This window comes from Falco punctatus (genome assembly GCF_963210335.1).
Source record: "Falco punctatus genome assembly, chromosome: 4".
Taxonomy (NCBI): Eukaryota; Metazoa; Chordata; class Aves; order Falconiformes; family Falconidae; genus Falco; species Falco punctatus.
This window is the reverse complement of record NC_137583.1, coordinates 39,060,846-39,507,194: the sequence shown is the minus strand read 5'-3', so window position 1 is coordinate 39,507,194 and position 446,349 is coordinate 39,060,846. Positions and strand designations below refer to the sequence as shown.

General features: G+C 52.4%; 26 protein-coding genes and 1 long non-coding RNA gene across 65 annotated transcripts; 13 read left to right on the top strand and 14 right to left on the bottom strand.

Moving 5' to 3' along the window:
• Positions 1–2,257: 2,257 nt before the first annotated feature.
• On the top strand, positions 2,258–9,396 carry LOC308062711 (hemoglobin subunit pi). Its single transcript, XM_080384572.1, has 3 exons — positions 2,258–4,964; positions 5,867–6,071; positions 6,653–9,396. The coding sequence occupies exons 1-3, from the start codon at positions 4,870–4,872 to the stop codon at positions 6,779–6,781; spliced, it is 429 nt and encodes a 142-aa protein (XP_080240698.1). The 5' UTR covers positions 2,258–4,869; the 3' UTR covers positions 6,782–9,396.
• LOC308062712 (hemoglobin subunit alpha-2) lies at positions 9,270–10,017 on the top strand. The gene is made up of 3 exons (XM_080384573.1): positions 9,270–9,428; positions 9,536–9,740; positions 9,842–10,017. Exons 1-3 carry the CDS (start codon positions 9,337–9,339, stop codon positions 9,968–9,970), a joined length of 426 nt encoding a protein of 141 aa, XP_080240699.1. The 5' UTR covers positions 9,270–9,336; the 3' UTR covers positions 9,971–10,017.
• Positions 10,018–12,376: 2,359 nt separating this feature from the next.
• On the top strand, positions 12,377–13,232 carry LOC308062710 (hemoglobin subunit alpha-A). The gene is made up of 3 exons (XM_080384571.1): positions 12,377–12,536; positions 12,695–12,899; positions 13,006–13,232. Exons 1-3 carry the CDS (start codon positions 12,442–12,444, stop codon positions 13,132–13,134), a joined length of 429 nt encoding a protein of 142 aa, XP_080240697.1. The 5' UTR covers positions 12,377–12,441; the 3' UTR covers positions 13,135–13,232.
• Positions 13,233–22,839: 9,607 nt separating this feature from the next.
• On the top strand, positions 22,840–38,136 carry PGAP6 (post-GPI attachment to proteins 6). Its single transcript, XM_080384525.1, has 13 exons — positions 22,840–23,051; positions 27,060–27,237; positions 28,813–29,020; positions 29,107–29,240; positions 29,619–29,884; positions 31,111–31,439; positions 32,178–32,271; positions 32,796–32,919; positions 33,631–33,767; positions 35,821–35,999; positions 36,475–36,621; positions 37,016–37,132; positions 37,670–38,136. Exons 1-13 carry the CDS (start codon positions 22,925–22,927, stop codon positions 37,964–37,966), a joined length of 2,337 nt encoding a protein of 778 aa, XP_080240651.1. The 5' UTR covers positions 22,840–22,924; the 3' UTR covers positions 37,967–38,136.
• Positions 38,137–38,276: 140 nt separating this feature from the next.
• Positions 38,277–43,469, top strand: MRPL28 (mitochondrial ribosomal protein L28). The gene is made up of 5 exons (XM_080384568.1): positions 38,277–40,509; positions 40,746–40,898; positions 41,228–41,362; positions 42,009–42,095; positions 43,044–43,469. The coding sequence occupies exons 1-5, from the start codon at positions 40,222–40,224 to the stop codon at positions 43,119–43,121; spliced, it is 741 nt and encodes a 246-aa protein (XP_080240694.1). The 5' UTR covers positions 38,277–40,221; the 3' UTR covers positions 43,122–43,469.
• Positions 43,470–67,424: 23,955 nt separating this feature from the next.
• On the top strand, positions 67,425–142,607 carry AXIN1 (axin 1). 2 transcript variants are annotated; one of them, XM_080384523.1, is made up of 10 exons: positions 67,425–67,564; positions 69,537–70,508; positions 109,245–109,385; positions 116,276–116,372; positions 124,145–124,282; positions 129,611–130,164; positions 132,582–132,758; positions 133,971–134,216; positions 141,188–141,355; positions 142,137–142,607. In XM_080384523.1, exons 2-10 carry the CDS (start codon positions 69,631–69,633, stop codon positions 142,261–142,263), a joined length of 2,526 nt encoding a protein of 841 aa, XP_080240649.1. In that variant the 5' UTR covers positions 67,425–67,564; positions 69,537–69,630; the 3' UTR covers positions 142,264–142,607. The 2 variants fall into 2 exon arrangements, with proteins under 2 accessions (XP_080240649.1, XP_080240650.1); XM_080384524.1 differs by lacking the exon at positions 132,582–132,758.
• A 1,550-nt stretch (positions 142,608–144,157) lies between these two features.
• On the bottom strand, positions 144,158–148,392 carry PDIA2 (protein disulfide isomerase family A member 2; the record flags this gene model as incomplete). 4 transcript variants are annotated; one of them, XM_080384527.1, is made up of 11 exons in its annotated part: positions 144,158–144,927; positions 145,051–145,137; positions 145,229–145,410; positions 145,581–145,701; positions 146,012–146,206; positions 146,286–146,411; positions 146,491–146,607; positions 146,684–146,821; positions 146,895–147,028; positions 147,262–147,468; positions 147,864–148,392. In XM_080384527.1, the coding sequence occupies 11 exons, from the start codon at positions 148,390–148,392 to the stop codon at positions 144,847–144,849; spliced, it is 1,917 nt and encodes a 638-aa protein (XP_080240653.1). In that variant the 3' UTR covers positions 144,158–144,846. The 4 variants fall into 4 exon arrangements, with proteins under 4 accessions (XP_080240653.1, XP_080240652.1, XP_080240654.1 ...); XM_080384526.1 differs by having other exon boundaries at positions 144,836–145,137; XM_080384528.1 differs by lacking the exons at positions 144,158–144,927; positions 145,051–145,137 and having other exon boundaries at positions 145,274–145,410; positions 145,963–146,206.
• ARHGDIG (Rho GDP dissociation inhibitor gamma) lies at positions 148,324–152,471 on the bottom strand. The gene is made up of 6 exons (XM_080384569.1): positions 152,101–152,471; positions 150,801–150,986; positions 149,752–149,835; positions 149,600–149,676; positions 148,959–149,022; positions 148,324–148,868 (listed from the first exon to the last, which is right to left on the bottom strand). Exons 1-6 carry the CDS (start codon positions 152,171–152,173, stop codon positions 148,669–148,671), a joined length of 684 nt encoding a protein of 227 aa, XP_080240695.1. The 5' UTR covers positions 152,174–152,471; the 3' UTR covers positions 148,324–148,668.
• A 41-nt stretch (positions 152,472–152,512) lies between these two features.
• RGS11 (regulator of G protein signaling 11) lies at positions 152,513–158,667 on the top strand. 2 transcript variants are annotated; one of them, XM_080384557.1, is made up of 17 exons: positions 152,513–153,144; positions 153,726–153,822; positions 154,182–154,232; positions 154,319–154,425; positions 154,534–154,585; positions 154,668–154,726; positions 154,903–154,979; positions 155,084–155,165; positions 155,307–155,375; positions 156,021–156,044; positions 156,130–156,191; positions 156,422–156,535; positions 156,653–156,768; positions 157,086–157,173; positions 157,297–157,435; positions 157,504–157,586; positions 157,659–158,667. In XM_080384557.1, exons 1-17 carry the CDS (start codon positions 153,085–153,087, stop codon positions 157,783–157,785), a joined length of 1,407 nt encoding a protein of 468 aa, XP_080240683.1. In that variant the 5' UTR covers positions 152,513–153,084; the 3' UTR covers positions 157,786–158,667. The 2 variants fall into 2 exon arrangements, with proteins under 2 accessions (XP_080240683.1, XP_080240682.1); XM_080384556.1 differs by having other exon boundaries at positions 156,015–156,044.
• A 730-nt stretch (positions 158,668–159,397) lies between these two features.
• FAM234A (family with sequence similarity 234 member A) lies at positions 159,398–179,410 on the bottom strand. Of its 4 annotated transcripts, XM_080384552.1 has the most exons (14): positions 178,679–179,294; positions 177,826–177,996; positions 177,525–177,618; positions 172,893–173,201; positions 171,693–171,809; positions 171,303–171,491; positions 168,088–168,218; positions 165,614–165,743; positions 165,032–165,170; positions 164,604–164,744; positions 164,122–164,200; positions 163,546–163,698; positions 162,585–162,687; positions 159,398–162,427 (listed from the first exon to the last, which is right to left on the bottom strand). In XM_080384552.1, exons 4-14 carry the CDS (start codon positions 173,155–173,157, stop codon positions 162,216–162,218), a joined length of 1,659 nt encoding a protein of 552 aa, XP_080240678.1. In that variant the 5' UTR covers positions 173,158–173,201; positions 177,525–177,618; positions 177,826–177,996; positions 178,679–179,294; the 3' UTR covers positions 159,398–162,215. The 4 variants fall into 4 exon arrangements, with proteins under 4 accessions (XP_080240678.1, XP_080240676.1, XP_080240679.1 ...); XM_080384550.1 differs by having other exon boundaries at positions 177,826–179,294; XM_080384553.1 differs by lacking the exons at positions 177,525–177,618; positions 177,826–177,996; positions 178,679–179,294 and adding an exon at positions 179,328–179,410.
• A 1,464-nt stretch (positions 179,411–180,874) lies between these two features.
• On the bottom strand, positions 180,875–199,817 carry LUC7L (LUC7 like). Of its 5 annotated transcripts, XM_080384531.1 has the most exons (12): positions 199,619–199,817; positions 198,845–198,915; positions 197,631–197,725; positions 192,493–192,591; positions 191,668–191,778; positions 190,856–190,999; positions 190,251–190,427; positions 189,313–189,401; positions 184,872–184,901; positions 183,755–183,919; positions 182,631–182,692; positions 181,007–181,239 (listed from the first exon to the last, which is right to left on the bottom strand). In XM_080384531.1, exons 4-11 carry the CDS (start codon positions 192,586–192,588, stop codon positions 182,665–182,667), a joined length of 840 nt encoding a protein of 279 aa, XP_080240657.1. In that variant the 5' UTR covers positions 192,589–192,591; positions 197,631–197,725; positions 198,845–198,915; positions 199,619–199,817; the 3' UTR covers positions 181,007–181,239; positions 182,631–182,664. The 5 variants fall into 5 exon arrangements, with proteins under 5 accessions (XP_080240656.1, XP_080240660.1, XP_080240658.1 ...); XM_080384530.1 differs by lacking the exon at positions 182,631–182,692 and having other exon boundaries at positions 180,875–181,239; positions 199,619–199,816; XM_080384534.1 differs by lacking the exon at positions 182,631–182,692 and having other exon boundaries at positions 180,875–181,239; positions 198,472–198,915; positions 199,619–199,697.
• A 194-nt stretch (positions 199,818–200,011) lies between these two features.
• PERCC1 (proline and glutamate rich with coiled coil 1) lies at positions 200,012–204,128 on the top strand (the record flags this gene model as incomplete). Its single annotated transcript, XM_080384558.1, has 2 exons — positions 200,012–202,021; positions 203,390–204,128. Exons 1-2 carry the CDS (start codon positions 201,996–201,998, stop codon positions 204,126–204,128), a joined length of 765 nt encoding a protein of 254 aa, XP_080240684.1. The 5' UTR covers positions 200,012–201,995.
• An 853-nt stretch (positions 204,129–204,981) lies between these two features.
• Positions 204,982–226,599, bottom strand: CLCN7 (chloride voltage-gated channel 7). 2 transcript variants are annotated; one of them, XM_080384505.1, is made up of 25 exons: positions 226,452–226,599; positions 218,518–218,589; positions 217,220–217,291; positions 216,924–216,989; positions 216,166–216,298; positions 215,717–215,826; positions 214,904–214,984; positions 214,410–214,472; positions 213,789–213,872; positions 213,529–213,622; positions 213,028–213,092; positions 212,445–212,561; positions 212,055–212,109; positions 211,489–211,549; positions 210,618–210,756; positions 210,248–210,341; positions 208,728–208,897; positions 208,332–208,383; positions 207,885–208,012; positions 207,623–207,708; positions 207,200–207,332; positions 207,033–207,092; positions 206,494–206,670; positions 206,316–206,396; positions 204,982–206,195 (listed from the first exon to the last, which is right to left on the bottom strand). In XM_080384505.1, the coding sequence occupies exons 1-25, from the start codon at positions 226,581–226,583 to the stop codon at positions 206,109–206,111; spliced, it is 2,412 nt and encodes an 803-aa protein (XP_080240631.1). In that variant the 5' UTR covers positions 226,584–226,599; the 3' UTR covers positions 204,982–206,108. The 2 variants fall into 2 exon arrangements, with proteins under 2 accessions (XP_080240631.1, XP_080240632.1); XM_080384506.1 differs by lacking the exons at positions 217,220–217,291; positions 218,518–218,589; positions 226,452–226,599 and having other exon boundaries at positions 216,788–216,929.
• Positions 226,600–227,589: 990 nt separating this feature from the next.
• On the bottom strand, positions 227,590–229,675 carry PTX4 (pentraxin 4; the record flags this gene model as incomplete). Its single annotated transcript, XM_080384507.1, has 2 exons — positions 228,986–229,675; positions 227,590–228,849 (listed from the first exon to the last, which is right to left on the bottom strand). The coding sequence occupies exons 1-2, from the start codon at positions 229,112–229,114 to the stop codon at positions 227,590–227,592; spliced, it is 1,389 nt and encodes a 462-aa protein (XP_080240633.1). The 5' UTR covers positions 229,115–229,675.
• A 658-nt stretch (positions 229,676–230,333) lies between these two features.
• Positions 230,334–238,083, top strand: ECI1 (enoyl-CoA delta isomerase 1). The gene is made up of 7 exons (XM_080384671.1): positions 230,334–230,453; positions 230,821–230,946; positions 232,738–232,865; positions 233,524–233,670; positions 234,994–235,115; positions 235,815–235,993; positions 237,566–238,083. Exons 1-7 carry the CDS (start codon positions 230,411–230,413, stop codon positions 237,730–237,732), a joined length of 912 nt encoding a protein of 303 aa, XP_080240797.1. The 5' UTR covers positions 230,334–230,410; the 3' UTR covers positions 237,733–238,083.
• Positions 238,084–238,171: 88 nt separating this feature from the next.
• LOC308062757 (deoxyribonuclease-1-like 2) lies at positions 238,172–241,833 on the bottom strand. Its single transcript, XM_080384675.1, has 7 exons — positions 241,668–241,833; positions 241,232–241,320; positions 240,141–240,224; positions 239,926–240,026; positions 239,739–239,851; positions 239,334–239,488; positions 238,172–239,209 (listed from the first exon to the last, which is right to left on the bottom strand). The coding sequence occupies exons 1-7, from the start codon at positions 241,812–241,814 to the stop codon at positions 239,068–239,070; spliced, it is 831 nt and encodes a 276-aa protein (XP_080240801.1). The 5' UTR covers positions 241,815–241,833; the 3' UTR covers positions 238,172–239,067.
• A 1,792-nt stretch (positions 241,834–243,625) lies between these two features.
• LOC308062751 (deoxyribonuclease-1-like) lies at positions 243,626–249,306 on the bottom strand. Of its 5 annotated transcripts, XM_080384667.1 has the most exons (8): positions 246,736–249,306; positions 246,038–246,126; positions 245,787–245,870; positions 245,531–245,646; positions 244,635–244,747; positions 244,169–244,326; positions 243,997–244,093; positions 243,626–243,760 (listed from the first exon to the last, which is right to left on the bottom strand). In XM_080384667.1, the coding sequence occupies exons 1-8, from the start codon at positions 246,877–246,879 to the stop codon at positions 243,707–243,709; spliced, it is 855 nt and encodes a 284-aa protein (XP_080240793.1). In that variant the 5' UTR covers positions 246,880–249,306; the 3' UTR covers positions 243,626–243,706. The 5 variants fall into 5 exon arrangements, with proteins under 5 accessions (XP_080240793.1, XP_080240790.1, XP_080240791.1 ...); XM_080384665.1 differs by lacking the exons at positions 243,626–243,760; positions 246,736–249,306 and having other exon boundaries at positions 243,894–244,093; positions 244,635–245,646; positions 246,038–246,336; XM_080384664.1 differs by lacking the exon at positions 246,736–249,306 and having other exon boundaries at positions 244,635–246,336.
• Positions 249,307–249,441: 135 nt separating this feature from the next.
• INTS15 (integrator complex subunit 15) lies at positions 249,442–258,007 on the top strand. The gene is made up of 6 exons (XM_080384668.1): positions 249,442–249,768; positions 250,766–250,987; positions 252,295–252,460; positions 254,341–254,868; positions 256,576–256,615; positions 257,210–258,007. Exons 1-6 carry the CDS (start codon positions 249,577–249,579, stop codon positions 257,415–257,417), a joined length of 1,356 nt encoding a protein of 451 aa, XP_080240794.1. The 5' UTR covers positions 249,442–249,576; the 3' UTR covers positions 257,418–258,007.
• Positions 258,008–258,997: 990 nt separating this feature from the next.
• Positions 258,998–282,586, top strand: NAA60 (N-alpha-acetyltransferase 60, NatF catalytic subunit). 3 transcript variants are annotated; one of them, XM_080384674.1, is made up of 7 exons: positions 258,998–259,152; positions 272,364–272,479; positions 273,966–274,095; positions 275,469–275,565; positions 277,902–278,152; positions 278,967–279,139; positions 279,633–282,586. In XM_080384674.1, the coding sequence occupies exons 2-6, from the start codon at positions 272,370–272,372 to the stop codon at positions 279,108–279,110; spliced, it is 732 nt and encodes a 243-aa protein (XP_080240800.1). In that variant the 5' UTR covers positions 258,998–259,152; positions 272,364–272,369; the 3' UTR covers positions 279,111–279,139; positions 279,633–282,586. The 3 variants fall into 3 exon arrangements, with proteins under 3 accessions (XP_080240800.1, XP_080240799.1, XP_080240798.1); XM_080384673.1 differs by lacking the exons at positions 278,967–279,139; positions 279,633–282,586 and having other exon boundaries at positions 259,080–259,100; positions 277,902–278,929; XM_080384672.1 differs by lacking the exons at positions 258,998–259,152; positions 278,967–279,139; positions 279,633–282,586 and adding an exon at positions 259,218–263,680 and having other exon boundaries at positions 277,902–278,929.
• A 677-nt stretch (positions 282,587–283,263) lies between these two features.
• On the bottom strand, positions 283,264–286,300 carry NUDT16L1 (nudix hydrolase 16 like 1). Of its 2 annotated transcripts, XM_080384670.1 has the most exons (4): positions 286,008–286,300; positions 285,516–285,591; positions 285,331–285,437; positions 283,264–284,299 (listed from the first exon to the last, which is right to left on the bottom strand). In XM_080384670.1, exons 1-4 carry the CDS (start codon positions 286,230–286,232, stop codon positions 283,835–283,837), a joined length of 873 nt encoding a protein of 290 aa, XP_080240796.1. In that variant the 5' UTR covers positions 286,233–286,300; the 3' UTR covers positions 283,264–283,834. The 2 variants fall into 2 exon arrangements, with proteins under 2 accessions (XP_080240796.1, XP_080240795.1); XM_080384669.1 differs by having other exon boundaries at positions 285,331–285,591; positions 286,008–286,296.
• A 375-nt stretch (positions 286,301–286,675) lies between these two features.
• On the bottom strand, positions 286,676–341,933 carry MGRN1 (mahogunin ring finger 1). 3 transcript variants are annotated; one of them, XM_080384662.1, is made up of 18 exons: positions 341,737–341,933; positions 333,779–333,897; positions 330,725–330,813; positions 324,533–324,679; positions 312,848–312,965; positions 308,777–308,843; positions 305,756–305,808; positions 303,344–303,391; positions 298,934–299,002; positions 296,641–296,800; positions 294,701–294,810; positions 293,695–293,760; positions 291,022–291,245; positions 289,958–290,081; positions 289,383–289,428; positions 288,647–288,754; positions 287,967–288,011; positions 286,676–287,353 (listed from the first exon to the last, which is right to left on the bottom strand). In XM_080384662.1, exons 1-17 carry the CDS (start codon positions 341,822–341,824, stop codon positions 287,971–287,973), a joined length of 1,677 nt encoding a protein of 558 aa, XP_080240788.1. In that variant the 5' UTR covers positions 341,825–341,933; the 3' UTR covers positions 286,676–287,353; positions 287,967–287,970. The 3 variants fall into 3 exon arrangements, with proteins under 3 accessions (XP_080240788.1, XP_080240786.1, XP_080240787.1); XM_080384660.1 differs by lacking the exon at positions 287,967–288,011; XM_080384661.1 differs by lacking the exons at positions 287,967–288,011; positions 293,695–293,760.
• On the bottom strand, positions 316,359–324,520 carry LOC308062758. Its single transcript, XR_013927671.1, has 2 exons — positions 323,947–324,520; positions 316,359–323,025 (listed from the first exon to the last, which is right to left on the bottom strand). It is a non-coding gene; the product is annotated as an uncharacterized lncRNA (long non-coding RNA).
• Positions 341,934–347,390: 5,457 nt separating the features above from the next.
• LOC308062295 (UBA-like domain-containing protein 1) lies at positions 347,391–356,155 on the top strand. Its single transcript, XM_080383571.1, has 3 exons — positions 347,391–347,945; positions 353,877–353,936; positions 355,029–356,155. Exons 1-3 carry the CDS (start codon positions 347,406–347,408, stop codon positions 355,347–355,349), a joined length of 921 nt encoding a protein of 306 aa, XP_080239697.1. The 5' UTR covers positions 347,391–347,405; the 3' UTR covers positions 355,350–356,155.
• Positions 356,156–356,292: 137 nt separating this feature from the next.
• Positions 356,293–386,799, top strand: CDIP1 (cell death inducing p53 target 1). 6 transcript variants are annotated; one of them, XM_080383579.1, is made up of 7 exons: positions 367,477–375,003; positions 375,522–375,964; positions 382,796–382,878; positions 383,446–383,544; positions 383,986–384,132; positions 384,450–384,714; positions 385,300–386,799. In XM_080383579.1, the coding sequence occupies exons 4-7, from the start codon at positions 383,460–383,462 to the stop codon at positions 385,409–385,411; spliced, it is 609 nt and encodes a 202-aa protein (XP_080239705.1). In that variant the 5' UTR covers positions 367,477–375,003; positions 375,522–375,964; positions 382,796–382,878; positions 383,446–383,459; the 3' UTR covers positions 385,412–386,799. The 6 variants fall into 6 exon arrangements, with proteins under 6 accessions (XP_080239702.1, XP_080239706.1, XP_080239701.1 ...); XM_080383576.1 differs by lacking the exons at positions 367,477–375,003; positions 375,522–375,964 and adding an exon at positions 356,293–362,775; XM_080383580.1 differs by lacking the exons at positions 367,477–375,003; positions 375,522–375,964 and adding an exon at positions 362,788–363,152 and having other exon boundaries at positions 384,453–384,714.
• Positions 386,800–387,428: 629 nt separating this feature from the next.
• HMOX2 (heme oxygenase 2) lies at positions 387,429–397,303 on the bottom strand. Of its 2 annotated transcripts, none has more exons than XM_080383568.1 (6): positions 397,158–397,303; positions 392,256–392,366; positions 390,712–390,829; positions 389,428–389,919; positions 388,311–388,431; positions 387,429–388,229 (listed from the first exon to the last, which is right to left on the bottom strand). In XM_080383568.1, exons 2-6 carry the CDS (start codon positions 392,336–392,338, stop codon positions 388,105–388,107), a joined length of 939 nt encoding a protein of 312 aa, XP_080239694.1. In that variant the 5' UTR covers positions 392,339–392,366; positions 397,158–397,303; the 3' UTR covers positions 387,429–388,104. The 2 variants fall into 2 exon arrangements, with proteins under 2 accessions (XP_080239694.1, XP_080239693.1); XM_080383567.1 differs by lacking the exon at positions 397,158–397,303 and adding an exon at positions 395,821–395,843.
• Positions 397,304–397,446: 143 nt separating this feature from the next.
• On the bottom strand, positions 397,447–399,391 carry LOC308062298 (uncharacterized protein). The gene has a single exon (XM_080383574.1). It carries the CDS (start codon positions 399,153–399,155, stop codon positions 398,160–398,162), a length of 996 nt encoding a protein of 331 aa, XP_080239700.1. The 5' UTR covers positions 399,156–399,391; the 3' UTR covers positions 397,447–398,159.
• Positions 399,392–400,824: 1,433 nt separating this feature from the next.
• On the bottom strand, positions 400,825–438,967 carry SLX4 (SLX4 structure-specific endonuclease subunit). 11 transcript variants are annotated; one of them, XM_080383498.1, is made up of 20 exons: positions 438,660–438,962; positions 437,966–438,044; positions 431,925–432,048; positions 431,368–431,470; positions 428,878–429,625; positions 427,776–428,039; positions 426,798–426,972; positions 424,907–425,119; positions 423,730–423,941; positions 422,312–422,625; positions 420,553–420,835; positions 419,001–419,089; positions 415,701–415,847; positions 413,790–413,959; positions 410,512–412,973; positions 409,247–409,349; positions 408,527–409,009; positions 403,338–407,903; positions 401,745–401,856; positions 400,825–401,058 (listed from the first exon to the last, which is right to left on the bottom strand). In XM_080383498.1, the coding sequence occupies exons 5-18, from the start codon at positions 429,245–429,247 to the stop codon at positions 407,567–407,569; spliced, it is 5,622 nt and encodes a 1,873-aa protein (XP_080239624.1). In that variant the 5' UTR covers positions 429,248–429,625; positions 431,368–431,470; positions 431,925–432,048; positions 437,966–438,044; positions 438,660–438,962; the 3' UTR covers positions 400,825–401,058; positions 401,745–401,856; positions 403,338–407,566. The 11 variants fall into 11 exon arrangements, with proteins under 11 accessions (XP_080239624.1, XP_080239623.1, XP_080239625.1 ...); XM_080383497.1 differs by having other exon boundaries at positions 438,709–438,962; XM_080383499.1 differs by lacking the exon at positions 431,925–432,048 and having other exon boundaries at positions 419,001–419,083; positions 438,709–438,964.
• Positions 438,968–446,349: the final 7,382 nt, after the last annotated feature.

The following is a 446,349-nucleotide window of genomic DNA, read 5'->3' as shown; positions in this document are numbered from 1 at the left end:
TCGCACCCTCGCAGCTCTGTCCCCCAGTTCAGCTCAGTGCCCCCACTTCAGATCAGCACCTGACATACCCCCATCCCCCAGTACAGCCCAGTGCCCCCAGTACAGCCCAGCACCTCACATCCACCCATCCCCAGCACTCCCCTCAGTCAGCCCGGTGCCCCCATTTCAGCCTAGCCCTTCCCATGGGCACCACTCCCCACTCAACACACTGCCAGTCTGTCCCAGTGCTTCGCACGCCCACAGCCAGCACCTTCCAGCTCAGCCCAGTGCCCCCAGCACCCCCAGTCCAGCCCTGCAGGCACGGCACTGTCCCTGGAGCCCTGGTGCTGGGGCCACTGCACTGTTGTGACTGTCCCAGGTGCCTGTCCTGGGTGCCCGGGCACTTGCCACCTTTCAGCCAGCGCAGCCATTACAGGGCTCTGCTACCAGCCACGCAGGCGGCAGCGGGGCCATCGGTGCCCGGCCGGGGCCGCGGGAGGCTGGCTGCACAGCTCGGGCCTCCGGGCTCCCTGTGCCATGGAAAATCTCCTGGGATCTTGTGTCTCATGGCACAGCATGATCCCAGGGCGTTTTACAGCACTGATACAACTTGCCTTGGGGTTCCTGTAAATTTACTCCTTTTAGATTAGGAAGGGTGACGTTAACTTCCCTGGCAGCTGCCTGGGTGCCTTCGCCTAATTTTGTGTTTAACCGAGATCAGAAATTATCAGCAATTATATGAGAGGAGGTCCTGGGGTTTGCATGCAAATTTTTCTGGATTTGATTGAGTTATTTAGGTATTTGAGCACCCTGAGATATCCCGGCTTGGGGTTTTGCCCTGCAGCCCCCTCAGAAGGGTCAGGCAGAGCCAGGTGGGCGGCGGGGAGATGAGCACCCACAGCGGGGGCATAATCTGCAGAGCCACTCTCCGCAAGGCCAGCGATAACCATTGAAGCGAGAGAAGGTGTTGCAGGGGCGAGAGAGTTGTCTAAGGGCGATTAAAGAGCAGCCGCATTATCACGGCAGAGCATTCCTCATGTGCCAGCGCTGGGCAGCTCTGTTAAAATTTCCCAGTGCATCTGTTTCAAAGCATAATTTTACATTCTTAATTAATAAATTACAGATCTATTTGTCATTTCCAGCTCTTGGAGGCTGTTAGTTAAAGCAGAGTGTTGCGTGTTCTTTGAGCACTGGTAGGAAATTAAAGAATAAAGTCAGGATTTAGACTCCACTTTTAAGATTTCCAGAACTTCATACGCCCCGTATTTTTCAGTTAGAGCAGACATAACTGCCACCTTATCCAGGCAGTCCCCGCAGAGAATACAGGCCCGTGAGGAATGTTATCCCTGACCATCTCCCTGTGGTGCCATTCCATCGGCCACAGAATTTAGTCAGGGCTGCAGAAAGTTCTAGTCCCACTTTAGATGGAGCAAGCAGGCCTGTTGCTCGCTTCTGCTATTCAAAATGGGAAACTTTGGCAGCCTGGTTTTGGAACAGGATTAAAAACAGACCTGCGTTAAATCACCTTCAATGACATTTCACAGCTTCATGACAAAGATTTGTCATCCCCCCAAGGGTGAACATTCTACTGCAGGTCCATGAATCGTAACTGTGAGAAGCAGCAGCAAGAGAGGAAGGCAGGGGTGGGCTTTCCCCGGGGTCCTGTGCCAGTGGAGCACCAGCACTCACCTGGCCCAGCTACTTGTGTTGCTGAGGCCAGCATCTCCCCGTCTCTCTACACCAGTGCAGCTGGAGCACTGGGATGGAGGAACTTGGCTGAGAGGTGCACGCAAGGACGGGGATGGTCAGCCTCCATGTCATGCTGTGGGACACAGCTGAGGATCACACCTGTCCCACCAGGCATGTACCTGAGGAATTCCCGCAGCCATTCCCAGTGCAGCCCTGATCCTAGGCAGGCGATGATCTCCTCCTGGCAATCCACTGACGTCTTTTGGCTGCTCTGACTTTTGTGATAGTGCAAGAATAACTCCCAGAAAAAATTCAAATTCCATAAAGATACCGGTGATGACAAACACTCCTGTGTGAGCATCGCTCTGATTGTCGTGCTTACACAGACCTTAATCCTACAGTCCTGGAGGATCAATGTCCAGGTTAAACAGTGGGCAGGAAAACAGGAGTCCGGATGGTCTCTGCCTTATCCCTGGGTATATCTGGATCACAGGCGCTTCCCTTATGCGTTGATTCAGTAATGTCTGATTAAAAGCAGTCTCACTGAGGAGAGCTTGGAGCACAGCCACGCAGCAGGCAATCTAAGAGGCAGTGCTTTGGGGAGGAGACAAAAACATTAAATACATGTCTATTTAACAACAGCATCTGTATCTGCAAAGTAATTTTTCTATGGGAAAACTGCAACTTTTTAAAATGCTCTTAGCAAGGGATGGTGAATACAGCCTCCCTTGGTACCTACATCCGTTTAAGCTGTCTAAACTGAATATCACCTTGTCCTATGCTCTGGCGGAGGGGCTGCTGCCCATGCCATCAGAGGTGCTTGTCATGGGAGGCGGCACCGCACTGCATCTGTGTGGCCAGAGCAAGTTAGCTCTGTGTTTTCAGCGGCCATGTATGGCATTTAGCAAAGGGAGGATATATAAAGAGCACTCCGGTAATATTCCTTATAATAAAGCGATTGTCCTTACTGGCTCTCAGGTGAGACCCCTGTTGCATCCCCTGTTAAAGTGAGGTATGAAGAGAAGCAAATTATCCAGCCAGCGGGCAGGAGGGCTGAGGACAGAGCTGTGGGACTGAACACAGCCTTAAATTAAATCTCAAATTAGGTGCTGGCCTCCACAAAGGGGGTGATAATACAAGATCACCAAACTCAGCCAGGCTTGCAGACCAAGAAGCATCAAGTGCTTCGTGCCTGCCTGTTGGGAAAGCCCAAGGTTTCTCCTGCTTCGTGTGATGGATGAGACGCAGAGAGGTTTGAATTCAGAGCCCAGTACAAAGCACAAGGGGTGTGTTAGAGCCCCTCTGCGAGTACCACTTGCCCCAGGACACTGGGGACACCAGAGGATACAGCAGCTTCTGCCTGACCCCATCCCTCCCGGTTCCCCAGCACCGCTGCTTCGTTCCCACCTGGCCCGAAGATGTGACGGCAGAGCCACAGCCCCGGGGCAGTGGGGTCTCTGTAGTGAATGTGTCAGCTGCTCCAGGCTGTAGAGTCTACCCCGGGAGGAGAGACCCGTCCCCATGTGAAGGCACAGAAGAAACCCCCACCCGTAAGCAGGGCACGCATGTGAGCCCAGCTCCCACCCCGAAGCCCCCGTGGGCCCGCAGCCAGGCTCCCCTGCCCAGCAGCATGGCACAGCCGCCCCGTCGTTCCCAAGAGAGGCTCCGAGTTCGGTGCGTGCTCCTGTGTGAGATCTGTGCTTTGGTGAAGATAACCGTAGGCTGGACATACTCCAACACACACATGACCCAACTATCATGAGAACCCTAGAAGGGCTTTCCTCTTAGCAGGACCACCATGCCCAGGGAGCACCCCTCTAGCAGTCGGTAGCACTGCTGTGAAACGCAGACACGTCTTGGCAAGGAAACTGGCTTATACGTATCAACCTTCTCCGCACAAGCGTGCAAGGCTATTTGGGCAGAGAACACTATCTGACCTCTCTGTACCAGCCAGCTTTCCATGCACGGCTGCCAGCACGCAGTGGTGATGTGTGCGGCTGCTGCAGTTTATCAGGGTGGCAGAAAGATTTACCTCCCTTCATGTGCTGGCAGGATACTCATCCCTGGATGTTCAGCAGCGACCATCTCCAGTAGGGTATTTCTTTGACACTTTGCCCAGTCATCTGTGATTTACAGACCTGTGCTGGTCTTCCTTTCATTTGTTTGGTCCTTCACCCATTACGTGTGCCCATGCCCTGAAGTTACAAGCCACCTATTGTGGGTGGGTTGTATATATGGGACCAGCATATAAATGTATATATGGGACCAGTCAGCACTGGCTGCAATGCTGGGGGCTGTTTTACAGTGCAAGGGGTAACTAACAGTAAGATCACACAGCTAGAAATCAAAAGCATGTGGTATGAGACATTTAGTGATGAAAAAAAAAAGTCTGACTGGGCTTTCTCACACACACCTACTTATTTTCTAGGGCCATGCTCAATTTTATAGGCTCTCTCCCCCTGTACCCACAGGAATCATTACTGCCGGTGCTGTTATAAGCAGTATCAATTGCAGAGTGGGTCCCTAATTCTTTGCAAGGGGCTGGCAAAGTGAAGTCATGGCAGTGCTGAAGCCAACAGCAGAATCTCCACTCATTCCCACAAAACCAGGGTTTCACTCCCCCTCTGAACTGTACTGCACATCTCCCAGCCTGTCCCTGCCACTACCTAGGCACTATTTCATACGAAATATTGTGCCATGTGGCACCCACATGTACTGGCAGTGTATGATATGGCACAGAAAGGCCCAGAGTCGTGTGTTCGTATCTGTGAAGCAAGGGAGAAAATGCATATTTTTCTCCAAGCTCCTTAGTATGCTTGAAGTCCAAGTGCCTCTCAGCTTAAAGATGTGTCCTAACGTTTCATGGATGGAATTTTCCAGCATTATCTCTCTGTTCATGTATCAATATGTGTCCAGACAATTTCTTCGGGCCGTGGGGCCATTATGTTTAGAAGCAAAAAGCTGATAACGCCACCAAGCCAGGAGGCCAGAGCACTGACCCTTGCCGAAACAGGCATTGCTTCACCGGGAGATAAGGGTCTCCCACCTCCATGGGTGGGCCCGTGGAGTGACCAATGAGTGTGGACAGGTGCCAGCGTCCACTCTCCCCTTCCTCTTTATAACCAGGGCTGCCAGGGCGATGAGCCCAAACCTGCTTCGAGCCTTCACTGCAAAGAGACTGAGCCCGCACCCTCCTGCACAATGACACTGACCCAGGCTGAGAAGGCTGCCGTGGTCACCATCTGGGCAAAGGTGGCTACCCAAGCCGATGCCATTGGGGCAGAATCGCTGGAGAGGTAAGTCCCCCCCACATGCCTCTGAAGAGGGTGCCTCCTCCGGCTTTGCTATTGGGATGCATCTCGTGTAAAACCTGCATGAGTGAGAGCACGCTGGGACTGGTGGGAGTTGATGGATGACCTCTGTGTTGTTTGGGATGTTCTTTTCTGGAATCATATCTGTGGTACTAAATGCTTCAAAATCTCACAGCAAAACATAATTTTCTAGGCAATTCTATAATTTTATTTCTCATTGCAGCAATCCAGAAGAAATCATAGCCTGGACACCCTAGCAAGGAATTCAGTCATTCATACTCATGTCCTGAAACAGTGTTATGACTGTTAGGAAACAATCTTGGAGTGGTTTATTGTAAAAGTGATGTGCTCTTTCTTGCAATTTCTAAGCAGTAAGAGAACAGCCATCCACTGAATTCACTGGTACTTATGTTTCATCATTCCAGTTGATAAGTAACAAAAGACAACTGGACCCCCTGCACTTTGCAGTATTGTGTTAGTCCTTCCAGAATGCTGAGTACCACTTGCATTGATTCTGGTTCATTCAGCTCATATTAGTTTGAAGGCCCTGCAAACTGGCTTACAGTGGAATATAGGAAAGGTAGTGACTTTTATGTATTTAAAAAACAAAAACAAAACCAAAAAATACATTGTTTGAAATTATTTTTATAATTTCATTCTTCTCTAGCGTGTACAGATTAGCCCAGTCTAATCAGCTCATACTGCAGGAGAGGTTTAAGAGCGGAAAGACCTCCCTGGTGCAAGCTTCAGGCTCCCAAAGCTCTGTTAGAACCACTGAAGGGGTGCACTTCTGCAGCTGGCAGGTTTACATTGCACTTGCTCTGTGCTTTTAGCATCTTGTGCATGCCATTTACACCGCTGAATCTCATTCTCTTGCTCTCCTCCAGGCTTTTCTCCAGCTACCCCCAGACAAAAACCTACTTCCCTCACTTTGATCTCAGCCAAGGCTCAGCTCAGCTTCGTGGCCACGGCTCCAAGGTCATGAATGCCATCGGGGAAGCTGTGAAGCACATTGAGGACATTAGAGGCGCCTTGGCCAAGCTCAGTGAGCTGCATGCTTACATCCTCAGGGTGGACCCAGTGAACTTCAAGGTGAGTGAGCACAGAGAGTTTCAGGGATGAAAACTGCCATCATAGGGTTAGAGACCACAGATTTTTAGCTAATGGCAGCGTGACCTCTGACAGCATCGCACAGCCTTGTCAACTCATGTCGTTGCTTGTTCCCCACCTGATTTTTAACCTGAGAGTGGATCTTTTAATGAAATATCTGGTCTAGCTCAAGCAAAGAACTACTCAGGGGGCTCCTATGGTGTGTATTAGACGGACTTGAGTCTCTGCTGCCTTTGTTGTAATTTATGAATCCCCCTCACATGTCAGGTTATATCACATGTCTTGAACAAAGTCTTAGTAAATTCTAAACATTTCCACTTTGTTGCATTTCCCTTTGGTGAGGAAAGAAGGGACATCTGGAAGAGGGAGTGGGATCAAGCAGTGCCTTGTGCCCTGTACCAAAGGCAACTCTGCTTCTTCACACACAGCATCAGGCAGCAGCGCTACTTGGCTGGGACGCGTAGTTGTCATCCCAGAGCACGCTGGCACCCAGGTCCATTGTAGACATCTAGACTGAACTCTGTTACTGATTATGACGGATTTCATTCTGTCTTCCCTTACAGCTGCTTTCCCACTGTATCCTGTGCTCCGTGGCTGCCCGCTATCCCAGTGACTTCACTCCAGAAGTTCATGCTGCATGGGACAAGTTCCTGTCCAGTGTTTCCTCTGTTCTGACTGAGAAGTACAGATAAACGGCCTCCACCGAGGCTGAGGGGTGCACATCGATGGTGCGCCCCAGCTGCCAGGCTCTGGGGTATTCACCCCTTCCTGTGCAGTCCTCTCAAATGCCCTATGCAGGGGCTTGGTCATCTGCAAAACTCAATAAATTTGAATGGGAGCTGTGGTGTCTGTGCTTTCATCTCTGTGTGTTCCACCTACACCTTGCTGTTCAGGCAAGGGTGTTCCAAGATGTCTACACAATACAGAGAGGAAAACACTAAGCTTTGTAAATTCATGTACTAATGAATTTGCATCCTAATTCATGGGCTAAGCTGTGTAAATTCAGTGGGAATAACATAATGTTTGGTGGGAATAACAAAACATTGAGCAGAAGCCCAGAACATGCTAGAGCCCTGCGACAGCTGCTGCTCACCAAGGTATATCCACCAAAGGCTGTTTCCAGGCTGACCAGGAAACAGTCTTTTACCCGGCTAGGATATTGAATGGACCCAGGTTTTTTGTCTGACCTATCCAAAACCCATCACAGCCTGTTGTGAGCAAAACCTGCATTGCCACATGTTGTGATGTGCTCAGAGCCATGCTTAGTGTTGTCCACATGCTCCTCTCCATGGGGTATGGACAAGGTATCTGATGTTCTTCATGAGCACCTTGGGCTATTACACCTGCTTGGTAAAGGGACTATCTCCTCAGCTTGACATCTCTTATTTCTGTATGGGGAACTTTACATGCATTTGAAATCTGGGAATATTAGCGGCCACTGGACATCAGTGTTGATGGCATCTGGGGGTCCACAGATTCCCAGGGTTTCTCTGGAAAGCAGCAACAGGAAAGAGTACAGAACTGCTGGTCACCCTGTGGGGAGCACAGGGATCCTCCGTATGTACCTGTGGTGGGTTAACCCTGGTGGGCAGCTAAGCACTACACAGTTGCTCAGTCACTTGCCCCCCTCAGTGGGATGAGGGAAAGAGAAGAGGAAGAATAAAAGCAAGAAATATTTGGGGTCAAGATCAATCAAACAAAAAGAAATAATTGTTTAATAATTGAGGTATAAGTGGAGGAAGAGGGAAGAAAACAAAACAAAAGAGGTCATGTAAAAACAATCACTCGATGCCTCCCATAAGCAGACTGATGCCCAGACAGTTCCTGAGCAAAAAAAAATACGGGTAATCCCCCTAAAACTCCCTAAAACCCCTTTTTTCCCCTTTGATTGCTGATCATGGTCTTACATGTTATGAAATACCTCTTTGGTTAGTTGGGGTCATCTGCCTGGACATGCCCCCTTTGAGTGCATCGTGCACCCCAAAATCTATTCCCTGGGGGTGGCAGAGTGAGAAGCAGGGACAGTCTTGATGCTGTGCAAAAACAGAGCATGAATTCTGGGACTGTTTGGTCAAAAATCTAAAACACAGCAGCGCCGTGTGGAGATCTTTGAAGAAAACTATTTATCAGGTTCCGTTCACTGCCCATGCCTGTCTCAGAGGACTTGTGACATGAAGAGGTGAGTGCAAAGTCTTAAGTGTACTCTGAATAACAACCTGGACTAGCACTGCAAACTGTGGCCCTCGTCTCATTTACAAAATTTAGGGACTGTGTTTGGGCAAGGGGGAGAGAGGTGGTGTGGCAGCTCCAAAGCCACCAGATTGCTCTAAACATGTCACCCAGCATACCACAGCAGTTTTAAAACATTCTACATTTGTGGGTCTCAGGTAGCCTGAACATTAAATTCCACCACTGACCTGGCAGGTCAGCATCTGGTGTGTCCCTAACCCCAAATTTGTACCAATGACTTGAGCTGAGCGATGGATGTGACAGTCACCAGCTGCCTCGTGCCCTGCAGGATGTCCCAGCATTTACGGGGACCGGCAGAGGCACATGCTGGCACAGGAAGAAGGGAAGAAGCCCAGGGCTGGCAAGCACCATGGGACAGACATCAGGAAGAACCTGTGCCCAACAAGGAGGCTCTTCCCCACCCAGGTTTCTCCAGGCTGCTGGAGAGATGGTGTTTCCCATGGCAGATCCCCAGCGCGATCTGGGAGGGCTTGTCCGTGGCTCCTGCTCAGAGACCCAGGGGCTCGTCGGACAGAGTGAGTCTGGATGTGCAGGAGGACGTGAGGGGCTGGGGACACGTGTGGGACCCATCCTGACACCCATGAGGCCAGGGAGGACCCTCGGGATGGCAGACCTCAACAGAAGGCTGGAGGACATGCCAGCCAGCGAGGACAAGGCTGTGGCACCCATGGGACATGTCCGTGGCTGCCATTGACAGTGGGGCAGCCTGGCTGGGCGCTGCTCCCAGGCCCAAGCCTGGTGTGGGGCTGGGGCAGTGGGGGAGGGGCAGGGCACCGGGCCCCCTCAGGGCCTCCTCAGGGCTGGGGCCACCCAAGACAGTGGGGCCCCCCAGGGCAGCACAGCGGCCGTTCCCTAGGCCCAGCGCTGCATGGCTGCGGCCCCTCCACCCCTCAGCACTGATAAGATAAAGCCAGGGTGGAGGTGCTGGCTGCTATAAAAGGGTGTCCCCAAGGGCAGCGCTGCCACCGAGACCTGCCCACCACCCCCAGCCGCCACCATGCTGACCGCTGAGGACAAGAAGCTGATCCAGCAGGTCTGGGAGAAGGTGGCTGGACACCAGGAGGACTTCGGAGCCGAGGCCCTGGAGAGGTGCGGGCTGGGCCGGGGGAGCCCAGGGGCAAGGGGGGTGAGCGGGTGGGAGCCCCATGGAGGGCCAGGGTCGGGGAGCAGCAGCACTGACCCTCCTACTCCGGCAGGATGTTCATCACCTACCCCCAGACCAAGACCTACTTCCCCCACTTCGACCTGCACCATGGCTCTGACCAGATCCGCGGCCATGGCAAGAAGGTGGTGAACGCCTTGGGCGACGCCATCAAGAGCCTGGACAACCTCAGCCAAGCCCTGTCTGAGCTCAGCAACCTGCACGCCTACAACCTGCGTGTTGACCCCGTCAACTTCAAGGCAGGCAGGGGACAGGGGATGGGGGGCAGGGGATGAGGGATGGGGACTGGGACAGGGGGCTGGGGTGTAGCAGTGGTGCTGAGCCCCATTTTGCCTTGCAGCTGCTGTCGCAGTGCTTGCAGGTGGTGCTGGCCGTGCACCTGGGCAAGGACTACACTCCCGAGGTGCACTCCGCCTTCGACAAGTTCCTGTCGGCTGTGGCTGCCACACTGGCCGAGAAGTACAGATGAACTACCATCTGCGCCGGGCTGCCATCAATAAAGACACTTCTGCCGCAGCACCGTGTCCGTCTGTGCTGGGGCTGGGAGCTGGTGTGGGCTGGGGTGCCATGGTGGTCTCGCCAGAGGGAGGGAGGGAGCTGCCAGTGAGGCTGGCCGCGGCACAGGGCAGCACTGGCTGTGGGCTCCCTGGATGCCCCCAGGGCTCTGTCTGCTTCCACTGCATCCCAGCTTATGCTGCGACCAGTGCCCGTAGCAGGACTGCAGGGAACGGGGCTCAGCACGTCACCTTGCAGTGCCTGCATCCCTCGCAGGAGCTGGGGGGGAAGGTTGCGCCAAGCCAAATGGGGTTCTTGCATCCCCTTGAAGGATTCTTTGGTAGGGGTGGGATGAAGGCTTCCTGGCTCCGTATATCATGATGGCTGTTTAGGGCTTTATTGGGGATGCTGTGAGAGCTAAGTGCCTGGATGAGCTCCAAAAGTAATCAAGACAAGTTCATGGAGTGAAAAAAATCCAGCACAGACCATTGAGCACAAATGCTGTTCTTGCTTGGACTCAAGCCCCTGAGCCACAGCTCCCCAGCTGACTGCCAGGGCAGTGCCCCCACCCCTGCCCTGGGGGTCCGCTCATCCCTTGGCACCTGGGCAGGGTTGGAGCAGGGCAGGCAGGGCTGCAGGCCAGCACAGGGACACAGGCTTCAGGGGCCTGGAGCCTGAATTTTAAAAAATCATTGTCTTTAGATCACAGGTGATGAATTATAGGGTAATAAACCGGTTTGCTCTGCACTGTGACACCAGCAGGAGGAGATGAGCATTTGTGAGGGATGGGAGAGGGTGCACCAGGAGCACAGTGCCTGGGTGGCCAAGCACAGGTAGCAGCCGGACGCTGGGCACGCGGAGACCCTGCCTGCACAGAAACACAGCGTGGGGGTCCCTGGGCCACGCTGGCCCCTGCTCCTGCAAATGAACCCACAGCACACACCCACACACCTGTGAACCCACAGCACTTTTCCTCCATTCTCAGACACATCCCAATGTCTTCATGTGCATTTACACCCCTTCGTTCTTGCACCACTGGTTTGAAGGGGTCGTCTGCCTTTGCAGTTTGCACCCCTGAGGCACGCGCGGGCAGCAGACACACCGCCCCAATGCTGTTTCCCTGGGCTCGCTTCCCAGAAGATCAGCTCCCCTCTCCTCCCCTGCTTCCCTGCTCTGAAATAGTGCCAGCTTGAAGTAATCTCCCCCAAACACAAATGATAAGAACCATCAGACATGGAGGAAACACGGGTGTGAACTGTCTCCTGGCTGCCTGCACCAGCTGCCGAACCTACTGGAAGCACTGCAGGCCCCCTCACCCCCCACCCCTCCTCTTGCCTTCCTCACCATCCTCTATTGTCTTGCCCTTCTTGCCTTCCTCACCTTCACCATTTGGGGCACAGGGGTCTTGCCCTGTGCGCCTCCCCTCCCCTGCTGTGAGCTCCTGCTGCTGCAGGCCAGTGCTTGCGGTGGTGCCTGGCACTGATCCCGGTGGCTCTGTGGAGTGTCCCCACTTCCCAGGAGTCAGGATCCCCCAGTCCCCCAGCAGCACTGGGGCCATGGCTGCACGGGTGCAGGAGGGCTGGGGCAGGGGAGCTCCGGGGTCTGTATGCAAAGGGATGTGACTGTGGTTCAGGGAGCAGGGGCTGAGGGCACACACATTGGGGTACCCTGGTTTGGGGTGTACTGAGGGAATGAGAGCAGTAAGTGCAGTGGGGCAGCGTGGATGGGTGACGGTGTGTATAGGGGCCATGTTGGGTGGCAGGGTGTGCATAGGGGCAGCGTGTGCGTGCAGGGACAGTGCACAGGGGCTGTGGCAGATGGCAGCGTGCACATAGGGGCAGTGTGTGCATGTGCAAGGCTGGTGTATGTGTAGGGGCTGTGCTAGGTGACAGTGCGTGTACCGGGGCAGTTCACGTGCATGCGTGGAGGCTGCATTGGATGGGTCAGTCCGTATGTGCAGGTGCCCACCGTGCCGCTTGTGGGTGTCAGGGGTGCTGGGCAGGCTCAGCCTGTGGGGCACAGACTCCCACCACGCTACTGAAGTTACAGCCCCCACACTGCTGTTCCCACCACCCTGCCAGAACACACCCAGGCTGTGCCAGCGCTGCCTGTGCCAGTGCAGACCCTAACCTCAGCCCATGCCTGCTCAGACCCTAAACCTAAGCCTAAGCCTAAGCCTGTGCCAGAGGGGACAGCCCACCCGGCCTGTGCTGATGCGACCCTAACCCTAAGCCTGACCCGACAGCCAGCTGGCACGGGGCAGACCCCCGGCAGGCCGGTGCCGGTGCCCTGGGGCGGAGCGGGGTGCGGTGCTGGCCGGGGTCCAGCGCCGCTGGGGCTGGAGTGGGGCGGGCTGCGGGCGGGCGGTGCCCCAGCACCGCATATAAGGGCAGCGGCAGCCAGCGGGGACACCCGTGTTGGGGGCTACAAGGCGGAGGTGACACCATGGTGCTGTCTGCTGGTGACAAGACCAACGTGAAGGGCATCTTCGCCAAAATCGGCGGCAGTGCCGAAGAGTATGGTGCCGAGGCCCTGGAGAGGTACGCATCCACTCCCCGCCATCATTCCTTCTCCTGTCTGTCACCGACTCCCTCCTGCCTGCCCCTATCCTCTCCTCATCCCCAACTGTCCCTGTCCTGTGTGACCCTGTCCCTGTCCCACCCACCCCCACCCGCCCCTCACCTCCTCTGTCCCCCAGGATGTTCACCACCTACCCCCAGACCAAGACCTACTTCCCCCACTTCGACCTGCAACGTGGCTCCGGTCAGGTCAAGGCGCACGGCAAGAAGGTAGCGGCTGCACTGGTCGAGGCTGCCAACCACATCGATGACATCGCTGGTGCCCTGTCCAAGCTGAGTGACCTCCACGCCCAAAAGCTCCGCGTGGACCCTGTCAACTTCAAAGTGAGCGTCTGGGAAGGAATGGGTGATTGACCCGGCTCCCCTCCTGCACCCCCCTGGCCACCCCCTGGCCTCACCCCCTCGCTCACCATCTCCTTTTGCCTTTCAGCTGCTGGGCCAATGCTTCCTGGTGGTGGTGGCCATCCACCAGCCTGCTCTCCTGACCCCAGAGGTCCACGCTTCCCTGGACAAGTTCCTGTGTGCCGTGGGCACCGTGCTGACTGCCAAGTACCGTTAATTCGGCACCGTGGCTAGAGCTGGACCCAACCCACTGCCAGCCCTCCAACAGCAAGCAGCCAAATGATCTGAAATAAAATCTGTTGCATTCGTGCTCCAGCCCTGGCGTCCTGCTCTGGTTGCTGCCGGCGGGGAGGGACGGGAGGGATCTGCGCTGGGGCTCTGAACCGGGGGTGTCCCCCGCCGGGTGGGTGCGCGGAGGGAACGGGCTCCTGTTTTGCTGTCTCTGAGTGAAGGCAGCGTCTGAGTGGTGGTGCCCGGCAGGCAAACACTGCTCTGCCAGCTGTGAGGCTCCAGGAGCGAGCAGAACATTTCCAGGCACCAGCAGAGGAGAAAGACTCACAGAGAGCAGCCAGAGTCTGGCTCTTGGGAGCTCCCTGCAGCCCCAGCCTGCCCTGACCTTCCCACCAGAGCACCATGCTGGGGTCCCCTTCACCCCTCCAGCCCCCTGCTCCCCTTGCCCCCGTTCCGGCCAAACTGTTGGAGATCATCTCCTCCTGGAAGTGCTTGCAGGAGACAGTGGGGTACAGGGGGTCCCAGCACCTGTGACCCTCTGTGCAGTGGCACAGCGAGGACATCCTGAGGATCTCCAAGTGCAAGAACATTTTTCTGTGTGTCCCCAGCACTCAGGGCTGTGTAGCATCTTAGGACTTCTGTTTCCACCTAATGCTGCATTGCTGGGGTGTTGGTTTTTGGAGGGATCCTGGGGGGCTGGAAGACAGGGGAAGACCGCAGGCATGGGGGGCTGGAACTGGAGCAGATGGGGCTCAGCCCCAGATTCTGTTTTTTAGGTGCTGAACAGCAGCAGGGTGGAGAGTGTCGGGGCAGGAAAATGAACACAGGCAGGAAAGTGGCACTGGGTGCCACAGTGCTGGTGTCTGCACAGCCCCCCACCCTTATCGTGGCCAGCAGCAGGGCAGCTGGGGGGGGGGAGGAGAGGAGTGGGGGCTGCAGGCGTCTGATAAAGAAAGCTTGGGCTCCCCTCCAGCTGTGGGTGTGGTGGGAGATGGGGCAGCAGATAGTCCCCGGGGGGGCTACAACCTGCCAGGTGCTGAGTAAGGCTGCCCTGTCCCTGCCAGGGCTGGGAGGTGCTCAGGGCTGGAGTGAAGGTTCCAGAAAGCCCCAGGGTGGCTGGCACAGCCATGGCACAGAGCCAAGCCAAGGGTGCCACCAGCCCCTTCGCTCTCTGGCACTTGTAAGGATGGACACTTGCCCTAGCCCCATGGCCTCCAGCCACCATCAGCAAATGTACCAGGGGCTGGAGAGGCCCCAGATGACTCCAGGGAGAGAGGGAGGCCTGCCGGCCCGCAGGGTTTCTCCTGCAGAGCACCACAGGCATCGTGGCCCCCTGAGCCCACCACACCTGGGCATGGCGAGGAGGGGAAGAGAAAGCTGGTCAGGGCATCGCTGCCCAGCCTGCGCCAGCCCAGCACAGAGCAGGGTGTTGGTGCAGGTCGCACCCTTGCAGCCAACATCACCCAGACACAGCTGTGGGCACAGCTCTGCTCTGCAGTGAGCCTCTGCTCCCAGGGGAGCCCGGGGGGGCAGGGGTATGGGGGTGGGGTGGGGGGCTGGGGGTCAGGGCACACAGGCATGCAAGGTGGTGTGGGATGGTGTGTAAAGCGCTGGGAAGAACCAGCATCAAATCCAGCACAGACCTGGGCTCCTCCAGCCCCGGCCACAAAGGACCTTCACGGTCCCGTGTGGGGTGTAGGCACGTGGTGGGGGCAAGATGTAACAGCAGTGCAAGGGATGGGATGTGTATGGAGGGGGAGGGCTGGCAGCTGTCCCCGCTGCTTTTGCTTCCAACCGCTCCCATGCCATGCTGTGTCCTCGAGCAGGACATGGTGTGTGACGACGGCCAGTGTCCGGGCTCTGCAGCGCTTTCCCAGGGCTCTGCCTGGCCAAAGAACCACCGGGATGAGTTTTGTCCCAGCCATTTGTCCCTTCTGCCACAAGATGGGGACCTCAGGCCGTGGTGCTTTATCGGGGCCAGGCAGAGGGCCAAGCCATGATCCTGCCTGGGGCTGAGCTTAAGCCTCTGGGCAGGGAGAAGCAGGCTGCCAGGACGGGCTGCCAGCCAGTCCCAGGTCCCAGCACAGTGGGGACACTGGTGCCAGCTCAGAGGGGTGCGAGACCCCTCCCCAGCCACCCATTTCCAGTGCGGGGTGCCCCAGCAGCCAGGCACCCCATGCCTCCTGGCTCATAGCCCAGTGGCACGTGAGCCCCAGACCCCTTCACTGGGCATCCTTTGGTGGCCGTGGCTTGGTGTGCCTTGGGCACAGCCTGCCCCACGGGCCAGACACACTGGCAGCAGATCTCTCCAGCCTGGCTCTTCCTGAGCTGGCATCCCTGCCTGGCTCCCTGAGACCTGCAGGCAGCACCTCAGCGGTGGTCTTGAGTAGGGCAGGTCCAATATTTACCTCACTGCTGGCCCGGGATGGTTTTCCAGCTTGTATTGCCGCAGCTCGGGTACTGATGAGAGAGGTGGTAGAGGCAATCTCTGCATTGCCACAGCAGTGGCAGCCCAAATTGGCACCAGGTGATGCGGAGGAGGTGGCCTTTGGGGACAAAGCCCCCTGATCCAGGCCATGGCAGCACACAGAGGGCAGAGTCACAGTAGGCAGCTTCAGAAGAGGAAGGAAGATGAACATCTTCAGGTAAGACAAACGCCTGTTGTGATGTCTCCACTATCTGGAGACCTTTCTTGCCTCTCATCAACATTTATTCTTTTCTGTAAAGCATCTGTAGTTCAAAGACACCCACAGAACAAGGTGATATTTTGTTACATGATAGTCACCAAGGCAAGTGGCATGTCAGAGCTCATTTTTATTGAAAGAGGAGCTAAAACGTCATCAGGAAACGAGCTTGGTAGTTACCACTGACCTGATCACAACATTTTTACCAGTCTTTTGCTGGGCTGTGAACAGCATTGTCCAGGTAGCTTGGATACTACTCTTACTGGCATCTGATACATAGTCATGGACCTAGGGAGTGTGTCCTGTAAAGGGACACAGAAACACAGACTTCTGGAGGAGGTCACGGGAGTTTACCAGGGATTTCCCAATCAAAATTTAGCAGAGAAGCAGTGGGAAGATACAAAATTCATTTATTTTTGGAAGCTGATCTTAGGACACCCGTTGAGAGATCCTCATGCTGGAAAGAGGAGAGAAAGCATTGTGCATTTTACAAACTGTTCCTCTGTCTATACATCCCATCCTGGCATTCAATATGCCAATAGTGTAACTCATGATTGGTGCAACTTATAGGTTTTGTGCTGAAAAACTGCTGCATAAGCACTTTGTTTGCCAGGTATTTGGACAGTTACTTTTTCCTAAGCATCAGATTTTCCATACTGACCTGATATCTCTGATTTGTCTAGATCATTTTGAATTTTAACGCAGTGCTTTGGGGTGCTTGCAGCCCCCCCAGCTCAGGAACATCTGGGAATTTAATAAGTGCATTCTCCATTGCAACACATAAGTTATTGATGAAAGAACAGTGAATAATAATGTTGAACCAAGGACTAGAATCTGTCACAGAAGGAAAACAGACTCATCTGAAATGATTCATTCTTGGCAATGGCCACAGTTATTACTCATCTCTTTCTTCGATTAAATGTCCCACTGTTTTTTTGTGATTTGAAGTTGACTGGTTTATAGTTCCTTAGTTTCTTTCTTTTACCCTGCTCATGACAAGAGACCCTAGTGTCTTGTTTCTGCAACCCCATCATCCTCCACTGCTTCCCAAAGACACTGCCTGTTTGGAGATGGCTTCAATCAGTTGCTGAGGTAAAGGGAATTTTTTTTTCAGGCAAGCAGTCTGAAAATACTGGAATGATTGAAATATAATTTTAGCCACACTCATTAGGATCTTCCCACCTTCTCCACTGGCTGTTTTGTCAATGGGAAAAGGAAAAGTGGTTGTAGAAGACAGAAAGCAGAGTCAGCCTTCACTAAAATGCCAATTTTGATGAAGGACTTCAAATATTTTCTCTCCTTCATTTCCTAAACGCAGACTGCTCCCAGCAGAGCAGCCACATCAAGCACAGCTGTACAAGCCCCTCTGGTCAGGACAGGGCTGATAAAAACAAGTATTCACAGAACTGAGAATCTTGTCTGCTCTCTTTTCCCAAGAACTTTCCCAAGAAGTTCAATATTGCAAGCACCACCTTAGAAAAGCTTTTTGCTGATCCCCCTCAAAGCTGACCTGTGAGGAGCCTAGGTCTCATTCTGTGAGTTCCTGCAACTGAAAAGGCATTCAGCATCACAAACCCCCTGTCCCTGGAAATGTTCACAACAGAATCCAGGTCTTGGATTTTATATCTGGGAGAAGCAGCAAATCTGTGGTAACATGACATTGGCCACCAATGCTTTCTCAGTGCTGTACTGCAGCCATTCATCAACTAAACAGCAGAAACTTTCCACACCTACTTTGCCCTGGTTTTCCACCTTCTTTTTGTGGCTGACCATGTCTTTTTTTTTATAATTAGATCCAGCCAGATTTTCGCTTCAACTGTACTGCCAGCAACCCTTTTTCAATGAGATTACAAGATTTTTCCGCAAGCCTGCTTGACATTGCCTGCTGGGGATTCATCAGATTTTCACTACAGAGATGGAAATTGAATAGAAATGCAGAAGTTTTCTTCCTGAAGGTTCCCCTGTCTTCCTGCCACACACCAACCCCCTGAGAAGACTGAATTTGCTTAGGGATGATGAAACTGAGAACTTACAAAATGCTCTGCTGGTAACATCACGGGTTCCTCCCTCCCAGCATTGCATTCAGCAATGGGAGATGCAATCCGGGGAGAGCACAGGACCTTAACTGGTTTTGGTTGTGCTCCTCCAGCATCCACACCAGCAGTAAAAGCAGTTTCAGGAGGTACATTCCTGCCTGTTGCCTTCAGCAGCTGGCTGTTGACCTGCTGCTCATGAATTTGCTATACCTTTCATAAACCTGCTGATCCTATTTGTTTCCACAACCTCCTGTGGCAGCAAGTTCTAGAAGTTCATTCTCCCCCCAGCCCTGTATAAAGTCCTTTTTATCCATTTTAAACAACCTACCAGACACATCGATGGCCTCTAATTTGTCATGCAGAATCTGACGAGCAGCGGGGCCGCATTCACTTTATGATTTTGTAGAGTTTGCCCTCTCTGCTCCTCCTTCTCTGGGGAGAAATCCCAGCCTTCCTGGGAACTCCTCGTACTGCAGCTGCCCCATCTCCTTCATCATCTCAACTGCTCTGCTCAGGACTCTACATTCACTACATCCTTAGCTCAGAGGCCAGCAGTGCACAGATGTGGGTGCACCAAGCTGTTACACAGCAGGCAAAAGATGCCCTCTTTTTTGTTTTGAGAGCCCAAGTCCTTCCTGATGGCATCACCACATTTTGCTAGGGTTTTTTTGCTGCACATCAAGGCTACAATTTTGGTGAACCATCAATGTGGACTGCAGCATCTTTTTCCTGAGTTATAATAGCCAGTTCAAGTTCAACCTCCTCTGATTTAGATCATATTTTCCCTGTCTGTGTCACCTTATTTGCCTACACTGAAACGATCAACCTCCTGTTTTTCCATTTGTGAATAACGCTGAAAGCTGCGTATAGCAAAGCTCCATGGGCTACATCAAACAGCCTTTCGCCAGCCTCCTGCAGTGATGGAGCATCATCTGACATTTCTATCAAAAGCTGAAATGTGCAGCTCTAAGAGCAGATTTTTGGTCCATATTCCTGGGACACCATTCTTCATTACACTCTTCCTTTCCAGATCCCCTGTCAGTGACTTTTGGTAGGCAGGGAGCTGCTGGGTAGGCACAACTCCACGAGGATCTAGCTGGAGATGGTTAAAACAGAGTTTTACAGACAGCACTGCTTTTTTTGCTCCTTGTACCAGGACCAGACAGAGACAGGGGAGCAGACTGTGCCAGCTCTGTGCTCCCCAGAGACCTTTGCACATGGCCAAGAGGATCCCAACTACGGATTTATGGAAAGCAATGCAGCAAAATGTGCATTGCAGCTGCTCAGCCAGAAAGCTTTTATACCTCCTTCAACGGTTGAGCAGCTGAGTGCCTTTATTAATAGTAGAAGTATATTTATCAAAATTCATGGGTCAGCATTGTTAAAGCTCCATAGATTCAATCAGGACAGGTCACCATTATTTATTTTTCCAGATCGTAGCTTGAAAAAGGATATTTTCAGTATATAGCCCAGATTTCTCCCCAGGCCTGTCTGAGACACTGTAGGCAATGCACTCTACAGAACTGGGTCTTCCAGGTCTGTCTGGCCTCCTGAGGAGGGGCTGTGCTTCAGGACTCATGGACCAAAGAGCCAGAAGGTGATGCGGTGACCCCAACCATGACCCAGGCACCTGCGCTGCACCCAGAGCCAAGTGTGTCTAGCACAGACATGCTCACCAGGGGTTTCTAAACCTTGTAGTTTATGTTGCCACCACAAGAGGAGGCAGTTATCACTGCAGCTGGATCTTCTGCCTGGCTGCAGGTCCTGGTGACCCGTGGGTGGTTGCCTGCATCCACCTGCAGCACTGCCTCTGGAAGCTGAGGAAGCTTGCTCCAGCTCCAGCTCCAGCTCCAGCTCCGGCTCCAGCTCTAACTTGAGCTCCAGCTCCAGCTCCAGCCCCAGCTCCAGCTCCAGCTCCAACTTTAGCTCCAGCTCCAGCCCCAGCTTCAGCTCCAGCTCTAGCTTCAGCTCCAGCTCTGTAGCAAAAGGCAGACTGCCTCTGGTACAAACTCACCCCTTGCAAGATGGCAAAGCTGCTTAGCCAAAAGGGAAAGGAGCAACCCACGGAGTCACTAAGCTGATGCCATGAGTGTCCTCACATGTTTGGGGCAGCTGTCAGTCTGGAGGTGCCATGTCCTGCAGCATCCATCACCCCAAACAGTCACAGTGAACGCTGGGATGCTTTCCTTGGGGAACAGGAGCAAGTCCAAGGGACCTGAGCTGTGAGAAAACAGGTGGTGTAACACATGGTGGATCTGATTCTGCATTACATCAAGTGAGTTTGTTTTATGTTCAGATCTCTCAGATCTTTGATTCTGAATCTCATTTTTTGTCCTTAAAGAGGAAAATAACTACAAGTAGAGACTCTCCTGGTTTCAGCTGGAACAGAGTTAATTTTCTCCTTGGTAGCTGGTGCAGTGCTGTGTTTTGGCTCTGATGTGAGAACAATGTTGATGGACACTGATGGTTTTAGTTGTTGCTGGGTGATGTTTATACTAAGTCAAGAACTTTTCAGTTCCTTGGGCCCTGCCAGTAAGAGGGCTAGAGGGGTAGCGGAAATTGGGAGGTGACACGGCCAGGACAGGTGACCCAAGCTAGCCAAAGAGGAATTCCATACCATATGACTTCATGCTGAGTATATAAACTGGGGGAAGATGAAAGAAGGGGGGGACATTTGGCATTATGGTGTTTGTCTTCCCCAAGTAAGCGTGATGTGTGATGGAGCCCTGCTTCCCTGGGGATGGCCAAACACCTGCCTGCCCATGGGAAGTGGGGAATGAATTCCTTGCTTTGCTTTGCTTGTGGATGCAGCTTTTGCTTTACCTATTAAATTGTTCTTATCTCAACCCTGGAGTTTTACATTCCTTTCTGATCCTTCTCCCTATCCCTCTGGGTGAGGGGGACTGAGCAAGTGGCTGCGTGGGGTTTGGTTGCTGGCCAGCGTTAAACCACGACAGCAGGAAAATCATTGCTGAGGATTGATTGAGGATGAGCTGATACCTTTAAAGTAGACTTGAAAGCTAAATTAACGTGGAATGAGAATAGAAGGGTTTGTTTGTTCTTCTTTCAAAAGAACGATTTTTGAGCAACAGCAAAATCATCTGGGAGAACTCAAAGCTAATGTGGAAGAGGCTTGCCATTCTGTAGGGAAAACATTGTAAAATTACTTTATACCCCAAAGAAGCAGGAAAAACAAGGGGGAAAGAGTGCAATACCTAACTGGAGTGTGATTTCCTCATATCAGAAGGATATTAGGAATAATAAGTAGATTATGAAAAATGGAGAGGACTAACCATTAAAGAAGGCTTTGATTGATGCTCACGATATGCGTAAGTGAAGTGAGAACAGATAAATCCATCAAGTTGTGGGTCCAGATCCCAAAGCTCAGTCATAAGCTTTGTTGTAAGTCATGAGCCGTGTTACAGCAGCATCATGTGGCACTGAGGCCAGGTGATTTACACTGGAGAAAATATCGATTAGTGGAAGAATTGTAGGACAGAACTCAAGAAAACAGGCAGACAGTAACAGGAGTGTTGGAAGGCAGTTATTGGCCTGGAGGGAAATTACTGATGGACTCTGACCTTGGATCTGGTCTTGGAATTTTTAATAGCCAAAATATTAAAAGAAAAGATGTGGGTACTGTCACAAAAGATGAGGATCAGGATATTACAGGATACTTGCATGGCTTCAAGGATCAACATAACAGAAAGGGGATGACATCCTTGTGCCCTGCAAAAAAGATGGGGAGGAAGCTGATGCTGTCGTCAGGCAGGACACATCCCAGAGGGAGAGCTCTGAACATCCAAGGGCAGTAACACACAGGGACAAATGGAAACGAACAGACAGGGAACAAATCTAAGCTGGGGATTGGTGTAGTAGTCCCTTCGCATCCCACACTTTATGCGCTCAAGCTTTTGGGCTGACTTCAGGGAGCTCTTCTCATAAATCAGATGAGGACATCACTAGCTATTGATTACATAAGCTGCTCCGACTGGGCTTTCGGTGAAGTCAGAGGCCCTAGAAAATGACTGGCTCTTCCCTAGGGAATCTCCTTCCCATACCTAATAACTTATCACAAGTATATCAGGTCTGTGAGAGCAAGCAGCAAAGCTTTCGAGCTCCTGAAGTAGAAAGTCCACCTTCAGGGAGTTTGTGGTTGACTGCGAACAGGTCTGAAATCCTTGGCCAAGCTGCCCCATAAGCAAGTTTTGGGATTTTTTGCTTGAGCAAGGACTCCGAGGCTGTGTCCATCCTGCGTTACTCTCCCGGAGAGCATAAACACACCAGAAGGTATCCCAAAGAAAAGGCGTCTAAGAGGGAAGATCCTCAATTCTTTAGAAGTCAACCAGAAAATACATGTCCTGTGAGTCCTATGAAGGTGGCAGATGGGTGAGAGCGATGGGACTTTCTCGGAAGGACGTAACCCACCCTTGGGATGGCGCCTGCCTGCGGTTCCCGCTGGGAGCTGGGCACGGTGGGTGGTTTGGGAAGGCCCAGGCATGGTAATGTTTGAGATTTCAGCTTCAACTGGTCTTCAATTCCCGGTTTACTTTCCCATCACGGCACTGAGAAGCAAACCCACCCTGCTGCTGACGCCGCTGGCACCCCTAGCCCCCTTACCCGGGCACCCTCCCACAGCTCCAGGGTGCTCCTGGGGGGCTGACCCCCACCCCCCCGCCCCAAGGTCACTCTCCTGGGGCTCTCAGCGACCTCCTGCAGTACCGGGGTGCCGAGGGGACCTCAGGACCACCTCAGGTCTCTGGGTCTGAGGGCTGCCTGGGGTTACCCAAGGTCTAGGGGCAGGACGCCAGAGCTTCCCCGGGACCACGGGGCTCCCCAGGACAGGGGGCGCCCCCCGGGGTCCGAGCACCCCGCAGACCCCTGCCTGCCCCCGAGCACCGCGACTCCGCGGCTCCCCCCGGCGCGGCGGTTCCGGGGGGCGGCGGTTCCGGGGGGCGGGCCGGGGCGGGGCGGCCGGCGGAAGGGGGCGGTGGCGGCGGGGATGGCGCTGCGGGCCGGGCGGCGGGCGGCGATGCCGGGGTAGCGCCGGGCGGCCATGGTGCGGGGGGCCGGCCCGCCGCTGCGGCTACTGCTGCTGCTGCGGCTACTGCTGCTGCTGCTGCTCCTGCTGCTGCTGCAGCTCCTGGCGCTCCCCGCCGGCCGCGGCAACCGCACCGGCCCCGGTGAGTCCCGGCCGGCGGCGGGGGAACGGGGACGGGGCGGGGTTAGGGGTCCCGGGGCGCAGAGGCGCCAGTGGGAGACCCACGGGGTTACGTCGAAGTGAGCGGGCACCTGCCCGCCCGCTAGCCCCGGTAGCCGGTCCCGCGGGTCCCGGGGCTGGCTGTGAGGTGGCCCCGTGATTTCCCGAGGGACCGGGGGCTCTGCGAGCCGCCCACCGTGGGGCACGCGTGGGGCGGGCAGCGTCGGGCTCCGGCCGTACTGGGGCTGCGCCGGTCCCGCCCGGCGGTCGGGTCACGGTGCTGCCGGGGCACGAAGGGTGAGAGCGGAGGCTCTGGTGGGGCGGTGGGCTCCCCGGGGGCCGTGCCTCCCCCTCCGGAGGGCCGGCCGACGGTGGGGGCTTTGGGGAGGGATGGTTGGTTGCCTTCTGCACCCCATCGTGGAGGTGGGCTTGTGCCGGTAGTGGCTATCAGCCAGTGATGGTGGGTGGCACTTACCCGCAGTCGGCAGAGCAGGGAGGCTGCTCCGGGAGCCGCCGGGTGAAGCGGCCTTTTGCCCCCAGCCCACCCTCGGCTGGCTTCCTGCTAGCTGGGCAGCCAGCCCCGCAGGGGCCCCCTGTGCCGGAGGGGTGCGGGGTGCTGTGTCTCGGCGCTGTGCCATCGGTGGGGGAATGCCTCAGGAGGGTTAGGTCTGGGCGCTGGCCAAGGTCAGCTCCTCCCCAGAGGAGCAAGGGGTCTTCTTTCTTCAGCAGCTACAGGTGGGGTTTTGACCGGGGTGAAAGGAACAGGGTTTCTGTTACACGATAAACAGCCGGACATCCTGCCACATAGTCATGTCCTTTCCTGAGTCGGACTGATCGCCATCTCGGTAGCTTTAGACAGCATCTGCTGTGAAAGGAGGGCCTCATGCTTCTGGTGGGAAGCCCTGAAACCAGCAGTCCAGGTATCATTTTCTAAAACTGCCGTGAGATCATCTGTGGACAAACAAACGCAAGCTGTCACAGGCGGCTCTTTATTCTGAAATTCAAATAACACATCTCCTCTCTGCACAGAATCGTTGAGGTTGGAAAAGACCTGTAAGATCGTTGAGTCCAACATAACGCTGCCAAGTCCACCAAACCCCTTCCTGGAGTAACTTAGGGCAGAGTGCATCCCTAGAGAGACATTTGCACACTCTGTGATTCTACCACATCTTGTTTCTTGTCTGAAAAACACTTGGGGTTTTGCATCATATGTTTGAAATCTGCTTATGTGAAATCTGTATAGGAGAGGATGGAAACAACACCCATTTGACAACTCCCTTGCTCAGTTTAAAGGCTTGTTTTACATCATGGGACAGTCGAGTGGGACTTTCCAGGTGTTGCCATGCTGGCGCAGAGCATACTGAATAGATGGGGACAGACACATACAGGGCACAGCAAATACTAGAGTACGCGCCCTCGATGCAAAAATGGGCTGCCGGAGCGCACGCCCTGCCTGCAGTGACCTGTCTTTCTGGCTTTTCTCTGCTGATACTCAGTTTATGTGCCTGTGGTATTTCCTTGTTAGCCCAGGCGGAGAGTGCCCTGGGAGTTGGTTTACCCACCCTCTGGTGCAGCTCTCGGGTGCCCAGCACAGCAAAGCCAGCGAGCGGGTGCTTGGCCAGTTGTCGCCGGGAGAAGCTGTGTGTGAGCGGACTTTGTCCACGTTGGCATTTTGTTGGTACAGCCACAGCTGCTGCAAACCTGGTCTCAGGTAATGCGTGGGCAGGACGGGTCTGCCAGCCTGCCCTTGACCTGTTACTGCGCTTGAGCTCTTTCTGTATAATTGACCAGTCCTTAATAAATAGCGCTGCTGATGGCTGGAGGTTTTAATTTTGCAGCCTGCCTGCCCTCTTCTCCCCCAAAACCACACAAATCACACTTTAGCTTTGTGAGAACGTGCTGGATGGGTGGTGACCGTGGCTGTTGGCCTTGCAGAGCCTGACAGCCGGTAGGGCTGGAGCAGCTTGCATTGAGGTGAGAGGGCTTATCCCCATGCAGGCTGTCAGGTGGGACCTGTTGCACTGAGCAGGACCAGGGCTCTCCCAGCTCTAATCACACATTGTGTCCCTGTCTGCCCTCATCCTATGCCCAAACATCTCCATGGATTTCCAGAAACAAACGTGCCGTGTGCATGCAGAGTGCAGCTGGAGCTATAGACACCACCGGTTAAAGACTGCTCCTTTCTGTAGCTCCCATGCGCGAGATGTAACTGGGCTTGTAGGGCATCACAGCCAACTCTTGTCTGTAATAGCCCACGCACTGCACTGGCGGGGCAGCCAGGGAGCATTTGCTTGAAAAGCCCCTTTTGTGGTCTCTGCTCCTTGCTGGCCTAGAGAGCAGTGGAACCCCGGCGTGGGGACCGCAGCGGAACAGCTCTGGCCACGGGCTGTGGACTTCTGGCTGTCCTGCTCAAGGCTCACCCTTCCCTGTGACCTTGCTTGGCCCTGTGCATTAAAAAGTGCTGCTCCCTTGGCTGGACCCCATGGGTGCACAGCCGGGGCAGTCCCTGCGGTGAGGTGGCGTGGCCACACTCTTCCTCCACAAGCAAATCCTCCATTTGGCTTGTGTGGCTGGTATTTCTTGCTTTCCTGTTTCCTCCTTTCCCTGTTGGGTTTGCAGTGTGCCTGGAGGCTTTGATTTGGTAATTTGCCAAGGAACTAAACCCATGATTACCGCTCCTGTCTCTTTGCAGCGCCGTGGGTACAGGCCAGCGTGCATCCTGCTTTGGGGCATGAATCGTAGTTCCTGCTTGGATTAGATGCCTCTTGACATGAAGTACATCCCAAGGCTCTGGTCCTGCCTGAGAACTGTTTTTCTCTTTTTTTGGCATCTTTCTTAAACTGAGTTGGGACCTCTGTGTGTCCAGCATGACCCTGTGCAGCGTCAGAGGACGGCAAATTAAACCATGCTTGCTGCTTTATTCTCTGATAGAAATGAGGAGTCTGCGTCTGAAAGGTGCCATGGTTTTGCCCCACTCCAGGGAATTCCAGAGTAGAAAAGGAGCATCTGAGAAGACTCAGCAGAGATATGGAGACATCTTCTTCTGCCCCCTTACTGAGTGTTATGAACCTTGTATTTGGGTGGGCAATATGGCCTTGGTTCTGCTGTCTCTGTGCAGTTTTGTGCTCTTCTCAACCCTGGTGTGATGTTTCTTTTCTGTCCCCGAGTTGCAGTCTGGCTGGTTTCTTGCTGACAATAACACCAATGTAAAATTTTGCAGGTGAAATTATCAGCAGGCTGGGGGTGGTCTGTAGGCATAGATGGGCAGAGGGGTGGATGGAGGACCTAGTCCCGATAGCACTTTGACTGAATGGCTGTTGCATTCTTGCATGACCTTTCAGCCTACCCTAGAGCTGTTCTCACTATCCCAGCAGCTTTCTTCCAGGCAGGAAAATCTTTAGACTTTGGAAGGTACATCTGAAAGCAGGGTTAGGTTTGCAGCACATGAATTTTCATCATGTTGGGCATCACAGGAAGGCAGCATGTTGCACAGTATGTGTGTCCTGAACTGGGTAAGATGGGTAACATCAGTCTGTGCACTCAGCAGGGACAGACAAGGGCACAGCTCTTCCCTGTTGGCACCATAAACTGTTGCTGGAACCTGGAGCACCCCTGTGTTACCTGCACCCATCTGCTCTGCACTGTTTGCCCCAGCATTTGCTGATGCCTACTCCATCACGTCTTCTTGTGCCATCAACTTCTCCTCCTCCTCTCCTCAGCATCTCCTGTGATCTGTCATCTTCAGAGCACATCTCACAGAGTGTAGTTAAGGCATCTTTTAGTGCTCTCTGGCTCCAGGTGATAGTTTTGTAGGAGGGCTGTGGGCAGTTCTAGCTAGAGGAGCAATGTGGATCACCTAGGGGGACTGGGATGAGCAACCAGGGACACAAAGGGCTCCTCTCCAGCAACCTTAAAACTCCTGTGTGCTTCTGTGGGCAGGTGTGGTGCCCTGCAGCCTGCCCCAGCAACTGCTGTGCTCTCTCCCTTTCAGACTCCCTGTATGTCTCTGAGTACTTCTCTCAGAGCGCACAGAAGCTGTCCTTCTACAGCTGGTATGGCAACGCCAAGCTTTTCCACTTCCATGTGCCAGAAGACACTGTGCTGCTTCGCTGGCTTCTGCAGGCCTCCCGGGGGAAAGGACCTGAGTGCACCAGCATGGAGATCACAGTGTATGTATGTCCCTGTGCCAGTGCTTGTCCCATGTGGGCTGCCAGTCCTTCTCTTGTCCTTGTTGCTCATGGCTGTGATTGGTTAGTTGTAGGAGGCTGGGCATCTGTTCCCCAGTTGCAGCAGCCACAGTTTCTTCATGTATTAACACTAAATCTGTGTTTAAACCTGTAGAGCATTTTGTGTTGGTGTTAACAGTGGATCTGGGGCTGTCTGTCAGATGTGGTGTCTAAGGGATGCCTTAGAAACATGGAGAGAGCTTCACGGTGAGGCTGGTGTTACTGCTCATGAGCAAAGTTGTTCCTGGACCTTTCTGTGCCTGGCAGGATCCTGCACATGGTACCAAAGGATGTGGCAGGACTACAAGGGGCTTGAGAAGTCCCAAACCAATTGGAGGTGGATGAATTCCCCAGTACAGAGGAACTAAAGAGACGGGGGACACTTGTAGGGGATGCGGCTGTGTGTGAAGCAGAGACAGGGGAGGAACACTGAGTCCTGCAGACACAAGAGCATGAGGAGATTGCAAACTCAATGCCAGTGAAAGAAATGCTGCTTAAGCGGTACTTGAGTTGTTGGAGGATTTGAGGTCAAAAACTTGCAAGACTTTGAGTTGTATCTTGGGAGAGTACCAAGTTTCCTGGGCAAGTGCCTATGGAGACACATGGGTGTCTGGCACCCACTCCACAGAGGTCTTGGGAGCGACTGAAGCTGCTTGGCTTGCGTTTCCCTGGTCTGTCCTGGGCACAGACTGGTGCTCCTAGTTGCTCCAGAGCAGCCTGGCACACATGATCTTCCTACTTCCTGCTTCCCAGAAGGGTTTCCAGTAGCTTGGGGATGTGAGGAACAAGGCAACAGCAAAATGATACCCAAAGAAATGCAGACCAGCCCAGCTAAGCTCAAATGGGTTAATAAAAACCTGTCCCGCCTGCTTGCTGGACCTGTTACGTGTTGTTGCACAGCAGTCCAAAAGCGAGCAAATTAAATGCCAAATTGGCTGCCCAAATAAATATCTCGCGTGTTACTTAGCTGCCTGCTTTTCTGCTGCCTCAAACATTGGGCTGTGTATCTGGAAAGCAGAAGTGCTGGTGTACTGAAGTCAGTCACATGCACCTTACTGGGTAAACACCTTTTTAGTCTGTCAGCCTGCCCTTCTTAAAAGAGGAAATAGGGAAGATGCAGATCTTAGCTAGAAAATTAAAGCTTTTTGTTGGTGATTTAGCCTATATGGGGTATTTGTTCATGGTTATAAAAAAAAGGAGTAGTCCTGCGGCTGGGGCTTAACCTTACTGAGCATGGAAATTTGCTTTCAGGCTTGATGGAACCATGTAAATCCTTATCTTAATAAGCAGGCAAGTTAAACCAATCTCTAAATAAATCCCGGATAAGCTAATAGCAGCCAGTCCTCACCAGATGAAATTGATGGCTCCTGTGGTCCACTTGAAAATGTGGGGGTTTTCCAGGCTGCTCCCCCTCCGATCCCAGGCCAGCCTGGGTGTCCGCTGATGAGTTTGTATCCCAGTTTATCTTGCCAGTGTCTTTGCATCCCTGATTTATTTGCATTCTGTTTTCTCTCGCAGGCACTTTCGCTATGGAGCACCTCCTGTAATTAATCCACTGGGCACTCGTTTTCCTGCAAATGCAACCGTCCGTCCTTCCTATAACATAAGTATCACTCTGAGCAGTGCTGTGCAAAATGCCACCTTTGTGAACATCACCACCCCTGCTGCTGGAGACTGGTTCATTGCTGCCCATCTCCCTGAGGCTGCTGGCAGGATTGAAGTGAAGGTGAGGGTCCTGCTGAGGGTCTCAGCCACTGTACTCTGCCCAGTGTGTCTCGCCACAGCTGACCCGTCTGCTCTCCCCTCCTGCAGGGTTTCTCCACTCCATGCCCCTATATGTTCCAGGCAGATATGTTTGTGCTCAGACTCACTGATATGCCTGTCCTGGAGCCTGGCATTGCCATGTCACAAACGGTCGTCTCACCTGCTAAGCCACTGCATGTCAAGTGAGTGAGAGCAGCGGATGGAAAGGCTCAGGGCCGTGGTGGGGTGGGATTTCCCACCGATGCTGCTTAGGGGAAGCCACTGTTGTTCCCTGGGGCTGGAGCTGGGGGGTCCCCAAGCCTGTTGGCCAGGCTTCCTGCAGCAGTGGTAGGGGTTCCATGGGGAGCACATGAGCACCCTTCTCCAACTCCTCCCGGGCGGTCTTAGAGGTTCAGTTGCGGGAATTTTAGTTCTTTGAGATGTTTTCTTTGGGAAGGATTTTCACAACACCAACCAGGACAATCTAGTTCTTGCCACAAAGTCCTGGGGGCTGTGGTGGGGCATGGCTGGCTTGTGTTGACAGTACAAGCTCTGCAAACTGCTGGTCCCTTCTCCTGCAGGGTCTTTGTTCCCAAGCATGCCGCAGGGATGCGGTTTGAGCTGCGAAGCTGCATGGCAAGCAAGCAGAAAGCGTGCGCCTTGCGGGTAGTGCTGGGCTCCATCACTCTGCCTCAGTCCTTCCAAAGGATCATCACCTGCACGGGGAACGTCAACTGCAGCCTGACCCTGGATTCGCCCCCCTGGGAGAAGTGGCTGCAGATCATGGTGGAGAGTCTCGGTGCTCCCAATGCCAGTGTGTTGGTGGAGATGCTGGCTTCTTTCACAGGTGGGCTTCAGCTTTCTCTAGCCCTGTGGGCAGGACAAGAGAGAACTCCATGTCTACTGTGTCCCTCTTGGCCCTTTGGGTGGCTGGCTGTAGCTGTCTGCGTTCCCCAGCATGCTGATTGCCTGGGTAAAATCCTCGGGGCTGAGACCCAGTTATTGCTTTGGGGTCAAAAGCGAAGGCTCTGATGTTCACCCAAGAGGGATACTTCCTGGAGCTGCCTGGTTTGGAAATGCCTGACAGTTTCAGGGTCTTTGAAGCAATGATATTTCCCTAAGGCTGTTTGGGAAGCAGTGGCTGGCTTAAAATCTGGTGGGGAAAATGGTTTTGGGGAGAACAGTTTTGGGTAGATGCGCCAGACAGTAATGATATGTTGACTGTCGATTGGCAATAAGCAGGCTACAGACAGGAAACCATTCCACAGAGGTTTACCTGGGGTAAGGTCTTGGGTTGTAGTGAAGGGATGTCACCATTTCAGGTGACACCTTGTGACTCAGGAGGTCACAAGGTCCTTGTGGCTGTGATAGGCACCTTTGCATCCTCTTACTATGTGACCATAATCCCTGTCTGACTCTTGGAAGCTCACCAACTAGGTACATTTTCAAAGATTTGTGTTTTTTCTGCTGGGGTTCTGCCATCCCCTCCTCATCCCCTGCGCTGGAGGGCCTGGCAGGGTTAGAGAGGAGCCTTAAGGCTCTCTGGGAGTGATGGACAGGTTCCAGCAGTGGGACCCAAATGTCACATGCAGCTCCATCTGCCACGATGTGACAGCTTGTGCCTGTAGCTACACTGGGTTAGCTTCTTTCTCCTGCTCACCCTTGTCTGCTCACGTCTGGGGAACTGGTAGAGACTTCTGTGCAGCCTGTTGTTATGGAACAGCCAAGTGCTGTGCTCTGCCACTGGCTAGTGATGCTCCCTGGGTACATTGGTGTGTTTTGATGCTCTGTGTTATCTCTTCTTCTGTTCCCACTCCCCCACAGCTCCAGGGTGCTTCCACCCACTGTACTGGTGTCTGGCTTCCATCAGTGTCCCAACTTGTGGATGCTGTTGCTGGAGTTCCCCTTGCACAGATGGTGCCTTTCGGGGGCTGTAGCCATACTGCAGTGCATGAACCAGCTGAAATACGCACAGTTTGTGCTATCACTTGAAGGTCTGGAGCTGCTGGGGCCCTGCCTGGATGAGGTGCTAGTCCTGGCTGTTCTTATTCATCTCCTTTTTTTACTTTATAGCTTGCAGACCAGGAAGTACCAGTTCATTCCTTAACTTCAGCAGCCTAAACCAGAGCCAAACTGGTCCCAGACCGGGTAGTGCAGGAGCGGCAGGGAGCTCCACTCTGTCTACCAGAGAGGCTTCACGCAATGCGTCCGACAAGAGGAGCTTCTGCCTGCAGAACCAGCCCATCGTCCGTGAGGACCTGGATGTGGTGTCCGTGCGCTACAGACTCTTGAATGGTCCCAGTGTGCCCGTGAACTCCCTGTCCCCGACCCTCCTCCTCCTCAACCTGAACACTGGCGTGGATAGCGGCGGTTCCCTTGTCGTCAGTCTCCTGCTTAACAAGGTGCGGAGGCTGATTGATGGGATTGTCTCCCCTTCGAGGGGCTTTGTGCCTGCTCCTGGGCTGGTTTATCAGCAAACTCCAGGGGTCGTTGGTGCCAGTGGGACTTTTTTTGTTGTCACAAAACACTGAGCCTGTTTTAGCTGCTTCCAACATGTCCTATCTGCCAGCTCTGATTCAAATGCCACAGGTTGCTGGCACGTGGGGGAAGTGATGCAGAGGAGACAAAATGGAAAGCAGCTGCAGTGCCATCTTCTGCACGGGAGCCTGGTGCCTTGCCACCAGGAGAGGAGACTGAGCAGGCAAACCCAGGGATGTCCCTGCCCAGGTCGCTGCTTCCCAGGCTCCTTCAGTGACACCCTAAAATCAGCCCCCTGAAATTCTCTGAAACTTCCTGAGGGCTGGAGCAGGGCTCAGCCCTGATGTCCTGCTGCCTCGGACTTCTGCCACACTGTGCTCATGCTGAAGCGATGTGCAAGTGCCCCAGCTTTGGAGCAGTTCCTCCCGTGCAGTCCCCCAGGAGGCTTTCTTGCCTTTCAGCCAGCATGTGACACAGTGGCAGCACAGGGTGAGCTGAACACAGCTTTGCCCAGAAAGAGCTGCTGAACTGATGGGTGACCTTGATCTGCAGGATTTATTGTCACCTGCTGCTTCCATATACTGTGGGCAGCATGGGAGATGAATTGTGCAGGGGGGTGGCACTGGGGTGCTCTGACATGGGACACTGCTGTGTTTGCACAGACATCCGTGAGCCTGGCCAATGGCACCGTGGTAGCGTGTGTGAGTGCTGCTTCGCCGGTGCTGTCCCTCAATGCCACCCAGAACTGCAGCACAGGTATGAGAGCTCAGCTATGCTGTCTTGGGGCTTTGCTTTTAGACCTTGTGAGCCATTTGTTGACTCAGGACTTTGTGGCATGAGCCGATTTCGGCACGGACCCTCCTGAGGTCTTCATGTTGGCACATGCCCAGGGTGCTGGTGCTAGTCTGGCACCAGGAGTTAGCCTCCACCAAAGGAGGGTCTGATTACCAGCTAGGGTCCTTCCGGCCTCATTGGCAGAAGGTTTGGGGATGGTCAAGGTATTGCCAGTGTGCAGAGAAGCCAAGATCTGCATTGGAGGACTAGCCAAGCGAACAGGCTATTCCAGGTGCCCTGTGCTGTCTATGTAGGTACTGAGAGCTGAGATGAAACAAAAAAAGAAGGGTCTCTGGAGCAAGAGTCCTCTCCATCCCCCTGTTGCCTCCTAAGGGTGGGAGCAAGGAGCCACAGGAGCATCCAATTCCTGTGCAGTCAGAGCCTGGGATTGCTGTGGGCCCTTCTCCCCCAGTCTTGGCACATCACAGCACCCCCTTTTCTTTAAGCTTTTTTCCAGGGCTACCCTCTGAGCGTGAGCACGTCCTCTGCGGAAGCGATGCTGATTGTCCTGTACCCGCAGACAGATGACTGGTTCCTCTCCCTGCAGCTCATCTGCCCAAAGGGCCAGGGGTGAGTCTGGCGTCATCCTGCCCTGGGGCCAGTTCAGGGCACTCTGCCTCTGCATCCCCCTGCCCTTTGCTAGTGTGAGCAAAACTGAACCCCTGTCCTCACCGCTGCGCTGTGGGCTCCTCTCACCTGGTAGCAGTTGAACTGTGGCTGCAGAGGGGGAAGGAGGTGGGTGGCACTGCTGACTTGCTCCCTTGTGAATGCCCAAGCAGCTTGTCTGGTGCTGAGCTGGCTCATCTCATGCAGATTGCAGATGGCAGAGCTTGCCTGGATGAACTTCCCCTTCCCCAGGTAGATTTTGAGGTGACAAACTGGTAAATGAAAATGCTGCTCTTCCTCCTTCAAGGAAGTCTCTGAGATGCAGGCAGCTGTGCCCATACTCCTGCAGTTTGCCTTACTGCTGGTTCCTTGTGTAAGGCCCTGAGCGTGCACTGTGAAACAGTGCTGGCGATGCTGGTCCTGAGTACCAGTCATGGGCACTGGGGTCTGCTGTGGGGGTCTGGGGAGAGCTGATACCTCCCTGCACATCGGTTTGGCAGCTCAAGTGGAGAGAGAGCCAACTCTGCTCCTAGCTGTTGGGAGTGATGGAGCAGATCGCAAAGTAGCGGGGAGCTTGGTGCAGGAGTGTGGCCTGACCCCCTGGAGCAGAGTGCTGCCTGGGTGCAAGGCTGCCCCGAAGGAGCGGGGTGCCAGTGTGACCTGCTCTCCTTGCAGTGAATGCAATGCCGCAGAAGCCAAAGTAACGGTCTTCACGTATCTCACCCCTTGCTTCAATGACTGTGGGCCGTACGGGCAGTGCAGCCTCCTGAGAAGACACGGCTACCTCTATGCTGGCTGCAGCTGCAAGGCTGGTGAGTGCCTTTTCCTAGGAAGCTTTGCCAACCTCCCCAAGGGGAGGACACATTTTCCAGTGGTGGTGTTTGAGTAGAGGAGCTGGGGTCCGCTGTGGCTGCCAGGAGCAGCCTGGTATTGCAGTGCCTGCCCAAAGAGCCTGTGGCAGGCTCTTTGGAAGCATCCTGACTTCCCTGAGGGGTGCTGGGTTCTGGGAAGCACAGAGCACCCCAGAGGAAATGGGCAGTCGGGCTGAGGACAGCTTGGAGTTTCATTTCCATCTTGGAGTCCCCCAGGGTTTGGAGAGGTGCTTTTGAGCATCCCCAGAGAGACCAGGGAGCCAGTAGGGCTGCCTGAAAATGCTTGTGTTGGAGCCTGTGCCCTTCAGGGAGGTTTGTCACAAGGGTCCTGGTGCGGGGTGTGATGACGCTGGGCTGCAGTCCCTGCCTGTGCTTTGCCATGGTGCTCTGCCTCCTGCCAAGAGCCAGCGGGCAGGCCAGCCCTTAGACTCCGAGGTGCCCCTGGAGAAGGAACATCTGTGTCAGCTGCTAATTATCTTAATGGTATGAGAAGACTGGGCGGCAGTCAGTGGTAGTAGGAAGTAGATCGTAGGGAAGATGATAGCTCTGCTGTGCCTGGGTGGGCAGGTGTATCTGCTCTCAGCAGAAGGGCAAGGCAGAATGTGGTTCAGCATTGCTTTGGGCCTGAGCCAGGATGTCTTTGCTGTCTGCTGCAGTGCCGGTGAGGACTGAGATGGAGAACAGCATCCTAATTTCCCCGAAGGGTTCCAGGTTCTGGGAAGCACAGAGCAGCCCAAGGGAACTGGGGAATAAGGCTGAGGACAGCATTCTGCTGAATCACTTGGAGCAAAATGCCCCATCTGCATATTCGTGACCCAGAAATAAAGTGGAGAGCAGCCTGCCTGGGCTCTGCCTGGCAGGGAGCCCGCAGAAGGGGCAGAGCTGCTGTCTTGGTTTCTGGTGGCACTGTAATGGGATGGATGCTACTTTTAACTCTGCTTCTTGACCACGGTGTGCCTGTATATACCCAGGCTGCCCTGTGACTGAACTCCTTTCCCCAGAAGGAGCGGGCATCCTGATCTTGAATTAAAATAATTAAAAAAAAAAAAAAAAGAAAAAAAGGCAGGTTTTTATTCATAAGAGACTGTCTCAGCTCAGTCCTTGGTATCCAGTGAGCAGACAGAATTGTGCCCAGTGTCATGCACTGTCCTCTAGGAGATTGTCACTTTGCTGTCCTGTGCAGAGCTACGTGTCACTGTGGGCTGAGGCAGTAGGTTTGCTCACCTTGGAAAAGAGGAGTTGGAAGGGGATAGAATCTGCTGCCCATGGGGGTTACAAGGACCCTGGAGCCAGGCTCTTCTGGGGGAGCACAGGGAAAGGGCGAGAGGCCACAGACATAGGCTGCAGCAAGGAAACTTCAGCTAAATCAAAGATGACAATTTCCCCCATCAGTTGTTCACATCTGCACAGTACCCAGGTCTCCATCCCTGGAGATCTTCAAAATGCAGTTGGGCAAGGCCCAGAGCAACCTGGCCTGGCTTTGCAGTCTGCCCCACTGTGGTAGGTGGGACAGGAGCGCAATGTTTTCCTCAGTGCTGTGAATCATTCTGCGCCCTGATTCCTGGGATCTGAAGGGAGCTTGCACCCAGATTATACCATCATGTGAAGCATCCGACCTTCGAATGCTTGATGTACCACCAGCAAGTAGCATGTGAGTTGAGTTACTGTGGGGAAGAAAAGTACCAGTCTGGATAGACCCATGTGGAATGTAGGATGGCCTCTGCTACTGGGAGCAACCTGGGGGATGTCCTTGGAGCAGATATGGGGCTCTGCTGGGGTTCCCTGGGACTTTGCACAGCAGAGCATGCCATGAGTAATGAGACCATCCTGAGAACAGTGGCTGATGGAGCAAGGGAGAGGAGAGTCAGGGATAGCCTGGGGGTGTGATTGCTTCTTCTGAAGCATCCCAGGCTCCTGCTGGGTGCTGCTGCTGGGTGCTGCGGGAGGACAATGTAGGGCATTTGAGATCCACACAAGCCTCTCTGCTCTGCAGGTTGGGGGGGGTGGAGCTGCACAGATGATACCAAGGCCCAGTCTGTTGGTGTGCAGAACCTGGCCACCCTCCTGCTCACCCTGAGCAACCTCATGTTCCTGCCGGCAATAGCAGTTGCTGTTTATCGCTACTACCTGGTGGAGGCCTCCGTCTACACCTACACCATGTTCTTCTCCACGGTAAGTATTGCCTTCTGTTGGGTCCCCTGCTAGCTCCCCTGAGCACCAGGAATGCTGCATCAGACTGAGGTCCTTGGTGTGGCAGTCCATCCTGGAGCTCCACAGCTTCTGAATTACTGGAGAAGCACCTCCATGGACATGCCCTGCCCCTTCAGAACTTGGCAGCAGTGTTATTTTTACTAGGTCCTTCCACCTACGCCGTGGGTGCTCATATTTGGGGGTAGGACCCCAGGGAGCAGAGGTGGGGCAGGAGTATTGCACACTTGAAGGGTGCTGTCCTAGGAGCTCTTGGCTGCTGCTGGGAGGATGCAGGTTGATGGCTGCTCTCATCTGCTTTTTGTAATGCCACAGTGGTTTGGTCTCCTGGAGGCACTGCCGGGGGAGTCCTGGCTGCCACGGGCTGAGCTTTCTCCTGCCCAGAAAGCTGTGGTGCTGCTGGATTCATGCCAGCCTTTGCTTTTGTCCTTGGTTCTAGTTCTACCACGCATGTGACCAGCCAGGCGTTGCGGTGATGTGCATCATGGACTATGACACACTACAATACTGTGACTTTTTGGGCTCTGTGGTGTCCATCTGGGTAACGATCCTGTGCATGTCCCGGGTAAAGAAGATCCTGAAATACGTGAGTGTCAGGTACCCCTGCGCAGCAAAGGCAGACCTGAGCCAGCCAAGCCACGGGTTGCCATGCCGAGCCCTCTCACGGCTGTTTCAATGACACAGCCCAGCCTGGTGACAAAGCCTGTTTGTCACCCTGATTTTTAAACCAGCGGGTTGTTTTGTCACAGGAATTTGTATCATGAACCTGTGTGCTTGTAGGACTGGGCCCGAAGGGACTGATATTTGTGGGAAAGGTTTGTGGGTCCGCTGGTTTCTTCTTTGGAAGATGCTACTCCCGAGTCCTGTGTGCACACAGGGGTGGGTGGCCAGGAGGTGAAGCCCCCGCTGCCTCTGGCATGGCTGGCTGTGCTCTGGCAGCAGGTGAGCTACTGACAGTAGTGGTGGTGTCTCATTCCCAGGTCCTTTTCATCTTGGGGACCCTGTTAATTGCCATGTCCCTGCAGCTGGACCGCAGAGGGGTGTGGAACATGATGGGTCCCTGCCTCTTTGCCCTCATCATCATGATTGCAGCATGGGTAAGTAAGGGCAGCCTGGCAGGTCCTTCTGCCCTTTGATCCCCTCCAGAGAACAATGGTGGCACAGCAGACCCCAGGCTCCAGTTCATTTACAGGCATGGCCTGATCTCCCTGAAACACCCAGGTGGAGGCAGGGGGCAGGGCAAGAGATTCAACCTTCCATCCCTCTAGTAGCTGAGAAATCCCCAGGGTATGGGTCTGAGCACAGTCCAGCTGCTGCAGTTCCAGTTCAGTGCACACCCGTGTCTGCAGTGGTGTCCCAAAATGGTTGGCTGTTGCCTGTGCCTTGAGCAGAAGCTGTAGCATCTGTGCTGGGCTTTGGTGCCACGGCTGGCTAGGGGGTTTTGTACACAGGAGGTGGGCCCAAGAAGGGGGGAGGCTGAATTTCTTGGGGACAGCAGGCTCGCCCTCTTGCCATGAGGTTGGCAGGTGCTCGTGGGTCAGGCAGCGTTGCCTGTTTCCCCCTGCCTAAGCTTCTGCTTGGCTGCCCAAGTTTCTGGTTGGCTCCTTAACCCTTCTGTGCTCCGACACCTCCAGGTTTACCATGGAGTGAAGCGCAGGCACTGCTATCCCTCCTCGTGGAAGCGCTGGGTTTTCTACCTCCTCCCAGGGATCACCTTGGCTTTCATTGCCATCTCAGTATATGCATTCATGGAAACCAATGAGAACTATTACTACACCCACAGCATCTGGCACGTGCTGGTGGCTTGCAGCGTTGCTTTCCTGCTTCCTCCTCGGGACAAGCATAAGAAGCCCTGGGCCTGGTCACAGAAGCTCACTTGTCGCTATCAAATCTGCCAGAACGACCGTGAGGAGCTCTATGCTGTGACCTGAACTGCTCGGCTCCTGGTCGCAGAGGTGGAGGGCTGGGGAGGTTGCTCTTTGCCTGGGTTGCCCCTCTCTTGCAGGTCGGCAATCCTCTTACATGCTCATTTGCTGGCTGGGAGGGTGCAGTGTGGACCTGGTGTAAAGATGAAGATGGTGGGCTTGTCTTGTGAAGGCAGGTTTGAGGCCACCTCTGCTTTCCTGCTGGGACAGGGCAGGCTTTTCATGGTTCTAGATCAAGGAATAGCTTGTCCCCCACCTCCCTATGGCGCTGCGGGAATAGCCAACCCTTCTTCCCCTCCTGCTGTGTCCATGAGGCTTGGGCTTAGCCCACGCTGATCTGGAGCCAGGGCTGTGGCTGCTGGGCTCTCCTCTGTACCCCCTGTCCCAGCAGAGGACTGTGGGACGGGGATTTCCCCAGCCATCCTGCAATCAGCATTTGAACCCGAGAGAACGGGTTTCTTCTGATCTGGGGGGCAAATGCTGCTGCATGCCCTTGGTGCTGATGGGGAGGGAGGGAGCTGATCTCAGCGTGCCCTGGGCCCTCAGACTCCGTCTCCACAGGGGTCTGGAGCCTCCCTCCCTGTGCAACAGGTGGTGCTGCTCTTACCTAGCCCTGATTCAGCGGCAGGGCCTGGGGAAAGAACAAGGCTGGGACTTGGGTCCTGGATTCAGGATCAGACTTAACAGGAATGTGAAAAAAATACCGTATAGGGACATGCAAGAAGCATCAGCAGCATCTTGTCCAGAACTGTGAAACCCCCAGCAGTGCAGGGTTTAGTCTAAATTTAGCCCTCTTAGCTCATCTGGAAGGAGGCAGGCTGCTGCACTGTCGCCTTCCTCTCTCAATGTTCAGGTATTTACCGTCTTCCTCCCTTTTGTGGGTTTGACACGCTCATAGCTCTGCCTGTGGCAGCATAGGTGGTCCAGGGTGGTGTCTGAGCTGCGCACCCCCTGTTCCTCTGTCCTGCTGTGCCTCAGAGGCTGGATGCGCTGTGGAATCATGGCTGATCTGGGGCCACCAGCAGTGTCCCACCCCAGCCAGGAGCATTGCCACGGGCTCCCTAGATGGCTACAGTTACCTTTGCAGCGTCTGTCTCACCTTTGCCTTACTATAGGGCATGCAGGTGTCAGAAAGCAAGGGCAGAAACGTGGCAACCAGGAAAGTTGTCTTTGCCCATCCTTATTCTACAAATAAGGGCTCAAATACATTGTTCCTTGCTGGTTTATTCCAGCTGTGGCTGGTCTGGTGCATGCTGCTGGGAGCCCCTCAGGTGGCTTTGGGGAGGAAAGACCTATTAATGAAGGATTTGCCTCCCTGGGGTTATTTCTTTGCTTTGGAGAGCACCCAGCCTTCCGCTTGGCTCTGCACTTTACCCCCCTGCTTCCTCTCCTCTGGAAACTCCCGACTTCTTAAGCAGACACAGGATGAGTGAAGGGCACTCACCTGCACCCAGTGGTGTCACCACCACCCCCACCCCCGGCACCCACGTCCCCTGCGTTGCCTTTTGCTGCTGCCATACACGACAGCATGGCAGGAGCGGGGGACGTGGGGCCCTCAGGGCTTCCTCCAACTTTTAACACTTTTAGGCTCTTCCCCGCCCCCCCCCCCCCCCCCCCCCGGTCCCATCTTGGTTTGCACAGCGGCGTTGCAGCCCCAGCACTGAGGCAGGTGACCCGCCGCTCCTTCACAGCCTGTGCCAGGCCGCTGGGCTGGCCTGGGTGCCGGTTACCGGAGAAAGCAATAATTCCTCATTGGGCCTTTTCGTTCAGGGGCTTCTGCGCTGCCAGGCAGGAGGAGCTTTGGGGCGAGAAATCCCGGTAACGTGATTGTTTTGTGTTTGATCGTTGAAATTCAGCTTTTGCCCTGCTCCGCGACGGTTGGCCCCGGCGCAGGTTGCGTGCGGTGCCTGGGGGAGGAGGGCGCTTCATTATTTTGGGTCAAATCAGAGCAAATTCCTCTGTCTGGGGAAAAAAAATAGCTGGGTTGGGTTTTTTTTGGCTGTTAATATCTGTGATTATTTTATACCGTAAATTTTAAAGCTTACAGTTTTATAATTTAATAAAGGTAATGGTCTTTGAGGGCAAACCCGTGGTGCTGCGCTGGAGGCCAAGGCCCCCTGCGGCCGCCGCCATCGCTCCGGCTGCCCGACCGCGCCAGCCAATGAGAGGCGGCTCCGGGGCAGCTTCCGGCCGCGGTGGCCGCTGGGAGCGGAAGCGGGCCGTGGTGGCCGCGGGCGGTGGTGGCCGCGGACGGGCGGGCGATGCCGCTGCACCGGTACGCGCCGCGGCTGTGGCCGGCCCTGCGGCTGCGGGAGGGCATCTGTGCGCGGCTGCCGGCGCACTACCTGGCCCAGCTGCAGGACGACACGCCGCCCACGCCCGTACACTGGCGGCCGCTGGGCGTGCGGTACCGGCGGAACCCGCGCACCGGGGAGCGGGAGAGGGTGCAGGACGTGCCGGTGCCCGTGTACCTGCCGCGCGCTGCACACGAGGGGCTCTGGGGCGGCGAGGGTTGGATCCGCGGCTTCCGATATGCTCGTAATGACAAGGTGAGCGCTTCGGCCTTGCCGTACCCCAGGTCAGTGTTACCGGGCAGGCGGTGCGCAGCCCGGGGGCGAGGGTCAGGCGACCGGGGCCTGCTGCCGCGCTCTCCGCCTTCCCCCTGCGGCCTGAGGTCACGTCTGGGGCGGCCCAGGCGGCCCCTGGTGCAGCCTCAGCCGTGGTGGCGGACAGCAGCACCCCCGGACGGCAGCGCCCCGGGCCCTGACGGCCGGTCTCTGCCCAGCTCTCCACCAGGCTGCCCAAAATATGGAAGCCACAGCTCTTCGAGCGGCAGTTCTACAGCGAGATCCTGGACACCACCCTGACTATCACCGTCACCATGCGGACACTAGACCTTATTGATGAGGCCTATGGCTTCGACTTCTACATCCTCAAGGTAAGGGCTGGCGGGACTCACTGTGCAGCAGCCTCAGCCAGGCCATGCTGCCCTCACTCAGAGGCCTGCAGGCATCTGCCGTTGTTAATATATTAGTGCAGGTCTAAAGCTTCTGGCCTTAAATACCCCTTGATTGGAGCCTTTAGTTTTAAACATCAGAATCTTGATGAAATTGGCTCCAAAGCATTTTTCCCGTTTCATAACGTGTGTCCCGAAAGCCTCCACAGCACGCGGATAAGCTGCCAGCATTGTCTGTGTGCCGATAGATTGGTGTGATCTCTAGCAGCTGGGTTCTTGGTGGAGTTTAACGTTGGACTTTATCTCTCCAGACTCCAAAAGCTGATATGGGCTCGAAGCTTGGGATGGATTTGAAGCGAACAATGCTGCTGAGACTTGCACGGCGGGATCCAAAACTGCATCCTGATGATCCAGCCAGAAGAGAGGCGATCTATAATAAGTACCAGGTGGGTGCCTGACTTGCCATTCGTGCCTGGTGTCTGCAGTGATATTTGTTGATAATGCCCTAATCATCCTGTCACAGCGAAAACCAGTGTTAATGTCCTGTGTTTAGGGTTAAGGGTATGGGCAGAGAAGATAAACATTGTTTGTCAGGTTTTTCTTGTCTCTCTGTGGGCTGCTAATTTCTGTACTGATCGCTTAGAAAGACAGAAGCCTCTATTTGTGTTGTGATCAAGGTCAGCGAGGGTCTGCAGTAAGCACTGGTAGCTGGCACTGCCAACGGCAGTGAGAATTCATACTGGTGCTGCAGCGAGGAGCCCAGACTGCCTGCATGCAGTTTAGTGTTGTGCAGCTGGCAATGGTGGCCAGCATAGAAACGCCACCAGCGTCTGCAGTCTATGGAGCTGTGCTGAGAAACAGCCCCAGGAAGGAGAGGCACAGCAGCAGGCACGACTGGTCAGAGAAAGCAGGACCCTCGCTAAGGGGAAAGAAGGGAAGTGGGCTTTGGTTGCCAGAAATGAGGGAACAATTTTGCAAGTTTTGTTTGTAGTAATGTTCCTAGTGGGTTACGTGTTTATGTGGGTTGGGCGTAGAGAGGATCTGTATCTTAGCCACTTGGAAGGACTGTACCACCTGTTCCTTTTGTCACAGGAATTTGCAATCCCAGAAGAGGAAGCTGAATGGGTTGGCTTGAGTTTAGAAGAAGCAATAGAAAAACAGAGACTCCTAGAAAAAAAGGTGAGTTCCTGGGGTAGTGGTTAGCAGTGAGATGTCTTAGCTGCGTTAGGCTGTGTGTCCTGCTGATCTGAGCAGCCTGGGCATTCCTGAGCAATGGAAGTGGTGCTCAGAAACTCCTGAGTAGCCACGTGAACCTGGTTGAATTTGGGTGCCCAAAACCTGGGGCTGGGTTAAAGCTCGTTATAAACCAGATGCCCTGATCAGGGGAGAGATGTTTGGGAGAATGGCTCAGAACTTGTGCCCTGTTGCCTGAACATCTTTACCTTTGGTTGCTGTCTGCTGTACTTGTGCTTTGAGACATGTGGATATGAGCTCAGGGCCCACCTGGTTCATGACCCTCTGTCGCTGCAGCTCGCTTGTTAGAGCCAATATGCAGAGGAGGGTGCACCAGAGAGCTGCTGGGGCAAAAGGACTTCCTGGGGTGGGTGGGGTATTATGGTGACATTTTCCCCAGACCTGTTAGCTCCTGTTGTGGCTGCAGCAGGAGTGGAAAGGTTAGGAGCACTGACTGCACGAGGTGGTGCTGGGCCCTGAACCCCCTGGGGCTCCAGCACCTTCAAGGAGTTGGTTCATGTAATGTGCTTCAGTACAGAACTGTCAGAGGGCAATGTGAGGTGGGAGGGAAGGAAGCATTTTTAGAAGGAAAGTGGTCCCTGGGAGCTACTGATGATTCTCATCTGCAGGCAGAACTGGGAAGGTTGATGAATGGCCCACACAGGTGCCTGTCATCTCTGAGACAAGGTCACAGAGCTGAGCAGAAGCTGTGTGTGGAGGAGTGGCATCGCAGGTTGCCTTGCTCAGCCACTGAAAAAAACCCAGTCACATATTTCTCTGGTTTCCACTGCTAGCACTCTCACACCACTGACTCCCTGGTCTCTCCATTAGACTTACCCCTTGCTGCTGCTCAGGTTCACTCCTTTTAAGTGGTTTATCCTCTCTTTGTTTTAGGACCCTGTCCCACTCTTTAAGGTATATGCTGAAGAGCTTGTCAACCAACTGAAAGAGCAGGCACTGCAGAAGCAGTAGGTGGAAGAGGCCTTTGGCACAAAACCCCTGCCACAGATCAAGCTGTAGGGGTCAGTGAGTCTTCTGTCTGAACCGTGTTGCATGGAAAGGGCCACATGAAGAGCGTACCCAGGGCATGTTGCAGTTACTGAAGTCTAACAACGGCCTGAATTCCGTGAGAAATCCTTCCTGTGGACTGTGGAAAGAACTTCTGTCCTGTGGCCTCTGAAAGTGTTCTTGTAAGACTGACTTAGCATGGTTCTTCTGCCTTTCCAAGTAGTTGGCTGCTCTTGAGAGCTTGATCACAATATAAAATGAAATACACGTTTTGGGAACGTCAGTAAACTTTTCTCTGGTACTTATTACTCAGTAGTGTATTATAGCAGGTACTGTGAGACTCTGTGATCGTGTAACTTAGATCAATCCCCAGCTTTCTGCAGCAGAGACAATTGTGCCCCCAAAGCGTGACCCCAAAGTCCCTGCCTCAAGTGGTGCCTGCCAGCAGGTGGGGCTGAGCTCCCTGGCTGCAGTCGCTGGCGGTACTGCTCATTCCAACCCCTTAGGTTCCAGCGCTGCTTCTGTTTGAAGTTGGTGACTTTTAGATCTTCTGTAAAAATCTTACATGTAAAAATGTAGTTGAACGCGGCATTCAAGCCTTTGCTCCTGTTGGGCAACAAGGGACTGAAAAACACTTACCGTAATTACATGCTGGTGAACAGCGCTGTGTATCGCTGGTGATGTCTGTAAGCTTCATGGTCCTGCAGTGGGCTTCTGGCTGGAGAAAAAACAGCCTCTCCTCCCTTCGGCTCTGAGGTGAGGGACAGGCACAGAGCTTGCACAATGGTCTTCATGTGAGCCATATCTCTGGGTTGTCACTTGCCCCTGGAAGTGACTTTGCCTTGACCACATCTTGGGATGAGGCATGGTTCCCCCTCTCCAGCACTGAAGGGCAGGGCAAGTGTACTGTCTCGGTTTCTGAGCCACAGGACCCATCATGAGAGAGAAACTGGGCGTGTAGAGCAGCATGTGGCTGGTCCCCTCTGGACTGGAACAGGGTAGGATCATGGGAGTAGTTTCCTAACATCTGCCTTAAAGATCTGGGGGAGAGGTGCTGGAGAGGCGGTCACTGGGTAGGCAGAGAGCCTCTGCGGGGCTGTGCTGCATGCCTGGGGATGAGGGAGGTGGCTGAGGTGAATGCAATCTAAATGGTGGCATTTCATGAAGATGAGACTTCTCTGCTGCTTTTTGGGCTGAGGAGTGGGTTGGAGCCCTTGCAAGGGGTATTTGAGCCCCCAGGTGAGTGTGGCACAGCCTCTGACTGGTGTGGCTGGTTGGTCAGGGACTGCCAGACCGGGGCTGTGTTCTCGCTGCGCAGGCACAGGAGGCTCAGTGCTGCCGGGGACAGGTTGGGTGTTTCCAGCCTGCCTGTATGTCTCTGCTCTGGCGAGTCCAGGTTCTCAAGAGCAAACTGGCACAGAAGGTCACATTTGCCTAATTAATGATTTTGTAGCTAGGCCAGCACAATGACATTTGCTTATCTTCTCCCTCTTCTGCAACTGAGCTGAGTGGGAAGCTGCTGCCCAGCTCCTCGGGGACCCTGACACTCTGCCCTCGTTAGAGATAATTAGCTGGGACAAGCTCGGTGTTTGACAGCTCTGCTCATCATTAGGGCTAGCACAGCTCATGAATTTTAATGCAGCTCCGAGCAAAGCTTAAGACTGTGGCTCTGTCCTGACCCCCCTCCGTAGCTTCACTGGAACGTGCCAGCACGGGTCTGGCCTCTCGGGCCGTGCAGTTATGGCAGAGCGTGGCTGGCGCCTGCCCAGACCCCCTGTGGGGGGTCCCCGAGTGCCTCCAAGCTCCTCAGCGACGAGGGGGCTGTTTGGGATGGCTGAGTGGGCGATTGCCGGCTGCTTCTCTCTACTGGGGGTTAGTAGGTTTTAGTCACGTGAAAATGTCTTCCAGTTGTGTGGCGCCGTACCTCTGCAGGAGAGCTTTGGATGCATGGCCTCCGCGGCTGCACTGCTGGGATTGCCTGTCCTTGACGTGGACTCTGTTGTTCTGCGTTGCTCGTTGTGCACACCCAGTCTGCAGGGTCTGCTGCCTCGGCGTGGTTTGGTGCGTGAGGAGGGGGAGCGGGAGCTTTCAGCCAGACCTGGGGAGAGCTCCTGTCCTGCTGGGGATGGGGGGTGTTAATTGGGGCACTGCAGGAGTGCAGGAGGAGCTTCACGGGGAAGCTATTGGGGATGTGGTTAATCCTGACTTCTGAGTTGGAGCCCTCCATTCTCTCATCCTGCCTTCACTGAGAAACCTTCCCCTTGTTCCTTTCCCTACACCTATGCTGGATGTGGCCGGGAGCTTCCCCACAAGGACATGCTCTCACGGAGATACTCTGCTGACTTGAGGAAAACTGGAAGCTCTGCTTGCGGACCAGGGGTGCTGCAGCTTCAGAGAAAGCAGTTGCAGGCATGCAGGGCTGGCTTGCCTGGCTTCTAGGCAGAGCAGCAAGTGTCTCGAGGTGGGGAGGGAGCCCTTGTGTAGCATTCAGGGTAGTTTGGGATACAATACCCCCAGTCAGGTTACCTTGAGGAGGTGGAGGGATAGCTCAGGGCCTGATGTTCAACCTGTCCTGGTTTTATACCTGTTCATTTGCAGCTCTGACCACAAACAGGGAGCTTGATTCTGCTTGGGGGGTGGGGGGGGTGGGGGTTTACCCATCTAGGTGAGCTCACCTGGTAGATGTTGGGTTCCTTTGCTGCCTTAGTAAGGGGAATCAGAGGGGCAGGCAGTTCACCATGACAATGTGTTCCCAGGAAGCCACAGATGCCACAAACCTGTGGGTGCAAATTGGATGCTGTCAGGTTGAGGCTGCAAATCCACCCTGGGACAGGGGAAGAACCTGGGCACCCAGCACAGCTTAGACCCGAGCACCACCCTGGGCTTGAGCAAAGGTCACCAGCATCCCATTCCGGGTGTGGGGCCAGGCGCCATGCGTGTCTAATGCCAGCCACCACGAGGATCCTGTGCGCTGCTGCAGTGTGCACGGCAAACACCACCACACGGGCTGGGAGCAGAGAGCCAGCAGCTTGCAAGGACATGACAGGCACTGACAAACTGCCAGAGAGCCCTGCCCAGGGTCACCTTGAATTTGGCAGCTTAAGATAAGGCTGGGGTAGCAGCGGAGACTGCTCAGAAGTGGGAACAGTGAAAATGATCTCGGCAAGACAGCCATGAAGGGAAAAATCCCAAGGCAAACTGGCAGGCCAAGGTTTATGCTGATCTGTTGATGCTGGGCAAGGCTGCTGCTAGCTGGCATCTTGACTGCAGAATCACTTGGTTGTTTTATTTCCTGTCGCAGGGACTGTGGCCGGTGCTGGGAGGACTTCTGATGGGAGGGAAATGGGGCTGGCCATCCAGACCCCACCGTAGCACTGTGCCAGGGGCTTTGACTCCAGACTTGGGTTTCCTTGGCCGTCGTGGATAAGCACGGCTGGGCAGCACGCCTGTAAGCGCCAAGGGCAGGGCTCTTCGCAGGCTGCAAAGCTGGGAGCTCCCAAGAGCCACCCTGCAGAGTCACAGCTGGGGAGGCCACCTCAAAGGCCATAAACATGTCTCACGGTGACAGCCCTTCCCAGTGTCCCTAAAGCCAGGCTGTCCAGGGGGAGGTGCGAGGTGGTCCATCACCCACCTGGAGCAGTGCAGCTTGGCAAGGGGTGACCCCCGTTCCCCAGGCAGTTTTGTTCGTTTGTGGTTCAAAGGGAGCAGGGGGGAAGGGCTGTGACAGGCAAAAGGAGGAGTGGACACATGGCCACGGGGCTGGCAGGTTCAGGCTGGAGGTGAGGAAGGCTTTAACCCAGAAGATGTTGCAGCCCAGGGCTGCTCAATGAGAGGGGGGGATCTCCAGCCTTGGCAGTGTTCCAGGTGTTGGTGGACAAAACACGAGCACAAACGATGGGGCTGGGAGATGCATGCTCATGGGCATTGACCACCAGCACTGTCAAGTTAGACAGTCAATCCAGGACTGAGAGATTCCTGTTTGGTTCATTTCTCAGGTAGAAACAATCCATTGTTTTCTTTAACAGTCCCAGCAAGCCTGACACAAATATGAAAGTGCCCCTTTAAATGTGAAATTGGGCCCGTGGGCTGGCGAAGGTGGCTTGGTATTCCATCATCCCCCGACCCAACACTGCAGGATAATGGAGAGAAAATGTGAATTGGGAAAAGCACCCGAACTGGGAAGGCCTTGGCTGAGATGGCTGGACAGCAGCAGAACACGTGCACTGACTTTGTGGTTCTGAATTCCGAAGGCAGTGTGCTAGCTGGGGTCTTGAAGCAACATGTGAATTTTGTCTGTCTTGCTCATGATTCCCAGGAAGTTGTGATCACTGATCCAAAAACCAGCTTGAGGTTAAGGCCATGTCTCTCAACAAACTTATTTTCTTACCCGTTTACATTCATGAATTAAACAGCATTTTACTTGTAAATTCCTGACAAACCACTATGTATGCAAACAGAAGTAGTATTTCGGGAGCATTAACAAAAGCATGTCCCTTTCGTTCATGCTGGTCTCAAAGGCAAGTCTGTGTTTGTGTTTTCCCTCATGGCTTTGAGGCTCTCCATTTGGAGTAGCATTGCAATATTTTTTTTTTAGCAGTGCTGTGAATCATCACCAACCCAGTATCAGCACAGGTCACAACTCAGCCTAAAAGTCATCCCCCCTCCTATGGTGTTTATCAAGCGGAGGTGAGATTTAGAAACTCACTTGGGCAATTCCAGCAAATGCCTTTCAAATATCACTGCTACGTTTGCAGGACACAATTTCTACCAAAAAACTGGATCAGGATGCTGAAGGCTGTTGTGGCTGGGGGGGTATGTGCTGTGCTCACCCCCACAGCTTTGCCTGCTGCTGGGGATTTGCTTTGTGGTGTTTACAGAGGTGATGGGGGAACAGCAGCAAACATCCTCATGGCTTTGCTGGTGAGTAGCACTTGTGACAAGTTTTTCTGGATTTTGGGGATCAAGATGGAGCCAGGCTCATCTCAGAGGGACTCAGGGAAGGGTAGAAGGCTATGGGTAGTGATGTGAGAAACACTGGTTGGACATAAGGAAAAAATTCTTCCCCAGGAGGTTGTTGCAGCCCTGGGATAGGGTCTGGAGAGGTGGTGGCATGTCCATCCTTGGAGGTTTTTCAAAAGGACAGGGTGAGGTCCCGAGTGACCTGCTCTAGCTTTGCAGGCAGCCCTGCTCAGAGCAGGAGGTTAGACTGGAGACCTCCAGAGGTCCTCCCAACCTCACTTTTTCTGTGATGTGTTTTCTAGTAGCTATTCCACCTTGTGAAGCTCCCTGGAAAACAGCCATCAACTTGAGGAGGGAGGATATGCAATGAACTGAAGAAGACCAGCTACCAAGTGGTGGCTGGAGGGGAAGGGTCCTGTCGGGGCAGGAGGAGAGGGAGGCTGATAGCTCTGCTCCCTCCCTCCTCCAGGGTATGAGCAGTCACCATCCTGCCTGGAGCTCCTTCTGCAGCCATATGCCGTGAGCTCTTTTCCCATCCACTCAAGGACGTATCTCATGCACCAAGCCATCACCCCCAGGAGAAGCAGCTGCAGGCAGAGATGGTGGGATGGAGCCCTTGGTCACATGCTGGATCACCAGGAACCCAGCAAGTGGAGCAGCAGACAGCAGCCTGGCTCTGCATGAGCATCCCTGGGGCTGCTGGCCACAGGACTGGCTGGCCATGGCCTGCAGAAGGCTCTTGTTGGCTCCCTGTGAGGGACTGCTGGGCTTCCCAGTCCTGCTGGTTCCTGGCGCGCTGCTGGTCCTGGCCAGCTGCCCCAGCCCTGGAGGGGACAGGGCGGGAGGTGGTATGGCCCGTTTTGTCACAGCAAAGCGGGCAGCCTGGCAGTGCCCTGCTCCGCAGCACCAGGCTCTGCTGCAGGCCGCTCAGAGGGCAGCCAGGTGGGAGCTTATTTCTGTGGTAAGGAGTCCTAAGAAAAAGAAGCTCATGACATCTACATATGCAAATGCATTAATTGCCAAAAGCATCTACTCCCTGACTTGTTCCTGCTGCAATCTCTCCTACAGCCGTGGGCTGAGCCGGACTGGGGATGCTGGACCAGGGGTGCATGGGCAGATATGTGAGATTGCCTCCCTCCACAGCCCCTGCTGCATGTCGCGGGCTCAGCCTGGGCTCCTTGGCTGTGGAAGGGCAGGTGGGGGTGTGTGTGAGGGGTAGCCGTGCCAGCTGCGGACTGGCCATGGGCACCTTTGCCTGGCTGGACAATGCGATTCGTGTGCATCTTCATTGCTTGCATTTACCAGGCATCCATCGCCATGGTAACGCTGGAAATGGTGCTGTCTCAGGCCAGATAGAGCACTCTGACAAATGCAGAAAATGGCATTTCTGAGATGGGAGCAAGGCTTTGCTCGCAGGGCCTCTGGGTACCCAGGGATATGGCTGCTCAGAGAAGGTGCGAGCAGGACCCAGTGCCCCCAGGGATGTGTGTCCCAATGTGGGGTGAAGGGTGGTGGAGGGAACACGTGGGATGTGAGATGCTAGGGAACAAGGGGACAGCCACAAAGTGGGCTTCTGTGGCAGCAAGCCTGGCATGGGCAGGGCCGGGAGCGGCAGATCTTGTCCCTGGGACGACCTCAGGGTCTGAGGGATGGGGCAGGCATTTCATGGAACTGCAGTCTCACCCCGTATGTCAGAGCCGTCCAGCGCCACACTGGTGTTTCCCAGCTATCACTGGATTATTCATCCACACAAGGAGCAGCCTGTTCCTTATTTTGTGAGGACGGCTCACTGTTGTACAGCCAGGCTGGATTTTTCCCTGTTGTACCTTTATGAAGGCTGAACCCTGCCTGCTGTTCAGTGTTCCAAGCAGTCCTGTAAGATGCTTTTGCAGCTCTTCCTAGCCAGCCCTCATCTTCCCGCCCTGATCAACCAGGTGTCATCAGCAAACCAAATCACCTCCCTTTTCCCAGCCACTGGAGGAGCGCGGGGCACGTGGAGCTGCCCTGCCCTTCACACCGCTGCAGAATGCCTGCTTTGTGCTTAACCAGGTACTTATTCACATGGGGGCTGTCCACGCATCCCAAGGTTTCTTCATTTCTTTGACAGCCCTTGATACAGACTTTTCCAAATGTGTTGTGAGACCCAGGTGGACCTTCCCAGCGGGGTCCACTTGCCCAGCAGGGTGTGGGGTGACTCTGCCCCAGTAGCCCATCACTATTTGTGTGTCCGCTCATTTTATTCCTTAGGATGCTGTCCCTCAACTTCTGAGGCTCGTTCAGGACCTGAGTTTGGTTAAATCCTTCCTCCTGAAAGCCATGCGTGGACTTGGGAGGTTTCAAGTGGTGGAAAGTCTTTACTCCTAACTTTAAGCCATTTTGCTGCAACTCTGGGAATCGAGCCTTGTCACGCTTTGGCTCCCAGAGCAAGGCTTCGCCATACCTGGTATTTTCTCCTCTTTCCCACATTGTAACCTCTTGGATCTATTTGACATTGAGCTTCAAGTCTTGCTGCAAGGCTTTTTCTCTAGAAATCTTTTTGCAACAGTTCTCTGCTGCTGATTTTAAAGCGTGGGACTGGAGCTGGGCAGCAGCAACAAAAACTGGGGGAAAACTCCCTGGATGCAGGCGCCAGGCTTGCAGGCTTCCACCGGCCAGGGGGTGACAGGAGGTACAGAGCCAGGGCCTACCAAAGTGCAGAGGTGGGAAATCACCTGTACGCAGACCCGCTTGTCCTGCTCAGCTCCCCGTTCCTCCGTGAATGCTGCGCTCCTCTCACTATCAGTTTTGCCTCATTTTCTGCATGATATGCTGTAGAAAAGGGAGAATTAAGGCCTCTGCAGGGCTCTGGGGGAGGTACTTTTGGTGGGGGAGCTTGTGGAGCAGCTCTCTGCAGTGGGGTGCAAGAGGGTGGGTCCCTTGTGGAGGAGAGGGCAGAGGGTGACGAGACCCTGGCATGGGAGCTGGGGAGGTGGGTGTGTGTGGCTAAAGCCATGATGGTGTGCAGCTAACGCCTTGCCGGCTAGGGAGCCTGTGAGCCGGGGAGTTACCATGGGAACCGCCAGAGGATGCTCGGGAAGGCAGCGCAGCTCTGCCGGCCTGGCTCCATGACCTTGGCGCCTGCAGCCGCGTCCCCAGCCACCAGCGCTGGTACCAGCCGGGCAGCGGGTCCTGGGGAGGCACCAGCAGCTCTTCAGCAAAGCGGAGAGCTCCCCTCTCAGCTGAGCCCCAGAGCACTTCACAGAAACTGTCTTTAAAATAGAAAGCACGAGCGGGAGAGCAACCCCAGAGAGGAGCAGAGCGTGCTGGGACCCACAGCTGGGCAGCAGTGCCCAGGCTGTGCTGGGGGTCCCAAACGTGCCCCCCATGCCTTGCAAAGCCCGGAGCAGGCCAGCTCCTGGCCCCAACACGCAGCCAGCCGGTGAATCGCTTTAAAGGCAGGGAGGGCTGTGACACCGTGCCCAGGGCAGCCGCCCGGTGCGGACCCCCTCACTGCTTCACTGCCCTGCGGCTGGCTGGGGGCTGAGGTGCATGGCGGAGCCGTGGTGGCTGTGTCCCGCGCCCAGCTGGCCGGGTGGCGAAGCCAAGCCTTCCTGGCCATCCCAAGGCAGCTGGTGACCTGAGCGCGGGTGGCCCTCAGCGCCTCTCCTTGCTGGCCCCGGGGCAGGCTGTTTCCCTGGCTGGCCCAACACCAGCTGCAGCAGCTGCTCCAGGCACCAGCCAGCTCCTTTCCCCAGGCTGCTCCACCTCCCTGGAAGCCGTCGGTGACAACGTTGTCACCAGCCCTTTGCACACCCAAGAGGGCTGCACTGTGTGCATCACCCCCATACGTTGCTTCTGGCACCTTCCCAGCTGGCTGCCCCGAGAACACAGACCCCCCCGTTTACCAGCCCCCCAGGTTCCCAGGCAGGCTGCACTCACCAGGGTGCCCACAGAGCCTGCTTTTGGGGGCATCTCTGCTAACCCACTGGTACAGCTCTCAGGGTTGGTGGCCTGCCCTTTCTGGGCTCTCCCTGTAATATGTGAAAGGAAAATTGTTATCTCATCTGCCAGGCTCCCAAGTGCCCTTCCTGGGAGTGGGTGGGTAGGGCTGTCTGAGGATCAGCTGGTTCATCCCCCAGTTCCTCCAGAAGCCCTGGAGATGCCGCTTAGCCCTGTGGCTCCTTGCAGTTCCCTCCTCAGCTGGCATCATGTTATTATCTGTGGTCACCTCTGCTTCCCCTGTGCTCCCCAGTGAGCAGGGTGGGAATGCCCTGGTTCTCCCACCAAAGGAGGGGGCTCGGGCAGCGTCTCCCAGTGCTCCTCCTGCTGGATGGCTCTGAGGAGGGAATGGGAAGATGACCTTGGCTTCCCTTCCCTCAAGCCCACCCTGCTCCTCTCTCACGCTGTTGCCTGTGAGCTCTCCATTTTCCTGGGATCTTTCCAGCTCTTAGATTCTCCCTAAGACCCATTTTCCCCCATTTCCCTGGAAAGTCCGGTGCCAGTGATGACTGGTGGGGACAGAAGCATCCTGTGGGTCCCATGTGGGTGTTCCAAGCCAGTGAGGCTGGGCTGGGGCCCCGGTCCCTGGTCACTGGCTGCAGCATCCATCCCTGGACTGTGAGGACAGGAGCATGAATCCTGACCCACGCTCATGGTCTGGCCACAAGACCTGTGTGCATCGCTCTGTCCATCATCGTTAAACACCCTGCAGGAGTAACAAGAGGCTCCACATCTTGCCGACCTGGCAAGGGGCAGCTCGGCGGAGTGGGCGCCCCAGCAGCCCAGCCTCTAGGGATGAGCATGGCCAAGGCCAGAGGTACGAGCTGCCCCATCCCAGCCAGCACCACCGGCAGGTCCTGCGGAGCCGGGGAAAGGGCTGGCTGAGCCGAGCAGTGCTGGGCCTGGGCAGAAGCCCCCAGTGCTGTGAACGTAAGTCACGAATGGCAGCAGCAGGGAAGGAGTATAGAGGCAGTGGGGAAGACTGTGCAGTCCCATCCTGGCTCTCCGGCTGAACCGGTGTGACATCCCTGTGGAAGGCAGAGGCAGTGGCTGGCAGTCTGGTGACAAAAAGCCCACCATGGCTAGACCCTTGCACCTGTTGGGTGTCGTGCATCCCCACCCAGTGCTGCTCTTTGGAGCAGGAGGATGGTGAGGGCTGGACAACGGTGCGGGAAAGCCCCGGCATCAAGGCATTGTGCAGCGGGAGTGGTGGGGGAAGGATGGCCGGGGAGAGGCACCGCTTCCTGCAAAAACGTTCAAAGAGTTTTCCTTAAGTGTTGTTGCTCTTTAGGGCTTCCTCCTCCAAAAAAAAAAAAAACCAAAAAGAAAAAAGAGGGAAAAAAGGAGACAAGGAAGAGCGATCTCTCGGTGTGGGATGAAAGCGGCCTGTCTTGACTATTTACCCAGCAATTATAAGTAAATCGGTGGTGCCTAACGGGGCCGGTTGCCATAGTGACGATGGGATGGAAGGACCAGCATTTGGTCCTGGCCGCAGCCAATCAGGCTGGAAAGCCCAAGCTGCAATATAAAGTAAAGATTCCCATCTTCCAGCCACGCACTTGCCAAGAAAGGGAAATAGGTTCAAGAGTCTGGGGAAAAAAAGTGCTCCGGCCGGCAGCAAGCAGGGCGGCTGCTCCCGTCATGGCGGACTGCGAACGCCCGGGCAGGTGAGAAATCCCAACTCTCCCCATCTCCCCGCTTATTGTTCTCCTGCGCCGCGGCCCCCTCCGCCGCCCCACCCCACCCACCCCGCCGCCCCGACCCCCTCGCCCTGGCACCCACAATGAAACCCCCCTTCGGGCGAGAGACAAAGAGAGGCGGGTGGAGAAAGGCTCCACCATTCTCCCCAAATTGCCATCGTAGGCCTTTCAAATCAAATTTCGCAAAGCAGCTTCATCAAAGGCCCCCGGCTGAGAGGCACGAGCCCCATATTCCTGCCCCCCCAGCAGGTCTGGGGTGGTGCGGCGATCCCACACAAAGTCGGTACCGCTCTAGAAGTGTCTTTGCCAAAAAAAAAAAAAAAAAAAAAAAAAAGAAGGGGAAAAAAAAGGGGGGGGGGAGATGGAGATAAAATAAAATGCGAGAAAGAGCGGCGCCTAAATTGCTCGTCGTCTCCCCATCTCATTACTCGCGACTTCTGAGGACGGGTATTTCCAAAGGCTGCTATGAAAGACTTGTGAAAGGAGCCCCCCCCGTATGAGATCAAAGCCCCAGGGCCGGGATGCCGGGGTGTGCCGGAGGAGGGGGCGAGCGCTGTCGGCGCCGCAGGATGGTGGGGGGGAGCCTTCCTCCCCTGCTGCCGCTGCCCTCCATGTTTCCCGGTGTCGCTGCTGCCGCTGCCTGACCCATCTTGCAATGGAGACCAGGGACGGCGGCCGGATCCCAACGGCTGAGACTGAGATGAGCAAACTCCATGGGCTTGCAGTTCGGCAACTCTCCCAAAATTTGTGATTAATAACGGAGCTTATTCCAGCTGGGACCTCTCAGAACACCTCGAACTGCAGATGAGTGGGTGGCTTCCCCACCGCTTGAGCCCACTCCTTGGGTCTCTTCCCTCCCATGCCACGGCATCGTCAGCCTGGTGAGCCACCAGCAGAAGGGCCGAGGACAAAGGCAGGAGGACAGAAGTTGTGCCACTTTCCCTTCCCGCTGCCTCCCTTCAAATACGGGCTGCTTTCTTCTGCTCAGTGACAAATTCAGCTCCGGGCAGCGTTCCCACCACCAGCACCAGCGGCAGACGGGCGCCCCATCAGCGGCGTGGAAAGCAAACTCACAGATGGTAAAATAAGAGAGTCGTGTAGGGTTCAAAGAGACCTTCTATGTCAATTGTTATATTATTAGGTAAACTCCAAGAAGAAAATCTTTTAATCCACTGTGGCTAATCCAGTCCACTTTTGTTGGCCAGGACATATTCAGCATCAACAAAAGGCTCTGGCCGACGGACACCGGCATACATAATGTATTTATAACTGCGGGAGCCGGCTCGGTGGCAGAAAGAGCCACCGCTCGGGCCAGCAGCGGGGGCTGGGGTGGAGGATTTGCCCGACTTTTATCAGTTTTATTTTCATTTCAAAGAACCCGGCTGATATTTGCACTGCGCTGCTTACCAGAGGAAGCACAAAGAGGCCAGGGATGTTCCCAGCTCCGGCTGGCCCCCAAACCCCACCGGGACCCTTCCAGGACCCCACTAGAACCCCCGCTTCTCACCTCCCCCCGGGCCTGGGGTGGTGGTGGCACAGAGGGCTGCAAGGGCAGGTTTGTCCCATGCCTGGTTTTGGGGTGATGGTGCCCATGAGATGTTGGCAGCTGGGGTGGCTCCCCCCAGAACAGCCATCCTGGGCTGGCAGGTTCCCCTGGGAAGGTGCCGTTGCCCTGGAATGGGGCAGGGGGTCACCTTCCCGCAAGGACGTGGGAGACAACTGATGCAGGACAGCCACAATGAAGGGCCGGTGCTGCCGGGGAGGCGAGGAGGAGAGCAGCGCGTGGGCAGACCTGGTCCTCCAGATGCAGAGAAGCAGAGAGCGGAGCCAAGGAACCTGAAAAGCAAATAAATCCCAACGGTGGCAAAGGGCAGGTGGGACGTGAGCCAGGACCATGCAGCCACAGCCCGGCCAGTGCAGGGTGTTCAGGCAAGAGGGGGTGGGTGCTGGTGGGACTGAGCTGAGATGGGTCGAGGTGGCAGCTGCGGATGCTGGAGGTGAGCGGGGGACAACGGCCACCCAGCTCCTTCAGGCATCGGGTGCAGCCTGTCCTGAGCAATGGGCTGCCCTGGGGCAGGCACTGGAGCCCCCCAGGTCAGAGTAGGGTGGGGGTCCACGCCTGGTCCACAGCAGGGCAGAGGGGACAGGTGGCCAGGCTGGGTCCATGGCAGAGCCAGTGGTTGAAGACAGCTGAGAAACACCTGGCTGGATGGATGCTGGTGGCCACAGGATGAGGATGGGACCGAGCCAGCAGAGACCTCTGTGGAGCAAGGAACCAGGGTCTTCGGTGAGGGTGAGCTCCCTCAGGAGCTCATGACCCTGCCAGGATGCCATTGAGTCAAAAATGTCCTTATTCCCACCTTGGGTAGCTCAGTGCCATCTAAGGCCAGTGGCTCAGATGTGGCCAGGGGGACCTTCAGTAAGACCATGGAGAGGAGACGCAGCAATGGAGGGACCCAAAGGACTCGTTTCAAAGAGCCTATAGGACTTGCCCAGGGTTTGGTCCTCAGCAGAGGACAAGGACAGCAGAGAAGAGGAGCCCTCTCCTGAGGGATGGGGGTCACTGTCCCCCCAGACACTCCCTGAGGTGGGCACAGGGTGTTGAGCCATCGGGGTAGTGCTAATGGGGTGCTGACGGTAGTAAGTGACCCAGGGATGAAAAGGTCTCCAAGGGATTTGGTTGTCACTGCAAGCCCCGGGTCAAGCTTTCCTGCTTTCACTGCAGTCACAGGTGCTCGGAGTCCTCCAGAACTACAGCCCTCCTCAAATGTGGTTAAGCTGGCCAACACTCAGAAGTTTCTGCATGGGACGGCTACACGTACAGAGCAATTAAGCACAACGCTGTCAGTCACGGGCCCTGGCTGGTCCATCCTGAGACCCACCAAGGGAGCCAAGGGACAGGAGTCAGGGATGTAGATGCCATCCATGAAAGCAACCGCTCTTCCAAAGGCTGAAGTGTGCCGGGGGCTCGCTGAGCCTCCCTGCCCAACCCAGCCTGTTGTCTGAGCCTCGCCAAGGCATCCCCAAAACTCCTGGCTGCTCTGCGTGGTCCATCTGGAGGTCCACCCAGGGCAGGAGCTGCCAGGCCAGACCGACACCTAAGGAGCGCAAACCACCTAGAAGACAGAGGATGAGAATTTAGGCTAAATCATCCGTTTTCATGAAGCAGAAGTTTCATGGCGGGGGCTGAAGATGTGCCAGGCTCTGGGCAGCTGTTGAATGCAAGACTAAGCTAAATAGGCTGAGCTGAAGACTTTCAGCGTTGGAGATCTGAAAATACCTCTCCCCTGGGAGAAGGTAGCCATGGACCTCCTGGGCAGGCACCTGTGCTCCATGTCCCACTGCAGGAGAAGGCTCAGGTGGGCTGGGATGGCTTGTGGCATGGACTGGGGTGTTGTGGGATGGCTGCCCACAAGATGGTCATCTCCAGACCATGGGCACTCACCCCACCTCGTGGCCTTGGAAGGGTCAGAGAAGTGTGGGAAGACAAATCAGTGCCAACCTCCTCTGTGAGACATGTTCTCCACGACATGCCCTTGGCACGCTGGGGAAGTTGCTGCCACAGGAAGATGCTGAGTCCAAGGTCTGGCAAGATTTGGCGTTGTACGTCTGCTGCCAGCTGTTTTCTCGTGCTTTGGCCAACTGTAACTATAAAAGATCAGGATGAAACACAATACGAGGTCGGATTTGCTCGTGTTTGCCAGCTGTGGGTTCTCCCAAGGCTGGTCACCGTGCCAGCCAACATGTGTCTGCTGAAGGACTTCTGAGAGAGGAGATGCATTAATAAGAGAAGGCCCAGCAGGACAGTCAAAGCAGGGGATCTATCCTCTGGGAGAAGACCAGGAGACCCCAGCACCCTGCAGTCGGAAGGGCCAAGGTCTCAGCTGCTGTCTGCTCCCACCATGGGGGAGAAGAGCTGCATAAGCTGAAGGACACGGCTGGCACGAGCACAAGTGGCATGAAATGGCTGCAGACGGGCAGGCTGGACGCGAGAAGGTGGCTCTAACCCTGCAGAGCGGGGAGGCTGGCAGCAAACTCCGTGTCCTGATGGGCACAGGGACCAAGGGGCTGGCAAGCAGCACTGCTTTGTGGAAGACAGCCCAAGACTTGGTGTGTGGAGGAGATGGGACACAGCAAAGCTTGAGACACCTGCCCAGCCTGATGCTTACATCTCTGATGAGCAGTTCCTGCTGCCTCCTCCCCCAGGAAGGAGAGGACCGTGGGATGCTCACAATGGCTAACCCATGTCTCCCGCTGCTCCCAGCCATCCCGTCCTGGGGGTGACTTGGCTCACCTGCCTGTCCTGGTGTGGGACAGGGAGGGGATTTTAGGAGAGAGGCGGCCTGGGGTTTCACACCCAGGGAAGAGAGCTACCAAGGGGTGAGCATGAGTGGAAAGGGGCCACTGACAGTCCCAGAAGTGCTGGCAGAAGGGAATGGGGAACCTCAGGGCCAACATCCACTGCCAGGGATGGCTGTGGAAGAAGTCTCAGACCCCTCCAAAGACAGAAACACACACATGCACACACACCCGCTCTGAGTTTCCTCTAACAGTGAATGATTTTGTGAGCTGTTTCTCCAGTTCTGTGTCAGGACAAGACCAACACTCTCCACATCTGTTCACTTGATGCCAGAAAGCCTTGAGATGAGTCAATGCCAAGATCATTTGGGCTGGCCTTGTGCTGGCATGGCTAAAGCAGCAGAAGAGTTTGGAGACTCTTCCATAAATGCATGAATAAATGGCACTCGCTGAGCACCCCCAGCTCATCAGCCGTGGCTCAGTGCAGCATCAGTTCGCCAACGAGGAGCAGCAGAGCCTGCACCAGCCTGCCCACCCATGCAGCCTCCTCCCGTCACCACAGTCCCACCAACCCAGCACACTTGGGTGCCCCCAGCTGGCCTGCAGATCTCCAGCCACAGCAGAGATGGTGCAGCAGGAGAACCTCCTCCTCCCCACATCTCTGCAGTTTTGCTCTTCTCTGCAGAGGGAAGCAGGTGAACCCCAGGGTCTCTGCTGGGCTGGGTCCAGCATCTTGGCCCAGCTGGTCAGGACCTCAGCAGGCATCCTGCAGCGCAGAGCCTCCATGGTGCTCTTCCTAGGATCTCACTCCCACCATGAAAGTGGAACCCTGCAGAGCAACTTCCTTTCCCAGAGGTGGTGCAGCCCTCACGCAAGTCACCAGGGGTGGAGGGGCTCCAGGACTTGCCTGTGCTGAGCCCTGGCTGCCCTGGTCGGGTGCTGGTGGCACAGCAGCACGGGGGTCCCGCTCAGCTGTGAAGGCTGGCCATCACTGGGGAGGTGGGTGCAGGATGGTCACTCTGAGGAAGGGCCACCTCGCAGGGGAGGTGGCAAAGGAGAACAACCCCAAACTGGGACTGGGGGGTTTGGGGGTGCTGCTGGGAAGCAGGAGGTTGGGGAAGGGGTGCTGGAGGCTGGAGTCCTTGCAGGGGCAGGGAGAGAGCCCGGAGGGTCTGAGGCTGTTACGAGAGAGCTGAAAGAGTGGGGGGCTCCCAGAAGTGCCCTGCCAGGACGAGGGGTTCCCCAGCCAGGGCTGGCTTGTCCCCCTGGCCTGGCCTGGAGCAGACCTGGTCCCTCAGTGCAGCATGTCAGGAGCCCAGCGAGGGTTCAAGCTGGCAGGCTGTGACCCCTGGTGCATGTGGCCATCCTGCCCGCCGGTGGCAGCCACCAGGAGCCCGTCACCGGCCATCAGCTGCAAACAGCTTCCCAGCCTAGCTGCTGGCCTGCCTGAGCACCTGGAGCCAATGCGTCTCCAACATCTTTCAGAGGAGCATCTGCGGCATCTAATGCCCCATCTGAGAAGCACAAGGCAGTGAGGAAAACCACTCTGCAGGAGAAATAAGGGGTAAAAATGCCATGGGGCTTCCTTCAGCAGCTCCCAGCATGACCATAAGGACCCTTTGCCCTAACCGAGGTCTGGCTGCATTTTGGACCTGAGCAAACCGGCCCCAGCCTTAGCTGCTGTTGTCACTTCATGGGCTAGGAGCTCTCCTAGAGAAGGACAATGGCAAGTTGAGACCTGAACTGTACCTGCCAGGTACGTGCATAGGTAAAATGATTTCCAGAGCTTGTCCTGGGTGCACAAGTGTTTCTGAGATGTTCTCACAAGCCTCATCGTTCCCAGCAAAGTTGACCATAAACCCATGGGCCACTAGGTGGACTCGCAATAAACGAAAATTACATGATAGGGAGATCATTGACCATCTTTCACATCTCTGGGAAGAAGCTCATCAAAGCAGAGGCACCATCAGCAAGCCTTGTCCAGGTGAGAACTGAAAAAACAGCAGTTTGCATCCAACTGGCCACCACCTCGTCACCAGATGTTGGCCAAAACATGGTCAACAGACCTTACTTACCACAACACTTTCTGCCGGCCTCTGGGAGAGCTGACCCTCCAGGACGGGTGAGCCAGGAGTGTGGGAGTGTGGGGACAAGCACTTGCTCTCCAAGCTGGACTGCAGATAGAGATCATATTGAAACAGTTAGGCTGGGAGCCTGCAAGGCTGTAGGACAGACATCAAGGCATCACTGAGTGCTGAGCTTGCTTCCATCGGCCAGCCTAGTGACCACATCTAAGCCAGATCTTCCCAGTGTTGCAAAACAGATCTGCAAGAGTGGAGCAACTGATATTTCCAGCAGTGCTCTTGACATCAGCCCTCCCTTACCTCCCAGCAGCCCAGCTGCTTGGGATCACTGATGGCTGGATAAAGGAGATCCTCCTCTCCCACCAGGATCAAACGGGTTGAATTAGCACGGGCTGCTCTGGGACAGAGCCGGCAGGGACCAGCTGCCTCAGTGCAGCAGTTGACAATGTGAGCCACCAGCCAGACCCCACGTTCCTCCCCAGGGACGATGCCCACCACGTGCCCACCTCGTCCCATCCTGCTGTGGGGATGCTGGAGCAGCAGGCACAGAGGGCGAGCAAGTGATGCCCTGGGGCAGGTGCGTGAGACCTGGGTCTGCAGTGGGGCTTGGGCACCAGGGACAGGGATGTCCCCACAATGCTGCTGGTTTCTCTCACCCCAGCTCTGCAAGGAGGGACCATTTCTGTAGTGATAACTGCTCTGGAGCCCCCACACTCACAGATGAGACAGTCCCAGCATGGCTTGGGGCAGAGCAGAGCCCTCTCCAGACGTCTCCATCTCATGGAGGGCCAAGATATGAAGTGTGTCCTTCAGGACCACGGGAGCAGGATCCCCTCCTGTAAGCAGGGACCAGAGAGTGTCCCTGCTTGGCCCAGCTCCCCTGCAAGCATCTCCTGGGCAGGGTGGTCCCAGAAGGGACGAGCTGACATCTCTTCTTTCTGCAGAGTGGTGCTGCTGGGATGCGCGTGGATGGCGTCCCACCCCTGGCCCCCCAAGAGGAGCGGCGAGCCTGGTGGTCCGGAGCATGGAGAGGCAGGCGTGCGGGGTGCAGGCCCGGGGCGGACCCCAAAGGTGGGTGCGGGAAGGCGCATGGGGTGGGATGTCACCAAGGGGTGCTTGCCTACGCCAGCCGGTGTTGAAGAGCACCAGCCATTGGCGATGCTGGCCAAGCGTGTGCACGATGGCTTTTGACAGAGAGGGTTGATCAAAACCAGAGAGTCCTGGGGTCTCAGATCTGGCAGGGGTCTGGCAGGGTCTCAGAGCTGGCAGGGATCTGGCAGGGTCTCAGATCTGGCAGGGGTCTGGCGGAGTCTCAGATCTGGCAGGGGTCTGGCAGGTTTTCTTTGCTCTGCCAGACATGGGCAAGCAGCACGGGGGTGAGGTGGGGAGGGTCAGTGGTGCCAGCTCCTTGCCCGGGCAGGGCTGGGGTGCATGCTGCATCCCTGCCACTTGGCAGGAACAGGCTCAGCAGCTGCCCACCACCCACTCCCACCCTAAGCAAGGTCTCAGAGGCAGCTAGGTCCCTACCCAGGTGATTTCAAGGTTTGAGGATTTGAATTTCAACCTTAAATCTCACTTGTAGCCTCAGTCCTGTAACTTTTGCTACAGCTTTTATGCAAGCCCTAGAGCATCATTGGATGGTTCATCAATCACAGATGATTTTCTAGGAGATTGTACCCACTCCACAGTATTATCACTGCACGAGAGCAATAGCTGACTGGTTATCGATGGCAGCCATCAATCTCCTGTCAGTAGACAGGACAGCAGGTAACACGTACCATGCGCTGCTGCACATGGACTGGGTTTCCAGGTCTGAGCAAAAACTGAGAGGGAAATTTCTAGGCAGAAAGCTGGGACGGGAGCCCAGGGGTTATTCGGGGCAGCTGGTACAGGACGGGTGAGAACAGAAGCCCATGTGAACAAACTGTGCTCTGACGCAGCCAGGGCCAGAAGAGCAGCAGCCAGGGCTGTTACCGGTAGGTGGAAGGTGCAGAGGAGAGCAGCCACGAGCTGCTGCGCCTCTCCCTGGCCAGACAGACAGGAAGAGAGGGGGGATAGGGAAAGCTTTGACCAAAACCCCAGTTCTGAGCCCAAAACACGCCTTGGCATCACTAGAGGTGGCTGATAGCCAGGAGGGGAGCTGGGGATGGTCTGAGGGCTGGTGGCAGGAGAGCCACATGGCACTGGGTGATCAGCTCATCTGGAGCAGCCTCCCAAGGCACAGCATGAGCTCACCTGTAATCTTTCTTTTTGGAAACACCAGGTCTGGGGCTCCATAATCTGGCAGAAGGCAAAGCAGTGCTGGGGGAAGGAGGCTGATGCCAGGCAGGCACAAGGGGAAACACCAAGTGGGATGCTGGTGGAGCTGAAGGCAGAACAAGACCCTGGGGAGGACAGGCCAGGGCTCCTGGATGCTACAGCGGCTCAGGGTAACATGTGGGGCCTTCCCCCTGCTGTACAGGCACTTGCAGTGCCATGGGTAAATGCTGGCAGCTGAAAAAAACATTTCAGTCTGTTGCCTGAGCTGGTCCAGGCCCTCCTGCCTTTACATTCCTGGAAGGAGGCCACCCCAGCTGGAATTTTTCTTATTTTTTATCTGAACAGTGAAACTTTTGCCCTATCCACCCACCCCAGCCCTGTACCAGGGAGCGGGGAGGCCTGGGGACCCCCTGGCTTACCCTGGGGATTTGCAAGCAAGCACCCACAGGGAAACAGGAGTGATATGGGAAACCAGGATGATTTTGCTGGAGGGGAAGGACCCAAGCGCCCAGAGCAGCTGAGCCCCTCAGCCTTGCCACCTGCCTGGAACAGCAGGGCTGTAGGCAAGAACAGCACCTGAGCAACAAGGCATAAGCTTGGTGTCCAAACGATGTTTCATCCTTTTTGCCCAGCGCTGGAAGTAAATCCAAGGCAAGGTGACAAATCTGGGTGCGTTTGCCTCTTTTGAGGTGGGGAACCCAAAGAAGGAGGTACGCTCAGGCTGTCCGGAGGACCTGCACCACGGGAACTCGGAAAGCCGCTTCCGCTGCTCTGTGGATGCTTTAGGGGCTGGCATCGCCAGGGTGGGGAGGTGTCTTTAGGCCAGGGCCTCCTACAAGAAGGGATGCTGAGGGTTGCAGCCAGCATCACCCACTTCAGCTCTCACCCCCAACCCCTGGCACAGCTGCCTGTGGGCACCCTCACTACCTTCCACCTCCCAGCCCAGACGTATCCCTGGCTGCTTCTCTGCTTTATCCTCCTGTCGCTCGGCTTGCCCATCACCTCCGTGGCAGTGCCGCTGGGATCTTCAGGGTGCCCTCGGTTCCTGCTGCCACAATGCCAATACTTTTATCTCAACAGCTAATACATTTTCATCCTCCTGCTTTGCAAGCGTCATCTTGCCAGTGGTCCAAAAGAGAGCTATTAATCTTCTCTTCTGCCCTGGGACATTTTTTTTCTTGGCAGCCCCTTCTGCCATCGCTGCTTGTGTAGCCAAACCCCGTCTCCTGCCTCAGAAATGAGGATGCTCCAGGCATGAGCGGGGAGGTGCTACACACCCCTCTAAGGACGAGCTGCCCTTTGCCTCACCAGCGATCAGTGTAGGACCTCATATTTCAGAGCATTTCTATTTGTCCTCCCGTTTTAAGAAGGTTTTTTAATAAAACCAAAATTCGGCACCACTTATGACCTTGCAGGGTCCTTTGAAATCACAGCCAAAGGTTGAACAGCACCATCTAGTGCGCTTCATCCCCAAACTGCCCGCGCTGGAGGGACGCCGGCTCTCACCCACGCACATCTCTGCCATTGGAAGGGTACGCTGGGTGCCAACAGCTCACCAGCCATCAAACACCAGCACCAGGTCAGGCCCGCCTTGCTTTGGGGAAGCTGGTGAGTCATACAAAAAGGAGAATTAATTTGAGATTAATATTGTCAGTGCTGAAGGTGAACGGAGCACGCTCAGCCTCTGCAGAAGTGATGCTGGAAGGCTCACAGCTCCCAGGCCAGCCTGGCAGGGGGTTGATGGTACTGCCAGACAACGTCCCTTTGCAGCTCTGAGAGATGGGAGGAAAGGGCTTGCAGGGAGGCTCTGCAAATCGCACCACGCAAGGATCGTGCGCACAGCATTGGGCTGCTTGGACACAGCCCCAGATCCTTTAGACTAAAGGCTAAGAGCAGTTTCTGTATCACTAGCATTTGCTGGCTCTTGCAGGCAGAAATGAATGAGCACAGTGGGAACTGGGAAATGTACAGCACCCCCAGCTTGTATGGGGACCAGCCTTGGCTGCAGGCTGACACCTGGTGTGCATCAAAACACTGCTGGTGTCTCGGCTGCGGCAGTTTCGGGGAGGTGTAAGGCAGGGCCACACCATCAGCTGATGAAGAAGGGAGAAATGACCTGGTTTGGCTCATTGGCCTCCACCCTTTCTTGAAAGACCTTGCAGGCTGATCACTCCTCCGTGTAGCCAGGGATGCTTGGTTTGGTTTTTCACCCATTTGATGTCCCCAGGTAAATCTGCAAGTAGCTGATGTTGGCTCCTGGCAAAGCACAGGGACTGGGCTCCTCAGCGTGGGTGAACCAAGGTGCAAAAGGCAGGGAGGGGGCTCCAGGAGGAGATGGCTCCCCCAGCCCCACTCAGCCCTGCTAGAGGCAAGGATTGGCATCAGGCTGTGGGGAATTCGCCTCTTCCAGCCTACAAAGGGGCAGCTGCCTGGCTGCCTTTGCTGGAGCAGGGCAGTGCTGGCTCCACTTTCTCGGGCCACGAGGACGGAGTCACACACACAGCGATCCCGTGCTGCTGGAAGGGACCTGCGGGCTGGGCTGGAGCCCACCGTGCCTCCCTGCTGTGGTGGGAGCCACGGGAGGGATGGTTGCTGGCTCCTCGCCTCGGGCTGCATCCCCTGCACTGTGGTAACATGGCCAGGGGCTGGCTGGTGCAGGGGAAGCCCCCGGCACTGCTCTCGCTGCAGCCCAGGTCCAGCACAGCTCTGAGGAGCAGTGAGCAAAGAAGGGTACAGGGAAGGACGGCAGCATGGGGGGGGCATGCCAAGCCCCAGCACTTCGGCCACCTGCATCCCCATGCACCCACACTCATCGCCCTCACCCCCCACTCCCCTTGCCATGGAGAAATCTGGCTCCAGTTTCTCATGCAAACCCAGTTCAGTCTATAAAATCTTGCTGGGCCTTTCTCTGGGAGATGAAAAGTTCTCTAATACCTGATCGTCTCTCACCCATGAAGTCACTTAAGCGCTATAATCGAGGCATCTCTGGGGCTCCTTTGAACTAGCTGAGGAGGCTGCGGTTCTCAGGCATCCCCCTGCAAAGCAGGGGTCTGTTCTAACTCTTCTCCACCTTCTCTCTAATTTCTAAGCATCCTTTCTGAAAAGCAGATCCCTGCTGCTGTAGCACCCAGCCCCAGCCCGGCCAGGACATCCCCTGTGGGGAGCCTGCTGCTCCCGCGCTGCCCCTCCTGCTTCCTAAACTCCCCACCCCCACCCCCGAGCCCACCCCTGCCGGAGTGCGGGTTTCCAACAGACAAGCCCGGTGCTCAGCGGAGAGATCCTTTCACAGCTGCTCACATTCAACCACGTTTTATTTGCCTGGGACTCAGCTTATGAAGTTTTCTACAGCTGTCTTGACCTCGTCCGTGTCTCCTGCCCCTCTCATTTCCCTGGCCTCGGCAGTTTTCTCAGCAGGGCTTTTTAATCTATTTCTAGACCATTGATGGAAATGCTGAATAGCGTTGGGCTTCCCATCCAAGCCCCGGACACCCACTGAGAGTGCTACCATTCTGCAGGGATTCCCCATTGATGGCTGTCGGTTTGCCAGCTCCCAGTCCCTTTAAGGTGTCTCGCTTGATGTTGTATTGTGCTAATTTTTAATCAGAATACTATATGGATTAAGTCACATGCCTGAACGGAGTCCAGGTCTATTATTTCTATGCCATAACCTTTATCAGCCAAACTTGTAATCTCTTCAAAGGATGACATCAGAGTTTGACAAGAGCTATTTTCCAGAAACTAGGCTGATTGCATTAATTATATTCCCATCCTTTAATTCTTTACCAGCTGAATCCCACATCAGCTTTTCTATTATTATGCCCAAGATCAGTATTGCACTGCTACATGTAAACCAGCTCCAAGGATCGTTCACATGAAAGTGTGAGGAGCAGCACCATCCTGCCGGGCTCTGCACCAGGGCTGGAAGGGGAGCGAAGCTGCCCGGGATGGAGCACTGTGCATCTCAGAAAGCTGGGAAAAGAACGTGTTGGACATTTCCAAGAGTGTTCTTTAAACGCATGGAAACAGGCACGTGCGGTAGAGTAATTGCATCGAAACACAGAAACCACCCTTGTCAGGGATCACAGTCGTTTCTGATTTTGAGAGGACTGTCTTGCAGCTTGTTTGCATGTTCAGTTTTTGGGATGGCACCGCGGGGTCCGCCTGGCTCAGCCCCGGGGGTCCCGAGCATCGTGCATCGCTTTCCAGGGAGGAGGCAGCTTCGCCTTCACGCTGCTGCCCTGCACCGATCGCGGCGGCCCGGGTCCGGCGGGCAGCGCTGCCGCCTCCCCCGGTACCGCGGCCCCCGCCGCAGGACCCCACGTGGCCACCCCCCTCCGGCCAGGCCGTGCCGCCTCCCGGCGGATGCCCCGGTCCCTCCGGGCCGCCGAGCTGCCCGGCTCAGCGGCGGGACACACGCTGCGGCTGCCGAGCCAGCTGCGGCCGCCTGCGGGGCAGGAGCCGCCGGCAGGGCCGGCCGGGGCGCGGTCCCCCCCGGGCAGCGGGCGCGCCGCTCCGTGCCGGGCACGGCAGCTCCGTGCCATTTCCCAGCGCGGCCTTGGGGGTGCGGGACCCCCGCCCGGGCCCTCCCTCCGGTGCCCAGCGGGCTCCCCTCGGCCGGCGCCAGACGGAGCCCCGAGCCGCGCGCTCGGCCCTTGAGCGCGGTGGCAAGCCCGGCAGACGGCCCCGCAGCGCCGGGCCCGGCCCCTCGGCCGTGTGCCCGCGGCTGGCCCGGGGCGCTGGGCCCCTCTCGGGCCGAGGCCTCCACGCTGCCCCGGCCCGCCCGGGCCCCGCCGTGTGCCCCTGCACCGCCTCCCCCGAGCCGGGCCGCGCCGGGCCCGCTCCGCCCCCGCGGCCGCTGCCGGGCCCGCAGTACCGGCCGGGGGCGCGGGGGGCGCGGCTGAGCCGCTCTCCCCGGCGCTGGGAGGCAGCGGCGCAGGCGGAGCGGAGCGGTGCGGGGCTGGCTGCTGCTCTCTCCCTGTCGCCGCCACAAGCCAGCGGCCGCGGCCATGGGCGTCCCGGGCCGCCCGCTTTGTGCCGCCGCCGCCCCGCCGCCGCCCGCCGCCCCGGGCCGCCGGTGCTGAGCCGCATGGGCCGGGCCCCGCGCCGCCGCCGCTGCTGCTCCGTGCGGGTGAGTGAGTGAGCGGGGAGGCGGCCCCGAGCCCAGGCCCTGCGCCGAGGCCGCGCCGGAGGCCGCCGCCGGGCGGGAGGCGCGGGGCCGCGCCGGGCGCCGCCGAGCCGGCGCTAGGCCGCCCTGAGCGCGGGGGGGCGGGCGGCGGGCGGCCGCGGACCGGGCCGCGGCGCGGAGGGGCGAGCGGGGCCGGGGGAGGCGGCGGGGGCGGCGGCGAGGGGCCCGCCCGGGTCGCCTCCCCCGAAGTTGCCCGGGGGCGGTGGGGGGCCCCGCGCGGCGTCCTGTCAGCGCCGGGGCTGCCCGCGGAGCCGGCCCCGGCCCGCCGCCTCCCCGCGGCAACTTGGGGCGGTGGGAGCCCGGGGTCTCCCGCGGCGGGGAGAGGCGGCCGGGCGCCTCGCTGCTCCTCGCCGCCTGCGGCCGGCGCTCGCCCGCTCTCGGCGGGCACCCCGCGGGGCTGCCCCCGGCCGGGGCGAGCAGCGAGCGCCGCCTCGCCGCAACAATGACCGGCATGGCTGCCCCGGGGGCCCGAGGGGGCTGCCCGGGTGGTCACCAGCACCCAGGCAGGGGTAGCCGGGCACCTTTCCCAGGGGGGTGGGTGCCCAGCCAGCGCTCGCATCCATAGCTGGGGCACCAACGACCTCAAAATGCAGCATAGTGCGAAAATGTCCCGGTTCTGCCGTGGCGGGCTCAGGCAGGTGTGAGGGCGGCGCTGGCCCCGCAGCACAGCACGGTTCGAGCACATGGGGCTTGGCCGTGCTCAGAGAAATGGCAAAGCACCTCAAAGACGTGTTCGGTGGGGTGGGGTGAGCTTTGAGAAGGCAGGCTGAGCTAAAACATGTCTTTCCTGGTGTGTTTTCACATGCAATTGAGTTAATCCAGTGCAAGGAGTAATTTGTCAGGCGGCTGGTGCTCTGCAGTACTCGGGGCTTTGAGACTGATGCTCTTCTAGAAAGCGAGACTTCTGCTACTGTCTTTACGTGATGCAGTTATCTTGTCGAGCAGCAGAAGTAGGCAACACAAGGATTGCCCTTTTCTGCCTTCCCCACACCTCCCAGCCTCCATATTGCCACATTGCTCTTCATTAAAAAACCTTGTACTTGATCAGATTTCCTTCTCGAGGTGATTTTCTCATCTTCTTTTGATGACCTGAAATTTTCCCAGGCCTGTAGCATGCAATGTTGTTAGCATAAATGAACCTTTTCTCAATGGCCTGTCTACAAAAAACAGTGCCAGAACTGAGCTCCTGTGCTAACATGCCCATCTGAAGCAAGAATGCAGTCTAGATGCCCAAAATATTGGGGTCAACGATGCATCTGTATTCCCCTAGAGCTAGATGAGGCGACGCAGCCTATTTCTAAAATGCAGAGATTTGCGAGGAATGTGGCGCTGGTATGTCACTTCAGTGTACGAAAGCCACCTGTGTTTGATTAAGGTGCAGTCTCGCTTTCAGGACTAACTGGATATTCTTTGAAAATATTTTTCACAAGCCTTAAATTCCTATTTGGGGATGAGAATTTCCTAGACCCATAGCCCGATAAAAACATGCTGCCTTAGTATGATCTGGTATGTGTGCTGTCCAGGTAGGCTGTGCAGAGGAATTAGTGGCAGTGCAGAGGTGGCATGTGTCCTGTGGCACCGTGTGGTACCTGAGTGTAGATCTGTTGGATGTGGGGACTGCCAAATCCCAGGGTCCTGTAAAACCACTGGCATTGGGAAATTGGCGGCTGTTATAGGGTAGCACCAGCCGTATCCATGATGCCAAATGCTGGATGTAAAGTTTTGGGATATTCTGTAACTGTCATTTTTAAAGGATTTGAGCCTGGTTTTGCATGCTGTGAAGCCACCAACCACTTTGCCATTGGTTCTGCTGAAAAAGAGGTGTTAATACAGTAATGACACAGAACAAAGTTAGTGTAATCTTAGAGTGTTTATTTACAGTGATACTTGCTTATTTTTTTCTTGTCTGTTTCAGCCCAGCAAACTTGTTCACCTTGGAGCTACAAATATTGGTGATTTGAGATTTGAACTCATCCCCCACTGTTCCTGCACAAGCAAGGACCAGAAAGATGAATATCCAGGGGAAAGGCTTCCCCTTGGACCTTGGAGGAAGCTTCACTGAAGATGCTCCGAGGCCACCGGTTCCTGGTGAGGAGGGGGAACTTGTGTCCACAGATCCAAGGCCACTTAGCCACGGTTTCTACTCCGGTAAAAGCGATGTGGTTAGAAATGAGATGTCCACGGCAACACCAAGGCGCTCTGATTTGGATTTGGGGTATGAGCCTGAGGGGAGTGCTTCGCCAACTCCACCCTACCTGAAGTGGGCTGAGTCGCTGCACTCTTTGCTGGATGATCAAGATGGTATCAACCTCTTCAGGACTTTCCTGAAACAGGAGGACTGCGCGGATCTGCTGGACTTCTGGTTTGCCTGCAGCGGCTTCAGAAAGCTGGAGCCATGTGCGTCTAACGAGGAAAAAAGACTCAAGCTGGCAAAAGCCATTTACAAAAAATACATCCTCGACAACAACGGCATTGTGTCCCGGCAGATCAAACCGGCCACAAAAAGCTTCATCAAAGACTGTGTCATGAAACTGCAGATTGACCCTGACATGTTTGACCAGGCCCAAACGGAGATTCAGTGCATGATAGAAGACAATACCTACCCTTTGTTCCTTAAGTCGGATATTTATTTGGAATACACGAGGACAGGTGGGGAAAGTCCAAAAATTTATAGCGATCCAAGCTCAGGGTCTGGGACAGGTAAAGGGCTACCTGGGTATCTGCCAACTCTGAATGAGGACGAGGAGTGGAAGTGTGACCAAGAGGCTGAGCCTGAGGCCAGCAGGGACTCGGCACCTTCCAGCAGGCTCACGCAGAAGCTGCTTCTGGAGACGGCCACCCAGCGCGCTGCCTCAGCTCGCCGCTACAGCGAGGGCAGGGAGTTCAGGTAGGTGAGCACCAGGGCAGCATCCCTTCCGCGGGGTGCCTCCGGGGAAGGGATCAGGGATGGGATGGGCACGGGAGTGATGGGAGGCCTTGGAGGACCTTGGGGGGCAAGGAGCATCCACATTGGTACAGGATGGCATTGCGCGGGTGCTTTGGTGGAATGCAGAACTTTATTTGAAAGTAGTCGCAGCTTATTTTAAGGGCGTCTTTGGCCATTCCTGATTGGCATGAATCATCCCTGCAGCACGCTCCTCACCTGGGGAAACTGCTGCTGGACGTGGTCTGGAGGCAGGCAGGGCTTGGTGGGCAGTGCAGAGCCGTGGCGAGCAGTTGAGCAAGCTGCAGTTTGGGTTGGCAGTAGCCCACATCAGCAGAAGGGCAGCCTTCAGTTACTGTAGCGCGGGCAAGTACAGCTGGTGGTAAAACTTCTCTGTATAAATGCACTGGGAAACTGTTGTGATGAGCCACAACTAGAAGCTGCAGAAAGCTTGCAGGAGATACTGTCACCTTGGTAATGTTTGTGTGAGTGAAATGGGGCTCACAGTGCTCCCCAATAATGGTATTGCTTTGCACGTGAGCTTCCCAGCACTGAATTCTAGCAGTTTCAGAACCAGAATCACCGAATCCAGTTAAAACCATTCCCAGCTGCAGCTTTTCCCCTCATCAAAGTAATTGCTGGGTTTTTTAACTGAAGGAGTTGCACAGTTTTGGAGCCTGTTTTTTTTCTGGGTCCCCCACCCACTTCCAGCCAACATGGATTTTGAAACTTGCTGAGAGCTCAGTTAAAATTCCAGACAATTAACTTAGCAGGGAGCTCTCTGGGATCAATAAGCGTGTGTGTGTCTAACCCTTGCTGAATCAACAGAACCCGGCCAGAACACATTCCTACCTTTTTTTTTTCTTTCTCTTTTTTTTTTTTTTAAATAAAATCTCCTTGTTTTAAGACCTGCTTAGGCTAAAATCTGACGCTTTGTGAAGATTACGAAATGAAGTAGCTGAACTGTCCTCTTCAAAGCCGCCTGCCTTATGAAAAGCATTTCTGTGTTTAATCTCCCTCGGCCGTCCCTTTAGGCTGGCAGCTGGAAACGCATCCCGCCCCGCGCAAGGTCTCGGCGCCTTTCAGCTGGCGAAATGTTTTCGGTTTGATTCTTGTTTTCTTACAGATTTTGAGGAGGGGATGTTGCATGTGAAACTCTTGCGGGGAGGGGGGGGGGAAGGGGAATTCACGCAGACTCCCACTGTTTTAATCAGGAGTCAGAAAAAAAATATCCCAGTGTCTTGGGACTTTCCCATGGAGTTAATAAAAACCTTGAATGTTTCTTGAAGTGCATTTTCACTGAGCTGTTGGGTACTCACCATAAGCAAAGGATTAGAAAAGTATGATTTAAGTATCTTTTTATTTAAGGGATAATGGCTTTAAGATTGAGAATAGCTTATTTGAGGTTCAGCTGTGTTTATTTCCATGCTAGAGCAGGTAGCAAAAACCTTTGTGCAACACTGCGCTTCTCACCTCCAGCTTCAGAAAAAAATGCATTTACCCAGAATCTGAATAGATCTGTGCCAGATTTTAAAATGGCTTAAGAAATGTGCTGTGAAATAGAAGCACTTTGGAGTATAGTTTCCTCTGTCTTGGGCATTTTCATACCAGATTGGAACAACATGAAATAAACCTTTACCTGGGGGATGGAGGTCAGAAAAAATGCATTGCTATTAATTTGTAGTGTCCAACAGCCTGTCATTGTGGCTGCTGACGCTCTGTTGACCTGTGGGGTAGGGAGGCATGGAAACGTTTACTGTTCTCACCAGAGCAGGAGTCATTTCTCAGCCTGGAGTAACTGAAGATAAGTGATTTATTTCATTTTTTCAATGTTGGTATGTCAGCTCTAGTAGCGCCCAGAGCATTGCCATGGAAGATGCTGCTGAACTGCGTAATCTCTGCATTTTTTATTCTAAAAAAATCTGCTGAGATACTAATTTATGAGGTGATTGTTCCTCTTTGTGCAAGACCTTGTGGTTGAATTAACTTACTTCCCGGATGTCATATAGCAATAGCTGTCTTGAATAAGCCAGTTTTTTAGCTGTAGCATCTTTATCCTGCAGACTTTTTTGTCTGTGTCCTTTTTTACCTGAGTAGCTGTGCAGGAAGCTGGTGGAGCTGCTTGCCGCAAGAAGCGATAGCTGCATGCAGCATTTGAAAGGCTGGGTCCCAATTTATTTTGAAAATTTCCACAAACCTTTTTTTTTTTTTTTTTTTTTTTTTTTTTGCATATGTGTGGAAGAATTTCTCATTTCTGTTCTTGAGGGAATGTTGAAATAAGCTGTTTTGCATTATATCTGAGGGCCTGTTTAATCTTCCCAAGATTGAACTTCTATTCCTTGGCTTCCATGGAAACCCTAAATAAAGAGGAATCTGAGCAAATGCAGTAGAAGTATTTCTCTGTTAGCAAATGAGCATCTTGAATCAGCTCCAAATTTTTTTCAGCAGAAAGTTCATAAATCTTGCGGTAGCTCTGCTTTTGGGAGAGCAAACGTAAAAAATTCCTGAAACAGCAGAAGACAACCCATTATTAGCATTGGATATTTTGAAGGTGTGCAAATGTGCATACGTATTTGAGAATATCCTGAAGCCAAAAAACCATTGCTGTTGCCCACTGTGTTTTTGTATGCGTAGGAAAAGGCCAATAGTCATTATAGTTAGGCTCCTGCAAATTAATTGGACATTGGTTATGGATCAGTGAACTTCAAAGAGGGTAACCCCTGAAGATCTCGGGCATTAACTCGCAGCTTCCGAAAGTGACACTAACATGGTTGTGAGGGCGGCTAAATCGTTCATTAACCTTCTTCTGACACACTGGGATGGCGTTCCTCAGATCTGAAAAGCAGAAATTAAACCTGTGCCTGAGAACCGTCCTGCAACTTGGTTTTTGAGCACTCCGGGAAAATGCACACATCTTAAAAAGTTGGGAATTTGATGATTGGTGATGAAATCTTTTGTCAGGGTGGGTTTCTTCTGCTGTCTCTAGCTCTGCGTCGGAAGGGGCTCCCCTCCCACTCGCAAGGCACTGGAGAGCAGTACTTGCAGCCGTTGCCTTTGCTTTCTTCCTATGGTGGGAAGTGAGAAGAATATATGGTGTTACCTGTGAGCAGCTCTGCCTTTGTCTCTTCTGAAAGCCAAGCAAGCTGGGAGCTTTGGGTTAGTTCTGCCAGTTGTTTTAGGTTTTGACCAGCGTCGTGAAGTGCACAGTGTGTTGAAAAGGAAACCTGGAGGATGGTGATGAGAGGACACATTGTGGTGGGTGAAGTCTCAAGTTGTTGGAGATTGAGTAGTGTTGCAGTGGAGCTGCAGGCATGGGTAGAGGAATTTCTCACGGGTGGAGGCTTTGATATACACATGGGTTTGTTTTTTTAAAGGAAGCTGGCTACATGATCCAAGCTTTAATTTCCACAGTGCTGAGCTGACTAAGCTCGTGGTGTTTCACAAGTGTTGGTGGTTCAAATGAAAAGGATGGGTGATGTGGGTCTGCACTGGGGCCAGCAGAAATCACCAGGAGAGTCTTTATGGTTGTGCCCACATACTGGCAGTCTCTGTGGACGCACGCAAGGGCAGCTCTCCCCAAAACATACAACCAGCACTTCTTGATAACAGGGTATGCAGAGAAAGCAAGGGGAGCAAAGCTGAAGGAGCTTTAGAGGGATGTGACAATGTCTGGTCTGAGATGATGCAGTGATGAACTGTGGCGTGGAGAGGAACGCTGTAGGCTGGTTCGGGGAAGATGCAGGATCTCACCATTGCTTAGGTAAATGGTCCAGCGGTCAGAAGCTGGGCCTGCATCAGAAGGAAGGTGAAATTTAGCTGGCAGACCTGATTTTGAGGTTTGCTGCTTCATTTGTAATTAAATTGCACACTTCTGACTCAAGACTGTGTGGTGAAGGAATCGGTGTTAATTGTACCAAACGAGTGGAAAACTGGGGATACAAAATCACAAATGCTGATGCGGGAGCAGTCTGTGTTCATAAAGTATAAGGCATATGGTACTGCCTTACTAATGCTTCTTTTAACTGGAGGGGACAGCATTTGCATCTTGGATTTGGGCTATGGCAGCTTCATGAGAGCTTGTTTGCTCGAAGAAAGCAGCTACTGAATGTTATACCCATATGTAAAGGCAGAAAGAAAAGTTTTAGATGCTTAGCTTGAATTAAAATTGCTGGGCCCATAACATCACTTGTAATCAATGCAGCTCTGTTTGGAGTCTGTGTAGAGCAGTGGCTCTTTCCAATTTTAAAGAAAATAAGTTACAGAAGAATAGTTTTGGTTCTGCATTGTTCTTGAGAGAAGTTGGCCTAACGGGGAGGTGGGGTCTGATGCTAATAGCGTGAAGTGGTAATTTAGTGACTGGAGCGCTCTAAGATACACAAGACAAAGACTGATGGTGTTTCTGCACAGAAGTTACGCCAGCTTTTTTAAATACATTGTTAAGCTGATGAAACTTCTGCATGGAAATGCTTACATTAACAGTGTAAACTATTTACGCTTGTGGTTGCCAAGTTCTAGAATGGATTTTATTTGAAGAAGAATACCTTTTGTGCCCATAGCTTTGCCTCTACACAAATCAAGATGAAGAAGTGGTGTATTTGTTGTTTGGTTATGGATCAGTGCTTTGGCTTCTTTTTAAAGACAGGTAGTTAAGCTTTTAGCACTCTCTTTTGATAGATTAATAGCGTTTTCTTCCCTCCTCCAGCAAACAGCTACCTTAGTTTGTTGTGATTGAGTTTTATTTGGGTTACAGAATCACTTCTGGTAAAAGCACAAAAGGGGAGTTATATTACCCTCTGTTTGGTGCCGAGGAGGTTGAGGTTGGACATGGCAGGGGGACACGATGCAGCCCAGGAACAGGTCACCAAAGCAGAGGGGATCCCAGTCCCTGGAGGGCTTCGCGGCTGGGTTAGTGCCATGGCCCGGCTGGTCCCGTGTTGGCAATGGTCCTGTTTTGATGTGCACTGATAATGATGACATAAATCATGAAATGCCGTATTTTGAGAACCAGGTTGGAAGTCGGGCTGGTTTGGGTTCTGCCTGGTTTCAGAAAGAATTGGGTGCTAAAAGGCTGAACAGGAGCTGAACTGATCCCAGGACGCTGAAGCATACCCAGGAGGCAGGCCACAGGCTGCGTACACCTTGGTTTTGATCTGCCGTTCAACTTGGCTTTATGTTTTAAGAGTTTCTTTGTTGTCGCTATAATGGGCTAATCCCTTGAATAATTAAGTTACTATTGGACGTTTTAAAAATGACTGCCTCTTGGATGTTTTCCTTTAATAGTCTGTTAGATGCTGGATTTATTAACTATTGAGACAGACTGTGAAATCCTGTTATGCCAGGCTTTCCTGGTAGAAAAGGGACTGAGAAGGGTGTGGGGGGTGCTGGGGGAGCACATGCTGGCCTGGTGTTAGGGTGGAGCTGTTGACTTCCCCACATTCCCAAGGTGTGCGAGTAGTCCTCTCGTGCTAGAGCACGCTGCCATCATGGGTCATCACTCGGTTTGGGGCTTCAGAAGGTGCTCCAACAAGTTGCAGCACTGTGGCTGCATAGTGCAAGGCCAGTCATGCAATCACCATCCATTTAAAACAGATCGTGGACCTGATTTTATTAGGATCAGTGGAGAAATCTGGTTTCAGAAGTAGCTTTATGTGTAGTGTGGAAAATCGCTGTGTTTAAAAATAAAACACCAAAACCTCAGAAAGGAGGTGCTGATATCCTAAATAAGTTCTTGGAAATATCATTGGATTATTAGGCTCATCCTTAAATCCATTAAGCAAATTACTGTTAATCAGTCAAATAAAAGAAGGAGGATCTTTTGCAAGGCCCTGTCTTTTGAGCTGCATGCAGAAGCTGTAGTAATATTTTAATTTTCCGTCTGTCAGTGAATATATTCAATCACTTTGCTTCCTTATGTGCAGGATTTGAAATTAGAAACTGAGGTTAATTATCTGCATTAAATGAAATATGTGAAGACCACAAAAGCAAAAACCTTCACAATTTGGTATGGTCTGTTAAGCTAGGCAGGCTGTTTCAGAAGGAGAAGGGTTATTTTTCCCTGGTTTTGTTCCAATTGAAGGGTTTTAGTCACAGTAATTGAAATGATTAAAAAGTCAAATTGCTGGCGAATATAATTCTGAGCATCTTTCTGAAAAGCTCTGACACTTGGTTGAGAGCAGGGGCTTGCTCTGCCCAGCCTCGCCAGGCAGCATGGAGCAGCCGGTGTGCCAGCCCGGCATGGGTCAGGCTGGTTGTCCTTAGGGCTTTGTTATCAACCTCTTCCATGGCAATGGGAAGTCATAGCTCTGCTGCTCGGTTAGTGGGGGTGATTTGGAAGTGGAACGACACTGGAAGAGAGCTATGCTTTTGAGCATACCAGATATAAAATGGGTTGAACACCATGCATCCTAGTGCCAGTAATTAGCTAATTACTGCCTGCTTCAGTTGGAAGTGCAGCTTCAGACTCTGCAAAGAAGGTGCGGCTCTTGGAAGCACACCATCCCGCAGTGGTCAGCTGCTTTTGGGGTGATTTGTTTGTTAAAGGGCTCATTTTTTTCCTGCCACTGCAGTATGCACAAGGCTAAGATGTCAGCTGCTTTGGGGTCTGCAGTCCCCACCTCTGCTCATTGGGGGCAAAGCTGCCCTTTCACTGGTGTGGCCCTGAATACTGGGCTCTGGGCACTTGAGGAAAGGTCTGACTCTTCTGGAGACACGCATCTTCTCGCTCCCCTCTGCCATGTGCCAGAGCTTTGCCTAAAGTCACACTCAGAAGTTAAATTGTAGGTCATGCTTGCATGCAAAAGCAAAACCATTGTTACTTGCAGCCTTGGTCTCGAAACTTCACTGTTGTAAGGCAGTGATGAATTTAAGTAGAACTGTTGCAGTTTTAAGTCACATTATCCAAGTTCTATAAAACCCAACTGGAAATTGGATTTTACCTTTGAAAACTCCAGAGTACACTTTTGTGGTAAGACCTGGAATTTTTTGGTCCTGTGACCCCCCAGATACAACCTGTCCCTAAAGTACCAGCTTTTTAAAGGTGTTTAGCTTATCTACATAGCTAATAGATGAATAATGTTCATCTGTCCTGATGAAAAATAGCAGTGGGAGGGAAAACTATGGAGGAAAAAACCTGCTTGAAAATGCTTGAAACCAGTGAGACCTACTGGTTAGCACCAGGACCTCATGTTAGTCCCTGGACCTACCTCCAGAGCTAATGACCAGAAACTACTGGGGTTTATTCTTCCTTCATCCCTCCAACCTCCATATATTCCCTGCCGTGTTGTAGACAGAGAGTCTCAGTCCTCTCCCTCTCTCCATTTTCATCTTCCTTTTTTCTGGAGGTTTAGTTTATTGTTTATCTCCAGTGTGTGTGTTCAGAGAAATGCTGGTGCTGGAAGGAGGAGAGCAGTAGGAGTGGGGAAGTGGGATTGCCATTTTTGTAGCAGTCCATGTTTAGGGTGGGTTAGTTCTGCTGGAATACCATGCCTGTTGTGTTCAACAGATTCATCCTTTTCAATCAGAAATTTTGGACTTTTTCTTGGCTGGCAATCAGTGTTTTGGACTGGGCGAGATTTTTCGGGAAGAAGGGGCTTTCTTGTTCTACCACTGCTGCCAGCCTGGTCCAGGCGGTTACTTTGGGACCACCAGCCAGCACATGTATTCATGTGGGATTGATTGTTTGGTAGCTGAGGACCTCTCCAAGCTTTCACAAGCTAAGTACAAATCAGAGCTGAGTCACAGGAGAGCTCCTGGGAATTGCAGGTAGGATTCAGGGAGAGAGGTGTGGGGACTCTGTATCCCACTGTAACCTACTGGGCTTAATTAACTTTGTCCTGGCTCTGCCCCACAGAAGCAAGAGCTGTAAAACCATTTGGCACCAGACATGTAAATGAGAGCTGGGATGAAGCGACTGTTACCCTCGAGGATCCCAAAAGAGGAATCAACAAATAGAAATTATTCTATTAGCAGGGGCAAAGTTCACGGGTTAACCATCGTGTCAAATCAATGAAATACAGCCTTGATCTCCTGCACAAGGGCTTTATTGTATATAAATAAGAGTGCCCGAGCAAAGACAGCAAGTTCTTGCACTGTAACGTTTGCAGTGTGCTGAAGAAAGGGAAGCTGTACAGATTGTAGCACAGAATGCCTCCTTCGGACGTTGGCTTCATTCCTCCTTCAAAAGATTTTAAAACGTGACCTTGGAACCTTCTTGCTCTCCTTATGGCCCTCCCTAGATTGGATTTCCACAGGGCATGTATTTTTTATTTTTTTTAATAAAAAGTTGGGGTCTTTGGCTAAGAAGCCTTGTCTTTGTACTTTTAATTCAGTCCATGTGACTGTCATAACGTTTATTTCTTAGGAAATGAAAAATGTTCCTTCTTCAGCAAAGCTGCAGAAGAAAGCTGTTGGGTACGCTGGCAGCCTCAGGTGTGTGCAGCATGTGTCTTCTGCTGACCTGCTAGCGCTGGACGAAGACCATCACCCCAAGTCCTTTGTTGCTTGGTGCATGGCTCTGGCAGGAAAAAAATGGCAGAAGCCACCACCTTTGTTGTGGAAGTATTTATATTTAATGCGTCTTCGAACATCGGCATGTTCAGAGAAACTTTGTTTTCCTCTCTTGGGAGAAGCTGCTTTGGAAAGGGTCGCTTGACCCTCTTTTCTTCAAGATGGGCCAATGCTGGCAAAAATAGATGAGCTTGAAAGAAGATGGAAAAGGGCAGCAAAGTATGTGCGGATGTGTCACTGCAGCGTAGGATTTGTCACGTTGTAAAACAGCGCTGTGGTTTTCCCCTCCAGATACATGCAGTGAAGCTTGTGACCTGGGGGTGATTTCCATGCTGCCGGCTGGGGAAATTATCCCAACTGGAGGCATTTGAGAAGGCAGAGCATCCCACTGTCCCCGAGTGCTGGTTTTGGGTCTTCCCCAGATGCAGCAGGTGGAGCCTGCTAAAAATGTTCCATAAACCTTCCTCCTCTTGAAGACAGGAAGCTTTCCAGATGGGCATGGGAAAAACTTTCCTTTAGTCCTGGAGATAACAGGTCACGCAGCTTTACCCAGTGATTCTTGCACAATAACTTGTGGTCAGGCTGAAGTGTCTATTTTAGAAAGGCATCCAAGTGATGGGAGGTCATGCAGCATTTTTGTTATCTCTTCCCGCAGTTAGTTACTCACTGTTCCCAGTGTGTTCCTTATTGCTTGCTTCAGTTTTTTCCAGCTCTGGTTTCTAGCTGCTGGGTTTTGATGTGTCTTTGCTCACTTTAGAGGCTCCAAATACCTTTGCATGTTTGAAAAAACCCTACTAGAATGGGTGTGAAAGTTCTCCTTAAGTGGCAGCAGCTTTGTTATGGAAGGCCCTTTGGTTTTATTAGACTTTTCAACCCTCCAGTCGACTTTTAAACAAGCTGTAGCTTGTCACGGTTGACAAACCTTTCCTCTGGTCTCAGACCTAACCTACCAGTTTAAAAGGCAGTATTCTTTTGTGTGCAGGTTTCTGGGTGGGGACCATCGGGCTTCTAAGGGAAATTAACTTGCGGCCTCTCTTTCCCCCTCCCACCTCAAATGAATTAAGTTTTGTGTTAACTGTTCTATCACTTTCAAAGGCCAAAAGGAAATGTCAGCCTGTGCTTTAGGTTTTCTGCTACCTTGAGGTACTCTGCTACCCACTAAGAGTGCAAGTAGGTGGGAATATGGAATTATACTAAAAACAAACCAGCTGCACAATCGGTGTCAGCAACTGAAGATAAAACGTAGAAAGTTTTTTTCAAATGATTCATCCATAATTATTCAAAAACATGTTGAATTTATTCTTAAGCTTTGGAGGAGAATTCTTGCAAGGCTGGCGTTTGCCGTCCGTGGTGTTTATACACCTGAGTAAATGCCTGTCTCAGCAGTTTGTCGGTGTTGAGTGCTCCAGATCTAAATCCCTTCAAAGGTAATCCCAGCACACCTTTGTCTCTGCTGGCCTTTCCGTCTCCAGAGTTTTCACTGGTGAGGTGCAATCAGTCGTAGCGGTGGCTGGCACTAGGATAGGCAGAGTGCCGAGGCTCACATCGTTTTAATAACAGTTTCACGCAGATTTGTTCTCTGTAGGTTTTAGGTGGCAAAGGCTGTAGCAGCTGGATGACACAAACATGCTGATGGGGACCGGTGGAGAAGTGGTTGGAGAGCAGCGTTGTATGCCCACAGCCACGACGGCCAAGCTGTGGGCTATATCTGCTCTCCCCTGATTACATCCCTATGGCAGTATCTGTTGTATGGATTGTAGTGGTCTGGGGAAGAAGGGAGGGAAGTTCCTTTGGATGGTCCCTCTCAGATGCAGCAGGCTGACTTCAGGGGTGTTGGAAGGCACAGTGCTTTTCCTCGTGGTGTGTCATTCCAGGTGCTCATGCTTTCTGCCCAACTGGGCAAAACTCAGTATTTTTATTTTCAGCCCTGCGGTATTCAGGAGAAGGTAGCCTGCGCTGAGAGAGGTGCATTTTTCACATGCTTCTCCTTCTGTCATTGCCAAGAAGTTGGAAATGCGGTAAGCTGAAGTGGCTGAAAATTATTCGGGGTTGTTGTTGTTTTTATGCTAACATAGCACTCTTCCCAACTCACCGGCCCAGATAAGCATCCGTGCAGGGCAGGGCTCGTGCCCGCGTGGCCGGGAGGGCAGCCGGCACTGCAGTGGGTGTCACCACCGAGCAACCAAGGCCTTGCAGTTTCATCAGGTTCAGGGTGCGTTTTTCTTCCAGCGAGAGGCATGGCAGGGCACGGACACCTGCAGCAGCCTGTGCTGCCTTTCACTTTGCTCCACTGCAGCAGAGCAGGGAGAGGAGGGGAAGGATCTCCGAGACCGACATCTCGGTTAGCATCTCTGATCCAGACATTAGCAGGGTGCCCTCAGTCCCTGGGACAGTTCTCCAGCTGAGCTCCACTGCTCCGTCGTGCTGCTTGGCTGGAAGAGATGAGCAGATTTGAGGAAAGCAGAAAACTCAGTGCTTGTTCTGGCCCCTCTCCTGCTGAGCCCTGCTGCCTGCAGCTCCAGCTTTAGTCAAGAGCTCAAGGAGGCTTTTCTTATCCTGCAGCAGCCTTGGCAGAAAAGTCAGCTGGTCCCATGTTGATCTGTTTTCCTTTTTTGATGCAGTGCTGGAGCTGCGCTCCCCTCCTTGAAAGCCGACTATCCCTTGCAAGTATCATTGATTTAGGCACTCTCAGCCTGGGAAAGGAGGCTTGTTGGAGCTGTAGCAAGTGAGCTGATATCCCACTAATTTTATAGTGAAGATGCTGGCCTTGCAGTCCTCCTAACCCACAGCTCTTCCACATGCTCAGGAGGGTACATGCATCGTACAGCACACTGGATTTGCCTCCCCTATGGTAGGATGCACTTGAGAGATGGCAGTTGCTTGGACTCAGCAAGGTCATCTGGGTTTTGGTCCCTGATGGTGACGCCCTGAGTCAGCTCTGCATGGATTGCTCTCTCACCTCATGTACGTAGGTTCTTCTGTCTGGAACCATCAACCACATTGCCAGCAGTCAAGCTACAAGCAACCCTTTTTCTTCATTAATTGCCACCTGTGGCTTGGCACCAGCAATGTGAGAAACCCTCCCAGGTGGCCCATCTTGGGCTGTGGACTTGGGTGTAGTGTGTTGCCTCGGGTGGTACGGAATAGCATAATCCTCTCACTTCCCAGCCTTGGAAATCATCCTGGAAGCCTGAGCTGAAGAAAGAGGGTGGGAGTGGAGCCAAACCTCTTGTTCCAGATGGGACAGTAGTGGCAGGAGCACCTATTGTCCACAGAGGTGTTGCCAAGCCATAGAAGGCAATTAGCAGGGAAGAAAAATGCGCTTCCTTTAAAATTTTAATTTTAAAAGTAGTTTTTCTTTTTAAATTGAATGTACACACCTTGATATGTCAAGTAGGCAAAATTGGGATTGTAAGAGCAGGCACCTGAAATTATCTAACTCGTGTAGTTAGCAACTTAGTAAAACAGGCAGGTTTGTCAAACAGAATTATATTCAGCCCTGAGTGATAGCTGAGTGTGAACAGGATTTACAACATTGGGTTACTCTGCCTTTGGCACAGAGGACAAGTAAAAAGTCCTGGAGTACAGTTGAGAGGTCTCTTTCTAACCATATTGTCACCAATGCAGTTGTGGTGGAGAGAGAGTTGAGAATAATTTTTTCCCCCCTGTGCAGGGTCACCTTTTAGTGTTGCAGATCTAAACTGTATTAAACAGGCAACCCCTTTGGGCCTTAGAAAGGTTTTCATCAGCTCTCCCTTTCATACAGGGGACCCTTCTGCACCAAGTCCCCCTCCCTAGCTGACACGTATTTGTGCTAGGCTGCTGGATTTTGCCTTTACTATCTTAGTGCTCAGTGCATCCGTTCCCTCTGTGTTACCACATTTTGACTGTGAATTTGGAAACAGAGAGTATGATTATGATTTCAGTGGTGGGGACCTCAGGGATGAGTGATCCTTCTCACGTGCTGGGGTGAGCGTGGAGATGGGGAGCATCAGAGTGGCAGTGCCATAGCAGGGAAGGAGAGGAGGGCAGCAGGGAAGTATCACCTGCAGTCTGTGACCTGCAGCAGTCTGGGTTTCAGGAGGTGGACTAGAGGAGAGGGTAGATGGTGTGGCCCTGTGTTGGCTGGGGACTTGCTGACGGTGCGAGCTGTCAGAAGCTGTTGGAGGTCAGAGTGCCCTCCAAGTCCTGGAGGAGTGCCTTATTGGCATTTTACTATTCTTCCTACCTCTGGCTTCCCATATAGACAAAACGGCATCACTTCTGGGAGAGAAGTGTGTTAAAGCTTGTCCCAGGCTCTTTGAAGCACATTGTTGGCTTTCCTTGCATTAATCCTTCCTCCTTGCTCTTCACATGGTCCCTGTCATGCAAGATCAGAAAAAGTTGTTTCAGTATCTCACCATAGCTAATCATGTTTTTACCTCTCTCACCAATTCCTTAAAATACTCCTGCTCTCAGTAAGTATGTCAGCCGCGGCCACCTTACCTGGTGTTGACAGTAGTCCTGCTCCAAGCTGGAGGCTGGACTACTCTGCTCTTCCAGAGGTCCCTCCCAACCAATGCCTCTGTGATTTTAGTCCTTGATTAAGTGCCAGGCAGATCCTCCTCTGTCACATGCATGTCTGAAGGACTTCCATCAGCTTTCGTGCAACAAAGAGCCCTGCAGAAATTCTTGTGCTCATATAGTTGAAGTAATGGCACTAACAGCTGGACGGGTGTCCAGGAGACCAGGAGCCATCACTGCAAAGAATTGTGAATTGCAATATGAGAGCCCTGCTCTGAGGTAGAAGTGCAGTTACAGCAACCCAAGCCCCATGAGCAAGGAAAAGCATTCCCCCCCTACCCCCACCCCCCAAAAATATGCATGAAAAGTGAGGAATGAAATTTCTGTACTACAACAGCCATCTACACTAGGTCATGTCCTTGACCATCTCTCCTCCTCTGCTCCTCTAGGAGTGCTTTTAAGTCTCCTGTCTAAAAGGTTAAGCTTCAAAAAATGAGAAAGGTATGTTTCCTTTCCTCTCAGTCATTTAATGATTTTTAATTTGCTGTTTGATCCTGGTTCTCATGCATTGACTGCATGGGAGCTGTGGCACTGGGCTGCAAATAAAGTGGGTGACTTCCTTTAAAAACTATCGGGCTTAACCCAAATTATACAGTGTTAAAATTGAGCATATTTTTCAAATAACAGCAATAGAAGGAATGGATTTTTTTTGTTGGTTTTAGATTTGGTACGCATGTTATGATCCTCCCATTTTCTAAGTATCTGATCTCAAATCTGTTCACCTGGTGGTGAATTTCTCTTAGCAGCGTGGTGACCAGAGGTCTTGCATCTCGCCTCTGAAGCCAGCGAAGGTGGGAATGGGCAATGCACTATTTTTAGAAATCAGCAGTGATACATTCCAGGAACTCCTGCAGTATTTTTCAGAACCCAGTTTGAAGGTTTTAAGCACAGATAGGGAAATATGTCATCTGTGTAAATTGCCCTAAATTACCTGCAATTTGTTGGGAGTTGCCATTTCTAAGTGCTTGTTGCAACTCTAGATATTTGAGGAAGCTTTTGATTATCCTGAGCTTGTAAAATGTAATTGGCTATTTCTTAATTGTTGTCCTCTGTGAAGTATAATTACCTGTAATGTAGAGCTTTTCATCTGTCAATGCCGCAAACAGGAAATCAAGTCTGTCTGATTGAGGTAGGTTTGGGGACTCCACCATGACTTGTAATTGCATCAGGTGAATTGTTTGTACTGGGACTGGTCTTCTGTAAAGTCCTGTAAAGTCTCCAAAGGACTCAGAAACCTTAAATATTGTGCTTTTGTACTGTTGTGCAGAACTCTGGCTTCTGCTTTCCTAAAACACTCTTCAGACAGCTACCATCTTCTTAGCAAGGTAGCGGCATCTCTATATTCTGACATATTGCATGAAGTTTCGGGAGGAATATGCTGAATTGGAATTAATTGCTTAAATGCAGTTAATCAGAAGATGTGGAGGCTGACGTTCATGAGCACCATAGAGAAGTCAGTTAATTAAACCTTAGCAGCCTGAAGGAAGCAGATAGATACAGAGAATCCCAGTTCTCATTGGTGTGTGATGGTACCTGGATGTAGTGCAGAGGCAGAGTTGGGCCGTACTGAACCTGGATCTGCTGCAGACTAAAAGCATGTCATATCCCAGTCTGGTGGTCCTTGTGTCCCATTTGCTGCTGCTTCTCTGTTGCCCTTGACCCAACCATGCTGGCATTCCTGTAGGACCAGGGCATGTCTGGGATGCTGGGATGACTTGGTTGGGGGATATGTTGCATGCCCAAGGTCTACCTGTAAACTTGTGTCTCTCCTGGTCCGTGTCATGCTCACTCATGGTGAAGCTTTCATTGTCGTGGTCTTTCCGAGCTGCATCTGTCCTTGGTGGCACATTAAACGTTATTACTTAATTGAACATTACTGGGAGATTCTTCGTTGTAGTTGTGGGTGGTTGTCGTTTTTTTACAGGAGCAATAGGAGTGTCAAGCTGGATACGTTCACCCCTACTTCGTGTTCACCCCTGCTTCATCTCCAGCGGGCTTGGCTGTGCTGAGCTCAAGTGCAGCTGTGGGGAGCGGTGGAGGAAGGTGTAGCATAGATGGATGCACACAGTCTGGGGTTTTACCTTCGGTGTAAGGGGGTGAAGAGGCGTAAAGGGAAAACGAAAAGCCCTGTCACTGCGCACTGCAGCCCTGGGAAAAGCAGTGCTGAGGCAGGCTGGTTTATGAATGGCTCTGCTCCCATACCTGGGGATTTCCAGGACTTTTGTGTACATGTTTTTTCCTTACATGCAGTTTGTAGGTTTAAATACCCTCCTCATTGTGCCTTTAGAGCATGACTTAGAAGCAAGAGCTGCTTGAGAGTGTCCTCCAGGAGCTCCTGGCCAATGCTGCCACCCGAAAGCAGCAGCTTCCTTTGGAGAAACCTCCTAAAAACAAAACCTTAAAATAAAAACACTGTAAAAACACTGTTTTTGCTAAACTAACTCTCCACAAACATCAAATTATTTAGTTTTATTTTTGCTCTTTTGATGGAGAACTGGTGCTGAACAGTTCTCAGGGAAAGCAGTGAGTCAGCTCACCCAACAGTGACTCTATTGATAGATGGAAGGAGTGGCGCTGAAGTCTGTCTAGTCATTGTTGGTGCTTGGCTGGAGCGCCGGGGGCTCCAAGGGCAGGCTCAAACACCTCTCGCCAGCCTTGGGAGATCAAACGCAATGAGTCAGGCTGCAGAAAATCATGATAGGGCCCAAATTAATTAATTTTTTGTTTGGTTGGTTTTTAAACCCTGTTTTGGAGTGGGAAGAGGAGGACACACACATGTCGGGGGAGGGGGGTGTGACACGCTAGCTCATGTGTCATTGCAAGTTGACTTTTTGTGTGCCTCCTAAGCTGCTGTAGTGGAAACTCTGCCTAGTCCCTGCTCTGCTCTGGCAGGATGGATCTGTCAACTTTCTCCTCTCTTGATAGCCTCTCATTTCTCACCTTTCTGTGTGAGGACACGAGGCAGAGCTAGAAAATATACACTTAGCACCGACACCCAACTCTTTAAGGTATCCCATCATCTGGCTATTTTTCAATTAAAAATGCAGACAAGCCAGAAAACATTTCAAGAGGAGCTGTAATTATTCCATTTTTTGTGTAATTTTGATCAAGGTGGGAGAGGCAGGAGCTGCTCAGATGGCAGGATGTGCAGCTGTGCTGCAGACCTACCAGCATCTTTCTCCTCGATTTTCCTGTCTCCTTTTCCAAAGGCATGGCTTGCTGTCAAAGGTGGGAAACCACATCCGTGAAGCCCACAGCTTCCAGCAGAGCTTTGCCTGTAAACCAACCTTAAAGGTCACGGGCATGAAGGACCATTATCCTATTAATGTGCCTGTTCTTCATGCCAGCACCGGTATCCCATGCCATGCCTTGGGTTGGTACTGTCCCCTGGGCAAGAGAGGGTTACAACGAGCACCGAAGGCCTCAAACGTCACTTTGGTCTATTAAATGCAAGTGCCACACACTTTGATACCTCAGGCCATGCTGCCCCGAGCTTTCTTCAGGTGTTCTGAACATGCCGGTGTTCACCTCCCATAGCACCAGGAGCAGGCCAATTTTCAGCATAACGCACAATCTCAACTATTTTATTGCTTAATTTAGGCCATAAAGTCCCTTTGATGTGTTGTGTAATGCAACGTTCATTCTGAAAAAGTGGGTGGAGTAGCTTTATGGTATTATAAAAATAAATAAAATGCCTGGCAGGATTTTGAAACCACATGGTCATTCCTCCTCTCTCCGCAGATAAGTTGATTGTTGAGAGAGAAATCTTGCTTAATATCTAACTTTGGGTGATTTATTTCTCCAGAGTCCTTTCATCTCCAGTATGTATTGGGTTATCTGTGACTTCTAATCTGATTGTTTTAAGCATGATCAAAGAAACCAAGAGAATGCGCTTTATTTTCCCACTGTATGAACAGAATGCTGTTTGTACAGTGCATTACATCACCTGTTCCTGCTGCTCCTGAGTCCTGCACCAAATGGCTGTGGTATAAATAGAAAACAGAATGGACTTGTAGGGGGTGATGAAATTTGTTCCACTTGCTGAGTAAAACAGAGTTAACTCAACGAATGCTTTCTTCACACCCAGCTCTACCTCGGCACACAACAACACGGGCTGAAAATGTTTGAAATAACTTGCTCGTGTGGGGTATCGAGCTGGCATTTGGCAGTGTTGAGGAGTTGTGCTGAAAATCTGCAGGAGATGACAGGCAGGGAGACTGCCGTCGTTGAAATTGCTGGGATTCTTTCCAGGCTGTGCAAAGAAAGAGTTTGGCCTTGCGATGTGTCGGCATCGTGGTGGTGTTCTGGCTGCAGTGGTCCACGGGCAGGGTCTGTGGGGAGAGGTGGTCACCATCCTTGCCTCAGCTTGGTGCTGTAGGATCCCTGCACACATGGAGGACTTCGCCATCCCAAACAAACCCCTCCATCAAAAGCAGCTTGGTTTTGGAAGGTCTGGAGGAGATAGACCACCAAGACCCACCTGGATGTTGCTCCAGGATGCAAACTGCATTTCCGGGGAGTAAGTGCTGAGGAGTAGTTCTGCTTCATGGTGGAAGCCAAGGAGGTGTCTCTAAAGATGGGCCCGAGAGCTGCATTTCTCTGCTTTATCCTAAAAATCCCAAATTCAAGAAGGGATATTTTTTTTCTGACACGTCTTAATGCTTCACCACCGCATAACCTCAGCGGTTCATGGAGGACGACTGTCCTTTCTGCAGCTTTGCCACGTCTACCCCTGCTAACCTCTACTGGCCTCTTCGGGGGCACTGAGCAGCATTTTCACTCCAATTATCTAATAGATTAACGTATTTAACTTGGAACATTTGTTCTCAGCCTGTGTTTGATTTTCAGTTTTGTGCTTCTCTTGCAGAGCAGGAGAGTAATCTGAGGGCCTGAAAGCTTGCTTGCTAGCTTTTCCAAACTGTAGCAGTTGGCCTTAAAAAACCCAAAATAATTAAATTAAAAAAAACCCCAATCCTCTCTTCTTACTGACCTCTCCTTGACACACCTACAGGCCCTCATGAAAATCCCACCCTGGGTAAATAGCTCCGCGTTTTTATTCAGAGAACTGCCATGCACCAAAGGGTCAGGGAAAATCATTTGGGAGATAAGTGGTGGTTTTATCTTAAGCAATTAGTCCTTAATGTTGGAGTTTTTTTTTTAATTTTCTAATTGGCTTGCAAGTTGTTCTTGTGCAGCATGTGGTCGCTGTAGGAATACTAAACTTGCAAAAATGGCTAAAACTTATCTCCCCCATGCCATCCTGCCACTGCCACCCCAGTCACTGGGAAGCAGAAAGCCACTGGCATTTCTGAAGTGCCATTCCAGCAGGATGAGCTTATGGCCGCTATCTTCCCCATCAGCCTCCGGGTAGTGATCATCTGATACTTTTAAAGATTTTGCCCGTCTATCATTAAGTTGCTGGTGTTTTTTTCTGTCTGTAGTCCCCAGGTTGAAGGAGCAGGAAGGAAGCAGGGAGAGGACTGAAGCATGGATATTCCCCTTCGGATGCTGTCACAGTGTGGGTTAGGGTTGGGATCTGCATGGCTTTGTCAGTGCTGACTGCTCAGGCATGGCTGGGTCTCCTTGCTGCAGCCATCACCCTGTGTAATGGGGAATTGCCTTTCTTGGAGCAAACTGAGCCGCTCTGCAATTTCTTTGCAGTGAAAATGAGTTTTGCCTTCTCCCTTGAAAGCTGTGCAGCACCAACATGGGATTGACTAAATCTTTCATGGTTTCCCTGCAGGGCGCTGAGCAGCAGGAACAACCATGCAGTTACCTGGCCCTGGTCTACCCACAGGTCTGGCGCTGCTAGCCAAGGTGGCGATGCCCAGCTCGCTCTCCAGGGACTTGCTGGCAGCAGTGCATTGCTGGTCTCAAGGTCATATTGCAAAGATTGCCATAACCAAAACACTTCTCATTTATTGGTTGCACAGCAGTGGTGTTTGGAGGCCCCTACTCACTCAGCTGTGTGTAGGGGAAACGTTATGATTTGCCTTAGGACAGGGATTTTCCAGCTTTCAAGGCAGCTTCTGTTTCCTTTTGGCATGGTTGGATGGTGAGCAGGGATGTCATCTGCAGCGCCTGGGAAGCTCTTCTGTCTCTGAGCCCTTGGAAAAAGGGACTGAATTCTGGGATGCAGACTGATGAAATGATGAGCTGAGCTCACCTTATGGCCGTTTTATTGCTGCTGTTGCAGGTCTTAGAGGTGTCAGGTTGGACTCTGCCAGTTAATAGACACAGACCAGCACTGAAACAAACCGCGTCTGCTTGAATTCACCAGTTGGGATGTTAGGGTTTAGTCTGTATAGTGCTCCTTCCCCTACAGAAATCAGTATTTCACTGTGATATGCTAGGAGTTGGGGTTTTTTTCCCCCAACTGTCTTATGCAAAAGCACTTAACCAGTCACTTCAAAAGGATCCAGAGGTGTGAATTACAGCTGATGTAATTAATTTGTGTTTGTGGGCCTGGCCCCCTGCAGTCTAGGTGGCGCGTTGGGCTGGCAGTTAAGAAGAACAAAAGTCTAATCTTGGAGAAGATTAAGAATTCTTTGACAAAGGTTAAGCCAGGGCGCTGCTGCCTTATCATTTGTACTGGTGTCCTGTGGTAAATCTGTAACTCAAGCCATGAACAGTAGGCAGGCTGTTCCTCACGCTGGCTTTAAAGCAGCAGCATCTCTGCTCACCTACCTGCTTGTTTAGCAGAACGAAGTCTTAAAAATGGCTAGGCGTAAAACAAGACCGAGGCAACTCTGGATCCTAAAGTCACTGCAGGGGTGCCCGTTGCAAGGACATTAAGAGCTGGAGCCTGCTGTGTGACTTTTGAAGTCAGTCCTTCCCAAGCCCATCTCCACGCTGTCCCCTGTCTCTTCTGCTCATCTATTCTCATCCCTCCCACCCTGGGGTGAGTGAGCAGCATAAATACTGTGCATCGACGGGGTGCTGCGAGGAGAGCTGGAGATGAAACGGGGCGGGAGGCAGACAGACCAGCAGGCAGCTCGGACGGGGGGAAGCCAGCCTTGCCTTTCCTGCAGGCTGCCTTGGCGTGCTGAGCCCCAGCCTGGCTGCAGCAGGATTTAGTCCCAGCACACTTCCAGCCAGCATGCCATGGCAAGCTTCCCCAAGCAGCAGTTTCCACTTTTCCTCTTTCGTGTCTATTGTTTTGTTATTTGGAGAACTAGAATCCATGATCGAATTTGAAACGTGGTTAGCATTAGCCTCTGATGCAATGGGTTGTTAGTTTTTTTGTTTCAGATTGGTCTGAGCCTGAGCATATCTTCCTTTGGACAACTTGAGGGGGTCCCCAGCTCTCCTGTGACCCACACGCTCAGGCAGCAAGGCAGCATTGTGTTCAGTGCTGGAAAACCGTCCTGTTTAGTCTCAGCAGAGCTGCAAAGTGCTGGCTTGGGCTAAGTTGGGCAAATAGTCGCTTGATCACAAGTGAATTTCCAAAAGGGGGAGGCTGGCTGAGTGCTAATGGTTTAGATTTAGTCATTTAATGAACAGCATCAGGAATAGGTTACGTTCTTGATTATTTTGATTTTAATCTAATGTGTTAATATGGTGAGGCTCTTCAGATGAAAATATATTTCCAAGTTGCTTTAAGTATTTGCTAGCGTAGTAAGTTGCAGACATATGTGAAAGAAAGGGCCATCTGATGAACTGCTATTGTTCTCTTAATTCAATCCACCCCATTTTGGCCACTCTGCGTGAATGGCTTTGTGTTTGCTAATAAAATCATGCTATGTTCCCTGCAACACATGTTCTGCATGTCCCAGCTAGTCAGCAGCAGTAAAACCTTATTTTGCAGGTTTGTAGTGTTACCTTCTCAACTGTGGCTTCTTTTAGGACAGCAGTACTTCCGGGGTTGACTTTGGCATGCTTGAGCACACAGGGGTGGCTTTAAGAGCTGCCATAACCCCATGTTCCTGGCACATCTTCCTCCTTCCCTTGGTACCTTGGGCTCTTTCCTCCTGCATGACTTGTCAGTGATCGTGTGTACCTCCTCACCTAAAGAACGCTGTATTAGCACATTGACTGTTGGAAGAGAACTAGAAATGTGTTCCTTTCTGCATCTTCTGCCTTCTCACCAAAATGTTTGGATGGGCCTGAGTTGCTTCTCAGGCTGGCTCAGGGAGGGTCCAAGAGTGGCTGTGGGCTCCACAGCCTTTTTATCTACTGGGCTTTGGAGACCCAAAGAGGTTGCAGGAAGAGCTCTGCTGTTGCACGAGCCCAGGAGAGCTGCAACCAGCCTGACAGTTTCTTCGGGCAGTTCCTAAGACAGGGGGCCAGAAAGCATCCTTCTGCCTTACCACAGCATCTCAGAGGGGGCTGCTTTAACAGTTGGCTGGCAGTGGTCCTCCAGGAGCCATGTCCAAGCTGGGGGGGGGTGGGGAATCAGTATGCATAGCAGTTGCTCCCTTTCCTTGGCACATTGTTTTTTCAGGGCTGTAGGGTGGAGGGGATTAGACCAAGTTCTTAGGGGAGGAGAATAGCCAGCAGGGGACGGCTGGTCATTTTTGTTCCTTTTGTGGCACAATCAATCTCTCCCTTACTACTAGTAGGGGCTCATGAGCCTTTGTGATGTTTATTAGGCTGAAAGATTTGGAGACCTCTGGTCTAGATAGCTCTCCAACTGAGAAGGGGAATTCAGGCACTTGTGATAGTGTGGCCAAAGAAATTACAATAAATATTTGGGAGATTTTAGTGTTTGGCATTTGTCAAGAATGGTTTAGTAGAACTAAATCTTTAGTGGAAAGGATGGAAGTCCAGCTGAAATGACAAAGATGTGCCTGGGTTGGCGTTGGCACATCTTCCACACTTCAGGGATTAGAAGGAATTGTGTAATAGCAGCATAATGATCTGCAGAATTGGCTCATTTAAACTTCAGCTGCTTTTGTTTAAGAGAAGGACTTAAAAACTGAAACTGGGTCAAAATCTTTTCTTGCTCTAGAACTAAAAGTTCCACACGTTTCAGACTTGCATTTGACGAGACCTCTTTCTTATTGCTGTTCATCCAGCCCTCCTGGGCTGAATTTCAGCCAGGCAGGTGACCTTGGCTTGCTAGTTCTGGTCACTTGAGAAAGTGGCATTGATCACAATCAGAAGAGGTTTTCTGGGTTCTGATGATCACCAGCAGATCCTCTCCTGCCGATGGAATCACAGTGCTTGGTCCTCTTTAGGACTGATGGAAACATCTCTCTTAAGACTAGCAGTTGAGCAGGCACTGTTCTGGGGGTATATTCAGTCTTCTGGATTCTAACTGCATTTTCAGGGAAGGTCAGTATCAGAGTTTTATCACTTCGTGAACTTGCCCTAAATTACCAGGGAGGCAGAATTCTTCCTCAGCAGTGGCGTTCTTCCCAAAACTGAAGCCCGAGTCTTTGTGAGCAGTGTCCTGAGAGCAGTTGTGGCCCTGTATGTCCTCTGCTTCACAGCAGAGAATAAAATCCCTAAAAGGTTCTTTGGATGCAACCTCATTTCCAACAGTAAGTTAAGATTCTTCCCGATCCCAGGGGCACCCACTCACAGACATGCACAGCCTCCTGATCTCCTGGGGCTGGCCCCAGTCAAGGAATTTTGCAGATATTTCTTTGTCCCAACCTGTTCCCTAACTTTTCCCAGAGAATACAGCCTAGGGGGGGAGATTTGCCAGGTTAGTGTCTGGAAATAGCTGCTTGGGAAGGCCCTCTTCCTTGCTGCTGGAGAAAGCAGCCTGATTAATTATTGTGATTGCTTGTCTGGACTGGGGTAGGCTTCCAGGGGTGAGGCTGAGAGCAGTTGTAAAGTTGAAGATTTGGAGGTCAGAAATTACGGCCCTTCGACAAGCAATCCCACCAGGCAGTCAGCCTGCTGGCTGCAGGCAAGTAACGAAGTGATCCTGCACATGGAGGATCTCCGTAAGTCACCAACAGTGGAATTCATAAGTTGATTTATAATTCACTTAAAGCTGCACAAGAAATGCATGTCTGCAGCATACATAGACATCTGTTACCATCTTGAGCAAAGGAGATGACCCCATTGAGCAGTTGCTGTCTTAGCAACATGCACATGCAAAACAGAAGAGTCTTTGCTCCCTTGCTCATGGTGTGAATTTTACATCATACTGTGGCTATACACATAGTCCAGAAAGATCAGTCCTAGAATAAGAACCACTGGCAAATACTGTTCTGTCTTCCCTGGATGTGACAAGGTACCAGCAGCGAAAGTCGGCAGCCAAGTCTCTCTGCTGTCGCGTTGTGTCATGCAAGAGTCTCACAGCTGCAGATGCAAATGTGCAGGCTCAAACATCGGTGTCACAAGCTCCTGCATGTTTTGATGAATTCATCTACGGTTTTCACACACAGATCTGGGGATGGGTGCTTTCATCAACTTCACGATCAAAATGTATGCCAAGGATATTATGACTCATGCTACAGGCTTGCTTGTAGTTTCTGGGGGGGTACAGTGATGTTAAAATATCGCTCATTTACTATATAGGCGGAGCTGGCAGCAATGGCTGTAGTCATGGTTGCCTAACATTTCCCATTATATAAAACTTTGTTGTAGTTGCTCATATCTTTATCAGACTGTGTTGTTTGGTATTCTTCCACGCTGAGATTCTGCCTAGGGCTGAATTATTTTGGCAAATTTTAGCAAAAACAGAGGGAGAGGAAATTACATTGTTTTGCTCATGTCAGAGTCTTACAATTTACTTTTCATTGATAACCTTCCAGATTTCCTACTTTGAAGCAGGCGTGTATCGTTTGTCAAGTGGGTTGCTGGAGGTGGAAGGGGTGCTGGCAGCTTGAACATACCTTTTGCGGTCCATGTGAGAACCCGTCCAATTTGATTAAATCATAAGCTTGTGACAATTGCATGAGCTCTTTAGTAGATGGTTTAAAATTTTGGCAGCCAGAGTATCTGAAAAGTGTATTTGCTATCACAATGCTCATGGCTAAGACTTCAAAGACTGGAAACTGCAGTTCCTGTTGCTGCTGCTGATGATTATGGAGTCTTCAACACTCATCATTAGGTGAGCCAGCTCTCTTCTCACATCCTCCAGAAAAGGCACTCAGCACAAAAAAAGCTTTTTGGGCAGTGACAAGGAGGAGGTGAGGAGGGTGAGATCCTACAACAGTGAGCAGGTGATGTTGGGAGCTAACAAGACATGAGGCTGTACAGGGTATTGAAACTGGAAAGGGGTTTTCTGATGCTTCCTGAAGTTTTCAGGTGCTGTAGCTGATGCTGCCTGTGCAGCCTTAGTTTAAAGTACACAGGACTGACTGACTTGCTCATCTCAGCCATGTTTGATAACAGGGTAAAATTCCCTTTTGTGTAAGTGAATGGCAGGGTAGAGGAGAGAAACCCTGTTTGCCTCCAAGGGGGCGGGCTGTGAGCTGACCCTGACTGTGTGATTGAACCCATATAGCTGAACAGGTGAGGGGCTGGGGGTGTTTGCCCCGTGTAGACATGGGGTGGTGTGTGAGTCTAATGCATGGTGTATCACATGGCATTTCATCATTTTCTCTGCTCCTGTAGCTACTTGTTGATGTGTGATCACAGACTTTTTTTCTTTAGGCCTCTTGCTTGTTCATTGCATGGGATGGCTAGTGCCAGAGGAACTGACAGAGCAGGTAGGAAGGAAAGTGCACAGGGCACCTCCATTACCTCTTGCATCATTAAAAGACCTTGCAGCGGAAGAGGCAGAAGATGCAAATGGAAAAATACAGGTGCTTCAGTGCTGGTTTCTGCCAGAGACATCCTGTAAGACAGCTCTTCTCCCTGGGAGAGAGTCATCGTACATACTAGCTTTCTTTGTAACTTGAAGACCCAGATCAGACTTGCTGATGTGCTGAGCGTGCATCAAGGCAGAATTCTTACAAAAATGCTGAGTGTTAGTCCCAGAGTGTTTCAAACTGAGCATCCACATTTGAGAAAATTCTGACAATTTCAGCATTGCAGTTGGCTTTTTGTACATAAGAGGATAATAGCTTCTCCTTCCTCCAGAAAAGCAGCACAAATAAATATGAGATTCACCTGTGAGAATTGCCATAGAAGAGTCTCCAACAAAGTGAATAATGCTGCATTCAGCATGAGGTGTGGGTGATGCAGAAGTACAAAGAGGGGAAAAAGAAGGATATCAGTGCATTTATCCTGTGCCCTGAGTAGATGAAATTCTGCAGAGAGTAGTGCAAGATCAGTTGCAGGTAGTGCGATACATGGGCACAGACTTTTTTTTTTAAACTGTAGGTTGCTTTTCCCTCCTGTCTTAAGGAGAAAACATCTAAAGCAATGAGGCATTTTTGTATTACCTACTTGGCCAATGAAAACCTGTAAGTATAGTATGGCACATATGCATTCTCTAACAGATGGTATGTTTGTGTCACACAGATGGGCTCCAGTGTTTCACAGCTCTTGTGCTCCAGGCCCTATGCAGAAAACAGCCTTTTCCTTCATCCTCAGGATTTCAATTTTAATTACGGCAGCTGGGATGATTGCAGCATGTGGCAGTGGGAGCCATGGTGCTCTGCTCTGTGCTCCGCTTGCTATAGAAGAAGAGAACAGTAACAGCAACACATCATGTCAACTGGAGGTGATTTGGGGCCCATCCACTGCCATCCAAAATGCAGAATTAATTTTGGTCTCAGCACTAGGGCTCCCAAAATACAGCTTTTGCAATGGGCCCATGCTGACTTAGGTGTCTGGGAAGGTGTCAGCTGGCGCTGGAGCATTTGAGGCGATTGTAAGATCTCCCTGTAGGTTTTTTTACTGAGATCTGGCCACAACCTCGTCATTATTCAGAGTCTCTCTGCACCTCCCAGTTTTTGCTGATTATCACAGTGTCTTTGGGGCCTCCCTCCCCTCTTGAATTTGGTTGGGTGTCAGCAAATACCTTGTACTCAGAATTTCTGGAGGGGGTAAAAAGAGATGAACAGAAACACAGGGAGTTTGATCACCTGGCCTTCTGTCTTTAAGGAACTGAGGTTAAAAAAAAACACGGCTGTCTTTTATCTGTTTTAGCTAATTTATTTAGAACAAAAAGCACATTGCTTGCATTGTCACTTATTTTTCCTAAATGGAACCATCAACTGGTTTTAATTGTATAAAGATATGTAGGAACAGAATGAGAGTTCAAACAGCTCTTTTACAGCACTTTAAATGGACATGGTACTTCATATATATCCCCTCAATAATGCATACCAGATGAAAAGATACTGTGGAATTTGTGTAATGAAGGTAAAAGCCCATATCTCTGCTTGTTCTAATGGACGAGAACCAAAACAGAAAAATTATATAAGGCAAAAATAATAAACCCCAGCACAGTTCTTGAAGTCAAATTTCACTAGCTGCAAAGTGCACCAAGAAGAAACATGCACAGGACTTCCCTGAGCACTGGCCAAACAGGGTGACAGGACGGACTGCATATGTAAGCCTCCCAACAGCTGCCCTAACACTCTTGTGCTACAGTTAAAGGTGTTTCATCTTACCTCTGGTGTGGAGTTTAGCAGCTGGACCTTCTGGTACTGCAGTGTCCCAGGAGCTACCTTGTGAGCTCCTGTGCAATTTGTCTGTGAGCAACTTTTCTTTGTTTTCCCCTTCCCTGCCTCCTTCAGCTGTTTTTCGCTACTTTTTAATATCCATTTAAATGAGGTGAACTGGTTCTTGCACCTTGAACTATTTGGTAAATACCTCTGGACATGTTGTCACCTTCATGAGCAGAACATGCCCAGTGGGGTCCTTCTAGGTACGCTCAAGGTATATGCAGTAAACGGGCATTGCTAACCAAGCTGCACTGGCCGCCTTGGGATGCTGATCTCCACCTTTCTCACCGCTGAATTCCTCACTCTCGGTTTGCCAGTCAGCCACTGAATTTAGATCTGTAAAAATTGAGATTTGTAAAAATACAGCCGCAAGAAGTGTGATACTGAATCCACTGATTCCATTCATTATTTTTAAATGTGACTCTGTGTGACCTCCGTGCAGCTATTCATGGTTTGGCTTCCAGGTCTGGCTGGAGGTGCAGGGTTCAGTGACTGTCCCAAAACTAGGACTGGGAAAGAAGACTTCATTCTGCACCATCTAAGGAAAAGTTACTTTAGTTGTTATTTAAAAGGAAGGTTGTCTGTAGCATCTTCACAAAACTAACTTCCCTCTGTACATGTATTTTCTGGGGACAGGAGCGAAGTTATTTGCTGTTAGTCTGCAAAAATCTTAAAGGAGGAAAAAAAACGTACTTCTAGAGAAGGAGAGGTCCTTTTGAACAGCATGTGGACACGGTTTCTGTGTGGTTCATTTCTTCTGGTTGTTGTTATTACAGTTCTTCTGGGGTTTTGTCATTGCTGTCAACCTCTAATGGACCTTGTCAGAAGGATAGCATGATGCAGTCCACCCTCATCTTGCCCCAGCCACTGCATTATATTGGCCAGGTCAGTTTGAGCTGAGAAGGGAACGTCAGATTACAAGCTCCGGTCAGAGATGAGGAGCCTGAGTTTGGCTTTATACATTTGCTGTGATGCTGACATCTCTTCACAGCTGAGCAATAAATGATAGAGCAAGTTTAAAAGCTTTTTGCAGCTTGCCAGTATTTTGCTGTTGATGCAGCCTGCCGTTTGTTAACATGATCCAGTAAGTATCCTTTAATGACCCCATTTGGGGAGCTTGTGAGACTCCAGAGGACTGCTAGAGAAGCTCTGCTTCGTGGTGCTGTACTTGTGAGTGTACAGCACTCAGCTGGCAGCGTACAGCGCTGAGCAGACCTACTTATCTCTCGTGGTCACAGTCAACTGACGCTTATGAACTCCTGCTCATTATAGGTGCTGGTTGGAGGCAGAAGTCTTCGGGGGGGGCGGGAATCTTCTTTTCTGTCCTGATCTAATGGTCTCTTGACTTTAAACTTAAATGTGTTCCCTAGATAGAAGTAAAATTAAATAAGGCTTTGCAGGAATTTTTAATGCGAAGGTATGAAACATCTTTGTGAAGGTCTTTTGCTTGACTGAGTTGCTTTTTCATGTGCTGCCAATATCTGATTCCACTTCTTGACCTTTAATATACACCGAGAGAGAAGATTAGGATGTTTCTAATCAGCTGAATCTCCCCTCTGGGAGCACTATTAAATCCTGATTCTCAGCTTTATCTCTGCCAGGTCTTGCCAGCCCTCTGTGTTTTTGGTTTTGTTACCAGCTGAGGTCAGACTCTGGTCCCCTCTTGTTCAGTTGGGGGAGTTTCTTGGATCCTTTCTGTAGGAGTTAAGGCACTAGTGAGCGACCTCTTCGTTTCTTGTGTGTTGGTGAGCCAGACCTTATTCAGTGAAATAAACTGGGTGTTTGTGCATGATTAATGCTAATCTTACCCACCTCATCATTAGTAGAGCTTTGTCAAAGATCTTTGGGACCAAATCTGGGTGGGTTTGAGGTGCTAAGTCAGGTGCCTCATAGCTGTTCAAAATACTGCATCGACTGTTTTCTTCTGCCACCCACCCAAATTTGTAATTTCATTAAAATACCAAGTTTGTTGGCAATAAATTAGTAATGAGTATTGAGTTTCATGCCATTGTTTCGGTGAGGATTTAAGCGAGGCTAGCGAGTCTGTGGTCATGCAGCTCAGCTTACATTACGTGGCCCAGTGATAAAAGGAAACAGTTTAATGTCAAAGCTGCGACTAGTTTTTGTGAAATGGAGCCCCCCTGAGTTGCGTATCTTCTCCCTTCATTTCAGCCATCAGCAACACCACTGTTGTGATTTAAGTGTCGGAAAATTTATCCCTGAAGGCAATACAGACAACAGATTGCAGCGCTGAGGTTTATGGCCTCCTGAAAAGCTTCAGTGGTCTGAGAAAGAACTGAACCCCAGCAGTCTTATTTGCTCTTTGATTGCAATAGCTCTGTTCCCCAGTGTGGGCCATGTACCTGTAGACATCCCTACCCCATCCCATGTTCTTGAACACACCAGAGGCTCCGTAGGTATATAGAAAGGAGGAGCATGGTCTGGAGTCATTGGCCAAAGCTGGATGCTTTGTTCCCGTCCAAAAACTTACTCATCCTATAGGCCCTGGTCTTAAGTTACTGAGCTTGCAGAGAAATCTGCTCGTGATTTCTTTCTTGTAAGCCCTTTCTTGTTGAGCAGAAATTTTGGCAAAGAAGTGTCGAGGCACTGGAGAATCCCCAGTTCTGCCTGGTTATACCAGGCCTCCTCAGATCTTTCCTTGGAACAAGCAGGCAAGAGGAAATACTTTCCATTTCAGAGAAGCGTGTACAAACAACGTTGCTTCAGACGGAGAAGAAAAGAGGCAGACGGAGTTACAGCACTGAATCCTGCTAGCCAAAAGCATGCTCTTGCCTTTTATTCAGTCATGCCTGGAACACAGTGTTCTTATTGTATTCCTCCTCGCCCTGCTCAGTGCCTCTCCTCAGGCTCAGGACTTGGAGATATCCCGACCACGATGCTGGTGGGTTTGGGGAAGTTAAAAAAAAAAAACCATGAAACACATCTCGGAAATGGACCCTCTCCCTTGCCTGATGTTAGGTAAACGCATTTTCTGGAAACCTGGATCCCGTTAGAAAGGTTTGCGCTGTGTGGAAAACAAAGTACTTACTCGCCTGGTTTAGTCATTAAGTAAATTTGTGGTTTGGTTCAGATGAAAAATAATGAAGAAAAGCTGTTGAAATCCCAGGATTAATTTGATAGTTTGCAGGCAGTGGTGTTTTTAAGTGGAGCTGCTGCTTTCTTTAGGTTATGAGCAGACCCAGGTATAAACCTGGGCTTCCCTTTCCTCCCCGCGCCTCAGAGGCAGGCATTTGGAAGTAATTTGTTTCGCAAAGGCCCTCAGCAGGCAAGGGGGTTGCTGTGGGCTGGAAGCTGTCGCGTGGGTGTCTGCACGGCTGGCCTGTGACTGCAAAGCTGGGAGATGCTTTCGGCTGCTTATTTCATCTGCAGAGGGAGCAGCATCCCGGGCTGCAAGGCAGGGCGGGCCAACAGGATGGATGGTCCCTCGCTTGGTGTGACATGGAAAGCTCTGAACAGGTTCAGAAGTAGTTTTACACCTGTGACATGATCATTATATTGCCCCTTCTGGGAAGAACCGTTTCTTCTGCAACTCCTCTATGTCTCCGATCTGCCCTGCCTGCCTTCCCAGGGAAGGGAAACTGGAGTAAAGGCAGAGGAGCCCACACAGAGACACCCGTAACTCTCTGTGGGGTGTTTCCCCTCTCCACCAGCCCCAGTATACTGGGGGGAATCACCTGGGAAAGCAGAGAGCTGGGAGCTGGCATTGCTGCCTGCTGTCTGAAATGGCTACTCTATATGTTCATCCACTGAAGCGCACACATATACGTATAAATAAATATATATATAAAACACTTACTGTATTAGAACATAGATGTCATTTCAGGCAGAGCAGAAAGGTCTTGCATCTCAACTGAATTTTCCCCAGCTCTGTTTAAGCAGGGGGCAGAGACTGCACTACCAGCCCTCTGTGCCTGTGTCCATGCTAGCAAGCACGGTGGCCCAGGGTGAGCCTGTTCGGAGGGTCAGGGGGCTGAGGATTTGGGTCCCACTCGTTTTGGGGAGTGTTGCTGTGGGCTGTTCTCACCCAAAGCCTTGGGCAGCCAGAGCACACTGGAAGTGTGCTGGAAGCATGGCATTCCCATCCCAGATATGGGAACCTGAGCTCCTGGGCATGCTGCAAGGATCATGTAGACAGGCCCTGTGATTTGAAAAGATTTGTGTTTATTTTAATGCGCAGTGTGACCTCAAAGCACATTGGTGCTTCTGTTCTGACATTCCTCCTTACACATGTGATCCTGGGCAGGATCTCTCTGTTCTGGAGGTGTCAGGAGGCTTTGGTCCTCAGGGTCCAGGTCGTCTCACTACATTCGGGATGCATTTTGATGCCAGTCACATACTTAGTTATAAAGGTAACTTTTTCTGGCAACATGTGTGCATGTTCAGCACATCCCTGTGTGAGCCTAATTCTCTCCCTTCCAATAAAATATTAAAAATCATTCTGCTGTGGTACATGGTCTGACAGGCCATGCCATGGAGGCAAGTGTGGCATATGGATGGGAGCAATGTCCCCTAGCGATCCAAAATGCACACAGGAGGTGCTGGGTTTGCTCTGGTTTTGTAGCTTCTTAAGTCACTACAGAGGCTTTTGAATGACTGATGGAGCCAGGCTACTGCAAAGCAGTAAGACTCTGGTTCAGTCACAATTAATGCAGCCAAATAGCCTGTATATTTTATAGAAAATGTCCCTATTTAATATCAACCTTTTATAATGGATAAGGATTGATATTAATCATGTCATCATTTTAAAAAACCCAAACCGCTATGGTATGGTATAAATTCAGGCTAATATGCTGAAGGGAATCCAAGCAGATACCTATTATTATTAGATAGGGAGCAGAATGTTCTGTGGCTTTCACTTTATTTCAGGAAGGTGATCCAAGTGTCCTGGTAATTGATGTGCAGATGTGATGTTGCCCATATTTTCTCCTTTATTTTAACACATTTATCATGCATTAAGCTATTCAGTAAGTGAGGGGTTTGGTCTTCCTCTAGAGAAGACATAAATTGTTTTTAGAAAGTATTGTGTGTCAAAATTGGGTTTTTACAGTTTTGATTTTAACTCTAATGAGCGGACAAAATATACATTGGGGCGGTGAATGAGCACAGCCTTGCCTCTGTTGGGAGGGAGGAGCTGGGAGGGCTGATTTGTAGATGCACAGTCAGATGAAATCTTGAGGGACTTGTTCTGCAGTTTCCTTGGAACGCAGTGATTGCATCCTGCTGTCTGAAAGCCTTTCCTAAGAAGGTTAGGGTGGCGGTAGGGCAATACAGCCACAATATTGAGCCTGTCTAGTCTTTATTTGCCTCCTAAGGCAAAGAATTTCTTTCCTGTATTTCAGCTTCCTTCCTAGATTCTGACAAATTCTAAACCACTTTCTTGCCCACCTTGCTGTATCCTGTGATCTAAATTATTGGTTTCAATTAATGCATCTTCTGTACTTTAGTGCTGCCTGAGAAGCAGTATGTCCTTGGTAAATGCAAAGGAGTGAGAAATTGGAAACTCAAGACTGGTAGATCTTGGATTTAGCTTTTGTAACTGTACTTTAATACTTCACAATAATTACTGAAGCTCCCCGTAAAATAATCTCTGTGTAGTCCTAAAATGGAATTGAATGCCTTGGAATAAAAGAGAAGAGCAGCCCTTATCTGTACTTTTAGTTACGTTTTTATTTATTTGCCTTCTTCCTCCAGCGTGGGAGGATGAATAAGTACAGAAGAAGATACAGATTTGCAAAGGCAAGTAGCACTAAAGACCGTTGGTTTTTTCATCAGCTTTTAAAAGCCAGACTGTAATCATAAATTCCCTGATAGCTGGAGCATGCAGAAGTCGTTTTTAAGCCTACAAGTGACAGGCTGCTGTTGCTTTTCAAACTTCAGATTTCATTTTTTTGTAAGACACAACTTTGATCTGGTTCCTTTGTAATGCTCTGCAGAGTGCCGGGGCCGCTGCACTCGCTGGCTGCAGGGCTGGAAGTGAACTTTCTTGGCAAGAGCCATCTGGAGACCTCAAAGAACAGATTAACTTGTCCAGAATTGATGTGATCTTTGAAGAAGCTGCCCTTGCCTAGAACACATGTGATTAGCTTGACATTGGCAGTGATAAAGATGAGATGCACAGCAGTGTCTGAGTACCCAGAGTAATTGGGAAGAGTTTTAAGTGGAACAACCCTGATGATCTGCAATCAAATTATAAGCTTAAATCCTCAATTTTAACCTCTTGAGCAGACTTTGTATCTTTAGCACAGGTTAAATCCAGTCAAGAGTAAAGGTTTTCAGCTTTGCATCTTCATAGATGTTTTGGTCTTGGCTCCAAGTCATACCCGTGATGATGTATTGGGGAGCGCTGTGAATACTTTGGGACATTTCTGCTAGGTTTATATGCAGTATGGTGCAACAATTGTTATGGTTGTTGGTACCACGGATTGGAAATGGAGACTTCTTTGTTCTGATGGTAGATTAATGTAATCTTGTAAGTCAGATTTATTGGTGGATGCTGTTCTAATCCCTTGTTTAAAGGTGACCGTGCTGCTCGGACACTCTTGTCAGCACATGCTATTTAAATATGCTGAAGGGATTTGCTTCGGCTCGTACATCATAAGCTAACATGTGCACCTTTTGATTTGATTGACTGGTTGTGATAATGAAATGTGCTACTGCATGAAGGATATGACAGTCACCCACTTGTTGGTAGATGTAAGTATGAGAAGTAAGAGAGCTTTGATCATGTCTGGCCAACCAGAGACACAGCGAGCTGTCATTTTGGAAGCCTTTTTTTTTTTTTTTCCTTGGGTGGAAGTATGTAACTTTTAAACTGGAAAATTAATTTTTTCACACTGAATAAATGGGAGATGTCAAAATAATGAGCTGGAAGGATGTCTCAGGATTAGACTACATCCTCCCAATCACGAAGGCAAAATGCCCAGAGACATGAAGTAGGAGTAGTGCTTAGTGCTGGTTTCCTCCTGCAGATGTAGGTCTGTAAATAGTTGTCTTCAGAAATGCAGGACTGTAAAAATTTGAACTAAACTGTCAGAATTTGGTGTGAAAAAGCAGAGTGGGCACACAAAGACTCCGTAACTGGGTCTCGTTGAGCTGCAGCCCTGGTCTGTGGTCTCTGGGCATCATCCCTCAGCTCAACCATGACCTACCAAAAGAGGAAAGGAGGAATTGTGTCCTGCCATGATGTTCCTTGCAGCTGTGCAGGACGGAGGGTATCACAGCTGCTCGACCTTCCATCAGCTGTGGTGAGAGATCTTGAGTTTCTGTCGAGCCCATTTTGGGGTGTCCTTCCCTGCGACTTGCCAACATCCCCATGTCTCCTGCAGCTCAGAGCTTTCTAAGGCAACTCATGAAGTGATGATCACCAGCTGCCTCATGGCTTGCTGCCTAGAAAATGGGATTTCTCCCATGTTAAAAACAAGCTGCTCACCTAAAACCATGGTGACCAAAGGTTTGGAGTATGTCACAGGAGGAAATCTTCTGGAAGCACTGTTTAGGGGGAACATAAGCAGAATGCACTGGGTTTTTGCAGTTGTCAGCTTTATGAGTCTTTATCACTTGGGTTTACTAATCTAGCGTCTCAAACAACTGCTTCCTTGATAACGCAGGGGTTTGGAGGAGCCTCGCCATGCCACTGGCGAGCTGAATGTGCAGGCAGGTGGGGGACCCTTGCAAGAGGAGGACTGCCAGCCTGCTTGGGTTCTATCACAACATCAATTCTTTTGAGTAAAAATTTTCTCCCAGAAGATGTCAGTGTCATAAAAATTCAGTGCTAGAGTTGGGGAAGATGGTAACAGTGAAAACTGGTGGATCAGCTCAGCTTCCCTGTTAGACTGGGAGCTGCTCCATCCACACTGGAACTGCTGGCAGACTTGGGAAGACCATGTCTCTCAGACCTGCCAGTAGAGCATTGTGCAACTTATTCCCTCCAGTGAGAATTTAAATTCTACAGAAGTGAGTTACCTAGAGGTCTTTCATCTCCAAGGAAGTTTCCTTCTTGCCGTAGGTTTTTTTTTTTCCCATGCTTGATGAAGAACATCAATGAAAGCGGTATGTAACTGTTGAGAACCGAAGGGAGTGCCGTGTGGATTTGGCTTTGCAGGCAGGATCTGTGAGATCTTCCTCCCACTGTGGGTGTTGAAGGTGATGCAATTCTGCCCCAGAGCATGCCGGCTCTGTATTTTTTGCATAGAGCAAAGAGCAGCATGTTCGATAAAAATTTGGGACTTTGCATCTTTGATTTAAAATGGAAATAGCCATCACGTGAAGTTGTGTGAAGGAGACTGGGGATCCCAGGCTGGAAGTAAAAGGATGCCCTTAGGGAGTCACAATGCTGTGGGAACTCCAGCTCTAGGGCAAGAGGGCTGAAGAGGACCTTACCTCTCTTCTCACCTATATTGAAGCTCCAAGATCAGATGGTGCTAATGTTCAAAGTGCTGTGTGCTGGTCTTGGTTGGAGGAGTGGGAAATTTGGGAATGGGATGCAGCCAAGACAACATGCAAAATAAAAATAAACTGAACAGGTAGAAGGAAGCCCTAAGGAGATGCTTGCTGGTTTTCTACAGCAGTTTTGGCCCTTGTCAGCGTTACCAGAACTTAGACTGATCAGTGGAGGGCTTTATGCAAAGAAAAAGCAGCTGGTCAGGTTGACTTACTTGGGTCACTGTGATCTCTATTATAATTGTTCCCTATGTGATTATTTTGAGGGTTGAGCAACTGAGAGCTGCAGAGGAGACATGCAGCTTTATTTCTGCAATGTGCGAAATGTTCTGTGTTCGTTTCAAAAACGTTCATTGCTCTTTCTGTCTAAAAAAATAAAATGAAATTCCAGAAGTCTACAGGAATTTTTGTGGAGTCTAACTTTAAATGCTCACCTTTCCTTTTATCGCCCTTATCAGCACATGGAGCTCGGTATGTGAGGTTTTTAGCTGACATTTCAAATCGCTCTGAGTGTGCGTGTATCCCTTTTAAAGCAGCCTCCCCTCCCAGATCAGAAGTGACCAGGTTTTTTTGTTAGACTCCATGTTCCTTTAATGTTTTCCTCCTAATAGATGTTGAAAGCGTTCTTCAGAGGCACGGCACAAAACATTCAAATAGTGATACGAGCCAGCTGAAGAGAGTTGTCAGGGAGAGGGAACATTAGGAGAAGGATTGAATACAGATGGATTCCTCAAAAGTAATGTAACCTGTTATGATTGCTTTGAAATCCTATACCCTTTCCATCTACTTATGCTTACCGAAAGTTTACATTTGCATTGATGTATTAGAGGCAGAGCTAAAATGGAAATAATCCCTGTTGTATACATGCTTAAGTGTGTAATTTTGACTAAATACAGTAGTTGTGACCAAATGCTTGCCTGCCTCCTCAGTAGGAAGCCCACAGCCACAGAGTGCTGCAAGAGAGCCTGTCCATCCGGACTCCTCCAGAGGGGCCAGGGACCACCCAGCACTCATCTGCTCACTCTTGGTTCCTTTAGCCATCTCAGATCCATACCCAACAAACTGTTCAGATACTCTGATGATGTTCTGTCTTTGTATCAACAGATACAAAGGAGAAATCGATTGATCTGTGCTATTTATTCTGTATATCACAGTGCTTTCTTAATATACTGCTAGAATAATCTTGTCTCTTTCAGAGAGTCCCGGCAAGAAGGTCTGCTAGAAGTTGGTGCTGTATTTTAATTGGGTTATCCAAAAAGCATCCTTCTCTTTGCCCGCAGGGAAGGCCTGAGTTATCCATCATTCCTGCCTCAATTTAAGAGGTTGTATCAGCCTCCATCATGCAACTGTCAGATCAGATTTGACAGGAGGGTTGCACTGCACAGCTCTGCTTTAATGTTCAGAACTGACCATTACGCAAGGGGAAAACTGGTGAAGGGGGCTGCTAAGGTTTTCACTTATTATACCTTGCTTTTTACAGTGAACTTGTTCAAATTATTTCCAATCTTAAATGTTTGCCCTAGAAAGCTGCTCTGAAATCTGATAGAATATAGAAGTAAAGTTCCTCCAGTGCACATTTACAGCAACAGACAGAAAGTTTGTGTGCTGGAAGATGTCCGTGGTGACTCACCACCACAAGGTGCCCCTAAGCATTCGTACCCAACTGACTCTGTTGCACCCAAGCATGGAGAAACTTCACAAGGCTCCCTCTTCCTCAAGCAGTTGTGAAAAACCTCAGCTGACTCAGTTTTGAATGCTCTTTGCGCCACTCTGCAACTATACTGAGCTTCATCATCCAAGGAGAAATAGCTTGGAGTTTTTGTTGGTTTGTGGCAAGCAAAATGTTAGTTTTCTTTTTGTGAGAATAGGAGGGTAATTTGTTTCTAACTGACCCCATAATGGACCTAAACCAGTATGATTTTTCTTAGTGACCAGTGAACACCCATGGCCTCTTGTATTACAAGGAAAATTGGTTCTGTGTCTAGAGCAGAGGGGCAGGGTGAATAGGAGCTACACAAGCAGTGTGTTAGCTGAAGGCTACAGTCCTGTCAAATTCAGGTTTTAAAATAATTTGGTAATGTAATGCTTCTATCTTTGTAAGTGAGTACCCTACTATAGCTAAATGATTCTGAAAATCTCACCTTAAATGGGTTGTCTGCTAGTCCCAGTTCAGGTGGTGGCTGTCCTGCATTCATCCTCTGTACAAATGTGCCAAAACTGCTAACTTGTCCCTTTGCTGGTGTCTTCCTCACCTCCGCTCCTTCCATCTGTGCATTTCTCATGGGTTTCCTTGTCTTATCTAAATGTAAACTCATCAGGGCAGGGACAGTTTTCTATTGTCTGTAGAACTTTGACCACTGCAGTACAGCCAGAAAAGCTTTTCACAGCAGAACAGGGAAGCACAAATTGCAAGATGTGTCCTCCTTGGAGGTGTTTGCTCAAGGTCCATTACAAACCACATCAACTAGGTGCCGGTTACTGAGTTACTAAATAAAACCACATGCTGATGAGCTTTGTGATCTGAATTAAAACAGGACTCTGATTTTCAGAGCTGGTAGCAGAGCTTGGAAAACCCAGGATTTCATCAACTTCAAGATATCTTGCAAATGCTGCTCTTCATGCAGAGGGGTAGGCAGAGAGAGTGGGGGATTAAAGGATGCTGTGTTGGTGTGAACATTTCAGCTTGTTCCTCCTGGCAAATTGCGAAATGACTTGCAGTGACAACAATCTGCCTGCGTGGCCTGACTGTCCTGCGGTGTACCAGAGCTGGAGGCACACTGGCAGCAGCTTCGCTACGCCGGTGGCAGTCGGTGTGAAGGAGCACTTGCCTGCTTGTTTCACAGGCTGCTTCACCGTTAATGCAGCTCTCCTCCAGAGCAAGGAACTGGCTTCCCAAGTTAGCTCACAGAGGCAGTCTCTCTTCCTGTCATTTGGTGGAAGGGAAGGAGGTTGGTCTGCTTGCACGTGTACTTGAACAACCTGTCTGCAGGACAAGGCATGTGGTTGTATACAAACTAGCCTCCATGGATCCATGAACAGATGATCCATTGGAAAAGCCGGTGTGATCAGATAGATGGTCCTTCCTGGTGGAATTTGCAAGTGTCTGATGTACCTGCGTGTGACATTTGAGGTCAGCTTTAGATACTGCATTGTAAGCAACAGCCATTTTGTGCTTTACCTCCCTCCCTTGGCAAACATGTTGAAGAGGAATGTAAAGGCAAGCACAGAATGGGTGAGTTGTGCTACACATCCCTCACTGTTGGAAGAATAGAAGCTCATTTTGACTAAGAAAAATGCTGGTTTGTTTTCTAGGTATTGTTTTTAGATGTTCCACCTTGCTCATAGAATGACAGTGCGAAGCAGTTAGCCCATGGACACCATAAATCCTGGTGGGAACTGGAATTCTTCCATATAGTCTTGTTCCCTCCCTTCTTCATCTCTTAACAGTATCATCTTCATTAATCCATGAATTCCCTTTTGCTTCCAGTTATGAGTCAAAGGGTTCATGGTTCAATCAGTGCCACTTAGTGTGGACACAGCGTATTCTGCACCCTGTCACCAATGCTGGGGCTCCATGCAGAGTCCTTCTGCCTAGTGATGCGGAGCTGGTCGTGGTTGTGTCCTTCTAATTTGACTCTCATTTTTCTTGCAGGCATGGGTCATGGAGAGAGCCTGTTAACCCTTACTATGTCAACACGGGCTACGCGTTGGCACCAGCGACCAGTGCCAACGACAGCGAGCAGCAGAGCATGTCCAGCGATGCCGATACAATGTCGCTGACAGACAGCAGCGTGTAAGTAACTCCAATCTGGTGGGACAAGAGTGTGTTTGTTGCTTTAGCAGTGGTGCTTCTGCTGCGTTCGTCTGGGGGAGGCTTTGCCACAGCCGGTGTTGGGGGCAATATCTGACTAGACCAAGGTCATGATCATTCCCGCTTTCTTTTTGAGTGGGGTTGTTTTGTCACTGTGCAGGCTACTTAGTCTTGGCAACATTTGCAACGTAAAATGTTTATATTGAACTAAAATAAATGAAGCTTGGTCAGAGTTCCTGCAGTGTTTCTTGCCAGATGCAAGAGGCATTTGAAATGTTGAATGGCTTTATAGTAAGTGATTTGAGATATAGTATCTTCTGAAAGTCAGATGGAGCTTTCTGATTTCCTGGGTACTTCTCCTCTTGAGGTTTTTTGCTGCCAAACTGTGCTCAGCCTGCAAATGCTTTTCAGTAGGACTGGTGACTGACCAGTTCTAGTTTATGTCTGGTGACCACTGCATTTTAACACAACTTGTACCAGTAAGCCCCTGCCAAATCTTTTCTGCTTTTTTCTAGTCCTGACCCTCGTGACAGCGCCCTGTACCTCACCCATGAGATACCTTCCTTAAAGATAGTCTGCAAAGAGAGAAAAAAGGGGTTATGAGATTCTGTTGTGACTGCATCTCTGTGATGAAAAAAAGGATTTGGGGGAAAATATTCAGTGTTTGGTCTGGTTTTTAGTAGTGCAAATGCAAAGTGTGTTTCTGTAGAGCAGAAACCCTTTGATTCTTCAAGCGAAAGATGACAGGTTTACAGAATTAGGAGAGGGTTTTATTAACGGCAGTGCTGTAAACACAAAGTCCTCCAAGAGCCTCGTTTAGTGTCACTGTGAATGTCAGGAGCTGTCAGACCTTGTTGGAGAAACTTCCCAGCCTGTGTCATGGATGTTGTTAATAGGTGCTGCAACAGTTCCCCACCTGCCTTCCGTTAATACAGTGAGCTGGTGAGTGTGCGATATGCTAAGGGGGCTTCTGTCTCTGCTGCGGTGGCTCTGTGCGAGCAGGTAGCATGCTTGTCTCTGGCTCTGCGGGGGCTTGGGGCCATTTAGGAGCAGCTGTTGAGTCCGGTCTGCTCCCTACACCTTGCACCTTATCCATCTCATGCTGCAGAATGGAGGAGGCCAAAGGGGCATGGGAGGTGGAGGATGCCCCTGGGACAGAGAGCTGTAGAGGACCGCTAATTAAAGGCTCCATTTGATACAAATCCAGCTGCTTAGCCACATCCTTCCGTGATTCTTCATATTCATCAATTTATATGGAGGAGTACTCTGAAGCTAGCAGGGGTCATGTAACTTCTTGTTACCAGGAGAGACAGCTGTAAGAACTCTTCAAAATTAATTAGCTTTTAACACTTCTACCAGTCCAGCGGGCTCATGGAGTTGCGCTGATGGTTATACCTGCAATAAGTTGTGATCATTTATGCCAGAGTTCTTCACCCTCCTAATTTTTATTTCAGTAGCCATAATTTATTTCTTTTGCAGGCAGAATGATTTCTGTTTGACCATCCTATGCATTCTTTTTTTCTTTGCTCCTTTTTCCTTTAGGCACGTTATCTCTCCTATGCCCACCACAGGCTGCTTCTAGGACTTTAATTACCATTGATACATGTGATGCCTTCTGTTAATAACTAACCCGATCTCAGTGGTTCATTTTAAGTAAGTCTCAAAAATCATAAGGGTAAAGCTGTGATCTTTGTTTCTGCGCATCTCAAACTGAATGCATGCAGATTGATCCCCAAACTGGGATTCTGGACATACAGCCTTGACCTTTGGCTTACGAAGACTCTGTTTTCAGAGTTTCTTTTCTGTTTTCTTTGCTCTTCATTTCATTCTTTAAAACTCCAGTACCAGGTTTTGTTCGGTTTTTACATGGCATTGCTGAACCTATCTGCCTCCTGAGTTTCAAAGGAATTTTTGCAGAATTGCTCAAGGCAGCAAAAATGAAGAACAACCAGACGCAAGTTAAAGAAGGGACTCCTGCTGCTTGACAAGACTTACATGTCTCGGTGCTTTGAATTTAGGCCTCCTCTGAGGAAAGTGGCAATAAAAGCCTCGTTTGCTGATGAGTGAGGTTCTTCCCTGTGTGTGATGTTTACATACAGCAGTCAAGCTCAATAATGAAATCTGGCTTCTGCTCCAAGGCAGCACGTGAACGGGGTGTGATCCCAAGGCAGAAACCTCTGTGACCCTCCATCAGAGGAGAATGTGTCCGGACAATCAGGACGCAAGCATCAGCTAATTGAGGAGCGTTAATAAACTGGGAAAGCAGGCGGGTGCACAGAGAGCATGGCTGGATGCAAGGCTTGCTCTTGCAGTGTTGGCCAACTCAAGTCGGTGGAGAAGGCGGACACACCGAGCGGTTGCTTGTACTCTGATGTATTGCGGTTATCACCGGCTCCCTTCCAAGCTTTGATATTGATCATGGCAGCGCAGGGTTTGGATGTGGCTGCATGCACAGCCCAGCACAGCCCAGCTGTGCAAAGCCACTAGCAAAGACCTGGGCAATGCTCTGGCCAGCTGGCCTCCTGAGCTGGGGCGAAGGGAGGCAGGCACAGGCTTTTCAGGAGCTCCCAGCTCAGTGAAGTGTTTTTTAAAATAATTTCTGTGGTACCAGCTACAAGCACGCTTGCATAAAAGACAGACTTTCAACAGGATGTCTTTCCAAGCACTGGTAAATATTATTGAAATGGGTTGAATTTATGTAACAAGTGTTATCAGTCCCTGTTGTTGGAGAGGTTTGCTTTCCGAGTGGCTTAAAAAACATTGCTCTTAAATGCCTGTGTTCCACTGATTATTTTTCAGTCTTCCTGTGTCATATGAATTCCTCTGCCCTTGTAGGCAAAACAGCTCCAGTCCTCTCCGCTGAAACCTGTTTTTATAATCGGCACGGCAGCTGTGTTGTTTTAGCTGGTTTGCGTGGAGGCAAGGTCTGGAGAGGACACGGTGAAAGGCTCCGGCGAGCACTGGCCCAGCAAGTGTGCCGTGGCTGTAGGTGGGGCTGAGTCGCTCACCGCTGGTGTTCGGCGGTGGGTCAGTGGTGAGTCGGGGCTTTGGGGCTCTGCCTCCCCCCTGGGCTGCCTAGAGCCTGCCCCAGGCTTGCAGCAGCATTTCCAGTGCAGCCCTGAACTTCTCTTGCTGTCTCAAATAACCCCTGCACACAGATAGCATCTTTCCCAAGTGGAGGAGACAGCCTCTGGGTGGGAGGGGTTGTCACAACAGGGATGCTCAGGGGAAATTAAGGCAGATGTAGGTAGGAAGGCAACAGGCAGAAGCTGAAATGCACTAAATTGCCATGTAATGTTCTAATTCAGATGCAGAAACGCCTTAGGTCCATGTCTGTCTTCTCTTTGTTTCTGCAAGAGCTTACATGGGGGATACAAGAGATAATGTCTCCTCTTCAGCCCAGTGTTGTGGTCCAGCTAAACAACAATACCCTTTCCTCTGGGTCTTATCCTGTGGCTTGTCTTGGTTGGGAGACAGCTTTGTCTTTCCCCAGAGGCTTGGAAAGCCCTCCCGGTGCTGGTGGGCTTGGCCAGAGGGATGCTCCTTCTTCCCCAATTCCAGTCAAACCTGCCCCAGAGGAAGGATGGCCATTCCCTGAAGCAAAAGGGTTTAGAACAGTGGTTACTCTTTCAAAAAACCTTGCAGATTAAATATTATTCCTCGGATGACTGGCCTTTGTCCAAAATGCCTGGCGATTTTCCCATCATACGTCTTTGTGTGAGAAAGGTCTCTCAGTGACGGTGGTGCTTTGATAAGAGTAATTGGTGAAAAATATCAGTTTTGCTGTGGATTTGTTTCCTGTCTTTCCTACAGCCAGTGATCCAGAATGACCTTGAGTTCTGCTATATTTAAACAAGTTTAACACCCAAATGGTGATTTCCAACTTGTTAGGCTTAATGGTTGGGTTTGGAGGCTGTCTGCAGAGACAAGACAAAGACAGCCCTTATTAGAAGAGTCCAACTGTAGAGCCACAGCAAAACCTCCCTGCTCACCAGAGGCTCTTGCAGGTTGGTTCAGAGAGGAGAGGAAGCCCTCGTGTTTCCCCAGTAGCAAACCAGTTGCATTATCATTAAACAAACGGTAAAAATACTCTTGCTCCCCCCATTGCATTTCAGTGCAGAGCTTTCTGGTACTAAAGAAAATCGTGTGATGAAACAAGGAAAAACAGTTTGGGAAAGTTTTATTTTAAAAGTAAATGTGCTCTCAAAAAGTTTTGGTTTTATATATTTAATTATATATATATATATAAAATTTCTCTATCTATTGAAAATATCTCAAAGCAAGCTACCTGACAAAAGGAAAACAAAAGTGCGGTATTGGTTTTTCCTTGCTTTCCCCCCATCCATTGAATAAGGTTTTGTTGGGATAAAATTAAAGTGCTTATCTTTGAATTTGCTTCCTCTGGTTGAGTTGGCACAGTACATTGAACGAAGGAATGTTCCAAGTTCAGAGGTGGCATTGGGGAATCTAGTTAAAATGACATCAAAGGCAGCACAGCGGGGCTGAACATGTGTTTGAAGCCGGATAGATTAGAGGCCATTATCAGCCTTTCGCTACTGTGCTGGGAACAAAAGTCGCTCTTTCCGCTGGGACTGCTGCTGGGGAGAATTAAAAAAAAAAAAAAAAAAAAGAGAGAGAGAGAAAGAAAGAAAAATTGCACCTTCTAATATAATGCCGCTTTTCCTGCGAATGGCCGTGTGGCTTTAGCGTGCGAGTTGTGCTCTGGCACCCGGGTTTTGTGCAGTGGTTAAGCTGAAATGTTGTCTATCGATGCCGACCAGCAATGGCTAAAATAATCCCCCAGATTATTTCCACACACACCCTCCTGTAAAAATTGTCAGTTGTTTTGTTGCCATCAAGTCTGGAAAAAGCTGCATCGTGATGCAGTGAAAACTCTTTAACCATTGTGACTCTGAAGTTATTTTTCAAATGGAGGTTTGTCATTAAAGCAAATGAAGCCACCTAATGAAAGCTACCATAATCACCTGTCTGTATAGCAGCGCTTGGGGGAATTGCTCTGCTCCTCTTAACGTGTCAGCGGGGTGATGCTCCCAGACGTGCTCTTCCTCCTCCTGCATTACCTGCAGCCACTAGCCAGAGCTGTAATTAGCCTGGCTAATTTTCTGTTCTCTCATTTGTCTTCCTACTAAAAAGCACTTGTCATTAAACACAGGTTTTATTTTATTTGAATGGCGTTTCATTTTGAACGCCTGGGTTACTGCATGAAATTGTATTCTTCAGATGTAGTTTGGTGGCGATTCTGCCTGCACCCACGTTCCCGGGGAGCTAGCACAGCAGGAGGCACGATGGAAATGGGCAGAGAGCTGCTGGTGACCATCCTTGCACAGGCTTGTAACTCAGGAGGTTTGCAGGCAAAGCGCCACTGTAAATGGTGTTTCCCTTGCCAAATGGCATCTCGGCTTTAAAACTCTCCTGGTTAAACTGTTTTATGTTCTCGAGAAGCAGCTATGCTTGGCAGTTGGGGAGGGGGTAGGTGCTAAGTACATTTGGCTTGTGCAAACATCGTGTGAGATGCATTGGGACTGGCTCATTTGCACTGCTCGGAGTGGTGCGGGGCTGGGAGGAGACAGTGCCGGTGCATGGAAGTTACTCGGTACTTTGGACAACGGAATCCCTCCGTTCATTTCCACCCGTTTCTGTGGCACTGCTCAGCCTTCCCAAGCAGTTGCTTTTACTGAATCGGGGAAATGTGTAAAATAAAAAAGGAAAGCTCCAAACTGCCGAGCTCCAGGCTGGCATTTGTTTTTGCATTCATTGATTTTTCTCAAAATAATCCAGTGTCACCCGGAGATGGGCCCGTGTCCTTATCTCATAACTGGGCTCCACTTCACTCACATTCTCCTCATCCCTAGGTGTAAGCAAGGTGGTTGCAATGGCGAGAATAAAAACTCATTTCCTTTCTTTGCCCAAAGTCATACTCAGCCAGTGGTGCTTTGCCGTTAGGGGGGGCTTAGCAGAGTCTGATGCCTCTGCCCCCCATTGCTGGGACCCACACGTGCCCAGACCCCTGCCTTTGCTGTAGGGCTGCATGCAGCTCATCAGAGCAGGTCTGCAGTGTCCCCCAGCTTGCAGCAGAGCCACGGACCTGGTTCCCAGTCTGTCAGGACCCAGCATCATTACCACCACTGTCTCTTCCTCTGCAGAGACCTCTGTCACTTTCAGCACAGGCAAAAACCCGAGCAGAGCTGGTTCAGTTGGGTGTCGTGGCCCACGGCGTCCCTTCCTAACCTCATCCAGCCTCCTCTGGGGAGAGGCTAGGTTCTTCTGCACAGTAGCTCCAGTATTAAGCCCATAATTTCAGACTGAGCTAGAGATTGTCTTAAGAGCAGCAGAGCCTACCCCTTTGCTTTGATAAGCCATTTGAGAAGTTGTCACGCTCTCTTAAAAATATATACCTTGTTCCCTGACCAAGTTCCCCTTGGTGTAGATGCTCGCTGAGCTCCCACTCCTCCTCCCCCTCCTAGCCTGCCCTGTGGTTTACTGTGTACATTACGGGCTCTTTTATAGAAAGCAACCAACTATAAAAGGTACCAGGATGTGGTCCAAGTCCTTCTCCCTGCCCTCTGCTTAGGGCAGCGGTCGCAGGAGCCCTGCCTCGCTCTGCTCCTGGCAGATGCCATGTAAGTGCCCCCAGCACCCAGTGCCAGAGCGTTGCTGTTGTGAGGACCCGGGCGAGCATCATTCCCTGCATGGATTCCTCTTGCTCTGCTGCACTCGCCCTGGGCGTGCAAGGCCTTTCTCAAACGTAAAGGTGTTTCCTACCTGCCACTCTGTAGCAGTGAGACTTAAATGAGCATTATGTATCAGAGAAAGGCACTAAAGCAGAGCATGTTGTTGTTTTATTCCGGCAGAGATGGGATCCCACCGTACAGGCTCCGAAAGCAGCATCGCAGAGAGATGCAAGAAAGTGCCAAAGCAAATGGACGTGTGCCACTACCTCACATTCCTGTAAGTAGCATTGTCTCCTTCCCCAGAGATAAATATGCAGAACATGTGAGAGCTCTAGCGTACAGTTGCTCTTGCTTGCTTGAGTGTAACCCCCCTTAGCGCTGTATTCAGTTGGGGCTGTTTTATGATGGAAACACAGCATGCTAAGAAAGGGCTTGGTAGCCTTCTGCCAAACTCATCATCCAGGACTGCCCAAAGCACATAATTTTTCTTAACCGTACAGTCAGCAGCCAGTTGTTTCTCCCAGATGAGACTGGGAGCACTGGCTGGCACCTGCAAGCAGATGATGTGCCCTTGGGTGAGCTGGAGGTGTTTGTGGAAGGTGTAGGAGGTCACTGGACATGATGTAGCTCTCAGCTAAGGTCAGCTGGGGAGAAATGCAACAGTATTTCTGCACTGGGCAGCCAAAGGGAGCTGTAACCTGTTCTCAAGGACTCAGCAAAGCCCGCCTGGGGATGCAAGGCAGGAGAGCAAAGAAAGCGCAGGCTTAAGTATTTCATTTGCCTGATACTGTCTCCCCAGTTGCTCCAGGTAAGCAAACAGCTTTGGGAAGATGAGCATAACTGTTAGGGCTCTGCAGCACCATCTGCAGCTCCGCTTATTATTATTTTCTTTTTGTGAGCAGTTACAGGTGACATTTAATATCTAGCGGGGAAAAAAGGTGCTTCTTTCCCCTTTGGACAGCTGGACTCCAGCACAAATCAAATAGGGAGAAAAAAAGCCTCCATCTGCTTTTTCCAGAAGTGCCTTCAAACTTGACGCAGCTGTTCTCATCCTGCCTGCTCAAAGCAGCACAATACCAGCAGAAATACACCCTTGTTTTAATCTGATTTTTTTTTAAAAAATCACCACTCTTTGTTTTGCCTTTTAAATTAGATTATTTTCCTTAGATTTAAGAGGGTCTCCTGTGCTTTGATCACTGGGTTGACAATAAAAGCCCTGGCTGCAGACTCTCACTAGCCATCCTTGCTCAGTCACCTCTCTTTTCACACAGTTGCTTTCACAGTGTGGTCGCTGTTGAAAAGGCTGGCTGGGTGCCTTTTTATTTCACTTGATGCCTTTTTTACTGTAAGCATGGCTTTGTTAGAGTTGGAGTTTGAAAGCCTGGCCTTTATTTTTTGTTGTTGTTGTTGTTGCTGTTCCCCAACAGTGGGAACTACTGAGTGAATATTCTCTGACTTCAAAGCTTGTCAGTGGCTTTACCTTTTGGATAAAAATAATAGTGGCTTTCTGTTGATCTTGCGCACTGGCAATGCCTCGATGAACTGCAGGTTATAAACTCAAGAGTATGGAGCATTAAATATGTATAGTGAGCTCTGCTTTAACGAACTTCCATCTGCCAAACATTTCTTTTGTTGAACTGAATAAGTGTCATTCCAGCAGCAGTTCCTTGCAGGCTAATTAGTTTTACTTAGCATTAAATTTTATCGACCTTTTTGGAAACCAGTTAAAAAAGGAGGGGAGGAGGGGGGGAACAAGGTTTAAATTGGCCACCTGCTGCTTATAAATTTTTATATTATCCTATTTATCTACACGGTCTTGTAGAATTACATATTCCTCCTAAACTACAGACAAGACGCTTCACAAGGATTTTCCTGTGAAACATCCACTGTTCCCATTAGGTTCTGTGCTGTAATTTTAACTCCCAGGGAAGAAGGCATCTTGACGCCTATTTATATGGGAGCAGAGGACTGAGAAGTTGAGTTAGTTCTAGTCTTTCTCCAGGGAATAAAAGTTTAGTTCAGACACTCTGGCACCTCCTGCCAGCCAATTACTGACACAGAATTGGCATCGACTTCAGAGAGGCACTGCTCTGCTCTCGCTTATCAATCAGCCAAGAAAGGAGAAGGTAATTAGACAATATGTTTTGACAACACCAGTGTAAAATGTTATAAAGTTAGTCTTTTAAAATCACCTCTAACTGCACACTTGCTGAATTAAACGTCCCCAATTAGCAAGGAGCCATGCAAATGTTTCTTCAAGTGTTGCTTTCCAAAGCTGGTGATTAGGCTATCTCGCAGCCCATAGCTAAAGCGGTCTCCATCAGCCACCTGGGCCCGGTGGTTAGCATGCTTTTAAACATGTAGCAATGACGAAATTGCAACCTTTGAGTGAAGGGCTTTATGGACTCATATCTAACGAGTGTAGCCAGAGTCCATACTGATAGTGCTTGCAGAATGCATGGCATGTTTTCCTAGTGATAGTAGAGAACCTCCTACTTCCGAAAAGCCATTTCAGAAGTCCTTTAGAGACCTTACTGTTCCCTTACAAATGAGTTATGGAGCTATTACTCAAAATTCTGAAAGAACTTACATTGCTTTTAATAGCAGCACTTTTAGTTAGGTCCAGGAGCTATAAACTGTAGTGATTATATGTTCACAGGAGACAGCCTGCTAGTTTCAACAGCCATGCTGCCTCCAAATAATGAAGGCGTGTGCTGGTTTTGTAGGATGCCATGCCGTGCAGCAGGAGATCTTGGTGTGTGAGTGGCTGTGTTCTGCATCTTCCACACTTGCAAACTCACCAGTGCTCTGGGTTTGGAAAAGCTGTGTTTTGTGAAATGGCGCTCTGCCCAGGAATGCAGTGGGTGAAGATCTCTAGCAAGCAACAAGACCTTTGTTTTGTGCCTCTGGCAAGAACCCATTACACAGCAAGTGAGTGTTGCTTTTCATGTGGTTTTCCATCTCTCTCTTGGATTTGAGCAGAGTCTTGGAGCACCAAGGAAGGAAAGAGCAAGCGAGTTCCCAAAGGAAGGGCGAAAGCCCAGAGAATGCAGGGCCATACCTGTGCTGTTGCACTGTTTTTACCGCAGCTTTCTCATTCATCCATTCTCAGGGGACAATGGGAGATGCTCCTTTTTCCCAGCAAATTCAGAAAAATCCAGCCTCAAGCATTAAGACTTGGGATTCCTCTTTTTGTTTGTTTAACTGCATAAAGAAGCCACTTTGTGATGTTCTTGCTGTAGCTTGATCATCGGGTGGGAGCTCTCCTGTCCTTCCCCACAATCAAGGATGCTGCGAGGTGGCTTCCGTAGTGTTCTTGAGTGGAGCAGAAGATTCTGAGTGACCACTCGGCTGTGCTGTACAGGTGGGGAGCGTATAGGAGGAGCCCTGGTCTCGTGCTGCCTGGATAACTACAGCCAAATGAGCTTTCTGCTCCTGCGAGTTGGGAGCCTGCTCAGGATTCCCATCAGCCATTTTATGCCATTTTCCTCAAATGCCTTGCAGCAGTGGGACTTCTTGCTAATCCCTGAATGCTTCTAAAGTGGATGCTGAGATCCAGCTATCCATGAGCTCTGCCACAAGTGTTTCTGGTATGGAAACACCATTTATCCTTTAAAAATGTATGTCACAGAGGAATCTGGGAAACTTGGAGGTTCAGAAGTTCTTTTCTCCTGGCTTCTCTAGCCTGCCATCTTCCTTTCATTTCCAAGATTGACTTGTGATCTAACATCAGCCACTCAGGCATCAAACCTCCTGTAGAAAAGGGAGATTTGGCCCAGTCAGATCTGTCAGAAATGGTTCAGCCCAACCCGTGGATCCCTGGGGCCGGTTAGAGACCTCTACCCAGTGATAACCTTGGAAAACTTCCTGTTTCAGCTTAGAGCAGCTGAGATTTATTCTTCCCAAGGGGAACCTGCAAACCGCAACGAGATTCTTCCCTTTCAGCCTTTTCATGTGTAGATCATAGCAAAACCACACATTTAGGATGCCAGTGTGTTCTGATGTGCAACTTATTCCTCAAACCTCAGTTTCTCAGGGAAGGTAAAATCCATCAAAACCCAAGACTTGCATCTGCCTCATGGAACAAAATCCATGCAACTCCCATGCAGTCAGGTCCAAGAAAAAGAGAAAATGTGGTAGCAAGTGCTAAGTGGAACTACTGAAGAGCTTGTGTATCTTGCATGTTCTTAGCAGGCTGCTTCTTCCCAAAGGTACCAGACCTTCAACCACTTCACATGTCAAGGGCAATGTTGTGGTGATAGGTACCCCAAGAAATCCTTCCTTACATCTGTCACTAGGAAAGATTGCTCCATCCAGACCGGTTTAAGCAATTTTTTTCATGCCAACCCATCTGGCATTCAGCCTCCCATCTGTTGTCCTCTGCAGCCTCCCCAGCCCAGTTCGGTTTGGTTCTGGACAGACCCATCTGAACTAGTGACATTAAGTAAAAGTAGATAGATAATTAAATAAAACATTAGCTAAAACAGCTCCAGATAAAACAATTCTTTAAAATGAAGTGCTTCCTTTCTGAATTGTTGACCCAGAATGTCCAGAGATCTCATTCTGGTCCAGATCTGAAGGGCTGAATCCTCAAAAACCAGCCAGCTCTCGGAGAGTGCTGCACTCTTGACTTGAAACAAAAGCATTCGGAGCCCTTCTGATTTCAGAACAATAAACAGCTTATTTACAACTCCCTTGGCAGGGCTCTGTAAGCCCACGGGAAGCCGGGCACAGGTTCGAAATCCTGAAGCCCTGAAGGATCCTCCTCTGGGCACAGGCTCAGCCTGGCTGGTTTTTGATGGAGCATGTCTTTCCTTCCGAAGTCAGGCCTGTCATTTGATAAAAGGTTCAAACACTTTGTTGTCGTAAGTCTTGTGAGCCAGGTCAATGCAGTCCATGTTTGCTGTCCAGGGAGATAGAAAGAGCCCTCTGCAGTTATCTGTATTGTTTCAGCACAGGGAATTTGCATTCGTTACTCTACAATGCTATTAGTTTTGGGGAAGTCTGAGTAGCTCATCCTTTGAGCTAGGAATAAAGTCAGACCCATGGCGATGTTCAGAGCATCATCCTGCTTGCCCGCTTTTTGTGAGTCACCACTATGGGTATCCCACCAGGACAACGTATGGCACGTACAACTGGTATCCATGGGGTGAAGTGAGGTTTACTTCAGTCACATTGAACTTGGATGGTCAGGGAGACCTTTGCAGAGATGGCTTCGCAGGGGAGATCTGCATCTTGCACCCTCAGACAGGCTGCTGAGGACCTCTGCAAGCTGTTTTGCAGAGTGGAAAGCTCCAAGGGCAGGGCAATGGGTTTTGCATGTACAGCTGTTTATCAAAGAGAGAGGAAAACAAATTCATCCTAAAGATTCATGGGTTTGATTATTCTCATTTCTGTAGTTGAGCTTCAGTCACCTTCAGACTTTGAGAGACTGGATAAACATGCTGAAGTATTAGTTGTAAAAGACCAAAATCATAGTCTCTCGAGTTCCCTGGATACAGCAAGTGACCCTGAATGTCTTCAGATCCTCGTCAGAGATGGAGTTCTGGTCCATAAGCATTGCTTGGCCTGGAGGGAACCACCTCATTGTAACAGAACTCGAACATGCAGGTTAGGAAGCTTCAGCCTTTGCACCCACTGCTGCTGGGGGCTTGGGAGAGGCTGATGGACGATGCTGCATTGCATCAAAGGCTATGAAAATCAAGGGAAATTTTTTCCCAGTTCTGCTTTTCTATGCAAGCTGCTGTGGTAACTGCAATGGGGAGACCCGAGACTGTAACTGCTGAGCACTGAGCTGCATCTCATTAGGCTCATTAAATTTATAACGGAGCAGGTCTTGGTGCTGTTGTCGTATAAACAACCGCAGGGAGAGTTGGCATGTCTGACGTGGCAGAGGGAGTGAACACATCACTCGACGGGTTGTGACTTGTCCAGCAAGAGAGAGATTTCCCTCCTTGGGAATCGCTGGCTCTGCCTCACGAGATGGTTGGTGATGATCATGCATTTGGGGTTTCTGATGAAAGCAGACTCTCTTAGCCAGAAATGCTCCCCCAGGCTACGCAGGGGGAATGGGGAAACAGCATTTGGATCCTAGAAGCTCCTCAGGGAGTAACAGAGCAGCGACCAGCTCTGCCACATCTTCCCCCATGGTGGACCATGTCTGGGGCCCATTTCTGGGCAACACAAGGTCAAGGCACTGGGACAAAGCATGCTGCTTTGGCCCTTGTGCCAGTATTTCAAGACTAAATGTCGTTTTTCTTGATGAAAATCTTTTTCTGCAGTGTTTCTTTTAAATACAGGCCATTGATTTGCAGAGCAGGAGGTCATGGTGGCAGCAAAGATTTTGTCATCCCAGGGTGGGAGCTATGTGCTAGCTCCCACGTGTTATGCCTTCTCCAGCGGCTGCATCCCTGGATGAAGGGGATGGTTTGTTGGGGCTGTCCCCAGCTCGGATGGGTCAGTCCTGCCTGGGACAGCTTCAGGTGGAGCTGTTGGCCCTCTGCTTGTCAGGGAAAACAAGTGGTAGAGCAGGTAGTCCTTTTTACCTGCAAAGCCACATCATGTCCACAGACGTCCCCAGGGAGGCTGCAGCCCAGCACCATCCAGGGTGGAAGAGAAGCTGACAGCAGCGAGTGCTGAAATTGAGGTTTGCTGGCAGGGTTGGCTGGCTCCTGCTCTAAGCAAACAAAACGACCAGTGATTTAACTGAGACCTCTGTAACTCAACTTGGGTGTCTTGAAAGATGTCTTCAGCTTCTTGGGGCCATCAGTAGAATACTTACTGCCTCTGGTTTTCTTCGCCTGCCTTCCACTCAGCAGCTGCCAGAGTGAGAAAAAACAGTATGATTTGCATACTTTTGTTAGGTTTTGAGGCAAAGTGTTATTTTAGGCTTCTGCATTGATCTTTTGGCTGGTCTGGGATAAATTCAGGTGGTCCCTCATCCTCCTTTAAAGATTTCAAGCTTGATGTCTACTTCTGGTGCTGCATTTGTTCTTTTGCTATGAATTATCTCATGTCTTCACATTTAGTTTTATCTCTGGTCCTATACAGTGTAAATTTCTCTCACGTTGGTATTGAAATATTTGAATGCAGGCTTTTATACTGATGAATTTTCCATATATTTTTCCTCCAAATTAAATTTTTATCTCTGCTGCGTCATATTTTTTTTTCTATTATTTTAACAAAATAATGTGGAACAGATGAAAATGAGGGGAAAAATACAGCAGCTGATAGCTTTATACTTCACTACACAAAGTTCTTATCCCAGAGCTCAGGAATTTAGGGACAAAGTAACTCAATGTAAGGAACCAAGGATGCCCTTGAATTTCCATAAATATTCGCTTGTTCACTCGGAGCAAGGAGAAAAACAGTATCTTTGCGCTTGTAAGGTTGCTGTATCAATGAAGCAAACAGAGGATTGTTGCATGACTCTTGAAGAGCCAAGATGCGATCCTGCAGGATCCTCTGGTAAGAGAGGATGCTTTGTGGAAATCATGGCAAAAGATGGAGGGAGGTAAGATGTGCTGGAGGTGACAGGATTTCCACTCTTTTCTGTGGCTCTGGGCTAGATTGGCAGAGATTGACCAGCACATACTAATCCACCGGGGGTGAGCTGAATAAGTGTGCGTAAGAGTCCTCCTTTTTTATCAAAGTGAAAACATCACTACTATAAGCACGATTTTTGAGAAGTTCATCTGTACATCCATTTCCCACCCTTTGAGACTAGGATATTCCTGTTGACTGTACATGGGGAGCAAAGCAAGCACATCCATGCCAAAGTGGAGTTTGGTACTGAAAGAGCTTTTGAATTGTGGCTCCAGAAAACCGTTCCATTACATGAGGTGATGTGCAGAGCTGGTGGCAGGTGGGGAGCTTGGTGGGGGCTCAGCTTCTAACTCCCCAGTCCTAGGCGGCACCTCTGCATCTGCCATCCTGTCTTCCCTCAGCTCTCTACCAGAACGACTGGCATTTCAGTTATCAAATCCTCCAGAGTAAATATGTGATTTTTTCATGCACCTTTTGCTAACCCCTGGTGTGTTCTTCCTCCAGCGTACATACCGAATGCCAAAGGATATCCACGTTGAACCAGAGAAGTTTGCTGCAGAACTGATCAATCGTTTGGAGGAAGTACAAAAGGAACGTGAAGCGGAGGAGAAACTGGAGGAGCGCCTTAAACGTGTTCGAGCGGTTAGTAACCTCTTTATCTCTACCAGCCTGGGAGTCTGTCTGCATACTGTACACCACAGGGAGCTTTCAGCTGCTGTGGAAGCAACTGGGGCAACCACTTCCTGCTCCAACAGCCATGGTTATCACTTGCACAGGGGCTTCTGGAGGCTCCTGTTGCCCCAGGAGCTTCCACGGTGCTGTTTCCCCATCCATGCAGGGCTCTGTGAGCTCCAGCACTCCCTCCCTGCTGTAAGATACCAGCCATGGCACAGCAGTGCCCGCTTCTGCCACCAGTTAGGGGCTGTGGATGCTCTGTCTCATCTTCTTCAGCACCCTTGCTCTCCTGAGAGCAATCCCTTCTGTGCAAGGATGGGGACTATGTCACAGGAATTCGCCCTCCGCTGTGGGGTTTTGTGTGATCCCCATTTCCTCTACAAATTGTAGCCAGGTGGCAGGTGATGTTATTGTTGGAGGTGTTTGTGTCTGCTATCAGGCCATTCCTACCACAACTAAAAGGGTTCTCCCCATCAGTGCCTAGCACATCCCTAGAAAACATGGAACTGATCAGGTGTAGCATCCAAGAACCCTCTCCTGAGCAGAAAAACACACTGACTCCACATGGGTGGCTGGGGAGACGCAGCCCATGGCATGCTGTGAGCCCTGGTACCACTGGGGCCCTTCAGAGCTCGAGGACTTTGTAGATGAACCAAGGAAAGCGTGCAAGGCCTTTAGCTCCACCACAAGCTCCAAAAGGTAGATAACGATGTATTGGTCATCTAATATTACCTGTGTGAGCCACCCCGTTCAGCAGCGTTCGCACCGTATCTTTTCTTCTGAGATACTGCATCTCATGGGTACCTGTCCATCTTGTGCTGGGGCTATAGGAGAGTGTTCAGAGGACACCACAGTGTTACGGAACCTTGCCAATGTCAGTGTAACTACAGCCCTGTGTGAAGAAATTACGGGTCTCTGCTGTTAATAGCTGCTGTGGCCCTGAGGCAAAGGCTCTGTGCTTAGTAACCCACAGCTCTCCCTTCAAGCAGAGGTATCGGTGCCTGGCTTGGCTAGCTCTGTGCTTTCCGAGGAGCCGAGTCTCTGGGGCTCCAGGGCAGACCCTGCAGCCCCGCTAGAGTACTTTTAAATGTTCATCTAGTAGCTCTTTAAACAGAAAAGAGCTGTAAGTTGTCGTATTCGCTTTGAATCACATCTGCATTTCAAATGCAGAGAAGTGAGGAAGGCAGAAGGATCTGTAAGGTTTCCTCCAGCTCCAAGCGTTTTCCAGCAAACTCCCTGCACCTCTGCATCCAGCATCCAGCCAGAAAATGCCACTGAGGTGCTTTTGTGGTTAGATTCCTGTTGTACTGGAATTTCTCTGGTTTTATCTGGTACCTATTGCTTTCTAAACAAAGCCAATGTAACTTGCAGCATTTTCTGCTAACATGGTCCTAGAGCACTCTTCTTCCTCCTCCTCCTCCTCCTCCTCCTCCTTCTCCCCCTCCGTCGCTCTGTTGCAGCCCCCTCCTGTACCAGGCTACGTTATGCCAGCCCTCTGCCTCCTTGAAGAAGCTGCCAGTAGCAATACCATAAAATCAGCAAATACCTATGTGCCAGAGAATAAATTTAAGTCTGTTTAAACACATTTTTGTGTGACTTAATCTATTTTTAAGCCCAGGACTCCCACTAATGCTATATATTAAACCTCTTTGCTGTCTCCAGAATGTACTTCATTGACTGGCTGGCATCTGGCATTAGCCATTCAGGAAAACTCAGAGTAAGCAATTGTAGCTTTTTTAGGTCAGCACTTGAGGTGCAGGAGCTGCTGGTATCAGCAAGAGGAGACCTTGAATCCTGATAGATCCCAGGGTTTTTTCCTTTGACCTGAACACCAGGACTACAGGGTAACCTCTTACCGGGTCTGCATGGCTCACTGAACAACAGCACAGGGAAAGCCATGAGCGTTAGTCACACTGGGCAGTTATCAGCTTAGCAGAGGAGCTGGAATTATTTTGCAAAAGCTAGGAAAAAAGAATTTTTCTCCCCCATAGTGAGCTGCCTGCAGGTTCCCTTTCAAAGCCACATCATGCAGTAACATCGAGAAGAGGCATTTGATTTAAAGCCAAATGCCTGTTACTGAAAAGACTGTTAGGATTTCTGTTTTTCAAAATAGACAAACTCTGAATTCATTAATTATTCTGAGCAGCATGGGAGAGTATTAAGAGGATATGCCCGCCTCTTTATTAGTTTTTGAGTTGCTTCAGCCTCATGTCCATGCATGGAAGCTGCAGTATCGTATCGTACAGGTCAGTATCGTATCGTACAGATCACTGTGTCTTTGTCTGAACCAAGTGAATTGAAAATAAGCCAGGAGAAGAAGCCACCGCTGAGATTCTCACTATTTGAATATAAAACATTGCCTAGAGAGGGAAGTGATTTGCATGATGATCGAAAACACATTCATGGTTAGGTGAGCTATTTTGCCCTACCAACCAGCAGCTGCCTGATGGGTGGGACTGGGAGAAGGCAGAGGAGGAGGTTTGCAGCAGGGTATCACTTGCCCGTAGCTCATCAGTACAGATCTCAGCCTCCTGACTCAAAGGGAAGGGCACCCCCAGCCTTGTTGGAGAGTAAAAATAGCTCAGTAGACAGTCAGCAAAGTTGAAGTCTGCATCCTTCTAACTGCCGCTGCCTTTGGGAGCTGATGGAAGAGATTTCTGACAATATTATGTCAACAAAGCACCATCTAGTGGTTATGGCACCCGGGGCTTCCCCGCCTGGCGAGAGGCTGCACACGCCGCCAAGCTTAGCCCAGCAAAGCTCAGCTCACCGCGGCGAGATGCTGGGACGTGGCTCCAGAGCTTACACCATCCCTGTGCCCAGGAAAGCGGAGGAGGCTGCTCCCGGGCCCGCAGGTTTCTCTGGTGTACAGCACTGCACTTACTGCCTCTTGCCCGTGCCTCCCTGATCATGTCTTGTCTTCCCTTTCTTCTGCCTGTGCCAGCCATAGGCAGTGCAAGGGTGCTCGATGGGCGGAGGGATGCAGGTTAGGCAGCGTGCTTGTGCAAGCTGGGTGCGGGCAGGTTTGGGTGGGAGGGAGGGATAAACTGTGATCCGGCAACTCGGGCAAGGAGCACCTCGCAACGCACCGGTGCATGTGGCTGAGCCAAGGCTTGACTGCCGTATCCGAAGTCCCACATTACGGTCCCAGTTTGGGCTGCCCCAGCCTTGTGCCATATATTGTTTTTTTCACTGTAGACTGGGCACGGGAAAAGATTCAGCAGAACTGGTGTCTGCAGCCTTGACTCGAACCTTTGCTCTGCTCAAGGAGAGAGGGCAGCTTGGGGTAGGCCACCCCAGTTCCATCGTTTGCTGCCTTTTTCTCACTGTTGGGGCTTTCCTACCTGGTACAAGGCTGAGACCAGTGCTAGGGGATGGGAAGCCAGCTGAGGACCTGTCTAGGGTCGCAATCTCCTGCTTAGTGACATAGAGGAGCTGAGGCAAACTGAAAGAGAGCCAGTGTATCCCTATCCTTCCCTTAGCCCACCCTGATCTCAGTCTTGGAGCAAAGCAAAGTACCAGGTCCCAGTTTTCTGCAAAATGGAGTTCCAGGCAGCCAGAGGGTTTCCCAGATCTCAGGCACCTGTTTGGCTGAACCACCCCAGGCTGTCACTCTCATGCCACCCTGCTCCAGTGTGACAGCACTGCCGGAGCTCTGGGCTCCGAGCAGAAAGGACACGCTGCCATTCCTCAGGGATCTGTGCTAGGGTCAGGTCTTCTCCTGCACATTAGTTGGCGTTTAAAGCTAAGAGTTTTCCAGAAAGTAGGTACCAGCTCTAAAAGCCTCACAAGTGCTGAGCGTATCATTGGGTTTTCATAAACTGCTAATAAATGCTTGCCCCGGTGGCAGGGGTTTGGTCAGCACACGCTTCATCTTTTCTTGTCCCTGAGCTGGGTGCCCAGGGATGGCAGTTGGCAGGCCGCAGCGTTGTGGCTGTAGATGAAAGGTGCCTCTGAAGTTCTTCAAAGCAGTTTGGTAGAAAGTGGTGTGGTGGGCCCTCCAGATGTGGGCATCATGTCACACCCCCAGGCTTGCAGCGCCCACGCCCTTGGCACTTCCAAAGCCTGGCATTGTCCCTGCTTCAGCTTTAAACCCCCAGGTGTGACACTGGGAGGAAGTCTGTTATTTGCTTTCTTGCTGTGTGGTTGGCAGCTGCAACTTTGAAGCTGGTTAGCAAGTGATGGATGATGACATCTGACAGGCAAAGTTGATGGGAGTCTGTTTTCTAGCAGATGCGTTTTATCTGTGCTGCAACTGATTTCTTTACTATGCCAAAGGAGGAAAAGAGAGCAGCATTAAAGGACTCAGTGGAATCCTACTTATGTAATTAAAAAAAAATAGGAAACCCGACTTCCAATAAAGAAACTTCATAAATATCTGAGTTTATGTTGGAGCGTAAAGTGGTTTGTCAACATCAAAACCGTGGCTGTCAGCATGGAGGAGTTTTGCTCTTCCTGGCAAGAACTTAAAGAGTCGCTAGCAGGGTGTCCTAGACCATTGTGAACTACAAGAACAAGCAGTTAGTTCCAGCCCATTTCTTTATCTGCATGAAATGTTTCACTCCAGCCTTAGCATGCCCGAGAGAAATTGGTGTTTGATTTTCAAACCCATTTGTGCTGCTGTCGACCTTTAGTTGCTCCCTCCTGTTACAAGCCCGCTGTTGTCTTTGCCTTGCAAAATAGTCATTCAGGTGAGAACCAGGGGACTCAGGAACTGTTCGGCTGCATATCCTGTAGCTTCGGACTTTGTCTGATGGGTTTTGATGGTGCTTTACCAAATTCTCGCAGGAAGTCACAGGAATGGTGTGGTATGGTGTGTCTCGGCTGCTGGTTGTTACAGAACACCTTCAAGGGGCTTAGGGAGCGTTTGAATAAGGTTCTGCCCACTCATAAATCCGATTGAGTTGTTGCGCTAGTCAGAAAGCTGCATCTGTAAAGCCTGGTTGTGATGCGTGGGCTGCCTGTCAGAGGTTGCCTCAGTCTCTTTGGGTAATGCATGGAGACCCTTGCTAATGTTGGCTCAAAAAGCAGGTACAGAGGCCTGAGCAGCTCTGCTCGGTAGCAGCAGGACTGCACAGGGTTGGGTTAGGAAGCTTTCTGCAGGAGGGTGGCACGGTCTGGGGCAGGTCTCCAGAGGGGCAGTGGATCTCCACCTTGAAGGGTTTCAAGATCTGGCTGGACTAAGGCAGGCCTGACTCAAGGGTTGGCAGCAGTCCTGCTGTGAGCAGGAGGTGGGACCAGGGACACCTTTCACCACTCTGCTGTCATTCTCTGATTGTCCCCGGTTTCTTGCAGGAAGAAGAAGGTGAGGATGCAGATATCTCTTCTGGTCCCTCAGTCATTAGCCACAAGATGCCTTCCGCCCAAGCCTTTCATCACTTTGCTCCTCGTTACTCTGAGATGGGCTGTGCTGGGATGCAGATGAGAGATGCCCATGAAGAAAACCCAGAAAGCATCCTCGATGAACACGTACAACGCGTGATGAAAACACCGGGCTGCCAGTCTCCAGGACCTGGCCGCCACTCTCCTAAGCCACGGTCCCCAGAAAGTGGCCACTTAGGAAAGCTGTCAGGGACACTAGGAACAATTCCTCCAGGGCACGGCAAGCACGCAACAAAATCAGGAATGAAACTGGATGCAGCTAACTTATACCACCATAAACACATCTACCACCACATCCATCACCATAGCGTGATGAAACCAAAAGAGCAGATTGAGGCCGAGGCCACGCAGCGAGTGCAGAACAGCTTTGCTTGGAATGTAGATTCACATAACTATGCAACAAAGTCACGAAACTACACTGAAAACTTGGGCATGGCCCCTGTCCCCATGGACTCTTTAGGCTACAGGTGAGTCAAGGCGACACCCAACAGGAGTCCCAGAGCCGTGGCTTCTGTAGGACTTCTTCATAAACAGGCTGTAGCATTGGTGAAACAGTGGCTGAACCACATTTTCTTGTGAAAGTCTATGGTGGGACATGGTTTGGGGGCCTCGCACTGCTCTTCCCCTCCAGAAATAGATATGTCCCCTGATAACCCTTATAGACCCCTTTTCACTCTGAGATCTGGTGCTGAAAGACCCCCTCTAACCTGGATTTTTAACGGCCTTGGTTGTAAAGTAGGTTTTCTGCTCCTTAAGGCAGTGGAGGTGTTTAGAAATTGCAGATGCTGGTCTACTTCCCCATGCCTCAGGAGCTGCTAAGTACAGGGTTGTGTCTCAGGGTCTGGGTGACAGAAACCAGTCCCCTAACGTGTTTGTGAGAGGACAAAACAGCCCTCCTTACCGCAAGGCCTAACCCATTCACCAGAAGGGCTCCTTTCTCTTCCTAACAAAACAACAGACACTGCGGTGTTGCCGTAGCATCCAGTCCCAAGGGGATGTCCTCTGTGGTAGGTAGTGCTCAGAAGAGACGTTTTGCTGCCTTACGGGCTTTTGTCCATCTTTCCTTGGCTGTTTGAATTCCTCCATCCCCTCCCTGCTGAGGGGACAGGACGAAGCTCCTTCTCCACTGCTGTGGGTTTTGCTAGTGCTTTTACTGGATGACTGCAGAGGTGGCAGCGGAGCTCGGGGCTGTCTGCGGTGAGGGATGGTGATGCAGCAGCCACAGGGGAGGGCTGTGCTCGCCCTGAGCGTGGCTGGCTCCCCAGGGCTGTGGGTGCAGGTATGTTGCTTTGCAGCATACCAGGGGTCTGATATTTAGTGAAGGCAGGAGGCTGGGTCTGCAGTGGGCAGGACCGGCGTTTGGAGCGGGCAGCAGGGGGGCAGAATGCAGAGGCAGCTGAAGCAAACTGCTCTCCAGAGAGGGAGAATCACTTAAATCTGCCCAATTTCCATAGGGAAAGGGCTGTTAGTGCTTCAACAGAGCATGAGCATGACCATGCTGTGTCAAGCCAAAGCCCTGTCTAGATACAGGACTTCTCTCTAGCACTGACTACAGCATCTATTTAAGGGGATTATAAGAGGGCACATTCAGAGTTGTCCTTCCTCTGGTACATACTGACAGTCCGCAGGTTAGGAGCTTCACAAGACGAGGTTATATCCGAACAGTCTTGTTTGGCAGCCACCAGTCTCTTGCAGTGGCTTGTCTGGCTCCTTGTTGAACCCAATCGGGGTTGCTGGCCCCCCAGCCTCCTGCAGCCGTGTCTGCATTGATTACAAGCTGCAGGAAAAGACTTTTTTGGGGGGTTTTGTTCACACTGAACCTGCTGCTGGAGAATTTCATTTAATGCCCACTAGTCCTTACGTGGGGAGAAGCAGAGAAGAAGTTGTCAGTTTGCCCTGCCTTTGTAGATCTTCAACAATCCCTCTCCAGATTTATTTTTTTTAAAAAATGTCAGCAAAGCTGCCTGAGGGCCTGGTGGTCCTCTATGGTGTTGAAGTTATTTTTCCTGTGCGTGTTGGTGAGCACGCAGAAGCAGGGAGGTCCTATGGAGTAAAGCAGGTGGGTGATTAGGACAATGGGGTCCCATGAAATTTACAGGCTGTGGCAACAACAGGCCAGCACGGGTGAATTCTGCATGGCCTCGTGAGCGTGGGGCTGCTGGGCTGCTCACATGGACATGCGTGTGGGCAAGGAGTGGTGGGGTTTCTGTAGGAACCTTTGCTGCAGCCATAAGCATAGCCAGAGTGTCACCTTCTGCCTGGTGTCCATCTGGCTACAGTGTTTGAGGTAGCTGGGCTTCCCAGTGCACGAGAGCCTGCAGAGGGGAGCCCACCCCACTAGATGTGATCTTCCACCATGGTGTGAAGCCGTGGTTCAAGTCGGGGTGAGAAACAAATGCTGGGTATGGCAGATCAGCAGTTTGGGGTATCAGTGAATCTGGGGCTGATGTGGAGGACCCAGGTTTCAAGCAGTGGTCTGGTGTGGAGAGGCAGCCAACGGATTGCAGCCCCAGGATGAACCTCCTGCTCTGAGCAAAGAGCTGGGGGTTTAACACAACCCTTCGTGTGGCGGATCTTCTTGCCACATTGTCATGATTTGTTTGCCCAGAGGAGAAGCTCCCTTTCCCCAAGGTGGCTGGATGGAGAAGCTTGCTGTGCTTAGGTCTAGCCAGTCTTACTCTTAGCCTCAACTGTGGCACAGTTGGTTTGAGCTATGGTAGAGCCAGGAGGCTGTGGAAGGCAGCCAGGGCCACATCTGTACTGCAGGAGCACCAGACCCTAGCAGGGCTGAAGGTGTCTGGAGATAGACGTGTCCATCCTCTGCCATGGTCTGCGGTGGTTTGGCTTAGGCAAAGCGCTAATGTCTCAAGCTTTGTTCTTGCAGTGGGAAAGCAAGTCTGCTCTCAAAAAGAAATGTTAAGAAGACCGATTCAGGGAAAAGTGATGGTGCCAACTATGAGATGCCAGGATCTCCTGAAGACGTGGAGAGAAACCAGAAGATCCTTCAGTGGATCATAGAAGGAGAGAAGGAGATCAGCAGGCATAGGAAAACAAACCATGGGTAAGGGCTGGTAGAGCAAGGGGGCTTCACGCTGTTGTATTGCATCCCCTGCACAAGGCATGTGTGTCTGGGCAGTCTGCCTTGTTTCTGGAGATCTTGGAAAGATGAGAATCCACCAGGCACAAGGGTTTAGACCCTTTGGAGACTGAGAATTGCTCGAGGGCTATAAGGGCTGTTTTTTCTGAAGGATGACTTCTGGTCATGGGGGAGGTTGCAGCCCCAGGGGAATCTCACTAATTGCTGCTATGGTTCCAAGGTGGAGAACACGGCACACAGCAGGCAGTATTTTTCCTTTAAGTGTTTGCTTGTATGTAAATGCCTGTTACTCCTGCAAGGTGCTGATAGAAATGTCAGACCTGCTGTGCTTTAGCCGTTGGTCCCGAGTAAGCAGTTTAGCACAGCTCAGAGTTGCCCAGCATTTTGGCTTGTGGGGAGCATCCTCTGGGATGGCTGCACCTGCCTGGAGTGGAGCCAAGGACATGGCTGCCTTGGGAGTTTCTCTGTTGTCAAACATCTCCTGTAGGCACCGATCCTTAACCACTGTCTGGTCAGTCTGGCAAAATAACGGCCTGTGCGGGGTGTTGATGAGAGGGATCTGGAGTCTCTCATCCCCTTTGACACAGCTGCGCTGGAGGCTCAGTGGTGAAACTGCTGGTGGTTTCTTCTCTTGCTTGATGGTAGAGGCCAGGGCAGGTTGCACCGCAGGCAGCTGGGGCCAAGTGCCAGGGCCATGGGCAGTGCCAGGCCACCGTGAAGTCAGGCAGGCAGGTTCTGCCACCAGAGCTGGGGAAGAATGAGCACATCTCTGCAGCATCCCCTTCCCTGGAGAGGCCAACCAGCAGCTCATGGAGAAGCTCCCAGACTGGGAACGTCGTCAGCACATGGGAGGGCATCTTGTGGGGGAATGTCACAAATGGTCAAGCTGCCTTTTGCTGGATTTATTTTCAGGTGTTGTGGACTTGATGAGAGCCCTTAAACAGATTTGTGGGCTTTGTGTGAGGGTTGGGTTGCTCACCCTGTCTCAGGACTTGCTGTCCTGAAATGTTCTCTAGGCGCGGATGGTGCTCCCCTCTCCCTTGGAAGCCGTGCTGTAAGGAGCTTCCCAGTGGTGCCCATGTCCAGCTGCAGAAGCTGTAGGTTCATTTAGGAGTGACTCTGTGCCTGTGCAAAGTGACTCAGTGGTCCATGTAAAACCTTTGTGTTTGTGTGTAGCTCTTCAGGTGCTAAGAAGCAGCTGTCCCATGATATGGTCCGACCCCTCTCCATTGAACGGCCTGTTGCAGTGCATCCATGGGTCAGTGCCCAGCTCCGAAACATCGTCCAGCCTTCTCATCCCTTCATCCAAGATCCTACCATGCCGCCCAATCCAGCCCCCAACCCTCTCACCCAGCTGGAAGAAGCTCGCAGGAGGTTGGAGGAGGAGGAAAAAAGGGCTGGAAAACTCCCCCTTAAACAAAGGTATGTTGATGGGGTCTGACTGTGTGTGGGAGGCAAGGGGGAGACTGCCCTGAAGGTGGGCAGCTGAAGGAGATGTCCATGTCCTCTGCTCTGGTCTCCAGCTCCCAGCACCAATTGGGTTGAGGCACATGCAGGGGGGTCAGAGAAATCTGCCTCAGTCCCTCTGACACGCTGGTGCGAATGCCAAAACCCATTTTGAGGGCTTGGGCTAGTGGTTTGTGGATGGAGAGGCTGGAAATGCTCCTGGCAGGGTGTGGAAGAGGCTGCTGAGAGCTTGAGGAGGAGCTGGGCTGGGGAAGCCTGCGTAGAAGGGGCTTGTACTTGGTACGGGAGAGCTCCCTCCCCTGGTACTTGCTGACTCTCCATTAATTCACACTAACGATGATTTCAAAGCTTGGTGCAGGAGGAGAATTCAGCAGGACGCAACAGAATTGAGTGCAGAAGAAGCATATGTATTTGCTCTTTATCTCCCCCAGGCTTCTGGAAAAGTTTGCTCATGGCATCTGGATGAGAGCACTGCACTGTAGTCCTGCTGCAGCAGCACTGACTTGCTGCATGGCCATGCATCTTTTTGTGACTCAGCTTAATGCCTGTTGCGGAGCTCATTCTCCTGCTCCTGTGTTCTCTTTCGGGGAACATTATTTGCAAGTGACATGGAGCTCTCAGATTAAAAGCATTTTGGAAGTGCTAGATAATTACTGTTACCAGCTAAAAGCACTTTGTCCATTAAAAACCTTTCACAGCCTTATAGCTGTCTTCCAAAAACTTGAAACTTTGCAGTCTGACTCTTAGAAACAAAAATGTAATTTAAAAAAGAAACTCTTAATTGCCGAGCTCCAATTATTTTTGCTTGTAGTGACCATGTAGCAGACTTCTGCGTATTTATGTCAGAGTATTGATTGAAAGCCAGGTAATTAGAGGGCTCTTCCAAGTCAGGGTAAGCCAAGTTTATTCAATCTACCTTTCAGTTGATGTAATCGGATAGGGTTTATTAGTAAAAGTCATTTATAGTCATATTAAATTCATGCACCTTCCCCAGAAATGTCTAGATGCAGATACACACTTTGGAAACACCAACATATGCTATATGCGTATGCAATTAATACTCTTAATAATAATTTGGCATGTGTTGTAAGTGTAGCTTTTGTCGAAACCTCATGGCATTGTGGTAAATGCCAGGCAGGCCAGCGAGAGGAAGGCTGAGCAGTCCCAGGGCTGGGCTGCTCTGCCTTCGCTGCCACTCCATGAGGTCTGGCTCTTCTCCCGGTGGTGCAAGGATCCCCCTGACCTGCCCCAGGCATGGAAAACCAGGGAGCCGTGTTTGCTGGCAGGGAACTGCTCAGGAAAAGCAAATGTGCCTATGTCCAGTAGCAGGCAGGAATGAGTGCAGCGGTCCCCAGGGAACCAAAGGTTTCTGGATATTGAAAACTCTCTGCTGGATTTTGACAGGATTGGGTGCTCTAGCTTGAAGCATGCCTGAGCTAGCAGCTTGTTGGAGAGCTCCTGCTATGGTTAGCACAGAGGTCTGTCTCCCTGAAAATAGACCCCACAGCTCTCCTGAGAGCAAAGGAGAAACAGAGCGGGGAGCTCATGTGTAAACACCATTTATTTCAGTCGGGAGCTTTGAAGAGCTCTGGGAAAAGGGAGCTGGTGTCGCAGGTTTGTTGGCAGCCTTGGGCAAGCACAGTGCCGACGGCAGCAGAGGTGGAGGTGAGCCTGGAGGTGTCCTTGGGGCACCGGCTTGAGCTGCCTGCAGGAGGAGAGTGCAGCGTGCCAGCTTTGTATGGCCAAGCTGACCTCGCCAGCACGGTTACCCGGCTCACCAACCACCCTCCTCTGGCACAGCCTTCCCCAGCTAGCTGCCTGCTGCCCTGGCTGGGGTGCCAGCAGCCCCACTCCCACCCCAGCACCGCCCTGCTAGAAATAAAGGAGGCGCCTGCAGTGCCTGTGCTGGGAATCACAAATATTCTTCCAGAAACCACACTTCTACTGCAGAAAAAGCCTTTCTCTCCCTATACCACAACATTTGGAGGGACGTTGAGGTAGTTACCTGGCTGCTGCTAGCAAGCAATGCAGGATTAAATGTCTGGTACTGAAGGAGATCCAGTATGCCCAGCATTGGTGTCCCAGTGACCATCATGTTTCTTCCATGTACAGCCAGTTTTTGAGTCATTTTCTGTAGCTCAGTGTCACAGTTCACTTATGTTTGCAGCTGGATAAAGTAATTAGTACTAGCCCTTCAGTGAAAAGATTTTTGCAAGCAGTGAGAACGTTGGTGTGATCTCAGTTTGGAATTAATGGAGTTGGGCCAAGCCTGGAAGAGGAGCAGAAAAATGTGGCAGAAATTCTGCACCCAGCAGAAATATGGCTGGGACACCTCCCAAGGTAACATCTGCTGGGTGCATTTCAGGCTTTCCAAAACACCCCAGCCCCAGGGCTGAGTTGGAGTGAGCTGGGCACTTCATCTCTGCGTCGCAGTGAGGTTGGATTGGTGCTGTAACCTGGACTCAGCTTTCTTGTCACAGCACCACTGGGCTTTATGGCTAAAGAAATCAGGACTGGAAAGCAGATGCGATAAGTCCGATGCGCGCTGCCATTTCCTTACTGGATAACATTTTGTGCTTGTGACAAATGCAGCAAAGGGAGGTGATCCCAGAAAGGCAGGGTGGTGGTACCTGGCTGTGTTTCTGGGTCACACTGCCACCGAGGCGATGGGTGCAGGTGGAAGCTTTAATGAGGCAGGGCTCAGAGGTGGTCTGGTAGCCTGCTTCGGTAAGCCATGGTCCCAGGAGCACTCTTGGCAATGACGGAAGCAGAGACAGTTGTGTTGTCTCATTCTCCTGAGATGAGCTCTTGGAAAGTTACATTTCAGTGATTCTGTATTGATCAGCTCTGCTTTAGCCTGCTAGAGATCAGTGGCTGCAGTTTGGGATGTGTGTGTATTCTGCTCCTGGGAGCAGTGGGCAGGGACTCTGGAGCACAGGTAGTTTTTCCATCAGTCCTCCCAGTCAAAGGGAAGGGGTTTGGAAGGGCCACTCGAATCTGGCAAATCAGCAGATGGTTATGGGACTGGTGCCACAACCAGCGGTTCGACTGTGGGATTCGCTTTGAGAAACCTGGTCGTCTGGGGGCTGGCGGGGTCCATCTGTTAGGGAAAGGGAAAAGCATCTTTGGTCCCAGGCTTGGCAAGCTGGTGAAGAGAGCTTTAAACTAAAGTTGCCAGTAGAGGGGAACCTCAGTCCATCCCACTCCTACAAGTTCGATGCCAGTGCCAGCAAGAGATGCCCAGAGCCTGGAGAGGGATGGCAGGGCAGCAGGAGAGCATCTGAAGAGCACCACAGAGGAATTCCAGCCACTCCAGCCGGGGAGTCAGCATCGGGGGCCCAGCTTGAAAGCCTCTGTGAGACTGCACATAGCATGGGGAATGAATAAGAGAAGTTAGAGATGTGCGCACACCTGCAGGGCTGCAACCTTATTGGCATCACGGAGATGTGGTGGGATGGCTGCTGTGACTGGAGGACAGTTAGCCTGGGAGGAATACATAGGAATTGTCCGAGCAGCCAGGGACCAGGTTAGGCAAGCTGAAGCCCTGATAGAATTGTATCTGGCCAGGAACATGGAGGGCAACAAGAAAAGCTTCTGTAGGTACGTTGGTGATACCAGGAAGCCTAGGGAAACTGTGAACCCTCTCCAGAAGGAAGCAGGAGACCTGGCTACCTGGGACACGGAGAAGGCTGAGGTACTCTGTGACTTTTTTGCCTTGGTCTTTACTGGCAAGTGCTCCAGCCACTGCCCAAGTCACCGAAGGCAAAGGCAGGGATGGGGAGAATGAAGAACCACCCACCATAGGTGAAGATCTGGTTCAGGGTCATCTAAGGAACCTGAAGCTGCACAAGTCCATGAGCCTTGATGAGATGCATCTGCAGGTCCTGAGGGAACTGGTGAATGAAGTTGCTAAGCCACTGTCTGTGGCTTATTTGAGAAGTTGTGGCAGTCTGAAGTTCCCATGGACTGAAAAAGGGGAAACACAACCCCCATTTTTAAAAAGGGAAAAAAAGACCCGGGCAGCTACAGGCCTGTCAATCTCACCTCTGTGTCTGGCAAGATCATGGAGTAGATCTTCCTGGAAACTATGCTAAGGCACGTGGAAAATAAGGTTATTGCTCACAGCCAGCATGGCTTCACCAAGGGCAAATTGTGCCTGACGGATTGTGTCCTGCGCGTGGGCTGGGGCAGTGCCAGGCACAAATACAGGCTGGGTGGAGAATGGATGGAGAGCAGCCCTGAGGAGAAGGACTTGGGGGTGCTGATGGATGAGAAGCTCAGCATGGCCTGACAACATGCGCTGGCAGCCCAGAAAGCCAACCACATCCTCGGATGCATCACCAGTGGTGTGGCCAGCAAGTCGAGGGAGGTGACTGTCCCCCTCTACTCTGCTCTCGTGAGACCTCACCTGCAGCGCTGCGTCCAGCTCAGGGGCCCCCACTGTAAGGAGGACATGGACCTGTTGGAGCGAGTCCAGAGGAGGCCGCAAAGATGCTCAGAGGCTGGAGCCCCTCTGCTGTGCAAACAGGCTGAGAGAGCTGGGGTGGTTCAGCCTGGAGAAGAGAAGGCTCCCGGGAAACCTTACAGCAGCCTGCCAGCGCCTAAAGGGGGCTTACAAGAAAGCTGAGGACAGACTGCAGGACAAGGGGAAATGGCTTTAAACTAAAGAGGGTAGATTTAAATGAGAGAGAAAAAAGAAATTCCGCACTGTGAGGGTGCTGAGGCGCTGGCCCAGGCTGCCCAGAGCAGCTGTGGGTGCCCCATCCCCGGCATGTCCAAGGCCAGGCTGGACGGGGCTGGGAGCAGCCTGGGCTGGTGGGAGGTGTCCCTGCCCGTGGCAGGGGGCTGGAACTGGGTGATCTTTAAGATCTCCTCCAACCCAAACCATTCTGTGATTCTATGATTTATAGCACAAGCAGGGGCATCCAAAGCCATGGAGGTTGTTTATAACTCTAGCTCTGTGAAGCAGTGCAGAGTTTCTACTTTTGGGCATCATTTTCAGGCACATCTCTGCTCTGGGAAGAGGTGAGCCCTGGAGCCAGGCTGAGCACGTTCAGCAACGGCCTTTCAGGGCTGAACTGCACAGTGGCAGGAGGAGGAGGAAGGACGCTGCCAGCCACCGGCATGGTCCCCCTCTTGCTCCTGCCAGGCTGAGCTAAGGGGCATCTTTTCCATCTCCCCAGGCAAAGAACGGCAGCCCTGGGGGAACCGGCTTTGCTGCCTGCGCAGAGCGTGTCGCTGTGTCCCCAGGTCCCCAGGCACACAGTAGCTCTCTTAGTCATGACTTGTTCCTAGCAGGATTAAGAGAAGCTCAGGGACTTTGAGGTTTTCCAAACCCCTTCAATTAACTTCTGGCTTGCAGGGTTCACAGAATTTGCCTGAATTTATGACCCATTTTTACTTTAAATGTCGTGGGGTTTTTTCCCAAGGATGACTCAATTCCTTAATGTTTTTCTAGCTAAAGGGCATCCTGTGCTTTGATATGGGGATGGGAGAAGCTCCGAGAGCTCTGCTGGCACCGGGGTGGACCCTTGCCTCTCAGGATGCTGCATCTTCTCCCAAGGTCTCCCAGGCAGAGCAGGCACCAGGAAGGTCGTTCAGTTGAACTTTAGACCTCTCTTGCTTGTAGAAAGAGGTGAAAAGATTGTGTCTGGTCTTGGTTTGCAATGCCAATGTTTATGTGGGCATGCCATTAAAAAGGCACGCTGCCTGCAAGCCAGTGTTTAAAGGTTAAGGTCGGAGTCATTTCCAAAACAGCGATTACCTCATCTGCTTGGCGAATTCTGTTTTTTATAGCAACTTTCCAGTCATGTAAATACAAAATCATCTTTTTTATCCACCATACTTTTAAAATAATTTTTTTAAGCTGCCAAATTTGTTTTATGTGACTTTGAAAGGGAAGGCTGCCCCTGGCTTATACCACACATGCCAAGTTACCGATTTGTGTAGGCTGCTCTAATGTTTGTGCAGCATTTACGGCACCCCAGATGAAAGGTCCTTCAGAAAGGCAAAGTACCCGGAGTTTTATTATTGCTGCTTTTGTCTGCCTCTGAAGATGGGGTTAGGACTGGGCTGATGCTTTTGGTCCCACGTAGCAGAACCCCGGTGTGTGGGCTGGAAGCAGAGACCAGACCAACATTCTGAGAGTTGCGAAAACACAGGAAATTTAAAGTCACTGGGGTTTTGGAGCTGGCAACTGCCTTGCCACCCTGCACAGACAGGATAGGCAGTGAAGCCTGCGGGGCATGCCCCGCTGGGAGCTCCATCCCCTCCGACCTCTATCTACAGTGGGAGAAGTGCCCAGGGGAGCCGTGGGGAGCAGGAGCAGTCCTGTCTGCACAGCCCTGCAGATGTAGGTTAGCAGAAAGCCATGCTGAGCTATTGTGGCCATGGCACACGGCCATGGCCGTGTGAGCGGTGTGTCCATTATCATCCCCACACATGTTTCTGGCCCTGTGTGCTTGGTGCACACCAGGAGCGTGCTGATGGTGACCTGGGTCTGCTGCCGTAGGCCAGGGATGCTCAGCCTTGCCCAGAGCTTACCAGTGTCTCCCTGAGCCAGTGGTACTGTGGGAAGGACCATGACCTCTCAGAGCCTTGGGGTGGGTTTCTTCAGTGTGAAGGGGCTGAGCTAGAACCTGTTCCCTCCTTGTAGCTGTGGTTGGGCCCCTTCCAGCCTTTCCCAGCGCTGTTCACTCTTTCACCACGCAGGTGTGTGGCTGCATGCCAAGAGAGCTGGTGGCCAGAGCAAAGGATGCTCAGGGACCGCACTGCGTTTCCTCTGGCCCGTTTCTATCACCTCTGGTGGGACCTGACCACACCTCTTGCATGGGCAGCTGTGTACCCAGAAGGGCACCCAGCAGCAGCAATGGTGCTGAGCACCATGAGCTGATACTCAGCAGGTCGTTTGTATTTTTGCACGGCAGGTTGAAGCCCCAGAAGAGACCAGGCAGCGGTGCGTCTCAGCCGTGTGAGAACATTGTGGTTGCTTACTACTTCTGCGGAGAGCCCATCCCTTACCGCACTCTCGTCAAAGGGCGCGTGGTGACGCTGGGACAGTTCAAGGAGCTGCTGACCAAGAAAGGGAACTACAGGTAAGGGCTGCTCCCGTGTGTGTTGTGGTGCCAGCAGACTGTCAGCAACCCCTGGCAGATGCTGCTGCCAGGGCACAGCGGTGTTCCCCCCACCAAGGTGAAGGAGCAAGGTGGCAGACTGGGGGCACTCCTGGAGCCTTTCAGGAGGGCTCCCACAGGGCATGCTGCGATGGGGATGTGGCAGCATGGCCAAGGCGCATTGGTTGTTGAGGAGGCAGGTTACAGGGATGAGGGAGATTGGGGTTGTTAGCAGAAATGCCCCGCATCAGAGTTTGCACCTTCAGCAGAAGCTGCTGAGCACCCGTGCAGGGTCCTGGGCTGAGCAGCATCAGCCAGTGCTCAGTGATGCTGTGGGGGAACCCTCTGACTTCCAGAGCTGTTCCAGCTCCTCTCAGAGTTTCCTCCAGTGCGGGCAGGGAGGCTGGGTCCTGCCGGAGTCCCAAAGCAGCCAGGCTCGGGGCATGTCGCTCTCCAGGTTCCCTCTTCCAGGCAGGAGCTTCCATGGGGGAGCCTGCCTGGAAATGCTCCACTAATAGAGGTGCCTCAGCCACTACTTTTGGGAGAGCTGTGAATGGGCTTGGGCTCAGGGCTGGAGCTCCTGAGCGTGCTAGCACAGGTCCTGACCACTCCTTTGCTCCCTGAGTGAGGGCAGGGGCAGAAGCACAGCCCCAGTTGCCCCCATGGCCATGCCTAGGTTTGGGGACTGTGGTGCCCCTGTGACCATTCACCTGCTTGCTTTTTTTTCTTTCCCCTCTGTGCCCCCGTGTTCCTGGTTTTTCAGGTATTACTTTAAGAAAGTGAGTGATGAGTTCGACTGTGGTGTGGTCTTCGAGGAGGTGCGGGAGGATGACACCATCCTGCCCATCTTCGAAGAGAAGATCATCGGGAAGGTGGAAAAGATTGACTAGGCTTCAGGGCTTCCGAGGCGTGAGGACAGGACTGTGAAAGACTCTGGGACCGGAGGAGAAGGCCTGGGGCAGACGTTGGCAGGGCTACTGCCACGGGCACTGGGCGAGCCCAGGGCGGAGGGTGGCAGCCGGCTCCGGCACAGACCTGGGCAAGCTCCGGATTGCCGGTGGATGCCGTTTCACCCCCACGAACCTGCCAGTGGGAGCCTGGGCTCCCTCTCCATACCGAATATAAGTGTAATGTAGCATTGTACAGTGCATTAGAAAGTGTAATATGACCTTGTTTACTAAAGCTGCATATTTTTGATATATTGTAATAAAAGGAAAATATTTCCAATGTCACAGTGCTCTTATGTAAATGTAGAACATACAGGTACTGCAGAACTCGCCCAAAGTGTACAGCCATCCATCAGACCACCTGCTCCTCGCGTTCCCGGCACCCTGCCCCGGCCCCCCGGCGTGGATGGCTTCGGAGCGCTGCCGGGCAGAGCCACTCCCCACCGGCTGGAAGGGGTGGCCTTGGTCCGGAGGGGCTGTGGTCCCAGCTCACCTCGGAAGATTATTGAGCCATTCGGAAGGAGTCGGTCTCTCGCCTCCCTGGCAGTCTCAGCTGCTGGACATGGTAGGATGGTATTTTTTTTCCTCCTGAGCTTTCTTGCGACCGAGTAAATCCCAGAGGGATAGAAGGGTCGGAGCCAGCTCCCAGGCCTGGGGGCTTCCCGCAATGTGATGACGGGCTCGGAGACAGGGCGGCAGGCAGGGTGCTGGCATCCCATGGCCCGCGCACTTGTCCCCCACCCCAGGTGTCCCTGGAGAAGGGTTTGCTTCCCAGGATGGGCTGCAGTTCTGCAGAGGGCTGGCACCCATGTGCCCAGCACAGACACGCCCAGGCCCCTGGTGCCAAGCTCCAGCTTTGGTCGGGGGACTCTTTTTTAGGAGAAACATAACAGGGGTCAGAACTGATCAGACACTAAAGCTGAAGACCAAAAATTACTTTTTGTGAGTCCTGTGTCTTTTGTCAGCTTCTGTGTCTCAGGGAAAGCAGCATGAGGGCACTGCAGCCCACTGCCGAGAACGGGGGGTTGTTGATGCCAGTTTGTGGGGCTGGCGTGGGGCCAGGTCACCCAGCAGCAGGGCAGCCAGCACCGTGGGAAGACTCCTGGGCTTACTCGGATGCAAGAAAGCTGGGGGCTGCGCTGGTGCTCCCACTACTCTGCCCTCGGTCCTGCCCGTCCCCCAGCCCGGGCTCTGCCATGCTCCGGCATGGCCATGGCTCTGTGCTGGCTCCTTCAGAGACCAGCCCTCACCCACCTGCAGAAACCGGGGCAGCCCCCAAAGCCAGGGGGGCTTCCACATCGGTGCTCGCCCTGCCTGGTGCTGCTCTTGGCCGCAGCAACATGTTGGAGCTGCTGGGACCCTGCGGCACTGTGCTGGGATGCGACTGAGCCTGTTGTATATGTCACCGAGTGCCTTTAAAACACGGTTCTGTGACTTGCCTATACACTACGTGAAGTCCAGCAAAATCCACAATCGTTTTCAGCCTGGGAACAGCGTTACAAAGGGTTTTCTTCCCTGGTTTTTGTGAGTTCTGATGGTGGTGTGTCTGGTGAGGTTGTTACCATGCCTGGGATTTCCATCTCCCCCTTTTTTTCTCAGGGGGTCCCCTGTAAATATGTATAGCGACCGCGCAGCCCCGGCGACGTCTCCTCTGCATTTTCATGTGCTGACTTGTACAATGATCTTTTCAAAGGTACTTGGATAAAATGAAATAAAACCCCACGTCCCACTGCCTGCTGCATTCTTCCTTCCCTGTGGAGCAGGTGCCCAGGTGCCCAGCAGCCAGCTGGGACTACCGGAGGATGGGGCAGGTCAGGCCAAGGGCTGGGACCCATGGCGTGGCTGGGGCAGCAGTGGGCTCCCTGGAGGGGTGGCTGGGCAAGTCCTGACCCCAGGGGACCAGCATGTTGCCCCTGGAGGAACGGTCCAAGGTCTGGGGGAGCTGGCCCAGGGGAGGGGGGACAGAGGCAGGGTTTGGAGGGGATGCTGGGTGGTCCCAGAGGCTGCGAGCTGGGCTTAAGAGGAGCACGTGGAGCCCTGTGTTGGGCTCTCGCCTTCCCTGGCTGTGACAGCAGCTCCTGGGGCTGGTACGTGGCTGTGGAGCCCAGGCCTGGGTGGGAGGGCTGCCTGTAAGCCACAAAGGAGAGACCCCGGTGTGTGTCCCTGGCAGCTGCACCCCGGCAGCCCTGCACAAGGGCTCCCCCCACAGCCATGTCCTCCGTGGCCTTGGCCACCTCAGGCCATCGCGGGGTTGCCAGGACGAGCGCCGTGGCACACACGGGGCCACGCAGGCTCAGCATCCCTGGAGAGGCAGAGGGCCCCTCGCAGCACCCCCCTCCATGGGGGCGCAGGGCCGAGCTACCCTGGGGTAGTGGGGGCTCTGCCCATTGCCAGCCCTGCTGTGTCCCTGAGACACGGGGGTACCCCCCAAAATGTGCACCCCACGGTGCGGGGGAGCCGCAGACACAGGCCAGAGCCCACATTGTTTCCAGGTCGTTTATAGCACGCACCCGAGCGGGATGGGGCTCACAGCTCATCCCGGGATTCAGCTGTCCCCAGCGGACTGGGCTCCTCGCTGCCCGTGCTGTTCTCGGGGGTCTTGGGCACCTGGAGAAGGCAGCGATGAGGCTGGACTGATGCACCCCCTCACCTGTCCCCACCCCCATCCCACAGGATCCTGCCCCAGGGCCGGTGGGGGTCCCTGGCCCGAGGCGGGGGGACCTCACTCACTGTGGGTGGCTCCTCGGGCAGCGTACCCCCATTTTCCAGGAACTTGGAGAAGGTCTCCACATCTCGGGCACTCTTGTACTCAACCATCTGGAGCCGCAGGATGGAAGGGAGACGAGGGGTGACCCCATCCCCTGGGTGCTGGCAGAGCCAGGGTGGTCCCATGAGTGCCCCCACCTACCTTCCTGCCTGGCCCCGCAGGGAAGTAGTGCAGCGTGGGGAAGCCTCTGATGGTGATGTTCTCCAGCTCGTTGGCCGTGGCGTCCATCTCAGCGATGACAATATCCTCGTGGTCCTTGTAGCGCTCGCCCAGCTCCTCCCAGGCAGCCGCCATCTCCTGGCAGTGGGAGCACCACGGCGCGTCTGCGGGGGGGCACAGTGCGGGGGGACAAGCCGGGGCACCGGGGCTCTGCCGGGATCAGTGTGCAGCGTCCCCCGGAGAGGGGTGTGTGACAGGGCTGGGGGCTGTCACAGCAGGGGGCTGAGCCTGGTGGCAGAGCTCGGGGAGGGCTGAGAGCAGCCCCGGCACTTACAGAACTTGACAAAGACGTTCCTGGTCTCGTCGAACGCCACCTGCTCAAAGGTCTTCCCCACCAGGACTTTCACGGGCCGTGTGTCCCAGTCCTCGGGGGGCTCTGCGCTCATCAGGTGGGGCTGTGGGGACAGCCAGGAAGGCCACAACACGGGCTGAGCAGCGCCAGGGCCCCATGACTCCTGTGCTGCCTTTCGGGCCACCTCTTCCCTCTGCCACCATCCCAGCTCCGTGTGTCTCCACATCAACGGTCTCCTGCCTCCTTTCCCATAGCAACCCCGCAAATCCTCAGGCCTGGCAGCACAAACGTCAGCGAGCGGGTGACTGGTGTTCACCACACAACTGCCAGCATTAGGCTTCAGAGTTAACAGTGCACTGCTCACCACAGGGAAGCATCTTTGGTGCTGGCTGGCATGGTGCCGCATCCCTCACCTTCACCTTGCCATCCAGCACTGCCTGGACGAAGGCGCGTATGGCCGTGTCTGAGAAGGCGTCCTGCTCCATCTGGTACTTGCGGTTGTTCTCCATCTTGACGAGGCGCAGGGTCGGGGCGTCAGCGGGTGTCAAGCCAAAGAAGGGCAGGACATCGGCACCAAACCCGGTCACGTCCACCACCACGAAGAGGACCTGGGTGGAGGACGGGTGATGCTGAGGCTCAGGTGCCCCCTGGCCACCCCACCATGTCCCCAGCGTGGGTCCTCCTCACCTGGCCCCGGAAGGCGCCAGCGGCCGCCCGGAAGCCATCCCGCAGCCCCAGCTGCGCTGAGGATGACTTGTTGAGGAAGAGCAGCATGTGGTGGGGGATCTTGGCACCGAAGATCTGGTCAGAAGTCTGAGGAGGAGGAGGAGGAGGAGGGTGAGGGCAGGGGGCCACAGCCCTCAGAGGGACAGGGACAGGGACGGGGCCGTACCTCATTGGTGAACTCCATCACCAGCTCCAGGCTGTGGACGCGGAGCAGCTGGGTGAGCTTGGCTGCATCCAGCCCCTGCGCTGGGTCCACAGGAAAGTCTGTCCGTCCCTCGTCAAACTGCCGGGGCAGGGGCTGGTGAGGGCTGGGGGGAACACACCAGCATGGCCCCACCACCCCCCTGCCACCACCTCACCTTCTTGAAGAGGCAGACGGTGTCGGCTGCCAGCCCATATGCCTGGAAGAGCTCCGCCGCCTCAGCCACGCCAAACGGCATGTCCACCACCTCGCCGGCCACCTCATAAAACACCTGGGCTGCCTCACCCCCCAGGTCCTGCACAGCCACCCCGTGAGCTGCCACGGCCACTGCCGCAGCCCCCAGCCCACCCCCGCCCACCCCAGCCAACCTTGAAGAAGCCGACGACCACCAGGTCCTGGGAGCTGATGAAGGCGGCGGCGGTGGTGGCGTTGTGCAGCAGCGTGGCGCTGGGGCTGGCCCGGCGCTGCATCCAGCGCACGATGCCCTTGGCGTCCATGCGGCCTGCCACACGGAGCGGGGCCCCATGTCACCCCAGCCACCCCCCACCGGGCTGCCGCTCCGTCCCCATGCCATCACCCCCAGCCACCCACCTGCCATCACCACCGCATCACCACACTGTCACCTCCCCACCACCACCACCCTGCAACCCCCACCAGGACACCGCCACCCCCTGCCACCCCAGCCCACCCCAACACCCATCGCAGCGTCCCCCGCCCCGGGTGCCGCAGCCCTACCAGTGTAGGCGAGCGGGTGGGTGCGGTTGCCGTCGCGGAAGAGCTTGAGCGTGGGGTAGGAGGTGACGCCGAACTCGCTGGCCAGGGCTGCCTGCGCCGTGGCATCCACCTTGCCCAGCCGCACCACGCTGGACTCATTCCTCAGCGTGGCGGCCGCCTGGGCGAAGGCAGGGGCCAGCCGCTGGCAGTGCCCACACCACGGTGCATCTGCGGGCAGGGGACGGTGTCGGCAGTGGGGACAGCTTTGGGGTGTCCCTGGTCCCCGGGGGGGGCTGGGGCATGTAACAGCTGCAGGAGCCTGTTGGGCTCCAGCTTGTACCCCTGCCCGTGTCCCCTGTGCCAGGGCTCGTGTCCCACCCCCACCACGTGTCCCTGCCCTGTGTCCTACGCCCCCGCTACACATCCCCCCATGCCTCTGTGTCCCTGGCCCCATCCCATGCCCCACACTGCTGCCCTGCCGCATGCCCTGTGCCCCTGCCCCTCTGCCCCACAGCCGTGCCCCTGCCCACACCCCCATCCCGCACCCGTTCCCTACGGCTGCCCCTGCCCACGCCCCTGCCCACGCCCCTGCCCGCAGCCCTGCCCGCAGCGGGGGCACTTACAGAACTCCACCAGCAGCAGCCGATGCTCGCTTAAGGCACGAGCAAAGTTGTGCTCATGGAGCACCAGGACACTGTCCTCTTCCTTGAGCTCATCCGAGAGCACTTCATCCTCATCCTCCTCCTCCTCCGCCACCACCACCCCATCCTCCTCCTCACCCCCCAACGCTGGGTCCAGCCAGGCCAGTGCCAGCACCAGCAGCCAAACCAGCCGGGTGCCACAGCCCCGCATGGTGCCTCGCCACAGCCGGTGCCCACGGCGGGGAGGACGCAGATAAGGGCACCGGGGCGGGTGGTGCCAGGCCCCTGGGGCTCGTGGCCCTCTGCTACTGGCTGCCCGGCACCGACGATAAGGCAGTGGGACCAGGTGGCTGTTCTCCAGCTGCCCGTCCCTCCAGTGGGACCTGGTCCTGCCGGCGGGATGGGGACAGGGGCCAAGGTGGTGGGGACGCAGACACACCAGTAAGACCAGTCTGTAGGGTTTAATGGCGATGGAAGAGCGCAGCCTGCGACCGGGTGGGTAGCCAGGCATGACACCGCCGCAGCAGGGTCACAGCCCCGGCCCCAGTGATGGGGAGGCCGCAAGGACCGGGCGGGCATCGGTATTTAAAAAAAAAACAGCAATTAAAAATAACTTTGGTTGCAAAGACCACGACTGCAGGTGCCCGCTCGCTAAGAGACACCCCCCACACACAACCCTTCCCGCGACCGGGGCAAGCGCGGCGGTGCCAGCAAGGGGTCCCCCGGGGTGGCAGGTACCGCGGCCCCGAGCTGGTGGGGGGGGGGAACCAGGGTGCAGATGGGGGGGTCAGTCCTCCCAGGCCTTCTTTATGCAGAGGCCCCACTCCCAGGAGAGATGCTCTATCTTGTCATCGTCGGTGACGAGGGAGCAGACGCGGTAGGAGCCCCGTGCCAGCCAGCCCCGCGGTGCCTCCTCTGCCGGCGTCACCACCTCGTACTCCTCGGCCCGCGGCGCGTAGCTGCCCACCATGAAGACGTCGCGGTCCACTGGGCAAGAGGGGAGAGGAGGGACGGGTGAGCAGGGCCAGGGCAGCATCCCCCCCCCCATGCCCTCCCCGACCCCCTGACAGCGCTCACCAGGCCGGCCCCGGCGGTAGGTGAGGTGCAGGCACCGCAGCCCGCAGACGATCTCCCTGTTCACCTGCGGGTGGAAGGCAGGGTGCCATGGGTGCTGCCCCATGGCATGGTGCCCCTGCCACCGCTCTGGGGACCCCTGGCCTTGGAGGAGGGGCACACATCACTAAAATCCCATCCTGAACCCCCTCTCCACGACTGAGCCTCTTAGGACTGAGCACTGAGCAGTATCAAGGGTGGCAGGGACCCCCAAGAGGGGCAGGGACCCCCAGGGACCCCTGGGAAAGGCAGGGCCCCAACCTGGCTGGGACCTCTGAGAGAAGCAGGGACCCTGGGGTGGCAGCGATGCTGGGGGCAGCAAGGATTTCCGGAGTGGCAGGGACCCCAGGGTGGGCAGGGACCCCCAGAGGGACAGAGACTCTGGGGGGGATAGGGGGCAGACATGCCAAGGCAGCAGGGACCCCAGGTGGCAGGGACCCTGAGACAGCAGGGACCCAGGGGTGACAGGAGGGACACTGTGGGGCAGGGACAGAGGGGAAAAGGGACCCACAGGGAGCAGGGACCCCTTAGGGCAGGGACCCAGGGCAGCGGGGACCCCGTGGGGTAGGGACCCCAGGGTGCGAGGGCAGCAGGGCCAGCCTCACCTTGAAGGATACCTTCACCCTGTAGTCCACCCCCTCCTTCAGCACAAAAGCCCGGCCCCGCAGCACCTCCAGGTCTCCTGCGAGGGGAGATGGCCCATCAGTCCAGCACCCCTTCCTCCTCCTCCTCCTCTCATGGATCCCCAACTGCTCACCTGTCAGATCCATGGTGATGGGCCCCGGTGCCTGCTCACACATCAGGGTGAGCCTCGTCACCTGCACGTTGGGCACGCTGGCATCTAGGGACAAGCGGCAGGGCACAGACCTTACCCACCTGTGCCCAGCCCACTGCCATGGCAACTCCATCCCAGCACAGCCGGGGGGCTGCCCATACACCCCCTAATGGCATGAAGGGCCACGGTGTCCATGGTGGGGGTGTCAGGAGCCAGCGAGTGCTGGGCGGCCCAGGCAGGGCGCAGGAGACCAGGGGCATCTCAGGCCACCCCCCACGTTGGCATCAATGCCTTTGGAGTAAGATGGTGTTTGAAGGCACCTCCCGGGGTGGGATGCTCCCTGGCTCGGGTGCCAGCCAAGGAAGGTGAGGAGGAGGAGGCAGCGTGCGCAGGCAAAGGCATCCTCTGAGGCAGGCGCTGGTCTAATTCAGCCCAGCAGCTCACTTGCACCCCAGCAGCCTGCACAGGCACCCCTAGCTTGCATAATCCCCATCGTGCACCCCCCTGGTTTGCACGCACCTCACCAGCCTGCGCATTCCCCACCCACCCCCAGCTCTCACGCACCCCTCGGCCAGCACACCAGGGTGCGGGGTCCATGGAGCACCCCCCGCCTGGCCCGGCCCCGTAGGCACCGAGGGCAGCGCCAGGCTGGGGCGGCTGCTGTGGGTGCCTTGGGGAGCAGGGGGGCGCCGACAGCCGTGCCATCCCGGCCCCGGCTCGTTTCTGTCATCCCAATGAATTTCCCGGTCCCTTGTAACTGTTCCTATGGCAACTGCAGCGGTGATCCCGTAACCAAGGCAACCGGGGTCCCCGGGCAGCCGTTACCCCTGTCGGCAGGGGGATGCCGGGGTCTCCGCGCAGGCTGGGGGGCGCAGGCAGCACCCACGGGCGATGCCAGCCGGGATGCGCCCTCACTGCTGGGGACGCCCCACGGGTGCTGGGGGTGCCTGAGCTCCCTGCACCCGCTGAGGCTGCGTCAGCCAGCCGGGGTGCCGGGGCGCCCAGCCCGGGTGGGCAGCCCCCAGCCTTACCCACGGCGGCAGGGATGGCACCCAGCAGCGCCTCTTTGTACTTCCGCAGGCTCTCGTCCCCCGGGTCCAGCTCCTGAATCTCCCGCAGGCTCTTCTTCTCCGGCGTCTTGTACGCCAGGGCCACATCGGCATCCTCCTCCTCCTCCTCCAGCGACAGCGTCACCCCCTCCTTGTCAGCCATGATGTCTGCGGGGGACAGGCAGTGGCAGTCCCGCCGTCCCGGGGACACCCCGGGGAACACCCCCCACCCCCTGACACACAGCCATCGGTGGGCAGGGGGTGGCTGAGCTGGGACACGCCAGGGATGGATGCAGGCAATCCCCCGTGGGGCAGCCGAGTTGTCCCCCTGCTCTGGGCCACGGGGACGCCGTCAGGCTCGGTGTCCTCAGGGCCCGGTGGCACAGCTGAGACGAGAGGTGCCGCCGGCCGCATTTCCGCATGGTCATGGAGCAAGATGAGCTGGTGCCTACGTGCTGCGTGCAGACCGGGGGCGCCTGCAGACCACCACGGCCCACGGGTGCCCTTTGCGCCCCATCACCCGGAGGGGTCCCCACCCTGTGCCCCTCCAACCCCACTGGGCAGCCAGCAGCCCCATCTCCCACCCCCACCCCCAACCACCGGCAGCTGCAGGGAGAAAAGGCAGTACTGGGGCAAGCGGTGGCTCCGGGGGGTGTCGGGCTGCAGGGGGGCACGAGGGAAGGCGACGGCCCCACCGCCCCTGGCTGTGCCCTGCCCATCACATCACCCCCCACGCCCTTCTGACCACAAGCCCTGGACCCCCAAAGCTCCTGGGGACAGCCTGCGGCAGGGACCACTACGCTCAGCCCCCAGCCACAGGGGCTGAGCACCCCGGGGCAGTGGCAGTGCTCAGGGCAGTGGCGGTGGCCGGGAGCGGTGGCCCTGCCGCCCTTCTGGCTCCCCAGCAAAGGACCCTGCGCCTGGGTCACCACCGCGGCATGTCGCACCCGGCCGTGCTGGCTCCAGCCCAGGGATGCGCCCACCCAGGGGCTCGCCCAGCCCCCGGCGGGGGCCACAGCTCGGACTGCGGGGCGGGGGGGGGGGGGGCTGGGGGGGGTCCCCTGCCCCCCCGGGATGCGCCGGGCCCCCGGGGTCTGGGAGATGCTCGTTGACCGGCACCCCGGGCGCCGGGGCGGGGGGATGCTCACCTGTTGGGGTGACGCTCCCCCCCCCGCGGCGCTGCCCCCACCCCCGGCGCGTGCGGGCGCTGCCCCCTCCCCGGGGCACCCGGGCGCTGCCCTCCCGCTGCGGGGCCGCGCCGCCCGGGCCCGCCGCCGCTCACCTCGGTAGCACAGCGCCAGCCAGAGCAGCTCCAGCAGCTGCCCGCCGGCCTCGCACACATCCAGCCCCAGCATGGCCGGGCCGCGCCGGGCCCGCCGCCCCCGGGGCCGGGCGGGGCGGCCGCTGCCGGGGCCCGGGGCGCGGCTCTGCCGGTGTCGGCGGATCGGCCGGGACCCGCGGCCGCGCTCCTCCCGCCGCGCTCGGCGCTGCCCCCGGCTCCGCCGCCGCGCTGCCCCCGGCGCTCCCCGGTGCTCCCCGCTGCGCTCCCCGGCGCTGCCCGGCGCGGCCCGGCGGGGCGGCGGCGGCGGCTCCCGCAGACGCGGCGGCTCGGCTGCCCGCCCCCGCCCGCCCCCGCCCCTCGGCGCCGGGCGGCTCCAGCCCCGCCGCTCATGGGCGGCGAGACTGCAGTGAGCTCATCCGCCGTGCGCGCCCGCGCAGCGCCCGCCCGCCCGGCCCGCACCCGGCCCGCACCCGGCCCGCACCCTGTCCCCCTGTTCGCACACTGCCCGCGCAGCGCCCGCCCGCCCGGCCCGCACGCTGCCGACACCTCGGCTGCACCCTGCCCGCACCCTCAGCGCACTGCCCGCACCCTGCCTGTACTGCCTGCGCTCTGCCTGCACCCTGCCTTCGCCTCGCGAGCACCCTGCCCGCACCCTGCGAGCACTCCGCACCCTGCCCGGCCCCTGCCCGCACCCCGTACGCACTGCGCGCCCTGCCCGCACCCTGCCGACACCTGGGCTGCACGCTGCCCGCGCCCTGCCCGCCCTGCCCGCACAGCCATTTCAGCAGCCACAGCGGTTCCCCGCGCCTGCACCCGGCAGCGTCCCGGGCCAGCCCCGCGCTCCCCCGCCCCGGGCCCCGAGGGGGGCGGGGGGGGCACCGGGTCCCAGGGCACCGCGTACCGGGGTGCCCGTCGGGGTAGGCGGGGCGGGGCGGGGCGGGGCGGGGCCGGGCGGAGCGGCGCGGCGCGGGGCGCGCACCCGCGATGACCATCGGCGGCCCCCGCGGCCGCCACCCCCGCTTCCAGATGCCCTGTCTGCGCAAGGTGAGCTGCCACCGGCACCGGCCCCACGGGCAGCGGGCACCCGGCACCGGGAGCACCCGCGACCGCGGGGACCGGGCGCCAGCTCCGTGGAGACCGGGCGCTGTGACCGTGGGGACCGGGGACCGGGCGCTGGGACCTCGGGGACCGGGCACCGTCACTACGCTGGGCACCGGGGACCGCGCACCGCCGACGGCACGGGGGTCGGCATCGCCGGGGACCGGGGCCGAGCAGCAGCCAGCATCCCGCGGGACAGCGCGCACCGGTCCCGCCACGAGGCCCCGCCCCACGCGGGGACCCCCCGGGCAGCGCCCCGCAGCCGCGTGCTCAGCCGCTGCCCGCCGGCCCGGGGGGCTCCGGCAGGGCTCGCTCGCCACAGCTGGGGCTCCCCCCCAGGGAAGCCGCAGGCTGGGTGCCCGGCATCACCTCTCGCCTGGCTGTGGGGTGCCCGGGTCGGCTGCGGGTGCCAGGCTGTGCCCAGAACGGGCTCGGGGTGCCCCGGGTGGGTGTGGGGGGAGCCAGGCCGTGCCCAGGCCCGGTGCCTCCGGCCGGGGGGCTGAGCGTGGCGGGTGCTCGCCCGGCAGATGGAGCGGATGATCGTCAGCATGCAGGACCCTGACATGGGCATCAAGATGAGGAACCAGCGCTTGCTCATCACCGTCATCCCCCACGCCATGACAGGTGGGTCCCCCCGGTGGGGTGCTCCACGAGGCGGGTGAGGTGGGGGAGGCATGTGGGTGCTCCCTGGGTGGCCCCGGCACTGCACCCAGCCCCCAGCCCCACGGCACCCCATACGACTGCTTCCCCGCACCCACGGGTGCTCAGCGCTGCAGCTGGGATCAATTATGCATCGGCTGAGCGGGGCGGGCGCTCGCTGGGGCGGGCAGCCCAGCACGTCCTTGGCAAGGCCCCCGTCACCCTGCGTGACCCCCTCGGCACCCGCCATGCCATGCCGTGCCAAGGTGCCCCAGCCCCGGAACCCCTCCATGCCCAGTCTGGGGGACCCCATCGCACCCCACTAACACTACCTCGGTGCCCAGGGAATGACATCGTGGAGTGGCTCATCCAGAAGTACGGCATCTCCGAGGAGGGTGAGTGCCCCAGCACAGGCAGCCAGCATCATGGGAGCAAGCGGGGCTGCCGAGCCGCCACGCAGCCCCTGCTCCTGCTCCCCCAGAGTCGCTGCACCTCGGTAACCTCATCGTGAAGCACGGCTACATCTACCCTCTCAAAGACCCCCGCAGCCTGGTGCTGCGGGCGGACGAGTCACCCTACCGCTTCCAGGTGCGGCCCCGCCAGCCGCACAGGTGTTGCTGCAGCCGCGGGGCTCCCCCGGCTCGGCGCCTCGGCACCCCGCAGCATGCACCTCAGCCTCTCCCCCCCACCCCACAGACCCCCTATTTCTGGACCAGCACCAAGTGGCCGGCCACGGAGCTGGACTATGGTAGGTGCCACCGTGCCGCCGGCACCAGCCCCGGCTGCAGCCCCTTTCTGGCCCCCCTGAGGTGCCACCGCTCCTTTTGCAGCCATTTACCTGGCCAAGAAGAACATCCGCAAGCAGGGGGACCTGATCGAGCATGAGAAGGTGAGCGGTACCCTCACACCTGGGATGAGCTGGGGGCGCTCAGCTCAGCCAGGCGCTGGGGCTCAGCTGCAGGGCGGCACCCGCTCTCCCTGTGCGGGAGCAGCAACAGCCCTCAGGGCCAGGCGAGGGGGTGGGTGTCCTGCCGTGCCCACCCGGGTGACACTGCCGCTCCCCAGGACAACTACAACCTCCTGCACAAGCGGATCAACCACACGTGGGACTTCGTTGTGATGCAGGCGAGGGAGCAGCTCCGGTGAGTGCACGGCCTGGCACTGCTGCGCCCCGGGGAGACGGAGCACCCTTGGGTGCTGTGGCAGGCAGGGTGCCAGCACTTCCCTGCTGCCTTCGCACGAGCAGGGCGGCCAAGCAGCGGCGGAAGGGTGACCGCATCGTCATCGACTGCCAGGAGCAGGCATACTGGCTTGTCAACCGGCCCCCGGTGAGGATGGGCTGGGGGGCGAGGGGTGCCGGGCTGGCAGGTGCAGCCCTGGGCAGTGCCCCGGCACCAGGCCCAGCCAGGGAGTGGGGCTGGAGGGCACGGGGGGTCCCGCCAGCCCCCGGCACAATGCTTTTGTTGCAGCCGGGAGCCCCCAATGTGCTGGAGCAGGGCCCTGAGCGCAGGAACTGCCACACCACCCGCGTCCAGCTGGTGAGTGGGGGACTGGGCACCCCTGGGGCTGCCAGTGGGCATAGGGCGCAGCCACCCCCGTGTGCCGGGGTGCCGAGCTGCCCCCGTGGGTGCCTGGCCATCCCACCCCAGGCTGTGCCCATGTCTGGGGGGCTGACCCATGTGTCCAGCTTTTCCCCCTGCCCTGGCTGAGCTGGGGGCTCCCTGTGTTTGCCCGTGCACCCACCACCCCTTTGTGCCAGCACCCCTAATCCCCGTGGGGCAGCCACGCTGCCGGCAGCCCTGGCACCCTGGGTTGCCAGCAGCCACCGCCGGGCCGCTCCCTGTGCTTTGGTCCCATTAACGTTGCCTCCACCCTGGGCCCATCCTCACTAACCACCCACTTTCTCTTCTCTGTGCCATGTGCCATGTCCTCTGTCCATGTAAGTGTCACTAACCCGGGCCTGGTGCCACACTGGGGTGGGGGGTGGATGCCGGAGTTCACCCCACGGGCTGTGCCACCTGAGCCAGGAGGGGTGTGGGATGAGGCTGGAGGCCATCAGGTGGGCTATGGGGTGGGCATGGGGGCTGGGTGCCTGGGTCCTCACCCAGGGTGGCGATGGCAGAGCACAATGTCCCAGCCCTGCCGTGCTTTCATCCGGCTCTACGTGTCTCTTGCAGACCAAGAACATGGATTACTACAAGCGGGAGGTGAGTAGGGCAAGGGGTGGGGGTGGCTCCCGGGGGGCATGGGCTGCCAGGGACCCCTGAACATGTCTCCGGTGCCCGGCTGCAGATCGAGTACTGCAGGAAGGCCATAGCCAGGACCAGGGTGAAGTCCTCCATCTGCCTCGAGGGGTGAGTGGCTGGTGGAGTCCCCGACAGGGTGACGGGGCCACCTGCATCCCTACGGCTGGTGGCCGGTGCTGCGCTGCCTGCGCTGCCATCGCCTTCAACGGGGAGCGGAGCCGAGGCTCTGTGGTCATTGCAGAGCCTGAGCACAGCCCTGCCACGTCCCCACGGTGGCTGGGGCCGGTGGCAGCGGTGGGACGGTGGCCCTGGCCACCTCCAGCTGCCGCTCCTGGCAGGTACATCAAGTTCAACGAGCAGTATGTGCCCCACGACCCCATCATGTCCGGCTGCCTGCCCAGCAACCCCTGGATCACGGACGACACCACGTACTGGGCCATGAATGCCCCCACGTAAGCGCCCACACCGGGGCTGCTAGCCCCCAGCCCCCTCGTACCCCACCCCGCAGGAGAAGGTTCAGGGTGGTGCAGGCTGCCCCCTGCCAGCCCCGACACTGGCGTTGCCCGCAGGGTGCTGACCCCCACAAAGCTGCGTGTGGAGCGCTGGGGCTTCAACTTCAGCGAGCTCATCACTGACCCCCTCGGCCGGGCACAGCTCCTGGCGTTCCTCAAGAAGGAGTTCAGCGGTGAGCAGCCTCAGCCCTGCACCCTCAAACCCACTGCTAGCTACATCCTGACACCCCAAACCCACCAGCCCCATGCCAGCACCCCCCAGACCCACCACCATGTCCCTGCACCGCCTAATCCCCTGTCCCATCCTGACGCCACCAAACCAACCCATTGCCTGGCATCCCCCGACCCACCTCCCTGTCCCAGCACCCCTGGACCCACTGCCCCACGTCACACCAGCTGGCTCCATCCTGGGGTGATGCTGGGCCACAATAGCTTTTGGGGGGTGCCCAGCGCTGTGTCCCCATCCCCGATGTCATGTTCTCTTCCCCAGCTGAGAACCTGAGCTTCTGGGAGGCGTGCGAGGAGCTGCGCTATGGGGAGCAGTCCCGCATCCCTGAGATCGTGGACTCCATCTACCAGTGAGTGCCAGTGGGGTGAAGGTTTGGGGGGACAAGGTTTAGAGGTTTAAAGGTTTAGAGGGCCACCACGGTGCTACATCCCACTGCGGGGCTGGGTGCTCGCCACCGGCTGTGACTCCCCAGGCAGTTCCTGGCTCCCGGGGCCACACGCTGGGTGAACATCGACAGCAAGACCATGGAGCGGACGCTGGAGGGCATCAAGACGCCCCACCGCTACGTGATGGACGATGCCCAGATGCACATCTACATGCTGATGAAGAAGGTGGGTGAGGGCAGCGCTGGGCAGGGCAGGCAGGGCAGGGCAGGGTCCTGACGCCTCTGCTTGCCCAGGACTCCTACCCACGGTTCCTCAAGTCGGAGCTCTACAGGAACCTCCTGGCCGAGGCTGTCATCCCGCCGGAGACCAAGAAGCGGTGAGGGCAGGGGCCAGCTGCCCGGGGCACGGCGGGAGGTCCCCGCCGGTGCTGACCCCGCTCTGCCCACAGGGTCTTCCCCTTCATGCGCAAACAGCGGCACTCCAGCCCCAGCCCAGCCCTGCTCCTGCCTGCGGGTGACACCGAGGAGAAGAGCAGGGCCCCCCCGGCTGCCCCCGTCCCCGAGGAGGAGAGCTGAAGGCCCCGGGCCCCCACCAACTTGGTCCAGCACCCTCCAGCTTGGCTGCAGCCCCCCACCCAGCACGCCCCAGCCCCGCCGCAGGACCCTGCCGGCAGTAGCACTGAAGGAGAGAAGCCATACGCCCCCCCTCCAGCAACCCCCCAGGGCCAGGCTGGCCCCGCTGCAGCCCCCGCACCCTCTTCTCCCTCGGGGAGCCTGCACCCAGCCGGCCTGGTGCGGGGTCACCCCCTCCCCCCGCCCCCCCGGGCACAAGACAATAAAGCCCCTGTGGGGAAACACGGTGGCTCCCATGGTTTTTGGGAAGGGCTGAGCAGGGAGGCAGCTGCAGGGTGGGGGATGCGCACGGCGGTGGGCTGGGTTGTGTCCTGTCCCCCTCAAGGCTGGCAGAAACCCCCTCCCCTCCCTGCAGCACCCAGGAAGAGTGCAGACCCCAGACAGGGGGGAAATCAGCCACCCAGGCACCCGTGCCCACGGCACAGCCACCACCCGCGGCTCTGCTTGCTCCGAGGGGCAAAACCAGACCCCGCTGCAGCCCCAGCTGCTCTCCTGGTGTGGCGGAGCTGGCACGTGGGGTACTCGGCCACCCTGCTGCCACCGGTGCAGCCACGGATGGCCCCCAGGGAGGCCAAAAAGGCCTGTCGAGCAAGGCCAGGGGTCAGCAAACGGGGGCTGCCAGGGCCCCACAGGCTGGCAGTGGCACGCAGGGAGCAGGGCTGGCAGCTGAGCCTCTTCCCTGCCCGTGGCTCATTAATCTGAGCAGAGGCCGAGGATCTCACGACAGGATTATTCTCTTCCTGGGAGCTGCGTGCCAGCTGCAGGGGATTAATGCTGGTGGTTATATAAAGGAGAGGGGGGCTAGAGCCTACTAGCGCTCAGGCTTGGACCCCAGCCCACCCTACACACACCCAGGGACCCGCACAGCGGAGCAGGCTGGGGACACCCCCAGCCTGCAGTGGACTAAGCAGCGCCAGCCCACACCCGGGATAACGAACAGCATCGATGCTTGGGATGCCCAGGACCGCAGCATCCTTCCCTGCCGCAGAGCTGGGGACGCCCTGCCCGGAGCTGGGGGGCATTTCTCAGCTCAGCGCTGGGGCAGACAGAGGGGCCTTGGGGCAGGGGAAGCTGCAGGAGCCTTGGTCACAGGATGGAGCTTGGGACCTCGGTGCTGGCAGCCACCAGGCAGTGACAGATGGTCCCACGCTCCAGGAGACAGCGCCTGCCACAGGGCTCCCTCCAGCTTGATCCAAATCCAAGCCGCGGCATGAGATTTTCGTGCTGATGGACTGCAGCAGGAATCCAGGGTGTAAAACCAGGTCATGGAGCCCCAGGCAGGGCGTAGGGACACGCTGGCCGAGCTCGGTTATCTAACTCCAGCCTCCCTCCACACGCTCCCTTCTCTGGTCCATCACTTGCCCGCAGCAGGACAGGACCAGCGCCTTGGGACAGAGCCCTGGCCAGCTCACCCATCAAAGCATCACCGGGACATCTGGCTCCCTCCAAATAAGGGGGAGTTCTGTCCGCAGCAAGTCACACGAAGGGCTGCAAAAAAAATCCCGAAGTCTTGCATAACCTCGGCTGCAACAACAAAAGCAGGGCACCATTTACAAACAATGCAAAAGAGGATTTATTGAAACCATTCTGGTTAGACCAAGTCCTGTAGGGCACAATTTGCAATAAGTTAAAGAACTAAACCAAACAGTCTTAGTGTTAAAAAACACACTAATACATAACACAGTGATATATGCCATCATCACCCATCTGAGTTATTGAATCAAGGCACAAAGTCATTCATTAAATACTGCAAAAAAATCCCAAACAATTACACAAGGAAATAAGCTGGAAAAAAGACTTGTTTTGTTACGAAGGTGCTGGTTTGGCACTGATGCGTTTAATTGAGCTGCCACAGGGAAATCTGCGTTTCCAAAGTGTCTGGAAACATTGATGGACAACTTAAAGCCAGAAAAGCCCCCAAAGCCAAAAATCCAGCTCTCCTGAAGGAACATTCAGTGTGCCTATGGGAAAGGTCAGGTCTGGGTAGGGAGCAGAGCAGGGAGTGCTGAAGAGTGTGGCTGTGGTGAGAATACGAGTCGGGCACTTTGCTCCCTGCCAGGCGAGTTTTGGTGGGATACAATCCACATCCAACCTGCAGGTCACAGTAGCGCACAAGCCCCGGGCTCCCTCCGCCACGCAGCCAGCTCTACCCCAGCCGGCTAAAGCGCAGCCTGAACCTGGCCCTTGCAACCCGGGTTCTGCAGCGCTGCTGCAGCCCGTCATCCCTGCAGCGCCGCAACACTGGAGCGGGGACCTGGGGGGCTGCTGGGCTTCAGGTCTTTATCCTGCTGAGCAAAGAGGCAACCCAGGCTAGGGGATATGACAGGGGAGCCTCCCTGCACCCCTAGCCTCCCTCAGAAAACAGCCTGGGGCAAGAGGGACAAAGGGGCAAACTCACCATTTTGAGTCCAGCGATGGCTTTGAAGGAACATCCCTGGCTTCCTGCAGAGCCAGGACACCCCAGAACTGGGCTCTGTCAGCAGCGCAGCTCCGCAGAGGCCAGCAGCACTCATCCTACACTGCTCCCCTGGCTGCCCAGGTACACATCACGGGGCAGAGGGAGTCAGGGCACCCTTCAGGCAACTACCAGGCCAGCTGGGAGCAGGCAGTGAGCGACCAGGCAGACCACTGATGCTGCAGCTTATTTTGCTGCAAGACTGGGAGGGCTGAAGCTGTGGCACGAGCCTCGGTGACACGAGCTGCCTGAGCCAGCAGCTGCCCTGCAGCAGGTTGAAGTTTAGTGGTTGCCACATAATAACCGATGCCTGACCCTACACAACCTGGCTTAAGTTTCTCCTCCTACAGTATTTCTACACACACCCTGATGTGAGACTAGGCAAGGGAGGGATGCACTGGCCAAACCCCCTCCGGCACTGCAAAACTTGAGGGAGGTTATTTTTAGGGTGTGTGTTTTCTGTCTCACCAGCCAGACGGACACCCAGCAGCTATGACACTTGTGTGTCAGTGTGGCTAGTAAGGGGACTGCAGCTTTCAGGACCGAGTAGCCAATTCAACCCTTTTTCCAGGCTTTGCACCTTGTTTCTACAGTCCACACTGGCACCCACCGGGAGCAAGGCAAAGCAAACACACCGCGCTACAGACACTTCCAGGGGAGACACGATGTTCACACAGCAACCTGTCCCATTCCCTTGGGCTACCAGGCTGGACAGAGAAACAGCACCCCAAGATCCTTAACCAGCACCACCTCAGTTCCAAGGGCAGGGAGGCAGCACAGAGCTCTCTGTGGAACTGTGCTGCAAAGAGAACCTGTGCTGTTTCCCCACGCGGCTCATGCCGTCTTTACAGCCTGCCCACGTCCTGGCAGAGCGGACAGTGCTTGGAGAAGGCTCTTCAGCAGCTGCAAGGGTGAATGAGTATTTGCAGGGCAGCTGGCATTGCCACTCGGGTACAGGGCTCCCTGGAGTAGCAAGCCAAGCTCCCAGGAAAGGTTAAAGTGCAATTCTACTCTGAAAAAATGCCCTAGAGCCTCTCTGGCACCTCAAAAGCAGCAGGAGAAGTGGTGTCCGTACCGGCAGGGACCAGCCAGCCTGGGCTCAGGGTGGTTTTCGTATCACCTAACAAACAGATTGGGGGCAGGGAGGAACACTGCTGCATAAATCAGGTAGGAGACCAGCTCCCTTTCTGTGTCATCAACGCTGCACAGCCTGGCTGGAAAGGAAGCAGCAGAGGAGACAGACACAGGTAGGCTTTTGACTGCAGAGCAGGGCACATGGGGCTGTTCTCAGGAGAAAAGGCCTTTTTCTAAGTAGAGTGACACTTTAACCTGTGCTCTGCTGGCCCAGGCGACACCTAACCGCATCATTGGCCATGGCTGGGTCGATCGCTACACACACCCTGCGGCCACCAAAACAGGGGCCCAAATCCAGGGGAGGGCAATCACAAACCAGCCTGCAGCCAAGCACCTCTCCCACAGCCAGGAGAGCTGACTCAGAAAGCAAATCTAACACCACACATCGAAGCTCCACTTCTCACACAAGCACCCAAGAAATAATCAACTCCGGCTTTCCCAGTAAGCACGTGTTTTCCTCCAGACACAGGCTGAGTCAGCACAGTTCTGTGGGCACAGAAGGACTGAGGGGAAAGCCCTCTTCCCCGAGCTGACGACACTTCAGTGGTGGCCAAGCACTGAAGTTCCATCAGCTCTGAGGACAGATGCACTGGCAGCTGCCCCCACAGCCTGGGCACCCCCAGACACTGGGGCGCTTCCCCACCAGCCATGCTTTGGTTTGCAGATCAAGAAAGGCAGCTTCCCGTGTGAATCCACGACCTGGGTTTGCTAAGAGCATGGCTGCAGAGGAGAGGCAGCTTGGCGCCACGCGGCCCAGGCAGCCTCTCCCCCTCCCCCGGCAAGCTCACACTCGGCTGTGGAATCGCATCCTGTAGAGGCGGTCTCGGATGTACTGGTCAGTGTCCCCAGCCACCTGGCTCAGCCAGATCACCCTGCTCTCAGAGACATCCTCCTTCAGCTTACGCTTCATCAGAGACACTGACCCTGGATCCTCGCTGGGTTGAGGCCCCCTCAACAGCACGTAGCAGGCATGACGGCTCCGCTCAAACAGTGTGGCTGCAACGCAGAGCAGAGGGAAGAGCCCAGCTTAAGGTCTCTGTGTTCAGGGCTGGCCACCAGACCCAACACCGCGCGCTCACGGAGTCCAGGAGGTACCAGAAGGCCAGCGTCCTCCTGCACCTCCTTGCTGGAGGGCTGGACGGAGAGGACTTACCGTTGAACGCAATTATTTGGTCTGTGTTATTGCGGAGCTCCAACAAGATGTTAGTGTAGGAAGGATGGAAAAGATACAGCTTCTGGAGAGGAGCTCTGGATCCCTGCAATCAACAGGACACTATCAGGACACGGACCCACACGTTATCCCAGAGACTAGTACGCCAGCACCAGGTTCAGCTATTACTCATGCCCAACAGAATATACCTGGTCAGGTACTTGTCCACGTCTGCACAACTCATCCTGCCTGATGCCACTAGGACTGGTATTGGGATTTTGCTTACTGCTAGGTGCTCTCCTCCCCACTCCAAGCTTCCTGCAAACAGCAGGCCTGCCCGCTAAAGGCAGGAGACAGATTTTTGCCTTAGGGCTGGTAGAGTTAGCGAGGAAAGCACAGGAAGCTCAGCTGGTGCTCGGGCATCCTCCAAGACACAACCTGTCACTAACACTGCCAGCCACTGCCCCAGAGGGCTCTGTTACGCAGCCGAGCTGTGCACCGAAGCTGCCAGAGACCGCCTTGGCGCAGAGTATTCACGTGGCTGAGGGAGATCGCTGCGTGCAGTACCGCTGCAGGAGGCTCCCGGTCAAACAGCAGCAACTTCACAGGTACCGAGCCAGCAGTGTCTCACCTCACCTACAGCACCACACCAAGGCACAGCACTGAGCAACCCAGTGACTTTGCTCATAGCACCCTTTTCTCTACGTAGCCAGGCTCAGGATGACAAAAGCTGCTGATGCCACTACCAGCTGCTAGCAGGAACCCTACTATGGACGTTGTGAAGACCCAGAGGTCTGCCTGCTCCTAGAAGACCAGACTGTTCATAGACCCCACACCCAGCGCAGGAGGCTGCAGTGTTAGCGGCACAGACAGATGCAAATGCACACACTGGGAGAAGGGGGTAGGTCCACCCAATTCTGGCCCAAAGTCAGGAGAACAGCAACCATTCGGCAGCGCTACTCACCGTTTCGTTTCCTGGTGCCTGGTATTCACCCCAGATGAGGAAGGCGGACCGGTGATCAGCAGTAGAAAGTGTGGCTGGCCCTGGGCTCTCTGCTCTCGAGTTCAACTTCAGGTCCCACTGGACTCCTCCAGATCCACTCTCAACGATCATAACCTGGCAGGGAAGAAAGAAAAGGAACTCATACCAAAGAGATCTAACAAGCCATGAGAGAGAAGTCAAGTCAGCTGTCTCTACCCTACACTGTCTATGGGAACAAGTATCTGACACTTGCAAAGATGAGGAAATACTTGAAGCTGAGCATCACAGAGCTGTGAGACCTGGGGTAGGCCACATTAAAGTCACAAATTTTGCAGCTATTTCAAGAGGTTCAAAGCTCTGTCATTGAAGCCTCTTGCTGAGATGCGAATTAACATGCCTCAGCTGGCTTCAATAACCTGTTGAAAAAGATCGTTGCCCAGACTAAAGCTTCCAAAAATCAGCCAGAGGGAACACATCCCACCAGCTGTCCTCAACTCAACGCCTGCTTGAGCTGTGATATGCAGAAAAAAGGGGAGTTAAAAGGAAGAGATCTCAAACCTTCTTCCTGTTGGGTCCAATTTCACTCTCAAGGACAATACCAAGAACATCGGGTTTGTAGTAACCAAGCAGCGGCTCACTAAGGGAGAGAAAAAGAAGGGACAGATCATAGCACACCCTGATGGCTTGGGCATACCTTGTTCCTTCAGAGCAGCCTCTAACCTCCCACAGCTCCCCTGGTAAGAGACTCAACTGCTGCAGCATTATGTTAGCCCGGTGCTACTCCAACTCTGAGCCCAGCCCTAAGACAGCCATATCACAGCAGGCACAGCATGAAGAATCAAAGCTTTGGGCTCCTCCCTTCTGAAGCAGCACCTGACCTTTGCTAGCAGAGGACAGACAACACACTAAGCATGATCCAGATATATCACAGAGCAGGTTCCTGTATTTCAAATGAAGAAAAAACCAAATAGCACCTGCCAGGACACTGCTGTTGCTGGGAACCTGGAAATACCACATCCAACCCACGCTGGTAACACTACCTCACAACGCGGGACACATTGAGGCTCCATAAAGTCTGAAGATTTTGTGCACCGATCAGTGTAGCCATCTCTGAGTTTATAACCAAGATGTTCTCCCGTGATCGCCCAGGAATTTTTGCCAGGTAACGGATGTCTCCAAAGCTGAACAAGGACAGAGAAATGATTACGCTTTCTAGCCTGTGGATGGTTTTGTTGTGTGGGTTTGGTTTTTCCCCTGCACAGTAAAGGCAAATTGGAAACCCCAGCCTGCTTTCCTTCTTTTGTGTGAAATCCTGCCCAGGCCATCACCACCAGCCCTCTCCCCCAGCTTCGGATGTGCTCCTACTCCAACAGCCACACAGCCAGGAAAGAATAAAGCTGAACCAGGCCGTCCTGTCAGGAGGAGCAGTACCCTCCACCCCACCAGCAACCAAGACATAATCTCACACCTGAGAAGGGATAAGCGGTGCGTGGTGCGGTCAATGTTCTTCTCCCACTGAGGATCTTGCTCAAGGCTGGGAAGCTTAATTTCCACCCCAGTTGCCGCACTGTATAGATCTTTCAGGGAATATGCATAGAGAGCGTTTTCTGTGCAAAAAAAGCAAGAATGAGGGAAAAAAGTTATCCTGCCCTTGCTCTGAACTCTAAATTTTCTAGATCTGGCACATCAAATATATTTTTAGGGCTTGCATCATAGAGTTGTAGTGGTATTTTGAGACTCAAGCCTGCTTTTGAATGCTTTTAATATCTTATCTGTTCATAATCCCACTGTTCCACAGTAATCATTTGCTATAAATGACTATTTAAACCTTACATTCTCAACACTTTTCAAATAAAATTACTACCATCTGTGACAAACCTTAGTTTAAGCAGAAGCCCCCCCCTTCTCTTGCCCTTGAACAGTTCCTTTTGCTAGGTGAAAGTATGACACAGCTTGTACAAGTGCAAAACACTCTTTCAGACAACTCTTTAGTAATCCTGATTGCAGTTACAATCCCTCTTTCAGACTGAATTCACTAACAGAACTGTACCTGTATAGAAAAGGAAGTAGGAGGAGTCATCCAGGTTCAGCCTGATATAGCGAGCGTTCCCATCCACATTCAGGCTTCCAGTGGATCCGATCTGTTTGCCATTTTTTCCTGAATGGATGAAGGTCTTAATCTACACAGGGAAGGGATTACAAAAAAAAAAAAAAAAAAAAAAGGTTAAAGCTGCATCGCACTGTTACCGCTTCAACTTGAGTGTTTTCCAAAGCTTCTGAGCAGCTGGCACTGAACAGCAGCTGCATGGGAGCAGCATAGGCTCGGATGAGAAATCTCTCCCTGGTTTTGGAGGTGTGGGCACGAGTTAGATGATCCCTCTGCTGTGAACACTTTTGCAAGTTTGAACACCACTTCCAGCACAGTCACTGGTCCCGAGATTTTACTACCTCTGCCAACCACCTCCCTGCAGGACAGCAAAGACCAATTCAAGCCTACCGAGCAGTGACAACGATGGAGAGGACTTCAAGGCAGAAACAAAGCAGCAAAATGAAGTCAGGGGGAAACCTGACTTCACACGGTAGCTCTGCTAAATATTTGAAGTGCCTTAATCTACCCCTCCCTAAGGCTGACATGAGTCCAAGGGGATAAAAGTGCTGACAGGTTTCTTTATACTCTTTCTGCAGGGTAACAGAATCCATAAAAACATTTCACCCAAGAGAATAAAGGCTAAAATCAGGATCAGATTCAAACATCTGGGCAACAGTCATGGTCTGGGGAGAGCAATGCACACTAGGGAAGAGAGAAGCATCAGACTGAGAGGAACAGCCTCCATCAGAGATTCCAAGTAAGGCAGGAACCCTTCCCTCTTCCTTGAGGGGTAGGGGCTGGGGAAGAGAAGGAAATCTGCTGCTCTCAAAGTCAATCTGGAGAGTCTAGCAGGTGAATAAGGGATAGAGTTTGCGGCGGAGAATGAAGAACACGGCTGGAGAGCAACGCATCCACCAGCTGTTCCCAGCCTCCTGCACTGGGAGGAGACACATACTAGCTCTTGTAGATCAGCTTCACCTTCACTTGCAAGTGCTGGTTCAGCAGCTGCCCCGGGACAGCAACAGCCAAAGGTATTTACAGCGAGAGAGAATACACACCACCTTACTCACTGCCTTGCTCAATACCTCTGTGCGCTGCTACCAGTCATGTATCCTGAAAAATGTCATACTTCCCTGGACGTATTTGTGCTGAAGCTTGCAGCAGGTAGATTCTCAGAAGGTGCCACCTAAATCCTCTGCACAGAGACCCCTCCCCAGACTGCTCAAAGCTCTGCCATTTCAGGAAACAGCAGCATAATGTAACGTTCAACTTCAGCCCTTGTTAGCAACAAAGCTAATTTACTTAAGTTCTGAATCCCCCTTCTGACAAGACTGCCTTTTTCTAAGCTGCAAAGCTCCACTGAAGTTTCCTACATTTTGCATCATTTCTCAAAACAGAACGTACTTTTACTTAAGTTGACAGAGCGCTTGCCAAGTCCAGAGGGGGGAAGGGTTTTCATACCAAGATAGCTAGAGAGGTTAAATGGAAAACAAATCAAAAGGCAGTCTTGCAGAACAGAGACTGCACTCAAACGTTTTTGGCCACCTAATATTATTAAAAAAAAAAAAAATGTCTTGAGATAACTGGGATAGCAAAAGCAAGGAGGAAAGAAAACAGAAGAGAAACGTAGGAGTCAGAGGGGATAGAATTTCTGATGACTCTGGCACCAACAATGCCTCGGGCAGCAAAACCCTATTTGCTTATGGAGGGCTCTGGTATGAGGACATGGAGCTCCCACTCCTCCCATCAGACCTGCAGGAAACGGTAACTTTTGAATGCTTTAAACAGGAGAGATTGCACGTGCAGATGATTCTAGACCACTCAATCATGGATGCAGACGTTTTAGTAGAAAACCACTTTTAGCTACATGACATTCCCCCTCTAACAAATGGGAAAAGCAATACTGGAATGGAGATAACGCAACTAGCAGCTATTTCACTAAATGAACCCAAGTCAGAATTAAGCAGCGCAGTGACACTAGGAAGAAAGCTGTGCAAACCAGACCACAGGCAGAGATATGAAAGGTATCAGAAAAGGGCAGTGGTGGTACAAAAGCACTGGCTGTCAGCTGTGCTTTGATCTAAAAGCCAAACCTGTCAGGGTTTGCTCACTTTCACTTCTCTAAGCAGAGTCCCAGAAAACTGCAAGCTCACCTCGCCTAGGCTCACTCCACACACAGCCCAGGAACATGCAGTGAGGAGTGCAGACTGAAAAGGAGGAGGGATTCCTGGTCAGTTTTTTCTTTTCTTAACCCTAAAACTTGCATTGATTTGGGAGTACATCTCTGCAGGGTGGGAAAGAACCTATTCCAAACCCACAGAAATCAGAAAGGCCTCTGGACACTTCTTCTTAGAGTACAAGATCGAAATAAATAGCATTCCTGCCATGCTCTGTGGTCCAGCCACTGGCTTTATCACAGCATCAGAGTGACATACCTTATCTCCTGTAGCAATAAAGATTATCAGGTCCTGAACTCCGTCACTATCCACATCTGGAATCACTGACACAGGAGTCAGCACAGTATAATTAGCTCCAAAGTCACTGGACTGTCTCCACTGAACTTCCCCTAGAAGACAGTTATTGGGAAACATTCACTAAAAACGCACTTAAGGCTGAAAGGCTTTTAATGCCCCTGCTCCTGAAGTACTTGGCAGTAGCCAGCCATTTACAGCTCATCAGCTCCACAAACCACTCACATTTATGCTCATCATGGGGTACTTTGTTGCATTTCGAAAGAGTCCCAGTATCCACAATTTCAACTTAATTTGGAAATAATTCTAGCTGCCTGCACAAGTGCACCCAAATATCCTGGGCACAAAGAACAACTTGCTTTTCTTGTGCCTTAGGTTAACAAGCTTCCCAGCATGTTCATGGCACAGAGAATCCTTTTTTGTGATCTAAAACCTTGCTGCCATGTACTTTTTAAGGAAGACTTAAGTAACTAGCTAGGTGTTCAGAGGGAAAATGCTTACCCTCCCCTTTACACAGTATTGCACACAGCAATTATCATTTCAGGAATGCAAAGTAATCATCTGTTCTTTGTCAGGAAGGCAGCTGTACTGCAGACCAAGGAGTTACTACCTGACACTGTCTGCGCAGCCTGTATTTCCAGTAGGATTCCTCCAAAGCTTTTACTGAAACATTGACAAAAATACTTGGATTTGTTACTATGACAACAGATGTGAAGTAGAGGAGTGTCCCTAGGAAATCATGGGAAGGCAAAGAATTTTACTCCATGGAGAAAACAAGCAGGCAAAGGAAGGAGAGAATTTAATTTTTAAATAACTATATCCTGGCTTCAGCACAATCCAAAGCTACAACAGTAAGACCAGGCTGACAAAATTTGCATTTCAGTGCCTAAGGTTCTGTTCTTTGCTGGTTAGACAGTGGATATAGTTTTGGAGAAAGCATCTTTCTTACAAGAACAGCCTGACTTAACAGAAACAGGTAACAGTGAGACAGATTCAACACAAAGGACTTCAAAAGTTTCATGCTCTAACACAACCTCCAAAGAGCACAAACTGTGAAACCAGTCCCACCCTGCTCCATCAACAGAAGACGGGACTATCCTGTCCAACATCTGGAATGCTACGGAGCTTCCCTGGAGCCTGAGGTCACAGCAGAAGGAAGGCAACAGAAGCCAAGATGGAAATTAGACAAATGCCTAAACAGCAAATCTAACCTGGGTGAACGGGCTGGGGTTTTTTTGGGTTCGGAATGAACAATAACATCAGGACTTAGGTGACAGTTCAGCTCTCACTTCAAGTAGCTGCAGAAGACACAGAGACTCCTCTCCCTGTCAGACATTCTCCAGGCTGGTGTTCTGGTTTATTCAGTGATTTCTCCTACAGAAGCAATTTCATACATCTGATCGTTGTAGGCCCCTTTCTGCCATAACCCTTAGGAGACCAGAACTACTCACAGGGCTCACAATGCAGGCTGCTGGAGGATAAGGTGGGGAGAGAAGGTGTAACAGAACACTTCCTCCCATCCTCCTCCTCAAGACTCTGCTTCTGGCCCTTGCAGAGATGGAACACGCAGCCACACAGACTTTTGCTCTGACCTGGAACAGCTAATCTTAAGCTCTTGTGTCCCAGTTTGCTCGTAAGATAAACATGCAGGAATGTCAGATGCCCCACACAAACAGAAGCATGCGATCCTACACTCTCCTTATCGTTTGCTCAGGCCACTTCTGGCAATGAAGCAAACAAGACTTAACACAACTCAAATCTAGAGAAAAGTACTAACTTTATCAGCATTTAGAGATCGAAACCACATCAGACACTTTCAGATGATAATCTGCCTACCTCTCCTTCAATCTTCCTATAGGCAGAGGCTAGACAGTCTGAGAGCCCCAGAATCTCACCAATCCTCACAATGATGAACCATTAGCAGCTAAAGATTGTTCTGGCTGCTGTTTTTAGCACAATGTGATGTAAGTCAAGACTTTGCCACTTCAAATACATTTAGCCTATTTAAATAGGCAGGTTTTCACCTCTTGCTTTTGATTTGTCTGTGGAATGTTTTTTTTACTGTATTGTTGCTGTGACCTGTGGCTTAGCCTGGTTCCTCCTCTCCGTGCTTGTGCTATTTCTTTATGGCTGTCTTTAGTTACATGCCTTTGGCTCAGCAACCACCTTTCTACACTTTGACCTGAAAGCAACTACTTCATTAATAGTCTATAAATAACTTATGCTAAAGCCTACCAATGAGGGAAACGGTGCTAACATATCTCTGTTGGTACAGAAGCTTCCCAGCTCTCTGTGTGTCTACACTTCCATCTACACTGGAAATTAAAAGCTATACTAGATTTTCCTCAGGTTTCTTAAGAGTTATACCTCTTGTTATTTCTCTCTCCCAGGTTTTGGAAAATAGGGTGTGAGAGGTTCAATCCAGACACAGAGGACGGGATCCTAGGCATGTTTCCAAGGAAGAACACGCATTGTTCAGAACCTCTGAAACTGACTCCCAACAAAATGGAAATGTATTTCAGGCTCGACACTGCGGAAGGTTCAAGGTGCAACAGATGATCACTGCCCTGTTCCCAGAGAAGTACAGGCATTCCTTACACACACCTTGCGTTAGGCAAGATGATGATGAGGTTCTCCATCTACAGGTTCAGAAATGAAGGTGGCTTTCCAGGGGAACCAGGCAAAATCCTACACTACTGAAATAGGCCGGCGAGTACTTATCCTAAGCGTTCTCCTTGATGACTTTAAAATCATAAATCCCTAAAACTCCCACTCCTTTTGCTGCTGCAGGGACTCCTAGCACTCACATGCAAATGACTGAGAAATGTTGCAGGTACAGGTTTGTGCCCAGCCCCTGAGAGTATAAAGTAACACTCACAGCTCGTGACTCTTTCTCCCATTTCAAATGCTGTTGAAATATTGGTCTTACAATACAGCGGCTGGCACAAACCACCACAACAGAGTCCAGCCTTCGGAACACAGGCTGAGAGAACAGGCACTTCTCGACAGCCCAGCCAATGGCCCTGGCAAGGTTTTCAAGACAATAAATGCCCTGCATCCACTGTTCCAGCAAGTCGTGTCACGCTGGCAGCCTCAGCCTCCGAGGTCCGAAGGTCCCCAGGTGAGGAAAGCAGCAGCACGGTCCCCTGGATGGCAGCAGTACTCTGCGTGCCACTCACCTGTCTGCAGGTCAACTGCCGTAAGAGACACGGGCTTCCCCACGACCAGACAACCGGGGGCCTCGGCCCCCCCGAGCTGCTTGATGCCACACTCCATCCACTCCACTTCCTCGGCAGCGGGCCTCTCCCAGAGCGCTCTGCCGTTCGTGCCAGACACGGCAGCGACGAAGGCACATGGAGAAGGCAGACCTGAAGAGAAGAGATGTCAGAGGGTGCACTAGCTACACCTACCTTTGCTGCTCCGCACGACCTGAGCTGGGGCTTACCCAGTTGCCCTCCTCACCCAGTTAACCCAGTTTTCACTCCCAGTCCCATGGCAGCCTTGCTAATTAGAGCTTAAAGAGAAAGAACAGCCCTCACTACAAGGCTTTCTGTTTCTGAATCAGCTACCTTCATCCAGGCAGGATCTGTTGAAGCTGCTGCTGCCATTGTTAGCTTTGAAAGCAAAGATGACATCTTGCACTCTGTCTTCGTTCACATCTTCCATAGCAAGAAACTGGTAGGCCACTAAAGAGATCACAAAAGAGATGACAAGCCAAGCACTGTTGGGGATTGCCTCAACCAACAGCAGAGCTAGCTGGAGCAAAACACAAATTCCTAGAGACCTACTCACTGCCTCCATCTCTGTACAGGGTAACAGCAGGACAAACTGGCTTTTGTGTTAAAAAAAGCTATCTACATGAGTACCAAGGACGGGAAGTCAGTGCCAAAGGATTTTTTCGAATTTGCTGTCCCCCAGAGGATTTGTCTGTTTTTATAGCCAAGCAGCCAGAATTTGAATTATGTTCAACAAAGAACAACTCTGGTCTTGCTGTGGGGTTATTATTCCTGAAATATAAAAAAAAAACAAAAACCCAAACCCCATGAAACCCAGCCTCAGATATTCCATCTTTCTCACTCTCAGGTAAAAGCAGCCTTCTTCAGCTCAGAGTAGCAGAACTTGGGATTTCTGCATTAACACACAGAAATCAGTCCCCGTTGGTGAGCAATATCTCTGCATCTACAGCACAACCAGCACACACCCACTGCACATAAGATTACAGAAAAGCTTTCACAGAAGCCAAGGCTGACCCACCAGGGAGCAGTAGCCAGGCTAAAACCCAACTAAAGCAACTACAAATTTGCGCAATTTATAAAAAAGCCAAGAGACAATTATTCTTCTCTGCTTTCTGTTAGCCATGGGGAAAAGTTAGAAAGTCACACTGACAGAGGTAAAACTGCCTAATTGTCTCCAAATGTCAGCTCAAACTTCAGGGGAACATTTTACAGACCAAACTTCAACAAAGATTTATTAGCAGATACCCTTCCCCATTTCTTTTTTCCAAATGAGGCCAGGCTGCTACCTTCTTAGTGCTTCAGAGCGGCATCTAATTTCCCCATTAGATCCTGTAAACACCTCCTGGAAGGCCACTCCAATTATGACGGGCCACTGCTTATCCAGGTCAGGTATTCACAGCTCTCACTCCCAAGGGCAGCATCCCTGCAGGCCTGGCTCTGGATCGCACTTAGGTAGAGGTCCACAACTCAAATTTGTGGCACATAAAGGTAAAGGACTGTTGCTAAGTATTTATTCTGCTGCAGCAAGCTCACCTGCATTATCGTAGTTTCGGAACCATGTTCTTTCTGAAACTGGCCTCTCTGGGCAAGGAATGATAAATGAGAAAGCAAACACAATTATCAGACACAGAAATAATGAGATGAAGAAGGCAGCAGTGCGCCACCGGGACAGCCGAGACAGTCGTGATGACTGCTTGCTGGCAATTCTTCTCTCCACAGAGTTTTCATGGTTCTCTTGGGCTTTCACATCCTCAGTCTTCAGAGGGTGGATCTCAGCTTCTGAGTCTTTGTTATCCATCACAGCTCATTCATCAGTATTCAGACACCCTTCTCTCCCTTCAACTGCAACAATAGAAAGAGCAGTTAAAAGAGATTTTGGAATATATAAACAACCCAACAAAAACTACCTGATATTCACACTGGAAACATTTAATGGGAGCTGAGCAAATCGGTCGGATACAAAGTGCTGTTGGTACCAGAGGTCTCCCACAGGGAGTGATGGGGAGAGACCATGAGATGCAGGAACAACACTGTTTCTTCTTCAAACCAGGAAGTCAGCTCTGCTAGACCCGGACAAAGATGGGTGCAGCCTCTATGTGGAAATGACTGACTGGTCTGTAGGTCTCCCTTAAGAAAAACACACCAAAAGCTCCTTTTGCTGCAAAGACTTCTTGTCACCTCCCATGTACGTCGTTCTGACTCCTGGCTGGAGAGGTGAAAGGAAACACTCATGACCTTTACATCCCAAAATAAGGCTGTTCCCTGCTGTAATGAGCACCTCAGCTTCCCCAGGAGACAAATGCCAGCATATTCTGTATAGGAACAAACCAACGCTATTCAACACCTTCTCAGATGAGAAACCACTTGGTAAGTTTAGCAACCCGGCCCTGCAGAAGGCAAGAGAGTGATTACTTGCCCCCGCTCCCCCGAGGAAAAGGCGTAAGTTGAGACTAAAATCAGGCAGATTTTATTTCATCAGAATGGAAGAAGAGTTAACAACAGCTGTTTTATCTTCTCCCGCTATAAAACACAATCCTGAGCTGCAGTAACAGAGAGGTTCTGTGCTAATTTGTTATAAAAAGGGGGGGGAAAAAAGAAAAATAAAAAGCCCTGGTCAGTTACAGAGGCTGTAACTCATTACTCACAACAACAATAAAAATCAATGTTATATATAGTTTCTCTGATAGTGCTTCTTTAAAAAATACAGCGGAAGGGAAGAAATAAATAACAACACATTCCAGTAGCCTTGGAAAAAGCTGCATGACAGTGTCATAAAAAGTTATATCAGAGCAAATAAACATGACAACCGAGCCAATTTTCCATGACTGTGCCCCAGCAGTCACGTGCCTGGATTGTCCGTTGGAGCAATGTACTTCCCCAGCAGAAAATAGCTTAAACTCAGCACCGACACACAACGCAGGGAGCTTGGGCTTTCAGCTCCAACAACAATGGGGCTCGTTACCTCTTACGTTTCATGCCCAAGTTCATTTACAGGTTTCAAAGAAACACAAGGTGAGAGGAGGCCAGGCTCCTTCAGGGAGCTGCAGCTTGACTGGGGGTTTCACCTCCCTGGATTGTCTGTCCCACCACAGGGAAGAGCTGCAGAGGCCTCTTCTCTTCTGGGTACAAATCACAGCAGGGACAGACCTAGAGCAAGGCAGGGGCTGAGCATGTGCGGTGATCGGGACAGCCTGGCACGCTACTGTCAATCCCCAGCTAATCTGAGCACCTGCTGGACTTGTAAGGCTGGAGTTAGGAAGCACATACTCCAGCCGGAGCACTCTGGCATTTATTCTACAACGGCACATCGAGTACAAGATCTTGCTGCAGACAATTTAATTCAAGCTGCACAAGCCCATGTGAATGCAATTAAATCAATAATGCAGAAGTTGTATCTTATTCCAAAGATCTCACTCCAAAGACCTCATCCGCCCCTCACATCAGTCTACCAGCAACAGCAGAGACACCTTCACGAGGCCGGCTGTTGCCAGACTGGCCGCAGGCGCCTGACAAAGGTAGGAAGGCTCCATATGGAAAGGGGAAGAAAAGAGTCTCGTGCATTCAGCCTTCCTCCTGATCTGGCCGTCGTGCTGGTGAGCCGAGCACCGCTCCGTTACTGGAGCCGGGCGAGCACCAGACCTTCAGCAGGTTCAAGGTACAAGGCTCCAGGCACAGGCTGAGCAAATGATTAACTGCGGCAGAGCAACCACCGCTGCAGCGATGGGGGACGATGGCAGGAATGGGTTACGTGACCTCCCTTTCGGTGAGACAGATGGTGCATGTGTCTCTGGCATGCCTGTCTCCAGCAGCAGGGAGAGGTGCATCTTCTTAAATACTGTTGTAGCCAGTGTCTGCGGCACGGGCTACAACAGGGCTCCAGCACAACCCCACCAGCCTCCCCAGCAGAGCCTTCCACAGCCCCCCCGTACGGAGCCAGGAGCCCTCCAGGGCACAGCCAAGTGTTTCCAGCACCTATGAGACTTCCTGAGAAGGAAAAAACCAGGCTTCTCCTCAAAAAGTCCGAAAGGGACACTAACCCTCTATGGAAGGCGTATTTATATGACTCACTATAAATCACACCACTGTCATCTAGATTGGGATGAGAACAATAAAAAAGGTGGTAATTATCCTGACAACCCCAGCAGTTCCCCTTCTTTTGCAGCAATGACCCTCGGAGTCACCAATTACAAAGAGCCCTCAATGTCTTTGGAGCAATTCTTTCTCTTTTCTTTCAGGGTTTGAATAATGCCCTTTGCACCCCTGCCAGAGCAGAGACAGTGCCAGAACAACGACCACAGAGGTCAACGGCAAACACTCAAACAATGCAGGAAATCCCATCGCCCGCAGTTGCCAAAGTACATGCTGGCAGCATGTGAAATGGTCTGAGCTCCGAACAACAAAGAAGTCTGGTAATCAGTTTAATTGAAGACAAGCAGAAAATGATAGTGTGCATTTCAGATTATTTTACTGTCCTCTAGCAGCCGGCATTTTGTCTCCTGCTGGTAGAGGACACAAAATAATTCACTGGAAAATTTACGCATCCAGGCACCTTGCAAGGAAATACACAGTGACAGGATCCTGTGCTGCTGCATTATTAACACAGGCTGCATGCACTGTATCTCGTAGCTAGCACTGTCTCTCCACTTGAAGATGGGATGCCTCCCCATGAAAAAACATGGGAGAGACTTCATAGAAAAGGAAATAATTAGAAACCGCATGCAACAGACCCAAACTGAACCCACACAGCTCAAGGAGCTGCACTACAGCCAGGATCTGCATCTCATACGACATGAATTGCTGGTGTGTGCACTTCCATCACTCCCCAAGCTTTAAAAGCTACTCACCTCCAGCAACAGGAGGAGCTAGGAGCAGTCCCTGAAGAAAGCCAAGGAGGAACAAATACCCTTTCCTGTCCCACAGTAACAATGCTGTCCTCAGGACAAAACCAGCTTCACTCACCTTCATGGGGGACTGTTTTCCCTCTTCTCCTAAAGCTACACTACAGCACAGATTTACAAATCTGATCTGGATCAAACCAGTGAAACCTGTGCAGCAAGTGGTTAGTGCCAAGCCACAGCTAAATCCAAGAGACAAACTACCATTACCAGCCAGCCAGAACTGCCCGACAAGCACAGAGAACCACATCCAGTCAGACGTATGAAGACTGGTGATAGAAACCATTTAAGTATTGGTGTGATGGAAGGTTTAACTCATTTTCCACCCATAAAATACCAAACCACAGCATTTGTAATCTGACCAGGCACCAGTTCTTCCTGGAAAACTTCCAGCAACATATTGTAACTTGGATTTGATGATCAACATGTTTATATCTCTCACAGATTGAAGAAAACAGATTCTAACTGGCCATTTTAGGAACCTAAATCCAGCATTTGGCTATTTTGGTTCTTTTTGTTTGTTTAAGCACCTTAAAGATTTCCTTCCTGTCAGCCAGAAACTGTTGAAGTCCCAGACTGCCATCAATAATGACAAGACAGCTTCCAAGTCTTGCTCTGAGTAAGAGGCAATGTCCCTTTCACGGCTGCCTTCCACCAGCAGAGTGCTCAGTTTTGATCCCATGTGTGGCAGGGCACTGCAGCAAACCCGCCGGGCAGTCACCTGCTGCAACATTAAGACATTATTGGGTCATTTTTTCCCTGTTCTGCAGGCCCACTTAGATCAGGGTCCACCCTTAAGGAAATAAACATACATTTTCCCTGAAATAAGATTTTCCTTTCCAAATACACTCAGGCTGCACAAGCTTACGGTTTTGCTGGGTCATCTGCAGCTCATAACTCTTTCTTGATATAAAGTCACAGCCACAGGCTAGTGGGGAGAATTGCCTCGAGGAGATCATCCCCTTCTGACACCAGGGTAGCTCTGCTCCTGCTTGTGCCCCTACGACCTTTGTAAGGACACGATTTGTAACCCAGACCATACCAAAGACAAGGCAGGCAACCAGCTCAGGGAAACACTCGCATTCTGCTTCTACAGCTGTCCTTTCCCCTCCCCTCCCTCTTGCTATTTTGCCTCTGTTAACACATATCTCTTCAAAACATCAGGTTCTTCTTAAATGACACTTAACTCTCTGGTGCAGACACAACAGGTGCCACAGAGCATTCACAGCAAGTGAACTAGAAACTCCTCCAGAGCACAACCAAATGTCACCTTAGAATGTGATACATCTGTCATTTGTAGGAGAAAATTCCTCTTTTCCAGGAATCTTCTTTTACAGTCAGGGGTTCAAGCAGAGAAACTCAATCTGTTTAGTGAAGAGCAAAACACAATTCAGGACTTCTTCCAAGAGAGCAAGGGAAGAGCAAAAATCTTAAGATGAAGGACAGCATTCAAGCTGCAAAGCTGTGTGGAACTGATTATAGGTTAGGCCTGTAATAACAAGTGAGCAGCAAAAACACATGGCATTTATCATCCCAGAAGTTACAAGCTTCGCTGGACCCAAGCCACTCACCCTTACTGACGGACGTCAGAGATGTCCCTGCCTCATCCACAGGGCTCCCCTGCTTGTGTCAGAAGCACAGCAACTCCTCTGCCCTGCCAGAGATCTAACACCACAGGGGCTCTGGAGAGATCTCAGTGCATGAAAACCCTTTAGAAGAAGCTGTGGTCATTTCACATACGTCTATCAAAAAGAAAAAAAGTACATTTTTTTAAGTGGAGCACTTGTTCCACAGGTCACAAACTCCGTGCTGCCTGCTGGATCCTTCCTGCACAGCCTAGTGAGGTCTATGGCAGCATGAAACAATGGCCTTCCTCCAGCTGCTGTTGTCCTTGGCAGCCACCTCCAAGAGAAAATTCTTTTCTCCCACCCAGAAATGGAATTTTTCTTTTTCTCTCTTACATGCATACATGGAGGAAAGCCCATTCACAGGCCATTCCACCCAATCACCCAACATCCAGCCCTGCAGAGCCTCACAGCTCCCACCGTGCCCAGGCAGCTCCTCGAACAGGGCCCAGCTCTGCCCTGGCACTGAGGAAGGCTGGCTCCAGTCACACCAAGTCATCCCTCCACTGCAGGGCAGGCTGCCCCTCTGACTCCCAGCAGTTATGTGAGAGGTTTTTGCCTTCCAAAAGAAGAAAAAAAGGGTGGAAGTAAGATAGGATTTTAGCACATGAAATCATTTTTCTTTCTGCAGGAACGGCTCCGATTCGTGCCTGCAGACAAGGCTTACGGCCCACTGAAGGAAAGATAAATGTGAATTTGAATGGTGTCCAGGAAGAGTGCTGAAGGCTGTGAGCTAAGCTCTACAGAGGTGAGGGATTTCTTGTATTTCTATTTGATTGAAACACAGACCCATACTCGCAAGTGCCATGTAAGCATCTCCCCAGGACTCCTACGCAGCCTGCCAGCCACACGGGCTAAACCAGCTCAGATCAAACGGAGTGCACAAGCGGCAAGCTACCTCGGCAGAGCCCCAGGCTTTTGCAAAACGGATAAAATTATTTCCCAGGCTTCTTGATTTGGTTTTGTGCAACTTCTCTAGCTGCTTAAAAGGGACAGCAACCCCCCGCGAACACAGGGCCAGGCACCAGGGCTGGGGGAAGGCAGCGGCGAGCGTGGAAGGGCCAGGGTGTTTCAGGCCCGAGCAGCGCTGCTGCCCAGCCGGGGCCAGGCCGCGGGGCAGCGTGGGGCCAGCCCCGCCGGCTCCACCGGCCCGTTCCTTCTGCCAGCTCCGAGCTGCCGCTCGGGCACCGCCTGGCTCCCGCGGAGGAGCGGCCTGTGCCCGGGCAGCGGGAGCCGGGTCCCTTCCCCGAGAGCCACCCCCGCAGTGCCGGAGCCCGCGGAAGGAGCGGCCCGTGGCCGGGCCCAGGTCCTGGGGCCGCACCGGCGGGGCAGGCCAGCAGCTCGCCCCGTTCCCCGGCTGCAGCCCAGCCTCCCCCCGCCACCACGGGGCGCCGGTTGCGGCGTGTCCCGGCCGGCCCGACCCCACCCCCGGCCCGCTCCGCACTCACCGCCGCCACTTCCGCCTCCATCCCCCGCCGCCCACCTGCCGGAAGTGACGCATCACGCAGGTGATCGCTTCCGCCCCGCCGCCGCGCCTGCGCACTGGGGCGGGCGGCGCGTCCCGGTAGCGGCGGTGCGGGCGGGGAACCCGCAAGAACAAGGCCGGCCAGCACTGGGAGCCACAAACACAGATCTTTAATGCGATCAGACCGCGAGAGAACAGCACAGTCACGTACAGGCATCCCGAGAGCGCGCCCGCCGCCCCCCGGGCCCGCCCCGCCGCCCCCGGGCCCCGCTCTCCCCGCACCCGACACGGAGGTTACAAAAACAATACGTGAAACCGCGGAATTGGTTGTAAAAACGGACAGGGAAGGGGGTCGCATGCACTAAGGACTAACACCGAGGGACCGCCGGGACGGCCGCAGGGAAACCCACACCGTTAAGCAGCGTTACCGGAGCCTGGAAGGGAAAAAACACCCGGCGGACCCCCCCTCACCGGGCACAGGGCCCCCCCCAGCATCTACAGCCGCTGTCCTGCCCCGCCGCCTGGCAGCGTCAGGAGGGAAGCTGTCTCCATCGGGATCACCGGCCTGGCCGAGCCCACGGGCAGCCGCCAGGCTCGGGCCCCGCCAGCACCCAGCTGGGTGGGCGGCAAGTGCTTTACTCACACAATTCTCACAAAATACCGATCCTCGGGGTCTCAACTGTGGCTGGCACAGCAAGGCGGCCTTCCTCCCCTAGTGTAAAATAAACCTAGTTACAAATAAGCTAGTTACAATATGCAAATTCCTCCCACAGCATTAGGACACAGCTGGCGCCTCGGTCCCAGGAGAAGCGAAGCAGTGCACACCAACACGGCGACTCCTCTCCTCGCCCTGCCCCTGGAGCTCGCGCCATCCCATCACCTCTGCCACTTGGCCACGTTCTGCCTGACTGGCCTTGAAAAACATACACCAATGCTTTTTTTTTTTTTTTCTTTTTCCCCAAGTCAGAAAACTCCACGGAGGAAGCTCTGACCCCGGAGTGCACAATAAATAGGCAGACTAGCTGTGGCCATACTCCTCTCTAGAAGAAATGCGTCCAGATTTTCCGCTGTTTTGTTTTCACCCAATATCTGATCTGTAAAGGTACTAAAACCAGACTTGAGCCCATCTTAGAAATGTGCTCCAGCTGATTTGGTCATCCTCACAAAGACAGCTTTTGAAACAGGCAGACTGGGGCCAAATTGTGTCTGTCTTGACTTAGCTGGAATAGTGAGGCAACTCTCAAATGCTGGAGACATAAAAATGAGGTGGCTAAGCGCTAAAAGGACCAAAAAAAGCCCCAACAAACCAACAACCCACTTCGGAATTTCTTTTTTAACATATATAAACAGAAGGAAAAATTAATTAAGTGAGAACCAGCACTACTGGCGTGCTCACAAAGGGTCAGGTAGATCTTTTGGAAAGGGCTGAAGCATTACAAACATCACGGCAGCTCAGGTCTCCAACGACAGCACTGCCCCTGCCTGCCGTGTTCGCTGGGTCAGGACAAACACAGTGTGTCAACCACTGGCCCGAATTGAAAACGATCCATCCAGATTTATTTATTCCTACTAAAACAAAATCCTGTTAAACAGTACGTAACTCTGTGTCTCTACAAACTCACAGCTATCTGCCAAACAATAAAAATTCCAAACTACAAAAGATGAGTTGTATTCAGTAAATATAAATGGGAAATTTAGGCTTTGTGTAGAATGTTTATCAGACTATTTACAGTGCAACACAGATCATTTGAGTTCAGATCTCGCCAGCTTCTCTCTCTTCTGATCTCTTGGAACGAGATTTGCCATTTGTGCTCTCGTGCCGCCTCTCAGAAGAGCTCTTCTCTTTTCTCTCTCTGTCTCGTGACTTTTCTCTTGAAGATCGATCTCTAGAAGATCTGAAGTACAAAGTAAACCGTTGCTATAAGCTTCACAACTAAAAGAATTTTCAAATATGCACAAAATGACAACATCTTTCCCTAACAGGGCTGTGGCATAACACAAGTTTCTTACAGAAATGTGCCTAGGCACTGCGATGTCAGGGGTGGTGTCCCCCAAGATGGCAACTCTGGGCCCTCTACAAGCTTTATGTAAGAGAACGTCAGTTTTGCAGCGCTGAGTGCACGGTGCAGCCTTTGTTACTCTCTCCTTGGAGTGAACCTTTCAAGCTGTTGCCACAGGGGCTCTCTGAGGTCTTTGCTGGGCCCTCTGTATTTAATTTAGTGGGCCATACTGAAGCGCCTGCAATTTCTTCCTCATCTATGACTCAGCTCTGTTTGTGCCTTCTAGAGTGTTTTTTCATTATGCTCTAAGCTAGTGGCTTTCTGCTCAGCTGCTTTAAATACCAACTGTATTCTTTGGACTCAAATGCTTGCTTAGCCCTGGGCTTTTCACTTTGCATCCTGACAAGCTTTGTCCTTGGCAGCATCCTGGGTTCAAAGTCAGGATGATGCAGATTTATATTCACAGCCCGCAACACGGGCAAATCTTTTCACAGACTGCCCAAATGACAGCTACAGATTTTCAGCAGTGCTTCACTGTATCAGCCCACACAGAATTAAGCAGAAGGCTTCTTAGTAGGTCCAGTCAGAAAAGGCTGTTTTCCTCTGCGATTCATGCCACCATATCGACTAGCTGCCTTCAAAAGGTGATGATCCTGAATGAGCTCTAGAGGGCTGGACCTCTTCAGACCTAGGCAGAGGCTTTCACAAGACCCCACAGAGCCAGCACACCTTACTCTAAGACTCGGTACGCAGGTTTTTAATTTACAGTCACAAGAGGAGGACCTGGCAGGTACCTTAGAGGTTCCAGCTTTCATTCGTGTTGATCATAAGGTCTGGAAATACCATACCATCGATACATTAAAACCTTACAGTCCTCCGTATCACATGAGCTATTTCATTTTCTTTAAATTGTGTCATTTAACCAGGGGCCAATATGAGTCTGCCTGATGACCCCATTGCCAGAACAATGCCTGCTGCCCGTAGTCCTCCTACCCAGAAATCTCCAGATCCTGCATCAGGCTCTCCATTTCCTTCTACATGTGAGACCTCAGACCAGCAGAACCAGAATGAAGGTTTCGTTAATTCTCAAGGCGAAAACAAGAGCTACACTCTCTCAGGGAACAGACTTTTTCTGTTTGTTCTCTTGGTTTTTTGGTTTTTTTTAACTGATCCTGGTCTCTCCACAGTTCTCAGTAATCTTGTGGAAGTATGTCAGCTAGCCAATCCCCCTAAAATCTCGATGGGCTGATTTGAATGCGTTCAAGGTTTTTGAAGTAATCCCTTACCTGCTCTTTAGTAATAGTTATTACAGGGTCTTCCTCACTTCCTAATTGTCCAAACTTCTTTTCTTTATTTTTCATGTTCAAGACAGATTTAAAAAAGGACTTTAGTATCTCAGCCATTGGAGAAGCAACAGTATTTACACACCCCCCTCAATTATTAACAGACTTATTTTTCAGACCATTATTTCCCTCCCCTTCATCAGGTATCCTTAAAACCTGTTCTTGCCCCTTAGTTAAAGTGACACAAGACACACAACAGCAGGTTTGTTTCTAGAACTGTACTCGAGTGGTGGTGCCTAATCAGGTGAGATGGTGCTGAAGCACTCCCCTATTAATTAGGAGCATTTAAAAAAAGGCAGATCTAACTTTAGGAAGCACCTGGTGACAGATTCACTCCTGGGCTTAGAAGGGCCGTAAGGAAACACAATGATTCCTTTGAATTTTCCTAATACTCCTACATATGCTTGCCTCATCCTTCCTCCAACAGAGTGGGTGTTCTGTCGAATTTCAGAAGAGACTTAAAGCCCTTCTTCATACAGTGCTTCTCCTCAGCAACAGAATGGTATACTCCTCCCGGCTTCCTTTTCCCCTCCCTCCAGTGCAGATTCCTCAAGAATTGTCTCTCTCGAGCAGCTTTCTAACAGAAGACTTCCCCCAGATCCCAAATCATACACTGCCTTCCCCATGCCAGCACTGAGAAAAAGAATCTGGGAAGCAGAAGGTAACCATAGAAATGTTAACGTCAAAGCTGTCTCTCAGTTACTTGGCTTTTACAGGCCTGGGGAGGCTGTTAGCTCAAGCAGGCCTTTCTGCTGCTTCTCATGCAAGAAAACCGGCAATTTCTTAAGAGCTCAGCACTGCAAATCAGGGAACCAGTTCTATCTCCTAGACTCTCCTCTCAAGCTGGGACCTCACTGCACAGTTACTGCCCTACTGCTCTCACGTGAAGCCGTCTACAAATGGCCACTGGGAAGTCCTGCTTTGGCCCAGGAGCTGGTACAGGACATGGCAGATGCTAACCTGAGAACCCTGTCATACCCTCAGGGACTCACCCTAAGGGACTGGGGAGACTCACTATGATGCCAAGGACTCCCCTTTCCAGAAGCACTCATGTCAGGAATACATACTTGTGTTTTGAACTCCTGTCTCTGGACCCCCGTCGGTGACCTCTGCTGTGGCTGCGGGAACGGCTCCGGTGGCGTCTGTGTCGGTCTCGGGACCGGGAGCGAGACTTCCGCCGTTCACGGGAAGCTGATCTCGAGCGTCTCCGCCTCCTATCCCGAGACCGTGATCTAAAGAGGACACAGATTGCCTCAGACTCAGGAGATAGGCCAGAACATCGGGTCTGCATACCTGAGCCCATCTCTCAGACATTCCCAAGTAACAAACACCCAGAGCACCAGCACTCACCCCCACCCCAGCTGCGTACCTACCAACACAGACGGCAGATCACCCACAGGGTGGGCATCTCCCTCCTGGGCCTCATGCTATCAACAAAATGCCAACGGGTAAATTAGTTTTGCTGGGAAGCTCAAATATAAAGCTCCCACCGTTACTGTAAGCACGTGCCAATGCCTAGAGCAGAGCTTACCAACCCTGCCTCACTCAGAGTGAGGCCTGTGTAAGTAGGAGAGGCCGAAGTAAGTGGCATGTGAAATTACCATAACCCGTACGGCAGTCTGCCACAAGAGCCTCCCTCATGAAAGTACTACACTTCAGAAGCAGGTTTGTTTCAATCTGCTCTAAAAGAAAAACAAAGGATGCCAATGGACATGAAAAGCAGTAGAGAGGAAGATCTCCAGGTACATGATCACAGAGAATGCTGTCATGCCATTAAGGCAAGCTCTTCACAGAGATGTAGGGGCTTTAATCTTGACTCTCTGTATTTTGACATCTGAGGTATGATACACATAACAGATATATTTCAGACATTAAAGCTATGGAAGTATGTTAAACATTTATTGAAAGAGGCATTCTTTCAAAAAAGTACATTCTTAGACTCGCACTCTGAAGCACGCAGCACCCTCTGGTCCCGATCAGGCTAGCCAGCATCTGCTTTATAACCCAACGAGCGACATTAAGTTGCACAGCACCACTGAGGTGCCCGAGCGGTAGCTCCCATTCTTTTCAGGGAGCAAAACAGAGAGACCAGGGCATGGAGTGAACTCGATCTGTGAAACCCAGGAAAAACCTCAGTAGTTGGATAGAAACACAAATAGGCATTTGTGAGAACTGCACACTCACCTTCGACGATCTCTATTTCTTGATCCAGACCTAGAAAGAAGAGAGTTAAGTGAGAGAAGTTATAATATAGCCAGCGTGTTTTCAATAGAACAACCCATCCACCCTGGCAGCTCTTCACAGGAACCAAAAATACCCCAGGTAGTATGTCAGTTAGAGAAAAGCTTGCCATTAAAACATTTAATTAGCTTCAATTTGAGGGGCAGGGAGAATTTGTCAAAAATTGAAGAACTTCATACAAACACTAGTTTCTACATGCAGAGCTTCCTGTCAGAACAGAAAAGGTCTACAAACCAATTCAGTCTCTATTATTAAAGCACCACAAAAACCTTCCTGACTACATCTGCTGTGCGTATTTGTTATATATACTCTTTACCCCCTGCAGTCTAACATCAACTAGATCAACGTTTTCAAGAAGTGCCACACTCCAGTCAGAAAGACACTTGACAGTTTTCTGATTTTGGCTCCTTTGAGGTAAATGCACATTAACAAGGTTTTAATAAAGAGAAAACAGCATTTTCTCACTCATCCCATCTATTTAACAAGCATTAGAAGGAAATCTGCATCAATTATTTTTTCCCTGTTTGGAAAAAATGAGCTATAAGAGGGGACACAGACACAAGGTAAGAATACTGAAAAGTATACTGAAAATCTTTCATCCCAGACTTAGAAAGCCACTAGAGAAAAACAATCTAAACCTCACTACTCTTACTCACGCTTCCATGGCTTCAGAGCTCACGTGCAGCACACTTAGCTTAATGCTCTAAGCATTAGCTTTTGACAGTCTGTAAATAATAACGCCACAATTCTTTCAACTTCTACAGCACCATTACTCAGCACCACTTAAAATACCACTCCACGCGTAAGAAACGCCCTGCCTCTTTCTCTACGGCCACAGTTCAGAGCCAAGTACACCAAAACATCACACGCTGTCTGAATGGTCTCTTTGCCTTAACTGAGAAGTGGCCAGTCTCCCTATTTAGTGACTTAGACTCACTCCCGTAACTGCTCCTGTCTCCCTAGTCCATGCAAACTCACAGGAGGTGTTCCATTTACACAGCCACAAAGCTGTTCCGGCACTGTAACCAGAGATGCGGCTGAAAGCTACATGCAAAATTTTAAAAAGCAATAGAGAAGCACCTATTTTTAATAACATCTTTTAAAACCGTACCTGGATAAGACAAGATTAAGAGAATCAATGTGCACCGACATTCCTTCACAATGAAATGGGATTGTTCAGTCATGGTAGAAAGAAATAAAAACCATAGTTTAGAAAGGAATTCAGGTAGAAGGATCGTAAACAAGGTGGAGCTGAACTTGGAGTCAGGCAAATGAAGCATGTGCTGAGGCAACACACAAGATGACCAGATGAAGGGAAAGCTGATAAACCAGGAGAGCAAGGCAATAACACACACCACCTTTTTCATGTAACAGAACCTGACAGAGCAGCAGGACTGCCTGTAGATGCCTGGCAGGCAGATGAATTTTTTTGGTGGCTGTAATTACTCCAAGTTCTTAATGTTCTTTTCCTCCTGATCACTTTCTTCCAAATCACCGTTGCACACATCCACACAAAACCTTTCCGCATCCCCAAAAAGCCTGGCTGCCCTTCCACGCCTACGATCTGAGCAGGAACATGCACAATAAACTCCTCATAATCACTCCCTAGTGCTAGACTTCAGAATTCAGGAAGCATCCAACAAAACAGCACTTTCTTTACTAGCCTGATTTAGTACACAGCAGGAGACAGCCAGTAGAAGACTGCTGTCCACAGCTCCTCTTTTCTGTCCCTGCATCACAGAGGCCATGTGCTGAGTTTCATAACCTGTGTTTTGTCCAACTTAACACAAAGGAAATCCATTTGGCAACTACAACTAGACTCGTTTGCTGGTGTACTCTGGAAGCAAATACCAAGGTCTGCACTTCCAAGCATGCCACCTCTCCACAGAATTTCAGTCTTTTACCGGGTAGCCCACAGCCACCAGCAACACCAAACAAAGGATGTGTGTTTATTTACCACTAGGGGTGAAAACACAGTTCACTCATTCCTATGTGGAAATCACAGTTTAATTGACAAATCAATAAAGCCTGTGACAGGTAGTTTCACAAGTGAATATACAAGTTCCCATAATATGTCACAGTGCCTGTAAGTCACCAAAGAGTTCTCAAAATCAAGCGGTAGTCTTTCTCTCACCAAGTAACACTGTTAAGATGCCGTATAGGAAGATACGACAGTAAGAGTTATGAAGGAAACATGTTTTCTGCAGTTCCTTCAAGCATCAAGCCCTGGTTAAGAGAGGAAGTCTGAAAGGCAGCATAAGTCACCAATTAGTTTTTGATGGAAAAATGCCCCTGTAAGCATGGCGTTGCACAGCTCCCAGAGGGTAAGGTGTTGAGAAATGGAGAAATCTAGGCTTTAATCTCAGTTCTGACACCGAGTGTCCACTGGGAAAATTATTTTCCTTCTTTGGGTCAAGTTCTCATTTTGGAGAGGCAACGAATTTGACCTCTGTATGGCAATCCTGGCTTCTTCATAACAAGTTTTTCTTTGGTATCTGAACAGAGGAGCACACAGATGCCTCCATACAGAGTGAGACAAAAGGCTGGCCAGTCTCTAAGTAGTGCCACATATGGAACTCAGACTTCAGGCCAACTCAATGCTGTTCTTAAACCCGTCATATCCAAAGCATTAAATAAATATTCAAAAGCAGTCCTCAAACTTCTTCATCAGATGCATCCATATATGAACTACCTGTGAACACAAGAGGCTCCTTAACTCCCAAGAACTGAAGGTTTAGGGGTTTTTTTAAAAACCACAAAAACCAAACCATAGATGTGCCACAGGAGGACAAAAGTCAGCACTTTGGGAGATGCAGACCAACTAGAGATCCAGAAGACTCTTCCTGAAGGCAACTGTTGAGCAATTTTCACACAGAAATGGCCTCCAGGAAGAAGAGGTACCATGGAGACATACACGCTGAGCTCATGTTAGATATGGTCCTACTGTTGCCACGAAGCAGCTGCACGGGAAAGCAGTTCTCATTTCATTTCCATCTCTCTGACCATAGCAACAGAGTGCTATATCCATGAGTGCAAGAGCAATCCCTTTTAATTAACTCCTGCACTCCTAGCCAGTTCCAGATTCTGCAGCTCCTAAATATAACTGCATTATTGACAATCTTGCATGGATGCCTGAAAGTTGTGAGTTCTCAGGAGAAAGCTGCAGCACGAACTTGCACTTCATGACACCAGGCAATCCACAGCGAGAGAAAACCCACACAAAACACCCTAACTGGAGAATGCCTAACAATGTGTGGCTTACAACTTCACAACACACCATAATCACCAAGCGGCAGACAACAGAAAATCAAGCTGCTTCGATTCTGGTATTTATTTGCTAGCATTTCCAGCAATGTTTATGCAGAAGCCAGCACCATCTTAAGACCATACTGCAGTTACACATCTCATACGCCACAGACATGGATGGCTGAAACACGCTCTTCAGTTGATAATGAAGAGTAATAAAAAGCTCTCCACAGGCAGCAAGGTTGGCTTTTTTGACGCGAGAAGTACAAAAAGAGAAAGATGTGAGGTAAGTGGGGAGATGCTGTGATAATGAGAACATTCCTACTCAGCCACCTCCTCTGCCTGACCACAGCAAATCACCAGCCTCTCCACACCAGGCTGCTTAGCTGAGCTGTTTACACACAAGATTCCAGTTCTGTTCAAGTACAGAAGAAACAGTATTTCCAGTTCAGCTGGCAAGATGCAGAAGAGGTTGTCCTGAGAATACCAATGCTGCAGCCGCTCCCACTGCTCAAGGATTATAGAGCTATGAGCAGAGGGTGACCCATGGCCACGACCGCCAGAAGCAGCCACTCCCAGGGATCCCTTGGACCGCCTATAGGAAGGCTTTTCCAAAGCTGTGCCAAAAGCACCTCACTGTTACCATCAAAAAGTTTTTGAGCAACACAGGCAGCCCATCATCTGGCTCACAGATATCAGTGCCATTCTATTGTCACCTCCTAGCCTAGAAGTGAAGAGGGCTGTCCAGGGAATTTTTGCATGACTAGTGCCTTTTGAGCAGACCTAGCCCTCACTCATCTTAAAACTTTCCCACTCAGATGCACTGGATGAGGGCATTTTATCCAGATTCAGATTCCCAAAGGCAGGGACTAGACCAATACAGGGCTGAAGACTACAGGGAGCTCACATCTCCCAGATAAACAACGGCGGTTAAAACAATACATATACAATCACTCTAAGGTGGGGGGTTTGTGCATGTGTTTTCATCTTTCACTGAATGTCAAGGTGCTCACACAGCATCTGGAGCATGTCCAACAGCTACTCCAGCAGCTGATGCTGCTCTCCTGCAATGCTCAGATACAAGAAATCAGACTATTTCAAAAGCAACTTCACAAGCCACTTATCAACTTCCACTTACCGCCTGCCCATTCTCTCCTCTCGTTCTCTCTCCTCTCTCCGTCTCAAACGATCCTGGTTTCTCTTCTCTTGCTTTTCTGCCACTGTTTTCTAGAAAAAAAGTCCACATTGTATTTCAGCCACACAGTAACAGGTCAGAGAGATCTGCAGGGAGACTATTCCAATACTAAGACAAAATAAGACCAAGAATTTTATCACTGCATTTTACGTGCTAGTCAAGATTACTATCAAGGTTCTCACTTTCCTCACAACTTCACTAACACACATCAGTGCAAGAAATGCCACTCCCTACTCTGCTTTGCGTGCTTGTGCTCCAAGAGATGGGCCCGTAAGCTTTGAGGCAAGGGATTGTCTCACCACAAGCGTACACAACACACAACGGAACAGCACTCTGGCCTTGTGCCAATGATCAATCGAGGCACAGACCTCAACGTACCGCCTGATGAATAATGCAGAGGAATCACAACTCTTACTAGAGCAGACTAAAATGTCTGTTTGCAAGCAAGGCCAGTACTGTAACTCCATTACAAACCATTTCAGAAATCTTCTGATCACTTCAGCTACAGAAGACATTTTTCACTGACAGCACTATGTGAAACTTCAGTTCAAGCATTTTGTTAAGAAGTCTCAAAGTCAAAAAGCGCAGAGTGACAAATTTCAGCCATATTAATAAAAAAATACAGGCAATTATATCAAATGCTCTGAGGAACAAATGACAGCAGTGGTCTGGTTTGACTAATTCAGAGAGTACATATTTAATTATCCAGATATTTCAGAACAGAACCAAGATGAGGCTACCCAAACCTCCATTTGAAGTTTCAGGGATTCTGCAGTCAGAAATTTCTGGGCTTTTACAAGCACTCTGCAAAGAATTAATTTAGTAAAAGTGTTGAATGTCTTCAAAACTACAAGGCGAAGGTTTAAAACAGAGAGAATTACCCTCAGCTGATCCAGTTTCTCACGAATCTGAATGAAACCCAAGTGTAATTTGCCTCCAAAGTGGTCAGCAAGACGCCGGTCGTTGTCATGGAGACCCAGATATGCTGAACAGACTTCACACACACGCAGCTTCTGCTGCTGGAAACTGGATGCAGGCATTGAATTTCGGTATTCTTCCTAAAGGGAGGCAAAAAACCACACAAATGTCAGGGAACCCTTTCATAGTCACAACCCTCCAGGGAAACCCCTGCAAAGAACTGCACTGCTGCTTTCAAGAATTAAAAAAACACCCTCAATATAAAGAAGGCACCATACAAAATACTTTGTGAGCACAGCTAACCTGACAGTCTATCCGTGCAAGGGACTAAGTATTTCAGAGGATGAATCCCTCCCCACCCCAGTCAGCTCTCTTCACTAGATAAGTTTCTGAAACGCTTTTCTTCATCTACCGCACTACACTACCAACTGCCTGCTGGCACATGGCTCAAACTGAAAAAGGAGGTGCTGGCAACATACGAAAAGAGACAGGACTCGCCCAGCTGTTTGTCATGCACTCAGCCTAGCCCAGTCCACTGTTACAATTCACAGCAGAACCAATCCCATACCTCTGCCTCTTTCTTTTTCGCTCGGACTTTCTCCACTTCCATCAGGATCTTTTGGGACTCATCAACATTTCCTTCAGCTCCCAGCTGTTCAGCTTTAGCCAGGAGTTTTCCAATGTCTTCATTCAGCTCATGCACCTTCTCTGCCTAAAGAGAACAATTAGGTTTTATTAAGATAAAAATCACACAGGACAACTTTTCCTTTTCCTCCAAAAATACTGTTTAACAAAATTGCTTGTTGGAAGACAATAACAAATCTCTAAATGTCAAGAGTCCCAATAAAAAGGGACCAGTGGGCCAAGTACTGGCAATGCAGTCACAGACACATAGCAAAGAGAGAAACTAGGCATGCAGAGGACATCATCACTTCTGCCGCAAACAGTGGCACGTTTCTGGCTTACAGGACAGGACAGAGTATGCAAAACCAGCTTCAGAAATGTTTTGTATTGGCCTGAGGAAGGAAGTTCCCAAAGAGGAAACTCCAGGAGCATTTGTTATGTGAAAAGACAACAACCAAGGGATGGACTTACTGTTCTAAGCTATTACATAAACATTGATTAGCGTGGGGGAGAAACCAATATGCTTTATTGCCCGGCTAAAACAACCTGGTTTAGAGTTCACGTTTTACACTACTATGGTCCTCTGAACCAGTAAGTTTGCCACAAGGACAGCCAAAGCAGCATTTGAGGAGGATGGCTGGAACCCATCCAGCCTTTGTGAAGCCTACCACCCCAGTATCAATGGTGTCAGAGACAAGAGAGCATCAGTGCTCTCGCACAGACTTTCAGAACAAACGTTCAATGAGAAGACAATACCTTTGCAGACACTTCAGCGCTGATCTCTTCCTGTGTCTCAGCCAGGCGTTTCTTGGCCAGTTCTGTTCTCCTATCACACTCCGCGATGAAGGATTCCAGATGATCCATCGCCTGCATGTTCAGACAAATAATTGTGAATAAAGATGCTCTCTGTGCCAGATCTAGCTTTGACAGCCAACAGCTAGCTGGTGCAATCCCTGTACAATGCACAGCCAACCTCAAAAGCAGATGCCTTGAGACAAAAAAAAAGGTGACACTGCAGAAAAAAATAACATTTGATCGCTACCCTTAAGTCTGTCATCTGCCTGGTACCTGACACAGTTCCTTTGCTCTGACACACAACAGCATGCTCACAGGAAGACTGCTTTGCACTAGAACTTCTAACTCATGAGCAACAGGTGCAAAGAAAAAAACACTTGAATAATATAAAAAGGAAAGACAGAATTGTTATTCCACTTGACCTGTTCCACCACAGAAAGCTAAATCTGGCAAAAGTGAAACTACAGAGCAGGCGGCTTTTAATGTTAAATCTCCTTTTGGGACAGGCCACCAGTTTACAATGACCTGGTAGAGAGCAGCAGGTGTGGGACACAAGGAATGCCAGGGGAGGCTCCCAGCTAGCTGGAGTAATGGGGTTGTCCAGGCCACAATTACTTTTACAGTTTCAAGTTAGCAATCAAGCTGACATTTGGGAAGGGGCTGCACATTCTTGTCAGGTATCATATCAAATAACATGGCTAGCTGAAATGCCCATTAAGTTCTATTGTTCAGCCAAATAACATCAAGAGTCAGTTTCCAAAAAACCTAAAATTTCTCCGTACTCACATCCAGCTCAAAAAACAGGTCTCTCTCTTTACTTGCAATCTCATAATCTGCTCGCAGTGCCAAGTCATGGATCTTTGTACATTCTCCCAGGTCCATTCGCTGTTGAAAAGAAAAAGGAAAATCAATGTAAGAACCCTCCATTATGGCAAAAAGCAGCAGATACTTAAATCTTGCCAACAGTATCATAACAAAATAACATCTCTTTACCAAGAAGAGCTTCCTCTTAACCTGTCAGTAAGGGAACTAGCCAGAAGAACTACATGCTTGCTAGAACTCATTTTCCAGGTGTTCCTGGAACAACATTATAATACCCCAAATGTTTTAGGTCCAGTCCTACTCCTGCTCTAGGTCACAGCACAGTCTTAGAAAGTGCTGGGAGGGAGCTGGGAAGGCACTGCATGCTGCAGCAGCAACTCCTTCAATGGGCACCAACCACAAATGTGTCCTATTATGGAGCTACAGCACAGCAAAACATATAGCTTGGTACCCTGTTTAAAGCTCCCCTGGAAAAGCACATCTGTGTCAGGATGAGCCCTAGTAACATAATGAAAGATAGCAAATTGTAGAACACAGACAGAATGCTTCCTATCAAAACCAAATGGACTTTAAGGGCTGCGGCCAGTAGAAAAGCACAACTCCATACCCAGCAACAATAGACTCCTAATTATACAGCTAGCCCCTTCCCACATTCAGCTGCAGCCTGGAATTTTAAAACTTGCCCAGCAAAGCTAATTCCTACGCATAAGCCCATCTAATGAGACGTCCTGAGAGCATCTCCCTTCGCAGAAAGCTCCAACTTGCATGCTGCCCTTCACTCCCATTGCAGTCAACACTATTTCAACTTATTTTCCCCCAACCTAGTAGTTAACAGCCACGTGATCCAAAGTTAATTATGTTCTCAAAACATGGAAATTGCATTTCCACATTACCAGTATGTAACAGAGAACATTTATTCTTAAAGTAGAAAAATACGATATTTTGAAAGCCAAAATAATAAAAGATCTAAGTGTAAGCCACAGCACAAATGGCAGGGTACATGGCATGGCATGAAGGAACACACCAGCCAGCCACCGTCTTCTCTCCCAGTCACCACCAGTCCCAAGGAGCCCAAACCTGAACATGAACAGGTGTCAACTCACTGAACTGCAGAAAAAGCTAAATACAGCTAAACCAGGATCAAAGCAGAATCCCTGCAGAACACCACAAACTAGAGCTGGGGGTGCCAGTGACACTTATGCGAAGCAATGCACTCAGACAGCAGTGTTTAGAATGAAGCAAACCAATTAAAGCTCCACCAGGTAATGTTCAGGTTTTCAGCAGTTACCCATGTTATTAGCTTTTCTTTTTTAGACAAACAAACAAAAAACCTATTACAGATGACTTGCCATTATTTAGCCTTCCCCATTTTGCTCAGATTTACCAGAACAGGAGGCCACAGGCAGCAGGCTATAGAAACAGACACTGCATCCAGGAATAGTCCTGCTGAGCTCTCTAATGGTGGAAATTTAATGCCCACAAAAAAAAGCGTGCTGGTACTTTCAGAGCTTAATCATGTTCATCTTCAGGCAAGCCTCTTCAAAGAAAGCTAGAGAGCTACTGTTATTTTACCACAAATACAACTTTCCATGATATGACCTAAATCCTTTATTCTTATGGTCATTCTAGAATCTGAGATCCCTTTCCAATATAGGGAGAAAATAGCATATTAGATACAATTGTCACAGATCGTTAAGTATTTAAGTATTCTTATCTGAGCTCTTCGTGCAAGCTGAGGCACTAGCCCCACTTTAGAGAAGGGGCTCCAACCCAAAACTTCAGAAAAGCCAACAGTGTGTACTCCATATTCCTCTCCCTGTTCGTTAGAAGGCAATAAATCCCTCAATCTCTTCCTCAGGAGGAGACAGATCAGGTCTCACCGGCAAACAAACCTCAAGTTTTCCCCCGTGTCCTTCAAGATGATCTAGGTGCAAGGAGATTCTCACAGGTAACGCTCACTTGAGGTAAGACCACTAGCCCTTCTGTCTCAAAGAATCCTCTCGTCTCAGGGAGGCCTGTCACCAAATACTCACCCTTTCCAGCAGAGATCCTGACTTGCTCCAGTCAACACCTGTGGCTGGTTTATAATACAGGTATCTGAGACAGGTGACCAGCAGAGCCTGAGTAAAGATTTAACCCCCTGCTACACACAAAGACTGAATAAATGTAGATGCCACCGATAATTAGTCCTGCTCACATTTGCTGAGCAATCCACATTCTAAGGTATCTCTTATGATCTCCACTAAACTGCTAACTCACCAGAAAGTCTATTTCCATGAGGAAGGCTCTTTAATTGTAATCAGAGCTGCAGAGTTTCACCAAAGTAAAAAAGAAAAGCACAGACCCCCACAACACAATTCTGCAACCTACAGATTTCCACTCAATTGTACCTCCCAGTGGGGGACACAATTAGTTCTCTGAATGTAATTTCCAAGCTATGGTCTACCTGGGCAGCTTTCAGACTCATCTGTCCACTTATTAGTGGAGCTAAAATTCAGGAGGGTTACCAGCTGATGCCATCTCTGAACGTGCTGCAGTACTTCCACTGACAGAAATATGCTCACCATTACCTGCAGAGCTAACTCAGGGCACACCACTAACGATCTAGTTGACAAGGCCCCTGATAACAGTACATAGGCATACTAAACTAATTTCTGTTCTCCCAGAATTTTCCTCCTTACCCACAGAGACCAAAAAGAGAATCACTGTAGCTTATTTAGTGACGAGTTTAGACAAGTTTCTGGAGCCAAAAAAGAATAATCACAAGAACAAGCCAGATTAAAATTACAGCTCTTACAACCAGGAACACTGGCACACCTAAATAAAGCAAACATCAACATACCTTTTACAGCTCTGAGGAATATTCCAGAGCTCTACATACTGTCTGGACTCCTTCTCTTACCCTGCACCTGAAGGTCAGTGAATGGGACTCCATCGCATTTCACTGAGCACAGCTACACAAGGGTTCCAGCTTCCTGCTCGTCTCCAATCAGCCTCCCACTAAGGAATATATGTACACATGAAGGAGGCAGCAGTAACAATGCCTTCAGGGGGAGGATGCAACATAACCAGCACCAGAAGGCTTGGAGCATCTGTTGGAAGTTTCCAGAAAGATCCAAGGTTCTGATTTATGCAGTAATAACACATCCAGAGACGGACACTACCCCATCCAGATGAGGCTGATTCACCCACACAGCCCTTCCCTTGATGGAGCACTGTAAGATGCCCATGAACCTGACCAGGATCACAAGGAAAGTCTGCACGTTCCAGTTAAGTCTAATTCTGTGCTGGTAGTGCTGACAGCTGAAACACTGTTCCTGTTCCGGACATCACATGTTCTTTCAACACAGACCTGCGGCACCAATACTTCTCCTTGTCCCCAGCAACCTGCTGACAGCAGTGTGGAGAGCTCCACAGCTACTTAAAGGCCACCACAAGATCATGTGAGTGATCCACAAGATCACTTGCACAGAAGCAGTCTTCCTTCCTACTCCCATAAGATTTCTGAGCACAAATTCTGCAACAAGAGACAAGAGACAACTCACCGCAGACAAGTAACAACAGAAGCAAGAGAAACAGATTTCTCAGCGTGCTTCTCTGGCCCAGGAGACTCCCAACCCATCTGAACACCTCAAGACTTCCTTGTGCTTTGGCACTAGCTCCAAGTCACACACATCACTTAATTCAAACCCTTTGACTCACCATTTACCCTCTTCCTGGAAACATGCCAGAAGAGGTAGAAGGCAGCCTGCACCTTCAAAACACTGTCTGGGCCCAAAAAACTGTTGTAGAATCTCATGTCAACAAAATATACCCTAACCACAGTGACCTCCACAAAGGATGGAGCAGGCAGAAGGTGATTGAAGCAGCTTTAAAATTCCGAAATGGAAGTGAGGCGATACGAAAGCTGATAGAGCAATCGTTGAACAATACATGAGCTTCAAATTAATGAAAAATAAAGACAGAGATACACAGAGACTGGTATTCAACTCTTCCAACCTTATTCTTCAATAGCAGCCACTGAGAAACTAAAGTTTGAGCACTCAGAGCTGAGGCAGCTTTTGCTAAAGCTCTTTCTACTAGTGCTGCCACAGTCTTGCTATCACAGCAATACAGAGGAAGGAGTGCCAGCCCTCCCGTTTGTTGGTTACCCACTGTGTCAAACCCAGCTCCTGAAATAACAGCAGGAAGGGCTATAAATAACGACAGTATCTTTAAACAATCTGGTTAAGTAGATGGGGAATGTGAATCACCACAGCATTTAGTGTCAAACACAGAGGGTAAAGATGCATTTCAAACATCCTTATTCATCTCCATCCTGTAATTCTGTAACACAGCAACTACAAAAGACATGCACTGTTTTCTTTTGAAAGCCGGACTGCCTCTTTCATCTGGGCGCCTAAATTGAACACTTACTTTGCAAGATCTCACTGTTACAAGCCCATATCACCTTCAACTCTCAGAGAGAGCACGTGAGCCAAACCTTTGAAAACTGGCCAGCCCTGTCCCCCGGGGGCAGCAGCGAAGGAGCCGAGGCAACCGTTTCAAACCAGTCAGGCAGTGACACACCGCTCAGACCAACCGCCTCTAAAGACAAAGTCAGCCTGAGCTGCAACCTGCCATTACCACACGACCCAGTAATGGTGACAAAGCTCCCATTCCATCAGGGGAACACCATGCAGTCGGAGAGAGGAGACTGAAAACCTCCAAGGACGAAGGATTATTGCAGCTGTTAAGAAAAAACTTGCTAACCTAAAGATGCAACAGTGAACTACAGCACCCAGGACAGCACACTAGCTACATTGCAAGACCTCCACAGGACAAGTTTCAGACCCTAACCATTTCAAACCGCTGAAAGAGAAAAAACCTTGCAATTTTACATGGGATTCTGAGAGAAAAAACATTTCAAGTGAATTCTGAGAGCTCCTGATTTCAGTGGTTCCATACACGGGTCACAAAAACGGAAATTAGAATTGTGACTGCTCCTTGGGCACAGAAAGCCTGATCTCCCATGCAAGCTACCCACGATGCACAGATGAGCCCTGAAGAGCTGTACCAACGTCTGCCCCACCAGAGTTTCTCATTACAGAGAATATACTTACTGTTCCAGCCAGGATATCATGAGGACAGCAATCCAGAAGGTGGCTCTTGCAAACACGATCATCTGTAAACTTCACCCTTTGTCTGGTTTCATCTCCTGAAATTCATTTGTGGTTTTAAATAAGGACACATTAGAATACCGACAAGAGAACAAAGACGTCGGTATGATCATTTTGCCTCAATATGCAGATTAAAATACTTGGTGTTCCTGCTCCCCAAAATTACTCGAAAAAAAAGCTTAGAGGGTAACAGGATATTCTGGAACACTTATAATTGGCAACAAACACTATTTTAGCATTTATTCATCCAGTACACCATGTTAAACACAGTGTTGGTGAGCCAAGTAACGTCCAAGGCCTGTCATCCATATAAAGAGACAGCACAGCCAGAAGAGAGAAAAGGAGACAGACAGCCTGGCTCACAGCCAAAACGTTTTAAATTTTTTTTCCCCACCTCTTTTTTTTTTTTTTTTTTTTTTTTACTGTGAGGAGAGGGGCAGGAGGTACCAAAACCCCCGCTATCGGAGGGCCATGAATCACAAGACAGGGCTGTGCCGGACAGTTTTTATAGGCAACTGCTATTTGCTTATCTGATAATTAAGACATCGGTCCATCTGGTTTGAAAACCAAATATGCAGTGTGCTTTCCAAGGCCGTGCAAAGATGAATCTTGTAGGTCTTGGCCTAGAACACGAAGCGTGCTTCCCACCCACATCCCACCCTCAGAAGACATTTTACACTCAGGAGCCACTTAAACAAGACAATATCAGAAAAGCAAAAAAAAAAAAAAAAAAAAAGGAACAAAGTTAGTCAATACACACTGCGAGCTCCAACATATACTATACCCATCTGCATTCTTCAAGACCTCAGCTGCAGAATTTTATGCCCACTGTTGAAAAGTTTTAAAGGAAAAGTTTTCTTGCCCACACCTGCAGTAAGGAAGTCAGGGGAATGATACATAAAAGTAAAGGCAAAGTGGTAATGGTATGTGACAATTTTAAAGCTCATCTGTGTGTATGACACAGGTATGTGTAATACTAAAGTATGAATATAGTTTAGGATTCGCAAGCATCCAGGAATAATGTTGTGTCTACTGAAAATGTTTTTTTTTTTAATTTTTTTTTCTTTCTAAGCTACACTTTTAAAGTTACTTGTGAAAAAAAAAGCAAACACTTTTTTTTTTTGTTATAACAGCTTTAAAAATTGGTTGTGACTCACGGCTCGATGAACATGAGGCTTTTCTGCAACTCCCTTGCAGATTGATGTAGGCAGGCAAAGATACACTGAACCTTTATAAATAAAATAGAGGGGCCACAATTGTTCAGTTTGTATGAAATAAAAATATGGGAAGCAATTCAATAGCAACTCAATACACAAAGAAAGAAAAGCACTTATTCACTTACGAAACAAAGTGCAAAGTACCTGAACAGCCCTGCTAATGTGCCAAAGGGAATTTAAGTAATCAGCGAGTCCAAGAAGGGAGATACAAACGGCAGCGGGCCCGTATTTTGCACGGTCTGTCACTACACCGGCCGGCTCCTGCAGGCACACCTACCTACGTGCCTCTGGATGTACGGCGTGGCCCGAGCACGGAGCCTTCCCTAAAGCTCCCTGCGGCAGCCGGGGCCCGGAGCGGCGGGCTCCACCCGGCGCTGGGCCACGCCGGGCGCTGTCTAGGGCCAGGGGCGAGGCGGGCCCCTCGGCCGGGCAGGCCTACCCCTACCGGGCTCCCTGTGCCGAGCTCGCTAGGCCGCCCCGAGGCGCGGCGAGGCCCGGGCCCGCTCCGCCGCACTGCCCGTCGCGGGGCCGGGGCCAGGCCGCGGCGGGGGCGGCCGGGGGCTTCGGCTCCGGCTCGCCGCCGCCCCCCGGCGCGGGCGGCGGCCGATCGCACCGCAGGTCCGTAGCGGAGGCGGCGGCTGGACCGGGCCCCGCACGGTTGAGGCGGCCGCCAGGCCGCGGCGCTTCCTGCAGGCCCCGCCCGCCCCTACTCACCGTCCCGGGCCGTGCCCATGAGCTGGTCCAGCAGGGCCCGCATCTGGGCCTGGGCCGACATGGCGGGCGCGGGGCCGGGCCGCGGGGCGCGGCGGGCGGGCGGCTCCGGCCTGGGCCTGGGCGGCGGCGGCGGCCTCGGCGGCGGCTCCGGCCTCGACGGCGGCGCGCGGCGGGCGCTGGGCGGAAGCGGCCCCTCCCGCCACCGCGCGGCATGCCGGGACGGGTAGTCCGCCGGCGGGGCGGGGCGCGGCGCCCGCAGCTGCGGCCCGGGCTGGCGCCGGGGAGTGGGGCCGGGGCTGGCCGGGCGCCTGGGGGCCGGGGGGGCCGGGGCTGGCCGGGCCCGGCAGCCGCTCCGCCCTGGCGCCGAAGGGCCCCCGCGGGGCTGTGCGCCGGGCCGCCTGCCCCGGTTCCCCGGCCCTAGTGGGACGCCCGATTAGCGGTGCCTGGGGAGGCCCGGGCGGGGGGCCCGGCCCCATCAACGGTGCTGCCCCGCACCCGGTCCCGGGGTGACCGAGTGTGGGCTCGGTAGCTGGGCCGCAGTGGCTGCTGAGCCATGCCGAGCCATGCCGGGCCCTGTCAAGCCGTGCCAGGCCATGCCAAACCATGCTGAGCCATTCTGAGCAGTGCCAGGCCACATTAAGCTGTGCCAGGTCATGCTGAGCCATTCTGAGCAGTGCCGGGCCACATTAAGCTGTGCCAGGTCATGCTGAGCCATTCTGAGCAGTGCCGGGCCCTGCGAAGTTGTGCCAGGCCATGCTGAGCTGTGCTGAGCCATGCTGAGCCATGCCAGGCTCTGCTGAGCCAGGCCAGGCCATGCCAAGCCATGGTGAGCCATGCCAGGCCCTGCCGAGCTGTGCCGTGCCGGGTGGATGATGGTGGGTGCCAGCAGGGAGCAGACCAACAGGTACCCATGGTTATCAGCTCCCACCTGCCATGTTTTCCCGGAGGTGCCTGGGCGGGATGGCTGCTGCTCCCGCCCTGGTGCTGCCAGTGCGTGTGTTTGGAGAGGGCAGAGGGAGTGCTGGGAGCCAACGTGGTGCCTGGCTCTGCCCTGGCAGGGTGACCTGACCAGCGGGGTGACAGCCGTGCCCAGGCTGGCGCTGTCCCTGCCAGTGCTGCACCACACCAGGGGCTGGGGACCGCACCTCAGTGCTGGGGGACAGCTCAGCCCAGGGTGCAGGGTGGCAGGGAGTGCTCTGAGGGGACAGACCAGGAGCTCTGGCCATCCCCAACCCCAATGGCCAGGGTCCCACCCCCTGAATGTCCCCAGCACAGATGGTGATGGGGTCTGGGAGCTGTGTCAGACCCCCACCATCCTGTGCCCTGCAGCTGTCACAGGCAAGCTATCCTGTGTCCCCCAGCCACACTGTGTCACTGGCCCTTTCCAGTCCCCTGGCCATCTGTGTCCCCTGGCCATGCTCTGTGCTGCCCCAGACAGCCCTGCTGGCATGTCCCACTGCCCAAACAGAAATGGCACCTCTGGCCACAGCTGCCTTGGGACCTGAGCTGCTCACCATTGTCACCGCCCTCAGTCCCTCACATGCTGCGTGGACCAGCATAGCCACATGCTGTAGCAGAGACACGGGGCACCCCAGCACCCTGTCCATGGTGACAACGCTGCCACCCTGTCCCCACTGCGGGGCTGGCCCGGCTACTCTCCACACAGCACATTCCCACCTCTGCATCCACAGGCGCTGCCTGGGGCACCCAGCCCAGCACCCTGAAGCACCTCTCCTGCCAGCTGTGCCATCGGGGCCATGTCTTGCTGCCTCAAAAGATTCTGAACCCCATCCTGGGGCTGGTCAGGGAGCCCCACATGTACCTCAGGGAGGCACAAGGCCGGAGATGGGGGATCCAGACCCTCACAGGAGCTGCACAGCACCTGGGGGGACCCCACAGAGAGGCTTTGCCTGCTGCAGCCACAGCGGCAGCACCTGTTTGCAGAGGCATCGCTCAATACGCAGTATGTTCTTCAGAAGATCCCTACTCCAGGAGTCAAAATAGCATGAAATTTAATTTTACGCCTATTTGACAAAGCTTGATTTCACCTCCAATCAGCAGGGAGATAAGAGCCCTCGGCACAAGTGTGCGGGCAGTTTGGCAGCTGGGGCTGCCGATTTAATAGGTGAATTTACAGGAACAACACTTGAAAATCCCCTGGCTAGTGAACCATTAAGGTGAGCCCTGCCTTCCGTCCCTGCATCCCTCCCCGCACCGCTCTCCCGTTGCTGGGTGCTAAAGCAAACCCCAGCTCTGTTTACCAAGTCTACTATTACAATACAGCTACCAAATATTTGCCAGCCGTCAGCTCGCTGCTCCGCTATAAATACTTCAGGCCCAGGTGGAGGGACGGGAAGGGGGAGCAGCACGGGAGCCTATGCATGGCTGGGCGGCAGCGCCAAGGTGAGTGCCGAGCCGCGGCCCCGGGCGATGCCCTCCTGCACCGGGGCATTTCTCTGGCTGAGGGTGGCAGTGGGGAAGGCTGGCTGTGTCACCGGGGCTGTCCTGCTCCCCTGTCCCCACAGCCCAGAGGTGTGTGGTGCCTCGGGAGGCTGAGCCCCCCACCACCTGCCCTGGGGTAGCACGGAGGCAGGACCAGGGGTCCTGTGGTGGGGATGGCACAAAGAGGGACGCACGGTGACCCCAGAGATGGCAATGATGCTGTCTCAGGCAGGATACATGGTCCAGCACGGTGCTTGGCATGGCAGGAGCAGGGCTTGTCCCCCAGGGTTTGTCCCCTGCCCCAAGACTCTTTCGGGGCCGGGGCTGGGGCAATGGCAGTTCCAGGCATGTGGCCAGGGATGCCCTGCAGCAAGGCAGGGCTTGGAGCTGGGGACCCCAGGGCACAGGTAGCGCTCACTACAGATGGGCTTCGTCCAGTTCAGCGAGACCCCGCCATGGCTGGAGCCCCCCAGGGCTGTGCAGGGAGGTGGCTGGGGTCACCCTGTCACAACGAAACCTGTGGGGCCATTGTGTGGGCAGAGCACAGGGCTCAGCATCCTAGATGCTCAGCCCAGGGCGGCAGGGTGCTGAGCACAGGGTGGCAGAGTGCTGAGCGCAGGGTGGCAGGGACAGCTAATCCCAGGGTGGCAGGGTGCTGAGCCCAGGGTGGGTGCTGTGTCCCATTCACCTCCACACACAGCCCCAGGGTGAAGGAGCACATCTTGCTGCCCCACAGCTCTGCAGGACATCTCCGCTGCCCCACGACTCATAGCGTAGGGGGGCATCCCCACTGCCCTGCATCCCGTGACTTGGTGGGGACACCCCTGCTGCCCCATGTCCCACAGATCAGTGAGGACATCTCTGCTGCCCCACACACCATGACTTGGGGATGTTCCCATTGTCCCACATCCCATGGATTCGGGCAGACATCCCTGCTGCCTCATGTCCCATGACTCAGTGGGGACGTCCCTGCTGTCCCATGTCCCAGGACTCAGTGGGGACATCCCTGCTAGCCCATGTACCAGGTGGGTACACATCCCTGCTGTCCCGTGTCCCATGTCTTGGCGTGAATGTCTTTGTTGCCCAGTGTCCCAGGGCTCACTGGGGATGTCCATACTGCCCCATGTCCCATGGCTCAGGGGGAACATTGTCACTGCCCCATGTCCTATGGCTTACGGTGGACATCCCCACTGACCGGCAGCCCCACCTTGCCACTGTGCGGCATGACACGGTTCCCCTGCCACCTCAGGGCCGAGTGCCACTGCGGGGTGGTGGTGTGGGGAGGGTGCTGGGGCGCCTGCCATCCTCACTCCCTGTCCCTGCCCGCAGGGTGAGTCCAGGCCCCGGGGTGCCCCTGCGTGCTGACATGGCGGCAGGTGTCATCCAGCCCCTGGCTGAGCTGCGGCTGCCCTCACCCTTCCCGCACGGCCTGCTGCTGCCCGCACGCCCTGAGCCTGACTTCCCCGACCTCTCCGAGGAGGAGGAGGAAGAGGAAGAGGAGGAGGAAGAAGAGGTGGCAGAGGAGAGCATGAGGCCAGAGCTGGCCATCCCCAGCGCTGCTGAGACTACTCTGCGGCTCCTCAAATTTTCGGAGCTCATTAGCTGTGACATCCAGCGGTACTTCGGGCGGCGGGGCCGGGACGAGGCCACCAGCAGCCGCAGCATGCCCGAGGACTGTGGCTCGCCCCGGAATGTCGAGGCCCAGCAGGAGGCCACGGCACCGCGGGGCAGCCCTGGGGCCAGGCACAGGCTGGGGCCACTGGCTGAGCTCTTTGAGTATGGCATGCACAGGTGCCTGCCCGCCCGGGCAGCCGGCGGCAAGACTCAGCGGCTGGAGAAGAAATATGGCCACATCACCCCCATGCACCGGAGGAAGCTGCCGCCCTCCTTCTGGAGGGAGCCAGGCCCCAGCCCCACCAGCCTCCTCCATGCCGGCACCCCCGACTTCAGCGACCTCCTGGCCAACTGGACAGTGGAGCCAGGGCCAGAGCTGCCAGATGCCAGACAGGAGGTGCTGCCCGAGCCGGGCCAGCCAGGGCTAGAGGCTGAGCCCTTCGCTGGGCTGTGACCCAGGGCCCTGGCCCTGCCACGTGCCACCCAGTTGATGATAAGCCTGGTGGCCCCGGTGCCATCGCCAGGGCACCTAGAGCTGCCGGGTCAGAGCCGGCAATGGGATGAGTGAATAAATGACTCCTGCCAGGCACCAGCGCACGCGGTGTCCTTTGCCACCGGCCACCACAGCGTCCCCACTGCCAGTGACAAAGGGCTACTACTCAGCATGGCTCTCTGAGGGAAGGGGGGGGGGGGGGGGGCGCCTGCCCCAGCAGCAGGAAGAGGAGGGAGCTCGGTGCTGGCAGGAGCCAGCAGCCCGTGTTTACTCTGCGGCCCAAGTTGGTGGATCCCACCCTCTTATCTCAGCCGCACCAGGGCAAAGGGCGACACGGGGCCTTGTAAAGCACCCGGCTGCCAGCACCCCGGGGGGACCTGTCCCTGCCTTGGGGACCTGTGGTAGCCCACAGCTCCCCTGCCCCATGGTGGTGCAGGGGAAGCAGACCCCCAGAGGAGAGCAGGGCCACCGTATGGTGCCAGGAAGGCAGCCGGCCCTTCCCCATGGCCCCCACCGGGCTGTTACCAGGGCCCAGCCAAAGCATTCACTGCTTTGTGGTGGCTCTTTGTTGGCCTTGAAAGGGAAAAGCACCCAGACAGGGGCAGCCACCCCCTGCCTTGAGCGCTCCAGCCCTGCCAGGGGGCTGACAAAGGCAGGGGCTGGCCTCCCTCCATGCAGCCCCCTAGTTTGTGCCTTCCTGGCACCAGCAGCGGGGAACGAGGATCAGCCCCAGAGGGACACCGGCAAACATGGTGCCAAGCCTGGGCCGTAGCACCCGGGGAAGAAGAGAAGCAAGAGACGGGCAGCATCACAATAAAAGTACAAACAGGCTTTATTTCAGCACAGAACCCCACAGTCAAAAGCCCCTCCAGGAACCAGGTTGCCCCTGCCCGAGGGAGGAGAGGGCAATGCCAAGATGAGGAGCAAGGGTGGTGGGAGATGGGAAGCTGAGGTGCCAAGGCTGGAGCTCTCCTCCTCACCCAGGGGAGTGTAGGCTCTTCTCCTCCCCCCTAGCCAGACCCAGGCCTGGAGGTCGGTTTTAGAGCACCTGACAGGGGTGCAGGCTGCTGGAAAAGGCTAGAACAAGCTGTAGCAAGTGCAGAAACACACCCAGGGTGACTCTGGACCCCAGCATGGGCAGAGGGGAGAGGCAGCAGCAATGGTGGGAGGAGGGCAGGAGGAGCAGAGGGGCACATGCCACGGGCACAGACTGCAGGACCAACAGTGCCCCAGAAGCAGGCAGCTCTCCCCCGGCCCCATCCTTGCCCTGAACCCTCACGGGTGTCTCCCCACGACCAGGTTGGGGTCAAAGTGGATGAGGGAAACAAGAAAGAGCAAGAGGCGGCAGCTGCTGAACCACTGGAGCCCGTTTATTGCACAGCCGAGCAGGGCACGGCCCCCTCCTCCAGCTGAAGGGACAGAGACCAGAGACTCAAGCGTCTGCCCCAGGCAGTAGCACAGGGCAGGGGACCAGGGCCCTGGGAGCAGGCGGGAGCCCCACCGCATCCCCTCTGCTCCCCACACAGGCCCTGCAGCAGGGGCCAGGACAGGGCTAGGTCCTGGACAGCCCAGGCTGGGTGGATGAGGCAATGGAGGCCATGGGCCATGGCAGAGGACTGTGCCCAGCTCAGCAGGGCACTTCTGCTCCCCTGGCACACTCCAGCCTTCACCCAGCCCTCAGGGAGAGCCTATGCCAGGAGCTAACGGAGCCAAGGGTGCGTGTTGATCCCTCGGGGAAGCAGGGGAAGGGGTGAGAAGAGGAGGCAGTAAATGTGGGAAGGCAGCAACGGGCAGGAGAGCCAGGGCAGCACGGCCATGCCGGTGCTCCAGGCACCACGATGCCTGCACGGGCTGGCCCAGTCCTCTCCCTGCCTCCCGCAAAAGGCAGTCCCCAGCTCCGAGGAGCTGGGGTGCATCTCTGCTGGGCAGCACTGCCCCACGTCACGTCTGTGCCAGTGAGAGCTCCTCCAGGCCTTCCTTTCCCAGCCGGTACCTAGCGAGGTCCTTGCGCGTGACCATGCCCACCACCTGCCGGGAAGGGGACAGGGCACAGCCCCACGCTGGTATGCAGAGCCCAGGTACAAGGGCACATGCCCCCCCTCGCCCCCAGGGTCCCAGCCTGCCCACACACAGCAAGCAGAGACTCACCTCGTTGCGATTGTCCACGACCACCAAGTGCCGCAGTCCCAGGGCTCGGAAGAGCTTGAACACTCGTGGCAGAGACGCCTCCTGCAAGGCAGAACGGGGCCGTGTCACCCCTGCTGGCACCCGCTGCCTATCCATGACCACCGGGATGCCGGGGTGCAGAGGGGTCCCCGACCATTACCTGAGGCACGGTGTAGGGCGAGGGGTTCATGAACTCGCTGAGGTCAATCATGCACTCGCGCTCATCCTGGGAGACGTGGATGGACTGGATGGGGGGGAAGCGTGGGTAGGCATCCCGAAAATCCTTCAGTTTCAGCCGTCGCTGCACCAGGCTAAGGTTGGCTCTTTCTACAAAAACCTTGGGAGGAAAGAGACCATTGGGGTCTGTCCCACAGCACCAACATGCACCAGGGTTAGGGCAATGCACGGGGACAGGGAGGGAAAGAGGGTAGGAGCACAGGGGAGATGCACTATCTGCAGAAGAATAGCCTGTTTCCCATTCGGGGTTTGTGAGCCCAGTGGGGTGCAGGATGATGCTGGGGTAACCCTAACACAGCACAGCAGCCCCCACCATCTCCTTGGGTGAGCAGAGCGTGATGACAGGGACCCCCTGCCAGCCCCTCCTGAGCAAGGCAGGCAGCAAGGGGCCTGAGGCAGCAGTAGGACAGGGGCACCAGGGCTCAGACATGGCCCAAAGAGCCTCCATGCAGCATCACCCACCTTGTGCTTCAGCAGGACTATGAGCTGGGAGCGTAGGATCAAACCCCGCAGTCCTGCCACCTGCAACAGAGCACCGGGCATGAGATGGGGCAAGGGTCCCACACTACAGCCACCCCTTGTGGGGCCAACCCCCAGCTGCATCCTCCTGCAAGCGGTGCCTGGCCCACCTGGGTGGCATCAGGGTTGCTCTCCACCACTGGGAAGCCATTGTGGTTGGAGGAGGTGTCACTGAGGATGTCCACAACCGTGCCCACTCGCTCGATCCTCCGCAGGCAGGTGACAGGAGTGCTCATGACCTCCCTGCAGGGAAGGCTCACTGTGAGACAGCTCCACAGCAACATGTCCCAAACATCCCCCACAACACACACACCTCCACAGCCCTGATGTCTCCTCTGTCCCCAGAACCTGCCAGGGACATGGGGAGGGCATGCACTGCAGGCCACGCTCCCTGCCAGGGAAGGAGCTGAGCTGGTGGCACCAGGGGACAGCACACTCCTGGGACTGAAGTGTGTCACCACCTCCATTTCCAGCTCAGGCCAACAGCAGGGTCCAAAACCTGCTGCCCTAGGAGTGTCCCACAGCCCACTTACCTGGCTGTGAGGGAGTGGGATGTCACCGGGGCCTCCCAGTGCAGGAAGGGCACGCTCTGCAGCTGGATGTGCATGTCATAGAGCCCCTGCAACGAGAGCAGAGCCATCAGAAGCCACCTAGTGACATGCTGAGGGGTACAGCCAAGCATCAGCTCACCTCTGATGAAGCACACGCTTGTCCTGGCCCCCCCACGGCTCCCCGACACCACCAACCCTGACCCACAGCCTCTTGCTCTGTCCTGGTGAGCACACCAGCCCTCACCTCCACGAAGTAGTCTCCCACAATCTTTGCCGTCATTAGCACCAGCATGATGGGGAAGCCATAGGTGACATTGCCTGTTGCCTCCATCATGATGACCGTGAGACTCAGCGTCATCCGCACTATTCCACCTGTGAGGGACACCCAAGGGGTTTGGGGGTTTAGGAGGGCAGGGAAACACAGGATGAGGGGACAGCAGAACACCTGAGGCCCAAGTCTCTGCACAGCGATACAGGACCACCCGCACAGGCAGGGGAGCCTTGGACAAGTCCAGCCCTCACTAGTGCCCCAGCGCTGCCTGTGCTTGGCAGGGTCATTCAGAAACCAACAGCTAGGCTGGGCTTCAGCTGGGGAAGAAGCTGCGCAGGGAAGCAGGGACTGCTTTTTCCCATGCCACCTCCACCCCAATACGATCAGGCGGTGGCCAAGACTGTGCCGTGGGGAACTCACCCAGCTGTGCAGCAGCTCCCATCAGGGCATACTTCCCGGGGTCAGCCCAGATCTGAGCAGAGGAGAGAGAAGGAGCCGAGTCAGCTGCTGGCTGCAAGGCATCCAGTGACAGCGAGCAGCGCCCTGGCCCCCCAAACCCCCCTCCAAAGCGGGAAGGAGCACCTGAGGCTGCCTGCACAGCCCAGCTGCTGGCAGGGCTCTGTCGGGAATTTGGAAAGGCCAGACCCAGCTCAAGAATACATCACATAAGGAGCCCAACCCACTCCAGACTTCTGTACCAAGCTCTTAGCCACCTCCATGCATGCTGCCTGCACATCCCACCTGCCCAGCAGTGAGGGAGGAGGGCTGGGTGCCACCACTCCCACCACCCAGCACCCCTTCCCACCAAGGACGCACCGAGCCTTTGGTCAGGTAGGACAGGGAGATGCCAAAGAGCCTCCCCCAGGCAGCGCCGATCAGCAGGGAGGGGATGAAAACCCCTGCAGACACCGTGAGGCCATAGGTCCAGCAGGCCAGGAAGAAATACATCAGTGTGAACATACCGAGTGTCATGGGATTGTAGGAACCTGAGGTGGAGAAAGAATGGAGCGTCAGTGCCAGTCCCGCAGCCCAAAGGACAGTGCGACAGGCTGTGGCCATGGCAGAGCAGACAGCAGCAGCCCCACAACACACTCCCAGCAGTAAAAGCCCCTCTCATCGGGTCCACTTGCTGCCCTGGCAGCACAAGCCTTTCAAACCAGCTCTTTAAGTTGTTTCTGCCCCCTCAAGGGCCCTGCCAGCCACCCAGTGCCATCCCAAGCCCTCCCGTCCCACCAAGTCCAGCACACGCCTTTCCTCCATCTCATGACCCACAGTGACCCAGCCCCTTCCAGCCCCGTGGTTCCCAGCCTCCTGCAAGGCAGCCTGACGGGATTCAAAGCCCTGAGGGACCACCAGTGCTGGAGGACAAGGTCGGGAGGACAGAGGTGCTGGAGAGCTGGCAGGGGGCCTACCGCCAGCTTTGGGATCAGCTCAGCAGAGCAGGTCCTGCAGACCCTCTCCTGTCCCACAGCTCCCATGGCTGCTCTGGCCGGTCCCAATCCATCCCATGACGAAAGCTGTGCCATCACAGCCAGACCCTGCTGTCTTCAGGACTCAGCCTGCTGCTATTTTAAGATAGTTGAGCAACTCAGTCTAGTTTAAACGAGGACTTTGCAAGCTCTCCTTCACAGGGAGGTCAATGGACCAAAGCCCTGAGCCAGGGAGGGCCCAGCATCGCAGAGAGCAGCCCTGAGACACAGGACAGTCATCACTTGGCTTCAGCTGGCCAAGCTGTACTCTGTGCTGAGGGTCTAGAGATTTGGAGCTGTCTGCTCCCTGCCCACGTGCAGCTGCGCACCAAACTCAGAGCAGCGGGCAGAGGGCATGCCATCATTACTCCAGGTCCAAGGGAAGTGGGAGCCAAATTTCACTTCTCAAGCAAATCCAAACCCCAGGATCCACTTCCTCAACCTGCCCAGAAGGTAAAGTCATTCTGGGGCAAGAGGCCCTGCTAATTAAGAAAACAGCCAGGGATATTCCCAAGACAGACTTCAGAGATCCAGCGAGGGTCAGACATGCTCCCACACAACTCAGAAGTGACAGCTTGCAAATGTGCATAAACAAAACCACGTCCTTGTCCACAGGCTCCTGAGACCACAGCCCTTTGGCTGAGCTCCTAGCTGCCATGAGGCACAGCACCCATTCCTCCTCCTTCCACCACCACAGCAGGAAAGGAGCAGGTACAGTACTTTGCTGGATCCCATCGTGCCCTCATGGGGCCATACCGGTCATCCCCTGTCTTGTCCCCCAAGTGGCCAGGGAACAGGTCAGCCACCTCGTGCAAGCCCAGCCCCACTCTGCTCATGTTCAAGGACCTACTTGCCAGGCACACGGACCTGGAGGGTCATGGAAGAGGTTCACGACGCTCTTCTCAGGTGTGTTGAAGAAGGCAGTGGCCATGGAGTTGTACTCTCCATCAGCGCAGAAAAGCTGAGGGGGAAGAAAAGAGAAGTGGCAGATGTGGGCTGCCCGCAGTGAGGAAGGCTGCCAGGCTGGGGGGGATATGTGCTGGCGAGGCGGCAGCTCTGGGCGGCAAGCACAGCGGCACCACACCAGGGTTGCCAGCTCTGCCTGCGGTGAGGGCACTGACTGCGAGGTCTAGTGCCACAAAACCCAGCACGGTCTCGTCTCCCTGCTCATCCACCAGCCTCCGCCCAGGCTCGGGGTGCCCTCCATGCCGGGGGACTGTTCTCCAGCATCTCCTACCTGCAGAGGATATGCCACCGTGCTCCCGTGAATGGGCTGACAGTCTCTCGAGCAGTAAATCATGACAAACCCCACAGTCGCCGTCACTGCTGCCACCAGCATGGCCTCGACCACCTGGAGGCAGGGCCGGTGGATGTACCTGCGAAGGGAGCAGAGGAGTGAGGGTGGCACCCAGGGGCACGGGCAGGATCACCCGCAGCCTGGCTTGCCACATCACTTTGGGCAGACAGACAGGCTGGCTGCCTCTGCTCCCCACCCAGACCCCACCAGGCTGTCCTGGGCTGGCAAAGGTGGGCTGGGAGGCCAGCAGCTCCAGCTGTGCCCTGCCTCCCCTGCACGGAGTTGGGTACAGCTCCCATGGAAAGGCTGGCATGATCTGCCAGGGGGGGACAGTGCAAGCCCTGAAAGCTGTGGCCTGTGGAAAGCCCAATTGGAGTGATGGCCTGGAAGCTGCTGCAGACCACTCAGTGCTCCATGGCCACAAGTCACCCCTCCCTGAGGCCACGAGGCTGGTCCTGGTGTTTGAAAAGCTGGTGACAAGTATTGACTGTGCCAGACTGGGCTTGGATCCATTCTCTCATTACTCTCAGAAGCACAGAACAGTCAGATCTGTGCAGTGTTTGCACCTCTTTGGGCTCTCAAGTCATTTGAGGGAAGTATTTGGCAGGGCGAGAGCAATGGTGGGATGCTGCAGGTCACAGCCTCGACCACAGGCAGGGAGAGGCACAGCCTCCCAGCTTCCAGGGGCTGCGGTTGCTCACATTAAGTGCAAGATTACAGCCCCTGCTCTGGCTGGGAACACTGCTTCAAGGGAGCACAGAAGGTGCCAACCAACCCATGCCAATCACCTTAACTACCCATGAGCTCTTACCTGATTCGGAACATCGTTAACCAGTAGTTGAGGGCATTGAACAGGGCTCCAAGGATCCCACCTGAGAATGCAAAAGAGGAAAAGCTCAGCACACAGGTCCCAGGCTCTCCTACAGCTGCCTAGGACACAAGGAACCTGTGAAACTCAGGGAGACATCAACAACCCAAGTGTGACCAACAGCCCTGTGACACATGGATGCTGTCTCTGCAGAGACAGCCAGGACCCGATACCAAGAGGAACCCAGCACAAGCAGTGGGATGGGCCAACTCCACGGGACAAAGGCAGCTCATTTGAAAGCAAGGGGCTGCCCACGACTGTGATGCACTGACCCCACTTAAGGACTTTGCGGTACATGGATTAAAGGGGCTCGTTTCTGCTACAGCAGTAAGGGCTGGGCTAGGATCCCGCTCTCACCCCCATGTAAACCCTACAAGCAGCCTCTGATCCAGAGCTTAATGGATTTCCCATTCTCCTTAGGAAACTGGATCCCAAAGCTTTTTAGACCCAGACAGAGAACAGAGGAAATTATTCAGACTAATCAAATTGAAAGAGCAGCACTTTCTTACCAACCACTCCCATACAGATGAAGATAGGAATTTCCTGGATGGTGTATCCCATTTTCTGCAAACAAGCAAGAAATGGGTTTCAGATCTCCTGGCCCATCTGCAGCCCCACAGCGGGTCACTGTCTGCTGGGACAGCACAAGCCTGTGCCAGCAAGCAGCTCCCAGAGCTGCCCCAAAGTCTCCCCTGGATACCCCGCAGCCCCCAGACTCAGCAGTGGCTGCAGAAAAGCCTTCTGCTGGGCTTGGTGGAGCTGGGGTCTGGCCAGACCCCACTGCCTGCTAGGGCAGAGCCTGCCTCAGCCCCTTGGTGATGTCTAAGCGGCCCCAAGCTGCCATGGGCTGCTTCTAACCCCCCCAGCAGAGCCCTGCACAGGGAATATCTGCGCCGTACCTCATTATCGAACCTGCCGAAGTTGATGAGCCCAGGGCTGGAGAGATCCCAAGCATTGCCATGGTAAACGCTCAGGACAGAGTTCAGAGTGAACGTGGAGATCATGGAGGCAAAGAACTAGAAAGAGATGCAGCCCAGAGTCACTGCCAGCTGCCTCCAGCCCTGCTCCCTCACCACATGCCCCCCTGCACTACCCCAAACCATGTGCTCCTGGCACTGAGGCCCTTGCGTAGGGCTTGGTACCCACGATGTGGTGGGGACAAAAGGCCACGTTCCCTGTGGCAGCATCTTGAGCAGCCTACACTGACCAGGGGCTCACTCCTCCATTTGCCTCTCTGTTGCCCCAAGGCACAGCCCCAGGCAGCTCCCTTAGAAAGGGGCTGGCAGCAAGATGGAGCTCAGCCACGTTCAAATTCAGGCCCCAAGGGCCAGGGCACAAAGGAGGAGCTGGGACACTGTTCCCTGGGATGTTATACGTGGCTGCCCAGCTGAGGCAGGGGTGGCAGGAGGCCTGGGGCTGCGGGGCACTGGGAAAAGGCAATGCCTCACACCAGAGCTGGCAGTCCTGCTTTCCAGTACTTACAATTCTCCACGTAAGGAACTGGTTCCAGAAGGAAGCCCCTTCCTCCAAGCTGAAGAGGACACCTCCTGCAAATGCAAGACACAAACACCTTCACAAGGGGCACGTGCCACAGACCCTTGGCTCACAGCACCAGCCAAGGCACCCAAAGTAATCCCAGCCCAAGTGCCCCACACCTCACAGGCTCCAGCAAAGGGACCAGCAAGGCCATCAAGTCAACAGTGACGTACTGATCACAGAAAAGCCCCTTCGCTGCCCTCCTCCATCCCAGGGAGGCAACATTTGGGATCAGAGATCATGATGATCACAGATGATCCCTCTCCTTTCTTCCCAAAACCTGCATGGCGCGGCAGGATAGCTTGGAGCGGGGCTGAGCACTTTGTGGGAGGGCTCCTGCAGTGCCCTAGGGCAGATCCTGGCAGCTGCCTCCATGCAGGTGGGAGCAACCTCCTGACAAGATCCACATGCAGGCACTGCTCAGCATCAGAGAGCCAGGACACGTACCCACAGGGGCACCAAATGCAGCCGAGACACCAGCAGCAGCTCCAGCCGAGACAAAATCCCTCTTTTCTGTGTCTCTGCGGAAGTACTCGAAGATCTGAAACACCAAAATGAAGGCAGGTTTAGGGCTGGCCACAGGCATGAGTTCAAGGGAGACACGGTTTCCATACACAAGCCCAAGCCACCAGTGTGACCCCGAGGAGCAGCCCGGTTTGGGCACAGGAGGGGCATCTGCAGTACAACCATTGGCCCTCAGCACCAACCTTGAAGTCTCGCTTTAAAGACGTGGATCTTCCCTGGGAGATCCCAGCAGCAATCACTGCTCCAGAGTGAATCATAGGTCCTTCCTACAGGCAGGAGAGCAGAGTCAGATCAGAGAGGGAAGAACCCCAGGGACGGTCAGGGATGGTTGAATGCTGCTCACCAGGTCGCAGCCCTGAAGAAGCTGGCCAGGAGGATTTCCCTCTGGGAAACACAGACCTTGCCATTTTCCCCCCTTAAATCCTCATTCTAGCAAGTGTCTCCCATGGCCTGTTCCCACCAGCACTTCCACCAGCTGAGGAGATTAGGGATTCCCTTCCTTCAATCCTAGCAAATCAGAAAGGTCCCAATGGGGCACCCAGGTCCCCCATCTAACATTTGCCGGGACAACCACCGACGGATGTAGGCTGCTGCTCTCCTGCCCCCAGCTGAGCCACGCACAGCCTGGCTCGGTGGCACCGTGTGTCCCGGGGGCTCCCCAAGCCTGGCCACACCAGTCACCTTGGCCAGCAGGCCAGCGAATACAAGTGGGAAGGAAGCCACCACAGGGCCCCCAGTGCACGGCCGGCGAGGGGTGCAGTACGTATGCCAGCAGCGTGTCAGAGAGCCCTCGTGCACATCACCTTCCCAACAGCCAGGCCGCCGACCACCGAGAGGATGACCCCGCAGACTTTGATCACCAGGGTCTGCAAAACAGAGACAAGCACAGCACATCACGTGGGAGGCATGAGGAACACGACTGTGGCAGCCCTGGGGGACACGGACCACATGTGTCACAAACAGGTGGTTTAGGTTAAGTCACTGACCCTAAACCACTTGTTCATGACCGTGACCCTGGGGAGCTTGTGATTCTCAGCCCCCCGTTGTGGCAATGGGGTTGGCCAACCTTCTTTTCAGAGCAAAGAACTGCCCAAAGCTGCTCTCCCGGTGCCAGCTGCGGATCCCAGGGCAGGGGATTTAACCCGCCGGCACCAGCGGGGACAGCACAGCGGGGTGGCCGGGAGCTCATGCCAGCTCCTCTGCCACAGCGCAGGCAAGGACACAACGTGCCCAGGCCAGGCGGAGGGAGCCCCATCGCGGGCAGAACACACACATCCCACCGCCTCCCCCCTCCTACCTTGAGGCGGACAACGTGTGGGATCTTCACACCGTTGAGATAGCATTTGATCTGGGGAATGCCACTGCCAGCTGCGACGGGCTGTGGGGAGCAGGAAGAGCGTGAGTGGCTGCCACGTACAGGATGGGGCCACACCGGCCACCTTACCCCCGTCTCTCAGCACAGGGCACACCACGCACAGCCTCAGAGAGGCTGAGAGATGAGGTCAAAGCCTACCTACAGGCTCTGGAGGAGGGCTTGAAGGAGGTACCCACTGCCCCTAAGGGCAAATGTGCCAAGGAGAAGGAGCTGGCTGGGTTCTTGGGGACCATTAGGCTGTTCCCACCACCATGCCACGGCAAGAGGCCCAGCGCTGCAGAAGGCTCACGCTTGGTGGCCAGGGAAATCAAAAGCAAAGCCACAAGGAAGACACTGCTGACTCAGGGTGGCCCAGTCTCTGACCTGTCCTCCTAAGCATGGCCCCAAGGCACCCCACCAGCCTGCGCTCCGCTGATGCTCCTGAACACCCAACATGGAGATACCAAGCCAGGGCCAAGGCTTGTGAGAGCACCCAAGGCTGAAGCACACCCTCTGCCCCAGGCTGCCAGCGAAGGGCAGCACATCCTGTCAGTCTGATGGCCCTGGAGAACCTCAACAGCAGAGCTGGAGCCAACGTTGAGGAACTGGGGCTACCAAGAGCCAATGTGGCAGAAATACATTTGCTGTTACACAGATGCGCACGTCTTCTGGAGACGTGATCCTGCTTCCCCCACGTAAAGAGCCAGGGCGGGAGGCACAGGGATACCCCAAGCCAGACCAGTTCCAAACTCTTACCTCTATGAAAGCAACAATCATGGAGCCCACCATCACCACGCTGGCGTTCAGGGTAGCCCAGAGTAACAGGGAGAAAGACAGGCCCCCCTTCTCTGTGAATTTGTCAATGTCTGGGGAAGCAGCTCAAGGAAAGGCCAGTATCAGCTGGGTACCATCCCTCCCACCACGATAAGGTGCTGCTAAAATGCTTCTTGGGCTGCAGCAGATCCTGCACAGTTAGGGCAGCCACAGCTGCTGCAAGGATCCACCTCCATGATGGCAGCACCCAGCCCCAGCTCAGCCCCACAGAGCAGCCAGGAGCTTGGCAGCACTTCGGGCAGCAGGGTCCATGCTGCCAAACTCAGGCAAGGAAGCCCTGCCCTCTCCCCCAGCACCCCTCTTGTGACTGCCAGGAGCAGAGATCCCACAGCTCCTGGCCAGCCAGCGGCCATGGCTCCATGGGAGGATACTGCCCTTCACCACCCGGTACTTCAGCCCAGCCAGGTTCTCTACCACAATGTCGATGAAGCAGGCGATGAGGCCGGTGAAGATGCCGATCATGGCACAGATAACCCAGCGCTTGATCTCCACCGTCCGGAAAGCCTGGGGGACCGACAGCCATCAGACCCTGCTGCCACCCAGCCCAGCTCAGCCCCCGCCAGCATCAAGGGGACTCCAACCCACCTGGTCACCTTCCCCAACGTAGCCCTATACCTGGGCGGCTCCAAGGAGAGCTGCTCAGGGAAAAATGATGCTGGCTGAGCCTAGATTGCAAAGCCTGGCTACAATTTACTTATTTCAACCACTGCCCCTGCCCCCTGTGGGATCCCTAACAGTAGACATGCTTTTCCAGCTTGCCTGCCGCCATCAGACCCCTCCTGTTGAGCTTCTTGCTGTGCCACTGACTCCCAAAGCCCCCAGGGCAGGTGCTTCACATGGCTCCAGAAGTCCCTCTGCTCAGGGACCTGCCCCGTGCTGCCCAGCAATGCCAACTCGCACCCAGGCCAGCTCCTGTCTGAACCACCCTGTGCTGGGTCCTTGCTCCCGAGGTTTTATGGCTCATCACAAGCTGATCAGCGCCCGTAAACTCACCCTGGCTCAAGCACTGACTTGAACACAACCTCCTCTGGCATGGAGAAGCCCCCCAAGCAGCTGGGCAGGGAGGGAAGCTTCCCTGGGCCATCCCAGCTGCAGGGACAGAAGGCAGCTGGGTCACAGCAAGACTCACTGTGTGGTTTATCCTCCTCTCCTCCTCCAGGAACAGCTGGTTTTCACTGTTGTCATAGTCCAAGCTCTAGTTCAGGAAAGGAAGATGCTGTTATCATCTAGTACAGGTGAAGAGATGGTCGTGCTTGAGAGGGCTGCCCTCAGACCCTCACCCCTGCCCTTCCACACTCCTGTGTCATTTTCCCCCCCTCGAACCCACTCCTTCCCTGCTGAAACCTCCCTAGCTGGGCAGCCACAAACCCTCACCCACTGCATCCCAGAGAACAGAGCTGAGTTGGGAGGGAGATGGGCACTTACCTCATACTTGAGTGACAGGAGCTTCTCATTGTGGGGGATCTCATTGGGATACTGCCGAGGAAGCTCTGTCTCCTGTGGGACATGATGCACAGGTTAGGACAGCCAGGTCCGACTCCAGCCCTCCCCTCTACCATGTAACTGCTGGTTTAACACTAGCTTTTTATGCTCAGGAGAGGCAGGGAGGACTGCAGAGTGCAAGCTGCCTGGCAGGCTGAGATCTGGGATGATTTTTCCACCAGCTGGTGGATGTATGGGATTTAAGGCAGCTGGAGCAGGCTGTCAGGCATGCACTCCCACCCACCACCTCTACAGCCCAGGGCAGGATGTTTCCCCACAGGCAGGTGCAGGGTTCACCCAGCAGGGCAGCACGCTGCCATGTTGATCCAGCGCTGCCTCCAAGTGGCTCCGTGCCCCGGTGGAGGGCAACCTTTCACCTCAGCAGGAAATTCCTCTGGCTGAAAGCAAGGAGCTATTTCAAGCAAGCCTGTGTTTTTGGGCAGAAACCAACTTCTATTTCCCAAATGCCTGTGACCATGCAAGCTGTTCCCAGCTCCGAATTAGGGCATTTACTGAGGATGCTGGAGGGACCAGCGGCACCCTGTACCCTTCTCCAGCCCCATGTTACAGCTATGGCCAAAGCAGACCCAGCCTGTCCTCCAAGGCACTGGATTAAGGCATGTCCCTTCCCATTTAAGAATTCCACAAGAAACATTTAGCAAAAGTCTTCTCGTTTGCTCTTCCTACAGCTCTTGAGCTGTGGCAGGAGCACCTGGGCAACAAAAGCTTTTCAGGTGTGCATGGGGGAGGCAGGGAATAGCTTGAAGCCTGAGAGTTTTTGCAAGATGCCTCCTCTGCCCCTAGCCCTGTCCCCAGAGCTGAGACGTGTCCCCCTCAGCTGCTGTCACACTGCATGTCCCCTCCCCTGCCTTCACACTGAGCTGGGCAGCGGGCAAGAGAAACAGCTTTAAGCCTTCATGGCAACAAGGAAGAAATCCCACCCCATGCACTTCTGCATTTGCTCCCGTGGGAGGAAGGTCCCTGTGCTGGCAGGCTGGTGCTGCTGCCCAGGAAGGCGCAGGGGACCTCAACATGTGGCGGCTAAGGGGAAGCAGCAAGGGTCAAGGCAGAGCAGCAGGCAGCTGCCCACACCATGAAGGTCACCCAGCCCAGGAGGAAGCACTGGAGCCCTCATAGGATAAGTGGGACGTGAAGGGGGGGAACAAATGCAGCCGTTAATGCTGTTAGTGGAAGAAGGGAAGGGGTCTTGGTAACAGTGGGCTCCCTCCTGTGCCACTCACCAGCTCATGGACATCCTCATTGAGGTCCACATTGCTCAGCTGCCCGATGCGCAGGAAGGAGGAAGAAGTGAGCTGAGGAGAGAAGGGAAAATGGGGTCAACTTCTGAACATGCTGCAAGCCTTAGTAGAAAGAAGAGGCAGGCACACAGGTGCTTGTCCTCTGCCCTCCTCGTCGCGCTCTGCCTGCCCACCGCCACAGCCCCCTGAAGCACAGCACCCACAGAGGGCTGCTCATGGAGGACACGCTGAGGAGGTGGGACCCGCCACCTCAGAGGGAACACAAGGCAGCAGCAGCCTGCCCATGGCTCAGCCAAGCTGCTCCAACCTCTTAGCTGGCAGAGCCGGCTCACCCAGGGAAGGGGCCAACCAGCAGCAGCTCATCCAGGACTGGCAGTTGGCAGCCCTGAGAGCTGGGAGAGTCACCAACAGCCTCCGGCCGACGAGCGTGGTACCCCCACACAGCAGCCATGCAGCCAGCAGACCTGTGCCCAACAGCACATTGATGTTTCCCCAGAGCTGGGGAGGGACCAAACCCCCAACACAAAGTGCCATCTCCACAGTCACAAGGACACCAAGAGGCACCAGCGCCATCCCTCAGCTTGTGCACCCAGCCAGCAGTAAGGGATGGCAGAGGGCACGTTTGGCTTTGCCACCGGCTCCCCGGGAGCAGCTCCCAGCCAGGGAGCTGAGCACATCGGTGTGTTTGTCCCCCTCCGAGCAGCCGGGACCGGAGCGATGGCTGGGCTGGCTGCCAGCCAGCGCACACAAGAGGAAGCAGGGCATGATGCTCCCATGCAGCCTTGGGGATGCTGGCTTCCGAGCCAGCCCCAGCGCGATGCCGGGAAGGAGCACTTGTGTCTCCCTCTGGGGAGCAGGTTCTCCTTTCACTGGTGACCGCTCAGGCTTGTTACCGGCAGTGTGATTGTGTAATGTGGGAGTCTTTGGGTTATTTGGGGCATCTCCCATCTCCTGGCCGATGCAGGCAAGGGTTTGGTCTGCAGCCGAGCCAGCTGCCAGCTGGGCAGTGCCGCGAGGGGACTGGGCAGAAGCAGGCAAGCTGCCGTCACCTCTCCACTGTTGTGAAACACAGAGATGTACAAGGGTGCAAGCAGCATTGTCTCCAAGCACAGCCCAAATACCATTTCTCAACATTAAGATCTTCTGCTCCACAGCCTCACCCCTCCCCAGATGCCAGGATAAAGGACTGGAGAATAAAAGAGGGATGGTGAGCAGCAGCAGGGCCCTGGCGTGTCAGTCCCTCTCTGCCCACAAGCCGGCAGATCCCAGATCAAGACCCTGCTCCTTTAATCCCCACCGATCCCGTCTGGAACAAGCAGGCCAGGGCAGCCAGGAGCCACACACGTCACTGCAGACAAAGAATATCCCTTTGTGCTTGCAGCCTGACCTATTTTTCCGATTTCTCTGTCTGCTCCACGTTCCCATTTACTCCCTGACCTGCAGCCGGGCTTTGCCTCTATCCCTCCTCGGCGCCTGTTTGTCCCCAGCAGCCTGAGCCCGCAGCAGGGGCTGAGCACAGAGCGCTCCATGCAGCCGTTTTCGGACACTGGTTTGGCAAGACCAGTCTGGGCTTTGGTTCTGGTCCATGATGGCTCCACTATCTCCATGGAAAGGATCCAGGTAGAGCCCTTTCCCAGCAGTCAGAGCAGACCACCATGGGCACCTATGAGCCAGGGACACCCAACGCTGTCACTTCCCTGTGGGTACACGGATGGGAAATTCCACAGTCACAAGCTGGAGGCAGGAACTGCCTGTTCCAGTGCCCACTGGTGCCCAGCTGTGCTGGTGGCAGGCGGAGGTCCCAGCCGGGCCCCTGCCACCTTGGGGTGGGGGGAAGGACACAGTCCTTGCCCTGAAACCCTGGGAGGGACAAAGCTGAGACCTTGCAAGGGAACCCATCTCCACTGGCTTCAGAGAGGACAAAGATTTAAGGCTCCCATCAGATGCCACACATCTAGGGCAAGATCGAGGCAGTGAGGTGGAAACAGCCACTCATGCAACATCCCCTGCTCACGCCGGAGCTCAGACCTTCAGGCACGACCAGCCCTTCAGGGAAATTCTCCTTCTGCTAGCCATGGGAGTTTGCCGAAATATTAAACATGGCTGAACTGGTGACACTCCTCCCTATGGAGCAAGCAGCTAGGGCAGAGCAGCTCTGCTCCCAGCGGGTCAGGCAGCAGCAGGGCCAAAGCACAGATGGAGGGAAAGGAGCTGCAGTTGAACCTGAACTTTGTTAGACAAGGAGTGTGATTTTGATATGCAGCCCCTACCCACTAAATCCTGGCATCCCTCTGGCATCCAGGCAGGCCAAGCCGCTCTGTGAGCGGAGAGTTGGCTCCCAAACCACCTGGCACAGGGATCACATGCTGGGAGGACAGAAAAAAGTTACTTCCATCAGCACTCAATTTTTGTAAGAGAGACAGGGCATATTCAGGCAGCCAGGAGCCAAGACAGAAGGTTATTTGTGCACGGCTCAGATTCACTGAGCACACGGACAGCACCACCCTCCTTTGGATGCTTTTCAAACTCAGGCCAAGGCAGCTGCTGATCCCGGGTACGTATGATGTCGGTGTGACCACGGTACAGTTATCTCCACATAACAACATGCACTGTTGCCAAAAGCCAGAGGATGCAGGCGGGTTAACAGCTCTTCTGTCCCAGGAGAGGCTCGTGGGCCAGCTGAGCCTGCCTCCGACAGCGGTACATGAACAATGATGGCACCCAGCCCTCGGCACTCACCCTGTTTGGGTGGCAAAGCCAATTCCTTACCCATTTTGAGCCCTGCAAAGAGCTGTCTGGAGCCTTGGTCTGGACCAAAACTGCTTAACGTCTTTACCAGTGGGGCAGCTGGTACACTGACAGGCAGGGCTGCTCCTCAGAAGGAGCCCACCAGGCTGCAGGGAAGCCCCTGAAGATGAGCAGAGGCAAACACAAAGCCCTGCACCGGGGATGGATGTGCCCCAGTGGCTAGAAAGCAGTTTTGCTGAAAAAAGCCTTGCAGCATGTTGGTGAATAAGTTGAAGAGGTGGCACAAACCTGCAGTGGAGGTGGTTGACCACCTCCTGGGTGGTGCAAGACCACAGCCAGGAGGTCCAGGGAAGGGATCCCATGCCTCTGCATAGTACCTGAGATAGCACACCTGGGACCTGGTGTCCAGTTTGGGCTCCCTGGGACAAGAAAGGCATGGAGATGCAGGAGTGAGTCCAGTAAGACAGTCAGGAGCCGGAGCATGTGGCAAGACATATGAGGAGAAGCTGGTGCTTCTCAGGAAGATCTTCTGGCCATCTCTGGACACCTAACAAGAGGCTGCAGAGAAGATGGAGTCAGACTTTCCTCAAACATTGATGGGACAAGAAGCAATGGAAAAGCTGCAACAAGGGAACATCTGCTTAGACGTCAGAGACAAATGTTCACCCCGAGGGTGGTGACACACTGAACCTGGGGCCAGAGAGGGCGCAGAGCCTTTGTCCTTGGAGATACCCAAACCTCCACTGGATGTGGCCCTGAGTGACTTGGTCTGAGGGATCCATTCTTAGTAGGAGCTGGGCTAGAGACCTCCTGAGGCTCTTTTCCCCGTCATCACGCTGCCACCTACTCCAGCACTGCTCTGAGATGGGCAAGAGCAAATTCAGGATCAATCTCAACAAGAAAAAAATCTGGCAAAAGACCTCAACTGCCATCTTCTACTCATGCCCCAGAAGGATCATCTCCGAGGTCGGGCAGTGGCAGCTGAATGTAGATACCAGCACCAGCCCAGAGCATCACAGGTTGGGGTGGGAGACAGCAGCACTGCTGCCAGCACCCCCGTTTAGCCAGCGAGACAAGAAGCCACCCTGCTGTATGTGATGCCACAGCAGTATTTCAGGTCCAAGCACAGCAGTCAAAGAGCAGTCCCTGTTTGTGAATAGCAGAATAACTTCCACTGAGGCCAAAACGCTGCAGAACCAACCCAGGCTGTGTGCACAGTGACCCAGCAGTGCCTCCCAAACATCACCCTGAAGAGCTGGAAATAGGGAACATCTGACTCTGCTCCACAGTCCACTTCCACAGGGATGAGGCAGCTCCCTGCGGCACATCACCCACCCCCTGTGGTCTGGCATGAAGACCCCCCCATACACGGCCCCTTATCACTGTTCCGTTGCTCATTAACAAACTGGAAGCACGTGTCTTTGTTATCACTGAGACAATGCGCGGTGCAGACCACATCAGAAGCCCACAGCAGTACTGCAGAAGCAGCAGGGGGGGAAGGAGGAGGATTTCCAGCCCTCAGGGTTCCCTTGGCTCCAGTGTGCTCTGCTAAGGAGCCCCCGGTACCTGCTTGGGTGGGAAGGATGACTCGAGGCTGTGTCACTGGGTGGCTCACCAGCTATGGAAGCCCTGTCACTGGCTATGGCAGCATGTGGGGGAAGAGGAACTGCAGGGCTTTTGAAATCCCCTTCCTCCACCACACAACCACAGCTGCGATGGGCTTCCAACCAACACAGCCACCATCCCCAAAACACCATGGCAGGAGAGAACAAGGCTCCTCACCTCCAGGCCCATAAGTGGGGAGAAAACATCCAGACTCTCCCCATGGTGTCACCACTCAGCTGTGATTTTGCTTCCAGCCTCCCTCTGACACTCAAGGGCACAGCTGCTCCTTGTCCCTCACCTGCGCAAGGCTGGGAGATGCTATTGTTTCCCTGACCCACCTGCCTTTCTCCAGATACCTTGTCCCCTCTGCAGAGGAGCAGTGTGAGGTTAAAGCATCGCCACAGTCCCCAACAGCACGGGCACGCAGCAGAAGGGACTGGACTTGCAAAACCCCTCTGCTTGGGGAAGCTCCTGACACCGCTCAAGGGCAGTGGCTTCTCAGGGAGGCCAGCTCCAGGCTCCAGCAGCAGGCAGGCAGGGACAGGCAGCCTCTCTGCTAGCACGCAGGGGATGTGCAATGTGCAGTCCACCCACCAGGAATCAGGGCTCATGCAGAAGACTTCTTTTTCTCCCTCCCCCCCGCCAAGGTTTTCCGATTGCAGCAAACACGGCAGCCCTCTGGCATCACCACCGGGTCGCACGGGCTGCACTTCACACCCCATTACTTGAAGTAAAAGAAAACAAGAGCAGTAACTCCAGAGAGGCAGAACAAACACAGAGGAGGATAAGCCACCCAGCAGCAGCAGCCTGGTCCACATTTTGGTGGCCCCCTGCCCACATCTCCTATTCCAGGCACCCTCTGGAGCAGGAGCATTATGCCAAGTCCAAAGTCAAGGCATTTTAGCACAAACACCAAGTATATCTTCAATGGGTAGCGAAGGAGAACTGTTTTTTGAAAAATGCCTAATGATGGAAATTGGCTGCTCTTACTAAAATCATCCACCCACTTCTCAGCCCAAGAACCAACATGCACAGCTCAAGAAAGTGGGAAAGGGGCAACCCACAGTAGGCACAATGATCAGGCATACAGGCAACGTCTTGCTTCTTGATATACTTGAGGCACTAGAAAGTCTCAGTGAGAAGATGAAGACTCAGACAGCTCTAAAGCAGCACTCAGCTGGCCCCAAAACCAGAGGGGACCTCAGGCACAGCCCTGTAGCATCCCCTCTATGGTCACAGGCATGTTTAGCCAGCCCCTCCTCACCTCTCACCCACAAGTATTCAACCGCAGTCAGATAGGGAACTAGAGACCTGTTTCGTTTTGTCACTTTAAGACGGCTTTCATTTCCATTGAACAAGCACACAAGAACGGGAAGAAGCTCCACTGGGGACAACCCAGGTTTAAGTCTCCTGTGAGCTAAGCAGCTCCAGTCTCTCTCTGCCCAAGCTGTCCTGCCTTCCTGCTTCAACCTGCATGACTACACAGCATCTAGGTCAAAGGACCTTCCGAAGGAGAGAGGCAGCTGCCCTATGCCGAAAGGCAACCCCAGCGCTACAGTGGCAACCCAGCTGCCACTGCCAGGTCAGTGCCACTGCCAGAGGCATGTGTGGTCTGGGCAGCCACGGGTTCAGAGCTCTGGCAAGGTACCTGCTCTCCTCCTTTGCTAAGGAAAATGCCACATAGTGCCTATGCCACCAGCTGGGACCTGAGCTGTCCACGCTGTGAAGGGACACAGTGACAATAAATCAGATTGGCAGGGCTGGATATCCACCACCACTGCCCGGGCTGTAGAGGGGGCTCAGGAATTTCTTCCAAGCCACCAGGAAAAGCCTTTCCTAACTGACTCACAGCCACGAGATCTGGTTAATCCCTATTTTAACACCCTGCAGACCTGCAGAATTCACCACGTGGTCAATAAAGACAACCCGTGCTGTAAACACACAGGGTCCCATTAGACTGACTAGGAAGATTTTATTATTTTATTTTATTTTTTTACACCAGAACAGCTGCAGTGGTGCAGGTGACTCCTTCTAGGCGCCATACCCCACTGCCACAGCGCAATGCTATATGCTTCCAGCCTAACGAACCCTGTCTTTCCTTCTAATTAGCCTGTTGCTCTGACTTGCCCAGGAGCAGAGCAGCACAGAATCATGCTCGGTGAGATGTCCCTGCTAACAGCTGCCAAAAGCTGGCACTGCTCCTCCCTGTCTAAACTCAGGTCTCCCAGCAAACTCTTCACAAGAAATTCGAAGACATCACCCAGAGACAGCCCCTATCCCACCTGGTACTGGCACAGAAACACCCCATGGATCCAGCCTGACATCCCACCCAGCCCATGGCCCTCGCCCGGCACAGCCTACCCTGCTGCAGCTTCGCTCTGTAACAGGCACCAAGTGCCTCAGCCAGAGCCATGCCGTGCTTCAGCTAACCACACATGTGCGGGCAAGACTGCTGGGCAGACTGCCTGAGCCAGGTACACCGGAGAGAAATTTCTCTTCAGTTAATTACCCAAAAATAATTTGCAAGAAAGAATTGGCCTCCCCGTGTTTGTAACACGGCCCACCCTGGACTTGCTTTTTGGCAGCGCAGCTCCATACGTACCGCGTGACATCCACCACCGCGCCAGCGCTGGGTGCTCTTGTGTTTGAGCTTGACACATTGGTTTGGGCTGCAGCAGCATGCCAGGCAACGGGCTCTCTCACAGAATGAGATTTTTCATAGAAATGAAGAGGGCAGCTGCAGCAGAGCAGCACCCTGCACCTACCAGCACAGAGTCCCACTGGCTGGGGCTCGGCTGCACCCACAGCAGGGCAGTGGGCAGTAGCTGGCCCCGCAGAGCTGCCGCAGGGTTCTGGCAGGGCACTGGCACCCCGTGCTGGCAGCTGGCCATGGCAGGACTGCCCCAGCACTCGGCAGGGTGGGCAGCGAGTCAGTCCCCACACTCAGTTTTTTCCCTGAGTGACCCCAGAGCCCCACGGCACGGCCGTGGCTCCCTCCTGGCTTCTTCCCACGCACTGTTTTCCTCTGCTGGAAAGCTGCTCCCTTCTGGACCCTGCCACGTTCTGTTTTCCCCAGCCTGGGGGAGCCCAGAGGGACCCTGACCTCCCCCGGGGGCTGCTCAGGGAGCAGAGCCCCGACACCCCGCAGCTCCCTACCGGCAGCCCTCGCCCAGCCCCGGGGCAATAAGCCCGGTTCAACGCTACAGCAGAGGGGAACACGGACACGGCCCCGAGCCCCGGCCCCCCCTCCGGCAGCCTCTCAGCGCAGGGAGGCCGGGGACCCTCCCGCGGTGCCGGTACTCACCCGCCAGCCGCCGCCCCGGGGCTGGTACCGTTGAGCAACGGGGTGGTCTCCAGGTTCTGCTTTCCCCGGCCGACCCCCCGGGGGGCTGCTCAGGGGGTAGAGCCCCGACACCCCGCAGCTCCCTACCGGCAGCCCTCGCCCAGCCCCGGTGCAATGAGCCCGGTTCAACGCTACAGCAGAGGGGGACGCGGACACGGCCCCGAGCCCCGACGCAGGGAGGCCGGGGCAGACCACCCTCCCCCCCGGTGCCGGTACCCACCTGCCGGCCACCGGCCGCCAGCCCAGGGCCGGTACCGTTGAGCAACGGGGTGGTCTCGTCCGCACGCCCGTCCTCGTCGTCGTCGTCGCGGTCGCGGCCGGACCAGGACACCTTCTTGGCGACGTTGGCCATGCGGGGCGGCGGCGCAGCCTGCCCGGCCCTGCCTCACCGGCCGGTCATGTGACCGCGTGCCGCGCCCTCACGTGAGCGCTACGGCGGCCGGCGGGGGCCGCGCCGCCCCGGGGCACCATGGGAGCTGTAGTCCCGCCCGCGCCCCCCCATCCCCGCCGAGCCCTCTCCTCGGGACAGCGGCCGCGACCCGGCCCCGGCTCCATCCCCGTTCCGCAGCCGGCGCCGGGGATGTGGCCTGCCGCGGCGGGGAGAGAGGCGGCGGCGGCCCGGGAGGCCGCAGGGCTGCGGTGAGGCCTTGCCCCGCGGCGGGCCCGGGCGCGGCTTGCGGCTGGCAGCCCTGGCAGCGAGGCCCCCCGGCCCGGGGAGCCCGGGGAGCGGGCGGAGCCGGCGCTGCTGCCGCTCTCCTGGCAGGGAGCTGCACCGGGCAGCCGTGTGGGAGCGTGTGTGTGCTTTGCCTCAGCCCCCAGCCACAGCTCGACCCGAAGGTTTGCGCTGGCCAAGGGCCAGGCACTGGGGCACTGCTGGCTCACCCCGGTCACGGGCTTTTCCGAGCTACAACTTCCCCCTCGGGGTGACTCAGTGGCAGATGCTGGCGGTGGCGGGGGACAGGCAGGGGACAGGCAGGGGTCACTCATGTGTGACGGAGCCTGGGGCTCCAGCTGCATATGCTGAGCAGCTCCTGCCTGGCCCTAAGCAGCACCGAGCGGTACAGTGAAAAGCCAGACCAGAAATAAGTTATTTCTCTGCCTGGAGAGGAGAATTTTAATTGGGATATATTTTAATCAGAACGTTGGGGCCATATACCCTCTGTGATCAGAGCTGATAAACCCCCAGCTTTGGGACAGGTCCTGGAACTGGGTCCCACCCCTGCCACGCTGGCTGCCAAAAGCCCTTTTCCTTTGCCCCACATCCAGTGGCCCCAGTCCTGAGGCGCCCTCTCTGCCAGGTGTCCCATCACCCCAGGAGGACGAGGCTCAGGCTGGTGCCACTCCCACCGCCAGGCTGGTCACAGGCAGTGCTGGAGGCAGGGGCACGCCACCCTCTGCACCCCACCCTGCAGGGAGGCATTGGCCAGCGTGAGGAGGGGGCCACGGGGCAGGGCCCGGCCAGTTGCCACGCTAGCCACCTCCCCTGGCAGGAGAGCCCGGCTCCAGAGCACGAAGCCAGCCAGGTGACCCACAAAAGCTTCTGCGGTGCCCAAGTCCCTGCCAGGGTGGTCCTGCTCCCAGCCCAGCACCAATGAGCCACCAGCTGGAATTTCATAGCCCTGCTGGAAGCCAGAGCCAGCAGCCAGCACCCGCCTGTCCACGTAGAAGCGGTACTGGCCCTGGCCAGAGGACCAGGTGAGGCAGAGATGGTGCCATTTGCCATCCAGAAGTGGCATCACTGGGAGCTCCCGAAAATGCCTGTTCCTGATGACAAAGTGCACGGAGCGTGGGAGGTCCCTGCCGCAGCCACGCACAGCCAGCTCCCTGCTGCCGTTCTGGGTGGTGTAGTAGAGGAGGCCACCGAGGCAGGAGGCTGGGGTGGCCAGCCAGGCACAGAGCGACAGCTCCCGCAGCCCCTGGTGCAGCCCTGGCTTCAGGATGGCCACACGCTCAGCGGAGGTGTTGGGGAAGAGCAGGACAGCACCGGTGCGGCAGGCTGGGGAGGTGGGCACTGGGGCAGGGGGCCCGTACCTACCCTCTCCTGGCTGCTGGGGGGCCCGTGGCTGCTCCTGGGGGACCGTAGTCATGGTGGGTAGTGCCGATGCCGTGACTTGGGCTCCTGGTGCTGTATCACAAAGGTTCTCTGCATCCTCCCCGGGTGTTCCACCAGGCCTGGCATGGGCTGGCAGCCAGTGCCCTGCCTCCTGCCAGCGTTGCTGCCACCGCCGCCTTGCCTTTGGGCGCCGAGGGCTGGGGGTGCTGGGGGCCACCCGGCTCTGCGACTCCCACTCCAGCTGGCTGCCCCAGCTCTGGGCAGTGGCTGGCAGGCTGTGCAGCTTGGTGCCAGCCTCCACCAGTGTACCCAGTGGGTGAGTGAGTGGGCAGTGTGGTGGGCTCAGGGCACCCACTGTCCCCTCCAGTTGCTTCAGCCTGCGGTGCAGCCGCTGGCTGGTGGTGGCCAGGTGGGCCAGCTTGGTGCCCAGGGCAGCCCGGGCAGCCGCAGCTGCCTCTGCCTGCTCTGCCAGTGCTTGGAAGCGTCCATCGATGTTGTAGGAGATGTTGTAATTCCTGGCGATGCTCTGGAGATGGCTTAGTGTCACCTCCTGGAGCCGGCGAAACTGCAGGGGAGTGGGGCGAGGCGGGGTGAACCCACATCCCTGTGCCGGGCCTCGACAACCCCCAGCCTGGCCCAAAACACTGAGTGCCCCCCTGGCACAGGCCAGGCTGGGCCCCCTCCCCACCCCGCACACCCACCTGTTCCTCCAGCCGCCGCAGCCGCAGGAGCAGGGGGCCAGAGCGGGTCACAGGCCCGAGTGCCTGGGTCAGGCCACTCTGCAGGGTGGCAGCGAGGAGCAGGCAGAGGGGCAGCGCTGTCCCCGCCATGCTGCTGCCGGACACTTTATGCCTGCACGGCAGGGCCAGCCCTGCCCCCGTGGTGTCCGTCCCCCCCCCCGCGGCGCACCATGATGAGATCTGCAGGCAGTGCCGGCCTGCCCTAGCTGCCGCCAGCTCCTGGGCTCCCGGCCCTGCTGCCCTGGGCCAGGCACTGTGGGGGCGGTTGGCCCGGCTCAGGGGCTGCCTGGGGCTCTGGCTGCCCGGGTCAGGGGCCAGGCAGGGATGCTGAGCCCTGGGGCGGGGAAGGGTGTTGTGGGGATCCCTGGGCACACAGCCCTGGTGGGCCCAACCATGTGGGACAGCTCCTGGAGGGCAGCAGGGTGAGGAGTCTCAATAGTTAATATTGGGTGCAGGACAGGGTGGGCAGGTGGGACAGGCAGAGCAGGGCAGGCAGGGCAGGGTTGGTATGGTGGTGTGGGCAGGGCGGGCAGGGCAGTGCAGGCAGGGGAGGCAACGCAGGGAAGGGAAGGGTAGTGCAGGCAGGGGAGGCAAGGTGGTGCAGGCAGGGCAGCGCAGGCAGGGTGGGCAGGGCAGGCAGGCAGGGCCAGGCAAGCAGGGCAGGGCAAGGCAGGCAGGGCAGGTAGGGCAGGCAGGCAGGCAGGGCAGGGCGGGCAGGTAAGGCAGGCAGGGCAGGGTGGGAAGGCAAGGCAGGGAGGACAGGGCAGGCAGAGTTAGGCAGGGCAGGGCAGGCAGGCAAGGCAGGGCGGGTGGGTAAGGCAGGCAGGGCAGGGCAGGGGAGGCAGGGCAGGGCGGGCAGGGCAGGCAGGGCGGGGCAGGGCGGGGCAGGGCGGGGCAGGGCAGGGAGGGGCAGGGCAGGGCAGGGCAGGCAGGGCAGGGCAGGACGGGGCAGGGCGGGGCAGGGCAGGCAGGGCAGGGCAGGACGGGGCGGGGCAGGGCAGGCAGGGCGGGGCAGGGCAGGGCGGGGCGGGGCAGGGCAGGCAGGGCGGGGCAGGGCAGGCAGGGCGGGGCAGGGCAGGGCAGGACGGGGCAGGGCAGGGCAGGCAGGGCAGGGCAGGACGGGGCAGGGCAGGGCAGGGCAGGACGGGGCAGGGCAGGGCAGGACGGGGCAGGGCAGGACGGGGCAGGCAGGGCAGGGCAGGACGGGGCAGGGCAGGGCAGGGCAGGGCAGTCTGGGGCGCGCGGGCCACCAGGGGGCGGCAGCACGTGCGCGCCGCAGCACCGGCCGGAGACGGCGCTTCGGGGCAGGGCGGGGCGGGGCGTGTGGGGCGGGGCGGTGACGCGCGGCCGAGGCCCCGCCCCGTACCCTTGACGCGACGGCAGAAGATGGCGGCGGTGGGGACCCTCGGCCGCTGCATTGCCCGGTCAGGTGCGCCCGGCCTCGCGGGCGGGGTGGCCCCGCGTCCCTCCGTGTCCCTCTTCGGGGGGGTCAGCGTGTCCCTACGGCCCCTCCCCGTGTCCCCCGGCGTGGTCGGGGTGTCCCCGCGCCCTCCCTCAATGAGCCAGTTTGTCCCCCGTGTGCCCCGCCGTGGGTCAGGGTGCCCCGGTGCCCCCCATCAGCGCGCCAAGGTGTCCCCGCGTCCCCCCCGCCGTGGGTCAGGGTGCCCCACGCTCCCCCTCAGTGTGTCGGGGTGTCCCCGTGTCCCCACCCTGTCCGTGCAGGGCAGTTCTGGGCAGCACACCCCACACCCGGGGGGCTGTGCCCTGCCCGCCCCTACCTGCTTCTGTCCCCCCAGGCGTGCTGCCCCTCTGCCACCGGCCGGCGTGGGGCACAGCCGCCCGGCAGCCCCCCGGCCTCCCGCGCGCCCCGAGCCGAGCCTTCAGCAACAACAAGATCCTGGTGGAGCTGGACGAGAGCTCAGGTACGGTGGGCAGCCCCTCTGCGGTGTCACCCTCAACCCACGGGGCGTTGTGGGGCACAGGCAGCGCCCCTTCCCTGCCTGCCCCATGGCACGCGTGGCCCTGGGCTTGGAAAGCCACCAAAGCCCCAATGTCCCAGTGTGAGCTGCTTAGGACCCGCTGGGGGACAGGCGTCCCACCGGTGGGGGCACTTCAGGTGGCTGGGTGCTGCTTGGGTGCCGTGGGCAAACCCTAGCCGTCACCATGGGCAGACCTTGTACCCTGTCCCCTGCCTGTGCATCGTGCCCTCTGCAGGGTCCCAGCTTTGGGGACCTGGTGGAGTGGCAGGCGCTTCTTCAGGGAGCAGCTGCTGGGGATTTCTGTGTCCGACTGCCAGGAATAGTTGTCATGGGGCCAGGTCCCTGCACCGAACAAAGGTTGCCTCTTCTTCCTTTGGCTGCCAGGCCCCTGGGTGCATCCTCACGCTGCCGTCCCCAGCCCAGGCAGGACTGCAGCACGCAGACAAAGCACTCAGTGAGGGCCTTTCGGGGCACAGTCGCACCCTTTGGAAGGGGACAGGGGTTCGGAGCCCTTCCCGTGGTGCTGGCCAAGGTGGCAGTGCTGCTGGCAGGCTCGGAAAGGTGTGTGATCCCTGGGCGGGGGATGCTTGCTGTGATAGAAGCTGGAGGCTCAGTGTTATCCGTTGAGCCCAGAGGGAAAGGAACTGCTGGGCAGCATGACCCCCGAAGTGGCTGGGGTTTGGGACACATGACATGCCACCACACACATGCTTGTTCGTAGAATCACAGACTGGTTTGGGTTGCAAGGAACCTTAAAGATCACCCAGTTCCAGCCCCCTGCCACGGGCAGGGACACCTCGCACCAGCCCAGGCTGCTCCCAGCCCCGTCCAGCCTGGCCTTGGACATGCCGGGGATGGGGCACCCACAGCTGCTCTGGGCAGCCTGGGCCAGCGCCTCAGCACCCTCACAGTGCGGAATTTCTTTTTTCTCTCTCATTTAAATCTACCCTCTTCAGTTTAAAGCCATTTCCCCTTGTCCTGCAGTCTGTCCTCAGCTTTCTTGTAAGCCCCCTTTAGGCGCTGGCAGGCTGCTGTAAGGTTTCCCGGGAGCCTTCTCTTCTCCAGGCTGAACCACCCCAGCTCTCTCAGCCTGTTTGCACAGCAGAGGGGCTCCAGCCTCTGAGCATCTTTGTGGCCTCCTCTGGACTCGCTCCAACAGGTCCATGTCCTCCTTACAGTGGGGGCCCCTGAGCTGGACGCAGCGCTGCAGGTGAGGTCTCACGAGAGCAGAGTAGAGGGGGACAGTCACCTCCCTCGACTTGCTGGCCATGCCGCTGGTGATGCAGCCCAGGGTGTGGTTGGCTTTCTGGGCCACAGGTGCACATTGTCGGGTCATGTCGAGCTTGTCAACCAACACCCCCAAGTCCTTCTCCTCAGGGCTGCTCTCCATCCATTCTCCACTCAGCTTGTATTGATACTGAGGGGTGCACCAACCCAGGTGCAGGACCTTGCACTTGGCCTTGTTGAACTTCATGAGGTTCACGCAGCCCCATCTCTTAATCCTGATGCTCCATGTTCACCACTGGCTGAGTGAGCCCAGCTTGTGGGCAGATCTGGGCAAAGGCAGGGCCGTGCTATTGGCCCTGCTGTTCTGGTGGCTTTTTGAAGAGCCAGGGGTGGAAAGACATGATCTGGGTGAGTAGGGAAACAGGGAGGCAGGTGAAGCTCCCCTGGGCAAGGCAATGTGTGCTGCTGTGGTAGAGGGTTCTGATGTCTATCTTTACCATGGCACAGGCGTCGCCACAATGAAGTTCAAGAGCCCCCCAGTCAACAGCCTCAGCCTGGACTTCATCACCGAGTTTTGCATAAGCCTGGAGAAGCTAGAGAATGACCGGACCTGCCGGGGTGTGATCTTTACATCCGTACGTGTTGTCCTGTGCTTGGGTGCAGACTGGGGGGCGATTTGGCAGGCATGTGTGCCGTTCCCTCGCTCATGCTTGGTCTCTTGACTCCCTGGTCACTGGCATGGGAAGGCCAGGAGGCAGCTTTGACCAGCTCTGGAAGGAGGGGCAGGGGCTCTTGAATGAGCTGTGCTCGTTCTTCTCTGCACTTCTCTAGCAGAACAACCACCAAGTATTGTCATTGTCTTTGAAATTAGAGCTACTTGTCTGCAAACCTGACACATCCCTTGAGATCTCTTGAACTGCCTGGAGGTAGCTGCTAGAAGATGCCAGTGCTTGTTTTCAGTTGAGATGTGGGTATGAGGTGGTGCGTGGGAATGGGACAGGACAGGTTTTGTGCTGCGTGGCTGATGTACCCACACAGGGAAATCATGCTGCACCTGCACAGGGAAATTGTGCTGCAAGCAAAGAGTCGCAGCCCTGTGGGCCATGCTGATGGAATGATCCAGGCTGTGGGACAACTGGGAAGATTGTTTCAGAACCCCAAAAGACCTTGGTTTATGTCATATTTAATTATCACTTTCCCTTTCTTCGGGCTGCCAGACCAAGTGCATTAGAGGGCTAAAGGGTCATCCCTGAGCAGTGACACTAAGTGACGTTTGTATTTTCCTGATTCCAGGCAGTCCCCAAAATCTTCTCATCTGGCCTGGACATCACCGAGATGTGTGGGAAGAGCACGGAGCACTATGCCGAGTTCTGGAGAGCCGTGCAGGAGATGTGGCTCCGGCTGTACGGCTCCAATATGGTCACTGTCGCTGCAGTCAACGTATGTCCTTTAGATCCGCCTTCCTAGTCGCCCCGCATGGTCTGTCGCTTGCTGCTGCTTGTTTGCACTGCGTGGGCAAGGACAGCCAAAAAGTCAGCCTTGTCAGTGTTGAAACAAATACAGGAATGTATTCGTTGGGAGGTCTTGGCAAAGTACATGTCTGTCAGTTCAGCACGCTGGGGTGTGGGAAGGTATGGAAGTGTGGGATGCTGCAGGCTCCATGGAAGCTGCAGGCGCTGCTGGGGTATAGCAGCATTTTGGCTGCGGTGGGGAGCTTGCACAGCACCCATGTCCTGCCGATGGAGGCTGAGGTGCCCTTGGCAGTGTTTTGTGCGGCAAGGGCCATACCCTGCCCCAAGAACTCAGCTAGGAGTCTGTCCTCCAGGTCGAAGGACCAGGAGGAGGGCTGTGGACCAGTGGTAGAGCCCAGAGGGGCGTTGATGGCAGACGAGTACCCCAGAAGCCGAGCAGCTGATGGAGGAGTCCAAAGGATGCCTGTCACATGCTCACCGGCTGCTCTCCTGGACAAGGCTCGTAGGGGTTGCCAGGGGTCACTTGCTTGGCTGTTGCACTGCTTTGCTAGAGGGGAGGAGGTGAAGGCAGCCATGCAGCACCACAAGGGCTTGTCCTCAGCCCTGTAGGCAGCGATGCTTGGGGCCGTGCAGTTTGTCTTGAGCCCTTTTTCACCTGGTTTTGCTCCTCCGGCTGTGGTTCTTGGCCAGCAGTGAAGTACCATCTGAATGTCTGTGGATGGGTTGTTACCTGCTTGGTGTCTTGGTTTTGATTTTCAGTGTGGTGCCGCTTTGGCAGCTCATGGTTCTGTGTCTGTCTGTAAACTGTCTCTGAAGGCAGCTGAGCCTCTGAGCGGCTTCCCACCGGTGTCCTGTGGAGGGCTAAGCAAGCAGCAAGTCGTAGCAAAGATGGTCACAAATGGAAGTTTTATAGACAGGTGGTACAAAGACAGAACCATTTCTGTGACATCTAGGGTTACAAACTCAACAAGTGTTAAAAACTCATGCAGGGTTACAAGAAAATGCTGTAGCAAATCTCCACTGCAGGGTTTGTAGCCCAAGTAGCACAGATCAATTATCTAGATTTCCACACTGGAAAATGCAAGAAACAAAGGGCTTGAAAACTGAAAGGGTAAACCTCGGTAAACCTATCAGAAATCTTTGGGGCTGTTTCAAATGAGGTAATCAGAGACTTGGGGGACATCTGCTCTGTCACCCTGTGTCTTCCCAGCTCTGGAGGAAACAGTGAGGCCGGAGGCGCAAGGATGTTTGTAACCACGACCTAGACTCACTCCTGCCTTCTCTTTGCCAGGGGTCCAGCCCGGCGGGAGGCTGTCTCATTGCCTTGACGTGTGACTACAGAATCATGGTGGACAACCCCAAATTCAGCATCGGCCTGAATGAAGCCCAGCTGGGCATCGTGGCTCCCTTCTGGTAGGCCAGCGCCTCGCAATTTTAGTGTCACGAGTAGGTTTCAAAAAAGAATCAATCTTCAAGGAGTTTCTTAATCAGTTTTAACTGGCTGCTGAGAGGTAGCGTCACGTGTCAGTGATCAGGTAGCTGCAGGAGACAGCACCTCATTTCTCCGTCCTGTCCTGCAGGTATGTGAAAAGCTTCCAGGCTGCACAGTGTCCTCATGTGTTTCACCAATGAGGACCTCAGTTCTGACTCTGCAGTCAAGTTTGGGACTACTGCTGGGAGATCTCCATGGCCAGGCTCAGTCTGGGAATATGCTTTTCCCTGGATACACACTGTGCACCTGCAAAACCCCATAGCTGTGGAGCTCTCTGAAAGCACAGGGACACTAATATACTAAGGTGCAGGCCCTTGCTTGCCTGAGAACGTGTAAATGTGCTGTTGGCAAGGAGCTTTCATATTGCAGCAAGTGGGCACAGGTGGGACCTGTGCATTGAGGGTAAATAAAGCAACTCTGGTGGAGAGGAGAGGGAACTCTGCTGGGGTAGTACCAAAAATGGCTCTGCTCACCTGACTTTGCACAGTATGACTGAACCTGTAGCTGTCAGAGACCCCTCCTGGGGAGTGGGACCAAGTGTGCTCTTAGCTTCGGTATCTGGGTGCAGCTGCCGCTGGCTGTTTCTTTCTCTGACTGGGTTTTCCTGCCATCTCTTCTAGGTTTAAGGACACATTTGTGAATGTTGTGGGACACCGAGTTGCTGAACGCTCCCTCCAGCTGGGCTCCCTCCACCCTGCAGCTGAGGCCCACAAGTCTGGCCTTGTGGACGAGCTGGTGCCAGAGGAGAAGCTCCAGGAGAAGGCTGCGGCTGTTATGGCACAGTGGCTGGCCCTTCCCGGTAAGGGTAGCACCTCTGGCAGAGGAAGAGGGGATCTGATCTGGGTGGGAGGGACAGGTTCTAGGGCTGGCTCCCAGCAGGTACCTAACAGTTTCTATTTAAAGGGAAGGTGTGGATGGCTGGGAGGCAGGAAGGCTCAGCACAAGGTTCCCGCTGCCTTGGGCTAACAGAGACACGTTTGCCAGTGGCCCTGTGCAGGAGGACACTGTGCTGGGTGTGTAGGGCACATGGCTCCAGCTCGGCTCACCCTGCCAGCCCTGCTGAGTCAATCTGGAGGAGCCTGAGCTCCAGATACAAGCTGAAACTGTGTCTGTCAGTGGAGGTGTTATCCAGGAAAGCTGCCATGGAGTGGAGGGAACAGGCTGAGCAAGAGTGCCTGGGTGGCTGCCAGTCCGCCTTTGTGGTCTGGATCAACTCTCAGCACTCTGCTGAGCTGGGGCTGGCGATGGGGACAGGAGGACAGACAGCAAGCACAGATGTCACAAGCATGTTTGGGCTGCTCCGTGACTGGCAGCACATGGTTCCTGGGCTGGGAGGGGGCTGTCCGCCGGCCAGGGCTAGATCTGAGCTATCCCATCCCATGCCACCTCCTGAGTGCTGCAGGGGTGTGCAACTACATGTCACACTTCAGCTGCACTTTCTGTAGAAATCTGAATGAAACTGCAGAAATGGACGGCTCCTAGGGCTGTCACTCTGTGTCCCAGCCTTGGAAGAGTGTCCCTAAACAGCTCTGTCTCCTGCTGTCCTGGTATTAGTGGCACCTCGGCCCCCAAGAGCAGGGAGCACATTTCAACTGTGCTCTCTCCTGGCTTGGCACCATGCAGATCCTTCCCCAGAGCCCTAATCAGAGCCAGGAGGAGTCTGTCCAGGTAAAGGTGTCTGTAGCAGACAGACCCGGAGCTCTAGGGCATGGGGTAGCTGGTCAGCATTTCACTGTCACGGCTGAAGCATGCTGAGAGCATGCTTGCAACTTCTGTGCAACATCATTGCACATGGTTCTGTACGTGTGTGAGCAGGTGTGTGCTCAAGCTTCTGTCAGCTCCAGCAGCCAGCGCTGCTCCGGCAGCATCCACGTATTTGTGTGGAACAGCACGGGCCCCGCGCCTGCTGCTGGGATGAGCTCTAGGGGACAGCGCTGCTGGCTGTTGTACGGCATGTTTGGCACGAGCGGACTGTCTTGTGAGGGGTTTGGGTGTGGGAGCCTAGAGCCAGAGCAGTTTCAAATAATGGAGAATTTTGTTTAGTTACTGCTGTCCTGAGCCCGGTGGTGTGTACTGGGGTGGGGGCTGGGCTCTGGAGGGCACAAAGAGAAGGAGGTGCACAACTGTCTGTCATCTGTCCCAGCAGATCAGTCATTTCCCCGCTGAGTGGTACAGATCATAATTTATTGTATGACAATTTATCCAGTTCAGCTTCCAGCCGGTGGGTTTTTCTCACACCTTTCCCTGCTGGTTCAAAGAGCCCTTTGGTGTGCAGTACTTCCCCGTTTGGAGGCACCTGCACGTGGTGGCAGTGGCTGAGAGCTGGTCAGGGGTGAGGACTGTGCGTGTTCCTCATCCTTGCTCTCCGCAGACCATGCCCGTCAGCTCACCAAGTCCATGATGAGGAAGGCAGTGTTGGATCGCCTCGTTGCTCACCGGGAGGAAGACATTCAGAACTTCATCAGTTTCATTTCAAAAGAGTCCATCCAGAAGTCACTTCGCATGTACATGGAGATGCTGAAGAAGAAGAAGAGCTGAGGAGCCAGCCTCCCAGGGTGCAGTCCCAGGAGTTCGAGTGACTCTCCAAAACACTGCAGGAGCTGTAGACTTGCACAGTGAAGCCGTCTGCAGTGTCAGCAACTGGTGCGCTGCCGGCTCCCATGGCTGCCCCAACCACCCCTTCCCCTTAGTCCCTGTAGAGTGCCTGACACCACCGCTGCCTTTCCCGAGAGTGGAGAGAGCTGTCTGCTCAGCTCCCCCGAGGAACGGACAGGGAGAGGGTCTTGACACCGCTGTGGCCCAAGCCTGCCGGTCCTTGGATATCCTCCCTCCTATCCAACAGCTAATTGTGAAATGAGATTTGTCAATAAAGTCTTTGATGAGGTAGGAGATGGATGCTTCGTTCCCCAGCCTGCCTGTGGTCACCTCTTCCTGGCTGGTGTCTCTGGGCTCTGGTTCGTCGTGGGTTGGGGGAGCTCTGCTGTGAGCCGCATGGGCTGGGGGGTCTGGGCATGGCTGGCTGTGACCCTTCTCCGGACCGGGACCCAGAGCAGCCCACGCACAGGGCTCATGGAAGGGGCTGCAGGGAGTGCCTTCACGGGGGTTGGTGGTGGGAGCTGGAGCTGGATCGTGGTTGGTGGCCGTAGGAGGAGCTCAAGCCATCAGCTTCACCTCAACTGGGTAGTGGTCACTGACTGCCAGAGCCTGGAGGAGGGCGAGAGGCAGGGAGGTGTGACACAGGGCTTTGGAGAGCCCCTCGCTGTGCTGGTGGAGCCAGCAGGGTGGCTGTGATGGCCCTGCCAGAACTTTCTGCGGGTTGGAGGGGGACACAATGTCCCCGACCCCAAGACACTCAACACACAAGGCACCAGTTTTGGCACTTCTCATGGAGAGATGCCCAGGCATGGCCTGGGGCAGGTGCTGTCAGGGGGGTGCCTGCCCTCTGAGACCCCCGTGTCTCACTTGGGAGCTCTGTGCCAGCTATGGGCAGTTGCAGGTTGGCTTGGATTGCCCCAGGCCCTGCCATCCTGCCCATTAAAGGCCACAAAACCCCCCGCGCATCTCATCTTTTCCCCACAGGGACAGGCAGTGACCCCAAATCCACCTGGGTCGCCTGTCACCCCGAGCTCCCTGTTAGCTGGCTGCAGGCTGCCGTGTCCCTGGAGGCACATGCCTTACGCAGGAGCAGTGCTGGCATCCCAGCAGGCAGGTGCTGGGCAGGGGCACGTGTGCTGAAGCTGGAGCCAGCTTGGTCTGCTGCCAGAGCTGCTTCAACCCCATCTTTGAGCTGATACTTAAAATTTTGGCAGCTCTATGGCTGTGCCGCGTTGCCAAATCCCGAAGAGATGCCAGCAGCCCTGCAGCCAGCGCTGCTCAGCTTTGGTGCGTTTGTGCCCTGCGTTTGCGAGCCCGACTCACCTCCTCCTGGTCCAGCTGGAAAGCGCGCTGGAAGTTGTAGACAGCAGCTGAATTTGGCACGATGCTTCTCTTCAGCTTAGTGCCACACACCACGATCCTGCCAGGGAGACACAGGCGGTGGGTCCTGCTCCGGCCCCTGCACTCAGCCGCTGGTGGTGTGGGATGGGCAGGGGGGTCTGGGGTGCCGGGGAGGGGGACAGCGGTGCCATCGTGGTGCTCACCTGTCATAGGCGCAGTCTGACTTCCCCACGGTGGTGTCGGTGCCGTCAGGGAGCAGCCACTTGAAGATGTCGCTGGTGCGCAGGCGGATGGCTGACCAGTCACTTGGCTGGATGTAGGCGCAGTCAGCATTGAAGTCCCCCAGGAACATGATGTTCTGCAGCAGGGAGATGGGGGGTTCATGGTGGCTGGGAAACAGGGCTGTCCCCAACACCTTCTCCCATGAGGGTCAGCCCAGGGTGCTGGGGCACCTGGTCCGTGGCAGGGGGCAGGGCAGGAGTAGGGTCCCCATCCCAGTACCCTTGCACCAGCCCTGATAGCCTTGGAGCAGGGACACAGCCTGGGCTGAATAGTCCCCGGGGCTCAGCGCCCACCCTAGGTACTACCCCAGTGTTGGTGACACTCACGTCGGTCCCCCACTTGCTGATGATGGCCAGGTAGACATCGTAAAGCGCATCAATCTCGGCGACAGCATTGTGCGGGGCTGAGTGCAGCGGCACCAGCACAAACTCCCCCACCTCTGCCAGGGGAGAGAGATGTCAGCTCTGTGGCCACCCCATGCCACCATTCAGGTCCACTAGTCCCCCTGCTTACTGGTGTGTGGTGCTGAGACCCTCAGGATGAATGGCTCCCGGCTGAAGACATCCTGGGGGTCCTCATATTGGTAGGTGTCCACCACAGATATGACATCTGTCCTGTGAGACCAAAGGGATTGTGACTGGGGCTTGGCACAGCCCTTGTGTCCCCTCCGTGGTGCCAGTGGCCCCGCAGTGCTGCCGGACAGGCAGCAGCGTGCCCAGCCCCATTACCTGTAGATGAAGAGGTACATCTCCTTGTAGTTTTCCCGTCCCAGGGGGCCACTGATCTCATAGTCATATGGTGACGTGGACATGCTGCGGAGATGCAAAGGCAGGATAGTGACTTGGCTGGCACCAGTGACACGACTGGCACTGTCCTGCGGTGGCCTCAGCATGACCAGGGGCTGGGCAGCTGTGGAGTTGGCACCAGTCGTTTCTGCTCTGCTGTCCCCTCCCAATGAGCCACCGTGTCCCAATGTGGGGTAACATGGGGTGTAGTGGCTCTGAGCCACCCTGCTGTCCCCACCACCCTGGGGTGGCTCCTTGGGCACGGCAGGACGCAGGTCAGCTCCTGACACCCCTTTCTCTGCAGGGATGCTCCTCACCTTCATTTGCAGCAAAGCTAAATTAGGTTAATGAGCAGCCCAGGGCTCAGCGGAGCCTGGCGTCACCCTGCCTGCCTTGGTGCTTTGTGACCTTGCTGGAGGGGACACCAAAGGGGCAAGGACAGGGGCTGGGCATACCTGCTCAGGAGCACTCACTGCCTTTCAACAAGGCAGCAGCAGCCTCTGCCTGTACCCTCCCCCAAAACAAGGTCAGCACCCAGCTGGTGGGGGGCTGCCAACCTGCGGTGCCCCATTTTACCCACCCCAGCAGCCACTTTTCCTCCTGGGGGACCCAAGCCGCTTGCTTCAGAGCATCACCTGCCACTGGGTCCATCCTGGGGGCCCCTGTCACTTGTAGGGTCTTGGGGTGCTGGGGGCCCCCTTCATCCCCCATCTCACCTCTGCCCAGCCCTGTTATATTTTGGAGACAGAGCTTGCCAGAGCTGTAGCTCCTTTCCACCCTGTGTGCTCCCATGGGATGGCAGCTTTCAGAGGGGGTTTGTGCCACTTGTATCCCCCTTCCTCTCCCCAGATTAGTCCTGGTGGCTTTTTCAGTGCCTGCTCAAAGCTTCATCCCCAGCACTTTTCCCCTACTCCCCTTTCCAAAAACAAACACTCTGCTGACAGACGACTTTTTTTTTTTGCCTTTTATTGCTTTGGCAGCTTGGCTTTTTCCCTGCTCCGCCCAGGCGCTCCCGGCTCCAGCCCCGCTCATACCTGTTGAGCTGCTCCATGAGCTCGGTGACAGCGCTGAGGTCGGAGTCGCGCACCTCCTGCACCAGCACCACATCGTAGCGGCGCAGGATCTGCAAGGCCGAGAGGGATGGCAATGGTGAGACAGAGCCTGCCACTGTCTCCCACCCATCTCCCAGCTGGCCACCCTGACATGGTGCTGGGTGCAGCACCATGGGGACCCACATGTCCCTCGGTGCTGGGGCAGGTGTCCCCACAGAGGGCTCAGAGGGACCACAGGGTGTGCCTGACACCCCACCTCGGTCCCCACCAAGACTTCATCCACCCAGGGCATCCTCAGCACTGGGACACCATCCCATCCATGGCCATGTCCCCACGTGCCCCTGGCACAGGAACACAGACACATTTTGGGTCTGCCCCAGCACACAGCCTGTCCCTGTGTGGCACCAGCTGCACTCACGCTGACGATGATGCCCGCCACTTCCTTGTTGGACATCTTGGTGTCACCGAATGCCTGGATGTTGAAGGCACCAACACGCAGTGTGGCGGTGGCTGGGCACAGGAGAGCCACAGCTAGCAGGGACAGTACCAGCACCATGGTCCCCATCCTGCCGGGAGGGATGCTGAGCCGTAGGGATGCAGCAATGAAAGCCAAACTTGGAAAACTGGATTTGAGGATAGTGAAAAAAACCAACCGTGTAGGTCCTTCCTAAGTCCTGGTGTGCAACGGTGTGCCGTGGTGGGCACTGCCTGGAGCAGCCCATGGAGCTGGCACAGGCTGTCTGCCGGCTCACCAGTCCCAGGGGAAGCTAAACCCAGTCCCGCTGCGGTGAGTTCGCCCAGCAGTGCCACTGCCACCCCTGGGATCGTCCAGCTCCGCTCCCTGCCAGGATGTCTCCATCGCCCACCAGCCCCAGCCACTGCCGCCGGCACCCCGAGAGCTGCTCCACATCTGCAGATCTGATCACAGCCCCCGCTGTCAGGATAAGGGAGTGACTCCTCATCCCAGCTCATCTCAGCCCATCCCAGTCCCTCCCTGTTCACAGCTGAAGATGCTGAGTGCAGATCCATCCTTACCTTGCTGAGTGCGCAGCACCTCTGCCCTCCCGGCAGCAGGACGGGCGGCTTTATTCCCAGTGGAGGTGCCGGCAAAGCAGGATGAGTCGGACACCCCCGTGGGGGTTTTGGCACGGCTCTGGGCTCCTTCCCACGTTGGGAAACCAAACCCCCACGGGGCAGCAGGGTGGGGCCAGCATAGCCACCCTGTGCCGATGCTGCGAGGGGTGGCCGGGGAGGTGCGGTGGTGCTGGAGCACCCCAGCAGGGCCGGGTGGGCGCGTGGGACTCGGGGTGCTGCAGCTGGGGTGGTCCCTTGGGTCACAACACGTGGCACAGGGGCCAGGCAGGTGGCAAAGGGCGATAGCCTTAACGTGAGTGATTCAGACCGTGTAATTAAAGGGGAGTGAAGGAAATGGTGGGGTGGCTGGGTCAGGCAGGCTGAGCACCGCCAGGCTCGGCAAGAGGGGGTGGCTGCAAACCCCTGCAGCAACCCCGGTGGTCACCCAGAACAGCCCCACCAGTGACCCAAAGCAGCCCCCGTTGTCACCTAACACAGCCCCACCGGTGACCCAAAGCAGCCCCTGTTGTCACCTAATGCAGCCCCACTAGTGACCGACAGCAACCCTTGTTGTCACCTCACGCAGCCCCACTAGTGACCTAAAGACACCCCAGCGGAGCCAGTGTCCCCAGCACCAGCACACGGTGTCACCCCTGCTGCAGGGGTGCCCTGCTGGGGTGCCAGCCACGGGGCAGGCAGGGAGGTGACAGCTGCTCATGCTGGGGCTTGACAGGCTCTTGCGTGTGCCACCAGGTTTTGCATCCGCACACCCTGTCACGGGATGAGTTCGGTGTCCCTCGGTGCTGTGCCGGCACCGAAACCCCCCTGGGAGGCACCAAACCCCACTGGGAACTGAGTCATGTCCTGCACCTCCCCCCGCCCTCACCGTCAGCACCCTGTCAGCCGCCCCACAGCCAGGCGTGCTCCGGCAGGATGCGGCCCTGCGAGCTGGCAGAAAATCATCCTGCATGCCGGCTAGGGGGCTGAGTCCTGCCCAGAGCCCCCCAGCCCGTCCTGCTGCCCTGCTTTTATTGGGGTCAGCGGGGAGCAGCACCTGCTGCCTGGTGGGTCGAGGTCTCCTGATGGCAGGAGGGGACCTTGGGGACCTCCCTGGCTTCAGCCCCAGTGGGGCTTCCCTGGCAGGGGGACGGGGGGCTTGGGCACAGGGTGCTGCTAGGGGGGCACAGAGGGGACCCTTCCTCCAGAGCTGGGAGGGCTGGAAAAGGCTAATTTTTTAATGAAAGCAGAGAGCATCCCACTCCCACAAGACCCCAAAGAGCAGATTCGGTGGGCAGCTTGGCTGGCACTGGTGGCACGTGGGTTCCCAGGAGGGACGCCGGTGCGTGCCAGGGTGTCCTGGTAGCCACCGGTGCTGGGATGGGCTCAGCGGGCTTTCAGGATCACCTCCACTGGGAAATGGTCGCTGACAGCCAAAGCCTGGGTGTGGGGGGGAAGCAGAGAGGTGGCTGAAGTTTGTCCAGACCTGCCGTCACTGTCATGGGACCCCAGTGCTCCGCTCCAGCCCCAAAATTTAGAGCATACCCCAAAATAACTGGGTCTGGGGGCTTGAATCAGTGTGGGGGCTGGGTTCAGGCCACCCCCAGGTGCACCCAGGGGAACAGGGAGCCCACCCATGCTCCCGGCGGGCTCACGTGCCCCAGCCCCTCACTCACATCCTTCCTCTGGAGGTGGAAAGTCTTCTGAAAGTTGTTGACAGTGGCGGAGCCGGGCTCGATGTCTTGGCGCAGCGCGGTGCCACAGGCGACAATGCTGCCGGTGCACTGTGGGTGTTAGCACCCCCAGTGCCCCCCGTGCCAGCCCCCACCCCCCCGGCATGGCACCCACCGGTCATAGGCACAGTCAGTGGTGTCGGCGACGGTGGTGTCGGCGCTGTCGGGGATGAGCCACTCGCAGGCGTCAAGGGAGCGCAGGCGGATGGACGGCCACTCGGCGCTGGTCACGTAGGAGCAGTCAGCGTTGAAGTCACCCAGGAGGAGGATGTTCTGTGGGGCAGCATGCTGTGTCCCTGCCCACAGACCGTACAGAGCAGCAAAGGCTCCCTAAAATCTTAAGGGGCAGCAGAACCTCCCCTGGGGCTCCCCAGCATGGGGGGACAAGCCCCCAGGAATGGCAATGGAGCCACCCAGCAGCTCCCTACCCAGACATTGCTGGGGTGGCACCTGGTCCGGTGGGTATGAGAGGTCTCCTGTGGGACATGTCCACCCCGGGAGGGCCACCGGGATGTGTGGTGGCCATACCACAGACCACCCGGCTACCCTGGGAAGGGGCCGAGCTCCCCACCGCCGCTTACGTTAGTTGCCCACTTGTTGACAACGTTGGTGTAGACCTCATAGAGCGCATCGATCTCCTCCGGTGCGTGGCTGGGCTTGGCATGCAGGGGCACTATCACAAACTCCTCAACCCCTGCCAGATAGGCGGCTGTCATCCACCGGCTCAGCCGCAGCACCCAGGAAGGGAGCGGGAACCCTGGGGGACCACCCCAGGCCAAGCCCCAGCTACTGGCTGGGAAAAGCTGCTGAAGGGAAAGGGTGTGTTGGCTTTTTGGGGTCTGCCCATCCTTCAGGCTGGGATTTCCAGCAGGAGCTGCATCCCTCCATGTGTGGTTTGGGATTTGCTGCTTGTTTCCCATCAGTTTTTCCAAACCATCATGGTTTTGGCAAGGAGATGGGGGTGGGAGACAGGTGGGAGAGTGTGTGTGACCTGAGGAGGGTCTTGGGAGGTGGAGGTGATGGCACAGGGTGGGAAGTGGGACATGATGGGACATGGCATATGATGGGAGGTGGCAAGTGTTGGGATGTGGCACATGAAGGCAGATGGTACATGATGGGAGATGACACCCAACTGGAGGAAGCAGATGGTAGGATATGGCACAAGATGGGAGGCAGCAGGTGATGGGATGTGGGACCTGATTGGAAACAGCTGGAGACATGAGATGGCACGCAGCTGGAGAGAACACATGGTGGGAGATGGCACATGGTGGAAAACAGCCGGCAGTGCTGGCCATGCTGGCCATAGGTACCCAGGGCCCCTGGGCACCCATGGGTGGGAGAGGGCCCCACAGCAGTGGAGGACCCTGGTGGAGCCCCTGAGTTGGGCTCCAGAGTGCAACCTCCCCTCCCGGCAGGCACAGCTCCAGGCTCAGCCCTGTGCCAGCTCCAGGCAGCCCCCAACGCCTGCTCTGCTCACGTGTGGTGGGTGAGGAGAACTTCACGATGAAGGGCTCCCTGCTGAAGGTATCGGTCCCACAGGGCTCACAGCCGTCGTCATAGTAGTAGCTTCCCAGCACAGAGACCATGTCCGACCTGAGGGAGGGGAGCAGGGCAGCCGCTGGCACCGCTCCTGCTGCAGCCAGGGCCCCCAGAGGTACCCACGGCCCTTTGGCGGTGGCTGGGGAGGACAGTGGGTGACATGGGGGCTGCTGGACCCTGGTGGCATCCCTTACCTGTAGATGTAAAGGTACTGCTCCTTGTAGCTGGTCCGACCCAGGGGGATGCTGGCCAAAAAGTTGTATGGGTGCAGGGATGTGCTGGAAGTGAGATGGAGAGAGGGTGAGAGGAGGTTCCCGGTGCCCCCCAGCACCCGTCAGGCTCTCTCTGGCCAAGCCAGAGGTGGCCTGGCATGGCGAGATGCTGGCTGGAATCTGTCCCAGCATTGCGTTTGCAGGCACTCCCTGCCCTGTGCCATCGAGGTCACCTGTTGAGCTGGTCCATGAGCTTCTTCACGGAGCTCAAGTCGGCATCCCGGAGCTCCTGCACCACGATGATGTCATACTCCGACAGGATCTGGGAGGGGGTGGGGTGGGGGGCCAAGCTCAGAGCTGCTCACCCCAGCAGGGAGCTGCTCATGGGGGCACCTGTGGGTGCCTGGGCTGTGAAGGCTCCCGGCCTGGCAGTGGGAGAGCAGTGGGGACCCCAGAGCCAGAGAGGCAGCTCCTCTGCTGGTGTCCTCTGGCTTGGAAAAGCCTTGGAGCAGCACTGTGCCCTCTAACACCCATCTGTCTACCACCCCAGCAGCTCCTCCCTCGCAGGCTGCTCTGAGTGAGGAACCTGGGCAGCACCAGCCATCATCCATCTTTGGTTGGGGACCAAAAATAGTGGAGATGGCCTGAGGTTGGAGATGGTGATGGGGGAAGAGCAGGTGGGTGGATGGATGGAGGCTTGGACAGATGGATGGAGGCAGGGATGGATGCATGCACGCATGCATGGAGGCACGTACCAATGCAAGCATAGATGGATGGACAGATGGTTGGGTGGATGGGTGCCAGGGGTGTGGACAGGTGGATTGATAGGTGGGTGCATGGACACTTGGACAGATGGATGCCTGCAGAAATCTGGTGTCCCACTGCCCCAAGCCAGCTGCATCCTGGAGACCAGAGACCCCCACACACTCACAGAGACGATGATATTTGCAATAGTCTGGTTGGACATCTTGCTGTCCCCAAACGTCTTGATGTTGAAGGCACCGATCTTCAGTGTGGTGGCCACGTGCAGCAGTACTGCAACCAGCAGTGGCAGCACCAGCTTTGAGGCCGCCATCCTGTCTGCAGAGGGGCAGGGATGGGCTCAGCCCTTGTGGCTGGGAGTGGGATTTGGCACAGATGATGGGGGTGACCAGGGTATTCCCACTGGCCATACTGGTTTCACTGGGAGGCATCTGTTTTCCAGAGAACCACTAGGACCCAGGAATGGTGCACTCCTATCCAGCCATCTGGCTCGTGCCTCACATGGGGCACATCCTGCCTGTCCCTCCTGGAGGGAGGCCAGACCACCTATGAGGCTGGAGCAAATAATTCGCTGCCAAAGGAGCAAATGCCATTTCCTGGTGACGCAGAGCAGTCACTTCCTCGTTCACCGCCCTCAGCCTGGACACCTCTCCTGGCCTGGGATGGGTGGCAGTGGCTGAGGGCACCAAGGTCCCTTGGCTTGTGCTTCTCCCACTCCTCCCTGGGTCTGTGCCAGAGACCCAAAAGACCCTACAGCAGCCGTGCTGGGACAGACCAAGGGGTGGATCCATACTCACACCCCCCAACACCCCTCCTCACCTCCTTCCCTGCCTGGAGCATCCTCACCTGGGGTATCGCCGCCCCCCAAACTGCCCTGCCCCATCCTCACCCAGGCTGGAGTCTCCCAGACCCTCGCCGAGGCAGCACAGCAGCTCCCACGTATGGGAAAAGGTATTTGAGAAGTATTTCCCATGGCACTCAGCTCCCTGGGGTAATATTTCACCAGCAGATGGGATCCAAGCCCTGCCCAAGCCCAGGTGCCCCGAGCACCCAGCCCCACCAGGAGCCCCGACCCGATGGGCTGAGAGGACCAGCAAACACCCCAGCTTCGGGCACACCTGAAGCCCGAACCCAGGAAGGGCTCGCTGCCCCCAGATGTGCTTTTTCACTGGGGCAGCTGCTCTACTTAAATCCTCGCCTTTCCCCACTGGCATCCTTGCTACGGCTGCAAACGCTACCATCTGCAACACCACAGTCCCTCCGGTTGGTAACGCAGTGATTTGGTAGCGTCACGATTTAGCAATGATACAATTTGGTCACGTCAAAAATTTCCCAAAGCCCCACAGATCCTCCCCACTCCCGGGGAGCACAGCAGCCTCCGCGGCCTCCCTGGCAGAGGCACCTATAGAGGGCTGTGTCCATCCCGGGTGATGCTTGTGAGCTGTGCCCAGGCTCAGCTCCCGCAGAGCATCGTGGCAAAACTAAGCCGAGCTGCAGGAAGCGACGCTGGAGTGGGGAGCTCATGGGGTGTGGGAGGAGAGGGGAGCGGGACGTACCTTTGGTGTCGTCCAAGGTCTCTGGAAGGGGAAGGAGCTGCACCTGCATTTATGGGGAGGGACACGCTCACCTTGCCAAGTGGTCCCTCAGCCAAAGAACATGCAAGGCCACAGGCTCCATATGGCATTTTTCACGGAAATAAAGGTCCACTCAGTGAAAAAAACAACGCTTTCAACAGTGCCAATACCTCCCGCCTCAGGTAAGGTGGCAGATGTGCCTGAATCAACAAAAACACTGAGAAGAGATCTGTAAGGTACAAGTGAATCCCCGAGACTGCACATGGGGAACAGCAGCTCCCCAGCGCTGGGGCACAGGCAGCTCTCACTCATCACCAGCTACAATTTCTCTTAAAAAGCATTTATTTCACCAACACCAGCCATTCCCATCCGGAACTCCACATTTCCAATAAGCCAGTGTCTACCAAGTATGCTGGGGCCAGTGGGAGCCCAGTGCTGGGGGCTCTGGGCAGCCGGTGCATCCTGGTGCAGCCCCACCAGCTCTGGTCTTTGGGTGTGGAGCTGAGCTGGAAGTCCTGAAAAACAACAGGTCCCTGCTGAGGTCCCTTGTCCCCAGACCCTCCCCAGGAGGTCACTCGGGGCAGGCCCTGTCCCCAGCGGTCCCAGGGGTGCCAGCTCCCCACCCTGCATGCTCCCACTGCTGATCCCAGCCCTGCCCCAGTAGCCTTGGCTGGTGTCCCAGCACTCCCCGGCCTCCAAAGGCAGCTGCCACACTTCCCAGGAGGGGACACCGCTATGCCAGGACCCGGCAGTGTGCACTGATCCTTAGGGGCTGGGGGGCCCTGCCAGCCCCGCCGGGGCCAAGCGCCCCACAGAGCACGGCCAGGGCCTGCACTCCACTGCCCACAGCGGGACCAGGGCTGGGCCGAGACACCCCCAGGGGGCTGCGGATTCCCAGGCCAGGCCAGCGCCCCGAGAACCCCCATGGCCAGTCCCCCTTCAGGCCAACCCCCCCAAGGGCCAGGCCCCACCTCGGGGCAAGACACCCACAGGCCAGCCCCAGGGCCAGGCCTTCCTCTGGCCAAGAGTCCTCTGCAGCCAGGCCTTCCCTGAACCGAGACCCCCAGGGCCAGGCCTTCCCCAGGCCAAGTACCCCCTCATGGTTAGATTGTCCCCAGGCCAAGACCCCCCGGGTCAGCCCCAGGACCAGCCTCTCAGGGCCGGGACCCCCTCAGGACCGGGGACCATCCTCCCCTGCCCCACCCCGGGCTCAGCCCCCCTCCCCGCCGCTGCAGACGGGCCGGCAGGGGGCGCTGCGGGCGGCGGCCGCGGGCCGACCCTTTTTGTCCGCAGCGCGGTGCCGTAGCGGCCGCCCGTCTGCGCTTTCGCCGCTGTGAGGCCGCGCCGCGCCGAGCGGGGCCGGGCCGGACCGGACCGGACCGAGGGGTGGCGGGCTGGGCAGCGGTGGGGGGTCGCTTTCCGGTGGGATTGGAACCATGAGCGACATTCGGCACTCGCTGCTGCGGCGGGACGCGCTGAGCGCCGCCAAGGAGGTGCTGTACCACCTGGATATCTACTTCAGCAGCCAGCTGCAGAGCGCCCCGTTGCCCCTGGTCGACAAGGGCCCTGCCGAGCTCCTGGAGGAATTCCTCTTCCAGGTGCCCAAGGAGCGCGGAGCTCCGCCCAAGGTGAGCCCCGACCGCGGGGTGGCGGGGGGGCGAGGCCCGGCGGCGTCCCGGACAGCGTCCCCGGGGGCGGGTGGCGGCCGATGCCCGGGGGAGGGAGGGCAGGGCCTGGGGGTGGCGGCGTGAGGCCCAGGCAGCGCCCCGGGAGCCCGGGCGCTGCCCCAGGGAGTGGCTGTGCAGGCCGAGGCCCCAGGACTCGGGACGGGATCCCGGGAGAGGCTGTTGTTGGAGCCTGAGGCCTTAGGAGAACAGAATGAGGTCCCTGGGGCGGGGGCTGCTGCTGGCACTGAGCCCCCAAGAGGACAGGATGGGGTCCCTGGGATGGGAGCTGCTGCTGGAGGCTGAGGCCTTAGAAGAACAGAATGTGGTCCCTGGGGGGCTGCTTCTGGAGGCTGAGGCCCCGAAAGGACAGAATGACGTCCCTGGGGGGCTGCTGCTGGGGGCTGAGCCCCCAAGAGAACAGGATGGGGCCCCTGGGGTGCTGGTGACTGAGGGTTTGTTTGGCAGGGAGAGGGTTGGCTAGCAAGACACAGATGGACTAGCCAGGACTCTGGGAGCCCAGACAGGGCTCTGAGGAGGTGTGGCGGGCCTTGAGGCCCCTGGGGACTGCCCGCAGCCTCGCAGTGCTGTGGCTGGGCCGTGCCAGGGGTTTTAGATGTCTGGGTGTGGGATGGAGCTGGGATGGGGCCATCCCAGAGAGCAGTGAGCGGAAACTACAGCTGCTGGTGGATGTCAGGGTGCATGGGCCAGGGCCCTAGTGGGCAGTGAGCACCAGTCTTGGGTATCCAGGTGTTCAAATACAACTTAGAGCTTTTCAGTGTAACTAGGTAAATGCAGTAGTGGTTCAGGAAGCTTGAATATATGTGCTGTGCGTAAAGATTGACTTTGTAACACCTGAGGAAACTCTCAGCCTTTACTGTTCTTCTCTTTTCACCAAAGTGGCTCTTGGTTCTTCAAGATCCCCAGTATATTTTGCAGCTTTGCTTTTGTTTTCTTTCAGAGATTGAATTCACTTCAGGAACTTCAGCTCCTTGAAATTATGTGCAATTATTTTCAAGAGCAAACCAAGGATTCAGTCCGGCAGATCATTTTCTCATCTCTCTTCAGCCCTCAAGGAAACAAAGCAGATGACAGCAGGATGGCTTTACTAGGAAAGCTGGTTTCCATGGCAGTGGCTGTGTGCAGGGTTCCTGTTCTGGAGTGTGCTGCCTTCTGGCTCCAGGTACAGCTTCTGTGCAGGCAGGGAAGTCTTGGGGAAGGGGGGAAGGAGTGAGGGAGTGTGCCGCCATGGGTACGAGTGAACTGGGACAGAGTGTCACTTAACGGTTGGTGGCAACCGGTTGCAGTCAGCTGCTCCTTCATGGCAGTTTAAGCTGATAGAACAGCTAGCTCCTGCAGGTGCATTCACCCCACGTCTGTGCTCCTGTCCACTGCTCCTGTCCACTGCTTTGTTCCAGCATAAGGGAGAGCTTATTTATGTTCTGCACTGGCAGAAGAAAAATCGGGGTTTTTTTTACTGTCAGTGAAAGTTTTATTGATTTTTCCCTTCCTACCTCCCCTTCCACCCCACCCCCCTCCACCCCTGCATGGTAAAAGGGGTCAGTGGAGGGTTTGACCAACACGGGGAGTAAAACCATGGTCACCTGGCCCAAAGAAGCCGACTCTGGAGTTTGGGAAATAAAGTGTGTCTCATGTACAAGTTTGTATATGGCAGAAGAGGCAGACCTCTCTAGCGATCTGGGCACAAAATACCTGTGTATATCTTCCGTGAATGCTGTTATGTGGGGAATCTCCTATGTCTCCCCCTTTCCCATAGAGATTCCCCACTGCAGATCTTGGGAAGTGCATTTTTGTTCCTGCTGCCTTCTTGAGATGTGCAAAATTCACCTACTTTAAGGAAGGGGAGGAGCAGAAAGGCTGTGCTGGGAGGGGAGGGTGGGAGAAGGCAGACCAGTACCGTTTCTGTGGGGTCCTTCTTTTCCCACCTGGTGAGCCTTGGCAGGGGAGGAGGGGATGCAACCTGGACAGCAGAGGGAAGGTGTAGTTTTTTGCAGATTGCAGCTCTTAAGTGACATGAGGATTGGACTGAAATTTTTCTGTGATAAAAATGTCAAGCATAACTGAGAGGTTGCTGAACTGGTTGTTCTGGTACTGAACTAGTTAGAACTACAGAACTATGTTGCTGAAGTAGTAAAAAAATTTCCATCTAAGTAAAAATGTTGATGTAATAGGTGTTAAACTACAGTTATTGTAAACACGAAATTTCACCATCTATTTTAATATTGCAAAATAGTAATTTTATTTGTGCCTGAGAGGATCTTTGATACGCAGAGAAAGAGAGAGAGGGAGAGAAAGCATACTAATTTTGGGAAAGTGGAAACATAAACGTTGAAACAGCAAAGTAGCTGGGTGATGTGGGGACGTACAGTGTTCAGGCAATGCAGACTTTAGTCAGCTCTGTAGAACTTTGTGTGACTTTAGAAGTGGTTTAATGCACTTTTCCTTGTGTGCCGTCCCGCACCCCTGCAGCGCACCCCTGCAGTGTACTGCGTGAGGCTAGCCCAAGCCTTGGTCGATGACTACTGCAACTTGGTGCCAGGGTCCATCCAGACGCTGAAGCAGATATTCAGTGCCAGTCCTCGCTTCTGCTGCCAGTTCATTACATCCGTCACAGCTCTCTACGACCTCTCTTCAGGTAAGGGTTTCCAAGCTGTGTCTCTCAAAGTAAGAGGGGCAGTATAATGCAACGTAAATGAACTGTTACAATTGAATTAACTGCTGAAATTCTGAAGATGCTTGTTACCATGTAATTATTGCCAGAAGCAGCTCAGGGGTGTGGCTGTTGTCTGCCACTGGGGTGAGAATAAAAATAACCGCTCAGTGGGTGAAGGGAGAGTCTTTGCTGGAGAAGCAGCCAGGTAACACCTGACACAAAGCACAGTGCCCTCCACAGAAGGCAACGGACATGGGGACGTTCTTGATTGAGAAGCTCTAGCTGATCCACCTCAGCTGGGCAGCTGGACCTCCCTATTGTGTGTCACCTACCCAACAGGTAGACTCAGGGCTGTCTGTTGATCCGGTTCCTTCCAAAAAAGGGTAGAAACTCAAATTCTGAATGTTTGCAAGCTGGAGCAGGATTTCTGTTGGGCAGCGATGAGAAACGCAATCAATAGCATACTTCCAATGCACTCGGTAACTGTAAGTTGACCAGCTAGTGATACGACCTGTCTCAGGTGGCTGTTGCTCAGACACTAGAAACTTGCGGGTGTCTAAAAGATGGGTTTACCTTTACTCAGCGAGAGAGAAGGAGAGCTTGTGGTAGACTAGAGAACAACCATACACTAAATACCAACATCACATATAATCCAAAAAAGCCAGTACTGTTTGTTATTGATAAAGGAAGGGTTTTGCGTGGTCTCCAGATAAGCAGCTTGGCATTAGTGAGGAAGAGGTGCAGATTTAGACTTCATTTTTAAAAAAGTATTTGGTAGAGCTTGTAGCATATTCTTCCTCAGTATTTTAGATACGTTTTGTGCAACCACTTGGAATTCACCCAACTAATTAAAAGACATGTCAGAAAGGAAATAACATGAGTTATAAGAAGTAAGCTAAGAAATTTTTTAAAAAACTATTGGGGATGTTACTGGTGACACAAGAAAAGGAAACTTGCTCCTCAAAGTGTGATCTGTAACTGGGCAGTCTCCACCATGTCCTGAGGGCAGGAGTTGATCACACACACAGCAGTATCTGTGATACTCAGAGGTACCAGAAAAGCTAAAAACTGGAAAATACCGGTTCTGTATCCATTGCACACTGGTATTTCTGTAGTCCAGATGATTTGTCCTAGAAGTCATTTCAAGTACAGAGACCTGAGTGGATAGTTCTGTGCTGAGCCCTTTGTTGACACTGTACACAACTCTCAACGAAAGTACATAGCTCAATCCCGTAGCCCGCCCCTGTGGTGGGGTGATGCGTGATTACTCTGAAGTCAATGTTTCTTTTGTCTGTAGACAAGCTGCAGTTGATGACCACCTTTCCCTTCCTATTTAAAGTTTTACATAATCTTATAATCCTTTACCTGTCATGTGATTGTGTTGTTGCATTGTTTTTCCACGAGACATGCTTGTTTAGGTAAGTCTTAAAGAAAATGAGTTGAATTATTGGAGTAAAGAGAACAAGGTGCCAACAAGTTTTTCCAGTTCCCTTGCCCATTGTACTTTGTGTGGCAAGGGATAAAGAGAGGGACTGAGTTTAGGGAAAAGGTGAGCAGATGATGGGTGGGAGAGAAGAAAATGGCAGAAGAAGCTTTGTTGGGGAAGGGAGTAAATGCTGGCATTTGGTGGTGTCTTCAGAATAGGTGGAGAAGATGAAGTTGACAGGAACATGGTTGTGTCTTCCCTGGGACAAACAAGCATCTACCTTTCGTGTCTTGAAAAAAAACCAGCAGAGTTGGGGAGGTTCTGAAACTGTAATTATGACAGTGCAGGAAGGGTGTGTGTGAAAGATTCATTAAAAAAACCAACTGTGCTTCAGTGCAAGACTCTGCTTACCCAACAATAACTTTCCTATCTTCAGATGACCTCATCCCTCCTTCGGATCTGCTCGAGCTGATTGTTTCCTGGATCTTTGAAGACCCCCGCCTAATCCTCATCACCTTCCTAAACACCCCTATTGCAGCCAACCTGCCAATAGGGTTTTTGGAGCTCACCCCACTGACTGGACTGATCCGTTGGTGTGTGAAGGCCCCCTTGGCTTACAAAAGGAAGAAGAAAGCCTCCCTCTCAAATGGACATCCTCCCAGCAAAATTGCCAAGGACTCGACTTCAGGAGAAGACAGAGATTGCCACCAGCTGTATTCAAAACTGCATCTAAGTGTCCTGCAGGTTCTTATGATGCTTCAGGGGCATTTAACAGAGAAGAACCTTTATGGGCGCCTGGGGCTAGTACCCTTTGACCACGTGGTTCCACTTGTTGAGGAAATTAACAGACTCTCTGATGAACTCAATCCTCTCAATGCATCCAAAGAGATTGAACTGGCTCTAGACAGACTAGCTCAGGCTTTGCAAGTGGCCATGGCATCAGGAGCACTCCTCTGCACTAGAGGTAAGTTGTCGGTGGGGCTGGCACAGACCCTGTCATGGGATTATTTTCCTTCAGTGTGCAGAATTTGTAAGAGGGAGTGTTGGGGTGAGGGAGTAAAGGTGAACATGTTCACAGCAGAAGTAGTAGTTTGCCACTTTTAGGAAGCGACAGTGCAGGAAATAGTTCAGGAAAAATAACTGGATGGTGAATAAGAAAGGGAAGGTCACTGATGCAGGCAACTGGCATGTTGTTTTGCAGAGCAGAAGAACTGATCTTCGACGTTGCGGCCTGCAGCAGGGGGTTATATCTGGTTGTCTGGCATGAGGACAAATTTGACACCCTCAGAATTGCTTGTAGCTATTTAAGAAGCACTGTTTAATTGTGCTTCAGTTTGATTTCTCTGAGTTTGCCTGCTGGAGGAGAGTCCATGAAGCAGATAAACCCATGGGGTGGGTATGCTAGACAAGGAATTTGAAAAGCAAAGAAAAACTCTTCTTTGGAACTTCTGGGCCTTCAGCTCTCCTGTAATGAGACCCCATTACAGCATGTACGATTTGAGTTAAACTTAGTAAAGAAACCTGCTCATGTGGCTTTTGTCTCTTTCCTGTCTCCAAACCCAGCTGTTTCTGAAAGACTTGCAGTGATAAAAAAGGGAAGTGCCTCAACTCAGCGTAGGGTCAGACAGACAGACTGTGTTCTTGACGCATTCTCTTGAAAACAGGTGATTTTTAGTGTGACTAGAAGGCTTAAAGCGCCCCAAACAGCCAGGAAGGACAGTTAGTGCAGACCCCAGCTGCAGGCAGTGGCCTCTGCCTGAGGCTTTTGCCCTGGCTGAACCAGTGCTGCTGGTCAAATCTCAGTGTTCTTTCAGGGAGTAGCTCTGGGTGTAATGAGAACAAGGAGAATAGTGGGTTTTTGAGTAGATGGCTTATATTAGCTGCACTTTTTTCTTAGCTGTTTACCTCGTCCATTTTGCATGCTTGCTCTTAATGTGGAAGTGGAAGGTGATTTGAGTATAAGTAGCTGCTGAAGTACGAGTTATTTCAGTGGTTTTTGAGTGTGTTTATTTACAAAGGCAGGAGTTTTATCTCAAGCTATTTTTGAAAGGGCTCTAGTGACAGGTTATGTTGTTAAATACCTTGGTTCTAGCTATTCTGATTTAGAAGAAGTTTGGAGATGGTAAAAAAAAAAAGGTGCAATTTCTAGTTGATAGACCTCAGCAAAAAAAAAAAAAAAAAACCAACAAAAACCAACCAACCCTTTCTTTGCACTAGCACTGTTTAAAAAACACCCAAACCAATACAAACCAGCTATTGAGTAAGATTTGCCTTGCTTTGACCTGATGTCTTTCTCACTATAAATGCCATGCTCAGTGGGCAGTCACACCTTGTATTTCCTGTGTTTTAGTTACTACTTGTTAGTATATTGGAGTTGCAAATTCTGTCCTAAGGCTTGGTGTGCCTTGAAATGAAGCTCCGTTTCCCATACGGCAGCGTTGGTTAAATGTCAGATACAATAAGGCATGTAGGTAGAAAGCTGAGGTAATGACTGGTGAGATGGGGAAACATTTTCTCTCCTAAGGAAGTTTTTGGCCTGAGAATGGGATTCTGGATCTGTTGATGGCTGGAGCTTTTCCGGTAATCTGACCTTTCTAGCAAGGAAAGTGGAAAGAAAAATTGCTCTAACTTCTGTTTTACACTTACTGTTATGTCTTCTGTCCTCTTTCAGATGACTTGAGAACTGTGTGCTCCAGACTACCGCATAACAAGTAAGAGACATTTCTACAGCCGTTGTTGGTTTTGATGCATATTCCAAGACACGCACTTGAGGGCTGTTGAGACAAAACTTGCTTTAAAAATTTATGTTTACTTTCTGGAAGTCAGCCTTTATTCATACACAGTTCAGCACAAGGATAAAGGTGGTAGGCAGTGCTGGCTACTTCTTCCCTTGCAAGCTGGACTCTTGACTGAGGGAGATTTCAGTGACTCCTACCATAGAGATAATTTTGCCCATCCTGTGTTAGAACAAATGCACAGAAAGGGAAAATGAAATTACAGCATAGAACCTGACCCAGAGTTTTCCCATCCCCAATTCCTCGTGTGTTTTACCTGACCCTAACCTTAACTGCACTTTGCTTCTTGCCTTTTTGCAAAGGGCAACCAAGTTTAGATTTATATATATATAAAAAAAAGTCTTCTGGAAGCTGTAAAGAGCAGAATTGAATTGCTGTCCTTTTGCCTCCCAGTGGTAGTCTGTGTTGCTTGTGAATTGTCCTTAGAGCCAGGCCCTTGTGGGCTGGGGAGAGCCGTGACAAAAGCCTTCTCTAAATAATCCTCATGCCTGTCTGTATTTCTCTCCACAGCCTGCTCCAGCTGGTGATTTCAGGTCCAGTACAGCAACCGACCCACGGTGCTCTGCCACCAGGATTTTATCCTCATATCCATACTCCTCCTCTGGGCTACCCTGCGCACGCTGCGCACCCTGCGCTCCCGGCTCACCCGGCGCTCCCTGCTCACCCCGTACAAACATTTATACCAGGAATGACATTCCCATACCGACCTATTCGCTAAAATGCTAAGACTGTAGAGTGTACCCAGTTTCCCTTAGTTTGAGGAAGCCTTGCAGATGAAACCAAATGACTCGGGAACCACATTTTCCTCTTTGGTGTAAAGCTGAGCAATGCCTGCGTGAGGGATCAGCCCTTCGGCAGTGAAGACAGACGGGTAGGCTGCAGTCGATGCGGATGTGGGATGCAGATACAAAGGCAGATCGTAGGGACAAAAGGAGGGGGTGGGAAGAGAGAAGCAACAGAAACTCCAAATCTCTGCAGCGTGTGGAAATGTTTTTGGTCCACATTGTTTTATATAATCACCAAGGGTATGATGTTTCTCAACCATGTGTTTTTCAGCAGCCCTGATCTGTTTACGGCGTGCTGAGACCAGCTAGTCTTGTTCTAGGAGGGCCAGAAAGAAAAAGGCGTGAGATTTTTTTCAAGCTAGTCTGCTCTAGCCTGCTTGTTTCTTTGTAAATGTTTGTATCTATAGCTACAGAGTATGTGTACACTGTATATTTTTGGAACACAAATGTTTGTTTCAGAAGCACAAGGTAGAGTAAAGCAGCACTTCCTATTAAAGGAAACAGTTTAAGAAGCATAAAATAATTCTGCTACTTTCTCTCTCAAACAGCAATTAGAAAGTTCAACTTGTTAGGCCTGTGCTAGGGAGGTGACAAAACCCCGTTGTGGCTGCCGTGACCCATCGTCCTCCAGGCTGGGGAAATGCCCTCTTTACATGCCTCTATCAATGATTCGCAACACTTTGGGGTGAGATCTGGGGTGTTTTGTTAATGCTAGCTGGAATACCTGCCAAAGGCTGGCTGTGGGGGGCTGGCCAGCTTGGAGCGAGGCATGGGTGGGTGTGGAAGTGTCCTGGGAAGGGCAGCAGAACTCGCTGCTGTTGGCACTGCAGCAGAACACGCCATCTCTTACGTGCTGTGATTCTCTGAGCCCATTCTGCTGAGTGAGGAAACAAGAAAGGAGGGAGGGCCCTTCCTACATGGCAGTGACAGTTACAATGACCTCAACCTCAGCTGCTATTGTCCTCGTTGGAGAAGATGTGGTGGCTGGGGTAACCTGGTTCCCCACAGGCTGCAAAAACCAGACAAGTGGAAGCCAAGAAAATCTGCTGTGAAATGTCTGCCCTTCTCTGGAAAGGGAATTATAAGAATATGGTTTTAACTTTGGGCCAGCCCTTCAAGGGTCAGGCAGTTGGGCTAGGTGATTGTTGTAGGTCCCTTCCAACTGAGATATCCTATTTCATCTCACTTTGTAGAGCTTCAAGGGCAAGGAAAAACCCTTGAAAGCTTCCAGTTTCAGGATCAGAGTCATTAATAGCATGGGAGTCCCGGTGACTTGACGGGTTGCCTGGTGGCCCGGTAGGACTGAGGGGACCCGCGGGGAGGTGACGCGGGGCCGTGACCAAGCCTACATCCAGTATCCCCAGCGTTCGTGCTCAAGGATGCAGCGCTAATTTAAACACCCCCCTTTAATTAGCAGCTGGTATTTCGCGCCGCGCTCCCCGCCCGCGGCTGCCCGCGTGGCCCCGGGGCGGCCGCTCTGCGCGTGCGCGGCGCGCGGCGGTCACGCGGCGGCAGGCAGCCAATGGGGAGGCGCCTTGCTGCGCCGTGCCCGGGGAAAGGAAGTGCCCGCCGGTGTCCGCCGCGGCTGCCGGCCCCTCGCCCGCGCCCGCCGCACGGTATGTGCTGAGCTGCCCCGGCCGCCCGCGGCGCGCCCGCCGCCCCCCCGAGGTGAGCGGGAAGGTGGGACCGGGGGGGCCTCCGTGGCGGGGCGGGAGGCCGGGGTCGCAATGGGAACGCCGGTGCCCCGCTGCTAGGCCGCGCCGGGGCTCCCCGGGGCAGCGGGGCCGGGCCCCGCGGGGTGTGCTGCTGCCCGCGAGCCGGAGAGCCCCGTGGCGGCGGCCTCGGGCGGAGTGCGCCGGGCCGGTGCTGCCGGGCGGCGGGAGATTCCGTGCCGGGGTTGTTCGGGGCGCGCCGGCTGGAGCAACGCGGCTGTCTGGGCGAAACCGCGTGGCGTGGGGAGTTACACGAGAGACCCCGGACTGCAGCTGGGGGCCGTTTGCTGGCACCGCCCTGTGCCTGGCTGCAGGGGAGCCAAGAGAGGAGCCTGCTCCCTGCCTTCGGTAGAGCCGCGGGGGCCCTGCAGCTGAGCCTGCAGCTGTGCCTTCTCCTGCCGCGTCCCGGGGGGGCTCCGCCAGCAGCGCGGGGCTCTGTAGCATTAACTAGTGTCTCCGTTTCCTCTTCCTCCCGAGCAGAATTTCCCTTGGGAGGGCCGGGAGTATGTCGTGCGTTGCTAGATCTGGCTCTTCCCCTTGCACAGGAGCTGCTCTGGCTCTCCTGGCTGCTCTGTGTCTCCGGACAGCCTGGGTCACGGTTCACCAACTGCCCTGGCTGGCTCAAAGCTAACGCGTGCCGTGGCAGCTGAGCTTTTCTGTGCTTTGCCCTGCAGAGGTGGTGTGTCTGCCTGAACCAGCCTGTAGAGCTGTAGCAGAGAGAAAGCAATGGCTTAACTTCGTACCTAAGCAGGACACCAGTTTCTACAAGGTGTGTCTTGAGTTTTTTGATTGCAGCTGATCAAACTGAGCCTTAAATGTGGTCCCAAAGACTTTCTGGCACGGTGCTTCCTGCCAGGCGTGGTGGCAGCTGGCTTTGTCAGAAGTGTTTCAGCTGCCAGTGCCCAGGTCCTCAGGCTGTGCAGTGATGTGTTATACCTACACTATCTGTATGGTGAAAATAAGCATCTGCATTTTGGATACTGTCGAAGCTGCGTGCTGCGCCTGTCAGTGACCAGGGCCAGTATCCCTGCCACCGGGATGGCTGTGTGCGGTCCTGAACTAAAGCATGTGTCTTAGACAGTCATTCTTGATTATAGGCATCAAATTACTATCACCTCCAGTGGTAAGCTGTTTAAATGTTTAGTTATGTTTACTAGTAGAGTTGGAACTCTCTTAGCCTGCTTTGTATCTGTTGCAGCTTATCCCGTCTTTGTTATGCTACAGCATCTCCCAATATCAGCTAGCCCGTGCTGGGTGGCCATCATGAGCTCCTCTGAACCTTGGCCGCTCGTTGCAGCAATTCACTTTCGAGATCTGTATGAACGTGGCTGAGTGTCTGGCCTTTTATTGACAGATATATAGAGGCATTAAATAAATGTAACTAGCTCAGACCAAAAGCTTTCTAGATGCCTGTTTTTCCTTTTCTGTTCTGATAATTGACTGCACCTGAGCAGCAAACCAGTGTGTTCTCAGGGAACCTGCTGTGAGAGCATGGATTATTTTTTTTTTCCCCCTTCACAGTACTTAACACAAATTGGAAATGTTTGCCTTTCTCCAACTTGCATTCCTTTTTTATCTACCAACTTACACACTTTATCTACCATTTTATTGGCGTTTTGGCATTATGAGAGCTTTTTACAGCTGTGAACAGCTTTACATTTTACTGTCCAGGTAATCTGTGCCCTATCCCAAAGGATCATCAGGCAGTTTTATTGCATGTCTGTTCTTCTCTTCTTCCATCTAGTTGTTACGAATCTGCTGAATGGATTATAGCTGAACACTGTCTTCACTGTGGATTCATCCTAAATTTGCTTCCTTTCTTTTAATCTGCCATAGGATCTCCTTAGTTCAGTTTAGTTTCTTCAAAAGCCTTTATGGGGGACACTTCTGGTAGCTTTTTGGGAGTGCTAGCACATGGTGTTTTTTCAAAAATAATTTCTCTGTACAAATAAACTCTAGCAGATTTCTCGTAAGTGAAGTTCTTTTAAAAGAAGCTGCTGGCTCTCTCCCAACATGTTATAATTGGAGTGTGGACTCTTCATTTACAAGATAACGTTGAGGCAGCCTCACCCCCGTGAGAAGCAGTGATACTGGGTACTGCCTGCTACCAGGCTGAAGTAGATGGGGTTATCTTGCAGGTTAAAAAAAGTAGTTCTGTTATTTCTTGTAACCTGGTGCTTTAATTAGTCTTGATATGCCTGGTAGCAAGTAAAGAAACATACAGTAGTGTGTAAGCCTTGTTCTAATACATTGTTTTGTTCTCTGAAGTAGCTGCTGCTGTTCTTTCTCTCAGCTGGTTGCTTGATGTATTTAAAAGGTGACAACGTGTCTGAGTAATTGGCAAGTGCCTGTCCAGTGAATGCCCTCTTAAAACGTGTGGCATTCTTAATTTTTTTTTCCAAAACCAGAGTGGTATTAGCGTGTCTTTTGGTAGCTGGGCTGGCCTCAGATGTCATGAAGTGTTGTGGGAACTGCCGGTGGAATTCAGAAAATGGTCTTTTGTAGTCGGGAGCTCAAAGAGCCTTTAACAGAGTATGTGTATTTATTTTTGTTAATGAAGTCTGGTACTTCTTTCATGTTTGTTGTTACTTCTTTCCCAGTAAGGATGATCTTTATTTGCATGTGGGGGGGTGTTTTTCTTTGTGGAGGGTTTCTTTTGTGGGGAGTGTTATGAATATAGATGTTGGGCCAGTATAGTCTGATAAGTCAGTCAGTGAGTCAGTGCTGGTATCTTCGCCTGTTGGCTGATGTGAACTGGTCCTGCCACCCAAGAACCCATCCTCTCTCTTCCTGGCTATTTTCCACCTCTGTGCCCCCCACCCCAGCCACTCCCAGTGTAATTTATGGAGTGAGCAGGAGCAGGTGTAACTGTGGGTGCAAAGGCTGACTCTTGATGACAGCGCTGTTGTAAATACCTGAGGAATTACAGGTACAAATCTGGGGACTTCCTTGTGAGTGGTTTGCAGAGCTGATTCAGAAGTCCTCACGGCTCATCCTTCCTGCTCATCTCAGGCTGCTGGGCTGCAGGCAGCCTTTGGTAATGGGCAGGAATTCCCTTCGGGACTTGGCGCTGGTCGTGCTTTGTTTCTCTGTCTATAAGACACTTTGAAAGAAGCTGTTGGGCTAAGCTGGTGAGTGTAACATCAGAGAAAGTTCTGTCTTAGATGAGCTTTGTTTGAATATGTCTTCTACAAACCTTGAAAGTTAAGTGCTATCTAAAAGTGTTATTAGAGTAGGATCACTCCTGTCTTCCTGGGTTTTTTTTTGTTGGTGGTTTTTTTTTTTTTTAACCAGTCACAGCATGTCTGAGGGCTTCAGCGCAGGGTGTTGCAGAAAGACAGAGCTTCATGTCTCACACTGCTTCCCCCCACCCACGCTTTCCTCCTCGAAAAAAGGTAGGAATAGGAGCTGCTCAGTTTTCCAACATTAGCTTTTAATTGAGTTTTTAATTTCTCCTTTTCAGCTTATTACTGTGGATATAAGAGCAGGCATCTATGCCAGAATCTATTTTAAATGTTACTAGCTTAAAACAGTGGCAGTGTTTTTTTGAGTCGAACCTGGGTGTCTCATGCTGGAAACCACGAGTGAGAAAGAAAAGGAGCCATGATGAGTCAAGTTTTGTATTTGAGATCTCGGAGAGGTGCCAGTTAGGGAAGGACTGGACTTTTCAGGCTTTTTTTTTTTTTTTTTTTTTTTTTTTTTAAAGCATCTTGTTTGCAATAGCCTCTAGGAAGTTACTAGTGAGTGTCTCCTATAACAGTGTAGGTGGGGAGACTGGGTTTTATCGACAGCTGTGTGTTGCTGCTCAGTAATGAGGACAGTGTCGAGGAAATGGAGGCAGGCTTGAATTCCCCTCTCCCAGCGTTTGTACTACACCAGGCTGAATGTCTGGCTGGTTGGTTTTTTTTTAGGCACTACGTATATTTTCTGTGTAGCTGTTTATTCTGATTCAGAAATGGCAGTGGGCCTGCATGTGTGATGAGTTGTTTGGGGTTTTTTGTTTTGTTTTTCTGGAGGAACAGCTGCCTGTTGGAAACTTGCCGTGTTCAGTATTTGCAAGGTATTAGATCTCTCCTCTAGCAAGCTTCTTGTTGTAAATGTGCCTCCGTTATGACCCTTCGGTTTTAACTCCCCACAGTGCTACTGTCACAAAGCAGATTTTCTCTTCCGCGTCTTAACAAGAAAAGATTTAACGGCAAAACCCTCTTAGAGATTCTTGTTCACCATTCCCCAGAGGAATGGCTGTATCTGGGGCAGCAGGAAGCTGTGCCTTTTGCAGTATGCTTTAGAGCCACTTTTTTTTGGGTACCCACCCCTGTGAAATCTACGGCTTCAGTAATGTATGTAGAGCTGTAGGGTAAAAGAACAGCCCAGAAAGCAACTCGCATGCAAAACGTTAACATTCCTGCTGTTGGAAGGCTCACGAGTCAAACTCCAAGTGTGCAGAGGATCAGGGGTACAAGTATAAAAGGATTTCACTAACAGTAAGTGTTTTCATTTCAAGTAAATAACTGCTGCTTGCTGCACAGGTAGGGCTATGTTTTGCCTTTTCGTTTCTTAATACACTTTTGGGGTCTGTTTCAAATTCTGATCCTGATGGCAGGAGGCCAGAGTGTTATTTACTGTGATTCTGTGGTTTTGGCTTTCAGGCTTTTAGCCCTGTGATGTGCACACCTCGGTCTGGGCGTAATGGAGTATGTAGTGCAGAGCTGGGGACAAGGCAGAAATGTGTTTCTTGGAGTGATGTTTTCAGAATTTCAGAGCCGAGAAGAAATTGGCTGAGCAGTGTGGGGTGAGCCTGTGGGAGGAGGGTGGAATGCCAGGACGGGTTTTCCCAGGTTGTATGCGACAGTGCTGCTTTCCTGGCTGTCTTGAGTCCACCGTGCTCTGGCCAGGCTCTTGTAGATATTCCACATGAGGAAGGTTTAGTATCAAATTTACTTTCTTGGAATATTTGGTGTTACGTGGGATTTTGGTTTAGCAGGGTGATAAAGCAACGTGCTGAAATCACAGCAGAAGCACAATATGCAATTGCAGCGTGCAGCTGAATCCAAACCCAAATGTGATGCCCGTTACTGGTCTCTATATGCTCGACGTCATGGTGCTCAGCACCTGCAGTCACTGGGAAGGAGTATGCAGATTGAAGCTAGCTTAGGCCCTTTGCTTTCTTCAAAGTTTACTTTTATTAATTGTCCAGTTTTTATACTTTGGGCTCAGCCATGTATGTGTTTCCCCCCCCCCCCCCCCCCCCCCATGCTGGTCTGGTTAGCTCAGGAAGACATTCTTTGTTAATTGTCTCAGTGATGACCCACTGGTGCAGCTGTCTTACCTAAACCCAAGGTTACACTCCAGTCTCCCAGGTGTTGAGATAAATTTGGCTTTTTTTACAACACATTCTTCCCTAAGCTCACTGGGGTTTGCCTTCCTCTGCTGCAGGGGTGTGCTGGTCGGGCACACTGCCCTGGATGGATTTACTGGGGAAGAAAGTCCAGGCGCTGACAAACTCCTTTCTCCGGAGTGATGACCCTGAGAGAAGCTCATTAGTGCTCGGGATGTGCTTTGGAGGCAAATGGGATTGGCATAGCCAGGCTGGATGTGGCAGCCTAGGAGATGGTGCACGGGGGGGTGGCTGAGGAGGGCAGTTTTCTGCACAGAAGCAAGGTGGTACCAAAGGAGTTTTAAGTAAGGAGGAGCATGAAGTCTTGAGCCAGTGCATGTCCCTGAGTGACCTGGGGTCCACGAGGGGCTCTAAGGCTCAGCGCTTGTTATTCTGGATCAAAAGGTGTTATGGGCTATTGCGAAATGACGTAATCTAGCATCGGAGCCTGTTTCCAACCAAGTTATGACATTATTTTCAGACCAAGGCACAAAATCACTCGTTTTGTCCTAGATTTCTCATTGAGAGTCTTGCTCACTCCAAACGTCTGCTTCTGCTAATCTGGGGAATTAAGTGATGGCAGTTTTTGGCAGCACTCCTGTGGGATATGAAGAATGGTACAGGAATGGAAGTGAAACGATCACTGTTCTGCTCCTGGCTGTGAATGCCAAGTTCTGTCTGTTTGCATAATGTACTGGGAATGAGAAGACCCATATCTTCTGGAGTTTTTGTGTTGCTTGTCCCAAACGAACCTGCGTAGGATTCCTAGGAGGAGCAGGAGCACTACATGGCGTAAACAGAGTGTACCAAATAGCATATAGAGGTACACCTGTATGGCACATGTAGCGCGGCTGGCTGTGTTGCTGTAGGCAGTGTGTTTAACACCCCAGCTTTCCGGTTGTGCCTTTAGGTGCAGAGAAACTAGTCTGAGCCCAGGCAGGGAGATTTGCTCCTCACGGATGTTACGTGGGACTGCGGGCCTGAGCAACCTGATCTAAGCTGGATAAAACTCCGAAAGGTCCTTCCAACCTATTTTTTTTTTATTCTATGACCAGACTTGAAGTAGTATCTAGGAGGTATCAAGCAAAGTATTTAAATATGTTTTAAAATTTGGCTCCTATTGCTTTGATAATGTTGCCGTAAGTCCTCAAAGCACCTCTTTTGAGATTCTTAGTAATGAATTCATGATGTTTTCAAATCCAGTCAGAATTTTATTGCATTAAATTAAAATAGCTTGGGAACAGGGGCGTCTGTGTGGAATATTCCCTGTAAGACCAGTAACCTAAAAACATGGTAAGCTTAAAATGAAATGCAGCAGGGAGATCCTTGCTGCTTTGTTGGAATGAGACCTTTGGCTGGTTCAGTGTAAATCAAATCCCCAGTGCCAGATGGTGCAAGGTAGAGAGACTTAGAGCTGTGAAAACTCCTGCTGGTGCTCTTGAAGAGACGCTCCCCAGACAATAGCAGGGTTTGTGTCTGAGTACCGTGTTGTGCAGTCAAGGCTAACGTGTGCCTGTCCTGCATTTTGAGTAGCTCTTAAAATTCTGTCTGGGCTTTGTTTGATCCTGTTTATTTACAAGTGAGAGAGGGTGCCAGGTATCATTACTTTTTTTTTTTTTTTCTTGCTGAGTTTTGTCTTGAGATTTGAGGACTGTCCACGCAGAAGTCACAAACAAGGATCTGGTGGCAACACCGGAGCATCCCCTCTGGTGAGGGGGGAACCAGGCGTGAAGAAATCCAGCTCTGGCCCACTGTGCGTGCATGCAAATCTGCCAGAGAGTATCTGCTAGTCTGTGTTTGTGCCGAGCAGATGGTCTGCTTATGTAAAGTAAAATACAGCTACTGTGTGTATGTCCATCGCTGAAGTGCGGGGTGGAAACATGCAGCCGTAGGCCTCAGAGCTGACCACGGGAGGAAGGGCCAGCTCTCATACTGTCTTGTTCAGCACCGCTGCAGCTCCTCAGACCTGGCCCATGCATGGTATGTACTTGGTGGTTGTCTGGAGGAACTTAATCTTTTCCTTCTGTGGAACAGCAGCAGATAATCCCTAATAATCTAGTAGGAGCGTACTTGAAGAAAATGCTTTGAATTCCGGAAGGTGAAAATCTTCAGCCCAAGTAAATAAAGGTCTGCACCATCTAATGACGGAGGTGCCTGCAATACTGGGGTGATCGGCTGTGTGTCTTTTGGGACAGTGCTTCCTGAATCATAGGATCACTTTATAAAAATCCAATCGCCTGCCAGCGCTTGTTTTTCTTTATTCTTTTCTGCAGGTTTGCTTCTTTCTGTTCAGGATTAATTGATTTCAATTAGCATTTAAACTGGAAAGTAAAAGATTCTGATGAACTTCAGTCTAGCTTTGTTTCTGCAAGTGAAGAAGATTCTTTCACACTGTTTTTTTGTGTGAACACCGCATTTGAAGCAAATATACCCCTAATTGGAAGTAATATTTGGGTACAGTTCTAGTTAGTATTTGTTTAGCTTTAGTCTTAATTACCTTGCTTTTATTATGCCAGTAAATTCAGTGATATTTGTTGGTAGATGGTAAAATTTTTGTTTGGGATCCTCATGAGCTTATGTGGATGGAAGTTGAGGTCCAAATAAAGATTCATAAAACCAGCATCTTGTGATGGTTCATTGCTGACATCCAACTCATTTTTGCAGAATGCACGAGGCAGAAACAGTGTTAAAACACGTCTAATAGTGCTCAACAAGGGAAATCTTAACTTGCTGAACCACTTGACCAGGCTTTGGTAGATATGGAAGTACTCAAGGGAATTTTTCAAACACATTTAAGCAGCTGCCTGGCAAATTCTGCTAAGCATCGGGCTTTATTGTACATTTGAACACCCTGTTGGGGTAAGAGTGCTGATTCTGTGTGGCTGCCTCAGTTTTTCTAGAAATATGGTATTATGTAGATTTAAAAAAAAAATAAAATACAAAAGTTGTAAGAGGAAAAGGCTTCCTGCTCTGAGAAAAGCCCAAGTTGAGGTTTCTTAGCTGTGAAGCATCTCATCCAAGTAAAGAAACTGTCCATGTACCTGGTGGCTCACCTGAACTCAAACCAAGCCCTGCTCCTGCATGGTAGGACCTGGAAATACTGGTGGTAGAAATGTGTCGGTACCTGTACTTGGCTTACTGTGCTGTGGGAACACATCGCTTGGGCTGATGCTGGAAGATAAAGCCTCCTCCACCCTTTAGACAGAACTGTCAAATACCAGGTTTAGCCCATTAAAGCTAGAGCTTATTAATGCCAAAGACTTATGACATTATATTTAAATAGTATGTTTAGGCGTTATGACGTGCTTTAATTTAAAATCCTATGTTAACTTGGCTTGTTTAGTAACGTACTATTTATTTTCATTCCATTACTGCTAGATATTTGTAATGAGAACTTGACAGGTTCCTCTGCAGCTACCCAGTACACCTAAAGCCAAAACATTTTGCTAGATTTGTTTCAATAGAGCAAAGGAGAAGACTAGTGGAAATGCTCAAAACCTTTATACTTCCCTGTAATTTTTTTGAAATTAGTTTGTTGTGTGTTAATATCTGCAGTTTTTAGGTAGGAAAGGGATTTAAATGCTCAGTTTCTAATTCTACTCACTGCTAACTTTGGTATTTGGGAAAGGAGTGTCCTCGGAGATTTTTCAAATGTTTAACTGTGTGATCATACAGCATATGACGTTGGCTCATTTTATAATCCTCATAAGCGAGTGTTTCCCATTTTGACAAAAGGGTGAGGTCACTGTGCCCCAGTGGGCAGAGAGGCAGTGGATGACGTTAACCCTACTGCTCCCCGGGCTGCGGCCATTGCACAAACAAAAGGCTGCCACCTGAGAAAAAGATATTAAAAGAAGTAAGATAACTTCACGTTTTCAAAAATGGCCTGTGGACCTCCTTCAAATTAACTGCATGTGGCTGGAGCCTGTTTCGCTTCACAGCCGCCACCACTTGGGCTCAAAGGTCAGAACTTGGTGCTGGTGCTGTTGCATCAGTGAGTGGAGCTATGATACCTCTAAACCCCTAAAGGCACTTTTAACTTCTGTTGAGTCCTAAGGATGTATTTTACACTGATAGTTGGGGTTTTTTAATTGTTTCTTTATGCTTTCAAACATATCTTTTGTCCTCGAAACCCAAGTTGACTCTAAAAGCCTTGGTCTCATCACTGTGCTAGTTGAAGCTTTTGTCCAGGACTCTGGCTCTGCTAATTACAGCATGGCACAGGCTGTGCAGGGGGCAGGAGCTGGGTGTTCGCCCAGGTGTCTGTGGAGAGCCAGAGCCTGTCACCTGGGTATGGACAGAATTGACTTGCTTGGGATTTCTCTTCTCATGGTCATAGCAGCTGCTTACTGCAGCTCCTCCAGCAGCGGCAACGGCTGGCCAGGGAAGAGGCTGCTCTCCTAAAACCTTGTGGCAGGACACCATGCCCGGTGGGTGTCCTAAATGTTATTTAAAGGTGCAAGAGCATCCGGGTTGGGTCACATAATGTGAGGCGGGTGGAGCGAGTCCCTGCAAACACAACCAGTGCTGGGAAACGTCTGAATTTGAGGGGAAGGGAATTATCCTGTTCAACAAAACAGTCATGGATTACTTTTTTTTTCAAGGCTGGCTTCAGCTACAGGATAATACATAATGCTTGCCTAGCTCTTTGAGAATATAGTGTTAAATAAACATGAACTAATCCTCGCAAGAATGCATTCTGTGCTGGCTCTGCCTCTCCTGCAGCAGCTGCTGGCGAAGTCTGCTCCTAGGCCCCTGCCTTTTATATTTATTAGCAAAAATATGGCTCTATTGTGGTTGTTTCATTTCTCTCTGATTTATTAATGCTGAGAGTATTGACTGAGAAGGGGTGTTGCCTTACAGGAGCAGCAAAACTTCTCAAGAAAAATTAAATGTTTGCGAAAGAGCACTGCTGTTGTAAACCTGAGTGCCGCTTAATGCCCACTAACGGAGTGATGTATCGGGGACTGGAGCTTCACCATGGCCAAAGAAGCTCCAGCCGTGTATGTCCACGGGCTCCTCACTCCTTTTTTTTTTTTTTTTTTTTTTTTTTTTTAATTCCCCTCCTGAAGCCTATCTTCTGCTACCCCAGCTTTTGCCAAGCAGTTCTGTCCTACGGGCAATTTTGCCCTCACTTCATGACCTTGTGGTGGGTCACTGCTCTGAAATGGCTCAGCAGAGGGTGCGGCGAGGGTGGGACTGGGGTCCGCACCACTGTGCGTATCGGCTACCCCAGCCAGCAGCAGTGGGGATGGGGTCAGCCCCAGCAAGTGAGCGTGTGCCCGTCCTTAGAGCCCTGTGGGGTAAGGCTGAGGCGTGTTAAAAGGTCCCCAGGGGCTGGTGGTGGAAAGTGTGCTTGCTGCTGCGGCAGGGTACGGAGTCGAAGGCTAGCCTCGGAGGGCTTGAGCCAATTCTAGGGGTGTAAAATTGGTTTTAAAAGCAGCAAGGAGTACTGGTTTTGTGGGTTGTCTAGGTGCTGAAGTTGTTTTGAAGCTGGCATCTGGACTGATTGTGAAAACTGTAGGCTGCTGGGTAAATGTGCGGTCACCGTCCTAGAACGGGCTGTGGAATAGCTGTGATTCTTCTTAAGGGCTTCTTTGGAGTACAAGTGATTCATATCAGTATACTGATCCCTTCAGATGCCCTTCTCGGGGAAATACATAGGACCAATCACTTGGGAAGAAGGCTGTCTCTGGGAAGGGTCCCTTGCTTGGAGAACCCCACCCCATTTCATCTTTTTCACAAGCTGTAGGAGAACATTCTTGGGCTTCTGCTCTATTAAAAGCATTTTGCCGTTCTTTCTGCCTGCATGGGAGAAGGGCTGGCAAAGGTTTCGCTAGAGAGTAGTGGACCTTAATTATATCCTTTCTCCTGTTAATACATCACGTGTTTGATGTTTCCAGGTTGCATGTAAACCAGTGGCAGGGTCCCTCCTTCCTCCTGGGAGCTCTGGGCTGATGCGGTGTAGGGGCATTATGGTTCGGTCTGGGAGGACGGAGGGGTGGGAGCTCACGCTGCTCTAGCTAGTGCGAAGGAGTCGTGCCACATGTGGTGTAGGGAGAGTGCCAGATTCGGGGGTGAACACTGTTCTCATTAGCAGCACTAATTACCTTTCAGCACTGATGTTGGGTTCCAAGGATCCCAACATCTGGGGACTCTCTGCTCTCTGAATGTCACCACGTTGTGCTAACTGGGAGTTGTGCTCTTCCAGTTCAGCCAGGGGAACTGCAGGAAAAAGCTGGCTTATGTACCTTCAAATAGAAATTTGGGGATGGAATGTGGATATTATGGCTTAAACTGTTTTGGTTTTTGGGTTTTTTTTCCAAGAATACAGTGGAAGGGGGTGTTTCCAAATTTTTAGGAGAACGATCACGCCCAGTTGTGTGCTGTCAAAACATGTCAAACTGGGATTGCTACTCTACCTACTCCTTTTGTGCGTCTTTGCCAGTTACAAGTGTATTACAGAGATGATGTGATTTTTGCACTGAAACTGCTGAAATGGCATATCCAGTCCAGTGCAGAGTGCGTTTCCATCTGTTCCTTCTTGAGCCTCTGAGCTTCCAAGCAAGAGCGCTGGAGAGCTGAGCATCCCTTTCAACAGGAGGGCACACAAAAGCACTGCTGCGTGCAGTGTTTTCCTTACAACTTGGCATTTTGAAACCAAGATTTGAAACTTAAAATTGTGGGAAAAAAAAGTAGAAACAAGAAGAAATTACTCTTTTAAATTAAGGGTGGTGGGGTTTGGTGTGTTTTTTGTTTCCATCCTGGTCTGGTTCTTTGACCTTGGACTAGGAGGGCTGGAGTGAGAGAGGCAAAGCTGGGGATGGAGAGCTGCAGGTGGTCGGTGAAAGGGAACGGATTCCTGCAGCTGCCCTGGCTCTGCCTGCCTTGTTCGCTCCCTGCGTGCAGCGGCTCGCCTGGGGCTTTGTCCAGCCGGCAGCCTGTTCTCAGGGTCTGTTCTTCTTTCGTGTGCCTGTGCTACAAATGCTTTTACAACCACTTTAGTTATTGCTTGCTGCTTGCCCTCTGGTACCTTCTCAAAATAGGCTGAAGACTTTGGAGTAGGTGTCCTGTACGTGGTTAGCAGGACTGGGGTAGCGCTATGGTGAAAGAAAAGGGTGTCCTGGGATTTCTGTATCTGAACGCTCTCTGCTGGGCTGAAAAGCCAGCCCTCGTGGAATTGTAGCATGTAGGAATGAGGGGAAATAAAACTAGATCTCATTTCACCAGCGTAAGTTAAACAAAATTAACACTTTAAAGAATTTGAGTCCTCTGCATACATACTCACTGGAGATGACGGGATTGTGTCAGAGAACTTTATAACTGTTCTTCTAGCAGCGCTTCCTTTTTAAGCTGTTTGTTCAGTTTTTGTCTTAGCGAAGTGTTGGTCCTGCACAGACATTTGAAGAGCTCCATGCATCATAAGGTACACTTGGCACATTGCTGTCTTACTTAATGCAGTATGCGGAGCACCTGGTTGGTGCCACATGCTACTTTACACGGAACATCACCGGGCTGCGCTCGCGGGGAGCGGGGCCGGTACAGATGCAGGGCTGGGGAGCGGTGTCAGGTGAGAAGTGAGCTGTGCTTATCCTGTGGGCAACAGGGCTTCCATTTGCTTCTCAGGTTAATGCTGCCGTGTTTTGCTTTGTCTCTCTTAAAGTCATTCTGCTAGGAAAACCAGCTTTATGGGTACTGGGGACCTTCTGCTGCCTTTGCGCAGATGCCTGGCTGCAGCTGAGGGTCAGAATCTGCTTCATTGGTTTTAATGTGATTTTCTTTTCTTGTAGGCGTGAATGACAGAGGAGGTGCCCCCGACTGCACTTACGGATGTAAACCTGCGTCTTCTCTGCCACGATGACATAGACACAGTGAAACAGCTCTGTGGCGACTGGTTCCCAATAGAGTACGTTACAGGCTTGGGGTGTGAGGTGGGGGGGATCTAGAAACAAATGGTGCGGACCTGCATCGATCCAGTTCAGAGCTGACACCAAAGGCCCTGCAGGCACCTGGACTGTTGCTAAGATGGCAGCAGGTTCTGAATCTTTTATGTGCTGTGGTGGAGTTCCTGTTAACAGCCCTTTGCTGCCTGTCCTGCAGGGTCCTAAAGTCATCAGAAAGTTCTGTATGCGGATTTTGGCAGAAAAATGGGCTTTGTGATGAAGGGAGTGGACCAAGCTTCTTGGGAAAGACTGTGTATGAGATGGGGAAAGGAGCACACCTCCAGGAAAAAGGACAGCACCCCTGTGCTTGCGAAGGAAAGTTGTGTTCTGGAGTGTGTGCCGAGGCAGCACCTTCAGAGCTGAGCCAAACTGACATGGAGCAACTGTTCCCAAGAGACTGTCTTTCTGAATGTCCCGGGGGAGACTGAACAGTGCTCGGGGTCACTGTTGCTTGCAAAGATCGGGCTTAAAGCTGATCTCAGTCTGTCCCAAGTCAGTTCTCCAGGCCCCCATTTGGTAAATGCTTTTGCCTGCACAAGCATGGGAACGAGGAGCTTTTCTGGGGGACAGCGATAGCTTTGTGGCTTAAAGCATCCAGGGAAAATACGGCTGTAGACTTCAAGGGTTTTTTTCTTTAGCTTTGTGGAAGTTCATGGAGGATTTTAGCAGATTATAATTAAGATTGCATAAAATGTAACAAACCAGCAAAAGCATTCATAGTATTTTGAACTTGTAGATTTCTTTTAAACACAAGGCGTGCTGAGCTCTCACTTTGAAATAAATCAGTGTACGCTAGTTTCCCTTTAGTAGCTGCAGGAGGAGGAGAGCTGGAGGCTGATGATGTGATTTTTTTTGTACCAGTATGCAGTATTTTTTTCACATGTGTATCAAATTAATGAGATCCTTATGCTTTTAGATGAGGGCAGATGGATCTTGCATTTAAAAATAACTTGCTAAAGATGGAAGTGAAAGCTCTGGGCAATGAACATAAAATGAAAATGTGGTTGTCTTAGCAAGGCAGGAGGCCATTACATGAACAGCCTGCATTGCTGCTTAGATGCAGTTGAAAGAAACCATGCTACCAAATGGGGTACAGCAGCTGTTTGATGTTCACTGGTACCATGCAACTGTTAAGATAGAAAAAGTGAATAACTTCTTAACTGAGATTTCATGGAATAAGCTAAATTAATAGTATAGAAAGAGCTCTGCGCTGACATATGGCTGAGCTACTTGGCTGTATGTCCTTGCAGAAGACAGCCCTTTCGGCAGGACGGCTTCCCTCCCTTAGTCTTGTGTAAAATACATCAGCCTGTAGTTCCAGTGACTGGCATTTAAAGGTGCTGCTCAACTGGAAATGGGCAGCAACATCTCAGCATAGTGTTGGCTGAGGTGCTGCCTGTTCCCATGGGTTTGCACCCCCAAACATTCCTGGTTTTTCTTCCTTCCCAGGTACCCTGACTCATGGTACCGAGATATCACTTCCAACAAGAAGTTCTTTTCCCTGGCAGCCACATATAGAGGCTCCATCGTGGGAATGATAGTGGCAGAGATCAAGAGCAGAACAAAGGTGCATAAAGAGGTACGCTACTAAACTGTGCTTCATTGTGAGATAGTACACCTCTTGCCATGGTTAACTGGGATGGAGCATGCCTGGGTTGGTTTTTTTTCCCCCTCCTCTATCGAGACACTTACAGGAGTGATCCTGAGTTAACCTGAGAAACCAAGAGCATGCTGGTTTCCAGCTAAGGGAGCATGCCTGGTGGGATGTGTCTGAACACCTGGGCTGCAGAGCAGCCTGGTACCCCACAGAGTCTGCCCCGGCTGTGAGCATGATGGGAAGCTTACTGCCCAGCGTGCTGTTCCCTCTTGTGAGAGATCAGGTCACGAAGGCTAACGGCAGCAAGCCGTTTAACTGTTGCCTGGCTGTTTTCAGTCTGCCTGCTCATTCTGGTGACTGAGGTATGTGCAGCTGTGGGAGAACAAACCTCTTCCTTTCTTACGTAAGGGTTGAACTTCCTTAGCTGTACTGGGTGAGTCACTCCTGTGACGTACTGCAGAAAGTCCTGCATTTACACAGTCACTGTCCTGAACACGAAGCAGAGGTAACCAGTCTACACAAAGCTCAGGCTTCAGGGATAACAGACCTCGGAGGCCAGGAGAGACCACGCAGAACAGCAGAGAGGTGAAGAAGAGATGGTCACTGAAGACAGTATAGGAAAAGACCACTGGGTTAGTGTAGGGGAAACAGTATGGGAAAGTGGATTTAAAAAAAACCTGCGATGCAGGTGGTGTATAACTTCTACAGGGCAATCAGTGTTATAATTAAACAATAATCTTAACATATAGGAACCCAGAGCATTGAGTGGTCTCTTCACTTTAGCTATCTGGCTTCACCTCAAACCTAGTCCAAGTCAGAAACTGCATCTTCAGCAACTCTAACAAAAGGCTCTTGTTCTGGCCAAGCTGAAAGCCAGGGGCTTTCAGACACTGCTCCAGGCAGTTGGGCTTGTAGAACATGCTCCTTGTCCTCTTCAGCAGTACGGAGGTCTCCAGCTGACATGGAGCTCAGGTGGAGCATGCAGGCAATAAGGACTGTTGCTGGATTAATTTAGACACTGATGAGTAACTCCGGAATTGGCACTTTGAATCCTTCCTGGTAAAGAATGCAGTATATTCTGTCCCTAAGTCCGCCAATAATGTATATAGTAAGGAAACGTCATGATTTGTGTTCTGTGTCTGGGAAGATGATATTAAAGTAGGAATAAGCCCTAAAAGACCATACCTGGATTTTTTTTAACTACCCACATCCTTTGCAGAAGCTTCAGCTAAGACTGTTCAGTGAAGAAAAGTTTTCTGCTGTAGCTTTGTTTTCAGATGTTCCAGTACAGGATTCTGGCTTTCTCCTGTGACCCCCACGTATCCTCCTAAATAACTTGTCATATCTCTACTCAGGATGGAGACATCCTAGCTTCCAATTTTCCTGTGGACACTCAAGTTGCTTACATCCTAAGTCTTGGAGTGGTGAAGGAGTTCAGAAAACATGGAATAGGTAAGGTGCTGCTGAGTGACAACTCTGTTGCTGTCGTTTGCCACGTATGGCTAGCGGGCATGACTGAAGGAGCTCCACCATTTCACCTTTTGAGATAAGCTTGTTGGTGATTTGTATGAGCAATTGGGAAGGCGATGCACTTGCATCCCCTTCTTGGTGTTAGTGCAGGTGCACTGACCTATCTTTATTGGTGTAGGCACAACTCAATGTGCAGGTATTTCCAAAGAGCACGAGGCTTTGTCCATCTTGTTCCCAGGAGACAGCTGAGCACACAAAAAACTTGCACTCCTGCTGCTGAGACTGACTGAAAGTGCTAGGACTTCACTCTGGAGCAGGGTTTGAAACAATTTTATTTCATGGGCATCAGAAGCCTGGTCCCCGAGGCAGAAAATACAGCTGCTTTTAACCTTTCGACTTCAACAGACAGAACAAACATTTAGAAAAAGACAAAGGGAACTGGAAAAAGTGTGTAACTTGGACCTGATTAAATCTGTCAAATGCGTGTAAAAGTCAGCACGAATGCCTGCTGCAACACGCAGCAATTCTGCAGCCATTTGAAAATTCTGCAGTCAGAAGGGTTTACCTCTGTTTAGAGCAGGATGTGTTTTGTCATCAAGTGCCCTTGTGGTGTAATTTCAAGAATGATCTGTATCTTTGGTCTGCAAAAGGAAACAGGCCAGGTTTGGCAGCGTGACCCAGTGTTGCCCACCTGGAGTCTCTTCACTGGAGATACATACAAAAAAAAATAAAAAAAAAAATATATAGCTCATTTTCCAGTCCTCCCTTCTCTGCCAGTCATGTTTAGAAAGGTACAGGCTGGTGGGATACATAAATGACCAGAAGAGTCGTCAGTGACAGCCCTGTATTTAAAGCTTGCATTGAAATGCTACTGGAGATAGATATTTCTATACAGAGAAGAAAATACTAGCACAGAATAATGGTCACAGGAGGTTGTAAAGGGGTCTTCTGTTCTGTGAAATTGTGGTGGTGGTGAGTATCCTTTCGGTTTCCAAATCCTAATGATCTTTTTAACAGCTCCATCTTGCTGGAATTTTCTCCTTTCAGTATCAATATTTCCTGTATCCATTACATCTGTACAGCATGTTGCTGTGCACTCTCAAAAACTCTGGACTCGTACCTGTAGCAGAACAACCTAGAGAAGCTGCTGCATGCTGCTGCTTTTTCAGAGACCTTTCTCTTGAGAGTTTTTCTGCTTGTCTTTGAAGCGGAAGTCTTTCATGCAGGAGGCTTTTCACCCCAGGTGTACTTCTAAGCGCTAAAGCCCTGATTTTTCTCTGGCAGACATTAAAAGGCTTTGGTTTTCAGTTCTCTGTTATTCTTAAACCAGAGGGCACTAGGATTTCTGTGAGATAGAAGAGTGGAACATCTCGTAACAAAATTAAACCACTCTCCTGTTGATGTCTCTCGTTGTCTTTTTGTTCTTGGCTGATATAAATTCTCACCCAGTATCAAGTGACAATGAAGTCAGTGCTGTTGACTTCTGCTCTGAAATCCTGTGGGTCCTGCTGAAAGTCTTACCTGCCCTGGGGATTGTGAAATAGCAGCACGGATCTCATCTGTGTGTTTGTGTTAGCCAAGCTACTTCTTTAGCCTGTTGGTACCACACCTGGTGGAAGAAGTTGTCCTGCAGGTTCTGCTGGGTTCTACTCTGCCAGGTAGAGTTGGTTTGGATGAACCCCCAGCCTTTGTCTTTTGGGGCTGGAGTATCCTCTGTGCCCTTCTCTGGTTTCTCCTGCTGACTAGTAGCTGCAGCAAATCCAGGTTGAATAAGACTATACCTCAGCTGTCCTCCTTAGAAGGAATCTTAAAATCCTACCAGTCTTCAGAGCTTAATTTCAGTTCAGCAGACACAATACAATAGTCTGCTTGTGAAGTCCTGTTTTGACACTCTGCTTGTTCTAAATGGCTTTAAAATAAAGAAATGTGGTGGGACTGATACCACTGAAAATGACTCGCTGACCTTCCCAAACATTAGAGCTGCTTCGCTGGGTGGCTTTGGGCATTACTGTCAGATTCCTGTTATCTGGCTCATCTTTATGGTTATTGAATCAGAAGTTTGTATCTTTATAAAATCTGCTTTGTGAAGAATAGAATCTGCTTTTGCTCATAGGTGAGATGAGATTTGTATTAAACCCCTGTACAGTGGTCCTGTTAAATTCATCAAGAGGGTCAGTGAGAACTGGGTGGGATCTGGGGTTTTCAAGCGTGTGCAGCACTTGCTGCTTAGACACTGGGTGCAGGAGATCTCGGCTGGGCCCTACGAACCCTAAGATGGCAGCTGCACTGCGTGATCCTGCTGCTTTTTCCTTCAACAGGTTCGCTCTTGCTTGAAAGTTTAAAAGACCACATATCAACGACTGCCCAGGATCACTGCAAAGCCATCTACCTGCACGTCCTCACCACTAACAACACAGCAATAAACTTCTATGAAAACAGAGACTTTAAACAGCACCACTATCTTCCCTATTATTATTCCATCAGAGGGGTCCTCAAAGATGGCTTTACCTATGTCCTGTACATCAATGGCGGGCATCCACCCTGGACAATCTTATATCCTTTACTTTCAGTCTGGTTAGCCAGCAGAGCACGCCCAGCAGGCATCACACCGTGTTTTGGGTTAACAGCAGCAATCCAGCAAAGTGTAAACTGGCGAGGTGTGGGGATGGATGCCTGCCTGGATGAGAGTTTAACCTGAAGCTGGAAGAAAGGTGATGTTAGAGGGGTTTGACGGTGACCCGTTCGTCCCCTGACTCCTCTGGGAACAGTTCAGGGAGGCAGTGTCAGACAGTACATTGAATTTTAAGTTGGAGCAAGCTTGATGCCAGTGATAGCAAATGCTGGTGTTAAGCCAAAGTGCTAGGCGTGCTTTGGCTTGTGGGGTGCAGGATTTGGCCAGGACCATGGCAGAAAAGCCCTTGGGCTTCCTGTGACCTAGGATCCCCTGTGACCCTGGCCTGGCCTGGATCTCAGCAGGCTGCTCTCAACCTGACTTTTGGAGTTTTTTTCAGGTCACTGGATCATGGAGAAGAAACTTGATCTTTCCTGGGGGGTAGCTCAGTCAGTCCAAACCTCTCCAGGCAGGTGGATGGATTGCTGTGCCCACAGGAACTTGCTGTGGAGTGCGAAGGGAACTGGCAGCTTAGAGGAGGTATTTCCCACACTCGCTGGAGCCAGCATTCCCAAACTGCTGTCTTTTACAGTGCAAAGCAGACCTGCTTTTGATAGAAAAGAGCAGGCAATTAATAAAAGGAGCAGGTCTGCCTAATGGAGCAGAGCAGCTTTCGCTGTGTCATGGGGTCTCTAGGGAGTATTTTAAGTTATTTCTTAAGTTACGGTGTAAATGTTGCTGTCCTTAACTGATGGCTACTGACTACCTACAGCACATTGGATCAACGCTAGCCAGCCTGAGCCCGTGTTCAATTCCCCAGAGGATATATCGACAAGCCCAGAGCCTTCTCTGCAGCCTTCTGCCCTGGTCTGGCATTTCCGCCAAGAGCGGCATTGAATATAGCCGGACGATGTGACTGGATCAGAAGATGTACAAAAAGCAAAGGTTGGTACCTGGGAGAAAGCTCCCTTCTCTGCCCGAGGCTGGCAGCGACGCCCCAGGGCCGCTTTCCTGGGGCAGCTGAGAGCATCCTCGAGCGAGGGCTGCCGAAGCTGCCGCTCTGCTGCTGTGCGAGCTGCCGTGCAGGGTGTCTGGGGCATCGCTGTGCACCAGTCTGCAGCTGGCGGCCAAACTCCTACTGGTTTCATTTGAAGGGAATTTGAACTCTGATGCTGTTTAATTGAGGCCAGAGCCTGACAGCAGATGGAACCTGTCCCTGCTGTCTCTCTCCTTTTCCCAGCTATTGGACCAGCTTGCAAGGCCCAGAGTGACTGAGTCCTCGCTCTTTCCCCAGCTCGGTCACTGGTAGCCCATTTGCCACCAGGTGCATTGCACATCTCTGAAAACAAGGTCTTCGGGGCGGTGGCTCCCCAGTACGCTTGAAGGGACCTGTAACACCTGGCTTCCCTAAGCCAGCCACCCTCTTTTTTTTCCATAGGATTGTTCTTCCTTTCATCTCCTGAACCATCCGGCTCTGCACTGATTCCAGTGATGACGGCTCTTGGTCAGTGACCCAGCCCCTGGATGGGACTCCTTGTTCCACAGGTCACCCGAGATTTGGCAGACTTCCCACTTGTCGGGCTGCAGCCCTGACTTACCCCCGTGGCCCGGAGCCTGAGCGCTGCCCAGGCAGGCCTGGCTCGTGCGAGGTGTCTGGGCTGTGCCGTAGCTGAGGGCCCTTTGCATCACCGGTCTGTGTGCATGTTGCACTGTCCCCGCCACTTCCCTTGCCTCTGGTTTGCTCCCATTTCTATACGTGGTGTAGAGGGGCTCGGCTGCCGCTTCCGCACCATGGCTACAGAAAGCGGCGTGAATGAGGTTAACGAGTCTGCGCTGGCCAGCCGGGTCAGCGAGCCCTAAGAGCCCTGGCAGGCCGCTGCTGGCAGAACGTACAGTCGTGCCCTTGTTGCGGGGAAGGGAGGAGCTGGGCGAGGGGAAGCGGAGCGAGGATCATGTCTGGGTCCTGCCAAGTCAGCTGCTTCCTGCGGGTAACTTCCAGGGAGGGCAACTGCCTCGCATGAGAAAGCACCCAGCCCCGCTAGCTGTCTGGAGTGACTTAAACAGAAGCATCTAATTCAGGATGCATCAAGTAGAAGGCAGGGAATGAAATTGCTATTTCATAGTGAAATATATATATATATAATACTGTATAGATCTTTCTGCCTTTGTCCAAGTTGGAATGTGGCAGGGCAGGGGAGCTGCGGGTGTAGAGCCACTGCTGCAGCCAGAGCCCTTCCCCTCCGCTGCATGCACCCTCCCTCGGCACCGGGGCTGGACTCTTGCAGGATCTTTAGGGATGAGATCTGTGTACAGATCACGACAGCTTTTCCTTGCTGAAGAAAAGCCCCCCAGCTGCTCAGCGGTGTGCTTCAGGCCGTAGCCCAGGCACCCCCGGGGCTGTGCCAGCGGGCAGTGTCCCCACAGCTGCGCAGCCGTGCCCTGGCTGCAGGACCCCGCGGTGACCGGGCACGGTTATGTCCTGCCTGCGCAGAGGCCCCGATGTGCCCGTGTGCTGCAGCCAGGCCGGGGACCCTTCTGCGCCTTGGAGCGAGGTCGGGTGAGTGCTTTGCTCTGAAGTTGGGAGTCTCTGCAGCTCCCCCAGCCCGAGCACGTGTCGGAGGTGCAGGTGTTCTGTGCCCTGCCGGGTTCCCCTGGCAAAGCCCCTTCCCCTGCTCAGCGCCATGTTCCTTGTTCCCCTTATTTTGAAACTGGGCCCTGAGCAAAGGAGGCCTGAGCCAGAGCGGGTGCATCGCCTCCACGCGCAGGCAGCGCCGGCCCTGGCAGCGGGCACGGGCAGGGCCTGAGGCTGACACAACACACGTCAGGCTTAGAAGGGAGAGAAGGCGCGTTAAGGTCTTGCAGTCACGTCAGTGTGTGTAACCCCTGAGGTGGGAGTTCATTAGTAAAAGGGTGCAGGAGGTGAGCTTGCTGGTTCCCGAGAAGGGTGGCTGGGACTAGCTGTGCCCTCTGCCGCCGCGGCACTGGCGCAGTGTGCTGCCGCTCAGCTCAGCGGTGGCTGTGGCGCAGCAAGCCTCAGTGAGCGCCGCTTCCCCCACGGCCGGACGCCGGGAGCCGGGGTGGCACGTACCCTGTTCTGGTGCTCTGCTGGGAGGTGCTGGTCCCTCTCCGGGGATTCAGAGGTCTGGCTCAGTGGCTGTTTGACACCAGGTAAAAAGGTGTCTCCCTGAGGATGGTCCATCCTTGGGGACCTTCAAGCCCAAGGAAGCCAGGGCTGACCGCCGCGCGGCCCTCGTTGCGAGGCTGCTGGAGCAGAACGCTCCGGAGGCTCCTTCCAGCCCACAGGTCTCTGGTTCCCGGTCAGTTTAGACGCGCAAGTGGTGCTGTGCTGGGTGCCAGGCTGCGGCCCCCGCCCTGCGTGCAGCAGTCGAGTTCAGGCTGGAGGGACGGGGTTTTGTGGCAGAGGAAGGGCAGTGGGGCAGGCAGCTGCACGCCGAGCTGGGGCTGAAGCTCACAGATCAGCTGAGGCGCCGCTCGGCATTTAGCTGGGCCGCAGGGTGGGAGAGGAGCTGCTCAGTTGGTGGGTTCGCAGCCCACTGCCCCCAGAGCTCACCTCTGCAGGGCTGCGCGCTCCTGCCTGCAAGCAGCGTGGGCAGACGAGCAGTGCGGCCGAGGGCTTGGCTGAGCAGCCGTGTCCCACCGCCGGGAGCCCCGGGCACCCTGTGCCTCCCCCCAGTACCACGGAGCTGGCTGGGCCCTTCGGCCGGGCTCCGGCTGCCACCCCTCACCGTGGGGGCTCAGCTGCCTCCAGCGGGTGCCCTGGCCGTGCTCCTCTGCCCAACCTCATGCCAAGCAGCTCTGCCTGCGTGTGTTGCTGAGGTGCTGGCTGCGAGGCTTCAGCTGTCCCTGTTGTCCCCGGTGCCCCTCTCGCAGCTCAGCTGGCAGGGGAGGTGGGGCAGGGGCTACTGCAGCCCCTCCTAGCCACAGCGCTTTCATGGGGGAGACCTGCAGCCCCCTTCCAGCCTCATTTGTGTTACCACTCTTTGGTTTTGGGTGTGGGTTTTTTTTTTTTTTTTGCTTAACCACATTTTATTTAAACACATCTATTGGTTTGCATGAGTTTCTTTAGGAACTCAAGCCCCTGGTTTTCCTCAGCACTTGCTTTCTCTGGACCAGAATGAATCTCTTTCTCTGCTAATTGCCTGGGACTGACGTTCCCCCAGCTTTCCCTCCTGCCCATTACACAACCCAACTCCGCTGCTGCAGAACTTGAGCACATCCTGAGGGAAGCTGTGACTGGTCTGTGTCCTTCTGCCACCCTGTCCTCCGAGGCATCGGCCACATCCCCACCTCGTAGCCCCTTATTTATTGAGGAGCGTGCTGTCACCGCCAGCCTCTCTAAATGTCTTCAATTAAACCAAACCTCTTTTCCGAGTCGTTTGTCCCTCTGTGCGGGAGCCTGCCTCAGCGGCTGCTCAGGCACCTTCACCTGGCCTTGTGCTCTGCCACTACACAGGGTGAGCAGGGTGACCAATGCTGGGTGACCGCAGGGCCAGGCCAAAGGCGGGAGCAGGGGGAGCAGCTCCTCCAGCGCAGACCCTGCCCTGTTGCAGAGGGGCTGCTGGATGGGTGAAGGATTTTACAAAGGCTCAGCTGAAATTCCTCCCCCCAGCTGGGGTGGGGGGATGGGGGAGGCCAGGGCCCTGTGCAGCTGCAGGCTTCTCACTGGCTGCCCCAGCAGTAGTACAGACAGGACGAAGCCCCCTGCCCACCCAGCCCGTGCCCAGGTGGGGCGCTGACACACCACTTACCCCCAGAAGCTGCTGGGCACACGAAGCCATTCTGCAGTAGCCCAGTGGCAAAAGCTTAACCGGTTTGCAGCGGTGCAGCACGCCGTGCTAGCCCGCACCCTGCCAGCCCCCAGTGCCTGCAGCAGGGCCCAGCCTTGTCCTTCGCCTCCAGCTTCTCACCCTGGCACAGTCCCACACAGCAGTGGGCAAAGCCCTGCGGCAAAGGGAACCGACAGGCACAGCACTGCCCCTGCACCCCCAAAGCTCTGGGTCGCCGCAGGCTCTGTGCCAGCTGTCAAGAATGATCCTGACCGCGAAGCATTCAGCAAAGCCATTTATTCCACTTTCATGCTCCCACAGATCTCCAGGCAGAAACCCACACGAGCACCCCCACTACGTCCCAGAGGGAATTCACGGCATGGCACAGCACCCGGAGCCCGGCCACACAGCACCAGCGGAGGGGAGCCCCTTCCACTGACGCTGGCAGGGGTGCTTGACCAGCAGCCCCGTTCCCTCAGCTGTGTCCACTGCGTACACAGCTGTGTCCAAGTCAACATGGAGCATTTTAAAAAAGATGCCGTTTTGTTCCTTAAAAATGAAACTGGGACCTGACGGCAGCAGCACGTCCCTGAAATCAAAAGCATAATTCTAAGGCTTCGGTGCCCTGACATAAGACGTGAACTCTCTGCAGGGGGCTGTGCAGGTTGATCTGGGAAGCTCACTAGAGTTTAATGGCCATAAAAATACATCGCTTTCCCCGGCTTCAAACAAACCCAAACCCTCCCGGCTGGGCAGTGGAATTGCGTGGGCAGCAACTGCAGCCAGCGACGGGTCAGAAAGTTAGAAGTCTCTAGTCTCACCCACTTTTAATCAAGCACAAATGCAGCAGGCATCACTCCATCGGCTCAGCCACGGGCTGCTCTGCCACAGCATCTGCCCCCAGCCCCGCCGGCTGCTCCACTGCCTCGGCCACCGGCACAGCCACCAGCTGCTCCGCCACAACGTGGCTCTGCAGCCCGGCCACTGCCTGCTCAGCAGCTGCATGCGCAGCTGCCTGGTTCTCGGCCCTCTCTGCCAATTCGTTGCCTGTTTTAGCGGGCATCGCCAGCTCGTTCGAGGGCTTAGTGGCAGGCGGGTTTCCTGTCACCGCTGCTGCCTGGTCAATGGCTGGCTTCTTCGGCTTCTGCGTGGCAGCCACCGCCTCGGCCAGCTTCTCCTCCGGCACCATGTTCAAGATCTTCAGGGCAAAGAGTAGCTGGAATTTGGCGGTTCCAACGAAGGAGTTGCCCAGGAAGTTGGGCAGCCCGCCCATGCGGTCCTTCTGGGTGTAGAGAGGGACACGGACCATGCCCATCACCTGCAACAGCATGGAGCACAGCTCAGCAGAGCCCACGGCAACACCAGCCCCCCCCACCCCACCCTCTGCCCCCACACCCTCACCCCAGCACCCCGCCAGCCCATGGCCCAGCCCCACTTGCCGGATCCTTCCCCTCGCCACCTGCCCGATCCTGCCCCTCCCCACCTGCCCGATCCTGCCCCTCCCTCCCTCACCAACCCCTGCCCCACCGACCCCTGCCCCAGCCTGCCTGCCCTGGCCTGCCTGCCCTCAGCCCTGCTGAAGCCCCTGCACTGCCCTTCCCAGAGCCACACCAGGCCACTGCTCCCCCTGGCCAGCCACCTGCGCCCAGCCCCGGCTCTGTTCCCCCTCCTGCCCCTTTGGGGGGATCCCACTGCCCCAGGCCGCTATGGGGAGCCCCGCTTTCCCCTCCGTGGGGACACCATGGCTTGCCCACGCATGCCCCTCTGCCACGCCACAACCCAGAGCCAAGTGCCTCCCTTCACGCAGCTGCCAAGACCTGCCGAGCGCCTCGTGGGCGCGCGGGGAGACCCTCCCTCTTACGCTCTACCCCAAGGCATCAGCCGAACCCAGCTACCCGGGAGGAAGGCTGCCTCCCGCACCGCCTCCGTGCAAGCCAGGGAGAACTGGGGTTAGAGCAACACATCACCACAGCGAGGGTCGCGATTCCGGTCCAGGTTACTCAGCCCAGGGCAGGGGGAGATGCCCACCAGGATGCGAGACGGACCTCAGCCGCGTCCCAAGGCTGAGCGGGTTAATAGGGCTCTTCCCTACGTGGGCAGTCACCAGGAAAGGCTGGAGCTGGAGCTCGCTACACTCCAGAGCCTGAGACACAACCCCAGCCGAGAGCCTGACCTCCTAACGCCAGCGCTACGGGGCTGTGCGTGGCACTCGCCGCCGACAGCTCTACATGCGGTGCATTCCCCCGCTGGGCTGCGAGAGACGGCAGCCCAGCAGACCTAGGAGGGAAGCTGCGTCTTCCCTGGATCTAACGCTCAGAGCTCTACACACCCCCTCCCTGGATGTCCCACCTCCAGCCCGTGGTCTCGGGAATGCACCGCGCTGATCTCGATGGTATGCAGCTCCTCCAGGGTCAGCTGCCTGGCGTAGAAGTGTGCCACCACGCGATGTGGCCCCTCTGTCAGGTGCGAGCACAGATAGTCAGCTTCCGTCAGGCGCACACAGCCCAAACCCAAGCCCAGCACCCGATTCAGACCGTCCTCCAGGGACCAGTAACGGCGATCCACGAACCCCCCGGGAAAGCCCAGTAGTCCGTCAAATCGCATCTGCATCTGCAATAGAGGCGCATGGCGTTAATGGGGCACGGCGAGGGGGCGAGGGGGGCCGCGGGCGCCCAGGCCCGGCGCCGCGGAGGCCTCCGCGGGGGCGGAGGAGCGTGGGGAGGGCTCCCGGCCGCTCTGGCGCGGCCCTACCAGCTCCGGCGCATCCAGGACCGTTCACCGACACCGTCTCCGAGAGCTCGCCGCGGCCCCGGGAGCCCAGGCGGGGCCCGCACCGCCGGGGGGGCGGGGGGAGGGGCCCAGGGGCTCTCCCCGCCGCGACCCAGCCTGACGCTACCGCCCTGCAACCGCCAACTACCGACACCCCCAGCCGCCAGCCCTCAGCCCGCCTCCCCCGCAGCCCGCGGCCCGCCCCAGCCCGTGGGCCCTCCCGCCCCCGGCCCCGCTCCCCCCGCCCGCCCCCTCACCAGCACGGCGTAGCGCAGCGGGATGCGGCCGAACAGCATGCCCGGGTTGGGCGCGTACAGCATGGCGTGGCACGAGTGGCTCCAGCCCGGGCCCAGCCGCATGGCCTCGTACCGCGTCAGCGGCTTCAGCTCGGGCACGCCCGGTACCCCCAGCGTCGGCAGCGGCGGCAGCGCTCCCATGGCGGGCAGCGCCCCCATGGCCGCCATCGCCCCCATGGCCGCCATCGCCTCGCCGCCCGCCCCGGGAGCCCGCTCCGCGCACGCGTCGCGCCGACGCCGAGCGAGGGGCGAGACCGGCGGCCGTCAGAGCCAGTAGCTGCGCGCCGCGCGCCGCCGGGCCAATGGGCGCTCGGCAGAACCCGCCAACCCCCGCGCCCGCCCTCGGTTGGGCGGCCAATAGCGACGGGCGACCAATAAGAGCGGGCGCCGTCGCCCGCGTCGCTCGCCACATTAGGAAACTGCCGCACCAGGGCTGTCGGCGCCTGCGGCCAATCACAGCGAGGCTGGGGGGGGAGACGGCGCCGAACTGCACGCCGGGAAAGAGGCGGGCAAAGAGGCCGCGCCTCTCCGCTCCGTAGTCCCGCCCCCCGCCCTTTTGCCCCCGCCCCCCGCCCTTTTGCCCCCGCCCCCCGCCCTTTTGCCCCGCCCACGACGCACGGGCACAAGTGCCTGCTCCACGGGTTTATTACTACAAACATCGAGGGGAAGGGGGGAGGTGTCGCCCCAGGACCCGCCGCAGAAGCAGAACAAGGCACACGGCGTGGGCAGCCCCCCCGCCCCCCGCCCCCATCCGCGGAGCCCTGCACCCCACCGAGCCCCCCCCCCCCAGCACCCAGAGGTTGGGGGCAGGAGGGTGCAGAGTCCAGAGAGGCTGCCAGGCGGGGAGGGGTAGGGGGGGGCGCAGCTCTATCCAAGGGCAGTGACAGCAAAAGGGCTGTGCTGGGTGTGTACAAAATATACAAGGGTAGCGTCCTTCATCTGCCGATTTTAACCCCAAATCTCCCCGCCTCCCGCCAGCCCCTACCCACCCGCCCCTTTGCCGCCAGCTGGCAAAAAAACATGCACGTCTTTTAAAAAACCAAGCTGGGCTGTGCCAAAAAGCGTGCCGGTGCGACACGCCACGTTGCATCCCCGCAGCGCTGAGCACGGGCCAGCCCCGCTGGGGACGGGGGAGAGGCTGTGCGTGGGTCTGGGGTCCAGCGGCAGGGGCAGGGGGGGAGGTCCCAGCCCCGCTCACGAGAGGTTCTGTTCGTCCTCCAGGTGAAGACACGTCTGCTCGAAGAGAAGGGGCTGCGTGGGGCTGCCGGTGCCGCGGCCGGGGAGCGTTTTGGTGAAGTCGGATGAGCCTGAGTGAGGAAAAAGGGGTTCAGCCCCAACTACACCAGCCCTAGGGCCAGGCAACAAGCCCAGGCAGGGTGCTCAGCCCTGGGGAGAGGACAGCATGGGCCAAGGTGACCGTCACCCCTGCCACCCCCTCCTACCCTGATCTGACCACAGAGACAGGGCTGGAGCCCATGAGCTCCATCCCCTCTGCCCCTGCCAAGAAGCAGGTTCAGCAAGTGCCAGGGGCGGGACATAGGACACTAAGGGGACACGTTATCTGCCACCAGCCTGGAAGAAGCCAGCAGCGGGGGACTGGACGGTCACGGTGCCCACGAGGCAGCAGAGCCCTCACCCAGAGGCCCAGCAGAAACCAGTGGGGAGGGCAGGGGCTTCTGCTGCCCTGGCTGGGGGTGCCGGCACTTGGGGACAGCAGGGTGCAGTGATGCCAGTGCCAGGAACGGGAAGGGAGCCAGGACAGAGCCAGCAGAGCAGCCTCGTTGGTTTGCTGCCCCCTCCTTCCCTGCCCTGATGGCCAGGATTAGCCCCATCCCCGCTCTCGCCTGGCTGCCGGCCTTCCCAGGAGGGGTCCTGCTGCCCCACACCACAGCGATGCGTAAGAAGAACGAGAAGACGTACCAGCTTACTCCTCTATACCAATAGAGCAGGAATCGGGACCCAGTGCTGCCCAAGACAGGAGGGAGGAAGGCAGACAGAGAGGGAAGGAGACATTAGAGAGGTACTCAGAACAGACTGCGACTCTATGGAAGAAAACAGGCTGCAACGACAACAGTCAGGGGTGAGGACAGCGCAGCGTCCCACAGCCGCGCTTGCCAGCAAAGCACGGCACCCCACGGCCCTCCCCGCTGTGACACCCCCCAATGGCAGAGGGGTGTCTGCTGCCCCCCATGCTGGCTTGGTCCCCCAGAAGCCAGCCCGGATGGTTCTCCTCCCTCAGCCGAAAGCTGGAGCACGGGTTGGGGGCAGGCAGAGGAGGCCACTGTCACAAAAACTGTGCCTGGAGTGGCCGCAGCCCGGAGAGGAGAGGAGGGGAAGGACAGAGACAAAAGGGTGAGGGAGGAGAGAGAAGTGGGGGCAGGTTACCTCTGCGTCAGCCCCCCTCGCCCACAGCTCGCTCTGCCCACTGGAGGAAGCGGGACACCGTGCCCCTGGCAGGTGGGCTCCTGGCCCACCCCGAGGCTGCAGCGTGCCGCCCCACCGGGGAGGCCACCATGCTCAGGCACAGCCCACACACCGCCCGGCCCCTCGAGCGCGGCAGGGTGGCAGCACGCCTGCGACCCCAATGGCGCGGCCATTACCTGGCAGGTAGACATCTACCGGAGGGTCGCTCTCCGACTGCGTCAGGCTCCTGTGCTCGCCACAGCTGCCGTCCTGCAGGACATCTTCCACGGAGGGCGGGCGGCTACCTAGAACCAGCCAGAGCGCAGCTGCTCAGCCCCCAGCCCCGCTCCACAGGGGCGCGCAGCCAGGAGGATGGGTTGAGATCTTCCACGTGAGGAAGCTCCCTGCACCCCCCGAGCCCCAGCAGAGCCCGTCAGACTGGCCCAGGCCACGGTGCCGAAGGGGCCACCTCTTCATATGCAGGCTCATGCCCATCGCTTTTCTCTCGCCCCATCCTCATGCCCTGTGGATGCTGGCTGAGCACCACAGACCCATCCCAACGATATGGGGCACATCCTGCATGCCCAGTACCGTGGCCACGCTCTCACCAGGACCAGGGTGGTGCTCACAGCCATCTCCCCCTAAGCTGCGTGAGCAGACAGCCGTGGCACGGAAAGCTCTACTTGTGTAGAGCTTACGGCAAGGAGAGATGCTTGGCCAATAAAACCAGGGAGATTTGATGATTTCATGCCCCCACTTCCCAGAAGAGATGCCGGCGCCTTCCTCTGGTGAAGCCCAGCAGCTCAGAGATGGCCTTTGGGGAGCTGGATGTTTCTGAACCATGTTCATTCCCCAGCTGTCCCTGCCCCATCACAGCAGATTGGGACACCAAGCCAAGGCCTGGCTGCCCCCTCGGGCTGAGCGCACACCTACCCTGCTGCAGGGACGAGGCCTCCTCAATCTCCTCCCCGGCCGCGCTCTGCAAGAGGAACAGCACAGATTACTTCTGCAGGCTGGAGGCCTTTGCTGCACTTGTCCCCTGCTCTGGCTTTCTCCAGGGCCAGGACCCATTCCAGGGAGGGAGCAAGGGGCCACCCACCAGTGCTGTGGCACCACAGGCCGGGAAGGAGGGGTTTTACAGGCAATGGCAGTGGGTGCTGGAAGCCCAGCAAGGCTCAGCTTCCACCTCTGCCCCAAACACTGCTGGGCTTGCCCAGGAAGCCGGGGTAAGGTCAGCTCTGATGCAGCTCCAGCTACGTGGCTTTCCAACGCCCCAGCTCCCAAAGAGGGTTAGTGGCACAAGGAGCGGCTACATCCTTCCCTGTGGAGCCCTACGGGTAAATAAAGGCAGCTGAGACTGCTGGCTCTGGGCTACTCATGCTACCACGAGCTCATCTTCACCCTGTCACTGAGGAAACAACGTCACAAGGCAGCTCCTGTGTCCCAGAAGAAGCCCCCCCCAGAAGAGCCCTGGCTCAGAGCAGCTCCCCAGCAGATCACAGACTTACTTCTGGAGAGCTGGCCTCTCTCAGGACCAGCTCACCCCCGCTAAGTGCTGGCTGCGAGTCAGAGTCCTCAGAGAGCTTCTCTTCATCCTCCTCGTGGATTGGGGACGAGGGAGACCGTAGTGTGCTGCGGCAAGAGAAACTCCATTTGCAAGGAGCCACAGTGCTGCCAGCACCGCAGGCCCTGGCAGATCCGGTGGCAGCAGCTCAAGGTGTCACCACCCCTGCCCTGTCGCTCCACCAGCAGCAGAAGCCAACATGCATGAGCAGGAGCTCAAACTACTGAGCCAAATTCACCAGGGCCCTCCGGTATCAGCTACATGGAGAACAGCAGCAGCAGAGCTCTGGGACAGAGCCAAGTGGTGCAGAGCTGCAGCACAGTAACACAACCTGGGCAGATCTGCCTCTGCAGGGAAAGCAGGAGGCCCAGGTCCCACGCTGCTCCTCACAGCATCAGGGGCTCCCTTCCCAGGAGGAATTTGGAACGGAGCACAGTGAGGAGCGCCAGGAACAAACCCAGCCTGACCCCTTCTGTACGCAAGGGACACGTGAAGGGCACCTGCAGCGGGCTGCCCGCTCCACGGCATCCACACCTACAGCCTCCATCACAAGGTCAGTAGAGGAGGCTTCAGACAACAGCTAAAGGATCTCATTCAGCATTTTGTGCTCTGAAATTCAGGTCACTTCTCTCCCCATTCTTTTGCTCCTGGGGAAATCCACAGAAAGCTGAAATCCAACAAGGTTTGGATGTCAAGTGCAAACTGAGGGACTAACTGCATTGGAAATTTCCATCCAAAGTCTGGATCAAATTCTCCTTGTTAAAAATCCTCTTTCTTCTGGTGACAAAGCCAGACCTTAGGAGGCATAAGCTGGTAACCTCAGACTGAACACAAGGGTCACGTCCCAATTATCTCACTGTCGTGAATACCTGCTGGTCTCCTAAAATTCTGAGTTAGCGGTGCTAACAGTGATGGGACCAGCCAGAGCCCTCTCTTGGCTCTCAGTGCGTGTGGCCACAAGCCCTCAGGACTTGCAAGAGGAGCGGACCCCTCCATCCCCATGCTGACCTATCTGGAGACTTGCTCCGCTTGCCCTTTTGGTGGCTGCTCTCCACGACTCTGTCCATCCCAACAAGCGGTCGGCTTGCCGGTGGCATCCCATCCACCACACCAGAGTAGCTGATTTCATCATACAGAGGAGCTGATGGGATGGAGGGGGAAACGGAGCGAAGGCCATTCAGCGCTTCCAGCAAGGAAATAGGCTCATAGCCCGGAGGGATATTGTCAGAGCTCTGTGGACGAGAAAGAGAGGGCATGTTAAGAAACCCTCACAAGGCTGGAAGCCCTCCCTGAAAAAGGAGAGGCCCCAATGCAACCCAGCCCTGCAGCTCCCACACTGCTCCCGTGCAGCCCATTCCCATAGCCAGCTCTCCAGGGAGCCTCAGCCTCCTCCCCCTGATGCAGCCACACGTTCCCCTTCGGGTTGTAATGCTGATGATGCTCCAGGCAAGTTTCCAGAGCAATGCGTGAGAGACCAGGCATCTCAGCAAGTCAGAACGTGGCTGGGCACCCCCCTGCCATACTTTCAAGAGCTGGACAAGGAGGGTGAGAAAGCAGGTTCCTAACAAACCTGCTATAAAACATCTTTGGATTTTGTTCTCCTAGAAGTTTTTCCAGTGGTTCAGAGACCCTTCCAGCTCAATAAGCACCCCACTTGTGCTTCCAGCCCTGGAACATGCAGCTGTTTCACAGCACCACCAGGGTCACTAACAGAGAGTCGAAAGAGGGGAGCGTGTGTGCACTGAGAGCCAGTCCTCAGAGCCTACACCACTTCCCCTCCTCCCCTGCTCTCAGTCCTCTGAGCCGCTAACGCCAGCTCTCTGCGCAGTCACCTCTGCTAAAAGGTAGGAAAGGCCCCACAAGGGAAGAGGGCAAAACTATACCAATTCCCATTCCCTCTGTAACTCACTAAGCTGCCAGTCAAAGAGACCCTTGCAAAGCCATTAAACCACCACTGGCTTAACTCCAAAAATCCTCCTAGTTGTAAAGATCCTGTGGACTTGGAGACAAACAGGGTTTATGCTGTAACCCAGCAGGCCACAGGCAGCTCAGCCCAGCCTGCTGCAAAGAAAAAGGAAAGACCGCAGCAGCCCAGGCTTGCATTAAACTGAGCTGCTTCAGCACTGTATCCTCAGGGAGGTGGTTCTATGTTGTTCCTAAGACAGCATGTTGCTGCTAAGCCTGGCCATGAACTCCTGTAGCTTCTCTGTACCTGATCTCCCAGTCACACAGCTGCAGATAAGCCTGCCCAGCAACCTGTTCCAACACAGCCATTAATTTGGCGTGAGCCGATTGCTCAACTGACCCACTTGTGGTCACAGAAGGAGCTAGATCTGATGGGGAGAAAAGAACGAGTAGCACCTGGAGTAAAGCATCAACCCACATCCCCTAAGTACCGGTCTTGTGATGGTTTCGAATTTCTGATGAAGACCACAGCTGGTGATGGCAAGATAACAAGGAATCAGTTCACAATTGGTGCCACCTGTAGGCAGTGAGACCAAATGCCATCTCCACAAAAACTGCATTTCCAGACAGCAGCTGGGAGGTGCTGTTTTGTAGAAAGAAAAGTCAGAGAGGAAACAAACCGCCTGGCTCCTGTTTGGGATATTTTCTTCTGGCTGTGTAGACCAAGGCCTGTGGGTTCAAAGGCTGCTCATTTTGGTTTGCTGTGGTGAAAGGTCAGAGGCTGGAGGAAGATTTCTCAGCCAACAGCTACAAAACCCTTGCTGCAAGTTACGGAGCTTTCAGACAACCCCCAGGAGACACGGCTCTCTCCTGGGACACTTACCACTGCAGCACCCACAGAGCCCACTGCTCCAGCAGGAATCCTGCAGGAGGCTTGCGGGGAGCCAGGTCATGCCCAGCTTGCGGCACCTGAGCTCCAGACCTGACAAGCACAGTGAGCCACCTTCCTCGTAAGGCTGAGCACTCGGCTGGCTTGAGCAAAAGAGAACTCCTTGATATCAATGACACAGCTGCATTTGATGGGTGGCACAAAGGGCACAGACCCTTCCTGCCTGGGGGCCTCCCTCACCTTCCCCCCACGACTGCCATTCATGCTGTCCCCAGCACAGCGTTCCAGTTACACATTGTCACACCACCCCAGAGAGTTCCCAACAAAAGCAGCTCCATCCTTCCTGTTCCTGCAGAAGCAAAACAGTCCACTGCAGCCAGCGCTCCTGAATGCAAGACCTGGTCCAACTGTGCCTATCTGTCTTCATCTACATCCCAGCACTGGGGTGGAACCCACAACAAGATGTGCCCATGCCAAACTGCCAAGGGGATGAGACAAGTGCAAGGAAGCTTTTGGGTGAGCCAAGCGGACAGCAGCTCACCCACAGTCCTACAAAGCTATGAAAAAAGTCTTGGCCAGGAACTATAAAGCAGCCAGGCTCAGGACTTGGGGATGGTCCCTGAGAGTCAGCATCAGACCCTGTGGCAAGCTGCTTCCATCTTGCTTATTCCTCCACACGCAAACCAGGAAGATTAGTGATCGCCTGTGCAGGGTGTGAACGTCTCACCACTGACGTAGTGGCAGTACATGGAGTGTTGCAGCCTGTGCAGGGGCACGAGTCAAGCCCAGCGTGTTAGCAAGCCCTTGTGTGTGTGACACTTCCATGCGCTAGTGACACCGCTGGCAAAGAACTGCTGCAGGAGCCAAATACAACCAAGTCCACTTACTGTTTCCCTTCTAGGCTTCCTGCTGGGCAGGGAGACAGTGCTCACTTTAAGGGGTTTAAAGGGACACTGTCAAGAGAAAACCATGTTTTAAAGAAGTTGTTTCTTGAGGTTAGTGACACAAAGAGACACACTCCTCACCTCACTCCAGACGACAGCACCTGCTTCCTCTACACACCATGCTCTGCTTCACAACAAACCCTCAGGGTTTCTCCCCTGCCCTATTTCTTAGTCCCAGCTGAAGACAGCAGGGCTACAATGCTGCAGAGGACAGACAGATAAAGCCATTTTTTGTGTGGCTTTTTCTGTGACAATATCCTTCTGTTCCCATGAAAGTCTGTAAGATGATCTAGATGCTGATCTCCCTCTCCTCACTCCAGTCTCATGTGTCTCACCAGAGCCAGCTGTGCAACAGCACTGCTCAGGCAATGAGCTGCTGCCCTCACTGCACCAGGGATGTGTAACGGGGCCCCAAGGCCACCAACACCACACTTTCCATCCCACGCTCCCTCAGCTGCCTGCTGACCCTGATCACTCTGGGAGGCTGGCACAAAGAGGCCTTTCTGCTACCAGCTGGGAGCCCCGATGCAGAGGGCGTGTCATCAGAGCATGCTGCCACACAGATGTGCATGCAAGTCGTACTGTAACCCCCATTTTCCCAGACCTCACCTTGTCATGCCCGGAGTCTGCCACTTTTCTGCTGGGACAAGTCCCGAGAAACCTGTCCTGAGAGAGACAGGTTTCCGTGGATTTGTTTCCTCCAAAAGACAGGAGGGCACTTGGCTAAAACCAGTCATATTACTAATCCACGAGAGGAGAGATCCTGGGTGTCTAGCAGGGCTGATAAGAGGCTGCACTGCTCAGGAAGATCTCACTCCAAGTCCCGAGTGCACCTCCTGAGGTCCCAGGGACACCAGCCATCAGGCTGAGCAACTCGTGCATGCACAAGCCGCCTGCTTAGGCTGAGACCAGCACCCAGGCTTTGTACACAGGGTTGCGAGGTACTTACAGAGTGCTCGTCATGGTCAACACTCTGTGCCAAGACAGGGCTGAACGACACTGGTGACAGAGCCCCCGGCTTCTTCCTCACAGCCCGGATCTGCAGCAGGGCACGGAAGGCTAGGAGAGAACAGCAGGCAGGTGAACACACGGCCAAGCAGGACCAGCCCACGCCAGATGCGTGCCAGAGCTCCTCAGCTTGCCACAGACACACCGTTGGCATGGGGGAGCTCCCCATGTGCACGGGGGGAGCAGGGCCACGGAGCACACCAAAGCCAAGCTTTTGGCTTCTAGTCAATTAATTAATCTAGACAGGGAAGAGATCTGCTGGCTGAAAGAGTCTGGGTACGCACAGCCCTTGCAGAGAACAGACACTGCCTACCTTGGTACAGTCCTGAGGTGCTTCAGGCCCGACACTGTACAACACAGTAAGAAAAACATGAGCTCAGCTTTGTGCAGTGCTGCAAGCTACAGGATGGAGAGTGGGAGGGCTCATGTAAAACCGCTCCGGGTTCATTCAGACTCCACAAGTCTCAGCCCTAGGGTCCAGGGGCACTGGAAGCATCGCACCTGCCATCGGCTGCTCACCCACCAGCCAGCGTTATGGTGGTGAGAGGCTCTGCACAGCTACGAACCCAGCCAGAGGGTCAGTGGCTATACTCCTGTATCCAGCACAGAGATCCCTTGGTCCTGCCACCACAACAGCTTTGATCCCCACTCCCTGCCCACAGTCCCATTTTCTATCTGCAGGTCTTTAATATTGCTAGTCCCTCTGTGCTGAGGGCACGTACAAATGAGCCAGACATCTGTTCTGATGCAGCTGTAAGAACTTGCTCGTACATCAGGAAAAGCCCTGGCATTTCCCTAGGTCTTGTTGCACCCAGCCACTTGAAAGATCAGCCTGGAGCCAGAGGACAGAGGTGTAAATCCATCCTCGCTGCCTCTGCAGTCCGCAGAAGCAGATTCCCAGGAAGTCTGACACGGGGGCACTTTCCAAACAAATACAACCTACTCTGCCGCACTGTGGGGATGAGATAATGCTGTTCCTGTGTTTTAAGTTGCTACTTATAGTCAAAGCTGTCTGGCACTTCCTCCGATAAGGTCTTCCAAAAGGTTACTGCATCTTTGCCAAGTTTGAACTGTTCAGACTTAAATTCTCAGGCCAAACATCTATCTGAGGCTCTTTTGTCTTTTCCTGAGAAGTATCAATTAGAAACAATCAAATACCTCAGAGACCAAGCACAGGGCAAAACACACAATCTGTCTATTGCAGCAAAAACACAGGCATTTTCTCAGGAGACTCCTATGCCTCTGTGCTTTTGAGAAAAGACATGGAAATCAGCAAGTGTCACATGAGTGTCAGAACGGCTATTTAATTTTTTCCATCTTTTGGCAGCTGAGCAATGCAGGCATTAAGCAGATCCTCCTAACTCTGATGGCAAAGCAAAGGACTCCAAATTGACAGTTATCTCACCTCTCCCTCCCTGGTGAAGTCAAAGTAAGCCTGTCAAAGGGGAAAAAAAACCCATGCAAAGTACTCAGACAGCCCTCTGGTGGGGCTGGCTTCTGTCTTGGCCAGATACTCTCAGGATAAAGCTTCTATGTCCCCTCCTTTGGAGGATTTTCCATCAACTTCACCAAAACACAAGAACTGCCTACATGGCACAGCTCAGAGCACCCACACCTCCAGATCCAACCCAGGGAGAGGGCAAGTGGCCAGGAAGGCACTGGACAAAGAGCCATTCTCTCACGTGCTCTCCTCCTTCCCTGTTCAAGGACAGTTATTTTAGGTGCCAGGAATCTCCAGGTGCCAGTGGGAGCAGCAGCAATATTTGACGCTGAGCCTTGCGGTGGGTTATATAAAATACATGCTCCCTCTCACAACCTGTACTGACTGAACAGGAGTCTAGGAGGGAGAAAGATGCCCTTGTTTCCTGGGCACATACTCACGCAGCCTGCAGATGGGGCAGTTGTTGGCCTGGTAGCGCAGGGTGTCAGCACAGGAATTGCACAGACAGAGGTGTCTGCAGGGCAGAATGAGCGTGTCGCGGAGGTCAGACAGGCAAACCACACACTCGTTGCTGTTGTCACTGTTCTCGTCATCTGAAGGCTGTGATGAGAAGCAAGACGTTGGCACGTGAATGGTAAGGGCCATGCCAAACTGCCAAGGAACTCTGAAGCCTACGGAAATTTCCCACCCAAAAGTCTGGGGGAAAGCTGGCGTCTTCTTTCTGCAGCTCTCAGCAGGGGTTTCTCAAGGAGAACAAGCTCCGGCCCACACAGCCCAGCTACAGACTTCCTCTCGGGGGTCTGCTCCCAGCTCATGGAAGGCCAGAGACCAGGGGAGCCCCTCTGCGGCAGGGATCCCTTGGCTGAGGGGATCCAAGAACAAACTCCTGCCTGCCAGCCTGACGGCTCCCAGGCTCAGCAGGTTCTTTGGCAGTCCAGCCTTTCTGCCCCACGTCCACAGAGAGAGGACAGCCCCAAAAGGAGCTGCTTGCTGACAGTGGCAGGCAGCAGGTCAGCCTGCTCCCGGCCTGGACAGAAGGAGGCACTCCAGCCATGTCTAACCCAGTTTCCACAAGTCCTCTGAGCAAGTGGTGGAGCGAGTGGTTCTCCTGCCACAGCATCTTCACCAGTCTCCTGTGCTGGCACAAGCTTCAGTGCAGCTGCAGGAGAACCAGCCTGGGATGCTCACCTGCTCACAGCTACCCCGGTAAGAAGGTCGGTGTGAGCCCATTCAATATCAATGTGCATCGCACCGGTCTTTCAGTCAGTCAGATCCCACAAATCAGATTACAGCCACCAAGCAAGCTGTTGCTGGGAGCTGAAACCCACTCTTCAACCACAAGAGCTCTCTTCACTGACACCCAGACCCCCCCAGTCTCCCACAGAAGTTATGCCAGAGCCCACCAAACTGTAGACACAGCACGGGCCACCTTCCACCTTTGCTTGGTCCTGCTTCGTGAGGCCCCTTTGGCCACCAGTGCTAACACATGCTAGACCATGGGCAACCTCGGTGTAAATAGCAATACATAGCATCTGCTGCTGGCATATCCACACCCAGCCTGCCTACTACAACAGCAAAAGGCTGCAAGCCTGTCTGCCCTGTCACATGCATTCCTCATCTATTTTGGGAGGTAGGGAGGGCAAGCTTTTTGCTTTTCCCATTAATACAGTTTGCTAAGTATACTCGGAAGAACAAAAATGGCCCCAAGCCACTTGTCTGATGGGCCACAAATGTGTGATTGCTGGATCAAAAGAATCGTCACAAGACCCTGAATGACCCAGTGGGAAGCCTTCAATCCTCTTAAATAGATACTGTGCAAGAAAAATCTTTGAAAAGACTTCTCCATCCTGCCTCTTCAGGTACTACCTGTTGGCACAGGCAGATAAGAGATCACAGGATGCTTTGGGCAGGACACTGCATTGCTTGCGGAGGAAATCCTGCTTGTCTTGCTCTGTGGCTGCTCCTCTGTTTGCAAATCATGCATTACATACACCAGAGTGGTCTGATCCTGAGGCCAGCACCTGGTACACTCTGCAGCCCAGGCGGCAGCAAAGGGCAGCTCTGCATAAAGTTAAAGCAAGCACAAAGCATTCATGTAATCTGCATGGGGCTGTGCAGCAAACTGGGATTAGGCAGAAGCTGCTGCTTAATGATGGGCAATGTTTCCGGTTATGGCAGTGGCATATACATCCCTTAGCAATGTCGTGCTCCCTCTTCCTGTGGAATGCAGGCTGCTGCTCTCTGGACACGGCAAGCCCTAGAGAGCTCAGTTCCCCTGCAGTGCTACAGAAACATGCAGCCTCCCCCCAACAGGAGAACATGAAGAAGCCAGAGGAGCAAAGCACAGATGCCAGGCACAACTGCCTTGACTGCAGAGAGGCTGCGACAGTGGCCCACGGCTGTCTCTACAAGCCTTAAAAATCAGTGCTCTGAAACACCCACGGGACACTGATGCCCTTCCCTCCCAGCAATCCCAGCCCCAAGGAACATCCTCAAGACTCTCACACTACCTAAAATGACCTTAGCACAACTCCACCAACTGTTGGGCCTTTCAACAGTGAGGACCTGTCATCTCTCAGCTTCTTCAGTGCTTGTAGGAATGACACAGACTTGACAGTCATTCTGGGAAGCACCTCCACGTTGCCCTGCCAAGCCCCACAGTTAAGCTCAAAAGCAGAAGGTGCAGGTTGGAAAACCCCAGCTCAGGGAGCACAGCCTCCTGAGCGCCTTTACCTTGGTCTCTTGGTTGTTTTTATTCTCGATGCCGTAGATCTCCTGAAGCAGATAACTCACTCGGTCAACCTAGGAAAGAAGACAACAGTTGGAGTGCCAGCTGCTCTGTCATTGCTGTTGCATGACCACCTCCCTTCCCACCCTGTGTCAAAATGTCCATGTTACACCCACAACAGCCAGTTCCCCTAGAGCTACATGACAAAATTAACAGAAACAAATACTGCAAAAGATAGCTGGGAGAGTAAGTGTCTCCTTGCTCAAAAAGTGGTACTCATCCTGTCTGGTCTGAGCAGGGAGACCAAGCAACCACTTTTTTCAAAATCATTCAGACAACAAGTATTCTGCTTGTCTCAGAGATCAAGAGGGAATATGTACCCACAGCTCAAATAAACCAGCGGCAGTCAGCCTCACATAGTCCTTCCCTTCGGTGAAGTACTGCTTAACTTTAACCAAGATCAACTTCCACCCATCCTTGTAACCTCAGCAGGGGTGCTGTGCCAACAGCTTATTGCTGGCACATCGATGGCTGCACATCACTTCCCTGGTCATCACCTGGGAGCATAAGGTCAAGCCACTGAAGACAGACAAACCACCTTCCTTAGCATGAGAAGCACTCGAGGGACAACCCTACATCAGTGCAGTGTCATTTATTACCACCCTCAGGCCCTTGGTGGCAACTCTCAATTGGGGTGTGGGGTGGCAGAAAGTGCTCCAGGCACAGGTGTAAGTATGTCCCAAACCTGGGACATACTCCTCCCGGCCATGCCTTTATGCAAACACTGGCAGCTGTCTGCAAACTCCCCCGAGCAGCTGAATTAAAGCCCGACGGTTCAAGTCCCAGCAAGACAAGTCCCCTCTGCACGGTCTTCTCCCCCGTTCCCTAGCTTAACCAGCAAGTACAGCACGAGACACTTACAGCTGTGAGGAGCACCCTCTACAAGGATGCACAAAGATACTGGTCCCCCAAGATTTAGTGCTACACAGCAGCTTCCCCAGAGTAGCGTGTGTTCCTCTGCACAAAACCCCACAGCAGGTAATAGGGTGAAGGGGTTGCAAGGTATCAAACTGACACATCTCACAAACAGGCGAAGGAAATGCTCTCCTGCCACCTCCAGTAACTGTCCAGTTGGCACCATGCAGTGAAGCCAAGCCACTGTGAACCCAGTGTTTCAACAGCTCATCAGTCCCAGAGCTTTTGGCATTTCTGTGTGTAATTGGCCTCTCCCCTCTCCTTTTGTCAAGCCAGGTGCTCAGATGAGCAACGGCTTTGCCATGGGTTTTCAGTGCTGCAGAAGATGTCACCTGCCAAGATGGGGGCAGGAGCTAGCTATATCCAGCCCGTTGGCCAGCTCAGAAATGCTCTGAGCTGGGACGCAGCAGCTTTAACAAACTAATTCCAGAGTCTCCCTGTTTAACTCAGCATGCAGCTTACAGACAATCTGTTCTAGGCCAGCATTTCACGGCAATGAGGTCAGCTGTTGGACTGCTGAGCAAAATCCTCTGCAGCAGCTCACAACTCACCCAGGAAGTTTGGGAACAAATATGTGGGAGATGTCCTTTTGTAACTTGACATTCCAAAGAGAGTCTTGTATATAGCATCCTGACTCCTCGGAGGATCCTGATGAGTGACAGTGAGTGCAGAAGTTGTCAGGTCAAAGCAAAGAAGTCATCAGGAACAGACTAAAGCCTCTGCAGGAGCCTGCATTTGTTTTAACTGCTTGCCTCTAAAAATCCTCCTGAGAATCTCATGTCCCAGTAGGAAAAGGGTGAGCATTGCAACATGGCTCTTACTGGAAAGATCTCTAAATTTCAAAAGAGTAGGAGTAAACAAGGAGGAGTAGGTGATTGTACACAATGCAGTCCTTCACCTTCACGCTTCTCCAACCCATCCTGCACCACGTCATCCTTCCAAAGGCTTCTGTTGCTATATACAGCTTCAGCTGATGCACACAGGAGCCACCAGCCAAGTCCAGGTCATGTTTTTCTGCTGATCCATCTGTTTATATTCATCCATGCTGAATTTCTTTGAACAGATCGGTACTTACATTATAACTGATCTCAGGTGAGAGAACAAAGCAGCTCAGCTCATTAACTGCTGCTTCCTGCTCCCAAAGAGGTTTAGAGATTGATGCGCACAAAAGGTACCTGGCAATCCTGGCAATGGCAAGGAGGGGAGGGCAAAAGAAAAACGATGGTGAAGAATGTACAATGTTATACAGATGGTTTACTCCAGACATATACTCTATACCTTTATGGGTGCAGATGCTACCTCAGTTGCAGTGGTACTGTGTGTTCTTCTAGCAAGAGCTTCCTTCTATTTTAAAAGCCATAGCAGAGAACATATAAGCACTACATTTTACAAACTGCCAATAAAAAAAAGTCCCCGCAACCAAACACTGAGTGGGAAGGTTACACGGTCTGCCAGTAAAGAGAGACAAGCACACACTGTTTCACTGCAGGAGTCAGCTAACCATACTGTGGTAGGGTGGGAACTTCCCTGGAGAGCACTTCCAAGCAAGACAGCCCTCCATTTGGGGAGTCCGGAGCACTAAAAGGAGAATGGTACACACACTGTGTTAGTGTGCACAGTAATCCAACGCGGACTCAGAGAGCTCACAGCCATGTAAGTACTGCTTTTAAAAAAAAACAAAACCGCCCCAAAACCCACAAGCACGATAAATGAGCAGCTTTTCATCAGCTCACAAATGCTCTTCTCCGATCAGAAGAATATGTGAGAAAGAGGCACTGCTGGCATCACACTGCTCTGGTCCCTCGGCGCTCAGGCAGCCTCTTCCAGCACAGTGCGAAGCTCCCCCTTCAGAGCATGGCTCTTCTGGATGTTCCCACTACAAACCTGCCTTCACACGCTCAATAGACTCCCGAAACAGCCTCTGTCTCCATTAAAAATACTTGTGGGACCCAGATTGATCAGCTAGCCCGGAGATCATGCTGCAGCACTGCCAAGTTAAGTACCAAGGAAGGGAGGGGAGTGCAGGTCAGTTCAGGACGCGCAGGGCTCCGAACAGACGTCAGGCTGGAGCAGCCAGTAACTCACCACTAGCGCTGGGATAAAGCTCTAGCAGCGAGGGCTAACACCGCTGTCACTAGGCAAAGCAAGGCTGCAGGGCAGGCTGTGAGTCTCTGCACGGCACTGGTGAGGCAGAGAGTGAATTACTGAATGCCATTTTGACATGACTAACTGATGTTTAGTGACTCTTCTCTAACCTTGGGACTGGAAGAAACGTCTTAGAGCAAAAAGTGTCTAATCAAGGCACTTAATGACCTTCTTGGTAGTAAAAGGCTTTTTAATTCAGATCAGAAAACCCTAGCCAATTGCAAGCACCTAAAGCCAAAGACGTTTAAAGCAGAAGCACAGCACATACTTAAAGGTGAAGGGATCAACCACCAAAATCTCATCTCTTTTTCCATCACATTTCAAGCTGATCCTTGCAGCAGGATCACTACTGGATTTCCTTTCATAAGCTGAAATTCTTGGCAATCTTAGCAGTTTGCAGGTGCTTATGTATTTCTCTCTATGCAAGACTGGATGCAATTTCAGTCTTGGTAAGGCACTACACAGCTCCTGCACATCACACCACACCAGGATGGGTTAAAAAAGGGCTACAGATTCCTGACATTTCCCTGTTTGCCAGTCTCCCTTCTTCCCTTCATAATGTGTGCAATCTGGTACATAAACAACAGCTTCAAAACAACCATGTCTGTGACTGCTCAAGTACCAGGATACTCATAGGACACAGGCAAGATGAGCTAAAAGGTTTCACTTCCTGGGGCTGCTCCAAAGATACCATGGGCCCAACAGGGCAGTTTGTGCAGAGAGAAGACAATCTTCTAATAACTTATCACACACACGTGTGGAAAGCTAAGTTTTCAGCCTCCACATGGGACACTGGGAGTACGCAAAGATACCCTTCCACAGCACAAAACACAGAACCTAAGGAGATCAGGCAGTGCTCAATGACCAGATGTGCCTCATACTACTTAACACATACTTACGCAAGCCTAATTTACCTACACCTATAGAGACATGGAAGCATCAGCAATGTGCGTTGCCAGAAGCACCGAATGCCAGCAAGGCAAGAACTATAGGGAGGATTAGATGTATACATAGACCCTGCCTCCCAGAGAAGCACAAGAGACCTGCACCGTTGCTCTACCGGTCCCACGCTGCCACGTTTGCCCCCCCTACACACACTGGGCTGTGCAACAAACAATCCAACGTTAAGCCTTGCCAGCAGCACACTGCCTTTGCTTGTGATATCTGAGCTAACAAGCGGAGATCTCGGGGTCTCAGTGAACTAACACCAGAGCTTCCCACTGGGTGCAGCAGAGTACCAGTAGGACACCAGCAAAGGTCTTTAATCAAGCAGTAGACAGGGAACAGGTACTTACGATCTGCTTCTGTTTTAAAGGCTTCACAGAAAAACTGCCATCAACGTGCTAGCAGGAAAAAAAGGAAATGCATTAAAATAACTGAAGAGTACAAATTAAAACAGATTCATGATCAGAGCTGGTGTCTTCTAGTTAAGGGGAGGTGGCATATGTCTAACTGGGACAGCCTGAATGACTATCATTCCAAGCAGAGTTAGTGGAATAGGGTATGGCAGTGCTCCTTGTCTGCTCCAGTGCAGAGCTTGACAGACTTGGCTCAAGTTAAACCTGGCTGAAGTTGGTCGGAGCATACACAAAAATCCCCTGGCACACTGGATGCTTTCAGGTTGCAAGGAGTCCAACTGGGTGCAAACACTTCTTCAGCCAGTCCAGCAAGACTTGGCAGGGGATATTTGTTAACATCCTAAATAACATCCAGTTACAGAGCCACTCTTGAGGCCAGAGCCTCAAGAGAGCAGGGGACTGGCATGAGGCTGAGAACAATGCTTGTCCACTGGATGGAGTCAGAAGCAAGTCACACGTGCTCCGCATTGCCATCTTCAGAGCTGCAGGGAGCACCTCGAGCCTTTCATTTGTTCAGTGGCAGCAGGAACGGCTGGGACAATTCTGTGTGCACCTGGTGTCAGAACTAGTGATAGGAACACCGTGCTATTTCTATTTTCTCCATCACCCACAAGGGCCAACTAAACTGAAAGAAAGCAACTACTTTTCTGTCACAGTCTAGAGAGCAGGAAAGGAGATTTAGGGGAAAGCCCAGCAGGCCCTGCTGCTGTCAACAGTTGCAGATGTGCTGAAGGAGTTTCAGAAGGAAGGGACAACAACCTTGCACCAAAAGACAAAACAGTCTTGTTCTCCAGGCAAACACAAAGTGCCAAGTTTCTGCCTTCGGAAGGGCTGCAAGGCCAGACCAGGCATAGCACCAAGGTTACTATTCTGATCTTAAAGATACATATAAATAGCAAGTTACCAAGACCTGCTGGTCTGTCTGTCCTCTGAACATGCTCTGGTGATCAGCAGCAGTGCTTATTAGCAAAGACCTCCTCCGGATTTAGACCTACACTTCAAAATCTGCAATTATTCTAAGGATGGGGAATATATTTTAATCAAACAGGGAGGAGAAAGAACTCAACACGTACTTTGCCCTGTGATTTTTAATAAAAAGAAAGATTTTGATCTTGTTTTAAGCATTCAGTGGAACATGAGAAATAAAAAATGGCCCCGCCACACAACATCTCCCTCTCACAGCACACACAGACTAGAAAAGAAAGGGAAGCGCTTTCAATCCTTGAGCTTAGACCTGAACAGGGGATATAACCCAGCACTGATGGAATGGCTTGACCAGGTTTAGTTTGGTCCCAGTTTTGCCGCATACCTCATTCAGCTCCCTGAATATTATGGGGGCTTTTGCCATCACCTTTGTGCATCCAGAGAGCTCAGAGGTTCTGTACACTAGGTGGAATTTACCTATTCCAAGCTTAATTAGGGAATTAGCCCTAATCTTCACCTGTTCAGGGCTTCCTTAGGACTGACTGTGCTTCCTATGCCCTCTGACTCAGCTTGTCACCATCCACATTATCCACCTAGGAGGAACAGAATAAGAGCTGGCAACTTGCTCAGAGATATGGCAGGAACCAAGCAGATTGAGAAACAGAAGTCAGCCACACGCCAGCCTGGAAGTGGGGAATTTCTAACAGCACAGCATTGATGCTGAACCCCTCGACATGCCCAGCCCTGCTCCAGCATCTCTTGCCTCATCTTAGCATGCCACTACAAGTACCACTTGCCAGGATATGTGTCTGCGGTATTACCACAAGCAGACAAAACACGGTGTGGTACGATCTTGCAACTGTTTTCAGGGTCCAATTATCATGGGAAGAGATTTTGTTATCGAGGCTTGTGCTTGGCTTAGCCTTACCACGTAGACAGCAGTCAGCTACATCAAAAATGACACTGAAAAGTAGTGGAGCTCAAAGTCTTTATGTAGGATATATCCTAATTCTTTAAAAGGGCTTGGTTCTACATGTAAACTATGGCCAAACAATGGTGCAACAGGGTCTGGACACAGCAGATCCGGTTCTGCAAAGAGATCACGAGGCCCTGGAAAACTGCACAGTAGCAGCCATGGTCAACACCTTCCACCCTCAAACATCACAGCCACTGAGGCATGCCCTCTCCACACACACAGGAAGCACCAGCTACAATTAGCTGAGTGACCAGCTCAGGTAGAAATGGTAATTACAGACTGCACAGCAGCTGCTGCAAGCAATTATTTGTACTACAACAGCACTCAGGAACCCCAGTCACCAGCCAGGGCTCTATTGTGCTAAGTGTTATATAAATACAAACTAATGACCCATGGAAATGTTTACATATACAAGGACAGGGACAGGGGGGAAAAAAGAACTTGTGTACCTTTTCAAATGCAGCCAGAAGAACATGGGCATGACCCGTCACCTCAACCACCACTGCAAAAAAGAAAGAGCAATCCTGGTTAAACCTTGAAAACAGCACAAGCATAAAATTACTTCGAGCTGAATTTTAGTCCAATTCACAACTGCTAAACCACCATCTGTTCTATTTTCATCTCCTCCTGAAATTTAAAACTTTTTTTATCTGGTTGGCAGGTCGGTGGATCTCCCACTCCTGCAGAGCAAGAACAAAACCCTGCTGGGCTCTGCGGTGGCCCCTCCACACACATGCCTTCAACAGTTTGGGAGCTCCAAACTATCCCACTTGTTTTCAGAGGTTGTAAAGGGGAAGTAAAACAAAGCGCTCAGTGAGATTCGACTCTCCTCAAATTCATGTTTTTAATTACCTGAATTTATCACAGAGATTAATAAATCCATCTGGTTTAACAGTAATTGGCAGCACTTCCAGCCATCTTACTTATTACTTTCTTTCACGCCAATCCAACACACTTATAAAACATCTATTTCTCATACCAATTTTGGACACTGAAACATCTCCTTCCAGTTCTCTGATTTTTTTCCCCAAACACAAACATATCTTCCTTTTTCCAGACTTGAGGCTTCCCTCTTCATCCAACAGCAATGAGAAGGGGCTCTCAGAGGTTTCAGTACTGCATTCACGGTTCCCTCAGCAAGTACAGAACAGAGGAAGCCAGGGTACAATCCCAGCCTCTCTGGCTCACACTCCCAGGTTCTGTTCAGCTCCAACTGGTTGGACCCTTTGGCTTAATTACGTTCAGACTCATCCTATGGAAATGGGAGACAGAGGTCGTGTAGGAAGGGAAAGCACAGAACCACCTCGTCCTGCCTGGACGGACGAGTACCCAGGCTGTGCTCAGCGCAGGCAGGAGAGCTCTGTGGCAGAAAGTTAACAGGTGAAGGCAGAACTCCTGCGTTCTCTAAAAGGGAGAGGAGCTCAACAGCTTCCTTCGGGCCCCCAGAACAGCAGAGACAAGAGGAACCATTCACTGGACTACGGCACAAAAAAATGGGAAACAGCAGGATGTGGCAGAAAAAAGTCCATGCCTGCAGATCTCCTGAGTAACTGCAATGGGTCATGGCAATTTGGGTGCAACCAGGAACATAACAACATGCAGAAATGAGGGCTAAAACTGGGAACTCATCTTCTTGTTCCCCACACTGCCAGCCAAAAGCAAGGCTGTTCTAGCTCAGATCTCTCCCTGCAGTCTGTATAGCCAAGGAAGAGATAACAGGCACTGCTTCCCTTCAGATGCTCTGTGGCACTCAAGCAGTGTGTGTGGCTGGAGCTGTGTGACCCATCCTGCGCAGCGCCTTCCCTCCCTGAAGGGCTTCTGCACCCTTCCCTGAGAGCAATCCCTTCGGCAGGAATGGCAGAGGGCTAACACCACAAGCTCACATTCTTCAAGACACCCAAACATCTCCTGTCAGAATTCAGTCCAAACCAACATCTCGCTGACTGCTGGTTTAATTTGTTATTCAATTTTATTTAATACAAGCAGCTACAGGCCAGCTGTAATTTTCCAGGTGCTCTAAATACACAAGGCCAGCTCCTTCCTGTCCCATCACTTAAAAAAGAACCAAAATACTAAAAAAATTCCTCAAATCTTGCTCAAGTGTTACATATTTTTGTGCTGATATTCTTTCCAGGAGAGGATTTAAAAGCCATTGCCTTTCCAGGTTATTAAAATAGATGACAGTACACTATTGGCTGAGACTGGGCATGGCATGTGCATAAATGTATGCTTCCCATGCTTGCCTCCTGTTCTATTTTTGGTCCTTCTAGGCATGGCCAACATTGAAAAGTACAAGTACTTTGCCAAAAGCTCCACAAACAGAGGAAGGTGTTTTATATTTATGGTCAAGAAATATACATATATGTCAATTTTACTAACAGTGCCTGAAATCACTAAAAATAGATGCACTTTAGAAGTAATTTCCTTTATGTTGCACTGTGCTTTGTTAGTCACACTTTAAATTGGCTCATCCGGTTCTATTTCACTCTGTTTGGAGGACTGTAAAATAATGCAGTTAGTTTCTGGGCACTTTCACACCTACAACATAAGAAACTGAGCAAGTGACTGCACTAAACAACACAATCAACAACTGATTTTTTTTCCCTTTCTAATTATTCTTAAATTTTGTACAAAATGGTACAAAATGCAGAAGTGAAGTGCTGCTCCTGCTGACCACAACAGCCCCCAGTTTTAGAGAAGACATGACTTCCTTGTGCCCTCTTTATTGCTAACAGCTCAGAATGAGCGTAAACAGACTGAGCCCAAGAGCACACACCTGCTAAGGAAAATACTGTGCAAGGTGAGTAACAACCTAAACATTTACTGGACTTTCCAAAATGGCAACGTGCTTTAAAAAAAATCAGCAACACTATCGCTCATCAAAGGTTATGCTCATTTATTGTAACCATTCAGCACCCTTCAGAAAAAGGAGGAGAATTTTAAACCGCTGAATGAAGCTGTGAAACAGTGGTGCCCGAGCATTTTAAAACCATTTCTTTTTCTCTGTCCATTCCCAGGGGAAGGCCCACCCTACGGCTAGCTGACTATAGCTTTTATGAAGACAACTTACCCCTCAAAGAGGAGGAAAAGACCCCTCCTTACCTTGCAAACTGCAAATGCAAAACCCAAAGAGAAAGGAAGTCCTTTGCTCCAGATGGTGCCTAGCACTGGTAGCAGAGCCAGTGGCTGTCCTAAACACCATTCCTACACTACATACCTGGCCATTTTTCCTGTAAAAAACTGAGGCTGTTTTTAAAAGCACATTTTTATGCAAGAACCTGTGGTTAGCTGGGCCTTTTTAACACAGGGAAGTTAAGGTGAACTCCTGAAATATTTTTATTCTGGAAAGGTTCCCCAAGCCTTTGCTACAAGTAAAATGTTTTCATCATTGCAGCAGGTGGCCTGCTCTGAAGGCGCCACATAACCTCAAGGAGACTTTGAAAAAGACCAAGGGAGCACACCATGCTTACCATCCCCTTCATCCACCACTGCTCGGATGACCACAGGGAACACGCCACGATCCAAGTCAAAGTTCAGCTGAGGGAAAGAAAGGAGATGAGGTTAGACAATTCACACCAGGCTTGCCTGAAGACAGTGCTCGAAATGGCATTAACATCAGAGGAATGAAAGTTCCTTCTGATGGGTCCCCAGACCCTGGTCTCAAAAGGACACAACGGAGCAGGAACATTTAAAATTCAGGCACCACCTTTCAAACAGTCAATCAGAATAACTACAACATATATAGGCTGACACAGCACTGAACACCAGCTGCAGCTAGCAAAGCAAAGGATCTCCCTTTGAATTTTATATGGTATTTAATTCTCACTAATTCATATATCCTAGAAGTCTCCTGAGTGATTTGTGGTAGGACAAGATTCTCAAAACATATTTAGTGTCAGAGTTTTGCTTGCCTATGGTAGGATATACTGGTTATAGCACAGCAGTACATGTTATGCTCCCTACACCACAGAAGAAATCCTGACTCCATATATGAAGTTCTTGAAGATACATAGAAAAATCTGTAAAATTTTAACTCACACAACACTTTAAGGAAACACCAGACTGACTTCTATCTCTTGGCACGCTAGGAAATTCAGATTCTTGACCTTTTAATCAGCAAGAGTAAAAATTTAAGATGTCACTTGAGTGCAAGGAAAACAGACTCAATTTCTTCCTTTGCCCTGCACTTCATTAGAATACTTCAAAAGCTCCGTGTCATCTTACAAACACAAGAAAAATGCAACCTTGCAAACACTGTCCTATGCCAGGAACAGAAGTGGCTCAGAGACTGGATTTCTGGTGTGTTTTGTTGATTATTGGCTATTTTTGTCTCATCCCTTGGCAAGAGAGAAAAAGATGTCACTTCACCATGGTGCTCCAGGTAGTTTGTTTCCAGTTTTCCAGTGAAAACTGAGACTCAATTTGAAGCATAGCAGCACCGTTCAGGTAGTGCTTCGGGGCTTCTTTCCACTTCCCCGAAGCTCCAACATAATTTGCAGCCTGATCTTCTCAAGCCAGTCCCTCACAAAAGACAAACTATCAAGATAGCCATTGGCACTGGCACAAAGAGCAACCCAAAACACCCGGCCTGGAGGGAAGGTGACCCTCACTGTGACCCTTAACATAGCTGAAAATGGTTCCTCCTCAAATGAATTACAACCTAAACGTTCACCCTGAAATGAATACCTGTACACTGGGAGATGATATACCTGGTCAGCCACAAGCCAAGTGTGCTGTAGCCTACTAGCCACACGGCTGTGCCTCTGCCAAGAGCTGCAGGCATGTGCTTCGGACTGCAACAGCTCACCAACCTTCCACGGGAGGTGCAAGGGGAAGAGGGAATTGCTAGTCTGCTGCTCTTCTGTCCATAGCTGCACACTCCTTGTGCAGGGTGCATGCCTTTGGGGCCACTCAGCTTATGTAGTGCTTTCTCGAAGCAACTCTTGGCTGCATAACAAAGCTTTGCACGTACACACATCCATCCAAATGTGCATACCTGACTCCAAACAGAAAGCATGTGCGAGAAGACCTTATGATTTGACCTACCTAGTCTTCAAACCTGAGGGATATTGATTTTCATCCTCTGTATGATGGTTTTACATTTTATTCCTCTTTTAAACTACCAGAATCTATTCTTTTTCCAAAACAACAGAGTAACAGAGCAAACACAAAAATCTCATTTAACCTCTCAGTATTTGTTACAGAAGAGACTGATTGAGCCACTATTTTCCAGCTGAACCATTATGGAATGCCACAGAGGGAAAATTCATTGAGGACAATTGATTAAAATTGCTGAAAGAAGCTTATGGTTTTGCTTTGCTTCCTGCTCTGATTTATTACTGCACGACAACAGTTACTGCTTGTCCATTTGAAGGGAAAGTCACATCATAGAATTGTGGTTGCTTTACGATATAAACTTTTGCGTTCTCAAACAAAAGGCCTCCTTAAGGGTCCATTTCACATTAGTTTTTAGGGACCTGAAAACAACTGTCTCAACATGAGCCATACACTATAACTTGCAAGCAAACCAGCATATTGCAAAGACAAAGTAAACTTTTATAAAGCTTTCCACATAACAACCCAACATAACATTATTTTCCCTTCTGTTGGCCAGCCAAGAACAACATCATATGCAAGTATTACACTAAGCAAAAATATGAAGTAAATCTGGGGTTTTTGGACAACACCAATAAAGCTGGAAAGCAATCTGAAGCATGCAATTGTACACAGCTGAGTGATAACACTCTGCCAGCTGTCTCAAATAGACACGCTGCATTTCAGTGGCCAATTAAGAAGATTTAGTGGTATACATTCTACTGGAGTTGAGAGGACAAGGACTGATATGTACACAGAGCTGAAATGGGAGAAGAAACTTTTCTGAATCACAATGCTTGTTCCACATTTTCTCCACAACCAGAGCTCCCAGTAACACTGATGAAAAAGAGGAGACAGAGGATGCAGCAGATTCAAGCAAAGTGAGCTAGAAGCTTACTTTTCCACAGCATCTCCCCTTTTAAGCTGTCAAAGGGACATGACTTTAGTACTGGAGTTAAAACCTTGCTGGCAGGACAAAAGTGAAAATTAAGCTTCTCAATTCTTTAAGAAGGGATCTGAGCTCCTACTTTCCAGCTCTCAAGACGACAGAAGGGATTGAAAAGCAGCTCTTCCAGGCTTTTGTAGGCTGAACTTGTGAAATCATATATTGGCAGAAAAGCCAAGACATCAGGAGACCAGATTCTGCAGGCTCTTGGTAACCGCCACGGCATTTGTTAAGGCACGGGACTGATTATAGTTATAACTGCAACTTCAAGACAATAGCTATTCAGTCTTTCCAAAATACATGAAAGATTTTTATTTTATTTTATTTTTAATAAGTAGGTATCTTTTTTCTTTTTTTGCCTTTTTTTTACCCAGTCTTCACATACACAATACTCTTATACAAGCTTGGGTCAGGAAATGAACACTGTATCAGTGTTGACCTGGGAGAGGGGTCTACAGGAACAAATATATTAGCAATAGCTACAGATGGACTCCTCTGCATCAGAAATCTCTTCTGGCAATTCTGCACAGAGCAGGGAAAAAGATCAAGGCCTCCATGCCCTGCATCACGTGCAGGGGAAGCCCTTGGGCCAAAGCTCAGAGGCTGAAGAGACAGAGTACTGCCTGGGTTGGAATGTTGCGAAGATACCAAAATTAATAGGATTCCACAGATCCTGCTATGTAGTAAAAGCCACAGAGCTTAATTAAAACCAAGCCCTCATCTGTTTGCAGTTATGGGTTAAACTAAAAGGAGGCAGGCATTCCCTTATTCAGCATCAATGCACCAGTGTGAATCTGCCCCAGAAGGGAGAGTATCCCCACCCCCCTCACTGTACTGCTACACTTAATAACGCAGGATGTGGCCCTTAAACAGAACAGGACTCTTCTAGAGCAGTGGTCTCCAAATTATTTTGACTACTCATCCCATCAGTAAAAAATGGGGTTTTATACTCCCAATATATGGATATTTATTATTTATAAGATATATATACATGTTCTACTGAAGTTCTTCCAACATCCCAACAAATTGTCTTGCATGCATCCCACTTTGTAGACCACTGTTCTAGAGGACCAGCCAAAAAAGACAAAAACCAAACCCCAAAAAACACCACAACAGAGAGATCAGGACAGACATTTGTTCCCACAAGCTCTTTGGCTGGCAGGGAGAGGAAGGGTGAGGAGTGGCAGGTTCCACCAGGAAAAGCTCCAGTGCCAGTCTCCGCAGTCTCCCTCCTACCCCAGACGTTGGGGTGCCAACTGATCAGCGATATCAAAAGTTGCTTCTTGGGGTTTCTTCCCTGTTTACCTGATCTATCTGCCAAGTTCCCGCACAGTGTTCATACCTGCTCCTCCCAGGGACCCATTCATCTCACACCCACAAAACATCCCATGGCAGCTGGGAGAGCATACGTTCCACCCATAACTTCACGGCACTAAATGGAGTCCAGTGCTTCTGGGACAGCAGGGTTGTGGGAAGAAGAGGACACTGAGAAAAGACTTACCTCATCATCCTTCCAGTCTGAGAAATCAATCTTGAAGGAAGGCAGCGAGAATTGCTGGCTTACCCCTCTCTTGTAATGAACCGTCTCCGACTGCAGAGAGGGATTCTTTGTGCTGTATCTGAAGAAAGGGGGGGGAAGAAAACTTGCTGTAACAAATGATTGCTCTCTGCTAAGCTGTCATTCATTCACATCTGTCCGCCATTCAGGAATCACAAGTGGCAGCTCTAAGAGGCAGAGCTGGCGGGGGCTGGAAGCCATTCAGTGGGGATACAAAAAGGGAAGGGAAAGGTCAAAGCAAGAAGGTGAGCACGGGGAAGGGAAAGCAGCGCAGACAGGCACAGTCTGACTGGATCCATACTGACCTGCCCGGAAACACTGGGTGTCAGAGGAGTATGGTGGGTTGCAGCAGCCTGGGAAAGGCTAGCTCACTAAATCCAGGGCCTAGGCAACGCTGGCTTTCAGCCCAGCACAGTCCCATCTTCTGCAGGAAACCCAGGAAGAACGAGCGATGACCTAACAGCGGGAATGCACTACCCAACCCGGTGCTGAAAGCTCTCCCGTGCCTCCACGGGACAGCTCTGCAGTGAGGAACACTGCCTGGCCTGCCACCACCCTGGTAGGCAAGAGCTATTCCATCTCACTCCTCTATCCCTCATGTGCTTCCCCAGAGCTGTTGCAGGGCTACCAACACCACTAGAGACACCAACCAGCCCTCCACACCCACCACCTAGAAAAGAGTCAGAACTTTTCAGCTGCCTCGAGGCCTGGAACTGTGAAACACCAGCCCTGCCAGGCTGGGTTGAACGTCTCTGGAATGGGGCCATAGCTACCACCCACCATCTTCTGCACCCAGAGCCCACCCAGTGCTGTCTGCCCCATGAGAGATGTTTCATTGCCCACTGGCCATCTCTACAGGTGCTGTGCTTCACAGCAGGCTTCAGTGGCAAAGCAGAATCAAGACGTTTTCACCCCTTTTTCTGAGCTGGGTGTGCACAGCCCCTCGCTATGCCAGTTCTGGCACAGGAGAGGAGGCAGTGAACTGCAAAGTAGGGTTGGGAACACTGAAAGCTGGTTTTACCACGAAAGTCTTTGTTGTTGAGCTACTGTGTGTTCAGAGCATGTTGACAAACAGAGAGAAACTGAGAGATCCCTTGCCCAAGAGGCTTACACTGCAGAAACAACAACCTCTTCCAGCACGGCGATGAAACAGGTCTAGCTCCAGCCCTACAAGAAAGGCTGTAACAGCCCATCACAGTAATGGGATGTTATCTCTTCTGCACGCTAACTTCCTAAGCAGAACTAATCACTTCCTAAGCAGAGCTTCACATGGTGAGACTGAGAGCGCTGGCCTCCAGCCACCGCACACTGAAGAGCTACAAGCTCGAAGCCTTGTTGACTGTTCAAACTTGATTGCTACTGTTCTTGATCAACCAGGCAGCCTGGGGACAGGTGTCACGTTAGCACCAGGAACTCTAGGCTGAGTTTTTCCATAATTCAACTTGGGATATCACACAGGATCCCCTGACAACAAGCTCCTCAGATTTTGCCGATTCCATTTCTCATAACACAGACAGTACTACTGCCAGCCCTGCAAAGCAGACACCATCAGAGGAGACTGAGGCATTTGATGTGGCCAATTCAGTACAGAGCCCTGTCAAGCAGAGCAGTTAACAGAGTGTGCACAGAGGCAAAGGAAAGATAATCCTTGCTTGAAAAACAGGATTCTGTACTTTTGAGGGTGTTCAGCTGTTCTGAAACACAGACACAGCTTACAAATCACCAGGTACATAAGCAAATGTTGGAAAGCTCTACATTCCTTCAGCCTAACTACATTTTGTGGAGGAGCGCAGCACACCAGAAGGGGATGGCAATACAAAGCTGTTCTACATCTGAGATAATGCCTTCTGGTTTCCTGTTAGCATGGAGCAAGAGGGCTGGGCAGCTCACTTCCAGAGGGGGTGAAGCAAAAACTGTGGGAAAAGCCCACAGGGCAGAGTCAACCAAGAACTGCAGAAGTGAGCATCACACCAGATGTGAAGACTGGGCTGGAGGATGGCAGAGGTGATTAGAGAGGACGTGTCTGAACCTTGAAACTCAGCTTTAAGCAATACTGTGGAAACTTTACACTCAAGAGCTATAGCTCTGGCAGCTACCTGCTGCCAGAGTGCAAGAGCTCATTGAGACAGTGTGCTGCCCTGCAGGGCTCAAGCCAGCACTGTAACAAAAAACCTGAAAGCAGGATGATTAGGATGCATTTTGCAGCTGAAGGTGTAAGAACCTGGATACCAAAAAATTATGAATATTTATTAATTCCTCTCAAACCCAAGGAGGAAAAGCCAGGCTCCCCACTGGCATGAACTGCTGCCCTTCTCTGAAAAGCTACTGTAGTTCCTGCACTCTATGAGGATCCAGAAGACTTATCAAGTATCACAAGATCCACATTAAATTCCGGAGGGCTGTGACAAAGGCCAGGTTCACCATGTGCACTCCGCTTTTCCTGCCAGGGCAGGTGCGTTATGTTATTTATGGCAATACCTTACCCTCAAAGACCACTCTGTACTGTACTGGAATAGTGCTGCTTTACTAGGTCTCACTCCATTCTTTGCATTTAAAACACGGTGTGGGAGAGATCAGAATGACAGGTCTTTTATGTGTGAATTACAGAGCAAGCAATTGAGTGAAGTTTTATTTACTGAGTTGTCAAGCACAATGAATAGAGCAAGTCTGTATCTAGCTCCTTTTGTGGCACTCTCAAAGCTTCCCAGCACTGCAGAGAGGAACAATTCTCCCTCTACAGCTAGGAAAGCAGGAGATGGAAGAGTGGCTTATCTAAGGTGACAGCAAGCCATGAACTTACTGGAAATAAAGTGCAGAGGAGAGAGTGGAGCTGGGACAAGGATCTAAACATGCTGCTGATGAGTGCCAGGAGGGCCAGAGGACCTGCACTTACAGCACCAGAAGCCCAAATCAGTCTACGACAGGAAAACAAGTAGTGCTGTTCCAAGGAGGACAGGGTAGAACAATACTCATATAGACTTGTTGCCCCTGAGAAAAGAAATAAACCAGGTACACATAGATTTTTGGAGCTGAAAGTATGACAAAAATATCAAGGAGGCTTCCCCAAATGAACTTTACGCCTCGAACTGTGTGACTGCCTAGCCCCCACTGCCAAAACTCATCAAACTTGGATCTGAACAACTAGACAACACTGGAGACCTCCAGTCAGCAGCCACCACCGAGGCTTTTGCTTGGTAAAGAGCTTGGTAAACTTCTTGGAAGCACTGGTGATCCCAGACTGTCACAGAGATCAATCATCTTTCTAAGGTGATGCATGGGATCCACTGCACAAGTACACACTCCTCATGCTGCACAGGAGGACAATTTGGCAAGTTGTTACAAAGCAAGTACCCTGCATACTAATGTCTAAGTGGTCTCCACCCACCCTCAGCCCTTTAAGTTGGCATCTGCTGTATTCGTTAAGTCTTCTATTCCTTGCCTGTGTTGCTGTGGGCTTACAGCAAACAATAGTGGAGAAGCTCTAGAGCTGTGGAGATGCGTTACAGAAAAAGAGAGCATGTATTAAAATAAAAGATAGCAGAAAACAATGTGCTGCCTCTCCCTGCATGAAGGTGAAATCTGAATGTTTGGCTTGCTATTTCTCAGACTGCACCAGGCCAGGTCTCCATACAGCTGGGAGGTCTAACAAAACCACGTTGCCATCACTGGCAGCTCAGGACATTGGAGAAGTAGGTCTGTCCTAGCAGCTTAGCACCAAACAGAAGTCCCCCATCACATTTTTTTAAACCTGTTTGTTTGCTCCAGCACACCGGCAGCCTGAGAATCACCAGCAATGCGAGGTACCACACTGCTGACTGCAGCAGCAGCCCCCAGCTCTCAGGATTCATGCAGCCCATCTCCTCCTGTAAACTCCTTGACACACCTGTACTCCCACAAAGCAAATGTGTCCCTCCCTCCTCCATGTCAACCCCTTCCACCTCCCAAAACCAGCTGTCTATGGGAGAACAGCAGATGAGCAGCCCTGTGACTACACCACAGTGATTTTTGAGAGAACAGGAAACAAACCAAAATTATTCCCGTCTCACTCCTCCACCGTCAGCTGAGAAGCACTCACTGCCTGCACAGAGAAACTCAGCCCATGGCTCCTGCAGCCTTCTCCCTGTACACAGTCCGGATTCGCTACCAGGCACCTGCAGACCTCAAGTAGCTCCCGAGCCACCAGTGGCATGCTAGTGTTTGTGAACCTCTGGCTAAGCAGTTCAACTTCTGTTGCTACATGCTTACTGGAGACTTGACACAAATGCATGGGGGTGTTTTCCCCTCTCGCTCATCCCAGATCAGCGCCTGGGGAAGTTCTCAGCAGGGTGCCAGTCCCAACTCGTGCGGACTTCTTCACGGCTGCGTTCCTCACACTCAGCTCTGCCTGGCACTGGGGCTGCCTCAGACAGTCAAAAGATGGTTCCTGTTCCCACAAGCGTGCTGGGACCCCGACCGAGAAGCACCGAGCAAGGATCCTAGCCAGCTTGCCTCAGAGTTACGCCAGCACAGCCCAGACCCCATTCCTCAGAGAAAAGTAGGATGCAAGTAGCAACATTGCCCCAAGGTACTGCTGAGAGACAGTCTTCCCTTTGAAGAGCCCGTGGAAAAATAAGAGTCCTCTTTCTTCAGCAACAGCTGCGCACACTGCATGGCAACGTGCAGTGAACTGAGGAGAAGGCAGAGTTACCGAAAGCAGAGTTATACGAGAGCTTTAGAGGGTCCTCAGGAATCAATTCTCCCACTGCTGCAGGCTGCGACTGCCTGGCAGGCTCCGCAGCCTCTTACAGGTGATGAGGAGGGAGCCAGTCATGTTCTGCTGGTGTTCAAAGGGGGCAGGAGTCGATGTGGAGCAAGCACGCTGGCCTCCCCCTCTCCCACCTGCACACTCTGCTTTCATTTTGGGCCAGGATCTCACAGGTCAGCTCTTGGGGAAGAGGGCAGTTGAACAAGTGTCTCAACTCATAGTGATTTTTACTGTTAAAAGAAACGCCACTGAAATATAACGTGGCCATAGTCCTGGGTCTCAGTCAGAGTTAGACGAGATCCAGCCCAGAGAGGCTCCCACAGAGTTTGGAGTCAACAGGGTGCTCAGGTGGTGCACTGCAGTCCCTGCCAGGCTTCTCCTCCCCTCCTGCTTCCTCCTAAGACTGAGTTTCCACTCCAGGCCAGGAGGAAACAAACACCTTACCATGCAGCTGAAACCCTGCTGCTCCTGCCCCTCCGCACCCGCCGTGGTCTGCCTTCAGCTGCTGAACTTATGGTGAGAGCACCGTGCTCACGGCTCCAGCCAGGCTTCAAAGCCAGCGGCTTACACTACAGCTACACAGAGAGGCACAAAGGCCAGAACTCTTATTAAAAACAGCGGGTTTGTCTGCTTGGTGAAATCTATAGAATTTAGTATTCCAGCCTGTGAACTCTGCACACTACAGCGTTCCCTTGGGGACTGGTGTCCGCCTGGATCAAAGCAGGCTTTGGCCATAAAGGCTTGCGCCTAGCAAAAACAGCACTCGCCTTCACACAGAAGAAATCTCTCTGCACAAAGAATTCATATTCATCACCATAGCCTGCTGCCAAAAGCAGCAAAAGCACCTTTCAAAGGCCCTGAATAGACAGAGGCTATTAAATAACCAAAGGAATATCCAAGTGACTGTCTCTCCTACGCAAGCTTTAGTGAAAACAGCTGTGTGCTGAGCTACCCGTTTCAGTTGGATTTCATTTTGTGAACCAACTATTCAAACGTCCACATGCAGACAGAATATATAATCATTGCAGTGTCACGTCCACCGTCAGCTTAAAAGACTGTGGTAGGATGTTTGCAATGAGTGCAGCAGGCATTGCAAAACAAACAAGGAAATGAGATTTTTCAAATAAATAAATATCCAGTACACCCCTTTGTGCATCAGCAACACAAACAACACGGACCTGAAAAAGGGCAAGGATTGCAGAGCTAGACTGACCTATTTTCATTGTGTTTTTTCTTTCTAATGAGAAAACAGAGCTTGGCAACATTACTGGGATACAGACGAGAACCTTTTCTGTCCAAAGAGGAAGATCTTGTTCATAAGAACATGCTGCAAAACTCAAACCTCTCATGTCATATTTATTATCAGCTCCTGATCTGCCTGGATTGCTCATGTCTTTAGAGCTGGCTGTTTCAAGTGCTTCCAGCTACAGGGCTGGTTTGACTTCTTCCCCTGAGGAAACAACCGCTGCTGTCATGTTTCAACTACACAATCCTTCCTGCTAGTCAGCAGGATACCTACAGCTGGAGAAGTCCCAGGGGCCCTCCCAGGAACAGGCTAATAGCGTGCACATCAAGGCTTTTGCCAGAAAAGGAGAGGATGCATTCATAGAGCACACACAAAAAGAGAGTATGTCTCTGCAGCCTGCTCCAAAAAACATACCTGTCTCCTAAACAGACAACTTCGAAGGGTACAAACACATGAACCAGTTACTGCAGAAGGCAGGCTAGGAACAGGGGGTATTTCAACTAATCTCTAGGAGCCAGCCCTGCCAGCCCTGCAATGGAAATGCAATGCAGAGTACGCTCTCATTTATTTGGGGGGACATTACACGTTTATGGGCAATCACTAACGAGTAGTCAACATACAGCTCACACAGCTGCATGCTTGCACCTCCTATACGCTAATGTAGAGAGTTTCACGCCACATAGACAGGGCCCATCCTGGTCACCCATCCCCTTTTGGCCCAGATGGCTGAACCCTTCCCTGCTGTATATGCCAACCGCCTCTCCCACAGGCATGGAGCTGCCTCTCCAACCAGCTAGTCTTAACCCCCAGTTAGCACCGCAGATTCTGACAGCAGGTTTCTCTTTGTTTGTAGGACATTTCTGAAGCTGACAGGTACTGCTGTGCCTCAGTGACACTGAGCAATACAAGGCTTGTCCTCACAGGTGAGCAGTCAAGCTCTTACGGTGGTTTCCCCAGCCAGGGAATTCCCTGCTTTCTACCCAGCTGCCGGGGAACTGAGGCCAAAGGAAAGGACAAACTGACAAATCCTCTCTTCAGGCCAGCCAGATCACAGACCAACTCCCCAAGAGCACATCCACCACTAACCAAAGACAAGAGCGGATCCTCAGGGAAGACGCTGTGCCAAAGCTCACTGCAGGGACTGCCACAGGGAACAGAAGCACAGCACAGCAGTTTGCTGATTTCCAGAACCAAAGAAAATTGACACAACCAGAAAAATAATTAAAACTGAGAATGTTGGGGGTCTTCAGCTGTTCAGAGGCAGGTCACTGCTAATTCCATTAATTAAGGAGACTGTGGACATCAGCAGATCTGGTCTCTCTTACCCCTGGGATAATGCACCAGCTGGTGCAAAACACTGGTATGTTTTGCTCTGAAGAATCTTTAGGCTCACCACAAAGTGACTGGGCAAAAGGCATTCAAGGTGAGAGAAGCAGTCCCCTCTAGATTTAAACTAATTCCCATTTCATCCAAGAGGCTTCTAGAGATATCTGCGCTAGCACCGGAAAGTGCTGGATACCTTCCCCTGGGCATGGGGCTGCAGAGGTGGAGACACCTCTACAATCACCAACAGCCACACCTTCACCTCCTTCAGACTTTACTGGTCAACTGTGGTCCCACACTGGTGACGATACAGCTCCTGATGAAACCCAGAGTTCAAGAGTCCAGGACAAGAGGCAGGCAGCAGTTAGGAGCTACATGTTCCCAAGATCTTGGCTAGGAAATGGTATAGCTGAGCACATCTCCCAGCACGATTACCTGAGAAAGTCTTGCTGAACACTCCCTTTGAGACAAGTTAGGACAGGCAGCACATACTGATAAAGCCACCAGCTTTTAACTAGAGCCCAAACAACTCCAGAAGGGAGCTTTCTGGCTTGCAGAGAGAAAGGTTTCCCTTTGGTCATGGAGACCAGCTAATCCTGAAGGCAGAACCTTGACCCTTTTGGCTCTCAGATGAGCAGAGGCTCTACAACAAGCAATGCCTTGTTGCTCAGGGAGAGCCATCTTCCCTCCCCCCTCTCACCCCAAGTTGTATGAATATAACAACGTTCCTAGCAGGAGTTTCACATGAGCAGAGTGTTGATACTATCAGGATTGGTGGTTGTTCCAGCAGAGAAGCAAGAATAACTTGTTTAGCGCTTCTAAGGAGCCATGCTGCAGGCTGGGGACTAGGAGAAAATTTCTGCTTTTGACAAGGGTCCAGAAAGTTTCTCCCATTTTAGGATTTAGCATCAATTTAGGACAGTGGAAAAAAAAAAAAGTAGTTTATTTTAAAGAGCATCTTCTTCCCAATCAAGTGCTGGACACAGCAACAGAAAAAGTTTTTAATTTATACATAGTGTAGCTTTTGCACAGGCTTGTTCTTTGAATGTAGCTGTTAGCACCAGAAGAAATTGAGAAAAAAGGAAGAAGCTTGGTAGCTTCAGCCCAGACAGGGGGAAGCTGCATTTGTATTAGTGCACTAAAAATGCACTCACTCCACTTAGTGCTCTAAGAATCCAGCCCAGATTTTTTTTTTCCACTAGAATTTGAAAAGAATAAATCTAAGTAATTATAGCAGTGCCCTTTCAGAACTGCTTTGCAAAGCTGAAATCAGAGCTTCAAAAGGTTTTTACTAGCAGCCAGCAAATCCAGAGAAGCAGAGATGCCTACTTTGGGCAGCTGCACTAGCCCCAAGACGTGCTTCATGAGCCACTTCCACATGGAAAAATAGCCTGGGTTGAATTAAAGCAGCTTATAAAGTCTATATTTGTATCTAACTTCCCTCAGCCCTTATTACCTACGCATCTGCATGAAATCAGGATCAGGCTTTCCAAAAGGTTCCCTGGCTTCTGGTGCAGCCCCCCACACCTACATAATATTTATTGTCCAAGAACTGCAGAGCAGAGACAGATAGTTCATCACTTCTATACTACAGGGAAATTAAAGTATGATTTATTAAATAAAAGGCCAGCAGTGGAAGCCAGAGCTGCATCAGAGTGCTTTATCTTTTGACACGAAGGTTTAGTGCACCGGGGACTGCTGCCACCCTAGCAGGGCAGCACAGTATCATCAGCTACATTTCGTTAGCAAGGTAATGACTGCTGACTACTGATCCTGGTTTCGTGCAGAGGCAGGCAGGGCTCATCAACAAAGGCTTCCTCTCCACCATCAGAACAGAGATCCATCTCTCAGTGAACCATGGACAGGGTGGATTAAAACATTCATATTTAAAGAAAAACACTGTATTTTTCTTTGAAATTGACAGTTGTATTAACTTTCAGAAACTCTACCTAGGAATTGTTCAAATTAAATGTAAAGAGCAATTCGGTAGCTCATGTTTGCTGCATAAGCTTTGAAGAACAGGCAACGGCCCTGGTGGCAGTCACTGGCTTAGTGCATGGCACTAAATTTCAGTAAAACTTGTTCTTAAGTGAACTAGAAACTGTGTTCTCCTCCTCCAATCAACCAACAGAGTTCTGAGGGGAGAGCTACTAGTTACAGAAGACTGAAAACACTCTATCCAGAAACAGTCACGTTTGGTCAGTATAATACTTTCATTAAGCAATTATTATTCAAGGTCCAACTTGACAAGACAGTCTCTTAAGAGTCTAACGGAGCAGTTTAACCAACAAGAATGCTACACTGCTGGTCTTGGGTGATGCAGTTGCACTTCCATCCCAACACAGCTTGGTTCAAGACAGGTTAAAAAAAAAAAGTATCTTTTCTCTTTAGAGTAACTTTTTTGCCATTTTGACATAACAAAATGCAAAATTAGGAGTCTGAAAAAATACATTTTAAACTATATGCATATTCTTTACAGATAAGGTCTTTGTAAAATGTATCACAAAGTTTGCTATGAAGCTTACACTGAGTTGTAGATGCAGATGTTTCATTGTTACTGACCAGTGACAAATTCTCCTTCGATGTAAACCAACAAGTGAATAGCAAAACAAGATTAAAATCAATGATTTTAAACAAGACTTGCTGATTCAAGCCACAGCTGAAGTCTGGCAATGTAAATACATCCACCCTGGCCATAGAGGCCCTCAGTCCTCCCCATTAGCCCACAGATGGTTTCCTCCTCAGGTCAGCAAACAAGGAACACTGCAGGGCAGCACAAGGGACGCTGGCCACCTCTCCACGTTGTACCTGTATTAGGAAAAGAGGACTTCAATCTCCAAGGCTGCCATTCCAACACCTTCACTAGCACTAAATTCACAGGAAACCTAAGGACCTAAGAGACAGAACACGGAAACTTTATCAGGATTTCTAAGGCATCCTGCTGCATTCAGCTCTGCTCAGGAAAATCTGGATCTAAATAGAAAGTGTTTTCAGAGTTTGTCAAGAGATATTTTTCAAGCACTTAAAAGGAGCTAATTTATTACGTCCCCAAAATAAAGGCAGCCATAGGCTTCAACAGAAGAAGAAAAGGGGCCTAAACGAAAGTTCTGGGTCGGGATATCCTCCAGTTTGGAGGAATGCACATCTGGATGGGAGCATTAAGCTTGTCTCATTTCTAAAAATACACTATCCATCCATCATTACTGCGATGTTTATACTTTGCATAAAACACATAAGCCATTTTATGGTTTGCATACATACTTCTCTCTGCTGAAACCTCTGCAGATCCCTCCAATAAAATGTACATTTACCCCCAAATCCCAAGCACTACTGCAGAAGCCGTCAGCACTACGTGCACAGAGCCGCTGATCAGCCAAAAGCCTCTACTAGATGAAGCCAAGAGCTTCTGCAGCCTGATTCTTCCTTTAGCCATAGAACAAAAAGAATTCTTTGTCCCATGGCCATCAGAAGCCTGCCATAACATATCAGCAGCTCATGTGTACCCAATTCACACCAGAGAGAGCATGTTTTATCACCTTAGCTCTTAATACACAGAAGAGATTTTTCATGGTCTTATGCCATACACTGTTGATTGGTATGGTTTAAACGTGCCATTTAGATAAAAAGGTTTTAAAGTCTGTAGGGATGCGTTAGCAGAATACAAGAAAGACTCCACAGATGACGTTTTGACCATTTGTTCTACAGCTAGCCAAAGACTAATACATGTACCTGGCAGGAAACACAGACAGGGTTTCAGGCAGTAAATCCTCCTGATAACCATCTCCCAAGTGTCTGTGTTGAGGTGGTCATTTATCCCAAACAGGGCTTTAGGTGGGCCTCAATTCCACAGACTCGCTATGTAAATGTGAGATTGAATTTTACTTTGATGGCCCAGATGCTCCTGTCACAGGGAACACAAAAATCCAGTGAGTTAGGTGATCTGGAAAAAACCAGGTAGTATTTGAAGGGAAGGGTGGTGGTGGTTTGGTTGTTTGGTTTTTTTAATTTCATAGAACATATTGCTGACAAAGCATATAGCTGTGAGTTCCTCTCCTCTGTTGTGCACAGAATGGCTTCCCCACATCCAAAAAACAATCCAAAAAGGGAACAAGAGAGGATATTGGCTATGTGGGGAGGGAAGTGAAAGTAATATTCAAAGCTATTAGAATATATAAAACAAAACAAAAAGAAGAGATTTCCCTCTCCACCACCTGTGGCAGCACTGCCCTCAGGGGTGATTAATGAGAGATGTTTGACAGGCTCATCACCTGAGAGCTCCTGTATCCCTCCACGCACCCACAAGCCCAGGACTTACACTGCCATACCACCGACAAACTCTTCTGTAGCCTGGCAGTAGATAGTGATGGCAACACGGGCATCTGCGTCAAACGTGAACTCCAGGCTGTACAGGACTTTCTGCTTCCCATTCTCCTCAGTAGGACTATCAACATCATCTTTATACCTGAAAGATAATGCCAGAGGATTAGAACATATATTTATGAGATCTCAAGATCACTCTGGAAATCAGGACAAGAGTGCTCCAGTCTAGGTGTTCTGGGCAGGCAAGGCACCATGGGCTGCCACCTGGGGCTTCCCAGGAGATTTCCATTCTTTCCTCTGAGGAAGATTCTCTCAAGATTTGATTGAAGTTATTAACATGAATTATGCAATGACAGTGTTGAGGGATCTCACCCAGCCTTACAGTGCCAGGACACAGAATCAGAGAAAGTGAACCCTTGAATGTCAAACCCTCAGGAGAGGAAACATTCTCCCTCCTTTCAAAACTTCATATTAGGCTCAGTATTTGAGCTAAAGAAATCCTGCATGAGCCTAAGAAGTCTAACGCCTAATTCTTTTTATTCTGCAAATGAAATGGGTGCGTGACAGGCAAAAAACAAGGTTTCTGTAACACAAAGAACTCCTGAAACTCAACAAAAGGTATCTCCAGTATCACACAGAAGATGACATTCAGATCAGAAAGCATCCAAATATAGGAATTTCAAATAACCTTTAAATGTACAAGTCATCAACTAAACCTTTGATGCTGCTAATGACTGAAGCTTGCACACACCTACTGTATGCACAAAAATTAACACGTTCAACTGCATAACAGACATATGATAACCGATGCAAGAATGAGTTTAGAAGTTATTTCAATTAACATAAAGGTGAGTCATAATTTGGCTATGGGCTACTGTACAGCTGGATCCCACTGTGTGATCACCACTACCCAGTATTATTCCTTCTCCCTACTACTGGAAAAGGCAGGTAACAAATCTGGTGAAGAAGCTGGTGTGGAGCTAGCTCTAGGGCAGTGAGCTATGGCCATGGATGAGCAGTGAGTTATGATGTGCCAGGAGTGGCCAGGGAGACCAGCAGATCCTGGAACAAACAGTCAACACAATGCACCATAAGACAATCTCCCCGCCTTGAAAAGCAAAGTGACAGACAGAACGCATGCGATTCACTGGCAGGGCAGAAGCAGATTCTCATAGGTAAATTCAAATCCCACTGTAATCCTACGACTGTCGGTACCACCATTAGTTCACGCACTGCGTAGGAGTGGTGAATGCAGCAGGCTGCCTTTGAGAGGGGTTCACTACTACTTCATTTGCCACCCAGCTCCAGCCTCACTTGTCTATCAGTATTACCTTAATTGCCAGGATGCCTGGGTCAAAGCCAAGCAGCTAAACTATTCAGGAAAAGCTTGGCACCACTTCTGACTTCACAGTATCAGTCAGCCTCTCCCTTCATTAAAGGGACTTGATGAATATCCTGCACTGTTGAAAATACTCAGAAACAGGCTAGGCATACTTCCATAATTCAGTCTAAAAATTGTCAAGGGAATCCTTTTTTACCGAGTTCACTGAGATGTAATAACTGCTGCCTAATTAAGAGGGTTCCAGCATTAATTTTACTTAACACCACATGAGCAAGAATGAAATGTTCAGCTTCAGCAATTTAATACAGAAGGTGAAAAACAAAACTTAAGAGCAGTATAATCAAATACCTAACACACATACTTGTACTGATGTAACCCTAGTAAATCACTACAGCATACACTTGCATTCCTGTCTGAAGGACTTGGAAAGCTCCAAACAAGACTTTTGCCAGAGGTTCACCTAGGTCAGAACAGCAAATCAAGCCAAAATACACCCAACATGCTAGCATAAAAAAGACAAATCCCAAGAACTGAGTCTGAACATCTGCAGCAGCCTGGATACAATATACAGCATAGCACAAGATGGCATTTTCACACAAGCTAGTTGCACTCAAAGAATAAAACCATGGCACTTGAAGGCTGCAAACAAGAAACACTCTAGCCAGCAGGGCAGATTTGCCTAGAAAACACGGGAGTAGCATGAACATTTTGTGCTGGACTGACCTAAGAACACAGATAGCAACAATCCACTCACAAGCACGTGTGTCCAGGAAAGCGACAACACAAGCAAATTATTTCTTGCTGTGCTGCCCTCAGCTGATCTGAGGTTGGCAGTGAGGAATCCAGGCTACAATACACTTGCCACTTCTTCCAGAAGAAGTAGGGTGGGGGGTGGGGGACAACCAGCACCCCTTTCAGGCAAGCACCGATGAAGCTACTTCATAGATATCAAATCTATGCACAGACAGACAGTCTATGATGTATACACACTGCATAGATAGGTAGGTACTAAAACAGAGATGCCCTGCACACGCGCGAGTTACAGATTGACAACACAGATCTAGGCACCTGTAACAGCCCCAGGTAACAAGGTGGGAGCAGATCACACAAAAGCAACATGTCATTAGTAAAACCATTGCCTGTTCTGTCTTCTCAGTGAAGTCACAAAAAGCATACGGGTTCCAAGATTACCCTCCTGCTCCCAACTTCACCTCTGCACCTCCCTGCCAGCACTCAGAATGTGCTTCCATCCTTTCAAGAAGAAAAGGGGTTAAATCTAGACTAGAGTAAATCTGTTGCCCGGGGAAACCACTGAGAGGCCATCACCAACTGCAGTGCCTGGAAAGAAGGTTTCTGGATGATGCATCTGCTGGGAAGTAGGAGAGTCAGAGCCCTGTCTGCCAGCAACAGCACCACTCAAGTAGAGGGCAAGGTATATGTGCCTAAATGGTGGCACTCACAGCAAGGCTGTGTACACAGCTTCCCGTTTCAACACACCTGGTGCTGGAGGTTAAGAAAACCATCTGCCACATAGCAAAGAGGTCAGGTTAGAAAAGACTGCATAGGCAGGAATGCCAGCTGGTAGCTGGACCAAGGAACAAGCAAGGACTACTTTGGTGTGTACTTTGAGAGGCAGAGACATCATGTTCCACCTTAAGGTGTAGCAAAGGTGGGATGTAACTTCAGGGGAGTAACAAGACAAAGTCACGCGTTTTGCATTCCTTCTTTCTTTGCAATGGATGTGGCAGACAAGGAGGTGGTTCAGGTGGTTCAAGAGCTCTTCTATCTCCACCTGCACTTGAAGTTTACAGTGTACATTTAGTCAAGCCCTACTGACAGTGTCAATGTGAGGTGGCCACAGATGCATGCACAAATTTAGACACCAGTGACTTTGGTAGGTGTGCCTTTCAGTCATGCACACAAGTTAATCACATAGCCTTCACAATCACATGTACAGAGCAGAAGCGACTGACCACCTTTGAGAACAAATAGCTGATCCAATGTTACGATGAAAAAGGCAAAGCAGGATGACCATGGGAGCTGACGCCACCTGGTCTAACATCACTTCTGGATAAAACAATGGAAATGCTGGAACTTTTTGTTTGTCTGTTAAAGAATTAAAAAGATAAAAATATAATTAACAACAGCCATGACAGTTTTATGGAAATAGGTTGAGTCAAACCCAATTTCATCCTTTGGGAGACTAAAAAGTTCAACCAAAAACTTAGTAGACATGCAGGATAAGTGCTAAGTATCGCTTGCCTTCATATTGTGAGATATGGATTACATCAGTATTAGAGCAGGCATTAAATGAAGAAAGAACTAGATGATGTCTCTATCAGTGTTGACTTTCATGAGGGGAGATCACTATCAAATGGAAGCTTTTCCTATTTGGGGGTTCTGCAGGGATCTGTACACAGTTAAATGCTGTCCAGGGCTGCAGAGCAGGCAATCTCAGCACCACCACCATCACCACCTCCACCGCGGGACGAACAGCTCCAAGGATCAAGGTCAGTGTGCTGTGCTGGAGAGGGAAGAGAAGGGATTTCCCTTGTCTCACTTACAGTGACTCACCTATCTCCCCTCAATCTTTACCATCTGCCTGCCTCTCAGGCCCTTATCCAAAATGCTCTGTGGTCTTAGTGGAGTGAGTCCAGAGGAGGCCACAAAGCTGATCAGAGACTGGAGCACCTCTCCTATGAAAACAGGCTGAGAGAGGTGGGGTGGTTCAGCCTGGAGAAGAGAAGGCTCTGGGAAAACCTTACAGCAGCCTGCCAGGGCATAAACAGGCTGACAGGAAAGCTGGGGAGGGACTTTTTACAAGGGCCCATAGGGATAGAACAAGGGGGAATGGCTTTAAATTGTAAAAGGGTAGATTTAGATGCGAGAGACAAAAAAAATTCTTCGGTGTGAGAGTACTGAGGCGCTGGCCCAGGCTGCCCAGAGCAGCTGTGGGTGCCCCATCCCTGGCAGTGCTCAAGGTCAGGCTGGATGGGGCTTGGAGCAGCCTGGTCTAGTGGAAGGTGTCCCTGCCCATGGCAGAGGGGTTGAAACTACATGACCTTTAAGTCCCTTCCAACTCATTCTATGATTCTGTAATTCTATGAAACACAAAAAACTTGTGAGGACTTTACCATCAGAATCTACTTTACACCTAGACACTTAGCTCAGTTTCATTTTATTTGGTGGAGGAGGTGGTAAATTAAAATTAACTAGTTTTGGAAAGAACATGCAATCCTCAACCATCGGTTGTGAATAAGCCAGGCTGGAGAGGGTACAAACTGTCTTTACGTGCACAGAGGGAGAAAGGAAAAGCCTCTAGTCCAGAATCGTAGAAAAGTACAAAACGGAATGTGCCCTTGGGGACTGGCAATCAAAATCTTATTTTGGGTCTACTCTAATTTTGTACTGATATAATATTGGCAGTGTTGTCATCAGCACTAACACAGCAGCAGCAGCACAAGAGCCTGAGAGCACATGAGAGCTCATGAGGCAGAGAAAGAATCAATAGTACCAAGAATTAAGACAGATGCAAACCTAGACACTATCTAGGTGCATGGACACTGTATTTCAAATAGTCCAGAGCTGCAAATGTGCTTGGGGGCACAGGACGTGCAACCACTGAAAGGAGAATGATAGAACTGTATGTACTAAACCTCACCAACATCTCCATTCACAGGAAGGCCTCTCCCAGTGGAAAAGCCGCTCCCCGTTTGGCTTCTGATAGGTGTTACCATGTTTGTGTGTATGTCTGCAAGGAGGAAAAAACACCCTTTCCACAGCAAGTGTGGGAGGAAAACAAGACTTTCCCCTAGAGAAATACTTCACTCTTCAGCTGAAAAAGCCAGACAGCATTCAGAGCCCTTTACCAATGGTTACTTTTTCAGTTCTTCCCTCTTTTCCTGTTCAATCAGTTTTGAAACCACACGTATTGCTCATTTAAAAATACAGCAAAACAAAAAAAACCCCCAACCTTCAGTTTTCACATAAAAACAAACCGAGGGTTTTGTGTGGTTATGACTAAAATTACTCATGTTATACCACGCTCTCAGAACCACCTTGGCTGAGGGTTGAAGTTGGCCCCCTGCCAGTACTCCAGCCCTGCGCCTGAAACGCAGAATTCAGAGCAACTCCAGGATCTTTGAGAAAAGCTCTGTCTGGACACCCGCCCAGTCGCTCAGACCAATACAAAGCGCTGGGCCCCTGTACTCCAGCCATCTGTTTGAAAGACGGCAGCTGCAGGTCAAAGTGTTGGCCATTGCATTTAATCCAGCTAGTGCCACTTTAGATCTCAGCGTTGAGCACTGAAAGGTAACAGATCTCCATGATCATCCAGACCTCCTCCCCCCACGCATGGGACACCAGCCATCTAAACAAATGCGTAATACTAGGACCAAACTATCTTGGCAACAGGAGAAACCTGAGGAAGTTTCACTCAAGACCAATCAGTCTTCCTTGCTTGTGACTTGCACCAGAATCTGCTACTTTCTGGCTTCTCCTTGCATAAGAAAGAAGAAAGGAATCTGCCAGGTTAATAAACCCTACAGCCTAATATCTTCCACTCATGCTAATGATTTCATGGTTTTGTTTACCACTCTAGCCTGTCCTCCAGAGATGTATACATCCCTGGTCCTGTTTGGAAACACAGATTGCTCAAATCTAGGGATAAGGAACAACAAACCACCTGAAAGCTCTGATCACAAGGGAACACTGGAACCTCTGGACATACCTAGCAAGAAGGATCTGGAATTCAGCCCTTTCCCCAAAACCTTTTCAAATAGAGTTTGGCTCTGGACGACAGATTGCTGGGTTGAATGAAATGAAAAGTTCAGGCAATAACAGTACCTCACAAGTCGGAGAGAATCTTTGCGGATATTCACCAGACTTCTCAGTGTCTTCACTGGCTCATGTGGAGCTGGAGTTACATAGGGAAACTGGAACAAAGAGGCAAATAATTCTCCTGTTATTATGCTATAAAAGGTAGCAGCATATTACCTGGCATATGATTTACCCAAACCAAGAAACATCTACCTTTAAGGGTACTCAGTACAACAGCCACAAGGAACAGTAATACAGGATTCTATTTACAGATAAAACAAACATGTTTCAGGGCAAAAATCCTGCTCTGGCCCAGCAATAACTCATATTGGGAGTACACACTTCAAGAAAGAGCATTTTCACAAGCTTTTTCTGCAGCCTGAATTCTCAGTCTGGAAAGCCTTGCTCTCACAAGCTTTTATTTCCACTAAGGAAACCACCTCCAGCTTGAGCAGAAGAAATGCAGCTCTTTCATGTCTGTTACAGCACGCAAACAGTGACTTGACTGCTAATCAGTATGCCGAAGCCCTGGATTACTGGGGGAAACTCTTTTTATTCTGAAACAATGGGGCAAATGTTCTGGAAAAGAAAAGAACAAGACAGGGATAGGGGGCCTCATTCTATTCTACAGTCCAGAGACCTTCTCTCACAGATTGTCCTTTAAATAAAAGACGATAATGCTTCAGACTGTAATCCTCCTTACTGGTCACACACTCCAGTGAGAAATGCAAAGGAAACTCCTTACTGTGGGGACCACAACCTGTACAGCTGCAGACCTGCCTGCTGGACCTCCTCTCTGCTTGGTGAAGTCTGAACCTGAAACATCCACTCGCACAATGGCCAAGTTTGATAGCTGCTCAGCCTGGAGACACAGCCCTGCTCAAGTCAGAGCAACAGCACGACACAAAGGTACAGAGCTAAGGGACAGGCTTTCAGGCAGAAGGTTACACTGAATGTATCCAGCAACAAAGCCACCACGCAAACTCATTAGAGTTGGGGTCCTTCAAACACACACAGACTACGTGCTCTGCAGCAGTGCAGAGAGAATGGAATGACTGACGCAGAGCAGAAGTACCAGGGACCACCAATATACATTTCCTTAGAAATTAGTCTGCTAAACAGGCAGACAAATGCTGATGCTGCAGCTGAACTTCAGGGCAGCTCCAGGACACAACCCTTGAGTGTTGTCCCCACAGGCCACAGAAATGTATTGGTGGGGCAACAGCCAGAGCCTGAGGGAAAACATGTTTCTGGACCAACAGGAGAAAGCTGCAAAAGACCCTGTGCCACAGCCACAGGCAGCAGAGATTTCACAGGACAACAACAGCTACTTTCCTTGCACCCTCACTGCTGTGGTTGGTAACACTGCTCTACACAAGCCCTCTGTTACTCCAAAGCAAGAACTTGGCCCACATCCAGAAAGCAGTTTTGCTGCTCTGTGTTCGAGTGTTTTTTTCCTTGAAGATTAATCAGAGCTGCCAAAGGGCATTAACTTTACATAGGCAAACTATATACCAAAACAGCCTCCCTCTCTTAAACCTATTTGGCAACCATCCCACTGTGTTAATAGCATTCTCACCCACTCCCCTCTTAAGAAGTGATGAAATTCAGCACTGGGATGTCTGCAAGGAAACCCAGGCTGAGACATGCAGTCAATTCAGCTCTGCAAGGTTAGTCCCCACAGCCATATGCACATGGGATATTTAGCTAACAGCTGCGTCTTCTGCTTTTGTTGGGAGCGCTGTGCAGCTGCTAGTCACAAAGCGAAAGATAAGCGGTCAGCTTTTAACCACTGTTCCGCACAGGCCCTGTATGCAGACACAGCACAGGGTAGGTGGCGAGCATCTCCAAGCCTCCACAGGATTGTTACATCCAGAACGATTTCCATCTAAAGTCACTCCTCCTAATTCCTTGCTTATCTATGCTTTCTGCTTGAACAACAGCTTCCCAGATCCTCCCTTGTCCTCTCCTGCAGAGACCTGTTATTTAACTGTGGTGTTAAGAAGACCAATGGCATAGCCTGAGGACAACTCAAAGCACGTGCTTGTCACCAGTCCAATTTAAACATCAAGTCATCTTGCCTCAGTTTCTCTGATCTGTAAAACAGAGGTGATACTGAACCACCTCCGAGCACTACAAGCACGAATTAGCTAATAGTCACCGCTTTTCTGAAGATGAGAACTATGACATCAATTTTTCATTGTCATGTTTTGAAGCTGCAGAAACAACTAGGAAAACAAGTGGCAAACAAGCAGCTCTCTTCCCTTTCCTCCCCAGCACTTTGAAAACATCTCTGAATGGCTCCTACTTTGTTACTTTGTGGCTCTTTTTAAGCAGTCCTGAGATGCAATAGGAATCTAAAACGCTTGCATAAAATTCCTATCTGACCCTCACAACAGTACTATTCCCTGTCCACGACAACAGAGCAAGCCAATTACTCAAGCAGGTCACTTTTCACAGTCTGGTAAAACACCTGTGTGCCCCGAAATACCTCCATGTTCCAAATGGGAAAGCTAAAGGACAGACTTTCTCAGCAGCCCACCTAGGTTACAAAGCAAACAAAAATCACCAAATATTAAGATCTGTCATAACACTGCCCTAGGCTCAGTCAAGCCACTCATTTACCCTGAGAACAGCATGCACTGAACACTGACTGGAATCCAGCCAGCGTGCCCACAAACCCTGTGAAGTTCAGGCTCTGAGAGTGATCTGCCTTCCAGCCTTCTCTCTGCAGCATGTTTTACACTTGCTCAGGCAGGCAATCAGAATCAGTCCCAAAATCTGTGCTCCTGAGTCCCTGTTCTTCTTCCCCCACTACTTCTTCTTCCTGCCCTAAGTGAAAATAAACCCAGAAGGTGAATACTGCTTCCTAGAAAAACTCTGCTTGTACCTGAACAGCTACAGCAGGTAGCAAGCTGGGACATGGGGTAGAGGAATGCTTTTGTACCTCAGACTAGAATGACACTCCCCAAGCAGCGAGGTCTTTTAGGTCTGTGCTACCTTCCTCTACAAGCCCTACACAAGATTTTCCAAAACAGTCAGAAAACAAAAGGGTAAAATAGACAGCATATAGGAACTTGCCTGGACAGGTCTATTCCCGAGGAAGTTTAGATCCATGTTCTCGCCAAAAAGGTAGCCCTCGGGGTGAGGGGTGTCAAACTTCTCGCCTCCCATAAAGAAGTGACTTGCAAAGTAGTTTCCTAGAAAAAAAACAAACCACAAAGGAATTAAAAAACAAACCTCTAAATGAGTGCTTCCTAAAGAACAGCTGGTCTGTGCAGTTTTTAATTCACAAGTATAAAAGAGCACAAGACAGAAAATACTTGCTAGTTCACTCCTTCTCTGTACTACTGATGGCTACTGCCAACAGTAGAAGTGGGGGGCGGGGGATCAGCCTAGAATAAATATTACAGCAGAGACAATTCCATTTTAACTTGTTTTCCAGAGAAGAGACAGGGAGCAGTAAGAGTCAGCTCTTTTCAATATTGCTCAGTTCTGATGAATCCCTCTTTTCTCCACCTTCCAGCGTGAAGTCCAGTCCCACAAACACCACCAACGTACTCAGAGAAGGATGAAGCTTCCCCCCTCAGCAAAGCTCTGCACAGCCAGAGGGACTCCCTTTGGGCAAAGTCTGTCTTCCCTCTCCGTTTTTGCTCCCATATCCCAGGGTGAGAACCACACAAAACCTTTACCGCGAATGCTACAGACTATATACCTTGATGTTGAATTTGATGAATAACATTGACAGTTCTAAGTGCAGAAACATGGATGTCTAGAAGAGATACACCCTGGGACTGACTAAATTGAACTTCAGCTCTGAAAGCTTCACCACACACTTGTTTCATTCGTCTTTAAGGTGATACACTATAGTGCAAAGGTCACTGGGATTCTGGAGCACCGGGTTAACTGCAAAATCAACCAAATCAACTCAGATGTATGAGAGCAACACAAATGTAGCCTCCTCCTAGAAAGACTTCAGGAAAACACTCTCAAATATGAACTTCAGAAAGTTACAATTCCAGAGAAATAAGTATCATGAGAGAACTAAAATAGAAGGCTCCACCCAAGCTGTTTCTCTTGAAGTTTCAGAGTGGGGGTTTTTCATGCGCATGATGAAAGGACTGAGCCAAATGTACATTTTCTTCCCTAGGGGCAATGCATAGACAGCATAAAATTTGTTTTAAAACGAGTCATTACAGAAGCAGTAACTAATCACCTGAATGGTTATGGAGGCATTATGGAAGGATTTGCAGTCCCTCTAGCTAGGAGCAAGCATGATTTACTCCAAAATGGAAGGGTTTTCATGAATGGCTCTGTTTTTTCCATTAAGGCTTTTTTCCTTTATGCTCCAAGAAAGGCTCTTCTTACTTTGCACAGATGGTAGTGCTTTAATGACGATGGAAGTGCTCAGCTATTGCTGAGCTCAGCTTATAAGCGTCCAGATGTTTATATTATAGAAACACATCCTTCTTTCCAGAAACAACAATCAACCTCAGCGCAGGTCCAGAAGCTACCTAGAATCTGTCCTACAGAATCAGCACAACAAAATGTAGGTGCTCCAAATGACAGGCAACCTTTTCCCGCCCCTCCCAGAAGCAACAAATTAAAAAGCTCATCTGCATATGATCTCCAAGCACAGCTAGCTTGATACAGACTCTCCACCTGAGAGAGGCTGCAGTGGTTTACGCTTATACTAAGCTTCAGAACAGTGTGACCAAACACTGGGGTTTAGGAACAGATTTCACATTTTATGTGGGTCAAGTAGGATTGTGTTTTGGAGCATTTTATCTAATTAACCGTGAAGACAATGCTTGTGCAAGATGTCTCAGCAACGCAGCAGCTGATGATCTGGGATCAGAGTCCAACAGCTCCCTCGTATTCAGTAAACAAGATATCCTGGGGTTCAACTCACCTCAGTAAACCTGTATTCCACAAATTCAGAGCAGAGCTTTTTTGTGGAAGAAGTTCTGCATCCCACATGTAGAGGACACAGAACCCCAGAGCAGGCAAGGACTGCTCACCACCACTGAAACCCTGTGCCTGCAGGGAGCTGGCTGTCCAGGAGAGCATTGCCAGGCAGCCTCACCAGCACCTTGGGATGAAAAGATCTCTCTCATACAACTGGAATGACACTAAGACACGTAACTGGCACATTCAAAGCAACTGCCACGCTGTCTTTGCTCTACCAAGAACTACTTTTGGGATCTCTAACAAATTGTTAGGATTTCTCACATACACACTACCCCCTGCAACTGGAAAACTGGAAACCACAGCTTCAATTCTGCGTTCAAACTGAATGCTCCCTTCATCTTCCTGCTAAGTCACCTCCTGCAATGTGAAGGAGTAGGTTTTTTCCCCCAGAGGCACTTCCTTCATGAGCAAACATGAAACGTGGTCAGTGCCAGTCACAAAGAGCATGAGGAAAATCACGCTGAAGACCTCAGAGGGGAATACACTGGTGAGCAGAACACCCCTGGGCTCTGCCAGTGCTGCTACATACAAAAGCCACCACGTATGTAAGGTCTCAACAGCAAAACTAACAAGGACAGCTGCAAACTGTCTTCACAAATTTATAACAGTTTTTAGCAGCTAAAAAAAGATACTCTATTGCAAGTTTTCAGAAACCAGCTGCTACAACAACACCTTAAGTTCAGAGTTCTCAAGGTAAGGCCAAAGTTACGCATTATTCCTCTCAACCACTGTCACAAGCAACTCAGTTGTTTGCCCAAGTTGGAGACAAAACGCTTTAAGAAAACACTTCTGTAAATATCACACCAAGGGCTAAAAGGACAAAGAAATTTCAAGAAGGAAAATATGAGGTATCCTCTTCTCTGGTCCCCGTGACATCCACATATCTAGTGCAAGACTGAAAGGATTTCTAGTGTCTGTAAAAGGCTTGTATGTATTTTCTAGGCATTAAAATCCTGCTGCAGCTCCATCTCTAAGTTCTATTTCCAACTCCATTACAAAGAAAGCTTTAGGATTTTAGCCAGACTATCATGCCTCTTAAACCCTGTTCCCACATGGCCCCCCAACCTACAAAACAACCCTGACCTACCTTACACAGGTGTTGCACCAGCTTTACACAGAGCTCTGTAGCTATGGACACAAGGAGGATGCTAAGCACCATCCTCTTCAGCAGGAAAAAAAGCAAAGCAAAGAATCCTTGGATTAAACCTCCACAGAACTGCTACAAACAGAAATCTTCCAGAAAAATGCAGTGACACGCTTAAGAGGAAAGAATCACATACAATTAAACAAGGAATGAATATGTGAAAAATCCCAGTGCAAAGAAAAACTGTGACTTTACTTCCCCAGAGTAAATCAGCACAAAACATAGGAGAGCACTAAATAAAAGACAACACAAACGGGTGACACCGCTAAGGTAAACGTAGTACAAGCAGTGGTTGTAAGAGAAATTGTTGTGGCGGAAAACTTTACAGTGGCTGGCAGAACATCACCGGGCCACCCAGAACTGCTAAGTCTGAACATCAGTTTGTCCCACACAAAACCAAACTGGAACCCAAGGTTTCTCCACAGCGTCAAACACCACCAAACCAGTTAACATTTAGTCCAACATGGTGGTGGGGTTTTATTACCATAAATGCACCAGCATTAAGCACCGGGCTGCTCCAGTCATAACTACTGCTCTCTAACCCTAACCCAGCACCCTAATCCTGTGACCATGCAAACCCAACACATGGATGCGATACATGAGTGTGACACGCTGGCAGGGAACACAGCACCCTACAATGGCCAAGAGCAGAGTCGGCAACACAACTGTAACCCCATCAAAACAAGGGCTGTATCATACAATGTTCATTAATAGAAAGCAATTAGATGCCCATTTAGGCTTCCCAACATTATTAGAATTAAAAGGGAAGTGATAGAAATTGAGCCCTTTTTAATTACTCAGCCAGACACTCACCACCACAGCGTGTCAAGGGATGGACTCACAGCACAGTCCTAGACACAGTCTGAGCCCAAACCAGCACCACGGCTGGATGAGGCCATCTTGTCTTCCCCATCACCCATCCCTGCTGGGCCACCATCACGTAGCAAACAGGAACGTGGCTCTGAGCAGGGTTAAATATAATCCAGCAAAAAACAAGTAGCAAAAGCAACTGCTTTTGACCCACAAGCGCTCCACTCTGGTGCTCCTGAGTACCTAGGGAGAGGGCAGGAAGAGGAAGCTCCACTCAACGGCAGGTGGTGATGGCTGTCACCAGCAGGGTTGGGCTGAAGCTCCTACAGAACTACAACAGGAATGACAGAGACAACAGCTCTGCTGTGCTTTGCGGAGTGGGTGAGGAATGAAAGCTAGGTCTGAAATACAGGTACATATTTCTGTCTCGATGCTGTGACAGTACACATGGCTTATGAGCTGAGAACAAAGTGATGGACTGGGCATGCTTCTCCTACTTAAAATTGCTCTTTCTTTGATTAAAGCATCATTCCCAAACAATAAAGCAGTTCAGCTTCAGAGAGGAGTAATCCGCCTCCTCTTTTTCCTCCCAGAAACATCCAGGGAATTCTCTTTCAAGAGCCCACTCCAGAGGAGAAAAGCCTTCTCAAGGGCACGTGCTCCCTGTCCTGCTCCACAGTGCAGATGAGCTCACTGGAACAAGAGATGAGCTGACGAAGGAGCTGCGCAAAACACTGGTGCATTGCTCACTGGTTGCTAAAGCAATAGGAGCATCATGAGACTGCATGCGAGAACACAGATCATTTTACTGCTCCAAGCACAGAAGCACAGCAAAGATCATGACTGTTCCTTGCAATTACCCATTTTTAGCTCATTTCACAGGGGCACCAATTCTTCCGTACAAACTGGGCCCTTCTCCAACCGCCTTCCAACTGGTCAGGCATCTGCAATACCAACACAGTCTCCATGAAGCAAGCAAGAAAGGTTAAAAGGTACCAACTAAGAGGGATCAGAGAAGGGTATTGGGTGCCACCTCACAGCATTTCAGCAGCCTCAGCCCCTCAGATGCAGGAGGGGAAATGCAGATGATCATGCATTGGAGGAACAAGAAGGGCATTTTCAGAGGATTTTTAACAGCAAAACTGTGTATCAGTTGCAACCAAGCTGTTAAACAATCTATCCATGCCTCATTAGGGACTCTGGCTCATAAGGACCAAGATGGATTCTACAACCACCTGCTCAATCCTCCACAGAGCACGTGACTGACCCAGCAATAACCACATTGGAAGTCAATAAATGAGAACTGAATATTCACCACTGCATTTGCAACCAGTACGACCTGGTAAAGTGTTCCTTTTCACAGGCAGACTGACACACTGCTTAAATTATAGTCAGAATACCTATATTTTGTGTTTATTTCCTCACACAACATGACCCACTTGTGAGGTGGTGTGTTTGCTCAAGAACACAAATCTGCATCCTTCAAACCAATGCCAACCAGACGGCAGCTGACCAGAGCCACAGCAGCTTGCAGACACTCACACCAAGTCAAGATCTACTTAATCCAGATACTCGTAGGGAAAGAACATAAAAGATGACAGACAGCCCTTGGTGCTGCACAGGACTCCAGAGGATGGCTAACCTCAGGTAAAGTCTCTCACCACATCTTCAAGCCTTTCAGGAGTAATCTCTGAGCAGCCAGGAGATTGCCTGCATGTCAGGCTAGCACGCCAGTGCACACATTCAAACATCTGACACAGCTGATGGAAAACTGGCTTCTTCCAGTCAGGCAGTCAGTAGCAGTAGAGCTCACAGCAACAGTGTCAAGTTAGAAATAATTAGCAACCATTTAGCCTAAGAACTTTTTGTACTACTTCAAACTTGCTTCCTAAAATCAAATAAAACTAGACATGCTCACTACCAGTTGTCTTCACTGTCAGGTTTTGTACCAGTCAGAGCCAATCTTTCCAGCCCCAAGACAAACATGCTTAGGATTGCAAGACCAGAAGGGACAGTGTCCTTCTGAACATGCTCCACCTCAAGAAGGCAGTGGGGGGCAGTGGGGGCTGCATTCCTCACAGCCCTTACTGTTCTGCTGTTTAATAACCTTCCTGGATTTTCCATCTTAGAAGTGCTCACGACCTCTATTGCCTAGAATGATCTTGAGCTTGAACAGCTCTTCTCCCTTCCTGAAGTCAAGAGGACCCTTGTTAGATAAACCTGATGAAGGTGAAGAGCAAGGTCTAGCCTAAAGCCAGTACGCTTTCAGGAAGAGCACAGGCAAGTGCAACAGAAAATAAATTAACAAGCATCTAATTGTATCCAAAGCCTTTAAAGGAAATACCAATATTTTTCTTTAATCAGCTGCTTGCAAGCATCAGGTGTTCAGTTTTACAAGGAAGATATGACATGTGGAATGCTCTTTGGCAGCATCTAGGTCAACAGACCCCTTCCAGGAGGCATGTAAATGTACAAACCCAACCTCTCATGTGTGACAGGGTTACCTTGACAAGCATGTTGGCTAAAACCCAACACACTGTTAAATTCTAGTCTGGCTAATTACAACAGTACAGAAACAACAGGATGATGATTTGAAAGAAGCAGTTTAATGTTCATTGCATATGGTGGTTATAATTAATCCAGCCCATACCTAAAATCCCATCCAAGTGTCAACAGAAAGCAGGTGCAACCTCTAGGCTGTAAGAAAATTGCCAGCAGGGCCCATGGTACCATAGCTACAGCTCAGCAGGCAGCTCACATCCTCCCAGTTCCCCACAGTGGGAAAACACCCCAGCCACCCAAGTGATGTGCAAAGTCCTACTGTAACCTAGCAGTGACACTTGCCTTTCCTAGCAGCCCAAGAAAGTAACTCCCACCCCCCCTGGGTTACATTTTCTATAAGAATCAACAAAGATGAAGAATTCTGGGCAGGTTCCCCCCTTCCATCTCCTCCACACCACCATTCTTGCTGAAGGCCAACCTGCAACAAGACAAGGTGTAATGATGGCAGGATGGCCTTCTCCACCTGAGAAGATCTTGCACTCCCTTCAAACAAAACAGGGAGGCCTAGCTCCCTCCATCACACAGCCCTGAGGATGTCACAGCCAGCAAGTCACCAGACACACACAGAACTTGAGCCTCTGAACAAAAAGGCTATGCTACACCTGTACCCGAGAACAAGGGAACCCAAACTGCAGCTCTGCAAATTTTTTAGCCTGCCTGGCAAAGCCCTAGCAGAATAGAAACTAAAAATATTTGTAAGCAAATGGATATGGTAGGAGAAAAGATAATCTGAATTTCCCTGATGACTTGTTTTGTGAGAAGAAAAAATAAACTCTTTAAACAAGTTAAATCAGGCCAATCTCAAGAGCCAGTCTAAGCCAAGGTGAGTCAGGGGCTCAACCCAGCTCCACAAAAGTGACACTGCTGACAACTCTCTTATGCTTTCAGAACATTTCCCTTTGGAAAACAAACACCCATACAGGCCATGTCAATCCAACGGCTCTGAGGTGAGAACCCCTGCCATTTTAAGGAGCTGTCATGTGGGAATTTTTCCATTCTACATTCCACTAGATTGGATTTTTCTTCCATATCCCCACCGAACTCCGCTGTCACTTCCTCTGTACCAGCAGGAGATGCCCCACTTGCCGCACACCGACGACTCGCAGTCCCGTTTCTAGAGCGCAGAAGCGAAGCCTGGCTCGCCTCCATGACCCACCCAGACCGAGGGCAGCGGCAGCCGGGCCGCGGGCACTGACAGCGGGATGGGCAGGCTGCTGAAGCGTTACTCGGGGCACCCGGCCCTGCTGCACCCTCACCCTTCAGCCGGACAGGGCGCCGAGGCGGCCCCGTACCACAGGTGCCGCCCGGGCGGACGGACTGGCCGCCCCCCGCAGGGAGGCCCCGAAGCCGGCCGGGCCGGGCCCCGAGCACAGCCAGCGCCGGCCCCGGGCCCCGCGGGGGCCCTCCCGCAGCCCCTTCCCCCGGGCTCCCCGCGGCCTGGCCGCCCCGGGACCACCCCCCGCTACACCTGTCCCCCTCAGGGAGGCACCGGGCCCGGCGCAGGCCCGTCCCCCGTCCGCGGCGCTGAGGAGAGCGGCCCCGCGGCCCTCACCGGACTTGGGCGGGTAGCGGTAGGCCGAGTTGGCCTGGATGTCGATGTCCTCCACGCCCGCGATGCGCCGGCTGAGCAGGGAGCCCATGGCGGCCGGGCCCGGGGACGCAGACCAGCGCGGCGGCGAGCGGCCCGCACCGCACCGCACCCGCACCCACGGCGGCGGCGCGCGGCACGCCGGGAGAGCGAGACCGCCCGCCCCGCACTACAACTCCCGTCAGGCACCGCGACGGCGCATACCACCAGCTCTGCGCGGCGGGGGGGGTGGGGGGGTGGGTTAGGAGGTGGAGACGCCCCACGGTCTCCCCCGGGGCGCAGCCTGCGCTCTGCCGGCAGGGGGCGCTGCCACGCGGGGCGGGGCATGGCACCGGGCACCGGGCACCGAGCTGCCGTGCCCTGCACCGGGCTGTGCAAGGAGAACACCTGGGGATACACCTGGGACAAGGAAGCCCTTGGGAGCTTGCACAGGGATGCACAGGGAGGACGCCCAGGGACACTGCAGAGGGACGCACAGGAACACACTGCAGAAGAACACTCTGCACAGGGATGCACAGGGAGGATCCAGAGGGACACGCTGCACAGGGATGCGCCAGGATGCACAGGGAGGACGCGCAGGGACACCGCACAGGGATGCATCCTGCAAAAGGTGCAAAGGCAAAGCAGGGAGAAGGAATTACACTGACGGCATCTGGCTGGCTCAGCTGAGCCTCAGCAGACAGTTTTGCTGAGCCCAGGGAAAGATTAACCTGCTGGTAGCTGTTTTGCAGAAGAGCTTTGGGCAGCAATACCACAATCATTCCCATCAGCCTCCCTTCCCACTGGCTGGGGGGGGCAGGACATGGTGCCGGGGATGCATCCCCAGGCATGGCTGGTCCCTGCTGCAATGGAGTATGCGGGGACCAGTGTGGGACCAGCTGCGGTAGCCACACACCTCCCAGGATGTTTGGCATGGGGCTTCGTTACCTGGGCCAATTCTGTCAGAGGTGGTACCTGCTGCTGGCTGAGGCTTGCTGCCAGCGGAAGAGGCAGATGGTGGGCCTCCCCAGCTGCAGGACCGTGTGATGCTCACATGGGGAAACCTCTTCTGGGTTCCTCCTCTTGGAGATAATCCACCCAGAGAAGCGAGCAGAGGTGTCTGAGGTTCAGACATGAGGGTGCATGAAAGCAGGGAAAGACTGAAGGCTGTCTTGCATGCCTGACAGGAGGATAGTGTGGAAGAAGAGGTACAAAAGAGCCCCCACCAATGTCCCAGCACTGATCCCTGTCCCCTCCAGCACCAAGGTCTTGCAAAGGCGCAGGGAAAAGCCGCCCAGGCTTGATTTGTTAAGGGAGGCACCTTTCTGCACACATACTACAGACAGGTTCATGTTGCAAAGGAGCTGGGGACCCAAATTCCCAGCAGTGGAGTTGGGGATCCCCAGGAAACACGGAGATAAAGTTGCACATGCAAAATCTCTTAAACCGGCCTTGGGAGCAGGGACCAGGGTGCAGGGAGACAGGACGCTGCAGGGAGCCCAGCTGGCCTGCACGGGAGGATTTTATGATAGTGAGTGAGCAGGCAGGAGGTGGAATTTGCTGGCTGTAAACACAAACTAAAACAAGCCCGGTGGGAATAAGCAAACAAACCCAAGGGGACACACACTTCTTGGCTAGTTATTACCCCTGCAGTTGTGGTGGCCACCCTGGCACAGCAGCTCTGCATTGGTGGGGCCAAACAAGGCACCGGCTGTGGGGGAACGGGTACTGGGGGTGAGGAGAGAGCAGGATTGGACCTTGCTCTGCTGCGTCCTCCAGTGTAGCAGGGCCACCAGGACAGGGAAAAGCCAGGGAACTAGCAATGGCCACGTCCTGCCAGCAAACCACAGAAGTCAGGAACACTGCAGCTGGCACAAGGGAGAGCTGGCCTCTGCCTGGCAGCGTCCTGGCAATAACCATGCCTGAGTGCTGCCCACTGCATCCCTCAGGATGGTGCTGGCACCCAGAGCTATGGCATCTGTTGCTCAACCAGCCTCTCCATGCAAGAGTTTCTCATGACAGAAATTGCACAGAGTGAGGAATGGAGCCTGCTGACTGGCAAAGCAATGCCTGCTCTGTGTGTGCTGCCCAGAGCACATCCCAGCTGCTCCCTGCCTGCAGGGGCAGCTCAGAGATGCTCCTCAGTGCTGGGAACAAGCACCCAGGCAGTGCCCTGGTAGCAACGGGCTGATGCAAGCAGTTTGTGTGCCACCAGCAGCCCTGAACCCAGCAGAGTGAGCCTCTACACCCCCATGGCCTCACCATGCACACCAGCAGCCAACGTGGGGCTCGGCACAGGAGCAGACGGGCACAGCAAGGCTGAGTGGCTCCATCTCCTTGTGCTGTGCTAGGAACCAGTTGGAGCAAAGCAGAGCTGTGTTTGCACCATGTGGCAGGGCAAGGAGGGGAATTTGCAGAGGGACAGAAGATGAGGGTCCCTCTCCCTTCCCTCCTGCATCCTGAGTGCTAAGAGCATCCTGCCTTCCCCAGCCCAAGGAGGTGCCTAGAGGCAATGGCTCCAAAGCTGTCCCCTGAGCTTTTTTGGGGGACAGAAGCAGCCACCCGCACTGCTCGCCCGGAGCCCAGCACCATACGGGTTAAGCGGGGAAACCAAGAGGAGAGCCGTGTCCCGGCAAGCAGCAGGGCATTGGCACTGCCAGCACCGGGGCTGCCCGGGAAGCGGCCGCGGCAGGAGGTTTTTGTTCGTGCAAAACCGCCACCAGCGGGAAGGCCCCTCCCGGGCCACACAGCTCTCCGGAGCTTGGAGGAAGTGGTCGGGCCCCGGAGGGGGTTATTGTCATCTGGGAAGGCAGGGGCTTTTGCTGAAGAATCTCTCCCTCAGGGCCCTGCTCGGTGAGACCTATGTGACAGACAACGACAATAGCAGCGGCATGCCAGGGATGGGTTCAGCCCTTCCGCTCCAAACGCCAGGGCCCAGAGCGAGCGGAGCTGCAGGGCAGCACCTTCAGTGGCCGGCAGCTCCTTTCCCCCCGCCTGGCCCAGGGGATGTGGGCACTGGCACACACAAAGGCAGGATATTGCACCACTCGCCTTCTCCGGCCCTGGCAGGAGCCGCTGCCAGCAGCACGGAGGAAGGACACTGGGTGACTCGGGGCTGGAGCTGCTGCCGGCAGCAGGGCAGGGAGCCGGGCTGCCCTGCCAGCCCACGCGTGGGGACCCAGCAGCACCACAACGGGTCCCGTGGGCCGGAGGAGCAGCAGACCCCCAGCCTGCGGCATGGTAGCTGCAAGAAGCAGCGATAGCCTCACAAACCCAGGGGGTGCCACCAGGCGTGGGTTTTGCCCCTTCACCTCCAAGCTCCCTGCGACTTACTTCCCTGGTGCGTGGTGCTGCCAGCCCTGGGCCCTGCCTGCACTGTGCTGAGATAGAAGGAGAAGAAGGCCATGAAGGCAAGAGGCCCTCCCTGACATCCCCCAGAAGGATGAAAACACTGCCATGAAGTACAAGGGAGCCTGAGACCCTGGGTGCCATTGTCGTGTGGAGCAAGAGCAGCCAAGGTGGGAAGGGCCAGGGTGAGACTGAGCCAGGGCTCCTGCCCCTGGGACCCTGCAGAGCCCCAGGGGTGGTGAGGAGGCCTCAGCTCCCGTGCTACCTTCCAGCGCAGCCTTCTTTCCTGGTGAATCCTGCAAAATCCATCCAGGAAAGGTGAGCCTGGAGCCGTTCTCTGGCACAACCTGGAGAAGAGCAGCAGGAGAGAGGAGGGATCTTTTGGATGTGAGCCCACCTCCTCTGCCAGCTCTCAGGGCTCCCCACTGGTCCATTTGCACACTCACTGTCACCAAGGCCCTGTCACTATGTCCCAGACCAGGCATCCACTGAATCCTGTAAAACGCAGATCAAAAAGGAGCGGACTTCAGTTACCAGAACATAACCCTGGGAAACACGACCCCACAGAGCTCCACCAGCCTGGTGATAAGGCAGACGGGCTGGAGGGACACCCACCCTGCCACTGCCATACACATTTCTCCAGCTACCACAACCTGCCCTTTAGGGGTCTCCTTCGACACCTCTGCCAGGGAGGCAGCTACCAGCACACTCGTGTAAACAAAGAATTATGTCTGCCTGCAAACCTTCCACTCAACCAAGCAGCTCATCCAAAGTCCAGCTGCTCAGGGGTTTATTACCCAGTGAAGCAAGTTGCTTTGTCTCAGTTGTCCCCTCCCTGGTGCTGTCACTTGCTTTGTTTGTCGGGTACTCACAGAACAACAAGGTTCAGGAGCCCTGGAGACTACATGCAGTTATTCCTCAGCAGAAGGAGTGGCAAGCCCATGAACTTTGCCTCCCTAAACACTGCCCTGCTCCAAAGGGCTTGCAACCCTCTCCAAAAGCTCTGATGGGCCAGGGCCAGCCCTTCTCCCTTCAACATCAAACTGCAACGTTTCTAAAAAAGTCTGGTTCTCTCTGATTAAAATAAGCCTTCAGAGGGTTTGTTTTTCCAGCTGTATTTACACCTTGCTCACTACAGTCCTCCTCTTGCAGCTTTCCTCGTGGCGTTGTCTCACCCTTATAAAAAAGACTGGTCACCTCTTCATGCGTCCCACTGCCGCCACTGTACAGCTGTGCTCTCACTTTGATTCAGGCAGTGACATATAAAGGAAGAAAGCCCCTTGGCCCTGGTATCCTCCAAGGCCTGGACTACTTTGCATGGTTACCAAAGGAGACGTTGAAGATGGTTACCAGGTGGTCAGTTCTGGACAACACCGGGGCAACTTGCATCCCAAAAGCGGAGGTTGCAAATCCCTCAGGTCAAACGCGTGACCTGCCTGAGCTTCAGCCTTCAGCCATTAATCCTCACGGCTCAGAAATATCCGCAGCCATACACAAACACCAGCCAGGGTCAGAGGTGTTAGCGAACACACCGCTCGCGGCAGGGCTAAGCCCCCACACAAATTGCAGGAATCGCTCAGGAAAGGTGGAGGCTGGTGGCCTTTGTGGGCTTTGTGGAGCCCAGTGGTTCCCTTCGCCTCAGCCCGCTTTTCCCAGCTTTCCTACCCCCCCCCAGCCACTCAGCCGCGTGTCCATGCCTGTTTGTTTCCTGGCACTTAGCCACAGCCCCATGCCCGCTCCGGGCGCTGTGGCACGGCCCTGTGCCTGCCTGGCCACGGGCTCCCATCTCCTCTGGCAATGCCCCGCTCCCAAAGGAGCCTTTCATGGCACTGGGAGCCCCCCAGCACCTTCCAGAACCTTCCTCCACTGCCAGCTCGCCTCTTACGCCTTGGCAGCCACGCCAGCAGGGCGCAGGGCCGCACTCGGGCTAAGGGAGCGTGGACAGCAGGCCTGCAAAGGGGACGGGGTGAGCCCCCCATCTTTTATTAGCACTGCTGGAGGGCTCTAGGATGGGCCCGGGGCCTAAGGGCCGCGCCCCCCCCCTCGCCTCAGGCCGCGGGGGCTGTGAGGCAGCGGCAGCCCGGGCTTGAGGCAGCTGCGAGCCGAGGGGCCCCCGAAATGCCCCCCGGCGGAGCGCGGGGGTGGCACCGTAGGGCCTGCAGCCAGTGCAGGGGGCCAAAGGGCAGCGGCGGCCCCGCCGCGACCGTTCCCCCCCGCCCCGCCACGGCCGCTCCCCGCACGTCAACAGGAAACCGCACGCGGCCGACTGTAAACACCGCCCGCGCCCCCCCCGCGCCACCGCCCACATGACCCTCCCCGCCCCGGCCGCGGCCCGCCCCCGCCGCCCTCTCATTGGGGGCAGCGGTGTTGTTGACCATATACGGTCAGGTACTACCAAGCCGCGTGCGGCGGTTGGCCGGCGTGGCGCGTCACTCAAAGAGCGCCGAAGCCCGGCGGCCGCTCCGCAAACAAAGCGGGGGGCGCTGGGAGTTGTGGTCCGGGCGGCCCTGGGGCGGCGCTGGGGCAGCGCGCCCAGGAACTACAACTCCCAGGAGCGCCCCGCGCCGCGCCCCGCCCCGCCCCGCCCCTGGCGGCCGTCGGCGGGGCTCGCCGGGCGCCGTGAGTCAGTGCCCAGTAAACATTGGCGTGAGCCGCGCCGGCTCCGCCATGGTGGCGGCGCCGTGAGGGCGGGGGGCGGCGCGGCGGGCTGGGCGCGGCGGCGGCCGGCGGCGGGGGCCATGGACGAGCTCAAGCACCAAGTGATGATCAACCAGTTCGTGCTGGCGGCCGGCTGTGCCGCCGACCAGGCCAAGCAGCTGCTGCAGGCGGCCCACTGGCAGTTCGAGGTGAGGCCGCGGCCCCGGTACCGGCCCCGGTTGCCCGCCGAGCGTTCGGGGAGGGACCAGCCGGCGGGGTTCGCGCCGCGCCGTGAGCCTGGGGTAGGCCCGGCCTGGCCCCGGGGGGTTCCCCCCGCCCCCCCCCGCCTGTCGGCGTGGGCCGCGCTCTGCCGGGCGTGGGGGGGCCGCGGGCGGCGGGGCCGGGGGTGCTGCCGTGGGGCCCCGCGGCGGGGGGCGGGGAGGCCCCGGGGCGCGGGTGGGTGCGGAGCGCCGCTCTGCCCCACGGGTGGGCCGAGGTGCACCGAACCCTGCCCCTGCCCCCCCGGGCCTGGGCCGTTCCTCCTCGTCGCCCCCCGGGCCGGCCCTCCCGCGTGGCCGTGGGCTGCCCGACCCCACCGTGCGCACGGCCCGGCCGCGCAGGGTGCGAGGCGGCGGGGGGCGCGGGAGCTGCGGGGGGGCCCGGCCCCGGTCCCGGCCCCTGCCCCTCTCGCCGGCAGGCGGGACCCGCCGCGGCATGGGCGGGGGGCGGTGTCGCGCGTGGGGCCGGCGTGGCGGGTGGGGGGATCCCGCGGCACTTCTGGGTGCTCAGGTCCTCCAGGGACCTCCGCAGCTGAAGTGCGGGGGGACAAAGCAGCGGCTGTAGCCAGCAAAGCTTTTTCGAAATAGCATTTTTTCTTCTTTTTTTTGTTTCCCCCCTCCCCCTTCCGCAGTCCCAGCAGCTCCCCAGGCTGGAGCTGATGGATTTGACGCTAATGGCACCTTGTAATTGAAGTGTCTGTTTTGTGCTGCAGGAGGAGGGCTGAGGCAGTCCAGAGAGCTTGGAGGGTGGGTTTGCGTTAAGCCCCCTCGCCGGGGCACCCCCCACTGGGTACGCTGTGGGTGCCCTCCTAGGTGGGCACCGGGGCTCTTTCGGGAGCGTGATGGCTGTCGGATGGATGGGGCACGGAGGCAGCGCATCGCCATGCCATCTGCGTGCCGTCGCAGGATTTCCAGATGCTAAATCAGGCGGCCGAGCAGCATCCAGAGCCGAGGCGCTGGTGGCCAGGGAGCAAGCGGGTGGGTGGGTGTGCGGGGGCGTGCGGCAAGCCGAGCTGCAGTTCCCCTCCACTGTGCCCGTTTGGTACCCCGGTGTGCTGACGGGCTCACCGTTGGCGGTGAATGTGTTGCATGTGTAACGTGCTTGGGGGTTTGTTTACTAATACAGTTTGACACTGGCCCTCTGGGACTGGCGGGATCCACTTCCACTGCCTCTGCACGTGTTGTAGAAGAGCTGGGAGCAGATGACAAAAGTTTAACTTTTCTTTCAAAAGGCTTTTTGCAGAACTTTGCCACCGTTTGGCGAGTTGCACAAGTACAAACAGCCGTCTCCTGCCGGCTTGGCACTCACATGACTCAGAGGAAGCTCGGCTGTAAACAAACGCCCTGTGATGAGCAGTTACCATGTTCCCACTCACTTTTGGTGCAACGGTCAGATAATTCCCTTTGCAAAATGGCCGCTGGGCATGCCTTCTTCGGGGAGCTGAGCTGGGGAGGTGTCACCTCCCAACTCCCGCCTGCTCTCACCTCTGATGTTCTGAGGCTTTTGTTATTCTAGCGCAGTACCTGCTTGCTGACTGGCCCGCATCTGCAGTGGGTATAAATCGGTGGAGTTCAGGCAAGCTCCGTACAAGTGAAGGCAGCGTAAATCAGCAGTCTCCTCAGAATCTGAGTGCTGCTCCAGGGGCACGCTGTGAGGCAGAGCGGCCCGCTTGCACCCTGAGCACATTGCTCCTGCCTGTAAGACCACCGTGGGGAGAGGGTCTCTGCATAGTAAAGCTGAGGTGAGCCATGTGGCCTGGTGACAAGACAGCAGGAGTTGGGTTCTCCCAGCTCTGTGCCTCTGTCCTGGCCAGGATACTCCTGGCATCCATCCATCTGCCCTGCCCAGGACCTCTTCTATGTGGGCAAGTGCCCCACTTGCTGCTTGTGACGGTCAGCCAGGGAGCGGGAGCCTGGGGGGCCAGGTCAGGAGCAGGAGGCTGCTGTGTAATGCAGGCAGCTTCAGGCTGGTGGAATGCTGATGGTTTGGGACTGCTTTCGTGGGCTCCTGCTGCTTTGGGACTGCTCTGGGGCCATTGTGGCTAGTGGGGGAGGATGCTGCGGGGGCTGCAGAGAGGGTTTGCTGTGCATGGTGTCCTGCCAGCCCTGGCAGACCCGGAGTTTGTCTGGGGGAAGGAACGTGATCCAGGGCAGCAAGCAGGGTGGGAGGTCAGGAAACCACTGGGGATACAGCTGCTTTAATTGCAGTACGAGCTCACCAGAGCCTGTACCATACTCAGGGGCTTGACAAGGAAGCTGTTTATTTTGCATGCCCTCCATCCCTGGGGAACGGGGCAGTTTGTGGGTAGTGTGTGGATTGCCTCTCTTATCACCGTGACTCCCCTCCTGTTTTGGAGGGACCCAGGGCAGGCTTTCTAGGGACCCAGGGCAGGCTTTCTCGTGGCGTGCCCAGTGTAGTTTGCAGCTCTTGCAGCTCTGCTGTGCTTCCAGGGACAGCTGCGGTGAGTGCCAGCGGGAACGGCCGTGCCAGCCCAGCCCTCCAGCAGCTGGAGCGGTGCCATGGCTGATCGGAGGGGGAGCTTTACAGGCTGAAGCAAGCAACTTGGAGTGTCTGTGAGTGAAGGCTGGCACTCGACCCCCAGGGCCACAGGTGCTGGCTTTTTGGGAGAAGCCAGAGAAGGCAGCAGGTACCTGCACCGTGGCTGGAACCCAGCAGGCTACCGGGGAGATCTTTCAGGGTTTGCAGTGCCAAACTGAGTGCTGGATCCAGCTCCTTCCCATGGTAGAGTCTTACTCGGCTTTGTTATGCGCTGATTGCCCCTGGGGCTGCTTAGGAAGGATAAGAAGAAACCAGCTTTTAAAAAAACACCCATTCCTTCCTTTTTCCTGGTGCTAAGTGTGGTGTCTGTGCTCTGTGTAGTGAGGTTGTGTGGGGGGAACAAGAGGAGGAGCAGGTGTCTGGCTCTGCTCGCTGTGTCCATGGTTGGATTTCCACTTCCTCTTCCGATGTATTTATGTTTTATCGAGCCCCTTTCCCTTTCCTTTGTGGCTCAATGGCAGGGTGCCCCAGGGCTGATCTAGCACCCGGGGCTCCCTGCTGCAGGATCCCCTGCCCTTGCAGCAGCTGCAGCTCAGATGGAGCAGTCTCAAGTGCAGCTTGGGCAGCAATGGGCAGCAGGTCAGATGGCACCCAGGGTCCCATCTGAGCAGCTGCTGAGGGCTGGGTGTCCTGCTGCTCCCTGCTGAGCTGCTCAGCACCCAGGTCTCCTTGTATTCATCTCCCTACCTGGCTGCTGCAGCCAACCTCTGGGTCGCCGCAGGTGCCTCTTGGCACCCTGGCAGGAGTTCTGTGTGCTCCACCTCCTGCAAAGCTTCCATTTCTGCACCCCAGGGGGACTTGCAGTGGCCTGGTTGCCTCCTGAGCTTGGCCGAGCAGTGAGTGCAGGGCTGCCCTGCTCCCACTCACACCCAGAGTGACAGGTGATGGGGCTTTTGGTCCAGTGTCGGGGCTGAGCTGCGGCTTGGGCTCCTCGAGCAGAGGAGCCTTAATTGGCTTTACTGCTGCACCAGTTACCCTTGGCACTTGTGACGCTGGCTGGAGACCAGGTGGCAGCAGCTTCGGTGACATGTATGTCCCCGGCATCCGGTGCCACCGAGGGGATGGGTGCACGGGCCTCTCACTTGCCTGTATTGGGGTTGCTGCAGGTGCTGGGTCCCTTGAGAGGTGGCAGCCGTTCCCCATGGGCGGTGGGTGTTGTGAGCAGAGGGGTTGCTTCTGCCACCTTTGGGAAGGGGCAGATGGGGGCGAGGGATGCAGTGGTTTAGGCAGAGGGGCCTGCAATCGTGGAATGTGTCTGCACCCAGGTGGCAGCTTTTATCCCAATGCCAGTAGGGATCCATGGGCAGCTCAGGGGGACAGCAGAGACCTCTGCCCCTGTCTGCTGATGGCACAGTCCCAGATACAAGGCCACTTGGAAAATGCAAGCACAGAGGAGATTTAATCAGTTTATGGTATCTGGCTGTGCCCACACCTCTGGCCTGTGCTTCCTTTTTTTTTGTTTCCCCGCCCCCCCCCCCCCCCCCCTTGTTTGCTGTTAACCCCCTTTCTTATCAACAATCCCATCTGTCTGAGTGATAGGGCCTGTGGGTGTTGACATCGGACCTCACCCAGGACGAAGGATAGTGCAGCGGTGGGGTGTCACTGCCTCAGAAGTGTCTGTGTCTCCGTTGGACATTTCCTTGATGGTAGACATGTGCTAGCCTCTTCAGAGCTGGTCTCTGGGGCCTCAGACCCTATTCCTGCTGTATGGCCATTACAGAGATCCAGCAGGTCCTGCCTGCGGGTGCTGAGGGCTCTCGGATCACAGCTCTGCTGAGTGCAGGGTTCGGGCGCTGTGTTGTTGAACACAGACAAAGAAATGCAGCCATTGCAGGGAAGAGCCTCGCCAGCCCAGCTATTGCATCCTCTGAGGTTTGGGAGCTGCCAGACTCTACAGCAGCAATTGCTTCCCCCACCCAGGTCTGGATTGTTTGCAGATACCGCTCCTGGCTGCCACCTGGTCTGGCCGATAGTTCGCTGCCGAACCCCGCTGCGAGTGGCTGGCACTGGCGCTCCAGCTCCCCAGTGGTGTCAGCACAGCCCCTTTGCCTTTCCCAGGGCCTGCTAGCCTGGCTGTTTGGGACAGAATAGTTTTCCATCGGATTAGCAAGCTGAGCCGACTTGCCGTCATTCATCCTGTCCCTGGGTGTGATATAGGAGCGTGTGGCTGTGGGCACGGGGACGAGGAGTGTGTGTGGTGGTAGGGCTGTGGCTGCTGCAGTTGTGCAGGGTTTGGTACAACCTGCCTCTGCTTTTTCCAGGTTTTTCTGCCCATTTTTTTTTTTTAGCAGCTTGAGTAACCCTAATCACTGGCTTGGAGGAAGGGAGCAAAGTCTCAGGCGGTGCAGCAGCCCTCTGCCTCGCACCCCAGCCTGTAGACCTGCAAGCCAGGCTGCCCCTGGGGAGAGGGTTGAATAGGCATTGATGGGGCTTTTCCTCCAATCAGAACTGATTCCAAACCAGTTCTCTTAACATTTCTATCAAGTCTGATCTGCAGCTGAATCAAAACATTGTTTTCTAGCCCTAACTTCACTGGTTCTGCATCAGCCCAGTCCTGTGCGTCCCTAAAGCTCCCACTGCCTCTGCTCCTCCCAGACCTGGGCTGGATGTCTGCCCCCCTGGCTGGCCTGTGCTCCCAGCGTTCCCTCCTTGTGATCCCCCGTTCTCTCATGTGCCTATGTGACATATTTACCAGATTATTACTAGTCCTAACTAAGAGCTAATCAAAATTATGTCGGTCATAACCATACCCTCCCTGTGACTGAACTGGAAATGCTCCGGTGTATGGGGTGGGCAACTTGTTGCAGCCCCAACCCTGGGGATCCCCTGGTGTGAATATGGTGGCTCTGATCTTGTCCTGTTAAGGACACACATCTAATCAGTTCCTGCTGGGCTTCCCCTGCTGGGTTCGGAGCTGGTTTCTCTCCTCTCCCTGCCCGCAGCGATTGCAAAGCATCACTGTGAGTTGTGAAATGCCTGCCGGGGTCTGCTCCAGCAGTGGCCACTTCTCAGCAGTGAGCACGGTGATCCCAAATAGGTGTGATTGCTGCCTGCCCCAGTGCAAGCAGGTGGCAGGTGTAGGTCCCTGCCTGGGGACGTGGGAGCAGCTGGGTGCAGCGTGCTCTTGTGCAGCCAAGGTGGCTGCAGGCATGGGTCAGCCCCCCAGGGCCTGTTATGGATCATTTTCAGGGTCTTGCAAAGCCCTGCTATCATGTGCAGGGATGAGGTGGGTGCCCGGTTTGTGTGTGCTAGTGGTAACATCATCTTCCTTTTTTTTAATTATTTTTTCTTTTTCCCCCCAGACTGCTCTCAGTGCTTTTTTCCAAGAAACGAACATCCCCTACAGCCACCACCATCAGATGGTAAGTGCTTTCCCACCTCTCCCGTGCTCACCCAGGGCACAGCACCAGCTGGCGGGTGCTTTGGGCTGTTGCTGATGCCCAGCTCGCTGCTTCACAGCTCCAGGGGTGTAGGCAGGGAAGTCTGGCCACTCGCTGCCAGAGCTGCCTGCCAAGGAAGATTTTCCTGGAGAGCAACCAGGGGTGGCAGAGCCTGTCCTGGGCAGTGGAGCAGTGGGTCCAGCAGTGCCCTCAGAACCCTGCAGAAGGGTTGGTGCTGCTCCTTAGAGAGGGGTGGTCTGTGCTTTGGGCATGGCCAGTGGTCCAGACCAGCCCCAGAGTGGCAAGGGGAACCTGGAGCACCAGTCTGTCATAGGCTGTGTGAAGACACGTGCAGTTATGTGCATGATTCCCACCCCTCAGCCCAACTGCACACACGAGTCCTTCTGTGCTTGCTGGAGTGACTGAGCGTGCAAACCTCTGGAGCCTCGCTGGAGCATGCCTCTAGTACAGCGTGCGCAGGGTCTGGGTGTGTGTAAACACAAGAGAGCATGCACGCATGTGGCTGCTGCCTGCCTTTCCTCTCTCACAGCTGTCCCCAGACTCGGTCCCTTAACTCCTGTGTCCTCGCAGCCTATAATCTGCTTGGGCAGATGTGTCTTGGGGATTTGGTGGCTGCTGTGGCCTCATTTGACTCTCTGGGCCAGTTGGGGATTTGGAGCATGCAATAAGCGTGCAGAACAAGTGCCCGGCAGGGCCTGAGCACGCCCGGTCTCCCCTGGGGTGGGAGCTAAGTCTGAGCCTTGCCCCCGCTGAGCTGGAAAGCTGCAGACCAGGGTGGCACCAGCGGGTGATGGAGTAGAGGGGTCCCCAGCTTGGCTAGGTGCAAGAGCAGGTGCAGCAGGGTCCCATCTGGGTCCTCTGACAGGAGCTCTTGCCACAGCATTAGTCTTCAGAGCCTTAAGTAACTGCTGCTTGAGGGCAGCATCAACAGCAGAGCATGGGTCCAGGGGCTCCCTGTGCTGCAGCAGTGGGGACAGAGGGGTCTTGTACTGGGCCCTGGTGGGAGGCAGAAGGTGGAGACCCCATGCCTGACGCCATGTCTCCTCCCTGCAGATGTGCACTCCCGCCAACACGCCGGCCACGCCGCCCAACTTCCCCGACGCCCTCACCATGTTCTCCCGCCTCAAGGCCTCCGAGAGCTTCAACAGCAGTAGCCCTGTGACCTCCATGGCGACTTCCCCGCCACCTCCAGCCCCGCCGCTGCCCCAGCATGGGGCCTTCAACCCTGCCTGGCCCGCAGCTTCGCCCCCTGGCCAGCAGCAGAGCATGTGGACTCCGGCCCCCCCAGCGCAGCCCGCAGGCTGGCCAGCTGCCGTCTCCCAGCAAGCCACGGCAGAACAGAAGGCCAACGTGACCATGGAGGCAGAGAGATGAGGCCGCGGCGAAGAGCGAATGCGGCGGGGACCCCTGCGTATAAATATATATATTTCCCCCCCTCCCCCTCCCAGAAGAGGAGAGGAACTCTGCTGCCAGGGCGTCTGGCAGCCACCAAGACACATGAGCAGATAGCTGCCTTGCATGGGTTTGGTTTGAAGTAGTTTTTACTTGTCCTTGAGCTGAACAGAGCTCCCCAGAGACAGCGGGAGGCTGCGTGGGACGCGGGACCAGTGCTGGCCTCTGCCTGGGACCCCGGCGCTGCTGGGCTTTTGGGGAGGGAGCACACCCTCCTCTCTTGGGACACCGGAGTTTGCATGCGAGTGACATTTATGGAGGAGGTCCCTTTTTCACGGTCCCCTGGGCCACCCCACCAGGCAGAGTGGGTTGTGCCTGAGTGCTTCCCCCCATCCCTTGCCCCCACTCAGCCACGTAGGGGGCAGACACCCCACGCGGCTTGTTTTTTATAAGGGGTGGAAGAGAGCAAAGGCTGTTCCTGCTTGGCCACAGGTTCCACCCCGCATGTGCTGTGCTCGCTGGTGAGCAGGGCTGGGGGACGCTGGCTCCCGGGGAGGTACCTGGCCCCTCACCCAGCCCCGGGGATGGGGAGCAGGGGGTGAGTGGGGCTGGGCCAGCACACCCTCCCCTTCCCCTCCTGGGATGGGGTTTGCCCCGGGGCTGTTTGCATGACACAGTGTAACCCTAGAGACTGGGATCGTTTTTAACCCCTCTGTTCTTTTCTCCGGGCGGCTGGAAGTCTCCGGACACGCCGCAGCCGCTTGCAATACACGCTCTTCTGCTTTGAACCCGGTGTCTTTGCTTCGTTTGCAGCAGCAGCGGATGCGGGGAAGGCTGGTCTGGGCCCTGGGCTGTTTCAGGATTGCCTCTATGAGTGGCTCTGTGAGTGCCGTGCTTCCGGGCTGGGGCTGGCCACATCTCTGCTGTGTGTGCTGCTCTAAACACTGTGTCCCAGCCACGCAGTGACTGCCAGCTGCCTTTGGCCAGGTGTGTGCCAGGGCTCAGCCCCAGCAGAAGCCAGCCCAGCTCTGCTCGCTGTGCTGCTGCATCAGCTGTGGGTGTGAGACCCCAGCAGGAGCAGGGGCAGGCTGATGGCGGGGCTGTGCTGAGACCTTGGGCTCCCTGCGTGACACCCGCAGGTCTTGTGTGTCTTGCTGTGACCTGGCTCCTGTGCCCTCTTCACCAGATGACAGGGGCCATGTCCCTTGGAGGTTGCTGTCCCTGCTGAGCCCTCTCCCCATGAGGCTGTGCCCCTGCATCCCTGCGCTCACCAGTCAATAATTAATTTCAATCTCTTATTTGTGTTGCTAAAATAAACATTGTAGGAGCGATGGTTTCACCCAGGCTGCCTCTTGTACAGCCTTGACAGAGCCTCGGGAACGTGCTTGTGACTGTTCTAGGGCCACCAGGAGCCATAGGATTGGAAAACCCAGGGCCAGACCACACACCTGAACATCTGACTGGTCAGAGGACACACAGGGATGTGGCACAGCCCTAAAGCACTCAGTCCCCAAGGATGTGCCGTGTGCCCCTGTGAGCCCAGGGACTGCACAGGAGAGGCAACAGAAGGAGGGAGCATCTTTATGGGCTGTGGCGTGCAGGTGGCTGCACAGTCTGTGTCCTGGAGCTGCTTCCCTACCTGGAAAGTCCTTGCCCATGGTGATGGTCCTGTTGGCAGCCGGCAAGCTCAGCTTGCCCTTGTAGATAACCTTATTGATGGCCAAAATACCCACTTCTCCCTAGAGGGAAGAGCAGCCAGGAAGGCAGGAGGTGCCCTGAGGCTGTGCCCAGCCCACAGCACCCCCACCATCCCAGTCTGGGTGGGCTTGGAGGGTTTCCAGAGCACAGGAACATGTGGGGATCGGGGCTTACGTACTTGCAAAGTCTGCAGGGTCTCCGTGGGGACAGACAGTGACGAGGGGCCTGGAGGTGGACAGTGGCCAGGCAGGGCCCTGGCTGGCCCTGCCACTCCCTCTGTTCTTCCTGGGCAGGGAGCACCTGTGTTACCCCCCCCCTGCCCAGGGAGAGGGTCCCCAAAGGGAGAGGGAGGGGTGTGGTGGTGCCTGGCAAGCCTCACCTTCCTGGTAGCCACCATGCCACGCTGATGGAGCCTCAGCGCTGGCTGGCTGGGGCTGGAGGAGCTGGCTGCCCTTGCAGATGGTTGCCAAGTGCCCGTGGATGAGGATGTGAAGGTGAAGTCAGGCAGTGGTCTCTCGTGGAAATGCAGTGTGGGGGGTCTGTCTTGCGGGGGGCTGCATGCTACTCACAGCACTGGGCCCACAGCCAGGGGTCTATCACAGGAGATGCACTTCACTGGATCAGAGAGCTACCTGCAGGACAGGGGCAGCTGCTCAGCACCCCAGGGACCGTGTGAGGTTCCATGAGTGGCCAGCACCCCATGGGCAGGGAGGGTAGGACAAACAGAGTCTGGATGGGATGCACAGGGCAGGGTGAGACAGCGTGGAAGGGGATGGAGGAGTACAGGAGAGGACAGAAGGGGACAAAGTGGGATATGATGGGATGGGACCCAGCAGCTCTCACTTCTTGAAGCCAGCAGCGTGGCTGGCATCGCAGCAGGGTCCCTGGCAGAGGCACTGCTGGGTGAGCCTCCATGCCTGCTCCAGCTGTGCCTGCAGTGGAGCCAGTGCTGCACAGTCCAGCTGCAAGGAGGTCAGGGTGTCTCGTTGGGACAGCAGGCCCATTTCAAGGGATGCTGTTGTCCCTGAGGGACACTGGAGAGACCCTGGGACACATGGACAGCCATGGCACAAGGACTGTCGTGTCTTGGCACTGGCAGATTCAGGGCTTACCCTCCCCATGCAGGCTGGCCTGGTGCATCCCTTCATCCTTACCACCCTTCCCAGGTGGAACTGCTACTTTGGAGTCCATCACACTGAGGAGCTTCTCCAGGGCTTTCTGCCTGTCTGGATCCATCAGGGACATCCTCTGCAGCAGTTCTTGCATCATCTCACTCAGCTGGACCATGGCATGTCGCAGGTCCTCCTGGCTCTCTTTGGTTTCCAGTGCAGCAGCCTTGGCTGCCCTCTGAGGGGGGCATGGTGTCAGCCATCCCCTGCAGACCTCCAGCCCTGCCACCATCCCTGTATGACTTTGCTTGCTCACAACACCCAAGCCCTGCTCCAGCAGCACCTTGCTCATGGCTGGGTGCTCTACCATACCAAGCAGGCTCCACACCTGCCACCCTGTCCCCAGCCGGCCACCCTCCCCTATGCGTGCCTTGGAGCTGCTCACAAAATCCTGGCATGCTGAGCTGCTTCGGAGTGGGGAACACGCCAAGTCAGGGCAAGCCTGTAGCCAGCCTGGTTCAGACACCAACCATGGCACAAGTGGTTCCTGAGCTGAGCCTGGGGCTGTGCTCACCTGTGTGTCCTTGGCGTCCCACCACAGCCGCTCCGCAGCTTGCTGCAGCGTCGTGCACTGCTCCCACAGCTGCCCCACCTGGTCCAGCACCTCCCTGCCGAAATCCAGCTCCTGGGGAGGACAAATGTGGTCTCCTGGGTGAGAAACAGGGCGGCTGCAGGACCTGGGTGAGGCAGGGAGCTATGCTTGTGGGTGGCCTCAGTCAGTGGCTACTAAGGACATCCCAAGAGATGCCCCAGCGTGTCTGCAGCAATAGGGGTGTGGGGCTGCAGCCCCCAGGCTCTGGGGCAGCCCTCCCCAAGGCCTGGGCAGCTGGGCACCTTCTTTCCTCTGTCCTGCAGGTGCCTCATCTCATCCAGCACCTTCTTCTGTTGGGCAGCCATGTCCTCCAATGTTCCCAAGTCAGCTGAAAACAGACACCAAAACTTTGCTCTGGGCAGTGCCAGCTCCTGCAGGCCCCCAGCATAGTGCCATCCCAAACCCAGGTGGCTTTATGACTCTGGAGACCCCCAGCACTGCTGCCAGGCCCTCAGCACGGCCAGCATTAGGGTGCCACGGAGGGTGGTGACTACATCCCTGCCATCTGTGCCAGCACGGCTGGGAGCAAGGCAGAGGGACAAACGGGCTGCAGTGGCTTGGGGATGCAGATGGAATGGCTGAGTGTGGCCCCACCATCCAGTGGTCCTGGCAAAGGTCTGGTGGCACAACCCGGCGTGGTGACCTAGCATGGTGGGGATGTCAGTATTCACCATGCTGCTGCAGCTGGCTCTCGCGGTGGCTGACATGGGTCTCCACAGCCTTGTGCTGCTCCAGCAGCCAGCTCAGCCTGCACGGGGCTTTGTGGGCTGGCTCCTGTGTGGCCTTGGGATTGAGCTCCCAGCCAGAGAACTTCTGAAATGAAACAGCCCCTGACATTTTGGGGAGAGAGAAGAGCCCCATGCCATCCCAGAGCCGAGGGGCATTGCCAGCTCCCAGTAGAGGAGCCTGGCACGTGGGAGCTTGCACGCACCTTGCCAGTGGACACCCCACAGGGAGAGCTCCAGCACAGCTCCTCATGGACCTCTACCTGCGACTGGACCTCCATCTGTGATGGGGAGAGAAATCAGCCCCTCTGCCCTGCTCGGGAGGGGAGAGCCTGGGCAGCCTCTGGGATGGGGAGGGAGGATCCAAACCTTGCCACCACCCCCAGCACTATCCTGTCCCCAGCCCTGTGGGTCTCCTAAGGGCCTCAAAATCTTGAGGGTAAAATCCTTCTGGCGCTGCAGGAGGGACAAGAGCAGCAGAGGTGGCCAAGACACTAGGGCACACAGGGATGGACGTCTCTGCTCTGGTGGCTGGGAGGGTGATGTGGACCCTGCCGGAAGAGCCTTGTGGGGCCAGATGCTTACTGAGGCAAGTCCCTGCAGCCAGAGCAGCCCCCAGAAAGCTTCAGTGCATTTTCCATAAGGATTTGCCAAAGCCTGACCCTGGACATTGTGGGGACAGTCCCAGGGACTGAGTGGTGAGTGCTTCTGCTCATAGTGCCACAGACGCCTGCTCCCAGCTCCTCTGACAGGGCTCCCTCTACTCACCAGTTGGTCCAGGATGCTCTGCAGGAGGTGGCCATGCTCGTCCTGCTGCACCGACCGTGCTCACACCTCCTCCAGACCAGCCTGTTAAACAGAGGCATTGGGGGGTTCAGCATCCACAGGGATCAGCAGTGCTCAGCCTGGGCCAGGCGGGCTCTGTGGCTGCAGACAGTGTCTATCCAAAACTCGGGCACCCCAGAGCAGATCCCGCATCTCCCAGCTTGGCCTCAGGGTGGGAGGGAGCTCGAGCTCAGGAACCCACCCCTGTCACCCTGTGCACCCTTGCTGTTCACGCAGGTCCCCAGAGAGCCTGATCCCTCTGCTAAGAGCTCTCCAGCAACTGTCCCAGCTCTGTGCATGCACCTTCTGGAAATTGTCCTTCAGGAGCTGCAGCTCCTCCTGGAAGCCCTTGGTGGTGTTTTTCAGGGAGCAGATGGTGGTGAGCATCTCCTGCAGCATGCCCAAGACCTGAGGAACATGAGTTTAGCCACTGATGGTGGGTCCCAATGGGCTCTGGGGACATGGAGTGAAGGGAGGCTAAGCAGTGTGCAGGGAAGACCGAGGCTTGAGGATGTCTCTGGGACCCAACAGAGCTGCCACAGCATCAGCCACATCTGACCATCCCATGGCCATCCCATGGAGCTCCCCCAAACTGAAGTGGAAGGTGTTCAAAGGGAACAAGCATCCCAGCTCCAGCTTTTCCCTTTTGTTGCCTTTTCCCTTTGCGCTGTCGTTGTGCTCAAAGCCAAGGTTACAGCATGTGAGATGGGACTGGCCCAGGGCTGCCAGGGCTCACAAGGGATGACAAAGTGTTTGGACAGCCCCATGCTGCCTGTGGAGGTGACAGTAGGGCACAAGGCCACCACAACTCACCCTTGTGCTGCAATGTGTGGCTTAAGCAAGGAAGATGGCTCTGATGTTACACACTGTGTTTCTTATTCAGAATCTAAATGTGAACAGCCAAGTAACTTGAACTTGTGCCATGGCAATGTCTCCCCACAGGATCCTGCCTTGGTGTGGGAACAGCCTGCCTGCGAGGCAGCACTGTTGTCACCCGCAGTTCAGCCACTCACTGTGCCGCAGGGAAGAGCCTGCTGGGGATGCTGCTGTCCCTGCTGGGGGAGCAGGGTCCATGTACTCCAGCTCAGGGTGACCCCAGCCCCCCAGCACGGATGTCAGGGCAGGATGGGACCCAACAGACCTAAATCTCAGAGCAAACATTGCTGGAGCCCCAGGGGCAGGTAAGAAGTGACCAAAACCACCTTTGGCCAGTGGCTGTGTTAAAATACTGCTCTAATTAATCCCAACAGTGGAGCTAGGGCCAATGGAGCCGGAAAGGTGCCTCCGTACTCCACCAGGCTCCCTCGTCCTGAGGCAGCAGGTGTCATGTCAAGAGCATGTACTGTGTAAGGCAGGACATGACACAGGGCAGGATCCTGCGTGGGGCAGGATGCTACCCAGAGCTGTGCATCATGTAGGGCAGTACGTGGCATAAGCCAGGACACCATGCAGGGCAGGGTGCTTGTGTAGGACAGGACACTGCATGGTGCAGGACGCTGTAGGGCAGGATGCTGTGCAGGGCAGGATGCTGTGCAGGGCAGGACATGCTGTAGAGCAGGACCCTGTGCAGGGCAGGACCCCACATGGGGCAAAGTCCGCTGTAACACTGTAGGGCTGGACTGACAAGCCAGCAGCAGCAATGCAGCAGCGTGACTGGTGTGCTGCTGAGGACGTGCACATCCAGAGGACAGTCTCTCACCTTTGTCACCCTCTCTTCATCTGCAGCTGCACTGTTTGGCACTCCTTGGTGGCAGCCCTGCTGGGGGCTGACAGCCCTGTGGTGCTCAGGGGCCCAGGTGGCTCAGGAGGGCTTCCCCCCAGCCACACTGGTGGTGGGCTCCAGGAGACCCCTCCTGCCTCCCCCAACCAGCCCCGCAGCCTCCTGCGGGTGGAGGTGCTTCAGGAGGCCACGCAGGGCCGTGTCCCCAGCTCAGCCAGCCTGATGGTGACACCCACGGGGCCTTCAGCCCCGCAGGGGCGCCCCGGGCCGGGTCGCTGGTGGAGGCCTGAGGCTGAGGTCGCAGGGGACGTCACCCGGAGACGGCCCCTGGGTTCTGCCCCAGCACCTTCCCTGGAGCGGCCCGGCGGGGGGCGGCAGGCCCCGGCCTGGTGTAGGGGGCAGGCCCAGCGAGGGGCGGCCCAGCGAGGGCAGCAGGCCCCGGCCCCGGCCCAGCGTGGGGAGCAGACCCCGGCCTGGTGTAGTGAGCAGGCCCAGCGAGAGGCTGCCCGGTGGGGGGCGCAGGCCCCGGCCCCGGCCTGTTGCGGCCCGGCGCGGGGATCAGGCCCCGGCCCCCAGCTGGGCCAGCGCTGCCCAGGCCCGCCCCGCCGCGGCACCGCCCGCCGCCCGCCCCGCCCCGCAGCCGGCAGGTGCTGGAGCCACCGCCGGGAGCCGGCAGCCGGTAGGTGCTTCCCTGCGAGGCCGAGGCGAGGGTCAAGCGCAAGGCCCGGCTGGGCCCCGGGGGGCGGCGGGGCCGGGCGGGGGATTCGGCGGCAGCGGGGAGGCGGGAGGCCCGGCGGGGCCAGTGCCCCCCCAGCCCCGGGCAGGCCGCGGCGGCCTCCTGGTAGCGGGGCCAGCTGGAGGCGTGGGGACACTGCGCCCGGGGACACACACACACACACGCAGGAGACGTCCAGAACCCGCCGGCGCTGCTCAGGAAAAGAGGGATGAAAACAAACGGCCGGTTGACTCCTTGAGGAAGGACCCCGCTGCTCCAGGTGGAGGGAAGGTCCTTCGTGCTCTGCCCTGGCTGCGGAGCCCCAGTCCCGGGGAGAGGAGGTATGGAGAGGTGGAAACGTGGGCCAGGAGAGGAGGAGGCAGCCCTGGCTCTGGGCTGGCCTCCAGCGCTGTCCGTAGCCACCACGAATTGCCACAGGGTGCTACTAAAACCTTAGAAAGCTTCAGCTTTGTACCGTCAGTACCCTCAGCGTTGTACCCGCAGCAGTGTGGGGTTGGGACAGCAGGATCGGGATGTGCTGGAGGGCTGGAGCAGTGGGAGCGGGGTGAAATTTAATCTGATGGAAAGCGAGGTCATGTACTTGGGAAAAGACTTTGTGCTGTAAGGCGAGCACTCTGGCCCGGCAGAGGTCATGCCAGCTTGTAGAGAGGACGGCTGGGAGCTGCCAGCAGGGCACAGCTGTGAGAAGAGCAAATACGATCTGTTCCCCAGGAGAGGAGGGAGCCAGGCCTAGGTACAAGTGTGTGTACTTCCCGGCATCCCTGCTCGGGAGATGAGCTTGGGCTGGAACTGCCTGCTCAGCGATAAGGAATGATGAGCCCATTTTAGAGGAGCTGAAAGAAACTCAGATGTCTTGACAAGCAGGAAGAGAAATTACGATGGGGATGATATTGTCCACTAGCACGTTGGCAGCGCCAACCCTGTGAAACGAGGAGGGCTCATTCTGCTAATGTAGTGCATTAGCAAATGTATGTAATGTAATGTAATGCAGCGCAACAGCAAATAACAATAAATAAATTTTAGCTGGAGGCTGGGAGGTCTTTAACCATTAGAGTGGTGAGATCTTGGTTCTGCCTTCTAAGGGCGCTGGAGAGGCAAAAGCGTAGGAGCTGTTCAGGCAGCGTTCAGTTGCTTTATGAAAAGGTTGTGAGGGGTTATGATTTCTTCTAAACAGAGGGATGGGGCTTGGACTCTGGGAAGAGCTCCAGGGCTGAGCTGGAGCAGGCAGGCTAAGATGGACACCGCCATGCCAGTGTCCTCAGGATTGTCCGTGTGGGTCGTGCTCAAGGTTAAACTTGTCTGAGTCACTGCAAGCGTAGGTGTGTGCCCCTTGACCCAAGGCGTCACTGAAAAAGTTGTTTGGAGATAGTCTCCTTGCACTGGTGAGAACTGGTGCGGGGCTGGGCAGTTGTCACGTGCCAGGCAGAGCCTAAAATATCGAGTGGTAGACTCTAGGCCAGGCACAGTGCTTTAAATTATAATTGTAGTGGTTTGGGGCTGTACGTAAAACTTTCTGGGAAACACTTTGTGAATATTCAAGATAGCCTCCTGTTTGTCCCTTTTCAACCAATGTGCTTGGATTGGGGCTTGCGTTTCAGCAGGGGGCCTTCTGCTTTCCGGAATGTGGGACTGGAGTAGGCAGTAGGGGAAACTACAGTGAGTATTGAGTAATACTTAACCATAGTATGTCATTCATTCATTTTTAGGAACTAAACAAACTTGGGTCAGTGTGGAAAATGCAGGCTAAAAACTTCCTTTTCCCAAAGGCTTCTCTAAATGTTGTAGCGGTGTCCGTGTGCCCCAGGAAGTCCCCAGGTGTGTCTAGCAATGTACCTGCTCTGTTCTCCTTAGGCATTATGTGAGGAATGAATGAATTCCTGCTTGGAGGTGGGGAGACGCAATGCTTTAGGACCTGATACAAGGCTGTCTAGTGGTGTGGCTTGAGCACAGATGCGGGATGAGGCTGTAACGAAGGCAGGGTGATGGGGCAATGTCTCCAGATGTCCCCTGAGTGATGCCAAGCGGAGCAAATATGCTCAGTCCACCCCAGCTGCTGTTGTATGGGGAGTGGTGCTGTGGTGGCTGTCTGGTCAGGGCTGCACTCCAGGAGGTGCTGGGAAAAGGGACGTGCATGCTTATACGCTGAGTACAAAAGGATCTTGTCACAGGTGTGACTGGGACAGTTGACGGAGAGAGAGCTTCTCTTTCAGAACCTGAGTCCTTCCTAAGAAGATGGAAGACTGCTGAGTTTCTTGTTGTGTTCCCTCAGCAGGTCCTGCACCTGAAATCCAGTTCTGAAATTCATTCCCACGTTTCTGTTGTGACTGGAACTCTGTCAGCTGCTGTTATGAAAGGAGGGACAGTGTCTTCATCAGCACCTTGTTTTGGTTTATGAGCATGTTTTTGAAGCTCACTTCCTAATCAGCCATGCTTTCTGTGCTTGGGAAATCACTCAGTGATACAAAGTGCAGCAACTGCTTTCCTTCTGGATGAAGCACAACTGGCAGATGTGCTCTGGGAGCGCAGCTAATGCACTTCTGTAGTTGAAGGGCATTCAGCCAGGGGCCAGCCTGTCCACAATGCTCACACTGCATGTGTTTCAGGGTGTTTTGGGTCCTTGGCACAGTGTTGTCATCTGCAGAAGTGTTGCCGTTGCTGGTGTTACTCACTGACATAGCAAGAAAAGGGATGAAAGTAACTTTATTATGTAAAAGATGATATTTTTTCCTGTTCAGATGTGAATTTAGCAGATATTTAAAGTATTTAAAGGATGTGGTTGATGCAGAGATCTTCCAATATGAGGATGAGTAGTTTTGGAAGGAGATACACAGGCTTCTGGTATCTGCTGTGATCTAAAAACAGTTTTTGGCCTATGGGTAAAGAAAAAGATGAAATTAGGTGTTCTATGTCTGCTTGTGGTACCGTTGTAAAGCCCTGTGTACGATTTCGTATGGTTGCTTTAATCAGGAGAGAATATCCTAGACTGAAAGAAGCTAGGTTTTTTAAACTCTTTTTAATAGCATTTTTGTAGGGTCTGCAACAGGGCTGTGCATCACTTTTGCTGGTATTACCACAGCTCTGTGCATGTGCTGAATGTACCGTCAGTACCACAGTGTTTTTTCTGTGTGCAGGCTCACATTTACTCAGCTTTGCACCAAGCCTGAGGAAGAGATTGATGGCTGCCAGGTGAGATAAGGAGGAAATAGTGTTTGTGTAGTACAGAGATTAAAATAACAAGGCAGCAGGACTGAATATACCTTCGAGGTACTAGACAGGTATGCCAAGTTCTCATCAAACTGTGATGAGATGTTCTCCCAGACTGATCTGTGCAAAGCTGCTGGAAACGGGGAGGACAGGAGAGTTGGAAAACAACAAATAGATGCTGATAACGTCGTGGCTCTTAGCAGCAGTCAATGATGTTCTAAAAGGAAAGATTTTAATTGTACAGTGCTCTTCCCTTCTCCCAATACAGTAAAAGTGATGGTTTGTAGTGGGAACTTCGAGTTGTTCTGCAAACTGCTGGAGGTTTTCTGAGGTTTTTGTTTCCAGGACCTGATTTTGCAGTGCAGGACCTGATTTTTGTTATGCGGACAAAGTACTCTAGCCTGAAACTGATTGACTCTCATGAAGATTTCAGAGCAAGGCACCTGAGCACACAAGTTTGCCAACACCGGTGTGTGTGTACCATTTTTTTCCTTCAAGAAACACATGATGAGCAACTTCTGCCTTGGGTTGCAATACTGGCTGTTTCGCTGCTGTTCCCGACGGGCACTCTGTATCCATCTTGCTTCTCTCTACTGGAAAGAAGCTGTGCAATTTTCATAAGCACTGTCAGATCTTTGTGTGCTCTGCAAAGGACATATCTCCTTTTCTGATCAAAGAGAACACGATTAGAACATGCTGTAGGATATCACAGTCCATTTTCTCAATGGTATAAAGCCTCTGAGGCAGGGGGAGCTCAGTTTTTATTTCTGGCTTGAAATGCTCAGGGAAGCTCTTGGCTGCTGTTAGTTTTGCTTTGGGCTCATTCATTCAGAGCTGCCTCGTGGCTGCAGTCTAAAATTTGTTGTAATTGTGGTGAAAAAGGGCTGTTTGAGAGCCCAGAGAGTACAGCAGGCCTGTGCTGGTCACGGGTCTGGGTAGAGGCTGGAGGTAGGAAAGAAGCTGCTTCGTGCTGCGCATCTCCTGTGTGAGGCCCCACTTTACTGCAGCTATCTTTAATCTGAACTCTCTCAGCAGGCCTGAATTTGGAGTAAGAAACTACAAGAAATACCCCCAAAAGATGGCAGTGTAATTAGCATCTTAGGAATTGTGAAGAACAGCTGCCAGCTGTGTACATTTGACTTTGTATCTCTCTAGCGTGATGAAACCTGAGGTGATCAGAGAATTAAATGAGCTGGGGCTTTCCATGCAAATTAAGTAATATATGTCTCTGTTACTTATTGTGATTAGTAAGGTAACTCTGCATTAGTAATAATTATGTTTCCTTTACCTCCTTTATCGATAAGAAAATTGAATAATATCCAGTTCTCTTACAGATTAAAAGATGCAAGATAAAGCATTTGTGCTGAGATAGTGGTCCCACTACCCTGAACCAATTTGCAGGTGGACATTCTCTATTGGGTATGTCCCCAAACTCGAACCTTCTTTGATACCCGCTCACTGCATTTGGAAAGAAAATATTCTCTACCTTACCCTAACTAAGGCCGGCTGCTTGTTAAGAGTTTTGGAAGATGTGTTTTTAGAAGGAGCGTTCTAGCTTGAAGTTTACACACTTACTGTTTCACCTTGCATTCCATTTTATAATCGTAAATTATGGTACAAATTATGGATAAAATCATAAACCTGGTGCATGCACATCCATGCTCTAGCTATATTTCATCTTTATTTACTCATTGCATTGCGTGGTCATAGAGAAAAAGAATTTTACTTTAACATTTTGAACCAAGCCTGTTTGCTTTGGGACAGTTTCCTTGAGCTCTTATTTTGGGAGTGAGGGTCAAGGCTGGGTCTGATTGTGAAGATGGTGTAGTTATTCCAGCAAATCCCAGAGTTGGGAGAAGGTAGGTCTGGGGGGGGAGCTGCCTTCTCAGCAGAGTGCATCCCCTGCCCTGCCTGGGACCGGTGGTTGGGAGACTTGGGGACCTGTGTGAGCTGCAGGGAGAGGCTCTTCGACTGCTGCAGTGGGGTGGGTTAGGCTCTCTGAGCTCCCTCCATGGCTTATACCGGCTCCCTGAAAAAAAACCCCAAATACAGCCCACTCTCAGACTAAAAGGACTTTGCAGATGTAAAAAGGAAAAGCGCAGAGACTTGCTCTCTCTTGCTGTTGGGCTGCGTGTGTAGACACAGTATGCTTCCTGCCTCACTCCAGATCTCAGCCACTATTGTTTTTGTGAGCACTAACGTCTCAAAATGGTATCTGCTGCACATATCCTTACAAAGGAAGCCCTGTCTTACATCATTTGACAATTGAATCTTGTACTGAGACAAGATGTGGTGGCTGAGGCATGGTTACATGTGAACACAGGTTATCTGCCAGAGTCTGGGGATGGTGGGCGCTGTCAGCCTGCTCCCTGCAGGGGCAAATTCTGAGGGTCTTCCCCCTTCCTACCTTAGCATCTTTAATCTGACAGTACCTCACGGTGCAATATAAAAATAATTGGAGGGTTTTTCCCAAATAAGTTTTGAAGCACAGTTATTTGATTGAAAAGATACAGTCCCCTCCCTAGTTTGTGAGGGGTTGCTGAGGAATTGTGTTAAAAATAAGCCCTCATTGCTCAGAAATGTCTTGTGCTTCTTTGCAGATCCCCACAGCTGGAGAGCAGGTATAATCTTTTAGAATATGAGTGAATAAGATTACTGTCCTGGGGAGAATTATTGTAAAATGGGTATCGTTTAGGTCACAAAACAAAGATTGCCACGTGGGAAGACTTGATCAAAACTTAACCGTAGCCTGGCCTTCCCCAGGGCTAGATGGGCAGTGCTGAGGCTGCCTGTGAGATGGGAGTGCTTGTCTTCTGCCCAGCTGTTTGCAAAGAAACCCATCTGAGTTGTGCTTTACCTTGTGCCCTTCCAGTGTGGGTAAGGGACACAGCATCTCAGCCTCTGCTAGTAGCATCCCTGAAATGGACTGCACTTTCCCTTCTGGAAAGCACTTGTCCAGCCTGTGAGTGTTTGTGATACCGGGATGCTTGTGCTGTAGAGGAACAAATAAAGGCAAAGATTGGGGCACATAGCTGGAGCAGTTTGTGTCCTGGCAGCCGTGCGTGGCTGAGCGGGCATTGTGTCGAGAGGCTGGTGCCAGGAAGCACCACCAACTTTGCCTGATTCAACCACAGCTAAATTTGTCTCCCAGGAGCAGAAGGAGGGTCGACTGCTTTTTATGGCAGTACCATGTGTTTGCAGAGCTTTTAAAAATAAAGATTGGCTAATATGTTCTGGATTGACTTGTTCATATCTCCAAGACCCAGAACAGCTGCTGTCCATGTTTTCTCTCCTTCCCTTTTGGGTTGTTTTGTTGTGGTGTGTTTTTTTGTTGTTTGGTTTTTTTTTTTCCCCCCGAATGGCCATGACTCAGCCCTTCCCTGCTGCTCTCTGAGTTTCCTGGTTTCTGAATAGGCTATTCTTGGGCCAGCAGCTCCTGACAGATAGGAACAAGGGGAATGTTGTGTTGTTTTGGTTGGATTTTTTCTTCTCTGGCCTGTCTTAATGCTCTGCTTCCCTCTGATTTTTTTCCTTTTTCTCAAATTACTGAATCATCCTAAATTGTTAGGTGCCATTAGGGGTGTGTTCTTGCCCCTGTACTGAAGGACCCCTTCTCAGGAATGATCCCGTCTGTGATCCTTGCACAGCACCAGCTTTTCTGTTGCAGCAGGAGGGTGGTGACACTCACGGAGGGTTAAATTGATACGGCTCTGTCTGTTGTAAAGCTTAAACCCCCCTTGGTTTAGCCCCTCTGATTCCAAGGGACTGTGTTGGGCTCTCCAGTGATCTGCCTTTGGAGGGGTGGATCCGGGTGAGGACCACTTCTTTGTGCCATGTCCGTACGACCCAGGTGGTAGATGACTTTCGCTGCAGAGCTAAGAGGCAGCACACTCCGGTTCAGCGGCCCAGTGTGACTTGGGATGCGTGCTGTCTCGGTGCGTGCTTGCACAAGTAAGGGGAAAAGATGAACTAGAATTTAAAAACAAATCAAAAAAGCCTTCTGATTGCTTAATTAGTTATTGCCCCCACCCTGGACGGCAGAGGCTGGAAATCTGAAGGATGCTCTCTCTGAAATGCTTCATGATGCAGTTACGCAACTTCTTAACACAGAGGGCTTTGGAATTTCTTCTGAACTTTTATTCCTCTGTAGTGTGGGCTGGGGAAAGTCACCTTCCAGTGGCAGGTAATAGACCCTGGGCCAGGCGTGCTGGCTGCCACTCTTGCTATGCAGCTATGCAGTTAGAAGTGAACATGGTGTCTAATACTGAACAATCTGTGCTGGGTTTTAGTTTTATTAAGAGCACAGCTATTTCGGTCAAGACACAGTTATATGTGAGGGGACGAAGCCCAAGCTGTTGTATATTTTGCCTTGAAAATACAGTTGGCTTTTTTAAAAAAAAACAGAGGCACACTATGTTTTCACTAAGTCTGTAGTTACCGAGAGAAATTTTTCAGACAAAAGTACTAGAGGACTCAAAACACAAGGGTAGTGTTCTTCTTTAGTATCCCTCCACGTTTTTGGATGCGCTGTATTGTTGTTAAGCCAACCAAGATAAAGGCTTTTCTGTGCGAGGAGGCTTTGAGAACATCCACTGCCAGATTAAATTAGCCTTTCTGAGAACAAATTAGTTGTCGTGACGTAGGCAGCCCCGCTTACTGCAGCTGTGAAACCTGTGCATGTTGGTACCCACAGCAGATAACTTGAACGTAGATGTGATAGCGGTGTTCGGAGTGCTGTTAACTTGAGATTAGGTTTCTGGCTGGTGATGAATGAAAAGCAGCCCATTGAATTTTATTGATTATTTCTTCAACTAAGAAGCAGGCACCCTTATAAGAGAGGGAAAGGAACCCCTGGGGGTTCAGCACAGGTTTGTTTTGTGAGGAACTCATGGACTAAAGCCAATGTTGTATCCTTGCTGCAGTGACTCTCCAACCTGGGGTGCTTTTGAGGTCCTCAGGGGTCCAAGTTGTCACCCACCATGTGGCAGAAGGGGAGCATTGGAGCCTTGTGTTGGAGAGGAGGACAAAGACTAGAATGCAGGGTGGAGGAAGGCAGTCACGATGGGATTGCTATATTGCTGCCATCTCCTTTGGGCTTGTGTTTTTAACTGACCACTAGGTAGATAAATAGCTGTTGCTAACGTGTGTGTTGCCCTTTTCTTAAAGGTGTGTTTGTTGGGAGAGGGGTCCACCGGAGTCAAGAAATTACTCAATATGAGTTATGCATCTTGCTCATCTTTATTAGCTTCTAACACTTCTTATATAGCCTCAATACACAAGCGTGTTCCCAAAGCAAACATATAATTGGTTATTAACCCCTAAGCACATGCTGCTCTCACACCACTAATTATCATGATTAGAACAAGCATTCTATCCATGCAGCTATTTGCGTTAGCTATGTTTTAGCCTTGCAGTTTGTTCCTCCCTTTATTCCCATTCTGCTCCCTATCTCCCTTGGCCTTGCACCTGTCTTCCCTAACAGCTGCAGCTTGTTACAGCCACGGCCTGTTAGTACAACAAAGTTACTTGGTCTCAGGATTCAAGAATAGATCAAGGCCACTTTCTTGTTAACTTCAGCACAACAACTTCAGCACAATTCTAATTCCAGGCCTGGATTGTGCAGATCTTTAGGTATTCTATGGCCACGCTTCTGCAGCCATTCTTCTACATGTGTTCAGTTTGTCTTCTAATTAACGTTGCATCTTTATTCTGCTTAATGGTATGTAAGGAAGTGCTTGCAGGAGGCGTGGATGTGTGCTGGAGGCTCACTTTGCCCTTCCCACCTGCTCTGCTGTGACCATTCAGCTCCTCCAAACTCTTAATCTTTGAGCAAGAAAGTGAAGCTGGGACTGTTTCCATTGCAGTTCTTCCCCTGGGCTTGTTGTAGGTCCTCCACACAGATGTCACGTGGATCATATTTGCATTTTGGGAATGGAGGTTCCCCCAGAGTTTGTGGCTTCAAGCTACAGGTGTCATTGTTTTAGCCTTTCAGACTCCCTCTTGGGTGCCACAATTCACAATGTGTTAGCACGGTGGGAGCTCAGCTTTGAGCTGGCTGCTGGGTTGTTCTGATGAGAGAGAAAACAGTTCCCAGCCTGTTTAGTGTTGTAGCTGTGGGAGCAGCTCTGTCATCAGGCTCAGGAAAGGATTTAGGTCCTCAATCCCCCAGAGCAGCTGAGCTATTTACTTGCCCTGAGGGCACCTTGTTATTTTCACCACTCATCCCCTGCTGTGAGAGCAGCCAGCCAGCCTTAGGACTGATGAAACCCTCTGACCAGTGATACTTTTAATGTAACAGTAAAGCAGTGAGGTGTTGCCTTGACAGAGAGGCAGAGAGAGAGTTTAGAAAAACTTAGAACAGGGACTTGAGGATGTGTGTCGCTGCGTATTAAAGATGCTTTGAATCCAGCTGCTATGCCCAGATTTTCAGTGAGGTCTTCTGCTTGCTTTGTCTGTGGTTCTAGAGTTGGTGCAGGTCATATCCAGGTGCTGTCCCACACGTGCCGAAACTCAGATGCTGCCTGGAGAGGTGTGAGGACATTGTCTCTCTTCTTCCTTCACCCTTGTTTTCAAAGGGAATACAGCTTTGTGTGCCTGACTGCGTATCCTGCTGAACGTGGCCAGCTGATTTGTACCTTGGTCAATGCCTTGGCAGTTCTGCTGACGTTTAAGCGAGCCAGGCTAACGATGTGGCTTCGCATGTCTTCGTTGGCTCCCCTAGCAGGAGTGCTGTCTGTTGTCTCCGTGCAAGCAGCAGTGGCAAAGGAGGCTCGTGGGGAAGCAGCTTTTGGTGTGATCTGAGGGACAGATGTGTAGCAGCTCGTGATGTGGCTTTGTTCAGCAGATAGCGACAGAGTTTTGGGGAAGGGGTTGTGAAGGAGTTGGCAGGAACTTGGTGCTGCAAATCGAAACCAAAGTCACAAAGTGCTGTGGAATAAAAATGACTTCCCTGGACCTGGAATTTAGTGCAAACTAGCCAAGTCTGGCTGGAACTGGAGGGAGAAATGGGACGGGCAGGAGCTGCGTGTGACTCAGGGGTGCATCCCAGAGCTCCCTCTGAGCCGCTGTGGTGCTGCTGGAGGTGACCCAGCACTGGGCACACTCAGTGGCTGTTGGTTAACTGCAGGGGTTGCCCCCTCTGTGAGCTGGGATGTTGTCATCTGTCTTTGAGCAGACCAGATGAGCTGGGTTTGGGAGCAGGTGAGTGCAGCGTACCCTCCTCCTGTCTGTGGGATGAGCGAGCCCCATGCTAGCAGTGTGCGGCGCCATGCCGAGAGAGGTCCTGGTCTGGAAATGGGAAGGTCTGGTCACACCGTGGGAGCAGGAAGGTGAGTGTGTGATGGCTGAGCACAGAGGAGTTCCTCCGGCGCACATGGCTCTGGACATGTGTGGGTCCTCCCTGTTGGACTTGGGAGAGATCTCAGACATTACACACACACTCCTGCTTAATCGCAAACCACGCTTCTTTGCAAAGAGTGAGCTGTGGCCTGAAATAAAATTGAGTGACATAGAGCACTTCTTGCTAGTCTTCGGGGGGCGGGGAGAAAAAAAAAAAGGCAAGGTGACACTGTACCTGTTAAATCTAAATGTCAGCAGCTTCTCCGGTGCCAAGGCAAGGGTAGATGTGAGGATAGAAAATGCTAATGTTGTTGGAGACTGGAGCTGGTCCCGTAGCAAGCTAGTGCTATACTCCGGATAAGAAAACATTGGTAGAGTGACATATGTTTTATACATCACTTGGAAGGAAAATAGATCTGGAATCGCCACTGATGTATTGGAAATTATTTCATTGTGTTGCAAAATCTGCAAGGGAATTCTGAATAGGCTGTTGGGCTCTGATTAATTCTGAAAATTAAATGCGGCTACGTCTCCATGAAAGTGCTGATCCTCTATGACTCTAATTTCCTCCTCCCTTAGATCTTACTGTGTTATTTAATGGAAGTCACACATCTATTCAGTTTGATTCAGCAATGATGTAGCTGTATTATTTGACTTTTTTGCAAAAAAAATTATAGAATGAGGGAGTAATGAAAAAATGGGTGCAAAAAGGAATAAAATATTTTTAGTGCAGTTTTGGGAAGGAATTTTATAAAATCCTGAGTTGTGTTGTGAGATGTAGCATCTAATCATCCTGTATTCGTCTTCTCTGTTCGAGAGCTGGGAGGTGCCATTGGAATGGGCTGGCAGCAGGCTGTGACAGCAGGTGACACTGTTGCGTGTAGGTAACTGAAGAGCAGAACTTGCCACTGCTGCCTGCGGCAGAGCTTGGCGAGCTGGTGGGCTCTGGAGGAATTAGAGTGGTCCCTGGAGAAACTGCAGGCTGCCTGATCCCTAAAACCCTGAGTGCTGGGAGCGGGAGGGACTGTCAAGGGGGTCATTCTGCTTTTGCATGCTTCCTAACTCGTCCTTAAAAAGTCCCATCTTTTATGGGCTGCCATGAGAGGCGAGCTGTGGAGCTGTGACTCCCTTTAATGCAAGGAACTGCAGAGCTGTTGCCTGATCTCCTCTGGGACTTCTGCTTGCTGTTAAGCTTTTTGAGCAGCTGGGCTTTTTTGTTTTCTTTAAATGAAGGTTTTATCTTCTTTAAATGAAGAACTAGTCTTGTGGCACTGTTAAGTTTGGTGTTATGTTAAAACACTAGTATTGGAGTAGATCTTGGTTTGAGTTGCTCTAGATTATTGCAGGTTATGTTTTTAACATTGTTATTAACTGGATATCAAATGGGTGATGTAATGCAGCATTTATCCTCTCAGGGGAAAACTTAAGTAGATGCACAGGACTCCAAGCAACAGCTGCTGCTATCACTGGGTGCTTTCCCATGGATGTTATCAAGTGTTAGCTTGGACTGTTTGCAAACTTCAGTGACGGTCTTACGGAAAAGCTGACTTTTCCCCAGAGATTTGGCTTGCGGCACCCTCCTTATCCGAGTCTCTCTGGAGCAGATTGCTGAGGTGCAGAGGAACTCAGGTTTGTTTTTAATGTTTCCTTTAAATTGCATCTTTGCATCCCTGAGAGCACCTGGCATACTGTAGTCTCTTCTCTGGCGAGGCCAGGTCACCGCCTGGTAAGGTCTGAACAGTAAGCACCTCCTGGGTGGGAGAGGGTGTGTTTTCCAGGGCCAGCAGCAGCCTCAAGGCAGCCTGGCTGCAGCATGCTCCGTGTTCAGAGAACTGTCTTCTGGGGCAGCTGTCCTGGCAGTCCAGAGTGCTCTGTGCATGCCTGAGCCCTCCCTGTTGCCCCTAAATGTGTTAGGGCTGGGGTTCAGTTATGAAGTATAGGGCAGTTGCCTCTCCTCCCTGGTAGCTCACAGGCTCCCTTGCAGGGCCCCTTCACCCTTGTCAGATGTCACCACTGGCACAGTGAACTCTGCAGACAGTGTGATGCTTCCTTGCAGCTGTGTTGCAGCTTGGGAGCCCACCACAGAAAGCAAAGAGCTACCCGAGTTCATTGTTTTCATTGTGGCTGGTTTTTCTTTAAATGTTCAGGTTAACCAGGTCCTGGCAATGCTGTTTCTGCAGCCCCAGTGTGGAGAGCCAACAAGCACTTGGTCAGCCCATCTGGAGGCGAATAGCACTGGAGAGAATCCCAGAGGCGGCAGCAGGTCCTGACAAACGCTCCTCCCGCACGTAACCCTTTGTGGGTGTTGCAGATAAACCATCCTTGTCTTAAGCAGAGGGATTTTGTGTCCGGTTTTCCTGATATCCATAGAGAGGAGCTGTGCAAAGCAGTAATTTGAATCTCTGGCTGAGGACAGCTGAGCCTGGGCTGCGTCGTGGAGATTATCTGATTGTGCTTTGGATTTAATGCCCTGAGAAATCTTGCTTTGGACACAGCATCTGCCTTCCTGCGAGATCCTGCTCTTAGCTGATTTGCCTGCTGGGTGACGCTGGCACACAGAAGGTCAAACGGACGTGTCCAAGGTCCCAAGGTAAATGGCTGCAACAGGGATGCTCCTCCAGAGATTTGCATACTGTAGAGCCCAGCGGGGAGCTTTGGCCTTCTGACTTAGCTGGATTGAGTGGTGAATAACCTTCCACTCTGCTAGTCCTTTGTCTTAAAGGACTACTTCTGTCCTGCTTTGCCTGCAGAGCTCTTCATCCCTGCACCGAAAGAAGAGCCTGACCCTCCTGGAAGCAGCAGTTTTCTGCAGCTGAAATCTGACTGCCGAAGTGTGGGAGAAATCTGCTGCTCTGTGAGCAGCCTGGCTGCTTCTGCACGGTGGCTTTGCGCTCCCTGGCAGCGGTGCTGGAGGAGCAGGGATTGCACTTAGGGAAACGCAGCCGAGTCGCTTGGAAAAAGAACAGACTTTTCTGTTAGTCCTTAACTTGGGTTTCCATCTGTGCCTTGCCCGAGTGTGTTGTAGGCATGCGCCCTCTTGCTGTCTTGCCCAGGACCAGGATGATGAGTTGTGGAGGTGCTGCCAGGGTTAACTGCGGGGTAAAGGAGGGGGTACGTGCTGCACGGTCAAGGATTGTCCCGCCATCCTCTTTCTAAAGGAGGCTGCAGCGCTGCCTGGTCTTTATTCGTTTCCTCCTGACTCTGGGGAGATGGTGTGCAGGCTGGAGGCTGCAAATGTGCATGGGAGGAAGCGAGGCTGAGGGGGAAGTTTGGCTTGCTCGCAGGGAAGGCATCTTTTTTTTTTTATTATTATTGTTGTTGTTCCTTGTAAAAACCAGGCAGAAGTAACTGCTGATACTGCTTTCTCAGCAGGGATTTTTGCTGTCTTTCAAGGTAAGAGCTCACTGCTGTGGGTTGCATGTGGTGCTTTCAGGAGCAGTGGGAGTTGAGCCATGTCCCTGCAAGCTGTGTGCGTGTGTGTGAGCAGGCGTGTGCACAGAGAGGGCAGCATCCCTGACTTGCTCTGTGGCACAGGTATGATGCAGAGACGCTGCAGAGCAAGGTCCAGGCTGGGCTTTGGAGATGCTGCTCAGAAATGCTGTCGTGGAGGAGGGGAATTGTCATTGCCACAGTCAGAGTGTGGCTCTGTCCGCCTCTCATCCCACCCTATGCAGTTCAGTCTCTTCTTGCTACCCCTAGAGCCTTCTAAAGGGTGACAAGCTTTCAGTCAAATGATGTTTTGCCAGCATCTGATGTGCCTTTTGTGCTTGTACCTAGCATATCTGTCTGCCTTCCTAGTCTGAGTATTTCCCTTTACCTGTGAAGCCTGTGGCACAGGTGGCTTTTCTGGGGCCAGGAAGGCTGGGGTGGTGTTGGCCACAACGCTGTTCCGTTTTTGAAAGGAAGGAGGCTGGCCTCAGTGTGGGAGACCAGCTTCTTTGGAACTCTCGACTTTGCTTTTGAAGTTGTATTTACAAAAGCCTGGAAGCTGAAATTGGCATCTGTTTGATGTGCGATGAAGCTGAAAGTGGTCATATCCTTTTCTTTTATTTATTGATTTAATTTTAGTGTGTTTTTTCCTTTTCTAAATATTGGAAGTTATTTTTTATGAAGGAAGAACTCCAAAAATGTGCAGCAGCAGCTTTTGAAGTGCCAGCATCACTGAGCATGGTTGAATATGAACAAACACCGAGTCCTGTCTTGGTGGCTGGAGCCACTGCTCATGTAAGCAAAATAAAGCCGAATCACTGTGTCTCTCCAGTTATCAAATACAGGAGGAGCACAGCCGATGCAGACCATGTTTCTGCTCGTGGGAGTCGATCTCAGCTGTGCTGTGAGGCTGAGTCAGAGCTGCATGGGGCCAGCACTGCACCATCAGGGTTTTTTGCACGTGAGTTAGACTTGCTAACGGTCTGGTTCGTCCTTCTCAGGTTTGTCTCACCCTGGGTGATTTTGTCCAGGAGGAAGCAGCCTGAAGCACACATAGCTGCTGCCTGGGAAGAATGGCATTCCCAGAGCAAATCTTTGGGTTTCCAAGCAGTGCAGGAATTATCTGTGACTGTCCTTTTCATGGCATTATCTATTTTATGATGTGTTAGCATATGTTCATATAGGACCTGTTCTGGTGGCATAGTGTTCCCCAGTCCCACTGCACAGTTCAGTTGTTTTTCACAAGTGGTGCCCACCATACCTGTTTGGAGAGCAGGTCAGATGGGCAGACCTTTCCCTTCGCCATGTTTGAATCCCAAACTGTTCCTGCAGCAATGTAGCAGAGGGAAATACAGCCAGCAGGCAGCACTGGACCCTAATGCATCAGCTCTTCTCATCGCCACTGTAAGCAGCTGGGAGAGCTTTGTTTTGAATGTGTCAGTAATGGGAACCATGCGCTTTGGGGTATCGAACCCTAATTAACTAGAGCCGGGGTTGCTGAGCAGAGGAAAGGGGTGGATTGGAAAGCCTTGTGTTTCCACACGCAGGGCTGTGTACTGCCCTACCAGCTCTTTGGCTGTGCTCACTGCTGTAGAGAAACCTCAGGCAGACCTCTCGAGGCTGGGAGTTTGCCCTGGTCTGGGGGGATCTAGAGGTTTTGTTCTTCTTCCTGCCTAAAAGCTGCCTAGAATGAGACCCTGGGTTAGCCAGGCGTAGGGGAGGACCCATGGATTGAAGCCATAGCCAGGGTAGGCCAAGGGCTTTCTGCCTTTGGGGCACTCCTGGTTGTGTCTGTCACTCTGCCCTGCCCCAGCAGGGCTGATGGGAGTGGTGGGAATCGAGATCTTTTCTCTATTGTTTTCTTCAGCAAATGTCCAGCTTAAGCTGTGTGTAGGCTCCCACACAGCTGTGGTTTAGTCCCTCGTGCCTGTGCTGAATCCAAGCCACCTGTAAAGGCCACAAGCTTTGTGACTGGAGGAGAGGACGAGGAGTGACCGGGTGTGCTTGTGTAGTCCCATGGCAGTGCCACAGGGCAGGTGAAGCTCACTGGAGAAGCGAGACCAGCCACAGCTTGCTGTCCCATCCATGTCACAGCAGCACACACCAGAGTGCACCAGTATGGGCAACGCTTGCTGTCACCACAGCCGAGCATGGCTTTGGGTTGCCGATCTAGCCTTGAGGGCGGTAATGGGCTCGCACTGAGAACAGCGCAGAAATACCCTGCCCGAGCTCTGTGTGTCCAGCCTAGCAAAACAGAGGCTGAGTCAGGGTATGGCGACTGTTTGCAGCAAGCAGGGAGTGAAGGAAAGCTGCTCAGGCTCAAGACCAGCTACAAGTAAACTAGAAACTGTAAGGACGTTGGAGCAGTGGGGGCCTGGAACAGGCTTCCCATGGGACTGGCAGGAGCAGGATGGCCAAAACGCTGCTGGAATGTGAGGAGGAGTTCTGGGGTTTTGTCCCCAGCGAGGAAAAGAGGGATGGGCTGATGCAGCTCTGCCCTCTGATCGTTGTTCTGCTTGGTTTGTCGTGCTGCCAGCCCATGGGGGCCCTTTGCTTGTCTTCTATGTTTCACGTGAGCAGTGTTTACAAGGATTGCGTGGTGGGTTCATCTTCTGTAGTTAGATAGAGGAGCCAGTAAAAGCTGTTCTTCCAGTTGAGAAGAACTAATCTGTGTTTTTAGCTGGAAATAGCATCTCCTCTGTGCATCCTTTTATTGGGAACTGACTCCTTTTGAGTCTTACGATCTTGTAATGGGTCCTTGCTTCCAAAGGGCTTGCACTGGACATTGGTGATTCCATCATATCTTGAACTTAAGCTCGGTAAACTTGGCTGAAATTATTTGTAAAGCTTTTATTTTTCCCCTAGGTGTTTGGTTGGTCTATAAGCATGGTTATTCCAGTAAGCCCCAGTGCGGATGCAATTTCTGCAGTCTCTGGGAACTTTTCTTGCCATGTGACAGCAGCTAGTTTTGTCTAAGCTGTTTGCATGACACAGAAATGCACTGGTGGTTCAGCTTTAATAAACTGATATGCTTAACGTGGGACAGCTTTGTAGTGTGCTGGCAGAATGGCTCGTCATGCTGGCATGGGTGGCTGGAGATCCTGGGGCATCCTTGCTGGGAAAGGTGCACGAGGTCCTGCGTGCCGTGAAGGCCCTGATGTGGGCTGCCAGCAGAGCCCAGTCTGTCTCTCCATGGTGGTGCCATGGGCAGGCGAAGTCTTGTTTCTTTTTTGCATGACCCAGGGAGCAAAGTCAGTCAGCTTCACCAAAAGGTAAAAAAGTGGGTAAACCCAGAAATGACCAGCAGCAAGAATCCTGCGATCATGTTTTGATGGAAAATACTGCTGTGGGTTTGTTCGGCAGCTGGATCTTCCCAGCTCACCTGCCTGTGCTCAGGCACCATCAATGTGCTTCAGTGCAGAGGGGCTCTCCCGGCAGGGTCTCCTCTCTGGGTGGGTGGGTTGGGGAAGCTGCCCCTCTGCAGGGGTGCTGTGAGCTAGCTCCTCAGAGCAAGGTTGCCTCTCTGCGCTGCCCCAGGCATACTGGGGGAGGATCTGGGTTGCTTTGCTTTGGCCATGCTGCTTTTGAGAGGGAATGCTGCTGGGTCGTCTGTGCCGGGGCAGGGAGTGATGTTCCGGGGTAGCTCCCATCTGTGTGCCCTCCAGTTCCCCATGGAGTTTTCTGGCAGAAGTGGGCTGGGGCAGGTTTTGTGCTTCTCACATCAAGATAAAAGAAAACACAGGAGAAACAGCTTCTAATAGGCTTAAAAGCAACAGGCTTTCTTTTCCTCCTGGGAAGGGCACACAGCCAACATCTTGCTCTTTACAGATCTCTCTTAATAAGCAGAATATTGCATTAAGAGCGACTGAGCCTGCCAAGTACGAGCAGCGCAGCTCTGCAGCCCCTGCAGCTTCTTTTATCCTGGCGCACACGTGGCTCTGAGACCCACTGGCCATCGCCTTCGTGGCTGCCTTTTCCTGCTGGTCAAGGTGGCAGGATTAATTGCTGGCTCAACCTGGGGGCGTTGCTTCATCTGACGGGCGTTTATAGAGCGGCTGGTGGAGCGTGTGGGTGGGATTGCCTCTTGATCTCCTCATCTCCTCAGTTTTCTCACCAGCTGCTTTCATGACAGGGGGAATGAGGCCGGGGAGTGTTGAAAGATGATACATTATGGGAAGGCAGCATCTGAGGGGTAATGGGAGGAGATGTGTTACATTAGAAAAGCCGTGGGCTCAGCTGGCCTGCGCGAGCGAGGAAGGCTCCCAGCGCGCTGATGTCCCCAGGTGAGGACTCGGGGCTGCTTGGGTTGGGCTGGGCTCATCCAGGAGCCCTGCAGGCACGGGGACTGGAAGGTCCGAGGCTCCTGGGTGTGCAGGGTGGCTTGGTTGGCTGCTTTCAGTGGAATAAGTCCTCCTTTTCTTTACATCCCCAGTGAAGCTAAAAGGAGCACGGCCCAGTTTGTAGCTTTTGTAGGTCACCGAAGGAGAAGGAGGGCTCTGCAGTGCACTGCACTTCGAGTGCTTTCCTCCATCTGGGAGCGCTCTGTGCCCTGGCAGCTCTGCTGTGCCTGCTGCACAGGCTGCTGCTTCTGCCCCTGGCTCTGAAGGAAGAAATTGGAGAGAAAAGCAGGAGCAAGATGACCCCCAGCTGCCCCAGTATTGCACTTTGAAGTTGTGTGTCTGCAACATACCACTTCAGACCTCTGGGGAGAAATACTAGTCAGTAAATGAGGACATTCTGGGGAGACCCTGTGCCTGTCAGGGCTTTGGTCACTCCTGGGGGGATCAGCATGTTCCTCTGCGTTCAGCAGCAGGTAATGGTGCCCCTCCACAGACTTGTGGCTTCATTAGCTTTCCTGCCACCTTGCAGGAGGCTGCTCCGAGGCAGGAAGCACGAGCTAGGAAAACAGGAGTGGAATAAAGCAAATCCAGGCAGGTCAGGGAGGGATGGATCTTCCTTCCCATACTTGCCGAGGCCTTGGCTTCGCTTGACCCAGCACCTGCGGATGGAGGTGGTTGCGCCCCAGAGACACCGCTCTGCAGCACAGGCAGGGCTGGGGCTGCGCTTGCTGCCTGGCCCAGTGCCCGTGGAGGCTTGTGCCATGCCGTGCCATGGAGGTTGGCATGCCCTGGGCAGGCTGCCCAGCACGTGGTATTGGTGCTGGGGTCGGAGGGACCTCACTGCCTCTGCCTCCCTAAGCAGTGACCGCAGCGGGGTGCTGCCTGTCTCAGCCCTGAGACCCTTCGGTCCTGAGCTCTGGGGCTGAGCCGGCGGTTCGTGCCTCCCCAGGGCTGCAGCAGCTTTGCTGGTCATACCTCAGTGCAGGGGTCCAGAGCTGCCCTGGCTGTGCCCATGGGAAGTTTGTGGGCTGGTTGTAGCCTCGGTGTGTTTTTCCTTCTCAGTCAGGTGCTGCTGGAGTGGGACCTGTGTGGGCCCAGCTGAGAAAGCGCTGTCCCTGCAGCGTGCTGGCCTGCCTCGAGAGCAGGAGACCAAGGGGAGAACAGGACAAGCAGGGTCCCATTTGCTCCCAGCCCACTGGGAGCAAAGGATAGGGCATTTAGGTAGTTGCTAAAACCACAAGGAGAACTCCTAGTGCTGCTCCCTGGGCACTGACGGCAATGTCACCATGTCCCGTGCCCAATGGCATCCTTCCCGAGCACCGAGTGAACAGCCTCTCAGTCGTATTTCCCAGTTTAGTCACGTCCCACCAGATATAACTGAGCCAGAGTAAACAGGGAAATCTGGTTTCTTGATGCCATTGCACTTCCTTGGAGTTCAGAGCGTGTTGGTAGGGCTTTTCCACATGCTGAGGACATGTGGCCTCATGCCTGCCACAGAGGGGGCACACGTGGGGTGGTTCCTGCCCAGCCCCCCTCTCCCCACACCTGCACTGGGGAGAGGAGGGGGTTTGGTGTGGTGCCTGAGGCAGTGCTGTAGCAGTGGCTCCTCTCCATCTCTGTAACTCGCTCACTGTCTCCTTCACACCACGCAGGTGGGGTAAACCAGCTTCCAAACTACGCTGCTCGGAAGAACAGCTCTCTGCCTCTGAGCTCCCTGCTGCAAGGAAGAGGACAGGTAAGGTTTACCCCATGTAAAATAACGTCTCCAGCTGTTAAAGGTGGTCTTAACTCACTTGATGAGATTATTTAGAGATGCTCTCTGTGGGTTTGCACCCTCTGCCTCTCAGAGTTTGTGCTTCAGGCTCAGGGGGTCCTGCCGTGCCGTTGGGGCACAACATTGTGTGTCACACTGCTGGGTGGAGCTGGGGGGCTGCGGGCAGCTCTTCCTCATCTTTGGCAGCCGAGGCACTTGGCAGAGCAGCTTCTAGCACGGTATGGCCCCAGCAGAGCCACCCCGAGGACGACTGCACGGTAACGCAATGTGGGCTTTACAGGGCAAGCCCTGCAGTGCTAGCAGGCAGGTGTCACACCTTGGATGCGCTGCCTAGGTGAAAGCCTGTCCTGCTTTGTGGCTGCAGCCTTGTTTCTGCCCAGGGTGGGTGCTGAGGCCAGGGCAGCAGTGCTGCCAGCCCTGGACCCTCCGTTACCGGCTGCCTCCTTCCACAGGCACAGCACAGCTCCGGGTGGGTGCCTGCGGGCGGCCGAAGGCTGGTGTCTCTTCTAAAGGCTTCTGTCCTTGCAGGGCTGCCCTGAGCCATGTCCAGCGACCCTCCGCCACCCTACCCGGGAGGCCCCTCGGCACCGCTGATAGAAGAGAAGCATGGCCCACCCATTGCAGCAGGTACTGGGGGGCAGGGGGGCCCAGCTGCTCCAGGGTGGTGGGGTGACATTGCCAAGCAGGCAGGAGCCAGGCAAGTGTGGTGTCCCTGGGAGCACCCTGGCCGTGGCCTTTCCTTGCGGCCCTGCCCCATGGCATGCAGCGCACTGGGGAGGGTGGTGTGATGCCCAGCTCCATCCGTTGCCGTATCGCCTTGGGGAGGCAGGAGGCCCCAGGGGCAGTGACACAACCAGAAAGCACTCCCTGCGCAAAGCCTGGCTCTGCTTGCTGCTGTGGGTAACGGGGCATGAATTTGGGCTTCTTGTGGCCCAGACGATGAGGCTTGGCGAGGTGTCCCCCACCCCATGTTGCGCCCCCTTTCCCTGCTGGGGCCAGCCCCCAGACCACTCAGCCAAGCCCCCACCTCCCCACCAGCTCTGCTGCCAACTCTCCATTTCCTTTCAGATGGCGTCACCCCAGTTGTGGGACAGCCCCAGGGGGTTCCCATCCCCCCGCCTGAATTTGGACCTCCCCCATATGAGCCACCCTCCCAGCCAGGATTTGTGCCCCCCCACATGCCCACAGATGGCTCTGGGCCCTACGTGCCACCTGGTGAGTACTGCGAGGGGCCACGTGAAGCAGGGGGCGGAGGTGATGGGCAAGGACCCCCCCCCCCCAGAAACATGTGGCACCCGGTGCCCCAGGGAGTGGGGTGGGGGATACCACGTGGTTTGGGGCTGCCACTGGGGGCTTGCAGTGAGGCTCCTTGGGGTGGGGGGCACAGTGCCTGCAGCAGGGCTGGCCCCAAGTCTGTACTCAAGGTAGTGGTGTGGCGGCAGGGGGGGCTCCCAGTGAGGATCCCCCCGCCGCTAGTGAGCGTCTCCTGCCACATCCAGAAACATTCACCTGTGCATGTTTGTCGTTCCCAGCAGGTTATTACCCCCCGCCAGGCCCTCACCCCTCCATGGGCTACTACCCTCCCCCAGGCCACTACCCCTCTCCTGGTGGCCACACGGCAACAGTGCTTGTCCCGTCTGGGGCTGCCACCACAGTGACGGTGCTGCAGGGTGAGATCTTCCAGGGTGCCCCCGTGCAGACGGTGTGTCCCCACTGCCAGCAAGCCATCACCACCAAGATCACCTATGAGATTGGGCTCATGAGCTTCCTTCTTGGCTTCTTCTGCTGCTTCGTGGGGTAGGTGCTGACAGCAGCAGTGATGGTGGTCGCTCAGCCCTGGTCCTGGTGGCCTTGGCTGAGCTGTTGGGCACAGCAGGGGCCTTGGTGCTGAGGGTTACTGGGGCAGCAGGTGCGTTGGAGCCCTGGGCTTCAGCCAGGGAGGGGAAAGTGCCACCTCCGAAGGCCTGTTGTAGAACCTGGCACCCCCAGCCCAGAACCCGTGGTGCTGCAGGGTCTCTCCTTGTGGCCAAGGGCTGGCACCAGGAGGGGCTGTGGGAGGCTCCGTGGGAGGGTTCCAGCCCCCTGCCCCCAGCAGTGGAGGCAGGTCAGGCCTCACGGTCTGTGCGTGTCTCGCCAGGCTCTGCCTTCCCTCTGTGAGCTGCGTGACTGCTCACCAACTCAGCTCTTACCTCTGCAGCCATGGCGGCAGCCCCCAAGGGGCAGGGTGCTTTGTCCTGGCCTGCACATTGGCAGGGGGTCAGGGTGGGCTGCCAGGGGCCAGTACTCACCTCTCCTGCCCCATACGTGCCCCCCTGGGGGCTGAGCCCACTGGCTACCTCTGGGGTGCCTGAGCTCACCACGCTGCCTCTTCCCGTGCTCCAGGTGTGATCTCTGCTGCTGCCTGATCCCCTGCCTGTTCGATGACTTCAAGGATGTGACACACACGTGTCCCAACTGCAAGGCCTACATCTACACGTACAAGCGCATGTGCTAACAGCACCCCAGGAGCCCCGGGAGCCCGAGCCACTGGAATGACACCGGCCCCTCTCCCGCTGCCATCCTAGTCTATGCGTGTGCAACACTCCTTTGCTTAACCCTGCGGTGGTGTGTATGTGTGTATCCTGGCTCCCTGCCGCTCAGAGCTGTGACCACCTTCCCCAAGCTCTGGTCCTCGCTGTGAACAGTTAGATTGGCAATGCTGACGCACAGGGGAGGTGGGCCCAGGCCCTAGATGCTGGGGGGGGGGGGGCTGCCCCACAGCGTGCAGGAGTGGGGGGTGTCGCTCTGCCCCCCCTTATGCTCCAGTGTGCTAGCGAGGCCCCTCTCGCCTGGAGCAACCCTGCTGCTGGAGGCACCCACCCCTCAGTGCCCCACAGCACAGGGGATGCCCAGCGGCAGAGACGTGCTGCTTCTGGCAGGGGGGAACCTGCAGCATCGGGGAGGGAAGGGGACAGGGGCAGCCCACAGAGCACACGGGGGGGCACCATGGCCCCTGTGGCCTTTTTAGGAAGGGGCCTGGTGACAAGGCAACAGATAGTGCTGCACAAGTACCAGGTCTCAGCACGGTTCGCGGCCCTCTCCAGCCAGGTCAGCGTGCAGCCCGTAGGCAAGGCCGCTTCCCAAGGAGAGACAGGCAGAGCTGCCTTTGAGGCACGGTGGGGGGAGAAACGGCAGCAGCACCGCACCCCTGATCAGCACCTCCGTCCTGCCAGCATGGCTACCAGGCTACCAGCGCCGGTGGCTGCGGCTGCTCCAGCTGCATGCACCTCCTCCCAGCCCCCGCGGTGGCTCTTCTGGGGAAGGAAAGCCCCTGGCAGTTCCTCGCCCACCTGGCAAACTGTTACCGAAAACGTATCCGGCATGTCACTGCCTGCCCCAGCACTGTAGATTAGAGGAGTTTGTTACCAGGCCGCAGCTGGCTCGCAGCTCTGGAGCAGACCCCTGCCCACCCACTGCGGAGCCACTCCCAAGCCCAGCAGGGTCTGTGGGCAAGCACCCTGCAGCACCCATCCTGCCGCCACTGCAGCTGCACCCTGGGGGGTTCCTCGTTGCATGTGGGTGTAGGGGTTTATTTTTAGCTCACTTGATATGGGGCAGAAGGAAGGGGCCAAGCAGGCAGCGACAGGAGCTGCCAGCAGCACTAGATGGATGAGGGCAAGAGGACCCGGGAACCATTTTCAGCCTCTGGGGCTGCTTTCCCCCTCCAGGCCCCCAGCCCCTGCAGCCAGGGTGGCTGGAGCGTGCAGCCCCGAGAGCAAAGCGGGGGTCTCTCACTACACAGGTCTGCAAACTCAGCCTGGCCTGCACAGGCAGCTGCTGTTTACTCAGAGGTGGAACTGTGGCACTAGTCAAGTTTTTATGTAAATAAATAACAGACCCTGACCTTGTGTACATCTTTTCTTCCACAACAGATCTGCACCCCAGGGGAGCTGAGGATGAGGAGGGATGGCGTGGCAGGGTGTTGGGGGCACAGCAGTACCAAGCAGCAGAGGAAAAGCAGCAGCTTCCCTACCCTGGCTCTGTGGGTAGCCAGAGCTTTTTCTGCCCAGCCCTCGGCAGCAGCTGGGTCGTCCCCAGCTCTGCCTGCTCCTTGTACCCAGCTGAGGAGGAAGGCGGCCCTGGAGACAGAGCTGGAGGAAGGCAAAGGGGTATGTCCATGTCACCAAGGCCAGGGCCTTTCTCAGGCCAGCACAGCACAGGGGGCAGCTGTGTGGCCCAGAGCACCTCCCCTGCTTCTGGGGAAGCCCCAGGCCCAGCTGTGCCCTTCCAGCAGGGGTAGCATGTCCCCTCCCTGCAGGGACTGGGGGAAACCCGAGCGGAGGCAGGAGGGACAGGGTGGGGTGTAAGGGCAGGAGCATCTCTGGGACTGCACGAATCAGAGCCAAGTCCAACAGCGTGGCTGTACCCACTGCTTCTCCCCACCAGCCTCCTCCCCAGCCCCCCACGCAGACCTACAGCTCATGGCACAGTTTGCTCATTCTACCAGTGATGCGCTTGCAGCTTTCCCCAGCTACAGCATTGCAGCTTTTTATTCCAGTCAAGGCTTCAGAAAAAAAAAAAAACAACCAGCACACAACTCTGATGTACACACCTCTCACCTTCATACCCCCACCCACGTGGTCCTGTCCACACCCCGGCGAGCTTCCTCCACTTTGAGTCGCTTGGCCTAGACAAAGCCCCAAACAGGACGCACCTTTGAGCTGGTGGCCCCATGGCACAGCCACTGCGGCACAGCTGAAAGTTTCTCCCGGTAGGAAATGCAGCGCTCTGCACTGGAAAGGCTGATGACACATTCTTGGGTTGCAGCCCAGGGCAGGAAACTCCCTCCAGTGACTGCTCCCAGGAAGGAGATCAAAAGCCAAGCACGTGAAGCCCCTGCCAGTACAGGATGAGACATCTCTAGCCTTAAAAGCTGCCCCAGCCTGGGTAGGGCAGTGCTGAAGTGGAATCCTGACACCCTCGCACTGCAGCGGCCCTGTACATGAGTCAGCTAAAGACGTGATTATATTACAGTGCTTGCATTACTGGTGTGCAAAGTGTCTCTTTGACAGTCCCACAGGATTCCTGTTTATTTTTGTACTTCCACCCTGCAGTCAACTCACCACCAACAGCAAGGGAACAGTATGAAGAAGGACAGGGCGCACCTCTCCCCTTGCCACCATTTAGTGCCACGCACCGCTCTTCCCATCACATGATGTACCACGCCACAGCTCCTGCCGCCACAGCCACACAGGCCGCCAGGATCAGCTGCACTAGGGGCTGCTTTGCCAGGGCTGCAGCGGTGTGATAGGGGCAGCCAGCTCCTGCCTTGCCTGCCAGAACACAGAAAGCACCGTTAGCACTGCGAGTCTTGGGCCCTGCATGTGGCAGCTCTGTTGTTGCCCACAACCTACCTAGTTTGTCTGCGTAGTAAGGGCATTTGCGCAGGTCTCCTTTTCCATCGTGGCCTGGAAAGCCTCCGTCTTGGGCTGCTTCTGTCAGCGACCTGCCGATCTTGTCCAGTTCCTCAAATACCTGCAAGTGGTCGCAGCAAGTGCATGAAACTGGCAGAGCCAGGCAGCTTCCATCCAGGCTCCTGGAACAATCTGGGTAACAGGTAAGAGCTGCTCCCGCCTCCCTCCCCGCAAAGACAGCGCGTGCTACTCCTCTCGGAGTGCCTCGCAGGCAGGCCTGTGGTGACAGCTGCCACGTGCTGTGGCTCTGAGAGGGCACAGCCTGTTCCAAGAGCATCAAGTCAGACCCAGGAGCAAGACAGCTGCAGCATCGCATTGCTGCTCACCTCCCAGCCTGCTGCAGGTGGGAGCACGAGGCAACGTGCTCTGCCCTCCCTGCTGCAGCCCCTCTGGGGATCGCTGCCGCTGCTCATGCAGTGGTCAGGCAGCCCCTCCAGCTCTGCTGCCAGGGGTTCCTGTAAGGATCCTGACAAAGGAGCCAACCACATCCCACCACCTTTCTGGCCAGCTTAAACAACACCGACCTGCTCCAGGCACAGGTTAAAGCTCCCATCCAACAGCCAAGTTAATCCCCCTGGGGCAAGTGGCAGCCCAGTCCGGTTTTATGAAAGGAACAAGGGGCTACAGACATCTGTGGCCATTAGGCAACAGGTCGGAGGCAAGACAGGAGATGAATTGTGACCAGTGCGGTGCAACATGCTCGAACTGTCTGAGGCTGTCTCAGAGCGGCAGCTCTGCTTCCCCCAGTGCTTCAAAGCCACACAGCCCACAGGAATCTTGTAGTGCAGTCATCATGATTGTGTCCTAATCAAAAGCTCGGCTGTGGTGTTGGAGTATGGGAGGAATTCCTGCCCCCCACCAGCCATGTCTCCAGAAGCTAGTGGAAGAGCTATTTAAACTAGAATCCCACCCCTGCAAGAAGGAGGGGCTCTGGTGGTCTCAGACCCAAACCACTGGCGGGATGAGCAGCCTGACTGAATTAACCTGGCCCTCAGAGCCGCTCCAGGACCAACAGCGGCAGCACCCGCCCCCCCCAGGGGCTCAAGGGGGTTCGTACCTGCATGTTAAAGCGGAAGGCTTGGTTGGCCTCTTCCACAATCCTCTCCTTGGTGTTCTTGTCCAAGTCCAGAGCATTCATCCTTGCTCTGTAGAGCTGCTTGAACTGCTGTGCATTGGAAATGTTGTCAAACACGTAGAATTGGATCCCTTCCTCGGTACTGGGCAACTTCAGGGCCCTCTGGGCTACCTTCTTCAGCACCTGGCCACCTGAGAGGTCACCCATGTAGCGTGTGTAAGCGTGAGCCGCTAGCAGCTCTGGCTCGTGTTGTCCCACATGATGGATTCTGTCCACATAATGCTGAGTTGCCTCAGAACACTGGATCTTCTCTTTCCAGTCTTCTCCATAGAAATATTTCAGGTCTTTGACCAGCGCTTCTCTCCGGTGAAGCTCTAGAGGAAAATACAGAGGAGCAAAGACTGGGTTGTCCTTGTTGCGATCCATCTCCTCTTCTAGAGCAGAGTAGGTGAAGTACAGTGCCACAGTGGCCAGCTACAGACAAAGCATAGCAAACGTGAGAAGCCATTCACTAGATCAGCACATCTCAACTTGTGGCTACTCCCCCCTGCCTGGAGTTGGGGTAAACAAGGAGGAAACCCCCAGGCTTGACACAAAACCAGCCTGGACAGCCCGTACCAGGCAGGTATCAGTTGAAGGGTCGGAGGGTCTTCTCTGTCTACGTTCGTAACAATAATGCCTACGGAGCACGAGCTAAGAATTACAGTCTCATGTTGGCAGCTGTGTGCTCTGGGCCTCCTGTCACCTGGAGAGCAAGGGACAGGGACAAACTTCATCCAAAAGGTACAACTAGCCCCAGCAGCCTTGTGCTATAGGAGACTACTGTATACATCAAGACCTTCAAGGATCTGACCGGGCTGATCCACAATACCATCTCTTCTGTACAGAAGAGAAAGCAATCCAACCTGAAGTCTAAGGAACAACAGCCTAGACTTCAGAGGAGGGAGGGAGTGCTGTGATCTCACCAGGATTTCACTCCCAAACAGCTCATGCCACCAGTATCTGTGCTGCAGCCACACCTGCCTTGAGCAGCCAGCAGATGTGTGGCCAGAAGCCCAGCACTCCTACCCAACCAAACCTGTGCGGGGCCAGCAGGGCACACCAGGCAGAAGCCCTGGACAAGGACTCCTGTAGTTTGACTGTGCCACCTAGAAACTAGATCCCTCCCCATCCCCTACACAGAGCTGTGGGCTCTGCCTCACAGTCTGCATCTGTCACTGGGTGCTTCAAAGAGCTTCTCTGCCACAGAAGCAGAGCAGCGCTTACCTTGAAGAGCTCCTTCTTGATCCGTCCTTTCAGGAAGTCTTTGACAAACTGAGTGTTCTCTGCACGGTCGTGGGATTCCTTAGTCCCCTCCTTCAGCAGCTCTGAAAGGTCAGTGGGACTGCAGGCAAACAGGGAGAGCACCTTTCAGCCCTCTTCCACATGCAGTAATGAGTTTGTCCCTGCTGCGTTTGGAGAATCCCCCACTCCCTACCATCTCAGGCCCGGTTTAGAGATGTACAAGGTAGGATCCCTCAGGCCAGCCCCACAGCCTGGCACTGGCACCATGGGGAGGAAGCGGCAGGCTGGCAGCAGCCAGAGGCTCCTTCCACAGATGTGGGCATCCACGTGCCAACCAGACCTGCCATTCTGGGAGGCCTGCGGCTTAGCAGGGGCTCGGACCCAGGATGCTCAAGCAATTGCCAAGGATCCTCTGATCCCTGCACCATTACTTTTGCTTCTCATCCATGTGAGCCCCAAAAATACTACAAAAGGATGCCTGGAGCATACAAAGAGCAACTACTGGGCAGACTAAAGGGCACAAGAGCCCTGGTGTATCCTCCCTGGCCACTGGAGAAGGAGAAATGCTCAGGTAAGAGCAGATGCATACACAGGCAGGACCCTACCTTTTCCACGTTGGCTATCAAGTGTTGGAGTGGAGATGAGAACTGAATGGCAAATCAGGGCAAGAACACCCTTGAAAACTTTATTTATCCTGAATTACGCTGGTTTTGCACATTTCCACAAGTTAACTTTCTAAAAAAATATTAAAATCTACTATTTTAGATTATAGCCACTGCATCTGCATGGAGCTTGGTACAGAGTTATCAATACCTACGCTCTCAAAGTTATGCCAAAGTGCACCTTACAGTTTTTAGGAATACTGCAGCCAACAGGCTGGACAGGGCCTGGATGTGCCAGGAGAGCCAGGCAGCATTAACTTCTCGTGAAGCTGAGCCTGTCAAGTCAAAGAGAAATCAGCCAGCCTATCTAGGTATTCTGGGATGCACCCTATTCACCTTTGCCTGTTTTCCAAGTCTGCAGCCTTAGCTTTTAGAGCACATATGAATTTTTTTAAAACTAACCTTCAAGAAAATATTCTTGCCTAGAGCAGTGGGTATTCTGCAAAGGCAAGAGAGGCAGCTCACTGGAGCAGAGTTCACCTCTAGAGTCATCTTTCAAAACAAGAAGCTGCTGTCACATGAGACTGTCCAGCAAGCCATGGAAAACTGGCTCACCTTGGCCAGGAAGGCACAAACAACAGCCAGATGGTCAAAGCATTTCTGAAATACGAGTCTGATAGTAGAGACTTAAAAAAAAATAAATATATTGCTGCTTGTTGTCAGCCTTAGCCAGATCACTCCTTTCCACCCCTTTTATCCTTCCAGTATAGTTTTATTAAACAGATTTTACTGCACATATATTGGATTAATCACCTATTGGAGCCCCTCACTCCTTTTTAGATGAAGAGAAAAAACCCCCACTCCTTTACCTGCAAGGTCTCCTGCCTTGCCCAAGACTGTGCCATGTTGTGAGACAGGACTCACCTGACATTGTCATTTTCTGTTTCCTCATAGGGCAAGATTTCCCCTTCTTCTCCCCCCTCGGAGCCCTCCATAGCTGATGGCATTGCTGGTGAGTCCTGGAGATCAGACAATCTGAAAGGCAGAATTAGAGAGGGGTTTCAGAGGGAAGCTGCTTGCGCAAAGGGATGGGTACCAAATGCTGAGCAGCCTAGCAAGGAGCCTCTGAGCTGCTCCCCCCAGGCAGGGCAGCGAGAAGCAGCCACTGGCCATTTCCACTGCACACCAGGCACTTCCAAGGAAGCAGTCTTGCTTGTTCGGTTCAGCTACCTCAGGTGTACCTCAACACAAACATCTAGTTCACAAAATACTAACCTCAGAGGAGACCTACAGCAAAGCAGCAGCCTGCATTAGGTTTCCCATGTCAGGATGGTTCCTGGCTTAAAATGATCAGAGACCTCCACATTAGTCATCTGCACTGGTCATCTGCTACTTTCCACTGGTGCTACCAAGTATTTCATCGCCTGCTAGCCTCTGAGCCGAGTAACTGACAGGGAAGCACCTCTCCTCCAGCCAGGAGGAAGAACAACCTACCTTGTTTCCACAGCAGTACCAGCCTCCCCTGGAAGAAAGCAGTGGTGACCTAGGCTAGCCAAGCTCTGAAGTCAAGCAGCTCCCAATGAAACAAAAGCCTTCTCTGCAACCGGGTACGTGAACTTTCAAAACGGGCAGATTTCACTGCTCTGCCTTTCCTGGGCTGCACTCCACCAAGAGTCAAAGCAGGCTGCTCCTGCTACCACTCACACACTCCTCTCCTGCTTAGCAGGGTTTCCTTCAAACCCCAGAAGTAACTGGGCTCTCCCTCCTTGTTTTGAAAAAGAAAAAATAATAATAAAAAAAAAATCTCCTCAGATGTAGCAGGATGCACAAGACAGAAGCAGGAGCAAAAAACCTGGCTTCCATTAGTTGAGCATCCCTATTAAGCCAGAAATCCAGCCACCTCATTTATAAATTTGATCTGTAATCAGCTTTGTGTGGAGCAGCCCCACCATCTCACAGGCAGCCTTGCCGGATGAGGAAGGAACTAAGCTGCTCGCTGCTCTTTGGAAAGCACTTTCCGTACCAGAGCCATCCCTCGTGCTCTCCCACTTCAGTTCAGCCCCCCTCGGTGGGCTGCACCCCCAGGCTTGCTGCTCAGCCCTGGGAGAACAGACCAGCAGATGCGAACTCACCCAGCTCATTAGCACAGGGGCACATCAGCTGCTGGCTTCCAGCTCACACCAGTTACACATTAACTGCCCTCCGGTTCCTCACCAGCAAGTTTCCAAGTCCTGTTTTACATCCACTCTTGCTGCCCTCCATACTCCAGCACAGGACTGGGGCAGGGATACTGGGAGCTGGGTCTGAGCACCCACCCCTGGGTGCAGCACAGCGAGGCCCCAGCTTGGGCACAGTGCTCCTTTGGGAGGACACATCACTGGGGTGAAGGTTTCCCCTGCGATCACAGCCTTTGGGCTCACCCTGACAGAACCTTCCCAAGGGGAGGGCTGACCAGAATGCATTACTTTTCGATGCAGCCACAGAAGTCACTAGGGGTTGCAGCCCTGCATCCCCACTGCCCTGCCCACCCAACAGGGCTCGGCACAGCCCCCCCCAGGATAAGTTTAGGGCAGGATGATGCAGCTGTGGCAGAAAGGCACACCTGCACAAGGGCTCAGAGATATTTGAGGAAACCAGGTTCGGGTGCTCTACAGTTTATTTGATCACACGCTAGACAGCAAGCATGTTCACACTGGGTCAGTGAGCAGGACCTACCTTCGCTCATCACACAGCGGGAAATGCACATAACCTGCCTGGGCTCTGCCAGGAGGCTGTCATGGGCACAGTGGGGAGCAGCCTGCCTGCCTCGCAACGCAGCCAGCTAGCCTCCTGCCAATAGAGACACACGAGTTCTGATGACACCCTGGTTTCCTGCTCGGCTTACTTCAGGCCAGATACTTCTTAAGAAATGGAGATACCAAAAATTAAACTAGACAAACTGGTTCCAATTTATCTTCTACTTCCAGAAAGCCAGAGTCCCAGAGGTAGTGTGTGCTGCCCCTGTACACTGCCAGGCCTGCAACAGCCACCAGTACAAAACAGCAGGGGAGAGCAGAGCTACAAAGAGTATTTCAGCACTGCTCATCCCTTGGAAGAAGCCAGAAGGTTGACGTTAAATCCAACCCAAAGGAAAACATCAGATCAAGTCTCAGCAACTAGGAGTTGGCAGCGGTTCAAGGCTCCCAATGGCCAGACACACACAGCATGGCTCCCAAAATCATCATTGTGCGAGACATGTCTAACTTACTTGTTAGAGCCTCCATACACACACTTTGCAGCACACTAACACTGGAACTTTGCTCTCCATGCCACACAATGGCTATCTGATGGGGTCTCAGAAGCCTTTACCCAAGCCTCTTACTGGTGGTGTAGAAGCATGACTGATTAGAACAGCAAATGACTGTTCCAGTAGCTGTTGGAAGAAGCAGTTAGCACACAAAGAGTAATTTACAGACTTCGGTGCACCTTCAGACTTGTACCTCCCACAGCTTTTTTTTTTTAGAGGCCGTCTGACATGCTCATCTCTATAGCAATACGCAGGGCGGTGACGACACCAGTCCCCTTAGCCCGAGGTGAGGACAGCACTTGTATGGGAAAATACGGAAGCTTAGATTTTTCCCTGATACAGTCTCTAGTACAGACTCCTCCCTGAGGAGCCATGAATTCAAGAGACAAGCCAGCATAAATCAAACACCCTAGTACTGAAAAGGACAGGGATTGTATGAGAACTGGGAGGAAGGGAAGTCAAAATCGTTACACCTCTCTTGCCACCACACATCTTTGCTTTTATTCAAACACTGGCAACTGAAAGCCCACAGCCTGGTCAATGGTCAAAGCCCTGGTTTCTCGGGGCATCCTGCTCCTCTGAAAGAGGCAGTGTCCTACACACCGAGAAGGTTTGAGCAGCTGCCTGCCTCCGCTGCAGAGGCTGGAATGTCATTTCAGTTGCTACGAGGAGCTCTGCTCATCACAAGCCCGGCTGATGTTCAGCATAAACACATACCTTCCCAGTGACCTGACAGCAGCCTGCCTGGGAGAAAGCCAACAGTGACAAGTGTCAGGATTGCAGGGTTGGAGAGAATGTTTGGTACAGAACATGTCAGCACTCCCCATGTTTCTCACCCATGGGTGCTCAAACCCTCAGAGAAAACACCCCCATTTCATCTACCCAGCAATTAGTTTGCCCCTACACCCATTTCCACAGCAAGCTTCACACTCAAGATGCACAACCATTCTTCCTGGGGTGGCAAGACAATTCCAATAATCCTATGCCTCCTGAAGGAAGTAGACACTGCTGCTGCTGCAGGGATGCAGGACTGGAAGTCCTGGCTCTGCTTGGGCACCCTCAAGAGAGGTTCAATAATTCACAACACCCAGGCAGTACAGAGTCCATGTTTGCTGTTCACCTAGCATGCAACTTCAAGGTATCTGCCCACATGCAGAGCTTGCATCCTGGCTTTAACAAGAAGCAGAGTGTGGCTGCAGCTACCTGAGCATCGCTGCAGCAGAGGCAAACCCCAGAAGCCCAGGTACAGCAGTGCAAGGAATCATGACAGGGGTAACCTGGCAATCACATCAGGAGAGCTTCATGTCTGCTCCTCCGCCAGGGAAGGCATTTGGCACTGGCTGCTGCTGGAAAGGGAGCCTCACAGAATAAATCACTATATTACCTGTTCCCACCCGGTACGTTTAAGGCTTCACCTGGACACAGCCTAAATTTAGGCAGTAATTCAAGTCCAAGACACTTCTAGCAGTGCCCATGCAAACACTACTTCTGTCCCCCCCGAGCCACTGTCCAGTACCTCAACAAACTGACAGAGGAGGGAAACTCCCGGTGCGCTCACAGATCTTGTCCGGTTCCGCACCATGGCAAGGGGCCCTTGGGCCAGGCAGCACACCAGGAATGGATTTGCCTCGCATGGGCTAGGAGAACAGCGCAAGGGGCAAGTCAGTCAGTCGTGGTAGATTTGGGGGGAAAGAAGAGGGCAGTGGACAGACAAACGTGAACCTATCGAACAGCCTTTGCTGCGGGGAGAGGCAGCGCCTGCCCTGCCTGCCCAGCCGTGCCTGGGGCACCCCGAGCAGCGCCAGGGACAGGCACTGCCAGCCGCCGCCGGCAAGTGCCAGGCTTGAATCAGCCACTTGTTTCCCTCAACAACAGAAACGTAGGGACAGCAAGAGGCCTTCGCCCTCCAAGCTCTTCCCTGAGCTCAGCTGGGGCAAGGAGAGCCAAGCGCCCCCCAGGCCACCGGGAGAAGCCAGCGCAGGGCTCCTGTCGCGACAGGCTCGGCCACGGCTCCCAGGGATGGGTGCGGAGCCCCTGCAGCGTGAGGCTGCCGCCCCGGCGCATCTCCTCAGCTGTTCGGCGGGGCTCGCCCGGGAGCGGGGGGCTCGGGGGCCCCACAGGCTCCGGAGCTCGGCTGGCCAGGGGCGGGCGGCGGGCACTGCGGCCCCGGGCAGCACCGGCGGCGCCCAGCACCGACCGGCCGCGGCCTGTGGTCACCGCGCCTGCGCCCGCCGGCGGCCCGGGGCAAGGGTAAGGTGGTCCAGCCGGTCGCGACAGCCCCCGCCGCGGCTGCGGGACAGAGCCGGGCCCGGGCCCTCCCGCACCGGCGGGGCTGAGGCGCACGGGCACGGCCGGGCCAGCTGTCCCGGCCCAGCGCCTCCCCGACGGACGGCACCGGGCCCATCCCGCTGCCTCCCGCGGCAGCCGGGCCTCCGGGAAGCGGCGGGGCAGAGATCCGCAGGCCCCGGCCCGGCCCCTCACCGCCACCGCCGCCCCCCAGCCCGGCCGCGTTGCCATGGAGACGCGCCGCGCACACTCACCCGCCGCCGCCGCGCGCCCTCTGCCCCGCCGCGCGAGACAAAGGCCCGGCGCGGCCGTCCTGCCTTATTCACGGGACGGGGAGCGGTGACGTCGCGGCCAATCAGGAGCCACCGACGGCACGCGCCGGCGCCACCGATTGGTGAAAGCCGTAGGGTCGTCCCCTCCCCACCTCGCCTCCCCGTCAGCCAATCGCGACCTCCAGCGCAGCGCCAGGTCCCGCCCCCGGTGGGCGGGCAGCGTGTGGGACCGCGCAGGCGCCAGCGGCGAGGGGAAAATGGCGGCGAGGCGGGCTGTTAAGGGTGGTTTTTATTTGGCGGTTTTAGACATAATTGAGCATCATTAACAGGCAGCGCGGGGGCGCGGGCCCTCGCCTGGGTGGACGCCAAGTGCCACAGGCTCAGACACGGCCGGGGCGGACACCCCGTGGGGCCGGCGGCCTGCGGAGGGGCAGGCCCGGGGCACAGCACGGACAGGTGAAGCACACCCGGCTGTTGGCTCCCCTGTGCTACAGGCCCAGCCCAGGGGCTGCAGAAGGTAACTGTGAAACTCCAGACCAAGCAGTGGCACAGAGGGAACACACGAGCTTTTCTTTATCGAGGCAGAGCGCTGCAGGCTTCAGAATGGTCCGTTTGGGTCACTCTATAAGTTGTCCAAAACGCGTGTGCACAGAAAAAAAAAGCAAGGTATTTACCTTCCTCTAAAATGCACGACCAAGTACATGCCAGCCTCCTCACACTACTTGCTTTCTGTCCCTCTCCCAAGAACTATGGAACACCACCTCCTTCCCCGGCTGTGTCACACGCTCTTCCCCAAACCTCCAATTCAGCTCCTTACACCAACTCTCCCTTCCAGCTCTCCTTTAGGACTCATTCTCCTAAAAAGAAACTGCTTTCACCCTCCACAAGCAGGGTGGTCAAAAGAGCAGAGGGAGAGAGACACTGGGCTCCGCTCCCCAGGGATGCTCCCAAGGTATCGGACCTAACTGCTCCCCACACACCCTCCTAAGGCTCCCCACCCCTGTGGATCTGTTGGTGCCGGAGGAGCGCAGAGCTCACAGTGAAGCCCTTCCCGCAGTCAGCACAAGCATAGGGACGCTCCCCTGTGTGGATTCGCCGGTGCTGGATGAGATGGGCACTCTGCCGAAAGCTGTCCCCGCAGTCAGCGCAGGCGTAGGGCCTCTCCCCTGTGTGGACCCGGTGGTGCCGGAGCAGGGCTGATCTCCACAGGAAGCTCTTTCCACACTCCGTGCACTCAAAGGGACGCTCCCCGGTGTGGAAGCGGCGGTGCTGGATGAGGTGGGAGCTCACAGTGAAGCTCTTTCCACACTCGGTGCACCCGTAGGGGCGCTCACCCATGTGGAACCTCCGGTGTTGGATGAGGGCTGAACTCACAGTGAAGCTCTTTCCACACTCGGAGCACTCATAGGGCTTCTCCCCAGTGTGGACCCGCTGGTGCTTCATCAGCTCGGAGCTCTGGCTGAAGCTCTTCCCACACTCAGCACACTCGTAGGGTTTCTCCCCAGTGTGGACCCTCTGGTGTCGTGTCAGGGCTGAGCTCACACTGAAGCTCTTCCCACAGTTGCTGCACTCGTAGGGTTTTTCCCCAGTGTGTACTCGCTGGTGCTGGACGAGCTGTGAGTTCCCGGAGAAGCTCTTCCCGCACTCGGCGCACTTGTAGGGCTTCTCCCCGGTGTGGGTTACCTGGTGCCGGATCAGCTTTGAGCTCATGCTGAAGCTCTTTCCGCACTCGGAGCACTCATAGGGCCGCTCCCCTGTGTGGATTCTCTGATGCTGGATGAGATGCGACCGCTGCCGGAAACTTTCCCCGCACTCGGTGCAGGCAAAGGGTTTCTCACCGGTGTGGATTCTCCGATGCTGGACAAGGTTGGAGCTCACCCGGAAGCTCTTCCCGCAGTCTCCACATATCATCAGTCTCCCCACAGAAGGATTTCTCTGCTGGATAACGTCTGGCAGCCTCCTGAAACTTCCACGCAGCATCGCTCGGCTTTGCCTCTTCCCCAGAGGTCTCTGAACCCTTTCTGACCTGCGTGGGAGCACTGGGTCCTGTGCAGGACTCTGGGAACTGTTCTCCTTGGAGAGCCCTGAGGGTAAACCCTCGTGCTCCACTGGCTCAGGGATGCCTTGGTGGGCATCTTCCTCCTTCTTGCTCACAATCCCATCTTCAGCTGCAATAAAATGAGAATCCAGAGAGAATTCACAGGCAGGACAGGAAACCTTGGACAGGGGGAAATCAAAAGGGGCCAAATTATAAAAATTCAGCAGATAAACTTTTAAGTATAAAATGTTCTGGTATTTCCCTCCAAACTACACAGTGGATTTTCCAGAGTGTTCACAGGAACAAACCCTGGAATGGGTTTGCCAGAACCTGAATCTACTGAAATTATTGGTACATTAGAAGTAAACATTTAGTGCTCGAATGGGAAAGATAGCTGCTCTTCCAGGATATTGTATCTGAAAAGGTTATTAGAAGCTGCACTGGGAGTCAGAAGAGGGCCATGAAGAACGGCCTTGCTCAGCAGAACATTACTTGGGTTGCAACAGATGGAAGCTCCCTGCTCTTGTGCTGCTAGTATTGCAGAGGGAGAGGAGATGCACAAAGGAGGCACCGGCCCTAAGGCATCAGGCACGGACACCACCTGGGGCCTGGCTTACGCCAACCTTGGAGCAAAATAAAGGTAACTTTCTACTTCCATTGGTGCAGAACAGATCTGTTGTGAAAGGCAGTTGGTGAACTGAAGATCCTCCATGGCCGAATCCAGGCTACAGGCTGAGGAAATCCAACAAACGTGGAAGATTACAGTAGTGCAAGCCAGTGGAAGTAACACTGGCTGAAGTGATGAGTGGCTGTTGGGACACAGGCCATGAACAAACCTCTGCCCTCTTATTCCCATAAAGTCCTGCAGAGGCATAACCAGTATCAACCTATGCTGCGCAGCGTCGAGGTCAGCCCAGAGCCTTTCCAAGACAAGGGGCTTGCGTGGATTTCTAGGGTATTTATGCAGAGCAGTGACTCCTTCGAACCCACTGCTCTAATGTGGCTGGATGAGCATCCTAGCAGGGTCAAAACCACGTACCCCCAGCAACGCTGTGGCTTTTGCTGTGAGCGGGGACATGCAGCTCTTTGCAGGCTTACTGAGCACTTATACGCTAAACTGGCAAGACAGGACCAGTGTGGCATGCGCCCTTCTGCTGTCAGGGAAGAGTAAATGGACGTTACAGGGATGTACACGGGATGTAGAAATGGCAATGTGCATCTCTGAAGAGAAGCATCGCATCCAGCTTTAAGACAGGTCAATCAGGGAAACAGATTTCCAGAGGATCTCTTTATATGGACTTCCAGGGGCGAAAGACAACTTGCTGTTGACTATATGTAGACGCAAAATATGGAACAGGCAGAAGACTAAAGCCACAAACATGCAGGCCTCCAGATCTGCCTACTTAAAGATTCTATGGCTACCTCCTGATTTTCTGAAAACTCTTGTGAAATAAACCGGTAACTTATCAGTTGTGTGGGATTAATTACAAACCACAGGCACTTCTGTGGTCTGGCAGAGTTGTGATAAGGATGCATGTGCCTCGGAAGAGGAGAGTCACTGCTGAACCACAAGTATGCAATAAAGGAAAAAGAATCTAGAATTTCAACCCAGACTGATATATGTACATATTTAATCTTTCTCCTTCTAGTCAGTATAAGAAAACATCACAGTATGATTTCACAGTAAAAGCCTGAGATACCTTTTGTGGCAGTTTGGTGTGGTAGTGATGGCACTTCTTCCCTCGTATAGCTTTCTTAAAATCATCCCTTGAGAGGAACAGAAACTGGAACTTTGCTATTCACCACGAAGGCATTTCCATTTGCCTGCAGCTACTCCGTCCAGGCCTGGAGGAAAAGAGGAAGGTGATATCCAAAAACAGGATAAGAGGAAGACATTCCTGGCAGACCAGCATGAAGCTCTTGACATGTATGTCAGCTTTACTGAGTAGACAACAAGGTTGATGAAGTTGTTCTGTTGCTGTTGTGCCAGAAGAGATATCCTTCGCCTGTGCTAGCACTGGTACTTGCAAAGCATTTTGGTTCTTTATACAGAACTTAAAAAGGCCTTCAAAGTACATGAGGATCAAGTCTTCTACAGTGTTCTGTGGGTTTTGGGGAAGGTCAGGAGTTTCAAGCTTCTAATTACAATGATTACAGCCACGGCTCCAGCTCTCAACCTCTACAACTATTTTTATTACTTCTGAGCTACTAGGTATCTTCGCTGGCATCCAGGACAAGTTGTCTGTAAGAGGTTTGATCAAAACCATGATGACAGGAACTCGCTGGAGGTATTTTAAGTGGAAGGACAGCAAGTTCACAATGCTGAGGAATGAATACTGGAATAGTAAGGCTGAATGGGCAAAAATGAGTAAGCAAGAGAGACAGGGAGAATGTGGTTCTTTCTCAGCCCATGCCGATCTGGATTGATTTTAAGACCTCTGATATACCTAAGATGGGCACTGCTATAGCTACAAGGTAAGCTCCGGGTGAACAGAATAAGCACACATATTGGGAGAGAATTTAAGTATCACCTTAAATGTACCCTTGGATCTCTCCTCAGGAGAAGCCAGCAGTAGAAAGAGTTTTGGCCGATGCTCTGGCCTGTCTCACAGCAGCAGGAGGACACAGCAATGGTCTCGGGCACTGAATTCAAGAGTTCACAGAAGAGAAACCCATGAGAACTATTAAAAATAACATCATGAGTAAGCCTCAGGCTGCTGGGGAGGTGTCACTGTATGCTTATCTTATCCCTTTCCCTGGCATCCACCTCTAGCCAGTCCCCAAATCCCCGAGACAGGGCTTGGAGCTACAGAGACCTTGGGTCTAACCCAGCAGGGCTGTTCACAGGACCCCACAACACTGCTGGACTCCTGACTTTGGTACCTCGCTGTCGGGGCACTGGAAAGTGGCTGATGCGATGCCAGAGAAAGCACTCAAGGGGGGATCCGGGGCCCAACATTCCAAGCAACCAAACAGAAATCGGAGTAAGAGAATTAACGGACAGGTGGCCAAAGGCGGCAGACTGGGGAAGAGCTGATATGGCCTCTGGAAAGAGACATCTCACTTCACAAACCACTTGGAGTTCTTCAGAGATGTTGCCAATTTTAGCAAAAGGGAGATCTGGAGTCCAAAGGCATTCCCAGAAGACAAGCATCCTTCACCCAAACCAACAAACTAAGCTGCCGTGGGATGGCTGGCCCTCACAAGGCAGTAAGGGAGGGACGGGGTGGTGGAAACACCTGCTGGTTATTCTGTGTTACTCAGGGTTAAAGACAAGCTGACTATAAACTGCGGGAGAGCATCACAATACTGACTAACCAGGTGACAGTGGAATGACAGGGGACATTCACTGCAGGTAAACATAAGAAACTAGAGGAGAAGAGCGTCTATCCCTTGCACTTATACCAAGACGGGCCTAGGACGTCCTCGTTACATTTAGGAATAGCACCTTGGAGTTAGAGCAGAGGGAGGAACACTGCAGCTCCCAGGCAGACAAAACCAGCTAGTCAAATGTTGAAGACTGTTGGGGAAAAAAAGAAGAAGAGAGAATGTGACTCTGCCTTGCTGCTCGAACCCAACACCCTGACTGTGCGAGGGGGAGAGCAGGTCCTGCGTTTCAGGGAAGACAGAGGCATGACACGAATGACCAAAGGCACAGAAGAGCTTCTGTACAGGTGACTCAAGTGCCCGTTCTGCTGGGAAAAGGTACCCCCGACAGGGCATGTGGCAGGGGACTCTGAGACACAAGTGGCCCGTGGGGCGGTGGGTCCCCCCCTGCGCTGCCGGCTCCGCGCTGGGAACTGCCGGCGTCAGCGCAGGCAGCTCGGGAGCAAAGCGCAGGTGGCGGCGGCGCACGGAACGGCGGAACAAGCCGCGGAGCTCCCCGGGGCAGGCTGGGCGGGTGCTCAAACACGGGCGGCTTCGGGCGGCTGGGAAACACCGAGGCAGCGGGGCACGCAGGGCGGCCGGGGGCGGCCGGGGCCACCCCCCAGCCTGCTCCCCTGCGGGCGCCGGGGCGGCGCAGGCCGAGCCGGGAGGCCCCCGGTGCAGCCCGGCCCCGCGGCTCCGGTGGGATGGGGGGTCCTGGGGCAGGTCCCCTCCCCGCGGCTGGCCCGGCCCCTTACCTGCGCAGGTGCCGCGCAGGGCGGCCTGCCCCCGGCGGCGAGGGAGCGGAGCGAACCACGGCTCCGCCTTCCCGTCCGTGTGGGAGATCATCGCTGCGGCGCTCCGGGGGTCCTGCGGGGGGGCGGGACGGGGAGGCTCCGGCGGGCCCAGGGGCTCTCGCACTCGGGGCCTGGCAGCCCGCCGCTGCGCTGGGCTCCCGGCCCACGGCGGGGAACCCCGGCAGCTCCCGCCGCCCCGAGGAGAGGAACCGAGCCGATGCCGCGGGGGGCCGCGCGGCCGCCCTGTGCCCGGGCCAGGGCCCCGAACCCGCGGCCCGGCCCGCCCGGCGGCACGTGACGGCGGCGGCCAATGGCGTGCGGCGCCCGGGCGCGGCGGGCGCGCCAAGATGGCGGCGGCGGGGCCGGCGGGCGGCGCGGGGGCTCAGCCGGTGCCGCGGGGATTAGGCGCCGTCAGGGCTCGCCCCGCGGGCCAGGGGGCTCCGGCAGGGCGCCTGCGGGGGGTCCCCGTCCCCGGGGTCTCCGCGGCGGGTGTCCCTCGGCGGCCGGGACAGCCGGCAGCGCTGCCTCGGGGGAAGGGCCCCGGGCAGGGGTCGGTGGGCTCAGCCCCGGCCAGGGGCTGCTGGGGCCGCCGCAGATCCCGCGTGCCGTGCGGGGCAGGGTGCGGTGGGCCGGCGCCCGGCTGGGATCCTCTGGGATCACTTAGATGTTGGGTGGGAACCGGGTACCTCGGCTCGCCGGGCGGCTGCCCGCGGCGGAGGGGCCGGGGACCCGGGCAGCGGTTCCAGAGGAGCCCTGCTCTGCGGGACAGCAGCTGAAGCAGGGACACCTGCCAGGCCCTCGGCTTCACCAAACACGCCTCTGAAAGCGGTTTTATGCCGGAATGTTAGCAATAGCAAACAAACACGTTTAAAATGCGCTTCCAGAATGCTCCAGTCCCCTTTGAAGAACTGCAGGAAGGATTGTTCTTGGATTTATCCCTTCGGTTCCTAAACACTGGCACTGTAAGCCCAACACCCGGGTGCGGCTGGCCCAGCAGAAGGGGATGGCGCAGCAGCCACCACACCGCGCTTTGCAGCATTCTCGTATTTTGTAGTTCAGTTGGCCCCTCCGTGGGTCTCGGCCATGGGGATGGATCACACCTGCCCAGGCAATGCCATGAAGGCAGGGTGATTTCTGGGGTGCGTATACACACACAACTGTGCCTGCGTAAGAAAACAGCTCTGCTCACGTGCAAGATTATTACAGAAACATCTGCAGCACAGCTTTTCAGAATAAACATACTGAGGCTATTTTTTCAGGCAGGAAACGTGACAGTGCACAAACCAACACGGTGGTAGCGGCACAAGAATATCCATAATCCCATGGATTGTTTGATTGTCACGGCAAATTTAGAAGCAGTTATTTCACTCTGAGCTCACATGGTGCATCTCAGTAAGACAGCAGCTTTGTGCAATGACAGCAATACATCTGCTTGTGCAACTTAAAAAACAACTAATACCTTAGTTGAAAAGGTTTGTTGGGGTTTTTTTCTGCAGCCTTGGAAGCATTAAAACAAACAGAAGCATCAAAACATTTTTTATAGCTGTTACTACACAGTTGGAAATAAAAAATAATGACAATGTATTTTCCAAGACAAATGAGACTGCATCAGGAAGGTGAGAAAACACAGAAATATATACAAATCAAACTGTTTGGCAACACATTTATCACTGGCAGATGGCAACACCACTGTTAGCTTGGGGAGGCACGTATGGATTAATGAAGGAGAATGAATAATTGCTTTCAGATAATTTGCAGTGTATGTCAGATATGTCCCTGCGGTCTTGAAGGTTGTGAATGATTCTAAATGCTTTTCTCATTATCTGAGAAAAGTTTTAGAATTACAAGAGACATTTCATTTTGTCACCTTCAGCAACAAGGAAGCATCGAGGCAAGCCTCCGCAGAGTGGTTACCTCCGAACCCTGACAGCACAGATGCAATACTTAAAATCATCTTTTTGCATTAAGACCGCCCAGTTGCAAGGTTTAGGGATGACAGACAGGAGGATGGAGACACTTTCAGTGACTAAAATTCAGACTTTTTTTCCTAACATGCTGAACAGTTTATGTCACAATGCTATTTGAACAGTTGTAATTTATATCCACTGAACTGTGACACTGTGTTCACTGAAGGTTAAGATGTAATAAAGAATTGACTGCAAAATCTTGGATTGTAAAGACAAGTCTTACCTAAAAACACAGCCAAAAAGCTGGGAAAGGACCTTACTTATTTCCCCAGATTAAGACTGGTAAGTAGGACCGAATATATATGAAGTGTGTACTTGAGAGAAATACACAGTGTGCTGAGGGAAACAGCATTTCTTGGAATGCCACTTAAGGCAAGCCTTGTCCTTTTCATGTCACAAAGTCATCTCCCGGCAGCTCTTGCACAGGAAGGTGGGGGAGGAAAAGTGATGTGACTGCCAGGGAGGAAAACTATCCCAAATTCCTGAAAATTCACCGGATGTGGGGCAGAAGGCTTTGCTAGAAGGTCCCCCCACCATTATACAAGCCACGGACACCTGACGGAGAAGTGGAGGTTGGTAAGTGGTCACCCATCTCCCCTTCTGCAGCAGCTCTCCCCTCCAAGGCCAGAGCAGACCCTTCCCCACAGCCCATCCTCCCAGCAGACCCCACCACCTTCCCGCCAGGTCCCCCTTACTTGAAGGCTGCCCAGCCCAGATGAATGGGCAGCTCATCAATCCACTGCTCATCAGCTGCTGCCGGCTGATCTCCCCTCTCCGCTCCTTCCCGCTGGGAGCAGCATTCCATGCCAACTCATCTTCCTCCGATTCTCTACTCCGGCTTTCAGCCGGGACGGGTGCAGGCTGCGGACTCTTCTGCTCTCAACTAAACCCAACGCTGCCCCTTAGAAACCCCCCCCCCCCCAGGTCTGTCATAGGCCAGTTTATCATTAGTACCTCATAGATTGTTTATTGTATACAATAGAAATCAAATAAACCCGAAGACGTACTGTATCAAAAATAGAAAACATGTTTAGATGTTCTAAATACATAAATATATTTATAAATCCGGCTTCTTTTTTTGAAGCATTGTGTCCATTTTGTTCAGTGAGACTCTTTGCAGACTCAGAACTGCCAGAAGAGACAAGAGTCAGAAAACATTGTGAACGTGAATACATGAAAGATGACAGTTTAGGGTCCAAGACTTGCCCAAGAGTCCCAGACAGTTTACAACCTTAGATCAGTCCAGGCTGGAAATGAGGATGATCACAGAAGTGGGTTAAACCCACTAAATCTAAGATCAGGTTACAAGAAGTGCTGAAGAGATCCAGTGATCACTATAATATCATCTTAAAAACATCTCCATCAAGGACATACTCAAGCTACACTGACAAAGTAAACTGGTGCTCAGAAAACGGAGCAGAGGGTATCTAACACGGATCCAGCATGCAAACGAACAGAAGGAACCGAATGTTCGAATCTAAAGGGCCTTCAGATGACACCCAGTGTCAGAGGGCACTTTGGGGAGCCCTCACAAAGAGACTAGAAAAACACCTGCGCTGTTTTGCAGCCATTTAAAACCCACAGATTTAGGCATTTCACCAAAGATTGCAAATTGAACCAAGGACAGAAGGCAGATGTCGTATTTCCACAATGCTCCCTGCCTTAACAATCAGCAGGGCAAATTGTGTGCTGATGAAATGAAGACGTTAGTGACTGGGGCCTAAACACCCAGTGCTTTACACAGGGGAAAGGGGACTGGTTTATTGCTGGCAAGTTATCCTGCTGAATACTGGAACCTGAAGGACGAAGCGTTTCAGAGCCCAAGGCCAGGGAAAAGGTCTTGGCAAGTGTCACTCGGGGAAGCACCTGTCTAGAAGCATCAACGTGAAGCAAAATTGGGGACTTAAAACCTATCAGAAAAATGGAAAGAAAAGGCACAGAAAACAAATCGGGGGGGGGGGGGGGGGGGGGAGGGAAATAGGCTCTAGACGACCCGTGTGCCGAAGGCAGGACAGCAACTGGAGGAGTTTGTGCAATTCGGAGCAGAGGGCTGGAGCGGGAGCTCGGCGCCTCTCCAGCATGCCATGTGACGGCAGGCCGCCAGGGGGAGCAGCGCACCCGCCCAGCACAGCACCCCTGCGAGCACCAGCCTGGAACAGCGTTCCCAGCCTATCAGGAAGGCCTCCACCTACAAAATTTTCAGGATGAAGGAGCGAGCTCCACTCAGTATCGTCTCCTCTGCTTTTTTTTTCCTTTTCTCTTTTGTTCCTTCTCTTTTCGGGCTCCAGCTGTGGTAAATGTGATACAGTGAGCATCTAAAAAGTCCAGCAGTTTTGCTTTGGAAATTTTAATGCCATTCTGTTTCAGCTCTGTGTGCAGCTCAGCCAGTTCAATTGGCTCATAAAAGAGAATCCTGTGGTAAAGGGCTGTGTTTGAACGGATGTAGCACCTTATTGCGTCCAGCTTTTCTTCTTCCCGAGCTGCTGCCTGAGATGCAGGAAGCTCCTCTTCTTCCTCCTCAGATTCAAAAGCGCAAGCTTCAAACCCATTCATGAAAGAACTAAAAGCAAGATCAAGTACACCAGAGGTCAAGGAAAGAACAGGCCATCAAGGACAGGGCCAGAGCTCCCCAAATCCCTGGTGGCCAACCCCTGTGACTACCCTCTAGGATCACAGCCTCTCCAATACCAGCACCCACAAAATGAGTGAAGAACAACATGGCATGTGCTCTGCAAACTTCCCTGTCCCAACCATGGCAGTGCTGGTCCTGCTCACCAGCCCTGGTGCCGTCTGGCATTCCGTGCTCCTGACCCATAGCTGCCATACTGCAGCCACCTTTCCCAGTAGTGCTGTGCCGTCCTCTCCCTACCCTAGCTGCAGGTTCTTGGTCAACATCAAGTGCTCCTTGTCGCTCCAACTTGCAGAGACCAGGCATGCCAGATTTGGGCCTGGCCTACACGCAGCCACAAGCACTTTTGGGTTCTGAGAATAGCTCACTGGGAACGAGACTAAAAAAAGCAAAGCATATTCCTTCTGTAGGAGTGCGTTGACCTTCAAATGACACATCCAAGGAGGTGGCAGGGCCACTGCAGGCCACATGGACACTCACCTCTGTTTGCCACATTCCTAGCTCATCTCTGTCCTGCACCACTGACTGTTTTGTTTAGTATTTTGTTGCCTTACCTCTGTGAACCAAAAGAGATGTCACTTCCATCCACTGAAGAAACAGCAGACTCCTGAGATGCTGGGAGCATGAGTTCCTCACCATCAGCTGCCAGAGATGACCTCTCTGGAGATACAGATGACCTTTTCTGCTTTTTGGCTCCTTTTGGGCGATGTGTCATTTTAGTTCCCTCCTTGGGTGCTGCACAGCCTGTTTCACAGGATCCGACAAGGTCTTCCTCAGCCCTCCCCACAGAGAGCACTGAAGAAGCTGTAGCAACCTGCCTCCTTTTGCCCACAGCCCTCGAGGTATTGCCACGCTTCCCCCCTGCAGTCCGGTCTGCCTTTGACTTCCTAGAGTGTTTGGCCGGGGACTTCTGCAGGGGAGGCTGGGAAGATGGGATTTCACCCTCAAAGTCAGAGTCCACGTCCTGGTGAGTATACTGGAATATCTCCTTCAGCTTCAACACCATCCGGCGTTTTGGGAGAGGGCGGACACCAAATCTGAAAGAGAAAGGGGGGAGCTTAGGTTAAGGTAACGCTGCGCCTTCCACAGTCCCAGCTCAGGAAGAGGCCGAAGTCAGGGATCCAGTGGTCAGCTGGAGAAGTGTGACATGACCTCAGAAAACACTGACTGGAACTTCCACCATGGGTTCACTTTCAGGCCAGGAGCTTTCTTTCACACTACCTGCCAGCAAGTTTCTGCTCATAAAGAGATGTACTCGTGGAGGCAATGCTGACCTGCTCAACTCCTTCTTCAGCTCTGGGGTCTCCATGAGGGAGTAAGCTGGCATCGGTGTCACTGGAGTGCTGGAAGACTTGTCGTTCTCCTGACAGGAAGGTTCTACAGCAGAATGAAATGACTATGATCAGAATTAGTACAGAAAAGACTTAAAATGGCTGGTATCTCCTCCTTTTAGTGGCAGATGTTGAAGTATTATCCAATAATTGTTTAAGTAGCACTGCTTTCCTACAAGCTCTTCTAATCATTACTCAGCTTAAGATTGGACAGAACAGTCAACACTTCCCCCCACCCCCTAAACTGGGATACTTGGTTTTTATTGAATTTAAATCAGAAAACAGCTTAAATTAAAGACATATGTCAGGTCTGAATACAAAGCCCATTCAGGGTTTTGTTAGAACAGGCAAAGATTACAGGGCAATTAAAAAAACATGTTTACTGAATTCCGTAAAGTGATGGTTTTCCAGGAAGGAGATTTCCTAATAGGGACTTGATGCAGAAGAAACTGAGCAAGTCAAGCTTCTGGGGACCTGCGTTAGATACTGATTTAAGGATACCGATTTACTGATACTGTGAAGCACAGTCAATCTCACACGTCATGTTCCAAACATCTATGGCATAATTAATAATATATTTAATTAAATACTGTGAGATTAATTACCGGTCTTAGATGGAAGGAACCATCCAATGATACGTGCTGGGCATGCAGAGGTCTGTTGCAAGGGCCCAGAACCAGCAAACTGAAGGCAGCACAAGACAGCAGGGCATCAGCAGAGCTTTGCAGGAAAGCCTGCACGAAGCCTACCCACGGGCAGGGACAGGCACCCACCCCCGGCCAGCCTCAACACAAGGAAACCCGCTGTGCTTGCACTGCTGTGCTGCTTACCTGACGTCCTCATGTACGTTAGCACAAGCATCGCTTCATGAGCGTGTGAAAAGCAAGATTGTACAAAGCACCCACTACTACAGGGAACAAATACCCACTGGCATGCAAGCTGAAGGCTGTTCCTGTACCTTCCCATCGCTATCAAAGAACCAGTGTGAACGAAATACAAGTGGCTATGCTCCAGGGATCCCACATTTAGATACGCTCTCTCCCACATCAGAAGATTGTACCTTCTTTGTGCCTGGCCCTGACAATTACTTCGGATCAGGTGGCCAAAAGACCCTTTCCATGGTCAAGTGAACCACAGGTGAGATGACCACTTAAAATGAAAACAATTTAACCAAGTCCAATAGATTTAGTATCAATACAAGCTCTCACCAGGAGTCTTTACAGGATCTGCCTGACAGGCACCTGCTGCAGCTGACACCCTCTGAGACAGAGGGAGCACCTCTGGAAATTCGTCTTCCTCTTCTTCTCCATTCCAGTGATCCCAGAGTTTGGAGTTCAGATAACTTGGTCTACTGCCTGCTGATGAACACACCTCCACAGGACTCTTTTCAAGACAGAGCAAAGGTGTTCTTCTGCCAACAGGGCTTCCTCGAAGAGGGGTACTGCCCTTAATTTCCCATGTGTGGACTGGGCTCTCCCACTGGTCACACCAAGAGCCAGGTCTGGGGCTGCTGGTAGTGCAGGTCTTTGCACGGCTGATGTGGTTGGAGCCCTGGCTGTTACCTCTGACTGGTGACACATGCTCAAGCTGCCAGCAGTCATCAATATGGACCAGGGGCTCACCACAAAGCAAGACGCTACTACTCAAAGAAGACAGAGTTACTTCCTTTTCACTGTCCTCTATCTCAATCACACTGGTATTTGTTTTATCTTCCAGTGACTGCTCATGGCACAGAGACACAGGTTTGGATAAAAATGAGATCTTGGCACATTTGCTTTTTATGTTGGTGTGGCCAGGGGAGAGGAGAACTGGATCCACTGGAGAAACTGGTAGGGAGTTCTCGGAAAATGATCCTGCTGCTGGGCTGCTGGGAGGGCTCCTTTCACTGACTGAGTTCTCCTTAGGCAAATGTTTGTCTGGCAGTGTTGTTTCACACACTTTTATTAAATTTCCAGTCATGTCATGGTTACTATCACCTGCTGCTAAGTTCTTTCTGCTAAGTTTAGATCCTGGCCTCTTTAAAGAATTAATACTTGTGACCTGAGTCTGCGCTGATGAACTTCTGCTTTTGCTCAGAACTGGTGTGTCTGGCACTAGCCAGGAGCCATCTGTACCTGAAGACATTTCATGACCAAGCCTTTTTTCAGGGCTCAGGTTTGGATTCTGTTTGCTCTCCATACAAGCATCTATTTGTCTGCTGAGAGGCACTTCAGTGGACACCTTTACATTGTTACTTATATGCACTGTGTCTGTAATGTCACACGAGACCTGCATTGATCTCTGCTCTGTTTCAGTGACTGATGAGTTACGTTCAGGTTCTGGTATCTCAGGACTTTGTTCTATGTTTGTACATTTCAGTTGCCCAGGGATTTCCATTTTCTTCAGAATGGAGCCTGACTCTGGTGACTTCTTGTCTTGTAACTCCATTTCATCATCAGAAGATAAAACAATAACATCACCCTCCCTGTTCCCCTGACCTGCAACATCCTGAGTCCTGATGACCAGTGATGACAACACTGGGACACACGTATGCTTGTTTACATCAATGTGGGGAAGCTCTGCTGGAGCAATTGTGGTGGTGTTTCTTGATGCAGTATCCAGCTCGTTGGCTTTCTGAAAGTGTATTTCATCAGATGGGTGTGACTTTTCCTTTTTGTTTTGCTTTGGTGTTGACACATGTTCTCTGGCAAACTTTCTCTCTGATTTTGGAGATGCAGGTGAAGAGCCAACAGCAGGAAAAAGGGACGTGTAAGGTCTGGGAGGAGGACTCCCATAAAAACCGCTTCTGTGAGGAGAGAGGTCTTTTTGTGACATGCCGTACAGAAGTGAATCATTAACATCAACATGTTTTTCACTGGGAGTATTTCCTGGTTCTTTGATAGATTCTTTCATTGGGGAAGGTTCACAGTCATTTCTCTGAGTTGCAGAAGACAAGCATTCATAACTTTCATTTATATTAGCATCACTGTGGAAGCCAGGAAGCTGTTTTTCACAGAGATCTGCCTCATCATGCAAGTCCTGAGATGACCTGGAATCCTTCACACCTTCACATCTCCTAACAGTCTCTCCTTCGTTAGTGGTAGCACCATGGGATGCTACGTCCCATTTTTGAGGTTCACTGTGGTGAGGCACAAAAGTGGTCTGTGGATCATTCACACTCCTGCACCTATTTATATTCTGCATTTTCTCTTCTTGGGCAGATGCGTCACGTGTAGATCTTTCCACATCATTGTCATCCCTCAGATCTTTGAAGCTGTTGCCTAATGGAGCAGGTTCAGCTCTCTTTACCTCTTCCTCCTCAGTCTGCTCGTTTGTGCCTTGCGCTGCCTCAGTATCACTGCAGGTGCTGCAGTCTGTTCCCTCGCTCGCCTCTGTTTCACCTTGTGCCATCTTTCTCTGAGTTGCAGCAAACTCATAGATTTCCTCCAGCTCCTGTTCACCCACCCCACAGTCGTCTTCTTTCTGGCATTCAGGATTCAGCATACCTACTTCTTCCTCATCTTCACCTACCCACACTGACTTCAAGAGGTCTTGGAAGTTCTCAGCTCTGTCCTCACAATCTCTGTCATCCCTCACAGAGATAAGATCATCTTCTGAATCCACTCCAGAAGACCCCTGACTCTCTCCTGTCTTGTTTTCACACTTCGCCATCAGTTCCCTCACACCAAACCTGCAAGGATATAATAGTAATGTTAGTATTTTCCTCCTCCAGTATTTCTTCACCATTTGGCTGCCTGATCACTCTTGTAAAAAAGAATTTGCATGAAGATGCTGGTTTCCTAAGATAAAATCTGGAATTTCCTTTTCCAGGTGTCACTCACATGAAAGCATCAGGCTCACTCTTCCTTTTTTGTTTGAGACTAAACAGCTATACAACTACACTAAATCCTCTTTCCTGTTTGCATAGGTGAGAGCCCCGTGGAATGGCTGGAGCTGTATAATGTCTGTTATGTGCAAGTTTCATGGCTTTCTGGAGTGATAGGGCACCTCTGTACATATATTTTGGCAAGACCCAACCATTTCCCCCCCCATATCTCAGCAGCTGCTTCTCTTTCAAGCTCTTTACTCAGCACACACTCAGGATCACACCGAGAGCATGGCTGACACAACAGATCAGTTTTAAGCATCCGATACATTCTGCAAGTGTTGTTCAGATCAAGTGCATCACCAGTGCAGCGCTTTGATAGTCACATATAGAAGATATGCTCATCATCGTCAATATCAGTGGTCAACAAACATCCTGAGAAAAAACTCTTGGCAAAAGTCTGCTAAGCATATACTGAACATAGAAAATCACACAGATACAACCTCAAGAGAGACTCATGGAAAATATGAGGGTAGGATATTCTTATGTGCAAGTTTCATTTAAGATGTGAGCAGATGACCATGGAATTTGTAAGCCATTAAAATTGCAACGGAAGGTATCAGATTGGGGTCTGTGGGGCTGAAAGCACAAAGGGATCCAAAACATGCTCACGACACAAACCTGGCAGCCAGAGCCCCCACCTGGGGCAGCACCCTAGCAGGGATGTCAGCATCAGCAGCATAAAGGTATCGCAGGAATGCACACACCGCCTCTCCAGTCACATCGCTCAGCAGCACACGGCGTGTCTGTGCGTTCCCATCCTCCTCCACTAAGAATCCTTGGCTGTGAACCTGGGGTAAGAGGAAAGCAAAGGAAGTCTGTTTGCTATAAAGGAACAGCAATACCAATGTTCTTTTTCCCATCAGCTTAGTCCTTTCCTATGCCAAAGTCTTAACCCTGGGACCAGGACCTGATGGCTCAGAGGGAAGCTAAGATGACCAGTTATGCAGGGTTCTATATGGAACAGGCCATCTTCTTCCTGACCCTACAGCTGTGAGCTTTGATAAAGTTTAACTACTCATTTTAGTCACACATATAAAAGATGGTCTTAAAGAGTTCTCCAGTTAGTTTTGGAATCAAATTACTTCCCCGAGCACAATTTCCAGAGTTATCTGCACCTGTGTACAAGTGAGCTTCCTCTGATTGTTTTGCATTTACCTACCATTGTTGACACACTGCCAAAACCCTGGTTCTCCTGATGTCTCACAGGAAAAGAGACACCATACAAAATACTACTTCACTGAACTGGACCATTATCTGTGTGAGTCCAACTTGACCTCAGATTTTGGCAAAAATGCATCTCCAGTTCAGTAAGGTCCCACTTCCTTTGAAGCCAAATCACATATTGTGCTATCTGAAACACCCTCCAAAGTTAAGGGATGCCATGCGACAGAAAACACGAGCTCCGAAGTCATCTCTGATTAATTACTGTCTCCTTTTTACCCAAAATCTTCCACAAAGAAGAGCACTCCCTCACCTATACCAAAAATAAACATGAAATGCTGCCCTGCAGGTGGGGACTTAAGAGGAAAACAACCATCTGCAGGCATCAAAAATACAGCGTAGGGCCAATCCCACAGCTCTACCTACACAAATGAATCCTGTCCATGAAAACAGTGGATGGGAATGCTGAAGCCAGACAAAATTGCAGGGAAATAATGAGAGAACGTGGCTAACCCAATAGCTTATAAGGTCCTTTGATTTGTGGGCACACACACATTTGCTAATAGTTAGGAATTTTTTAAAGAATCTTCACATTAAGACGGCTGTATGGCATATATGAACTTGCTTCCCATCCCTGAACTTTCATGGACCCCTTAGAAACGGCCTGAGCCACCCTGGGTGGAAACTACTGCCAAAATGCGTGAGGATGAAACTAAACTTTCCAAACAGGCAGCTTTAAAGAAAGCTCCCTTTTTCGGAGATGACAGGCGGCAGCTCCGTGAAAGAGCAGAGTTGAAATGTCTGGCTCGCTGCCTTTTACTGGCTCAATGGGAAGCTGCACAGGAGCAGGCTGGGAACTACTGAACCCAAAATGCTTCTGGGAACACAAGGACTACTTCACTAGCCTTGCAAAAAACACAGTTCAGTGCAGCTACCTACAAAGCCACCGTAAAGTGACAAAACCTCTATGCAGGTTATTTTAAAGTACTTTCTAGAATCTTTCTACTCCATATTGAACCTTCTCAGCCTGGGTGACAGGCAGGACACACTAAGATGGACAAGGCAGCCTGCACTAGTACAGGTGCAAAAATTCAAGGGCTAAAAGCATTTAAGAAGCTTCCTCCACTGCTCGCGTCCAGAATGCAAGGAAGGATCCTTGCCTCCCTGTAGTTGCCGCAGATAAATTACCACATTTTCAAGCACTTTTTCAGGATTGTGGTTCCCTAAGCTGAAATACTACCGCAGGTCCAGAGGCACTTGCCATTAGGCCCAGCAGGGCTCTGGGCCGATTCTAGAGCATTAACCGATTGTAGGTGTTGGCAGTCTGGGCTTTTCTGAAGCGGAGGAAAGCACGTCAACAGTACTTACAGCTTGCATGGCCTGTGGACACCGTGCGTACAACACAAACATGTGGGCATAAAAGACTTCCCCACAGTCCACCTGGAACTGGACATCACTTAAGTGGGGGTTGTTGACCATTGCACTGAAATCTTCAGCCAGTAACCTGAGAGGGGACTAGAACACAGAAGGAACACAAAGACAGAAGTTAGGTTACAGCTGTCAAACATTTCCCTGAAAAATAAGAAGGGAATAACCCAGTTTATCAGCACTGCTGTACTGTGGGCCCCAGTCTGGATACGCTGCCTTTGCCTCCTGAAGATAATCATCAGCATTATCAACTTCAGGTCTTCTGTATGACTAATAAGCAGACAAGTCTAACAGACATCTCTGGCTTTATTTTCCTCCACTTTTTTACCATCTGGCAATTGTGAAGAAAGGGCAGTTGTGTTGTATTCTACTGTACTTGTTCTGTCTTGTATTACAGCACATTATCACCCTCAGATCTTCACCACACCATTTCCTGATGTGGTCTAGCCACTGCCAGCAGTTGGCCTCTTGATCTACTGCCTTCCACCACATTTTCAGGAAACTATAATTTCCACTTTAACAGACTTGAACTCGATTCACTATAATTAGAGTAAGAGAAAAGAAGATGATTCAGGGATGGAGTAATGAGCCTTTCTTCTCTCGTTCACTGCCTGGCAATGACAGCTGAGAAGAGCAGCTCTGCAACAAGGAGCCCACATAGAATAAAACTAATATAGGTGTCCAGTTCAAAGGAATGCATGTTACTAAAAGCCCCTTTTGAAAATGCAATCAACTACAAAAAAGAAACATAATTTCTATTATCATTCTAGAACCCCTTGCTGGAATTTTGAGGAGGGCTGGTTGACCGAGCTACCTGTTGACTGATTACTGGTGATGTTAAGGTCAGGCCTGGGGTATGCTGCCAAAGACAGCAATGCTGGATGCTCTGTTTCTGCTCTGGAGCTGCTCCCAAGTACAAACCCACCCCAGGCAATCTTCTCAAGACTCAGATCCCCCTAGGCAAGTGTTGCGGCTCTGGAGGTGGCCAGTGGCAGGGAAGTGTGAAATACCCTCAGCTCACAGCTGAGAGGCTGGCTGACTGTAAGTGGAAACCAGTTTGTAGTTAACACACTAAGGACTGACCTTGTGCTTTTCAAACCTACTGTAGAGTTCAGGAACTGCAAGTTTTATTCCAGCGAACATCTGTGTGAGATGCAGTTCCACCTGGAACAACAAAGCTCTTTATTTTATTAGCAGGTTTCTACATTAGCAGCGGACCGTGGAAACCCGACCTTTCTACTCACTCCAGCACGTGTTTGTGGGCAGCCAACACTAATTAGCACCAAAACAGCAGCACACGCTGGAACACTTCTTACAAGCCTTCATAGGTGGGCTAGAGAAGACTCTGCGTGTCCTGGCAGTGGTGTGGACTGATCTCCAAGGGGAAGACAGGAAGCTCAGTCTGGAAACTAATCTGATGTTTCTTGCTTTCTTATTCTTGGCAGGTAGGATACCTGCAAGACAGTACCGCAGGAAGCCAGCAAACACAGACTCCTGATGCTACGTTCCAGGCAGTAAGCCCAGAACAGCTTTCCTGCTGATGCTAAAATTACGAATCAAGAATGGGGAAATTAAGTAAGGCTAGAAACCTCCTGGCTGCACTACTCTCTGTGCAAAGCAGACTGGTCTAAAGACAGCTCCAAGCAGGTATGTGCTGCTGTTGGAGAACACACCACAACACTCTCTCCTGCTGCTGAGGCCAGCTAGACTGGACTTCACAGATGTGACAAGGGTCTTAAGCATGGGTGGGGGCATGCATTACCAGCGCAATGATGGATTTGCTTTACGTGGTTACTCTGCCTGTGCTCACATAAAGCACGACTCTCTCCCACTGGCAATCCAACTCTTCAGCAACACTTCATTTGCTCAGGAAAACTATTATGGATTCAAACTAAATCTGAAACAAATGATCAAACTGGTTTTTCTAGTAGCAACTGAGTTTCAACAACAGCATCAGAACAGTTTCTGTATTGCTAAAGGCCTCTGGTTTAATAGACTCAGAACCTTATAAAACAAAATGTTTTTTCCTGCTAAGGTTTGTTGTTTTTTCTTCTTTTTTTTTTTTAATACCCCCAAATAATACCTTGAGTTTCTGTAACAAGTAGCTGGGGTGCTCAAGTTTCATACTGATTCCCACCTGAAAGAATTGTCTCCTTTTAGAAGCCCCTTAATTCTGTAAGTACAATATGAAAGCGCATTCTCAGGGCATCAAAATTTATCTAGCACCAAAAGCTACTAGCTTTCATGACATGATTATTTATTACCAAACCAAAGATATTAAGTTTCACCAGATAAAGTGGATTACCTTGATAAGAAAATGAATTTATTTTTTTTAATATGTACTCCAATTGAAGAAAACTGGTTATACATCCATGGGGGATTACATATCCACTGGTGCATCTGGGGTAAGATGTGAGCTACAGAACACTACTGGCTTGATAAAAAAAACAATCTCTGAATTACTAGCTTGTATTCTTCACCAAGTCATCACGGTGAGCACACTGCTAGATCCTCTGATATGTATTCCCACAACTGAGGATTTTCTATACTAAACCTTTTTAAAGCTCACATTAGCAGCAAAAAAAGTGCTTATCTTCCACGGACCTCACAGCATTCCACATCATCTACTGGCTTTTACACCAGATGAGAGAATTTAGTCCGTCAGCCAGTCCTTGCAGGAATTCTCTCTTCCACTGCAAGGCACAGCACGAAGAGGAAGGTGGCAGAGGAGGAACAGCTTCCATTCAGAACTACCTAAAGTAGCTGGGTGTGTGAGTGTGGAGGAAGCACCAGGCAGCTCTGTCTCTTCTGGGCTGCAGCCGATTTTCTCTTGGCTAGTCTGGGCATTAAAGCAGAGTACTTGCCTAATGTGGTGCAGCTGCACCCCTAGTTCCTACTCCCAAATACTCCTAGTGCTGTAACTCTTTAACCTGGTTCTCTTCATATCTACTATGCACAGATTGGCCTTCTGTTACCTGTCAGTTTAAATCATCTCTCTCATCAGGTGGGACAAGTACTGAGAAAACCACAGGCTTGCTTGTGGGCATCAGTGAAATACCACCATGTGTGCTGATCACCTGTGCCCACGATAATTCTGAGTGACTGTGAACCTTAAGCACCTCTTTGTTTCTATGGAAAGGAATGGGAAATATTCCATACTTCTGTGAATTACTCAAGTGCAACAGCTTCTTTTTTACAGTGATAAACACAGACAAAGAATGGAAAAAGGGTTGCCCTTACTCTTTTACAGCTGCTTGTCAGGAGGCTCTTCTCTTTGGACCGGGGCACAAAGCCACTATGTGGAATATCGCTGCAAGTCAGTTCTTTTCCTCAAAGAAGAAAACGCACGTCATAAATCACATACAACTTATTTGGGAGACACAGTGATGTAGGAACTCCTAACAGGATCCTTGCCATGAACAGCTCCCTGAGACAGCTGCTATAACCAGCCTAAGTTGAAGGCTCAGCCTCTCCGTCATGCCTTTATTGGAGGGTTTGGCTGTGGGCTGTGACAGGCTGTGGATATCTGAGCACCATTCAGCCATGAGCAGCACCGATCTACTGCAGATCTGTGTGTGCCATAATCATCCAGATGGAGGAACTGCAGAATGCAGCATGCTTCTCTGCTTTCACATCTCAGCTTTCCTCCAGTAGGAAAAAAACCTACAACACAGGGTGGTATGCGACATGCTACAGTCTCATCCTAGCAGACAGGCAGAATGTATCTTTGATCTGAATTTCAACCGAGACAAAATGCTGTGGGCCCTAGGGCTCAGAGACAGCCAGTGAAATCAGTGTTGCACAGCCTGAGCACTGTCGTAGCCTATGGAGGGCATAGATCAGGATGCAGAGCAACAGAAAGAATTAGTATCTTCAGAAATAGGTTCTGGTGCATTAGTGTCTGCAGAGTGTTTTTCCTCCACCTGGTCTCATTTACACACACAATAGACATTTATGCTATTAGAATTTTATATATTTTTTTATATATAGATGTATGTGAAAAATTAGAAATTATTTCCCTCACCCAGGAAGCTGTATCTCCACTGAAATCCCAGTATAGTTTTATAGGACCAGGAATCATTTGCTGCACTTTAGTAGGGGAAGTGAGGAATACTATACCCAAGTGAAAATGCAGACAGGTGAACTTAGCAACCACGTTCTCTTTCACAGGTGAACAGGAGACACATAATACGTTCTGTTGAACAGCCAGGCCTTTGTAAGGGATATCATTGACCTTGAAACTTGCAGTTGTGCACCACATGCCACTGGATTTGGGATATTAGAGTTGCCCATCAAGGAATACTAGGTGTTCTGGTTTTTCAACTCCACATAGGTACAGATAAACTACAGCTTTGTGTAACTGATGTACCAACATAAAACCATCCTTTTGCACATCTCTCATCCAACTGTCTCAAGCCCTGAAAAGACAGTGCACGCCACAGAAAGACTGTCCAAATAGCAGGGATGAGGATTTTGTCTCAGCTGTTGAACATGTCTGGGCTTACCCTGGCAAAAGATACTTGGACATCTCTAAGGGAATTCTAAAATAAAATTTAGTATCTGCTGCCCAAGAGTTCTTTTAAAAGCTGGGATTTATAAATAATTTCAGAAACGTCAGCTTGACTGTATGTAATGCTTACTGCAGAAAAATGTCCCCCCACAATTATCACCCCTTGGATCAACATCAACATCCTCTGGGTGCTGTCACGGCTCTCCTAACTTAGCACAGCATAGGTCTGGCTCTGGGTGGCTGAAGGGATTAGGGAGAGTGCTCAGAGCTGCCAGAATTTACCTGTCTGCTCTGCTGCCTGAATGTGGCCAACATCAAGGTTCCATTGAGTAAGGGTAAGTCCTTCCCTGGCCAACTCAACTAGGTCCTGCAGGGTCTGAACATCCTTCTGGCTGTGAGATAAAACCTGCTCATCTCCTTCAGGGTCTGACTTGGATTCATCGCAAGTTTGGCCTCCAGCCTCGGTGCAAGTGGACTCACGAGAACTGAGGTCAGGCTGAATTTGCTCGGATACTTTTGGCTGAGCAGATCCCACCGATGGCAAAATGTTCTCTGTCTTATGATTCTAATCAAAAGAGGAGAAAAAAAGACACCAATAAATTAGGTCTCGTTTTATGTATTTGCAGAGCTCAAGAGTACAGTCTCTGCTTCATACTTTTGAAACATCCAGTAAAGGATTACAGCGCATTCCCCAGGTACAGGGGCTTCTGAGGCAAAAGTTCTCTGCAGCTTTATGAAGGACTCTCCAGACATAACACAGCTCTGAACAGAAGAAAGGAAACTACAACAAAAAATGCAGAAGAGAGAGCATGCTCTCCAGGAGCATGTCTGTGCAGCCAACTGCCAAGCAGGGAAAAAGGATGGTGGAAATGCTCCCACTCCAACATCTAAATATTTCATTATAGCTGGAGCACCTGGCAACAGTCACAGCTGAAGCTCTCCAGGTGCTTCTGTTCTGAGTTCTGAAATGCTTTTGCAGTTACATGTAACTAAATCAGACCTTCACCTTGGAGCTAATATTTTCCAGGTTTGGACTCTGTTTCCCAATAAAAAGTGTTTTGTTTGTTTATTTCTAAGTAAAAATGGTTTAGCCATTTCTGTGAATGGAAAGAGTAAGAGGGAAAACACTCTTCCCATGATTTTAAAGGCCTTCCTACTTTTTATTTTTAAACTTCTCTGGCAATTTTTGGCTTGAACAAAAGATCAAAAATCTTTGTAGAATGGAGTCCCTGGGCTTTGACTAGGAAAGAAATATGAAAAAAAGTACCTATATATGCACAGTAGTTTTTAATAGAAGCACCAAACAATTCAAGAAGAGAATGAGGGAAGGAAGAGAAGTGATATCCTTCTTCTCAGAGAGCAAGCATGTGATAAGAAGAGAGACTAAAAGAGCTTTTTCTATTTCTATAGGCACTTTTTATAAAGATACAGAGCACTGGAAGAAGCAAGAGTTCTAGACAAAAACCAGAATGAAACAGTGGAACTGAAAACTGGATCAAAGCTCCTATGGCCAAGAGACAGTGGGATGCACAGGGAAAGCCTGAACTGAAAATGCTTTGCTCTACCACTCTAGGTGCTCCCACCTATATCTCGGTGCAAGACAAATACCAGTTTTCAGTTTAATCTTTCCATCCAGATCCTTTCTGAGTGCAACACATGGGCAAAGCTCATACTAGAATCAATCAGAGAAAAGTGCCAAGAAGGAAAACAAAAGGCTGCTGCAACCACAGACAAACTCATGGCAAAATGAGCAGGATGGGGTCCCTTTACTCAGTACTCTCTGTTCCCATCAGTTTTATTTTCTGAAAGCTCAAGGAACAGCATAGTAACATGAGCCTTGGTCCCCTCTCCAAAAGGGAGAAATGAAAGTTCAAGATCATAAAACCTAACTGTGTAAGGCCAAGGGACAAGAAGGCACAAGCAGTGACTATGCAGAGGCAGGGGATCACTTGTTTAAATACCAAATAAGGAAAAAGAAGGTTTACAGGGCAAGTGAACCAGGGCACATAAATATCAGAACAAGGACAAAGGAGCATCCCACCTGCATAGGCTTCCAAGGTACAATTGGAGGGGTTAACGCAGCAGTGTAGAATGATTCAGGGTCACAGGGTCCAGTCAGAGCACTGATATTCCATAAAAAGCACTCCTTGGTTTTGGACAATGGCAAGAGCCAGGTTGCTTTCCCAGATTCATCCTCCAAAATCCTACTAGCGGGAAGCTGAGGGGTGGGAGGGAATTCCACCTCTTCTGCAAGCAGCATAGCTACTCGCTCTTGGATCCTTTTGCGGGCCTTCTCTGGGTCCTGAAGCAGTAATGGTGGAGGTGCAGTTGAGACTTTTTTACGCTGTTTTTTCTCTTTAAGAAAAGGAAGAGGAAGCCAAATAAACAAAGAGCTGGAAACATGTAGGGCAGAGGAGCTCAGTATGCCAGCTCCTTCAGCTGCTGTAGTCAGTGATGACCAAAAGGCAACTCCAAGCTGAACACAACTCTTCAGATTTCCACAGGTAGTCTGAAGTGTCACACCACCCTTATGGGAATAACGAACTCCAGAAGGACTGACTCCTGTTCACACTGCTCTGCTGCCTGTTGGGAGCTGTCACACCTCTACAAAATCTGATCATTATGGAAGCAACTGATATCCACACAGTCAAGCTCCCAGACCCCTGGAACAGTGCCTGTATGACAGCGCTTCACAAAAAAGGGAGAGAAACCCACCACCCAATCCATGAAGGACTCCTTTTCTTGTGTGCTGGTCACCAATGGTATCAAACCACAGCTCACACAAACACTGAGCAGCTTTCATTTGGAAATTCTGCGTCTTACTACCTTTGCCTTACTAACGCCCAACGCCAAATCCAACTGGGAGTACTTATTGGCAGGAAGAGACCCGAGCAGGGTCATGAAGAGTGAAGTCTCCCATCTATACAGCACTCAACCTTCTGCCCTGGCAGCTGTCTTCCTTTCTAAACCCTTCTGCAAACTGAAATAGCGAAGCACATGCTCAACAGCATGTAGTATACACATATGTCCACTACAGAAAGACAACAGAGGTAAGAGATAAGGCTGAAAGAGCTGCATTAATCCACGCTGCAGCAGGATGAATATGAAAAAATCCACTGCAGGAGAAATAACAATACTCTTTTCATGTTATTTCTTTTCACTTCCACAGTTTACAAAACCCAACAGCTTATCTTAGGAATATTTTACAAATTCAAAACAACCAATCAGTGGAAAAAAGCGTGAGATGCCTAAGGGATTTCACTAAAACCCATGGACTCCCTGCCACCTCTCTTGACTGTGCATGGATACTGCATATTGTTGAAGCTCTGACAGCTTGAACAAAATAGAAAGAGGGCTGTCCCTCCAATACCCAACAGGAAAGTTTTAGTGAAGAGCAGGCTGTGTTACACTGCTCCTCCAGTAACAGAACCTTTGACACTAACTCGCTTTAACACATACCTGATCCTGGCTTCCATTTGATTGGCAAAGCAGCCACGGGTTTCACATTTGTAACTGATTTTGCCTGTTCCTGCTTTTCTTGCTCCAACAGAGAGCGTGACATTGCCATAGCAACCAGCAAATCTTCATCCTTAGTCTCCATTTTGGCCCTCTTCTGCATTTTTGAGTCCTCTTTGGAGGAGCCTTTTCGCTTTGACCTGCTTGGTTGATTGCTGAAACACAAGAAGGCAGCAGGAAGCCGAAGTTAATGTGACTGTATCAGAGACAAGAAACACTAAGCACTCCAGACCAGCTGCTCTACTTGCTCACAGTGATTCCCATATCAAGGATAATGAAAAACTATTCAGTACCTTCTTCCCTAGCAGAGAGCAAAGGATTTCTTATCATCTATGGAATTCAGAGCAATTTAGAGAAATTCTTATTTTGAAAAGGTAAGCACAAGACCACAGCACTGATGTAAGCATCTGCTATCTCTACCTTGAACGCTTTTTTGTACCAAAGGGGAAAAAACAAGTTGACGTGAGGCAATACCAAGATCACCAGAAAATGCTTTCCCACCCTGCTGCTTCCACAGGGAACAGGCACTGGTCCTTCCACAGCACAAGGGTCTTGGGAGCCCTTCTACAAACTCAGTCAAGCACCACTTGCTGTACTCTGAAGATTCTGCTCAAATCCAAGACAGAAGATGCAGCTCTGTACCAAGCACATTTCAAAACATCACGTCTGTTTCCTCTTTGGCTCAGGGTGTAAAGCACATATATCCAGTACAGCCACAAGCTGAATAGCTGAGGCATTGGCACAACCAATGCTCAGGAGAGACTGCAAGCTTGTGCTATGTGGTTTGCTTAATAAGCTCAAACATAGCTTTACAGCATAACTGCCTTATAGAGCACAAAAAATTCTGACAAACCAGTGTAAGATTACTTACTCCCCAATTTGCTCCTGCCTGCTGAGTTTTAAAGTCAGCCACCACCTGACCACTTCTGAAGGAAAACAAGATGATTTCTCCAGCTAAATTCTCCTCATGTGGTAATGGGTCATGAATCTATTTGACCTTCTTTGGACTTGGGGCCCACCCAGCGTGCAAGTCTGCCTTGCTTGTTCATCCCCAGGAGCACAGGTTCAGTATCTCTCAGGCTGAAGAAAATAATCAGCATCTTTAATTTTACCAGCTTACCTGGGACACTGAAGAGGTGCATCACCAAGAGTGGATACCTGCAACTGAACCGCCTGAAGAAGCATCTTAGGAGGAACATCCATCTCGACAGCACAGCGTTTCAAGTGACTGATTCGGCTCTGTGGGGTTCGGAACTGCTTCCCACAGATGGGACATTCAGGGACCAGAGGTTTGCTGGAGGATATCTGTGCTTCTTCCATCTCATCCAGACACCTGTGATACAACAGCAAAGCTTATTTCCTCTGAAGACTTTAAAACTGTCCATGCTAAGATTTAAACCACATTAAAGAAAAGGAAGCACAATCATCTCTAATATCTGTAACAGCCAGAAACATCTCCTAAAGAAACAAGAATTATGTGCCCACCACTGTGATGAATATGACATGTAACAGTTACATGGAGATTAGGGCCTCAGAGGCACATTAAAAATATGTTGCTCAAAAGCAAGTGCAGGTAATAACCTTACTTAACTTCATCACATCTTCATCAACTAATTCCTCTTTCTGCATTCATTCTAACATTCCAGCTAACTTTTAAGTGACTGTTAAAAAAAGAATCACACTACCACAGAAATGTTAAGTCTTCCTCACCCGAAAGATGACTACTTCTTGTCGTTCTTACCACTTTCATGGGCATAACCACATGCAGTGTCAAGAACGCAAGTGTTTTCAAGTCAGCTATCTCACTTGACAAGGACAGTTGTTCATGTCACAGAAAATGGAGCAGCTGAAATTAACACCACGCTCAAGAGTGCAGGATGATGAACTAATAATCTGTGGTAGGTCAAAACTATGTAAAATTTTTTAATCATTCTTTTGTCCTCTCCAAAGAGATTCAGGCTGTAAAAACCTGGATCTGCAGCACCTATTAGAAAAATCACTCCCTGATTAGGTAATGGCACACAGTACCTACACACACAGAGCTGCCTTAAGAGATCATTTATCTGATGTACTATGACTGTTGATTACTAGTTTGCCAGTGCATCTATTCGTCCATAGCTTTACCTCTTGTGATGAAGACTGCTATCAAAAAATCATTGCTAATATAACCTAGTAATCTCATCATCTGATTACATGCTTAATAGTTCACAAAGCAGACAATTTCCAAAAAGCATTTCTGACACGCTGTCACTGTTTTACAACCTCTTTCCTCTCAAACAGCAGTAAATATCTGAAGACAGAAACAGCAGTAACACCTCTAGAGCTGCAGGTGCAGACAACCCTAATGAATGCGAGCCACTCAATAACATGATGTAGGACTGGACAAATTAAATCACTTTTGCTTTCTGAAAGTGCTCAAATTAAGAAATTACAATCATTCAAATGCACTGTTTCTGATATTTTCTCAACAGAGAAGCACAGACTTCTAATTTACAAAGAGCTGTCTACAAAATATATTAACAGTACTTGATACTTACGACTAAGGAAACTGCTCAATTAAGAGCATTCATTTCAGTTTAGTCATCCTTCTGATAGTATCAACTTTCCCTCAGCAAACAGCTTGGATATGCAGTGGTATACTAGATGTCCTTAGACAAACAATTTTTAGCAAAATAGAGCAAACATTACTTTGTTGGCTGAGATCAGTAGATCTCAAAACCTGCAGTAGCGAGTCCTCATTAATTTTGACACCCCTTTGCAATCACAGCTCCTCTGCCACAGTACTGACAAAAACAGCATTTGCCTTACCACACACAGGCAGAAGCCCTGCAGGGCTAGACAATCAGCTTCCGCTTCAGGATCAAAACGACTTGTTAATTCAAGCCATAAAGGTCCGTATTACTATGCAGACTCCCCTGCTAACCATGTTCTTCAATGGCTAAGGGGAGTGAACGGTCTACGAGGTCAAGGGGAATAGGATGCAGAAAGGACACATCATGCCAGCCTTTCACCTGTTAACATGCTGCTCTCGTCGTGTTGTGTTCATGGCTGAGATATCCTTCTGGCAGATCTGACAAAAAAACAAGCCTGCATCCTCCAGGCTTGCCAGGGCTTCCTCTTTGGTTTCCTGCTGAAGAGCCAAAGCCAGAGCACCATCATGTTCCATGGATGGAAGATGGTGGGTATCTGGCAAAGAACAAAGAGATGATCTGAGACAGAAAGCTAAGAATCCTGTATGAAAGGCGTGGAACCAACATACTTGTCATTATTAGCTTATTAAACTAGACACGTAAAAACTAATTGCCATCTTTCCCTTGCATCTTCACATCTGATCTCTCACAAGGAAATGTACAAACTGCACTCTTCAAATGTGACAGGATGGCACTAGCAGAGGAGCAGGAGGTGGCAATTTGTTCACAGTACAGCACAAGTCAGAGCCAAATAAAGGGTAAGTTTTGGAAAAGTTTCTGGAGAGAACATGGAATCTTATAAATTACATATTACACAGCAGTTTTATGTCCATACAGGACCAACAAGGCCTTGACTTCTAAAGAAGAAAACCAGAGTAAAATTGCTGTGGATTCAATTCATCTGCACAGAACAAATTACCTTATAGAGTGCCTGGAGATATACCAAAGATGGGGGCTACCTAAGAGTCATATTTACCTAATAGTACCTAACACTGTCCTGACGTTCACTGGTCCTGTTGGAATTTCAACCTGTTTCCAAGAAGGTAATTATCCCTCTAGAATCTAACATGAGGTTAATTCAGCCTTAGAGAGGAGCTGGAAGCAAAGTACAAATAGTTCTTGAACAATAGAGAGAGCAAGTTTTCTCAGTGATCTGGAGTGATTTATTCAGTGCTGCACGCGGAGCCGCTAGGCTAGCTGGGAACAAAGCCCAGGAATCCTGACTGCTTCTCATGCAACCATTCACACCAGCCCACAGCACTCTTTCTGCACATACAAGAGCTTACAGGAGAAACGTACCATTCTCTGGTGGGTTCTGCCCCTGGCTTTCATCAGGGAAATCCCCGCTGGCTACAGACTTTGGCAAACTATCATCTGTGCTGTGTTTTAGTTGCTCAGGTGCCACCCTCTTGAACTGCTGCATTCTCTCCACTACCAGATCTGCTACCCGCATCTTCGACACTGCAAGCGGCGGTACCTTTGAGGTGGGTGAAGAGCAGGTCTCTGGCTGTGTAGCAGGATGGAAGGATAATGTGGTCTGGGAACAGCCACTCTGGGTATTTACTAGACGGGGAGAAAACACCAGAGCTTTACCAGTCAGTTTTAAACACCCAGCTGAGTTGCCCACAGAGCTGCTGAGAAGGTTCCCCAACAGCAGCCTAAGTCAGGCTCAGTTTTGCAACAGCCATTCTTAGAGGAAGAAGCGAACAATTTGTCTAACTATTGCATGACTTTATAACCACAGTAACAGTATCAGGTTTCTGTGCTACAGCGGAGTTTAAGTATCTCTCTTTCCCTTTTAGAGGAAGGAATATTAAGGAAGGCCTTGCCTGAAGGTCTCTAGTGAGAACAAGAAGCAAGGCAGCCCTACAGCACCATTCTCCCCAGCGTTCCCACAGCAGAACATCCTGTGGCTCCTGCTGGTTTTTGATCTCCACACCCTACTTGTGGCTCAAATTTTCAGGCTCTGAGCTGAAGGAACCCAGAGTTCCCAAAGGTACAGTGGTAACAAGCAAGAGGCAGAGGCAATGCTAGGCTAACACCTCAGAAAACCACTGTTCTGCTTGAGGTATCCTGTGGCTACGGGCAGCATCCAAGACAGGACCATGGATCTCACCAGCCCAGTATCTTGACTCTGAGTGCAGTCAGCAACACATACTTAAGAAAGGGTGATCAGGACAGGACAGGTGCAAAATAACCCTTTTCCTGGCTGACCTTATTTATCAGTTTAAACACCTAGATAAGCCTAAGTAGCTAAGTATGGATGGAAACACAAGATGCAAGCCAGCTTCAGTCAGTTCTTCTGTATGTCCCCTCCAGATGGACTTTTGAAGACCTCCACTGAACTAGAGTCCTTTCAGTCCTAGTCTATTTTCTGTCTGAATGATTTTGGTTCACTCACCTGTCAGAGCCCTTTGGCTACACTCGCTGGCCACTGTACTCAGCTGGCTGGCAGGGAAGGGGCTTCTCTCTCCATCCCCTTGTGCAGTCTCACCACTACTACAGGCCACAGTGTCATCATCTTCTTTATGCACCAACATTTGTTCTTTTGGACCCAAATGTTGAGATAAGTTTCCTTCTTTCACTGCTGGTAAGCGATGATGGTTTTGGCTCTTAGCAACAGCTCTGTCTCTTCTTAATTTGCTTCTTGCTGCAGTGCTCTTTGGCCTGTTCTGAGCCCTCTTTGCTGCCTCAGCATCCCCAGCTTTTTTCTTTGCTCTATTCAAAAGATTTGCCCACAACTCTTTAAAATCATTGTCCTGTTCATCCATTGGCCTGCAGGTTCCAGTAACACTGGCCTAATGACACTGTGAGGACTGGGAGGCAGGGGGAGATACTAGAATCAGTTCAGGTTTGCATCACCCGTGACCTGGTATTTTCACCAGTTCACTTCTACCACCTCATGGATGTTCATTTTCCAGACTTCAATGAGGTCAACAGAGCGGGCACTTCTGTGCTGTTCTGACTGTTCATTCTTCCACAGTTAATTCACAGCCATTTAGTAGAGCATGTTCTCTCTCCAAGGACCCCACCTGCTTTCACAAGCTGATTCTTCAGAGGTCTCTAGACCATGAGTTCAGCACCTCAATTTGTGCAGAGCACGCACAAGATCTTCATGATAGAGCTTCAGAAAGACACTTACTAAAGCCCTTAAAGAAAGAAATAAAAGAAGGTAGTTATGTGGGATGGTATATGCAGACAGGGCTGGTGTAGAACTCTGAAGGAGGAGAGAATTTGCATAAACCAGTAAGATTAGAAAAAGCATATATTGACCCAAAACACTGTCTCTATAATTGTACTACAGACATGCACAAGCCCCATTAGGAAAGAAGAGGAAAGCTTTCCAAACAGGTATCTGATACTGAGTAGGCTTTTGTCCTGGAGCTTTTTGAGGATTTGAGACTGTCCTTTTTGTATATGTATTCACATGTACATTTATATAACACAAGACCAGTGAATGCAGCAGGGGAGGGAAAAAAAAAAAAAAGTCCTTCAGATCAAGACAGCTACTCTAGACTGTAAACTTCAGCTTTGAGACACTGCAGCTTTAAAGAGGAGAGCCTGATCTCATTTTGAGAAGTAAATAAAGGCAGTTTCTGGCATTTCAGAAGAGTTTCTGGGACAAGTCTGAGAACAACTCTATCAAACATGTTCATCCTTTCTCTCCTCTCACATCCATGGCTGCTCACCATTAGGATTAGCTCTCCTGCTAACTAATGCTAAACTCTGAGTACCCAATAAACTGTGGCACCGACCATGTTCCACAAATTGCTGTCAAATACACAAGGTAAACAGACTCAACAAATGGTATTTTTAAATGAGTTTCTTAATCTTTTCAGCTACAGTAAGAACAGCAGTACTAGCTAGGGATTACTTGGAACAGCACTGGGTACAATGTCCAGATGGAAACGCCATCAAGCCCCAGGCAACATTAAAACTAGATCTCTATTCTTAGACATTTTGATTGTCTTCTTCCTAGTCCTAAGTTCACTATGGTCCTGACTATTTTACCAGAGGTTTTATATTGCTCTCAAAACCTATTTCTTTCAAGCTTAAACTGGAGTGTTTCACTTGGAATGGCAACAGCTGTGGTTCAGTTTCTCCAGTAAAGCTCTGGGCACAGAAAGACTCAAAAAGCAGGAAAAACACATGCAAGATTGTTTTCTCAAATGGCTTGGCTGCAGACATGCAAGGCTAAGGAATGCTGGTTACACACTTTCATGGGTCAGCCTTTCCTATAAGCAATTACAGATGTTAATGGATTTATTTATTTTAAACTCAGGCTCCCAAACCAGCAGAGGATTTTGCTGTGAATCTTGGAGTCATTTCCTGTCAGAGAGAAACTGAAGTTTTATGTAGCCAGTTCATAAATTTGATTTTCCTGGACAGAATCTTGGTATAGTTATCGCTGTAAATTGACCGTTTTATTCTATGTAGGAGACAGAACGTGGAGAAAAACAGAACCTCACATCCTCCATGGCTTTAAGTACCTCTCAAAGACACATTTGTAATGTCATACTATTTATGGTTAGTTCCTGATATTAAACTTTGAAACAGATCAGCACTTTTGCATTTGCAACCAATGTTCAGTGCCCCAGGTAGAGCAAGTCAGACATACAAACAATGCAAAACCACCTAAGAATGTATCTGTCTTTCTCCTTGCCCTTTCCAGACTTGCAGTTACAGGCTCCTGCTCTGTTCATCACCTCAGTATCTCTGATGCTGCTGCTATCAGTGTACCTAACAGCCAGCTTTCGGACCAGTTTATGGAGCTCGAAAAGTATTGGCTTTGAAAATAATTTCTTTCAGTATAGTATTCAATTCATTTTGGAAGATTTTAGGACTCAACAAATCACAAGGTTGGTCAAATAAAATAAACAGCAGCACTTACCTATCCACTTAGATGCCAAATCTATAGCCCAGCTGTTTGCTTCAACTAAATGTGGATCAGCAAAGTGGTACAAAGCAGGATCAGTAACAATGAAAGGTGGAACCTAGAAATGGGAAGGAAAGGGTTAGATTTAGTGTATTTTGTACTGACTGCTCTTTTTGCTCAAGTTCCAAGTTGCAGGGGGAAGGAGACAGCACACGCTCCAAAGGTGCTAAGTTCTGCCACTTCCATTAACCTGTGTACCTGAAGTGAGAGTAGGTGAGTTAGATGCATTGCTCAGGATCTGCTCAGCTCAGCAGTGAGCAGCACCATTGCAGAAAAAGCCCAGAACCCTTCAGAAGGCAGAACAGGTCAGACAGACTGGATAAAGCCCTGAGGAACCTGGTCTGACCCCACAGCTGACCCTGCTTTGAGCAGGACATCAGACTAGAGACCTCCTGAGGTCACTTCCAGCCTGAGTTATCTTATCCTACAAATAGTCTGTCCTTGCCTTTTCCAGTTGGGACTAATTTTGTTTCCTGGTAACTTTCTTTAAACCAGTCATGTAACACCCTCACCTTTTGATCCAGCTGTTTTCAGGCTCATAGGCATCTACTGGATTGAGCTCCCTGGTTTAACTGAAAAAAATTCAGGTATCCCTTCTCATCAGTTCTGTTTGCATCCTTTGTACTTCACTGTCTTCTGTTGAGACAAGGAGGACAGAAGCTCTGAATACACTCTCTTTAGACCACTCAGTATTTTCTAAAATGTATCACATCCTCCAGTCTTTGTGCTCTAAAGTAAGAGCCCTAGTCTTTTCTCTTTTCCTAGGAGAATCTTTCCTGACCCCTAACCATCCCCATCAGTACTCTCTGAAGCTGCTTCACTCTCCATTGCTTTTTCTGAGACACGCTGACCAGTACTGCGGACAGCAGACTGTTGATACAGCTGGTGAAGAAGCTTTATATTGTTCACATTCCTTCCCCATCCAGGCCTCAGAGATCCTAACATCTTCTTCGGTTTGAAAGGATCTGCTTGTTGAGCAAAGGTTTTACCTGAACAGAGATGCCCAGAGCTCTTTCAGTATCTGGTATCATTAAGGTGTTCCATATGATTTATCTCTTTTTCCACCTCTGTGCTCTACTTTACACACCTCCACACTGAATTTCATGATCTAGTTAGTGTGTCACCTGCAGCTCGGAGCCTGCTGAAAACACCTGTGCTCTCGACTCAGCTCAAAAAGCTGTGCCACTGCCCAGTAGGACCACCAGGCACATGCTGAGGTGGATTCAGAATGAACGCTTGGATGCTGTTTGCTACCCTCCAGCCAGTTTGCTCTCTCAGATAGTTTACCATTCATGATAATTCTTTACCTCTTTCCCCTTTTCAAAGGATTTCTGAGCAAGCTACACTAATCCATTCTTTATTTCCTGATTTGTTGATGAATTCAAACCAGTCCCTTAGACTACTGAGAGACAGTCTACTAGAGAAACTAGGCTACCACATTGATGAAATGCTATCAGGTTAAAAATATATAATGACAGACATCTACAAATAACTTGATGATCACTTTAGCCAGTTTAATAAAAGACTTCCTGCCTTGTAATTCCTTAGTTCAGTCACAGAATCCTTGTTTTACCTGTTGTTTGGGTTTTTAAAAGATCTGCTACCCTGCCACCTTTCAGAGCAGTCTCTCTTTTAACAACTTAGAGCATATTTCTACCAGCAGTCCCACCACTTGACACTATCTCTTCTGAGCAATCAAATATATGTCTGGGCTTGCTCACTTGCCACTTTTAACTATTTGTTCCAGGAACAATTCTCCTGCCATTTCAGTGCCCAAGAATACATCACCATTATGGCTAGAAAGTGTAGATCAGTGTTAGGTAGGCCTCAACAACCCACACCCAGTAGATACCTTCTCCCCTCTCTCCCCTGCAGTATATCCTCCTCAATTACTCATCTCTAAGGAAAGCCTGACCCTATACCTTCAAAAATGGGAAATGCCATGCTACCTTGGGAGCAATTTCCTGGGTTTCACAAGAAATACTTGGGGAAGTGGGATTATTTAACGCTAGAAAGCAAAGCAAAAAGTAACCTGGTTTTTGATACATACCATTTCCTTGTGGTGAAAGTACAAATTACCCCGTTCTGCAGACAGATCCTCTCCCCCTGTCTCCACCAGTGAAGCAGCTGAACAGGCAGCTGCATTCCTAATGGGGCATAGGAAGACATGGTGCTGAGTCTGCAGCACCCGTCTCCCCTCGGCAGGAAACATGGAGTGAGGCTCTGTTTGTGTGCCCGGCAGAGTGGGCTGCTGCAGGAAGGGTGGCACCTTTCTCAGCAGAAGCACCTTCTCCCACTTCCTCCACCAGCAAGATCAACATAGGAGTGGTCCTGACAGTCCTGTAAGGCTGGCCAGAACTTAACGGAACGTCAAAGAATGGGATCAAAGTGACTGATAACTTAGTCTTCAGAAATTAGTTAATTGCCACAGCCCGTATGAAGTGATGCCGCTAATTACAGAGCGTTGACAGTGGACAGGATGATGGGATGCATGCTGTTGTGTTGGCATTAAAAGTTCTATTGCTCCCTCCCCTTCTCTTTTTGTGAAAGCTGTGGCCTAAAGATCTGAAGGTAGCAAAACTTTCAATCAAGCCAGTACAAATACTGCAAAGGGAAAGAATTTCTGTAGTGTTTGTTCTGGAAACCACACTAGAAGGCAGTCCCTAGGGATTCTTCCAGACCGAATCCTGTAACAAAAAAATCTTCCTACAGGTTCCTGATGGAGAACCTACATGTCAACAGTGTAACTTCTGAAAAAGCGTATTATCTTCCATACTTTTAGAGAGTCTCTTCACTACAGCCTGTTCTCTCCAGGTTCCTGCACTAACCAATACCTTTATCACCAACACTATTTTACAAAGACACAACACTAGATCTGTACAGTGCAGGGTCTCTGTGTTTGTAGAACCACAAATAAATTAACACTGAGGACAGCAGCACTTGCTCTATGAGGAAAGAACAAAGGTAAGTGCAGAACAGAATCCAGTCAGGTATTCACCCTCTTGTTCAGGTCTCTGCCAGCTTTCCTGTGCTAGAAAAGGATACCAAAATCAGGCGTGGAAAATAGGAGATGACAAATTAAGTCTATATAAGGAAGGAAATGATAGCTAGGAAAATCATAATCAGATTCCAATGAGCAATCTTAGCAGTGACGATTATCAATGCCTACCTGACACTACCCACTTCTGTTTCCTAACATCCTGGCAGAGTACCATGCTCTTATTTCTTTTCAAGGCTGCACCTCCCCTGGTAGTACCTTGTACACATGGCAAAGGATTTCATAGACAGTAAAAAAATCTGTTACATTCCAGACATGAATTCTAAATTACTACTTACATGACAAAATGTCCCTCTACCTTTCAAATACTGTAGAAACTAACCTTACCTTATAAAGCACTTCACTGAGATAGAAAATTTTTACTTCATACCTCCTCTGGAAAGATAAAGGGGAAGTGAATATAAAAATAAAAACTAACGGTTGCTCAGGTGCAAATGCTCATGGCTTGTATGCAAACGCAGTAGCATACAAATCAGAAATATATGCAGCTGGTGTTTCAAAAAATGCTTATGTGATTTGACTGAAAACAACAAAAAAATATTAAACAGAAAAATACAACGGTGAATTAAGGAGCGAATAAAAACATTTCAGTAGAGGCCCCCAAAATCAATAAAGAGAACAATACTTATTAAAACCTAACTTGGTTTTCACAGAAAGAAGAATAATCAGAATAGTAATAAAACCAGACATGTAAAATATCAACATGTAAGGGAACTGCATAGCACTGAATATGAACAATGAACTGTATCAGAATGAGGAGGTGGTAAAATTACATAAGATTAGTTACCTGGTCAGAAAAGGTAAGGATTTTCAAGAAGATCCTTTTGGTATACGTCAAAACCAAAAAGAAAAAACTACCAAGGCCACTAGATCATTACAAAAAAAACTGCAGAACTGTTAATACTGAGAATACTAAATATTCTTGTAATATCCATCCCATGATGTTGATGAAAGTAGCCTACTCTAACAGTAATCCAAAGCATACTGAAAAGCAGCTATTGAAGGTATTTCTGTCAACAGAATTGGATCATTTGCAAGTAGAAGTCACTGTGGTTTTTCAAAAAGGACAATCAGGGAAGTAAACACCCGTCTTTCAGACTGAGATCAACGCCAGGCTGTTAAAGAAATGGCTTATATGGGAATTGCTGAATAAAGATGGATAATAAAATTAATACCAATCAACACAGTTTTATGAAAACCAAGATCTCTTACATTAAGCTAATACCTTTTTAATGAGACCTCTGTGTGTTAACAGAGGTGTAATTCTTCTGTAAACCATTAAAAAAGTATCGAGGGACAAAATGATTAATTAAAAATATACAAAATCAATACAACACATTTAAAAAATTATTAAAATGTAGCTAGATAGGTTTCAAAATGCAACTGCAAACAGCAGTCATTGAGAGCATATATTTCTAGTACATCCCTCAGAGATTAACTCTCTGCCTATCTCGCTCTTCTATTACTTAGACTTAAGAAATGAGTTAGGAGAGACATAAACCACCACTGATCAAGCTGCCTGATGATGCAGAGAAGGGAACTGTTAGATAGCATTGATGACAGAGAGGCAGAACGATGCAGCCGACTTGGTAAACTAGCACAAATCTCAACACAAAGTCCCTGTTTTGGGCCGAGGCCATACTTACAGCGTAGGTAAATCTATCCTGGGGAGCAACAACTACAAAGGACTAAGCAGTCTGGACAGCTAATCAGAACGATGGTGGGCCCCTATATGAGTCTGTGGCCATATCAATACATATGCTTTAACAGTAAAAAGGTTTTATTTCCTTTATAGTTGGTCCTAGTGAAAACTGTGGTGAAATTGTGACAGTGAACCTACAGCATGATTCATTCCAGAGGACACATGGCCTACAGCTCATACAGCACCAGTGGCACATAGCTTTTCACACTGCCTTTTCAGGACCCAGCACAAAGCCTTACACAGGCAGTCATTCTTACAAACTGACCACAATGTGACCTTATCCCAGGTGTCTGACTCCACCCTGATACAGGTAATTTTGACCATGTCAAACAACTTTATCATTTTGTACATCAAGAATGGAGCAATCTGCCTTACGGATGTTTGCGGAAAGAAAACCAACTGAATAATTAATGAAGAAGTGCATATAAAGAGAAGTAAGAACACAATGTGAAACATTCAAGCCATTTCTCTCCAATAAGACAATGGTATTCTAAAGGGCACATTCACTTAAAACAATGTAAATTCTACTGATACTACTTTTTCTCAAAAAGTGTGTCTCCTGATTTGTGATTATGTTGAAGCTTATAATCACAAAAGCCAAATACAAACTGAAATTTAACGCAGTATCTTGATTTCCCCACATTCTCTGAAATAGAAAGATGCTTACTTTGAAAAGGTGGCCAAATTCATCATGGATTTCTACAGGTGATCTAATAATATATCTTTTACACTAATGTTTCATTGATATATAACAGCTAATAACTTGCTCTCTTCTCAGCTAAAATCACATAGAAGAGCTACAGCAAAATACACATTACTTTGTGGGTATGTCGCTTTATGATGTTTTCATGCTATTGTATCTTTTCTCCATATTCCAGCTTCTATCACAAACAGGCTTGGCTTACTGTTCTGAAAATACATTTTTTACATTTTTTCCTATTAAACTATTAACTTAGCTTCTTCACCTTCTCAATATCTAAATATAGTTACCTACAGACTTGGTGTGAGTGCTCTGGGAAACGCTGGTATCATACCAATGATCTCAAAGATGCACAAATGTGCCTCTTCCATGGACTGCTACAATAACAGCAAGAGGTCAGCTCTCAGACAGTGATATCAATTCCTCTGTGTTTAGCTTTCAGGAAAATTCTTTCTAGAAACCCTGGACAAGGATGTCATGTACAACTGAGGACCGCAAAGCATAGTTTGTTTCACTAGCATACAGCGTGTCAAACATCCTGTTTAAATTGCTATTTTCTACCATTTGACAGTTTCTTTGGAAAAAATGTGTCATGAAAATTGACCCAGTGGGAAAAGAAAATGCTCAAAAGAACTTGAGGTCTATTTTCTTCCAAATGTAAAGCTTACGATAAAAATTCTTTCTGCTTGTTTCCAGTCTGCCTCTGACACCCCGTATTGCATCAAGAAATACAGTGACTTCTGGCTATTCAGAAAAATGTTTTAATCCAAACAGCAAAATCAAAGGGGAGAAAAGGGACCTGGAGGGAGACGAAGAACAGCATTTTAAGTAGGTATGAATGCCAACCACACAAGGGTCATTTTTTGCAGTCAAATCAGGGACTGTACTCCCTGATTTTTGAGAGTTTATACAGAAGCCAGCAGACAGACCATCAGTCAATGTTACTGCCCTTGGGCTTTACTAGACTCAAAACTATTTTAGTACAAATAATAGATGTTTTTGCACAGTAAATACACAATTCTGGCATTATTTAAAAACAGGATGGTTAAAAGAAGCATCTTTTATGTGTATATGCGGCACGAGCATCACTTACACAAAGTGTTGGTAAAACAGCCGACACCGACTGTTCCCCACCAAGGCAGGCCCATACGCTGGTCCTCGTGCCGCTGAGCCTGGAACAGAAAGATAAAATGTCATGTTGCTTCACGGAACAGCTGCCGGACTCCTCAGAATTGCTCTCCCTGATAACGTTGCTCGAGAGAAGTTTGCTTTGAGACTGGATGCATTAAACAGAGTTTTTAATGAATCCTCCCAGCTGCCTGTGCATGCTTAAACTCTTGACACCCTCGCAAGCAGGCCTGCCGTTGAACACCTCGCCTTTAGCACCCAGTTTTTGCTTGTGATGCTGCGTTAACGTCAAGGATGGCACTTCACCCTATGGAACAGCTGCCACACAGCGACGAGCCGCCCACCCGACCCTGCCAGAGGCCCCCCAAGGCGCCAGCGCTCCCGGGCCCGGCGGGGCCCCGAGGGAACGCGGTGCTCACCTCAGCGCCCCGTCGCCGCAGCGACCACGCCCCTCCCCCTCCCCTCGAGGGGATGACGTCCCACCGCTGACGTCACGTCCCACCGCGCATGACGCCACACCCTGAGGTAACGCCAGCCCCAGGGCTCGACGCCAGCGCCTCCCGGCCAGCAGGTGGCGCCGCGCCGCGCTCACTGCGCCGGCGTCATGACGTCACGCCGCCCGCCAGCCCGCCCGCCGCCGCCCCGGTAGCGCTGCCCACCCGGCCGCCGCTGTGAGGGCGCTGCCCGCCGGCTCGGCCCGCCGCTGACCTCGCTCTCCGCCGCGACACGGGCGGCCACCGCTCCCCGCCGGGGAGCCCCGATGCCCAACCGAAGCGCATGCGCGGGGCGCCAACCGTCTCGCTGGCCCCGCGGCCTGCCCGCCGCGCATGCGCCACGCTCCTGGCAGCCTCCTGCCGGCGGGGTCTGCGCGTGCGCACCCGGCCCCGGCCGCGCCCTCCCCGCGCAGGCGCACTGGCTTCCCGCCACTGGTTGCTGTGGTGATCCCCCACCCCCCCCCAGTTGTTCCCTCAGCGGGGCCCGGCCTGTCCGCGAAGCCGACTCAGGGGCTTCCCGCGCCGGGACAGCGGCCGGGAGCCTCCCCCCCGGGCAGGCGGCGCCGCTGGGCGGCGCCTGCTGATGCGAGGCCGGGCTGAGGCGAGCGGTCCGGCGGCCGCCGGGGGCGGCCGTGCTCCAGGGGAAGCGGCGGCGGGCCCGGCCGCCTCCCGCCGCCATGCAGCACCACAGGGCCTCGGCCGGTCCCGGCCCGCCCCCAGCCCCGGCGGGCCTTAAGTGCTCGTAGGTTTGATTAGAGCCTCGGCTCGGGTTGTAACTGAGGCGAACAACGAGTCTGGAAAAAACACCACCGAAAGAGTAAAGCATACAGCGTAGCGTTGTTGATGAATATTTTTAAAGGACTTGGATCTATCAAAATGTTCGTATGTAGAAAAATATAAATTGGAAAGAGGGAGAGAACTTCATACCACCTGTTAATAGTCATGGAGCTATCATTTAAAGTCACTCATCTTCACATCTAAAACCTAAGGTACGGGTTTGCATGCTGCAAAGCTGCAACTAAAGCCCATTATAATTGTAATGCTTTGGGTTTATAACAAATGCTGCGCTGCTCATATGGAAATTAATGGACATATTGAAACACCTAGGCGAGCAGTTATGTAGCTCAAGCTTTTACCAACCTTTATCTGTCAAAAGAAAGAACATTGCCTATTTATTCTGTACTTAATACCAGGGGTTGAACAGGAAAATGGATGCCATTTTTCAACTACAGAACTCAAGAGACCTTATACTGAATATTAATTTGGAGTCAGGATCAAGAATCTTTTTCTCTTAATTGCTTAAGAATTTCTCTTAATTCTCTTAAACACACACTTAATTGCGGCCAAGGGCCTGTAGGTATAAAATCACCAGAGATGCGGTGAGCGTGGGGGGGTCATACATGGGACTTGCATTTTGAATGCATGTTTTGTGTTGAAATCAGGATTTTTTTCTCAATACTTGGTATGGATGCAGCAAGAAGCAAAATCACTCCTGGGTAACACTTCTTAACAGGTCAAGAAGCAGAGGGAAGAGGTTTAGCGGCACACGGAACATGCTGGGGCTCACATTCCAATTAGTGTGCTTCAAAACCAGCAAGATAGGCACTTTACGAACAAATACTTCTAATTGTGAGCAATATGATGACTCCTTCACACGTAACATTTATTTTTCCATAATTATATCTTGATCCATAATTGACATCACCAAAAAAGCCCAACACTGTCATAGCCTTGCCTAATTGGAAAGCTTATAGAAAAATAATTAACTACAACTTTTAAAACAGAACAAACTCCCAAGGCACCATGCATTTTCACTTCCAGCAAAGCAATTTAATTTTTAACCTATGCTAAATTCAAATCAAACAATTTTAGCTGGAAACCCTTGAATTTTAAGCAAATACTTAGTGGCCTGTTTATTTTGGTGGGACTGATGGATGCATTTTCTGCAGTGAATCTCCCCATGAGATGCAATGTGCCCATGTCAGTGTGAGAACCCAAAACTGATTATGAAGAAATCCTTTGGTTTGTGTCTTTCAACACTTCTGCTAGTTTATTCAAGTTCTTTCTAAAGTTGCTACACTTAAGGGAATTAGAAACACTCTGAAGAAAAACCCTGCAAGAACTTGCAAGTGCGCATTGCACAAACATACTGAAAAATACTCCAGTTATGAGGTACCCAGACACTGTTGGTTCCACAAGAACCAAGCAGTAACAAGTGACAAGCCAAGTCACAGTAACATTTTGTTTCACAATACCCTAAATGCAAACTGAATCCAAAATCACCAAATATTTAAATAATAACCAAGAAGACTTGGAGGGGCATCTCCAGAAGGCACAGGACAGCCTGCAGACCCTGTCACACACCTTCAGCTGGGGAAACTGCCCATCGGCATTCGAAACACCACTGAACAAAGCAAATACACACATCTTTCGCCAGATCAGCCTCCACATCGTGGCTGCCAGGCAACGCCACAGCCTCTAGCTCTTCTACTGCATTTCACATAGTCAAGCACAATTTTCTATTCTAAAAGTGCTGAGATACCAAAGCAAAGGGCCCCTGAGAAATGTGAAGCACGTACCACTCACAAGCATCTGCTTTTTCACTGCTTGAATCCTTTAAAGCTTACTGCGCTCAACGTGAGTAGCACAAACACCCTGAGCCTTGCTGATGTGCGCAAGTGCAGCCTTCTAGAAGTCTGCATTGAAAAGAGCCAGAGGAATTGCAGCATTTCCAATACAGATGGGTCCAAAAGCACCGACATTTAACAGTACAAATTGGCTACCAAACAGGTATCTATTTCACAGGACGTTTCAAGGCTTCTAACCTCAGGAAACAAGGATGTGGTCGCTGCAACAGGCTCTATTCGCTATTTGTACCCACCATCAGCTAGAACATGCAACCACAGTTAGAGGTACAGAGAGAAGCAGCAGCTCTCCCAAAATCAGGCAGCTGATCAGAGGCAGATGATCAAATTCTCCATGTAGACCTACTTGACTTCTGCTAGCAATTTTTAAATAATTCACTTTTTCTTCCCACTAGGGAACAGCTCTGTATCAGAGATGGCATAGGGCCCCAGTGCTTTAGACTCTATGAACATCTTGGCTTAATTCAGTGCATTCTAGTGGTATTCTCCAGTGATTTACAACTGTGTAGATGCTAGCAGGCCCCTGAAATAGCAACACTTTGGATACACGGTGTAAAAGACAGGATATTTACTATCACACTTTGGTTTTGAGCTGTCTCTAAAGAAAACAACAGTTATGGAACTTGTGGACACTATTGCCAATACTAAAATGTTTTTAAAATAACTGCTTGAATTCACCATGCAATGCTATTTATAGTAAAGATGTGAATATGTTTATCTACATATCTATGAATACACACAGTACGTGTATATTATATATACATATACATATTTATCCCCAGTACACTGCAGTCAGCAGTTCTCAAAATTTGTGTTTCACTTTGTTACCCTGCTGAGTCTGATGGGCAGATCCACTGGTCTGTGTTAAGACTTGTAACATCGGTGGCTCTGGCAGCTCCAGAATAATTTTTTAAAGCTTTGGATAGAAACTGATTCAATCCAGGTCCGTAGTGACCAGAGAAGCAGCCACAGAGGCCAATTTAAATGAGTAAAGTTTAGAGTTTGCATTAATTTATGGTATTAATTTGCCCTTTTCATGGACTTCAGCCGTGCTGGATGACAGAGCTCAGCACAATACTCAGTGTGCTGAGTCTCTTGAAAGGGCAAAACAAGCAACAATGCAGTGTTTTCTTCAGAGCAGGTTCATTTTGTTTTCCACTAAAATGTGAATTTTGGGATGGTGCATGCCACTACATCTCCTCTTGCAAGCCTGCCAGAAAAATATGCATGTTTCCATTCAGTAAGTCACACAGCACAAGTTAGAGTGTGCATGTCAAATTAATTTGTTATAACCAAAATTTGCCTTGTTCTCCTGGGAGGTGCAATGAATTATAATTTCCAAGAAGAATGACTATCATTCAGTAAAGGCACTGGGCATTAAACATGCTAAGAATTTCTAAACATTAAAAATACAGTGCCTAACTAAAAAATGAAACCATATCCTTTGATTCCTTGAAACAAGATAACTTAGTACACTTGTTTTTTAAAATATCTGCTAAACCACTTGAGACAGAACAAATCCAGTGACGGAGCTACATCAGTGAAACAAAACTCAAGTTTAATCTCCCTCTGCCTCCTGTCACAGCTCTGACTTCCCGAGTTTCTAAGGATTTAATCTGGGACAGTTCCGTGAAGGATTTACTTACTGATTTACTTCTGGATCAGGATTTAACCCCAATTACCCCTCATTTACTTGGGCTGCAAAAGGAGAAGCAAGCTTTGCTTGGCTTCACAGACTGCTGCTTTGTTAACTGCTGTTACCTGACCCCAAATCCCTTGCAGATAATATCTTCACATTTGGAATAAAGTTGGGCAGATACATTTAATGGACAATTCATTACAATACCTTTTGCTACATAGATTTAAAAAGAGGAGGAAACTCTGCTTCTTTCACCAATTTTTCATCCTTCCTGCTGCTCTAAATAGATTAACAGCAATGAGACCGTCAGGAGTCCTTACAAATTTAAGTACTACTAGAAGCCTTTGGTCCTTGCACTCCTGCCAACTATTCCATTTCAACCAGGACTTACAGCAGACTTTTTTACCCATTCCCACCTGTTCACACTCCAGACTTTTTCCAGGAGTGCAATGGGAAGGGGGCTTGTGATTTGAGATAAAATTCTTGCTGTAAGGTGGTCCAGGACTGACAGTGGAAGACAGCACCAAGGAGCACCCTCCTGTCATAGATGAGAACAGGAAAATGATTGTCCAGGCAGATCAGCTCCCCTCTTGGCTCAGACTATGTTGCAACCACAGCATCAGCCACCAAGTGCTCTAGAGAAGATGGCGGTTAAGTGTAAAGGGGGAGGTAAAGGAGAAACAAAAGATGCTTCTGAGAGCAGAGGGAGAACAGATGACCCCTTTTTTTCCTCTGGAAGAAAAGTTTCCTGCTGATGAAAGAAAAGGAAAACCGATGTTTAACCCCACTACAGACACATCAAGGGATGAGCTGTTCTGGGTAGAAAAAAAAGAGAGATTTTAGCATGCCATCCTCTTCTTCCCAAGCAATAGGGGAGAGAACCAGCTGGAAAGGACTTTGTACAGGGTAATTCCAGAAAGCAGCCAAGCTTTCAGGTGTTCTCTGAAATCTGAGGAATTTTTGAACCCAGGAGTTACTGGGAAACCACATGATATCAATGGATAAGGTTTGGGCAGACCCAGAACTGCCCTGGGAAGAATTTCCAAATGAACAGGGTACTGGGCAGAGAAGCTCTTGAAGTTGCTGTTACATTTGTGTTTATTACCTCATCCAAACCCAGCAGGTACTTGTCTTTATGCCTCTGGATCTTGGAGGAGGTTTGTTTCACTTTGTGCTGGGATTCTTGTGTTCTGGGCTGTGCCCCTAACTCAGATTCCCTGTTGCTTTGGGAAATTTATTTAAGCTCCATGCAGACCTTATTTGTAAAGTAAGAACAATTGTGACTTACTTCACAAGGAGAGTGGGAGGATTAATTAACAATTGTGAGGCACTACAGAAGCGCTAAACATTATTAACGGCTCCCAAGTTTTCTTCTTTTGGAAAGAGTGGCCATTTCTTCCCCTAATGTTTTAAACAGTTGCTGCTCAAGGAGCTTAGATTGCAGATTCCTGGCCTGTGGTTTGTCCATAAATCATAGACCTGGAGCCTATCCAAGACACTCTCGATAGTCTCAGCAGGAAGTCTGGACGAGAGAAAACTCTGTTCTCAATCTGGCCCAGTGAACTACTTTATGGGCCGGTCCAGTTTCAAGGTCCTGAGCCAGACGTGAGAGGGATTCTGTCCAAGTTTAAAAGCACGAGGTCTCAGGAATGTCCTTTCAAACTAGATTTCACTGCCTATAAATATTTTCCATCTTCTGCCCCGAAGGATATAGTTTTGACTCTGCAGCTGATGAGCCTGGGCAGAGCAGGAGAGAAGGCATGCTGTTTATCACCAACAGTTTGTCAGCACACAAAGTTTAACTTGCAAAAAAACGAACAAAACCCACCTCCCACCAAAAAATGAGACAGCCAGCAGTTAATGAGGTCCCAGTAAAAATCAAACCCGATAGATCAATTTTCTGCACAAAGCAGGAGTCAGCATTGCTTACAGCCTGGAAGTCAAATAAGCTCTGTGAGATTTTTCCAGGTTGGAGATCCCTAATTCCATCCCATGGGGAAATCTGGTAGAGCAAAAACAGAAATAAAGGACATAACTAGCCCATGCTGGGCATGTCACAGCTCTGTTCACACATGTTGCATGCTCTTGGAACTTTTGGTTCACCTCAATGTACTAGAGAAATGGGGGGCACTACTCTCACCGAGGGAAGAGCACAAGCTGGTTGGAAACTGCTTAGTGATACAATGCGTTTGAGGATGAGTAATTTAGTATCTGAGTGGAGAGCATGGGAGCTGGAAGAGTACAACCGCAGCTTTACCACTACAAACAGCACTGAAGTTCTGATGCAAGATCCATACAGGCCTTCTCTGCTTGCACAGCATATTTTAAGGTTGTGCAGAAAGTGAAAAACCAGGTTCTAACTAGCTTTCCATGCCTCCCGCTTACCATTACATTTGAAACCATCTTTTACACTGCTCGTTTACCAAAGAGCCTCTGTCGCATCCAAGTGGAGGCCCTTTCAGACACCAAGTCACCTACAGATTAGCTTTCAAGCGACTCACCTGTACTTCTATCAGCACTTCAGCTTGTGTCATCAACATGATTCCACACATCCCACTTTTCCACTGGGATGTGTTCTGTTAACCACGCATAGAATCTTCATATAGCAGCACTCTCTCCAAATCTTCACAAAATAAAACGGAAAGCTGAGCCTGAGAGGTGAGGACCAGGAGAAGCTGCTGGCACATGCAGTGATGAAGCTTAGACAAAGCAGCATGATAAAGTATGTGAGATTTGGGTCAAAACACTCTCCTGCTACTGCTGCTACTGCTCCTTGCTGCATAGAGGTTCCCAGGACTATCACCACCCTCACTGTGTTTGATGGGTACAGTGACAAAAGGTAGGTTTGCACTCCAGTAACAAATATCTCATTTGATCTTGTAGTCACAAATCTCTCATAACAAAAAATTAGGACCTCGAGGGCTGCTCAGATTCCTGGAGGATTCCCAGGACTGGAGAGGCTAAAGACATGTCAGATGGTTCATGACTGTCTCACAGTAAGCATACTCTGCTTCTCACTGCATCAAATTTTGTAAACTAGCATCCAGGTTCAGTTCAGGCATTGTATCAACAGATGCCACTTTAGGCACTTCATCAGTGAGCACCAGGTGACCAGCTAGCAGGTTACTGCACTCAGCCACTCTGTCATTAGCATCAGAAATTCACCAAAGGTTTTAATTTCTTCAGTCTGTGTTCACGAAACACCCTGCACTGAGAAGTGGCCACACTGTATTGCTCCTTTCAAGCGTCCTACAAGCCTCTGCACATCCATGTATCATCTAGTAATTCTTCCTGCATGTTTATATATCAATGCAGCAGACTCTTTTCATTCCTCTTTGTACAGCCAGGCTTCCTTTAGCTTAAAGAGCTGGAGGCTGTCCTGTCCAGCAGAGCATCCAGTTAACCAAATCCAGTTTCAGAATCTTAATCTGGCAATTTAAAGACTAGCTAAACAAATATCATGGCTGCCTCAGAGCCCCCACTGAGCAGGAGGAGGAGTTCTTGTAAACCAGTTTGCACAGTGTAAACCAGACACACAGAGGGAAATCTAGTATGGCACTTTCTGTTACAA

Coding starts and splice junctions, on each gene's coding strand:
- LOC308062711 (XM_080384572.1), top strand. CDS start 4,870: ATGACACTGACCCAGGCTGAGAAGGCTGCCGTGGTCACCATCTGGGCA. Junction 4,965..5,866: donor GGGGCAGAATCGCTGGAGAG/GTAAGTCCCCCC, acceptor GCTCTCCTCCAG/GCTTTTCTCCAGCTACCCCC. Junction 6,072..6,652: donor TGGACCCAGTGAACTTCAAG/GTGAGTGAGCAC, acceptor CTTCCCTTACAG/CTGCTTTCCCACTGTATCCT.
- LOC308062712 (XM_080384573.1), top strand. CDS start 9,337: ATGCTGACCGCTGAGGACAAGAAGCTGATCCAGCAGGTCTGGGAGAAG. Junction 9,429..9,535: donor GGAGCCGAGGCCCTGGAGAG/GTGCGGGCTGGG, acceptor CTACTCCGGCAG/GATGTTCATCACCTACCCCC. Junction 9,741..9,841: donor TTGACCCCGTCAACTTCAAG/GCAGGCAGGGGA, acceptor TTTGCCTTGCAG/CTGCTGTCGCAGTGCTTGCA.
- LOC308062710 (XM_080384571.1), top strand. CDS start 12,442: ATGGTGCTGTCTGCTGGTGACAAGACCAACGTGAAGGGCATCTTCGCC. Junction 12,537..12,694: donor GGTGCCGAGGCCCTGGAGAG/GTACGCATCCAC, acceptor TCTGTCCCCCAG/GATGTTCACCACCTACCCCC. Junction 12,900..13,005: donor TGGACCCTGTCAACTTCAAA/GTGAGCGTCTGG, acceptor TTTGCCTTTCAG/CTGCTGGGCCAATGCTTCCT.
- PGAP6 (XM_080384525.1), top strand. CDS start 22,925: ATGGTGCGGGGGGCCGGCCCGCCGCTGCGGCTACTGCTGCTGCTGCGG. Junction 27,238..28,812: donor ACCAGCATGGAGATCACAGT/GTATGTATGTCC, acceptor TTTCTCTCGCAG/GCACTTTCGCTATGGAGCAC. Junction 36,000..36,474: donor ACACCATGTTCTTCTCCACG/GTAAGTATTGCC, acceptor CCTTGGTTCTAG/TTCTACCACGCATGTGACCA.
- MRPL28 (XM_080384568.1), top strand. CDS start 40,222: ATGCCGCTGCACCGGTACGCGCCGCGGCTGTGGCCGGCCCTGCGGCTG. Junction 40,899..41,227: donor TCGACTTCTACATCCTCAAG/GTAAGGGCTGGC, acceptor TTATCTCTCCAG/ACTCCAAAAGCTGATATGGG. Junction 42,096..43,043: donor AGAGACTCCTAGAAAAAAAG/GTGAGTTCCTGG, acceptor TCTTTGTTTTAG/GACCCTGTCCCACTCTTTAA.
- AXIN1 (XM_080384523.1), top strand. CDS start 69,631: ATGAATATCCAGGGGAAAGGCTTCCCCTTGGACCTTGGAGGAAGCTTC. Junction 132,759..133,970: donor CATAGGAAAACAAACCATGG/GTAAGGGCTGGT, acceptor GTTTGTGTGTAG/CTCTTCAGGTGCTAAGAAGC. Junction 134,217..141,187: donor AAACTCCCCCTTAAACAAAG/GTATGTTGATGG, acceptor TTTGCACGGCAG/GTTGAAGCCCCAGAAGAGAC.
- ARHGDIG (XM_080384569.1), bottom strand. CDS start 152,173: ATGCTGGGGCTGGATGTGTGCGAGGCCGGCGGGCAGCTGCTGGAGCTG. Junction 149,836..150,800: donor TGCCATCCCTGCCGCCGTGG/GTAAGGCTGGGG, acceptor GCTTGTCCCTAG/ATGCCAGCGTGCCCAACGTG. Junction 149,023..149,599: donor GGGTGAAGGTATCCTTCAAG/GTGAGGCTGGCC, acceptor TTCCACCCGCAG/GTGAACAGGGAGATCGTCTG.
- RGS11 (XM_080384556.1), top strand. CDS start 153,085: ATGACCATCGGCGGCCCCCGCGGCCGCCACCCCCGCTTCCAGATGCCC. Junction 154,426..154,533: donor AGTCACCCTACCGCTTCCAG/GTGCGGCCCCGC, acceptor CCCACCCCACAG/ACCCCCTATTTCTGGACCAG. Junction 155,166..155,306: donor GGCTTGTCAACCGGCCCCCG/GTGAGGATGGGC, acceptor CTTTTGTTGCAG/CCGGGAGCCCCCAATGTGCT.
- FAM234A (XM_080384553.1), bottom strand. CDS start 173,157: ATGGATAACAAAGACTCAGAAGCTGAGATCCACCCTCTGAAGACTGAG. Junction 164,201..164,603: donor AATGTGTCCCGCGTTGTGAG/GTAGTGTTACCA, acceptor TCTCTCCCTTAG/TGAGCCGCTGCTTGGTTACT. Junction 162,688..163,545: donor AGGCACCAGGAAACGAAACG/GTGAGTAGCGCT, acceptor TGTTGATTGCAG/GGATCCAGAGCTCCTCTCCA.
- LUC7L (XM_080384532.1), bottom strand. CDS start 199,679: ATGTCGGCCCAGGCCCAGATGCGGGCCCTGCTGGACCAGCTCATGGGC. Junction 192,592..197,630: donor ATGATATCCTGGCTGGAACA/GTAAGTATATTC, acceptor TCTTTTCAACAG/CGAATGGACCTGGGAGAATG. Junction 184,902..189,312: donor GAGGAGAGAATGGGCAGGCG/GTAAGTGGAAGT, acceptor TCTTCTTTCTAG/GTCTGGATCAAGAAATAGAG.
- CLCN7 (XM_080384505.1), bottom strand. CDS start 226,583: ATGGCCAACGTCGCCAAGAAGGTGTCCTGGTCCGGCCGCGACCGCGAC. Junction 213,873..214,409: donor GCGGCCTGGCTGTTGGGAAG/GTGATGTGCACG, acceptor TCCTGCCTGTAG/GAAGGACCTATGATTCACTC. Junction 208,384..208,727: donor CCTACCTGACCAAAGGCTCG/GTGCGTCCTTGG, acceptor TCCTCTGCTCAG/ATCTGGGCTGACCCCGGGAA.
- ECI1 (XM_080384671.1), top strand. CDS start 230,411: ATGGCGGCGGTGGGGACCCTCGGCCGCTGCATTGCCCGGTCAG. Junction 230,947..232,737: donor GGAGCTGGACGAGAGCTCAG/GTACGGTGGGCA, acceptor ACCATGGCACAG/GCGTCGCCACAATGAAGTTC. Junction 232,866..233,523: donor GGGGTGTGATCTTTACATCC/GTACGTGTTGTC, acceptor TCCTGATTCCAG/GCAGTCCCCAAAATCTTCTC.
- LOC308062757 (XM_080384675.1), bottom strand. CDS start 241,814: ATGGGGACCATGGTGCTGGTACTGTCCCTGCTAGCTGTGGCTCTCCTG. Junction 240,225..241,231: donor CTCATGGAGCAGCTCAACAG/GTATGAGCGGGG, acceptor GCATCTCCGCAG/CATGTCCACGTCACCATATG. Junction 239,210..239,333: donor TCAGACTGCGCCTATGACAG/GTGAGCACCACG, acceptor TCTCCCTGGCAG/GATCGTGGTGTGTGGCACTA.
- LOC308062751 (XM_080384663.1), bottom strand. CDS start 245,996: ATGCTGGGACAGATTCCAGCCAGCATCTCGCCATGCCAGGCCACCTCT. Junction 244,327..244,634: donor TCAACAAGTGGGCAACTAAC/GTAAGCGGCGGT, acceptor GCTGCCCCACAG/AACATCCTCCTCCTGGGTGA. Junction 244,094..244,168: donor ACTGACTGTGCCTATGACCG/GTGGGTGCCATG, acceptor GTGCACCGGCAG/CATTGTCGCCTGTGGCACCG.
- INTS15 (XM_080384668.1), top strand. CDS start 249,577: ATGAGCGACATTCGGCACTCGCTGCTGCGGCGGGACGCGCTGAGCGCC. Junction 252,461..254,340: donor TCTCTACGACCTCTCTTCAG/GTAAGGGTTTCC, acceptor TCCTATCTTCAG/ATGACCTCATCCCTCCTTCG. Junction 254,869..256,575: donor AGCACTCCTCTGCACTAGAG/GTAAGTTGTCGG, acceptor GTCCTCTTTCAG/ATGACTTGAGAACTGTGTGC.
- NAA60 (XM_080384674.1), top strand. CDS start 272,370: ATGACAGAGGAGGTGCCCCCGACTGCACTTACGGATGTAAACCTGCGT. Junction 272,480..273,965: donor GGCGACTGGTTCCCAATAGA/GTACGTTACAGG, acceptor CTTCCTTCCCAG/GTACCCTGACTCATGGTACC. Junction 275,566..277,901: donor GTTCAGAAAACATGGAATAG/GTAAGGTGCTGC, acceptor TTCCTTCAACAG/GTTCGCTCTTGCTTGAAAGT.
- NUDT16L1 (XM_080384669.1), bottom strand. CDS start 286,232: ATGGCGGCCATGGGGGCGATGGCGGCCATGGGGGCGCTGCCCGCCATG. Junction 285,592..286,007: donor CGCTGCGCTACGCCGTGCTG/GTGAGGGGGCGG, acceptor CCTCTATTGCAG/ATGCAGATGCGATTTGACGG. Junction 284,300..285,330: donor CCCGAGACCACGGGCTGGAG/GTGGGACATCCA, acceptor ATGCTGTTGCAG/GTGATGGGCATGGTCCGTGT.
- MGRN1 (XM_080384660.1), bottom strand. CDS start 341,824: ATGGGCTCCCTGCTCAGCCGGCGCATCGCGGGCGTGGAGGACATCGAC. Junction 296,801..298,933: donor AAAACAACCAAGAGACCAAG/GTAAAGGCGCTC, acceptor TTCTCATCACAG/CCTTCAGATGACGAGAACAG. Junction 291,246..293,694: donor GGAAGCCTAGAAGGGAAACA/GTAAGTGGACTT, acceptor TCTCGTCCACAG/AGCTCTGACAATATCCCTCC.
- LOC308062295 (XM_080383571.1), top strand. CDS start 347,406: ATGACCCTCCCCGCCCCGGCCGCGGCCCGCCCCCGCCGCCCTCTCATT. Junction 347,946..353,876: donor CGGCCCACTGGCAGTTCGAG/GTGAGGCCGCGG, acceptor TTTTCCCCCCAG/ACTGCTCTCAGTGCTTTTTT. Junction 353,937..355,028: donor ACAGCCACCACCATCAGATG/GTAAGTGCTTTC, acceptor TCCTCCCTGCAG/ATGTGCACTCCCGCCAACAC.
- CDIP1 (XM_080383576.1), top strand. CDS start 383,460: ATGTCCAGCGACCCTCCGCCACCCTACCCGGGAGGCCCCTCGGCACCG. Junction 383,545..383,985: donor TGGCCCACCCATTGCAGCAG/GTACTGGGGGGC, acceptor ATTTCCTTTCAG/ATGGCGTCACCCCAGTTGTG. Junction 384,715..385,299: donor TTCTTCTGCTGCTTCGTGGG/GTAGGTGCTGAC, acceptor CCCGTGCTCCAG/GTGTGATCTCTGCTGCTGCC.
- HMOX2 (XM_080383567.1), bottom strand. Junction 390,830..392,255: donor ACAGAAAATGACAATGTCAG/GTGAGTCCTGTC, acceptor GTTTGCCTGCAG/TCCCACTGACCTTTCAGAGC. Junction 389,920..390,711: donor TCAAGAAGGAGCTCTTCAAG/GTAAGCGCTGCT, acceptor CTTTGTCTGTAG/CTGGCCACTGTGGCACTGTA.
- LOC308062298 (XM_080383574.1), bottom strand. CDS start 399,155: ATGCTGCGTGGAAGTTTCAGGAGGCTGCCAGACGTTATCCAGCAGAGA.
- SLX4 (XM_080383498.1), bottom strand. CDS start 429,247: ATGGATGAACAGGACAATGATTTTAAAGAGTTGTGGGCAAATCTTTTG. Junction 412,974..413,789: donor GTGGGGGCTCTGGCTGCCAG/GTTTGTGTCGTG, acceptor ATATCCTTGCAG/GTTTGGTGTGAGGGAACTGA. Junction 409,350..410,511: donor AGATCCTGTAAAGACTCCTG/GTGAGAGCTTGT, acceptor ATTCTGCTGTAG/AACCTTCCTGTCAGGAGAAC.